Source organism: Astyanax mexicanus, chromosome 18, assembly GCF_023375975.1.
Source record: "Astyanax mexicanus isolate ESR-SI-001 chromosome 18, AstMex3_surface, whole genome shotgun sequence".
Classification (NCBI taxonomy): domain Eukaryota; kingdom Metazoa; phylum Chordata; class Actinopteri; order Characiformes; family Acestrorhamphidae; genus Astyanax; species Astyanax mexicanus.
In genome coordinates, this window is record NC_064425.1 from 20,974,387 (window position 1) to 21,551,102 (window position 576,716).

Sequence of the window (576,716 nt, forward strand, 5' to 3'; positions counted from 1 at the left end):
ACTTAAACAATTATACAATAAATACACTTAAAGCTTCACAGTAAATAATAGACTACTTTTAAGACAGAACATCTCTATTACCACAATATGGATTTTTAATATCACAATATTTCTGTGTCACCATATATTTTATGCAATATAATATTGCCCACCCCTACTAGCAACACCATAGCAACCAGCTAGCAACATCTTAGTCATCAACAGCTTTACCATTTTTTATTCTTATTTCACACAACATGATTTCACCAAATATTGATTTCTGAACTCTTTAAACCTTAGGACTATGAACTTGCATCGTTTTTGTTATTTCAGACATTTCTCATTTTCTGTAAATAAAAGCTCTAAATAACAATATTTTTATTTGGAAATTGGGAGAAATGTTGTCTGTAGTTTATAGAATAAAACATGAATGTTAATGTTACTCAAACATAACCCTATAAATAACAAAATCAGAGAAACTCTCTTAATGGTCTCTTAATTTCCTAATTTAATTGGCAAAAACTAAAACAAAATTGCAATGTTATGTTTCAATGTTATGTAAAGCTATTGTGTTTTTATGTACACAAGGCCCCTGGTCTATATTCAGTATATTCAGGTAGTCAGCTGACCTCGTTCTTTCAGCACATACTGTTGCTGAACCTAGACCTGACCAACTGCAGCATCCCCACATCATTTACTTACTTAAATCCAGAGGGCGACTTTTTTTTTTTTGGGCCAGGCAGTGTACTTTCTAGTAGCTTTTGAGGCATTGCTGAGAGGATCTGAAAAGGTGTTGAAAATCTAAGATGTTCAACCATCTAAACCGCTTTGATCTTTTTGATCAGCTGGGTTGTTTGTTAAGTCAGATATTTATTTAGTAAGTTGTATAGTTTAAGGGTTGAGAAATTTTATATTAGTTTTAAATTCAGTTTTCTCCTTAGAGAAAGACAAAAGGAGCTACCAGCTCTTTTCCCCCTGGCCAGTTGAAATTTGCTGAGATTTGTTAACGCCTTATCAGTGCACAGTTCTACTGGAGTCAGCACAATGCTTTGTGTGTTTATCACGCTATTATAGGTTCAGGGTGAATTTGATGAGAGCAGCATTAAACCGAGAGTCCCAGGGCTCCTGTTGGACACCAGTCGAAGACTTATTTCTCACTGTCGCCTCATAAAGCAGGGATGTGTTGCTGTAGTGACATCTTCATTTGGCCGCAACTACGTGTCCTTCATACTTCTGTGGATTTCTATTAGAAGTCTTTTGGAATGGATTAAACAGCCCATCTACTGCTCACCTACAGCTATCACCTTGTATGCAGAGCTTGTCTTTGAATAAATGATTGTTTATGGAGAAACGCAGGCTTTTAAACAGGCTGCAGTGTGAGCTGTAATGAGGAACAGGCAGTCAGTCGGTTAGTTATATCTGGAGCCACTGGGTGGAGCAGTAGCTCCATCCATCCATCCATCCATCCATCCATCTATCTATCCATCCATCCACCCATCCAAGCTCTGTGTGATACACCGTGCTGCATCAGCCACCAGACAAATCTATTTAATGACTTATTTATCAGCTGAGCATCTTTACGAATGTTTTATTAATGTAGGAACAGTGTCTCCACGGGCTTGGTCTCACCACTGGCAATGCCAATGTTATTCTTTCCACCGAGTAATTTGAGTGTATTTATCCCTGCTTTTTTCTGTGTCAGAAATACCGGTGTCACACCGCTTCAGGAATATTTGTTCATTAGAGATTCTGGTATTAAGCCATTTGAGCAATAATTGCCATTTTTCAGCCAAATAAAACAGGAGGCTGCGATGGAAAGTTACATTATCTTTTATTTCATGCATTGTCTGGTCGACCTTATTACATTTACATGAGATACGTACATCCTAACCTGTGTTTCAGGCCTGCGACACATCCAAAAAGTTTGGATGCTAAGGAACTAAATGTTTCAGGTGTTATTTTTTCTCATTCTTCCTCCAAACACAACTTCAGAGCAAGTGCAAGGTTTATCTTTGTGTCTTTTTTTTTTAAGTCTTCTGATAGGCTCTACTTCTGGGAAAAAAAATCAGGACTGCAGGCTGACCAGGCCAGTACCCATAATCTTGCCTTCTGTAGCCTGGCCTTTGTAATGTGTGCAGCATGTGGTTTTCTATTGTCTTGTTGATAAATGCATGGATGTCCCTTTAAAAGATGTCATATTTACACATTGCAGTACATGTGATGGTCCATCTCTGATTCCTCTGTGTCCAGAGTAGTTAAGGCTGCTTCTGGATTAGAGTTGGGCTCAAGAAAATAATCTGTGACATAGGCGTCTGTTTTTAATGCTATTTTTATTTTATATAAAACTATGGCATGATAATCACAATATAGAAAATGAACAAATTAAACTGTTTTTTTTTTGCACCAGTTAAAATGTTATAATCATGCAGCTCTGAGGCTCACACACACATGGTCTCCTCTACTTGTCCCCATTATGCACTTGACTTGCAGCACTGCCATTTTTCTTAAATAATAGGTCTATGCTTCTTCAGTGTTGCAAAGTTTATTAATATCATTCTGAACAGATTCAGCTTATTATAGCAGCCTGAAAATGATTTTAAAAAGCTCAGTTTTAAAATGGATTTTAATTCAGCAATGGTGGCGCTCGGAGCTGAAGCTAGCGTTATAGGATGTAGACAGTGGTTTTAAAAAAGCTTCTTGTGCATTTGAAGTTATTAATGCCCCGTTTTAAATGTCAGGGCTCTCTGGATTCTAGCAAGGAGATGTGGAGCTACTTTGAGCTGGATAAGGGTGGAAAAAGCGATTTATCAGGGCAAAATACGCCCTGTGTCACCCAGTCTGAAGGGTGTTTGGACAAACTGTTAAAATTTCTGGATCTCGGAAAGCTGTGGGAGAACGGAGGTGTGCTATTCATCAATGTTAAGCATTTTTTATCATGTTTTACTACAACAAAAGTCCATTTTACATGGAGTTCTACTTTACCGGTCTACTTACTAAAAAATGTTGGGTTTAAATCAGGCTTATAATGACAATTTTTGGGTCGGATCGGGCTTGGGCAGAACGTTCACAGGCTCAATTTGGGCCCAATCTAAGCTCTATTCTGGACATGGACAAACCCTCTATAGATTCTGAAACGTATAACATAGAAAGGCATATTATTCTGAAACTACTTCTGTGCAAACTAATTGGGGCTATTCTTTGATACCAAAGTATAGTATGTAATGACACTTTCGGCCCGATGGCAATCCGATGCCTTGTTAAGGGGCTAACACAGGGCTTGTAAGGGTTGTAACATAATGACTGCATTAAATACCACATATATCAGCTGTAGAGCTCACTCATGGGAGGCTAATTCCTGTGAATTAATTTATAAAATGTATAAAATATATGTTTTTTATTTTTTTTTCAGATGACCACAAGGGCTGCTTAAGACTGTGCTTACCATTCCTTTGGGTCTATATGTATTAGAGCTTTTGGAAGTCCTTATTTGCCTCTGTTGCTTGCCTCAGTCGATACATGATTAGCCAACACAAACAAGGATCTTGTTTTAAAAGGCCTGAGCTCAGCGGGGGCCAGCAGACCCCCTTCTCTTAGGACAGAAGGGCCCTCACCTTCTGTCTGTCCAACGATACAAGATGTATTGATCCTTTATTCATGGGGACTATCATCAATTCCTCTGCAGTACACCGTCTCAGGAGGGGCATCGATTTTGGCCAGCACGCCTCGTTTAGCTCTGATGAGGCCAATAAAGTGATGTAATTTCAGGAGATGAGTTCAGGGAGCCCAACCCAAAACCAGCCGACTCCAAACGGACTGCTGCGCGTATGAACCAGACTACTGTCAGGGGAAACCACACTGCGCTTTATACAAAGCTGTTTTAATGTATTCTAGAGCTGTTTCTCTATTTACTGAACAGAACTGTGGCTTTTATGGTGTGGCAATGATGACTATTATTCCTTGGGGCGAGAAAATGTACACCCCCGATAGGGACCACATGCTGCATAAGCAAACGCCATATAGGCCTATAGTAATGCATTTCGAGAGCTTATGTGAGGCTGTGTCTGTACACTGCATATTTTTTGCTTGAACACAGCACTGACACACCTGAGTCAATAAATCAGCTTCTGATCTGTCGAATCAGGTGCAGCCGTCCTGCTTTAGAACAGAAAATGAATGCGAGTGGACAGATGCAGAAGACAGTACTGTTTATCAGGAATGTAAAACACTGTACCTCCTCCACTGCACTGCATTATGTGCTCCACTGCTGTTTCTCAAGCAACATAATGGAATATTTTCTCATATTACTGTAAATACTAGGACCTCTTTATGTGACTCACCCAGTAATTGCAATAGAATTAGATACAAACACATAAGCAGAACTCACCTCAAGTAAGATAGCGATAAACGTGATTCCCCTGTAATTGCTACAGCTGGATGTGGCTAGAGCAGCCTGAACTCACTCTCCAGCAGGTCTAAAATCTACTTTATTCCAAATACCTTATAGAACTGCTGTGCTGGAGTACTTTTTTTTTTTTTTCATTTTTTGAGCATCTACCAGTTTGAAGTTATGTTCTATTCCTCTCTTTTTTGGAAAAAAAAAGATGAAAGACGTGACCAATCTCAAAACAGTACGGATTAGGGCTGCTCAATATATCATGCGCAGTATAGCATTTTAGACATTCCATCGGGACAGGCTCAGTATACTCAGGGTTCAAAACATGCACAGTCTTCTTTTGTTATTGCATTACCAAAGGTAAATTACACTGACATGCCAAAAGACTTGGAACAGGAACCAGTTAATGGGTCCCATTAGGGATACTGCACTGAATGAATGAGATTTCTGACAGATTTCTGAGTTGCTTGCCTGTTTGCATGGACAATTCTAGCCAGATGCTGCCAGTCACAATCACTACCACCCACTGCACTGTCCACTCTGGGTGGTAGTGCCTTTTATAAGGTGTGCCATGTATACATGTGACACTACGGATTAAGGAATGTAAAATGACTACACAACTTAAGAAATGGAATGTCACATACAAACCCTCTTCCATAAGCATTATTGTCAGTGTTTAACCTTACTAATAAAATAAGACTAATATTATGCTGTTCCATGACTTGGTATTTTAGGGTACTATATCTTGCCAGTATCAATAATTTTTCTCCAATATTTGATACAATGAGTATATTATTAAAGCGGACATATTAAACCTGTTTTTGCACTTAGGACTATACAAAACATGTTCATAAAGTTCTTTGCACAAAAAAGGGCTCTGTCACCTTTCTGCAAATAAGCTGTTGCTGGCCACGGCCAAACCATCAGATGTTTACGTCTAGCATTTAGCACGTTAGTGTTAGCTTGTGCTAAATGGCAAAACACGAGCAAGCTAGTTCATACTTAAATGCGATAGAAACATAAAACTCATTATTTGAAAGTACTTGCATTTCCCTGATCTGCTGACTTGCCACGGACAGTAGGTATAGATCCCTCCCTCAGAAGAAACATGGTGCTGGTAAAACCAGCAGACTGAAATGGGGGATCTTCAAGTGATCTAGTGAGTGGAGCTCTGTTGGGGGGTTGATGGGTAAGAGGTGTTTCGAGGGTGGTTCTATGCAGGTTTTCTTGTCGTGATGTCGCAATAAATGGACAATCCAAACAGCTTATAGAAGCAAACTCTTTTAACTGATAGTAAGTTTTGCATTATATGTTCCCGTTAATATGATGACGTGATGAATCATTGATTTCTAGAAAAATGTAAAAACTATAGCCTCTTTCCCCCAAACATACTTGAGGAGAAACAGAACAAAAGCTAATATTCTATTTGCTCAAATAAAACTAGTCAATGCTCACATTTATTGACAGGATATTTCAGTATTTATCACTCCAATGAATTTCTTCCAACCTGAATTGATTCCCATCTTCACAGATTTTTAAATTAGCTACATGTCAACAGTATTCATTTTCATACTAACAAATATTAGTATAAAAGCCACTTCAATAAATAAGATCAGGCTGCAGTTCTGAGTAAGTGTGAGAATCACAAGTGGTACGGAAAAGTGAAAGAGTGTTGTACAGGGACCAGTGTTTGTGCTAACTATTGATCTTATGAACCTGTCATTGCTTAAAGTTTCATGAGCTTAGCTAGACAAATCCTTCAGGAGAAGGCCGATATCTCTGCAGCAACACCTAAGCACCCACATATCAATTCCAGCCTTTGTTTGTGGAGGACTGATAAGAGAAAGCAGGACTTCAATGCACCCATTATCCTGATTTTGCCTTTGTGTGCCATGCTTTCCCTGCAAGCTAGTCATCTCTTTTAACGGTTTCCTCTTTTGTCTAAGCCTGGCAGAGGTCCTTTTTATGTTAATAGTACCATGGAAATGTTAACATTTAATAGCATGTTACATATGGAATATGGAGTTGCATGTTAATAGCGTTCTAAAGGAAGTACATTAATAGAAAGATGCTAATAATACTTTATTAATAGAAAGAGCTTAATAGCATGAAAATAATAGCATGACAGAAGCAACACATGATGTCAATAGCAGCATACTGATAGTAGCAGTTTAATATTTTGTGGTCAAGGTGGTTGAACATTTGATGAACCAGGTAAAAACATAGCCTGTACTGCTGGTTATCCAGCTCTTGACCAGCACAGTGTGAGTGATGGACAAAATCCAAAATTAGCCATTTTACTGTTTTTCACTTTTTTTAATCTGTCAGTTTCTCATTTTAATGTGTCAAAATTCAGGTGAATAGATGAATAATGACTTTTTCTTGAATTTTTCTTTACTTAAATTTTTATTTTCTGATTTTCAGCAATATTGTTAGTGCTGGTCAACCAGCATGGTCTTGCTGGTCATGTCATATGTCCTGCCTAATTTGTAGGACCATGGTACTATCTGTGTGTGTGAGGGTGTGTATTTGAGTGTATGCACTGTGAGGAAAATAAGTTATAGAAATGTGTTCAGAAAAAATAAGTTGGCAGAGGATTGAATGCTTATTTCACCTAATCGAATAGAAATTAATTTATAACTTATTGAATGTTTTTCTTGGGATATTCTCTCTCTACCATACCTATCATAAAAAATATAGTTATGTACAGTGAGGAAAATAATTATTTGGTCCCCTGTTGATTTTGTAAGCTCACCCCTTACAAATATATGAACAGGCTATATTTTTATGTTAGCTTTATTTTAACAGAAAGAGACAGATTATAAACAAAAATCCTAGAAAAAAAAACATTAAATAAATTAATTTGTATTTGATTAGGTGAAATAAGCATTTGATCCACAAACAAAACATGACTTAGTACTTGGTGGAGAAACTGATTTTTGTATGTGGTCACCAGGTTTGAGCACATCTAGGGGAATTTTGGCTCACCTCTTTCTACAGAAAGTCTCCCAAGACCCATCCATGACCCATCTTCATTGTTCTGAGGCCAGTGTTCTGGCTGCCCCTCAGTGTGTTGAAGCCTTCCTGTACCATATAGCAGAGAAACAGCCACAAAGCAGAATGTTTCCACCTTCCACCAACGTTTAACAGGGGGATGGTGTTCTTGGGGTCCTATCCAATTTCTCTGCCTCTAAACACGGTGAGTCGAGTTGATGCCAAAGATCTGTTTTGGTCTCATCATCTGACAACATCACATTCTCACAAGTCTTCTCTGAATCATTCAGGTGTTCATTGGCAAACCTCAGACGGGCTGTTCATGAGCTTTCTTCAGCAGGGGAGCTGCAGGATCTCAATCCATTACGGCGAAGTGTGTTACTAATGGTTTTCTTGGTGACTGTGCTCCCAGCTCCCTTGAAATCATTAACAAGCTCATGCCTTGCTCCTTAGAATCATTATTACCCCACAAGGTGAGATCTTGACTCATTGACTTGTCTTGTATTTCTTCCATTTTCAAATTATTCTGCCAGCAGTGGTCTCTTTCTCATCCAGCTTCTTGCTGATGGTCTTGTAGCCCATTCCAGCCTTGTGCAGGTCTACTGTCTTTTTGACAGCTCTTTGGTTTTGCCCATAGTGGTCAAAAGTCAAGTCAAGTCAAGTCAAGTAGTTTTATTGTCAATACTGCATATGTACAGGACATACAGAGAATTGAAATTACGTTACTCTCCTTCCCAATTTTACAGCAGGTACAGATAATAGATATAATAAAGGAGAATGGGAGACACTATGTGTATAATACAGCAGGGACACAAATAGACATACATGAGACAAAAACAAGGTGCAGTGGTGTGGGGGAAGAATAGATATATAAATATAAGTAAATAAGTAAAAAAAGATATATAATTATAATATAAAAGAGTGGGAGACACTATATGTTCAATACAGCAAGACACAATAAACATACGTAAGACAATAGTGCAATATTGATGGTGATTGAGATGGAATGACAGTAAAAATAGTAAATAACAGTAGTGCAAATACGGTATATAGCTTAAGGCTGGTAAAGTGAATGGGTGCGTAAGTCCTTAAAGTTCACAGTTTAATTAGTGGAATTAAAGTGCGTATTGACTGTGCAAGTATATCAGTAGTGCAGGTGTTTTGTAGTGCAAGTCCGTTTGGAAGGGACCAGTACTTTGTGCATTGTAGTGCAGAGTTTCAGTACTTTATTAGTGGGGGGGTCAGGATGCTGAGGGAGTGTGTGCTGGGGGCAGGATTGGGATGGGGGTAGATCAGGAAGAGAGTTCAGCATCCTCACAGCCTGATGGATGGGACTGTCTCGCAGTCTGCTGGTCCTCGCCCCGAGACTCCGCAGTCTCCTCCCTGATGGCAGCAGGCTGAAGAAGCTGTGTAGTGGGTGAGAGGGATCTCCTGCCAGACGGAGGGCTTTCCGTGTGAGGTGGGAGCTGTACAAGTCCTGAAGGGAGGGGAGAGAGGTGCCAACAATCTTCTCAGCTGCTCTCACGATGCGCTGGAGGGTCCTGCAGCAGGATGCTGTGCAGGCCCCGTACCACACGGTGAAACAGCTGGTCAGTATGCTCTCGATGGCCCCTCTGTAGAAGGTGGTCATGATGGGGGTGGGGGCTCCAGCTCTTCTCAGCTTGCGGAGAAAGTAGAGACGCTGGTTTGCCTTCCTGGCCAGTGACGCTGAGTTGGTGCTCCAGGAGAGGTCCTCTGTGACGTGCACACCCAGGAACTTGGTGCTGCTCACCCTCTCCACAGCAGTTCCGTTGATGAACAGAGGGGTGTGCAGTGTGTGAGTTCTCCTGAAGTCCACAACAATCTCCTTGGTCTTCTCTGTGTTCAGAGAGAGATTGTTGTGTTTGCACCAGGAGGCCAGGCGGCTCACCTCGCTCCTGTAGTGTGACTCATCGTTGTTGCTGATGAGACCCACCACCGTCATTCAAACCAAAAGGTTTGAATGAAAGAGATAGATTCTGTAACAGAGGTCTTTTTACAGATTAGGACTGGTTTCTTAAGGGGATAGGACTAATTTGTGTGCCACGTGGGCACATAACCAGTCTGTGTGGGTTTTAGAGTTCTTGCTGGTTGGCAGAGGATCGAATGCTTATTTTACCTAATCAAATACAAATTAATTTATAACTTATTGGATGTTTTTTATATTCTGTCTTTCTCTCTGTTGAAATAAATCTGCTATAACAATATAGTGTGATCATGTCTATGTAAAGGGGTAAACTTATAAACTTAGCAGAAGATCGAATAACTATTTACAACAGCGTAAGTGTGTGTGAGACTGCGTACAGGTAGAAAGAAGTAAAAAATGCAAAAAGTCTTGCAACTCACTGATTCTTAAAAATTTGCATAAAACAGGTTAAAATAAAAATAAAAGGTTTGTTTAAAACACAAATCCTAAGGAATATTATTATAGACAAAAGTCTTGGCTGTTCAGAAATGTATTGGTGCTACCTCCTCATTTTTATTTTGTCAACACTGTCAAACACAGCAAAAAAGCAATTATTTTTTGTTCAGTTGGACTAATATGTATGTTTTTTAAATCATTATCTGGCATTCTTAGTCCACATACATGCTCTTAAGTGTAGAATATTCAGTTTTGTTAATTTTTTATCCTGTTTGACGTGTACTCTTTTAAAATAACTAACATCATACGACTTTTGCTTTAATCCCAAATAGTAAAACAAATGTGTGTTACTTGACAAATATTTTGTATTAAAAGAGACAGTTTGTACATAACATATTGTACACATATTCATATAAACATATAAAACTCCCTCTGATGGTGATGACCGTAATCTTACAGTGGGACAGTTGCCTTATTACAACATTCATTCCACTCAAGTCATTAACTTCTTGTTTAACAATTTTATTTATCTATTTGGTCCAAAACATACCAGTCCTTATCACTGTTGTAAACATTTCTAACGAATATAAGGTACAATTAAACAATATCATTTTTACTACCCCATCACCATATCATCAAAGATCAAATCATCATAGTAAAAATTGTCATTACCAGTAGATACAATGTGCAATAAACAAAATCCTTACATATTTACCAATGACCCCGTTTATAGCCTTGATTCATTTTTTATCAATGAAAAGGTTATTAATTTTCAACAGAATTATTACTTTTCTTAGAAAAAAAATATGCCAAAAAAGTTGCAAACATCTGTGAACTATATCAAATAACATTAATAAATTTACTCATTTACTAATAAATAGCCTTAAATAAATATTTCACATTGAAAATACAAATGACCTTTTATTAAACCTTTTATTTATATATTAGTTTTATTTACATTTGCATTAAAAAAACATAATGTAAAAGGTGGTAAAAGGTTCTTTTTTTATATATCATGAATAGTACATCAGCCAATCATAGAGCAGTCAGCTAATTATCAGCTGTGAGAGTTCATCCTCATAGATTCCAGTATACTTTACTTTCCTTTAGATATTTCTTTTTAAAATGCAGTGAAGTCTTTTGAAGCTTTACACTGGAGAGTGAGAATATTTTCCTTTTTGCTCTAAAAATGAAGTTATTCTAATTATTTATTCAGTTTGTGCTGCACTGAGTGCTGAGTAGTACCCGCGAATCTGAGCTTCTCCACTGGGGGCGCAGTTAGCACTAAATCCTCTCCTCAACAAAAAACGCAGCTAACCTTTCACAAACTCTCACTTCATTAAAAACACAGGTAAGAATGGAGGTGTTTTTTTTTTAGAATATTATGTAAATTTAACAGTAACTTACTTACTCTATTTTTTAACTTAACTCTAGTCTAATTGCTTGCTTTTTCCCACAACAGTTTATGGTTAGCTACTGGTAGTTTGGTTTGTTTGTGGCTTAATTATGTAGCTAGATAGATAATAGCTAGCTATCTACGCTAAACGCTAAAAGTAACAGTAGTGCAGTAACACACTGGCCACAGGGTTTCTAACTGCTTAACTAAGTTACTGAAATGTGTAGCTACACTTATTGCACTGTATTCTAACGTACAGTTCCTTATAGTTTACTAAAACATTACCTGCTTTACTGTGATATTTACATTTTTACATATTACATTAAAATACTGGGAGTAGGGTTTCCAGCTATTTACCATAATTTCTACATTTCTAGACCGTATTCCTAACTATTTCTGTTTCTTACCAAATTTATGTCTAAAAATTAGTGTTGTTAATTGATTAAATAAAAATAATATTAATCACAATAGAGTTCTGTGATTATTCACGATTAATCACACTATTACTTCCTTAAGACTAAGCTTTAGATAATGAGTAGAATTTAAATGTGAATAAAAGAATCAGGGTTAGAAACACTTAATTTGTATTATTGGTGCCAATAACTAAAAAAAAAAATATTCTATTAAACACAACAATATTCTGTGACTAAATCATAAATAAAATCATGATTCCATTTTTTAAAATGCTGGTAAAATAAGGGTGTAGTTTAAGTTATACTTTTTTACATTTTTATAATATCTCAGGGTAGGTTTATTGTTTTTCAAACTAGAATATTGCAATGTGCTGAGTTTAAATTAAAGTTTTAATGGAGAAAATAAACAAAAGTGTAGCTCCATATTCCACCTGTAACAGGCATTTTTCTCTGTGATGGACACCATCCCTTTTATTTTCTATAAGTGAAATATGGCTGTAAAAATGAGGTCTGCAACACAACAGAAGGACGGAGTGTAATTATGAGTAGGGTTGTTACAAAGCACTGTCACACCTTGGCATAGTAACAGCTCTTTTTTCCCACCATCACCGTATTCCCATAAACTACAGTAGCCTTCTGCTTAAACCTTAATTAACATACATGAGATTGGTCCCTTGGCAGTGGGAAACGTGGCTGTGAAGGTGAGAATCAGACAGCACACCACTTCTAGATAAACAAAAGGCAAGGTTAGTCAGAAACAGCTGAGGGATTTATCATCCTGACAGAGCCAAAACACATCCTGATGCAGCGCAGGCGTGTGGATATATAGCCTGTGCGGCACAATAGGGCAACGTACTGCGCTTTACATGGCCGCACCGATCCGAGCGCTGTGTAATGACAAAAGGACAGCAAGTGGCATCCAAAAGCAGTCGGAGAAGTTCACATTGCGTGGAGGCTAATTCGTCTCTGATAGATGTTTAGCAGCTGCTCTCTCAGTGGACATCTCCACACAAATTCATGAGTAATTACCTCTGTTTATGGAGACAAGACCCACTACTCACTAATTAGCCTTACTATAAATTACAGTGCTTAGGCCCTCCACAAGGGCTTATTTTGAGAACTACCCTCTGTGTGCATATGTCTCTAAGAGAAATGTGTTAAACAGAGTCTGAACTGTGATGAGTCTGTAATGCAAGGATATTAACACCTTTAATCGAGCCAATTCTGCATTTTTTTTTTTTACTTCGAGTGGACAGTGGTCAATCAAGCATTTATACATTATGAATAGCCTATTGATTCACCATGCATGCTTCGGTAGACAGGGATTGGTCATCAATGAAACTGGTGTGCTTTGAAAAAAAAATGGTTTGTCATTTTAGCCTAAAATAAGTGAGGTAACATTTTTAACCAGTATTGTTTGTATAATATTTTTTCTCATATTCATTGTTTAACTTGTTTATTAAAGTATTTAGCATTCAAACACTTCACACAAATCAATTTCCACCCTGTTCCACTTCATGTAACGTAAAAGTGTACAATTCAGTGATGCCATTACTATGGTAATAAATTATATAGCATTGTATATTGTGTAAATGTTCAGTATTTCACGACCAGTGAACAACTGCATGAAATAGAGAGATCAATATATTTGTATATAAAATGTAAACAGGCTATGAACAACAACCAGTAAACAGTACATGAAAAATATGCCTAATTTAGTGATGTAATTCAGAATGTCAGAACATCTTTTTCATGGGAGTAGAATATCATGTTTGTGAAGCACTGCAACAAATGACGATAACGATTTAAAATTATTAAGTATCCAAGTACAAAGTAATTTTAAATTCACATTTTTAGTTCTGCATTTTAGTTTGGCCAGCTAAAAACAGCAATTTGTCACACCTTAGCCTGTGTCTGTCTTGTGTTTTTTCCTTTTTTGGTTCCATGTGCTCCTGTCCTCTGTTTTTCTGACTTGTGTTCCCAGCCATGTGCTCTTTTAAGCATATGGTCTTGTTTTGTTATTGTACTGTCTCTGCCCTAGCCCCGCCCTAGCCATTAGTGTTGTCAACTTATGTCTTGTTTGTAACCCAGCCCCCTCATTTCCTTGTGCAGGTGTTCCTCACACTCCTTGTGTATATAAGCCTCTTTGTTTCAGTGTTCCCTTGTGGAGTCAATTAGCTGGTTAAACTGGTTGATCATAATAGCTCTTGGTCAGCATAGGGTATGTTTGTGTTTGATTTTGACAGTTTATCTGGTCTACCAGCATAATCAGCCTGACCAGGCTAAGCAACCAGTATGACCAAGCTTCACCATGCTGGTTGGACAGCAAGAACAATCTGGTTGAGCAGCATGACCAATATTATCAAGCAGCTCAACCACAAAACAGATATAAACTTTAAGATTTTCAGTCTGTCTTCTTCCCTCTCAATCTGTGTGCTGTTTATTCTTATCAGATGATGTTCTCAGACTGGGAGGCTTTAAACAATGGAGTGCTGAGCCCTTGCTGAGGTTTGAACTTATGGTCCTACACTTGATGAGCAGGGAGTAAGACTGCTGTGCTACTCTGTGAAATATAGTATATGAAAATATACTGAGTAAAAATTATCTTTCTGTTCTATCTTGGAAACGGAAATGGACATGCATTTATGGCTAACAGGAAATTTAATCAGCTCATCTTGACAATCCTTGTACTGCTGTTTTTAAAGCTCTACATGATGGACGCTGTTGAAGCTTGAATTTATTTGTTAAACAAACTGGGTTGCACTAAACTGAAATGTGAGATGAACTAAAAATGTTTGTGATCATTTAAATAAAATAAGGTAACTCCAAAAAAAAAAAACTGTTGCTTTATCAATTTAAGTCTATTTTTATAGAGTTTACAGAGGATGAAAAGGCTAGAGCTATGCTAACATTATGAATGACTGCAAGCTTAAAAATTGCATTGCATTACATGCATGCAGCACTTTATATCATGCTCACATGACATAACGGGGCTGAAGGCAGAATGAGGTACAGCGAGGTATAGGTCTACAGTTAAAATGCATAGTATTACCACACATCACATCTTTAGTCCATATCATCCATCAGTATGAACCAGTATTAACCAGTAATAGGAACTATAGTTTGCGCAGGAGACACTTCCCACCTCTAATTGAAAATATAATATAGGGATGGATGATGTTGGTTTACATAAGGCTTGTATTATGTTTGTTTTGGTCTGACAGTCCTATCCAACGCTACCTTTTACTCCAGCTTTACAACAGGGGTCTTTCTGTTATTATTATCATAATTAAAACAATCTATTCACAGGCACAGGCAGGTTGGTAATATCCCTGGTGTGTGAGTGTCTTTGTTTGAAAAAGGCTTCATCGGACCTGTCAGTTGTTTTCATGTGGATTGGGGCGTAATTACTTGTTTCACTCGACACATTCTCTAGCTTGTATAATCATCAGCACACGCCGCAGTGTGTACACTCAAATAACAATCGGCCTCTCTCGAGACTGCGTCCGCACGCGCGCGTCCAGGTGCGTTTGTGACCCCACCTACCGATTTAAAGGATGTCTCTCCACATCTGAGCATCAACAACAGATAAAACAAACAAAGCACGCTCTCCAAACGGGGAGTCTAATCCGAGACATCTAGGCAGGGGAAACAGGAGTGGCAGTGATTCACTGTCAGTGATTCAGCATGTTTCACCTCAGTCCAACTGCTTTTTCTTCTAATTTAATTCTTCCTGCGACCCGGGTAGCTTTAACTGAATGTTTGGAGTAGAAATCTGATCTAAGTGACTTCACTCCAGAGCCAGTTCTGCTTCTGTGGGCTATCTGCAAGTGTTTTTGATTTTCTTCTGTAAAGGAATTTCTTATATAACCTACACTGAATCAGATCAGCGTTCCATTAGCTTCAACAGTGGTGGGTCTCTGGTTTCTCTTACTCTGTACATTCTGTGTGTTTTTATCCATTATAGAGATGTATGAATTTCCACAATACAGAAAATACGAGCCATTGAGCCATTTTACCCACTGTGTAATCTGTTGTTATTTTTCGAGGTCTACAATGTAGATGCAGAGTTACTGTAATTGTCATAAATTCCTTTACCTTAAAAATAGAGCATTACCAACTTTAAACTGTAGCTTTATAGTAAGTGAACAGGGTATTACACATCTGATTCTTGTTATAATATTGTACTATTTAAAGTGACAGTCCGTAATTATTTGGTGCATTGTGATGGAGATGACTTTCAAAGTGGGTTATAGGTTGCACTTTCTTTAATCTGATTGTGTGTTTTGGTTTAACATTGTGTGAATGTGTAGATAAAGTTTTCCATTGTTATATCTTCTATATTGGAGTAGCTTTTGTATCAACGTCATTAGCAGTGCCACAGGTGTTCAGGTACCCGGAAAAGGTCTTGGAAACTAGCAGACACCCTGTTTTTTAGAAGTAATATATTTGGCTTTCCAGGAATGGCAGCAGAGGCATATTAATGCCGTTTATTAAGTTTATTACATAATGGTTTGTCCCTGCTCTGCTCAGTAATATTACTGCTGTTGGACTGCAGCTTTAATAAATTAATTTAAAATTGTAAGAGAGCAAGTTGAATTACTTAAAAATATATAGTACTTTAAAAAAATAGGGGAAACCACTGACTGTTGAAACACAGACAACGGTCTCAAAGGCTACGTTTACATTACCAGACTGAAGTGACTCAAATCTTATTTTTTTGACCAATGTTGCTCAGATCAGATTTTTTTATGGCTGTGTGAACGTGCCAAATCTGATCGGAATTCATGCGTCTTTTTGTTTTTACGCATGCGCTACGCAAAAGCAAACCACCTGGCCTTTTTTCACCTCCTCGACCTGAGCATGTACTTCAGACCAGCTGTTTGATCGCCAGTCCAGCAAAAGATGCTCCACATATGCAGTGCTAACGCATCCCTTTTCCTTTTATAAAGCTACGAATCGTCTCTCAAATATCACGTTGTTTATACACGTGCGCATGTGAGGCATTTCAGGGACAGATTTGTTCACATTACACACATATACAGGTCATTTACATTAGTGAATGTGAACCGTCAAGAAAGCCAAATCTGACCTGAGCGAAAAATCTGATTTAATGTGGCTTGTAATGTGAACGTAGCCAAAGACACTCTAAAGTAAAGCCACCCCAGGTCTAGTGCCTCTGCTGGCTGGTTGCAGTATGAAGTGTAACTCTGCTCATTCCCTTATATTTTTTTGATGACAAGTACAACCCATTTTTACATTTCCTAATACATTCAGTGTCTAGTTTTAGTGATTGTTGGTCATTACACGACTGCTTAAAATATTGATGAAGTGCGTTAATATGTAATGAAAAATGGAGATTCAAAATCCTGCCTAAGATGAGCTGGTCACTCAGAATTGGATTTTTTAAGCAGGGTTGATTTTACCTTGTTTGTTTGCAAATAAATGCACTTCATCATTATTTTAGCAGTTGTGCAATGACCAGTGTATCAAAAATGGCACCTCCAAACATACATTCGGCTGCTAATGAAGAAATGTGTATACTGCCAAATTTTTGTTAATTAAAACTTGCCCTTTTAAAGAACCTAATTGCATTTTTTTATATTTTATTTCCATTATATCAGTGAAATAATAATATTTTAAAATCATTAAATCCTTTATTGCAGTTTTCTTGAACAATATATCATCCAAAGAAAAGTAGTTATTGTAACATGCCTGATACATCTGATACATAAACCCTTGTTTAATATTCAAGGTCTTTTCTGGTGTTTTCAGAATGGAACAGTCCTTCCCCGTCCTGCCCGCTAAACAGCAGCAGAATAAAAATAGAGAGTCAAGCTCTCTCATAAATTTTCATCCACATTAAAGAGGAACTTAATGAGAACTGATAGCAGGCTGCTACATCTGAAGGGGATATGAAAATGCTAACTGTATTAATAGTGTCATATTTTAATGGGACTGAAGCGCTGAACTTTAGAAATATCCAGCTTTTGTGCCCGAGCACTGCAGTAAGTAGGCCACATCGCTGACTCTCTCCTTAAATGTAAAACGTAGTGATGTATGCCACGTATAATCCCCCAGCTTTGATGTAATGCGCTCTTGATCTTAAATCGGGAAACCCACCAAGAAAACTATATCCCTGAAAGGAGATGTCGAAAATAATTAATGACAATATTAATTCATGCAGAAAATACTTTATGTTTTATATATTTTCAATTTGGCCTGCTGCCAAGCTCTCTGCGGCTGCCCGAGCTTATGAAAAATGCATGTGACTTGTTTTAACCCTGACAACCGAACATCTCTGCAGAGGACAAATTTGACCTTTATTGGTTGTTTAATGCCCCCCGGGGGCCTTCTACCCCACTATATCACACAAAGAGAAATGCTGGCTTTCCTGGGTCCACTACACCCAGAGTTTCAATTTAAAAAATGTCAATATTCAGTTTACAAAATTCATGTGCAACTGGTATCCATTCATGCTGATCCAAGTTCACACTTTTAGGCTTGTATTGCTCTTAGGAGAACTTTTAGGGAAGACGTTACTTAAACACTGGTAAATAACGTGTCATTGCAGATGTCATATGCTGTCATGATGTCTTGACAAATGATGTCCATTAATATAACAGTGCTATTTTATCATTACCAGTGATTGATATGACAGATGTTAGGTTTTTTATGTTGTGACAGTTTGTCACTGGCTAATTTATTTAATCCCCACCTGCAAATTTAGTTACTGCACAATTACTAGGAAGAACTCTATCTAAAGAACAACACATACTTATGAAAATACTATAATAATGTTATGTAACATGCACTGTTGTTTATGTCCAAAGGTGTGTGTGGACACTTCTTCTAATTGATACATTCAGATACTTTTATTTGCACATTTTTCTGCTACAGATATGCATAAGTGCACATGTACAAATGCACAGCTTGTCTAGACCCTATAGAGAGTTTTTTTTCCAATAGAATAGGACTCTCTGTAGTAGATAAACAAGCATGAACCTGTTGGTGCCATGCCTAATGTCAGTAGTGGACTATAATGTTATAAATCGCTCCGGTATTAAGCAGTGGAGAGGTGGAACTGTGTTGTCTGCAGGGTTCATACAGTCATGAAAAAACTGAAAAAGTCATGGAATTTGAAAATAGCTATATTCAGGGTTGAATAAGTTTTGGAAAAGAAAATACCCAGAAAGTTTTGGATAAGTCATGAAAATTTGGTCAATAAATCTTTGTTTTTCTGATTATCGATGGAGAAAATCTAAAACATATACACCAGCTTTAATTCAGTAGAATTAATTCAGTAATATAGCCCTAAACAATGGAGCTCTCGGGATCTTACACACATTTTATTATTAAAAATTGTGTCAACATTTTGACCAGATTCATGTTATACTTGAATCAGTTTTAATGATAGTTTTAGTATTTTTTTTTTGTTTTATTGTCCATGTCTGATTTATTGTCCATTTATTGTCTATTTATTGTCCATTTAAAAATTGTATGGCCATAAAAAATTGCCATTTGGGCATAGGAAAGTCCTGAAGAAATCATGGAAATGTATTAGTCAAAAGGTATAAAGTATGAACCCTGTATCTGGAATAAAGTCAAATCAAATTTTTATTTGTATAGCGCTTTTTACAACTGGTATTGGCACAAAGCAGCTTTACAGAAACATGATTACAGGACAAAGAATCAGGCAAAACATTAAACATAGAAAATACAGAATACAGAACCCCCAGTGAGCGCGGAGGCAAGGAAAAACTCGCTCAGAGCTGCAGGAGGAGGAAGAAACCTTGGGAGGACCAAGACTCACATTCAAGGGGGGACCATCCTACCACTGGTCAAACGGCTTTTAAATTAAAATTTAAAAAGTCTTTTATACATCCACATAGGTTTTATATATTCAGGAGTATAATAGCGCCACTAATGGCTTGGGTGTAATCTGTAGTGGAAAGTAAGATGGATGATAAGCAGCTGATCTGTGGTGGGTAATGGATGGAGAAGAGCTGACTTCAGAAACTCCATCAGTCTGGCCGGACAGGAGACGCGAGAGCCTGAGGGTCGGTATCGGGTCAGACAGATGGGCGGTCAGTAACTCGGAGGAAGGCAGAGAGATGGAATTAGTTTTGACTGGATTTATGTAAAACAGGGAATATAAAATATTATCAGAGTGTGACTGCTGACTTTAACACATTGTTCTGTGTTCTGTTAATCATGTGGTCTGATGCGAAGCAGAAGAATTGGGTACAGGTTGCCAGGTCTGTTTACAACCTTCAAGGTGGGATTGCAAGTTGATTAAAAACCCTCACTGGGGGGATTCTGGTCTAAAGAGTTTGAGAGTTGAGTTTATCGTAAAACTGGCTGGAGTACTTGCATACTGTTTTGTATTTTAATATATATGTTAAATCATATTTAATTCATAATCACAGTAAAAATTAATTGACATTTATTGACAAATATTTAAAAAATCACCTGCAGTTTTGCATTTGGTGAGTTTCAGTCAAATTAAATATTTTTTGTCTGAAATTTTAACTATAAAAAAATGTATATTATTAAAATCTTGTCTCGTAAACCCAATATTGTGTCTCATCTAGTTAGATGAGATGTCTTGTCATACCCCTAATGGTCACACATATACAAACACAAATTGAATTGATTAAACTGTGTATAGAACAGTGTAAATGAGTAGAGAACCTTTGAGAACAATATGATATGATATATGATTTGGTGGCCTTGGTGGCTGACAGTATCTCTCTGTTTCTTCTTCTGAGTAATTCAGTTACAAATATGTCTGCTTCCAAGTGACACGGGCACGTGGCTATTGTCCTGTTTTTGCTCCACTGTGTCTAGTCTTGGCACCAGATGTACCCTCGGGAACAATTTCTCTAATAAAACATTAGCCATGCTGTCAATATGAATGAACGCATGAAGGCGGTCTGGGTGGTGAATGCTGGCCTGCTCCACTCTTTCCCTGCTGATGGCTGTGTTGACATTTCTCGGGGCCTACAATTGTTTGCACCTGTCACAAGGAATGCGGCGGGGTGTCGCGGAGGCGCAGCTGCGACCCTCCCCGCGTCCAGCCGGCTAGATCTACACCTCCATCTCTTAGAAATTAGCATCCATCTTTTCCTTCCAAGAGCCTCGGCGTGTTAAAAAAGCCTTATCCACTTTCTAGCGGCGTTCGGCTGTTGATTTGCGCTGAATAGCCGACGGCAGAGTAAACAAGGAGGCTTAGTTCCGTGGAGCATGTGCCTCTGAAGCTTATCAACACAAGCCAATAATATTTACACCCACAGCCTGTCTCGGAATGGCGCAATGATTCGAACATCCAGGCTGGTTAAATAACAATTTCAACACTGATTCAGTGATTAGTGCTGGAGCTAGCAGCAGAATGCATCCCACGGAGTCTCAGCATTCAGACCCAGGCTGCTTCTGCGGTGTAGGCAGAGCATGAAGAATGCTGCTAGTCTAAAGGTTCAGGACGGCAGGTGGGACTGTTGCAACATGAGCTCTCCCTCTAATGGAGGCACTAAAACTCAACACCTTTACAGAATGGAAAAAATGTACTTTTTGAAAAAGGGCTCAAAATGACAAAATGTTTACATTCATATCCTGCTTATAATTTTTATTATTAGGTTAATTGTTTAAAGATGTGCAGTGATTATATGAGGTGTGTTTCATTCGAAGATGCTCATTATTGTGAGTCTATCTCATTATTTCAAGATGTTAAAGCAATAATTTGAGATATTGTCTTGTTTTGGAACACTGTCTCATTGTTTTTATAATATTTTTTATTCTTTTTAAGTTAATATCTCCTCATTTTGATTTGATCCCGTTATTCTGAAATGCCATTACATTATGTTAAAATGCTTGGTGATTATTTTGAGATACTGTTTTGAGATACCAAGTCATTATTGTGAGGTACTAACAATATTTTTGTCAAGTTGTTTGTCATGTGCAGCTTCCCCACTTGAAAGGGATTGACCCATCTACTCGGAGTTTACACTGGATTTCACTCAATGACCAGCCAAATCTCTTCTTTTCTCTTTTTATTTCAACACAGTCCTTATTTAATTTGCTTTTGTTTTCATATGATTTTGTAGTTTTGTATTTTAGCTCATTAATTCGGTGATTTGTTTTGAACAGTGACCGGATAGTCAAAATAGCTGGGCTAGCTTGGACGAGCTCCGATAGCCACAACAAGATGAATAGAGTTGATTTCAGTTGAATAGTTGAAAGAGTGGCGTACAGAATCGAATACAGCTGAACAGAGCCAAATATAGTTGGGCAGAATATAGGTCTAAGGTGTAAGGTGAAAAACCTTTAAAACAGAAAATACACAGAAGAAAGAAAAAATAATTATCTCAAGAAATAAAAGCTAGTATGTTTCACCACTAAAAGCATAATTAACACATCGACAAATAGTTCTAACATAAGCAGAATTTAGTAACATATCTAGCTTAAATAAACAACTAGCAGGCTAAACAATTAGCTAAACACAACAGCCTAGTATCATCTTTGTCACGGAGTTAGCAAAGTCCATATGGCTTAAGCAGAAGCCACTATTTTCACTCGAGTAGCAATTCCGAGGTGTTTTTAATGTTCTGGCTACTCTTACCGGCTGCCTCTCCGGGTCTAGTAGACGTTGTCAGTTCTGCACAGTCTCTGAGAATACCAACTTCGCTGGGTTCCAAACAGTAGCTTCTCCTCGTGATTCAAGTTAGCAGCTCTCTCTCTCTTACTCCTCTCTCGCTCTGCGCGTCGTCTTCTCCCGCGCGCGCGCCTTCTAGAAGTTCCGGTTCGGGTTTTCCAGATTAGTTCCGCTTGGTTGTTTTCTTGAGAATTTTCTTCATTAATTAACTCCAGTAGTTTATCTTCTTTGAGTTTTTTTTTTCTTTTCTTCTTCTTTAGTGATGCTTTACTCTTTCTGATGGACATTTAATGCATTTCCTCTTCTTTTTTAATTCTTGATTTCATTTTATTTATTCATCTCTTTGTGTTAATTAATTAGATTATTATAATTATTTTCCTTTTTAATTATTCTTTCTTGAAAACTTGGGTTTGACTTCACAATTTTTGAGATACCAATTCATTGTTTTCATGTGCTTTCTTAGTATTTTGACATACCACATAATTTTTCTAGTGCTTAGTAGTAAATTTGAATATACTTTATATAGTAAATTCCTAATTTACTCATTTAAAGTCCTTGTCTTGAGATACAAAGTCAATATTTTTAAGATACTATCTTATTATTCTCAAATGCTTAGTCATTATTTTGAGATTTATTTTGAGAAAGTAATTCATTTTTAAGATTAACTTTAAAATAATTTCTCAGTATTTTGAGATTATTCCAGTTATTCTGAAATACTTATTAACTATTTTGAGATGATACCTATTTTTATGATACATTTTTATCCTTATTACTAGTTACTAATTCATTGTTTCAAGCTATTAGCTCATTATTTTGAGATACTTTACTATTTAAAAATAATTATTTATTGTTTTAAGATGTTTTAGGCTTTCAAGGTGAAAATGCATTTTTTTAATTTATGTGGGGGCAGTGTTCTATCTTTGTCACACATATAACTTTTCAGCAAGTAGAGTGATGAAAAAATCTGTGGAGCTTTTAAGAAAAGAAGAGTCCGGGGAGTGATGGCAAATGTGGCCACGCATTTCACACAAAGAATTAATAAAAACACTTTTGTTAAAAAATTAAGATGCATTTAACAATCCCATCAGAGAGTCCTCAGCATTGTCTGAGCTGAACCACTGCTCTTCCACTTCAGTGAGAGTGCAGGGCCTTGATACAGGATGTCACTGTGAGAGTGGGCAGGAGGACCAGGTGTTTGATTATGAGCAATTTCTGTGTTTACAGACAGAGAAAACAGTTGCAGCCCCCCTAGGGAATGAACTGTATAAGACATTAGGCTCAGCAGGTAACTGTCCCTCGCTGATTTTAATAACACACACCTAGTTCTTCTCTACACGACTCTTAATGCTCAAATCACCAGTCAGCCTTGACTTCTGCCTTAATCCCACTGAATTTAAAAGCAGTGCTTTTGCAGGTTGTAGCTTTGCAGAATGTAGATCAAAAATGTCTGCCTTTACTTTTACCTGGGGGGTCTGGAGTAGGCTTCCCTCAAGATAAATATAAAAAATCCTGTCAAGCTTGATTGTTAAGAGTTGCATCAGATGTAGAATGAATCAGAATGTGGCTGATGGGTAAAAGTTGACACAGAGTATCTCTTCATAGTTTTTTTTTTTAAATACACAGACTGCAGAATGGTACCTGATCATAACTTATTGTAGAAATTCAGGCTCGTTGATCAAATATAATGATATCGTTGCTTCACTGAATAACATTTCACTGAATAACAGCTCTCAGCTTGTCCAGAAATGCATGTTTAAAGTGTGCCCTTTAGATGGGTCTCACAGCACAAATTACACTTCTAAACTAAAATGGGGACAGAAATCAAACACAACCAAACATCCAAAACAAACTGGCAATTCATTCCAATCCATAAGAGCAAAAACAGAGTTAACTCAAGGTTAAACAACAGAGACAGACAAACAACAAATATCAATCAGTGTGCAGTGCCAATTGTTGGCAATACTTTGCAAACACAAAGCTATTTAAACTTGCTGCATTCTATACAGTATTAGAGACGGTGAGTGGGAGAGCAGTTTCTGAACAGCTGTTCTCTTATTAAAGCTTCATTCCAAATCTTAGGTATAATAGGTTCAGGTAGTATGGATCCTCATTAAACTGCTATGTGAAGACATCTTGTCAGTAGCCTACTGATCAAACAAATGAAACAGTTAAACTAGGATTTGTAGTAATGTCACCAGGTAGCTACTGATCAGTATCCTGGAGATGATGAGCGGAAGAACAGTTCCTGATATCGCCCTGTGAGGGTTTCAAATTGAAGAGCTCCCAGAATAAAAAAAAAACATTGGTCATTGTCAGAATCCTTGTAAAAATAGAAAAAGTGAGTTTTAACAACTATTTTTTATGTCCCATAGCACTAGTTCTGGTACGATTTATAGAACAAAATATTAAAATGCAAGTTATAAAAATAGTTGTCATTTATGTTACATCAGGATTGGAATCACAGAATATTATGTCATGTGCCCACAATAAGAAAAAAAACAAACAAACAAAAATAAGATGCTCAGTGAATTTATTTTATTTAACTTGCAGAAATGATCTGGGCTCTTATGAGTTAGGTATTTTTTGAACACTTGGTGAATAATGCTCAAAGTATCAATGTAGCATGGTTTATGTAAAGTGTTTCCCAGTGCCAATCGTTCATAAATTTGTTATTCCACGGTTTATCGGTTAAATTCCACATATCCAAGTTGAGATCCAGTGTTAACTCATTATCACTGCTTCAAACACCACCTCGCACACCAGTTCTTTCCCTGTGTTTAAATGCTATACTCAGTTATGTCGTTTATATACAGCTAATTTATATGTGGCTGTTTTAGATTCTGCAGCTAGCTACCTTTCCTACGTGCCACAATTATCATTTCTCTACTTGGACGTTTTATTATTATCATTCCTTCTTAACTTCAGCTAATTGTAAACAGTCCATTACCCAGTGAACAATTAGTTGCCAAACCCACTTAATGTCAAAACTCACATTAAAGGAACTGGGCTGTAATTAATGGTTTGAGGGGAAGTGACTGGAAATTGAATAAGGTGGTGTAACTTTCCCCTCACGAAGCTTTGTTTATGAGGTTGGACTCACATTAAAATGAGCTTGCCCTCTGCATGCAGAAGAGAAACAGGTCAATTTAGAACACCTGCCTGCTATTAGCGGCATTAGTGCATCTGGGAGAAGCCTCGCCTTGACCTTTGGGAGCATCGTTTGATGACTGCAGATGTCATGCGCACATCCCTGCACACACACACAGTAAAGCGAGGCCAGCCGTTACAGATTCCTCCAGCGGGGAAGTTTTATCAGCGCTGCTGAACAGTGCCTGTAAGCATCCAGCGTCTCAGCAGTAAATGAAGGCCGGGTTTACTGACCCAGCAGGACCTCTGCCTTGAAGATAGCTTGGTATAAATATACTCACATGCATTAATATCAGCAAATTGGAGGGAATTGTTATTACGGGTGACTTGGACTGGCCTAAACACTACAGCGCTCTTGTAGGAGTCACCAGGTCACGGAGAAGAAAACTAAATACTTCTGTCAGCATCATTATGCAAGAACTGGTATTTCTTTGCTTCTGGGCTTCCCCTGCAGTTAGGAAATGAAGCTCATGCTGTGAGACACCACTAAAGGACACACTATACACATGCATTTCTGGACAAGCTGAGACATTTGCATGGCATTTTCAAGGCAACCATTTTTGGACATTTATAACATGCATAACATGGACCTTATTTTAGTGATCTATAAACCGCCAACCGTGCACCATGTGGCTTGATTTAAGGCATGTTGGTGTACACTTTCTGCAGCACAAAACTCAAAAAAGGCATGTACTAACGTTGTGTAATGTTAGTAAGCAGTAAACCAGTAAATCAGGTGTTGGAGAAGGTGCACTCCGATTGATTGTCTTTTTCAACTACACAGCTACCTACACTTGTCCAACACTTCTCAGCAGAGGAAAATGTTCTGCTCATTTATGCTGTGTAGGTGTAGGGGACATGCCTGTGACTATTCACTGCTAAGATAGTAATGAACGTCTGGCTGATGACATCTCTCTAGGTTGTATTCAGTCAGTGGTGCACCTTTTTTTGTCTGCGATATGCTAGAAATGTTCCTGAACACACCTCACTTACAGACTAGCCCATCAGCATATTCACATACAGCTCTGGAAAAAAAAATAGACCACTCAAAAATTATGAGTTTCTTTGATTTTACCAAATTGAAAACCTCTGGAATATAATCAAGAGGAAGATGGATGATCACAAGCCGTCAAACCAAGCTGAACGGTTATTCAAAAGCAGTGTGTAAGACTGGTGGAGGAGAACATGCCAAGATGCATTAAAACTATGATTAAAACCAGGAATATTCCAACAAATATTGATTTCTGAACTCTTAAAACATTTCTTTGCATTATTTGAAGTCTGAGAGCTCTGCATCTTTTTTTTTTATTTCAGCCATTTCTAATTTGTTTGCAAATAAATGCTCTAAATGACAATATTTTTATTTGGAATTTGGGAGAAATGTTGTCTGTAGTTTATAGAATAAAACATCAATGTTCATTTTACTCAAACATAAACCTATAAATAGCAAAATCAGAGAAACTGATTCAGAAACTGAAGTGGCCTCTTACGTTTTTTCAAAGATGTATAACCAACAAGCACTTTTGCTATATAAATGACTCAGGCAGAAGACATGAAAATACTGTTAGCGAGGTATAAGAAAGCTATGAGCAATGCAACGGAACTTGCGCAGGGTGTGAGATGTAAGTTTCTCTCTAGTGACGCTTAAGTATGTCAACCCCCAGCAATACTGATATGTCAGATTTGCTTGTATAACTACCTGTACCACTGTTGTTTTGAGAACATGAACAGATATTCTGTCCATCCTGACCATTTCTTTAATGCCTTAGATTTTGTCTTGCACAGGAAATTTGGCAGTGTTAAATTAACACAGAGAGTGTAAAGTTTAACACTAATAAGTGTTGATTTAACACTAACAGTGTTGATTTAACACTGCCAAATTTCCTGTGTGGTCTTGATAGGCATGCTGGACATGGAGCAACTAGAAGAAGGCTTGAGACTGGAAGGTTGCTGAGATTCCCTTGAGCGGTGCCTCCAACCCCCAATTTGATCCCTGAGTGCTGAGGTGGCTGCCCACTGCTCCAGGTGTGTGTTCTTACTTACTCCCTAACCACTTAAATGAGTGTGTACATTTACAGCCACAGATGAGTTTAGTGTGGAGGTTGAATTCCATTGGACAGTTTTGCAATGCTGGTAGTGGATGTTTAATCTTGATCTCTGTTAATCTTAGTCTTAGCATTGGTCTCGTCAGATTTAGTCTATATTGTATAATTATTATGTAAACTGTTGCATGAGAGTAAAATTACAGGAATTAACAAATAGGGCTGTTCATGCAGTTTAATGCAGTTCTCACAAGCGTTTTCGTGCCCACATGATTTATAATGAAATTGACCAGATTTAAATGATGTCATATAGTAAAAAATAGGAACATTGGAAACAGGAACGGATTTTCGGGTGACAGCTGTGATTTGCATATTTCCACATTGCTTTGATGCCTATATGCTAACTAACATTATCTGACTAAATCATCCCACTTTACTGTTCATTACATTATACATAAGTTATAATACTAAAAACTTTAATAGTGAAGTTAGTGCTGTGTTTAATGTGTTTATATGATGCATGTTAATATGTTGTCCCAATCCCAGTTAGAGCTAGATGATTCTGTAAAAAAAAAAAAATCTTGACATTCTTTAAATATATGAGCAAATCTCAATTAACAATTAGATTACAACTTCTGTTTTTTATTTGTAAACAGACAGCACCGTTTAATGTGATGCACAAGCTATCGTTTCTTTTACATTTAATTTCTAATTTTTTAAAATTAATTTATATAAATAAAATATATTTTTATCACAAATATTTTGTATTATGAATAATAAACCGCCCACTTTAACCTTACATGCAGCTTTGATATTAAACACAGTACAAACAAAATGTCCTCCGGCAGCTTCTGTATGTAATGATGTAAAATCTTGATTATCCCATTTTGAAAATTGCATTAAAACGGTAATTCAATTAATCAAATTAATTTGATTAACCTCCCAGCTCTAATTCCAGCACTGACAATAGGCTTCAAAGGGTAAAACTAATTTATAACAAAACTCAAACAAAACTGAAGCCAAATAATTTTAAGTTGTGATGTGAATGTGTGAAAATTGTAAAGCATCACTAAACATCATAAATACACCATGATCTGTAGGAAAAACTGTAGGAAAAATTATTTTTGTTTTGTAAATAGTTTGTTTGACCAGGGAACATTATTGCTGAACATAACAGGAGGGTTAATCATTTCTCTAACCTCTTCCTAATGTACTGTACGTGTGTGTATGAGGGGGATTCTCAACAAAATGTTTTTTCTATGATGTAGGATCAAAATCACAGTCAAATTAAATAAATGTAAACACAAAATATTCTTTATTTTTTCCTCTTTCCCTAAAGACTACACAGATTCACTGCTGTAGCTCTAAAAGGTATCTACATTTGCATTTTATTTACAGCCCATTTCTTGCCCTCTTATTTACAGGTTCAAAGAGAAGCGTTAGAAACACAGTGTTGAGAACGAACAAACAAAATCAAAAGAAATCAAAATGAGTCCAAAAGTTTAGAAAAAAATTACAGCCTCACAACGCAGTCATCAGTGCAGTCACCACAATGCATGTTTTATCCTCCAGCCATTTTTTTTTCTTTTTTTTTTATTTTTAAATACAGATTCAGCAATATTGTCCAATGTAGCATCACTGTATCCAACATCCAGTTGACATCCAAATCAACAAAAATATGCTTGACAGTATTTTACAGCTTGAGACACTTGATCACTGAACTATTCATCTCCTCAAACCTTCCCCAGTCTCAGACAGAGAGGCAACAGCTTCATTTAAGAGACGGACGCCCACCGCGGGGTGATGACGTGACGCCGCGTCCCACACATTAACACCATTTTACTCCACCTCGCACACTTAAAACCAGAGCCAGGCTCCGCTGGACGCTCTCTAAAGTTCAGCGGGTAGATGAGCTATAGGACACATAGTATAAGAAGCAGCAAGTTATATCCAGATGGCGGGTTGCCGGATTGGCATGCACGTAAACCCCTCAGCTTGTAGACGGCAACCTACACACCTGCAGACCCTTAATGCATCTCAGGCAGCTGTGGGACTCAGCGGGGTCTCGTCTTTCACATCCAGGGCACTTAAGATTCTGACCCTCAGGCGTCCCACTGGGCTTCAATTCTGTCCTTAGCCCAGTGTTCAAGGCTAGCACTCCACGCCTCGAGAATGGCTAAGGGCATGTTTTAGCAATGTGCTGCTTTTATTTCCCTTTTTTTTTTAAAAGCAATCACATCTCTTGCACATTGGGAATATATGAGGAGGAATATTGCTTTAAAAAAGCATGTTACTAAAATAAATACTGTTATCCTTAAAAGGAATGGTTTAGCATACTAAATTGTCTTTTCTTTAACAATCAAAAGCAAAACAAATTAATTTAACCAATTGACATTCCCAAACATATATATACTTTATTCCATGTGTCAGAACACTAGGCATCTTCAAATACAACAATTAGCAGTAAAAGGGACAACAGTTCACATTATTTTCTGTAATGTATTCACATTAGTTATACTGTACTTTCATATATGCAGCTATGAAATAAAATTTGGAGTGATTTTTGATCTAGTTTATTAAAATATTCGTTTTTAATACAGAAACCATCTTTCTGCTTTCTAGCTTTTCAAACAGTGCTTTTTTGTTGTTTACATAAGAACCTTTAAAGACCACGGGGAACTATTTTCTCAGACAAAGTCTATTTTTTCGTCACATTGTTTTGTTCAGACTTTGAGTGCACTTTCTCTGACTTCCCTTTTCTTTTTTATCCATTTGGTCGAATTCACATATTAAAAAAATACTAGGCAACCAGTCAATCAGTCTCGAAACGGCACGTGACACCATGACAGGAGTCGAGGACGATAAGGGGGGCAGTTAAGAGCCTGAACAGCAGACACTAATGTCCTTGTTCAAGTGTGGCGTGATCAGGCTTTCAAGTATAAAAAGAAGCAATAAAAAAAAAACAATGTCTCTCCTTGGCTGTGGTAAGGGAAGGGGGCAAGGTGGGGTGGGAGGCAGGATGAGGCGGTGATGCTGAATGCCAAGCTACTCCACCTGGCAGCAGGACCAGAAAACTGGCATAATGTATTGGCAGCCGTCTTCCTGGAGTTCCTTAGAGCAGATCTGTGGAAAGGGATGCAGAGCAAACTAATCAATGTCACCGTATTCCATTCCTCTAGCAGCCGCAACTCAAAGGGCAAGGCTATTGAGGATTTCCCCCACCCCCAAAAAACAAGAGCACTCGAATGTGGATGCAGTGCAACTGCTTCGCAACGCAACCATGTAGGTCTTTAAAAAAAGCAAAAGAGTCATGAGACGTTCTAAAGAAATAAAAAAATAACTAAAACAGAGTGGTCACGTAAGCGACTTGTCTTTGGCAAGAAGTCCCGGATGCTCAGTCCCAGCGGCTCCGTCATGTCACCTGCGGCCCATCTCACTCTGTCGCAGGAAATGGACGTTGCTGATGCTGTCGGCCAGTTCGGGGAACTGGTCCACAGAAACCATGTAGTAGCCCTCGTAGCCCTGCACACGGCCTGAGGCCAGCAGTTGTTGCCTCTCTCCGTCAGTCCATGTGCGTGTGCCGTCCTCGCCCTGCCGCAGCCTTAGCCGTTCTCGAGCCCAGGCCGCTTCAACCACCCTCTGTTTGGCCAGCTCCAGCACCCGCACCTTTTCCTCCTCCACGCTGCTGCCATACCGCACGTTCAGGCTCAGCGCGCCGTGCTGCAGCCGCACGTCCGTGATGCGTCGTGTTCGGCCACCCATCACAGCGTTTACCTGAGAAACCGACACGTTAACGCCCGTCTCCAGCGTCCGCCGGCCCACCGTCATGCCCAGCAGTACCAGATCACCCTCCACTGACCCCGACTTAACAAAGTAGTGGGTGTCGACGCCCGCAATGGTGAAGTGAAGGTCCTGCAGGTAAACAGATTGATCCAAAACAGCAGCCAGACGCCGACCGTCCTCGTTGGCCAGGCTGATGATGTCCGCGCTTACACGACCCTCTCGGATGGCCAGTTTCACACCCTTGCCGAACATGGAGTCTCCAGACGCGAAGGAAGTCCGACCGGGGGATTGCTGACAGCCAGCAGCACTCGCTCTGTAGATCTGGTCGAATCGTTCCAGACGGACGAAAGACTTGAGTTGTCTCTGGACTTCACACTGGACACCAAGGATAGACTGCAAACACACAAAGAAAGGAAGTTAATTAACATGTTACATTGGTTAGTGGACTCACTCATCTTGAGGTGCACAAGTAGATCAGTTTAACTTTAATATCTTTATTTTTGTGACACGTTAGTACTTTACATATTTGGCTCAAAGAAGCCTCATTGCTACTACTTCTGCCATGACCGTGTACTCTAGGGGTTTTTGGCTGGAATTTGAAACATTGTGCTATATGACTGAACCCATACTCGAAGCGTACGGTATGTGTGCAGAAATATCTGCATTTCGTTTTCACACCCTTCCTGCCAGGCCCTGCAGCAGAAGGCTTGATTGCACCTCCCGCCTCCACTACTGCTATTTCCTGAGAGTAAGTAACGGCTTCTTATGGTTGGTGCAGGATGGGTGATCTCAGCGGGAAGCCACCCTGCTCTCCCCCACGTTCTCTTTCCCTCTCCTGCTTTTTTCCCTTTTCCTTCCCTTCCAGTCCAGAAGAAGGCTGCCTTATTACCACTTCAAAACAGCTTTCATTTCCCCGACTCTCACTCTTTTTCATGTTAAGGTGTATACGAACGTGTGCGGATCAAGGGCTGCAAATATTATTGTATTTTTATTTTGTTTATTTATTTATTTACAGCTTTCTTTGGGGGCTTCATACACAGCTAGTTTAATTCCTCAGTTTGTTTTGTATGACAGGAGTCGAGTTTATTTGATCTCAGTGGTGACCACCAATGCTCAAATGTTTTTTTTTTTCTGACAGTTATCTACGTGCCGCTTTCTCAGCAGGCCTTAACCGGTTATAGAATGGACTAGATCACATTAAAGGCTTTTTTCCCCTCGCCAGCGATAGTAGTCAGCAGTGATTTCTCTCAAGAGAAATAATGAAATAGAAAAGGCAGGCGGTTGAAAATGCTCCACTCCTGAGGCTAACATAGATGTTGTGTGGAAAGTGCCTCCTCAGGGCTTGAACAGTGACCCTCTCTTCTAATATCACTTGACAACAGATCCTTGCCCCAGAGAACACAGATTTGAACAACATGGGGAAATGTATGATAGGTGAAGTGGGGGGACGGTTGCCAGACGCTGGCCACGAGCAGAACCCGCTGAGCGACCCCATACCAGAGAGCCACTGGCTAAGAAGAGTCAGATACTGAAAGCCCAGACTATGCCCCACTGTCCCTCTCTTTCTCTCGTTCTCTCTGTCTCTGTCTCTGCCACACTCTCTCCCTCTGCAGGGTCCGCACAGACCTCAGACTGGCCTTGTCAGTCCCAAGTAACACCTTAAGTCACAGAATATGTGTGTGTATCTGTGTGTGAAAGAAGGGACATGGAGCTGGTAATGTTCCTCCTGTGGTCTGTTCAGATGACATTCCAGCTAAAAAACAGGCATCATTTAAAGAGCATGAGGGTGGTCTGGCCGCACAAAGGGCAATCAATCCAGGGCAGGGATCAAAGTCAGAACCAAACAGTGGACACCACCAGCACCACCAGTCTACATGCCCGGCTCATTTTTCAACTCAGCAGCTCCTCAAGGTGCCTGGGCCTGTTGAGCCTAAAACGGCAGTGAGCGGGAGAGAGATTAAAAGCGAGTGCTTGCTTCCCTGCTGTTTCTGGACATTTTCTGGTGTGTGGCATCCATCACGTTCAGTTTACGTGGCAGCTGCAGCCAAGCTTCAAAGAGCTGTCAATTTAATTACGAGAGGTCGGCTATTTGGAGGAGGGACCGATATAGTCATAACACAAGCCTGAGCACTGGGTCTGCAGTGTGCTGAAGAGCTACAGCTGAGAACTGCTGGGTGCGAATGTAGGACTTTGCTGCCCTGTTGTACTGATATTTGTGTGTTGCTTTGGAATGTCTACACCTGTATACGTTGTAAGGTGTTATCTTGTGAGTAAGGTTGAAAATTGGCCAGCATGCGAATGGCAAGTTGATGTGAGTTATTGTGTTATCAAGTTCACAAGAGGCCTGATAGTGGGTGTCAGATGGATGGGACCTTTCATTTCCAAGAATTGTGTGGGCAGTTAACACTCTTCGATCCACGTTGTGACAGTGTCGGACTTTTAAAAACTTTTTTAAAACTGAATGTAATTGATAGAATTGGAATTACATCTTGGAGGGCATTACTACCCACAGTGGACAGTGCAGTGGGTGGTGATGATCATGACCAGCACTCTCTGGCTAGAATTGTCAATGTGCATGGGCAAGTAACTCTGGTAGAAATCACATCACATGCAACCTTTTGGTCACTACACATGGCAAAAGTGTAAACTGATGAACTTAAACAAAACTACACTGTGCCTGTACTATACTCCAATCAGCCCTAACGATAAAACCACTGATGTACAGTAAGGTAACATGGATTTTACAGTTATAATGGCATCTGTCGCTCAAACTGAAGCAAAACATAATGCTGCTTATGTTAGGCAGGTAGCTTTAATGTTAAGCTTAATCGCCATCGTATGTCTCATCCCTGTTATTCTGAGACTCCGGTTAAAGCCTATAAAAAGCATCTACCTGAAGCAAATGGAGGAGCTGTTGCCACACTGTGCAAAAGAAGTGTCCTCTTCCTCCTCCCTCTTTATCTCTGCAGATGCTTTGAATGAAACACAGGCATTATGGAGCAAACAACCCACTCCAGCCTCTTATAAGGGCAGTGCTACTGTTGCAGGGGCCATTAGTGGATTTTTAAATGCAGCTGCTTTAAAAGCCCATAAATGACCCCATAATTATATGGCCAAAAAGCAATTTGGCCAGCAATTAGAATCATTTACTTCCTCCCAATAAAAAAGGAAATAATGGTTGTCAGAGCGGTAGTGCTGATTTATGGATGACCAAGTAGCTATTCCTACGCTGAAAATTCAAAAGCTTGGGCTTTTCTTTCTGTTTCTAATATATTCTAATATCTCTTCACTTCCAGATCCTTGAAAATGAAAAGAAAGACAATTTTTTTTCAGTGGTTTTCATTTTTTTCCCTTTTGGTAGAGCATATGAAATGTTTGGAATGAGGAAATTCAAAAGAGGTGTCTCGGAATTGAATTTGGTGTGTTCCTCTTTTGATACAGGCCTTGAAAGAGGCACAGGAGAGGAGTTGTAAGACGCCCTCTGGAGTGGAAATCTGCTGGTTGCAGTTTGAAGGCTGTAGAGCTGCTCCCTGGGGGCTGAGATTGGGCCCGGTGGTAGACTGCAAGTGCACTGTAGCCAACTAAGTCCCATGTGACTTGGACTCAGCCCACGCTTCGTGCAGAGGAACAGAACCAACAGATCTGGCAGGTTAGTCATGCTTATCCCACCTTCCAGCCCCCTTGAAACTAAAAAAGTGAGGGTTTCTGACCACTTGTACATCTTGTTCTGGCTGCAGATACTTTTAGGATTAACCTAACGAACAGAACATCAGAATGATCTAGTGTGCCTGAACAGATCAAATTCTGTGACTATGTAATTATGTGACTGACTCTGTAAGAATTAATAGAGTTAATGCATTGTTTCCATGCTTCACTTTTTGAGGTTGAGTTGCTAAATTAACAGTTAAATTAAAAGTTCTTCTTAAATGTTCTTCTCTTAGGACACAAGTTGTTTTGCTACTAAATTAATGCCACAACTGCTTCAGAATAGTTTAAATGTAATGAAATGCAAAGGGTTTTTAATTTAAAACAATATAAAAGCAATGCATCGTCAAATGCAGTCGCTTCTATTCAGCTTCCTCTTTAGTGTGCCACAATGAACCCTATACAGCATTTTCACTTCATTAAATTACCTCAGCTAATATTATTATCCTAGCCCTGTACAGCTTGTGTCTTTCAGTGGGAAAACCTATCAGAGCTGTATTGGGAACTGATACTATGCATGTTAAGTAATTAAGTGAATTTTTATTGTACTTCATTTTTGCAATCAAAGCCTAAGGTGCTGGTGGTTTGAGTTGGTGTTAGTTCCATTGATTCTGAAAAAGCCAACATTACTCCTGCAGAGGAGACAGAATTTCAGCAATGGCTATTCAGACTTTAGAATAATATCTCTGGAGGAATATGAGAATCTGGGCTAACTGAAGCTTCAGAATCCCTTTTTTTATTTTGCTGCTCCTTCATTCTCCTTGACGGTGTGTGAGAACTAAGTGAACCTTGTCACCGTGACAGATTCAAACAGTTCCATCACGGCACATTTAAAATCTCATACCTCAGAAGCCTGAAACCATGCGCACCCCTCGCCTTCAAACGCCTGCCTATTACGCCACATCCATTTGCAATATAGGCTTTATTGCTTAAATATGGCCGCAAAACCTCAGACGCTCTGACTGAGTGAACGGAGAGGAGTGCAGCCTCCTGCCACTTTCCCATGTCAGATGTCACACGCCTGGCAGACACTGACATTAGGATGGCCCTTTGGTTATTATGAGCCAGATTGCCACGAGAACAGGGTGTCTCTGGGTGCTAAGAAACAACACAGCCATCAATGCGTGTCTAATCCGCGCCACTCTTCGGGGGTAACCTGACCCACGGAGACAACAAGCAGCTTCTCAATTATTCAGGTGACTTAAAGGAGACACAAAAGGTTGATAAGCCCCAGAGCTGTATTCTGTGGCCAGTGACTGAGAGAGAGAAGAGAGAGAGAGAGAGAGAGAGAGATGTTAGGAAAGTAGTGAAAGTAGTGGGGAGGAAAAGCATGGGGAGCGAGGGGAGTGAGGGAGAAGGTGTGTAAGGCTGAGCTAAAATCGATGGCCAGTGGTGGAGGAAATGTGGAGTGAATTTCCCTAATGGCAGGACTATTACAAGAGCTCTTTATTTTGACCCCATTCCCTCAGCTTGAGGAGCCGGAGCAGAGGGCGGGCTCGCTCGCCTGTGATTTGGGCTGATTGCTGTGGGCACCACAGGGAGACTGCAAAACTGAAGGGTCGGGTTACAGAGAATAAAGTTTGCAGCTGGATCTGAAGGACAGGTGTGTAGGTGTGGGAGTGAGCGATTGCATTCCTGAAAAGTAGGTTCTTCAGTGGTTTCTTGGCATTTACTTAAATGGTTATTTTTCTGGTTTATGGATTGGTAAAACCTTTTGGCGCTAGTTCTAGATAGAATCTTTTAAAATAGGTTGCACCAAAAGGACTCCACTGACGTTTTGAGAGAGTATTTTTCAGGACATTTAGTCACTTTAAGTCTTCACAATGTTGTGTAAACCAAGAATATGTAGTTGAAGACGTTACCACCGATAGTGATCAGTGCAGTAAGTGGTAATTACTATGACTGACAGTGTCTGGCTCAAAATCACATTCCACATTCAATGTAGGAGGCCCTTCACGCATATCCCATAGGTCAGTGCAGTGTTGTGTAGTTTGCATGACAAAAGCCATGTTACATGATACAAGTTCATGTGGTACGTCAGTGTAGTATGTCTTCTAGCATCAGGAGGTGGCTCACCTTGGTGCTGTCCCACTCTTGCGTCTTCACCTGGGTGTGAATGAGTTCGTAAGACGGCTCCATGGCATCGGTGACTGGTTTTCGATAGCCAGGGATGACGTTATACAGTTGAAAGCCGAACGTCACCAGCCAGCTATTCACATCTGCAATGACAAAACAGTGATGACACACCTACTCAGAGAGACGCAAGCCCCAGCACTGACTCATCAGTACACCTTCCACAGCTGCTCTCCACCTCTCTGACATTTCAGTGGTCTGACTAAACTGCAAAATATGATTCATTAGGAACGAGCACACAGGTCAAGTGATTTTCTCCATGAAATGAGCTCCCCCTGCACTCATTACAACAGAAATCCTGATTAGTTTGTGACGGCAAGCCAAATGTGATTAATACTCCAGAGAAAGAAAGACGATAATTCCCTCCACTTTATTCCGACGCACAGCGCTGATAAAACTTCCATCAAGCATTTCATGAAGTCAAGTAACATTTCAGGTTCGGTTCACAAGCCTGCACTTGATTGTAATACACATTTCATGCTTTCTCCTGAGCCAAACGTCTCAACCCCTTCTATAATCAGAAAATTGTGTATTTAGATTTGTTTACGAAGGTTGCAAATGCTTTCAAATTGTAAGATAGAAAGAGAATGAACCTTGACCAGAATCAAATCGACTTCTGAGTGATTTTTCTCCACTTCATCTAAAAGGCATTTGTCACGGACAGTAAAATCACTGCTACAACAATGAAATGCACTTCTCCTCCTTTACTTCTGTTTTTGTTTCACCACATAGGGCTTGCTTAAATAAGAAAGCACAATAAATAAAGAATAATAACGACACCCTGAGTAATTTAACAGGTGCAATATAAATGGCAACACAATCGCTCATGTTGAAGATTAGAAACTACTCTTGTATATCTAAATATCCCAGAGTTAGTTTAGCATTTCTCTAGAGCTAGCCTTAATGATATAAATGTTTAAACCTTCATGGGTAGCTGTTTAGCTGAGCGTTAAGTGTAGCTAGCAGGGAACTGTTAGCATACAAAGAGTCTGCAGTCAAGAGGTTTATCCAGCTGCTTTAATATTCTTCCATACATCTTCTTGCCTTGATGTCCAATTTAATCAAATACACTAAGTAAGCGAAACCCAAGGCAGTGCTCCAATCTAAACAATACAGCTAATGGACACTGCTCTTAATCACTCATTTCCCCTTGGCAGTAAGGCCACAAACTAAGGCATTGAATTCAGTCAGAAAAGCCTGTTTAAAGGCACTGGCACAGACTACAAACACGCCTATATTTTGTCCTTCTCCAATAAAACTGTTGTTTGGGTTCCAAGCGGAGAGAAGCTGATACAACCGCCCCTGGCTCTGATTTGTATGACCCCCATTGTGTTCTCCAGCTCCACTGGGGAGCATTCACTGCTATTACCTCCCCTATATACTGAGGCAACAAAGACTGATGCGATATTTTAGGGGGCAAACCTGAATGGGGAACAGACAGAGAGAGAGCTGTTGCTCTGCCATGGTTCCCGGGGAGCTTTTGAATGCAAAGTCGGAAAAATACCCCAGGCTGAGGCCTGGAGCAGTGCCTGAAAATGACCACTTCACTGCAGGGTGGACTCTCTTATAAAGCACTGAAGCTCAGAACATGGTGCTTCATTGTTTATGTTTCAAGTTGTTAGTCACGCTTATGTGCTAGCCATTAAATAGCTTCTATTCAACCATACAAAAGGCCCTGCTGGTGCAGGCCTAGAACGCCTTTAACAATGTATCAAACAACGCCAGTAGGAACACCAAAAGACTTCAGCATCAAAAACGAAGATGAAATTTAAATGATCATAAGTGATTACCTGTCATGTAGCACTTGGTCTCCTGCGTGTTGCTCAGAGGGTTATTGTTCTTGAACATGTAGAGGTTAAAGGGCACAATGTTGTTGTCGTTCAGCTGCTTCCAGATGTCATGGTCAGGCGTGGTCCAGCGGCCAGCCAAAACATCATAGTCCCTGCGACCCATGTGCACCAGTTTGGTAAGGGGTTCGTAGAGGCCACCCTGGTAGCCCACCACCAATTGAAAGCTGGGGTTTGAGTCGAGGTAAACCTCGCCAAATGCTGTGTGGAGGATTTGCTTAATCATAAGACCTGAACCACTGAAAACAGCCAGTGGTGTGCCAATGTTGTCGCAGGCCACGTAGTATTCATCACCGCTGCTTAGTTCCATGGCGAAGAGGTGGCCCTGAAGGTCGTAGTATAGTGAAGTAATCTCAGAGCTGGAGTGGTTGTACATGTGGGTGACTCTTGTAGGGCTGGATAGGTCTGCATAAAAGAACTGAAGATGGTGGCCCTGGCTGCTTCTGCTGGACACTCTGCGACTCAGACCATCGTAGCGGTACTTTATGCTCCATCCTCCAACTTTGCTGTAAGCTCTGATCAGCAGACCAGCAGAGTTGTACTCAAAGAAGTCATTGCCTCTCTGTCTGAGGAAGCCATCATCATCCAGCCTGTACTGGACGTCTCCGAGTCGAGTGATACGGTCCCGTATGTCGTAGCGCAGTGGAGTGAGGCGGGCACTGTTACCTGGACTCAGCAGGTGCAGGTTACCATTCAAATCATAGCTGTAGCGCCACAGGGGCTTGTCATTGATGGACACCACTTGGAGCTGCCCATCTGCATCGTACTCGTACGTGTACCTTGTGGTGTTGGCATAGGGCCCTACTTTTAGTTCTTTGGCTACCACTCGACCCATGTTGTCATACTGGACCATCATCCAGTACATTAGTGAGCGGAAGATCTCATACTGTACTTCTTTGACTCGCCCGTAGGCATCAAAGTGCTTGGTGTGGGTCATGACAGCTGTTGTGATGATCTGGTTGATGTCGTAGTAGATGACCCCAAACTTGCCAAACTGCTCCGTCTTACCGGAGACGTCATCATAGCGATAGAGGTCGATGGGCAATGGTGTCTCATTGATGACAGCCTGCATGCTGGTGACTCGAAAGCTGTTGTCGTAGTTGTAGTCAAATCTGGCGTTGACCATGCCTTCTTCACTAAAGCGGAAGATCTGCCGGTCGATGAGTGGGCCAATCTGCCGGTAGCGGATGGTGCAGGTGAAACCCTCGCTCTGTAGACTGACAGTTTTTAGCATGCCTGCTGCCTCATCATACGAGAAAGCAACCCGTGTGGTATCGTACAGAATCTCGAGCAGACGGGAGAGCTTTCCATACTTGTAGATGATCCTACGTCCAGTGCCCTGGTGCATAGTCTGCAGAAGGAGGCCATCTTCAGTATAATCCTGTAGCACAGTTGCGTTGCCCTCAGGAGGTCTATATGTGTTTCTATAGTAGCCAATTGAGCGAGTGGTCTCTAGGGTCTGCCTGGCCACATTGGGCATGGTGACTGACGAGAGACGGTCGTTCTTGTCAAACTCAAAGATGTACTGTCGCTGGCTGTAGAGCAACAGCACCATAGACTGCCAAGGGAAAAAAATGACAAAGTGACACTCAGTATGGTTGAGTCAATGAAGCATGGTAATTTGTAGCACATTTCTAAAAAAACTGCCTGAGAATGTTAAACCGTTAAATGTTAAATTCTCTGCCCAGCGGAAGTGAAGGTCAATGCAAGCCCAGGAGTCACATTACGCTACACGACTAACTGCACAACAAACTGTGGGGTGTCACAGATTCACTTCAGGGGGTCTAAAAATTGCAAATAGCTTGATGGCGTGCTGCAACGCTGGTTGAAAAATGTTGCAGGGCAAATTCTCATTAGCCGGTGATGAAACCATCAGACCCCATGCCCCCGCCCCAGTAATATTACAAATAATATTAGTTAACATTGAGGTCAAGGGTAGAATGTCCTGGAGTGCATAATTTAATAGGAAGCACTTTCTTCTCATTTGTACTACAAGCTTTCTACCCGAGCAGCAGGCGCCAGCTTTACCCCCCTGTAGAAAAGCAAATCACCTAAAACACATTCAAATGCGACTGAGTGATAACTTCAGAACTCTCTGAAGGCTACCAAAACGGTACTGTCAGCGTTTCTAAACCGTTCACAGGGTGAGTATTAGCCATTTTAATACCAAACGTAAAATCGCAGGTTTGCATTCCTGCCTCAAGATCTTTATTCTAATTAGTGAGAAAGTGACATTTTACTTCTTCTAACAGAGCGCTATTTTGGGCATAACTATGCTGTCAAACTGTCGGCAGTAACAATGCATAATGTGAGCAGAGTGAATCAGACAGCTTTAACCATGGCAGGCGAAGTTAAACTCGATAATACCACACAAAGCTTCAGAACACTGAGAGGTTAAAAAGGTCCCGGGCAATTTAACTCACATTTACCACACACTTTCCTTTCATGAGGCAGGATAATCATTATCTTTTATCTCTAATCTTTACTATAATGGGCCCAAGGCTCTTTACCTTCTCAAGGTAGGTGTAGCTCCAAGACTTGCCATCTGCAAATATCTGCGAAGTAATTCTCCCATTTTGGTCGTATTCCATTCGCACTGACATGGTTCCCCTTTGGATGCCGGCCACATGTCCACCCGGAGAGTAGGTGACATTTACCCCATTCAGTCGGCTACTCGGAGCCCACAGGGTGGGTCTACCCGCAAGGTCATAATGGATCCTCAGTGTAAACTTCCTGTGGTCATCGTATACTTTCTCTGTTCGGGTGATGCGGTCAAAATCCATGGACAGCAGGTTTCTGTTATGAACCTGTCAAAAAAAGAGGCAAAACAGAGAGGCAACAGGGGGTTAATTTCTATAACATGGCTAATAAAAGAGACAAAGAAGAAATCATCTAATTCAGGACCAGGAGCCACTTGATCATCAAGGAACTCTTTTAATAATTATTGTGTTTTTAATTTCAAAAGTGTGGTTGGTTCTATCTCTAGAAGAGCAGAAGCTATTGAAGTGATGCTATTTAGACTCATTTCCATATTCCTTTGCCTGAGCAGAGTAAATCAGCAAAGAGAGCGAGAGCCTGGTGGGGGTCCATCTGTCCGAGTGAGGAGAATGAAAGACATTTACTGATCATTAATGTCACTCAGCCTGCACTGAAGTGAAAAAAAATGTGAAAAGTAAAGAAAGGACTTTTTACTTTCATTTTACTTTGCTATTTCCTTCTGCCGAAACTTGAGGGAAAACAGCGGTGCTCCTGAGAGGTAGATATAGTCAAAGTCTCACTCCAGGACTCAAATGACACACCACACTGAGTTTCGGCTCACTTCTAATTCGAAAGGGCCTTCTAATCCCGGCACATGCTGAGATCAGAGAACAGAGGCACTCGTACGGAGGTGGTAATCCGCAGGGCACATCCGGGTCAATGCAGAAAGAATGAAAAAGGGGCAAAATGACTCACAGGCAGCCTTTGTCTGCTAGCGCCATCCATCCACTTCAATCGAGGTGTGCTCCAGCATCACATTACACTAGCAAGGAAAGTCAGCGGAGTAGCAGCTAAACAATGGGGGCTTAGAGAACTCATTCCAAACACATTTAACCTCCAATGTTGTGCAGGATGATTTTTGGGTTTATCATGCATAATCTCACATTATTACTTTCCTGCACAATTTAGCATTTGGCATAACGTTTTGGGACAGCTTGGGAATGCCCACACTTGTGTGAGTTGTTATCTTGTGAGTGAGGTTGAACACTGGTATGAGTAAGGCCTGTTGAGTGGGTTTCAAATGGATAGGATATTTGATTTCCAAATTTGTGCAGGTATTTAACATTCCTCAATTCACAGCATCACGTGTGTACTGGGATTATGTCACAGTGGATAGCACAGTCAGTGGATGGTAATGATCCACAAACATATCCCACAGGCAATCCATGGGACATGGCAAAAGTCATGGGACATGCTGATGTAAAACTTTTTAGTTTAATTAGACCTAAATAACACATATCTAACCTGAACACATGGGTGTAGTTCATTTTTAACCATTCTACTTTTAAGCACATAATTCCTGCATGCCAATTCAGATCTTAAGATGTAGGTCTAAATGACGGCATAAATGACCATCTGGTATTTTTCTCTAATATGCTGTGTAATGAAAGCATCATTTTCCTTGGCCCCTCTCCGCAAAGCCTTGTCTCTCTGATTAAAGGGGGCTGATCACTGCAGGTACACCAGCACTCAGCTTGGCATGGCTTAGCGCAGTCTTAAAGCGGCTTTGCAGGCTGTTGTTGGCCGCCGTCCAGTGACACTGGAGGATGCTGGGAGGAATGGCTCGAAAGTGCTCTCGCTGCTAGCAAGCACGCTGGGAACCCACGTCTGTGAAGGGACAATTATACCAGGGCCAATTAATGTCACTAATACCTAATTGAGAGGATTATTTTACATTAAAAGCAAGGAGTCAGTGAATAGGAGAATTCCCGGCAGGGGTGGCAGAATGAAGGAGAGATATGCCTCCTTTTTTTCTCCACATCTCTTCCTTCTACCCTTGATGTGAACAAGCCAATGCCCTGCAGTTCTTGTACTCTCTCTTTTTAGTAAGCTGCTTATCCTGCAACAAAGATGGAGACCCAAGCAAATGATCAAAGACTCAGATTAAAAAAACGAAAGAAAGAAAGAATAGGCCTTGGAAATTCTCGTATGCAATCTTTGCATCATGTGATCTGCCCAAAAACATGCCCGCCAGTAGTGCGGAATATCATATAGCAGCGAAAAAGAGAGCGGTTCAGTTGAGAAGGTTGATGTTGAGAAAGCTCTGCTTTCAGCAGCAGGCCTTCAGTTTTTTTTCAAGATCCTTCTAAATAGAAAGCTGGACTCATTTTGATGAAAAGAAAGAGGGAGGGAGGGAAAGAGAGAGATTGAGAAGGCTGGCTGCCCATGCCAGGCTTTGGTTGAGCAGAGGTCCAACAGGCTGGAAAAAAGCTCTTTTGGCAGAGAGATCCCAGGCCTCTAGAGAATGGAAGCCCACTCAAGGGGAATGCTTTAAATTGGACATTCCTTGAAACAGGCCTGGCTTACGCAAAGCAAAGGGGATATGAGGAGGATTTGGGTTGTGAAACACGGCTCTAAAATGAGCTAGAGATCAGGAACGGAACTGGTGAGGGGGTGGGACATGGTGAAAACATGACTCGTGTACTATGATCCCGACCCTATTCATACTGTTCAACAACCAGTCCCATAAATAAGAACATGTGTTAGCTGTCTTCATAACTATACTCTATAAGAAGTTCTACAAGGGTTCAGTAAAGGCAGTGGGTCTGCAGAAAGCATCACAACTAAAAGAAGCATTAAATGCTTAAATGGTTCTTTAAGTTATCATCATTTTATATAGAACAGTCTATATAGTATAAAATGCTGCCAAACTGAGCATGCAGTCATGTATGGCAGATATGTAAACGAGGTTGACGTTTGCTTGCAATTAGTGCCACTCATCCCAAGCTAAACGAATTCTACTGAATCTGCACAACTGTGTCTTTTGTATTATAGATTAAAAAATGTTGTTGTCCAGGTCCAATATTTGCTCGTCTCGCTGCCTTCCATGCCGAACGTGTCCCCGGCGTCTCTCCGATAAGAACTGTAATCTTATTTGCTCAGTGCGATTTTTCGCTTCCTCAAGCAAACACGCATGCTGCTGTGTTTACAGTGTCTGTTTGGAGGCAGTATAGGACACCGTTCTAGTAAACGCACACCAGAATATCCAAAGGACTGTCAATACAGGCTTTGTGTGCAGGGCTTTGAGGGCGGCTTTCTGGATGCGAGCGTTTTAGGAGCTTCACGCGGCGCTCAGCGGAGGGAGAATTTCCCCCATTACTCTCACAAAGCCCCGAGGCTGAGAGGTGGCCCGGTTGCCATGGAGCGCCGCACAACCACCGTGCCCTGGCAGCATAAGTCATGAGCTCTGCTAGGGGAGCCACGGCGAGTCGCCAGGGTGACGGGCACGTGGCACAGTAGCACAGGCACACATTTACACACGCATACAGATACACACAGTATCATAGCTGATGGACGCTTTCAGGTCCCTCTGGGAATTTCTACGTCTTGCGTTGTATCTTTTTATATTTTACTGAATTATTTCTTACACACAAAAAATAAAAAAGAGAAACCCATCAAAAATGTCTAAACTTTCAACTGATGCCCTGCTTGTTTTCATAAACAGAAGACATTTTTATGCTGCCTTGAAAAGTTATTGTTGTGTAAAAAATCTTGTTTTGCTGAAAGAAAAGCATCTTTTGTATTTTACTGTTTGACACTGAAATCAAAAATGTAAGAAGTGCAGAGTTCTGTACTGACAAAAATAAGTCTAAACAGAATTCCAATTAAAAGGAAGATTATTTATTACATGTCTAATATTTTTGGACATAAAACCCATCACAGAACAACACCATATTAACCAACCCCTTTACAACAGCAACACCTTAGCACCCACTTAGCAACACCTTGGCAACAACCTAGCAAGAATATAATGTATATAAAGCACATAGCAAAAGAACTGTCACTTCTAGTGTCTGAGAATATAGAAAATATATGTGTATGCGGAGGTTATATAGAATTGCACACTGCCTTTCCACTGACTGAGTGGACTGCTAGGGCAAGATAAAAGCCTAGACACACACTCGCTTGGCCCCGCCCCCACAAGCACGCACTCATACACTGTCACCCACCCAGTCACCCATGTAATGTGACACAATGTCATTTGACATGCCACTCAAGGTTACTTAATGATTCCGCTGAGATCTGTCTTATCAGTCCCACCATTAGACTGCTCTTGTTTCAAAACACACACACACACACACACACACACAACCAAGCCACGCTGGGGGGTCTGTTCTCTGCACTTTCTGTGCACATTCTAAACTGAACACAGGACTATTAAACCAGTCATCATCCACCATCCACCAAAATGGCTCCTTCTGAGCAGCTGTCTGGATCCTGCAGTGGCTCCACTGCACTTACTGGACAAGCTAAACCCTCCTGCACTTGCTGCAGCCTTTAACCTCCCCCAGATCAACCCCTACCCCCCTCTTCTCACACATTCACCAGAACGGGAATAAACAGACAGGAAGTGTGCAGACAGATGCACTGCATAGCAATTTCTGCAGAATAAATCCAGATTGTCACTGTGCCACAGTTCACATTACAAACGGTCAGGTTTCTGTGGAGGCAGAGATGGGTGGGGCTGATGCAGTTTTCCCATTACTGCTGGACGTCTCCATGTTATTACTGTAAAAGCTGAGTTGCATGGCAACTGGGTCATGCAGATGATTGGGTTCTGTCATTACCAGAGCTGCAGTGATTAGCTGACATAGTAAATAGCATCGCTTAACATGAATTTCAGTTGCCAACTTGATAGATGCTTGAAGAGACAAATCCCTGAGACAAATCCCTGAGATTTAGAGATCTTGTCAGCTCTCCTCAGTGTTTTTTTTTGTTTGAATAAACGAGCTGATATACCATGTTTGCAAAACCTACCAGACCAGTCTGTTTTTAGAATGAATATAATAGATGTTGCAAGGATGGTCGCAGAAGCACATTGACATTTATTAGGAATTTAGGTATTTTACTGCTTATAATTTTAATTGTTTATTTTTAATTTTGTCATATTTTATCACCAAGTTGGAAGGCTAATTACCTCACCCACTCCTTAGTCCTCAACCAATCATTAGCAATTCCTCCTCCTGACACATGTCAAGTCAGCCACTGCCTCTTTTCCAACTGCTGCTGTCAGACGCACGTGCTGACCAGCATCACATTGAGAGTGATGGTGTGGAAGCGCCATCTACACACCCCTTGTAGATGAGGCCAATTATTCTCTCTCGGGCTATAATGCAAAAACTATAATGCAATACTTGCAGTCAATAAACAATAGGGGTGTAAGTAAGCACTCTGCACTCATTCGATTCAATTCTAGATTCACTGATCAATTTTCTTAGAATATTTCCAACAAATAGTGAACATCAAAAAATTAGGAGAACTTAAACAATGAACAATGCACCTTGTATAAATGCTCCTTGTATTGTTTTAAGTGTAAACAGTGAACAGTAAACAGTAAAGCAGTCCAGAGTAAAATTAGGATTGTCTAAACAGACAGTAACAAAGGAGATATAATACACTTTTCTACTTTTTTTACGTATTTTTACTGAATTTTTTCATTTTTTGGCAACTTTTTAAACATCTTACTTTTTACTCCACTACATTACTGAAAATCTGTCATTCCTTTTGGCTTGTGAGAGCCAAAACTAGCACATCAACCATGGTGAGAACCCTTCACTCCCACATAGCAGAAAAAAGAGCTTGTGTAATTGAATTTAATCAAAAACAAATAACATATCCTTTGCCCTTTGCTCACGCCCACTGGTTCTTTGGCTTGCACTAGTGGGATTGCGACCTCTGGTGTTCAAACCATCTAACTGATAATCCATAACACTTCAAAACCGAACATGCACATAGTCAGATTTTTCCATTTTGATGCATTGTGCATCAATGCTTTGTCACATCTGCATTAAACTACTTTTAAACCCTTTTATGCAATTAAATATAGCAGCAGTACCCCAATCCAGGCTATGGAGACCCAGAGTGCGTCACATTTTACAGCATCAACTTATCCCCAAGATTCAACTAATCGACACATTAACTAGTGCGTACTGAGGGCATTGCTAGGTGGTTGCTAGGTAGGGTGAGTATTACTAAGTATTTTAATACTTACAATACTCCGTAAATGTCCTAAACCATAATAATCATCTGAGAAGTAATCACTAGTTGCAGCTCTATTTATTACCCCAGGGAAGTCTAGGGGTGCGCCAGTCAGAGCTAATGTGACAAAACTCACCCCCGCTGCCCCTGCCACTCAAGCTCAATAAGGTCAGCGGCTAAAGCACGGGGGGGACTGGCCCTCGCACTCCCGCTGCGAATTCTACACAATCAGTGCTACGCTACAGTGGGGAGACGGATGGAGATGTCAGAGTGGTACAGTGAGGAAAGCCTCTGGGTTTCATTCATCAGAGGAGTCAACACTGCCCCAGGCGTTGACCTAGCCCTCAGGGTCACAAAGCAGGATGATGGATTGACCGCTGAGCTGCAGCCACGTACTCGCACACACGCACGTATCACACGCGAGCTGACCTTGGCAGACAGCTCCGAGACTGCTGGGGCTGGGTCAGAGCACCACGGTGCAGCCATAAAACCGGTTATCACTCTAACAGACAGGTGCACTGCACAGGCCTCTTCAATAAATGTCCGCGAGCGAAGAGATGAGGCTAGAGAGATTATAATCAAGAGGCAATTACACCTAGAACAGGGACTTAGGTGCTTAGATGAGTCACTGAGCCTGCGAGAAAACCAAGCCAGAGCTGTGCGAAGTTAACCACAGCTACAACATGGACATGCAATTACCTCTCTCTGTGAGAGCTTGACTGGCAGCCTGGGTTTGTGGGGGGTGTGTTTGTGTTGCTGTATTCGCCAGGCCACACCGGGAACTTTTTATGTATTTGTTTGTGATGGTGGTGTGTGGGCATGCACCGTACCTCAGGGACTTACTCTTTGTGTGTGTGTGTACGTGTGTGTGCATGATTTTGTGGACATAAACAGTTCTGTATCTCTTTTCACTGTGTGGGAAGAGGAAAGTATATCTACTAAACTACCGTAGTTATTGTACATGCAGTTATAAAAGAAAGAACGCACATGCCCAGGTTTATTTATTTAAAATACAGCTCAGACAGGGCTTTTTTTTTACTATAATGAAGGTTCACATCCAGTCAAAAGTAGTCAACACACATACAACACACATTATATAAACATGTGTGCTGATATGCAGTAAATATGTTTAAATATGGGCATATGATGTATAATATAAAAATAAGGGCAAACAATGGCTATCTCTATGTTGTAGGCTTATTTATTTTCTTTTCTTCTTTTTCATTTCCTTTTTTGTTAATAAACTAAATCACAGACTTAATGTTGTCACTTTGACAAAGCAAATGCATGGATTTTGGGTGGAGCTTCTGAAGGACTACTGAGGAGAGTGATGTTCGTTTTTCACATACGCAAAATTATATATAAAACTTTTAACAAGCTCATTTTCAGTGTAGTTCAGTGTTTATTTGCTTAGTAAAACCTCAATACCTCAATTAGAATAAATACAACATTCATACAAAATGTGCAGGACTAAACTTTCACTTTCTATTCATATGTGAAACGTGACTAGTAATAGGGAGTTTGAATAATGATGGACTACAGAAGACACATCTGGTTTAATTATTATCTTTTTTTTTTTTAGTATTTCAACAGACCACTTCAGAATAACATCACCAGGTGACCAAACATTCTTTTATTTGTAATCATGTTCAAGCTGTTGCTTAGTGACTTTGTTTTCCATGGCTACTGTGTTGATGTAGATTTATTTCTGGTTGCTGTAGCTTTTAATCCTGCTGACGATGCTTATTATATCTAATGTTTACATTTTACATCAAACTCCTCCATCTCAAACAAGAAAAGTGAGAAACATATGGACGCACTTTTACATTCAACATGTTTTTCATTTTTAAGCTTATTATATATATTTACACCTCTTTCAGGAAGAATAATACTGAAAATAATAATTTTCTCTCTTATCATTATTCCCTGAACAGATCTGAATCAATTAAACTTTACACATACATATATTTTATACATGAGTTATATGTGTGTGTGTGTGTGTGTGTGCGTGTGTGTGCTTTTGTCTTACGACTCACCCTCAGTCTGCGTCCGTATACAGTCACTTGCCCCCTGGCTTGCTCTTTCCGCTGTCTCCACTCCACTAAATTGAGGCCATTGTCTATGGGCAGCGTGACGTTCCTCTTGCTGACCGTTGGGTTGACCGTACCCGAGAGCAGGTGGGGTTCTGTATGAAGAGACACTTCCATGCCATTCGCCAACACCAACCTCAGAGAGCCGTCCAGACCAATGTAGTAGCTGTTCTTCACTTGCTCTGTAAGAAGAAGTAAAAAAAAAAACTCAATATCACTGGAGAACTAAACACCAACTACCAACTGTCTTATATCAGCTAACTAACTGATACCTATATTGTACAGAATCACACTTATCAAGTCATAGGGCATAAGAGCATGTCAAAGGACATGAAATAGCAGTCTGTAAATTGATTATGAATTGTTACCTTAGGGAACAGCTTAGGTACATGCAAACCTATTTACAGCTCTAGTAAAAAATATATAAGAGACCACTTAAAAATGATGAGTTTCTTTGATTTTACCAAATTGAAAACCTCTGGAATATAATCAAGAGGAAGATGGATGGTCAAAAGCCATCAAACCAAACTGAACTGCTTGACTTTTTGAGTAAAGGCATGAAGTTATCCAAAAGCAGTGTGTAAGACTGGTGGAGGAGAACATGCCAAGATGCATGAAAACTGTGATTAAAAACCAGGAACTCTTAAAACTTTATGAATATGAACTCAACTGAAGGTTGTGGCGTGTTATCTTGTTAGTGAGGCCTGATAGTGGGTGCCAGATGTATGGGAGGTTCCATTTCTGAAGTCCTGTGTCAGTCCCATAACTACAGATCCCATATCCTACAGGTCAAGGCAGTGTTCCTTAGCTTCTCTTTCTTATTTTATATGACATGGGAAAATTAATCGGATACATTACTGCTACCTCATACTATTAATTCAAGTCCCATGACATATGGCATATCATGTAAAAGGAGCACAATATTGACTTCATTGTTGGATGCACTGCAGTATTTTTTGATGGGTTGTGTGAGGTGATTTAGAATGCAGTACATATTGCTAAGGGCTTATTATTTATTTGTTTAATCAAAACTGAAGTTTTATGAATTATATAATCCTGAGGATGCATTTGTTTGCTCAGAAGGGTCACAAACAAAACAACTCAAAATGCAGATATTCAGCCTTGTTACTTCACAAATCAGGTACACACTGAGCATTGAGAAATCGTGCAGAAGTAATCTGTTTTTAGAGTAGATCCTAAAGGATTAATGAGCTGTTTTGCTAAGCAGGCCTCATTACTAGGATGGTCTGAGAAACTGAGTAATTCAAGAAAAGCCCTGCAGACTCAGAAACTCTTCAGAGCTTTAGCAGTCCAAGGACAGAGCAAGAAAGAAGAAGAGGGAAAGAGAGCGAGACAAAGTAACAATAAGGGCTGAGCCTATATTTCTGTGGCCATGAGGAGACACGAATGAATCTGCAGATCAGTTCCCAGGTGGTCTAGTAGCAAATTTCAGAGAGGTAGAGAGAAAAAGAGAGAAAAGGAGTGGGAGGGAGAGTGAGTGAGAGATAGAGTAAGAGCGAGAGAGAGGTACAGTTATAGCAATAAGAAAACAAAGAAATGAACAATTTATTAAAAGAAAAAAAAACAAAGCAAAACAGGAAAAACAGAATGAAAAAAAATAGGAAGGTGAGGCCGAGTGGAAAGAGGCATTGCAGCAGTGCCACCACTGCAGCACACACGTAAGCGTCAGTCAGCACTTTAACAAGGCCCACCATGAATAAAACTCTCATTACTGGCTGCTGTGAATTAATGACTTGTCGAGAGCCGCGCTAATTACGCATCAGCGCTCAATCTAAAACACACAGAAATGTGTGGCCAGCTTTGCCTTCCCTTGTGAAAACACATGTGTTCACGAATGTTATGCAAACCAAGAACGACAGGCTCTTTCAACGGCTACACCATAGGAACGTTATGAAGAAGAGCATCGGAGAAAGGGATGAGGAAACACACTCTGCGAGTTGTCCACGCGCGTTAATGTTTTGGAACGGCAGTGCTGAAGGTCTGTTTCTGTGGTTATACTGCACATTACATAAGAGGATCCTTGAATTAACAAGGAACCTGTATGACCTGAGTCGGAGGCAGACTAAACCTGGAGGCAGGTTAGGCTGAAAAACCCAGTGCAGAACTGTGGTAAACATCTACAGTGCTCTCTGAAATGTGATAAATATTGTATACGATGTTAGTCTGTGTTCGACAGCTTCAATTTGTTTAGTACTGTTTATTCCAATACACAGGTTAATTTACTGTATGCAGGATTTGAACTTATGTGGCTGTGCAACCATGAAAGAACAGAAAGATATGTATACAATACTTTGGTATGAATTTAATACTTCTTAAATGTGTTGCTACTATTTTTTTTTCCCGAAGCATGTTTGTGCAAAGTTGGAGGATGCCAAACATACAGACAGACTTGGCTGAACAGTGAACCAACTGTTGATCAGAATTCCAAAAGTGTCCGATTGATGATGTTGCTGACACTTTTTTCACTAAATATCAGGATATTCCAGATTTAAATGCCCTGTGATGCTGTTTCTATTATTTTTAAGCAATAGAATCAAGCTCAGCAACTAATATATAAATTGTGTTAATATTATTACATATGAAACATAAAAAACTGAATGTGGGGAACAACTTCAATGAGCTGCAGCTCATTTTCACTAATGCTTTTGAGGCTCGACTTAAAATATACTGCTCAACAAATTAAGAAGCAGTACTAAAAAGTGAGTCAGAAGAACTTATAACTGAACTAAGTTGAGTTAACAAAAAAAACATATTTAAAAAAGGCCTTTTAAGCAATAGCTATTATGGTATATTGTAAGCAATAGTAGCATACCACCTTTCAATCACTACCACCCAGCTACCTCAGCGCCCCCTCCCCCCCGACCCACTGTCTCACCCACACAGTAGCTTCAGTTGCCAATAAATTTAAATAGGTCAGCGCCTTTGAGAAATGTATATCCAAGTTTTCAGCAGCCATTTACGAAGCAGACAAGTACGAATTAATTGGCGACAAAGCAGCTGGCTCTGCACCCCCTTTCACTCTGTCCCCCTCTCTTTCTCTTTCTCTCTCCCTCTCTCTCTCTTTCTGTCTGTACAGCAGATGTCAGGCACAAGGTCGTCATTCTAAACTGACCGTTAGCTCCATCCAGCACTAACAGTACCAAAACACATACACACACTTACACCCACACACAAAAACACAAACGCACAGACTCACACACAGCCTTTCAGGTGCAGCTATCCATCAGTGGGACCAATCGAAACTCGGGGGAGGGGAGGCCTTTCAAATCAAGCGCTCACAAGAGCACAGCAAAATCATTACAGCTTCTGAGTGAGTGGAGCGGGGCAGGGGGAGTTCAAAGCTGAATATTGGTAATCAATGGAGCAGTTGGTCAGCCGCAAAACAGGACATCAAAATGCCAAAGTATGCAAGAAAAATCACAAGCCTGGACTCGGGGCCCATGACCTCGGACACGCCCTTCTGTCCTGAGGCCAGACTGATTAAGATTGGATTTCCTACAGCAGACAGAAACAACAGCCTGGTCTCATACACAAAACTCGCCGACAGCCAATCAATGGCTACTTTTATCTTTCTGAGTGACATGTGTTCTCTGAATTAGCTCAGAACAGACACCAGCGGGCGTCTGCTAGTGTTTGTTTCACTGATCTGAGGCTTGTTAATAACCAGGGATGGAGCTATAAAAGAAAGCTACTATACGTTCTTTATTTCAAACGTTTGTTAACGTGACAAGATTTTATTTATTTTATTGTTAAGTTATTTGGATTGTTTCTTTTTCTTCATTTTAATTCATACTTGATGTTCACACAATTTACCGTAAAAAGCAGATGTTATTTTCAAGAGTTCAGTAAGTGAAGATAATGAGTTTCTTTGTGTAGCTGTGTTCAGGGTCATCACTCAGCTTTACATTGAGCTACAGTGAGGAGAAAAACAGTGCTCTGCTAGACTCTGCTATGACTCAAACTCAAACTTCTTCTAGCTGCTTATTAAAATCCACTGGTTTTAGCTATATATGCTCAAAATCATGAGAGAAGATCAAGAATTAGACAGGAATTGTGTATTATGTTTTCTGCCATGTATCATGGAAGCTAATGAATGATAAGGAATTAATCTGTGGTAAATAAATGCAGGCGGGGCCTCCATCACTGATTTCATCACAGTCTGACTGCATTCATTACCACCCACAGCACTGTCCACTGTGGGTGGTAATGCCTTCTACACTATAATGTATTCCTGTAACACACGTGAGACTGTGGATCAAAAACTGTTAATTATCAGTGTATTTTCCCCCTTTTTTTCTTGATGAACTTCTCACAGTGCAGAATAGAAGACCATAGAAGTTTAGCCACAAAGATCAAATAAATGCTTCAAAGACACATCCTAACAGTTCAATGTTTTAGAATTCAGGACGTGTTCAATCTAAATAGATACTATGAGACTAAATATGGCGAGTGGCACTTTTTCCAACTTAAAATGACATGCCTGGAAATTCATCGAGATCCAGAGGGGGCTAAAATAATCAGACCACTGCTGACTTCAGTGAAAAACAGTAGGTAATTCAGCCTGTATTTCTCAGAAGAGAAAGATGAACACACATCCTGTTCCTCCACACATTTAACTTGGTAAAGCTGGGATGAGCACAGAATTGAAGTATATTTTTTGCCTGGGGTTGAGAGTCAAAACTAGAATATCCAGTCAATAAAAAAGAAGCTCATGCTGTCAGAATAAATATCTCTGTTTAAGGCTCCTCTGTAATGCATTTCCATAACATAAGAAATTTCTTCAGAGTTTCCAAACGTCTAAAAAAACTAATAACACCACACATTATTATTAAGACTGTTACAGAATATTGCCCACATCAGACATCAGTGCATTCTGTACAGGGTATTATTATTATAATGCTGAGGCACGCACCTTGCATAAGCGTGTAGAAGGTTCCAGAGGCCGAGAGGTTGGTGGTGACGATGATGTCCTCCTTGTTGGAGCCTTCAGCCTGCACCCGAACTGCATTGTCAGCATCAGTGCGGTAGCTGCTTACCCTGCCTGTGGGGTAGGTCACGTTCGTCAACCGCCCGTAACTGTCATACCTGCGGAGAAACAGAAATAGGGTGATTAGCGGTCACAGTATTTCTGCAGGAGGGCTGAGGATAATAGAATGTAATGCATGAATTATAGAAACTCAGTGGAGCTGTACTTTCTACCCGTTCTCATTCAGAACAAACAGCTACTAGCTGGTTTAATGCAACAAGCATTTACACTTGGTGGTTGAATACGTCTGAGCTTGCACATTAGGTATCTCTACAAATCCATACTAGGCTAGACATCAGCTAGGCTGTATTTCACATGTGTTACAGATAAGTAACACACTATATCTGTATGTGAATCTGGTGTATGGGAGTATATGGAAATTTGCTCATTACATGCTATTTATTACTGGTGTTTTACTTGTACTAGGAGGAGTTTGGTTGTCAGTCATACCTTGGAGAGACGAATGCATTTACACTTCTATAACATGGCTTAAGTGGGTCTCAAATACTAAATCCCTTCCTAAAGTGGTTGGGCGATCTGATTTGTGGTAGATACAACCTAGGTGCATTTCAAACTATACCTGTAAAAATGGTTTACAAATGAATAAACCTGGAGATGATAATATATCATCAAATAGCTTTTGCCATCTCTACCCGATTTCAACCCTGCCAGGCCTCCAACATCTTGCAGTAGTGCTTCTCCTGCAAGATTTTTTTTTTTATCTGCAGCACAACTGAAGCCTGTAGAGCTCTCACCAACTGCCTTGACTCTCTCTAATAACGTTTCAAAACTCAAGTGATAGCTGCAGCTGGTCCACAGTGCCGGCCCCTCCCTTACAGCCTCAGCCTGGCAGATGTGAGAGACGTGAGCGTTCTAGCCGAAGCAGCGAGAAATGCGATCTGATTTAAGGTGTAAAGATCCCAGAGATATGTGAAGTTCTCGGGATAAAGCACACCGCACAGTGTGGTATTAAAGCGCAGAACGGGGCTGTCCTTCTCTATTTTCACAAGCGGAGGTAATCAGTGATAAAAGACTGGGCGCAGCATGACGTTTTCCTTATCCGATCTGCTCGAACAGAAGCGCTGAGGATGAGATGAAGAGGAAGACTCACAGATGTCTATTACTAGAGTATTTGGCATTCACTCAGCGTTAAAGCTGACTTGTTTCTATATTAAAAGTTATGTACTAAGCCTGAGAGAAGTGCTGATAACCTGCTGCTATTCCAACAAGACAATGCACATCTGTATACTATTTCCATTTCGTGAGCTTGTACTAATGACACAGACACTATGCCATTGCCAGACTTATTGAAAATGTGTTGGATGCTATTGGAGGCGCTATCAACACTTCACCCCAGAGACTGTAAAAAAAGATGGATGCCGTGTCTCAGTTCCCAATCATTCAATAAAAATTAAGCCAAAATCTTCCGCCATGTTGGCGATCCTGACACCCGATTCTGCGCAGTAGAGACCAGAGGAGGGAGAAAGACTGTGGAGAGACCGCCTACTCATTTAAATAACCCCACCCCTGAGGGCTGCGGAGGGCTACATCCGGAGCGGAGCTGGCGGTCTGTTATTGTTCCCGCCCCTAACAAGCTGTTTTACAATAACCACACCTTTTTTTCAATAGAGCTGAATAACGTTTTAAAAAATGAATTCTGTGTGGATATAAAAATTTAACAATATAAGCAGGTTACACTAGCTGCTGCATGTCAATAAATGAGGTAGAATTACAGTATATTAGAAAAAACATGATTGAAAGTTGTCTGTTTTGCCATTGAAACCTATGGGAATGGGTGGGGTTACACAGCTTTCTGAAACCGAACAGCAGGAGGCGCCCGACCTGTGGTGGCTTTATTTTTGAAAGACGATGCTCTGTCCAGCTATATACAGTCTATGCTTCACCCCTACACACATTACACACTAATTTTGAATGTTTAGCTCAATAAATATGACCAAGATTTGCCTATATTGGTTCATTGTTTCTGGGAACTTTTCTCTCCTTTTCGAATAGCACTGCAATCCTAACTGTTTCTTTAACTATGAGAGTATGGGTGTGGGGATATACCTCTACTGCAGCTGTGTATTCTGAGTTTTGAGATATTAACATTATGGAAATGTGTTAGGCCTACATTCTGCCCTAATTCCCCTCCCGAATGAGACAAATGAGTCAACTGCAGCACCATGCGCCACTAACAAACACAACAAAACAAATGAGCTGTAGCTTTAAGGCTAAAGCGTCTCGCCAGTTGAACATATTGCCCGGCAGAAGTCTGGGGACACTGTGGCTGTCTGTGAAATTTACATTTTGCAAAATAAAACAAATGAAAGAATGTTGATTTTTTTTTTCTCAAGGCCATTGGAAAATCTGGCAACATTCAATTTATGTTCATCGCAGTGTTTATTCTGTGCAATAAAGAACAGACTTTTGTCTAAAATAATGGTTTGACTCTACTGTAGAAAGCACATCTTCAAAATCTTTTGGCCCAAAGACAGTTTAACCAGCCCAATGCTTCGAGTGCTGATATCCCAACCAGGACATAAAATGTGTGTGATTTGGTATTATTACCAAGTTAGTGCTATCACAAAAAATGTTTTACTCAAAAAATAAGTCTAGGTTCTGTAAATTTCAAACTAACAAAGTAAACATGCTCATTTGTATTAATCCTTTAAAGCAAGAGTATTATAGCTGATACATATTTGAGATTTTTAAAGACCATGTGTCACAATTAAATAATGAATTATTATTAGGGGTGTACGATATGGACCTACCATAATATATCAATAATTTTTATTTAGTTCAAGAATATACCACTGCAACAAAATAAAATAAAAAAAATTAAAATCAGCTTCTCCATGTAATAGATAGATTAAGTTTAATTAATTAATTATTTTTTTATTTTGGCCTAGTAAGCAGCTCTAAAAAGTCACTACAAAGTTGCTACAAATTATTTTTTTTACACCATAAATAGTTATTTTTATATAGAAATGTAATTATGAGAAATCAGAGAAATCAGTGGAACCCTTGTAGTCTAGTAGTATTGGGCAATGTTGGCTTGATCTTGTCAACTAAAGATAAATGTATGTGAAAAATCCAGTTGAATCTACTTGAATCTATTTCCCATCTACAAGTTAGTGTACAGATTCCTCACACAGATCAGAGCAAGACAGTCAGACATCTCTCTAGTCTCTGTCTAAGTCTTTGTGTGAAGAAAAAGGCGTGATCGAAAATATCTTTGCAAAGCTGTAAACTGAACTGTGCTGTGTTCACTGACCCCCAGAGTCCCCTCACAGAGCCTGGTAAGCCAAAGTATGTGTGAGCGAGTAGAAATACTCTGATAACAACAACCTGCTCATCCTGAGATGCCTATTAGTGTCTTCAAAGCAGACTGAGGGGGGAATACAAAGGAAGTAGGCAAGAGAGAGAGAGAGAGAGAGACATCAAGCAAAAGACACATAGAGAGACACATAGCTGGATGGAGAGTGAGGGAACACCTGTGCTTCTTTTAAAAACCCATATTTCCACTTGAACCCACTGAACTCAGAACAGTCACACAAATGACCTCTGGCCTTTTTCACTCTCTCTCTCTCTCATTGCCTCGCTGTCTGACTGGTCTGTGTGTCTACTCTGTGATGTACTGTTGCACACATGCTGACATATAACATCTTCATCTTTATTTGATCTCTTCTTATTATTAATAGAACATAAACATAAACTCATCATAAAACAAATAGTGCATCCAGACAGAAAAAACTAACAGGAATGAAACATGGTGGGTGATTGTGCCATGAAGTGTCCTGAAGTGGCTCAGAAAGTCAGCAGGTCATCTTTATTGATGAGCCCTGCTTTTGTCTTGGTGGTACAGTTTCATATACGATGCCTGGTCATCTTTGTTCTTAATTTTAGGAACTTTGACAGCCCACCGTTAAATTAACGAAGTCTTACAACGAGATCACTTGATTTAAATCAATGTATGAATATACACATTGGTGCACTATTCCAACAAGACAATTCTCATCCACATACTGCTGCTGTCTCAAGAGCTTACCTTGAAAACAAAGACACTGTGACACTGCGTCATGGACAGCCATGACCAGACCCATCGAGAGAAACATGTGTAGGAACTATGCAAATATTCAAATGCATGGGATATTGCAGAAGACCATTAGGAACCTCTACAACTCCATGCTGAGACACATACACATACACATGCTGTACGTTACACACTATATCTGGATATGTGTGTCAATAAATATTTTCCTTTCTTCCAAATAGCATTGCAATCAGATTTTTTTTTTTGGGTGCAACTATTTCTTTGACGATGAGTGTATTAGCCACACATACTCGCCCCAAGAACTCAACAAAGACTCCGAAACTCCATTACAGCGAGAAAAAACACATCTGCAATCCCCCCAGTACAGCAAGATTCCAATAAAGCATAATGGCGGGGACAGCTCAGCAGATGTCTTTGTTGAGTCTGCCTCTGCTGCTTTGCATAGCGCCTCAACACAAATCCTAGCTGACGTAACTAGCGTTCGTCCTCGGGCTCGCGTGTCTCAAAGGGAACTTAATGAATTCAGGTGGCGGCTATGATAAACCACCAGAGCCTGTAGTAGCGCTGTACTGTACGCAGGGTGGAGTGTACAGATAAATAGTGTAGTCTATTCTCTTGCTGTATTATGGCTTTGACCCCTCGGGTGGCAATTTAACCTTCAAAGCTAATTATTAAAATAAAATAATAAATGAACAACAACAAACAAAAAAAAATCTAAAAAAAAAAAAAAAAAACACTTCAAGGTGCTTGGGGTGGGTTAGAGGAAGCCTGAGTTAAAGCTAATTTCTCAGAAAAGCTCAGGGAGTGAACCATTCTTAATGTTAATTATTGTTTTGTCCCCTCTAATAGCAATTATTGAGCTAATGCACTTCTTATGCCATTTGTTCATTTGGCGAAAGGGGATTGAACAATTGATATGACAGCATGAGTTTTTGATAAGACGTAGCGGGGGAAAAGGAAGGAAAAAAAAAAGAAGGTGTAATTGCTGTTAGACTATTTTCAATTTATCTGAACAAGGCGAACAACACATGTTCGGAGAAAAATACAGCTGGAGGCGTACTCACTTCCAGTTATCAAGGGTCATTTTCTGCTTCTTACCAAATATGTTTTTGCCACGTGCGTTAAAATGAACATGCCTGAGTACACCACTGAGAGAAATGAGGATAGACAATAGTCAAGGCGTTTTTTTTTTTTTCTTTCTTTCCAAAACCTCCTGCCAGGCTAGTAAAGAAAGGGAACAACACAAGTGACAGACATCTACGTTCAAGCAGACCTTGAAGCAAAGAACAAGATGTGCTCTCCCTCAGAAAGGCAGGAGCCGCTCTTAAGTCTGTGAGATTTAAAAGCTCTATAGAAATATACTGTATCCATACACAATATGAAGAGTCTCTACTGCAAAAATATAATTAGATGGAAAACCTATGAAATATAATGCATGGTATTGTGTCTTAGGGGGAATGAATTATAATATAATAATAATGATCATTCAGCTCCAATGCTTCAGAGAAATGTATTGAATTTAGCTTGGGAATGCAAGCCTCCCCAACACACACACCTGTATAAGCTGTGAGGAGCTATCTTGTGAGAGAGCTTGAACAGTGGCCAATGTGCGAATAGCAAGGGCACAGGAATATTCAGAGTTTATTAATGAAGTATGCTGAATAATAAGTTCGTGCTCGAAGGATGGGATATTCCAGTTCCAACTTTTTGCTGAAATTGAATTCTAGCACATTATTAAGTAAAGTTAGCATATAGACAGTCTCTCATGAAATGAAATTCCAGAATCAAGAGACAGGCCATGGTGGCACTCTGGCAAAGTTTCTTATTCTTGACTGCATGAATAAGAAAATAGTCCTGAACCAAAACCTGCAAGCACTTCAGCATATTTGCAATGAAGACAGAGACAAAATCGAACCCCTCGATTCAGCTTTCTCAATTAGCTAAATATGAATAGGAAACGACTTTCTCAGAAACAGCGTCGCAAAGTACTCCCCGTTCTCGCAGCACAAAAGGCAACTATGAGTAAGCACTTGACAATTCTCGTACGTTGGTGTGGATGGAGGACGAAAATACAACCAAGGACAGGAACACATCAAAATCCCTGAATACAAATGTTCTAGAACTATTTGTCCTTGTCTGAAGTAACCCACTACTTCCTCTGCACACAGCCAGAATTAATTGACTATACATGTTTAACCATGTCCCAATTTCAGCCCTAGACCTCCATGGTCTGTTATAGTAGCCATGGCAACTATACTTGATGAACTAGTGCCAGAAAAAGAAAGTATCTGAACTAGGCTGGTCTCAAAATTCTACTTATCAGGATTACTATCTATACTGAGTCTATCAATATTGTAGTATTGTGTATGAACTTGGTGATAGAATATGCATCACGATTCAGGGAGGTTACAATTCAAAATATTGCAAAATAAGCTTGGTATATTATATTGCGATTGTCTAGAGGATCTAATGACTGAGTATAACTTTGCTATCTAGTGTTCATGGGTTAAACACTGCACACATTAAATAATGATACAGCATTGTAAAACAAAAAAATGCAATACGATTCATATCAATATTTTTATGACTCACAGCATCCAGACCTTGTTTCCAGCCACAATGTATTAAAAGTGCAGCAGATTACTCACTCATAGAAAGTGGTCCATCCATCCTCATTGCTTTTGGTTGCCAGCAGTCCAGAACTTCCATGGTAGGTCATCATTGCCAGCTCTTGGCCTTGTGCAGCGACACTCTTGAGAGCGTTATTAGTTCCGATAGTGAACCAAAAGGTCTGTCCATCAGGACTCATGATCCAGAGGGGTAGTCCTGTAGTGTCCCTGCGAAGAGTCACTTTGTTCTTGTTCTTGTCTGTGATGGTGCTCAGGTCACCCTCTCCAGTATAGGTCAGGTTGTACAGGTAGTCCCCAGTGGTCAGGCTCTGGGTGTAGATGTGGCTTCCATTGGCATCAAACAGGTAGAGTTCATCATCGATGGGTGAAGACACCTCGTACATGTTGAGCGGGTTGAGGTAAGGCTTGTTTCGGCGTACGTAGCGGATCCTGATGTTGCCCAGATCAGCAATGAAGAGCTCCCCATTGGGCGAGACTGCCAGTGAAGAGGGTGAGTTGAGTTTGGCGTCTTTGGCGTAGCCATCATCGCCTGAGTAGCAGTCGCAGTTAGCATCGTTTTTGCAGTCGCAGCCGCTCGGAGCACCAGCGACCAGTGAGATTTCACCGTTGGTTGAAACCTGTCGCACACGATTGATCTTCTTGTCGTCGGATTCGGCGATGTAGAGGATGCCGTTGTGGGATGCAGCCAAGGCAGTGGCAGATTCCAGCGTGGCATGAATGGCAACTTTGCTGACCAGAAAATGATCCAAGCCAGGGACCTGGCAGTGCATTGGTCTGCCGGCCACAATCCGCACTTGATGGTTCTCTGATATCTGTAGCACCACATTGTTGTCCAGCACATATAGGGAATTGTCCATTGGGCTCACAGCTAGGTCAGTGGGCCATTCCAGCCGTACCTGTGAAGAAACAAAAAAACAACCACTATTATCACGTGTTTCTAAAGCAGTTTTTGTTCCTTATTCTTTCTCTTTTTCATTTGAGGGAACACAGAAAGCTCTTCAGGTACTGTTCAGGTAATGTTGATCTTGATATAAAAAGTGATACAGAGCATCTCTATAGGAGAACCAAATTACACAGCAATCGCTGAAAACTGTTTGCAGGTCGAACACACCTGAAAAAAAGTAATTGAATTAAGCCTGGACTATTTTTCTACCCAGCCTTTGTGGACTTTGTGGCACTGATTATCTGATAAGGCGAAGAGAAAATCGCTAGTTATGCGGGAGCTAAGAGTAAGGACATAAAAACCACCTGACGATTTTTCAGATCCACGGCGATAAGGAGCCACGGAGGATGAATAGGATCGGGAGAGTGGACCCAAATCAAATGATCAGATTAAGCCCAAGCAGCAGGGAAACATTGATCATGTGGACTCTGGACACCCAAACAGGACTGCAGTACATCCGTCAACTCACCCTGAGGATGTTTTTTTCTGCACTGGGTTATTCATTATCGCATAAAAAACGTCTTAAAGAGCAAGAACCAGTTCGCAGTCTTCAACAGGAAACAGGAAAGCACAGCTTACCTCCTGACCTCGAAACCAAGACTTTTTTTTTACTGTAAATAACTGTAAATAAATCGCCAAGCTTTAACAAATAAGAATTATTCATTAAAGCCCATTTGCACACCCCTCTGGCAGGGGTGCAGTGTGAGCACTCTCTGAGGTGATGGAATATAAAAGGTCTTATTTCAGTAGCAGTCCTGGCACTGTAACAAGGCTGCTTGATTAAAAGATGCTTTTAATGTACTGGAAGGAAAAAAGGAAGCAAAACAAGCTGCCATGCTGTGGAGCTATTAAAAGAAGACCTTAAAAGCAGCCAATTGATTTGATTGCATCAAATAGGACACATCCATATTTTTTGCAGACTTTCGCTGATGAAAAAGGCAGCATAGCGCCGTGCCACAGACTGCAAGAAGAGAAGTCAAGACGATCTTCAAAATGCTTCTCTCGCACTAAATTGATCGGATTGAACGGAGACCAATTTATGGATATGTTTACATGTACCAGCTTCCCTCAATAGCAATAGAGCTGCTCCTCTGTCTATCTGTGTGGATTAGGAGGGTGAAAGGAATGGATGCACTGTGTCATTTTTGGAATATCTGCTTTCAAATTGCTGCTAAAATCACATGTATTGAGTGCTGCTTGAACTGTATTAAAATAATGTAATCAAATTTTGGCAAAGCGATTTTAACGATGTTTTAGCGATGTTAGATCCAACAATACAGTCCAACACCAGTGCCTACGCAATATAAAAAAAGTCCCCCAAAAAACAAACCATCCTAAGGGTCAGAGGTTTGAACTCGTAGTCTGGCTGTTCACGAATGCTGATGTTCTGGTACGTCCTCTCAGTATGAGCCACATCCATATCTACAAACACAGCACAGCACAAATAACCCTCCCATGTGGCGTCACTTTACGCCACCCCAGAGTGTCTGTGTATCTGCTATCAAAGCGATGGGCTTTATGTAATCAGAGCAGTCACAGTGCTGCTGGCCATATTCACAGCTAGCATGGGGCATGGCTTCTCTCTCGGTGAACAAACGCATTTCCTCAGGAACGAGGAGGGAGCACCTTTCTATTTCTTAAAACCTATTTCTTGTCAACAAGCCTGGCTGAATATTTCATGAGAGCAAGTGTGTGAGCATTTGTGTGTGTGGTAGAAGGTGTATGCGTGGTGTGGGGGAGAAACTGGGAGAAAACTAAGGTTAGCGTAGAGCCAGCTAACGTTACTGGGAGTAAACTAAGGTTAGCGTAGAGCTAGCTAACGTTACTGGGAGAAAACTAAGGTTAGCGTAGAGCTAGCTAACTTTACTGGGAGAAAACTAAGGTTAGCGTAGAGCTAGCTAACGTTACTGGGAGAAAACTAAGGTTAGCGTAGAGCCAGCTAACGTTACTGGGAGAAAACTGAGGTTAGCGTAGAGCTAGCTAACGTTACTGGGAGAAAACTAAGGTTAGCGTAGAGCTAGCCAACTTTACTGGGAGAAAACTAAGGTTAGCGTAGAGCTAGCCAACGTTACTGGGAGAAAACTAAGGTTAGCGTAGAGCTAGCTAACTTTACTGGGAGAAAACTAAGGTTAGCGTAGAGCTAGCTAACGTTACTGGGAGAAAACTAAGGTTAGCGTAGAGCTAGCTAACTTTACTGGGAGAAAACTAAGGTTAGCGTAGAGCCAGCTAACGTTACTGGGAGAAAACTAAGGTTAGCATAGAGCTAGCTAACTTTACTGGGAGAAAACTAAGGTTAGCGTAGAGCCAGCTAACGTTACTGGGAGAAAACTAAGGTTAGCGTAGAGCTAGCTAACGTTACTGGGAGAAAACTAAAGTTAGCGTAGAGCTAGCTAACGTTACTGGGAGAAAACTAAGGTTAGCGTAGAGCTAGCTAACGTTACTGGGAGAAAACTAAGGTTAGCGTAGAGCTAGCTAACTTTACTGGGAGAAAACTAAGGTTAGCGTAGAGCTAGCTAACGTTACTGGGAGAAAACTAAGGTTAGCGGTGGCTAGCTAACGCTACTGGGAGAAAACTAAGGTTAGCATAGAGCTAGCTAACATCACCAGGGAGCTAGCTAATGTTTCTAGGGAGAGAACCAAGGTTAGCATAGAGCTAGCTAACATTAGCAGGGAACAAGCTAATGTTAACGCAGAAGTAGAAGAAACTAGGGTTAGCTGAGAGCTAGCTTTTATTAGCGGTGAGCTAACTAACATGCTAACATGTTCTGCATGACAATGTAACAAAAGTGATAAATTAAAATTGATAACAAATGGGAAACGTTAAAGTTTAAATTTTTCAATACAATAATTAGTTGTCCACTTAAGAAGTTATTGGTCCTTAAATTTTATTAATTGAGGTCTTAAATAGGTCTTAAAAAGCATTCAATTTGACTTTGAAAATGGAGCAAGAACCCTGTACAGGTTTCTAATAAAAGCAAATGTCTATCTATTGAGATTCTCTCTGGCAGCCTCTATATGTAATGGTGTTATCCGATTTTAAAAATCGCGTTAAAACTAATTTAATTAATCACATTAATTTGATAAATATCCCAGCCCTAATATATTTGTTTATTAATTAATTATTTTATTTAGAAAGGTTAGAAAAGCTATTATGTATTGTATGCATCCACACTCTAAAAAACAGAGGTACGATATGAGTACTTTTTTGTACTCAAAGGTACACTCTTCATAATTGTACCCTCAAAGGTACAATATTGGTCTTTACAGGGTCAGATTTGTTCCCTCTGAAGTACAAAGTAATTTCTAACAGCAATAAGTACAAATTTGTACCATTTAACCAGCCAAAGGGTACATTCAGTATTCTGTATCACTGTACTAATAAACTATATATATTTTAATTGCACATTTTTTATTTAAAAGCCAGACAATTTTGCATCATGAAGTTCTTGACACATATTTCGTTGATGATAATATTTATAATACTTATAATCTATACTGGCATTAAAAACATGGGTACAAAAAAGGACTTTCACTGAAAGGTACTTTTTTGTACCTCAATATAAGGTACAGCCCCAGCGACAAGCTTTGTACTCTTTTAAGTACAAATCTGTACTTACTTTTCTTAGTGTGCAGCTTCATAAATGATATTCATTAATTATGCCTCTAATGGACAAAAATGTTTTTAATGCTTCCTACTAAGTGGCAGAAACACCTTTTTATACACACTCGCACTGATTTACCCATAAACATTTATACTCACACATATACACAGATGCACATGTAGAATTAACATAATTACTAGATGGCCTCATACTTGCATGGACACACACTCACACACTCACACACACACATATTCAATAGCATATAAATCAATAAACACAGTGAACACAGGATAGCTATTCCTAAGCCGCCACCACTGTCCTCGCCCTTGCCCACCCCTCCCCCCTAAACACACGTACACACACATACACACAAACTGTGATGAGAAAACATGACTTTGACCTTGTCCGAAACCACAAATCTATATTTATGTGTGTAAGGCTGGCTTGCTTGCATCTTTAAACAGTCCGGCCCTTGCAGTAAACCCTCTCTGCGCGACTCATCCCAGCAATCTGACGCCCAACATAAAGCTAAAAAATAATCACTCCATACTGTTTAAAGACTTCTGCCGGGTGTCAGAGCAAACGCTGCTGTCAGTGTCCTCCACCCCCGTCTAAGCCTGCTCGATCTGTTTAGCCCTCTTCAAAAAAAATGCCTTTTAAGTAGCCTCTCCCGCCAAAGCTCGCCTTTTCTTCAAGACATCATTCTGCGCACAGCGGGGGGCAATGAGGAGAAGCTTCTCACGGAAAAACAGACTTAATCATGGTGGAGGCACTTCAGAGGTGATGAAAAGAAGATATATATGCAATCTGTCTGAGGCTCAAAACTTGTGTGTTGTGTTGTGTTGTGGCAGGGGACACCTGGAATGAGGAATACACTCATCGCCAAAGAAATAGATGCAAAAATAGTCGTGTTACAGTGATATCTGGAAGAACAATAAAGGTTATAGTAACAATAAATAAATGCAGCAAGAGTGGAGTGCAAATAGCCCATCCAATAGTATCCCACACATATTTTTAATCATGAATCAGGTCTGGCAACTGGTTGCAGGATCTTAGTGACATGCATTAACACTGGGCTGTCAAAATCTGCCTGTAATGAAGACCAAAGGTGATCTGGCATCGTACAGATTGCACCCCACATCATGACACCAGCCTTTCCAAACATGTGATGCGTAAAAACAAACCAAGACAAGAGCAGGACTCGTCAATGAAGATGACCTGCCGCCATCTTGAGCCACTCCATGACAGTCTGACACGACTACCCACCAATATTTAATTCTATTGGTCGATTCCTACTGGGTGACTCTTTTTTTTTGTACTAATGCATGTATAAACCAGCAGGTGGAGGGCGGAGATCACATGTGAGGAGCTGAGCTAATCCCGACAAACCCCCCCAAAAAAACACTCAAATGTGTCCCATTAATGAATTTCTCCAGCCTGCAGAAATCAGAACATAAAAAAGCACATTTTTTGATGAAACCAGGTAAGAGGAGGGAGATGAAAAGGAAAAGAGAGGCTTTAGAAGAGTCCGGAAAAGTGTGGCAGCAGGCTTAAGTGAGCGGGGGGGAGGGGGGGGGTTTGGTGTTTGAAGTAGTGGAGCGGTGTGCTGCCCATGAATTTTTAATGGATGCTTTTTACTGTCTGAGTGTCTTTGGCAGGGATGAGTGTGATTTGTCATCATTTCAGGGGCTGTATGCAGCCTTAGTGGAAGCGTATGGATGTGTGTGTGTGTGTGTGTGTGTGTGTGCGTGTGTGTGTGAGAGTGCGACAGTGTCTATGTGCACAATTGTGCAATAGGAGAGAGATGGAGTGTAAGAGAGAAAAAGAAAGAAAAAGAGAGACTGTGTATGTGTACCTATTTGTGTATATTTGTGTATTTGTCTTTGTGTGTATGTGTGTGTGCATGTGTGTGTGTTTGTGTGTCTCGGTGTCTCTGTGGGACAGTGGTAGGCAGCTGCAGGTCGTCTACCCTGTGCTCTGCATCCTTTCTGTAAAATCAAGCCACTGTAAGTCTGGCAGCTGAGGCGGCACAGAGGAAAAAAACTCTACACACACACACACACACACACACACACACACACACTCAGATGTCTGTTTCTATACCTAGTCAAGATTTGTCCTCATACAGATGTCCCATATGCATTAAATATGTAGACACTAGTGTGCAAAAATCCTACACATCTCAAATTTCCATCTAAAAGCTAAGGGAAGCAAAACACTCACATACACTATATATCCAGATGTTTGCAGACACCCCTTCTAATGCAAACTGCATTCAGCTACTTTACGTTGTGCACATTGCTGACTCAGATGTTCACAAATGCACACACACACTCACAGCTCGTCTAGAGCCTGTGGAGAAGTATTGCCAGTACATAGTGTATGTATGATGAGATTTTCTAAGCCTAACCATATTGTTAACATCAGTAATACTTTAAATCAGGGGTGTGCTGATCCAAAACTTCAGTATCAGTATGTGTCTGAAACTGGCCAAAATCAAAATGTAGTAAGTAATCTATTAAGACCCTTTAGTCTAAAAAAAATTATGTAAAATACTGGTTTAGAAAACAAACCTACATTTGTCTTTGTAAAATACAGCTTTTAGCCAACATACATGTTAGAAACATGTACCTGCTTGTATTTTTTTTATTTAAAGTGGGTTCTTACAAACGTTTATCATTGTGGTGAGGGCAGTGCATAAATCGAGTAGCCACTCCCATCTCAGCCATTTATGCTGAGATTTCTTATCCTGTGTGAACCAGTCATAAATTTATAGACATCCTGTAATAAAAATACATTACTTCACCTACCTATTTAAAAATAATCCCATCCGAATAGGGCATTACATTAAGGAATAGTATTGTATCTAATTAATACTGATAATGGTAGATACTTAAGATTACAGTACTGGTATCGGACGTGAAAAGTAGTGCTGTGCCACCCCTACTTTAAATGTAATAAAAAAAATGAAACACACACACAAGGCACAGCTGATACATAAAACAAATATCCAACGTAAATGACTGTAAGTAACTTGTGCAGGCAGACAAGAGAGAGTGAACTAAACAAAAGAATCCAGAAAGAGAAACACGAAGAACAAAATGACAAAACATTAATGCTTAATCAACTGAAGGTATGACTAGAAGCACATTCCCTGAATCCACGCATCACAGCAAGTGCCATCAGCGCAGCAGGGGCTCAGACATGATGGCTTCTTAAAAGTGGAATAAATTCATGGAACTCTGGAGTGGTCTGAGATACCATTAAAGACAGTTTTCTGTTTTTTTTTTATATATATATATATATATATATATATATATATATATTTATACTTTTCATCTTATGCCAGACCCGGTAGACCATCATCTCCCTAATGGAAGCCTCTGTGCCTGTAGTCAGTGCTGTGTCCTTGCCTGGGGTGACTGTTAGCATTTGGTCTGGGCGACGGTCCATTGGGTGGTCATGGGGCATATGTGTGGTCTGTGTGTGTGAGTGCGTGTGTGTATATACGCATGTCTCTGTGTGTGTGTGTGTGTCTGTGGTGGGGGTGAGGAAGGGGGTGTACGGTTTGGGCTCTCTCAGTCCTGCGGCTGTAGGCCAGCTGCAGCACGGCGGACCTCATTCCTCAGGCCATGACATGATGGCTGGTGCTCAGACAGCGGTGAGAGATTGAGGCTACTTTGGCCTTTCATGGGCGGAGATGATGGGTGAGAGAGGTAGAGAGAGGCAGAAGAACGCACCTGCGAGATGTCCATCACCGAGTCGCAGCTCAGGGGTCGTGCCGAGGTCAGGTCGTTGAAACCTAGCAGCGTGGAGATAATTCCGTTCTGGTCAATGCGGCGGATCATGGTGCCATCGACGAAGAAGATCATGCCGTACTTGTCCACTGTGATGCCTGCAGGAAAAATTGACAGAAAGGATAAAACTCATCAAACAGCATTGTTCTAACATCTGATGACAATGGAAACAATCATAAAAATACAAATTATACAGGAATGTTGCCAATAGAAGGTGGAATAATTGTGTTCATGAAGGGATGCACATGGTCAGCATGTGACAAAGCTTTCTAGCAATACAGTCTTCATTTCAAGAGATTTCGACGGCGCAACTGATGTATCCTTCCAAGCCTTTGGTTACTCATAGTTCTCTGTCCACATACAGTGATTTGTTCCCTCACAAAGTTCCAGAATTTGCAAGATATGGAACCTTTCCAATGATGCAGTCACCATGCAGTCTTGTTAGTCTGTTTCATTAGTGTGACCAATAGGTGTCAAAGGAGAAGTCTTTATAGTGCAGTATTATTGAGAACTTGGCTGCAGCCTGTAGCCTAGTAAACCCTACAAACTGTTGTGCTGAAAATCCCAATACTTGTAGAGATAATCATGCTCAAGTTATGCTCAAAATTATCACATTTTTCGGACTGCTGATGTGAACACGTGATTTTATACACTGCACAGCTGTTACATACAAGAATAAGCTGATAAACATGAGATATATGTCAGATGTTCCAATTGAAGTGACAAATGACAAATAGCAAAACGTGTAAAAAGGTGTTATGTGTAATTCGTTACCTTGTACTTAAATAAATGCTCATACTATGTACACATATACAGAACTCGTAAAAGACTCAGTTTAAGACATGAGCATCTTCTCGCTCTCTAAACGAAAAGTTTTGAGCAAGAGAAGATGGCTTTCCAATTAAAAGCTAATTATGCTGTTTGGATGCAGTTTTGAAATCGATTCGGTATGATCGATACCTAAATGAAGAGGCGGCACTGCAAAGAACAACACCTTCAGCTCCAGCTCGCAAATCCGATAAACGCTACATTGATTCAATGTACATATTAAGCGGAGAGCTTTAGCAACAGACACAGGTGGAGGAAATGAAGGCATATCGCACAGTGTTGACACGCTTAGTAGCAAGCCCCAAGACAAATAAAATATCCATGTGAATTCATTATTTATGTCCTTTGAACAATAGGAGCTAGAGAGCACGCGGAGAGAGGGAAGGGGAGCGAGCGAGAGAAGGAGCGAAAGAGGGAGCAATGAGGTGTGGTTGCGAGCTATAAGGAATCACGTGATCGGGTGACTAATGTGTCATATAACAGTCAGGAAAGGGCCCGGAACAGCTACGACACGCTGAGTCTGTAATCAATGGCTTTTGTTGCGAATGTTCTTTCCCTTTATGAGCACTGAACAACACACTGCTCAAGCACCATCCATCTGAAAGCTGCAGAGAGAAAATTCCATTATGCCTGTATTTCTGGCAATGGAGGGAAGCATTGATCTGGGCGGCGAAGCTGAGCTCTTTCACCAAGCCCACAGTGCTTTCCCCTCCATCCCAAAGCACTCCTCAAACTCCAGCGAAGAACTCGGAGCACTAAATAACTTCCATTCAGCTGAGGGCTACCCTCCACCTCCAGGCCTCGATGGATGAGAGCTGTATAATTTGGTTTCATGCTGGAACTTTTTTTTTTTTTTTTTTTTTTTTTACTATCAATTTCATGCTGAAAGCCAAAAAGATGATTTCGTGTAGTCTCCACGGCTGAGCTGCACCTAATCTGACGAGCAGCTCGCCCTCTTACAGAGCAGGGCTCGAATCAGTACACAAATCTGGGAGCATCTGAGGTAAACACAGTGTAATATAGCGTGACAAACAGTTTTGGGTTGCAAATAATATGTAATGGATCCCCAACAATAAGCCTGCGCTACCACGTAACTATCCTAAAATATTCATGAAATTATAAATATTTCTCATTTCGTCTGGAACAGCGAGGGCGAGCTGGGGAATACAAACTGCTCGAGAAAATAATTATATATTGTTTATTACTGAATACAAAAGACGTCTGTTGGGGATGGCAAGTTCATAAGTATTTGCATTCATTACAGGTTAAAGGCAGCAAAACAAATGCTTTAACACTCGAGTGAATTAGCATTAAAGTCTGGGTTGTTATATTCAGATAATAAAAAAATAATATGAGAAGTGTGGCACTTCATTACATGTACACCTACACGTTTACGCAGTTACCTAACCTGGATATAGTGTTGTAGCAATGCAGCAATTAAAATCACTGATGAGATTAGTAACGATAGTTGGTTTTAACGGGGTGTTTTTTTTTTTTATTTCTAGACCAGCTACTGATCTAGTGGAATTTTAAGCACAACCGTTTCTAGGGAAGATTTTGCAATTCTACTGGATGGAAACACCTTGATGAAGAAGGCCCACAGAGAAGCTCAACATGCACACCATTTCAAGGTTCCACCACTTCTATCAGCCAGGAACAGAAAGCTGAAGCTGCAATAAGAAAAAAATTAACAAAACTGGCTCTCTAAAAACTGGAAAAATGCAGTCTGGTCAGATATATTTCTTGATAAAACCCATTAACCCCTGCATGCCTGTTTAAACATCGTTGCTCTTCATTTGCATCCCTGTCACAATTTACCCATCTTCTAAAGGCTGCTTAAAAAGAAACCTTCAATTGCATTTCCAGTCAATGGACCTCAATTTAAAGCACTTGGAATGTGACATGCACTTATGCCAACATGGACAAGAATGTTATTTGTAGATTAAAAAGGGAGGTATTTTCAATTACTAATAAAAAAGCACTAATAAAAGTACTGAAAATGCTCAATTCACTTTTTATCATTGGATGAGTAGTAGAGCATCTTAAGTACTACATTAATATTTTCATGAAATTAAATTATTCCTTTAAATAATGGCTAAAAAATGAAGAATCTTGCTAACTGCTTCATTATTTGTGTGTATTATTTACGCCACATGAGACTTATTCTAATTTTGTATTTTGAATCTGATCTTAACAGTGTTCAGGAATCTTACCTCTGGGATTGGTGAGAGTCGCCTCCACAGCCTTTCCTCCATCCCCGCAGCGCGTCTCATCATACGGTAGGCACTGGTCTCCGGTCCCGGCCACTAGCTCCAGGTTCTTAGCCACATCCTTCACTGTGTTCAGAGACTTCACCTTAAAGACTTTCCTGCTGCTGGTGTCTGACAGATACAGAGCACCCGACACAGGACTGGTGGCCAAGTAGTACTTGTGGGCAGGGCTGTTACTACAAATATGAAGAAAAAAAATACAAACAAACAAACAGAACAGAAAACAAATATTAGAAAAATATGTCCTGATCTGTTCTACAATAAAGACATGTATAATATCAGATTTATATGATTAATTGCAACCTGATAAACCGGATTATTTTACCCAAAGACTTTTCTTTTCATTTTGTCTAAATATCCAGTGTGGAATTATTTCAAAGTGGAAAATGAAAATGAAAACAGCCAAATAGTCCCTTTTGGGTTTTTTCTGTAGAAAACATGGTTAAACCAGTCACACATAAAATTGAAGTTGTTGACTGTTAAACACTAAACAGTAACAGTGAGTTTAAAGCCAAAGAAATAAGTATTGTGCCAAGAATATTAGAGCAACATTAAATAGAAATGGACATTTAAAAAAGATAGACCAAGAAAAGTCTGTTTTATGCATTACTTAAAAAAAAATACTCCTAAAAATACAATCGATGTTGCAACATAAATGTGATACTAGTCCTCTGGTAGCGGTATAGAATATGGTAATCCATTGGGGTTCCATGGATTACATGGTTTTACATGCTGTTTCTATTAATATTGTTGTAATTTTATTTTAGCGTGAGATTATATGCGATTTAGAACTTAAGTTACAAGGCTATGAAAAAGGGTTGAGATTTTAATTCCATTAGGGCTGCTTTTGATGATATTCCACAATTATGTTCATTGGTCAGTTTCACACAAAACATAGACAGAAACACCAATGCAGATACAACTCCACGAAGTGAGAGGAAGAAAACGAGTTAATTAAAAGAAGAAAACATTGAGTATTAGCGAATTTAATGCACTGCTACCTTTATCAACCATCAATCATTAAAGGAGAGATATGTTTTTTATGTCTTTTAAAAGTCCAATGACCAATGAGAGCATTTAGCATTTACACTTAATATTCAACAAATAACACACACACACACACGCACACAAAAAAACAGATATCAGGGCTTAATTTTGGCAGGAAAATTACACGTAACAATGGAAACCAAACCCTGAGAGCTTACACCTTAGTGTACATGTGTGACATTCTTTGTGTGCCACAAATACACCCTGGCTTGAGGAAATGTGTCCATCTGAGGTAGCAGAAGGTCTATCTAATGTCATCTTAAAGAGTGATCTCTGCTGCAGGCAGAGTCGCAGCCCTCCTCAAGACTGGCTGGCAGATGGGTGCCTGCTCCCAGCATGTGTAAAAACCAATGATGTAGCTCATGAAACACACATCGTTCCCGTCGACGGCGACATCCGAGACCGTGCACATCTGCGTGATCCAGCATTCAACATGTGCGCCTCTGCCGAACCATCAAACGTTCGGCACGTAGGCCCTGCAGCGGGCGAAACCCCAGGCGTCTAATGTGCTGCCAGTACGCGTTCAGGTGGGTGTTCCGCTCGCGTCCCATGAGGATGGAGATATATGTAGTCTGAGGATGGTATCTCCAAACATTATGCATTCTGGAGCAGAAACGGCACGCCGCTTAGCAAATAGCCCATTATACAGCCGAGTCAGGCTGACACTGTCATCCCTCATATCCACACGGGGGGCACGGCAACATCAAGGCCTGACAAAATAGCTCCAATCAAAGCTGGAGTGAGAGAGCCAGCTACCTGCTGCAACACGCACTCCAATCTGGAGCCGGCTTGCTGTTCTCCCCCTCCGCAAGCTAATCAAATAAAGGAGGCGAGGCACCTGCACTGCAATTTAAAGTTTCGGGAAAGCACAAGTTGGATAATTGCGAGATGCCGCCGGGCACTTCAATAGATATGGACCTTGTTATGGTGAGCCCACACGCCTACCCGAAACCTAAGACCCCCATCTTTTACTACTACTACAAAAAAAGAAAAAATAACAGTTTGTTCAAAGATAAAAAAAAAGGATTTTTCTTGTTCTCCAATGTAGGCGGGCAGACATGAAAGTCTTTACTTTTGTTTTTCGTAAAAAACATCTAGCACCAGCATTGACCCAGCACAAGCCACAACAGCTAACTGCTCAGAACCGAGGCACAAATGAAAACGTCTAGCTCTGCCACAATGTTATAATCCCCTCCAGTTGAGCCTCCAAAAGAGCAAGCACATTTCAGAAACTGTGCTTTATATTTAAAGAGAAAAGAGAAACCTGTCTCCGTTCTCCTTTGGTGGGTCCTCTCCTAAGGGGGCTTATCTTCATGTGAGTGGAGCAAGAAAGGTCAGGCTAAGAGGTGCTAGCAGAGAACGAGGCAAAAAAGGTCACAAATCTGCATGAAGAATGAGGGAAAAAAAACCTGCTCTCCTTCAATGTCCTTGTGAAGAGAGCAGATAAGAGAGACTTATGTCAACACACTCAGATTTAAAAACATGTTAACAATTTGTAAAGGTGGTCCACTTTAGGTGTTTTACTGGTGATTAAGTCATACACCAATTAGAAAAATTGGTAATGTAGTTGTACATTGTTTGGGTCACAAGCGATAAGGAACCAAAAGTGTTTCTTCTATTACAGATCTATTCAAATCTGGACCCTGAATCCATATTCCAGATGGCATGGATCATTTGTAGGTGTACAATTACATGATCAATTAATTACAGTAACTTCCAGTGAGAACAAAATCTAGACACTGAAAGCCTGAATAAGTTCTACCAAAAAAACCCATGCCATTTAATTTCTCAACCAAACTGCTTTTAAAATCTGTGACTCAGCAGTAACTCAGTTTTTTTCGTATACATTGAAATGTGAGTGGTAATGCCTCCTGTGACGTATTCCCCGTACACACGTGATCCTCTGGATCGAGAAATGTTCAAGAAAAATGCTCAATTGCAAAAAAACGATTAATCTTACCAATCTGGCAACCATCAGATCTTTCTCAGGATCTGATAATTCATGTCACCTTGCCAGTAGCACGTTGGCCAATGTTCTCCATCTCACCTATAAAATAACATCTCACAACTTATACATTTGTGAGCATTCCCAAGCCATCTAAAGTGGACCTTGTACACAGCCGCCGCCTCACACCGTACAGCATAAGCTTCCTGAGCTGGGGTAAGAAAGAAAGATGACAGATGGAGGTTAAAAATGGCTGTGGCTCAGCAAGAAGTATAAAAAATTGAATTTTATTTAGTGTCGCTGTCTTTTTAAGACAGAGGCCAGCACCCTAAAGATGGCTGCAAGTCACAAGGCTTCAGTGCAGGGCTACCCCTGCCATACCCCATCACCGTTAACGGCCAGGCCGTCTCCAAACCCGTCTCTAACATGCCTCGCACCTTGCCCTGATAGGCCCTGAAATGCCCTGAAAGGCTCTGAAAGGCTCTGAAAGGGCGAGAACAGCCGTGCCGAAGTCCAGGCCCTCACGGGAGCGCAGGGGAAACTGGAGAGCGTTTTTTGCTACTGCCAGCTCCGATCCGTTATGCAGGATGACAACTGACCTTCTGCTGAATGCTTGGAAACAGGCTGCTGCGGCCGTCCTGGGGGCAGAACGTTGTATCGGCACGCCGCTGACCCGCTGACTGATGACCGGCATGCGGCGCGGAGGCGAAGTGGGTTTGTCTCCAAACGTTTCTGTCCTCGGCTTGAAAAAGGACTGCGGAGGAAGGTTGGCTACTTTCGTTCTTTACGTTCTTTTGTCTCTCCGCTCACAGCAGCCGGCAGGACATCACCGGTGCAGCGCCACGCGTGATGCCGTGCTGGTTTCCCATCATGCACTGTGGCGTGAGGAGTACATCCTGACCTTTGTGGACTCTGTCTATACTCCTTCACTATGGATGGTTGTGGGGAGATAATTGGATTTCGCAGTGGGCCGCCGTGACGACGGAGGGTGCGGCACGGGCAAGAGGGAGCGCTTTAGTGGGGGTCAGTGCACATGGCAATGAGATCACAGACACACACATACACACACACACACACACATACACACGCTCTTTACAGATACAATAATGTTACCACAAAACTGGCAGTAATATTGGAGAATTTATAATTTTATAGGCTTATAAATAATGATTTAGTTGCAGTGAGAGGAGGGACTTATGCATGCAGCCATGGTAACAGAGCTTTTGATAAACCAATAATAAAACATCAACAGAAAATTGTGGTGATTGTGGACTTGTGTATTTTGTGAGCAGTCAGTATGACGGGTAGGTTATAATGGAGAACAATTTTTTGCTTTATTAACCACAGTTTAATTTTGACATTTTAATAAATCAAAACTCCATCATCAGTAGACCTACTGTGTCCATTACTGTGCCTAGCAATGCTAACTAACAGTGTCCACATCAAAGCAGATGGAGCGTGTCGCGCCCCCCCTGTAGCCTGCCCAGAACTGAAGCTCTTCCTGTGACCCGCCAATACAAAGATCAATCAGTAGCGCTTCATGGTAGACAGGCTTTGTGTAAAAACTGCAAGCAGCTGGTATTGCCCAGCTTCCTGTGCCCAGTCACGTTCTGTCAGTCAAACCCCAGAGCCACTCTGCTCACTGTCATGCCAGACAGCCACCTGTGGAACACCACAACACAACACACACTGCTTTGCTAAAAGCTCATAGCCTGTAAGATTATTTACCCTTTACTTATATACTAAAAAAACAATGATGTAGACTATTTTTTAATATACTCATTTATTACTACACTGATCTATCATAAATATACTGTACCAAAGACCCTGACAGATACTTTAGCTGTCTGAACTGCTGAACTGCACACAATGCATCCAACAATAAAAGCAGCATGGCACTCAATTTATCATTCGAGTCCAGCTGATTAAAAGCTCTTTGCCAAAAGTAAGTTCCAATCCCACAGGTGGCACCATACTGATCAGAGAGCATCCTATGAGTTTAAAAAGAAAAAAAAAATAAGGGCTTAAAGTGCCCTTAAAGTGTCAATGTTTCCAAGAGCAATTTTCACACTTGGTCTTGCCATTTTTGTTGGTGGTCCATGTTAAACTGCACAGATATGTGCACTAGTCCAAAACACAGGACCTTCTTCCTGTATTTACTTTCTCCTGCCCCAGACAGCTCTGAACAATACGCAGAGTCTGAGAGAAGGTTCTCACATAGTTTGTTTTGTTGTTTTTTGTTAAGCTTGGATTTTTTCTCGTGCAAAATCAAACCAAACCAAAATCTAAACTCTCCAAGTTTACAAACATGTGGACAGATTCATACCAGAGCAAACAGACTATAAAATAAAAAAACAACAACCCATCAATACTTGTTGCTAGGTTAGAAAGAGTAAGTTTCTCTCAGACTTGCGATTTGCAGTTCTGAGATTTTCTGATGACGAACAGCAGTTTGTGGCATCAGGCGCTGTTAATGAACTGCACGTTCTGAAGCCGTTTAAAGCGGTTGAGTGTGTAATTTGTCTCTGACCGAAATGTCAAGCTACACTGTACGTGAGGCAGTCAGCTTTTTTTTTTACCCGCCCCACTCCAGAGGAGGAGAAGAAGGTGATTACGGTCTTTAGGGGGGAGCCGTGTCCCCCCGAGGGCTAGAAATATTTAAAGCGCTGAAACGGAGCCTATGCTAAGTCCATGGCTGCTGGTCCGTCTACCTGTCTGACATTTCAAATAATGTTCCCGGCTCTCGCGCTTTATTCCACATAGCGGCACGCTGCTTAACGCAAATGTTTGCTTTAAGGTGCGACCGTAACCCACAGAGGGTGGGGAAACACACGCATCAAACCGCCTTCTGTCCATCCCCGTCAGCATGCGATATCCGCCATTGTAAAGCTGCCCTTTCCGTCACTGCGGGAGAGACGTGCTGTTTGATGCACATTTGAGTGCTGGGCTTTGTCTGGATGATCGCACAACACGTGCTCCGACTCCACAGATCTCCGACTCCGTATTTTAGCGTGATACCATAAAGCCTGCTCGCATCAACACATATGACCGCACTGTGAGGATATGGAGGACGCTTCAAAGAAGAAATAAGCCTTTCGCAAATCTCTTACCTGTGTCTGAAATCTTTATTTCTGTAGCGTTTGATAGCGACAGCATTGGAAAGAAAAAGAAGAAGAAGAAGAAGAAGAAAAAGAACAGAAGAGAACAAAAGGGGTTAGCAGGGGTTAGTATTAATTAGAGGGTTGCCATTTGTTTAGCGTTCAGTTCATGCAGCAGTTCATGAGAGAAAAAATGATGATGAAAAGAATACAGCTCTTACAAGGAGTTAATTCCAGCAGATAAGATATTGTTTAGATACTATAGAATAAATAAGTTCAGAGACTGTGCGAAAGAGAGAGAGAGAGAGAGAGATAGAGTGATGGTGGTTTAATAATAATAAAAATATTATATAATACAGTGCAAAAAATATTTGTTGTTCAATAACAAAAAGCTGTTTTATTCTTTGTCATTACATTTCTCGTGTGTCTATGCCTCCATTTGGTTCAATAGGAGAAAACTCTTAAGGTGTGCAGATCTATGCTATTTAACTCTCCAGGCGCTGTTGATACCCTTTATCTGACATGAGCTTATCTTATAAAACTCACAAGCAAAAACAGCATGTGTGTGTGTTTGTGTGTGTAGGTGTGTGAGTGAGCGTGTATAAAGCAGGCAGGACTTACCTGAGCTCCAGAACGCTGGTGACATTCCCAGTGGTGAAGATTCGCCGGATGTAGTTGAAGTCCCCCACAAATAAGCTGCCGTCAGAGCCACAGGCCAGAGCTACTGGAGCTAAAAGCTTATTTCCATCAGCCAGGCCATTACAGCTCGGACAGGAGATACTGCGCCGCCGCCCGTTACCCATGATACTCCCGATGACTGGGGGCTGCTGGGAAATGAAGACGTTCTCGCCGTTGCCCTTGTGAAGGATGCCTGTGGGAAATGACAAGGTTTTAGCTTTACTATTTTCCTTTACCAGTAAAAAAGTAAAAAAAAAACACTAAAGAAAAACACAGCAGAAATAATAATGCTGTGAATTTAAACAGTCACGCTAATTCTCTGTTTTCTCCTTCAGTCGAGAGAGGCCGCATGGTTTCAGAGTGAGAGAATCGTGGGGGTTTAATGTTGATTCAGTTTAGTTCAGCTTTATTTAAAACGCCTTTACCCTGCCATGAAGCAACAGCATGCCTGCTGCTCTATGAAAAGGGATTTTATATTATTACCAAACAGAACGGAGGAGGAGGAGGAAGAGGAGTGAAGTGAACCAAACTCATTCAACCCATTTACTGCCCTGATCCTTTTCATTCCCAAAGCAGATCATCAGCTTCTACAGCAGTTCCAAAACTGTGTCTACTGTCCATAATCCCATGACTGCTAAACTGAAACCCAGTTCACCTTTTAAACTCAGCCCATCTCTTAACCCTACTTTTTTCTACTCTATTTCATCTGGTAGTAAAAAAAAAAAGGAGGAGTTTTGTCCTATAGTATATTGTGTTATTCTCAATTAAACAAATAATCAGTTTTTTACCTTAATCAGTAATTAGCATGATCAATAGGTTATCCAGTTTTACTTCATGATCTCTGATGAATTCTTTTGATTGATTGATATGTAACCATGCGTAAAACTGAGATAGGCCTTACGGTCTCATATTGGAGTTGAAAACTGTACATTTAATCAGTATTTTGAGGACTATAAGATATATAGCTCTGAAAAAAATAAGAGACCACTTCAGTTTCTGAATTACTTTCTCTGATTTCTCTGATCTTGGCATGTTCTCCTCCATCAGTCTTACACACTGCTTTTGTATAACTCTGTCACTACTGGTGCAAACATTCAAGCACATCAAGGTTTGATGGCTTGTGATCATCCATCTTCCTCTTGATTATATTCCAGAGGTTTTTAATTTGGTAAAGTCAAAGAAACTCATCATTTTTAAGTGGTCTCTTATTTTTTTCCAGAGCTGTATGTGAGCTTCACAAGGGCTGCCTATTGCATCTTACCAGACAGAAACTTCTGGTGCCTGTTTTAGGATTTGAACACGCTAATCGAACATGTTGAGACCAATCATCATCTTAGGCAAGGTCAACCTCGAGGATGTATATGTTTAAATATGTTTTGTATATGTATGAATCTATAGACTGTTAATTTACTGTAAATGTACTGGTTTAGCACTGGTTTGCTGGTGTGATTACAACCCCCAAGTATTGTAACCACTCCTATGTTTTTTTTTAATTAACTAATTTGATCAATGTGTGTGAATCAATTATAAACACTGCAGACATCCTGTGATGATCCATGTTGGGGTAGGTTATTGTTAAAGAAGTGAATTATTCTTTCTTTTCTTTTCATCGTCATATTATATATTATAACAGTCCTTGGGCAAGACTCCTCTAATGTGTTTTTTTCTGTCTGTGTTTCCTGATTCAAATATGAGTCACTCTGAATAAGAACCAAATATTGCCATAAATGCAGCACAGGAAACAAACACTTCAGAATGTTAAAAGAAATACATCAAAATCTACCTCAGACCATTTGTTTGGGGCTTTTTTTTGTTGTGTACTTCCCATATGCTCACTGCAGAACTTCAGCTGAAGCAAAGCTAAAATAATAAGTCAATTTCCAGTAAAACCCAAATGGTGCACCAAATTTCTCCACTGAGTACCTGTGGCTTTGTTTGTGCGAAACAGTGAACAATATCACAGCCAAACAGCTAGCTAACTCTCTCAGAGCACTGAGGGAGGAAGCGGAGCCAATTAAACAAGGGAGATTCAAAAAGAGCGTAAATGGGATATAGGTCTGCAGGGAGCGAGGGGTGAAAGACAGAGAAAGAAAGAGAAAGAGAGAGAGAGAGACACAATAAACGAGTGAAGACACTTGACGAGGAGACAAACAAAATCAACTTCAGTGGAAGTCCTCTGTCCGCGCGGCCTGTCCTCCTGACGACTGGACTGCTTTCAGTGACAGATCGAAGTGCCACCTGCGCTCCGCACACACTCCTGCCGTAAGCACGCCTCATTTCCTGCGATGAGCGTCTACGGGCGCTGGCGGGAGATCTCGCTTCTGACACAAAGTGGCGAGAGAGAAGGTTTTTCTGTGCGCGCCACTCGCTTCTTTCACAATCAACTCAGGCGGCAGGACCGAAATTGACTTCTCGCAAGAAAAGAAGAAAAAGAAAAAAGAAGCACAGTGGACATGACATCCCAGTCGTGAGAATGTCACACTAGCCTAGAGAGAGGTCCACTGTGCTGAAATGACCAGAGAACTGTAACGTTAAAAACTGCTATATGGTCTGGGTTGATTTTGGAATGACTGTGCACATCAGTGGAGACGCTCTGTGTGTGTGTGTGTGTGTGTGTGTGTGTGTGTGTGGGTGTGCGCTTGAGCTCACCGCTCTGAATATTGAGTGCGTGGTGCTGGTCTATGCTCCAGCCCCCCAGGTTGGAGGCAGTGGTCTCGTAGCCCTGGAGAATGGCAGTCCTCTTCTCCCACAGGATCAAATCAGGACACGACTCATATTCAAAGCCCACAGACACTGACCAATCAGAGCAAACATTACAGTTAGATTCCAGCTGTCATACACTATCACAAAATACACACACGAAACAGTATATATATATATATATAGCATCACTTTTGAAGTGGTTGCATAATTAAAAAAAACATGATTTGCACTTTTGTCTCCTCATATTAGATTTCTTGGTCCTCCCAAGGTTTCCTCCTCTTATCTTGCATTCACACTGGAAACGACAGAGTGACAGGTGACCATTCATCTCGCCACGACACGTGAGAGGTGATAAGCAACAAAAAAAATTCCTCAACTTTATGCAAATTAATTATGATACGGCGAAGCAACGTTCTAACCCAATTGGCTTCCAGCATTTCTTTAGACCAATCACAAACAAGGCGGTCAGAGGTCTTTCAAGTTTCTGCTTTCTGAACTTTTGGTTCCTTCCGCAGTCCGTTCCTACTATGGGCTGGACACACGCCGATCTGTGGGAACGGCTGCGTTTCCAGCACAGGGAAATCACAGTTTGGGAGTCATAGCTACAGAATAAACTGGCAGCGATTTCTCATATTTATACCATATTTTCCCTCCAAAATGTATATTTGTCAAGCGGGAATAAAAATTAATGGATAATGAATGTATATATTTATTTTTAACTGACCTATAATTTTAAGTGATATTAATTTAGTTAACAAATACATATTTAATACAATCACACATTTAATAAAAAAAAAAATTAGGGCCGTTGAAGCAATACAATTTTTTGTGCCTTTTTTCTTGTTGGAAGCTGGACCATTTATACACGCGCGCGATGAGCTTGTGTCACGGGGCGACACAAGCGACTCATCGCCTTCTAGTTTTAACGCAGGGTTAGTGCGAGGGAGTTTTTTTCTTGCCACTGTTGCCACTAACATCTTGCCACTGTGGTGCTTTCTCATAAGAATTTCGGGTTTGTGACAACAGCTGTTGTAAGAATTGAATAACATTTTTTTTTTAATTGAATTGTGTGAACCACATGTCTAATTCATTATGTTTATCTCAAAGCTTGATTTTTTCCTTTTCTCAAAAAGAATTGCTTATGTGGCATTAAAAGCATTCTAAAGTCCCATCATCTTAGATGATGCCAAAGCCAACTGTGGCCAGGAGTCTCAGAGAGCATAATTAGTGGGAAGCATCTCCCCACCAGAAGTATTCATCCTTCACCAGAAACTGCTCATCCATCCATGCAGATAATCCACTTACCGAAAGCCTCAGACAGGCCGTGCACCTTCTGGCTGTAGACGTCGGTCTTGTCCCAGACGAAGTCGTAGGAAAGGTTGGGAGCAGCTGAGAACCACTTTCTGAACAGACGTCCCTCCACCGCTACCATCAGGTGAACCTTCATCAGGTTGAAGGGGATGATTGCGTGGGTGAGGGTGACTCTCAGTAAGGACTTGTATCCAGCAGTACGGCTGCTCAGATACCCGAGGCGCACGTCCGTGCCTGGGATCCGCACTTCCTCTTGTAGGGCCTACAGGGACACAGGAGGAGGAGAGACAGAGCTTGAGACTCTTAGAAAAAAAAATCAATAAGGGAACCATATCTGACTTCCATTAAAATTCTTATCTTTGTTCACATAGTTGTGTTGTTGGCAAAATACACAGGAACGGCATGAGAATATTCAATATATTATCACAGGACACCATTAAGAACCTCTCTACAACTCTCTACAACAATGCTGAGATGTCTACCATGTTGCATTACATGTTGCATATGTGTAGCTCAATAAATATGACATTGCCTTTATCAGTCTAAATTTGTAATTACTTATTGTTTATGGTAACTAAAATCATTCAAAACTGACCAATTACGAAAGTTACAGAATGAATGTACACAAATGGACCATGATCTCGTCCTTTTTAAAGCACCAACAACAAAACAACTTTCAAGTACACAATGTTCCAGAAGTTCATTTGGCACAGCGCATGTTTTTTAAACAACCACATCAGTAAAGTGCAGATGTGCACGTCTGGAATGCAGATATGGAAATGTGCTAAGATTTGATAACACCACATCAATTAAAGCGCTCTCTCTCCGCCTCCCTGCCATAACAAAAGCAGTTCACTACGAAATGAAATCACTTTCAAACATCTGCAGAACAGACCCAGCCAGTGAAAGGGTAGCGCGAGGTCTGCTGCAGAGACGTGATTGGTTCAGAGGTTTTCTCTCCCTATAGTCGTTTAGACACACATTGCGGCGCTCTCATTAAGTCAACACATATATCCCTTTCTCGTTGCAGACGAGAACAGAGCAATTAACATCGCCACCGGCTCCCTCACAATCGCGCAGATACAGAGGATAACAAAGATGATGTATCATGCTGGAGAAACTGTGTCTGAAAATGCTCTGCTGAATCAAGTAACAGCTAAAAAAAAGAACATAGATTAAGTTTAAACTGTGAAGGGATTCATTCCTTTCTTTTGTTTTTATGACATTGTTTTGGAACTGAGCTTTACATCGACAATAAAAGTGAAGTTAAAAGTCACAGGACACCCTTTCAGATGACATATCTCAGTACCCCAGCAAGTAATAAGAGAGTAATGGGGGCATGTCTTTTAAGAGTATGTTGGTGTCCAGTACTTAATTTCTGAAATAAGAGTGTCCAGCAACTTTTGACTTATTGTATTATTTGTTTTTTAGCAAAGAATTTGAATTTATTGAACTGGCTAGATAAAAAAAAAAGGTGTGATTTACATGGATTCGTTAAAAACCACCACCAGAGGATGTGCACCTTTTTTTTAACATTTATACATTACTATGTATATGGGGCACTTAACTTATTTAAATACAGTATTGAAGGAACATTTTAGGCACCTGTAAAAAAAAAAAAAAGAGAAAAATGTATATAATCTGAGCAATACTTGTTTTTTTGGTCAGTAAAACACTCATTTTAGAATAAGTGGTGTTGTTACATTAAAGTTTTTAATAAAACATCCCCAAAGCTGTCCTAATGGGAGTCTAGCATTGGCATTTTTTTTTAGGATTTAGGGATTCTTGATACTTTTACGGTATTAATGTTTTCCTGCATATGTTTTAATGTGATGTTTATACAAGCAATACATTTAAATAACGTGCTTTAGTGCCTAACATTTCAGCATGTGAATGTATGTCCTGCAAAAACCTTGTATCTCCACGTTTTGTGGCTATTTTTGAGATTTTGCAAAGTTATGACAAGTTATGCAAATGTTACTGTTCTGAAAGGGATGACCTTAAATGCTTAGAATCTTTTGTACTTGAATATTAGATATGAATATTGTTGTTAGATAAAGAAAAAAAAAACAAGAAGACAAAATAGAATATTGAATATTGCAATAGAAGAAAAACGCTTACTTTATTTTTTAATCATTTTATTTAAGCTATTTTAAAGCATTTCTATTGGTGAATTCATCATGAATGAAAATTGGACACACTATAAAGATGCTGTCAGATTTACATTATATGAAAAAAGTGAAGTATATCAAAGATTGAGATACATGACAATATATGAGGCCATGTCCTTACATTATATTAAGAGAATCACACGTGTGTGTGTGTGTGTGTGTGTGTGTGTGGTACAGGAAGGTGAGAGCAGGGATTGGGCAGATATAGTTTGATATTAATAGTGCAGACTGCACTGCATGTAGAACTGAGCGATTAACCCTTATGCCCTCCTCAACTTTTTTTTTTCATTTGGTGATCATTTTGGCTATGTTGCAGCTAGTGGCATGAATTTTTGCAGAAAATCTGCTTTTTCATTACATTTTTGAAATCTATTGTCTTTTACTCTTACACGTCATTCATACTCTCTGGATGCATTTTGCACCCTCTGGACACCTTCGTGGCAAAAATGTACACGCACCAAAAAACTGCTCTTAAATCATTATACATCAATATTTTTTTTTGCTTTTTTTTTCATAAATCACTTAATCAATTTCAGACCTACTCAAAACTACCAAACATTAAATAATTTTCAGAATTTTAACCCTTTAAATGACAGTTTAATTATTTGAATTATTGCATTTTGTTTTGCAAAAAAACACGAAAAATGTATTATTTTCCATAAAACAAACAGTGGACAGATGGGGAATTGGTGGTAATTACAGTCTTGGATATGTCAAAGATTAGCAACAAAATTGTTTTGATTGCATTATTATTTTTTATGTAGTGCCAGATTTCAAATTTTGCACCCTCTGGACACCTTCGTGGCAAAAATGTACATGCACAAAATCAGCAATAAAATCCTCATATGTCAATATTTTTTTTTGCTTTTTTTTTCATACATCACTTAATCAACTTCAGCCCTGATCAAAATGATCAAATATTCAACAATTTACAGGATTTTAACCCTTTAAATGACGGTTTAATTACATCAATTATTAATTATTCATTAAAAAACCCACAAAAATTTAATTCTTTTCCATATAATAAATAGTAGATGGATGGGGCATTGGTGGAAATAAGAGTCTTGGATATGTCAAAGATTAGCAACAAAATTTATTTGATTGAATTATTACTTTTTAAGTAGTGCCAAATACTCCCTCTGGACACCTTCATGGCCAAAAATGCCCCATTGACTTCCATTGAAACCACATTTTTTTATCTCACTGCAATTACAGTATAAAACCATGCATTCTGAAATGTTAGTATTTCATTTTGAAGAAAAGTAGTGATATTTGACATTTTTACTGTATTCCATTAGATTCAACAATTTTCCCATTTTAGGCTGATGAATTAAATTCTTGTAATTTTGCCAGTTATATTATGGAGCCATGTGACTTACAGGGGACCCCCTAGAGTGTGTGTGTGTGTGGGGGGGCCTGTGAGAAAGAGAGAGATAATGAGAGTGTGTGTGTGAATCTGTAAGCACACACTGATATTTTTGGGGTGAAAAAAGGTCACCTTTGATGGATGTCTTTGAAGAGGTGATTGAGTAAAATCATGGCCTCTTGTCTTTGATGTAATCAAAAACAACAACAAAAAAACTATTAGTATGTTTATGCACCTGGCTGCTTTCACAGCCAAAGATAAACGTGCAGTTTGGCTGAGGGGTCATTTCATAGAGAGCAGAGAAGGAGAAAGACCTGCAGGAAAAATGAAGAGACATTTTAGTACAGAGGAAGCATTAGAAATGGTCATGCAGCCTTTATCTACAACCGAGCTGCAGGAATCCTCTGAAGAAGACACAAGCTTCGACGCGGAGTCTAACACGGAATGGTCACTGGAGTCCTCCATTTCTGAGAGTGCCTCTGACCCTTCCTCTGAAAGTGAAGAGGACATTGAGGATCCTGCCCATCTTAACAGTGAGTGGACAGCGAAAAATGGGCAAGTTTGGTCTCCATCTCATTCCAAGACACTGCGCTACATTCAGGCACCCAGTGGCATGATTGCAGGGCCCACAAGATATGCCATAACCAGAATCCATGATGTGGCATCTTCTTTTGACCTTTTCTTCACTCCTGACATGATCCAGCTGATTTTACAAATGACAAACCTGCATGGGAGGCGTTCGGTGTCAGGATGGAGTGATGTAGATGAAACAGAGATTAGAGCATACATGGGACTTCTCATTCTGGCAGGTGTGTACCGGTCCAAAGGAGAATCTACCCGCAGCCTGTGGGATGACCAGAATGGGAGACCAGTCTTCAGAGCCACCATGTCCCACAAACGATTTCAATTGATAAGTGCCAGCCTCCGATTCGATGATCGACTCACCCGTCCTTGCCGACACAAAGAGGACAAGCTTTCTGCTTTCCGTAATATGTGGGACAAATGGGTGCAGCGTCTCCCACTCCTTTTTAATCCAGGGGAGAACATCTGTGTCGATGAGCAGCTTGTACCTTTCAGAGGCCGCTGCAAATTCCGGCAGTATATGCCCAGCAAGCCAGCGAAGTATGGGCTGAAAATCTGGGTTACCACAGACGTCGCCACATCATATGCCTGGAGGTGCCAGGTGTATACTGGAAAACCCGCTGGTGGAGCTCCAGAAATGGGCCAGGGAAAGAGAGTCATCCTGGATATGACTGAGGGGCTCAAGGGTGTCACAGTTACTTGTGACAATTTTTTCACTTCCTACTCACTTGCCCAGGAGCTTCTGACGAAGAAGGTGGCTCTGGTAGGGACCATCAGAGCAAATAAGCCTGAGCTTCCCCCCAGATTGAAGCAGACAAAGGGGAGAGCTGTCTTCTCATCTCTTTTTGCATTCACAAACACCACCGCAGCAGTGAGCTACATCCCGAGGCGGGGAAGAAATGTCCTCCTTTTGAGCACGAAACACCGGGAGCCAGCTGTACATCAGGATGAGAAGCAGAAACCACAAATCATCATTGACTACAATCACTGCAAGGGTGGCGTGGACAACCTTGACAAGGTATGTGATTATATGCTTTTATTACTTTATGAACTGATTCCAGATTTTATTTATTCTCACTGATTTCATGTTTGTGTTTGAGATAAATATGTATTTATTATGATTGTTTATCATTCATTAGATATATTTATTGCATTTACATAAAGAATGAATTATATAAAATACTTGTGAATGATGAGGATAAGTATTTATTTATTTATATATATATTTTTTTTGTTCTTGGTTGTTCGTAGGTGGTCAGCACCTACAGCTGTAGGAGGCGGACCTCCCGGTGGCCTCTTGTCCTCTTCTTCAATTGCATCGATATCTCCGCCTTCAATGCTTTCGTGCTGTTCACTGCTGTGGTTCCCTCCTGGAACCAGCAAAGAACATACAGACGGAGGCTGTTCTTAGAGGAGCTGGGGAAATCCATGGTGTCCTCAGAAATTGTGCGGAGACGGCACCCTCCACGTACAGCAGCTGCTGCTGCCATGGTGGTGGATTTACAGGCCCCTGTTGCTGCTCATACAGAAACAACTGATACTGCCATTGGCACTACTGCCACCAGAAAGAGAGGTGTGTGCTGGTTGTGCACAGGCCTAAAGAAGAGGTCCTCTACCACCTGCATCAAGTGTAACAGGTGTATTTGTAGAGAGCACCAGGTCACATGCTGCAGGGCCTGCTGGTCTGCTTGAAAGGAAAGGAAAGGAAGCTAAACTTTTAGGAGCAAATTCAGAATTCTAATTCCATTGTACATTTGTGACAGCAATGCCAACAAAAGTGTTCTTTCTTTCTAAACTGATTGCACACACACACACACACACACACTCTAGGGGGTCCCCTGTTAGTCACATGGCTCCATAATATAACTGGCAAAATTACAAGAATTTAATTCATCAGCCTAAAATGGGAAAATTGTTGAATCTAATGGAATACAGTAAAAATGTCAAATATCACTACTTTTCTTCAAAATGAAATACTAACATTTCAGAATGCATGGTTTTATACTGTAATTGCAGTGAGATAAAAAAATGTGGTTTCAATGGAAGTCAATGGGGCATTTTTGGCCATGAAGGTGTCCAGAGGGAGTATTTGGCACTACATAAAAAGTAATAATTCAATCAAATAAATTTTGTTGCTAATCTTTGACATATCCAAGACTCTTATTTCCACCAATGCCCCATCCATCTACTATTTATTATATGGAAAAGAATTAAATTTTTGTGGGTTTTTTAATGAATAATTAATAATTAATGTAATTAAACCGTCATTTAAAGGGTTAAAATCCTGTAAATTATTGAATATTTGATCATTTTGATCAGGGCTGAAGTTGATTAAGTGATGTATGAAAAAAAAAGCAAAAAAAAATATTGACATATGAGGATTTTATTGCTGATTTTGTGCATGTACATTTTTGCCACGAAGGTGTCCAGAGGGTGCAAAATTTGAAATCTGGCACTACATAAAAAATAATAATGCAATCAAAACAATTTTGTTGCTAATCTTTGACATATCCAAGACTGTAATTACCACCAATTCCCCATCTGTCCACTGTTTGTTTTATGGAAAATAATAAATTTTTCGTGTTTTTTTGCAAAACAAAAAGCAATAATTCAAATAATTAAACTGTCATTTAAAGGGTTAAAATCCTGAAAATTATTTAATGTTTGGTAGTTTTGAGTAGGTCTGAAATTGATTAAGTGATTTATGAAAAAAAAGCAGAAAAAAGAATTAATGTATAATGATTTAAGAGCAGTTTTTTGGTGCGTGTACATTTTTGCCACGAAGGTGTCCAGAGGGTGCAAAATTTGAGGAGGGCATGAGGGTTAATCTTGTAAAGCAAAGTGGGAGACAAAATAATTAGAAAGGAACACACAGGCTCATGAAGAGTGTACACACAAACACACACACACACACATAAACACACACTGAGAAATGCAAGGACAGACACTCAAACATAGATTAATAACAAATAGTTATTCAAGTACAGAGCCGCAGATACATTGGTAAACATCTGGAGCAATCTTTATACACAAAACTGCAAACACACACACACACACTAGCTAGAACTGCCCGCACCACAGCCCTCTCCGCCCTTCAACTGAAAAATGTATGCTTATGTTGGAGAAGCAACGACCCCACAGCCCTTTCCTCACTACTGACTAAAAACTCAACAAGCGTCTGTATTTCTGTTAAGCAGAATTTTGCCCCGATGCTAAATTGGATCATGTATCACCAACCAATTACCCACCACTGATAAAAATGACAGTGTCGTCACTAGCAAGAGTCACACCCCCATCTAATCCTGATGTTCACCCTTTCCAATCTGGATACTGCATGTGTGAGTGTGTGAGAGAGAGAGAGAGAGAGAGAGGGATCTATCACCACCGTGGTCTAAATTGCAGGCACAGTCCGATGGAGGGACAAGACCCATTTCCAGTGAATCATTAGAGCAGTAGTTGGTCATTTAGAAGCTAAGGCCAACTGTTCATCCAGGGTCATCACAAGCCAATCAAACACACAGAAACACATTAACACTACTGTTAAAGTGTTTACAGCTGTAATGAATATGAACATGAATGAATATAAGCATCAGAATGACACTGCTCATCTTCTTACATCTTTCTACAATGAATCAGACAATAAACATCCGTAAAGTTTTACCAGCAGAAGTGTTCATTAATCTGCTCTAAAATAAGGCTCCTTTTTAAAGGGTTTATAAATGGTTATTAATATTTATTAGGTTATAAACCATTAATAAGCAGTTACAACACACAAATAGAAAGGGCAACAGTGGCCTGTGGTGTACCAAACAGTGAATCTTCATTCATCTATACTGTTAAACCTCAGATCTTACTAGATGTTTATCATACTTGGTCTTTTCCTTCAGTCAGCATTAACATTTCTGTTAATAATTTTATTTATTTAACTATTATATCATATAAAATGACTGAACTTTCTATTATTCTATTATTTTATTAGATATGTTAAAAAAAAGTTATTGTCACTTTTGTTTTTGTCTATTTAGGTGTTGTAAGTGCTTATTTATGTTTTTAATGTATTTACAAATAAATTTATAACTATTATTTAAACTCCTTTATAAACTATTTATAAACCCCCTTAAAGTGGTATCCTATGACAAACTGTAGATCATAATTCACCATATTTATAGGAGTGCATGTGTTGTATTTACACTATGTATATATGTAAAAAAAAAGTGTACTTTTGTTTTTCTTGTTATTAATTTATGGATGTATGCATGCTTATTTATGGGCTGAAAAGACATAAATATGACTATAACACACAAAAAAAAATAATTTAATTTAATACTTCCAGTAACATTGCTTCCAATTCCAACACACAAACACACACACACAAACCCAAAAAAACATTCTAACTGAAAAGCAAAACCATATTCACGCCACTCTGATGAGATTTGAGCTCCTTACTGCAAAAACAATTAGCAGGGATTTGCTTTATAAGAATTAAATGCTGAATTTGGGTCTGAAGTGAGTGTAATCCACCTTGAAAAGCAATCCGCACACCTACATTGCATTTGACTGAGCACCGTTTTTTTTTCAGCGTAGCAAAACTGAAGACTGAGAGCATGATTGCTTTTCTTCACACAAGCTTATGCAGTATTCACCACATTTCCATCAAGGGTCTGTGGAACTTTTTAAATGAATGAAATGTCATCACTAGCCAATCACAGAGCACTGCTAAACGTGTGGGGTACAAGGTTGTACACGACACGCTAACAGCTTCTTCCCCAGAGCTGTAGCACCCCTTAACCACAGTGGACACCTCTGAGTCTCCAACCCTCACACAGTACTGAACTGTACTGAGTGCATTTACTGACTGCTCACTTGCACTTTGCTTATTTGCACAGCTGCACAGATGTTTTCTGTAATTTAAACATCATCTGCCACTTTCTTTAAACAATATTTAACATAAACCTACCTTTAAGAATCCAATACAATAATACAATAATATTTATATGTTTACAGTTCTGATTTTTTCTGATTTTCTGTTCATTTATCTCTTAGCTTCTGTTGCTCTTTTGTGCTCTTTATTCCTTTAGTACTTTTAACTCTATTCTTATTATATTTATTATTTATTGTACCTTCTTTCAATATGTAATGTTTGTCAATAGTCGGTTTAACTGTTCTATGTCATACATGTGTTGCTCTCACCAAGCCAAATTCCTTGTATGTGTAACATACTTGGCAAAATAAAATGATTCTGATTTTTATTCTGATCTGACAATAGGGACAACTTTACTAAAAAGCAGTGATGTCATCCTGTATCTCTTACCTGGATCTCTGGGACGATGCCGCCCCTCTCGGGGCAGTTCCCGGCGAAGGCGGTCAGTGGGGCGGGCAGAACGAGTGGGCTGGGCCTGGTGAAGCTGCTGAGGTCACAGCTGGGGATGTCGTTGACCTCGTGCCGCATGACGATGGTGTCCATAACGAAGAAGCGCGACCACGGCAGCCACAGCGTGTGCTCCTGCGTGATGAAGGGAGCACGCTCAAAGCGCAGGGCAATGGCCACACCCCCGTTAGAGACCAGGTCAAAACTGCAAAAGAAAAAGATCTGTTCAGAGAAATGCTCTGAAATGCTTTGGTCTAACGTTAATTATCACCGACCAAAACACCCAAATGCCATCAGTAACCACCCAAATTATCCAAATTACCCAAATTAGGAGCATTCATCTAAATACCAGCAGAGCTGTTGTGCAGCAATAAAGAACAAACACAGAATTTCACATTACTGCTTTTCAGAAAGCTTCCAAAAGATTCAACAAGTTCAGAACATAAAAGTCCTTTACAACTTTTTTTTATTTAGTGTTGCACACTAATTAGTTAACCCTTCAAGGCCAACACACACGCAAAAAAAAAATCAAGAATGTTTGCGGTATAATCTTTCATTATTTTCACAAAGAAAATAATGAAATGTGTGATTTCTAAGCACGACTGCAGCATGAATTTTTAATCGATGTAACAAAAGCAAAAGATTTAGATTTTGGCATCCCACACTACCTTTTAGAACAAGTAAACACATCAATATGAATACACTTCATCCATTATTCACGTTCATTATTGAATAATGGATATCTGATTAAACAAAACAGCAAGGTCTCTTGCTGATCCAAACTGCATTTCATTCAGAAACTCAGTGTGCATCTTTCATATACAGTATACTCTTAAAATAAAGATGCTACAAAGAATTCTTTGGTTGATGATTCCATTAAGAATTATTTTTGTAAAGTGATATATTGCACAGCTCTGGGAAAAAAAAAGAGTTTCTTTGATTTTACCAAATTGAAAACCACTGGAATATAATCAAGAGATGATCAAAATGGATGATCACAACGAGCAAACCAAGCTGAACTGCTTGAATTTTGGCACCAGGAGTGCAGGCATAAAGTTATCCAAAAGCAGTGTGTAAGACTGGTGGAGGAGAACATGCCAAGATGCATGAAAAATGTGATTAAAAACCAGGGTTATTCCACCTAATAGTGATTTCTGAACTCTTAAAACTCTTTATGAATATGAACTTTTTTTCTTTGCATTTTTTTTTGGTCTGAAAGCTCTGCATCTTTTTTTTTGTTATTTCAGCAATTTCTCATTTTCTGGAAATAAATGCTCTAAATGACAATAATTTTATTTGGATTTGGAGAAATGTTGTCTGTAGTTTATAGAATAAAACAACAATGTTATTTTGCTCAAACACAGACCCATAAATAGCAAATCCAGAGCTGTACAGTATCACCAGTGGGATGATCACTTTGATAGGGTTAATTTGACTAATTTATTCTGTAAATTCTGTAGACTTACACTGTTACTTGTAATCTATTCATTACATAATGATAAGAGGTATGTTATTTATTTATTTTTATTTTTTTTACAAAAGTCTTAGTTTTTACTTTTGTTAAAAAGACTTGTTAAAGAGCTCTGTGACAACACACTCTATACAGACTGTTCATCAATTCTTTTCACACTGTAACCCTCAGTTTATCATCCTTTGTCGCTGCTCACAAGCACCAGTTTTTAATACTCCGTCATAAAGCCGGTATACATGGAGTAATTAAGCATATTTAAGATTCTGCCTTCACCTCATTAATTAAACAGAGTACACACCAAATGTTAGTCATTCCATCTCCGCCAATGGAATGACTCAACACGCTACTGCCCTGCAGAGCCTTGACTCGCCTTTATTTCTAATCAGCAGTGCTGCTGCTGCTGCTGCCATGCATTTTTAAAACTAAACATCATATACCGTATATACTCCAAGCCTTCCTCAGAAACCCTGCAGGATTGAATTGTGGTGGTAATTAATTATGAAATACTAAATGCTTCAGAAAAGAACTCGGCTTCAGCTAGTTAGGCAGGGTTTTTTTTTGTTTTATCTGCTGGCTGCACAATATGCTGCAAATACAATAGGCTTCTGGCTCTGTTTGATAGATTGAGCCTTTGAGCCTAAATTAATGAAATGATTTGAATGGATGGTGCTGAAAGCCGTCGTTCTCTCCGGGGGGGGGAAAGGGTTACCTCACTTCCAGCGCCAGAATCAGAGGTATAATGGTGACTTTGTGTTGCGCGTGCGGAGCCATAAAGCGTCTGCGTTTGTTTCTAAATCAGCTTTGCATTTTCGCCTTTGCGCTAAATTAGCACAAAGATGCTGAAAGCTGATTCTAAACTGAGGCTTTAATCCTGGGTGATCTGGAAACAGGTGTTCTGGAGCCGAGAAAACACTAAACCGCTAGCGTGGCCCTCAGGTACCTGGATTTGTGGAATGAGGATGTACTCTCTGTAGCCCCTGTGTTTATAAGCATGCGGTGCTGAGAGAATTAGACTGTCAATCAGCATACCGGTATTTAACAGCCTGGCTGAAGAACAGACCAGAAGATTAAAACATGACATGAGATTAAAAAAGTGTAGTCTATACACTCTAAAAAGTAATTCTGTGTTTTAGTCAGGAGAACTAATATTATCAAGTTGAGTGAATTTACCGGCTAGAACAACTCAACCTGAAAACTTAAAAATGTTTGTTGAGCCAATAAAAAAACGTGACTTGAACTTTCTACAGTGTTGGTTCATGCAGCTTTCCTATAGGCTCCTGGTTTCATATATTTGCATACTGGGTGTGGCCGCTCCCTTACTCACCATCTTTGTGTTGTCTGTTGCCCAAAGGTACCTTTTCCTTGGCGTGCAGTAATACAATATACGTGTTGATTGGCAGGCCTCAGTGTTTGTAGGCTGTAAGAGCGCATTAACTTTATTCTGTGTTCCTAGTGATCACAGTATGCTGACTTTGAGCTACTGAGTTCAGTATTTACTGAGTTTACTCTTATACTGCTCCAGTATTATACTGTCAGTATTGGCAGTAAAATAATAATTTACTAAATATGTTGAGAATACCTATGGTTAACTTAAAATGATAAATTATGTGAATATTACTAAAGTTTATTAACATGAAAGTATGTTAAAATACGACAATAACAAACAAATAAATAAATAAATAAAAAGCACTATATAAATACATTTTGATTGATGATTGATTGATAAAGTACAGCCTCCAAACCAAGGAGTTAGTTGTGAAATAGTTCACTTATCACATTTATGTTGCTATAAAGAGTGGGCCCTGAATTATATATATATATATATATATATATATATATATTAACACTACTATTTAGCACTCACACAATGCAAAATGTACCACCACCAAATTTTGCATGCAAACTTCAAATTGAGATGATATTGATTTTATTTTTTTGAGAATCGATACAGTATTGCAAAACACAGTATTGCAATACTTCAATACTTAACAAAACATTTCTTACACCCCTGGGTCAATATGAAATAAGTGTGTATTCATGGTGGGTGAATACATTGCATTACACTGGGACAATTTTTTTTTTTCAACAGGCAGCTTTTCTCCATGTCTATTCTGACTGCAGGTTTAGCCAGTATTGCTCTATCACACACATGAATCTGTGTTGGAGAGCATAACCTGTATGTAACAGCAGCACAGCGTGAGAAATGAATGCTCACGCTCGCCTGAAAACAAGCACACGCTAATGCAGTGACACATCCGGCACACCTGCAACTGCCTTCCTTAACAAGCCATTAGCAGTAGGTGATGTTCGGGCCCTGGGGAGAGTATTGGGACGGTGTGTCCGCCGCGCAGGCCGCAGGAGTTACACACTGAATCTGCAGCCGGCCCTCACGCTGCCTGGACATTAATTCAACTGCGTATCCCTGCAGACCCACTCTAATGCACAGTGCTCATTGGCCAAGTCTGTAAACAAAGGTCTGCTCTGCCCTTGCCGTAGTGCCCTTGCTAAAACGGGACCATGTGTTAGTGTGTGAGTAAGTGGGGGGGAGACACAACTAGGGCTGCACGATATATTGTCACTGCTGAACTGTGCTTTGGATACTGATAATGCAGAAAGATTCAATTAGTCAAGAAGAGTTTAGAAGAGTGCTAATTTATTTTCATGTGAAAAAAACACACAGATTACCAATAGTGCCTGTAGTAGTAGAAGTACTGACAGTACTATTCCAGGTAAGAATTGAAGGGGGTTGAAGAATTGAAGCCCCCCACACACTTTAAAAAAAGTGATTTTGTGTTTTAGCCAGAAGAACAAATATTATCTAATTAAGTGAGCTCACTGGCTAGTACCTAAAAACTTAGAAATGCTTTTTTTTGAGCCAATGACAAATGGGATTTTAACCAACTTTTAGTATACTATATGTGTTAATGCTCTTTCCACAGTGTTGCTTCATACAGCTTTCCCATAAGGCTCCTGGCAGCATATATTTGCATATTGGCTGTGGCCTCACCCTTACTTACCATCTTTGTGTTGTCTGTTGCCCAAAGCTACCTTATTCTAGATGTGAATTAGTGAGATGTATATTTGTTGTTTGCCAGGATGCAGTGTTGTAGGCTGTAAGAGCAAGTCATCTGTATTCTGTGTTCCTAGTGCTCGCAGTATGTTGGTTACACGGGGACTGCAGTGTTAAGCTGTCAGTATTAGCAGTTCAGTAAAATATGTTGAGAATACCAACATATATTTTTTTAACAAACTAAATTCTGTAAGCTGTGTTTTTCCTTAAAACAAAAGGCAGTTGATTGTTGTTGGAACAAACAAAAATTTAAAATTGTATATATTTACAACTTATATGAGTCAAGGCAAAACAATGACTTGACTGAGTCAAGTTTATTAAGAGCCAACAAATATTTTTTTTCAGTGCAGCATTGAGCTGTGAAGCACGGAACTGTGTCCTCTGAGATGATGCTACATCCAATACTCTATAATGATCATCTATCATTCTGTTCTGACTTCTGTTCTTGTTGCTGAATGTAATCAAACAAAAACAATAAACTTTTTTAACACCTACAATGCAATTCAGTCAAGTTTTCTTTGCTTTGAATCAATTAACTTATATATACATACAATATATACAATTTTAAGTTCATCTAACTTAACTGAATCAAAGCTTTGACTCAGTTAAGTTGTAAATACATGACATTTTAAGTTTATTCAACCTAACTGAGTTTTGTTCACATAACAATACTTTAATTATCTCACCTCTTTTTTTAAGTATTGAAAAACCTACATATATATATAAATATATATATACATACATACATACACAGCATATGTTTGTAGAACTATCAATACTGCCAGTACAACACCGCAGCAGCACGAGTATGAACTCTGTAGCTCCAAGCCAACACACCATGACAACTAAGAACACAGATCAACATTAACCTGCTTTTATAGTCTACAACACTGACGCCCACCAAACAACACACTCATACATGTCTAGGATAAGGTAGCTTGGGGCAACAGACAACACAAAGATGGTAAGTAAGGGAGAGGCCACACCCAATATGCAAATATGTGGTTCCAGGAGCCTTATGGGACAGCTGTATGAACCAACATTGTAGAAAGAGCATTGACATGTGTAGTAACTAAAAGTTGATTGAAATCACATTTTTTTTCTCCATTGGCTCCACAAACATTTTTAAGTTTTCAGGTTGAAGTTCTCTGAACTTATTGAGTTTTATTGGTCCGTAAATTAACTCAACTTAATGATATTAGTTCGTCTGACTAAAACTCAAAATGGAATTTATTCTTCATCTTAAACTACAAGTTGAGTTGAGGGGAAGTCTTTGGTGGTGTAGAGTTTATTTCAGAGCTTATTCCAGGGTCTTGAGAAGCGTGACTGAACTCTCTGTCCCCCACTGTCCCCCAATAGCTTACCATCAGTGTGCAGTCTTGCCCACCAGGGCTCCTTCCAAGGGGTATTTTATGATATTTTATATAATGGCTGCTTGTCTAGCCAGTATTGTGTTGGTTGTAAGAGCCAGTTGCCATTTTCTGCACTGTAAATTGTAAGAAAGTGCTGGTAATGTACTGAAAGCTGCAGTGTTTGAAAATATTAGGTTAATAAGACAATTTTTTTTTACATTGTTTTTAATACTGTGAAGGACTTCAGGCTAAAATGAGTTCCAGCTGAGAGCTGTATTTTACTCTAGATGAGATAAATGAAAAAATCTCCTACAACAGTTCAGATTTAACTCCTGAACAGAGTTAAAAGTCCAAAAATGAGTTGATATTAACTCTCAGGGAGTTTATTAAAAAAAAAAACAGATTTTGCTGTGCAGATTTTTGAACTCCAGAAATTCGCTGTGTAAAAAAATAATCTGTAAGCATGATGTATTTCTTTAATTATTAAAATATGTGATAACATACCTGCAACATATTTTATCCACACTGTGCCTTTGTGCTTTAGTGGAAATGTGTGCTCTTTCATGCTGCCCAAAGCTTTTACCGATCAACAGTAGGTGGGTGCTTTTAAACACACACGCACTCTCTCTCTCAAATCGCACATCACCTACAGGCTGAGGCCGATCGATGAGGCCCGTTATCAATCAGGACAAGCACCTCAGGCCCAGGTGACACACGCTGTACTCCTGTGCAGCAGCACTACGCCGCTCTCGGCTCCGGCTTTCACAGGGACGGCAGAGCTATCCCACAGGGCTGAGCTGGATCTGTGGATTAGGCCGGTACATAAGCGGCTGGACCAGCCACAGTGCCTACAGGCTGCTTATTGACGCAGCGGGGTGACTCATTACTTTCATGTCCCCAACAGCGAATTGGGGATATACACATGACTCACGCATTTCACAAATCAAAGGCCTTCTGAAGCCCTGCGGGACACGCCTGCAGCTCACCCTCACAAGTCTGCAGTTATTACTATCGTTTTGCAATAACCATTTCCATGTAATAACATAATTACATAAGTAATTATACAGTCGGTTATATAATGAACTTCATTTGTTTGGAAACATATCCCAGACCCCACAGTGGAACTCGCCTTTGAACCCTCAGTCTACAGTTATTACTGTCACTTAACTGCACAACCCATTTGCATTACACACAACAATCAATCATAACAACACTGAAAAATATATATTAACTGGGAACTAAGTTAAAGCTAGGTGATAACTTCTTTCAAGCATTGTGGGCTTAAACAATATATTTGATTTAATGTATATATATGTATTCCCAAAATATTTAGCACATTTTTAAAAAACTGCCAATATTGATAGCAACATAAGAGTGAACTTTATAGCTTCAAGCCAACATACAGCGAGCAAAAAGAACACAGAATAAAGGTTACTTGTTTTTACAGCCTTCAACACTGAGACCCAGCAACTAATCCAATCAACATTTAATTAACCTTTGCCCAGGATAAGGTAGCTTTGGGCAACAGACAACACAAAGATGGTAAGTAAGGGAGAGGCCACGCCCAATATGCAAATATATGGTGCCAGGAGCCTTATGGGAAAGTTGTATGAACCAACACTGTAGAAAGAGCATTGACACATATAGTAACTAAAAGTTGGTTCAAGTCACAATTTTTTTTTTTTTTTTTTACACTCAACTTGATAATATTAGTTTTTCTGACTAAAACATAAAATCACTTTTTAAAATGAATTGCACCACTTTCTTATGACTACAGACACCATCCATTTTATCAGGACTGTGTTGTGCAGTTGAATAATTACAGACTGTAAGCTGAAACATATGATTCCCTGCAGATTTTATTGTACTACTTTTACCCTGTTCTTTAATGGTCAGAACCGAATAGGGCCACTGGTCACATGGTGTTGGTGTGTGTTGTGCTGGAATAAATGGTGGATCAGACACAGCAGTGCTGCTGGAGTGTCACTGCTGGACTGAAAATAGTTCACCATGAATAGGTGGAAACATATGTAAATATATGTAATGTGTATACAGCTCTGGACAAAATAGGAGACCATTTAAAAATTATGAGTTTCCTTGATTTTACCAAATTGAAAATTCTGGAATATAATTAAGAGGAAGATGAATGATCACAATCCATCAAACCAAACTGAACTGCTTGATTTGTTGCACCAGGAGTGGCATAAAGTTATCCAAAATCAGTGTGTAAGACTGGTGGAGGAGAACATACCAAGATGCATGAAAACTGTGATTGTAAACATGTGTTATTCCACCAAATATTGATTTCTGAACTCTTAAAACTCTTTACGAATATGAACTTGTTTTCTCATCTCATCTCATCTCATTGTCAACCGCTTTATCCGTGAAGGGTCGCGGGGGGGGGGGGGGGGGGGGATGCTGGAGCCTATCCCAGCAGGCATCGGGCAGAAGGCAGGATACACCCTGGACAGGCCGCCAATCCATCGCAGGGCAGACAGACACAGATAGACACACAGACACATTCACTCACGCACTCACACACTCACACCTAAGGGGCAATTTCAATCAAGTCCCAATTAGCCTGAACGTGCCGTCTTTGGACTGTGGGAGGAAACCGGAGAACCCGGAGGAAACCCACGCAGACACGGGGAGAACGTGCAAACTCCACACAGAAAGACCCGGGTCGCCCCAGACGGGAATCGAACCCAGGCCGTCTTGCTGTGAGGCGGAAGTGCTACCCACTGCGCCACCGTGCCGCCCTATGAACTTGTTTTATTTACATTATTTGAGATCTGTAAGCTCTGCATCTGTTTTTGTTATTTCAGCCATTTCTCATTTTCTGCAAATAAATGCTCTAAATGACAATATTTTTATTTGTAATTTGGGAGAAATGTTGTCTGTAGTTTATAGAATAAAACAACAATGTTCATTTTACTCAAACATGTACCTATAAATAGCAAAATCAGAGAAACTGATTCAGAAACTGAAGTTGTCTCTTAGTTTTTTCTAGAACTGTATGTATATATATTCACATGATAATCATTATAGACTAATTGCTGTTTATTCATAGGCAATGGTCAGCGTGACTTTCAGCTAATGGTCAGGAGGCAGAGGAAGCTCTTCCAGAGTAGCGGGGGAGGAAGGGGGACGAGGGGAAAGCGGAGGTGCCAGGACAATAAAGAACACATCATAAAAACGAGTGGAGACAGCCTTGCCCCGTTTCTAAGTGGCTGAACAGGTGCGTTTGTGATTTCCCGCCGCGCTGAGCATGTTTCGCCAGGGTTCAGTACAGAGCCGAGCGAGAGAGAGCGTGTTTACACGAGAGAAAAAGAGAGAGAGAGAGAGTGACAGAGACAAAGAGAGAGAAGGAGTGAGCGAGTGAGAGAGAGAGAGAGATGGAGTGTTTACAGAGTGATGGAGAAGAAAAGGCAGACAGAGAGTGAGAGAGAGTGAGTGAGTGAGTTAGGGAGAGGCGAGAGGAGAGCAAGATGAGAAAGAAAAGCATTTAGAGGCACAAAGAGATGGAGATGAGGAGAAGCAACTGAAGAGAGAGAGAGAGAGAGAGAGAGAGAGAGAGAGAGAGAGAGAGACAGTAAATGTGTGGGATGGAGAAAGCAGCAGGGAGAAACACTCAGCTCAGGGCGATAAGGGGATAGAGAAAGAGAGAGAGATGGAGAGAGAGAGAGTGAAAGAGAGAGAGAGGCATTAGAGAGTGAGCAGAAGGACAACATCTACCCTCAGAGTGAAGAAAACAAAGAGATGAAGGAGATCAAAGAGGGAGAACATTGTGGAAGAAGATGCTCTAGAAAAAAGAGAGAAATACTTGGATTAAATCTAGCCTGAAGTCTTCACCCTATAAAGTTTTCATTTCTTTAATATAACAGTGTAATAATGTACTATTTATTAATATTTCTATACTATATCCATGCCATTGTATTGTTAGCTAGTTACTATTAGGTTGCCAGGTGGCCGCTACAGTGTCAAGTACCTGCTAAATGGGCGTGACAGTGTTGCAAGCTGACAGCATTTCACCAGGTATTTAACATGGTTAGTTGGCGTGGTACTGTTAAGTGGTTACTAGGGTTTTGCTAGGTGGTTGCTAGGCTGTTACTATGGTATCCCATATGGTTGCTTATTATGTATCCTTTAGATAATGTTGCACTCCATTCATCCTTTATAATAAGTGTCTCTAGTAACTGTATATTTATACATTAAAAATGTAATAACAATGTATCTATTAGTGCACATAAGTACACATTATAATAGATTAATTACAGCTGTACAGTTTAGATAATTATATATATATATATATATATATATATATATATATATATATATATATATATATATATACAGCTCTGGCTATTTATACAGTAGGTATTTGTTTGAGTAAAAGGAACATTGTTGTTTTATTCTATAAACTACGGACAACATTCCTCTCAAATTCCAAACAAAAATATTGTCATTTAGACCATTTGTTCATATTTTTAAAGTTCATATTCATAAGGTTTTAATAGTTCAGAAATCAATATTTGGTAGAATAACCCTGGTTTTGAATCACAGTTTTCATTCATCTTGGCATGTTCACCTCCACCAGTCTTACACACTACTTTTGAATAACTTTATGCCTGCACTCCTGGTGCAAAAATTCAAGCAGTTCAGCTTGGTTTGATGGCTTGTGATCATCCATCTTCCTCTTCATTATTTATATCCAGAGGTTTTCAATTTGGTAAAACCAAAGAAACTCATCATTTTTAAAAATATATATATTTTTCCAGAGCTGTATATACACACAACTTTTTCCAGTCAGAATTTACATTAACCCATGTGCAAGCACATAACCTTTACAACTGTAATAAATGTGTACCTACCAGTAGTTACACTGTTATTACATGTTTGGTAATGTGTAACTACACAGTTATTACAGACACTTAATCATAAAATAGGACGGAACCCTTATCAATCATTCAAGGCAATCTAGAGCTGGAATGTTGTTGTTGAAGTACAAGAAAATGTCTGTATGAGAATAATAAATAATAGGAATATTAAATAAAAGGAATACATTGTTTTGAAACAATACATTTCTGATACCCTAGCTGCTGTATAAGAAACAACAATAACATCAACAAAGGAAAATCTAAATAAATAAATGAAATAAATAAAAAAATAACAAAGTGTTTGTTTCTACAGATCTTTCTATCTGTGATTTTGAAGGTTTAAGAGAGGCCTTTTCACTGGGGGTCTTAGATAAACCTCAAAGCAGAATATATTTGCTAAAGGAGTAAAGCAAGCTCTTAATAATTTATACTGTACATTACTTTGATTACTTTTTTATTATAATTCTGTGTGTGTGTTTGTGTGTATATGTGTGTATTAGCCTACCTGCCATCCTGTCTGGTGATGGTGTATCCGTATGCCGGGTTGTTGATGAAGCTGATGTTCACTCCAACCAGCGGCGTTCCATCAGAGGTCACAACTTGTCCTCGAATGACACAGGCATGACTGAGGGGAGAGAGAGACAGAAAGAGAGAGAGAGAGAGAGAGAAAAAACAAAAGCCACTGAGTCAGCCTTCGATTCTGCCATGTAATACCACACACACACTCCACATGTGACCCCGTTTCCAATTGCTTAAATAATGAATTAAACCCGGCCGACAGCTGTGAGGAGGCCGCAGTGGGGTTCCCTGCCTTAAAAGAAAAAAGATAATGAGAAGAGGAGGAAAAAAAATGTGACTTCACAGAGAATTCTTTACTCTTTCATCCTAATTAAAACAGAGAACGGCTCGGAGCGCGGAGAATAACGGGGAGGTGCAGCGTCGCCGTTTTCTTCCACCTTGGGCTAGTTGGAAGTGATCTCACGCTTTAAAGATGCTATCGGTTACCTTTGGCACAGTTCACACTGGCAAATCAATATTGGTGAATCAATCAAACACCATTTCAGTCAGTCCTGGACTCACACCAAGAGGATTAACAGCAGGATACAAGATTTCAGAAGTTCAATGTTGCAGAATGAAGCAGAGCTTACAGGAGACTTCATCAGGTGTTTAGGAAGTGAACAGGAAGTAGATGAGGAGATCCTTTGAGCTGCATTGTTGTGTATCCCCCCTTAGCTTGTCCAGTATTTTTTTTTGTCCAAAGTTAGCACCCGGTTACTTCAAGAGTCCTGAGTATAAGGATTATGCGACACATTCAAGCCACACACATCAAACTCAAGCAAAACTAAAACAAAAAATCTTCTATTTCAGATTCCGCCTTCACACAGCTTTACACACTCCTGGCATTCTCTCAAGCAGCTTGGTGTGGAGCCATCTGGGACGCTTCTCCGGCAGGTTGGACAAAGTTCCGTATGTTCCTGCACTTGTTCACTACCGAGAACAACTTGAACTCAGGGCATTTAAAATCCATAGATTTTTATAACCGTTAAATTGGCCATAACTTGTCTAGTTTTAAACATCAAATCACAGATTGAAATGACTAGAATTGTTCAAATTGTTCTCCTAGATGCATTTGTACTTCCTTCAATTTACTGGAGACCTCAGGAGCTCCTCCTCGAATATGATAATCACCATAGAGCAAGTCCTACCTATGAACAAATAGACCCATTCTGTTTGCTGGTTATGCTGTGGATGGATGGATGGATGGATAAATGGATGGATAGAAAAAGGTTGCTATCCACTAACAAAACAAGTATTTCCATTTTTGTCTATTTTTTTGTACACTACATAACTGGAACAGACAAAACTGTCCCTTACACTGCGCCCCCTGCTGTTCGGTTGCAGAAAGCTGTGTAACCCCACCCATCCCCATAGGTTTCAATGGCAAAACAAACAACTTTTATTCCCGTTTTTTCACAATATACTGTAATTCTACCTCCATTATTTAAATGTAACAGTTAGTGTAACCTCTGCTTATATTGTCAAATTTTTATATCCCCACAGAATTCGTTATTTAAAACGTTATTCAGCTCTATTTAAAAAGGTGTGGTTATTGTAAAAGGGCTGGTAATGGGCGGGACCAATAACAGATCGTCAACAGAACCTGCATCTTGCAGCCCTCAGGGGCGGGGTTATTTAAATGAATAGTAGGCTGTCTCTCCCCAGTCTTTCTCCCTCCTCTGGTCTCTACTGCGCAGACTCGGGTTTCAGGATCGCCAACATGGCGGAAGATTTTGGCTTCATTTTCATTGAATAAATGGGAACGGCGACACGGTGTCCATCTTTTTTACAGTCTCTGTTCTAAACATAGTCAAGTGAAGTAGGCAGACAAATACTAATAGATTTTTATAGACTGTGCTACAAGTTATCTAAGAGTAATCTAAAAGGTAAAGAGTGTGGTAAGTGTAGATTAACCTGTGTAAAAAAAAGTGCTCTAGCTGAGGAATAATTAGACAGCGGGCTCCGTTCCTATGTGCTGGGTCTTAAACATTTGCCACATAGCGGAAACAATTAACACTGGTGTGTAAGAGGCTGCCCTCATCCTGTCCTTACTGCAGGCAAGATCATTCACCCAACAATATCCAGCTCCCATGGAGCCCTGCTTTATGCTAATTTAGGCTGCTGGTCTCCTTCAGCCGTCCTTGGCTTAGCTTCGCCTATCCGTAAACAAAGTTAGCAGAGCTGCTGCTCCAGTGCACTGCAACCTTCCAACCTGCCCGCCAAGAGCTGCTGGTGAAATAACGAGAGTGAAGGGAACGTGGCGTGACTCTGTGTGAGAGCCCGTGGCCGATCACTGATCACTGATCACTGACGCTAGCACTCTGTTTTAGCCTAACTGCTATTAAAGTCCAAACGCCCTATTTTCTACTCCATCTCTTTTTAGGACAAACTGTAAAATCAATTTCTTACTGAACTAATTAAGTTAACATAACTTAAATACTTAAATATTACAGAAACTTGGCATCACTTATGCTGATAAAGTCAAACTAACTCAAAAAGGATACGTTGTTTGTTTCAAGTGTTTGATTTGAGTTAGTGTAACTTAGTGTAAATAATTTAAGGCAATCGGTTTCCACAAATGAAATATGTTAATGCTGTTTGATAGGAAGTTCTTATGACTACAGACTGTTTATTTTACTTTAATAGTTAAAAATGAGTTAGCTCAACTTTGCTGGATTTGCTGGAGCTGTGTAAAAAAAACAGTGTAAGTACAGTACAATTTAAGTTGGTGTAATGCTTGTCTGTTAAGTCAGACATACGTAATTTTAATGAGTTGGCACAACTATTATATACATTTAAATGGGGATCTTTGAGTTGAACCAACTTATAGTAACTGAGTTTAGTTTAGTTGTTGCCATTTACAGCTTCTTTTCCATTGGCTTCTGGCACAATCTATTTGCATACTGGGTATGTCCTCTAGTTTCTGACTAACACTTACCATAAGTGTGTAGTGATTCCCCCCGGGCTACCTTAGGTAAACTTGTAGATCATATATTATGATTAGCTGCCTGGTCTCTGTGTTGTTTTTTGGCTGTAGGAACTCTGTGTTGACTGTGCTCTAAATACTATTCACTCTATGGCTAATTTATGTGAATGTTTGTTTAACTCCACACAGTATTGCAATTAATTTAAAAAAGTGAGTTTTGAAAACTGAATTCATTTAAGGCAACAAATGATCTCAAATGATCTGAGTAGAATTAAATACTTAAAATACTTAAATAAACTAACAATTACACTGTGAACAAGGTTAGCACAAGTCACTTGATTTACTCAATTCTATATAGCAATGATTATGTGCATTATTCACACTCATATTAGAAAATAATTGATGCTCGAGTTATTAAACAACATTAATTGGTTTAAGGCAATCGGTTTCCTCAAATCGATTGAGTTTACTTAACTCGTCAGGTTTTACAGTGCAAAGTGGAACCTGAGCAGAACTGACTCAGCCCTGCCTTAGCGAACAATGAAAATGCTTGATTTCTGACAGTAAAGAGAATAAAAAGTGACAGAAAAGTCGAGAATGAGAGAGAAAGAGAGAAAGAAAAGGGAAAAATGGTAAAAAAACAAAAAAAAAACAAAAAAACATCCCTAACCAGCAACCTAACAAGAATCCGCAGGGTCCAAAAGGAGACGTCACAACATCTCCACTGTGAATACATCTCCACAGGAACCCTCAGAGCTGATGCTGTGCATTTCAAGAGCGCTAATGAGGAAAATAATAACAAATAATATCAGCCCGCAGTTGAAGTGCACTGAAACAATGCGTGGGGAAAAAACAATGTGCTGACAATCCTGCATGTGATATCAAAGAGATTAAGCTGCAGAACAGTAAGAACTGCCTTCATCTTCTTCAACAACTTCACAACGTTCAGCCTAAAGAGGTAGTATTAGTTAGGGAGGCACTGAAATGAACATTTTAGGCTAAAAAGGTTTGAGTTTTCATAATAAATAAAGTGAATAGCCTAAATGTATGAACCAACATCATACATCTACCTCACCAGTGCTAGCTATTCTAATAATTGATTTACCTCTGTACTTGTATTCTAATCATAAATTTATCTCATTTATCTTAGCATTGCAATTTTACTGATGAATTTACCTCAGTAGTGCTACTCAAGTCACATGTGAGCAAAATTTACACAGAGAAAGGCTTAAAGCTAGTCATTTTTATAAACAAACAAATTACTATCCAAACCGTGTACAGCTTATATATTTTAGCTGTTTTCTAGAGTTTTAAATTTAATTAAATTAACAAGAACATGCTGTTCGCCACAATTTACAGTATATACAGCAGTACTCTGAAAAACCTTACATTAAAGGAAACACTGCAATGATTTGATTTTCAATATTTCATATTTCAGTCTTTTCTTTTCCAGTTTCTTCCAAAATATTTTGCTTGCCAAATGTTTGGTGCACTTCTGGTATTAGTGCTTCTTTTGTACGTTCGGTACATGTAATCTCCGCAATGCTAGTCAGAGACTGAGTAACTACGTCTATCATATCTGACCCACATTTGCTCAAAACCGAGCACAGCTGAGACGGTGATGCAAAAGACGCAACGCCATAAAACCATCAGCTGTTTTTACAGACAGCATTCTAGATAAACGCTCCCAAGGCCACTCGAGTTTCCGAGCTAAAGGAAAACAACTCTTTATCAAATCATACTTGAAGTGCAAATCTGCAGAGATTTTACAGCAGCAAAGCCTGCACTCATACAACAGCATCGTCATTACATCAGCCATTTACTTTCAAAGCACACGAAAAAGAACAAATAAAGCCCCGTCGTTCATTAGAAATGCATTACTGTGCACCGGAGCATTCCGTTTTCAGAGAGCACACGCCAGCCTTCTAAATCAGCTAAATGAAGAAGAATGAAATAAAGAGTCATCACTTCAACTTCCTCCTCCTCTGCTTCCAAATGATGCCGAATAGTGCCAGGAGCATAAAACTGCAGTAAACAGACAGATAATTTGGGGGAAAAATAAAACAGAGTGGGAATTGCTAGATTTCAGCAGATGTGAAGCCTTCACAGATGAACTGGCATCGGCCTCAAACAATTAGGCTCGGTTTTATTAACAGAGGTATTAAAAGATAAGAAGAACACATATGCCACACATTTTTTATCCAGCTCCATTTATGTTACTACCAGTATTTGGACAGTCCTATGCTATAAACTATATGACATAAAAAATATGAAAATATAAAGCTTTATTCCTGAACACAATTGTGGCTGACTGGGAGAAAATCAATGGTTTAAAAATATGCACTAACACAAATAAATTGGGATTAATAAAGTACTTCTTTCTATCTGAAAAAAGCTGTTTTAAATATATATAGACCTACACATAGAAGTACATATGTAATTATTATGTTATCTGAATTCAATAATCAAAAAAAATATTTTTCCTGTCCAGACTATCAATAATCAATCTGGATACAATTTATATATGCCACAAGTTATATTTTAGTTGGACTTTTTTTTATTTTTTTTTATTAGCATAATCACCATTGTCATTATTATTTTGGTTGTTTATTCAAATCAAAGAAATGATATAGCATGATCAATATTGTAAATGTATTAAATATCACATATCATTAAATAATATAATAATTAGAACAAAGCCAGTAAAAAATCAAATTACCGTATTTTTCGGACTATAAGGCGCACCGTATTATAAGACGCACTATCAAAGAACGCCTATTTTCTGCTATTTTTCCATACATAGGGCGCATCGCATTATAAGGCGCGTTAAGTGACACTAGAAAGGGTGCCTATATCAAAGTGAACAGGGGTGGCGCCATGTTTCCCTTCCCCCACCGGGGGTGGTCGCTTGCCGGTGGAGCGTCTCAGTATACAAATCTAACGTTAGCTCTTTCAAAGTCAAACGAGTGCTGGATATTAATCTACACAGATTCCTCTCCTGAAAACTGTTTATTTGGGTGAGTAACGTGCTCCAGTTTATTTACAGTAAGCTTAGATTTCCAGATGTCCACTAAGGCTTGCTGCACCAGCGTTAGCATAGCTATCCGCTAGCACGCTAGCTAGTCCCCTAAACTAGTAAAGTTAACCCAAACTTAAACGACAGCGTTACACTGAGTAATCCTGCGTGTTCTGGTAAGACAGTGAGATATTAGCTAGCGATTCGTCCCCCGTAGCTTGTTTTAACACGGTAAACAAGCAGATTACAGGCTGATAAAACTCACCTCTGAGAGAGTTAGCGCTTAGCATCTAGCTAATGCTAGCCAGGCAAAGCAGCACAGACTTACAGGCCGATAACTCACCTCTGAACGGTGAACGCTTAGCGATTAGCATCTAACTCTAATAATACTGCTCCAGCAGTATTAAAAGTGCTAAATTTAGAAAATACTGATCTCTGAACAGTGAAAAAGCTAGCTAGCTAAGCGGTTAGCATCTAGCTAATGCTATTGCTGCTCCAGCCTCGGAGTGGCGGCTCTGCACGGAGTGTGTGTTTACTGCTCCTTACACCTGACGGGTAAAATTTAGATAATACTGATCTCTGAACAGTGAATAAGCTAGCTAATGCTATTTGCTGCTCCAGCCTCGGAGCTGCACGGCTCTGGACTCTGTATAGCACTGAAACTCTGTATAACGCTGCACGGAGTGTGTGTTTACTGCTCCTTACAACCTGACGAGTAAAATTTAGATAATACTGATCTCTGAACAGTGAATAAGCTAGCTAGCTTAGCGGTTAGCATCTAGCTAATGCTATTGCCGCTCCAGCCTCGGAGCTGCACGGCTCTGGACTCTGTATAGCACTGAAACTCTCTATAACGCTGCACGGAGTGTGTGTTTACTGCTCCTTACAACCTGACGAGTAAAATCCATACAAAAGGCGCACCGTATTATAAGACGCACTGTCAATTTTTGTGAAAATTAAAAGTTTTTAAGTGCGCCTTATAGTCCGAAAAATACGGTATTAATGGGGAAAAGTAGATATTATAGGCTATCATATTATATAGCTAATCATATATCATATTATATAGCTATTTTTTTTTCAAAGCAAGTCCAAAAGCCTACTACAAAACAAAACAAAAAAAACTAACCTAATCAATCGGACTATTTTATTTACAATCTTTTGTAATATTACATTTTATCAACACTCTACACTCAACACTACGTAAAGCTGAGTCTGCATGCTATGCTGTGTTTATATGTGTGTGAGTACATTCAGCATAAAACAAACAGCCGCCTAAAATACCTACAGGAATAGAATAACGTGTTGCTCCCGGCCGAGCGCTCGGCTCTGGTGCAGGCTGGTGTATTGGGTGTCCTGTTAAAAGCGTGGTGGCTTCAACGTGCAGCACCTCAGCCGCTTTTTAGTGGTGGGACGTGTCAGGAAAGAGCACTCTGACATGAACAAATAGGTGGAGGATCAATAGAGAGGGCCCGATCGGGTGACTGCTTGGGGGCTGCGTCCCGCTGGCACGTCCCCGCACCCGAGTGCCCCGTCTGAGGCCGAGAGGCTCTGCCAAGCCCTCTCATATCTGTCAGTGGCTGGAGGAACGAATAGTGTTGATGAATAATATATAACATCTGATATTTTTAGGTGAGCTGTGAGCTCGGGCTCTTGCGGCTCGTCGCTGGTGTCTTGAGCTTTATTTATTTATGCCCTTTTTTTCCCTTCTTCTTTTTCTTTTTCTTCTTCGTGGAGAGGAAGATGGAGGATTGGTAGCACCCCCTTCTCAGAATAATGAAGTGAGGATTGTGAAACACTGAGGAGTTCCTATTGAATGTCACAAAAATGTCACCCCTGGAAAATGTCACCTCGCATTCAGAGTGCACTCCGTGAGTATCCGCTGACACGTCCACAAAAGGCACTATCAGACCCTGTCGTCGTCTTCTTCTTCCTCTGCTTCTTCTTCTTCTTTTGGGTTTTTTTTTATGCAGCGGCGGAAGGTTATATGCATCAGACATCTTGACATTAGCGGGCCGAGGATGCGGCGGCTTGTTAAAGTTCTTCACGCGGGCGGCGCTTGTGGGGGAAGCTGGTGGAGGCTTAGCGGTGAAAGGCCGCGAGAAGTTGGGAGCGAAAGGCGGGGAAGGAGACCAGTGGCTCAGGCTTTGAAGTGATCAAAGCGTCATTAGGGATGGCGTGGATCAGAAAAGAGGGAGATTGGACGAGCCGGAGGCGCCGAGGCACAAAGCAGAAGCCACTCGGCTTTAAGACTCTGCCCAGCGCAACAAACACGAGCTCCGAAGACGCTCCCGCAAATTATGGCACGGGGCGAGCGAGGGGGGATATGATCCTGCTATGATCCAAAGCCTTTCGAAACATCAAATTTCCACTTCAGGACCGAAGCGCAGAGCCTAAAAATACGATGCTCTGAATCCGAGGACTCTCCGGCACATTACGCCTCAGCCTTAAGGAGACAGGAATCAAAACGTCAGGCCATTAGAAGCATTCGCCTCGTAGCTGCGAGGACCAGACAGATGCTCTTTTGATGATTCCATTTTTTTTTCTCTGCGTTTCCGGCTTCTGCCGTTTGATAAAAGGGAAACAGGAGAGTTGTATTGTGCACGTGTCTGTGTGTGTATGGGCATGTGTGTGTGTGTCACCGAGGGTAGTCCATGAGATTTCACAAAGAAGCTGCAATTCTTTTCTTATTTGTGTTTCTGCCTATTGTGCTGGTCTTAAATGAGCTTAGGAAAAGAAAAAGCGCAAGAGAGAGAGAGAGACTCGCAAGCAAGCCAGATGCAAAAACACTGCTCTAAAAAAAGAGAAAGCTCTCTCTCTCTGGAGCCTAAAAGATGAAAAAGAAATGAGACAAAGGAACAGAGACTCGGTGGAGAAGTCACGAGGGACGCAGCGATAGCGATTGTCTATCTCCGCTATGAAGGAGCGTGGCTGGGACCCTGTGCCCCAGGTGCCGGTGGGAGTTGGACTCAAAGGCATTTCGACATGCCACTACTCACTGGATTCATAAATATGAGGAGCTTGTGTTCCTGCTCTGCTCCTGTGATCTGATCTGTATAATTCCTCAGCTGATCAACCAAACAGACTCAAAATAACTGAGCACAGAGCAAAAAAAAATAGATGTTGTCATGCCATGAAAGACAGGAGAGACACTATTTCCTGTTCAAGTAACTCATTTATCGCTATATATATATAGTATAGTGAGTTTCATTCACTATACACTCTGCATCCTACATATTTGAATGGTGGTACCATCAGCAAAAGCCATCACTCACCTGCCCTCAAAGGGGTTGACCCCGGGGATGACATGGGTGCTGTCCCGGCCCACCAGGAAGCGAACGCGCTGGTAGAAGGTCTGCAGGTTGCTCGGACTGGAGGAGATCTGCGTCTCCTGGATGATATCAAGAGGGTCAGGTGAGCCCACACACAGTGAGGTAGTGTGGCACGAGGCCTGCAGGCAGCAGTCCGGGTCCATACAGTCCAGCAGACCATCTGAACACATCAAAACAAGGTGTTAAAGCATATAACCTTCAAGACCGATGTTTATAAAACTATAGATCCTGTAGAGTTACCGAATAAATCAATAACTGGTACCCGATGATCTGATTTCCTTTGAATGAACACTGATCACAAAGCAGAATGAGCCAAACAGATTTTTGATCTTTGGAATCATTGTACTTCTCTTTATAAGTAAAGGTTATTTTACAGTTACAGTAGATACAGTAGATACCTGCAAGCAGAATCTCTTGCATCAATACTTGTGCGTATTGAATAGGCAGTCTGTCCGATTTTAGCTCAACACCAGTTCTTTTTCTTTGTCTATTGTTTACTGGTTGATGATTGCCTGCCTCAACTTCCTGTAACTGGCCCAAATGTCTATTTTTAAGGTATTTTCATACAGCAAACCATCCAAACCAGTTGAACCAGTCAGTTGATCCAAACTAAGTTAACCTCTTTTGAGTATACCAAATTTTGGTCCCATGGCCCAGATTGTGGTGTACAGCACCTTTCACCTTTCATGCTACTTGGTTTGGACCAACACCTCAAAAGATCCTAATCAAACATTTGATTTGATTTGATTTGATTTTAAGTGCCTTTATAAACGTATATCTTTAGCTTTTTAACATAGTAAAAAAGAATCAACTGGTTTTCCCAAAAGAGAGAAATTGTTGATTGTTTGGAAGAGCTCCAATGTCAAAGTAATTTCTCATATAAAAAAAAAAATTGTAGTTGTAGTTTTTTTCCCCCATAAAGCACTGCTCTAACACACCCCATCAGAGATGACTGGTCATCTTTGCCTGCCCTATAACTCTACAGCCTTAAATTTCTCTACACCTCCTTTTACGGCTTCCCAGCCACCATGTCTTTTCCACACCTCCTCTGGCAGCGTTCCTCCTCCTTCCTGTAATTCAGCTCAAATAATTCAAGACTCCCGGCCAGGAGAGGGGCACTTTAGAGCACTGAAGTGGGTCATCTCTCTATCTCTGCCTCTCTCTCAGTCTCTCTCCCCCTCTTCCCTCTCTCTCTCTCTCAATCTCTCTCTCAATCTCTCTCTCTCTTTCTCAGATCTCAGGAAACTCTCTGGGTAAATGCGCAGGAAGACAAAAATAACACGTCTCCTGGCTAGCGTCACACTAGCTGTCTCAATTAGACCCCACTCTGCTGTTACAAGACAGCCAGCTGACCTATCTAAGCTCCTCCCACAAATACATGTGCTTATAATAAAGGCTGTAAGGTTGGCCAATTTCTTACTACCACGTATTATAGACTGCTGATTACATATATACACTCAAAACATCTTAAAAAACTACAAACCCCCCCCCCAAAAACCCTGGATTGCTGCAAAACTAAGCATGCAATGCAAATGATTTGGGTAGTGCACCTCTTGGTGAGAGATCATGAACTGCTGGACATTTTGCCAAGCCACAGGATGGGATGCCAACTTTATCAACCTTTGAGCATAGAGCAGAATCTACAGGCCCAGTTGCATTATATATGGGCAAATAAGCTGCAGGATGCCATATGGAACCTATATACATACCTCTATGATTAACCATATTACATCTCATCTAATATTACTATTATTACTTAGATGTATTATCATTACATTTACATATACAAGTCTGGAAAAATAAATTAAGAGACCACTTCAGTTTCTGAATCAGTTTCTCTTTGATTTTGCTATTTATAGGTATATGTTTGAGTAAAATGAACATTGTTGTTTTATTCTATAAACATTTAGACATTTCTCCCAAATTCCAAATAAAAATATTGTCATTTAGAGCATTTATTTGCAGAAAATGAGGAATGGCTGGAATAACAAAAAAGATGCAGAACTTTCAGACCTCAAATAATGCAAAGAAAACAAGTTCATTTTCATAAAGTTCATAAAGTTTTTAATCACAGATTAAAAATGTGTCTTGGCATGTTCTCCTCCACCAGTCTTGCACACTGCTTTTGGATAACTTTGATGGCTTGTGATCATCCATTTTTTTCTTGATTATATTCCAGAGTTTATTTTTATTTGGTAAAATCAAAGAAACTCAACTTTTTAAAGTGATCCAGAGCTATATATAGTTCCATTTGATTCCAACAACTTTTTGTTCTTTATTTCTGAAAGTATCAAGGGCCATTTGGCCATCTTTTATAAAGTTCAGTAAATGAGCCGGAGTGCTATTTGCTCATGAGCTCAGGTTTCCTGCTGTTCCAGCACAGCTTGTCCTCCAAGAACACATGTCCAGGCATCAAGTCTAAACGGCTAAAGCCTTGCCAGGGAGACAAAGCGCCTTTAGAATAAACGGGAGTATGCAGCTGCATAAAATGCAGGAGTCAATGAGTGGCGAGGCAGTGTGTTTTCACGTCGCGGATGGAGAGGGCTCTCCAGAGGGAAGGTGTTCTCTGGAGCCTGTGAGTTCCAGGCTCTTGAGGGTCTTTGTGACAGGCACAGGCTGAGACTTATGTGGGGGCTTAGTGGGATACCGTCTCCCTGAAGCTGATGCATGCTGGGATTTGGAGGCATGGCTCTGTGGGGATTGTATACCTCCCATCTCAGCTTACAGGGCTCTGAGGCTCTAATTCTCACTTGGAGTGGCCTCACTCTCCCACAGCCAGGGCTGAGCATCTACAGGCAGGTCCGTACACATCCACTGCTATTTAAAGAGCTACCTGATTACTACACCATGCAGGTGCTGAGGGTCATGAGAGGGCAGGTGTAAGCGGAAACAACAAACATAGTGGCTCTATTTCAGGGACGATCAGAAATGGACAAGATGCATCATTTCTTCTTGATCTGATTCCTGGTTTCAAGTCTTTTTGTGCGCACCCTTCCATGACCAGGGTGCCCATTTCTACACAGGTTTGTGTGAGCCTGTTTTAGAATTTTGTGCTACTCAGGATTGTTATTAAGATTCACATATGGAGATAATTCTGGTCAGCATCTCTCCAATCATGTTTCTTTAATTATTAAGTATACCTTTGGATACTTGTGTGTGATTTAAACCTATGTGCTCTATGCTCTATGTCTCTCATCCTACAATATAAGAGTATGAGAGTGTTGAGTTCCACTTGGACAGGAAGCACAGGGTAAGAGTTGTAGTGTAATAAACAGACATCAACTGTCTTAATGGAATGTAATTTTTACCTGAAGGCACAGGCACTGTCGAAGAGACACATTTACATATAACCGAGGTGTGAGATTTTATTGTCCATACATGAAAAAAAAGATAAAATAGAACAAAAGAAGATAAAGATAATAGAACAAAACAAAAGACACGAGACAAAAGAAGAAGCGAAGATAATAGAACAAAAGAGAAGACAGAAAAGCACAGCAGATAAGTGAAGACAAGAGAAAAGAGAACAGAGAAGAACAGAGAAGTGGACAGAACAGCAGAGTAGTGAATAGCATAGAAACGAAGAGAAGAGCTAAAAAAGTGGAACAGAAGTGACGTTCAAGTAAATGAAGAGCAGAGAAGATAGATCAAAGTAGAGCTATGAGTAGAATAGAGAAGAGCAAAGCAGAGAAAAGCAGATCAATACAAATGAAGAGCAGAGAAGATAGATCAAAGTAGAGCTATGAGTAGAATAGAGAAGAGCAAAGCAGAGAAGAGCAGATCAATACAAATGAAGAGCAGAGAAGATAGATCAAAGTAGAGCTATGAGTAGAATAGAGAAGAGCAAAGCAGAGAAGAGCAGATCAATACAAATGAAGAGCAGAGAAGATAGATCAAAGTAGAGCTATGAGTAGAATAGAGAAGAGCAAAGCAGAGAAGAGCAGATCAATACAAATGAAGAGCAGATAGTAGAGAAGTGAAGAGAAGAGCAGCGATCAGCAAAAAAAAGAGTAGCAGAAGAGAGCAGTACGCAGTAAATAATGTGTGATGAGTGTAGAGCAGAGAATTGTTCTACAAATGAGATGAAATAAGCAAAGAACTGCAGAGAAGTGGAGAGAAAAGAAGTGAAGAGAAGAAGAGAGAAAATAGATTAGGAATTAGTAAGGCAGATAAATGAACAGAACAGAGAAGAAAAGGAAAGTGAAAAGAGATTCAAATTAAGCTTTTTTTTTGCCTAAGGGCCCATTAGTAAGTTCGTAAGGCTGTGTGTGTCAGAGTGTGTGTGTGTGTGTGTGTGTGCATGCATTTACCTCCGTCGTTGTCCTTGGCGTCACTGCATGCTGTCTCCATGGAGGTGTCACAGCCTGTTCCTCTCCAGCCCAGCTGGCACACGCAGTACCAGCCGTTATTACCCAGCGTGCACCTGCCATTGCCATTACACAGACCCGGGCAACCCTCTGTGCACACACAAGCACAACAGCCATGTCAGTCAGTGAAACAGACCCCCCCCAAAACACCCTGTCACCATTCCAAAAAACTAAATGAATGCATGTTAAAAGTTGAATAAAGCCAAATAAAGAGAGATGAGAAAGAGGCGGATATTTAAAACCATTAGTTTACGTAAAATTTGATCTTCTGTTAAACGTAGAAGAAACTGCTTTGAGGGTAACAGGTCGAAAAGTGCATCAGAAATAATGGTCTCTGACTCCGGGTGATTAATTTGATACACATTTTTTAAGCTCCTCCTATCCCTTTGAAGCAGGCGGCCATTGCAGAGCCTCTCTAAATCAATAGATTCTCATTAGTGCTGGAGAATGGATCCAGCACTTAGCTCCTAGGTGAACAGAGAGAAGCAGACAGACGGAGAGACGAAAAGAAAGAAAGAAAGACAGACAGACAGAGAGAGAGAGAGAGAGAGAGAGAGAGAGAAATAAAAGAGAAAAGGAGCACACAATGAGGAATAACCTGGGAAGCAGCAGTCGCTGAACTTCAATCTATAATTTAAGAACTGCCTGATTTGATACGAGGTTTATTCTTCCAAAGTCTGATGTGATGTTTCACCAACTGCTTACATCACTGTTAACATCTCAACTTCTTCGCAAGCAAGGAAATGACTTTAGACTGGAGTAAATCCATTTCAGCAACACAGTTCAACAACACTGGCACTTCATTCTGTTGTTTTGTTCATGTTCTATTTACAGCTTACATTCTAGAAATGCTGAAGCAAACAGAGACGAGAGGACAAACTCCTGCTGTCTACTGTCTTCATCCTATTGCCTCCCTGCCCACACAACAACCTGCTGCTCAAATCCTATCTGGAGAGAATTACAATAATTTACCTGGAGAGATGAAGCATTTTTGTGTTATAAGTGTATTAAGAATATATTTTTTAAGTATACTATTGACATGGAAAAGTACTTACTTTTTAAAACTTAAAATATGTACTTGAATACTTACTAAATGTACTATTTTGGATCAACTTATGGCAATTTAAGTATGTTTCAATTATAATTAATCTATGATTAAATACAACATCAAAGCATTACATTACATCAGCTTTTAAGTGCTTTTTTTGAGTGTTATAAGTTTGTGTTTTTTTTTATATTTAACATATTGTGTGCACCTTAATGCTACTTTAAGCAGTATTTAATACCACTATATATATTTTTTTCTATCAACACAAAGTATAATTTAAAATTTAAAAGTACATTACTTAAAAATACATTGTATGGGAATACAGAGAAAGTCCATAATATTTAATGTGCATTTTCATAAAGTATATTAAATTGAAAATATGCTTTTAGTATTTGTTACGTAGTTTGAACATACTTTTAATGCTCTTCTATGAGCGCCTCTATACCTGAGAAAAGCCACAAAACTCCTTTCCCACAAGATTTGATGGACCATTTGTTTATTAACAAAGTTATTCCTACATCTTATTTTACAGAAGGTAAAATCACTGAAACATAATTACATTACCCTTCATCACCTTGTCTAAATAGGGCTCAGAATCAGAATCAGAATAAAATTCCACTAACATTATTTAGTATAGTGTAGGTTTGTGTCTAGAGGTGGTAGGTAGAGGTAAAACCTCTCATTAATGTATAGATTTTATTTGAAAACACAGTTAAAGATTAGTATTCTCGAACAAAAAAAAAAACAAAAACATTTTAAACATGTCCTAAACATGTTCTACATGCTGGTAAAACTGACATTCTGCATTAAAGTTAGTCATTGAGCTGTACTGGTTGAATGTGGCCATGCAGGCTGAATTCATGCCTATACACTAAGCTGTCACTATGGTACCCTGTACACTGTAGAGTGTAAACTGGGCTAAACAGTGTGAGATCTCAGGAAAAAAAAAACATGAGTATATTTTGACTTAGTTCTCATACATCAGATGAAGCCTGCTGTTCAAACAGCCTCAGGCAGAATGGCTTCAGAGAAGAAGCAGCAGGCTAAGCTACTGTAAGAAGCATTAGACAGTTACAAATTTGCTCTTTATGGCAAGAAAACAAGTTTATTTTATTATTTACATGTTAAAATCCTTTAACTTTAAAAAAGAAAATAAGAAATGTGCCTTTAAATCCGGTGAATTTTATGTATGAAGTTTACTAGACAGGCTGTAAGGAGCAGTAAAGCCACTCCATTAAATTGTAGTGTTATTAAGGCGTTTCAGTTTAGTTCTCCAGAACCGGGGCTGGAGTAGCATTAGCATTAGCAGCTAACTGCAGTTGCTATTTCCAAATTCAGAGGGGAGTATTATCAGCCTGTAGCCTGCTGCTAACCCCGGCTAGCACTGCTGGAAAGCAATAGCATTACCCGCTAATCACGATCGCTATTTCCACGTTCAGAGGGGAGTATATCAGCCTGTAGCCTGCTCCTAACACCTGCTAGCACTGCTAGAGCGGTTAGCTGCTAATGCTAATGCTCCAGTCTTCAGTGTTGGAGAAATTCCAACTGTAAATAAACAGAAGAGCTTTACTGGCCCAAAGAAACAGTTTTCAGGAGAAAAAACTGTATAGATTTACACCCAGCTCTCGTTTGATTTAAAAGAAAGTCTTTTTTTTTTATTGCAGTTCTCTTTATTTAGCTTAGCTTTACTTAACTTAGTGAACTACCCACTACCCCCACTGTTTTGCAGTGCTAGTAAAAGCAATTTTTAGCTAATGGTCATCATCACTGGTCATTCCTAAGTAGCTGTTATAATTACGGGCATAAGAGAAGAGTAGATGCTACATAGGGAAAGGTGTGGAAAGGTGACTGTTATGGCATTTATTTAGGACCAAAATGATTATACATAATTTCAGGGTTATTAGGGAGTTCATATGTGGCTCCTAGCCTACTATTAATTTAATATTGGTAATACATTAGTTAATATTGTATCCCAGGTTGTTGCGATGGTGTGTCAGGTGGCTCCAAGTGGTTGCTTTGGTACCCAATATTGATGAGTGGGTTTTACAAGTTATTTGAATGGCTAATTTTAACAACCACAACTGACATTCTGGTCATTTAAGATGACGGGGATGTAGGAGCTAGCACGCTTGAAGCTTCATTTTTTATTTTAAAGGTTAAGCAAACTTGGTTTGGGTACAAACATGGTTTAATCATTTACTTTGGTATTTTCCCCATGCCATTCGTTGAATAAGTGGATTTTGTAACCCAGACCTATTGCTATGCATCACAAATCTCAAACTGTGCCATATTTAAGTTTTTTTGTTTTCTTTCTTAAGTATTTAATTTATCCACGCATAAAATAGAGACAATTCACAGAATAGATCAAACTAATTTTAACACTTAAAAGTATAGTTACAAGTAAGATTTTGATCAAAGAATGAGCATGTAATTGACTGAGCAGAAAATTGCAACCGATTCTAACCTTACAAAACCAACGCATTTGGACTGATACCTTCAGACTGAAGCCCTACCCTTATTCATCTATACATTCCTACACTCAAAACTCACACAAAAGAAAGAAAAAACTGATACTATCAAACTCAGGAACTTCACATTTCTAAAATAAAAAAAAAACTGTCAACAGCCCCAACCAAAGCCTGGTTTACTGGTGACAGTCACCAGTGCCACATAACAGGCAGCAAGAGAAAGAGAGGGGAAGGAATGAGCAGAGGAAGAAAGAGGAGGGAAAGAGAGCGCTGGATGGTGGGTGTTTTTTTGTATAGAGCAGTGAAGGTGGAGGTTGCCTGATAAGCAGGAGATTTCCGATGGCTCTGGCAGCCATGATGCAGGAGAAAATGGCTGCTTGTGGAAGAGCATGGAATGTGTTGATCTGAGCTTTGTGCCGCCGCTCTCGTGATAAGACAGCGGTGTGTGTGTGAGTGTGTGTGTGTGTATGAGAGCCTCTGTGCTCTGCGCACTATAATATGTAATATGTTTAGCACAATCGACGCAAGAAGCCGCAATTCGGGGCTTGAGAAACGCGATTAGGAGCTTTGCTTTCCATCTGGGCTTCGACGTGCACAGGGATGTCATGCCTGAAAGCAGCTCACCAGAAGACGCTGTTGGGTTTTATTTTTGGAGTGTTGCTGCCAGGGCTGCAAATCTCTGACCTTATATTGATTTCGCTGGTTGGAGGTTATTTGCGGTGCGTCGTGGAAGCTCAATTTCAACATGATTATTTTGGTATGAGACAGATACAGTGGGAGTGATTTATATACAGTAGAGTATTGTAAGTATTAGGACACTATATGGAAATGTTGTCTTTTTTTAACATATTGAATCCTATGAACTTTTGATCTTCATTTAAACATAAAAGTAGAAGCTCTAAAGGAGTGTGTTCACAAATCATTTTTTTGTTATGGAATTCCTATAAATTACTACTTTAAATGACTAAAGAACACAATTAGAGAACATTTAGGAGGAGCCTGTCTTATTTAAACCTCAGATCTTAACATTTTCATTCAATTTTACTCTTGATTGTTGACGTGAGTAATTTTCTTTTGACAGGATCCAAGAGATCTCTCTCAGGCCTTCAGAAAGAAGGGTGTAGTTGCCCTGAGATAAGTCTAAGATGGCACTATTTTAAAAGTCAAATTTAATGCTTTTTAAGACCTTTTTAAGACCTCAATAAATATAAATTAAGACTAAAAAATATAGTCATCATTTCTTTGGTAGAAAATAATTTGTTGTATTGGAAATCAAAAGTTAAAGTAGCTAACTCACCACTAACGTTAGCATGTTATCTAGCTCGCCACTAATGTTAGCTAGCTTGCTGCCTGGACAGGTTTTTAGAAGATCCTAAAACATTTAGACATCTATTATACTGTCTGCAAAATAATTGGTAAGTAAAAAAATATGCTAATGTGGCTACATCAGAGTTTTCTTTGGAGCTTAGATAAAGTTTGCCACAAATGTTAAATTTCATGCTACCATCTATCATCAGTTAGAGACTACATAAATTTCAACTTGTCCAAAGATCTGTCCAAAATCTGATTTGTGGCATGAAATCACATGAAATCCAGCTACAACATGAGATCCAAACTACATTTAGAGATGTTTAGAGATACAATTAACGTGAATGGAATTTTTGTACAGATTTGTCTCAGTCTGGACTCAAAATCTAGATTTCAGTTACTTTTAACATGGCAAATAAAGATCTCATCAAATCCAGAAGGATAGATGTCTAGGAATCTAACAGTGAAGCTATGCAAGACTTGCAGGTCCAATGTGACTTCAGGAGTGGAGAGTCATCTCATCAGATCTGAATTGAGAAACTAGTATATACAGACACAGACGAGCTATATTTAGTGGATTCTTATATTTAAAAAATAGCTTCAAATGTATATAATGGGCAGAAATATACCCCACCCAGCATTATTACTATATAACCCATCATAACAGATTAGAAGCGACTTCCAAAATCTCCACCTTCAGATTTATTTTTACACCTCCAGTTGCTGCAATACATCTTCTGAAGATTGTCCCTTGGAGAGTGCCACTGACTGCCTCTTCTCATCCCAGCAGACAAGCAGCTCTATGTAGCTTTAGCACAGAGGAGGCAGCTGATTAGTCGCTTCTGAATGCTTATTACAGGGATAAATAAATAAAGATGGGCTCTCTGCTGGCACCGGTTCAGTTTAATTGGCAGCTCTTTCAGAGAGAGGCCCCCGTGGAGCCACAGCCCGTCAGACTGAAGCGGCCCTCGAGTCGAGCGGGTCTGCGAAATGCCTCGCCTAAACCCCTGCCGCTAATGCAAGCTACACAGGTGGTCCGGAGAGAGAGAGAGAGAGAGAGAGAGAGAGAGGCAGAACAGAAAAAGAATAAGGAGAGGCAGAGCACGAACACTGCAGACCTAGTTCGAGACAAGAGTGAGAGGAAGAGCGAATGAAACGTGGGAGGGAGGCCTGCTGCCACTTCGCCTCCGTCTCCTGCTCAATGCTGAATACTTCCTTTACGGAGCTCAACAAAAAAAAATCTCATTTACACAAAGTTGCTTCATCCCAAATGTAGCTGATCAGCTGAGACACTTAGGACTAAAAGCACACTTTTTTTAGTTTATTTTTTAGCTGGAGTTATGAGCAGAATATGCAGCTAGCAGGCAATATAGATCGAGTATGACCTTGTGAGTTCTCGTAGAAATTTTGCAGCACAACTTATGTAAGGTAACTATTTTATGGTGTTCTAAAAAGGATTTTCATTTTATTTCATCGCAATAATGCATGCAGTGGCTCTGTTCTCAGCTGAGCAAGTTTTCGACAGAATTGGTTCTTTAAGAAAAAAAAAAAAAAAAAAACACTTTTTACATGCATTTCTGGACAAGCTGAGAGATACAGCACATAAGAGATACATTAATTGAACTTTATATTTCAAATTATTTAACAAAAATAAAGAATCAGGCTTTGTACCAACTTCTTGTGTTAGCATTATTAAACAAACAATCAGTCACAGTAGTTGCGTATGGGCTTTGCTTATTGCGCCATAAACATGGAAGCTGATTGAACACTACGCAACAACACCTGTGACTGGTTGTTTAAAAGAAGAAGTACATAAAGCATGTGGCATTGAAATTCATGAATGTGACTAAATTTGATTAATATTTAGTTCTGAAGGAAAAGTAAAGAGGCTTTTAGGCACCTGACGACAACATTTGGGTTTTACATATGATTTTTTTTTGTAGTGTTACTCTTTTAATTAGCAAAACTGTGGTAGAGTCCCATTTCTTCTATCTTGTACACTGTAAGCCTGGATAAGTTGAATTTACTTGTAATGTAAACTTAAGTTAGCATAACTTAGAACATCAAGTTATTACAACTAAAATATTTTTTACTGTAAGACTTACAGACTTTACTTAACTTTTTAAGGCAGCTGGTTTGCTCAATTTTTTTAAGTAAAGGGAAATGAAAACAAAACTTGAGTTAGCATAAATTAAAACATCCAGTTATTACAGCTAAAAAGGGAACTTTATTTATTTCTAAGGTAGCCCAGGGGGACTCACTACACACTGATGGTGAGTGTTAGTCAGAAACTGTTGGACACACCCAGTATGCAAATAGACTGTGACCAAAGCCAATAGAAAAGAAGCTGTTAATGGCAACAACTAAACTAAGTTATTATAAGTTGGTTCAACTCAGAAATCTCAGTTTGAATTTGTATATGTGCCCACAAAACTTCAACTAACCCAAAATAGTTGAGTAATGTTCAGAAATATCCCATTTTATGTAAAACAGACTTCAAAATCATTCAGTTCAAACTATGTATGAGTTTACAGTGTACCATCCCCTTCTATATATATATATATATATATATATATATATATATATATATATATATATATATATGCCCATATATCCATTAAAACACATTGGTTATAGACTTTTCTGAAGTGCTGCTGCAACACCTTTGTAACTGGCCAACCTCCATCAAAGACCACCACCTACTCCCTTGGTGTGAACGTGCTAAGCAGGAATGGCTTCACTGGGAATGTACAGAACAGACAGAGGTAGAGGAGTGAGCTACAGGAAGAAGCTGTGAGAGGAGGAAGGGAGGAGGAAAAGGAGCACCAATGGACTGAGACATGTAGATTTTTTTTTGAGGGACAGAGAGAGAAGTGAAGGTATGGGGACAAGATGAAGGAAGAAGGAAAAGGAGGCAAGGAAGGAAAGAAAGAAAGGAAAGTAAGGAAGGAAGGAATGCCATACCTTTCACTACCTTATCCAGATAGTGAGCTTGGGAGATAAAAGACAAGGACATGTAAGGGGAGGATTTGAACAGTGCAGCTTTCAGAGCGAGACGCAGACAGCCAGAGCTACGGCAGCCATGCCTTCAGCTTTTATCGAGAGAGAGAGAGAGAAGAAACCACAGCATGCAGTACCAACACATAGCACAGGCCACATAAACACACACACACTGCACAGGCTCGAACACAGCACACACAGAGAGGAAGAGAAGAGAGGGGTTAGAGATAAAGAAAGTATATAAGAGAGAGAGAGAGACTGAGAAAAAGTCCTGTAGAGCCAATTTTAGGCCAAAAACTACAGCCAGAATGACTGAAATGATGAAACATTTTGTGACTATTTTATCACTATTGAATATGAGGAGATTATGGGTTACGCTTATATACGGATTGTAGGCTGATGCTGATGAACAAGCAATAATAGGTTTTGTTGAGGTGTTTACAAAAGAGCATTTTAAATTAAAGTAGAATAGAACTCAATATACAGCTCTGGAAAAAAAAATAAGAGACCACTTTCCAGTTTCTAAATAAGTTTTTCTGATTTTGCTATTTATAGGTATATGTTTGAGTGAAATGAAAATTGTTGCTTTACTCTATAAACTACAGACAACATTTCTCCCAAAGTTCAAAAAAAAAAATTACATTTAGTACATTTATTTGCAGAAAATAAAAAATGGCTGAAATAACAAAAAAGATGCAGCAAGATGAGCTTTCAGATCTCAAATAATGCTGAACAAGTTCATACTCAGAAAGATTTATTCAGAAATCAATATTTGATGGAATAACCCTGGTTTTCATGCATCTTGGCAGGTTCTCCTCCACTAGTCTTACACACTGCTTTTGGATAACTTTAGGCCACTGCTGGTTTAAAAAAAATAAAAATTCAAGCAGTTCAGTTTGGTTTGATGGCTTGTGATCATCCATCTTCCTCTTGATTATATTCCAGAGGTTTTCAATTTGGTGAAATCAAAGACACTTCACCTTTTTAAGTGGGCCTCTTATTTTTGTCCAGAGCTGTACGTTACATTATTACATTATTATGTTTTCCAATATTTTAGGAAAATTACTTGAAGTCTTATTTCCCTTAATTTTCATACAATTTTAAATATAACTTGTCTTAAACCCGTACTCATTTGGCTTTGTACTTAATTTGATTAACGCAGCAATATGCAACAATTGTTATTTTTGTTATATTTTTTTTATCCTGGTCTCGCACTAATTGTCAAAGCCACTAATTGTAATTTGCACTTGAGCAATCACTAAAGGACATGCTTTACACATGCATTTCTGGACAAGCTGAGGGATAAAGAAACCTTATCTAAATATGAAATAAGCATGTGCCCTGACATGGTAGAATAAAATACTACGGAACTTTACATAATTATGACTCAAATATGGTTGCCCAGGATTGCGCAATTCTCACATTATCTTCATTGTCCTGCCCTCTTCAACAGAGTTACTTAAACAAGCCCACAGTAGCAACAATGAAGAGGCTATTCTCCCTATTACAAGTCAGTGGAGCATTCATTTATTGTTGTATTTTATGGTATAATTGCTACATAGTGTTGCTTTGAGTGCTAATATTCTTAATCTATTCTTTGTAAATCCAATCAAAACTAATTTACACTATTTACTGTTTTATTATAACATTTATTAGCAGTTTAGAGTTTTAGAGTTTTAGAGTTTGACGAGTGGTTTTGATTCTAACACCAGCTGTGAGGTGATTTTCCATTGCTACCGACTGATTGACAGCTAGCTGAGCAGTGCCTATAAAGGTTACGTAAGCCTCTAAATATCAGGGATTATTGTTCATGATATATATATGTCATATATCATTATTACAGTATATATATACACAGTATACAAACTAGCTATGAACACTGAGCTCCTTATGCAACAGTATGATTCTCTGTGATTGGGCGAGCCATATCACCACAGTGAGCATTAACGAAAAAAAAAAATATATATATATTAATACTGCATTCACATAATATTAAACATTGAAGGAACGTCTGAGCTTAAACAAAGGCCCGACGAAACCCTGCAGCTCTCGGCGTACACTGCCTGCGACTCTGAGATTCAGGCTTTGTGGAACTGCAGGATTCTCAGCTCTAAATATAGTCAAAAAAATATTCATCTGCTTATTTTTCCTCCGTTTCGTGCTGCGCAGGTTGGCGTGTGCTGTCTGCAGCCCGCTTCTTTTCTGGGGCCACTGGCTGATAAACAGACGGAAATCAAGCACTGGAAATGGCACTGACAGAAGCAAAGAACTGTGTCACCCATTTCTAGTGAGCAGAGGTGGCAGGGACGTTTCTCAGGAAAGAGAGAGAGAGAAAGAGAAAGAGGCGGAGAGAGAGTAAACAGAGGAGACAGGGAGATAGACACGAGGGTGCTGAGACAGACACACACACACATACACACACACACACACTGGAAAAGGCAGCGTCCTAGAAGAGGTCAGTCAACTGGCCCATTCAGGCTCTTTAAGGTCAGCTGAAAGAACGTGAATCGGCACAGCTGAACAGAGAACACACCCCCAGGCAGGAGCAAAAAAAGAAAAAAAAAGAAAAGAAAGAAAGAAAGAAAGAAAAGAAAATCATGAAATAAATGTGATGAGTGCACATTTATTTATGTCTCAAGGCAGCATCCAGTAACACATAGAGGGCAGCGCAGGATTAAGCCTTACCCTCAGGGGTATTTCTCTACCAAACAAACCACTGAATGCAACATTTCCCTTTCAACATTTTTTTAAAGATGAATCATCCACAGAAATGTTGAAAGCTGTTCAATACTAAAACTGGTGTCATATTTTTATTTTATTACAATTTTTTTTTATCATGCCAGCATGTTAAAACACATCAAAAAGATGTGATTAAGACAGGCCCTTCGATATACAGTATATAATTTAAGTTTTACATGTATGTAATTATTATAATTCGACCAGCTATACAGCTATACAGCTATTAGCTGCGCTGCTCTCGCCCTAGCTCCACTGCAAGCGTTATCTACCACAATTAACTGCATTTCATGATTAAGGGGCTATTAATTTTCATTATACATAATTGATGAGGTTAAAAGGTAAACTAATATAGATGTGCAGAAGAAGAAGAAGGTGACTTTCAAATGGATGCTGCAGCAAAATATCGCAAGAAATGCGACATGTTATGGTTATGGTTAAGTACAGATGTCTGGACTATACATTTTTATATACAACTCTGGAAAAACCTCGGGAATATAATCAAGAGGAAGATGGATGATCACAAGCCATCAAACCAAGCTGAACTGCTTGAATTTTTGCACCAGGAGTGGCATAAAGTTATCCAAAAGCAGTGTGTAAGACTGGTGGAGGAGAACATGCAAAGATGCATGAAAACTGTGATTAAAAACCAGGGTTATTCCACCAAATATTGATTTCTGAAAACACTTTATGAATATAAACTTGTTTCCTTTGCAGTATTTGAGGTCTGAAAGCTCTGCATCTTTTTTTGTTATTTCAGACATTTCTCATTTTCTGCAAATAAATGCTCTAAATGACAATATTTTTTATTTGGAATTAGGAAGAAATGCTGTCTGTAGTTTATAGAATAAAACATTAATGTTCATTTTACTCAAACATATACCTATAAATAGCAAAATGAGAGAAACTGATTCAGAAACTGAAGTGGTCTCTTAATTTTTTCCAGAGCTGTATATATATTTACTGAATCTTTATTTAGGTTAATGCCCTTGGGGGCATTTTAAATCATTATTAGACTCATCTTTAATCTCTTAAACTCCTCAGAACCACAGGGGCTTCCTGGTCCTTTTATCCCCCTATTGGTATACCTATGGAATTACTCATGGCATTCATTTGCATCTAGTTAGCAATTAGTTATCCTTAGTGTGTAGTAAAGTTTATGAAGCATATGTGGTTAAAATGCAAAATTGAGACACATTAGAAAGTGTAAACTTTACAGTAAAATAAATAGAAAAAATCAGATCATTTTGGAGCATGTCTATTGGTCTGGTTAGCATTTCATTTTATATTACATATTTTTAGATCTTGCTTTTTTTATTTAAGACATGGATTGCTATCTGAATTTTTTACTCTTTAATCAATTTTCTTACTAAATATACAAATAAATTTAATAAATAAATGATCAAAGAATGTAACTAAAAATAAAAGTGCACTTTCTAGATCAATGATTTTTATTTAAGCAACCTGAACTGCATTTCTTGTCCTTTTCTATTGAATCCAGCGCTTGTGTTAAACAGCTGCAGTGTAACAGAAGAGCTGACTGTGCTGTCACTGTCAGCATCCCTGCTCTGAGAGTCAGAGGGGCCACGGCTCCCAGACCCCACATTATCCTCACACGATTCTGCACACAAATTAGATTCACTCAGTTTGGTATTCAGTTCACACAGGGCAGAAAGTTTGATAGTGTTCTTAGGTCCCGTGGTGCCCTGATCACACTACACTACAAGAGCAGGTCAGCAGTCAGGAACAGATTCAGCTGATTCAGCCAATCAGCACTGAGTCTGACTAACAACGAATGGAGGTTAGTAAAAGCAGGATGCACAATGTCATGCTAACTGGTGATCTGACCTTTTAGTCACTGTTAGCAGCATTAGCATTGCTTGGTCGAACTGTTCCTTTAGCTTGGTCTGTCACTTTAAACAGACTGTTCCTTTAGCTAGGTCTGTTCCTTTAAACACTGTTCCTTTAGCTTGGTCTGTTCCTGTAAACAGACTGTTCCTTTAGCTTAGTCTGTTTCTCTAAAAAACTGTTCCTTTAACTTGGTCTGTCACTTTAAACAGACTGTTCCTTTAGCTAGGTCTGTTCCTTTAAACACTGTTCCTTTAGCTTAGTCTGTTTCTCTAAAAAACTGTTCCTTTAACTTGGTCTGTCACTTTAAACAGACTGTTCCTTTAGCTAGGTCTGTTCCTTTAAACACTGTTCCTTTAGCTTGGTCTGTTCCTGTAAACAGACTGTTCCTTTAGCTTAGTCTGTTTCTCTAAAAAACTGTTCCTTTAACTTGGTCTGTCACTTTAAACAGACTGTTCCTTTAGCTTGGTCTGTTCCTTTAAACACTGTTCCTTTAGCTTGGTCTGTTCCTGTAAACAGACTGTTCCTTTAGCTTAGTCTGTTTCTCTAAAAAACTGTTCCTTTAACTTGGTCTGTCACTTTAAACAGACTGTTCCTTTAGCTTGGTCTGTTCCTTTAAATGCTGTTCCTTTAAACAGACTGTTCCTTTAGCTTGGTCTGTTCCTTTAAACAAACTATTGTTTGGTTTGATCTGTTTCTGTTACTTTAGCTTGAACTGTTTTTTGCATGTACTGTTCCTTCAAACAGACTGTTTGTTTTGCTTTGACTGTTCCTTTTGCATTTACTGTTGGTTCAAACAGACTAACTCTGACTCTTCGTTTCACTTGGTCTGTTCTGTCAAACAAACTATTCTTTAGTTTGATCTGTTCCATCAAAAAGACAGTTGCTTTTTGTTTGGCCTGTTCGTTTTGCTCTGTCTGTTCTTTCAAGCAGGCTGTAACTTTAGCTTGGACTGTGTTTTTTTGCATTTAATGTTACTTCAAACAGAATTTATTTAGAGTTATTTAGAATAGACTTTTTCTTTCACTCTGTTTATTCCTTCAGAGAGACTATTCTTTTGTTTGATCTGTTCCTTCAAACACTGTTTGTTTGCTCTGCCTTTCCTTTCAGGCAGAATGTTATGTTAGCTTATGCTATTTTGCTTTAGCTCAGACTGTTCTTTTAAGCAGAATGGTCCAATCCTTTAAACAAACTGGTCAATTAGCTTGGACTGTTCCTTCAAACTATTTTTTTTGTTTGTTTTTTGCTTCATTTTTTTCTACAGTGTTAATTTAGCTTGTGCTGTTCCTTCAGACAGACTGTTTTCTTTTGCACTTCTTTTTCTGTTTAAACAAGATGGTTCCTTTAGCTTGGACTGGTATTTTATACAGGGCGAGGCTTTTTGACAGCTCAATGGCTTTCCATAAAGCTGGGATGGGGTGTGCATCAGCATGCGGAGGAACGGACAGCCAGTGAAATCTGCCATCACACATTTTATATAGCGGCTAGAAGTGATTGTGAGCAGTGCTCTGGTATTGAGTTAAGGAAAGCCAGGCGTAAAAGGCAGAGTTTCTCAGCTGAGTGATTTTTGGTTTTGGGTGTTTTGTCTGCGAGTTAACTTTAAGGCTGTCCGAAAAAGGAAAAGTAGAAAAGGTTTAAAAGTTTAAAATTTAAAAAGCTTAAAAGCAGTTCTTCTTTTGGCGGTCAAAATCCTCATTAAAAATATTTTTTTGCCAGTGCCTGCGCTTCTCAAGATGATGCAAATGTATGTTTGTACTTCACATCAACAAATCAGAAGGAAGGCGACGGCGAGGGGAGGATTGTAAAAAAAAAAAAAAAGAAAAAAAAAGGAAAAGAAAGCAGGATGAGGAAAAGGATGAGCGGAAATGAAAAGACACCTTAGCACATTCTCACATTAAAATGCATGAAGGCAAGCCTCAGATCCTTCAGCAAACCTCTTCATGCTATGCCGACTTGCACAAATTCAATTACGCATGCTTCTCCCTTTTTCGGCCGTACCACCACCACCCACCCCCCCAAAAAACCCACCCATTTAACCACCCAGCCCTCAGTCACTCGCACCCTCACTCACTTACACACACACACACACACTCAAACACACACACTCAAACACCCTACCGATGGTGCAGTGTTCTCCGTTCCAGCCCGGGCTGCATTCACACTTGCCGTCCTTGCAGGTGCCGTGTTCGCTGCAGCGCGAGTGACACGCCCTCTGGTCACACCCGGCGCCCGTCCAGCCCTCCTCACAGCGGCAGCCGCCCGCCACGCAGACGCCGTGACCGCCACAGTCCGCCGCACAAAGCTCTGTGGGAGAATCGCAGGAAGAGGGGGGGGGACGGGGGGGACAGAGGACCACAGGGGGTAAAGAGAAGACAAATCCACAGGTTATTGTCGGAGATGGACCACCACGCTTCGCTAACTCGTCCGACAGCCTCTGAAAAGGAATTCTCACCCCGCATAAGAAAGGGGAGTAGAATCCTCTTCGGACAATACAGATCTAATAAGCCCGTCACAAAGCGGAGAGAGGGGGGGCATGTACGGTGGCGGACTCTCCACAGTGCCCCTCGTTGTCTTTTGTAAACGCGCGCCCCTCTTTGTACCATAAGAAGGTGGCAAAAGTGAAAGAGCCTAATTTTGACTTTCTATAGAAACAGCAACACATGTCAACCCTCATTACACGATTAAACCATAGGCTCATTAAACACTTATTAATATTAACCCATACGAAACCAGAACCAGTGCTGATTATTAAATCAGCTGAATTAACTAAGCAACTATTTGATATTTTTTTCTTATTGCGATAAAAAGAGAGAGAGAAAGAGCATGACTGTTGTTTTTATATATTATTTTATAATTTAACAAAATATATACATATATTTTAAGGTTAAAATTCTAATGTAACTTTAATGGCAACTTCATAACATTTTTTTGTCTAAAAAGACATTGTGTCAAAACCAGTTAAAAAAAATACTACATAAAACATTTCATTTCATACCAGACCTGTAGAAAAAAAAAAACACTTTTGAAAGGAGATACTTTTATCTCCAGTAAGATCAGATGATCACAGATTGACAGGATGTTTAGTATAGGTCACTTAGGGGCTTCATATGTTAACATGATGGACAGAGAGCTGTAAGGAACATTCCACATATTTTAAAAGGTCTGTCACACATACTCTTTTAGGCTCTTTTGGGTTAATGATGGGATACATTAAGAAAAATTAAGGTATATGTAAACACTGATATATGGTACAGTTTATCTAAAATAAACCAAACAGTTAATTTATGGAAAAGAATAGTTTAAAAAGTTTAAATTGTCCATATAGTATTGCTTTATTATGTAATGCTTTTGCTATTCATAGGTTTATGTTTAAGTAAAATTAACATTGTTGTTAATTTTACAAACAACATTTCTCCCAAATTCCAAATAACAAAAAATGCAGAGCTTTCAGACCTTAAATAAAGCAAGGAAAACAAGTTCATATTTATTTCAGAAATCAATATTTGGTGGAACAACCCTGGTTTTTAATCACAGATTTCATGCATCTTGGCATGTTCTCCTCCACCAGTCTTACACACTGCTTTTGGATAACTTTCTGCCACTCCTGGTTCAAAAATTCAAGCAGTTCAGCTTGGTTTGATGGCTTGTGATCCTTCCTCTTGATTATATTCCAGAGGTTTTTAATTTGGTGAAATCAAAGAAACTCATCATTTTTAAGTGATCTCAGTTTTCTCCAGAGCTGTATATATACACACCATTTCAACTTCTAGTTTAGCCTATTACATCATTAATGTCCAAATGGTAACTCAATGTAAACTACTTTACTCCACTCTAGTCATTTTGGAACAGTGATGATTTGTCAGTGTAAAAACTTTCCTTACATTTTAGTGTTTTCCTGCTTTATTTCACCCACGTTTTTTAATCAAATGGTTTAAATATAATCTGCAAAGAGAAATGCTGTTAACACAAAATACTGACTCAATTTATGGTACCAAAACCTCAAACATCCTCTTCAGAATGAATAAATAAGAAAGCCCTTGCTGGTGAACACGCCATCTGAGTGTGTGGAGATTGAATGGCCCTTCCTGCCTCCTGGGGCCCAGGGGGACACCATGTTATCCAGGTAAGGTGAAGCAGAAAAGACAAGCCAATACTGAAGTGCAACACTTCACAGCACCGCCTCCGAGTTTGTAAACTTTCTCCAAACTCTGTTTGTCAACCACTTTGGTTGTAGCCTAGGGCTCATTCACCACCAACTAGGTTTCAGAAACAAAGGCTGGAAAATCGTTCAGGAGCAGCGCAGCGGCTGAAAACGAGGTCGCGCTGTGAATTAGATCATGTGGACCGTGTTCGCTTGTGTTGAGGACTTGTGAGTTCGCACAAAGAGCAGTGTATCTGCAGGTATGGGAAAATTGAGGTTTTGTAGACTTTTAAGCATAATTTGAGTTGTTGAATATTGACCAAAAAAATTATAATTAATTCTCTCTCTATCATTCTCAATTTAAAAGTTTAAAAACTTCTTAATGCTATTTTTACATGCAATACCAATATTATTAACAGTATTAAACATTTTTATAGTAAGTTTGGGATTCTTGTATTGTCAGACAAATCAATATTTCAAACTAAAAATAAAATAATAGTTAGCATAACGTTACTAAATATCTGAGTCTATATAGTCTATAGTTAAATCAGTAAGCTGAATGTGGCAATTTTGAGACCTTTATGGCTAAGAAATAAATAAAAAAAATATTACTAATTTTATCCCATTTTCTTCCCAATTTAGAGGGTCAAGTACCCAACCAACTCACCAGGACACCCGCTTTGACTAGTGATTCCCCCAGCATTAGGAGGGTAAAGACTAGCACATGTCTTTTCCAAAGTTACCAACTGTGCTCTCTCTGACTCCGGCTGCTGATGGTAGAGCTAATCATCATTTAAGACTTTTAACGATCCACAGATACCCTGGTAGAGGCTAGACATTACCACACATTTCTATCTAATTGGATAAATGCATTCACCTATTTGCCAAACAGGAATAAAGTGGATAAAGAGAGAGAGAGAGAGAGAGAGAGAGAGGAAGAGAGAAAGAGAATGAAGGTGAAGGCGGTTAAACAGTCAATTACGTTCTATACAGCTCCTCAATTTGGTCATTGTTATAAATTAAATGGAGTCAAGTTAGGCCTTTCAGGCACAACCCATAACATGTCATTAGAGGCTTTAAAACATTCAAAAGACAAAAAATACTTCCCTCTCACTAATTACAAAACTGGCCTTTTGTTAAATTATGTAAATGTCTTTTTATTTCACCTGCGACTTTTCAATTAAGGGCGTCATAACGGCATTTCATCTATAGCTGCTTTGAGTTGCCTAGGAGACACAACTGTTCCCTCACTAACACACACACACACACACACACACACACACACACACACACACACACACACACACGTGTGTGCATACTCTCAGGAGTAGTGTCTCAGTCTTACTTACTGTCTTCCTCTCTTTCTGCTCTCGTCCTGTCTTAGTCTCCTTCATTAATGTCTTTTTAAAGACATTGGATCTTTATTTAGACTATAGAGTATTGGTGAACGTAGAACACCTAAACACAGAGTATCTAAATATACAGCTCTGGACAAAATAAGAGACTACTTAAAAATGATGAGTTTCTTTGATTTTACTAAATTGAAAACCTCTGGAATATGATCAAGAGGAAGATGGATGATCACAACCATCAAACTAAACTGAACTGCTTGAATTTGTGCACCAGGAGTAAAGGCATAAAGTTGTCCAAAAGCAGTGTGTAAGACTGGTGGAGAAGAACATGATGCCAAGATGCATGAAAACTGTGATTACAAAACAGGGTTATTCTACCAAATATTGATTTCTGAACTCTTAAAACTTTATGAATATGAACTTATTTTTCTTTGCATTATTTGAGGTCTGAACGTTCTGCATCTTTTTTTTGTTATTTCAGCCATTTCTCATTTTCTGCAAATAAATGGGAGAAATGAGAATTTATTTATTTAAAATGTTATAGAATTAAACAGCAATGTTCATTTTACTCAAACATATAACTTTTTTTTCAGAGGTGTATGATGTCACTGAAGAAACTTCTTTCATATGTTATGCCACCCCACATTTCTTACAATTTAATAAAATTAAAAATGGTAAAATTAGAATTAGGTGCAGCACATGAGCTGCAAATAGCAGTTTACACAGTTGTATACACGGAAGCAGTCAGTTCTTTGTGGCTGGTGAGATACTCTTTTATCATAAAGTGAAATATATAAATGTTAACTATCACTCCTGAGAGACTAAAGCGTATATTTGCTGGAGAAGGCAGAGCACAAACTGCAGGACATGCTTTATCTCTATAATCCATAGAAAAATGCGGCAGTGACCCCTGCCTGACCACTGTAATAGAGGGGAAGGTTTAACTGATGCACATCATCATGATTGTTCACAGAAGCTTATTTCTGAATATGACACAAAGAGAGAAGTGCCCCATAGTTAAGCTGAGAGCTTTCTCATCGAAAAACCAGCAGTGTCGGCCAGCGGAACACGAGGAGAACAAAAAAAAAAAAAATCATAAAAAAGGATCAAAGCTTTTTTTCTGTTCTTTTTTTTTTGTGAACTTGGAGAGTCCTTCTCTCAGAACAGTAGACGCAATTAACTGCCACATCAGCAGGGCCCTCGGCCTGGTTCATGCAGGGAACGTGTGTCCCTTTCAAGAGGCTGTCTGCAGTGTCCCACAGCCTGTTTATCATCATGACAGTCCCTGCCATGAACAAAGTGAGAAAGAAACACACACACACACAGAGCATAGCCTAAACCTGCGAACAAGCAGCAGTGTGTGTGGGGGGCAGTTAGTAGGTGATGGGATGTAGAATATTAGCAAAAAGAGGGAAAAGTTGTACTTAGAGGTGGGATTAAATGTTTTTTTTGCACATTTCATCTGAACAATACAAAGAGAACATCATATTTCATCATAATTTTATCATAATTATATTGCTCTGAACTTTAACTGTGATATACCTCCTAATTAAGGATTTAACAATATGGGTTTTGTACCAAAATGCCAAGATGAGGATGCCAGGGTGCACATGTGTAAGCTACAAAATGTAAAAATGTAAAATTCGCATTTGCACAGTAATTTTAGGACTTGTTATTGCTACTTTTAAAGGACCATTAAGTATTATATTCTCTGAAGTAACTCATAACATAATCAGGATGTATCATCAGATATTAAGGAAATAAAGGAAAAAGTTTAAACACTGAAAGCTCTTGCCAGTCTCGAAAATCTGTGTGGGATTTAGCCTCCAAAACTCTGAATGCCCACCGACATCCTCTCAGTCTACCATTTCCTCACCTCAGGTTGCCAGGTATAGCAGCTTCATGCAAACAGCGAAGTGCTGCAGCCACAGAAATGGGCAAGCTGGTTATTTTTCTGCAGAACAGGTAATCACAGGTAATCACTGAGCTTCAGTAAGGTTGCTATCATGCTACCATAGCTGGGTAATTTATTACCAACACTAAGCGAACAGCTACAGAGCACGACTCGTCGTCACTTGCCCTTTGTGTGTCAATCTGGCAACCCACGTGAGTTTCACATCTAGGGAAAACTCTATCCAGTGTAGGTGTTTTGGAACGAGTCGGAGGTCAGAGTGAAGGGAGAACTCCTTTATGACAGCTGGAGAACCATTTAAGTTTCTATTTTATGAAGCCGACAGAGAATAATGCCAAGAGTAAACTAATTTGGCATCAAAGCAAAATTTTCTAACTTGAAAAATCTAAAGTATAAAACATATTCAGGCTTGTTAGTCACTTTCCAGCTTCACTATTAATCTACAATATAGAAAATAATACAAATTAAGAAAAAAATAAATCAAATTAGAAGGGGTGCATCTAAACCTTTGACTGGTACTGTATATATGAAAATAAAGTATATAGATAATTGTGTGTGTAACTATTGGCTAAACTGCCCCCACAATTGCCAGCGCTACTGTTCCATTCTGTCCATATCCATAAGGGAAAAACAGGCAAAAGACTGCATCCATACCTGTATCCATATTTAAATGCTGATCATAAATGAGGCTTTATTGAATGTAATTTGTTTTATAACTGCCCTCTGTCATTTTTTTGACCAAGATAAGTCTTTAATGGTTTTAGACTCGCATGTGAACGCATTAATTCACCCGATCGCCCAAAGAACATCTGTGATTAGTCAGGATCTTCACAGCAGGCCAGAAAGCAATCAGCAGCTCATTTGCATATCACACACTTCGGCGATATCAGTATTGCAAATGTCAACACTTGCATAATGACATACAATATTTTGCGCCGCTGTAGTCGGGGATTTGTTTATTGTCACAGTGAGCTCAGTTCGGAGTTCGGTGGCCTTCGGAAATGACAGTAGATCTGGTGTGAAAGGGACAAACCACCCCCAGAAGAAATCCTGATCCATCTGAGTGTCGTGTAAAAGTCATGGTTCAAGTACAGTCCAAGGAACCCAGTAAAACCCAGTAGAGTCAGAAGAGTAGAAAATAACATGAGATTTTTTTTAATTCTTACGCTTTCATGGTATATTACAGTATTTTTATTGTTTTCTTTTTTCTTTTATTTCTTTTTTTTTTTTGCATGACTGTATTGTTAGAAGTACATATCATTTAACCCTCCTATTATTTATGGGGTCAATTTGAACCCATTCAATGTTTAAAGTCTCTGAAAAAATGGTTGACATTAGTTTTGTGATTCCTATTTATTGTCTTTTCTTAATTTGATGAAGAAAATACATGACAAATAAAATGTTTCAAATGTTTCAATGTCAATATCTGTTTTATTGAGGCTGTTTTATAAGCATAAAACATAAAAAGTATCAATATTTGACACATTTTTGTGTGGTAATAATGTTGAGGTCAATATGACATTCAGTTTTGCTTATAACACTTATATAATACTAATATAACATTAGAATAATGCCAGAACTGCCGATATTTCATCAAATAAACATAATATAACTGGTAAATAAACTTTGCTAACATGTTTATTTAAATTTAATTGTAATCCTTTTATAGAGGATTAAATTGCTGGGATCATATTGATCCAGAGAATAAAGGGTGTTTGCAAATTTGAGCATAGTAGAAGGGTTAAAACACTAAGGCTTTAAATTAAGGCCTTCATTACTACTGGGTTTACATTATCCCACAAAATGACACAATATATGAAGAAATCTGACTTCATTAGCAGAAACACAGCTAAAAACAGAAGAATGTAAACAATAGACTTTAAAAAGAGATACAATAACTGTTCAAAACTATTTTTTTTAAATAGTTCCACAAACTATTAAAATGGACCTAAAGTACTCAATGTATCTCAAAAGAGATATTCTTCAAAAGCTCTATAGCACAAGTTAGACAGAAGTTTAATATCAATGTTATAATATGTTATTATGGAAGCCATAAGAGGCATTACAGTATTAAAATCAGCCACAATTCCCTTGTTTCTCCAGTTAACAAATACATACAATTTACTGTGCATTAATATTATCCTTCAAGCTACAGTATCAATATTTTTAAAGATATTTTTAAGGTATATAGTTACTGCTCTTGAGGAACAACAGCAGGAGCTCCTCAGATAAAGTGCTGTTTTCGTTTCTCTCCAGGCACGACAGAACAAGACAAGCATTTGACTCTACAGAGCTGAGCTTTAAGTGTATTAGCTTGTTATGCTAACTGGCTAGCGTTAGGTGGCAGTATGTAAAAAAATGCATATTGGTTTTAAAATCCCCTCCAGTATATTGGGTGAACCGGTATACCACCCAGCACTATGTGAAACTGTATGAAAATAAAAGACAAAAATGCAATAATTTTATAATTTTAATAGATAAATTGTCAAAAAAGAGAAAGTAAGTACGGAAAATTGAGAACATTGCACACATTTTGATGCCATGCGCTACTTCTGATTAGCGGCTAAACTCGGTGGCCTGTGGTAGCCTTTCTCCATGAGCAGACACTCCTTCATTTAAATGCTTGCGCGCTTCACGAGCTCAGAAAGCAAGCAAGGCTGGGAGGCAGAAAGTGCAAGCTCATCATAATTTACAGCACAGACTTGTCCGCTTGAGAAGCCAGGCTTTAAAATGCCTATTTCCCTGCAAATCCCGGGGATTACCTAATAGGTCAGCCTGTCTGCTTGGCATTAATGGGGAAATTCACAGTCACAGATAGCTGTGTTTCCAAACTTGGGAAGGGAGAAATCATTTTTACTGGATGATCTTTAAGGTTTGTTGGGAAAGCTGGAAGATACCATTTGCTAGAAGCTTTATTAATTCATATATGAGATTTAGAATACATTTGGAGTTTGTAATCAAATCATTTTATGGTAAAATTAAAGCTGTGATACATACTGTATGTCTGTGACTGTCACAGTTAAAATGAAGAGGAATCGGTGAGCGCATATACATGCAATTCATAATCTGATTACTGCAGAGGTTTTTCAATCAATGCATCTAAATGAACTTGATTAGACAATAAGAAATCTCAGTAACACTTTACTTGGATGGTCCATTTGATGGCCTTCTTGATGCTCAACTGAGATTCAACTGAATGTCTATTAAATGCAACTTAACCCTATGTTGAATGTTAATGATTCAAATTAGAATCTAACCCTACACCCAATCCTAATCGTAACCCTAAATCAACACTAAAATCTTACCCTACACTTGACCCTAACCTTAACCTTAACCTAAACTTTAAATCCAACTCTAAACGCAATGCTAAAATGTTAAGATTAGGGTTTGGGTTAGAGTTGGATGTTGGGTTACATTCAATAGAGAATCATTTACTTTCACCTTTCAGTTCAATTGCATTTTATAGACATGCAGTTGAATGTTAGTTGAATGTCAGTTGAGCATCATAAAATGGACCATCCAAGTAAAGTGTTACCGAAATCTCTGAGTGAGTAGTTCAAAAATTAACCACAGAATAAAATGTGCCGTAAACATTATATACATTAGCTGGAAGATTAATATTATTCAAATCTCAGTTTTCACTTATAGACAGACTGAGAAATCTGAGATAACCAAATAGTAAATATGATTACTAAAAAATGAGCTAAAATATAGCCACAATTTGCAATTGACGGTCCACAAGCACGGCCACATGGTTTAGAAAGCCTTTTGAAGGCCTGTCTGGCTCAAACTTGCCAATTGTCCTCACAATATCACTGTAAATGAGCAAGATCAATGTTTTTTTAAATACTACAAACCAAAGGCTTGCTCCTCATCACTGTTTATCTATGAAAAGAATAAAACAAACCACATAAAACCACCATTTAGCATGAATTTTATTCTTATTCTTATATTATTATGAAATATATTATTTCTGGGCATTGTAGAAGCTACTAAAGGCCTGTCTGGCTCAAAGTTGTCAGGTTTCTTCAAAATGCCCTTGTAAATATGTGTGCTCAACATTTTTAACATGCCACAAACCGTGACAGAGTTGTGGCCAAATAACTTGAAAATGCATTCCCGTACCTGTTTGATCAAGGTGCTGGGGCCACAAATAGTTAAAATGGCCCTAAATTACATAAAGTCAGGGTGCATACACTTTTTAACCAATAAATTTCCATGATTTTTTCATGACGCTCCCATGCCTTTAAGAAAAAGTTTCATGACCATACAATTTTTCAATGCAGACATCAACAATAAAACCAAAAAGCAACTAAAACTATAATCAAAATTGATTATAGTAGGCCTAAAATGAATCTGATAAAATGTTCACACACAATTTTTAATAATAAAATGTGTGTCAGATCCTGAGAGCTCCTTTGTGTAAGGCTAAATTACTGTATTAACTCTGAGCGGATGTATTTGTTAGCTCAAAAAAAAAAAAAAAATATATATATATATATATATATATATATATATAATATATTTCCATGACCTTTCCAAAACTTTCTGGCTATTTAATTTTTTCCAAAACGTATCAAGGCCTGGATATTGCCATTTTAAAATTCCATGACTTTTCCAGGTTTTTCATGACCATACGAACCCTCTATAGTGTATAAGTTTCATTATTCTTGGTGAATGTTTAGTCAATGAAAAGCTAGCTTGAACCTGATTGGCTAATAACGACCACAAAAATGTACAAATCAGCCCTAAGTGCTTGGACCTTTAAAAAACAGCTCTATTTATCAGATTTCTAAACTCTTAATTCTATTTTTTTCAGACTTTACTCTGATATAGGCAGCCATAGAACACTGTTCACATGTCAAATAGTCAAATAACTGCAGAAACCTGTGTATAATCCTATTATGAAGTGCATGTGATCGCACTGGCTATGGCCTGCATTCGGTCTGCACTTCAGTACACCTGGTACAGAGGTAGTGTCAGTAGTGTATTTACAGCAGTTACAGCCGAAATAGAAGCTCATAGCCTCAGGAGGAACATGCACACAACCTGACTCTCCATTCCAGCGTCTACAACAGGGAGGCAATATAAGCCAGTTATACAGTAGCAAACGCTGTGGTATCTTCCCCTGCTGGGGAGAGAGGTTTTATCAGCATGACTGGAACTGTTTAAATGTGGAAAAAAATGTGGGAAAAGTTCAATGGACAGTAGTGTCCACCAGTTACAGCATGACTGAGACAGCGGTGAAGCTTAAAATCCAATACTAGCAGTGACGGAGCAGAAACTATAACAAATAAAAGAATAAAATGCACAATTGGTTCATACACAATGGCTCCTTTTCCAAATCTGGATGTCTGGACAAAAGATCTGCAGGTTTTAACAAAAGCGAACAACACAGCCAATTGTTTCTGATATTTAAAAAGGCACTACTCTAAATCTGAATACTGCTTTTGAGATTTCTCCCACTGACGCAAACAGTGAACTGCAACACAAATTACCCCGCAAAAGCAGGAAGTGACTGCTGCCATGGCAACAGGTAATAGGGTGCGATTAGGCAAAGCACTGCGCCTTTGGTTTCATTAAGCATTAAGTTGTACCTTGATATAAGCTTCCACGCTGACCTACAGTAATCACACCACGCCTGACTAAAATGATTATTAAGGACATTAACAGAACATCAAGATACATTTAATTAACACACATCACAAAAAAAGAGCATCACTAATATTAAGACATTAATAGAGGAATCTACTTAGCAAATAATGGCCATTTTCTCTACATTTTCTCCTGTTTTTTTAGCTAAAAGACCCTTGTTTTATCTAGCAGAAATGAAGGACTATCCTAACCCCCCACAATCTGACCAGTTATCCCTCATTTTGAGATTGATGGTTTAGTTTGTCTACAAGCATGATAAACCTTCACCAAGTGACATAGAGTATAGATTATAGTTTGTCTTTTTAACTACCTCCACATTTAAAAGACCGGTTTTAACCATCTGAATCATGCAACAAGTAAAAGCCAGTCCTGAGCTAATTTTTAGATTTTTATTTTTTTTTATTTTTAGACTGCACTCTATGATTTAAGGTGAAGGGATCTGATGGATTTGCCAAAACATTAAATTATTTTTCAAAACCAAAATAGCTTTTCCCACTCAATAAACACAAAGATTTGTAGAGCAACTTTTTAATAACTTTTTTTCAAAACTTTATGGGTTTTTAAGGTGTTTTTTAAGGCGTTTTTATGACTGTACAAATTAATCCTGTAAATAACACAGTCAATTGTTTATGATATTTAAAAAGTGAAAACACTAAATCTAAAACCTTTTTTTAAAGTACTTTTATTACCCTATGTTATGTTACGAGTCAAATTAACCTGTTTTAAAGTTTGAAGAATTAGGAAAAATAGTTAAAAATATTTTTTCAGTATTAAACTTCTTCTGCTTGCCTTAATTAGTGTAATCAACATATCATATGAAAATGGTTCATCTGGCCCCCTGCAAAAACTAAAACTAAAACAAAAATGATTGTCTTTTATATGTTGTTTTTTCAAAAGTAATAATGTAGTGAAACATTAAAAACGTTTGAACTTGTTTTTTTTACCTGTTAGAGCACCATTACACAAATTATTGATAGAATAATTAGTAATGGAGTTAGTATTTAAATATTCACATTTTTTTGGTGTCAGGTATCTTTCGACCCGGGAACACCGTTGCTGTTCCTGACAAGTGAACATAACATGAGGCTTAAAAAATATAGTATGGTATGCTATAAAAAACCATACAGACTACAGTCTATAATTCAAGCACCTGAGCATATATAAAATGATATAAACTACAGTCTTGTAGGAATGTGTATCCCAATCTAAGGCAGAAATAGTGCAAGTATGATTTTTACTGAACTATTCCTTTAAAAACTGAACGTGCTCAGCAGCCAGCAGCTCAGCAGTTAACTAATCTAAGCAGGGTGACTCTACTGACCTGTGGAGCAGTCGTGACCAGTCCAGTTTGGGTCGCAGCTGCAGGTTCCTGTGTCGGCCAGGAAGGCACCGTGTCCTGAGCACTGGTCCATGCAGGAGGCTCGCGGGCTCTCACACCCCGGACCCCCCCAGCCTACGAAACAATGACACTCCCCGCGAACACAAACACCTCGTCCTGAGCAAGTGGGGTCCAGGCAGTCCACTGAGAAAAGAGAGAAAGAAAGAAACACTGTTAGAGCATGCTTACCAAGTTCAGGAGACAGCATTTATAGTTTCTTTGATTTTACCAAATTTACCTCTGGAATATGATTGAGAGGAAGATGGATGATCACAATCCATCAAACCAAGCTGAAGTGCTTGAATTGTTTTTTTTTTTTTGCACCAGGAGTGGCATAAAGTTACCTAAAAGCAGCGTGTAAGACTGGTGGAGGAGAACATGCCAAGCTACATGAAAACTGTGATTAAAACCGGGGTTATTCCAACAAATATTGATTGATATATATATATTTTTGAACTCTTAAAACGTTATGAATATGAACTTGTTGTAAATAAGTGCTCTAAATGACAATATTTTTATTTGGAATTTGGGAGAAATGTTTTGTAGTAATAAACAACAATGTTCATTTTACTCAAACATATAACTATAAATAGCAAAACTGTGGTCTCTTATTTTTTTTCCCAGTATATTGGTATATAAACAATACATATATATCATATAGCACTTGAACCAGACCAGATATGTCTACAGCATATCAATACATCAACAACATTATCAGCAGACACACACACACAGACACATACTATAGGTCCAAAAGTTTTTGGACGCCTCTTTTATAAGAGAATTCAGCTGAATGTAGTTACAGCAGCCGCTGACACAGGTGTCCAAATGCCTGCACAGCTTGTATAATCTCCACAGAAAAGTATTGCCAGTTGAATGGAGCCCGCTCTGGAGCTGCCACACATGAGCTTAAAGTCACCTTGCCCGATGCCAAGCATCAGCAAGAAGCCAATACACCCCCCAGCACTGGGCTGTGGAGCAGCAAGTGGATCTGCTGCATTCTCTGAAGCAATATGGAGCTTCGTCCAATAGCATCCTTTGGAGTTCCAGAACTGCTCACCCAATATCAACACCTAACCCCACTAATGCTTCTGTATTTTGGCTGAATGCAAGCAAATTCACAAATTCATAAATGTAAGTGACCTGTATCTGTGTGCAATGTAGACGAATATCTCCCTGAAACGCCTCACAGGCGCACATTGATTTGTGTATAAAGGTCTCCTTTTTCACCAACAACAAAAAAAAAACTTCATATTTAAGAGATGACTTGTAGCTTTAAAAAGGGAAATTGATGTGATAGCAACTCATATATGGAGCATATTTTGCTCGAGTGGAGAATAATGTGAACGTAGCCATAAAGTATGTGAAAAAAAAAAAGATATTTCATATCAGAGCATAATTAGCTAAATATCTAGAGCCTAAGGAATAAAAGGTAGATATCATTCGCAGCTAGCTTTTTACAGGCTTACACTCACTATACTTGTCATTTAGTAAACAGAAATTCCAAAGCATTCTCAGTCAAATGCATAGAGCATAAAGAAAAGACACAGTTAGCATTAGCTTATCACGTAGCTTTGCCATCAAGCTGCACTCCTGGCACTCAGAGGGAGCAAAATTGGCCCTGCTCCCTCCGGGTGGGTAGATGGCGCTTTCTCCCCACATCACTCCTAGAGTGATGATTGTAGCACAGGACGACTGTGAGCTGATGTATCAGAACCAAGTCGCTGCGCTTTCCTCCGAGCACGCTGTGATGCTGCTCGGCAATGCTGCATCAGCAGCAGCTCTAAAAGAAGTGGAGGCTGACTTCACATGTATCGGAGGAAGCATGTGTTAGTCTTCACCCTCCTGGTGTGTTGGGGCATTACTAGTGATAGGGGGAGTCCTAGTGAGTGGTCGTGTAAATTTGGGAGAAAATGGGAAAAATTATAAATAAAATTATAAAAAAAAAACAATGAGCATATTTAGGGACTCACACTCGCTAAACTTTGTATTTTGATCAATTTGAACTTATTTTAAAGCATAAAACGTGTTAATAAAATGTGTTAATAACACAAAAATGTGTTATTTACTGCTTATTGTTATTTGGCCAGAAATTTCGCCTTGGAGCATCCTTGTTTAAGACTGCACTGGCTTTGCTTTGAGAATTCTGTGCTTGATATAGTCATGCCAATAAAGCGAAGGTCTCCAAAAGGACCGGGCTTGGGACTCTCTTGTAAACAAGCGCTCTTCACATTTCCAGCCAATACTCCCTAAATCTGGACAAGAAAGGGATTTACAAACGGGCAAATTAAACAGCCAACCCCACAGCCGTGCAACATGCAGCCAGGTGGGGGAGAGCTCTTTCTCTCTCTATTTCTTTCTCTCTCTCTCTCTCTCTCTCTCTTTCTTTTTCTCTGTCTCTCCCTCACTCCTTCTCTCTCGCTGCTGGTAATGAGATTTCCTCCCAGCGCCAGGGAGGGACGCCGCAGCCAGCGCATGCTGGGCTAAATTGAAAAGCGGCGCTGGACGTGCTCCCCCGCTCGCTCACTGCCGAACCCAGAAACGCCGAGAGCTGGACGGAATGCAAACGAGGCCGCTGCCACACATTCGGGCCTGGCGGGTAAAAAAAAAAAAAAAGAAAAACGTGCTTCTTCTCTTCCACACACACACACACACACATACACACACACACTCCCTGCTTTTTATTCAACTGTATCCCCCCCTCCCTTTATAACTTAGCCTGACTTATGACTGCTGATCCTTCCAACACTCAACCTCTGGCAAGAAAAAAAATAAAAAAATAAAAAATAATAAAAGAAAAAAAGGTTGAGAAAGTCTGTTCAGTCCCATGCTAATGCTAATGATGCTTAATGGTTGTTTAATGAAAACAGAGACCTGGAGAAAGCTGGCAAATATGGCCTCGGTTAACGAGAGGACAAAGGCCACGGCGAAAAAATGAGATGATGATGATGATGATGATAATGATAATAATAATAGCAATAAAAACAACAACATCAACGTCAAGAGTCTCACAGATGGAGTACGTGCATCTGGGTGGAGGGTACGTGGAGACGCAGGGGGCACGGCTGGCCTCCCCTTACTGTGACATAAACGAGTATAAAGGCCCTGCCTATAGACAAACAGGAGCTGTGGCCTCTTACCAGATGGCTTGGGCACCAGGCTCGGAGATCATAGGCTAACTGACAAGAGCTGCTCTCCTGGCAATTAATCATCACCGCCTGAAGGTCGCTGGGAAGAAAGGTAGAAGCCTTAAAGGGCCAGCGGCCCCATTCTCTCCTCCGCCTGTCCGCGGCGCAAACCCAAAATAGAATATTGGCGGGGGGGATCAGAGGTGTCAGAACTCCCATTCATCAAAATCAGACGGTCTATTTTTCATCTCGAAATGAGCGCCTTCAAGAGCTGCCAAACACAATGGCGAGTTCAATCTTATCTCTTGGCACCTTGGCCTGGGGCCCTCTGCCGGGCCCTCTGGGATGCCATTAACAGATTAAAGCAGAGCTACCGGGTCCTGCAGCTTTTTTTTCAGAGTTTATTTTAACCCTGACTTAGCGCACCTTGCTCTATTAATGTTCACACGCTCTGACCTGTTTGATTATGCGGATCACAAGCGTTAGATTACGGCTGTCCAAAGTCTCCCATTTCCCACGACATTGAAAAGATCATATTGAGAGTCAAAATCATGCTAAATAGTATCAAGTACTTCAGTAATTTTAATTTTTATTACAATTCAGAGAGCATAGGCAATTGGGCTCTCTCAGGCTCCGGCTGCTGATTCCAAAGCAGCATGACCTACACTGTTAAAAAAATATATATATATATGGCAGCAGGGAGCGCCAGAAAATGTTTGTAGAAAAAAGAGAAAAATACTGTCACATTTAAAACAGGTATAAACCGTAAACAAAAAAAAAAGTCATTTTACAAGAACTTATATATAAAAATATATAAAATATACATAATTAAATGAAATCTTTCCCTTTCAACAGATTTTAATTCTTTAAAAAAAAGTATCAAATACTCCTTACAAAACAGAGTATTTATTAATTTTACAAGAAACTGTCCTGTAACTACATGAAATCTTTCACATTTAACATATTTTAATTATTAAAAAAGTCTCACACACTTCTAATATATTGGAGTAACAAGTCATTTTACAAGAGCTTGTCCTATAACATGAAATACATGAAATCTTTCAGAATCTGACCTTGCAAGCCACAGTTTCAGCCTCTGAGTCTGTTAAGCTTCAGTTACTCTAATCTCCCAAAAAAATTGTACAATAACGATACTATGAACTATAAAGATTTACTAACTATTTCAATATATTCAATATATTTGCATTATATCACACAGGAAGAATATGTATATCTGTAGAATATGATATAACTGATACTGATAAATTTGGTCTAAGCTGGAACAAAACTCTTTATATTGTAAACTGTAAAATCTTCAAAAGTATTTAAAAATCTAGCATTAAATTCATACTTTTTTTTTATTCGTGCAAAACTGCTCCCTGCGCTTCAGACAACAAAGGGGTTGTTCTGTGGGGCTTAATGAATCACTATGAGAGGTTCCAGAGCATTTATAATGCATAGAGTGGAGAGAGATCATCTCCAGAATACCAGGAAAAGACCAGGTGCTTTTGGGCTCGACTCCAGAAAACAGTGAAGTCTGAAAAATATTCAGGAACAGGATGCGGACCAGTGCTGAAAAATCCCCATAAGCCTGTGGGATGAAATGGTGTTTTCTCACTAATGCTGCTAAATTACGGCTCAGCTCACTGGTTTTGGCACTTTGTGAAGGCTGGATTGTTCTGTAGTGGAAAAAAATAAAAACAGAAATGTGAACTCTTTGCTTGACCACAGCTTAGCACTAGGAACTGCTGTGTGTGAAGTGTGTATGTATTTGATGGTTGTTTGTGGGGCTTCCTGCTTTAAATGTGGATGTAATTTTTGTCTGGGTTGCCAGTTATGATCATTACCACCCACTGGGCTGTCTACTGTGGGTGGTAATGCCTTCTATGACATATTTCTGATACATATGCGACACTGTGGATTGGCCCCCACAGTTTTGGGAATGGAATGGATGGATCCATCCATTGATCACACACTATCAGGCCTCACTCAAACTCAATAATTCACATAACCTTGAGCCTTGAGCACACTCACAAAATAATACATCACAACTTATCCACAAGTGTGGCCCCATTCCCATAACATCATATGAGGCATCTCTCAGTTTTTTTAAACAGTATACCCAAAGATAGGGGTGCAGGAAAAAATCGATTCGAGCTCGAATCGCATTTCTAACATTGAACGATTCTCATTTTCAAAAAATAGATTTTTTTGTGGGTGCAGCTACTGTCGCGCGGAGCTTTTTAACTGTACCGCAGAGCTCAGCTACTGTCGCGCGGAGCTTTTTAACTGTACCGCAGAGCTCAGCTACTGTCACGCGGAGCTTTTTAACTGTCCCGCAGAGCTCAGCTCCTGTCGTGCGGAGCTTTTTAACTGTCCCGCAGAGCTCAGTTACTGTTGTGCGCAGCTTTTTAACTGTACCGCAGAGCTCACATACTGTCGCGTGGAGCTCAGCTACTGTCGCGCAGAGCTTTTTAACTGTACTGCTGAGCTCGGCATCTGTCGCGCGGAGCTCATACTGTACAGCAGAGCTCAGCTACTGTCGCGCAGAGCTCATACTGTCTCGCTAAGCTCACCTACTGTACTGTGGTACTCTTTAACTGTACCGCGGAGTTCATCTACTGTCCTGCGGAGCTCAGCTACTGTCCTGCGGAACTCTTTAACTGTTAAAGAGCTCAGCAGGACAGTAGCTGAGCTCCCCAGGACAGTAGATGAACTCCGCGAGACAGTTACAATTAAAAAGCTCCGCACGACAGTAGCTGAGCTCTGCGCGAGTAGAGAGTAGGTGAGTGTTGCGAGATAGCAGCAACAGGACAGGAAAAATTTTTGCTCTCCCTATTAGGCTACAGAGGGGCGTGTAGTGTCGTGTTACGGTGTTTGTTGTTGCGCCGCTAAAGTATAGAGGATGAAGAAAAAGAAATCCAACCAATTTGAAATAATCTAAAAAAAAACGAATTGTGACCCCAAGAATCGATTCTGAATCAAATTGTGGGATTCTCAAAGATTCACAGCCCTACCAAAAGACATTGATAATCTCCACTAAAATCTCCTTTCTAACTGGCTACTACATTAATTACATAAAACCCACATTATCTTCATCAGAATTCTCAAAATATCCTTACCTTCTTCACAGTTTTCTCCCTTATAGCCCGGATTGCAGATGCAGGTCCCCACTATGCATGTCCCGTGCCCACTGCAGGTCACGTCGATGCACTGGTTGGTGGGAACATCACATTCTGACCCTTTCCAACCGCTGTGGCACATGCAGCGGCCTTTCAGATACTGCCCGTTCCCACTGCACAGCACCGGACAGGAAGCTGGAGGAGAATGTAGACAATGGTACAAAGACATAGAGACACACACACACAAACATATATTAAATATATAATACATTCGAATAATCTAAATAGCTTTAAAACAACAATACCTGTTCCAGAATTCTGGCAACTGTACAATAACCCGTGATTATTATGTTTAGGCTTTTTTTGTGCTTCATTTAACATTCCAAAGCTCAATCAGAGATCTGCAAAAGCCACTAATCCATTTTAAAAGCTATTTTAAATGAGATACAGCACAGCCCACTGATTAAAAAGGATTCTGTCCAAAACCAACTATTACACTCCACTGTAGGCGATCGGAATCCATTATTTACAAACAATGAAATCGTAAATGATTTTGGAGCTTCTGTTTCGGAGCACTGAAAAGATACGGGCAAAGGCTATTTCATGCCAATTCATTCAGTGCTCAGCAAATAGCAAATTCCTATTTGTGCCTTGGACTGTTATTTTAATGATTCATGTGGGTGGGTGTCTTGCAAATAACCAAAAAAAAAAAAAAAGAACAACAGATACACAGTGACATACCAGCTAATAGACAAAGAAACGAACAAAGACAGAGAAAGAGAAAGAGAGAGAGAGAAATAGAGCTCTTACCTCTGCCACAGTCTGGTCCTCTGAAGCCCAGGAAACAGTGGCAGGTTCCAGCTATGCAGTCTCCATTACCAAAGCAGTTACTGGGACAGTCATCAATCGAGTCTGAAATAAAATAAAATGCAACGGCGACTGTCAGAGATGCTCAAAACATCCATCAACACGTTTTTTTTCATCTATAGATTTCTTTTCACAGGAGTTTTTTATTTTTTCTGTTTCTACTGCAGTGTCAAGTCTTCCCACTTGAAGTGAAAACGTAGACTATATATCGCTGCTGCTGACACACAAAACCTTTCATGTCCAAAATGGAAACTTTACAGGAGATGAAAAGTAACTTCAGAACTTTCTATGGAATTTAATGGAAAAAGTTGGACAAGTTTTTTTATTCACACCACTTTGGAACATTTTATATTGGTCTGCTCATTGTGAAACATTGACAAAATACGAAGAACAACTGTCAAAAGTAAACCCCGCATAGGTGAACCCTACAGCCTAACCCCTCGTCTGGATGGTGATGCTGGACCGCACCATTCTGTCCACAAAACTAGAAAGCTACAATGCATTGTAATAGGGTGTAATAGTGCCGTCACAATACAAATAGACATTAATTTTGTTGGGTGCAAATGTACGAAGAATGCATTATATGCTTTAAGCTGTAGACCATTGTAGTCCACTGAATTTAAGGGGTGAGGTGATTTATTGTAGAGTAGTGAGACAGACAGGTGAGAAGAGTCGCAATGGGCTGGATTGATATGTTGCTACTGGCTGTTAAGCACCCTGATGGCTCTAGGGTAAAAGCTGTCTCAGTATCCGCTGGTTCCAACTGCTGAACCAATCAAATTGCTTTATATAAGCTGTGCCCTTATAACACTTGTTCAGAGTGTAGGTTAGTATAGGCCAGTGGGAAAAAAACAACAACTTTTTGTTCAAGTAAAACAACAGGTCATCAGTTTGTCTACCTCCAAACTCATTAGTAAAACAGTCAAGTGGTCAAGTGTTTTCTAAAGACTTCCCAAGTCTCCCAGAAGTCTCGGGAGTCTACGATCTATCAATAACGGCTCCCTGATGCCCGGAAGTCAGATAAAATTTCCCCAGGAATCTAAAACGAGTGGCCCAAGAGTGAACACAAATGCGCATGCAGGCAACACAGTCTTTTTTTCCCCAATTGCACGTGTGAAAAAAAAAAAAAAATATATATATATATATATATATGGTGGTTTCGGTCCAAATCCAGGTCAGATACCACCCTAAAATTAATTTTTGCAGCTTGGGATGTCTATCTTATCTATCTTAGCTAGAAAGCGCTTAAGCGATCCTAGCCTTCCTTAACACTCATTAGTAATACAGTCAAGTGTCTGGATCTGTGCAATCCCACCATAATTATACCTTCATATATTCATAAACAGCAAAGCTAACACTATTGATACACACAGCAACGTCTGTGACTTACCAGAGAAAGATTAACCAGGGAAACGTGTGGAAATGTCTGGAGTTAATGAAACCATATTGAAGCTCATAATCTATTAAATTACTCTACACTGCATCAAGCTTGCACATGTAATATCTCTGGGAAGTGGGAGGGTTGAGACAGGACATGGGAGCAGGAGATAGCAGCAGAGAAGTGAATTTCATTTTAATAAAATTTTTTCATAAAGGTTGTGGCTTTTCCACTCACATAAAGAGAAGCTTTCAGCAAACATAAAGACTAAAAAGCTGTCTGTGCCCTGATTCGTTCTCTCACTCCTTCACTGTAAAAAGGAGCTACATGAATAGCCATCAGTAAAACACACAGGTGAACTCTATAGCTTAATAACCTCTTGCAACACCTGCTTCCCTCCTCTTCTGCCTAATACACTGTAAAGAACACTTCTAGCACACTAGAAAGCATACATAAGGATGTAATGGCATTTTATAATGGCAGACTTTGTACTGAACCATTGAGGTTTGGAGATTACAGTTCAATAAATGATAAATGATAAATGAACATAATGCAATAATTTAAAACTGTAAGCCTTCTGCAAATAAAGTTAGATTTTGCATGGCATTGTGGGAATTGTAGTGGATTTTCAAGTGTTACAAAGATGGGCAGCTTAAAAAAAAAAAAAAAACACCCACAGGAGTATACCCTATTTTTCGCACTATTAGATGCACTTAAAATACTTTAATTTTCACAAAAAATTTGAGTGTGCCTTATAACCTGGTGCGCCTTATGTATAAATTTTACGAGTCAGGTTGTAAAAAGCAGTAAAGCCACTCCACTCCAGTGCAGCGTTATAGCAGAGTTTTAGTGTAGTTTCTCCAGCACCAAGGCTGGAGCAGTATTAGCATTAGCTGGTAATTAGCGTCCCATTAAAAAAAAAAAAAGTGCTGCCATTTATTATTTCTCAAACCATTCAAATAAAATTATTGTCATCTGTGTACTGGGATTCTGCCAGAAAAGGCATTACCATCCACAGTGGACAGTGCAGTAAGGGGGGGTCATAATTCTGACCAGCTGTGTTTGGCTAAAATTGTGTGAACCGGCAATTTTGACAGAAATTCACAGTTCCAGCAGATCAGTGTAGTAATAGTAGTTCTATAAGACATGGCAAAAGTCATGGGACACATGGGACACTAGTATCTATTCAGTAACTTGTGGAATGTCAGGGAATATTTGCTCTGTTTGCAACGAAACGACTGAATTTAAACTCAATCTTTCATCAACATTTTACCTCTTTTATCTGTATTAATATGAAATCATGATGGTTTAAAGAATAATGGTGCACGGATTTTTTTTTCTTAATGACCCAAAGAGATCCACAATGTAGTGTCAACCAAACTTTTGATACACTTCAGTGCATCACTGTACCCCTCAACATTATTAGATTCTAATTTTACTTAGTCATTTTAATTAGTAAACCATGTAATATGCAAGCTTAAATTAATTTAAAAAAAATATATATATATATATATATATATATATATATATATATATATATATATATATAAATATACATTTATATAGAGACAAATCTAGTCCCCAATTGACCAGAGCTGGCTCCAGTAGTCTGAGCATGAGCACAGCAATTTTATTTCCATTTCCGAAGCTGCATTTGAACCAGCAATGTAGCAGAAAAGCACCCACTTGTTGATGTCCACATGATGCACGCATTCATTTATACTCTTTTAAACCTGATCATTCACGCATCCAGCGCTCGCTCTACTTGCTCGTGCACCAGAAGGTTATGCCGGGCCTGCTGCTCTGCATTGCGTTATTGTCCAATCAGATGATGGACTTCACAGCTGTGCAGCGGAGAGTCATTTCTGCAGTCATTCATGCCGGTCAAAATTCAAAATTCAAAAAAAAAAAAAAAAAAAAAAAACCTGTCTGAGGAGGCAGTGAATTAAACATGAAATGGCGCTGAAAAATATTCCCCCTCTCCGGCTGCCTCGGGGCCGTGGCGCTCCTACAGGGCCAGGATCGGGTCCGACAAAGCCGCTTTTGTGTGGAAGAAAAAGGGCTGGAAATGTGAACCTCCTCACAGTCTTCTGTCCTTCCTCAGGAGAGCGAATTACCGCAAAGGATGCAATACAATGAAAGCGAGACAGGGCGAGAGAGAGAGAGAGAGAGAGAGACAGAGAGACAGAGAGAGAAAGGGGCAGAGAGAGTGAAGGAAGGAGGGTGGTGGCGGTAGATGGTGTGGGACAGCAGAGGGACAGAAGGGAACTCCAAAGTGAGCTAAAAGTGTGTGTTTTCTTCTGTTTCGAGCCACACGTTTAGCTTAGTAATGCAAGAAGAAGAGATTACAATCCCCCGCGGTGCGACCGAGGCCCATCAATATTTCGGTGGTGTGTTTGATAGCCTCCAACCACTGGCTCCAACTACAAGGCCCGACTCATTTCACAAAAGCAAGCCAGGACAGCTGGGAGTTTCAGTTTAAGTGTGTCTCATAACACCATCCATGTGCAATATGGACAGCATACCATATTGCGAGTCTGGTTCTACACACGGCATTCGCATTTTGCTGTCCTGAAACATATTAAAAATATGTCAAAAGTATTGGTGGGTCAATAAAAAAGGATGGCCTGCTTGATTTTGGCCAAAATAGTCATTTAAGGCTTGCGTCTGATTAAATGACTCATCTAAACACCTCCACCCACACACACTCTTACAGTGTGAACAGTGATTGCTTAGAGTACACCATTAAAAAGCTGCACTATGTTAGAGGGCCTATTCAAATACTGCAGTCCTGTTACAGCAAGATTTTTTATTATTATTACTATTAAGTGATTCATAGGAATGACTTAGTCAATGCATCCATTCACCCACATCCATTCATCCATTTTCCTTTCTGCCTTTTTTTCATGGTCAGGGTCACGGTGTGTCCGGAGCGCATCTGGAATCATTGGAAGCAAACCATGAATCTGAAGTACTAGTACACTAGTGTTGTCAATGTAAAAGAGAAATTTCAAAGCATTCTTGTCATGAATTGAAGAAAACTTCAGGTACAGTAGGTTCTCCACTTGCTGAATGATTATTGGCGTGGATGGTGGAAGGAAGGGTTGAAACATGAAGATACTGATCGATATTCCATCTATTCCTTCCCTAAACATCCCTGGCTTGATAATATGATGTTTTAGAGACGGGCAGCAGTTAGTAATCTATACTATACTATCCTGTATTATACTATACTATATTATACAGTTTGGGACGGTTTTGCTGTAAAAATAGCCTCAATAGTTATTTAATTATATTTAAAGTTACTGAGATCACATTTTTGCTTTTTCTAGTAATAGTTGATGTGAATCTATTAAATTAAACTGCTGGCTTGTGTTTTTATGGCATTGTTTTATGCATTACACGCTGCTGCCATATGATTGGGTGATTTTAATTGTACAGCTCTGGAATAAATAAAAAGACCACGTCAGTTTCTGAATCAGTTTCTCTGATTTTGCTATTTATAGGTATATGTTTGAGTACAATGAACATTATTGTTTTATTCTATAAACTACGGACAACACAGCAACATCTCCCAAATTCCAAATAAAAATATTGACATTTATTTGAATAAAATGAATGAGAAACAGCTGAAATAACAAACAAAGATGCAGAGCTTTCAAACCTCAAATAATGCAAAAAAAAAAAAAAAACAAGTTCATATTCATAAAGATTTAAGAGTTCAGAAATCAATATTTGGTGGAATAACCCTGTTCTTAATCAAAGTTTTCATGCATCCTAGCATGTTTTTCTCCACCACTCCACCAGTCCTACACACTGCTTTTGGATAACTTTATGCCTTTACTCCTGGTGCAGTAATTCAAGCAGTTCAGCTTGGTTTGATGGCTTGTGATCATCCTTTTTCCTCTTGATTATATTCCAGAGGTTTTTTAATTTGGTAAAGAAACTCATCATTTCATCATTTTAAGTGGTCTCTTATTTTTTTTCCAGAGCTGTATATGAGTACATATATGTATAGATATTACTAATAAACTTCTTACTAAGTGTATTTTAATGTAAAATCTTGTTAAAACATAACATTTGTACTATATTTGATATGAGTCAAGATTAATGCAAACAGATACTGCATAATAAGGTCCACTTTGATCTCAAGTCAAAGGCTTGACAAAGGAATGTGAAGCATATTGTCGCTGTCCTATGAAATACAGTTATCTCCATTTTTGATGATTTTTAGTTTACTACATAATTTGAACAGACAAACTGTCCCTTAGACTGTGCCATAATTTCTTGAAAACAGACCAATATAAACTCTTCAAAATGACCTGGAATAAACTCTTTTTACATTGACTTCCACTGAAAGTTTACAAGGTTTTTTCTCTCCCCTGTAAAGTTGCTGTTTTTTGAGATAAGTGTTTTTCATTGGACAGAGACGATATGGATATTCTTTGCTAGATCATGGTGGTGTTTATGTATAAAGAGAATGCGAACCATAGCATTGAGATATCAGGGTATTAACAGAGAACAGTAGATTAAAAGGCAGAAATAGCCACTTATTTGCTCTGCGAAAAAAAGGATTAGCATGATGCTTTCAGAGGCGTGAAGCTTCAGGCTTGTGCTGTTTGAAATGCACCCAAGAGCCACATTTATTCAGAGTCTGAGCACTCGTTCTGGAGCAGCGAGGACGTCCTAGACACCCCGCCGTCCCTCCCCGCAGCACGCACACACTCTCCCAACTGCACGCCCGTCCGTCTGTCATCGAGAGTGATGTACACTCCACATACCGAGCCCAGCCAACTCCAGCCCTGATCTTCTCCTCTCCAACCCGCATGTCTGATATAATCTCCCACGACTGATGGTGGGTGACGATGTGCAGGAACCATGTTCTTCCATGTTTTACCCAATGAAAAAAAAAGCCGTGTACACTCTATACGTCTGCCAGCCTCTACGGATCCCCGTGACGCGAAGAGGAATGAGCCGTCAAACAATAAGCGCCGGGTCACAAACCGGTGAAGAACACGTAACATGTCTGGCCTTAACACACATGTTTCTAGTCATGGGCTTGTTTTGTTACTGATCAGTCCAATAGGCCTGGACAGCCTGGGTCAGGGGACAGATTACAGCCCTGGCCTTTGCCTCACAGGTTTCACTCCCACACACACACACACTTACCCACACACACACAAGCACGCACGGACAATTCCAAGCAGGGGGTGTGTAACACCATACAGCAAGGACAAACGAGACTGTGCTCCACTTAACAGAGGAAGGATGGAGCAACCCAGCCTTTGAAGAAAAGTGAGGATTAGAGACAGGAATTGACCTTTCCATGTTCTACCCACAAAGCCCTTCTCTTTTTTCTTTTTTTTTTCAGCTTTAGGTAAACAAACATCCACTCTAACCTGCTGAGAAAAAAACAAAAAACAAAAAAACCCTGTTTACAAAAAGAGTCCAGTGTTGAGTTTTCAGTTTAGTACAGTATTTTGCGCTACGAGGATGCACTATGTTTTTAAATTTTTTTAACTAATCTAAACTACAGATGGTGCAATATCATGCTCAATTTCATCACAATAAAAAAAAATCTACCCTAACACTTTGATTTTTAATTGTTTTCAATAATGTAATTGGCTACACATCAGAATCGAAAGCGATTGTCAGCCAAAATATCTTAGTATGGTTACCATACGTGAGTCTAATATATCAAACTTTATCTACAAATAAATGTAGATTGTGTAAAACTAGTTGCAACCCAATATTTAGCTACATTAACTGGATACCCTTCTTGAGAGTCCTAACAACAAAGACCACTAACCACACAAAGCAGCAAAGGGCACAGACCACACTATGTATCTGTGACCAAAAGTACAGTACAACAGTAGCAACAGTTGGAATGCTATTGGAATCAAGTCAAAAGTGTAGGAATTGTGTTAGCCCACTGAGCTCCACAGTGCACCACAGTACAGTTCTGTACAGCAATTCACAGGCTCTCACATCTCTTTTGCTGAGTTCCAAAGTGTTGAACCCAAAATGTAAAGTACATTCTTCTTGAGAAACAGTGCAGCATTACAGAGTTTGTATAAAAAAAGGTTAATCCAGGTGGAATTCAACCCTTCTCTAGATCAAGCTTGGCAATCAAATGATCATGCTAAAAGCCTCCAAAACCACTGATCAGTCCATCTCCAGTCATTTAAATCAGTAGAACTTAAAATGTAAGCATCTGAACTATGTCCAACAATTTCTCATTAGTTTAGATGGGAAAGAAGGGCTTTGTGGCATAATGATCACATGTGCTACTAATGTTATCATGATAAATGATAATAAAATAGCCTTATCAAACTTTGGTAAAATGGGTCCCAACCAAAACCAAAAGGAAAAGAAAATGCATGGCATGGTGTTGCCCTTAGGCAACAAATCACTTTTTTGATTATTACATTGTGCCCTAAATGTTTTAAAACATGAAGAAGTCTACTTTAAAGCCTATTTTGTCTGTTTTTTTTTTTTATTCACCCCCTAAAACAGGTATTTTTATTTGTTGCCTCAGGGCAACATTACGCAGTTGAAGCAAAAAGCAATAGCTTTTTGTATTGATAAAGCAGGGACTTCCAAGCTCATAAAAAGTGGTCTGATTTTTAATTTTCAGCCCCACCCAATACAAATATCATGCTATAGAGGGTTAAAATAAAGCCTTTTGCAAACTTAAATGCGATTGGCTAGACTGGCTAGATTTCACTTAAAACACAACTTTCCTGCAGTGAGAGAAATCCAATATGCTTAAGTATTAAAAAAGTGTATGAAGGTAATATACAGTACGCTATTTACTGTCAAGCCAAGTGCAATATGGTTGAAAGGCAGCTTGTCTGATTGAATGAATGATGGATTTTCTCCATAGCTATTCAGACTGTTACTTTCTGAAGGCAGTCAGACAATCACTAATGTGTGTGAACTGTGTACGGGCTGCTTCTCAGTGAAGTGCAGATCCATAGGAAGAGTAGATTACTACATACGGCAATCTGTATAAAAAGGCAATAAGCTCTTTATCTGGTCTGTAGGTTGAATATAACCTTGACTGAGCTCAGTAGAGCTGTTGTATTTAGGTTACGAGTGTGGGCCTGTGGTGTACTTTAATAATATCGCTATACAGACGACGCCCTCCCTGATTTTGGAGTCACTATGGATGGGAGAGTCCGCTAAATGAATAAATGTAAAAGTGGATGTAAAACCTTTTAATCCAGGAGTGCTAGGAGATCAACGAAGGCCTGTATGCTATAAACTGGCACAGCTTGAATCCTTCTGAAGGACATGGTTCAGGTGACCCACTTTATCAACAACTTCTCTCTCTTCCTCTCTCTCTCTTTTCGTCTCCTTCCCCACTTTCACAACTTCTCTTCTATTCCCTTCTCTCTTTTTCTACTTTATCACACCCTTTCTAACCTCCTCTCGCTCACACACTCACTCTCTCTCTTCCCTCTCTCTCTTCTTCTTTTTCCTTCTTCTTCTCACAGAAGTAAGCATAATGAACTCTTCTTCTACTTTACATCCACAAACATCAGCCACACATACATACATACTTATCCTGCTATTTGCATCGACCCCTACACTGCAGGTGAGTGGTGAGACATCCAACACCACTCTTCCAGGTGTCCAAAATCCCCAGGAGCAACAATCACTGAGATAAAAGAGCCTTATCTGTTGTATCTTACCTCCATCTGAACATCAACCCACATACACACCGAGAGAGGGGGTCATTTCTGTTGCTGTCAAAAAAGAAGAAAAAAAACAAAGCCCAAAAAAAAGAAACCATGTTGTCTGGAGTAAAGTGTAAAGTGCATGTAAGTGAGCTGGATATGAGTCCATTTTTCCTGGAACTAGGTTATAGAAGAGTTCATCTATCTTGTTACTATTGATGCTGATCTGTCAATAATAAGCATTGCAGGCATGCTGTGTGATGACGCAATGGTCAGGATGAAAAAAAAAGAGAAATAATATCAATGTCTGGCCTATATATATATATATATATATTTATATCTATTTGACTCCCCTCCCCTCCACCCAACTGCACCTACACTCTCTCTGAACTGTCCATCTTATCAGCTGCATTGATCATACAGGAGATGTAGAATAGTTCTATAATTAAATAGCTGCATACTGTAGTCCATCTGTGTATCTGCATACTGCAAGGATGCACCCACTTTTTCAATGCTCAAGACCCCACAGGACCACCAAAAAGCAGGTTTTATTTTGCTCAGCTCTGCAGTGATATGGTGACATGGTGGTGGTGCGTTAGTGTGTTCTCCTGGAGTTTTTAACCTATTAACATGCCTTGACCCGTATGCGGGCTACAGGTGTAGATGATACAAAATGATGATACCCTCTCTATTCTCTGCAGTAAAATAAGAAATCTTCTACAGGTCACTACAGGAGAAGCTGCCTCTCTACTTCACTTAATAATTTCAGATTAGTAACAGCAACCAACTCAAATAAAAGTCTGCATGTTTGAAAATAGATAGATGTAAAAACTAGACAAACATAACAAAACTAAAGGTTTGGAGGCCATAAACTTGTTGATTTGTATTTATATTCAGGATTTGTATTGATTTTGAAATGATGTTCAGGAAAGAGACAGTTTTATTATTTTATTCATTATATTTTTTACAGTTGCAGATTTACTTGACTATTTCCGACAGGAGTCAGAAGCTCATCTCATGCTTCCCAGTTTATGTTGGTTATCCTCTAGTCCTACGAGTGATCAACGAAAGCTACCAACATGATACTGTTAAAGGACTACCCGTAGTCCAGCAGTGACACTGAGGTGTTTAAAAACTCCAGCAGCACTGCTGTGTCTGATCCACTTGTACCAGCGCAACACAACACAACACAACGTTTGTAACTAACACACCACCAATATGTCAGTGTCACTGCAGTGCTGAGAATGAGCCACCACCCAAATAAAAACTGCTGAAAGGAACAAAACAGATTCGAGGACTACAGTCTGTTAATATAGAACTAAAATGTGTCCTATATGATCAGCGGAAATTATAAGATGGTACAAAGTATACAAACAAGAAGGTGGTCATAATGAAATGCTTGTTCTGAGTATTTTCTTCCATTACACCTCTGGAGTATGAGGTCTTATATTCTCCCCGTGGCAAAAGAGGCAGAGTGTGCCCACGTCTGTCTGTCTGCCCGCCTGTCTCCTGATGGGTCACGGCTGCTGCACCAGTCGCACCGAGGATACGCTGCCATCGATCCGTGGGTTGCGGCGCCCCTCCCCCCAGCCCGTCCTCCTCTGCCTGTCTGTCACAGATGGACCATGGCCCAGGAGCTTTTAATTAAAGAGCATGTGAGAACAGCTCCCAGCTGCCACCTCCGTGAAAGCAGACACCTCGAGCCGATTCATGTGACCCCCCCCACCTCCCCTCCCAAACCGAACTGCACCTCGCCATCCTCTTCCTCCCCTCCCCTTCCCTCCCTCCCTCAACACCCACCCGCCCGACGCACTCACGCTAATCAAAGGCGCTTTTAGCAAACATAAGAGAGAGGACAAAATGAACAAACAGTCTCTGTCGGGAGGGTGGGGAGGAGGCCAGATGTCGGCAGCTGGGCTGTGGAATCATCACAGCGTGTGCCAGTGCTGAAAAGAGCAGAGCATTAAAAAAAAAAAGAGAGAGAGAGCTTTTTCTTTCATCAGTGAGAAGTAAATGCAAACTGGTAGTAATAATGACCAATAATGGCCCAGGCAGGGGGGCGGGAGCGGGGGGCAATCAGAAACCTTTGAATCCGGCCAGCCGGTGTTGTATGCAAATGGCCTGGCCCAAAAACGGAAAAACAGGGCTCATTCGAGGCCCTCGAACAGTGAAGGGAGCATTAGAAGCCATCAGCGGAGGGAACAGTACGATGCCTCCATCTTTCTTATTCAAATCCGGCTTGATTGCTGTGTAGTGATCAAGGCTTTTCGAGCAACAGGTCACGAGAGGCACGGATTGATGAGCAGCTCCTTCAGATTTTTGCTAATTTTTAGGAAACAATGTCCTCGCTATCAACGCATGAGATGATTTCCTGGATATGACAAGTGCATGGGATTATGATTCCCTACTACATCGAATGTAAGAGCCTTGAATGATAAAATTAGAATATGGTCTCACTGTATCTCATGCTGAGAAAAGCTGTTATATGCCAAGTACAATTGTGGACATCCCTTTCTGAGCGATGTATTCAGATACTTCTAAGTTGCACCCATTGCTGACATGGATTTGCCAATGTGTAGATTTGATAATGCTGGTTAAGACTTGATGTGTAGCGTGTGCATGGTGTGTAAGCTCACTGGTAGTGTGCCATACGAACTACCTTACTGTATACAGTTCCAGTAGACAAATGCTAGGAATAGTACAGGACTTTCTAGAGCAGATACTGTAAATATGAACCCACTGGCACCATGCATAATGCAAAGTGTGGAACAGCTGTTTGTTTTTAGAAATTATTGTGCTCCATCCAATAATGTTTGGAAGAATTGGTTTGGTGATCGACATCCAACATCCTGACCTCATTAACACGCTTGTCTCTAAATGCAATCAAATCCTCAAAGCAAGGCTTCAAAACCCAGAAAAAACCTTCCCAAAACATTAAAGTTAAAATAAACTCTTCAATACTTCAATACAAAAGAAACAATGAATGAGCAGGTACCCCAGTACTTTTGGCCATATAGTATAGCAGGTTAACCTCAAGCAATACATAATGCATAACTGCATTAAAATAAAATGAGTATTTTAAGATGTAGTCAAGTTTGAGCCTCATTCTGAACTAACTGATTAAGAAGGGCATCATAGAATGGCTCCGGGTGAGTAAACATCTTTGGCTGGTCAAAATATATGCAAGGCATGAAATCAAAAACAACAAAGTCTTAGGTTGCTCATTAAAAGTTACTCCCACTCAGTAGAAATGTACCACTTTTATAATATGCATGTAGAAGTACTGTGCATGATTATGATTCTAGATCGTTAATTGCACAGTGTCATGATTAAACACTGAATACTGTCATTTCTCTGATGCTATCATTAACTCTGCAGAGACACTAGCCACTCATTAAAGTAATGATCAGTTGGTGTATCATACTGTGAGTAACAGCACAGTCTTCCTCATAGCAGAGTGGGGTTCAATTCCCCGGCTGGGCAAATGGTTTGGGAATGCCCACACCTGTAAAGGTTGTGAGGTGGCATCTTGTAAGAGAGGCTGGATGACGAAGATGACACAAAAAGCATCATCCCTTAAAAAACATTCATACATGTTTGCCCTTGATTCTCATTGCAGTGCATTGATCCCAAATACATGAATCTGATTCAATACAGCTAGGACAATATGGGAGGGAAACAATACCAGTATTAAAAAATGCTGCATCAAATGTTATTTAGCCCCAACCGGGGGATTCCACTCTTCTATGATTAGTAGTGGGCTCTGGATAGATGCATGGATGAATAAATGAAGGTATGGATGAAGGGTTGGATGCATGTATGTGTGCCTTGCTGGATGGATGGACGGATAAATAGATGGACGGAACGATGGATGGAAGGATGGATGGATGGATGGATGGGAGCCCTGTGCAGGGGGCATTCCTGCATTACTCTAAGTAATTCCAGCCAGGCTCCAAGATGTGGATAGGAAAATGAATGTATGGATGAATGGTTAAATGGATGGATGCATGGAGAGACATAAGCCCTGTCCAGGAGGTATTCCTGCCATGTGCCCAATGATTCCAATAAGCTCTCAACCAACGATGACCCTAACCAGTAAGAAGCAGATAAGAAGATGAATGCATGGATGGATATGAGCCCTGTTCAGGTGGTATTCCTGCATTAGATTAAGTGGTTCCAGGCAGGCTCCAAGCTCAATACAACCCTCACCAGGAAGACATGGATAAGAAGAATGTATAGATGGATTGATGGATAAATAGATGAATGGCTGGATAGAGGGATGGATATGAGCCCTGTTCAGGGGATGTTTCCGCATTGTGCCCAATGATTCCAAGTATGTTCTAAACCCACATTGCCCTTAAGCAGTAAGAAGCAGATTAAAAGGAGAATGGATGGATGGGTGGACATGGGCCCAGATCAGGAAGTATTACTGCATTATCCTAAGTAGTTCCAGGCAGGCTCCAAGCCCACTATAACTCTCACCAGGAAGACATTGATGAGAGGATGAATGTATAGATCGAAGGATGGATAAATAGATGGATGGATGGGTGGATGAAGAGATATAAGCCCTCTTCAGGAGGTATTCCTGCCATGTGCCCAATGATTCCAATAAGCGCTCAACCCATTATGACCCTAATCAGTAAGAAGCAGATAAGAAGATGAATGGATGGATGGATAAATAGATGAATGGATAGAAGGATGGATTTATGGATGGATGGATGGAGAGATAGACGACTGTTCAGGAGGCATTTCTGCCATGTGCCCAATGATTCCAATAAGTTCCCAACCAACAATGATCCTAACCGGTAAGAAGCAGATAAGAAGATGAATGGATGAATGGATGGATGGATAAATGGATGGATGGATGGATAGAGAGACATAAGCCCTGTCCAGGAGGTATTCCTGCCATGTGCCCAATGATTCCAAGTGAGCTCTCAACCCACTACGACCCTTACCAGTAAGAAGCAGATAAGAAGATGAATGGATGGATGGATGGATGGGAGCCCTGTGCAGGGAGCATTCCCGTAATACACTAAGTAATTCCAGGCAGGCTTCAAGCCCACTACATCCCGCACCAGGATATGGATAAGAAGATGAATAAATAAATGGAAGGATGAATGGATAGATACATGCCCACATGGCGCCACACTTTAAACCCTTGAACTTCTTCGTTTTTCAGCAGTTAAACTAAACTAAGTTACTCCGCATAGATCAAAAGTCAAATCAAGTCACCCTTAGGGTACTCACCAATAGCAGTGGTCAGGAAGGCTACCTGCTCCGTCTCCTTGCCATCATTGTACACAGCCAGGTGCCAGATGCCCGAGTCCATGTACTGAATAAAGCCTGTGTCATGGCTGCTGAGGGGCATGAGGCTTCGTGGCTGGGTCAGAGCCGGTGGTCCTTCCAGGCTTTGAACCCCCTGTGCCAGGAGCCGGCGGCCATCCAGCAGCTCCACAAAGTCAAACTAGAGAGAGACAGAGCAGAGACAAGGAAGAGAGTGCAGACGGGCATTAGGATGACATGTGAGCCAAATGAGCTGCAGCCCCCCACACTTTTCCAAATATACACACACACACACTCTCACATACACAGAAACACACATAGTGAAGCCATGAGAGGCCTGCCAGGGAAAAGATGCTGCTGCAGTGACAGTTCCCGCTGAGAGATGAGCGGCGGCGAGTGGTCAGGAGAGGGTTGGCTGCCTGCTCCTCACTCTGGAGGTGTTAATATGTTCAAAATGACAGGCTGTTGGGCTGATAACGTTTTTATCAATTTTGGAGGATAAGTCTTCCTTAAAAAAACATATTGTCTGGACTGTCTATCTGTGAAGTTTCCGAGGCTTGATGCTTGTTAAGGTGAAGTGGATTAACTTAGCTGTTTTTTTGGTCACCAAAGGTTGTAAAATGTTTCAAATCATGAAAAAAGCAGAAAATTATTAAACATTTTTTATTTGGCTGGGTGCCAGATGGATGGGACGTTGGGGTACACTCAACACTCTTGATTCACACTGTCACTTGTATACTGCAAATACACCAAAGAAGGCATTAATTACCACCCACAATGGAAAGTGTAGGGGCTATCATCAAATAATTAATGATTGTGAACAGCAGTGTCTGGCTAGAAGTGTCCATGCGTACAGACAGCAACTCTGACAAATTTCACAGGATATGGGAGCAGTAGATACACAATACTTCCTCAGTTAACACCAAAACACTCTATACAGTTCCTCCCCTGGGCCTGTGAGGTTGCTAACTGATCCCTAGAGGACCACATGTGGCAACATGTGATCCAACTATACTTTAAGCTGATGAAGCAATAGACCCCAGTTGTCAACAAAGTCATTTTTTAGCCAGGCGATGGACCCATACAGGACTGGATCATTGAGCTGCTGAACTTCGCTAGGTTGGAGGGATCCTGGTACTAATGTACTAATAAACTAGTCCCTGTACAATGTACATTTCTATATATAAACATATATATAGATCTAGGCCTTGAAGTAATTTCCAGTAATATAATAACACAGCTCCCATGATCCGAATCAATAAAGCCAGGTTGAGAAGCTCAGCGTTCAATACAGAAATTAGGTGTCTGTTTATATCAGGCTCTTTACACTGAGTCTTTGTGTGTGGATAATGGTCTACACCACAAAATAAAATGAAATCCAGTCAACACCAGCAGCACGCGCTACAGGTATAACCTTTCAGCAGCTTATTTGCCAACTAAATAATCTGGACAGTAAACAACCATTGATTTCCATGCTCATAAAAACAGACAAGCTTCACAATCATTTTAGTAATCAATAGATTTAGCCTACACCAACTCAGCGCATGAAATACTTCTGCAGCCCTATTCCATAGCAGAGCAGAGTACTTTAATTTACAGGATTATTTGATGAGATCGGCAGTTTTAATCCAGTACGAATCTGCAAGGTTTAAAACATGCAATCAGTCCAAAGCAAACTGCAGCCTTTATTCTCCATAATAGGCATCCTTGCTGGAATTTAATTCACAGTAATTAGAGATAGCACAATATCACTTTATCTTTTTCCAGTGCAACGTTGAAATCTCTTATGGGGCGGTTACTGGCCGATTCAGATCCGATATCTTTTCTATTAAGTCTTAAGATGTGCTAGTTTTAATTGAAGCACTTTTACCAGTAAATTTAATTAAGATGATCATCTGTAGTACTCAAACATTGCACTTCAGTCTTTTTCAAACCTGGATCTGGAGACACATTTTAGGACATCCAGTCCTGCACATTTTAGTGGTTTCTCTGCTTTAACACGACCCCTGCAACTCTGAAGGGCTTGATAATTAGAAGTGAATGTGCTGAATCAAGTGTGGAAGACTGTCTGCAAAATCCTGCAACAGTGCTTCCAGGACAAGGTTTGATAAAAAAACACTGCTCCACTGCCCCTCAGTTCTTGTGTATCAAAGAACTGGTGAGGATTAGAGAGAAGAAGCCGTGTGCAGGTTGACCTGAGCGACTCACCTGTGTGTGTGAGGGAGGAAGTCCTCTTCTTCCGTAAATCCCCACCAAGGCATCTTTACTAAGGGACACATTGAACTTGAGGTACATGGGGTGGTCGATGAAGACCTGCGACCTCCAGAAGATTCCGGGCGGTATCTGCTGAGAGACCTTGCGACCCACATCTATCTCGCCCATGTCGATGAAGCTGTCGTCTGGGAAAAAGCTGTCCAGTTTACCTGCATTCCAAAGCCAGAAAGATCCATCATCAGCACTACTACTTCTACAAGTATATAGACCTTATATATACCGTCTATATACCTTATATATACAAGTATATAGACGCCAGTGTATTTTTTTTACTGGGTGTTCAGAGTATCCTGACCAATTACTGATATTCCTTTTTGAACATTTTGTGGCTAATTTATTCATAAAATATTTCAATTCTGGTCAAGATTGTGCAGGTTAGTCTTCAAATGTGTCATATGTTAACTGTTTAACTGTTGTTAACCAAAGCTTGGCAATTTGGAGAAAAAAAGAATTTGCCAACCATAGAAAACTACAACAGACCTAGGTTTCTAATAAACATCTTTTTTTATAGAAGAAATCTTAAATGGTCCACTGAGCATGACAATGAAAATCCTCTGTCTCATTATAATGGTTAAGGTGATCTTAGCATCTCAAGATTCTTTTGGAAACTGAATCCTGGCCTATCAAACCAAAATGACCTTTTCTATGATGGTTAAGGTGATCTTAGCATCTCAAGATTCTTTTGGAAATTGGACCCCGGCCTATTAAACCAAAATGACATTCCACATGTAGGAAAAAAAACAATCTAAACTACATCAGATTTCTTTATTTAAAAAAAAAGAAAAAAAATGTATCGGCCGTGATGTTTTATGAATGGGAATAATTTAAAATGCTCGGCATGAAGTCTTTGTTTATAGATAAAGCCCTTTAAGAAAAAGTGCCAATCAACCTGGGGCCACTGGGCAAAGCCAAAGTCCTTCTTGGCAAGTCTATTCACTTGGCAGTGCCTTTTAGGCAGTTATTTCACTTACTGTAAATCCTCACAAATTTTGTGCAGCTTTTGGCTCATTAATGCCAGAAAAAACAATGATTTTTCCTCTTTTTGTGAAAGAGAAGGACTTTACCCACAAACAGATGCAACGTTGAGCATTGCAAGAGACTGGAACCGGGTGTTGTATGACTGAAATGGAAATAACTGTCCAGCAGCTCTGCAAAAATAATGAACAATAGTGATGTCTTGGCAGTAAGAGCCCGCTCAGCTAGGTCAACACACAGCAACAGCATCAGAAACAGTGATACTTAGTCCTATAGGTGTCCTCGCTGCAGTCAAGGAGAACGATGTGGAGCGACCGTCTCCCGCTGGACTTCCAATCAATCATCACTCAACACGCAGGACACAACACACAACTCCACACTACCTACCGCTAAGCTCCACTCCGCTACTAAAGCGCCACGCAGGCCAGTCCCACTCTCACACTGAACAGCCTATGTGGCATGCTGTGTGGGTGGAATGCTTGAGCTCGCCATAGCACCCCCTTCTTCATCGGACCCCACGGAAATGGCAACATCTGCTTGCCCGTGTAAGCGGGCCAATTTCGGCGGTGATGGCGACGAAAACAGACATCCCTGCAAACAGAGCCCGGAGGACTTTTAGGCAGCGAGCACCACGGGCGGCTCAGCGCGCCGCGGCAGATGGCGGTCCCTCAAAAAAGTCCATCATTTGCAATGTGTTAGATCTGGAGAGACAAGGCACGCTCTCCTGCCTTCCAATTTACCGCTTAGGATAATGCGTCAACACATCAGCCCCAATTACACGTCGAGCGATATTTCGCTCAGTGTCTCGACACTTATTTTAAGACACGTCGGTCTTTCGAACTACAGTAGTGACAAAAACGTCAAGTTTACGGTTGCCTTCATCGCGGCGCCCGTGCGATATTTCTGTACCATGACGTTTCTCAGTCTTTCTGAGAAGCAAGGCGTTACTCGAAGAATAGTGGATTTAGATGCAGTAAATAAAAAAAGAAAAAAATTGCTGACGTTGAGGCTGAATGGGTTGAGCGTTCCTTCTGAAAATAAGCAAGTATGCATTGCACAAGGGTGACACTGGACCTATTGGCTGTGTTTCTAGTGACAACTATGCTCTGTAAGGCAGAATTAAACCCCCAACTCTATTGATTTCCCTTCAGCAACAGCTGTCACTCAGACAGGGACAGGCTAGTGGTGGCTGGGTCTGTGTTGCTCTCTCTCTTCCTGCTGTCTCTCTGCTAAATGAAAAAGGATGACTCTGTGACTCATCTATATGGTAATAGCTGTGATCTCCCACCTTTTCTTCAAAGGCCCTATGGTGAATCAAACAGCTAAATCTGAACTCCGTTTTGTTTCGAGAGCTGAGGAGAGCAAACTTTCCCCACTGCGCAGCTCTTCGGCACTACCACGGGGGGGATAACGCACTCTGCCAAGACAACTCCAGTTTTCAACTAGTTTGGGAGATGAAAGAAAGGCATGCCTTCTTTGGACAGAGCACAAGTTCTAATCCTCCCCGAGCCCCTGGAAACCCACTCCCTAAAGCCGTGCCATCCCTTCCTCCAGGAACAAATAATGCCCTCCCATTTCCCCAGCAACTTTCATTGGATTACAATGCAGATCTCCCAGCAAGCTGCCAAGACTGGTCACAGCATGGAGCTGGATGACAAATAATCCTGGATCTGGTTAAGTCTTTGAAAAATCAAAACTAAGACGTTGTAACGTTGGCCAGTGATGAGCCGTGTCAGTGGGAATCCGGAAAGAACTTCGTCTTGGAATGTGTGACCGGATTTGGGCCCACTGAAGGACAGTTCAAACGGCTGAGAAGAAAGTTTCTGTCGGGAGGTTAAGTACGGTTTGGTCTTTCTTCAAAACTTTCCAGTCTTTGGAAAGCCACTGGATGCAAACATTCCCAGATGGTAATTTTACTTATTGGCAGCATTGTTAAGTCTTCATGACACTTGCGTAGCTCTTCCATAACAACTGGCTTACTCCAGCAAACATCCACATGCCAGTGTTGATTACTGCACATCAGGAATACACATTATGATGCCAATTAAAATAAGCCTTTGTCTATATCGTTTATATCCTCTGATTGAGTCTTGGTTCCTTCCAAGGTTTCTTCCTCTTAAAGGTAGTTTTTCCTTGCCACCAAAGCTGCTTTGTGACAACTTTTGTTGTAAAAAGCGCTATATAAATAAAATTGAATTGAATTGAATTACATACAAACCTGAATCAGAAAAAAAACGTTGGGATGGTATGAAAGCTCCGTATTTAAAAAAATAAAAATGTTTCCTATATTAAGTTTGACTTTATTTTCACTGCAAACGCAATTATCTCAAGATATTTCATGTTTCATATCAACACACGGGCAATTTGGGGCCACCCTAATGCAGTCTATCAGATGGCACCACATTAAGAACCATCATTCTACAATAGCTAATAGAATCACATGGGTTATTATGGATTACTTTTGTTAAGCACTACAATATATATTTAAAACTTAACTGTACAAAACAGTAAGCCCTTATGTTAACTATGTCCTAATGTTGCGTCAACCTCTCTTTATTTAAAAGAAATGGACACAGTTTGTAGGTTCATATATATTTTGTCATATACTAAGACTTATGTAGCTCTTTAAGTAAAATATTATAAAAGATGCTTAGATCAATCACTAGGTATCATTATTGAGGGTTAAGCAATAAATAACACCACATAGAGATTTTTTTTATCTAGGAATGAAAACTACAAGTATTAGATGCATCTCACAATTCATTCAAAATTGCAGCTGTAAAATATTACCTTGCTAATGGATACTGCCTGGATCAAAAATCTCATTTCCAAAGAGCTTCCCTTAATTGCCCTTTAAATTGTTTCTGTCCTCTACGCTTTACTCAGAGTTCATCAAAACAGAATAATATTCTGTCCTTACCTTTACTTTCTATTATTTTCATCTTTCTACTTCCACTGTTTATATGCTTTCTAAACTGCTCTAAATTCTAATAGACGCTCTTCCAGATCACTAAATGCAAATTTAATTAATGACATCATTAAGCAATTAACTTGCTTCTACATGTTTAGTCCAATATGACCATGAGCATCAGGAGGAAGAAACATTAGGTGCGTTTTGTGCAGAAATCTATTGGCTTTAATCTGAAAAGCAGTTACGCAGCTCAGCACCTAGGATTGGTTTGGTATTTAATAATTCCTCACATGTTTATCTGATCGAAATTAGACTTTGTTTGTTTATTTTAAAAATCAAGTTTTTAAAGTAGATAATTCAAAGTAATTAATGTTTTTTTTTTCTTTTGCAGCATCTCAAGTATGATGCTTAGCCCCAGTGATTCAAACGGAATATAAAAACGAATCAGATACAAGCCAAGCTAAATAATAACTGTGGCAGGATTATACAGTGTAAGCCACAACATCGACTGGATCATTGAAAGATAACACCACAATCAACACAAACACTTACAAAAAAGTTAATATACAATTAATGTAGTTATTTATCGAAATCTCATAGGATTCTGCCAAGACTAGCATTTTCTAAAACATTATCAAGATCAATATACAGCTCTGGAAAAAAATTAGAGACCACTTAAAAATGATCTATCATGTTACTAAATTGAAAATACAATCAAGAGGAAGATGGATAATTATAAGCCATCAAACCAAGCTGAACCGCTTGATTTTTGCACCAGGAGTGACATAAAGTTATCCAAAAGCAGTGTAAAAGACTAGTGGAGGAGAACAAGCCAAGATGCATGAAAACTGTGATTAAAAACCAGGGTTACTCCACCAAATATTGATTTCTGAACTCTTAAAACTTTATGAATATGAACTTGTTTTTTTCTTTGCATTGTTTGAGGTCTGAAAGTTCTGCATCTTCTTTGCTATTTTAGCTATTTCTCATTTTCTGCAAATAAATGCTCTAAATGACCATTTATTTTATTTGGAGTTTGGGAGAATTTATAGAATAAAACCACAATGTTATATTTTACTCAAACATAAACCTATAAATAGCCAAATCAGAGAAACTCAGATTCAGAAACTGAAGTGGTTTCTTAATTCTTAATTCTTCAATTTTTTCCACTTCTAGTAGCTACATAAAATTTGCCCATACCGTCATCTTTGCCCCTCCGGTCAGGTAGCTCCAGCCCAGTGTTGCCCAGCGGGGGCAGGCCCAGGTCTGTGGGTAAGGACAGGCCACTGGTGTTGTCCTCGGCCAGCTGGTACATCTGCCTCTGTATGGGCTGCAAGTGCCAGTTCAGCCCAAACAAGTGCATGGCTGCAAGACAAGAGTGCGTATCTGGAGTTAGCATCAAATGTATGCAGCGAAGCATTGTTCATCCACACAATACTGAAGCTAACAATGAGTGCATTCGAGTGCTACCACTGAGCATAACATCATAATGAGCGTAATTAGTTCCCATTCTTAGCAGCATTAGTGTGCTTTCTGTATTTAAAAAGAAGTGTGAAATGCTGTGAAATGACCATCATAATGTGCAATATTAGACTAGAAACCAGCAAAACTGCAGATGTGCCAAAGATTCTTAAAATTATTCCAGGAAAAATAGTGAATTAAAAAAAAAATGACAGCTGATGTTTGATATGGTCTAAAATCATTCTAAACCCAAAGGAGCCCAGACACATTTCTCAATGTTTCCTAAATTCAAAATTGAGCAGTGGGTTTGTTTCTTATTGTGGGAACATGACTGTAATTATTTTAGGTTAAAATATTGATGTAACATATGTAAATGAAAGAACAATTTCATAACTTGTACTTTAACAGTTTGTTCTGGCAATCTAGTATCAGAACTACTATCAGAACTATTTCTATGGAATGTAAAACATTTAATTAAAGACTTTAAATTAAATTAAACGGTTGGAAAAGATCAGTAAAAGCAAAAAGTACACTTGCAAAAGGAGCTATATTTCAAAGACTATGATTTAAGGTCAAATGAACGAACACAGATTCACACACTGTCGTGTGATGCTCTCAGGGTGCTCAGTATATATATATTGTACAAAAAACATATATATATATATATATATATATATATATATATATATATACATACATATATATTTACACAGCTTTTTAAAGAAACTGCGACACACGTCATCATAGGCTCTTTATGTTTAAAAAGAAAATAAAATAAAAATCCCCTTAGAATTGAACAATTCCATCCATTTATCCATTCATCTATACACCGATCAGCCAAAACATTAGCACCACCTGCCAAATATTGAGCAACTTGGGTCCCTCTTGTGCCACTATACCAGATCTGATTTTAAAAGATTTTAAGCAGCGCTATATATCATATTATTACAAAGCAACATATGTCAGTTATTAATGTTAAAAAAAATATACATATTAGAGTGAATTTACTATTTAAGACGTATTAAAGTAGCCTAAAATCACCTGAAAATAACCTCTGGCATGTGTGAGCATCTTCCATAGTTCTTTTCTAATTTTTAGGTGAATAACGGAACATCAAACTATACAATTAGTCTAGTTAAATAAGAGATGTACAGTATTTACAGAATCCCTTAGTGACTAGTGTTCATTAGAGGGAGCTTTAAAGTGTATGACAGTTATTCTTTCATTCATTCATTCATTCATCCATTCAGACAAAATTCTATTTAATTGTACAGTTTAAAAAACTTCGATGATGAATGTGATTATATGTGATTAATTTAGAGTAATTAATCACAGAGCATGTAATTAATTTGATTATTATTATTTTTTAATCACCTGCCAGCAGTATTAAAAATCTAAAAATCCAAAATATAACAAAAAAAGCCTCATAAAAATTGGAATTGCTAAAAAAAAAAAAATAATAATAATAATCATATGGCCCTATCAATGCTTGTGATTAATGTGGAAATTTTAACACATTCATTTAATTTTAACGTAAATTAATAATTTTCTTCCTATGATTCATTCTTTACAGTTATATATTAGCTGTTTTATTAAGTGATGTAAACACACAGTCACTACTGTTTAGTTCAAAATGTATGTTTAATATGGATTAAATCTCATAAGTAACCCAGTAAAAAAGATTACTCTATCCAGTTTACAATGCACACTGTACATTACGTTTTTTTTTTTTATTGTGATTAATCACAGAATATTGCTTAAAAAACGTACTAGTGAAATAGTTAAAAAAGTTTGCATGCTGACAGAGCACTGGCAAGAAGCCAAAAGAGCTGTAAACCCCCTGCAACCCCCTGCAACCCCCCCCCCCCCCCAGCCCTCTGGGGCAAAAGAAGTGTTGTAACCACCAGCAGACAGAAGAGCCAAAGCCCCTGGGGGAGCTCCATTCTTCTCATTCCAATTACCTTACTAATAACCCTCCTCCGCACCCTCCCCGACGCGGCGGAGACAAGGAAACGATCAAGTCAGCAGGAAGAGTACACAGGCGGGGATGAATGTGTTCGCGCAACCAGAAGCCACGCCGATATTTCACAAGGTCAACAAAAGGAGCAACCTTTGGGATGAGCAGCAATGGAGCTGGAGACTGAGGAGGAGGGGCCCACCATGATGGATCACCAGAGAGAGAATAGACACAACCAGCTTAGCCGGGCAGAAGCCTATCCCGGATACCCTTTGGTCAGCAAAGTTACAGAAAAAAAAAAAAAAAAAAAAAAAAACACAAGCCAGGAAAAAGCATGAGGCCCTTCCTTACTTGGTTCTGCTTGTGCTTCAAAGCTCATGTTGGTTGGTATAAACCACCAGGCACTACCACGAATGTTAACGTGTGAAATTTGAAGAAGATTTAAACGAACAGTTAAGGGCAAGTGGGTATAGTATGTCTCTAAAACTGAGCCGACACATGTCCTTGTGCTCTCTTTTACACCCCTCACATTCCATAATTCTCATTTTCATTCATCAACACGCATTTGGCTTCCATTCACCCAAGCACCTTCCCCCAGCACGGCCTCCCGACAACCTGTAGTGACAATTCCCAGGCAAAATTAGTTTTCCGCTCCACTCGATATCAGAGCAAAGAGAGAACGTATTTGTTTTGCAGCACAGCAAATATCTTGTCTTGACAAAGGTGAAAGAGAGTATAAACGAATGATTTATTCTGGTGTCACAGCATTCGGAGAAAAGAAACGCTAGAGCTGCTGTAATTCTCAAACGCTCAAATCAATCTTGATTTGCGCGAGTGACAGGCCACTCAAACGATTATGTTCTGCTGTTTTTAAGATGAAAGAGCACAAGGAAACGAAAACGGCAAGAGAAAGAGTACAGGCCTCCGAATAAAGGATTCATGGAAGCTATTTTGTTTGGAGCCTTCAGTCTTAGGAATGCTTATTATGTGCACACTGTCCCAGTTTAATTAACATTGCACTATATAAAATGTAAATATTTAATGCATAAAATATTTTTAATCATCTGAATCTGACAAACATTAAGATGAGCTATTCTAAAAAAACAAACAAAAAAAAAACAGCCCTTTCACTAGATTCCCATGAAATTTCTAATATTTTTTCTTTTTTTCCTATTATTTGTTTTCTTCTATTTTTAGAATATTTATTTTTTCTATTTTTGTATTTCTAGATAGATTAATACAATATACCTCAAATATAATCAGATACATTTTAAGATCAGCAAAAAACATAAAAAGAAGACAAATGTGACAATAAATTAAGATAAAAATTCAAAACTGCTTATACTGCTTTGCTAATTACTTTTTTTTAATTTGAAACAAAATATTTGATTAAATTGGAAAGAGCTGCTCAGTCTGCTCCAGCCTCTTCCTGCTCTGTGTTCAGGCGGGTCCTAAGCCTATCTAGAACCTTTGGGCACAACCCTGGAACAGGGTGGCAGTCCATCGCTTAAACAGGCTTCTTCATAAAGACGTAAGCACATTAATAGTTGCTGTAAATACAATAAAGTAGAACCCAGCCGGAGCAGCACACACAGGGAATCTTCAGTACATGCATTAATGTGCAGAAGACAGGCAAGGCCTGGTAGTAACACTGTGTCATTAATAATGAACCCAAATGAAAGACGCTTCACTGAGCTGAGACTGATTGGTTGGCAGCACTGTTTGCTGAAGGGGAACCGTCCCGCAGTTCCCGTTCACTCCTGAAGAAAAACAAAGAGATTAGCGTAATTCGCCTCGTTGCGCCCTTTGCTATGATATCCACTGGCCCTTCTTTAGATGCTTTAAAATCAATGATCCCTAAGACCGTGTGCAGGAAGATGTGCTTGCCTTGGCGTCAGCGTTAGCCTCAAATTGGCAGTTTAAACGGGCCTAACGCTGAGCTGACAGACTGCAGATCAAACTAGTGGTGATAAATGGAAAAGCACAGCTCCGCTCCCCAGTGCACACTCGTCCATTAATTACAGTCATATTAGATAGCTACACCCCGCTTTAATTCTCCACCATTCACAAGCTGCTCGAAAATCTGGCCCCCAAAAAAATGATGAGGCCTTTGATAGAGGCTGCCACGGCGGCTGGGAGTGCTCGGCTCTGGCTTACTGAATCAATAGCTATTTGAGAAATTGCACAGTGCATTTTGCTGATTGCATTCCAGCAGATTTCGGCATTCCCGCCGACGAGCGCGGATTTCTGTATTGTGTTCTTTTTCCCTTTTTTTTATTTTCCCTTTTTTTGTGCGAAAGTAAATACGGGGAGGAGAGGAAAAAGTCAAGACTGTCTTGTGAGACAATATAAATGCAAACGATCGGGTCGCTTCACACAACTGGAGCTGACTATGGCAGAGAACTCGGAGACAGATGGCAGGATTTGTCAAGCTTGGGTAGTGCATGCCTCCTTCGTTCCCTCTCTTTCCATCTCGCTCTCTCGTTCTCTTGCCTTCTCATTCTCATTCTCAGTCTCATTGATTTGTTGCTCTCTGTCAACAGGCAAAAAAGTTTGGGCGCGGAGTCGGCGCGCGAGCCCGGCCCGGGCAGGACAGTCACATCAAACGGCGTCGGGGGGCCGCGTGTCATTCCAGGCATCAGAGTAATCACTCCTCTATAGGATCCCTCGCTCAGCCCCCCATCTCTCCTCACACTCTCCTCGCACTCTCCCCGTTAATGGAAAATGACTCACCAGCCCTCAACCCTCAACCCACCCCTGCTCACCATAAGCCAGCCACGTTATCATAGCCTTCGGGGGCCGGCCCCTGGTATCTGCGCCATGCAGAATGCTCGAGGAGAGCCCAGAAATGAAAGGAAAAAAGGCTTCTAAAACGTGTTCTGAACTCTATCACGCTCCTTGGCTCCTTGACTCTTGGCGTTCCCTCCGCTGGCACACCGGCAATCTGAACGAGGCTTGGAAGGAAGGCAAGGTGTGAGAAGACTAAGCTAGCTAAGCTAGGTGGCTTTTTAATGAGGCTCCACCTGGCATGAAAAAAGCCCGGTGTTGCGGAGACACGCGGTGACCTGCTGGAGCTACGCGCCGGCCATCTTCAAACCGCAGTTTGGACCCAGGCATTCTGCTTTCTGCTCCCTGTCTTGGCAAAGCACGCAGCAGAGCGGCACGCGCCAATTAGCGAGCGGAACACTGGAGCAAACTGCTCCTGTAGTCCAGAGAGGGAGCGAAAGGGCCATTACCACACTGCTCATGCCAGCAATCCTGTACTCACGCCCTGTGTTCTCTCCCAACAGGGAAGCCCGGCAGCAAAGTAGCAAAACACAGCTCCCTCTGAAATACACGGTCCAAATCAAATAGAGAGAAGACAGCTAATTTTATACATTTTACTTATTATTATTATTATTATTTTTAGCACCAACTAGTGGACAAATCAAATGACCAGTCAAGATCCTTGACAAAAAGTAAGACTTAAAAACGATGAGTTTCCTTGATTTTACAAAACTGAAAACCTCTGGAATACAATCAAGAGGAAAATGGATGATCACAAGCCATCAAACCAAACTGAACTTCTTGAATTCTTGCATAAAGCTATCCAAAAGCAGTTTGTAAGACTGGTGGAGAAAAACATGCCAAGATGCATGAAAAACCAGTGTTATTCCACCAAATATTGATTTCTGAACTCTTAAAACTCTTTATGAATATGAACTTGTTTTCTTTGCATTATTTAAGGTCTGAAAGCTCTGCATCTACATCTGCATCATGTTATTTCAGCTATTTCTCATTTTCTGCAAATAAATGCTCTAAATGACAATATTTTTATTTGAAATTTGGGAGAAATGTTGTCTGTAGTTTATAGAATAAAACAACAATGTTCATTTTACTCAAACATATACCTATACATAGCAAAATCAGAGAAACTGATTCAGAAACTGAAGTGGTCTCTTATTTTTTTCCAGAGCTGTATTTGGACTGTTGAACAGTCAATTTCCATCAAAGGTTGTTTGTTCAAGGATGACAGGATCTACAGTGCCCCCCCGAAAAAGTATTTGGACATAACCAATAACATGTTTAACAAAATGATCCTTTTTTTCAGTGAGAAACACTTTTTTTTAGCAAAACCTCAAACTAACAGCAGACTCTGATTGTGTTCTGTAAATCACAATAGAGTAAATGTCAAAGTCTGGGGCTGTGATCACTGATGGGATCATGAACTCTAATGTGTACAAAGACTTTCTAGACATAAACTTTTCAAAGCAAGGTTTTCAAAGAAACGGCTCGATCGATAACAATCTGGAACACACCAGTCGATACTAAACTAATAATTTTTATTCTTTTTTTTTTATGGCACAAATGCTCCAAAATTGTTGTTTGTGCCATTGTAAGTGTATCTTAAATATATATTTGATCTTAAGACACAATGAAAAAATATAAAAATGGAGTCAATTACTACTTATTCTACACAATCTAGAATCTAGATCTAGAATAATAAGTTCTGGATACTAAAAATTAAAGTACCGGTACTGTTCGTTACTGTCTATGCCATTCTGGACTGGCTACTGACTACTGATTTGTATCTACTGACAACAATACTATATTTTTACAGCCAATATAGACTTACTCATGACATTGAGGGTTATTTATATGGAGGACACTCTTTATACTATCTGTATGGAAACAGATCTCTATTAAAAAGAAAATGCAGTCTAAGGCAAGGGCAATTACATAAATGGGAAACTGTATATAACGTTATTTTATATATATATTTTTTTAACCGTCACACTTTATTGTCCTTAATATACAATAGACATATCACATTATCAAATATCATATTAGATTTTAATTTTCTTTCTTTTTTTCCCAAAAGTTGATCCAGCTGTTTTAGCCAGAACTGAACTGTTACCAATACTAAGTAATAATAAGTAAGGATTGGCACAACCTTATTTAGTAAGTTAGGGGATAGGGGATTTTGTTTTTATTTAAAAAAAAAATACTGTATTTAATGAGTAGTGAATAAATTTAATGTCTAGTAAAACACCTAACTTTTAGGCCAGTTATTTTTGGCCAACAGTTTCAGTACAAAAATGACCCTAGCCTTCGCTAGTAGCATTGAAAGAATGATCAAAAACAAGAACCACTGGCCTGTAGCTAAACGTTCTTAAGGCATTACACCACATTCATCAAGTTGCTTGTTTTTTAACCCAGGGATATAAACTACAGTACATACAGGTGAATTCCTTTTTTTCCAGATGGATTAAATTAATTAAATGGTCATCTATAAGGTTGGACCTCTGAATATGAAAGAAATGAAGAGAGATAAGAGACGCTCTCAGGGCAGGAACGGACAGCCGTCGGCCATCCATCAGACAGCGGACAGCATGGACGTTAGCAAGCATATGGCTAATTAATTCCTTTTAGACAGTTGAATGGATGATGTGCTGAATGCAGGCATTTCTCTGTCCTCTCATTAGCTGTCTAATTACTCTGACACCTCTCTCGCAGGGGGGAGAGGCCAGCGAGCGAGGCCGGTGCCATGCTTCTGTGGAGCCTTTTCATAACGGACCAGGACTGCCACCCGCAACAATGGTGGCTGATATGAAAGAGAAAAGATGCGAGGCGATGTGCAAGAGAGCGGAAAGCAGTTGTTTGAAGCACTAGCTGATTGAAAACTAGGAGAAGATTGCGTGGTCAAGGGAAAGGATGGCTGCACTACTCCAAAGAAGAGATAGCTGGTGGTGAGGTAGTGCTTAGTGGGTAATTAAATCCATTGAGTGGCTTTTGAAAAGATTTTCCCCTCTCATTAATTCATTGATTGCTAATGATAATGAGATTTGTTGGGTGCTCTGCGACACACACAACTGCGTTAACGCCCACACAATACGGAATACACTTCTTCTTGGTCGCAGACTCTATGGGGAGGTTGGAGAATGAATGGCTCACCAATTTTTCAAACCTCATGACGTAATTTTTTTTCCTAGTTTTCTAGCTGTCTTCTGCTGAATCCCTGATGATCATCAATTCTTAGCGTGTGGATTAAACCAAGTAAAAAGCATATCCTCAGCAACTACACCAGCTACTATATCACAAGCAATCTTTCACTTCTTTCCTCTTCCAGCTCAAGCCGAAAGGAGTCAAGAAAGAATGATTTCTTCACACTGTCTTCCTTTTCTCTTCTTGGGCGAGGATGTGGCTGACCACTGAAGTGCAATCTCACGCTTTTCTCTGATTAAATGTCCATGTTTCTCAAAGGCTATCACTGTCTAATCCAATCCTGTGCAAACAATCCAACCTCCAGTTGTGAAACAGTTTTTAAGCCTAGTTAAGAACGTGAAAACGCTTATAAACCTGAAATTCCAAAGTTTCATCCACAACAATGACCTAAGCCAGTATTCCAGAAGCATCAGATTAGAATTAAAATCATAAACAGCTATATAATGGTGCACTGACCTGTGGGATATGCATGTATGGTCTCCTGCACTGAATGTGGATGTGATTTCTTGCTAGTAGCACTAGGGCTGCGCGATATATCGTTTAAGCATCATCATTGCGATGTGCAAATGCGCAATAGTCAAATCGCAGGATGTGCAATGTCACTTATTGCACTTGTTGCAATATTCTGATTCTTGACACAAAAAGTAGATACACAGCGCTGTCTCTGTGTCTATGTAAGTGACAGGCTGCTGCTGCCTGAGAAGTGCGAGGGGGAGGGGGAGCACGAAGGGGGTGGGGGGGATTGCAGGAGTAAACACGAGGTAACCATCCACATGGTTGGGCACGTGCACCTCAGTCTGGCACAATGTTTTGATTCTTGACACAAGAAGTAGATACACAGCGCTGTCTCTGTGTCTGTGTAATTGGCAGGCTGCTGCTGCCTGAGAAGTGCGAGGGGGAAGGGGAGCACGAAGGGGGGTGGAGGTCGGGGTGCAGGAGTAATGATGACCTGAGGTAACCATCCACATGGTTGGGCACGTGCACCTCAGTCTAGCACAGTTTTGCCCAGATATTTCCAGTTACAGCTGAATTCACGCTTTCAAGCAATTTAAATGCCTGATTTAGGGGGCGATTACTGTTGTTTTGCTGTGGTTTTGAATGCTCGGTGCTCAAGGCTTGTTTTGAATGTCTGCACAACTTCAGAAATGGAATGCCCCATCCAATAACAGACCTCAAACTCTCAAACTCCAATAATTCATGTCTCATTTCCATGAGTACCCCAGCCAGTGTTCAACCTCACTCAATGTTGACAGACAAGAAGCCACTGTTTCTTCACTCCCTTCCTTCTTCTCTAACAGCCAGACCAGGGAATTGAACCTGTGACCTTCAGGTTTCAAGCCAGCTTCTTTAAACTACAGGGCATGGCAACCCATTAGTTATAGATGTAGATCTACAGCATCTACCCAAAGTAAATAGCTTGGGGCTCAGACCCAAATATTCATGAAGTTTGAATTTAGATATACCACTGTATGTGAACTGAACTAATGACCTTTCCATGCCTTCACCACAAACACAAACTTTAGCAGACACTGTTTTAAGAACCAACACCAAGTACCCAATTCAGCCTCTATTTGAAATGTTCTTTTACTCCCTCCGACCCTCACTACCTGCCAGTCCGAGGGATTGAACCTGCAACCTCCATGTCTCAAGCCAGCTTCTCTAAATTTCAGATGATGCCAGTTTCTTGCTCTAGATATAGATCTATAGATTCTCAACTAGATTCTTGACTTGGAAAACACTATAGTGAACAATCCACTGAATATTAGTAAATACATGCCCAAGGCAGTGCCAGCTGTAAAAATCTGTATTCAAGTTTGAATATAAACTGAACGAATGACCTTTGCATGCCTTGCCCAAAAATACAAGCTTTTGGAGCATTGCTTTAAGGAGCATTACCAAACACGCCATTCAAAGTAACTGCATTGCACGAAAACAACTAAATTTAGACCGCCTTTTAGGGTCCACATCAGCTCTGGTGAGCTTCCAGACTTGTTTGGATCAGATGCAAAATCACAGCATTTTGAACCACAAATACAATGTCCAATAGAAACCCTATACTGTAAAAAAACACAACTTAGAGTTGCTTTTAGCTACAGTGCACCAGAGAGCTGGAATTCACTACAGGAAACACTCAGCTCAAGATCAGCTCACTGGGATCACTGAATCATTTTAAACTTTTAGTTCCTAATCACCATCAGAAAGCCTTTGATTGTTAAAATGTTTTTTTTATTAGTTTATCTTTTTCTTATTTTAATTTTTAATTAATTTAATTTATTTTTATTTATTTATTTTTACTTTTATTTGTTTTATTCTAATGTTTTATATTTTCATTCTTGTTCTTAGTTATATTATTCATTTTATCATTTCGTATTATTCTTAACATTTTACTTTACTTTTACTGTTTTTTAACTTATTTTATATTTTATAATTCTTTTACCTTTTATGTGTCAATTAGTTTTTTTATATGGTATTTTAGAATTTTCTGTTTTACATATATTTTTATTTATATATATTAAAGGTTGATTTAAAATTAGTACTTCTTTTATATATATTTTTTTGTATTTTTTACTATTTTATTTCTTATTATTTTTAATTTATTATTTAATATTTTAAATTCCTTTGATGTTGTAAATGCTCTGTAACATTGTAAATAAAGGTCATCCCTAATGTTTTTCCCGAGTGAAAATAAAGGTTGATTTATTGATTGATTGATTAACTGATTCTTCTTAATTGTCATTTTTAAATTTAAACACAAATTAAAGTAGTTGAACTCTAGTTGAGGCCAAACCTACAAAACTACAATGAACTACTGCACATGCTCAGTCTGAGTCTTTAGTTAAACGGGGTCTACTAAGCAATTCTGCAGGGGCTTTCACCTGATGTTGATCATGCATTGATTTGCATATTGGGCGTGTCTTTCTATCTCTCACTCACTTTCAATGTGTAGTCATTCTCCACAGACTGCTTCTGCTGCTTCTCTTGGAATTTATATTCTGCATGTGTGTGTTATATTATAGTGAACTGCCTGGTCTCAGTGTTGAAGGCTATACGAGCAAGTTACTGTCTTTTGTGTTGCTGAGTTTTATATATATATATATATATATATATATATATATATATATATATATATAGTTTTTTTTAGCTGATCCTAAAGGATAATCAGCAAAACTTACAATATACGTTTGTATAAATATCAGTGAGATTTAAAATGTAAAGTTTCAACACGTTTCTACTTGGCACAACTATGGTTTTCTTCAAAATTTAAAGGATTGAGTTGGCCTCAAAACTCAGTAAGTTGCCTTAAAATTGTAAGTTTTCTCAACTTTTTGATTTTAAAGTGTAAACAAGGTCATGTATACGAATTTAAACATCAATATATCATTAGTATGAATGGGATTTCACAGCCAGATCTCTACCTTAAGACATTCCTGGTCAATACTGTAGGAGGAAGCTCCAGAGAAGGTTCTGGAGGAGCTGCAGGCTGAAAAGAACAGGCGATAAGCTGGAACTTCATCGGCAGCAACAGCGAGAAAGTGAATGTGGCTGTGTGGGAGTTGTGACTGATAGAGGGTTGTGGTCGGGCAGTGAGATGAGGGCCCAGCGTGAGCAGAAATGAACACAGAGGGAAGCTGATGACCTTCAGATGCGGAGGACATAACGACCTTCTTAATGAGAATGCCACCGCAGAGAAAATGGTGTGGCGTACGCCTCGCAACTTCCTTAACCCACCTTCCCTTCTTCCCCCCCAGCCCCCAGCCCCCTCCAACACTTAAATGAAGCGTTTCATGTGAACCACAACACGAGAAAAGCACACACTTACACACACACACAAGCGTACGCACACAACACACACATGCACATGTACACACTTGTGAGTCAAAACATCTGTCAGGAGGTTTAATTGGGTTCATTAGACAACACAGCTAGAGTTTCCAATTACAGGCCTCCATAATTAATTGCACTTGAAATTAACTATATTTTCTCATCAGCTTTTAATTAAACGTGGCCCCTTGTTCTTGATTGGAATTTCTTGATTCTCAGGGCGAGCTAAGGTTTCCTGCATGTTTACTCGAGGGTGCGTGGGGAGATGGTCTTGATTTTTTGGGTTGAGTAATTACACGCGGTAATTAAGCCCCATCAGCCTGGTGGGCTTCGGCGAGCTCCTAGTGAGGTCAGAGCCGGAGTCAGCCACAGACACTCAACTTTAAGCACAGCTACCGTGAGCTTAAGTAACCGGCGGCAACACTCTCGTCTCGTCTCTTCCAATCTGGAATCTGTTCTCTTTAATAGCGGGGTTAGAAAATATAACGGCAGATTTTAATTTGGATTTTAAGCTTCGAACCACAGTGGCAATTCACCGAAAATGAAGAAATGATTTATTAAATCGAAAATCACAGATGAAACGAGAAAATAAAGCAAAAAAAGTAGAATAACACTTTGGCATCATTAAGCCAGAGGGGGCCCCAGCACAAATTATGCTTTTTTTTATTTTTTTTTAACATATTTTTATCATCATTCTGCTGCGATGCTTATATATTATTCTCAGTGACGGAACAGCCAAAGCCATTTATCTCTCCGCTGATGGAAAACTGCTGCGGAAGATACGAGGCCGTCTCCTCATCGCTGCTCCTTCACACTTGTTTTTTCCCCTGTTTTTTTTTTTTTTTCAGCTTCACAAAATCTTGTTTCATTTCGGATCCCCTTTCAAACACGACACTGTGATCATTTATATGCTAAACAGGTACACATGTTGATGCAAACCATATGATGAACTTCTTTATCGAAGAGAGAGAGAGAGAAAGAGAGAGAGAGAAAGAGAGAGAGAGAGGACAGATTCTGGTTGGTAAGAATCTGGGCTCTCTCAGTGGGTTGGAAACCAAAACACACTCTCACACACACACACACACACACACACACACACACACTCACTCATTCATTCATTCACTCGGCTTTTCATCTGACACTCCCTCTTCCCTCACAAGAAAGAGAGTGAGTGTAAGTGTGTAAGAGCGTAACATGCACCCCTGCATAGCAGCTTTACAATCTCTCTCTCTCTCTCTCTCTCACACACATTTACACACACTGATAAGAGATCACAAACACTACCTGTCCAAACAGGATACATGAGGCGTATATCTGCAAGCTTATCAGCTCTTTGGGAGGCCACATTCAATTAAAGACAAGATACTTTAAAGGAAGGAACTTTACTGTGAGACAGCCAGCATTAACCCTTACAAGCCTGCAGTTTGTATGGTTTCAGATTTAGTATTCATGTTTGGCATCATGACATCTGGATTTTATTATGATTAAAATGATGTATTAGAAAGTGTTAATATTTATAATGCATTAAATGTACAATTAAATAAATGCAAATATATTTATACACAAAGTTTATGAAAACAGGCATATTTTGAGACACACGTATTATATTTATATTTATATTTTGACATAGTAAGTTAATTTCTGGAGTCAACAAGATAACTGTTATTTTGATATCATATGTCTACTTGTCGATACCAAGTCAAAAAATAAAGATTATTAAAGTTATTTGACACAGAATATCAATATGTTTGAGATACTAAGTTAAAAATTGGTGCTTGGTAAATAATATGAGATAAGTCACCAGCTTATGAAGGAACTCATAAGGAATCATTAGGAATATAATAAGTTACAGGTGTTAAACAAACCAAAATACTCTCCTCAAAATACTCTGGGCTTAACTTGTGGTTTTTCTGAGGCTGATAACTCTGATGAACCTATCCTGTGCAACAGAGCTAACTCTTGCTTTTCCTTTCCTGGGGCGATCCTGATGAGAGCTAAAGAAAACAAGTTCATATTCATAAAGTTTTAAGAGTTCAGAAATCAATATTTGGTGGAATAACCCTGGTTTTTAATCACAGTTTTCATGCATCTTGGCATGTTCTCCTCCACCAGTCTTACACACTGCTTTTGGATAACGTTATGACACTTCTGGTGCACTAAATTCACGCAGTTCAGTTTGGTTTGACGGCTTGTGATCATCCATCATTCATCCTACTCTTGGTTGTATTTTAGAGGTTTTCAATTTGGTAAAATTGAGGAAACTCATCATTTATAAGTGCTCTCTTAAAAATAAAAGTCACAAACGTCAAGATTTTAGGGAACTAAATCCAAAGTTTGAGAAAATAGAGCGGGGTGAAATTAATTCAGATAATTGGATATTTTTTTTCTCCACATGGCAGGAATGTAAATAAGGCTTGTCTGTGCAGTGCGAACCTCATTAGCAGTGTCACAGTTATAACAAAATATATTGGGTAAAATTCAATATGCCTGTTACCACCTGCTATACTGTAACTGTGATTTGTAAGGGTTAATACACCGGCACTTCTCCCTCTAAACTCCTGGAATAACTGCCCTTGCGGTGTTAATATGATGGGGTGAGGACTCACCGATAAAGTAGGCCAGCAGGAACACCAGGGTGACGGAGATAAGGATGGCACTGAGGGCGGCGCATTTCCAGTTGCAGTGCTTGTAGGGCTTCTTCAGGCTGAAGGCGGGCCGGGAGAAGGTGGTGCGGGGCAGCGGCCGCGGCGGGGGCGAGTACACCGTGCTGGAGGTCAGGGGGTAGCCGGGCGACGTGGTGCAGTACAGCGGCGAGGTCCCGCCGGGCTTGAAGAGAAAGTGTCTGGGAAAGCGCAGTGAGACAGTATTGCACGCAGAACAGAAACAGAAAGAGGCAGAAAGTGCTCTGTGTTGAGATTAAATGTTTTCCCCTCTGCATTATACGCTGCTTGTAGAACCAGAAGGGCTCTAGCCCCCTGTACCCGGTCAGCAAAGCTGTCGCTGAGCATTTTCCAGCAGCCATAGCCGGCCACGGCCACCTCTGAGCCCCTGGTGATGGGGTTCAGGGAGGGGGGACGAGGTAAAAACATTCCTGTCACCAGGGTTTGTTCTATTGAAATTGTGAATCGATACAGAATTTAATTTACAGCACGAATGACCACAGCGGATCCTTGTTAATATGGGCCCGCGCCGTGACTTCTAATTCACCTCGAGAGGGTGTGTGTGTATGTGTGTGTCGGGAGTGCCAAGAGGCTGCTGGAGATATATATATACACACACACACACTAGGATGAGGTTGGAAAGGCCAGCTAATTTGCCCTTGAAGAACATAAAGACATGCTCTTTTTTAAGGATGTAGAAGCTGCAGAAGGGTAACGTCCCTCCAGGTCCTGTAGAGACTGCTTTGCTGACCATATCAGAACACACACTCTAGGACGTGATATATGTGATATATGTGGTATATATGGTATATATGTGGATGTGTATGCAAGTGTAGCCTACCTGATGTTACCATACAGAGTAAAGACCAGCCTAATGTGCTAAAAAATCAATTGTAATTTTACTTGCTAACATTGATTGTGGTTAGTTCTGATGAAGATGCAGGGCTGTGCAAAATGGGATTCAACTGACCCATCCGTGTTCTGCCCACAAAAACAGGTCGTTCCATAACGACTTTTTTTCAAGGCTAGAGAGTTTTTAGGGAAAGTTGGCAATAGAAGTTTTGTCAGTGTAATATTTTTGATGTTTTAAAAATTAAGGCCTATCACACTGAGTAGTGACCATTAATGAATTTGTTAAAACACATAAAGATAATGGGTACCACTTTAAAATAAGACTACCTTTATAAAGGGTTTATAAATGGTTTACAATTAGTTTATTAAGGGTTACTCATAAGGTTGTAAATGCCTTAAAAATAATAAATAATCAGTTATAACACAGACGTAGAAAGGGCAACAATGACCTGTTGTTTGCCAAATAGTGAACCGCCAACAGCCATCTATATTGTTGCCCTTTCTACGTCTGTGTTATAACTGATTATTAATGATTTTTAAGGCATTTACAACCTAATTAGTAACCATTAATAAACTAATTGTAAACCATTTATAAACCCTTTATAAAGGAAGTCTTATTTTAAAATGGTACCCAATAATGTGATTCAAAGTCAACATTTTAAGAAAATACACCATTATTTTGACATAGTAGGTCAATATTTAAAGATAGTAAAGTAAAGAAAGTAATTGTTTAAAATGAGCCAAAATAAAAAAAAAGGAAATCTATGTAAAAATGTCTATGTAGAAATTCAAGAATATAGATTAAACATATATAATAATAAATATAATTATGCTGTATTTTACATAAAAGCAGACAGGGAGCAGAGAAAAGGAAAAAGTGGACATTTTCGAGAGATATGAGATTTTTTTTTACAATATTATGACAGACAGTTATAGAGTTTTATAAGAGTTTTTTTATATATATTGTTGAGGTATCAAGTACAGTTAATTAGGACCTAAAAAAATACAATTTTACCAATACTTTAATTACATAAAATGAATGGTAACATTATTAACACTGTAAATACAGTTATTTTGACAAATTTAAACTTATATAAAAAGGACAGAATGGGATTAAAAAGGATTTCTGTGAAGCCTGTCCAACTTGGGTACAGTTTCTACATTGAAAACTACTTGTGGGCAGAGAACCGATAGGTCAATTCAACAGAGACATGCAGCACAACGTACTTACACTGAAACTGAAGATACAAACTTCAGTTTCACATTAACACTAATGGAATGGAGGAAACAAAAAAACACACAACACAACACAACAACACATCAGTGCACAAGGGCGACACTACCGCAGCATGGCAAAGCAGATCCTACTAGTCATGGCGGCCGCGATCAAGAGCATGCAACATACCCGTCAGTGTAAGCATCGTCGCGGCGGGCTGCGGCCAGTATGTCCATCTCTATAAGGTTGTCCTGTAAAGTCTCTAGGAATGTCTGCTTTGCTATGTTTCTACACACAGGTGGAGAGATGGATAGATGGAGCGAGAGTGAGAGACAAGAAGGCATGCAAGAAGGAAACACAGACGTGATCACCCGACGACTGTACAGGCGGACGAAACTGTGCGGACAGACTAACAGACATAGAAAAAAAAATTAAATAAAAAAATAAACAAAATCAGGGTCCTTATGGAACTAGACTACTGGCTGGAGCTGTTCAGCCTTCCCCTGAAAAAACGATCCCCCCCCCCCCCCAAAAAAAAACACCACAAGTGGCCACCCACTGGGCTTCTCCCACCCCGACCTGCGGCCCGAGCATGTACCTTGTATTGTATGACCCTTGACCTTCTCTGCACGAGTCCTGCTCCTCTCTAATAAACATTAGAGTATTCTGGCTCCTTGTGGTCGTGGTTAGAAGAGAACAAGGCGTCACGTTACTAACAAGCCGTCCAACCCTTACACACTGCTAGCTGTAGTATGGTTAACACAGTACATTTTTCATAAAAAAAAAAAGAAATAAAGAAATAAACAAGCAAATGAATAAATAAATAAATAAATAAATCACACATTATGCTGACAAAATCCCCAATAGGCCAAACGTTGTCCTATTTTGAGATTGTGTTTTTGAAATAATAAATAGTCTCATAAAGCGGAGAGTTATTAACATTCAGGAGGAAAAACTCCCTCTGTAGACAACCCGTGTGTGTATATATGTGTGTGTGTATATATGTGTGTGTGCTCTCTCACTGAGGCACATGCATTCTATCTACCGGAGCTCTATCTCGCCCCATGAGACTGCTGCTGTTCCATAAGGGAAAGGCTGAGATAATGCAATGGAGAAATGAACCGTCGGCATGCAAAAGGACAGGCTCCGCACCTTCCATTCGACAAGAGAAAAGACTTGTTTTCCTCCCTTTCGCCCTATGTTCCAGGCTATTAGCTCGCCGCTCATTGTCTCTCCCCTGGCCTGCGTTCATTCGGTCATTTGTTCGGGCGGTAGGAGACGAATTAAACTTTTAATGAAGAGGAGGCAGGCCAGGAAGAGCTTCGGCCCAAACCCGGGGGAAGGAGGGAAATAAGGGAATGGAGGAAAAAGAAAACAACAGGCAAAAGCTAGGAGGGAGGAGGGAGGGAGGGTTTTAAGCCGCAGCATCCTGAAAAGTGTGAAAAGTGCGTCCCCTTCCAGCCCATTCAACTAAAGCCAGCAGAGGGGGACCATTATAAGGCCATTAACTAAAGCCCCAAGAACCGAGCACGTTTCCAAGCCCTTGTGGACTTTTCCTAATGGTTCCAATTTCTGTCAGAGGACTTCAGATAATTGATAGCTCTTTCTCGGATAGAAGCGAGGAAAGGGAGGGGTTGATATCGGCCGATGTATTCGCTTTTCCGACACTTCCTCTTCTTCCTCCGCATGCTGGCTGTCGCGACCATCTGTTCGCCTCTCCGCTGGGAATACCTGGACCAGATTAAACTTTGGGAAAATCCGTAGCGCCTAATCAGTCATTATGTCGCTAAGTGTCCCTCCACAAACTGAAATTAACAGTCATTTTCCTGTTGAGTGGACCGGTCCTCCACACGGCAGCGATCACGGTAAGAACGGAGAAGAGTGAAATAATGCTAAACAATATTAAAAAAGGAAAATTAGCTCAGTGTGCATGTGCTCAGGCTTACATCAGCCATAATTGTGAAAAAATTAGACTAAAACTGTATAGGTTTCACTTGTGCCAAGAAAAAGCTCTGACCCATAGAGGCATGGTCTCCACAAGGCCATACCTGAAGGTGTGGTTTGGAGAGGTGAGGTGGGTCCTCCCATGATAGCATCAATGGGCCATGATACACTGCAATTTTTTCTTCTTCTAATTTTTAATGGTTGATGATACCTTGTATGTTATGACTCTTGCTGTTCTTTACAAGAGTCCTGCTTCTCACTCATAAATGATACTACTAAGTATTACTACATTACTAATAAGGTGTCCAACCCTTACACTCTGCTACCTACAGTATGCAGAAATAGGGCTCTGAGTGGTCCAGCGGCCAGTCTGATCAGGAGATTGCTGGTTCGAATCCTGTTCATGTAGCTTGACTTCGGCTGCCGGAGCCCTGAGAGAGCACAATTAGCCTTGCTCTCTCCGGGTGGGTAGATGACGCTCTCTCCCCACATCACTCCAAAGGGTGATGTCGATCAGCACAAGGCGCCTGTGAGCTGATGTACCAGAATCGAGTCACTGCACTTTTCTCCGAGCGCACTGTGATGCTTCTCGGTAATGCTGCATCAGCAGCAGTTTGAAAAAAGAGGAGGTGGCTGACTTCACATGTATGGGAGGAAGCATGTGTTACTCTTCACCCTCCTGGTGTTGGGGCATCACTAGTGATAGGGGGAGTCCTAATGAGTGGGTTGGGTAGTTGGCCTTGTAAATTGTGGAGAAAAGGGAAAAAAAAAAAAAACAGAAATAAAAAAGCAAATATATAAGTAATCCCCAATAGGCCAAACATTGTTCTCAAAAAATCACACATTCAGAAGTCTTGTGGAGACCATAGGCTACAGCGTAGATTTGACGCAGAAGTGAAAAATTGGCCTTAAGAGCTTTTTTTTGGCACAATTGGAACCTACAAAGTTTTAGAAAGGTGGTTTTAATGTTATGGCTGATGTAAGCCTGAGCACATGCACACATTAAAAGTTCTTCTAATGTTTAATAGTTGATGATAGTCTGCCACATCTTCCTGTATCTATCTGTATCTATCAGATCTTAAAATCTGAATCAACAACTACAAAAAAAAATGCTTTCACAATACTAATCAAAAGTTCGGCTGAACCAGACCAATACTACCTCTTTTTAGGTTGGAACATACAAGGGGTTGGACAATGAAACTGAAACACCTCTCGTCTTTGTGATGTATCAAGAGCCACAGTATCCAGGGTAATGTCAACATACCACCAAGAAGGACGAATACAATCCAACAGGATTAACTGTGGACGCAAGAGGAAGCTATCTGAAAGGGATGTTTGGGTGCTAACCAGGATTGTATCCAGAAAGAATAAAACCACGGCTGCCCAAATCACAGCAGAATTCAATGTGCTCCTCAACTCTCCTGTTTCCACCAGAACTGTCTGTTGGGACAATAAATTATTGTGGTGTAAAACCAGGTGTTTCAGTTTCATTGTCCAACCCCTGTATTTTGATCCCTTGGTCCGGACTATAGTTTGGAGTAAAAAAAATAAATACAAAAGTTCTTATTCACTTAGACATGGTTTACAATTAAATAACACTAAAAGAAACCAGCTAATTACATTCAGATAAGGTGGCATGTGGCCTCCAGTAGCAGATTCACAGACACTTTTTTTTTAGCTGCAGTCTTCCTCCAAGCAGGTCTCATTTTTCAAGGTTCCTTTTTAATGTAGAGCTAAAATGAATAGTGTATAGGGCTTGTGGGAAGCGATGGGTTCACTAGTGCGAGAGAGAGAGAGAGAGAGAGAGAGAGAGAGAGAGAGAGGGTAATCTGAACATCAGTATGTATCAGTTCTCTTCAAGCCCGGCCTGACAGCCCTGATCTCCCTTCCACCATGCATGAGGAGCGGCCAGAACAACGCAAACAGACATCTGCTCGCACGCCGCTTGACTGATCTCCTTCATATAAGAGCCTCCCTAAGAGGCGAGCTGGAGCTCGAGCACAAGCTTGAGCTGATGGGAGGTAAATAAGGACCTGGGGCTAGAACAGAGGAGAGATAAAGGTATCCCGCAGCTGCCTGAGTGCAATCACCTATATTTTACCATTATGCGTGTGTATATAGAGAGAGCAGTTTGGTACGAACGTCACTACCGTAACTTGTTTTGAGGCGAGGGAGGAAAAAACAAGGCTTTTCTCTTGTTTCACAGAAATGGTTTGAAAGCATGGTGGTCCTTAGACAGCCCTCTGAGCAGATGCTCACTGAAAGGCATTCTGCGGGATCAACAGTCAGCGCAGTGGCACTAGGGGTGTAAGCACTCTTCATTACAGTAAGAATACAGTAAGTATGGATGCACAAGGAAACAGAGGAAGCTTTTCTTAAAAGCATCTCTTATATCATCTTACTTTTATTAATAATTGTTAGAGATGCTTTATGTATAAACTCAATATGAATAAATATATACAGTATCATGCTCATAAAAAACTACATATTATAACCTGAACATATTGTTGCTGTCATGCAAAAAAAAACATATATCTTTGAAAATGTATTAACATAAGACTTATTAACATAGACATAGAGGGTTAAAGTAAATTAGCTCGCTTCCATAAATAATATTTTCCTCACAAAATAAATATTTCATGACATAGAGGGTTAATGTAAATTTGCTTGATTTCAAAAATAATATTTTTCCTCACAAAATATATAATTCATGCCATAGAGGGATAAAGTAAATTTGCTCGCTTCCATAAATAGTATTTTTCCTTACAAAATACATATTTCATGCCATACAGGGTAATAATACATTTGCTCGTTTCCAAAAATAATACTTTCCCTCACAAAATATATATATCATGCCATATAGGGTTAAAGTAATTTCCTCGCTTCCAAAATAATATTTTTCCTCACAAAATATATATTTATTTCATAGAAGGTTGAAGTAAATTTGCTGCCTTTCAAGAATAATATATTTCCTCACAAAATATAGATTGCATGCCATATAGGGTTAAAGTAATTTTCTCGCTTCCAAAATAATATTTTTCCTAACAAAATATATATTTATTTGATAGAAGGTTAAAGTAAATTAGTTTGCTTCCAAAAATAATATTTTCCTCACAGAATACATATTTTATGCCATAGATGGTTAAAGTAAATTTGCTCGCTTCCAAAAAAAATTTTTTTTACTCAAAAAATGTATATGTTATGCCATAGAAAGTTATAGTAATTTTCTCACTTCCAAAATAATATTTTTCCTCACAAAATACATATTTCATGCCATACAGGGTTATAATACATTTGCTCGTTTCCAAAAATAACATTTTTCCTCACAAAATATCTATTTTATTCCATAGAGGGTTAAAGTAATTTTCTCGCTTCCAAAATAATATTTTTCCTCACAAAATCTATATTTATTTCATAGAAGGTTAAAGTAAATTTGCTGCCTTCCAAGAATAATATTTTTCCTCGCAAAATAGAGATTGCATGCCATATAGGGTTAAAGTAAGTTTGCTCACTTCCAAAAATAATATTTCTCCTCAAAAAATATTTATTTCATGCTACAGAGGGTTAATGTAAATTTGCTCACTTAGAAAAATTTTTTTGCGTTCATTAACATAATCATTCATTGAAATGCTGAACTGTTGCATAAATTGTGATGCAGATTTGACGTCAAATTGCTCAGCAATTAAAGCAATTCTACTGTAGATATATAAATATTGCGTGACAGCAACAATTAAAAAATCAGAATAAAACAGAAAATGTTAGAAAATTAATGTATGTTGTTGCCTTGTGTTTCCATACATCAACTTATTGATACACCCCTATGTTGCACTGTGTCGATTCTTACACATTCTTAAACATAATGCAACACTTCAGGATAGATAGACCACTAAGTACAACACTGAACATAGAGCTCAGAATATATATCTATCTATTTTATTCCTATATGCACTGCCATTCAAAAGTGTGGAATCACACCTTCCAAAAACACTGTACTGACTTGCTACATATGGCTGTGGAGTCTCCATCTCCATTTAATGAAGATGTAACTTTTTTTTTTTTGCCATGCAAGTAGTTGCTTGCCTGTTTGCATGGACAGTTCTAGCCAGACACCGCTGGCCACGATCATTACCACCCACTGCACTGTCCACTGTGGGTGGTATTGCCTTATGTGATGTATTCCCAGTACATGGAAATGGAAAATTGAGTGATCCATTCATCTGGCGAGTGATCTAAGACCATTTATTGATTTTAAATGATTCCACACCTTTAGATGGCAGTGCATTATTTTGTAGTATTATAAAACTTGATAAAGGATCATGATGAGATGCTGAATTAAGGTTTGCTGTACAATTCAAGGCATGGCACTGGTTGCTTCATGCATTTTTTAATGGCAGGGCTATTCTATTGTATATTATATCATTAGTTATCCTAAATCAATGAAAAAACTTATCTATACCTGGTCTCCAGAGGGATATTGCTGTTGAGGAGCCAGTTGTCTTGAGCGCTAGCCGAGTCCTGGGCACTGGAGGGCCCCTCAGGAGCCGCCGTGCTGTCAGTGGGTGCAGGACTGGCGTTGCTGCGCGGGGTATAGTTACTCCGACTTAGAGAGCCCATGGAGGCCGCATGGTGTTGACTGGGGGAGTGCGAATGGGACAGCGGGAGAGGAGGGGTCCGCAGCCGCGAATGGTTCTGGAAGGAACCGTCTGAAAAAGAGCAAAACAGAGAACGAGAAGGAAATTAATATACTTTTTTTTTGTACAAAATTAATTAAGAAAAAAAAAAAAATCAAAGAACTTTAAGAAATTCAGTTTGAATGTGCCTTCCGCCAAAAAGTAGTTCCACAACAACTGTAACAGAACCGAAACTTTACAAAACGGTGTATGGTTCATACAGACTAACACCACGAAAGTTAGCTTAAAAGCAAAATTGGGAATAAGCGAAGATGGTAACGTTAGGAGCGTGAAATAACGCTAATACTCTCCTCTCCTGCTCTGTGGAGTCGTCTTCAGGTGAAAGCTAGCCGGCTGGACTGTGGTTAGGTTAGCGTAGCTTGCTTTAGCTCAGCATTAACTTAGCTTAGCCTAGCCTGGCTGGTTAGTGTTCTGGCTGTCAGACGGCATTAACCGAGCAATTTTTTTTCCCTTTTTTCCGCAAAAGACAAGCCAGCGCTGCGGGCGAGCGTGCCGCGGCTGAGCGCTAGCCTGTGCTAAGCTAACGCTGCTGCGGGTGTCCTGTGTGTATGCGCCGTTACTCGGCAACGTGTCGTCGGAGTGATACAAGTTTTGTTGTGAGAAATCCGTGATGTTATCACATATATCAGCACGGCTAGAACACTTCTCAACCAATCAGATTGTGAGGTCGCAACTAACTGTTGTATAAACCATAGTATCATAATTTCCAAACAACACAAACAATATACTGTAAATGCATACTTTATTACACTGAAATATCTTTGTCAGATGCTCTTACACAGGCTCTAAGTGTGAAACACACACAAGCAAGCTCACAAATAAATGCTAACGTTCGTACTTTTGTGTTTCTGAACTCTTTTACACCACAGCGCAGAGGTTTCTGCAAAAGCAGCACAAGAAAAATGACCTGGCTCCTATTTGCACAATAGAAAGCTCCTATTCTTTGTCATGAGCTCCATGCTTGCTGTTGCAGCACATACACACACACACTTATAGACTTAGACACACACACACAAACACTCACACACACACAAACACGCACACACAGATCATTTCTGGCAGCAGGAACCTGGCGTCCAGCTTTAGCTACCCGTGCTGCTGACAATCTATCATTATCAAGTAGGCTGAATTACCAGTGTCAACCTGTTTGAGATTCGTTTCCATTATGAAGTGCTGCTCAGGACGGACTCAGCCAGCGGGGGCTTCCCGCTGCTAGCAACATTCACATTCGCCTTCGCCTCCTGCTGTCACTTCATGTCACGGGATCTGAGGGCTATCAGACATTAGATAGCGTAGATCAGACTGTAGCCGGCAGTTTTCTGCTGCATCTGATACTGCGGGCCCGAGCAGAGATAAAAATAAAAAAAAACAGGGTGTCCTTGTGCAAATCTCTGCATAGCACATATTAAACAATGAACTTCTGGTTTTTAATACTGAATCTTTTGAAGATTAATTGTAATAATGACGTAATTGAAGAGTTCCAGACCCTGATTACAGTCTTTTAATAAGAAAAAGTTGCAAAAAGATTTAATTCTAAGCTAATTTGGCTGGTTATCTTAAAGAACACAGTAAATTTTTACCTCAATTTTCTCTCAATTAAGCTAGTCTAATTCTCCCACCTATCTAGCTTCTGGTCTGTAGGCTGTATATCCCCCATCCCTAGTGAGGCCACAGCACAAGGTGAAGTCAGCCACCTCTTCTTTTTGAACTGCTTCTGATGCAGCATTGCTGAGTAGCATCACAGTGCGCTTGGAGGAAAAAGCGCAGCGACTCGGTTCCGATACATCAGCTCACAGATGCAGCCTTGTGCTGAGTGACATCACCCTTTGAAATGATGAGGAGAGAGAGCACCATCTAGCATCTGGCAAGCTGCATGACCAGGATTCGAACCAGCGATCTCCCAATCATAGTGGCAATGCCTTAGCACCTGTCCATACATCTTCATAGTGACCACAAGGTAACAGTGAACAACAGTGCTAAAGGGATTTTGTTCAAGGTCACTCAGCCAATCAGAGCTTGCTTGGACCATAAGTGAGCAGGTACTAAAATGGTACCGAGTTGTTTTCTATCTGCAGATAAGTCTTTTTATCCACAAAATCCAAGAGTCATGTCCAGATCCGCAAGAAGTATATTGAGCCTTTCCTGGAGATCTACTTTTCTGAGGATTTGATAAAGCCAATTAACGTTTTTAATGAAGTCTGAATTAAAATAGCCAAAGTCTGAGTAAGGAAACAACCTAAGAAGTGCGCAACCACTGTCCTAAAGAAGAAATAGAGGCTTCCCGTCAAACTGATCTTTTTCACTTTGTTTTTTTCAGGATTTCCCCTCTGCATGAGTAAGCCCTGAGTTTGACTCCCAGTAGTGCTATTACAAAGGAAACTATCTATGACCGAAAAGTGGAAAGTGTTGCCAAAGGCAGACTGATGCTTTGTGCAGCCGTAGCCAAGTTGATCCAATTGATTTCTGAACAACTCGCTGGGCATTTCTCTGCTAAATGGTGCGTCGCAGAAGTGTGAAAGTCTTAAGGATATAACTAGTACTCTTCATTGTGCTTCAGCCGCTTCTCTGGCTTAGGGCTGATCCTTTTTCTAAAGGTTAAAACCCACCGCAAACACCACACAAACGTTACAATCAGCACCGGCGCTGGATGAACTAACAAACAGCGCTCAGTTCTTCCAGTTTGAACAACACAAAGCAATAAACACTGTAGGTGTCAAATGCAATTTCACAAATAGCGTATGTGTTCTACTGGTGCTACACTGGGCAGAGAAAGAGAGAGAGAAAGAGAGAGAGAGAATATTAATTCCCCCCCCCCTTCAGACAGAAGCAAGTTCACCCTTTATGGCGCATTCTGAGCGCATTTTTTGTCAAGAGTCATTATGGGATGTGCCACCGATAGGAACCCAGTTACTTTTTTATTCCCTTTCATTTCGGGCGCAGGGCCAGGATTGTTTGTCAGGGAGCGGTGACAGATGGATCCATACACAGTCACGTTCCCACAATCCTACGCTGCCGATTACTCAGAGCCCGATACCTCTCTGAGCCGAGCCGCCGCCGACCCTGATGAGACCGGGATCAAAACAGAATGAAATCTATGGGCTGCACCAGAAGGCTGGACCGCTTCCTTTGCGCTTAAGGTGTGAGCGACTCAGCCACAAGTGGAAATGAGAATCTCCACTGATATGCTGATAGTCTGAGAACTTGGCATTCTGTCATTTTCTTGGTGATTAAATCAACACCTTGCCTTTTCTACTGTAGGGAAAGAGATTTGATTTCTTTGGAAATATATGAATTTGTCACTTCAAAATCTGCAGACATTTTCTCACCACATATTTTGGCCTCTAAAGGAGGTTTTCTCCAAATACTTTACGCTAAAGTAAGACAAGAACAAAATAAATTTATATAATAGGGAAACATTGTTTCAAACTGGTGTTGGGATTATCAGCCTAAATACACAATCAGCAATTAGCTAATAATTCAGCATATCTGGTCAGATCATATAATTCCCAATTGTGCATTGCTGCAGCTCTTCCTCACTCCATATGAACCTTCTCACTCGGAGAAATCCTTGCTCCGAGTGATAAAGGTTTTTTTATATTTTATCCGTCTCAAACTTACAACAAAACTTTGCATTGTGAGAAAAGCAGAGTACAGACATTTAGCACCACTAACCAGAATCCCCTCTTTAAAGTACATCAGTTAATCAAGCTGAAATAGAATAGTCAGCAATCAGGATCTGTCCCAATAGCACCAATTCTGCCAAACAGAATAGAGGCATTGTAACAAATACAGCTTGTTTAATTTAAATATATACTACAACAAGGAAACAGTCAAGTCAACAGCCAAGTAAAACTTTTCCTGTACATAAAACTACATATTGTAAGCAGGACCAAAAATAAAGAACTTAAAACTCGTATGGAATACGGGACCTTCAATCCATCCGCAGAAGTGAAACGTTCCACCCTGTATTACCAGCCCTGCTTTCAGACCACATCTGCCCTTCTGCCTAAAACCCGGCAGACAGCAGATGAGAATAGCTGATGCAGCGTCCAAGGATAGGGGCTTTATTTTTATTGAAAAGCACAAAAAGGTAAGGCACACTGGAGTCCTTGAGACAATGAGCATCGCAACAACAGAAGCAATGATTCAGCAGGAATGAATAACCCTCGGACCAAAAGCACCTAGAAACGCGGAGCAGGCCCCAATCAATCTACTCCGCACCGCGTCCGGGAGGCTGCAGAGAGGAGGGAGCACTTTGCTAGCAAAGACAAGAAGAGAGCAAAATAGGCTCCATATTTCCTTCAGTTGCTCCTGTTTGCTAAAAACCCATTCCCTTTAGGAGCAGAGGTGGGAAAAAAAATCTCGGGAGATGTAATGCAATTTCCATCTAATTATCCAAGCTGACATGTTGTAAGATATCAAATTGTTTCATAATTATGGGATAGAAAATGTGTCAAAAGACAGGGACAGGTGGCCCATAGGAAAAAAAAGAGTACAGCATTTTCATAAAGTTTAATAACTTAAATAGAAAATAGCTGTGAAAGATTAATGAGAAAACATAGGGTAAGCTGAAGTTTCTTCACCTCCCTGGATACGTTCCTCTTCTATCTTCTATCTATCACTCCTATCGCTGCAGAAAAAAAAATTCAGAGAGACTACTCTCCCTGCTCAATATTTGCAGGCGTCAAAGACCCATTAAAGTTGTCTGAAGTCGATCTCCAAGGAAAATCGGGTTGCTTCAACAGGCAGTGTTAGTTAACCATTGGCTGATAGCTACCCATCAAAACCGGTGCAGAATTGATTTGTGGATATGAATAATTGATGAGCGTCGAGGTCAAGCCTTCAAACACGTATCTTCTTTGATTATCCAACTTGATAAGGCTTTGATGGAAGAAAAGAGCAGCATCAAATTTTCAATTTGTGCACCGTCATGCTAGCATTTCTCAGACATATTCAATATTTCTTTGCCATTGTTAAAGGTAACATAAGAGTAACAAAAAAAAACATATATATATATATATATATATATATATATATATATATATATATATATATATATATATATATATATATATGAACTTTACTCTCGCTACAATGTCCTGGGTATCGACTCGAAGCTGAAAGATAACAACCTACACCGGTGATGGTCACACCTGACAAGAAAAAGTGACATGACATGCCCTGGCCACTAGATCAAACTGCTGAGCTGGGAGAGATTGATACAGAATTAATCAAAAGACCATCACCAGCCAGACAGATCATTAAAAGCCAGTCTCTGCTGCAGCCCCCGCAGCTAAGAACAGGAGCAAGAACAACCAACCCCATGGACGGTTGTGTTTTTTGTCAACCCCAGTGGAGGTGGGCCCGCATTCATCTTGCATTCATGTAAGAATGTGTGTGCATATGCTACATAATTATCAGAAATAATACAATGTTGCATAACGTCAGAGATACGCTGAACATATACTGCTTTTAAAAAGATCTTTCTTAATAAAGTCCTAAATTTTTGTTGAATAAATATTATTTTACAGACATTAATACTTAATTATTAAGGTGTAACTGACTCAAGTAAATAGGACATGCAGTTGTAAATGAAATGTATGAACATGACAAACACTACACAGTTCAGTCCATAATAAATACAAAAAAAAACGTAAAATGAACCAAAATGTGCACAGCCTGAAAGCCAGACAAAGCATAAAAACAGACAAAAATAACAGAATGTTAGCCAACTAGCATTAGCTAACAACACATTCAACTAAAAAGACTAGAAAAAAGCTACTTCATAAAAAAAAAACTAATTTCATATTAGATTACCTAGTTATTTCTAAGCAGTAATTTAAAAAAAATCATTAGCTTAGCAAAAAAGTTAGCTAGCTAGCTATTCTACCCTGTTAAAAAAAGTCTGGTCAAGAGCTGGTTCAGTATAGGGTATTTCTGTTTTGATTACCTTCTTTTCTTAACCATCAAAAGAAAGAACCATTTTCCTGGAATTTAGCACTAAAAAGTCTTGATCAAAAGCCAGATAACTAATTTATTAGTATTAAAATGCTAATGCTATAAGCATTTCTGCGTTTTTACAGAACACATACCACTAAGTAGGTTAGTTTGCTAGTGCTAGGTTTTTTCACCTTCACTTTTCAACCCCAATTCCCAGAATGTACTGTCACAGCCAGCCAGTCAGAACCAGATTGGCAGATCAGCCTCACCTGTGTTTTGATTACTTTCAGCTGTTCTCCCATGTATATACACTGGTCTGTTTGTTCTGCCTTTTGCAAGGGATTTTCCCTATAGTTTTTTAGCTGCATACTGAGCGTTATTTCTTTGATTGACTATTTCTGTGTATGATCTATTTTTGGCTTTTGTTTCTGATGTTGTCAGAATTATTAGTGTGATTAGAAATTATATATCTGTGGCATTTTTCCAGGTAGGGATTAAGAGCAAAATATCTCTATTTAAAATGATAAACTTAATTCCTTAATTCCTAGAAAACAAACCCTGTCTGTAATGAACTGGCTGAAGGTCTGGCCTTGTTTGATGCTGGACACTACATTTCCAGAAATGCAACCTTAAGCCCCAAAATATATATATAAATATATAAAAAATGCTAGCCCTGAGCCTGATCTACAGCCTGGGGAATTCTGCCTTCAGCACCGGTGTTCCCATCTCTGCTCACTAGTAAAGGTATTGTTCCTCACCATTAGGAGAAAGAGAGAAGTAGGGACATGGGGGAATACACGCTGTCTTCACAAGGCTCATTTGAAGGCTAACATGCCCAGGCAACAGAGCACAGTATCCGTGGCACTCTCACCAATTTGCAACATCAACACATACCAACAACAAAGGAGCTCGCAGGCGTATTAGAGGAAGTAGTGAGAGACAGGTATCTATCTGGACCTGCTATGCGGGCCTTTGAGGATACATTAAGAGTTTACAACAAAGGAACCTGTGACAAAAAACAGAGAATCGCTGAGGAATTTGCCATATGCTGTGCTGCCATAAGCACATGCTTTTTCTTAAATCATTAATTCTACTACATTTATCAAACACAAAAATTATAAAGTAGATTTATACTCATCATAAAAAATAGTTACACACACAAGTAATCATTTGATAGAAATTAAACCTTTACTTAGACCTGGTTCAATTTCTCACAATGCCAGATCACATTTGGTGGTTTTTATTACAAGCACTTTAACAGCCCATTGTTATATTAAAGGTCTCATTCAATTGTTTTTTTTTATTCATTTTAAACAGTCTAGTTGTGGTCTTTAGTATGAATGAACGCCAGTGTGGAAAAAGTGCTCAGGTGTTTCTATTTAGCCCTGCTTTAGATCACTGAATTAGTTGTCTCTGAAGAAAGACAGGTTTTGGGCTCTTGCTCATGAATATTCATACATGCAAATATATCGCCTCTGATTGGCTAACAGCACTGCGGCAGAGAACGCCTACCTGCCTTTCACCCCCCAACCACAGTCAAATTTCACGAAGCAGTTTTACCACATCAAAGCCTTAGAGTCTGCTCTATATCATAAAATCCGGCTCAAACGGGGCCCGCTTTGACCGGTGTTCTGTCGAGTTGAGCTGCCTTGTCAAACCGTGCCTCCCTAGTATATATTTGGGGTCTCTGTAAAACGTGGAATCCACTGGAGATCTGATTTAAACCTACAGTTACTTATACAAGATAGTTAACGCTAACTAGCTCTGTAAACAGAGCTGTAAACAAAGCTGGCTAGCTATCTCCTTTTGCTATAGCCCAGGTTCAGCACTGTCTGTGGGCGGTCCTGAGCCGAGGTGGACGAGGCCATGAACTCACTGGTTGACGTAGACTTCTGAACCTTTCCTGATCAACTCATATTTCTGAGGATTTTCTTTTACTAGCTACTACAGACAAGGGAATGTGAGAAACAGTTTCATGTGCAGCATGCATATACAACTCTAGAGAGTTTAGAGACCTATAGTATTTCACAAAGAACAATAAAAAGTGGATTTTAGCAGAAGAAGACCTTTAAGACCTTCACATGTCCACATACTGTGGTTGTTTTAGGAGCTTGCCGCAAAGACATTGGGTACTTTTCCATGGTCAGCCACACTGTCAGAGTGCTATTTGTTTTGCTATGGAGTATTTCAGGATGCCTTTCCTTCATCTTTTGGGTGCAACAATGTTTTTTTTTCGATGATGAGAGCAATTCAATACTTTCAGGCCTTAAAAAATGATTATCCCATCTCTATTAATATGCACATCATAGTTCACGCCTCCCCAAAGGTCCTGAAGATATATTTGAAGCTGGAACGCACAGATGGCTTTGATTAGCTCTTTTGTTATCGCCATGGTAACCTCGGAAAGGATCGTCTAAATAAAGCGGCGATGCATCGGCACTCCGCGTACATTCACCAAAGGTGACAATGTATTAGAGCAACAGCTGCCGGAATGTGATTCGAATTACGGACTGCTGCTCCGCTGCTGCTGCTTATGTTGCTTAGCTGCTCTGTGCTGTGGAACAGCCGCGCTCCCACCAGGGAAATCTCAGGTAAAGGCCTCTGCCGATGGAACGACAACCGACAACGGAAAGAAAAAAATAATAATAATACATTTCTCAAATCCACACGGACCTCAGATCCCACCACAGCGATGCCACGCGCTGCTCATTAACGCACTGTGGCTCCTCCCTTATTTACTCTCCTGTGGACACCCATACCAGAGCTACGCCTTTAAACACCTTTGCTTTTAAAAAACAATAAATTTTATTGCACTTACAACAGGAAGACTATTTAGTACGTGTCAAGTAATGTCAAAAAGCAATTGCAGCCACAAGGAATCAACCGACACGAATGAAACTTGGTGGGTATTTGTGGCAGACTGTCATGGAGGGGCACACTTTGTGTTGTTGTGAAAAAAAAAAACATTGAATTCGACCAATGGTCTACTGCAGGGGTGTCCAAACAACATTCGCGCCCTTTTTGGAGTGGCCCGCAAGGTATTTTAGAAATAAAATGAAAGTTGGACCGCTATTAAGCAGGTCTTTATAATGTGACTTTTAAAGTTTGAGCGCTAGGAGTCGCTATAACAAAAGCCCAATCTAAAACGCTCCTCGTCTCCTTTTATTTCCTGTATTATGCCTACACTCAAAGTTGCCAGGTTCGCGAGTTTTCCGCCAAATTGGGCTAGTTTGAAAATCCAGTTCAGGGATGGCGGGGTGAGATTTTTTTGGGCTACTTTTAAAAATTACTGCGGCCCTGAAAAAAAAATATTTTTTTTTTACCAAAAATAATTACAATGTAACCAGAAATCACCAGAAGATTAAAAAAAAATGTTAAAAGAGTAGAGAGTCTTTTTTTTTTTTTTTTCTAATTATGTTACTATTAAATGTTCTTGACTGGTATATAAAACTGTTATAAAAGAACTAATAAAACACCAATGTTACAATATTATTAATGACTTAAATAGATAAACAGCAATATTGAAAACACTCATAATTGTTTTGCCATTTGCTTCAAACATGTGACAGACATATATTTTGGGCTAGTTTAAGCTTCTGTAGGGTGGGTTTTAGACTGACTTTGGGCTAGATACTTTAGTTGGATCTGGCAACCCTGCCAACATTAATGTTCCTGAGCTTTTAGGAAAACATTATGAAATGAAACATCAATTTGAAAAACCTCAGTTTAGGCTACACAACACTGTCAAAGATAGATAAAGAAAGTAACTCAAGTAAAATTATGTGTAAATGATCAAAAATGTAATCAATTTTGTTTTATTATAAGTAGTATATTTCATTATTTGTTTTATTACAGAGTCTGTGGACTGTAACTGCACATATATTTCCCCTCCTGGCACCCAACAAGAAAAGTTTGGACACCCCTGGTCTAACATTACGCAAAAAACGTCACAATAATGAGATGCTGCCACCAGTAGCCCTACCTAAAGAGCTAAAAGTTTCATACTCCACCCTGTTCCAATAGGACAACACTGATCCTCATACTGCAGCTGTCATTGGAAAGGCAACAATGGAACAAAAAAAAAAAATCTTACTTTTTTTTTTTCAAATCCACACAGACCTCAGATCCCAGCACAGCGATGCCATGCGCTGCTCATTACCGCGCCATTTCTCCTCCCATATTTAATCTCCTGTGGAAACCCATTCCAGAGCGGCCTCTTTAAACCCCATTTGCTCTCTTCACGCTGGCAGGTGGGCGGGGGGTCTGTGATTAAGCAAGTTCCAACCAAGCTCCTGTCCTCATCTGAATGCAGACGCGCAGGACGACCCGGCGGCTTCGCTTCCAACCGCCTATTCCTACCCAGTCAGCTGCAAAGGCATGCGCTGGAGCCTTTTACAGGGGAGAACTATACTCAATTAGCAGCCCACTGTGGCCAAACCCCATGCTACTCAGCGGTAAAAGATGCTAAGGCGAGAGTCGCGGGGGTGCTCTGTGCTGGAGAACAGCAGCCCAGCGGGGTGTCTCCGGACCCCAATAGCCGTCTCTCCAGGAAGAGGCCCGTGAGAGAAAGCTCGGGGGCCATGGTGCAACACATGCTCAATAAAAGAAGCTCAAGCTTCAGTGAGCGTGCCTCATTGCCCTAATGGAGGTTAGCGGGCATTCAGAGAAAAGTTTTTATTCTTTTTTTTTCTCTCTCTCTCTTTCTTTCTTTCTTTCTTTCTTTCTCTCTGATTTCTAATGCTGGGCCTAGACTCCAACTGCTAAAGGCATGCATGCGCTCAGGACATCTCTAAGAGAGAGAGAGAGAGAGGCTTGCTGTGGAGGACGAGTGCAATGCGAAAAATGCTAAACGAAGCTGAGAGCTCTTTGTTGTAAAAAAATGCAACAAATGCAGATTTTTTTTTCTTTTTTTTTTCTTTTGTTTTCCCTCCAGTCACTGCAGCTTCACTTACTGACAGCAAGTTAAATCACCTCAGTCGGCCAGATGAACACAAGAAGGTGCCACTGAATTGCTTCCACAATCAGCTGGAACTACTTACTGCAGTCAGTGTTGGGTAGAATACTTCTTATACTGAAAAAAACTATAAAAAAACTTAATATACTTTGTACTTAAATGTAATATTTAATTCTAAACTGATTAACTTTTTTCAGACTTTTATTTGGTTTTATATTTTCTTTAATTATCAGTTTTAGTGCTAATTCCCATGAAAGCACAGTGATTGCAAGATCACCTTTATTTTTAATACCATAATGTCTCACAAGCAACTGTCAATCAAAAGTCATATCATCGTTGTCCTATGAAAAACACTTATCTCCATTTTTGTCGATTTTTAGTTTACTACATAATTTGAACAGACTAACTGTCCCTTACACTGTGCCAAAATTTCTTGATAAACGGACCAATAGAAACTCTTCAAAATGACCCGAAATAAACTCTTTTTACATTGACTTCCATTGAAAGTTTACAAGGTTTTTTCTCCTTCCTGTAAAGTTGCTGTTTTGGAGATTTGAAAGTGTTTTTCACTGGACAGCGACGATATGCAGTTTAGACATGAGCACAATCTCTATTTTAATATTTAACAGACTGATCTATCATTAGTAATCTAGTAATGTTTTTTTTTCATGTAATCCATAAAAAAGAGTAATTTGTAAAAAATAAATAAATAAATACATTCTAATCTGATAATGCTTATTCTAAATGTAATTTTACTAATATAATCAGATCACCTAATCCAGATTACACAGATTTTTATCTGTTTCCGTTTATCACTTTGGAAACAACGTGACTCTGAATACTTTGACGGCAAAGTGCTGCAAAACTCTGTCCTTCTTCAATCTCCAGACTTGGGATTATCTTCCCTCTTGTCCTCATGTGTAATTTTCCCTCGGTTGCCTGAGAGGCATACCAAATTCCTCTGAAAACACGCTCAGCATTCAGAAGTGCCGGCCGAAACCCTGAGCTAAGCCTTTTTAGCCTACATCTCAGTGCCGGATCACATTTCCATAACTACATAATAGCGCAGATTTCTAACGACACACACAAAATCATATCAATACCAGTAACGCAGATACGGCTCTCTCAATCCCTCTCATCATTTTTCCATTTTTTTATTTTTTATTTTTTGTACAGGAAGTGAGAATGTAAGCTTTGCACAAGTTTCCATCCAGCCTCTCTCTCTTTTTCTGTCGCACTTTTTTTTGTCACTTCAAAACTGTTGAAAGTAGAAGATTAAGCTATGTGGAGAACTCTGTCACAACATAGTCAGATGTGCTCTAATATCTAATGCACCCGTTTCATTTCCTGACATGGTGAGAACGGGAAGAGAGAACGGGGGGACAGTGGGCTGAAAAGACTTGACAGATAATTTCAGGCTACGCGGAGGAGTTTTGGAGGGATTTCAAAAACGATCAAATAATCGTATCTCCTTCGCATCTCCACACCTTTCAGCAGATCCATTTACTGGTAAATAATCACGTCTGGCCAGTGCAAAACAAGGGGAAAGAAATATGGCCAGAAAAACAGCCAGAAATGGTAGATCTTCCCAGTTAATTGGGCTAATTAACTCGCAGCATGCTATTCACAGTAATGATTAATGCCAGATATGCTAATTCAGCATGAACAAAAAAACACCAACCTATTCATTAAAATGAAGGACAGGTCTAAGGGAAAGGAAGGACTTGGCAAGTCTCTCCTTATTGCCGTACACTAAAAAAGCCATGCAGAAATCCACCAAAAAACACAAAAACAATGCAAAGTAATATTGTTGAAGAAGTTGTTTTTTTTCCCCCACAACTCTGAGCTAACAGCTGCAGGTAATACGGCTGAAATTGACTTCCCCGGCTCATTAGGTGGCGCAAGTGAATAAATAGAAGCATCTCCTCTTTCTTATTGTAATTGGGTTCTTGTTCTGTCAAAGGCTTGGTAAATAAAGTGGCCAAACAATGGAAAATGACAAAGTAGGGAGCTTTCCGAATGAGCCATTTGCATAATTTACCACTTATTTACACCTCGCCATTACAAAGCAAGGTGAGAGGTTCTTAAAGCAGAATAGAGCAGTCATGCAGGGGCTGCCTGGTGCTTAGATGAAAAAAAGGCTCTATGAGGAGCTCCTGAACGATAGAAACATCCATCCGATGCAAAAAAAAAAAAGCAAAAGCGAAAGGGTCGTGGCGGTCGTGCTGCAGCGCTAACAGTCGATCGTCTACGTACAACGTCTCGCAGGAACCCCTGAGTTATTTTACACGTACCTCCTTCAGCTCATAAAGCTGCTACTGCATGCCACTATGTTATGCTCTTTTGTCTCAGTCAAAGAGAGCCTTATGGTGCCTCACATAGCTCGGAGGCAAAGAGGCCGATTCCTTTGGTGTGTGAGCTACCCCTCACCGGCAGCCTCAGGGTAGCCTATATAACCAATGCAAATGGCAGGCAGCCTTTTGTCAAAGAGGTAAATCCCAGCTCCAGCACTACTGCGAGCACTGTTAGCTGCTGCTAGCTGACCGGTACAACACTTTCTTCAGGTTGTGGGAAAGACTAGACCGAGATGGTGTGGCGACAACAGATGGCCAGAGCACTGTAAGAGCTCGATGCGTGCACCAGCCTTGGGTTAACTTGTAAAGGCTGATCTATTATTTAGAGCTATTTTTTTGTTTTGCTGTGTCAAGGGGCCTTAGGGAGAACCCTAGTTCTGCCAGTGATGACAGCCATTCCCGTTCCCAAGTGGACTTCTCTGAACATGCACTCTCTTTCTCTCTCTCCACATTCCAGCTCTATACTATCAAAGCATAAAACTGCTGCTCCAGTCCAGCCATGGTTCAGTATCTTCAATCACTTTCCTTTTTCTACAGTGGGTAGACTTACAATTCATCATTTCATCATTTGATGAGCTAAAGTTGCAGCTTCAATAAAACAAACTCAAAAAAAGACAAAGAACATATTTAGCAAAGGCCTAATGTTTATTAAAAATGGATGGATGGATGGATTCATGCAACAAAGCGTTTCAACGACCGAAACTATGAAACTGTGATTTACATCCGAATCATCGACCATTCCTATTGAATATGTGAGACTTTTCAACATGAATAAAAGGCTTCCTATGCTGTGTTATTGCCACCACAACACCAATAAACACCCTATTCCCAATCCAGGAGCGTGCTTTTGATAAACAGCTCATTAGTGCATTAGTGACATGTCACATTGATTCATTGCGGCTACACCCAGTGAGCACTGTGGCACAACAGTTAGAGTGGGACACTTGGGAACTCTGCTAGTGCTTAGAGTACTTCATCACCAACAATACTAGCGTTACTAAAATTTCATAAAAATCTACTTCCGAAGTCCAACAATGCAGTTCTTAAAGAGTTACTTGGCAAAATATTTATTCAAAAACTTGAAACAAGAAACCATAGAATTTTATCATTATTATTACTATATTTTGCCAGCTAATTATTTCAGTCTATATAAAAAAACCCTTCTATATAGCATCAAAATGGGTTACACCATTGATTGGCCAATTGTGGCAGTCCAATATTGGAAAATGAATATTCATTAAAAAAAAATAAAAAATTAGATAATTTTATAATGAAATAGTGGAGAATTTAGCAAATGAAAAAAATCATATATTTTTAACAGATTTCACAAAAAAGTCAAGAGTCAAAAAATCAGTAATTTAACATGCCATGCTGTTATTAATACATCCAAGAGTTAAATAAACAATATTGAGTTGGTATGTCAGGAAAAAAACAGAACACTGCGAATTGTCCTTTTACATATAAGAAGCAAAAACAATCTTATTTACTTTAGTTTAATTTTTAATTTAATTTGAAAAAAAAAAAACAGTGAGACTTCACGTCAGCGTAAATTTGACACATTAACATTTTTGAAATATTAATGTTGATTGTTGTGTATTGTCCCTGTTACTTAATGAATTAACTAAGCAAGTAAGTAAGAATATATAAATAAATCAAAGTCAAAATCCTTCCACCCATTAAACCATGAATGAATCAATAAATGAATCAATAAATAAATAAATAAATAAATAAAAACAATCTTGTTTACTTTTAGTTTGCAAAAAATAAAATAAAATTAAAATAAAAAATAAAATAAAATAGTGGGACTTCTCCTTTCAGCCTGAATTTGACACAGTTACGTTTTTGAAATATTGATGTTGATTTTTGTGTATTGTCCCTGTTATGTAGTTAATTAAGTAAGTAAGTAAAACCTAATGAATAAATTAAATTTTAAATCATTACACCCATGAATTGATGAATAAATAAATTAATAAATATATTAAAAAAATGCCTCAGTTTTACAATATATGTTTTGCTATTCTAGTTAAAGGGCAGGTAAACTATCCCAACAGTAAAGAGCTACTAAAGATGTCTAAACCTGGACACACCACAGAAGATCCAGTGTGAATCTGAAGCGTGAAGTCAGATTGCCAGACTCGGACCGTGAAGCAGTTGTGGACTCCTTCAGCACTCATGACATGGGGTGAAATCTGCATGACAGGGGCAATGAAGGGAGACCTGCCAAGACCTACACTAACCAGAACAGGACCAACAATGGGAGAGAGAGGAGCGTGCAGTTTTTGGCGTGACGGGCACAATGGGAGGAATAAGCTGTTTGCTGAATCAAATTTTGGAAGACACCTCCAGTTAATCAAGTTCTCAAAGAAGAGATCTAACATGACAAAATACGCTGAATTACTGTAACTGCTGAAGCAGTGGGAGCAGCATGTCCTCTGCTACATCTTATGATAATGGCTGTCCATTGTAATGGAAATTCATAGCACAGCTTGCATGTGGTTGAGGATGATAAAAGGGTACCAGTCTCAACAATATGCAGAACCACTGAATGCACACACTGGAGGAGCATCTACTAAAACAAAATACAGCAATTTCTGAAGGTATTTAAAGCAATGTACGCTTGTGTGAGGTTGCGTCACGCTGTTGCGTCATTTTGAAATCTATATAGAACTACTTCCAAAAAAAAAAAGAACTAGAACTTCACAGAACTTCAACTTTACATTTTTTTTATCTTACTCTTTTCTTACTATGAAGCATCTTTGGTATAGTGTTGCCAGATAACTAAAAATAGTACTTTAAAATTTAAAACGTAAGGATATCTATTCTAATTCAGTGTGTTTTCTGTCTTTTAATGATGTTTTACATTGTAAACTTCATTGAAGACTATATTAAAGCTATACAGGAACACATGCAGAATTATTCAATAAACAAAAAAAATGTTTTAATCAAACCAGATTATGCTTTATATTTTAAATTCTTCAACTTTTCTTAGTGACTTCATGAGAAAGAGTCACCCAGAATCGTTTTCTCAGTGTCAAGAAGGTGAGAAGTTCCCGGAGGTGCTAAACAATAGCTGCTGCTTTTCCTTCAGGCTTTGAAGCTCCAGCTCCTCCCAAATCACCTCAAATCACCCTCTCAGTAGATCAGGTTTAGTAGATCAGGGGACAGATAATTCCATAAGTGTGCCTGAATTGTTTTCATGTCTTTAATATTAATCTACAATGTAGGAAACCCATTAATTAAATAAATAAATAAATGAAGAAAAACATTGAATAAAAAGGTACGTCCAAACTTTTGACTGGTACTGGATATTGTTGATACTATAGGATTTATCATTTATCATGATACAATTAAATATCATATTGACCACTACTACTTTTGCATGAAGATAAAAATGATAAGATGTATTTTTGTTGTAGAAAATGTAAAAACATTTTTACACATTTTAAAGTAAAAAATTTACTATTTAAAGATTTTTTCTTAAAAAGAAAGTGATCAAAAAGATTTTTTCACTTTTTTGAAATTACTGGTTTAAATGTTTTTAAAGATGGATCAATACAAATAAACAATAGGATTAAAAAATAGAAAAAATCAGGATTAAATGCATTTTTGTACTTTAAAGCATTTAAAGCAACGTACTTGTATTATATTGATATGCAGCTCTGGAAACAAATAAGCGACTACTTAAAAATAATGATTTCTTTCATTTTACCAAATTGAAAACCTCTGGAATATAACCTCTGGGAAATGGATGATCACAAGCCATCAAACCAAGCTGAACTGCTTGAATTTTAAGATTAAAGTTATCCAAAAGCAGTGTGTAAGACTGGTGGAGGAGAACATGCTAAGATGCATAAAAACAGTGATTAAAAAACAGGGTTATTCCACCAAATATTGATTTCTAAACTCTTGACACCTAATTATGAATATGAACTTGTTTTCTTTGCATTATTTGAGGTCTGAAAGCTCTGCATCTTTTTTTTGTTATTTTAGCCATTTTTTAATTTTCTGCAAATAAATGCTCTAAATTACAATATAATGTTTATTTTAGTCATACCTATAACACATACCTATAAATAGCAAAATCAGAGAAACTGATTCAGAAAATGAAGTGATCTCTTATTTTTTTCCAGAGCTGTATTTTAAATGTTAAGATATAAAACCACAACCAGCAGAGAACTTAAGAACAACTTTACATGCAAAACAATACCAAAAACATTTCAGTTTTTTTATATGTTCTTGCTATGAAGTATATTTGGCATTTCTTTCTTTTGTATGAAGTTAAGTCATGCTGGATGTTAATATATATAGAGCTACTAGCTGCACACTCAGACAGAACTTGATAAAACTTTAACTTTACATCCAGAGCAATGCCAAAAACATGCCTTTCTTCTATAAGCTCGCTATGAAGCGTCTATGGCATGTCTTTTTGGTGCGCATCTCCTCCGGTTAAGGTCTGTCAGCTCTCTGAATATGGACCACAGTCCCCTCTAGGCTTCAGTTAAAAAAAAACCCAGGCAACTTTTCACTTCCATCTCAAGCTACTCCTTTAAAAATAAGAGAAAGAGCGAGCGTTTGGCCCGTGGCGAGCTCCACAAGCTACAAAGCATGACCAGCAGGGGCTGCCAGGGCCTCTCTAGCGAGCAGCAATAGTTTTTGAAGCACTCACCGTCAGCAGTTGCAGTGGCAGGAGCATAGACGTTCCCTGAGCCAGTTTTAACTAAGAATGAACTGGGGCCAAACTCATCTTCTGACTCAGACTCCTGGCCAGGCTGAGCCCCACTGTTACCTAGCAACCTTCCCTGGCTCTCATTGGCTGCATGGGAAGGGGGAGGGTATGGGGACTCGACAGGGGAGGAGGAGGCAGATGAGCAATGTAGAGGAGGACCTGTGGACCACAAACAGAGACAACACATCGAGAGAACATAAACCAACTGCACCACACACCACACCCCAAAAAAACTGAAAAAACTGAAAAAACAAGAGACAACAGCATGCCAAAGCTGCGAACAGCCAAAGTAAACACAACAGAAACGCCACGAATAAAAGCTATCTGTCTCCTGGGGGGCAGGGTTTCAACAACTGTGGGGATTCACAGCTGGAGACGCAGCAAGTCGTTTCAAAAAGAAACAGCAATCAAGGAGGATCTCTCCCTCCAGGAGACAGATAGACTTTGTTGGCTGTGCAAACATTTAGAAATGGGTACTGGAAATAATTAGCAGAAGTAATTAGCAGAATAAAAAAAAAACCCACAAACTCTTACCTGAGAAAACTAAACAAACAGAGGCAGAACATTTCTAATGTTTTTCTTTATTATTTTTTTAATTTATTGGAAAAACATGAGAAATTTTCTGAAAGAAAACAAGATCTAATAAAAACAGCAAGAAAATCGATGTAATTGATCTAATGTGTTTTTGTACTAAAACTAATATAAGTTAAAAGTTGTGTTTTATTAATAAGAGTTCAAATTTAAGAATAAGAACATTTTAGAAGTTTTTTTTTCAAACTTTTTGATTGTTTTGTTAAACTTCATTAAAACAGATAAAATGAGTTAAAAGTAAAAACTGTAAAAATGGATCAAATATATTTGTGTTTTTTCTGAAGTTACGGTTTTAGTTAGTTTTTAAAAAGAGCAAAATGTAACTTTTACAAATAAAAAAAAACTTTTTCAAAATTATATATATTTTTTTACACATTTTATAGATGGAGCAAAGTAGATACATGTAAAAAAAAATTATCAAATGTATTTTTGTAATTTTGATTTTTTTTTTTAGTTAAAATTCTTAAAAATAGAACAAAGGAGCTACATGTAAACAAATGTTCAAATGTATTTTAGTAATTTAAAAGTTTTTTTTTTAAATTGAACAATAGAGCTAAATGGTAAAAAAAAATAGCAAATGTAATTTTGTACTTTGAGTTTTTTACTATATATTATACACATGGGTCAACAATTGTAATTGTGTGCTATAAAATACAGAAATATTTACTTCTGAGTACCAAGGAGCTAAATGTAAAAGAATATCAAATATATTTTTGCATTATTTTTAGTATTAGTATATTAGTTTAGTTTAGTAGTTTAGTAATTTGAAAGTAAAATTTTGTTACACTTCTTAAAAATGGAAAAAAATAACTAAATGATCAAATGTATTTTTGTAATTATTGAGTCTTCTGCAATTTTTAAAGATGGGTCAAAAATGTTATTTGTGTGCTATAAAATGTAAAAAAACAAACTCTGATTATTACACCATTTTTACAAATTAATCAAGTTTTTTGGTCACTTTTGAAATGATTGTTTTATTACATGTTTTATAAATCAACCAATGAAGCTAATTGTAAAGATATATGCTGGAATAACGTCTTCAAAAGAAAAAAAAAACATAAATAATAATTGAGCAAATGTATACTCATACTTTAACACATTCATTGTAATTTTTGTTTTCAAATATCTGTTTACACATTTGAACAATGGGTCAATGGAGCTACATGTGAGTATTTCTTCTTCAATATTTAATATGTAAGATCTGTATTGGCCTTAAAAACTAGATCAAATGTGAAAAGTTGCAGCCAGGCTCAAACATTTAATCTCCACTAGATGTAGAGCTTCCTAACAGCACGGCAGACTCTGTAAGCAAAAGACCAATTAGTCTGCCTGCTTAGTCTTACATGTAGCTCCATTACATTCAAGATGTAGCATGTTCTCCAAAAGATTAACCGCATCACACTCTCATGCAACAGCAACACAACGGAAAGACAGAAAGGAAAGTATTTCACAGTAGAATGAGCTCTGAAACAATAGCAAGAGCACCACACTACTAAAAAAACACATTCAGAAGAATGGGGGGGTGGAGGGGCTTCCTAATTCCTAATCTCTCCTCCTTGCCTTGGGCTTCTGTGAGGGTCAGAACGAGGTTCCTCCGCTACCTTTCAGTTCCCACATTTAAAGCTTAAAACACTGTCTTCACACTTCATCTCATCAGAAGTGCACTTGTTCTAATATAGATAATGTGATTAAAGGCACAATATGTAGTTTTTATTGTTGAATTTTTGATTAATAAACATTTTCACAATTGAAATAACTAGAATTTTCATAGTAAATGTAAATAATGTTTTTTCATATTCAGCTGTAGGGTCTGTAGAACCTCAGTAAAAGTCCTTAAAGTAAACAGACCTGCAAGAAAAAAACACATATAGTGCCTTTAACAGTCAACGCCATTCTGCTACACGCTGAAAAACACCAATGCTTAAATAACATCCCAGCAACAAGCTCAGCCGTCAGTCTAAAGCCCAATTCCCTCATCCATCACATCCAGCCATGTTAACGTTTTCACTCAAAAGCAGAGATCATCAGAAACTGAAAAAAACAGGAACTTTGCAATTTGCAGACCAAAAGAGTGTAATTATCTCAGCAGCGTGCTGATGTACAGCTCACTGACTCGAAGATGATTAAGAAACAATTAGTGAAATTAACGTCAGGCACGAAGAAAGCATCCGACTAGCCAATCTAGCTGTCACTGCTCGAGCCCTACATTTAAATTCCCAAAGCCTGGGAGTTATCCTTAAGTGCAACGATCACGTAAAAACCAAGCTCACCCAAATGCACACAGATAATAATATAAAGATATTGACTAATCAAAACATACACAACTAAATTCCTGCCAGAAAAGGAAAAGCAAGTAGGCTAAGTCTTTTTTCGGAAAGGATTTTCTCCTTACTAAAAAAAATAAAATCAAGCTGAACTAAAATGATCAAGGAACTGATTAAAGATAATTTCTGAGTTAATAGTCAATAGAAAATCGACTTATAGTTTAACTTCGTTTAGTTAAGCATTTCAGTTTGCTCCAATATACACTACCAGTCAAAAGTTTTAGAACATCCACATTTATTTTTACTTTTATTTTTGACCTTTAAACCCTCCTATTATTTTCCTTATGGTGATCCCGGGTCAACATGCACATAGTGCATATTTAACTCTCCAAAATAAATCCTAACAAGCAGTGTGAATATTTCAATACTAACTCCATTACTAATTATTCTATCAATATTTAGTGCAATAGTGTTTCTTACCTCTAACAGATAGTGGTCCAATTAGGTCCAATTCACTCGTTTTTCATAAAAATCTACATGTTCAAACTTCTTAAAATGTTTTACTACTTAATTTACTACTTTTGAAAGACCCACATATAAAACACAATAGTTTTACATACCACTGAAACATAACATTGCAATTATTATTATTTTTTTTTTGCAAATATGTGAGATCAAATAATTTCAATATTATATGTTGATTGCACCAATTAAAGCAAGCAGAAGAAGTTTCATACTGAAAAAAAAAAAACATTTAACTATTTTTCCTAGATCTTCAAACTTCAAAACAGGTCAATTTGACCCAGAACATAACAGGAGTGTTAAACGTTTCAGGTCTAGTCAACAACCGAAAATAGTAAAAAATCTGCCGGCGCTCAGAGGGAGCAAAATTGGCCCTGCTCCCTCCGGGTGGGTAGATGGCGCTCTCTCCCCACATCAATCCTAGGGTGATGTCCGCAGCACAGGCACCTGTGAGCTGATGTATCGGAACCGAGTCTCTGTGCTTTCCTCCAAGCGTGCTGTGATGCTGCTCGGCAATGCTGCATCATATCAGCAGCAGCTCGAAAAAAAGAGGTGGCTGACTTCACATGTATCGGAGGAAGCATGTGTTAGTCTTCACCCTCCTGGTGTGTTGGGGCATTACTAGTGATAGGGGGAGTCCTAATGCGTGGGTTGGGTAATTGGCCGTGTAAATTGGGGAGAAAATGGGAAAAATTTGAAATAAAAAAAATGCTAAAAACAGTAAAAAAAGAAGTACCCTGATTTGATAATAAGGGGTGGGTGATATGGCACCATATTTCAGGGTATTATATTTGATATACAAAATTGTTTGCTATTTTATTGCGTACGATTCAATATGATATGGCACGCCCCTAGCAGAGAGTACTGTTTCCTATAGACTCTTGGAAACTGGAGGAAACTGGTACAGGAAGAGTCAGGTCTGGCTGACCCACATGGCAATACCTCTTATCTCTTTTCTCTGAGTTTCATTTGGTGAAGAAAATAATTAAAAGTCTGAGAGTTGAAATATAGTAATAAAGTTATTTTTAAGACTATAAAAAATATATATAAAAGCAGCTTGTCTAAATTATGCAGCACTACTAATGGACAACGAAAAAATAAGTGTGTTCTAAATCTTTTGGTATATTGAGCTTTGAGCTGAACAACGATTCAGCTTTTTTTTTTATTCGCACCATTTTTACAGTTCATTATTCATTATTCACAGTCATTATTCTACCTTGCTCCATCTCACTTTCGCCTGTGCCAAACCGCTTTTAACTTCCTGTGAATGCGTTTTTTTTTTTTAGCGCAGAACTGCAGATTAAAGTCCTCCAAGAAAGTACTGAAAGTCATATGCGGAGCGGTCCGCATTTACATACCTGCACACATCTATGCAAAGAGAGAGCGTTTGTCTTGTGGTCAAAGGCTGGGCTGAGGCTGACTGTGTTTAATTACGTTAACCCAGAGTAATTCATTCTCATTGCATCCACTTACTGAAGCACCGGGAGCCAGAGACCTGCAGGAGAGTGTGTGTGCGTGTGTGTGTGTGTGTGTGTGTGTGTCTGTGCAGGTGAGCTGAATACATTCCCTCGGGGAAATCTATTTTTTTAACACGGGTCAAAGATCTTTCACTGGCTTATCACTGTATGAACTACAGTTCTATCCAGCACTTCTATTCCTGTATTAATTCATTATTTCACTCTTTCTCTAATATGAAAACTGGAGATGCTCAGCCTGATTTATGCACCTTGTGGGTCTGTGTCTGTATCTCAATCAATATAATGAAAAATAAACTGTACTTGACCTCTGCTTCCTTCTGATTGATTGGTTTAATTATGCACTAACCAGTTAGGCCGCCCTGTGCGAACAAGGACACTTATACTGTATCTTATCTTATATATTCTATCCTGGGATTGTGGTAGCATAACAAATATATATTGTTATACATTAAGTGATGAGACCTAGGGTGGAGGCTCTATAGCAGGTAGTGTATTACTGCATAGATTTAGGGGTCATTAAAAAGATGAGTTTCTTTGATTTTACCTAATTGAAAACCTCTGGAATATAACCAAGAGGAAGATGGATGATCACAAGCCATCAAACCAAGCTGAACTGCTTGAATTTTTGCACCAGGAGTGACATAAAGTTATCCAAAAGCAGTATTTAAGACTGGTGGAGGAGAACATGCCAAGATGCATAAAAACTGTGATTGAAACCCAGGGTTATTCCACCAAATATTGATTACTGAACTCTTAAAACTTTATGAAAATGAACTTGTTTTCTTTGCATTTTGTAAGGTCTGAAAGCTTTGTATCTTTTTTATATGTTATTTTAGCCATTTCTCATTTTCTGCACATAAGTACTCAAAATGACAATATTTTTTTATTTAGAATTTGGGAAATACTTTCGTAGTTTTAAGAATAAAACAACAATGTCCATTTTACTCAAACATTTACCTATAAATAGCCAAATCAAAGAAACTGATTCAGAAACTGAAGTGATCTAATTTTTTTTTCCAGAGCTGTATCTACTAGAGATAGATTATATCTGTCCAGTATTGTTTCTTTTACTTTAATCCTGGATATATGGAGATATTTGGAGTGTGATATTAGTATCATGACATTCTGGATCATTGACTTCTGTTACAAATCTGATCAAGTTCTTGTATTTTTTTAACATTTCAGTTAGGGGTATGCAATATGTGTGTAATAAAATGACATTTTGATTTTGTTGCAGTAGTGTATTCTTGAAATATATATTTTTTTAATTCAATGTTTTGTCATATTGTATAAGAGTATTATGTTATAGTGAAAATACCTTGAATTATCTTGATATTATTTTAAGGCCATATCGTATTATGCTTTGTGTACTCTATTAATTCTTAGTATATCTAAGTGAATTAACAAGAATTGCTTATATGGCGGCTTATATGGCAACCCAAGGCTGCTTGACATGCTAACAACCAAGCAATGTATATGATAGAGAATACATCACCAGTATTTATTACATCATAACTGCACGGGCTGCTAATGTGTACACATACACATTTATTAGATACTCTTAACAAAAATTGGAAAGAAATATACTTATACTATCTTTCAATTTATTAAATAATGCCACTCCAGAAATAAATAGGAATAACTTATTTAAATGATGTTGTACCTGAACATTTTAACTGTGTATAAAAACTATTCTGTAACTCCACACAATCCCTGCATTAATACAACATTACATAACTGCATGTGGCTTCAAAGCCATTGACCTTACTGGGATGCTGAGTGTATCACTGATGCTTTAATAAAAAAAAAATTCCACTGTTCCACTGCATATGCTCTGCTCTAACATTGCCAATCCTCAAGGACTGGCTATGTGACAAAGATCTTGGGACATGGACTTTGCCAAAGGCTCCTTGAGGAATTAAAAAGATTTAAATAAAAAGTTTAGTGGATTTGCAGATTGAATTTATTTAAACAATCTGGGCAAACTCCATTTGTGTGTGTCTGTGCATCAGACAAGGTCACTGCTTGAACAGAACAACAATTCCAAAAATTCCACAAGCAACAGCCTGTGATTGGTTGTGGCCACTGACTGTACACACATCCCAAACCAGAGCAAGAAACAAGCTTGTTAATTTACTGAATCACAAAGGTGATGGAGAAGCTCAGGTGAAGCCATAAACTATATAGGTTGTGGTCATGTCTATGGCTGTAACGATTAGTCGATATAATCGACAATGTTGATTATTTGAATTTGTCGACTACAAATTTTATTGTCGACTAATCGTTAATTTGTAACAGTATTGCATTATACAAAGTGCTGGGGACAAAAGCACAATGGGAGATAAAAAGGTAAAAGTCTCACTCACACATCTTACACTCAACTTATTGTGTGTCTCCAAAAGTGTCCAAACACAACAGATTAAATGTTAACTCACTAAATATCAGTACTCATCTAGACATTTAAATGCCTTTTAAATCTCATGTCCAGCTGTTTCTATCCTTTTTAGAGATGAAGGACATGGCAGAAATAATCACTGACTAATCGATTAATCAGGAAAAAATAATCATCAGACTAGTTGACTACCAAAATAATCATTACTTGCAGCCCTAGTCGAAACTAAGGTGGTTAGGATTGAAGGTTTAAGTTGGTCTTTTTCTCGTCCTAAAGTTCAGATAAAATGAACCGTGTTTAATTTTATCTTAAGTCTTGAGACTTGGCTCACGCAAATAGTGACGTGAACAATGTCAACAGCCAATAGGAGAGCTATTTGGATATGGATGAGACTCCAATGAAAGAATCTAGTTGCAGTCTTGCAAATAGTGACCTTGTTTTTGCAAAATCTTAGCCTTTGACTAAAAAATCTGTGAGTAAAAAGTCTGTGACTCATCTTTAGGTGTGAGAGGGTGTTAAAAAATCTATATTAAAAGTCTTTTCAGTGTAGAGTTTAGATTCTCTGCTTATATTAGAGTAGAGGAAAGTCATTGCAAATTATGTTATTGTTCTTGGCCTATATCTGTTTAATGATTATATTTGTGTATTTTTGGACGTAGACTATAAGCTCAGTATAAAAAAGTTAGTTTGTTTAGAGAGTATTTTATATTCTTAAACCATGTTAAATTATATTAGATGAAAGGTAAGTCATCCAGACATCATTCTTGTAGCCTAATTTACAGATTTTTTCCTAAATAATAGGTCTTTGCTATGCTTCTTTAGTGTTGCAATGTCAATTAACATCATTCTGAACAGATTCCGCTCATTCAAACAGCTCAACAATTTTATAAAAGCTTAGTTTTAACGTTTAACTACTAAAAGTTTAAGTATAAGTTTAAATTGAGCTCGGGCTCGTAATGAAAGTTTACGGGGCTCAGGTAGAAAGTGCACAGACCCGGGCTGGGTCAGGCTGGATTTTTTGGGCCCGATCTAAGCTCTATTTCAGAGCCTTTTTAAAGTCATCTAGAATATGTTAGCATTAGTTGATTTAGCTGATTGTTCTCTTTAATCATCGTAATATATTTGCAAGGGATTTCCATGCATTTTCAACAAGACACTGCAAACCCACATGCTGCACACAGTACAAAAGCATGGCTGTGAAAGAAGAGAGTACTGGTACTGGATTGGTTTGCCTGCGATCCTTAAAAAAGTCCTCAATAGAGAATGTGTGAAGAGTTTTGAAATTTTGAAAAAAAAAAAAAATGTAAAAACAACAACCCTATGCTGTTGTATATGTTTTAAGGCATCTTTTCAGAAGGACTGGGACAAAATAACAGCTGAACACTTCATCGCTTGGTATCCATTGTTGGAAAGAATAGTGACTAGTAAAAGCCTTTGATTGTTTGTTACCACTGACATCTGCCCCTTTGAGTGGTCAGAAAACTCTACACTTTCCAAACTCGAGCAAAAAAACAAGCTTGCTAATTTACTGAGTCACAAAGGTGATGGAGGAGCTGAAGTGTAGTCCTCCGGAACGCAATATTTCAGGGGAGCGATAAACCACCACCCTGGACAACAAACAAATAAATAAGTAAATCTGGAAGATTGCTGTATTTCTGTCAGACGGAGTTGGCAGCCCTGCTTTGCCAGCTTAGTTGATGTCCTCTATAATCAAAGCCGGACTGCAGCAATCGCTCTGGCCGTCCTCACTTTGTCATGAGCTTCTGCGGTGGTGCACAGCCTGGACACACACTTTTCTTCACTTATTCTTCAGACAGCATCTCGCCCAGGTCCTGGCCTTTAAGCCCGAGCATGACTGCAAAGCTCTGAGGACCCCAACCGCCCACGACAGAGCAGGACTGTCTCTATACTCAGAAATCACCTAATGAAGTGACACGCCGAACAAACAGGAGCCGCCGATTTGCAGGTCGGCCGAGGTGCCGCGGTCGCCACGGCAACCCCACTGTATCCCACCTACTCCCGAGAGGCCCGGCCAAACACACCGAGTCAAACGCGAGGGCAAGCGCTACAAACAACAGGGGGCAAGCGTTCTCTCTCTTTTCCTCTCTGACCCGGCGCTCATTCTATAAAGTCAGACGCGTGGGCCTTCTTCAAACACGCCGACTCCTCCATCTCCAGCACAGCAGCAGTAGCAGCAGCAGCAGCATCACACAAACTGCAGCAGCAGCTCCTGACATGACAAATAGCGGCTCAGTCAATGATGCTTTCAGGCAGTAATGCACACCCATGTGTTTCCCAGTCTTATGCTGGAGGACTCTGTAAATGATGTCATCCAAATCAATACGTCTGCATCACACAGAGTGCTTCATATCATTACCCTGAGTTAAAACATAAAAAAAAAAGGTGAAAGGGTGAAGGTGTAGCGCTGTAAAGATAATGGGCTATTGTTTTTTGTATTGTTTTTAGACAAACAGACAATTTCTCAATGAGAAAAAAATATAAAAAAGTTAAATTAAATTCAACTGAATTAAATTGACATTTTATGATAACAGTAGGAGTGGGCGATATGGCTCTAAAATAATATCACAATATTTCATGTTTGATGGTTTTTTTTTTCGTGATAACGATACTCGATATGGTGATATGATGAAATACTGAATAAAATAAAAAAAATCAAGAATATACAATTTTTTATTGAATACGATATGATATGGCACACCCTTAACACAGATTTTAAAAAAAAGAATTAAAAAAAAGAAATTAATCAGTACCATTAATTTGTAACAGAAGTCAATGATCCAGAATGTCATGGTACTATTAATGCGCTCTACATATCTCCATATATCCAGTACTAAATAAAAAAAAAATTATACTGGACAGATATAATCTGTCTCTAGTAGCTTTATAATGGGAAATGAGAACAGTGTGAATTTTTATTTTTCTAAAAACAGCAAAAAAAAAAAAAGTAGAACCCTGATGTGATAATTAGGGGTGGGTGATATGGCACCATATTTCAGGGTATAATATCGTACACGATTTTGAATATTTTTGCCGATATTATTAAGTACGATATGATATGGCACACCCCTAGATAACAGTTCAAAATCCACTCAAGGACAAGAAGACATATACACTAGGGCTGCAAATAATGATTATTTTGGTAGTCGACTAACCTAATGATTATTTTTTTATCGATTAGTCGATTAGTCAACGATTATTTCTAAAAAAAACGTAGAAATAGATGAACATGGGCTTTAAAAGCAATTTAAATGTCTAGATGTTGTTTAAACGTGGAAAGTACTGATGATTTTGTGAGTAAAAATGTAATCTGCTGAGTATGGTCACTAACCTTTTATATATCTGTTACAAATTAACGATTAATCGACAGATAAATTTGTAGTCAACAAATTTAAATAATGAACTTTGTCGATTATATCAACTAATCGTTGCAGCCCAAATATACACTGCTTCGTCACATTAACACACAGTGATGTATCCCATTTGTATCCCAATCCCTGCTGATTTACAAGGACTTTTATTAGCATAATAGAGCATGGAGAAAGGCTGCAGAGATTGTTGGGTTTTAATGAACAAAGCATGAGTCCAGATGGACTTAGTCACCACCACACATGATTTAACATTTTTAAACACTAAACCAAAAAAAAAAAAAAAAATATATATATATATATATATATATATATATATATATATATATATATATATATATATATATATATATATATATAATACTAAACCCCCATGAGGAGGGCATCTGAGATGTTTAAATAAACACAACAACCTTTAATCCCAACTTAATCAATTTAATTAATGCTATTTGCATGTTTGTTCATACTGATGTTTAACAGAGCAAATAATCATTTACTGCTTTGAGAAGAAGCTTTTAATTAGTGCCTACAAACTTTGCACAGTTCTGTATCACTTTAATGACACACTAGCACAATGAAGCACCACAGCATTTCCCATTCATTTTCAATACAAAGCATTTGATTCCATCAGACCTGACGGCATGATTCATAACAGGTCCAGTTTGTGGAACTTTATGATTTAATGCTATACGTCTACCCAATTTGCCCATCTGTAATCAGTCTATCCGTTCTATATGCAAATGATGATGTTTGATGTTGGAACTCAAATCACTAATCAACAAGAAATGCACTTGTTAATTTAAAAAAAGCTTTTAATGAGCAGACTTAGCGGGCGTGATTTGAACTGGATGACTTAAAGAACACCTTTGTTGGAGTGCGTTCACATCCGTTGCTTCGCCAAAGCAGTGTACCAAATAAAGCGTTAACTGTACGGTATCATAAATAGACTGGTTAAGTCCTAAGGCCCTATCTTACATCCTGTGCAAGGTGCGTTGTGACGCTCATTGCTATCTTGGACCATGCAAACAGCCCTTTTCATGTCTTGAGTCTGCGTTGTTTAAATAGCAATGGTGCTTGTGAATATAGCTACACCAATGCGATAGGTGGGGTGGTCTCAAAATTAGGTGTGTACATTTTTGGTGTATTGCTAACTTGGCAAGGGAAAACACAGGTGCACCACTGACTGAATACAACCTAGACAGACGTCAACAGTCAGACAGATGTTCATTGCTATCTTGGGAGTAAATTGGCACATGCCAAAAGTGCACAAATCCATACTGCGTGGCAGCTATGCAAACATCAACAATAAAAACAGAATGAACAAGTGTGAATGGACAAGCATGTCAGTTTTCTCTGTGGAGAAACATTGGACACGCGCAAGTATTTGCACCCTTGAAATAGCGATGCGCCAAGTCAGAGCGCACCTGGGATCTTAAAGGCAAAAAATGGCAATGGATTTATTTCCCATTAAGGCCAAACACACTCATGAATAATTAAGGGTGTGACGCACCCAAACACAATTACCTCCCAAAGCACGGCTCGATTGACTAGTGTGAACGCTCCCAACTGGGCAAAATCTACTTTGACTTGAACATAGTATGCTTACAGTGTGAGCGCAATCCATGCCCGAGCACGAAACAGGATCATGTCAGAGATGCGACGTTCCTGTAAACAAACGTGCAGGTGTTGTGCCGAATTCAGCATTGCCGCCAGGAAAAGCACCCCCCCTCGAAAGCGCCTTATTCATGTAACCATGACTGAGACAAGAGTGAAATTTGACGTGTATTTATAAGTAAGTTCAAGCGCAATATCTTTACTTTCATCAAGAAGACATGCTTCCGAGAGAGGGTGCTTTTCGTGGCGGGGGTTCTGAATTTGGCACAACACCAGCAAGCCCACTGAGCAGTGAGTAATGAATAAAGTGTGCTTGGGCACGGATTGTTTAAACGCAGTGTGAGTGCAGGCCAGCAGAGGAGTGGGTAGGGGACAGAAACATGCTCAATTTAGCATGATTCAACCAAATCGTGCCTAGTGTGTGAATACACCCTAAGAGAACCGCTCAAGGCATACTTTTCCCAATGTTACGATAGCAAAGACATGCATGTAGATTGGCTCTTTCTTGGCTAAATTAAAGCACACAAATGCCTAATGTATTAAAGTGAATCTCTCTCAGGGGGCCGAATAAAAAATGTAAGGACGTAAAAGGTTAGATATGAGTTATACAGCTGATACTGTTGCGCCCGTATGGAGCGTCCTTGGAGATTAAGTGGAAGAAGGCCTAATCGAGTTAAAAGGGTCACTGAATATTGTGTATTTAGGTGTTAAATGTCACCTGGCAAGCATCTGTATGTTTGCTGGCCAACATGCAGTCTGGCTACTCCACTTACTGTGTGAAGAATGCTCTGCCTTCAGCGGCTGGTTCAGAAGAACGCATGTTGCATATGCATGAAAGCAGAGTTCAGTGCTTAAGAGCTAAAAGCCTGCTCTGCACCTAGAGGGCTATCGGAACTGCACTGGCAAGGAGAAAAAATACAGAAAGCGCACCTTCCTTCTACCACACAGCTGGCTAGCATGGATTTTGCTCCAAGTACTGAAATTAGCATCATTACAATGTGCATATTGTTATTGTGAGCAATTAAAATGCAGTTTAGTTTTTTTTTTTTCTGTTGCAATTTTTTCACTTTTTTCCATAGCAGCCGAAGCTAGCTGACACCACCAGCTCTCCACCACTCACCACTCTCACATCACACCACATCTCTGCTGAGTTCTGCATATGAAATATAATATAAAACCACCACCCCGACCGGCCCCGGCACTCAATCTTATCGCCCGTGTAAACAAAAGGCGAGGTATTTATCTTAGATTACGCAGCGAGCTGAGGAAATATGGCCGCGCACATCTTTACAAACGCGAGCACTTGGGCGAGATACCTCAGACGCGTGACTTCCTGTTGAAGAGGAGCATTATCTGTTTGTTCAAGGATGAAGCCCAAGGTGCGATCTAAAAAAAGGCGTGCTCGCTGCAGCAGACAGCGGCAGGGGAAAGCGGGGAAGGAACAACAAATATCTCGCCGCCGCACCTCAGAGGTGGCAAGGACATTAGATGTACAACTGCAGAAGCCAGTACAGATAAATAACAGCCATGTAGGATCAAGCGCGCCGTGAGTTAGCACTTCACATCGCACCCTCCCATTGGCCTTGGAACATCAAAATAAGTTGCGCAACCAAGACCTGGAACAGATCACATCCACAGAGTCTGACCTAGAGCGACAAACACAGCCCCCTGTTCCTGTTGCGAGCCCAAGATGCAGAGTTCAGCCTGTAGTTAACCTTACACTGCAGTGGCTTCTACACAACACCTGCCCTTTACTGCCCAGCTGTGATGCTGTGTCTCCAGAGCAAGATAAACAGCCCAGATTAACAGACAAGGCTTTAAAATGGTGTATATTTTAATTTGGAGTGTTCTTGATAGTGAAATTATAAATTTATAACACACAAAATTTTTTTAGGTCTGGCTTTTTGGCTTCATTGACTAAACTCAATGTCCCTGAAGTTATCAATCACTCCCTGTGTTAGAAATTAGACGTGTACAAAGTATGTAGCATGCTTTATCCATTTTGGAAAAGCACTTCCATTGTTAACAAGATATTGCTTGTTTCTTGTTGTGACATTTTAGTATATGCAGGGCACTTTTTTGACAAACAGAAACAATATAGGGTAAAGTAAAGGACCCTGTCGAGATTTGAGATGAAACAATGGGGTACTGAAAAGATGGAGGTGGAGAAGTGGGCACTAAGGACACTTAGGAGATGAAGTGTAGTAAAGGGGTAATGGAATGTTAAGGAGATGTGGTGGATTAGTGGGAAGTTTAATTAGTGGGGAGGAGTAATGAGGGGCTGAGAGGATGAATGGAGTAATAGAGAGTTAAAGAGATAGGATGGAGTAATGTGGCAATGGGGTGAAGTATTAGGAAGTAAAGGATTTTAGATGAGAAGATAGACGTGGAGTAATGGGAAGTTAAGGAGAGGGATACATTTATGGGGTGTTGAGGGCATGGGTGGAGTAAAACAGAACTAAGAGAAGGGTGAAGTGATGGGAAGTTGGGGAAAGCTGTGGAAAATGGGATTATGAGGAGATGGGGTGGAGTAATGGGATTATGAGGAGATGGGGTGGAGTAATGAGGAGCTGAGAGGATGAATGGAGTAAAAGAGAGTTAAAAAGATAGAATGGAGTAATATGGCAATGGGGTGAAGTATTAGGAAGTTAAGGATTTTAGATGAGAAGATAGACGTGGAGTAATGGGAAGTTAAGGAGAGGGATACATTAATGGGGTGTTGAGGACATGGGTGGAGTAATTTGGAATTTAAGAGAAGGGTGTAGTGATGGGAAGTTGAAGAAAGCTGTGGAAAAATGGGATTATGAGGAGATGGGGTGGAGTAATGGGATTATGAGGAGATGGGGTGGAGTAATGACGAGCTGAGAGGATGAGTGGAGTAATGGAAAGTTGAAGAGATAGAATGGTGTAATGTGGCATTGGGTGTGGTGTATTAGGATGTTAAGAATATTAGATGAGAAAATAGAGATGGAGTAATGGGAAGTTAAGGAGAGGGATGAATTAATAGGGTGTTGAGGACATGGGTGGAGTAACACTGAATTTAAGAGAAGGATGTAGTAATGGGAAGTTGAGGAGATAGGTGGAGTAAAAGTGGTTTGGAAGGTGTGTGGAGTAATGGGATTATGAGGAGATGGGGTGGAGTAATGGGAAATTGAGAAGATAAATGAATTAATGGGGTGTTGAGGACATGCGTGGAGTAATAAGGAATTTAAGAGAAAGATGTAGTGATGGGAAGTTGAGGAAATTAGTGGAAAAATAGGATTATAAGGAGATGGGGTGGAGTAATGGGAAGTTGAAGAGATGGATGGAGTAATTGGATTATGGGGAGATGGGGTGGAGTAATGGGAAGTTAAAGAGATGGGTGGAGTAATGGGTGGATTTGGAAGATGTGTGGAGTAACAGGTTTATGAGAAGAGGGGGTGGAGTAATGGAATTATGAGAAGAGGGGGTGGAGTAATGGGAAGTTTAGGATATGTGCTGGAATAATGGGATTATGGGGAGATGGGGTGGCGTAATTGGATTATGAGGAGAGGGGGTGGAGTAATGGGAAGTTGAGAAAATGGGTTTAGTAATGGGGGGTTTAGGATAAGTGCTGAAATAATGTGATTATGAGGAGATGTGGTGGAGTTAATCTGATATTATGAAAAAAAATAAGGATGGAGTAACAGAGGTTTGAAGAGTGTTTTATAAGGGTATCCAATACACATTTCCTGATTTCTAATTAAATCCTCTTTGTTAAAAAGATATTTTTATTATGTTCTTCATACAGTGTTTCACAGTGTCTGATTTAGAAGGAAAAGATGAGGAAATCGACTCACCTTTAAAAACATTTGCTGCAGGACAGATCTCTCAAACCTGAGAATAATATTCTTTGCAGTTTCGCACGATGAAAGAGCCAGTGTTAATTAACTAAGTGCTTAACCTGACCCTCTTCTGCCCGGAGAGGTCTGCGATGAACTCCGGCGTCCACATTAGCGCATATCTAATTACTGATGTCTATGACTAATCACGGTTTTTGGACAGTTCTAATAGCGGTTTGAATGCTGGAGCTGGGAGTGAATACTTGCACAGTCAGAGATTCAAGGTTGTTGCTAATAGTCGGATCTGTACAATTAAACTGTTAAAAGGGTGACTCTGCAGAAATGAAAGCTTCGGAGATCTACCTGGAGACTCTTAATGCTTTTCACTTAATATTTTGATGACCAATCACCAGGCTTCTGGCTAATCTGCTGCTTTTAATTGCAGACGTCTTTTTTTCTCTCCTTCCAGTTTAGTCCTGCCTGGTTATCAGAAGGTTGGCTCCAGTCTGACATCTATGTAATACAAAAACAACACAAAAAAACAGACTTTATCTTCCAATTATTACTAATTATCAAGTTATCGTCTTCCAGCACTGCAGGTCAGACCAGTGCACCAAGGCTACAGAAGGTCCCTCCATCAAACACCACACTCTGCACAAATCAGACACGAGTCAGAGGGTGTTTAGTAGTCACGCCAGCATCTCACGCCGTGAAAGCTACTGCAGAAACCCCGGCTTTCAAACCGGCTATTCCCCACTAGACTTGCTCGGCGGCAGCAGTGCTGTGTGAGATTAAATGTGGCGCACCCCTCTCCATCACCGCCTTTGGCTTGGATTTACCATCACAGGGTCGCGCCATGAAAGTGCTAAAATGTCCTCGGTGACAGCAGCATCCGTCTCTCCGAGCAGCCCCTGATAGCTCAGCAGCAGCAGCAACGCTGTGCTCAGCTCATACAGGAGAATATACAGTAAAATATATACCCTCCGTTTACAGGATGGAGGTTTGCTCCATCAAATGATTCCAATTATCGTTTAATTTACATCTTTTCTTTACATTGCTCTGTAAATTTACACTTCCATAGTTTAGACTGATTGTTTATAGAAACTAAGCAGAAATACTTTTAAATTGCTTGTATTAATACTTATAAAGCCTTGGAAAAAAAATTAAGATACTTCTGAATCAGTTTCTCTGATTTTGCTATTTATAGGTATATGTTTGAGTTAAATGAACATTGTTGTTTTATTATATAAACTATTGATTTTAACATTTCTCCCAAATACTGTCATTTAGAGCATTTCTGTGTATAAAATGAGAAATGGCTGTAATAACAAAAAAGATGCAGAGATTTTTAGACCTCAAATAATGCAAAAAAAAAAAAAAAACAAGAGTTTTCATGCATCTTGGCATGTTTTCATACAGTTTTCATGCATCTTTGCATGTTCTCCTCCACCAGTCTTACACACTGCTTTTGGATAACCTCTCTGCACTCCTGGTGCAAAAACTCAAGCAGTTCAGCTTGGTTTGATGGTTTTGATCATCTATCTTCTTCTTGATTATATTCCAGAGGTTTGGTAAAATTTGGTAAAATTAAAGAAACTCATCATTTTTAAGTGGCCTCCTATTTTTTTCCAGAGCTGTATATTGAATATATATGTCTTTAGTATAGTATGAAACAGAAATGTTTTAATTATTAAATTCACTGAATGCTATCAAATAAAAGCCACAGTCCAATTTTGAATATGTTGCTTCTATGATGTCATTGAGGTCAGGAGATCGCCGGTTCAAATCCTGTTTATGTAGCTTGCCATCGGCTCTCGGAGCCCCGAGAGAGCACAATTGGCCTTGCTCCCTCTAGGTAGGCAGATGGTGCTCTCTACCCACATCACTGCAAAGGGTGATGTCTGCAGCACAAGGCATCTGTGAGCTGATGTATCGAAACCGAGTTGCTGCACTTTTCTCTACTACATTATGAGGGACTTTTTACAGTATTATGTGCTATAGTTTAGTGATTTGCCCAGAGACATAAAGTGCTAATCTCTGGCATCCCATTAAGAACAGCTTTGAAATTTTAATCAATACATTTTTTTTTTTTTTTGTCACAGCCCAACTGAGTCTTAGTACTTCCACACGGACATTAGCTGCACTTAGGTCTTCTTGCTCACTTGAGGTGAAGTTTTAAACGTAATTCACTCCACGTTTACAACATAACTCTAAACAATGCAGCACATTAGTCTACACATTAGCCTCCACCGTTTTCTTCTCTGAGCATCTCCGTGCACACCCAGGCAGCCTCGATAAACCACACACATATTGGAAGGAAGTTTGGAAATGGCTTTTCAAATGGAACATCATTGGAAAAATCATAAATTTTCCCTGACAAAGCCATCTAACAGCACGCAATCAATATTGTAATATTTGAGTGGCAGTATAATGTATGAGAACGTGGAGAACGAAGGGTGAGTACTCAAATGTTTTCTTTTATAGACATCAATATGGAGAAAATGGAAATTATATGCCAGTGTAATAAAACAGCGTTTAACAACCGCAAAAAAAGCTTCATATGAAAACCACCGACTACATTTCAGTCTGCACTGCTGATCAACTCTGGGCCTGGAAGGCTGGATGGCAAGTCAACTATTGAAAATGAGCGAAAAATAGATTAAAAATACTACATTTAATACATTTTAATTTAGGCAGTCTAGAAAAACACAGATATTAAAGGCACTGTATTAAAGGGCCATATCTTATAATTTATTCTATTTTATTATTTTCCCTGAGGTCCACTTATAACATTTGCATGAACCAAAATCATGATGATGTGCCTGTACTTTCCAATCTCTTCTTATTGCTTAAAAATTACACAGGCTATTATGATTACTATGCCTTTAAGGCTGGTATACGTAAAAAAAAAGAAAAAAAAAAAAGAAACAGTCTGAGCTGAAAAAAAAAATCATTCAAATTCAATGCGAACAATTGGCCTCAGCTGCTTTAGGTTAAATATGTTGAAAGTGGGTCATTTTTGTATTGTGACTTTAACTTAAAGACTAAATTGCACGTGTGGAAACATGAATAATGTTTTTGTACAGCATAAAACTCTAAGCTTTACTATTCGGTTTTCATTTCAAAGCCAGAAACTATGAATTTTGAATGATTCAGTTTGAATGGTTTAGTTAACAAACCTTGTGGAGTCCCTCAGGGCTCTATTTTAGGTTCTATGAAAGTGATATAAATTATGACAAATTTGCAGTTTTAAGAATATACATCTGTTAATATTACTAATAAATAAACTGGATTAAAAGTTATCATATAGAGCTCTGGGACAAAATAGGAGACCACTTTATTTCCTGATTCCGTTTCTCTGATTTTGCTTTTTATAGGTTTATGTTTGAGTAAAATGAACATGTTTGTTTTATTCTATAAACTACGGACAACATTTCTCCCAAATTCCAAATAAATATATTGTCATTTATAGCATTTATTTGCAGACAATGAGAAATGGCTGAGAAAAACAGAGCTTTCAGAAATCAAATTTTAGTTTATATTTTATAGTTTATACGTTTTAGGAGTTCAGAAATCAACAATAAGGGTAATAACCCTGTATTTAATCACAGTTTTCATGCATCTTGGCATGTTCTCCTCCACCAGTCTTACACACTGCTTTTGGATAATTTTATGCCACTTCTAGTGCAATAATTCAAGTAGTTCAGCTTGGTTTGGTCATGCATCTTCCTGATTCCTGATTATATTCTAGACGTTTTCAATTGGGTAAAATCAAAGAAGCTGTGTATTTAGATTGCACAGCCCACTGAAAGTGCATTCAGGTCTAAAAAGAAGCAGCTTGAGCACAGAGTAAAGAACATTTTCTGTGGGCAGCAGCAACAGAAGCCATGCAGAAGCCGGAAAAATCATCCAGCAGAAGACCGGCCGTATACAATAAAAATCGTAAATATGGACGGTCGGCACTGAGTAGACTTCAGCAATATAACTTGAGTGTGGTGAGATACTGACTCATAAACAAACTGCTATGGTCAGAAGCTGCCAGCCAGCAGCGGACAGCACTCAGACAGTAAAGTCCAGCTTTATGTGCTTCCTCTGGCCCTAAGCTCAGCAGACTGCTGCTGCTCTGCAGAAATCATCTCTTTAACCAAATGGACAAAAAAACCTCAGCGGACTAAACGCAGACGCAGCAGGCTCTCCTCCGCTGAAAAACAGGTGCTTTCCCTCTCTCCGTCTTCCTCAGGCATCTGGTCTTTCCTCACATTCTCTCCCTCATCCCTCCTTCCTTCAGTTAGAGTTTTCCTCTTTTTCCAGGGACTTTTAGCAGGACTCCTCTATGTGGCCCCGCGCTGTGCTGAAAGGCGCCATATGCTCGGCTGTGTGGTGGCGGCCCAAGGCTTTAGCGAGCAGATTGAAGCCCGGAAACTGAAATCAAAAGAGCTCCCAATTGTTTTTCTTTTTTCTGCCTTCTTTTAAGCCATCCAGGACACGTATTGTGACAAGCATTGTGTACGTTTCGCACAGATGCTTCTGAGAGAAGAGCCTCGATCAATATGGCCACAACTAAACGTCTGAGAGGTAACATGCTAACTCAGCTACCGACAAGACTGAGAGACACAGAAAACATGGAGGCAAGCCAACAGTGAGATAGAGGTAGATCAACCATGATAGCAAATGTACCAAAGTAGAGATGATATTATATGATCCATACTTTGCAAAAGAACACAAGATACTGCAGCTATATGTGAACTTAGTTAGCATACTTCGTGGAGTCCCACAGGGTTCTATTTGAGGTCCTGTGAAAGTGACTAATGAAAGTAAATTGTGCAAAGGTGTGAAAAGTATTCACATTCATTACTCTGTAAGTAGAAATATAGATACTAGGGTTTAAATTACATCTGTACATGTTGAAGTATCAACTCAAGCTTTTTTTACTCAAGTAAAAGTGTAAAAAGTACTGTTTTCAGAACTACTTAAAGTATAAAAGTAAAAGTAAAATTAATGTAAAAAAAATGCTATAAACAACCAAAGCTTAGGCCATGCCACAGGAGCCTATAGTGTACTACACTACCCCCCTCCCCAAAATACATTTATCTAAAAGTCATAATGACTATAATGCGATATTAAAATGGATTAACATAGGTTAACATAGATTAATGTAGATCTGGATAGTGCAATTAATTTTGTGAACAATGAAAAGCCAGAATGAAAACAAGCTGGAATGATATAAGAGTTAACAAGGCTATTTTTTAAAATTGTAAGATGTAGAAAATACAGATAAGTGTGTGGAAATGTGGAAAGTACAATTTTAATACAATTTTAATTACTCCAGTAAAGACTAGTATAGACTAAAATTTGTACTAAAAGAAGGTAATCAAATATTTGTACTTCTTGTAAAAGTAAAACAGTTTTGGAAGTGATCAACAGAAGAAATCTAGAATCTGGGGTCTACATACATTAGATTTTAATATTCTGAGTATGTTTTTCTGGATAAGAGCTTCTGCTAAATGACAAAAAATGCAACTAAATGTACAGTAAATGTAATGTTACTGTTCTGTTCTTAAAATTCTTAAAAAACATGTGAGTAAGAAACCTAAAGACTCCGAAAGCATGTCAGTGATTAATTGGTGTCAATCTTCCAGGCAAAATATGGTGCAATACAGTTCAATTAAATAAGGAACCGCTAGACTAAAGATGCCTAAACAGAAAACCACAGATTATCTGTCCTTTCTTCTATGTGGAACATCTTCAGTACGTGCAGAAGACAAGTTTCTAACATTGTTTTGACAGGTATCATCTCTCCTTGAACTCTGGATCAGTTCAGTAATTATAGAACAGAACGTTTCAGTTTTTAAAACAAGGCTGAAGCACGTTTAGCTTCTTTAGAAAATAATGTATCAACCGTCTCACACTTTTTCTCTCGCACTCTTTCGCTTGCACTCTCTTACGCTCACACTCGCACTCCTGCTTATTATCTCTCTCTCGCTCTCTCTCTCTCTCTGCTATGAGTTGTCAGTGATTTCACTCTGCTTGCTGCTTGCCACTGTGGGAAAACCATGGTAACCCTGCGTTTGTTTGATCTAGAATATTATAAGACCGATTCAAAAAAGAAACATCAGACCTATGAGCTCAGATATTTCTGAGTGCAGCGAGAGTTGGTTTGGTTATTATCGCAGTTATATTTACCAAATGCACATATAGGTGTGGAGACTCCTGCATTGAATATGCATGAGATTTCTGCATGTGCAGAGTCCTTTGTTAGTTTGTTTGCATGGTCAATTCATGACAGATGCCATTGGTTACCATCAATTCACCACCCAGCGAATCTCAGCGTGGTAATTTGGTAATGCCTTCCATGATACATTCATTCATGGTGAGCATGGTGTTGTGGATCGAAGAAGGTTAAAAGCCCGTAAAACTGAAACGGAAAATAGAATGTCTGTCTAATCAATCTGACCTGTTCAGAGTCACTCACAAGATACCACCTCACAACTTTAGCATACTGCTAAATTATAATATTTGGCATATCAGTGTAGGCCTATTATGTAACATTAGTCGTATCCGGACGGGATTAGTTTCTCAGGGGGATGTCTGTGAAACATATTTCACACTTCTACTCAGAGATAAAACTCTTTCAAAAAATAAAAACAAGTAAAAAAAGGAAACAAACATCTAGAATTACAGCATTATTTCGTACACTAAGCCCTCATGATAAGAGCTTCTGCTCAGCTGTGATAGTTGTGATATCTACACTGTTAAACCCTCCTCTCTCTCTCTCTTCTCTATTGAGCTCTAAGACCAAAAACGTGGGTCTGATCTTTCCTCATGCCCGCTGTCACTGTTTACACTCAGCTGGTGTGGCAGGACAGGGGCTGACGCTGCCAAAACCCCCACGAGGTCATCCATTCAAGCATTCCCCGGAGTTCCCTTTGTTCCAGGAAGAGAAGGGTAGCCTTGCATCTCTTCTCCTCTCTCTCTCTTTCTCTCTCTTTTTCTCTCAGTGGTCTTAATATCACACCAGAGGGCTAAAGAGGCATCTGAATTTGTGAAATTTTCACTCTATACAGGTCTGATTTCTGCAGTGTAAATACAAAATCTAACCTTTAAATCAGGTCTAAGACTGAGATTTTTTGATTTGTGGTTGTACAGATGATTTAAATCTGATGTGTGGGCACAGGCAAAATGATTGTAGTAAAACCAGAGCAGAATTCAAACTCTGACTGCGCTCACCATAAACACAATGCTGTCAATATCTGACCTTGGCAGTGTTCCAGCAATGACTCACAGTTTCAGCAGTGACATTTCAGGTCACAGGTCTTTACTAACATCTAAATTATATGGAAACATGTATTGAGAAACCTGTTTTTTTGTTGTTTTTATGAAATCAAGAGTACTAAACAACAAAAGAGTTTATCCTGCTTCCGTTGGAGTTCACTCAGCTCTAAATGCCTTTTTTAGCCATGACTAAGAACTGCAGCTTCTCCTCCACTTGTTCTAAATAGTAGTTCTAATACAACATCCATCAACCACCAAATCAAATGTAAAGAAACATAGTAACGGCCCAGTGCAGCTCTAGTTGCTTAGTAAACTTTAGTGTCTCTTAGGTTTGTGTTGCTTTAAATAAATAAAGTTCTTTATGTCGGTCCAACACGGGCCAGCTGGGACAGACCGGGGCTACATGCCAACCTACTTTGAGTCCAGCTGGAAACTTTTTGGGTTTCAAAATTAGGTGTGTTTCATGCCTTTAAAAGGGTGTAATTCCTTTGTTATTATAGTATGTTATCTTTATATTAGTGCCATTTAATGATCTTAAAAAGCCAACAATATCGTTAATCGCAATAATTTCTAAGACAACATATCGTTCTCAATTTTTTTTTTTTTTATATCGTGACAGGCTTATGTGCACACTGTGTGAAGACCATTTTACCTAGCTAGCTGTAGAGCCTCTGTAAACCTTTGTAATCATGATCATATCTTGGGTCCAATTTTTTTTTTCCTTTTTATAACTTTCAGGCTTTTATGACCAATTACCACCCATCCTGTGCAACACCAAGTGGTCACCAACTACGAATATGTTTTTTTTTTAAATGCAGACTTAGCCTTAGCTCTATCTCATGTTTTCATGATTCATGTGCGAGCTCTCTTCCTCCCACCCTTTGCACTGAGAGAGTGTGTCTCCTCTCGCCCAGCGAGTGGCCTAAAAACAAGCCACTAATCGCCTTCACGCCTACTCTGCACAACTCTCCAGACTGGCTCCCGCATCAAAGGGAGCGGGGCAGTGTTAATCAGTTAAAAACACATGTTCCTCCTGCTTCTGCTGTCAGCTGCCACCCGAGCAGAGAAGCTAACCCCAGAGTTCACAACAATGCTAATAGCGGATAATTATCAACTTTTCTCCCCTGACGCGCTTTCCGCCGCGCCTCAGCCGCACATGGGTTTTGCTCTTAAATCAACACAAAAGCATGAATAAATAAAGACTTTGCGTTTTTTTTTTTTCTCTCTCTCTCTCTCTTTCTCTCTCTCTTTTTTCTGTGGGACAAGTTAAGAGCAGAGAAAACAAGGCGAGCAGAAAGTTTACTTTTCGCATACGAGAGCAAACGGAGCCTGGGATTGTAAGTGCCTCATTAAGGGCTACATTCGACTGGCCCGGGGCGGTGCTGAGTGAGGATGGTACCGTCCCTGTACCCATGTTGCTGTCTCTGAGTGGCACACGCCTTGCTTTATAAAATGCTAAAGTAGCCTATACCCCGCAGACAGATGCGTACTCTACTCTGATCAAAGGCATAAAAGTGACACTAGAACTTGCCACTTATGATATAAGAAGAAGAGGAGATTAAAAAAAAAAATAGTTGAAAACTTTTCTCCACAGACGGATTCATAGCCCAGTTAGAAAGCTAGCAAGCTGAATTACATTGTATCTGACCAGGGTACCGCTTTAAAATAAGACTACCTTTATAAAGGTTTTATAAATGGTTTACAATTAGTTTATTAATGGTTACTAATTAGGTAGTAAATGCCTTAAAAATCATTAATAATCAGTTATAACACATACGTAGAAAGGGCAACCATATAGATGGCTGTGGGTTTACTATTTGACAAACAACAGGTCATTGTTGCCTTTTTTTGCCCTGATTATTAATGATAATAAATTTAAGGCATTTACAACCTAATTAGTAACCATTAATAAACTAATTGTAAACCATTTATAAACCCTTTATAAATGTAGTCTTATTTAAAAGTGGTACCCAGATCAGAGATACACAGTATAGTAATAAAGTACAATTACTTTACTACTGTATTTAGGTACTAAAATGCTGTATCTCTAGTATTTTTTCTCCTACTTCCACTTTTACTTCACTATGTATTGTAGATGAGTTTAATACTTTTAATCTAAAACAGTTTTTATGTGCTATATCGGTACTCGTTACAATGATTAAAAAAAAATGTTAGGAATCATTCCAATCACCACTTTAAAGAACAGTTCAACTTCTACTCAAGCTTCTACTTGTATATTTATTTTAAGTCTGTCTCTCTAGTACTTTTAACATTTCTGTATCCCAAGACTTTTGCCAATATCGCATACTCTATTAGAACAACAGACATAGAACAAGAAACAAAAAATGAGCTAAATATTACATTTACAGCATTAAACGGATGTACATTTGAAATATTTTTCATTGGATAAATTACAGCTAAGCTTTATGGTTAAGCTATGCTAGCTAGCAAGCAAGCATTTGTTAAATGAGGTAATAATTAACATTTTAAGCTTTCTGAGTAACAATTATCCACCTTGTTCAAGAACAAGTGGCCACCATCTATATATTAAACACACACACACTCCTTATCTAATAAAATGTAATAAAAGTAGCCCATATCCAATCAAAAGCATAAAAGTGACTCTATAACTTGCCACTTACTTATTGTATGAAAAAAAGGAATGACCAAGAACACTTAAAATGATTTTGATTGGCTAAGTAATGGCTAAGCTTTTCGGTTAGGCTATTAACCACATTTGTTCAATTAATTTATTGTCTGACCACCAATATTGTAAATATGAAACCCACACACACACTAGCCTTGCCTATTAAAATGTTAAAAGTAGCCTATACCTTCGAATCCTGTTCATGTAGCTTGCCATTGGCTACCGGAGCCCCGAGAGAGCACAATTGGCCTTGCTCTCTCTTGATGGGTAGATGGCGCTCTCTCTCTCCCCACATCACTCCAAAGGGTGATGTCAATCAGCACAAAGCGTCTGTGAGCTGGTGTATCGGAACCGAGTCGATGTGCTTTTCTCCGAGCGCACTGTGTTGTGATGCTACTCAGCAATGCTGCATCAGCAGCAGTTCAAAAAGAGGCAGTGGCTGACTTCACATGTATCGGAGGAGGCATGTTCTTGTCTTCTATCACTAGTGATGGGTGGAGTCCTAATGAGTGGGTTGGGTAATTGACCGAGTAAATTTGGGGAGAAAAAATAAAAATAAAAACAGGAATAATAAAATCCTGGATATAAAAGTGACTCTATAACTTATGTTCGTTATGCTCGTTTATCACTTACGAAGAAGCAAAACAAAACTTAGAAACTTTTCTCTCCGCAGAGGGATTCACAAAGCGAAGCAATGTTTAATCACATTGTGTATTCTAAGGAAGGGCATCACGTAGGCTACGAGCTGAATTAAATGCACCGCACATGCATTGAGGGCACGCTTTGCTTTCAAAGCACTCGCATTTGTGTCTAAACATCTGATAACAAGAGCGATCTGTGCCTGCTCTAGCTGTTGCCATGGTTTAAGATCATCCAGGGAGAGGCTATTGATCCATTCTCCCTATATTTGTGCTGAGTCCATCACAAAAGAATTGAAATTTCCTTCAAACGGCTTCACATGCGAACGAATTAAGATAATAGTGTTGCAGTCTATACAAATGACACGCTGCCAACATTACTCAATGGGGAAAGTAGGGTCTGTTTAATGGAGTAAAGAAATGATGCTACTGATCGATCGATTTGCTATTAATGAAAGAAAGTAATGAGGCATTTTCTGTACCTAACAGACGTCGGTCATCAACGTCATCAAGTCATCAACCAAATGCAAGCAGATGATAAAGAGCAGGCAGTGAGCTCTGGAGCCGGCTGCTTACTCACTGTGTGGGTCCCTGCTCAAGGTCTTGGAATAGTCAACCGATTCTTCCAGTACAAACAGTGTGACACATCCCTTATCATTTGAGTGGCAGAGCTTCTTTGATTGACGCAAAGCTCCGGCGCAGATATCAGAATCCATCCGGCTTTGGGAACTGACATGTTTTGTCGAGTTGCCGTTCGGGTCACGGTAAAAAAAAAAATAGGAGAAAGGACTCCCAAGTCTCATGAATCTTCAGTGGTTTATTTAAAATAAGGCGTGGCTATGAGATAAGGCCACACAAGATTACATATTAAGGCCAGAGATAGTATCTTGGGTCTTAATATATACATATTGCCTTTTGGCTTTATCTCATTGCACTTACTGAGGCCACACAACACAACATATTGAGACCAGAAGATTATTAAGATAATATATTAATCCCACACGGCTGTTGGAACCTTATTTAGTGGCCACAGAATATTATCTCCTGGCCTTACCTTATTGAAAAAAGAACCCCCAGGTCCCCTAAGGGGCCCTGTAACAAAAGACTGCATGACGTTCATGAGGAAAACAGGGTTTCTTAAGAGTCTTTAAGGTGGCAAAGTGTTTATTGTTAATAAAGCAAAGGCTTTAAAAGAGATGTTATATTAAGGCAACAAGACTATATATTGTGGCCACACAATAATATACTGAAGCCACAAGATGATATACAGTATGCTGACCACCAGATAATAAATTGAGGCGACAAGACGAGAATACATTTTGACCATAAGATCATATATTGAGGCTACAAGATAATATACCGAGGCAAGAAGGTAAAATATTGTATAACTAATGAAAGATATATTTTTTTATTTTTGGTAAAGAGATAATAAAATTGAGGCTACAAGATACTATATTGAGGCCACAAGATAATGTACTAAAGCCACAAGATAATATATGCTGAGCATGAGATAATATCCTGAAGATAAAATAAAACCTAATAAAATATTATAAATAATAACTATCTTTGGTCATAAGATAATAAATTGAGGCCACAAAAAATATTCTGAAGCAACAAGATAATATATGTTTACCATAAGATACTACTAAGGCCACAAGAAAAAATATTTTGGCTACACAATAAATATAGTATTATTTTTTTGGTCAATAAATAATAAATTGAGGCTACAAGATAGTATATTAAGGCCACAAGATAATTTACTGAAGCCACAAGAAAATATATATGCTGACCATAAGATAATATACTGAAGCTAAAATAAAAAAACATAATAAAAGCCACAAGATAATATACAAAGGCCACAAGATAAAACATTTTTGCAACAAAATAACTATAGCAGTATTTTTTGGACATTGAGGCTATGAGATAGTATATTGAGGCCACAAGATAATTTACTGAAGCCACGAGATAATAATAATATACTGAAGCTAAAAAACAAAGAAAAACATAAAAAAAGTCACAAGATAACATACCAAGGCCAAACGATAAAATATTTTTGCCACAAAATAACTATAGTACTATTTTTTGTACATAAGATAATCAATTAAGGCTACAAGATAGTATATTGAGGCCACAAAAAACCTTCTGAAGCCACAAGATAATATTTTTGGCCATGAGATAATGAGGCTACAAAACAATATACGGTACTGAAGCCACAAGATAATTCAGTGAGTCCACGAGGTAATATATTAAAGCCATGTGGCCTCAGTATATATTATTTCATGACTATGCCTTATTAAAAATAACCCCCAAGCTCACCTTAGAAGCTCCGTAACAAACAGATAATGACGATCAGAGGAAAAACAGAGTTTGCAATCTCCTCCTTTGGCTCTTGTGTATGAAAGACCTGTGCCTTGATTTATACACTGTTCCTCTCAGGTCCACTGCTGGGCCTGCTAATGAGTGCTATTGCGCTAGCTCATTACAGATAGTTCTGCCACTTCCTTTATTTCTTATCAGACTTTTGTTGATGAGGCTGGGGCCTAGCCATCTTTTCTAGTCAGCACAAAAGCTGCCGTGTCTGTGAGCAAAAATGGCAGAGCAGAGGCAGCGTTGGCTTGCTGTGAGGCTTTATTTTCTCGTGCTCTTTCTCTCTCTCTCTTTCCCTCTCTCTCTCTCTGTTTCTCTTTTTCGCTGTGTAAGCGGCCCTGTCCGAGGCCAGGGTGTAGGACACAGCTCGTGTGTGACCTGTAAAAAGCGAGCAATCCGTACAGCTGAGATAAGACTGCTGCCATCGTATGGGACAGCACTACTTTGTGAGGACCTCTGGAGGAGAATGGAGAAAAAGAAGAAGAAAATGAAACAGAGGGGGGGGGGGAATGGAAGAGCCTACACCGATGCACCAGCCATTTTCTCTGACATGCAGCAAACTAAGGTCTCACTTGCTCAGATGACAAAGGGAAAAACATTTCCAGGCGTGAGAGTGCTCTTCAGAGGTATGAGGTTGAGAGGTTGAGCTCTGGAGGTGCATTTAAATCCTCTTTTCCTTTCATAAATGTAGGACATAATTCCAGAAAACAAGATACGCTGTAACAAAGCATTTACAGGGGTTGGACAATGAAACTGAAACACCTGTCATTTTAGTGTGGGGGGTTTCATGGCAGACAACATACCATGGGTGACCCACCAGAGTTCAAAAGAGGACAAATTGTTGGTGCACGTCTTGCTGGCGCATCTGTGACCAAGACAGCAAGTCTTTGTGATTTATCAAGAGCCACAGTATCCAGGCTAATGTCAGCATACCACCAAGAAGGATGAACCACATCCAACAGGATTAACTGTGGATGCAAGAGGAAGCTGTTTGAAAGTGATGTTTGGGTTCTAACCTGGATTGTATCCAAAAAACATAAAACCACGGCTGCCCAAATCACGGCAGAATTCAATGTGTACCTCAACTCTCCTGTTTCCTGAGACATACCACCTAACTGTAATAAACAGTATGTCAAAGCTATAAAGCCGATACTAATCCGCTAACACTTTCTTCCCCATGTCATGGTCAGTAATGGCTGCTTGGCTGCTAGATGAAGACAGCTCTTGTTCAGCCAACTATTCATTGCCACCGTCTCGCCTGCTCTACAAAAATAGCGAATTAACGAAAACCATTAGAATTCTGTCGAAGAGACTGGTTTAAAAGAGATTGGGCAATTTTGTTGACAATGCTATCAGCATGCAGTGATTATTTCAGAGCTGAGGTAGCATGATAATCATGTTCCCATTCAAACAGTTACTCAGGTAAAGTAATGCATTTCTTATCTTCGCTGCTGCTGCTAAGAGGCTTGGAGCTACCAATAATCATGCGGGGAAATGGAAAAGTGTGAAAGACAGAGAGAAAATAATAATAAATACAATAATTTCTCTATTGATTTTTGATTGTATCTTTCTGTCTGTTTTATTCATTTTCTTGCGTTTGTTTTAAACACGCCCCGGGCTCATTTGGGTGTGCTGCAGGTGGACATGTGCTGTTGTATTGTTACTGGTACCCAGCTGGGCTTCTGAATAAATCTCACATGGGTCCCCTCAAGGCCCTATGGTCAGTGTACAACCTAGATAAGGCCCATGTTTAACCCCTACTGATCCCATTACTGGCACTGGTGGATATCCATATATTAAGCCAACATGTGCACAGGCAAAACTTGATGTGATTTCCAGTTGAGCCACCCAAATGATCAAAGCAAGTTATCAAGGAAATGGTTCTTCTGGTTTTCAAAAGGAGCCATATTTGAAAAATAGATTTTTCACTTGAGTCTTTTTCGCACATGTAAAGGTTTTTCACATGCACAAGTCTTTTTTTTCTTTAAGTCTTTATAAAACCATTTGTAGCAACGTTATTGCTATAGTGTTTTTAGTATAAATAAGTTTAACTTCACATTTGAAAGAATAAGACCTGTAAAGATATTTTAACATGTTGTACAGGAAAACACAGGGTAATACAGACATGGGTAGTGGATTTTACATACCCTCAATTCCAATGCTTTGTCAGTGATCTGCAGAACTACATTAAACACTGCCAAGAAGAGAGGACAGGTGCAAATCCTGTAAATGAATTATTACGAAAACTAACATTTTAAAGCAAACTTGACTCCAAAGGCTGTCATTTATTTGTCAGAGATTTGTTAGTAACTAAAGGTTGGGGAGAATACTTCACTTGGATCATTTGAAGGGACAGAAAAATGCATCCTACCTCAACTGCAGCCTAGGCTTTGGAATGCAGTAAATCTAAATGACCATTCACTCTCCAGTCCATATGAAGCCCATATATGGAAATGCGAAGCTGCAAGAACGACTTGTATTGGATGGAACACCTCATTTACACATACCCAAACTCATTTACATATACACACACCTACAGGGTGCAAATTATGCAATGGTAATTAAAGGGGGGTCAGGTTTTTCTTCAGGGTGTAAAGTGAAACCACACCCTGCAGCATTTAAGATGGAATGGTAAATTAGAGGCATTTAAGGTGGAATGGTAAATTAGAACAATCTAACATCTTCATGTGAGTGATTTACAGCAGGCAATGAAGCGTATTTAAGAAAGCTTTCTATATAGCAGCTACTTATACCCAGTGCTGTGGCTACTATATTGTGCTACTCTAATGAAGACACAATCGACGTGACTATAGAGTTAGTAAATTTATTGTAACATTGAACAAGGTAAAAATTATACATAAATGTTTTTTTGTCACTATAAAATCCAGAGGAATGTGTACCGTATTTTTCGCACTATAAGGTGCACTTAAAATCCTTTAATTTTTTGTCAGGTTTGCAGCAGCAGGGAGGACGTGAGGCGGACATAAACACAGGTAATATTTATTTACAAGTAAACAAACAAACAAAAACTAAACTCAAAACGAGATACACGAAAAGACAGGACTACTGGAACAAACAAGAATAAACTACAAAACAGAAAACAAAGAAACAGCAACCTGATGGAGTGAAACACACACAAGGCCAGACAACCACATGCTCAAACGCAGGGGCTTAAATACACACAATGGAAATGGGAAACACCTGGGATCACTGATGAGGGGGCGGAGCTACAAATTGAAACAGGTGGGAGCACTAAAGACATGGACGGAGACAAAGGGAGAGCCATGGGCTCTGAGCACATGGCTTTGAATACAAACAGGGAAGGAGGGGAAGAACATGGAGGCTGACAAAAATCGCCTTTTAAACCAGTGCGTGTGAATTTTGAATTTTGAATTAATTTTACCAGTCAGGTTGTAAGGAGCAGTGAAGCCACTCCACAAAATTGCAGTGTTATTTAGGAGTTTAGCACAAGGGCTGGAGTAGCATTAGCATTAGTCACTAACCGTTTTTTTTTTCCTTGTTCAAAGGGAAGTATTATCGGTCTGTAGCCTGCTGCTAACCCCGGCTAGCACTGCTGGAGTAGCATTAGCATTACCTGCTAATCACTCTCGTTATTTCCCTGTTCAGAGGGGAGTATTATCAGCCTGTAGCCTGCTGCTAACCCCAGCTAGCACTGCTGGAGTAGAATTAGCATTACATGCTAATCACTCTCGCTATTTCCCTGTTCAGAGGGGAGTATTATCAGCCTGTAGCCTGCTGCTAACCCCAGCTAGCACTGCTGGAGCGGTTAGAAGCTAATGCTAATGCTGCAGTATTAGTGCTGGAGAAATTCAGTAAGTTAATCTAAACTTATTGTAAATAAATGGAAGTGCTTTACTCAACCAAATAAACTGTTTTCAGGAGAGAAAGCTGTGTAGATTTAAATCCAGCGCTTGTTTGACCTTAAAAGCAAGTCTTTTTTATTGCAGTTTTGTTTACTTTGCTTAGCTTAATTTAACTTAGTTAGCTACGCAAGCAGCGAGACCTGCTGAATTTAGTAGTTCCTTATAGTGTCTCTTAAAATGTGCCTTATAATCCAATGCATTTTATGTATGAAAATAGACCAGAACATAGACATTCATTCTTTGAAAGTGCGCCTTATGTTAGAGTGCGCCTTACAGTAAGAAAAATGCGGTATATTATATCCATAGGCACTTTAATAGCTTCACTTTACCAACAGAACTGCTTTACAACTTCTCCACAAGCTGCACAAGCAAATAAAGAGCCTTTTATTAGAGTCTTTTATATGTTTAATTCATGCAGAGAGTGACTGTGCTAAATGACTTGTCTTCAGCTTCTCTAAAGGCAAGTAATCCTTGTTTCAAGGCTGCATTTACAAACTCCATCTATCAAAACTTCACTAATCTGAACGGGCTTGGAAAGTGCTGCGGGGCTGGAAACGTGAAAGCAAACAGGTGCAGGAGACAGCCAGTCTTGATGTCACAGGGTAATTACCTTTCATTGGAATAGAAGTAGAACACTAGGAAACACATTTATGCAGTCCTCCTCAGTGTTTTCAATTATTCTGTAATGAAAGTGTAACCATTATCTGTGGCTAAAGGCACGTAGTTGCTTTAGGCCAAGACAATTTAATAACAGAAGAAGTGCAGGGGAATTCGGAACGGGCCGCGCTGAAAAAGCAGTCTCCCTTCGCTCTAATGCTTAATTCATCTTGAGTTGCACGTATTGCACCATTTCAGATAATTCATTCCGCAGCCTGACTCATATTTCAAATCAACACAGAAAAGAGGAGAAGCCTGTATTTTTCATGCAGAAAGCCACATGCAGAAGTCTGGATGACACAGATTCTGATGTCTGATGTCTGATGTCAGATAACATTTAATTATAGTCATTTTTGAGATGCGTAATACATAATGTATGTCTGTCATTTTGATACGCAGAAACATATTAAGCAGTAGACGGATAAAGATTTGAGCTCCTGTTAATATTAACCACATGATGACTGAGAGGAGTTTGATCCTACACTATTATAAATACTATATACATGGTAGATGTCACAAAAGGTTCTTTGAGTGACGCCATTGAAAATCTATGTTTGAGTCCTTGAAAAACTATGTTTGTAAAAGGGATGAGAGTTTGTAAAGAACTGAAAACCTTTTTTTTTTTTAAATTGGGAAAGAACTATTACATCAAACCAAGCCTAAAAGCTACATGTGGGTGAAATGGACCAGTTAAAAAAATAATAATAATAACAAAAAATACAGAAAAAATAACATTTTTGCTGGATATTACACAAGTAATGTTAAAGTGTGATGCTAGAATAATTTATGCTACAAAATGCAAAATCATCCAATTTAGATAAAAAAAGAATTGTCACAAATCAGAGATTAAATTAAAATTACCAACATCTCGTAAACATGTCAAGAAAAATGAGAACAATATAATCAAGAAGAAGCTGAATGATGGATGATCACAAGCCATCAAATCATGCTTGAATCTTTGCACCAGGAGTAAAGGCATAAAGTTATCCAAAAGCAGTGTGTAAGACTGGTGGAGGAGAACACGCCAAGATGCATAAAAACTGTGATTAAAAACCAGGGTTATTCCACCAAATATTGATTTATGAACTCTTAAAACTTTATGAATATGAACCTGTTTTCTTTGCATTATTTGCGTCTGCATCTTGCTTGTTGTTTCGGCCATTTCTTCCCATTATTTTCTGCAAATAAATGCTGTAAATGACAATATTTTTATTTGGAATTTGGAAGAAATGTTGTCTGTAGTTTATAGAATAAAACGACAATGTTCATTTTACTCAAACACATACCTATACATAGCAAAACTGATTCAGAAACTTAAGAGGAAAACAGTATTTTCCTATATAAAATAAAGAATACTGTAAAAATTACATAAACTGGTTACAGTGTACTTAATACATACACTTTTTTAAATATAGTTTCTGATCAAAACACACCCATCTGTTCCTATCAAGCGTGTTTAATGAGAGACATCAACAAATGAGCACGTCTGCACATACAGTACAGTACTGTACAGTACAGTATAGACAGGCATGCAGAAATATGCGCTGATCGATAAAGGTGAGAATGCTTAGCAACAGAGCTGCATCAGACTAATAATAGAGAGAGATATTTTTGGGTTCATCTTCAGTAAAGCGTTATTCTGTGTGACTAACAGTGATGACAGCGGCGTGGACTCAGCTCTTCAGAGAGTCCCTGGGTCCTGACAGGCAGGCGGGGAGTCGGAGGGGAGCGGTTATGGAGCGCGGCTGATAGCAGACCTGCATTGTCCACCAGGGCCTCTAAACTCTGGAAATTAGCTTTCAAATGAGCCAGCGCTAACTCCGCTAATCCTCCATCTGAGGACAGGCCTCGGCCAAAAGAGGAGTAAACAAATAAATAAAAAGATGTTTGGAGAAAAAACTGAAATAAAAAAAAAATAGGAACTCAAGACTCGAGAGCGTGATTAATCGGAACTAAAGTCAGCAGTTCTCCAGCGGCCACTTTGAAGTGATGCTCAGGCTCAAATGCGAGCGTGACTGGTTTTTCTGCAGTCCTCGACAGCAGGCGCGAGAATCGGCTCGGATGCTGAACTCTGAGGTTTCCGAGTCGCGCGCTTGATGTTTTTTAGATGCTCAAAGCTTTTTGACCTGGACGATCTACCAACGCAGCTAGCAAGCAACTCAAGCTGGAAATAAACGAACGTCATGCGTTTCTCAAACCACATAAGAAAACACTGAAAGGTCTACAGCATTAGGGTTCCCGAATTGAATTCATTAAAGACGTAAACTCTTTATCTTTAGAAGTGAACCGCCGCATAAAATAAAGCCATTTTTATAATAAGTACAAAGCGCAGCGTTTCTGACTAAGTGCTTTTGATGTGTTTGCTAAAATGTGGTATCACTTAGAAACACCAAAACACCACATGCGCCTCCAGGGAAAGCGACGGAGATAACCTTCTGCTAAAAGCGAAACCCAATTACAACTTCATTTCCAAATATAAAACAAGCTATGTTTAGAAAGGAAACATCAAAGGCCTCGTGTTACCCACAATCCAGCCTAATCCGCTAATCAAAAGTCTGGAGATGGCTTCGTTTAGGCTGCGATCGCATTACGCGTCTTGGAGCACTGTGTGTTTTGCTGTGTTTGGATGGAGGTATGACTCTGTCATGGTATGGAATTGGGATATATGCACACAGCTTAAGGCTAATGCTAATGTATGTAATGTATGTAAAAGGGAGACGTGGATGAAGCAACATGTTGGGTTTTGCTGTTAAGCGAGAAACTCAAGCAGCTCAATGTTGCAATGGTTAAAAAAGTGAAAAAGTTGGTAGAACTTTTATGTAGGTTAAGACTTCTGTAAACTCAAACATTTGGAGAAAATATGATTTTTTTACTGGGGTAATTATTTTATTTTTTATGTTCATATTATAAATAGTTTAGATATTAAATATATCATTTATTGGACCCACAAAATGATCATTTCAAAATATATAATATAACTATATAATAGATACCATCGTTATCGCAACAGCCTATGATTTCTAAACAGCACTTTTTTTTAAGATCATTTTATATTTAATGTTATAACTGTCATCATGCAACATGTTATTACCAACTCTATAACTTGTGATGGTAATATTATCACACGGTAATAACTTTTCTACCATTTAATAACAAATATAGTAAATAAAATCTTATAAAATATATATATGAATTTCTATTTTATACCACTAAATAAATAAATATACTAAACATTTTTCTTTTGTTTTTTAGCACATAAACATGATCTTGACATAACTGAAACAGATTTTTTTTAATGATTGATTTTGTTTTAAAAAGATGGTAAAACAAAAAGTCTCAGGAAAAAAGAAGAATCAGACATTTATGTATTTAGGACTTTTAAAGGCTTTCTGTTTAAACATGGTATTTTGATATTTTTGTAATAAAACCTTATACAAAATTACATGAATTTCTATTTTATGCCGCTTGTTTAGTATAATAAATATACTAAATATTTTTATTCTGTACAGTATAAGCTAGTCTTTTTTTTTTCTTTTTAAGCACACAAACATGATCTTGACAGAAACAGAATTAATGATCTTTTTAAATTATTAATTTTGTTTTTAAAAAATGGTAAAAAAAAAGTCCCCAGAAAAAAAGAAGAATCAGACATTTATTTATTTATTTATTTATTTATGTATTTAGGACTTTTAAAAGTTTTCTGTTTAAACATGGTATTTTTATATTTTTGTAATAAAACCTTATGAAATGGATTTTTATTGCATGCCACTTGGCAAATAAATATACTATATATTTGTATTCTGTACAGTATAAGCTAGCCTTTTTTTTCCTTTTTAAGCACATGAACATGATCTTGACATAACAGAAACAGAACTAATTTTTTATTATTATTCATTTTGCTTAAAAAAAAGGAAGAATCAGCCATTTATTTACTTATTTATTTATTTAAACATGGTATTTTGAACATTTTAAGGGTGATATTTATGTATTGTTAGTTATGCACTTTTTTTTGCTTGGCCTTTATAGCAGCTCTGATTATTCAATTATCTGTCAAAATAATTGACTGATCGCTCCAGAGCAAATACAATCAATATCGCTCTGTTTCCAATCAGAGCCCTAGAGGGACATTTCTTCTGGATAAAGCTGTGTGTTGTCTGTCTGGGTGGCCGAGCGTCTCGTCTCTCCACATCTCTTCCTCAAGGTCAGACCCTGTAACTCCATCCCGCTGCTGTTAGTGCTCTGCCACCCGGCTGTACAACACGCCCTAATGAATCTGCTCCTCTAACAGGATGAGTCTCATCTAATTGGGAATCTGATTTAACTTCACTCCGCCGGCTCCTAATAGTGGCAGGGCTCAGGGGAAGCAGTTCAAAGGACGAGAAGAGAGCGAGGGCGGGAACGCAGCGCGCTAAATATGGAGCTAGCATCAAACACCTTGTTCCACGTAGCAAACGCTTCAGGTGGGCGTGGCTCAAACCGTGAATAATAGATGAAATTTCATAAATCTGGTCCTAGATGAGAATAATAAAGTCAGGAAGTCTGGTATTCTCTTTATACAGAAAGAAAAAGAGATGTTTTGTGGGATATTTAGGCTATAGACAGCAGGCCTGTCATAATTATTACGTTATCCATTTATTGTACAATATATGGATATGACCTCAATCATTTTAGCTGAGGATATAAGGAATATAAGGAATATATCCATATATATATTCATTTTGACAGAAACTGAACAGAAGAAACATTTGGTCTAATACTAAATACCAAACACACTTATTTAGCTTTGCCATTAAGTGGTGAGCACTAGATACTATGTGGTAGGAATGTGTTGTGGAATGTGTTGTGTTGAGCACCAAATTCTATGCAGTGGGAATTAGATACTATATGGTGAGCACCAAATACTATGTGATGAGCTCCAGATCCTACTGTATGTGATGAACACCATTTACTATGTGTTGAACACCAGATACTATGCGGTGAGAATCAGATACAATGTGGTGAGAACACTATGTGGTGAGCACCAGATACTATGTAGTGTGCACCAGATCCCACAGTATGTGATGAACATCAGATACTATGTGGTGAGCGCCAGATACTAAGAGCACCAAATACTATGTGGTGAGAATCAGATACTATGTGGTGAGCACCAGATACTATGTAGTGAGCACCAGGTCCTACTGTATGTGATAAACACCAGATATTATGTGGCCCAGTGAACAGTGCTTTTTTCTCTTAGTATTAAGTGCTTACCACACAGAATCTGGTGCTCACCATATGTTCCAATTACACCATTTTCCATTTACCTAAAACAATACACCATGTCCATTCAGGAGCTAGATTTAAACATATTTACTGAATGCTGAACATTGTGAAAACCCCAAAAAAACATAGCAAAAAAGGCACATTATTGTTCGGTGTGAATTATTCAAATTTTTCACTTATTCAACCAAATATTTAAGGTGTTTTTTTTTGTACATTTCTGACGAATAAATTTGGGTGGCAAATATTGTGAATATGGAGAATCCCTTGAAAAAAATCAGTGGTATAAAATGTTCTTAAAATGACAATAATAATATTGCTTATTGTAATTTTTTTCTGGGACAATAAATTAGGGTTGTACGATATTGGAAAAAAATTCCATTGCAAATGTTCTTTTTTTGATGCTATATATCACGAGTCAGCGCTGAGCACTTAATACCCAAGGAAAACAACTAAGCAGCAGTAATTTCCCTTTAAATCCCTTTCATCAGGCATTTAAATGGCTTTTGTAAAAAGGTAAATAAGAGCGTTTTTTTGGAGATTAAAAGCGTGAATTCAGCTGTAACTGGAAATATCTGCACTGCAAAACTGTGCTGGACTGAGGTGCACAGCTTTCGACACATGTGGATGGAGGCCATGCGGTTACCTCGTGTTTACTCCTGCCCCCCTACCCACGTGCTTCTTGCGCTCCCCCTTCCCCTTCACGCTTCTTGCGCAGGCAGCAGCAGCCTGTCACTCACACAGACACAGAGACAGCGCTGTGTATCTACTTCTTGTGTCAGGAATCAAAACATTGCAACATGACGTGTTTAATTGAATTGCCTTAAGTGACATTGCAGGTCCTGCGATGACGATGTTTAAACGATATATCGTGCAGCCCTACAATATATCATCCTAAAAATCTGCTAATCCTGACAGGCCCAGCTGACAGTGGATGGCATTTTCTAACACCATCAAGGCAAAGTAATGGGCAATCTGCGGCAGGCCTGCTAACAGTGGGACACTCAGGCCATTAGCAAAGAGTATTCCGAAATAGATTTTCCCAAATGAGCGCTAGCAGTCATTAACGGCCAGAATGCTGCTAATAATCAAATATGGGACATCTGAAAGATCACACAGAATTCCTACTTAGCTGCTAGCGCTAAAGAGGGAAGGCACCGCAGACTAAGTGGGAAGTCACTGCGAGCACAAGTGCGTTTTTCAGAGCATCCCCCCGATCGCAGCTAAACACGCCTCTCTTCCCCGGAGTCTTTCTTCTTAACCTAAATCTTTCAGTGCCTCAAAGTTTCCGGCAAGCTCTGAACCCCAGCTGTGACACCTGACATGGCCTCTGCAGAGCCTCGGCGCACGGGCGCGTTCACTCAGATTAACCTGCTTCAGTTTCCCTGCTCAAACAAACCCACAAAAAAAAAGAAAAGAAAAGAAACGAAAAAAAAAACAAAAAAACAGGGAAAGTGTTTTCGTAACGCACAGAGTGTAGGAACATCAAAAACATCTCGCTGATCTGTGATGCCTCCTCGCCCTTCATGTTCCTACCGCTCCTCTAAAGCACCGGAGAGGCTGTCACCGAGCGTCTCCGCCGGCTCCACACTGTCAATTTACACAGACAACCGTGAACGGCGTGTGCCAATAGACAAAGGAGGAGATGCTAATCAACAGCTCTTGCGTTTGATAACTCTACATCAGTGCTTGCACCCCTCCAGCAGCATTAAAGCATGATCACATCAGCGCATTATCAGCAATACGCCTGCGAGGGGAAACACGCTAATGGATGGAGCAGGACCAAATCGCACCGCAATAATGCAGTCAAGCCTTAAAGGGAAAGCACAGCGTTCATTTTCACATCACACAGAGTTAGTCTCGCGTCCCCTTCCGTCATTCTCCCAGAGGATTCTTTAAAACAATAGAAAGATGTTCTATAGTTAGACATGATTATTATTTGGTTATAATGGGAACTGTGAAGGACAGGTGCAGCGGGGTGTAGAGAAGGTCGTAAAGGAAAATGCTAACAGGACATTTAAAATAAAAGTTTTAAACAAGGAATCAGGAATTCCAAAGGTGACCTAGAGAAGGAATACAGCAATATAGGAATTGTGGGCTCATATCAGATACATTTCCTGTACATGTATCTACTGAAACCAGTCTATAAACTACATTGTTGAAACTACCTGGATTTGCATTAAAGATACAACAACAGGATATATTTCTGCTGGGTTATAAAAGCACAAATGAAAGGAATATCATTATCAATATCAGAAAAAAAGATTCTTAAGATTTTCACATGTATTTTGTCATCCTTTAAAAAAAGGATTTTTGAAATAGTTTAATATACATTTGCATTCTATGAATCATGTAAATTCAACCACTTGTATGACATTTTCAAAATGTACTAAAAAACCTATTTCTATTGGTCAGTTCACTAAGAAGTTTTGACAAAGTGAAAGGGACAGTTGGTCTGTTCAAATTACGCTGTAAGTCTGCCTGCTCTGGGCTCTGAACCACACAACAAAGACTCTCAAAATTCCCAGCATGCACTCACACCGGACTTCCCTGACTTCCCTGCTAATCATGTGACGCTACAGCGTTCCCACTCTCCCAGTTACTGATTGATTGCACCTGGCCTGTCTTGTACATATACCCCTCTGTTTGCTCTATTCCTTGCTGAGTATTGAATCGAGTTAGCTCTTCTACAACGCATTTCCTTTGTTGATTATCCTTTGTTACCAATTTGCTTGTGTTTTCCTACTTCCAATTTTGTCTTTGCCTTGCCCCTTTATTGCTGGATTTTCTGTGTATGACCCTGTTTTGCTTGACTACACTCTGGTATGTTGTTTGTATTTGCTGCCTTACTGTTACTGACCCTGCCTGTCCCTTACTACCCCTTTAAGCCTAGTTCATATCCTGAAACAAACACCTCCACAGTAATGTAATAACGCATAAAGCTGACCCAGGCTGCAGCAACCGTGATTGGTCCACGCAGCTGCCATTGCTGCTGTCTTGATGGTACAACAAAAGAGCATTGCAGACGCATTAACTTGTACACTCTTCAATGACTCAACGTAAAAGTGCAAATCGGATTTATAACTTTAAAGGGTTAAAGAAACTGTTGTCTACTGACGTGACCAGGTTCCAGTGCATGGTGCACCCCTAATCCCAAGCTGTTTCATAACCTCATATATATATTTAAAATGCCAGAATTTGCAACAGAAATTCGGATGATCGAATAACCATTAAAACACAGCCACGACCTTAATGCCTGGACAATCTCAACATTCTGGAACTATTTTGTTCTGGTGAAAGCCTTTTAATTTGTGCTCGATTCATCCCCGATGGCCAAACGTTTGTATATCACTTCTGATGTTACTCTGTGATATGGCCCATACCAAAAATACCCTGCCAATCGATGCAACCTCAGATTTCCCAGCTGACCAAGTTCAAATGAAACGCTGCATAGACAAAGATTACGAAAGTGTTTACAGTTGGAAGATGGTTAAATTCAAACAGGCCTCGCTCAGATTCTGTATCCAGCAGAAAAAGCAGGAGAGAGAAATATTTAAAAAACAAAATCTCATGTTTCAGTAAAGATTCCGGCTCTTTCATTACATGTAAATGAATTGGATTCTGCTTGTAGAGCAGATATCTGCGGATGAGAATATGGAGTCTAGAAGGAGGCGGTGGAGTAGGAGTTTGGAACAGGTCAGTGGGAGGAGCTGTAGGCTCGGCTGCTTTAGGTTATGGTCGGTTATGTATTGCCCAGAGCGGCCCTCGGTTCTGGAGTACGGCTGGCTGTATAGAATTTGCTGGTGTAGGATCAGAGTAACTCAGCAATGGGCCGTGGCTGTAACTGCCTTAGGGATACTACTCAGACATAAGGGCCAGAAGATAGAGGTGACACAGGCACACACACAAACCCACACACACACACACACATACACACACACACATGTACACAAAGACTTGCTTTTATTACACAATGCTGGAAAATGGGGTTGCATGTCCCAGTTTAACCATAATTCCATGTTTACAGAGACAAAAGTCATTCTGAGTTACTTTGCAGCATTGTAGAGCTTTAAAAGCTGGAGTAGAGAAACGAGAGGAGGCAATATCTGCTTTTCTAAGACTAGGCTGTTCCATATTTCAGGGTCATGGGCACCCAAGGCTCATTGATGTGATCTGTAAAGGGCCCATCTCACAACTTACGAGATCTAAAGGATCTGCAGCTAAAAAAAATATCAGTGCCAGAAACCACCAATAGAGAACAGCTTCAGATGCCTTGTCTTGGTATTAATGCTGTAGTTGAATCTGGCACTGGTTCATCGAATAGCTGGGAAATCTCATGATGCATGGACCAATAGAAATCCTCCAAAACGGTCTGAATAAAATAAGTTTTATAGAGTTTAAGAGTTCCATTGTCTTTTTGGGGATGTGAGTTTTTTGTGTCCTGGTGACGATATAAAAAAAAACCTAATCAATCCAGTACAAGTTAGTTACATAATTTTTACTTAAATTGACTAAGTACAAATAATTCAATCAAATATATTAGAAGCTACTTTATAGGTGTGTGGAAAATTACATTAAAAATTAGATTTTAACTTAAATTAAAAAAAATAATCCTTTTAAAAAAATAACCATATATCAGAAATTTCTTAATTTTTGGGGGAAAAATCATTTATTTTTGTTAATATTGTAGATTTAGTTTTAGTTTTTTATGTAAAACGTTGTCCAAATAAGGAAAAAAATAAAATAAATAATTTGGAGTAATTAATTGGAATAAATGGTTAATATACTGTATGGTTATCCCTTAAAAGGGCTCATTTTTAAATAGAAGTATTTAGTAAATACTTTAAAAACTAGTTTATCAATTCAGCCTGTACTCCATGTGGTGGCAAACTATTTAACAATTTAAATTAAACTCAAATAAACACATTGAATGAAGACCATTTTAATTACTTCTTACCACATGAAACACAGTTCAGTATTAGAGGCATTAAATACTTTCAACATCTGGATCCTGTTCTGTACTTTAAAAGCACTCTAGTGTCTCACACACACACACACACACACACGCACATAGACATACACACATACTGTGCTGTAGACTCATGTCCATGACAACTAATGGACTGAGTGGCTCATTTAATCAAGGGCTTGTTTTATAGATAAAGAACATCATGCCTCCCATGTAGTAAAGAAACTAGATGTTAATTGCTAAATGGCAAAGCATGACCTAAAATAGAAAAAAGATGTGTAATTATGTCAAATATATACAGTAAATCTTGGGTATAACTTTTAAAATGAAAAGAAAACATCTTTAAGAGATCATCTCTCTTACAGAATCAAGTGGCGTCGTATCTAGATGTAACTGGATGCAGAATAAAAAAGAGGGAATTCTGCAGTACTGAATATTTAAGTCAGAACTATCTCTTTCTCATTTGCATGTTTTATACCTGAGGTGGAATAAGCTCCGCGCGGGGAGAGGGAGAGAGAATGAGCCCGGCGGTTTGAATAACAAAGTAAATGACTTGTTGATGTAAAGAGATTACTGGGCGAGCTGAGCAGCTCGATGGATTTTTATGAACTTGCCATATAGAAAATGTATGTTATTAGCTGCCACCTGATTATATGGGGAGTGCACTTTCTGCTTGAACGCCTGGAATATAGAGCTGTCGGAGGGGTGTGATCTTCTATAGACAAACAGCTGTGAGCTTCACTTAATAATATAAAATAAATGTGCTAAAAATGTGCAATAGCTAAAAAAAGAGCCATTTTTGGTTCATAAAGAAACATTTTTTATTCCTTTTTTATCCATTTTCTTCGCAATTTAGCTGAGCCAATTAACCCACCCACATAGTAAGTTAAGACTCCCCCTATCATTGCAGTGCTCCCAACACCAGGAAGGTCAGGACAAGCGCATGCCTCCTTTGATACTTTTTTTAAATGCTTCAAAATGCACTCAAGAGGAAAGCCCCAGATCCCCATATCTGATACACTAACCAACAGATGCCTGTGCCGGCCAGAATTACAAAAATGAGGGAGGATAGAGGCTAGATCTACCTATCCAGAAAGAGCAATTCCAATTGTGCTCTCTCAGCTGCTGAGGGTGAAAGAGAATTATTAACCTTTTTGAACTTGTAATCCTCTAAAACAGTGTCTCAGTCTGCTGAGTGTTGTGAAAAAGTTTAAGAAAGTCAAATTAGGGCTTTTTAGATCTTTAAAAACTTCTAAGCTCTTCTCCCCAGCGTTACTTTTGTGTTTGATTCTTTGTTACCAACCTGTTCTGTATTTTTGACCGTCCTTTTGCCTATGCTTGCATTATTCGATTGTTTATTAGTTGCTCACCTTATTTTGTATTTTGACTACTCCTTTTGCCTTGCCCCTCTACTTATTTTGGTTTATTATTGTATGAGCATTTTGCTTTCTCACTCTGGTATGTTGTTTACCCTTGCTGCCATTCTGTTTTTGACCTTGTCTGTCCCTGACTACTCCTATAGGTTTTGCTATTTTATAAATAAATTGTGTGGTCTCAAACCCTGCTCCTGGAGATCCACCTTCCTGCTCTAACTGCCTCAACCAGATTCAATTACATAGAAGGTCTTCAAAAGACCTTGATTGGCTGAAACTGATGTATATGAGTGATGGATCTGGTGGGAGTTGAAACCTGCAGTAAGGCAGTCCTCCAGAATGAAGGTTAAAGACCACCGCACTTAAGCATTATCCATATACTACATATACAATATCTTACCATAAAAAGACTCTCATATTCTACTGTATAATCAGTGTATGTCAAGTTGTGCTCTTTAACCCAGCACAAAAGAGAACCAGTGAATACGGTTCTAATATGAATATCATGCCCCCTGTCTCACACACACACAAGCACACACACACACACACACACACACACACACACACACACATAAATCTGCTCCCAGGCTTTCCGAGAGACTGTGCACAATTAGCATTTTGCTGCCAGCCTCTTGACGTGTGGCTTCTAAAGGCTCTTTCAAACTCTATCAGACAGAAAACGCATGAGTTACATTTTAAATGAGAGGATGATTAAGGATTAGCCATGCTGCAGACTTCCGGCCTATTAAAAAGCAAGGTCAGAAACTCGATCCCCTCTGTAAAAACATGTGTTTTGTGTGCTGCAAATAATAAACTCACATTAAGGTACATATATTTTTATTATTGTAAGACAAATATATATATATATATATATATATATATATATTTATTTTATTATTATTATTTTTTTTAACATAATGTGAATCGGGCAGTTGTTCTTTCCAGTGTGTCCAAATCTCTTGATGAACTGACTAATCAAAATGCTGCAAAATCACTTAGAAAAACAATATTTCCAGACTGACTTCCATTTGAAGTTATGCAAATCAATTATATTTACAATGAATTCACATTCCGCACACACAGCTTAAAATCTGCTTAAAATCTGCTTTAAATGCTTAAAAATTAATCAAATAAATAAATGAAATAAATGCAGGGAAAATATTTAATCAAATTGACCCAATAAAATGAAGTAAGGATCTAATACTGTATATGACCTTGCTTTTTTTAACAGCCCAGACGCCTGCAGATTCAAGGTTTTCGCATGCTAGTGATGGAAACTATGTAATTCCATATTTAACTTCACATATTAATCAAAGCAGCTAGAAAGCAATTAGAATTACTTTAAATTAATGTTTTGCACAAACAGCTTCAAACATGCACTTCGCATTCTGTCATCTTTCCATCAATCACTGTCAAATTAATATTTTTTTTCACATAATGCTTTATTACTGCTGTGATTTCTGTGATTTTTATTGGATTTTTTAAAATATGTAGTTCACTATATTTAAGATTTAATCAGAAACATGCACGCAATGTTTTTCATGTCCATACAAAAACATTGAAAACCTTCCAGACATGCAGGATCACATGCTGCTTCGCTGTTCTGGCTCACCCAGCTTCACCCAGATTGCCCACACCTGTGTTCCCCTAGTATAAATACCCCTTGTTTCCTGCTCTCACTAGCTTCTCTACCCAGTGTTACTTTTGTGTTAACTTCCTAGTTTCTGACCTGTTCTGTATTTTTGACCACTCTTTTGCCTAGCCCTGTATTATTTGATTATTTGGTTTACTTATTGCTCACCCTTTATTAACAAACAAAACACACTTTAGTTTTTAAACATTATTATTAACCCTATTACCAGCATTATCACCAAATCTAACTCTAAGTAACTCTAAGTAACTCTAAGTAATTTTACCTGGAAGCAGGAATTTTCCAATTTACCAGGAGCATTATGGTAGCCATTTTTTACTTTGTGTCAAAATATCATGATGATTGGACCAATAGAAACGCTCCAAAAGGATTTAAAATACAGTCTTTTTATGCTTGCTTCTTTCTTTCTAAGAGTTAAGAAGATTAATAAGATTAATAACATTTATATTCAATTTACAGAGTTTTTTTTCCAATGAAAGAAATAACAAAACAGTATAAAAAAGGATTTTTTTTTCAACAAACAGAACAAAAAACAACTTTAAACCAAACTTTATGATCATGAACACAAAGAAGACATAAAAAGTCAGACTAGTAAAATATTAATGTATATATTTTTGTAAATAATTTCCATTGAATTACTGTATTCAATGCTTTACTGACTTTTACTGAAAGTTATGTTGTTTTTCTCTCTCTCCTGTAAAGCTCCATACTTGCGTGAGAGCGTTGAAACACTAGGACTGTTCAGGATATCAGTTTCCTCTGTGTTCTGGCTGCTACTTCTCACTCAACTGAGGTCAAAATACTGTATGATCTGATATTCATAAAAGCCTGATTTAGATTTTTCTTTTTTCCGTTTCTGTAAAAAGAAAACAGATGTTGGAGCACCGCACTGGGTCTTCATTCTGCACCAAGTCAAATTAAATAAACAGCACTGCGCTGGCCAGGGGAAATAAAAACCAGACTGAAGATAAAAGCGCAAAAAAGCCCCCATTTTATGAAAAAAAAAACACCTTATATAAATATTGATACAGGTGTGCGACTATATCCAGGCATAGAGGACAGTATTACAATACGCCGCCTCATTGATATTCAGAGCACAGCTCTAATCATAATAAGCTCTTCATAAGATCGAGGAATCAGAACGCGCCGCTGAAGGAAATGGAGGGAAAAATGCATGTTTATAAAGCATTTCACAGCAGGAGCACTGATCTTGGATTACATATCTGCTGCTCAAATTACTTCGCATGTTCATTAGGAGATAGAAAAGCAACAGCTGATCCAAGATCAGAACAAAATAAAATGTTTTTTAGGAGCCATTAGACGATGGACAGAGGAAGGAACTGACAGATTCAAAAATACATGCAAATATACATACATAGAGACCACTTCAGTTTCTGAATCAGTTTCTCTGATTTTGCTACTTATAACTATATGTTTGAGTAAAAAGAAGATTGTTGTTTTATTCAATAAACTACAGACAACATTTCTCCCAAATTCCAAGTAAAAACACTGTCATTTAGAGCATTTATTTGCAGAAAATGAAAAATGGCTAAAATAACAAAAAAGATGCAGAACTCAAATAATGCAAAGAAAACAAGTTCATATTTATAAAGTTTTAAGAGTTCAGAAATTAATATTTGGTGGAATAAACCTATTTTATTAATGCACAGTTTTTTATGCATCTTGGCATGTTCTCCTCCACCAGTCTTACACACGGCTTTTGGATAACTTTATGCCTTTACTCCTGGTGCAAATATTCAAGCAGTTCAGCATGGTTTGATGGCTTGTGATCATCCAGCTTCCAAATCTCTCCTTCTTTCTTTCATATTGGGGTAAAGTGTCAACCTATTTAAAAAAAATGACACATTTTTGATCAATCACAAATTCTAAATAAATCAATATTTAAATTGCTTGACAGGCCTCGTATTAACCCATCAAATATGGTTGGTGTGGAGCAGTGGATAACACCACTACCTGACAGTGAGCTGCTGCATCATGTGAGAGACTGCGGTTCAATTCCTGATGTAGATGACTATGCTGCACTAAATTAATAGGAGTTTATGGGCAAGCCTCCTAACACTACATTGGTCTACCTCTGTAATAAATGTCAAACCAAAAAAAAAAAAAAGAAGAAGACGAAGAAGAATCAGGATATATAAACAAGAATTCAAATATGCAGCTTTGCCATCTTTGGCGCTCTCTGGCGCTCTCTCCCCACATCACTCCTATGGTGATGTCTGCAGCACAGGGCGTCTGTGAGCTCATGTATCTGAACCGAGCCGCTGTGCTTTCCTCCAAGCGCGCTGTGATGCTGCTCAGCAATGCTGCATCAGCAGCAGCTTGACAAGAAGCAGTGGCTAGCTTCACATGTATCGGAGGAAGCATGCACTAGTCTTCACCCTCCTGGTGTGTTGGGGCATTACTAGTGATGGTGAAGTTGTAGTAAGTGGGTTGGGCAATTGGCCGTGTAAATTGGGGAGAAAATGGGAAAAAATAGAAATAAAATTATATATATATATAAAAAAAAAGAATCAATATTTTAGAGGTTCAAAACCTTTGCAGAACTTTCAAAAATCTTCAGTTAAAATGATTTTTTGAGAATTGTGTGTGTTTGTCTGTATAAATCCACCTTGTAAATAATATTATTGCAGATCAATATCAACATTCTTAAGGAGGTGGCAAGTAAAAACCAACAAAAAGTGACTGCTAGTGAACTGAGTCTCACCAAACTGAGTATGCAGCCCACACCTACAGTACCTAACACCACTGACACAGCATTACATATCTTAATCATGCGCCTGGCAATGAGGAGAAACCCCTGTGGAAGTTCAGCTCTTGTTGTGAGAGCGACCGACTGTCGCATGCAACTTCCTCCTCCAGATTGCAGGCAGGCAGGCAGGCAGGCGTCTTCCCGCGCTTCCATGCCCTCTACCTCCAGCTTAATCAGCCTCCGCTCTTGACATGTTTCATGCTGACAAGTTCTCAGAGCATGGTGACCTTCCATGCAAGCAAAGAGACTCATTGGGCCCTTGAGGGCAATTTAGAACCACCGGCCTCAGGAAGATGGATCCGTCATGGCTGCCCAGTCTATTTGGGGCACTGATGTCATCAGGAGGCACCTGGCACCTGCTAGCTTTAGCGCATCCCGGAGCACGTACCGAGGAAATCATTACTGCCAATCGCAGAGACAGGCCAATATTTACTCACAAACGCTGCCAGAACAGAGAGAAAAGGCACAGTGAGTTAAACGGACAGCTAGATTCCTATTCACACTGATTTGGCTCAGAGTAGAAAGGAGGGTTTTAGTGGTAAAACCACTTTCTTCAGGCATTTTCTTCTTTTGACTAGACCTTATTGGAGGTACAGAATTAGGAGGAAAAGCTGCGATGCACAATGATGCGCCGCCTCATTCCAAATGTCTGCAGGGCTGGGGCTGAAATATCTAAAAACAATTACTAGAACAGGGGGGATGACTCATGCCGCTGTCCAATTTGTTTCACAGTTGCCACAGTGTGTGAGGGAGGGGCTGGACTGGGTAAACCCACCGCCACGTGACTCAAGGTCACTGCCAGCGCACGCCACACACAGAAGATACGATGCAAAACTATTCAAAGAGAAATCACACACAAATCTTAAAGCCAATCACAAAAAATGTCCAAAAAAATAATAATTCAAATGTTCCAAAAAAAAAAACGAGTTCCCCTTAACTCAACTTGTAGTTTAAGTTGGAGAATAAACTCACACAACTGAAAACTTTCACACATTTTTTGTTTAACTTTTGATTTTTTTTTTTTTTTATGTGATTTTCATTGTGTTGCTGCTGTCTGAGCTGAATGGGACTTTGGGGAGCTTCAGGGCTCATTCATGTCATTAATGTTATGGTTGATTTCCTCCTCCTATCTATGTTGGGAGGTGATTCGGGGGTGATTTTTATCCAACGTTAGTAATAGAGAGTATGGGTGTGCCATATCGTATCGTACGCGATAATATCGACAACATTTTTGAAAATCTTGAACGATGTAATACCCTAAAAATATCGTTCCATATTATTCACTCCTATTATTTTTACTGTTTTTAGCAAAAGAAAAAATCACACTGTTCTTATTTTCCATTATATTTCTACTAGAGACAGATTATATTATCTGTCCAGTATCATTTATTTTATTTTAATCCTGGATATATGGAGATATCTGGAGTGCATTATAAGTATCATGACCTTCTTTTAATATCTCAGGTAGTGTTTTGACATAAATCGTATGCAATAATAAAACAAAATTTTAATTTTGTTGCATTAGTGTATTCTTAAAAAAACAAACAAACATTAATTTATATCGTCAAGAGTATCGTTATCACGAAAATACCATTAAATATCGTGATATTAATTTAGGGCCATATCGCCCACCCCTAATAGAGAGTAACAGGTTTTATCGGTGTAATTTATCTGATGTTAGTATTTGTGTAATTAAATCAGGCGCTCACGTGTCCCAGAAATGGGTGGACCAAAGACCAAATAAGCTTTGATCAGAACCACTAATTTTTTCCACATCTTCCACAAAACCTTCCAAATGTTTTGTTTATACCTATTATAAGACTTTTTTTTCAATCAAAATTCAAAGCAGCAAAGACAAAACCCCTCCCAAACTACCACAAAAACCCTGCATTTACGAATGCCTGTCACTAACAACAGCCAGGCTGAATTATCACACTGCCTTCTTTATTTCCATAAAGCAGCGCCGAATCGCTGCAGGTGCAAAGCAGCACCAATTGTAAAAAAGGAAAATTAGAACACAACAAAATCCGCTTCCAAAAAAAAATAAACTGACCTCATTACAACCGGACACCAACGCCTCAGCCTGGGGGTGCAGGAAATCACTGCACCCCGTGCAGCAGACGGGTAGAGAGAGCAGAGCAGACCGGACACTCACCGTTCTCCGTGTTCTCGTGCTCGGTGTCCGTCAGGGTCAGGTTGGAGTTGGCTCTGCTGGATAAGCAGGAGCTGCGGCCGGACTTGGTGTTGCCGCGGCCCCAGAGCCGCACCGCGTGTTCCGGAGACACTATTCCGTCCGTCTCCGTGTCGGCGTCCGAGCCCACGCTGACCGAGTAGTCACGGTGGGGCATCCCCATGTCCGGCCGGTACGCCGCTACATGAGGAGGCACAGGCTCTCCAAAGGCCAGATCACGCAGAGAGAAATCAGTTCCTGCAGGAAAGAAACACAATATCATCCCTCTTTCACTATGCTAGCATTCAACTAATCTAGTTGCAAGAGCATGTATTAAAAAAAAATAGGCTTCAAAAAAATAAAACATTTTAGCTTTGCTGTGACCTTTAAAATCCTTTGGCAGCTTTGGTCGTTAGTATTCTATCACATTTATTCTTATATTGCTATAGATTTATCCAATTTTCTCACCAATTTACAAGGCCATTAGAATATTCCTGATTACTATAGTGATGCCCCAACACTAAGACTAGCACATGTCTCCTCTGATACATGTGAAGTTTTTCACAGCCTCTTTTCAAACTGCTGAGTAGCATCACAGCACGCTCGGAGGAAAGCGCAGCGACTCGGTTCTGATACATCAGCTCACAGACGCTTAGTGCCGAGTGATATCACCCTTTAGAGTGATGATGGGAAAGAGCCCCATCTACCCACCCAGAGAGAGCAAGGCCAATTGTGCTCTCTCTCAGGGCTCCGGCAGCTAATTGCAAGCTAAATGAACGGGATTCGAACCAGCGATCTCCCAAACATAGTGGCAGCATCTTAGTCAACTGGACCACTCCAAACCCCATTAACCATTAATTACTGTAATTCAGTTACATTTCCAATATCGTACACTACAATAAACTGCTGTGAAATATGTAATGTTTTTAAAGAATCAACACAGTGTTACGAAATATAATAGTGCAATTTTGTACACAAGGTCCAAAAATGTCAGTATGTGACACTCTATTACACATTAATTAGAACACTCAAACCCCTAAAAAACAGAAAACTGAAAGTTAATTACAGTCGTTTTGACGTGTCCTAAAATTTTAACTTTTATAAGGATGAAAAGTGCCTGAACTTGCATTCAAAGAATGGACTTATATATATATACTTATTATATATGGACTTATATGGAATATATTCAGAGACAAAGAGACGTATACTGTAATTAGCATCCACTTTCCAGCAGACTGTCAACAGCTTTTCAGTTGACTTTGCACAAAGTGAACTCAATATCCGCTCATGAACATGTTCAGTACAAGCTCTACCGTGCAATTAGAGGCCTAAATAACCATAAAAATCAAATTTTTCAACCTCTTAAATTCCTCAAAACCACTGGTGGGCCCAGGCTTTTTGTATCCTACATCCTTTATTACAAAAAAAAAAAAAAACAGCAACCTGGCTGACATCAAACATGCACAAGACCAGACAACCTAACATTAAAAACACAGGGGTTTAAATAAACATAGAGGTAACAGGAAACACCTGGAGACAGGTAATGAGGAGGCGGAGCTACAAATGAACACAGGAATAAAACCCATAAAAATATGGGCGGAGACAAGGAGAGATGCGAAGAGCCATGTGCTATGAGCACATGTCTAGGACAACAAACAAAGGAGGGGAAAAAAAACATGGAGGCTGACAAAGGGACAGGACAAGGACATGACAAAAGCATATATATCTACAATATTAAATAAAAAACACATGCATTACGACTGCCAATCAAGTTAGGCTATTTCAATGTAAGAAAAAAAAAAGGTTGAGGTTCAGAATTAAGATGATCTAAAATAATTACATTTGTTTGTATTTAGTGTGTTGTCCATGGCCTTATCATTCTAAATATGTCGTCCATTCTGTTGCAGCTCGAAGCACTTTTTTTTAATTGAGGAGGTGCTTGTTAAACAGAATACAAAAAATACACGATCTAGAAGTGATCACTGTCTCACTATGAAGCATGAATAAGAGATTAGACTACTGTATTTTAACCTTGAGCTTTTATTAAACAAAGTCTATTTCTATTATTAATCAACATTCAGCTCATTTATGCTCAATGCGAAGTATAGATATAGATATAGATATAGATATGGGTGGATTCTTAATCTGTCTTTAATCTGCACTCATTTCATCTGTTTTTGTACACAATCTCTGGACTGAATGAAGCAGCAGAACTGGGAACTGTGAAGGCAGTGTCACCAGTATTACAACTACTGCCATATAAACACAAAGAAAAAAAAATAGTAGATTAATCATCTTTTGACTCTGAAAGTCCCTCCAGTGGATTTACTGCTTTATGTCAACGATAAGAACACATAGAAGTATGTGGGCACTGACAGATATAACAATATTTGAAACACACATATATAAATGAGCCTTAATTATAATGATAATTATAGATGTTGTAAACACACATTTTATTAAACTTACTGCAGAACTTACCAATTTAAACCATGAATTATCAAAAAATAACATTTAAACTGAAAAGATGAGTTTGAGAAGAAAATAAACGTAAAAAAAAGGAGGAGATGCACATTAGTCTCAGCCTCTTATTATTCAGGGCTCTTTTTTCTAAAACTTGATTTAAATAGTTTGGATCCATGGAACTTTTAAGGAACATGACACTTGTTGCTGTCCCAACATTTCTGGCATGTCAATGTATTATTATTATGCTATGATTAACAAATGGTAGCATTTTACGTTAAAGCTCTGCTATCATGGAAACCAAAACTTTATTCATCTTTATGACTTCAAACCCATTAAAATAAAGTTTATAAAATAATAATGACTAGTAGGTAGTGAAAGTCTCAAAATGTATAATATATGAAAAATAAGCTGCAACAACAGCCTGTTTTAGACATTTTTCATTTTTAGTCTGTTTCTAGTTTCAGGCTCTGGTGGTTTTTTTAAATTACGCAAAATACTGGGCCATTCAGAACAGGGCCAATCAAAACAGAGCTCATTCACGCTATATTATGCCTTAAAGGCATAGTAACAAAAATAGCCTATTTTATTCTAAATTATAAAAAAAAAAAAAAACAGGAAAATGATCGTGTCACAAGACAAGAATCTCAACACTTTGATTGATCTGAACTTTTGTAGGCTAAACTTTTTTGTAAAAATTGATGAACGTATGAAGAATATTTCAAATAAGTGTAATCAATCAGGTATGTTTTTCTTTTTGAGATTTCTCCTCTCAAAGGCTTTAGAAGCCAATATAAGATGATTTAGTGCAGGGGTGTCCAAACTTTTTTGGTTGGGGGCCAGAAGGAGAAATATATTTGAAGTCACGGGCCACAGACTCAGTAATAAAACAAATAATGAAATACACCTCTTTAAATAATACATTTTTCCTGATTATTTCATTTACACATCATTTTACTTGACTTACTATCTTTATCTTTGACAGTGTTGTGTAAACTAAGATTTTTCAAATTGATGTTTAATTTCATGATGTCTTTTAATATTAAACTCCTTAATTACGGCAACTTTTAGACTCTTTGGCCCGTTTTTCTGCGCTAGAAATGCGCACCCTCTCCGCTTTTAGACTCTTTGGCCCGTTTTTCTGCGCTAGAAATGCGCACTCTCTCCGCTTTTAGACTCTTTTACCCCGTTTTTCTGCGCTAGAAATGCGCACTCTCTCCGCTTTTAGACTCTTTTACCCCGTTTTTCTGCGCTAGAAATGCGCACTCTCTCCGCTTTTAGACTCTTTTACCCCGTTTTTCTGCGCTAGAAATGCGCACTCTTTCCACTTTTAGACTCTTTGGCCCGTTTCTGACACCTAGCGTTCAAACTTTGAATCTCACATTCTAAAAACCTGCTTAATAACAAGCCAACTTTCATTATATTTTTAAAATACCTCGCGGGTCGGGAGCCGCAAATGGCCCACGGGCCGTAGTTTGGACACCCCTGATTTAGAAGGCAGGTTGCACTCTGCTAAAAAAGTTTCTGTAACCTACTATTCTTTGTTAGTTACTTTAGCCTTTAAGGACCAGGCAAATCTAAAGAAGCAAGCGCCCCACACTAAAAAATGTCTTGACTGATTGAGAGTCAAGAGTTATATATATAGAGAGTCAAGAGTTTATATATAGTAGGCATACTTACATACTATTCAGCCTACCATAGTTTAGCCCCACCCATTCATAATGCACTTTTCAGGAGTGTTCCAGCTCTGGGTTGTTTTAAATGAGACACAGTAAAAGGCAGAAAAAGACCCTCAAAAAATCACTTTTTTTGTCTTTAAGTCGCAGTAACAGTCCTTAATCCTAAATGATAAAAATAGGGTGGAAAATGGTCTTTAAAAGGTAATTTATGACTGTCTCTGGAACATAAAGCCTAACAGCACTGTAAATGAACCTTGAGAAAAATTCTTAAACACAAGAAAAAATCTGATTATGGGCCATTTAAAACCCAGGATCAGCAAGCAGTCCAGATTAAAGTCTGAACGCTTTCAAATATAAATAAACATATACTGGATAGGATCAGACAGACAACAATAACAGTTAGTGCCTCTGAAAGCTACAATGCATTTAGTATTCACAGAGGGGAAGTGGGTATTTTTTCAGGTCATCATCAGCTGGACACATTAGAAGGTCATAAAAGACATCCGCGAATTGGCATTCACCTCAGCCCCTCTCATTAAACTCCTGCTGGGCTAATGGCAGGGCTACAACGCTGCATTCAACGCTCCTTTTATCTCCCAACTTTTAGGCGCTGCCTTTTTTTTTTACGAGTGGAAGGGAATATATTAAAGGCAGATCAAATCTTCACCGTGGTCTTTCTTAATTGCCTGAATGGAATCACTCTGTGAAGCGTGGCTCAGGGACGCGGCGCCTATCTCGTGCCTGCAAGACGAGCCCCCCTGCTGCTACTTATTATAGTGCTTTTCATGTCAATAACTAAATGTAAGAGATATGTACTTTAGCGTGCGGTGGGTGAATGAGGAGCGTGATCCTGAAACCAAGGTGACTGTGCTATTCATAACTTCATCAAAAGAACACATGTGAACGATATCAAGCTCTGTACTGCTACTGGTCACAGAGATCTAATGAGCAGACCTACATCTGCAAGAGTGAACCAGCTATAGCCTTCAGAACGGGAGAAATTTAATATTAGATTAATATTAGATTTAATATTAAGAGACCACTTAATGATGATGTTTTTCCTTGATTTTATCAAATTGAAAACCTCTAGAACATAATCAAAAGGAAGATGGATGATCAGAAGCCATCAATCCAAGCTGAAGTGCTTGAATTTGTGCACCAGGAGTAAAGGCATAAAGTTATCCAAAAGCAGTGTGTAAGACTGGTGGAGGGGAACATGTCAAGATGCATGAAAACTGTAATTAAAAACCAGGGTTATTCCACCGAATATTGATTTCTGAACTCTTAAATCTCTTTATGAATATGAACTTGTTTTCTTTGCATTATTTGAGGTCTGAAATCTCTGACATTTCTCAATTTTTGCTAATAAATGCTCTAAATTAGAATATTTTTATTTGGAATTTGGGAGAAATGTTGTCTGTAGTTTATAGAATAAAACAATAGTGTTCATTTTACTCAAACTTTTACCTTTAAATAGCAAAATCAGAGAAACTGATTCAGAAACTGAAGTAATCTCTCTTATTTTTTTCCAGAGCTGTATAACCATGATTTTTTATACACTCAGCTGAATTGAATAGTAGGAGAAAGGTAGGAGAAAAATCAAATATTACAGTTTTCCCCAAACCCTTATTATAGTGAATCAGCTATAACATCTTTGTTGCCCACAATCTGCTTCTTACATTAAGCACTGGAAACACAAGGCTGTAGATTATGAATAACTAAAGAGTATGCTACACATGAGCATCATGAAAAATGCATGCAGTTGCCTCAAACTGTGTTAAACTGTCAAGTGATCTCAAATAGACGTTATTTCTATTACCCAATGCTTTCGGACCCTGCAGAATATTTGTCTTCCGTGTTCTTTTAAAAAGACAAATGAAGTTCTAAAGTTTGATCATGGAAATTTAAATATCATTACGCATTCTGGCTAAAATATTGAATTCAAATTACACTCATATATTATTCAAACAGTACTACATTCAGCCCTTGTCAGAGATATAATATAATAACTGTTTTAATGAACCTGTTCCTGAAAAGCATCAGTGTTCAGTGTTGTTTCAGCCCTGCAGGATTTACACAGTGATTGTTCTGAGCTAGCTAACATTTATGGAGTACATCGGGTTGTCTCTTTAATGTGGTAAAATAAATCAAAAACACTTTTATTGAGATTCTCTGTTGTCCCACCCTGGCTAAAACTTGGTAGGATAAACTTATCTGTAAAAATGTTACGATAGATAAACGAATGAATATTATTTTAATAAAAGAGATTTTAAAAAATTAGTTTTCATAGTGTAGTCAATCAGGTTTGGTTTCTTTTTGAGATTTCTCCTCTCGAAGGCAATTAGAAGCCAGTGTGTGATGATTTTCCAGGCAGGTTGGACTTTGTTAAAGTGGTTTCTGTAACCTATGATTCTTTGTTAGTTACTTTAGCCTCTAAAAACCAGGAAAATCTAAAGAAGCAAGCTTCCCACACTAGAAACGTCTTAGCTGATTGGGCGATTGGGAAAATGTGAATGAGAATTTTTGACACGTTGGCTGTGACCGAAATGGCTCCCTATTTACTATTTAGAGCACTATTAAGTATGTCAGCCATTTTTCTCTGAGTGTCTGAATCGTAAGGAGAAATTCAAATGTGATTTTGAGGACACTAAAAACTCCCATAATGCATCATGATATATAGTAAACATCGCTGCTTACTAAGCGAGCTAAATGTGTCCCAAAATGCATTGCTGGTCTCGCAACAGACAGTTAAACAAACGGTTGCCAGATTGTTACAGTGGAATTCAGATAAAACCAATTTGGCGAATTTGAAAACTTGTTTAAAATTTGCAAAAATACTGAGAAAACCACCCAAACAGCTGATGTTCATCATATCAACAACATTAAAGGCTCATTCCAACATGATCTTAAATAAAATACCTTAAATGTGTTAAATATCACCAATTATCTTGACAATTACAAAAAAAATTGTATAATGTGGACAATACATATACACAGCTTATATAATAACTAACATAAATACAGCTTGTTCAAAATTTCATCAGCAGGACTAAAAGCTCTGTCTCTACGAGGTTAGATATCTAACTACAACACTGATGAGTTCAATTTCCAAACTTTTAACACTTGGTAGTTTTGTCCTCCCGTCAACGCAGAGCGTTTCCTCCTCTCAATTTCGAGCCAGTGTACGCTGTTAATTTCAGATGTTTCTCCATGTAGTTCATTAATGTGAGGATTATCTTTTAAACAGCGTAAAAGTAACATGATCAGTTCAGAGCTTCACTAACTTTAATTCAGAGCCCAGTTCAGTGTGTTTATAGAGTTTTAAACACGGCTCAACCCCTCTCTCACCTGTGTGTGTTTATGCGCCGGTGCTGGCGCATGATAATGATGAGGTAGTGTCCGAATTGTCTCCTGTTTCACCACTACTTAGTGAACTACACAGTGTTCCCTATATAGCGCTACACTAATGAGGGAGTAGGGAGCCATTTCAGTCACAGCCATTGTTATTTAAGGACTGCTGTATTCTTTATTCTTTTTTTTCCCCTAGTTATTATTCCTAAAGCAGAGCCTATGAACAAATAATACATTATATATATATATATATATATATATATATATATATAAAATTGTGGAGTCCCACAAGGTTCTATGTTAGAGCTAATGTACTTTTGAGAAAAACTGTAACAAAAAGCATGCCTCAATATAATTTTAAGAGGTTAATGGGTATATATTTCAGCACAGATTATCGATTTCTTACCTTGCCTGCCGAACTCGTCCACTTCATGATGCACCACTTCTTTTACACGGCCACCGTAGGTCATGCGGGGGTCCTGGTCGAAGGCCTTGAGGGTCTCGCTGGAGCTGTAGGATTTGGGGTTGAGTTTGCCGTCCTCACTGTCGGCGGATGAGCTGGTGTAGCGGCGCTCTGTGTCCCGCCGCGCCGTCAGAGAGCGATACGGTCTGCGTTCCTTCACTTCCATCTTCAGCACGTCTCAGTTCTCCACATCAATGAGGAAGGATCCAGTTCAGTCCCTCTGATTCTACAATAGAAAAAAAAACATGGAGTCATGGTTAGGTTTTAGGGTTTTCTTTCTTTCTTTCTTTCTTTCTGTCTTTTTTTATGTTTGAGACGCTTTGCTGCTTCTGATCAAATCAGGAGACACTGAGGAAAATTCAATGGCAATTACAACTTTTCAATTTTGCGCACTGTCACATTGTAAATGTACTTTAGTTATCTTTCTTTTGACAAGATTAAATAAAAAAGAGCTTTCAATTCTTTGCCAAAAGAGTCATTTTAGTGTCTCAGGTAAAGATAACGCTCAATAAGTCAATAATAGAACGGATTACAATACGCAGCCATCTTATTCCCATAGATGAACTCTGCTTAATTCTTAACATGCTACAGGTTTCTCTGTTACAATGAACAGGCTGCAACTGAATTAAGAAATGTTAAGAAATGCTATATTACAGTGTAAACAACTAGTTGGTTCCACTTTAAAATAAGGCTCCTTTATAAAGGGTTTATAAATAGTTTACAAGGGTACAAGTTTATTAATGGTTATTAATTAGTTTATAAACCATTAATAAGCGGTTACAACACATGAATAGGATAAGCAACAGTGGCCTGTTGTGTACTAAATAGTAATTTTCACATTAATTTATACTGTTAAACTTCTTCTAGATCTTATCTTACTTTCTCTTTTCCATTAGTCAGCATTAACTTTCCTGTTAATAACTTTATTTATTTAACAATAATAACAGACTTTCTATATTATTTCATTATTATTATATTTAAAATATATATATATATTATTTTCACTGTTGTTCCTTTTTATTAATGTGTTTATTGACGTGCTTATTAATGTTTTTAAAGTAAAATATTTCAATAGGCCTGTCAAGATAATTACATTATCGATTTATCGTACAATAAATGAATATGATCTCAATAATATTTGATAATCGTGATATCGTATATTGTGTTTATTTGTATGTTTGTTCACATATATAACAGTGAACTATATTTTATTTTAGCCTTCAAAAACTCTGTATATTTAGTCAATAACTGTGACTCCATACACACAGTGTGAACGGCAGTGAAGAAATAATCAGATCATTCCCAAACTATGATTAATTCAAATGTTGTTGTCTTTAAAAGTGTATGATTGTTTTTTAAAAGCTATCCTGTTCTCATTACATCAGTGGAATTTAATGTCTTGAAGCCTTAAAATGAAAAAAAAAAATATTGTGTATCACAATAATTCCTTATCGCAAAAAAATCTTATTGTGACAGGCCTAATGTCAACTCAATTTAGAACCATCCTTTATAAACTATTTATAAACCCTTTATTAGGGAGCCTTATTTTTAAGTGGCACCAAATAGTTTATCTACACAGTACCACTTTAAAATAAGACTACCGTTATAAAGGGTTTATAAATGGTTATATCTGTGTGAACAATGTTACTGCTCGTAAAATTCTGAAATTATTGTTTTTATGTCTTTATTTTTCCATGGCATCATCTTTCGTATTGGAAACAACAGGTCATTGTTGCCCTTTCTACGTCTGTGTTATAACTGATTATTAATGATTTTTAGGGCATTTACAACCTAATTAGTAACCGTTAATTAACTAATTGTAAACCATTTATAAACCCTTTATAAAGGTAGTCTTATTTTAAAGTGGTACCAAATAGTTTATATATACTATATGTATTGGGAAGTCCCACAAGGTTGTATGTAGGAATCTATTAAAGTGATTTAGATTTAAATTGTAATTGTAACGAATGTAGTTTTGAGGAAAATAAAAAAACAGTCACAAAAGTATGCCTTGTATTTAATGGGTTTAAGGGGTTAATGAATGTACATTTCAGCAATTCCAATACGAAAGATGATGCCATGGAAAAATAAAGACATAAAAACAATAATTTCAGAATTTTATGAGCAGGAACATCACAGATACACACAGATATAAGCAAACCAGCAAAACCATTCAAACAAAGAACAGCACAAAGCACACTACTGAAGATAATCCTCTGATAATGCATTATCTTTCCTGTCCCAGTCCTAACTTCCATTATGCGACACTGCAGCACTTCTGTGCCTTTGATAAAAATGCAGACGCACCCAGTGCAGCCAGCCAGCGGGATTCGTTTTGGTAAAATACGGCGCAACCATTCTTGGGGCTGTATACTTTACGATCGCCATTTTCCCCTTTTTTCAAATAAGCCTCAGAGAGAGGTGCGGCACTTCCAGCAGCTTTTAAGTGGCAGGTGTTGTTTGTAAAATGTGAATCACGGCTGGGAGCGGAGATACAGCCCCTCTCCCTCTGTCAGAAACGCCGAAGCAGCAGTAGGAGTTCAATTGTTAAAGATACAACTCTAAAATCCATCAGCTGGTTCTCTTTTATGAAAGGATTCCTAGATGGATGTACACTGATAATTGATTCTTTGTTGTGAATCAACTTATAAACTGATTTAAAGTGATTCTCTTTAGTAAAACAATTCAGAGACTGACAGAATTAAATGATTCTGTAATGAACTGTAAAATTGTCCATAGACTGACTGACTGTCTGAATGAACTGATTCTGTATTGTAACCCAATTCACAGATGAAATTAACTGATACTGAATTCTGAATCAATAAATTGTATAGTTAAATCCATTCACTTTCTATCGGAAATCAATACGCTGAACAAATTAATTAACTCTGATTCTTATCAATTATTCAGTCCCTCTACTTCTGGCAGAATCAGAAACAATCAATTTCAGAAGTGGGTAAATCATCACAAAAAACATATAAGCATAAAATCCATGAACTGCCTCTCTATTGTAAATGAAGAATAGATTTACTGAACAAATATAATACAATAACTTCCCTTTACTGTGAATAAATACATAAGCTGGTTGAATAAATTCCCTATTGTGAATCAAAAATGTGCGCTGCCATTATGATCGAGAGATTGCTGGTTCGAATCCCTGTCATGCAGCTTGCCATCAGCTGCTGGAGCCCTGAGAGAGCACAATTGGCTTTGCTCCTTCTGAGGGGTAGATTGTGCTCTTTCCCCTTTTCCACGCCAAGGGTGACGTCAATTAGTAAAAGGCTTCTGTGAGCTGATGTATCAGAACCAAGTCGCTGCGCTGTCCTCCAAGCGCGCTGACTTCACGACAATGCTGCATCTGCAGCAGTGCAAAAAGAGATGGCGGCTGACCTCACTAGTGTGTTGTGGCATCACTGACAAGAAGCTAAATGGGTGGGCTAGACTAGTCTAGCTAAATTTGGGAGAAAATAAATAGAAATAAATCTCTAGTGAATCAAAAATGTAATTAATTGTCATTCACAGCAGTTCTCAAACCAGACCTCTGGGACGGGCAGATGGTCCATATATTTGCTCCATCCATATGTGTAGTGATCTGAGGTATGGACCATCTGGGGGTCTCTGAGGACCAGTTTGAGATCAACTGCTCTATTGTGAAAATCTTGAGCTGTCACTCAAAAACACTCATGTTTTTAAAATGGGAATTAAACTCCAAAGCAAAAGGAAATGTAACATTTTAATGGGAGTAAATAAGTAGAAGTGATTTTGGAGCCATTTGAGCAATTTTTCTATTAGTCCATTCATCATAAAACCTTGACCAATTTTTGTTTTTTATATTTTGATAAAAATAAGAAAACATTAAAACTGTGACACGAATGAATCACAGTGTAAAATGTTAAGTGCTTTCTTTATTTTTCCAGTGTGTACTTCCAAGAATTTACATTTTTCCTTTTTGACAAGTAGTTTTGCAAATTTTGACAACTGCAGCCTAATAGAAATTATTTTTATTTTTTTCTATTACATATATTTCGTTTACATATATTATATATCGGCATCCATTCTTCCATTACTGAGGGATCAGCTACGCTATATGCCATCTCCTTGTTATGGCTTTTTTTAACTGCATTCAAAAGTATATTCCAGATATATCTATTGATCATATAGCTTGAAGTCTAATCTCTCCTAAAAATAAAATATCATATATGTGGTTAATTTCTAATATTCTAATATTTTTTGTAATGTATCGCGCAACTCATTTCCAGTTCTCTCCAGGTCTTTGTAAAGGTGTAATAAAATAACGAGTTATACATTTCCATCTGATTTCCCTCCAATTATGTTTATGTCCATTAGATTTTAATTTGTTGTTCACACATATTTAATGCCATCTCTCATTAAAACAGGATTGTATAGAGCTTTCTCTATGAATTCGGAAAGTGACAAAAATAACTGGACGATTATGTCGATCAATGAAACTAATTACACAAAACAAACTACACCGTGTGAAAAAAAACAGGCCTTTGTTACTAAAGACTGATGAACTGCCACACAACAGTCTGCATGCTAATGGAAGTGAGTAATGTTACTTTCACAGCAGCCATAGTGAAAAGCAAATTGCAATTCCTAGATTGAACAGCTTCAGCAGTGAGATGGAGCCTCGGCGAGTATACGGGTCTGAACAGAGCTTTAACTGAACTGCAGCTTCCTCCATTCACTCTTAGCAGATTATCCCGTAGTGTTGTGTGTGGTGAACAGGCTTAGGGCATGTCGATGTGGATTTATAAAGTTGATTAGAGGCTGGGTCATTGTTTTCTCGGAGGCTCACTTAAAGGTAGAGCGATTTCCCCGCTTGATTCATTTCATTTGCTTCAGTCGAGCTCTTCACAATCTCTGGGCTTCAAATCAAGTGTGTCATGCAGCACGGAGCGAATTATCTGAAATGGATTGAGCTGAGAGCCATGCTTAGTGTTGTGTGTGCTGAAAGCAGGCTGTGCGCTGCTTTACAGGCTACAGTATATCTGGGCAGTTCACAGTTAGTGTGTGATAATGTATTTTGAAAGCAATTTTGTATTATATTTTATATTTTTGTATTGATGTTATATTATCTATTTGCTTTATAATTTTAATTTTGTATAATTATTAATGTTTGCAGTTTATATACAGTATATTAGTGCTGGCGATATTCACGATATTCTGTTTTGCAAAACTCAGTATTTTTAATTGATTAATTATTAGATTACATGTAAAAGATTGATGTCAAACAGTGGTTTATTCGAAATAGTGTTAAAAAAATCTGACCAACATGAGTGGGTTAAAATTGTTCAGGAGATTTATGCCATGGAGAAAATGACTTTTTCATTGAGATATGCAGCTAAAAGATTTAACTAATACTAATACTAATACTGCAATTTGTATTTAAGACTTCCACATCTTTCGTATCTTCCCATGATTTGCCATTCTTTCTTTTTCTTCTTCTTCATATATACATAAAGCTCTGTAAAAAATTAAGAGACCACTTAAAAATGATACATTTTCTTTTTTTTTTTTTTGATTTGACCAAATTGAAAACCTCTGGAATATAATCAAGAGGAAGATGGATGATCACAAGCCATCAAACCAAGCTGAACTGCTTGAATTTCTGCACCAGGCGTGGAATAAAGCTATCCAAAAGCAGTGTGTAAGACTGGTGGAGGAGAGCAGGCCAAGATACATGAAAACTGTGATTAAAAATCAGGGTAATTCCACCAAATATTGATTTAGTATTCTGCATTTTAGTATTTTTATGTTTTTTTATTTATGTTGTTGCATTATTATTACTTTATACAAAATGTTAAGTTACTGTTTATTAAAAATTGATTGGCATTGTATGTGTCTACGGAATCTGAGTCTACTGAAACTGCTATATTTATATTAAAACAAAAACCCTTTACATTTTATTGCACCATTATATTGTTGAAATGAATGAAAATATTTTTAAAAGTTAATAAAGATCGCCCAAAATATTATAAAACAAAAACCCCAAAATATTGTGGTATCACAATCATTTAGGGCCAAATTGTCCATCCCTAGTTCACAGAACTAGTCAACAGGTCTAAGACTGGACTACTGCAACCATACAGATTCCAAATAGAAAGAAAAAAAAAACTTGATGGTGCTTGAAGTTTAAACAAGCTGGGTAAATGATGAATCTCTCCTTTTTCAACTGATAGAAAAGCTCTACTGTAAGGATTAATGCCCCATCTGCCCAAATAAACCCACACAGGAACCAGTCCAGCTCCCAATCTGCTCCTTCCTTTTCTGTGAGGCTCTTTAGGGCTAGAACACTGTAAGTGTTTTGAGTTAGGGCAGTTGTCCACAGTAAACTAGATCAAACCCCCCTTCAATGGCCTCTTTATTGCCAGCCCCATTTTGGCACTGGGGTCACCTTTTGTATGGACTGACAGCTGAAAAGATGGCTGTGATTAATGACTTGGAGACCTCTGTGCGGGGACCTCCGTCATCCACAAAAACAGCCTTTCTCTTAAAGCCCCGCAAGAGCCCTTCAGCTGCCGGCCCTGCATTGCAGAGCGTTTACCTTCTGGGTTACGAATTTTTGAGCTTTTACCCAGGGTCCTCAAGCCTATGCTAATGCTGCGGGAGGCTTTATGTCCATTTTTAAGGGGGTTTTGTTCTCGCGCATTGTCTTAAATCCCAGAGAGTCGGGTTCAGCGGAACGACCGCGACGCTCTCGCGCGTATGCCTTCCTCCTCGTTATTGAGCGGCTGGTATGTGCGAGGTTGTACCTTTGAGGCCATGGGAAAGAGATCCGTTCTTTCAGCAAACCAACAGGCATCACGCACGACCGCGACAGCTCCCGCGAAAGCATATATTAGCAAAAAGAGCGCGCCGTGACTGACTGCTAAGAAGTTAAGCTCGCGTTATCATGGAAAAGTAAGGAAACATCCGCGCCCTGTGTTTACCTTTGATAGTACGTTTGGTTGTATGAATAATCTGTCTAGTCTGTTTTTATCTAATCCCTGGAGCTCAGCGGTGGCTGCAAACAAGATGCCAACAAGACGCCGAGAACAACTGGATCTGTGCCCTGTTGTGCAGGAGGTGTATAAAAAGAAGAAGAAAAGTCTGACTGACTAGAGACTGACGCGTGAAGAGAAAGTTAACACAGGTGCAGAACATTCTAGACAAATGTACGTCTACTGCTCTACTGTATGTCACACACTGCGAGAGCTTGCTGAACATGTCAAAATACAATACGCTTCACTCGCATCACTGTTATGATATATACAGCTCTGAAAAAACTAAGAGACCACATAAAGATGATGATTTCCTTTGATTTTACCAAATCAAAAAACTCTGGAATATAATCAACAGAAACATGGATGATCACACGCTGAACTGCATGAATTTTTGAACCAGGAGTGCAGGCATAAAGTTATCCAAAAGCAATGTGTAAGACTGGTGGAGGAGAACTTTTAAAACTTGATGAATATGAACTTGTTTTCTTTGTATTATTTAAGGTCTGAAAGCTCTACTTCTTTTTGTTATTTTCTCCAAATAAATGCTCAAAATAATAATATTGTATGTGGAATTTGAAATAAATGTTGTACGTCATTTATATAATCAAACATCAATGTTCATTTTACTCAAACATATACCTATAAACAGCAAAATAAAATAAACTGATTCAGAAACTGAAGTGGTTTCTTAATTTTTAAGTTTTTTTCAGAGCTGTACATAAAAATGGCACCATATTTATCTTTTTTATGTTAGGGTAAATATATTTTGGCTTTTAAAACACGAGAAAATGGGAACAGATGGGCATTTTCTGCAGTTAGGATGTTGTGAATTGGGGGGCTTTAAGTTGGCCAAAGTTTAGGACCATGGCAAAGTTAAGAACAGTGCAAATGAATGTTAATACAATAAAAAATCCTGGACATTTCTACACAAATTAGATTGTAATCTAATGGTAAACCTAAACAGGTGATAGATAAACACTACTTTTTAGGAACTCAATTTGAGGTTATATAGTAGGGAATAGTTATAAAACACATAAAAAACACAACCTCATACATAGATGTTCATTCCATCCCTATAAGATTATATATTATTATATAAGATGCTAATAGGGTTCATTATGTCAAAAGGAAAATAAATCAGAATGCATGTGAGCACCTACTGAGTTGGATGTTGTGTAGAAACTCAAGCAGTGGGTTTGAGAAAGTGTTCTAATCAGCCATCAGGGTTGCCAGGTTTATATTTTTCCTGCCGAATTAATCAAAAATGAAAAAATGCATTTGTTCCACTTGTAGTGGCCGTCTTTAATGCAATACTGGACATTTTTTCTGTAAGATTTTCTAATTTTCTAATCCATATTATGAAAAAACAACTCTAGGTAAAGAAAAAATACTTTAAGAAATGAAGTTTGGTCAATTTGAACTTTTTAAGAACTTAGAAAGTATCCTCAAGTGCAGTCTCAAAGACCATCAAAAACGTCATGATGAAACTGGTCACAGGAAAAGAAGACTGAGAGATACCTCTTGTGCACAGGATAAGTTCATCAGAGTTACCAGCCTCAGAAACTGCAAGTTATCAGCTTAACCCCAGATAAGAGCATCTAAATGCTTCACAGAGTATTTTGGTTTGTTTAACACTTTTAAACTTACTATATGATCAAAAAATATACAAAATATACAAAATTAAAACACTGAATGAACAGGTGTGTCCAAACTTTTAACTGGTATTGTATATACTGTAGTTTGTTGTAGGACAGAACAGAAATATACTTGGTTTTCTATAAGAAATGCCAAATAGTATTTCAATTATAGTCAATTCCTTACACTGTATTAGCACAATATATCCACCTCAGACATTTTTACCAATCCAACTTCTTTACTCTGTTTAACTTCCTGCAGTCTCTGTAGGAACATTTGCCAGCGCCTTATTTGCTCCCCTGATACAAGAGAAAATGATAATTGGCATTAGCATTAGCTTCAAACTGCCTGGCAATGTTCTACTGCACAAAAACATCCCACATTGATATAAAAGCAAAGGAATTAGGATTTAAGCATAGCTGGTGCACACCACCCGCAGCGCACTCACGGGAAGGCAGCTAATAGCATATCTATAAAATGATCCAGCACTCAGGTCTCACTTTCCTTACAAACTCAGAGCCATCGATTGCTGAAGTTCTCATTCAATAAACAATCGCACTGAAGCTCGACTTGCTACTTTAGATCCAAAGATAAAAATAAAGAAGAAAAATCCTTTTAAAATCTTGCCCTGTGTTTACCCTTTTCCGGGTGCGTGATGAGGTGAATATGCTAGCCTAGCCTAACGCGGACCCCCGAACCATTCCTCTGCGCGCAGGTGCTGGATTTCATATGCAGAAAAACAAGTCGTGCCTCGGCAGCTGCTGGAGGTGGGAAGAGGGCCTTGGAGAAATGGTTGTGAACAGAGCACTGTATCACTTTCTGCACCCCAAACCAAACAATATGAATGCCATTAACCTCTGCAGCCATTTATTAAAAAGCAGCAGAAGCAGGAGAAGCAGGAGAAGCAGGAGGGAGGGCAGGAGCTGCGCTGCAAAACACCCTGGGAGGCCTGCAGGACCTGCCGCGCTGCCATTAGTCCCTCACACACCAGCCTGAGTGATGAGGCAGCCCTGAAAGATTTATGAGACATAATGTTGCCAGGTAAGTAGAGACAGCAGTCATTTCACACTTAACAGCCTGTCTTCTGATTAAGGGTGGCTGATATGGCCCTAAAATAATATCACAATATTTTTACAACAATACTACTGCAACAAAATGAATGTTACATTTTAATTAAAATAAGTATAGCAGTTCCAATCATTGAGCAGAAACAAAAAAATAAACTTTTAAAATTAAACTATTGGAGAAAAGTGTGTAAACAAACTTTAAAAGTTGACTTGGAAAAGTGCGCTAATAAATCCCATTTTATCTACTGCCTCTCCCCCACTGTCTGCTTGTACGTTGTTGATAGATGGTTGCTGTGGTGTTGCTGGGTGGTTGCTATGGTGTTGCTAGGTGGTTGCTGTGGTGTTGTTAGGTGGTTACTGTGGTGTTACTAGGTGGTTGCTGTGGTGTTTGGTAGACCGTTGTTGTGGTGTTGCTAGGTGTTTGCTATGGCGTTGCTACGTGGTTGCTGTGGTGTTGCTGGGTGGTTGCTGTGGTGTTGCTAGGTGGTTGCTATGGTGTTGCTAGGTGGTTGCTGTGATGTTGGTAGGTGGTTGCTGTGGTGTTGCTAGGTGGTTGCTGTGGTGTTTGGTAGACGGTTGCTGTGATGTTGGTAGGTGGTTGCTGTGGTGTTGTTAGGTGGTTGCTGTGGTGCTGCTAGGTTGTTGATGTGGTGTTGGTAGACGGTTGCTGTGGCATTGGTAGGTGGTTGCTGTGGTGTTGCTAGGTGCTTGCTGTAGTGTTGGTAGACGGTTGCTATGGTGTTGCTAGGTGGTTGCTATAATGTTGCTAGGTGGTTGCTCTCAAGGGGAAATCCCCCTATCCCCTCAAAAGTGGCCCTAAAATACTAAAAACTTACAAAAAACTAACCACATATTGCTCTAAAAAGCACAAACAATGTAATTCAGTATAGTTAGGTGTTTGCTATGGTGTTGCTAGGTGGTAGCTGGGGTGTTGGTAGAAGGTTGCTGTTTTGTTGCTAGGTGGTTGCTGTGGTGTTGGTAGATGGTTGTTGTGGCATTGCTAACTGGTTTCTATGGTGTTGCTAGGTGGTTGCTGTGGGGAGGGGGCTTTTTTACTCTCCAGGGGAATTTCCCTCCACCCTCAAAAGTGGCCCTAATAACTACTAAAAAATATGTTATACAAAAACCTTACCATGTATTTCTTTAAAAAGCACAAGCAATGTAATTAGTTATAGTTAGGTGGTTGCTGTGGTGTTTATAAGTGGTTGCTGTGGTGCTGCTAGGTGGTTGATGTAGTGTTGGTAGATGGTTGCTGTGGCATTGCTAGGTGGTTGCTGTGGTGTTTGCTGTAGTATTGGTAGACAGTTGCTATGGTGTTTGCTAGTTGTTTTTTGGGGTGTTGCTAGGTGGTTGCTATAGTGTTGGTAGAAAACTGCTGTGGTAATGCCAGGTGGTTGCTAAAGAGCTGCATTAAAAAAAAAAAAAACTTGAATAGAACAATAAAAAGAAGAAGATTACGAACAACAGTAAGTAACTTAATTATGGATTTTAATCATTAAAAAAATTATAAAGATATTACTGTGTGCAATAGATTATGGCAAACCCATAGTTCCGAGCTGTCTTAATAAAAATGGCACACATGGTATGAGGAAAAAAGGCATCAACTTTAATTGAAGGTTTTATATAGAGCTGACCCTTCTTACTAACTGCAATACAGACTGAACAGACTTCAAACTTCATCATAATGACAATAACAAACACATAAAATACATAAAATAAGACCCAAATTACCATAAACCAACACTTTTGCCAGGAACGCTGGAAAGGTCTGGTGCCTGTGCATATTATTTATGACTTTGGCTGTGACTGAAATTGATCCCCACTGCCTCATTTGTATTGCACTACACAGGGCTGAGCTATTTTCTGTACTAAACAGCAGTTAAAACTCATTAATCAATACATTCTGACACTTCCTCATTGTCAGTCTGCATCAGTTCCCATCAGCAGCACAAACACATCAGCATTAGCTCTAAAAACAAGAGAGCTGGGATTACTTCTTCATTCATTTCATATTCATATTTATATTTTTATATTCACAATGTTCTGAATATATAAAGTCCAGATGACCAGGAAAAAGGAAAAAAACTTATGTTTCTAAATGCTAAAATTTTCTAAATTGCTTTTGTACACTGTTAACATAATATTACTTTGAAAATTCAGTTAAACCTAAAATAACTTAAAATGAATTAACTCAACTTCCTTAAGTCTAAGGTTCTCTCAAATCTGCCTTTGTTTGAAAGGGAATTTGCAATCTCCTTAAAACTCAGCGACAATTAGACAGTTGGCAATTAGACAGTTGTGCCACTCTACCATCAACACCACAGTCCTCCATGACCAGTCTGACAATATGAATGGTTTTATTCTTAATAAACTAGGGGCTCCTATCTTACACCCGCTCAAAGCGCATTGATATGCTCATTGATTTCACCCGCCAACAGTAGTTTATATTGCAAAAGTGCTTAATAAAAACTGTATCTACGCCAATGGGTGCAGTGGTCTGGAAATGAGGTGTGTTTAGGTAAATTTCAGGTGTATTGCTATCTTGGCAACAGAAAACACAAGCACACCGCTGACTGAAAAAAGCCTTGTGTCATGCTTGCTGCACACTCTGTAGTCCAAAAAAAGAACTCTTCTGTTCTTGTCAATGGACAAAATCCAGCCCGGAACTACAACCCCCAGCATGCATGCTTTATCTTCCTGTCTGTATTTTCCATGCATGACCATTGTTTGCTTTTTTCACTACGTATCTGTCTAGCCCTTCTGCTTTGCTTGTATTTGTGATTTTTTGGTTTGTTGAATGCTGCTTCTGGCTCATGGTTCGTTTCGTTTTGTCACTCGGCTCTGATGTTTTTGCTCATTTTCTCTCTGGTTTTGACCCATGCTTGTTATTTGACTATGCTCTTTTTTACGTGCTCTGTAATAAAGCCTCTTTTTTACAGCGTTACACCAAGACAGACATTAAAAGTCAGCGTTTCGAGTCGCGCAAGGCATATTACTTTTCTCGTCGTTACGATAGCAAAGACACACTGACAGGGCCTAAATCAAGCTGCACAGTGTGCAGTTGATGGCTCATCTATGGACTTAAAAATCTAAAAAATAAAGATTTTAGGACATTTCAGTTCATTTACTAAATTGTTAATTAGGTTTTTGTGAAGGATGAACTTATGCACTGTTGTCCAAACTGAGGTACTGAGATATTTACATATATATATATATATATATAGGGTATGTTTTTTTTTATATACATGACCAGCTTTTCACCCACCCTGACCATCAGAGACCAGCTTGAACCATATTTAATCATATATTTACATTTATCATATTTATCTGTTTTTTTCTTTTCATTTCTATAGCATTTCTATTTGTTTTGCACAGTTCCAACAGGGTGGCTCAGAGACTTGTTAAAGGGTCAGCTTTAAAAACTCTCAAAGCTGTCAAAAATGTAATTAGGAGGTTTTGGTGGTGCAGAGATAACAGGCAAATGGCTGAAATCTATTCATTCAGTGAGCTGTCTGGGGTAAGTGGAGCTATTTGGCCTCCCGAAGCTGACCCACGGCTCCAGCATGATTATCTAGCATTAGGCTTGTTTGTGGTTTGGTGTACAGAATTAATATCATGCCAATGCTTCCGCGCAGGAAAACAAGCGTCGTCTGTGATGATTCAGATCGCACGGCACTTCTGGAGAGGATTACAGTGATGAATAGAGTTAGAGGAGCCGCAGAACACACAAAACAATGAGTGCGCTGTGATTTTGTGGTGCTGTAACCTACAGTAAAGGAGATGTTCTTTCTGGTACAGAGGGTTTTACCAGCACTGTTCACTGCACTGCACGGCCATGATGAGCGGGGTGTTAGAGAGTCCACCTCGGGCAAGAGTAATAAAATGGATGTGGGGCTGAAAACCTAAGAAGCTTATATGAAATCGACTGCCTTCAGGAGGTCAGTAAACATATGGCGCCGGTCGCACCCTGTGTCAGAATTAATTCCCTTGCTTAGACATGTTAATCTCAAATTTTCACAGCATTATGAACCAGTCAGGAAGTCGTAAGTGTAGAACATATCGATTATTATTATATACAACCTATTTTAAATCTCACAGACATGTATTTTATTCACAATAGAACATAGAACACATATTAGATGGGGCAGAACTACAAAAGGCTGAAAAAGTAAGTTGTACTAATAAAAAAACCTGCAACTAGTTTTTAAAAAAAGAGCATTTTAGAGAAACGTTGGGAGAGATTAACCAATTTCAAATTGAAAAGACATTGGGTAACTCATTATCTTCAGCACATAAAAGTATCAATCGATTTAGAGAATTTGGAAAAATCCTTGTGCAGCATTGGATGCTGGTGATCTTCGGGCCCTCAGGTGGCGCTGCATTACATACAGACATGATTCTTCACTGGAAATTAGCGGTATGCCATATCGTGTTGTACGTGATAATATTGCCAACTTTTTTGAATATCGTAAATGATATTATACCCTGAAATATCGTGCACTCCTAATTATCACATCAGGGTTCTACTTTTTTACTGTTTTTAGCAAAAGGAAAATTCACACTGTTCTCATTTTCCATTACATCTACTAGAGACAGATTATATCATCCAGTATCATTTATTTTACTTTAGTTCTGGATATTTGGAGATATATGGAGTTTAGTAGTAGTATCACGAAATTCTAGATCATTGACTTCTGTTACAAATCTAATGAAAATTCTTGTATTTTTTAATATCTCAGTTAGGGGTGTGCCATATCATATTGTATGCAATACTAAAATGTAATTTTCATTTAGTTGCAGTAGGGTATTTTTAAAATGTTTATGTTTTAATTGAATGTTTTGTCATATCGCCAAGAGAATCGTTATCGCAAAAATACCGTAAAATATTGTGATATTATTTTAGGGCCATATCGCCCACCTCTACAGCTTGAATTCAAGAATACTTCAGTAAATCACTGTTTACTATGCTGTAATTCACAAATGCAAATTAAAACCAATGTACCATGCAATAGAGAACCTTATGTCAGCACAACTAGGGTTGCACGATATTTAATTATTAGACCATTAGCCCATCACTCCCTTCCCTTAATAGAAATGTATGATAGTTGAAGTTTAGGAGAGACTAAAGAAATGTTTTGGCAACAAATGGAATTCTCTCAATGTTCCACCTAACCCAGATGTAGTGGAAATGCCAGGACTTTTTCAAGACGTTCTTAGTTCAGTGCCGGAGCTAAAAGGGCTAAAGTTGCTAACACTGTAAGTCAACAGCCACCCAAATCCTTTCAGTAAATACAAGCCCACACACCTCTCTCAATCCGCATCCAGGTCTTTACTAGGGTCACACAGACTTGTTGACATGCTTTAGGGCATTGCTACGCCTTACTGGAAGATAAAATCTGTTGAAAACTGACACCAGATTAAAGTGCAACCTTAATGAAGACCTGGATGAGGTTTAAGAGGGCTGAGAGATCAGTGTGCAGGTATTTGTTAGCAGGCATAGGTTAGGCTTGTAGCTTTAGTGCTAAAGTAATATTTTGGCTGCTTGAAAAATAATGAGACACAACGTTACCAGGTGAATAGAGACAGCACTGATTTGACACTTAATAGCTTGAGTTTTAGGGGTTGGTGATATGGCCCAACAATTATATTACAATATTTGAGGGTATTTTTGCGATAAAAGTAGAATACTGTTGATATTCTTAATTTTAAGAAAACACTACTGCAACACAATAAAATGTACTATTTTATTTAGTATAAGAGTCTCAAGCCTTTAGTATAAACTAAATTAATCTGCACATTTTAGCCTATTATGTAAACAATGGCAACTTAACAACATATTGATTTGCTAATAATGAGGATAAATAATAATAATTAAATAGACTATTTCTGTTTGGAAAATATATGATCCCAAAAATAAAAAAGATAATCCATATTGTTATCAGTTTAAGACCATATTATACCACAAATACAATACATAAATAATCACAAAAAAACCAAAGTACATCATTTTGTAGAAGTAGTAATTGGAATGTTATAACTAATTCACTTTTAAATTAATAATATTTAAACATTGGAAGAAGAAAAAAAAAAAAGAAAAACCCTCAAATGTAAAGGATGTAAAAATTTTAAGGATAAATATATTTTGGCTGATGGACTACATATAAGAATACATAGATATGTAAATACAGTGAGATTTTTGAGTACCAGAAAGGAGAACATTTGTCCTAAAATTTGAAAACGACTTGAATATAACGTATATTTTGGAGCACTGTGGAACATTTCTGTTGGCCCACTTCTTTGTAATGTCTTTATACAATGTAAAAAGCAGGCCTGTCATGAGATCTACTTATTTATTTATTGATATAATAGTGATAAATGTATTTATTGTTAATTTTATACAATGTTTAGCCAATGACTTAATGATAACATATTGTATTACATTTTTAAAGAGCCACTAAACCCTAAACCATATTTTTTTTAAGTTGCAGCTGAAAAGTGTACCTTTGAAGTGATAAAACATACCAGTTTTGTTTTCTAAACGTTTTCTAACCTTTAAAAAAGTTTTTTTTTTTTGTGGTAATGATGTGTCCGTATACATTGGTTCGCAGAAACATCACAATCAGACAATCAATAATACCACCCCCCTGCTGACATCTAACCATCTTTGTCCCAACCACACTGCTGTTTCTCTCCTGCCCTGCCTCTAAACCCATACATCTCTCAGTTCCCCTTCCAAACTATCCCTCCAATTTTTAGCCCTTTTCAAATTTGAGCTAAGGGTGGAGTCAGCTAAAATCCAGGGATTTAGTGCCCCTTTAATGCAACTCTGCATGCTTTATAATAAAAAAAATAGCTTTACAAAATTGACCAATCATTACATTAGGACCACCTACTTTATCAGCTCACTGGCCATATAGGACACTCTGTAGTTCTATAATTACAGACGAAATACTGTAATAATCTTTTTCTCGGCATACTTTACTATACTCTACAATACACTCTACTTTACTATACTTACTATACTATACTTTTACCGTGTTCTGCAACAGCCAGGACTACACAGAGAGCAAGCAGGTATTTTTATTTGGGTGGTGGGTCATTCACAGGCCTGCAGTGACACTGACATGGTAGTGGTATGTTGGTGTGTGCTGTTGTGGTATGAAGAGTGGATCAGACACAGCAGTGCTGCTGGAGTTTTTAAACACTAACTGTCCACTTACTGTACACTCATTGAACTTTAGAGTCTCCTACCTAGCCAGAGACTGAAGAGCTGAAGAGAAGCTAAAGGCATATCTGTCTTAGAGGGCGTGTCCACAAAAATATTAGGACATACAGTGTAACAGCAACTCTTCCTCAGTTACAGTAAGTTCTTGAAATGAATGGCGGCAACAATATCCTACAGCTTCCACGATATTCCCCAAATGTGTTTAATACTCCAGCAGCATGCTCTACAACACACCTACACATCGCCGCTCACTCACAGACAATAGCTGAAGCCTGAAGCTGGATTGTGTTTTAGAGAGGCCTGAAAGCACCACTTACTTTCTTTTGCAGCGGCTCTTTCACATGCCTGCTCAGCTCAGCTCTGCTCTGCTCAGAAGAACAGGAGAAAGGTGTGTTTTCAATAGAGGAGAACGGGGAGGGGGAGCTGAAGAGGGTAGAAAGGGGCACACCAGCGCTTGTGTGGGGGGTTTGTGTAAACGTGTGTGTGTGCGAGTGTGTGGGAGTGGAGCTGTGCTACTCAGAGTGCTCCCTGCTTCCAGGATCAAACAGGGAGCTCTGCCAGTGCATGAAAACAGAATGGGTAAAAAGCCTTAACTTAAACAAAAAAGTAGCCTGGGACCAGGACTACTGCTGCAGCTGCTGCTGTTCTCTACTACCTACTAGCTACTAATCATAGCTCTCTGATCTCACAACTCTGCGAGAGATACAGAGAAAGAGAGAGAGAGAGAGAGAGAGAGAGAAAGAGAGCTGAAAGGCCATTCCAGGATTTTTGTATTTGTGAACATTGCCCACATTTAGTTTCACACTGCAGTTTAGGGAGCGGAATAAAAATCTTAGCTACTTCCTTTCACCAACATGTCTCTTAGAGGTGAGTAATTTGAGTAACTCGATTTAAAAAAATGATCAATAAATTTTCTGTGGCTCGAGAAATCGTTTAGTAAATTTTAAAACGCAGAGCGCGGAATTTATAACGGACTTTTATTGTGAAACTGCGCACTTAGCATTATGTCACCCGTACACAGGAAGCAGGAAGAGGAGGCGGAGGTTTTTGAAGCAGTGGAGCGGAGACCAGGTAAATTTAACTTATAATAAATCAATGAGATTAATATTTATATACCGTAATAACATAACGACAGCGCTGTGGAGTGCTGATTATTATTAATACTGTCTAATGTGTGTGTGGTTAGTTTATTACAAAGGAGACAAGTTCTAGACTTAATACAGGCTTTATGTAATCAGTAATCATCAAACACAGCGCTGTGGAGTTTATAAATAAATACATGTTAAAGTTAGCTGGCCATGAACTTAATGTATTGTCATGTAGCTAAGATGCACAACATAAAGCCAATGTTTATGCTTTTATTATTGATTAATGCCCTATATTTAATACATACAAAAAATCCTAAATTGAAATAATTTAACTTAATTTATTAAATTATTAATTATTAAATTATTACTTTTTAAATGATTAATTATTCTGTATGCTGTGAATTTAAAAATTAATCCAATTGGTCATTCATTATTAAGTAAAATTTCTTATTTTATGTAATCTCTTATTTTATGTTTTATCAGATTACTCGATTAATCGAATCGATTTTTCAGTAGAGTACTCGATTACTAAAATAATCGATAGCTGTAGCCCTAATCGCTCTATACTTGGCAGTTGTAGTTGTAATGTTGAAATGCATGGGTTCAGTGAGGTGCTGTGCTGAATTAGGCATCTCTGTCACAATTCGACTCCCTATGCACCCTTTGCAGACACATGCTGCTTCATGTAGCAGAGGGAATTAAACAGATGTTTTTTTATAAATGAGGATTAATCTACAGTTACAGTAGATACAGCCAGGAGTCACCTATGTAATCTGATACTGCAGCATGATGTGCCTGAGAGTCACAACAAGAGATTTAAGCACCACATTAGGTCATTTTTCTTCTTCTATTGTTTAATTGCTAATGATTGCCTTTACCCTTATACTCCAGACATTGGTCTCAAAGTCTGAATTATCTACAAAAGTGCTTTTACACTGCAAAAAAAAAAAGGATTATATTTCAGTAGATCCTGTTTTGGCTGGACCACATTCTGGAAAGATAGTAAGTAAGAAGAAAAGAAAACAGAGAAAGAAAGACAGAAAATACTACACGCCAAGGGAAGTCCAGCTCCACACTAGTTCTTTTTCTTCTTCTATTGTTTATCAAGTGATGGTAGGTCTGGACTGTTCATCTGTTATTTTGGTTCAGTCCAAACTGAACTGTCTGAAAGCAGGGAAGACATTCTAGGATTCTAGGATCAGAGTTTTATGGGTGCTGAGCACCCAACTAACCCAAAATTTAAAAACCTCAGACAATAGCAGCATAAAGAACTTAGTTTAATTATGTATGTGTGTGCTCCAGCTCAGAATGGAGCTTCCAATTCATCCACGTAAATAACAAAGTGTGTGTGGGTACGGCTGTGTAAGTGTGTGTGTTTGTATGTGTAGTGGGGGCGTTGTTTGTACGGCTGGCTGAGGTACATTTCCTCACTTTCTCGCGCTGATGTACGTCCCTGACCTTGGCCAGGCGTTCTGAAACGTTAGTGTGATCGGGCAAGACGTGTGCTTATCCATTAAGAAGGCGGCGGCGGAAACAGGAGGCGTAAATCCCCTTCACCAGAGAGCTACGCTATGCTGCGCTACCACAGGTGGGAGGAGATGTCAGCGTGGTGCTAGAGGAGGGGGATAGAGTGTGTGTGTGTGTGTCTGTAATGTGTGTGTGTGTAGCGGTTGGGGAGGGATGGGGGGATGTGTGTTAGCGCGCGGGATGCTCAAATATCACGGATCGTGGCTGGAACGAGAGGAAATAAATAATCTTGACTGCAGCTGCCCCTCTTAATCCTTGGAGAGCAAATGAGGCGAGGAGTGAACGAGGGGAGAAATAAATAAACGATAGAGAGAGAGAGAGAGAGAGGGAAGGGTGAGAGAGAGGGAAGGGAGATGACAGATGAAAGAAGTGAGAAAGGAGGGAGGAGAACGGGTGCGAAAGAAGGACAGAGAGCGAGGCAAGAGAACAAGTGTAAGAAAGATAGAAACAGAACATAAAGAGGGTAGAGAGTGAGAGAAAAAGAAACAAACAAATGATAATACAGAGAAGTAGATAATATATGGAAGACAGAGAAAGGAAAGAGAGAAAGAAAAGTTTGAGAAAGTGTAAATAAGCAGAGACAGAGGAAAAAAGGGACAAAGAAAAGAAAGGAAAAGAAAAATCATAGGAGGAAGAAAATTAAAGAAAATAGAAAAAAGAAAGAAAAGAAAAGAAAGAAAAAAAATTGAAAGAAGAAAGATAAAAATAGAAAGAAAGAAAGAAAGAAAGAAAGAAAGGAGAGAGACAGTGTGAAGAGAAAATATTACAGAAATAACAAAAGAAACAATAAAAGAAAGAAAGAAGAGAAAAGAAGAATAAAAAAGATTAAAAAAGAAGAGATGACAGTGCAGACAAGGAGAAATAAAAGGAACATGGAAAAGAATATAGAACAGAAAAAAGCATATACTAAGAAAGATAAAAAAACAAAAGAAAGAAAGGGAAAATATTTTGCAAGAAAAAAAGATGAAAAAAAGAATGAAAGGAAAAAAAAAGAGAGGATGACAGTTTAGACAGAGATAAATAAAGTGAATTATGAGAAGAAAAATGAGAAGAAAAATAATATGGAACAGAAAGAAAAACATATTAAGAAAGAAAGAAAGAAAGAAAGAAAGAAAGAAAGAAAGAAAGAAAGAAAGAAAAACTGGTATCTGTGGGTCAGGTGTGTGTTTGTTTGGTGGCTCTCTGTGGGTCAGGTGGGTGTTTGTTTGGTGGCTCTCTGTGGGTCAGGTGGGTGTTTGTTGGCTCTCTGTGGGTCAGGTGTGTGTTTGTTTGGTGGCTCTCTGTGGGTCAGGTGTGTGTTTGTTTGGTGGCTCTCTGTGGGTCAGGTGGGTGTTTGTTGGCTCTCTGTGGGTCAGGTGTTTGTTTGGTGGCTCTCTGTGGGTCAGGTGTTTGTTTGGTGGCTCTCTGTGGGTCATGTGGGTGTTTGGTGGCTCTCTGTGGGTCAGGTGGGTGTTTGTTTGGTAGCTGGTGGGTCTCTGTGGGTCAGGTGGGTGTTTGGTGACTCTCTGTGGGTCAGGTGGGTGTTTGTTTGGTAGCTGGTGGCTCTCTGTGGGTCAGGTGGGTGTTTGGTGGCTCTCTGTGGGTCAGGTGGGTGTTTGGTGGCTCTCTGTGGGTCAGGTGGGTGTTTGTTTGGTGGCTCTCTGTGGGTCATGTGGGTTTTTGGTGGCTCTCTGTGGGTCATGTGGGTGTTTGGTGGCTCTCTGTGGGTCAGGTGGGTGTTTTTTTGTTGGCTCTCTGTGGGTCAGGTGGGTGTTTGTTGGCTCTCTGTGGGTCAGGTGGGTGTTTGGCTGGTATCTGTGGGTCAGGTGGGAGTTTGTTGGCTCTCTGTGGGTCAGGTGGGTGTTTGTTTGGTGTCTCTCTGTGGGTCAGGTGGGTGTTTGGTGTCTCTCTATGGGTCAGGTGGGTGTTTGTTTGGTGGCTCTCTTTGGGTCAGGTGGGTGTTTGTTTGGTGTCTCTATGTGGGTCAGGTGTGTGTTTGTTTGTTGGCTCTCTGTGGGTCAGGTAGGTGTTTGTTTGGTGTCTCTCTGTGGGTCAGGTGTTTGTTTGGTGTCTCTCTGTGGGTCAGGTAGGTGTTTGTTTGGTGTCTCTCTGTGGGTCAGGTAGGTGTTTGTTTGGTGTCTCTCTGTGGGTCAGGTGGGTGTTTGTTGGCTCTCTGTGGGTCAGGTGGGTGTTTGTTTGGTGTCTCTCTATGGGTCAGGTAGGTGTTTGTTTGGTGTCTCTCTGTGGGTCAGGTAGGTGTTTGTTTGGTGTCTCTCTGTGGGTCAGGTGGGTGTTTGGCTGGTATCTGTGGGTCAGGTGGGAGTTTGTTGGCTCTCTGTGGGTCAGGTGGGTGTTTGGTGTCTCTCTGTGGGTCAGGTGGGTGTTTGTTTGGTGGCTCTCTGTGGGTCAGGTAGGTGTTTGTTTGGTGTCTCTCTGTGGGTCAGGTGGGTGTTTGTTGGCTCTCTGTGGGTCAGGTGGGTGTTTGTTTGGTGTCTCTCTATGGGTCAGGTAGGTGTTTGTTTGGTGTCTCTCTGTGGGTCAGGTAGGTGTTTGTTTGGTGTCTCTCTGTGGGTCAGGTAGGTGTTTGTTTGGTGTCTCTCTGTGGGTCAGGTGGGTGTTTGGCTGGTATCTGTGGGTCAGGTGGGAGTTTGTTGGCTCTCTGTGGGTCAGGTGGGTGTTTGGTGTCTCTCTGTGGGTCAGGTGGGTGTTTGTTTGGTGGCTCTCTGTGGGTCAGGTAGGTGTTTGTTTGGTGTCTCTCTGTGGGTCAGGTAGGTGTTTGTTTGTTGGCTCTCTGTGGGTCAGGTGGGTGTTTGGTGTCTCTCTGTGGGTCAGGTAGGTGTTTGGTGTCTCTCTGTGGGTCAGTGGTGAACAGTTACAGCTCGTTATGGTGATTCTGGTGAACACTGGTCTCTAACCCGGGGTGAAGCTCATGCTCCTGAAAGCAGCTGAGTAATAATCACCTGTCTGTAATCCCCCCACAGCTCAGGAGAACAGCAGCCCCCAAAACATCACATCAACACATGTGCTCCACCTCCCTCCACCATCAGAGTACTGAAGCATACAGTCAGTCGCACGGCGGCCATGCTTCAACCTCCTCCATCTCCCCTCTCTTCCTCTCGCTCCAGGCACAGACAGTCCCTCTCTCTCTCTCTCTCTCTCACACACACACACAGAGAACGCGACGAGCGCCGTGAGTCTCACATACATCTTGCGCGACAGCCAGGAACGTTTTGCACCGGCGGGAAAGAAGAAGCATGCATGCGCCTCTTTCTGCGTTACACGCGGGCGCTGGTTTAAAAATACACCCCCCTGTCTCTCCACGAGGCGGGGATGGTGCTAGCAGTGATGGTGCCACCGAAAAAGCACCTTGTCCCCGGGCTCTGTGAGCGCACGTGCGAGTGTGTGTGTGTTTTTCTATGTGTGTAAGTGTGTTGGAGTGTGTGTGCGCGTATGTATCGAGGCCGAGGCGCGGCATATTCCCATGCTGCACGCTGCTATTTTTCCGCAGTATGGCATCATGTGTTTTTCATGCAGCCGTCGCGCGGCCTCCAACACGTGAGATGGAAGCGAGAGCGATGTAAAGGGAGAGCAGTCAGGGCTAAAACGCATGAGCTAACAGCGGCTTTAGGCTAATATGACAGTGCTGGCAGCTCACTTGCGTGGCTTATGTGTTGAACATATGGTCATGACGATTAGTCTACAATGTCGACTAATGACTAATCGTGTAGGTACTGTTGTAGCGATTAGTCAACAAAGTCGATTAACGACTAATTGCACTGGCCTCGAAGATCGACTAACAACTTATTACATGGATAACGTCACAACAATTAGTCATCAAAGTCAATTAATCACTAGTCGCATGGATTATGTTGCAATAGTTTGTTAACAAATTTGGATATGACTTATCACGTGGATAAAGTTTGCTAGCAAAACTGATTACCGACTAATCACATGGACTGTTTCAATTTTGCGGATGTTTTGTCACAGAACCACCTGAGAAGAAGTCTTCATAGAACATTCCTACCAGGGACCTGTCCTTTTTTCGACTGAAGAAGCTACTATGTAAGATGTGATAGGCTACATTTTATCTTAGGCTCCTCTACTATGCAAGATGTGATAGGATACATTTTATCTTGGGCTCCCTCTACAGGTGTGGAGTGTAATTCACAATTTTACAATTATATCACATTTTTGCTCAAAACTAGAAAGAAGCATATGAAATGATGAAGTAGAGAAGTATTACAAACTTTGACACAAATATGGAGCAAATGTTTATGGAAGAACATTGACTTTCATCAGAAGTATGCTTTGCAACCATAAAACTGAAAAAGTGTTATTGAAAACTTGTTAGTTTTTCACTTTTTGACAAAATGTGAATCTGGCATTTATTTACAATGTGTCCAGTTGTGTTGTTTAAAATATACAGCTCTGGAAAAAAATAAGAGACCACTTAAAAATTATGAGTTTTTTTTATTTAACCAAATTGAAAACCTCTGGAATATAATCAAGAGGAAAATAGATGGTCAAAAGCCATCAAACCAAACTGAACTTTATGCACCAGGAGTGGCATAAAGTTATCCAAAAGCAGTGTGTAAGACTGGTGGAAGAGAACATGCGAAGATGCATGAAAACTGTGATTAAAAAACAGGATTATTCCACCAAATATTGATATCTGAACTCTTAAAACTCTTTATGAATATAAACTTGTTTTCTTTGCATTATTTGAGGTCTGAAAGTTCTGCATCTTTTTTGTTATTCCAGCCAGTTCTCATTTTCTGCAAATAAATGCTCTAAATGACAATATTTTTAATTGGAATTTGGGAGAAATGTTTTTTGTAGTTTATAGAATAAAACAACAATGTTCATTTTACATAAACCTATAAATAGCAAAATCAGAGAATATGAAACTGAAGTGGTCTCTCAAGTTTTTCCAGAGCTGTAATCTTAAAAAAAAAAGAAGATTTTTTCCGCGACAGCAATAAGATATGTACAGTATTACAGAAAATTATTATGGTCAGCATAATCAGACATACCATAAGTTCAGTGTGGGACCATCCCAAGAGCTCATTAAAAGGGCACTGGCTACCAAACACCCGGCACAAATGAATATTATATTATATGGGATATATCCCCTCTAGAATGAGGCCTTCTGGAATATCTCTCCTGAAATGTGGGCCTTGTATAAACACTGTAATTATCATTTATAACACACTTACACCATGTCAACTCCTTCAAGATAATCCTCTGTGTAAATCATTAGTTAAAAGGCAAAGTGTAATAAAGTGCTAAAAATAGCTCTTCAGTGGAACATGACTTAGCAAACCCGTGACATCCATCCCAGTTTAATCCCTCACTGCTTTTCTGGACTGCTGTAATCTGCACAGATCTAAATGAGTTAAACTAAAGTTAAACTAAAGCACATTCCACAGTAATCTTTCTTCATTTTTCTGAAGTTGAGAGGAAGTGAGGAGGATCGGGAGAGAAGGAGAAATGGGTGAATGCTCAGTTTCTGTTCAAGATACTCATTGTCCAGAAAAAAAAGTTGAAACTTTGTGAGTAGTTGTGCCAAACTGTCATGGAGTGTCTACGAATGAAACACATATATATGTGTGGAGGCACTGTGGTCAGCTCCAGGATCATCAAGTGGATCTGCCACACGTCCAGAAGGCCTGGATTCATGGCACTGGGTGCAATTTTGTACTTTATTCCTTTAAACACTGACTTCTATTACTTGTGGTGGGTTAAACTACTGCAGAAAGCTTGATAAAGTGGGTTTAAACAGGATTAACTCTTCATTAACATTACTAACTCTAGATAGAGTAGCTGGCTAAGTGTTAGGGAAATACTTTATTCTGTAAACTATAGTAAAATTGTTATAGTAACTATGTAATAAACAGCTCTGGAAAAAATAAGAAACCATGATTAGTTTCTTAGATTTGTTCTTTGAATATCCATCATATCAAGCTGAACAGTTCAAATCGTTGCACCAAGAGTGGCATAAAATTATCCAAAATGTACTGATGCAAAAATGATCCTGCGCCCTAAATGTTTAACAGTGAATGTGCAGTAAAATATGCATTGAATGAGGAGCCTCACCACTAGAAAGTGCAATCGGAGGGCATGGCAAAAAATAATTGTGACTTTTCAACTAATCAAATAAATTATTGGCAGATTGGTCGACTACTAAAATAGTCATTAGTTGCAGCCCTAATGCTGCTTGCTTTAAAATACACAGATACAGATATATCATGGCCAATGGCAATGTCAGACCTATTCCAGATTAAAAAGATGTGGGATGCTACTGGAACACTCAACCCCTACCATCATAAAATCCATAAGAATATGTTCAAGCCACATGAAATACTAGAAACCTTTTAAGATATCTGCCATGTTGTGGTACATATGCTTTAGATGTGTGTTACACACGACTTCTGCATGTACACCATAATAAATACACAATATATAATGCCAAAAGTATTCGCTCACCCATCCAAAGCATTGAACTCAGGTTGCAATCCTATATATAACCAAGCGCCTAGGCATACAGACTGCTTCTAGAAACTAGTGACAATTTGTGAAAGAATGGGTCGCTCTTTGGAACTTAGTGAATTCCAGCATGGTACTGTGACAGGAAGCCAACTCTGCACCAGATCCAGTTGTGAAAGATGCTGAGGCACATAGTGCACATAATTTCTGCAGAGTCGATTATTAAGGACCTCCAAACTTTGTGGCCTTCAGATAAGCTCAAGAACTGAAGAGCGCAGAGAGCTTCATGTAATGGGTTTCCATGTCCGAGCAGCTGCATCCAAACATTTGGCAATAAAGTGTATGACCACAAGTTACCCATATCAGTCAAATATGGTGATAACCTTCCTTCTGAATAGCACTGCAATCTGACGCTTCCTTCTGGGTGCAAATATTTTTGCAACCATTTCTTTGACAATGATTGTATTTCAAAATATTCTGTGTTCAAGCAGCTTCAATGAGAATCTTCACCCAGACGACTTTCAATGACATATTTATGCTCTTCCCGAGTCAAACTCAACAACAGTGCTAGAAATGAGCTTGAAACCCTTCTCCATAATGACAGCCTGACCCCCACCAAAATAGAAAATAATAATAGTTGGATTCTAGCGCTTTAATTAGCTTGCGCCCGATGATCCCGACTGTCTGATTCAGTAAAGAAAGTTGACTGGAACGAGTCGCTGTTAAAAAAAAAGAAGGCTGCTAGTTTGTTTGGTCTCTCTTTTTTCGGGATAATCTTCGCTGAGTAATTCTTTGTAGCTGCTGCTGTTGGATCTGAGAGCTGTCAAACGTCCATCAAGTGCAAATGGCATGCGAGCAGGGCAAGGTTTTAAGCACGTTTAAAAAAAAAAAAATCACAGTTGTGTGTGTGTGTGTGTGTGTGTGTGTGCAGAAGAACATGCTTTGATCAGAATAGTGAAACATCTGAAAGTGAGCACGTTCTGTCCTTATGACAATACAAACACATGAAAACAAGACCAAATCCCAGGCTGGGGACCTCAGCGACAGAACCCAGCTCAAATCTGTGTCACGTGGTCATCAGTAACCTCGGCGAGCTTCTAACGGATTTGAGGGGCGGATCAAACTCAATCAAATCTCTAAAGCGGGATCTACTCTGCCACTGGACAAAATTTTGAGAGCAAGCCAGAGAAATAAAGAGCTCTGAGAGACTCACACTGAGAGGCTCCTGAATGGTTCTTGGCTTACAGGTAAAGTAAATGAGCTTTCTAGGAAAATAAGTGTAATTAGTGTAATTAGTAATTACTAACATTACTGACATCATGGGCTGGCAGTTTTTAAATTTATCATGTGGTGTTACCTCAGAGGAAGGATGGATTGAGAATGCGCACACTTGTATACATTGTAAGGTGCCATATTGTGAGTGAGGTTGAACAACTCTCTGGTCAATGTGCTCATGGCAAGGCCTTATCGTGCTCAATGTGCTCATAAAAATGTTACTTATCGGATTAAGTTTTGAGAATTGAGGCCAGCTATTCCAACATCAACACACATATCCATCCTCATCAGTGCAGTGTTATTTAGTTCCTGTGAGACCAGGAAAGAATCATGGCACATAATACTAGTTCCTCTATCATGACTTTTGGCATGTCAGTGTATATAAATAAGTTACTGTCATATATGAATTTGCCGTAATTTCTTATTTATACACCATATTGGCAAAGGTCTACATTTACCTGCCTTGAGTTTGGTAATGTGAGGCTTTGATTGATCTGCTCAGCCATGGAAACCCATGCCATGAAACTCTCTATAGAACTCTCATTGTTCTTAAGCTAATCTTAAGGCCACATGAAGTTTGAAGGTCTGGAAATTTAATCTCTTAGTTGGCGATCTCTGTACCACTATGCTCCTCAATATCTGTCATTTTATTATTTATTATTTACAGAGTAAGTTGCCTTCATTCCCAGCTGCTTCCACTTATTCTGTTGTAGTACCACTCTAAACTCCCTGGCTATGGTAAGCAACCATACTGAAGCTCAGTGATTACCTGTTCAGCAGATAAAATAGCCGAGCCAGCTTGCCCGTTTTCATGACTGCAGTAATCTGTTTGCTTGCTTTTGTCTACACATGACTACTGCAACTAATGCAACTAATGATTATTTTGGTAGTCGACTAATCTGATGATTATTTTTCTGATTAGTCGATTAGTCAACGATTATTTCCGCCATGACCTCTAAAAACGATAAAAACAGCTGAACTAAATGTTGTTTAAACGTGGAAGGTAATGATATTTAGTAAGTAAATATGTAATCTTTTGGATAAAAAAACAAGCAAGTTGAGTGTAAACTGTGCGAGTGAGCCATTTACCCATCTACCATTGCGCTTTTGCCCCCAGAACATATTGTGTAATGCAGTACTGTTACAAATTAACGATTAGTCGACAATGAAATTTGTAGTCAACAAATTTCAATAATCGTCATCAATTATCGATGATATCGACTAATCGTTGCAGCCCTATACCTGACAACCCTGAGTGTGGAGATGGAAATGGTTGAAAGGTGCTGGGCAAAATCGAAGGCCACATTTCACACAGATTACCTTGAAGTATTGCACAGGTCAAATAATGATAAAAAAAAAACTGGCCAGAGATCTGCTGACAAGAGCTGTCAGTGCTTAAACTCAACATGTTGTTTCCTTAATATCTCATAATACATACAGTTCATAATCACGTTATAAGATACTACAGAAAATATAATGGGCATTAATGGTCCTTTACAGAATCAATCTATCAAAAGGCTCCAAAAAAAAGAACTAAAAGTGAAAACCAAAACTAAAACTTCTACTGCCATAACTTTTCTTTGGAGGTGCCTTTAATTTTAAGAGAGAACACGCTGGCCAAAGTGGCTCACCTGCAAGCCACAGCGCTGCTCTCTTGAGCACTGCTCTCCTGGTGTGAAAATCCAGACCACCCTCGGAGAAAGTGCTCGCCCCCGTAGAGCTAACAGGGAAGCAATTACAGTCCCGCCAAGACTGAAGGCTAAAAAAACTCCAGATTTACTTGGACTAGTTGGCAGTTGGTAGAGTGGAAAGTGTGTCGATCTGGGCGGGATCTTTCATGTTCCGACAGCTTTCAGGTGACAGCGGGGGTGCTTATTGCCTCCAATGAAGCACGTTCTGCGCAGTCCCGGACAACGGCGCACCATGTTCTCTCTTTTATCACGCCCATAAAATGGAGGCCGAAAGCTCTGCTCCAGATTTCCCTCCAGCTACACGCGCTCTGAAAGCGGACAGGCAAAAGGATGCCTTACCCTGACAGTCTGATAAACTACCCAGCATTGCGTTTCCACAAGGATAGAAAGGCAGGTCGAAAATTGAGTCTACACCTGTTCTGCTATTTTCTCCTGAAGTGCTACTCGCACTCGCGGTGTAAAAAAAAAAACTTAGTAAAGTCGCTAAGTACTGTATTACCGACGGGCTGTGAAGAAAAATAACATCACCTTGCCTTGCTGTTATGACATGTGTTCACTGGATATGATGCTGTATAAAGAATAGTGAATGCATAGTGAATAGGGAATAGTGAATATTAGTGGGGGGGATTTCACATTGAGAATAATGGGCCTTGTGGTACATATAAAAAAAGTTAGTATATGAGAGAGATAGACAGAAAGATAGAGAGGGAGGGAAGGAGGGAGGAAAAGGAGAGAGGAATGCAGCGAGTACAGAGGTACAGTGGCATGAAAAAGTATTTGCCCCCTACATATTTATTTTGCTTTTGCTTTTTCGTCATGCTGATATTTTTCTGATTATCAAAATAACTTTAATATCAGACAAAAATAATCTGAGTAAATATAGAAAACACTTTTAAAATGATAAAAAGTGCTTTTTACATAATAATGATTTGTTTATCAAAAGAATAAAGATAATCCAAACCAATCTAGCCCTCTGTGAAAAAGTGTTTTCTAAGTATAAACTTAATAACTTGGTTGGGCCACTCTTAGAGAACTCTGCTGTTTTTTACATGTTGTTCTGGGTTCTTTTGTGACCTTCTGGATGAGTTGTCCATGCCCTTTTGGAATAATTTCGGTCAGCCGGCCACTTCTGGGAAGGTTCACCATTGGTCCTTGTTTTCTCCTACTGTTAATAATAATAGTTCTCACTGTTGTCCGCTGGAGTCTGAAAGCCTTAGGAATGACTGTTTTTTTTTATCTATTTTCGAATTTCATTAGATCACGACATAATGTGTTGCTTTTAGAGATCTTTTATCTGCTTCATGTTGTGAGACAGGCTCTATTTAAGTGATTTCTTGATTCTACAGATCTGGTAGTAATCAGGCCTGGTTGTGGTTATTACTGAAATTGGACTGAGCTTTCCAAAAAGTGTGATTAATCACAGTTAATTTATGGGGGGCAAACACTTTTTCACAAAGGGGTAGATTGGTTTGAATATTTTTTTCCCCCCTTTAATAAATGAAATCATCATTTAAAAAGTGCTTTTTATATGTACTTAGGTTATATTTGTCTAATCTTAAAGTTGTTTGATAATCTAACAACTTTGTAATAAATAAAAAAACTAAAAATTGAAAGTTAGTTATGAGATTTAATCTGTATTTCAACAAAAGTTCTAAAAAGTACTGACCTGCTGTTGATTATTTTTTTACACATATTTTTTTTTAACCTGCAACATACATGAGCCAAGCCCTGCACCAATGATGGAGTGATCCATCAGTGCAGCAAGCGGTAAATAAGTAATGAAGTGATCAAACAGCATGCCTGGGAATGTCACTAATGCAGTTGTCCACCACTGAATCAAACTGCGTTACACTAATTACGCAAATTAATGGAGACAAACTCAACTCCGTCACACTGTGGCTGTGCTTGCTTAAAATGCTGCATACATCTATGTAAGGTTACAGGTAAGAAGGTCTCAATGAGATTGCCAAGTTGCCAATGACTGTAAACTAAAGCCTAATAGCCAACAAAGCATAACCAACAGTTGGGTTATCATCTGTTTTCAGCTTCGGTGGCAGTGCGCTTTAATACACTCTGCTGTCAACAGCGCAATCCATGCAGTGTGAATTTACTGCGCAATGTAAAATGCTCCTTTGATAGGGACTCTAAATCTCCAGCATTACAGTCCCAATTCATGAATATTTGCTTAGCCTGCTAGATAGAAAGCCTACAGCGTCCGGAGTGTCGCATTTAGAGCTTCAGCAAAAAAATAAAAATAAAAAGAGAGGGAAAAAGAAAAGAGGAGCATATAGCTGTGGAAAAGCTTAGATTAAAATCCACAAACCTTCACTTAGTCATTCCACCTTTGTCGTTTTATATGTAATCATTCCATCACGCAGGGTGAGGCCCACCAGACAAAAGCACCAACTCTTTTTCACAGGCTGTGTGATACTGCTGTAAACATGATTAGCTTAACGATTAACTTACTGAACTAGCTGTGTTACGTACAGCTAGTACGTAACTTTATGAATTAGTCTTGTATAGAACTAGTCTTGTGACTAGCTTTGAAACATACAGAACTAGCATTCTACAGAACTAGCCTTGTAAAATACAAAACAAGCCTTGAACATAAATAACTAACTTTGAACTAGCCTTGTAGCTTACAGAACTGAAACAAAGAACTATCCTAACAACTCACAGAACAAGCCTTGTAATATACAGAACTAGCCTCGTACAGAACTAGCCTCGTACAGAACTAGCCTCATACAGAACTAGCCTTGTAACATATAACTAGCATTGTACAGAACTAGCCGTGTGCAGAACTAGCCTTGTACAGAACTAGCCTTGTACAGAACTAGCCTTGTAAAATACAGAACTATACAAATAGCTCTGAAACATACAAAACTATCCTAGTAACTCAAAACTAGCCTTGTAACATATGGAACTAGCCTTGTAATATACATAACTAGCCTTGTAACATACAGAACTAGCCTTGTGACCGACAATTAGCCTTGTAACATACAGAACTAGCCTTGTGACCAACAATTAGCCTTGTAACATACAGAACTAGCATTGTACAGAACTAGCCGTGTGCAGAACTAGCCTTGTACAGAACTAGCCTTGTACAGAACTAGCCTTGTAAAATACAGAACTATACAAATAGCTCTGAAACATACAAAACTATCCTAGTAACTCAAAACTAGCCTTGTAACATACGGAACTAGCCTTGTAATATACATAACTAGCCTTGTAACATACAGAACTAGCCTTGTGACCGACAATTAGCCTTGTAACATACAGAACTAGCCTTGTGACCAATAATTAGCCTTGTAACTTACAGAACTAGCCTTGTGACCAACAATTAGCCTTGTAACATACAGATCTAGCCTTGTGACCGACAAATAGCCTTGTAACATACAGATTTAGCCTTGTGACCGACAATTAGGTTTGTTCCATACAGAACTAGCCGTGTGACTTACATATCTAGTCTTGAAACATTTATAACTATCCCAGTAAATTGCAGATTTAGCCTTACGTAACATACAGAATTTGCCTAGTTCTGGTATAAGGCTAGTATGTAAGTTACAAAGCTTATAGCAGAACATGAGGAACATGTTCCAACTAGGATTAAAAAGAGGACATACAGCATTCATCCTCTTTACTGCTGAAATGATACATACACTGCGTCGCTGACTTAAAATTTGGAAATTACTTTAGTGTTTACCTTCATGATTAATCGGTTAGAAGTAAAAAAAAAAAGGCTCTCATGTATCACTTTTATTTTATTGGTATGTGTTGTTTTGGAGAGGACGGTCCACTGTTTACTGTGTCGAGTTGCCGCAGAGCAGCACCAGCAGTAATTCCGGCAGCGTGTGGAGCGACTGCGGACACACAGACAGGCATGATAAATCGATGGCAGAATTTCATATTTCGGGAAATTGAACAATTACCGAGTGCGAAAGTGAGAAGCTGTCAACAGAAGCCATGCAAATATCACGCGCATCAGCACGATCCCAAAACAGATGGCACATCGGGGTGAGTGGCAGGTCAGCATATTTGCAGTGGAGTAAACTACCACGGGCTGGTTCCTGGAAAAAACGCTACACGCGTCCTCTTATTGTTATTCAGTCCGTGCGGCAGTCAGGCTCCACGGCGCTTTCGCAAACAACGGAGCGATGGCTTCATTGTGCGCCTCCTCCGTGTCTAAGCGATATGGACGCATGACAACGATACATCCTTTCAACTGGTCAGGTCAGTGCACTGAATCTTTTATATGTTAATCTGATTCCCGCAGTAAATTAGGATTGATCACCACAGCTCTGGGCCATAGCCATCGCGCGGGATCTAATCAGACAGGCGGAGGGGGCGGGGGGAGGGGTGGGGTTGGGTTGGGTTGGGTGGTTGATGCGTAGTGTGTAGAGAAAGAGAGAGAGAGAGAGCTGGCTAGGGCAACAGCCGTCCATAAATAAAAACCATATGAGAAGCAGCGAGCGGCCATAACAGTCCGAGGGAAATCCGATTAGCCTCCACTCGATCCGCAGGTGTGCTTTTAGCCCCCCACCTAAGCAGCCTGCTCACGTGCTACGCTAAGACTTGCCTGGACTATTGTCTGCCTCCAGCAGGGCCACTTGCTCTGTGCTTGCGTCAGGCGGATGTTAGCGAGAGGGTGATGTTGTGGCGGTGATGAAGAAAGAAAGAAAGAAAGAAGGGAATGGAAGAGAGGGTCCTCTGAGAAAGAACTCGCACTGGAAAGCTTCTCCCTGCAGCGCACCCTGTCATAAATTACGCCGAATTAATGTGTCACACTCTCAGATTGCAGCACTCTCTCGCTTGCTCACTCTCCCTCTCTCTCTCTCTCTCTCTCTCTTTCTCTACTGTCTCACTCTCTCTCTCTAATTTCCCTCTCCTTCACATCCTGCCTAATGGATCTATTAACCAAATGGAGACAGGGGTAAATGGTTACACAAGCGGGATTCGGAGTTTGGAGCTCGTTGTAGAAAAGCTGGATGGGGATGGCTTGCGATGGCTGCTGATGTGCTGAGTCAGCCATTTTGTTGTTATGCCGGGTTACGTTGTGTATGCACATGTGTGTGTGAGTGTGTGTGTGTCTCTATATGTGTGTGTGGTAGGTCTTTTTGTGTGTGTGTGTGGCTGAAACTTAATGGAGCGGCAAAGTGATTGAAAATGAAATGATTGGAGAACTCCTAAAGGGATGAGAGTGGAGGGAGCCGCGATGGGAGCGCGTTTAATGGCAAAACACACTCATCTGTCTGCAATGGCGTATAATTAAAGTCCAATTCTAATTAAGCAGCCCGTGTTCGGGACAAGATACGCCGTCCAGGTGACTCTTCGGCTGCCTCTTCTCTTCGACTCACGGAGCGCACAACACCCGGGGAGGAAGGCTCCCCGAAACTCCTCCAGGAGGCATCACTTTTAAAGCCCATCAGCTCCAGATGACAGTGGGCAGTGAACTCACGGCTAGTGGGAATTCACTGCCACCGACGCTTTAAGAAGCTCGCCTCTGCGGCACTGAAAAAAAACCCTTCTCACTTTCCGATGGTTGTCACTGATAGCAGAAAAGATGCTAAGAGGCAGGTTCAAATGGCACTCCCACTGCAGCCTCTATCTCCCTGGCATCTCGGGCACCCACCCTGCGTCGTCTGATAAGCTGACAGCATGGCACAAAGTGCCATGAACAGCTTATTGCCTTCATTGCCCTGCTGTGCCCATAAAAACCACAGATAAGGAGGCTCAAGCAGGGTCTCCAAAATGTAGCTTCTCCAGTATTTGGGAAGGACTGTCCATAACACTTTAATAGGTGGCATTTACAGACCTAGGAGGAAGGACATTGATTAAGAATAACTCGCCCAAGATTAACAATAAAACCAAGAGTGGAAAATATGGGACCACCCATTATTTTATTATGTCAATTCATTTCCGTGCAAGAAAAGACCTGAAAACAAAGACTAGGCATGGAAAAGACTAGGCAGTATTTCCAGTACAGATTACAGAGAATGATTAGTTAGCACCATCATAATATTATTAAAAGATTAAAAACTTAATTGTATTCCTATCTGAATACATTTAAGCAGCGGTGGGCAAAGTACACAACATTCTACATTTGAGTGTAGAGACACCATATACAGCTTTGGAAAAATAAAAGACTGCTTAAAGTTGGTGAGATTCTTTGATTTTACCAAATTGAAAACCTCTGGAATATAATCAAAAGAATTATCCAAAAGCAGTGTGTAAGACTGGTGAAGGAGAACATGCCTAGATGCATGAAAACTGTAATTTTTTTTTTATGTTTTCTTTGCATTACTTCAGGTATGAAAGCTCTGCATCTTTTTTGTTATTTCAGCCATTTCTCATTTTCTGCAAATAAATGCTCTAAATGACAATATTTTTATTTGGAATTTGGGAGAAATGCTGCCCATAGTTTATAGAATAAAACAACAATGGTCATTTTACTCAAAACACATACCTATTAATATATAAAAATCTGAGAAACTGATTCAGAAACTGAAGTGGTCTCTTTATTTTTTTCCAGAGCTGTATATACAGTGAAAAACATGCAACTTTATAGGAAAGAGATAAAAACTTCTTAACCCTCAATGGAAGTCAATGTAAAAAGAGTTTATTTCACATCATTTTAGTAAATTCATTTCTATTGGTCCATTCAACAAGAAATTGTAACCCAATGTACAGTTTGTGTTCAAATTATGAATTAAACTAACAATGAACACAAATAGAGATACAACTTTTTTACTGAACAGAAACAACAGTCACTACATAAACTAGAATTGTGTCCCATGACTTTTGCCATGTCCTACTGAAGCTAAAGAATGCTGTAATGACCTGCAGGAAAAGTGTGTGAAGTTTCCTACATTGAATGTGGATGTCATGTTTTCTGCCGGAGTCAATTGTCTCTTCACATGGACGATTCTAGCCAGATGCTGCCGGTCACAATCATTACCACCCACTGCACTCTGTCTACTATAGGTGATCATGCCACCTATTATGAAAAATCCACAACAGACACATGGTACTGTGGATTAAAGAAAGTTAAATGTATTGCACATTTTTAGAAATTCAGGAAATGTCCATCCATCTGGCATCCAGTACTAGACCTCACTCAACCAGTATTCAACGTCACAACTTACTCTATACAGGTGTGGGCGCTCCCAAGCCATCCAGCCCCTGAGGTAGTAACACTAACAGATCAATTTAACTACTGCTATCCCATGACCTTTGTAAACATCGTATTTAAACGCTTAGATTTAAACACTTGTGTTACTAAAAAAAGAAAAAGCATACATTAAAAAGCAGTAATCGCTGCAAATGTTCCCTTCTTTTTTATAAAGGTTTGAATGTAGGCGTAGAGACTAGGGTGTAAAAGCTTGAAGACATCGCTGAAACACTTTCAACAACTGCTTTCTTTTTCGCAGCGCTGAAGTGCGCAACTGTTGGCATTCGGTCATGCACCTACGGTGCGACATCAATACCAATTTATTCTTTAGACGTTTTTTTTCCCCTCTCTTTGGCTTTCAAGGAAAGGATCAAACCCACCCTGATGACACCTGAGAGACTGTGCAAATCACTCTCACACTAAAAGGCACTCCAGGGGATGAGTCACAGCTAAAAATACCCCAAAACAAAGCACCTGTCTATCAGTCAGCAGAGCAGTGTGTCAGAGAACTGGGAAAAAAAAAACAAAAAAAAAAAACTCACAGAAAACCAAGTTACCTATCGCTCCGGATAGCTGGTGCCAAAACGGTGTTTATATCTTTCATATTTCACTTCCTACACTCGTATTCAGAAATCTGGAGAAGCACATGCTTGGGAAATTAAATTAACTGAGGAGAATTAATTAATTCCAGCAGCCAAGCTCCAACTCAATCCACAGATGAATGTGCTAGTTGCGAGTTTAGAGGTTCATTTATATACACTATATCTTTTTTTTTTTTTTTCCGGCATATGCTGGATTATTAAGCAAGGGGGCCCCCACGCTTGCTCCTACGGGTCCATTCTCTATGCACATCTGTGGAAGCTTGCTTATTACTGCTGGTGCAGGAGAAGCCAGTTATGAGCTTGAATCCCACAGCTGTACTTTGCATTAATTAGCTCGTTCGCTATAACCCTTGAAGGCTCTCCGGCCCCGCCATGCTCTTCAGACACATTTACTGTTTAAAAAATTGCTTCATATGGCGGCGCGAGTCCGTTAAGATTCCAGACCTCGTAAAAATGGCATAATTCCGCTGCAACAAGCAATTACACGGAAGCTGAAGTTAAACTTCGCCAAAAGAGCCAAAAGAGGCACGGACCTGAGGGGATTGGGGGCGGGGTGACGTCTTTTTTTTAACATAGTTTAAAATGAGTAACCTAATTCTAAACTAAATAAACAAAATAAATAAAATAACGCTTAACCCTTAGAACCCTAGGCTGTTTAGGTGTGTTTTTTTTTCCGTTTTATTATTTTATATTATAACACAGTAATTATATCAGACAGTCACATGCCCTGAGCTCTTTTACTCCAGAAGCCATGCGGCTGCTCAAAAATATAATCATTTAAAATGTAAAAGGAAGCAGAATTGTTATATTTTCCTGAAACTGACCATCTTTTGGTCAGAATTTTACCAAGCGCCTGTTTTTTTTTTTTTTTTTTTTTTTTTTTTTACTTATTTTTAAATGTATAGACTTTAAATATATTCACACCTAAGATATATATTTTTAAAAATGGTTAGACTAGAGTGTATACGAGTTGAAAGCATAAGAATATTGATGATAGTTCATTACATGGCTTATTAATTATTACTTTGACCAAATACATGAACAGCATAAGGCGGACTTATTTTTCTTGATAATCACACCTCTAGGATACATGTAGATTACTAAAAACCTGATGCTCAGAGCAGCCTATGCCTTTCAGTACAAAACAAAACTAAAATGTAAACGTTTTCGTCTGAATAAATAAAAATGTTTAGTGCAAAATAACTACTTAGTAAAAATGTGCAAGTAAATTGAAAACTATATAAAGTAGTGCGCACACCATACCTAGCTTTAGTTTGAGTGCAGGTAGTTTCACACGTTTTCTGTGGACACTTTTGAGTCATTTACTGATATTATTTGGTTTAAAACATCATATAAACATGTATGAAGCTCTAAAAGTAAATAATATTGGTTGGGGAAGGAGATCTCACTTTTTTAGGTGTTTTTCTCAATGGGTTTCTTATAGATGCTTTACTGCTCTGGGATGTCATCTCTATCCGCCCTTTCTAGGCATATATGGATTATGTTGATGTGTGAAGGGATTCCTGAGTAATAAAGCTGAGAACACAAGGTGCGATTTTGGACGTAAAATCCATCCATACGGTTCTAAGGGTTAAGGCAAATGCGCCTCAGATCCCGATGCCAGCGTCATCCGCAAGAGTACCCAACTTGAGGCACAAAGCCTAAAGACTAAGACTGGCCAAGGTAAAAACCCTCTTACTGTGGAACAAAGAGATGAGGGAGTGGTGGTGAGGAACAAAAAAGCTTTTCAAGAGTCCTCATTGTCTCAGCCCAAGTGGGGTCAGGAGAGGGCCATGTTGAGCACGAAGGCCAAGCCTGCACCCTTAAAGTGCTTTCACCCAGCCCAGCAAGCGGACAACTCGGGAAGGACAAAGCCTAGATTCATCCTCTGCAGACTTCACGCACTCCTTTCGCACACCTGCTTCACACATGCTTTTAAAATATCAAATAGCAGTCCCTGAACGTTAAAACACAACAACGATCCACTATCTGAGAGTCTAAACCCAAGCCGAGGGACCCAATCGGAGACTTCAAAGCCGGGGCGAGGACCCCGAGCTGGAGGAAACGGTGGGAACACAAAAAAAGAAGGTGTAGAGGAAAACGTCTAGCCTGAACAAACAGTTCTTAATTGAGGTAAGTGTGATTGGAAGGCTGCGTAGGGGGCTAGTGGGCCGTTCCAGATGGCAGGCTGTTATTTTACCGTGCCCTGTTAATGCAGCAGGATGCGACGGAGGTAACCCGAGCGCTCCCCGGAGGCTCCCGACTGTTCCTCCGCCACGGTTGTGGACTCAGGGCCACCGCTCTGCACTGCCACACTGCACCTTGCTCACTCGCTCGTTCCCGCAGAGCGCCGCCGCCACTCGCCGACAGCCTGGTGTTGGCTAACGGCACTGCTGAATGTTAACAGGCACGCTGCAGCAGGTTAACATTCACGCTGTGTTTTTTTGACTGAAGCAAAAGGGAACAAAAGGGGGGCCAAGCACCAGGAGTGTGCACGCGTAATCGAACACTCCATCAACTGTACCGGTTACCAGCATGCGGATCCTGAACTGGAAGAAAAGGCGGGGAATAAAAGCAAAGTCGTGACCGGCGGTACTCTGACACCGAGAGCAACACTGACGTGACGTGTGCGCCGTTACGCAACACCAAACCTGCCTACAGCAGTTCAACCAGCTCAATGGTGAATCACTTAAGAGCAAAGCATCCTGTGCAATCGCTCCGTCCAGAAGCAGCACAGCACAGGCTTATAGCAAGCTACAGGAATGGCATCTGCTGCCACAGCTTCAAAATAAGAAATGTTTAAAGATGCAGAGAATGCAAGTATAGAATTGGGTAAATTGTTTCATATTTAATGAGCTAATTCTGATCAAAATAATTTCGCTTAATTTTAAGAATTCTCTTAGTTTTACTTTTCCAATAAGGTGTTTTGAGATACTGTAAAATTATATGGATGAGAAACACAATATACAGTATGAGCCAAAGTAGACACACATTCTCATTTTTTTAAGATTATTATTTTTTCCTACCTTGTAAATGAATACTAAAGTCATCCAATGAATCATGTAATAAATTAAAAAGTGTTAAACAAACCAAAAGCATTTCAGAGGCTGATTAACATATCCAGTGCAACAGAGGTAACTCTTACTCTTCCTTTCCTGGGCTGGTCCTGATGAGGGCCAGTTTCATCATAATGTTTTTGATAGTCTTTTTGACTGCACTTGAGGATACTTACAAAGTTCTTGAAAATAATTGATTTATTTTAAGTTCTTTAAAATTATGGTATGTTCAAACTTTTAACTACTACTCTGCTTAGTCATATATGTACATATTTCATAAAGGATTGGAAATTTTACAAAAGTTTTACAGTTCATTTTTTTTTAAATATATAAATCTGATGTAATTCTAGATGTAAAATCTAAATCCTTCTATAGATCTGATTCTTATATGTTAGAAGTTATTGATCAGTTAGGCCCTTTTAATAATTAAGAATAAGTAAGACATTTTGCATTTTTGCAAAAGAAAGTGATAAAATATGTTAAATAACTTTTTAAATCTTCTTCATATATCGAATATATCTTATTTTCTGGTTTAACTGTAAATATATATATATATATATATATATATATATATATATATATATATATATATTAACCCCTTAACGCCTGTTGTTGCAAATATGCGACTAACCGTTTGATTCAATCAACCTGCCAAGATAGCGCCTGCATTCCCCCAATGCCTGTTAGTGCATATTCGCCACGGACCTAGGAACCTTTGACAATTTACAATTCAAATGAATCTAGAATTCAAATTAATGAAATGTTTCCTGTAATATTTGTGTATATTGTGTTGGTGACAGTAATTGGTGTTATTTATTATTGAATGCCTGCTGTTGGGTGCATAAATAAAACATTGATTTTTCACTGTTATATTACTCTGTTATTGTTATCTTAGTATGGACCATTATGTCTGCTGTAGCAAATTTGCAACATACCAAATTTACCCCAAATAGACCATATTGCCTGTTGTTGCAAATTTGCAACATACCAAAATTTCTATTTATTTTTGTGCAAAAGTGAAATTAATAATCTCAACAATATTTACTATCTACTTAAAGGTAAAACACACATGAAACATTTTTTCATATACAGCTACATTAATTCAGGCGTTAAGGGGTTAAAGTATAATATTATAAATTCTATAATATTTAATAGCTTTTTAGACTTGTTTTAGGTTGTTTACATGGTTACGTAAACAGAAACACATTTAAATATTAAATATATATTGAACATCATGGTTTCATTTACCAAAAAAAAAAAACACAAGGTGAGGTCAGCACTATTCATTCTGCACTGTGACTAACACAGCCTGCACCAGCTACTCTTACATATATATACCACAAAGAGGAAATAATGTATTCAAAAGAGCTAAAAGCTAGAAAGCAGCCATGCACGCAATCCCCACTTTCCCTGCACGAAACAATAGCAAACATTTGCATCAACCGCACCAGCTAATGAACAAACCACATGACAATAAGTTCCGGACACTTGAGACAAGCGGTTAAGATCGAATGAGTCTGGCTTGTAATGCACCGTCCTGGGGAAAAATTAAGACACAAGAAGCTCTGGCCGGCTGTGGGCCTTTCAAACCAACAATCTCCCATCGGTTCCACTGCCTGCCCTGTCTGTGAGAACAAGAGAAGACATGGACATCAATAATTCAGTACTCAGCAAAGCCATGGATAAATAAAGCAACAATAAGCAGTTACATACTTCCTATGCTAATCTGCACTCTGAATGAATGTGAGGCGATGCATTATTCAGCACGCCCAGGCATTTATACTTAATACCCCAGCGATCCAAACTGTTGCTGTGGATTTTTAATAAAGTGTGTGTTTCATGCAGCAGACTATAGAAGACTATAGAAGACTGCGGTGCTGAACTTCAGAGAAATATATATATATATATGATATATATTTAATATAAAACGTGAAAAGCCATCAGTAGAAACATCAGTAGAAAGCACGAGCCATCATTATCTCTAGACGGAAAAGAAGAGCACTAGCCCTAAGCCAACTTCTTAAGTGTGATCTGAAGTGTAATAAAACTTGTAGAGGAGCTGTAATATGGAAATGTTCCAAACACAGCTTCATTAGCGAATCAACACTACACAGTAAAAATGCAGTTTATGCTAACGTCACTATTCTCCAACTCACTGACTCCTCCATTATTCCAATCTGCTTCTATCACGCTATTACTACGATTTCACTGCAACTGCTGTCTCACGTACTGGAACCACTCCACAAGACTGCACCATCAAAATTTTACTAATGGTGAAGCTTAATGCACCATAGTCTCAAACAAAGGCACAATGTTCTCCAATTATGTAGCCCAGTGAAGCACAGTCACCTTCTGAAATCTGACCAATCTCTAAATCTGATTCCTCACTGTCCTTCACAGCCCTGGTGTACTTCAAATACATCTTCATTCTTCCTGTATGTCCACAAAAAAAGAACAAAAAGAAGTAGTGAGTAGTGATTCTGAGAATGTAAGACGGCAAACTTAATGTAACTTCTCGACTCCCCTATAAACACTTTAAGATAAAAAAAAAAAAAAATCCATGCATCTGTTTTTTTTGTGAATCAGCTGAAAGAGAAATTTGATGTGAGAATGAAATACTTTTATAAGCCATTTGGATGGCTCCCTTACTGTGACGTCACAATAAGAAAATCTGCATAGAACCACCCTGGCACCACCCCTCACTCGTTAACCCCCACAAGAACCACTGGCCATTTCATTCATTTTGGTTGAGAACTTCAGACCGTACACAGATGGATTAGCCAACAGACTTCGTCTGAAGGAGGCATCTGTACCTACTGTCTGTGGCAAATCACCAGATGTAAGTAGATGTAAGTACTCAGCAAAAGTAAATGTGCAAGCTGTTGCTGGCCATCTATCTATCTATCTATCTGTCTGTCTGTCTATCTATCTATTTATCAGTCTGTCTGTCTGTCTATCTAAACATATGCTGTGTGGCCAGCAACAGCTTGTGCGTTTACTGTGTTAAAACAAGCTACACGGGACGAACCGCAAGCTAATATCTCCCTTCCTTACCGGAACATTTAGGGTTCCACAGAGTAACGCTGTCGGGCATCTAGCGCTTGTTGTTAGCTGCTAATGCTTAATGTTAATAAACAGAAATGCTTTACTCACCCAAATAAAAAGTTTTGATGAGAGAAATCTGTGTGTATTAACATCCAGCTCTCTGTTTTTTTGTAAAGAATTACAGTCATGGCGACACCCCTGTTCCTAACTAGTGATGCATATTGCGCCTTATAATCCAGTGCACCTTATGTATGAAAATAGACCAGAAAATATACATAAATTTTGTTTATAGTAAAAAAATATATAGTATCCTATATTATAAAACTGTTTTTATTGAAAATCTTCATTCAAGACGCTGTGTAGTCCAAAACTAGGTTTGATCTCTATATAGGAATGTAAGGAATATATATTTTGTTATTAGTATTATTAGAGTGTTTAAGGCATCCCTCAGGGTGGTAATGAAATTTAAGATGTAGCCAAAGGCACGCCAAATGTCCAAAACAGTTTCAAAACATGCAACGACTTCGTCTTCAAGAAACTGGAAATGGAAAGTGACCTTTCACATCCAAACTGCCAGAAGAAATCCAAACAGCTGTCCTATTTCCCCTTGTCTCTTTATGACCTTCTGTCTGCGGATCTTCAAAAGAGTTTTCTGAGATTACTGTGAATTCTGAGCAGTTACCATACCAATCACAAAACACCGGATAACTGCACATGTACAAGGGCAAAGCCAACACTGGATTATTATAGCAGGGAAAAAAGAGAGAACAATTTCTGAGCAAAGACTAAGGAGAGTGCTCATTTTTCCATCTTGGTCTTTGGGCAGTACATCCGGTATTTTCCACAAAGTACTGGAAAGAGACATTGTGATCTTATATAATTACAGCTCTACAGGTATCATTATTTACTGTGACAGCTAAAACACAACCCTCAGATCAATAGACATACCCCTGAAAATATACTACTGCCTAGTCCTGAAATTTTAGAGTTTGTATACAGTACCAGTCAAAATGTTTGGACACATCTTCAAACATTACCCAGTATTTTTTCTTACTTTATTTTCTACATTGTAGATTAATAGATTAAAGACATGAAAGCAATTAAGAAATAATTATGGAATTATGTGGTAAATAAAACAAGTATTTTCCCTCCAAAATCCCTTGATCTAAACCTGATGAACTGAGATGATGATTTGAGGTGATTTGGGATGAGCTGGAGCTTCACAGCGTAAAGGGAAAGCGGCAACTATTGTTTCGCACCTCCAGGAACTCCTTCAAGACGCTGAGAAAATTATTCCAGGTGACCCTGCCTCATGAAGACACTGAGATTAAAATACCAAGAGTGTGCAGATCTGTCCTCAAAGATACATGTGGCTATTTAGAAAAATATTAAGTATAAAACATATTCTGATTTGTTTAATCGTTTTGTTCACAAAATAATTTAGCATGGGTTCTTGTATAGCTTTAATGTCTTTAATATTAATTTTACAATGTAAAAAAAAATCACAAAAAGAAAGAAACACATTAATTGAGAAGAGGTGTGTCCAAACTGTTGACTGGTACTGTGTATAAAACTTTAACAACACAGTGGGTGGTAATGATTGTGACTGGCTTCATCTGTACATGCTAGAGATTAAATAAATTACATTCACATTCAATACAAGAGGCCCTTTATGCATACCCCATAGGTCAATAAATGATTATTTAGCTTCCAGGAGGTGTGACAAAAGTCATGGGACACAATACTAGTTCTTGTCTTATAATATGGACATGAATTGTGGCATGTTAGTTTATATAAGCAAACACATAAATAACACAGCACTGCATTTTATATCATCACCACCTAGAACTCTCAGAATATAAAAAATAGAATTCCTCGCCATATGTGCTTATTACTTATTACGTATTCTCTGTTCTTTCTTAGGAAAAAATACTCCTTTTATGCCAGAATACACACAATCTCCCATGATTATTGAAGAAAATCTCTGTCTAATAGTGTCCAATATCTCCCATCTCAACTGAAGGCTCTGAGGAAAACGATACTCTGCAAATGGAGCAAATCCAAGCTCATGCTCTCGATCTAGGTTTGTAAACCAGGGCAAGGCACCAGACCGTCTGTCAGTTACAGCCATTCTGAAGTTTTACTGTACTTGACATCAACATGTGTGATGTCATTACTCTCATTCATACTTTGAACAGGTTTGTAAAAGACAGCAGAGAAAAAGAATAAATGCTGAGTCTATGGGTCAACCCAAGCATACATACTGTACCTACATATCATTTATACCCATCTCTACAGACTCTACACTGATTAAAGAGATACGAGCTTTGAGAAATTTGATATACAACATTTCCACTTAAAATAAAGTAGTAGTGCAGTCAGTTGGTCAATGCGGTACATGATGATTGGTGTCTGACATTTGCATTATTACTGTATAATAAAGCTAATGCCAACTAGGCAAAACCAAACTTGATTGCCATAATGATTTTAAATGAAATTTTATCAATTAACCTTAATCTCCTGCTGATGACTCTACTGTATCTTCAAGATACAGTAGATGCCGTAATGCTCTCATTTAGTATCAGTTCCTGTGTGTGCACAGACAGCCGTTACTAGCACTGTACGAGTGAACAGATGTATTTGTTTACATACTCATTCTCAGAGGAAAACTGCATCTGCACTACATTCAAAGAGAAATTTCCACTGCGTGAATTAAAATAGCATCTCAGCCCTTCACCAAACTGAGCTCCATTACTCTTCAATGACTTTTAAGTGCCTGTGTGTGTGTGTGTGTATATATACATATATATAGGTTTGTGTGTGTGTGTATTTGTGTGCACCTATTTTCACAGAATTACATTAGCAGCTCCGTCTGAATCTATTTTATTCAGCAACGTTTCAAAATATAATTCTATAAACAGACTGAAATAGACTCTGAGTGACTGTGCTGCTGGCTAACGACTCCTGTCAATATTAGATCTCTCCTCGGTTGTCCAAATGATAATGTGTTAAAATTTTTCGCAAAGAATGCCAAAAGTCAGCATTTTTCATCCCCAAATGCTGAATAAGCACAAGCTCCGCCATCCTACTTTCATCTCTGCATATGAAGCCCTGTTATGCAGACAAGCGCACAGGCTAGAGGCCATACATGTCCAATTACACATTTTCATTTTAATGAGTGGAAGTATAATATCAATATTGATGCAGGTGTCTGATGATTTCACCACCCAGAACAAGAAAGTAAATAAGCGGAACTGCTTCGCCATATAAAACTAATTCCTATTTATCAGCTTGATGCATGTCTTTTTTTAACATTGTTGAGTATGAAATTAGGATTTAACCCAAATTTGTGTGTTAAGCACTTGAAATATATCATCACTGGCACACAAAACCCTAATATTATAACTGATGTTTTTTTTTTTTTTTTACATTAGTTAAATCCAGGTGTTTTATATATATATATATATATATATATATATATATATATATATATATATATATATATTGTGTCAAACTATCATGAAAAATGTAGGTTGATTTATACAGCTGCATCAAATCAATGCAGTGCATACAATGCAGTCTGTGCAAAGGCAAATTCATCATTGTGATGACTTATAATTATAGAAAACACTAGTTGGCGATGTTGGCGAGTTTCTATGTCACTGTGTTCGCTTTCTTTGCATGCTACAAACTGTGGTGGCAGAAGCTTACTTACCCAAATACCGTATTTTTCACACTATAAGGAGCATTTAAAATCATTTAATATTCTCAAAAATCGCTAGTGCACCTTATCATCTGGTGCGCCTTATGTATAAGTTTTACCAGTCAGGTTGTAAGGAGCAGTAAAGCCTCTCCGCTAAAATACAGCATTACACAGGAGTTTCAGTTTAGTTCTCCAGCACCATGACTATAGCAGTATTACCATTAGCTGCTAACAAGCCGCTAAGCACTAGCTCTTTTGCTCTTCAGAGGTGAGTATATTAGACTGTAGCAGTGCTAAAACAAGCTACGTGGGACGGACCGCTAGCTTATATCATCCTGGCTTACTGGAACACTCAGGGTTCCTCAGTGTAGCGCTGTTGGGCAACATTTAGCAGTTAGCGGCTAATGCTAATGCTGCTGCACTCAGCCTAAGTAGAAATCTGGAAATCTAAGATTACTATAAATAAATGGAAGCACTTTACCTACCCAAATAAACAGTGTTCAGGAGAGACATTTGTGTACATTAACATCCAGAGATTGTTTGACTTTAAAAGAAAATGTTTTTTTTTAAGAATTACATTTTTGTTTGCTTAGCTTAGCTTTACTTAACTTAGTTAACCGACCCCTACTACCACCCAGCGATGAGACCTGCTGAATTAGAAGGAAAACATGGTGACACCCCTGTTCCTTACTAGTGTCACATAATGTGTCTTATATATTCCAGTGCACCTTATGTATAAAATAAAGCAGAAAATAGACGTTTATTGATAGTGCGCCTTATAATCCAGTGTGCCTGGATTAAAAAAATACCGTAATTGAAACAGACTCACTACTAAACATTCCACAGTCAACTGTCAGTGATATTATAAGAAATTGGAAATGACTTGGAATTATAACAACTTGCTCTGTCAATGTGAAATAAAAGAGTGGGGTCAGAGCAAATGCTGAGGTACATAGTGTGCAGTGGTCACCAACTTTCTGCAGAGTCGATCACTACAGACTCTCTCCAAACTTCACGTAGCTTCAGATTAGCTCAAGAACACCTTACATCTCCAAATATAAGGCAGATGAGCGGACACGAGATATTAAAGGAGACGGTTTAACTAATTTGAGTTTATCCAACCAAACTTAAAAATGGTGTTGAAGGTTCTACGTTACCAGGTTGCATAGTTACAATTTCACATTATCTTACAAATAATCAAGCTTGTTTTGTTACTGAGCCTTTAATGTGATATCCACGTGAATGGGTGGGGTTAAACTGTTGGGTCTATTGGTGCGTTACAAAACCAGCAAATTCAAAACAACCGAATTTGGAGTTCATTTTCCGTATACTGAACTCATTTACTGTGCGTATTTTGTTCATTCCAAATAAAAAGTTCTTTTTTTCAGTGATCTGACATGAGCTCATTAACTGGGTCGCTGATCGTACACTGCAATCAGTGTGCACAAAATTGCAGTGACCAAAATAGGCAAATATGCTTGTCAGCGTACCCATTTTAAATCATTTTTCACATCCGTACAGACCTGGCGAGTTCCAAGCAAGATGTTTACAGGCTGTTAAGACATCAACATACTGCTCTCTCCAGTAATTACTGTATACATGAACCGCCGCATCCATCCTGGCTCCCTGGGCTTCTGATTACAATCTCGAGTGAACAGAAGATGGAGCCTTGCTGAGACACAAATCAAAGAGTGCACATCCACACTGACTGGAATGTGCGCGGAACCTTTTTTCAAAGGAATGAAGAAACATATTGGCATATTCTGACCGCACAGCTCATGTCTTAATACAGGCCTGTGGTTGGCGGTTCGTGAAGGGTTATGAAAGCCTAAAATGCGAGACTTAAACGAAAACAGCAGGTCTGTAATGTCTGGGCATGTTTATGCTGTTTACTCAGTCATATTTAGAGGTAAGTAGAGATATAGAGAAGTAGAGAAGTAGTTCTTGGCATGAACTGTATTTAAAGTACAATAGAACTGTGTGTTTTTCATTATACATAATATTTTGTTCCTCTGAAACCAGTATTTTTTCTCCTAATCGTCTCCCCGTGACACCTATAAAGAACTCCTCTCTAGTCTGGAGCCCTTGGGGGACTGGCTGTCTTGCTGATATATAGTGAAATACCACGGTGAATACATCACGTTGCTTCAGATTTTGATTCAGCGACTCAAGCCATGCAGAAAATAGTACTCTCTCTATATACAGAGCATTTGTTTCTATTAGCTCCTGCGTTTTTCTCATGCATTTTAAAGGGTCAGAATGGATGATCCTCTCAGATAACAATGGCGCCTTGGCGTTTGTTTTTATGTTGCACCAAGGACACTCCAGAAGAGGATACGATGTTGGCGGAGGCCTTCAAAGCCGAGTTCCGTGTGATTTCCAGCCCTGCCCTTTAGGGTCAAAAGACACAAAGTGCTTCTGTGCTGTCTCACATCTTCCATCTTCCACCGCCAGAGCAACATACGGTTTCAATGAGCTTCACCCACAGCGCCAACAAGGCCTCGGCAGACTGCAGTCCACTACACTTCAACAACACGTGCAGCATGTAACATGCACCAGTGCCTTTTACAATCTGAATCTGTCCACAGCCTGAACGATAGCCAGAGATTCCTCTCCAGCAGGTGGGTGCTGAAAGTCTACTTCTGTTGCACCATATGGAGGCGATGGGAAAGATGGGTAGAGCACAGGAAATAAATAGATATAAATTGAATGGGGATCTATTGGAACACTATAACGTTATCTCTATAGTTTACTGTACTTGCTATTGGTGTATGATAAAGTATAGCGTTAGTTGTTTTTTACTGGAATACTGGACTTTGTTATAGTCGTTATAGTAGCATTCCTTTAATGCTACTTGATTTATTAAACGAATTTCATTTTAATTAATATCATACTATTATGATTGTGCAAACCAATGGATTTTGTTATCTTATTTATAATTTTATTTCTTCTTTGATAAGGTATCGCAATCATTCCAATTTCAAAATGTTCAATGTTGATCTTACATACTGTTTCTTTATAACAATACATTTGCACAGAAAGAGTAACTTTAGGGTGCAAAGTTTGTTAACCAACTGGGAGCAACCATCGATCAACACCACAATGACCATCTATCAACACCACAATGACCACCTAGCAGCTAACAACACTACAATGACCACCCAGCAACTAGCAACACCACAGTGACCACCCAGCAACAACACAATGACCACCTAGCAGCTAGCAACACTACAATGACCACCTAGCAACTAGCAACACCACAGTGACCACCCAGTAACACCACAATGAACACCTAGCAACTAGCAACACCACAGTGACCACCCGGCAACACCACAGTGACCACCCAGCAACACCACAATGACCACCTAACAACACCACAATGACCACCTAGCAACACCACAATGACCACCTAGCAACTAGCAACACCACAGTGACCACCGAGCAACTAGCAACACCACAGTGACCACCCAGCAACACCACAATGACCACCTAGCAACACCACAATGACCACCTAGCAACACCACAATGACCACCTAGCAACTAGCAACACCACAGTGACCACCTAGCAACACCACAATGACCACCTAGCAACTAGCAACACCACAGTGACCACCTAGCAACACAACATTGACCACCTAGCAATACCAAAGCAACCACCTATGAAACTTAGCAACAGGACTAGACAACAAATGAATATCAGTATAAATCGCAAAACAAAATGTATATATTTACAAATTTTAAGCACATTTCCAATATTTCAGTATGTATTACAGTATATATAAGTTTGTATATATAAGCATCTATTGACGTCATTCTTGACAGTATTTAAGAAAAACACAATTTTTTTTGTAGCCACCTGTTGAACAAGTAGCAACAGTGTAGCAACTGAAAGAAAATTCACACTATTATTTCACAGAATTCTTATAATTAATAAAAAAAATCATGTGTAGCAGTACATTTAGCACATAGCAATCACAATGTACAGTATCAGTATAACTGCAATACCAGTACTCTGTTAGTAGTCATCCACGATTAGTACCTGCTAATCATTATTGATGGTTCTACTATAAATATGTTGTAAATAAGTGTAAACAATAAGTGTAAACAATAAAAAAAACAAATCCAATTTGTTTGCACTCTGAACACAGCCTAGCAGAACATACATTCTGACCCCATTTCCCCCAAAAACAGTGAAAAGCAGTCAGCGCTAGCTTCATCCTAAACTAGGCTTGATTTAGTGTAGAAGAGGCGTGTGATCTTAAACCGCTCTTGCAACCTTGTGCAATCCAAATCCATGTTAGCATGATGAATGTAACATAAGGCATCAAACACAATTACTTGTTTTAGGATTCGTCTGAAAGAACAGATTTGTGTGTTTACTCCAATCAAAACTGTGCCTCGGGGGATGGAAAAACCAGGATCATTAACCGATATGTCAGAGCGATGTGTTTAGCCTGCTGGCATCAAGCTACATCTAGAGCAGCCTTTCAGTGGAAACTATACATGAAGTGTGGTCCATTTTCCCCGTCTTCTCTTTAAGGAAAAATGTATTCCACATGGTCTCTGTGTTGTTTTTCTTATTGTAAAATGGGTTAAGGATTTTGCCCACATCTGATGACAGTTCTTTTTGGAAATTTGGCAAGAGCTACAAGGCAATATGCAAATCCAGTCCAAAAATAATAATTAGCCTAGTTTCAGCACAAGAATAAATGTTACTCAGTTATTCATTTTGGTTAGACTATTAATTGGGAATCAAATCATAGGAAAAAATGAAAAGACAATCGCACGCTTTCCCAAAACAAAACCCGGGCAGAGATCCCATGCAACGGTAGAATCATTACTCCAACTGTGGATGAGATAAATAAACTGAAGAAGATCTCAACTTCGATGCATCACAGGATACAGAAAACAGGCTTTTTACTGCATTAGTGTTTTTTTAATATACACTGACCTATCAATAGTCATGAAATAGCACGTGCAGGGAATTCAACATTCCACAATTTACAGTATCTGTAGTCTGTAGTCTTTACCAAAGACATGTCATAGAAGTGTAATATTACCACCCCCAGTGGACAGCAGTGGTAATGATCATTACTGACAGCAAAAACATTATATTCGGGTCAACTTTGTTGATTGGTCTGCCATGTTACCATGTTATACAATCATGACTGACAAAATTAGTTCTTGGATTAGCAAGTGAGTTGCGTTAGCTGTTATAGCAAGTCTGAGTGGTTAAAACATAGACTTTCATAATACCGTATTTTTCGCACTATAAGGCACACTTAAAATACTTTAATTTTCCCAAAAATCGTCAGTGCTTCTTACAATCCAGCACACCTTATGTATAAAATTACCGGTCAGTTTGTATAGAGCAGTAAAGCCACTCCGCTAAAGTGTAGCGTTATAAAGGAGTTTCATTGTAGATTTCCATCAGTATTAGCATGAGCCGCTAAAGGCCCTATACACTCGGACGCTCAGAGGCGAGTATTATTGGCCTGTTGTCTGCTTTTAACCCTGTCTAGCACTGCTGGAGCAGCATTAGCGTTACCCGCTAACCATGCTATCCATTTGCCATTCCATGAGGTGAGTATTATCAGCCTGTAGCTTGTGCACTTACCATGTAAAATAAAAGGTATGTACAGCTAGCTAATATCAACCTGGTTTACCAGAACACTCAGCTTTAGTGGAAATCTGGAAATCTGAGCTTACTGTAAATAAACGGAAGTGCTTTACTCACCCAACTGAACAGTTTTTAGGCGAGAAATCTGTGTAGATTAACATCCAGTGCTGGTTTAACTTGTCTGACTCGTCTGAAAATGTTTTTTTTTTTTTAAGAACTACAGTTTTGTTTACTTATCTTAGCTTAGCTGAATTTAGAAGGCAAACTAACAAGTGCCTTAAAATGCGCCTTATAATCTGGAGTGCCTCGTGTATGAAAATAGATCAGAAAATATACGTTCATTGATAGTGCGCCTCATCATGCGAAAAATCTGGTACAAAAAAGCCATTTGAGCCAATCAGTTTAATGGGCTACACTGACTGCTTAGATTTGAAAAGGTTCAAAAATTAAGCAAGGAAACTGCAATTTTACGTTATACAGCATGAGCCCTTTATTGGTCTCAGGTCAAGATGATTAAAACTAAAGCAAGACGTGAAAAACAACTATTTTATTGACTGTCATTTTAATTACCAGATTTATAGTAATCTACAGTGCCAAATCCTAATTGCTCAGTGAACTTCGTCTTATCCATTGTTCTGGATTACTGTCTTAGAGCAGGAGTCTGAATCATGGCACGGTTGGTGGGTAAAGAGGCCAGAGACGGAGACGTGGATTAGAAGCGACGTGCTCTCTTTCATCAGGACTGCAGGAAGATGATCCATTTCAGCATGGAGATTTTTCAGCCTGAGCTCCAGAAGAGGAGGAGCGCTCTGGGGACTCATTCCATTCCCACCTTCGGGAAGGGGGGGATACACATCTGCAGCGGTGGAGCTCTGCACGCTATTCTATTTACACTGCTTAGAGCTAAGATATCACCGTCCGCATCACATCACATCAAATCAGACCTCTGTGTGTCATACTGGACCAGTTGAATGGGTTAATGGGTATTAGATGCTGTGATGCTCTCTCAGATGCTGTTATTTTTTTATCACCTCCGCCTGACCTTTTCCCATCTGATTTATGAACTTATAAAGAGGCGTGACCTTTTCTTATCTGTCATACACATACCTATCCGGCTCGGCAATTAAAGTCATTAGCGTAATTAATAGAAGCATAACTAGTCTGGTAGAAATGATGGAAACGCTGATAAAAACTGACAGTCTGAAGTCGGAGTCGTGTCAAAGGGACAACAGGTTGTTGCAAGCATGTCAGTGTGTACGCGTACACTCGCCTCAGATTAGTGAGGTGTGTACAAGGTGGGAAATGACATCACCCCCCCCCCCCCCCGAGGTTTTTAACATTTCTATACACCAAATCCGTCTCAAATGCAACCCCTCTCTCTACAGACACACACAGATCTCTCTTTCTCTCTCTCTGTAAAACTTCTAAAGCATCTAAATTACTATCTGAATATAAGTATCTGAATTGTCTACCCAATTAAAAATTCATCATTTTTACATATAACAGAAGTAACAGGACGCCTGCTTATTGTTAATTGTTTCTTCTCCAATCAAGACATTATATTGCTTTTTTTGGAGTAACTGTACTGTCCAGAGAGAAATATTTTGACTAGATTTTAGAGAATTGCTGTGAGGATTTAATTGTATTTAATAAAAAGAGCATTAGTGAGGTCAGGATCATCCCCAACTCCCCAAATCATCTAAAGAGAACACAGTTCCACTGCTCCACAGCTCAATGTAGAGGGGCTTCATACTTCTCTTATAGTAGCTGAATGTTTGTGGACAAGGGTGACTTCTCAGACTCTTTATAATAAAAAGGATGTTTTACATGATTAAACGCATTTAAAGCTCTGTCAAGTAAACAGCCCTACAGTGCCCTATAGGTATTTTTGTTCCTTAATGGCATTTTTTTCCCCTTACTCTTACATGTATACCATCCACTGACCAGAAATCAAAATCAGTTCAGAGAACCCATTAGCATCTTTATTTTAAAAAGGGTAAATTATGATACATTAAAAATATGACTTGGTAATGGAAAGGAAGCAGTAAGTTAGTAAAGGGTTAATACTAGGAAATGGCTTCAGTAAAAGGAGAATTCCCTCTACTCAGTCTCTCTCTCTCTCATGCTCTAAAGTGAGTGCTGCTATTACTTATTCAACAACAGCCATGTTCCTCCATGTATTACACAACAACTGCAAAACACTTGATCCCTTAATTTTGTGTCTATTGGCAGAAATAAACAAAATATAGATTTCTATAAACTGTGCACTCATAAAAATGGTTTTGAATGGATCTTGGCTTGGATATGGAGTTTATGGTAAACACATCAACCGTAGGAGTGTAGCACTCCAGAAAAACATTATTTAATTCTGCATTCTACATGTATTCATTGATACAGCAAAAAACAATATGTATTTTTACAAACCAAACAACTAGTAATACATATATAGATATTATTTATATATATAGATAGATAGATAGATAGATAGATAGATAGATAGATAGATAGATAGATAGATAGATAGATAGATAGATAGATAGATAGATAGATATTCCTTTTGTGAGTATTCTCTTGGGAGGGATAAAGAGGCTAAAAAGGCTTAGAGGTAATGCTAGGCTGACTAATAACAGCACTTCTCAAGATACTGTATGTCAAGTGAAAGTTGCTAAAATAAGAATAAAAGCTAACTGTATCATACAAACATCCTCAGTGTTAAAAGCTATGCTATGCTAAGTTTGATCAGGGTTTGCTTTGCGGCTAAAAAGGCTAAAAGCTAACACTTGGCTGAATGAAAAGCATCACTGAAGATACTGTATGTCACATAAACGATGCTAAATAAAGGCTAAAAGCTAACTCTACCCTACAATAATCTTTAGATAGCTAACATAGCTGTGAAATTATTAAAAACACTTTTCTAACAGTGTTAAAAGCTAAGCTATGCTGAGCTAACCTAGAGTATGCTTTACACATAAAAAGGCTAAAAGGTAATATTAGGTAGACTGATAAAAGCATAGCTGCAGATAATGTATGTCACATAAAAGTTGCTGAATAAAGGCTAAAAGCTAACTCTACACTACAATAATCTTCAGATAGCTAACATAGCTGTGAAATGAATAAAAACTATTTCTTGTAACATTGTTAAAAGCTATGCTATGCTAAGTTTCGCTAGGGTATGCTTTGCAGCTAAAAAGGCTAAAAGCTAACACTTGGCTGACTGAAAAGCATCACTGAAGATACTGTATGTCAAAGTCAAATAAACGTTGCTAAATAAAGGCTAAAAGCTAACTCTACCCTACAATAATCTTTAGATAGCTAACATAGCTGTGAAATTATTAAAAACACTTTTCTAACAGTGTTAAAAGCTATGCTATGCTGAGCTAACCTAGAGTATGCTTTACACATAAAAAGGCTAAAAGCTAACATTAGGCTGACTGATAAAAGCATAGCTGCAGATAATGTATGTCACATAAAAGTTGCTAAATAAAGGCTAAAAGCTAACTGTACCCTACAATAATCTTCAGATAGCTAACATAATGGGAAAATAATTGGGAAACACTTTTGTAATGGTGTTTAAAGCTATGCTATGCTAAGTTTGGCCAGGTTATGCTTCGCAGCTGAAAAAGGCTAAAAGCTAACACTTGGCTGACTAATAAATGCATAGCTGCAGATACTGTATGTCACAGGAAAGTTGCCAAAATGAGGCTAAAAGCTAACTTTACCCTACAATCATCTTCAAATAGCTCACATACCTGAAAAATAATTGTGAAAGGCTTTTGTAACAGTGTTAAAACCTATGCTAGGCTAGGGTATGCTTTGCGAGTGGAACGTAACCAGTGATAAATAAGTGATAAAAAATCGTTTTCACAAGCCCACCACAAAAGAAAAAGAATGTGTTTAATGTTGAGGCAAATTAACATGCTTGCAAATTAGCTTTTAAAACTGCATTTTTACCGCACCCTAATCAAAGACAAACTGCTAATAAAACTACAAATAAATAATTATATGGCATATTAAAGAAAATTATGTTCTAGTACAATTCATAACACTATATAATAACAAATACTCCTACAATCTCTCATTTTCTAATTTAGTCTTTCCTGACCACAGCAAAAATACCCAGGCAACACCCAGGCACTGTCCTCCGGTCAGTTCTAAGTTCTATTACTATGATATATCTCACTGCCCTGATGCCCACATTTAAAGATGCTTAATATTTACTTTACAACATGAATTACTGTGTAAGGGTGTGTGCTTCAGGGCTGCAGATAATGTGTCTCCAGCATCTGAGTACTGTGTTCAGGCAAAGCTTGCAGTTTGGAGTTTGCAATACTTACAGGCTCAGTCTGGTCACTCAATTCCACGACACTGTGCAAACCAAGCTAACAACTATCAGTGTCTTCAATACGATCAATCAAGTCAATTTGCAGACTGTATAACAAAGTAGAGGCAGAGAGATTGAGCAAGCAAGCGGATGAGTGATATCGGGGCCTGTTTTTGCTTTTATGTATAACCACAAACATGTTTTATTTATCAGGCGGCTAGATCTCAAGGCCTGGATATTTTGCTCGGCGAGCGGTGGCCAGATTCAGCTTGTTAGGCTTTTAAAGTATATCAGGTTATTCCCCGTTGTGTAAGCCGTCTAGAAAATCACTTTGCCGAAGGGAAGCAGCTGGAAAGCTGTACATTGTGCCAGCCAGACATGTTCACTAGTCACTATAGTCATCAGCATTATACCATCTCATTCTCAATCCCCTGCCTTCACAATATACTGTAACGCACCATGAAACAGTCCTAATCCTGATAAGGATTTATTATGTAAGTGTGCACAATTTACATATCTGCGCCTTTTTTTTTTCCTTGGTTCTCATCCTGGTTTATATTTTTAGCTCCTTGAAATAAAGGAATGAATTTGAATGAATATTAATAACCCCATTACTAACCTCATTTTGTGTCTGGCGTTTTTATTACTCAATTTTAGAAAGTTTCACGGGAATGGATTTTGACACAAATGTACTGACACTGGTCTGCGCGGTCATTTTTCTATTCTTAACTTTGCCCAGGTTTGGGTGTCAGAACAAAAAATGAGCTTGGAAATGATAAATGGGTCAGAGGGATGCAATACATTTACCATCACTCTCCCTCATAATCATCATATTATGCGGCTTAAAACTAAAATCTAAAAGCATGCATTAGCTCCTCTGAAGCCCAGCTTCAACTCATTAGGATCACAGTCATCTGGTTTCATTTCCTTCGCTGCAAAAGCTGTGAAACGTTTGAGAGATGAGCCAAGACACTCGCTGATTTACAACAATAGTAACAATAGTTGGCAATACTTAGCAAGGATAGACAACAAACAAAGACTAGGCTGCATAATAGTTGCGTACTGCAAACTAATAACTTAAAAACAACTGATTGTAAGTATGTATATTGGATATTTAAGTATACTCAACTTTAATTTATACTGCACACTGCATGCTTTAAAACAAGTTTACTAGTATGACCTATTAGTTTGCGATTGAGACACACCCAAAGCTTGTTGTCCATACAAATAAACAAATTACAATAAGCTGAACATAATTAGAATTCAGGTGATGTGGAGCAAATTAACCATTCATGACTTGATGACAACAGATATGTATGTGATCATGACATGAGAGCCCATGGAATCATGGGAAGTTGAGTTCTTATTGGTTGAGAGACTTAAAGAATGGTATGTCAAATAAATATGTTTTTTGTGTAAGTATGGTTTATTATACACAATTTTTACACACTAAACCATGTATTTTATTATAGCAGGATGCAGCAATAAATAACTACTGTTAAATACTTAACCAAACGTTAAATTTTATTCTCAGATTTAATGAACTTTAATGGATCTTATTATCAACCTCCTCACCTACTTCTACATTCCGTGCAGAACATGGTAAATAAAGGAGGTGTGAACAGCGCTTTCCACGTCTAGTCTTGTAAGGTTAATTAGAAATACCATTAAATCACCTACGCTTCTCAATGCAAACAGAACTAATTAATTGAATTCAGTTTGTTCAAAATTATGCATGTCATTTTATTCACGTCAGGTTTAGAATGAATCAACAATCCTAAATGCTGATCACCTTCCCGAGCTTTCCCATTTGTTCTCTTTAAACAAAATTCAATAATATTGACAGAAATTAAAGCTATGCATAAGTAAGCATGGGAATTAACCTTGCTTAACCTTCACAAAATCTGCATCCTAGAGCGCGGGCAGAGTCCGGGAGATTGAATTACATTACAATAATGAAAACTGAAGGTAGGTTCCTGTTCTTTTAGCTGGGTATTTTTTTTATGTTTTTTTTTTGCTGTTTTTCAAAGTCATTCCGAGTTGATTCGGGAACAGTGGATGGGCATGATTGAGTCACATTGCTTTTTTTGGCTGACTAATGCTAACGCTTGCTTGTGGTTCTTGCTAAAACAGCAGCTAAAGCCAAAGCAGATTTATATTACATCTGTCCTTCATTCTTCATCCAAGGTAAGACAAAATGAGTGCAATAACAGTTGGTCGCTACATGATGACATGATTGTCAACATTCTCGGTTTATGCTGAACAAAGGATAAAACACTATTGTGCAACCTCAGAGATTATCATCAGGTTTCTATTTAACCACAAGGGCAGTTTCATGCTTTCCAACTCCAATTTCCAACTCATATTTTCACAATATCTGAGAGGCGGTGGCATTCGAGAAGCATGTGAGCTCACTGATAAGAGCAATATCGGTTTATCGCATCATTTTACTCTCATAAAAGAGCAACAAGATTATGATTAAAAACTCAAGACTGTGATTATAATGACAAATAGTTCATATAGAATACAGTACATATAAAACACTGATTTGAGTGATTTGCCAGAAAGTGCTTCATTTGCCATAATACAAAAATGAAGAAAAAATATATTAACCTATTCCTCAAACATTAAAAAGAGCATGAACCGGGGCTCTGAGTGGTCAAAGCGGGCTAAGCGCTGCCACTATGATCAGAAGATCGCTGGTTCGAATCCTATTCATGTAGCTTGCCATCAGCTACCAGAGCCCTGAGAGAGCACAATTGTCCTTGCTCTCTCTGAGTGGGTAGATGGCGCTCTCTCTCCCCACATCACTCCAAAGGGGTGATGTCGATCAGCACAAGCCGTCTGTGAGCTGTTGTATTGGAACTGAGGCGCTGCGCTTTCCTGCCGAGCACTCGGCAATGCTGCATCGCATGTGTCGGAGGAGGCATGTGCTAGTCTTCACCACCTGGTGTTGGATTATCACTAGTGATGATGGGAGAACTAATTAGTGGGTTGGTTATTGGCTGTGTAAATTGGGGGAAAATGGAAAAAAAATGGAAATAAAATTATAAAAAAATAGAGCATGTTCTGTATACTGTATATACTGTGATTGAGATTACGATGACATGCAGGAAGATACAGTAGGTCTTCCACATAAACGAAAGTATTAACTGCTGTCTGCTAACTGGGAATTAGCTACCTGGAGGGAAAAAGCACAATTTAATTTACTATACGAGCAACGCGGCCCTTCTTTGAACTCAATTGTTGCAAATCTGGGGCTTATAGAAGACTGAGAATCACTTCAAACTAAAACATTTGTCAACTAATTAACCTTTATCTCCAATCTTGAGCAAACTGCTTAACATCAAAGCGGTGCGATTTTACACCTTACCGCACCGGAGTCATCCTCCTTCTCCTGCCTGCAAAGAGTCATTAAATCAAAGAGGAGCTACAACAAAGAGCAGCCATACTGAAGAAGAGCCAGGAATGGCAAATCACATCCGCTTTGATTCTGACTGAAACGCACAGACACACAGAGCATTTCCTCTGGGTCTATAATATCTAGCTCTATATTGCTATATAATGTGTTCAGCTTTTATTGCTCAGAAACACAGAGCATTAGGAAGCAATACAATCCATAAATGAACTATTATGGTGACTGGTAGTAGGGTGCTATATCACATTCAATAACATCGCCAACATTTTTTAATTGTTATCGTAAAATAACAATATAGTAATATAATACAGGAAATTGACAAATCCTGCACCTAACAGCTGGGGTTATGCATAGGGCTCAGCCAGGATCTACTACTCACTCAACTAACAACAATAGCAAAACCACCACAATCTGATACTGGCTCGACAAGAATCCAGAAGCACAGCCTAACACTATGTTCATGGTCCATTGCCTCAACTGCCAAGTAACAGACCTACCAAAAAATAACTTATGAACACATAGAATCCCTCCTTAATCTAAGCTCACTTCCTTTAACTATGGCAACAACACACTTACCTAAGCACAATCACACACAATAAATCACATTATAAGTTGCTTGAGCAGAACACAGCAACCACTACCATCTGATACTGGCTCGACAAGAATCCAGAAGCATAGCGAACTATGTTCATGGTCCGTGCCTCAACTGCCAAGTACTCAGACGTCTACAAAAACTCATGAGACAAATTATTACAAGAGCAGGACCACACCAATCCCCTTCATCCAAACTCTAACACAAACTTCAGTGCATATATATATATATATATATATATATATATATATATATATATATATATATATTTGATCACAATCAAACCAAGCTCAACTGGTTGAATCTTTGCACCAGGAATGGCATAAATTTATCCAAAAGCAGTGTGTAAGACTGGTGGAGGAAACCATGCCAAGATGAAAACAGTTTAAAAACCACGGTTATTCCACCAAATATTGATTTCTGAATTCCTAAGGCTTTATGAATATGAACAGAAAGCTCTGTATCTTTTTTGTTAATTCTATTTCTCATTTTCTGCAAATAAATGCTATAAATGACAATATTTCTATTGGGAATTTGGGAGAAATTTTGTTGAGAAATGAACATTGTTGTTTTATTCTATAAACTACAGATCACAGCTTTTCAAGACAGGGTATCGCACTTCCCAACTGAATTTTGCTTTTTTTATGATGAATGAAAAAATCCATCACAACTAAATGACCTCAGCTTGCTACAAAACTGGTTTAGTTTGAAAGAAATAATGATAAAACACTGAATATAAGGTGTTGCAAAACTTGTACAGTACTTACTGGTACTGTACAAAAATTATCTGAGCTTATATTTATCCAATAACTAAAGTAATACAAACGCAATGAATCTACAAGAAAAATCCAAACAGCACTTTAGGTCAAAAGTCAGCAGCTGCTAATTTAAACCATACGTTTAGTCTCATACATTTAGTGGTTTAATTCTGGCTGTGACTTTCATCATGTGTCATTAGCTGCAGCAGCAGAACTGAGGCAAAAACCATTGCTTCCAAAATTCACACTTATATAAATTAAACCACAAAATCTGGAACAGAAAGCATATAAATTAAAACAATTGAGCACCCTGGCTGAATGTGGCCATTAAACGTCCGAGTACTTACTCCCAGAGCCCAGAATACTCACACACACACACACCCCACATTTGCCCGGTCAGTTCGAAGGCACTTAGGGAGAGTCCACAGTATTTTGCAAATGAAAATGGAACACCCAACCAGTAGAGCACTCTTCTTTTAAAGGTCACTCCTCCACTCAGGGATCAGCCTCTCTGCACTGGGAAAAAGTGAGAAGATAAACTCTTCTGACAGCGCCAATGCATTATGTATGGCTGAGCTTTTAATAGTCTGGTCTGCGCCAGAGAAACATAATTATATTGTTCAATACATCTGTGCATGAGAATTATGAATACCACTTCTAACAGAGCAGGACTTAAGATGCTTAGCTAAACTTCCCATTGCTGCTCATTAGCTAAATCGTTTCAGGCTAATCAACAGCACTTTAAATACGAAGGGAGATCTGAGCACGCTCACGCTGGCTCAGTGCTTGTTTAATAAGTCTGTGGATAAACTTCTCATATGACTGCGTTTGATAGATTATCCGGTATATGGTGCTTTATTTCACCATGATAAAAGCACTCTCATCACATCACTGCCACTATCATTTCCCCTACAGTATTTATGTCAGTAAATTAAACATACTAATGTACTGAAGACAACAAGTTCATCAAATGTACAGTACATCTAGAAAGGGCATGGCCGGGACTGTAGTGATCAGGTGCATTTACCTTAAAAATGGGCCAATTTCACAACCCCAGAACTGTTACATTACATCTGGATTCCTTATACAGCTTTGCAAAAAAATGAGAGATCACTTAAAAAATTATGAGTTTCTTTTATTTTACCAATTTAAAAACTACTGGAATATAATCAAGCTGAACTGCTTGAATTTTTGCACCAGGAGTGGCATAAAGTTATCCAAAAGCAGCGTGAAAGACTGGTGGAGGAGAACATGCCAAGATGCATGAAAACTGTGATTAAAAACCAGGGTTATTCCACCAAATATTGATTTCTGAACTCTTAAAACTTTATGAATATTAACTTGTTTTTATTTGCATTATTTGAGGTCTTTTTTTGTTATTTCAGCCATTTCTCATTTTCTGCAAATAAATGCTCTAAATGACAATGTTTTTCTTTGGAATTTGGAAGAAATGTTGTTCGTAGTTTATAGAATAAAACAACGATGTTCATTTTACTCAAACTTATACCTATAAAGAGCAAAATCAGAGAATCTGATTCAGAAACTGAAGTGGTCTCTTAATTTTTTTCCAGAGCTGTATTTAGGTTGCTTTTTCATTTTACCTTGGTTTTCATGATTTCCTAGTTCCAAGTAGGATATTGTAACTGTAATGTTGCTAAAGGTCAGATTTCTTACTAGGAAAGCAATAAAAATCCTCACCAACCCTAAATTGAAAACCCAAGATCATCAGTAGTAAAAGCACTGTACATTTTATTATCACTTCCTTTGCAAAAGAGTTAACTCTTGGTCTTTCTTTACAGGGAGAATCCTGATAAGAGCCAGTTTCAGTTTCATACTTAGTTGAGTAGTTCTTACCATAATATGGATTAAAACATTACTCAAATTGGTCTATTCACTGTAGAACAAATCTCTACCTCTTCATAACTTTAAAACTGATGCTGTTAAACACTTTACGATAAGCTCATTGAAAGGTGTGTCCAAACTTTTGACTGGTACTGTAGAGTCACGTGACTCTGCCCTGTCCGGCCTGCAGCATGCAGGAGAGCTCAATTACTGAGCCAGCACTGCAACTCCAGCAGCCTGTACTAAAGAAAAATGCAGTTTCCATTAAAATAATCATTCCTGAATCGCAATCTCGGTGAATTGGTTAATTAATCATGATACTGATTTGAGGGCATGTTGCCCGGCAGTGAAAGCTACACAGAAGGAATGCAAAAGCAAGATTTAAAAAGACAAAAAGCCAATACTAGCTGACCAAGTGAGGCGAGGTTCATGCCCATGCTAGCTGGGTGGTACCCTTCCAGACCCTACTGCAATCTCTTCAGCTAGATAACTGCACACTGTACCAAGTGCAAGCTAATGAATTACCATTCTCATTACAGTGCAAAAATGATGCTAGGCTAGGCTTGTTTTTGTGAACCGTCAATGTGACATTAACAAGCCAATCAGAGCAAAGCTCATCATTGTTTTTTTAAGCTTAATATGGAAAATGGGAAATTGTGGGTTTTATTTTGAGGCAAAAGAACAGGGTGGTAAACAGGCTTGTAAAACAGCATCTGGGCATTTTGCATCATGCTAAAAAAAAATTTCAAATAGTGTATGCATGTGGAAAAAACTCTAAAAAATATTGACCACAATGTTTTTTATTCATATCACGAACCTTTAAATATTATGCATGATCTGTTCAGGTTAGTTAGTCCATTTTAATGAATTGGCCTTTGTTTATATCTCTTTTTAATGAATGAAATTTCAAAGCAATCAATAGATTACCCAACTCCTAACACTAACAAGGCTATTGACAGCCTTGAAAAAAGCTCTGTGCTGCACCCATGAGCCTTTATTAAGACATTTTTTCAGCTGCTGGGAAAGAGCTATACGTCTCCAGCACTTCATTTTTCTTTTCTCTTCTTTTCTTTTCTTTTTTTTTTTTTTTAGGTCAGCAGCTTGGGGTGCCAGCGCAGATTGAGAGTGATGAAATCGGACCGGAAATGAAAGGTGTCACTAAATGTCATCTCAACCACCCCCACTCACCCCCTCGCCGCTTGACACGCTGAACTACAGTCAGTGACACGGGCCAAAAGCGCCGAGCTACCTTCCAGGCAGGCTGGTGGGCCTTATTAATATTTATAGAAGAACAGCTTAAGGGCAGTCCCCTTGAGAGCTATCACTCCACTTTGCTGCCTAATGCTCACAAAATATATTGACAAGTCTCTCGCAGCACTCGGCCCTGCAACCCCCGTAAGCCTTTGAAGCCAAGCAAGCGCTGGGCCCGGTTTGAAAAGGTGCCAGATTCACTGCAGAAACAAAGAGCCGTGTGTCTACTCTGCTGCCGGGCCAATTTACCAATTCCCCTTACTTTACCCACTAATGAGGCCTCGGCTTTGAACGCGCCAAAACCAGGTTTGTTTGAATGCAAAAAAAAAAAAAAAAGTTTTTTTCCCCTGTTTCCCCAGGAAACACACCGCAGTCCTACTTTTCAACTCGCTATGGGCTCGGTTCAACTTCCAGCCAAAATCGGAATGACATTTGTTTTGTAGTTTTTGAACCTGAGTAAACAATCAATAGTGGATTTGTAAATGTCAAAACTGCGAGACTGCTACACTTCCGTCTCAGCGTGAAATCAGCATAAAGACTCAAACGTCCAATACCCAGTTACGATCAATTTCCTTTTGAAGCAAAAACTACACACACATATATATAATTCTTTAAATAGAAATTAAATAAATAAATGAAAATCTAGTTTTTCAACTGTAATGAAAAAAAAAACACTATAATAAACAGTCCATCATGGATATTTTCAGTACAGTTACAATATACATAATAACTAATAATAATTTGTTTCCGTTGTGAACATTAGGGCTGAGCAAAACATATAAAACAAATCTTATATTACGCTATTTCAGTATTTAAAGACTTTTTTTTAGTACATAATATTTATTGTATGTGTATTTATGCACCAAGTTTGAAGCAAGTTTGAAAAACTGCTATTCAACTATATAAAAATATTATTTTTAATTCAATGTCTCTGTAATAAAATATACATTGTGAATTATCACAGGTGGGCAATTGTCTGTATGGGGTAAAAAAACGTGATTAAACATAATATTGAATATATTAACTGAGGTGAAATATAAATGTTTCTGGAGAAAAATGTTATCAGGCCAATTTAACATTGAAACACTTATACTGGTGTTCCCTAAAGTTAAACATAAACCATATGTGTGTCACAATAAGATCATTTGCTTTTCACAATACAGTAACATTTTGTGGTACCACTTTAAAATAAGGCTCCTTTATAAAGGGTTTATTAATGTTGCTAATTAGGTCACAAATACTTATTAAACCACTAATAAGCACTTACAACACATAAATAGAAATGATAACAGTGGCCTGGTGGTTGCCAAAAAGTGATTCCACCTTAATTTATACCAGATAATTTAATCAGATCAGTCAGTTCCATCAGACAACAGTCATTAACATATCTGTTAATAATATATCTGTTATTAACTTTACTTAACCAAATAAATTATTTATTTAATAATCACAATGTGGGGCATATTAACATAAAATAACACTTTAAATAACTAAACTGACTTGCTATATTATTTTATAAGATATGCTGATGCTGACTGATAGAAAAAAAAAACAAAGTAGGATAAGTTTTATGTATTGTAACTATTTATTAATGGTTTATAAAGTATTTACAACCTATTTATTAACCATTAATAAACTCCCTACTAGACTATTTCTTAACTTTTATAAAGAAGCTTTATTTTAAAGTGATACCCATTTTGTCATATTGCTCATCTCTAGTGCACAAGTTATTTTGTAGCTGTTTAAAAACTACTTTTTTCTGCCCAATTTAATTAACAAAGCTTAATTATGTGACACATATTACACATATCATTGTGAGAATGTATTCAGACATTCTAATTTCATTTTACCAAAAATGTAAAATCTACCCATAACACTTATTTTACTTTTTTTAATTTAACCATAGCCTTTGCTGAAACCCATACGACACAGTATAACACTAATAGTGAGCCATCCCTTTTCTACCTGCAGGCTATTCCCTATAAAATTAATCAATTGCATCTAATTAAAATGCTTACTTCATTGCACATAAGCTCTTCCAGATCCCAAATCCGCGATGGCCAGCACTCAGCTGAACAGACATGCATAAAGGCCTCTTTGTAAAGCCTTTAATGAGAGTTAGACAATAAGTACTAGCTGAGCAAACAAACAAGCGGAGGTCCAGTCGAGACGAGGGGCTGTTAACTCCTTAGAAGGAGAGAGTGGGAAGGCCAGCGCTCTGCAATTAGGGACACTTCAGAGGTGTAGAATATCACTCCTCACACCGCTGTCCTTGCTCAAAGTGCAGATGTGAATAAACAAAGAAGAAGAAACCATTTGTGAGGCAGTTCTACATTTTGGTAGTGAGTAAACTGAGACACTGAGGCACTGAGATTGCAGCTAGCAGGCATGACGTGTTTTTTTTTCTTTTACATTAAGGAAATATAAAGTAAACCTTGTGGGGTTTTAATAGTATGCAGTGTGTGTGTGTATATCTTTATTAGGGCTGTCAATGTTAAAGAGTTAGGCTAACGCACAAGATTAATTTAGAATCAGTATCGTGTTTTTATTTTTTTATACAATTAATTATTAGGGCTGCAACTAATGATTATGTTGGTAGTTGACTGATGATCTGATGATCATTTTTTCAATTAGTCAATTAGTCAAACGATTATTTCTGCCACGTCCTTTATCTCTAAAAACAACAGAAAAACAGATAAACATGAGATTTAAAAGACATTTAAATGCCCACATGTTGTTTAAATGTGGAGAGTACTGATATTTAGTGAATAAACATGTAATCTGTTGTGTTTTGGCACTTTTGGAGACACAGACCAAGTTTTTTCTGTCTCTAGAACTTTGTGTAAGGCGGTACTGTTACAAATTAACGATTAGTCGACAATGCAATTTGTAGTCGACAAATTTAAATAATCGACTTTGTTGATTATATCGACTATTCGTTGCAGCCCTATTAATTATAAAGTCACCAAGTTTGACCCCAACTTGCACCGTAATCTTTTTTGGAGCGGTTCACTTGTGGTGAGAATGTAACTTGGTTCCTAAACAGCTAAACTGCTGATAAGGCGCAGTTTAATCTCATGAAATAGCCTGAAAATATACTGCTATGAACAAATGCTGTCTCTGCTGCTCCATGCTGTTTACATACTAAGAGCATGGTATGTGCAGCCTTCACTATCCCATAAAAAATAGTGTGTTTGAAAGCGCTGCAGCAAATTTTCAGTATTCTGAAAAGCTAAAGCAGCTTTATATACTTTATATGCATAGATATATGCGCTGGAACACAGTATATTCTCGCTATATTTACTTTCTTGCTCCTGTGCCAGACAGCTCTGGCCAATCAGAGGAGACGATGTGCTTGCATGGTTTATTGGTGTGCGTTTTGGTGTGTTTAGGTTCGTGCCTGTGTGAAAACAAACCAACCAGAGGGAAATAACGCTTGAATAAACAAACTCATCAACTGAACCATAGAACCATAGAAACATAGAACTACAGGTGTGAAAACACTCTTTTATACTCAGCATATTAGGTTCTAATTCAGAAATCCTTACAACCAAGCTAAGATGTTTACAATATACTAATAATACTAATAATACTAATACTAGTACTAATATAAATTTAATTGCATTTTACATTTCTTACATTCCTACTTTTATTTAGATATCCACTATAAAACAGTTAAGCACAAAATATTGTTATAATAAACTGGATTTAATTGATTGACACCACTTTTATTTATTTTATGCATTAATTTATGGATATCACTTCAGCATCCATAATCCCTAAGAGAGAATGCCAAACATGATGACAAGATGCATGGCTAAATGAGTGTTAAAATAAAGCCTCACTCTGGAGTGTTTTGGGTAATTTGAGCAGCTGCCATCATAAAACGTTATTAGCCATTATTTTAATGCTCTTTTACTGGGGCTGTAATTCATAGGACAAAAAACGATTCAAATAACTTTAGATAATGCGGGGAAATAGGTCATGCAGAATGGAACTCAGATGAATACACATACCCTATTGCATATCAAGCAGATAAAATGGTAATCTGTCCCACCAGCCGCATATCAGAAAGGAAGAGCGGCTCTGTGATGAGTTTAACGCGAATGCTCAGGTGGTGATTGAATTTATCGCAGTGTAAGATATAAAACTCCTTTCTCTAAGACCTAACGCATTACAGCCTAGTGCTTTACAAGTCCGATATTTTTCCCTTTTTCACATTCACACCTGCGCTCCTGAAAGTCTCGAGCCTACTACACAACAGCCCGCTGAATATTTCAGCATTAATATCAACAGCCTTGATTAAAAAATGAATGCTTACTTCATTAATGCGCACTACTTTCCTTCGGGTCGTGCCAGAACCAGCCAACTGAACAAAAGAAACCTGTGCCAGAAAGACTGAAACGCTGGGAATGCTCAAAGGAAGGCTAACTTTTATACAACTTTAATCTCTCCTCGTCTGCTGTCTCAATACTAATTAATTTTCAAAGTGTCCTAGAACGGAAAAGTGTATTCACTTTGCCTTAACTGACATAATGAGAGGGTTCAGTACACGAACAGGTTCATATTCATTCTTTGATCCTTCTTCAGAAGCAAAACCATTTAAAGCATATTAGAATTATATAACAATTATGGCTTATTTTATTCACACCCTCAAGATTTATATACACAGCCTATACTCTACCAAAGGCTACATTTGGGGGATAAATGACGTCTACTTAATTAAAAAAAAATATATATGGAAGTGACATAGCATTAGCTTCTAGCCTACAAAGCTAGGCCTTACAGAGCAAGAAGCACTTCTGTTATACACCACTTCCCTGCATAAGCCTCTGGAGTGGATATATTCTTGCTTTACAATCAGCATTTTTAAATCAGCAAAATACAAATATAATGTGTATTTTAACAGACATTTTTAACATCGAATTTTACATTGGGTGCACCATTTTGCTCTTGCGTGGATTCTGCACAGTATCAAAATGCATGTAAAATTAGTTATTTTTAAACATTACTTAACTATTATAAATTAGGTGAACTTTTGTGGGTACATATACTGATACATTTAAGATGAATAAGCGTATCAGCTTTTCACTGCCACAATCTAATTGCATACTGGGTGTTTACCCTAGTTTTTGACACTCACCATCAGTAGATCATATATTATGATTAACTGCCTGGCCTCTATGTTGTAGGCTGTAAGAACAAGCATCATTTTCTGAGCTGTTAACTCTGTGTTGGCTTTTGATCAAAATCAATAAAATTAACAATTTAGAAATAATAATAAACTGTTATTATTATTATTAACTGTAAATAATATTTGCAGTCTAATTAACTCAGTGTTTTTCAACATTACTTAAACATCTTAAAGGGGCACTAAACCCACTAAAGGGGCACTAAACTCCACCCTCAGCTCAAATTTGAAAAAGGCAAAAAATGAGAGGGGTAGTTAGGGAGGGGCACTTGGTGAAAATGAAACTAAATGAGCATGTATTTTTTTATCATTTTTTTTTTATTAATTCAGCCACTCTCTTCATTATCTATGCAATTTAAGTAACATAAATGTCAAGTCAATAAACTGTCTTGCAAAAAGCTATTTCTTTTGCCGTTTTTGGTTGAATCATTTTTGATTGCTGAATATTTGGCGCCTGGCTTATTGCTTGACTCCTTTCACTGTGTACTTTTTTTTACTGCGTCTAATAATACCTGAACTATATTTGCTGCTATTTACTTAATCCAAATGGATATAAACCCTTACGCTATTTTCCACAGTCTTAGTGCAAATTCAATTTTCTGAAACGACCACCCATAATTATTTGCAATGTCTGCATATCCTTTCTGCCTGGCTGCGTGCTCTTTATTTGATGGTGCCCTCGCACAGAGGCTAAATTCCAGAGTAAGCACTTTAATTGTGCGCCCTTAATTGCTGTTGTATTAGAAGGCTTAGCCTGACTTTCAATTCAGGACTCGGTTCCCCTCCAAGAGCTCCTTGCCTTTGATACACGTGTGTGAGTAGACGGTTCGTGGAGGTAGAGATCAGTGCGAGATGTACAGTGGGAAAAGACCGGGTGACGTCACCATTCAAAGGCTTTCTCTCTCTTTCTCTTTCTCTCTCGGTTTCTCTTTTCTTCTCAGCCTTCTTTTAAAAGCTTTGGCTCTCTTCCCCCTCAGGTCGTGTGGTGAACAAGATGTGTGGAAAGTGCTGCAAACAAAGCAATCGATCAGACAACCAGTATGTACAGAAATAAAACAGAAGAACACGTTTTAAACCGGGACAGGCCTTCCTGGCTCTGACCAAACGCAGACGGAGGAGCTGTTTCATCACTTTGAACCCAATGAAAGCCTCTCGTTTTCTGACTACAGATAAATAATCAGACTGTGGAAGGTTTCACAACATAATAAAAATGTGTAGCAGATAGAATAAAGCGCATACTCAATGAATATCTATATAACCAGAGTTCGGGCACTACTACACACTACTACCCTGCTACTTTTAATCTTCACACCAACTGTTCACTGTAATATATATTAAGACATATATATGTTCAAAATGAAGAAGATATTAAAACACTGGAAGAACAGAAAGGTTAAAAGCTAATGCTAGGCATTTCTTAATCACCAAATCCAACAAAGCAAGCACCACTACATTAATCTGGTCCACAGACCTTTTTTTGTGGCATGCCATAAAAAAAAGCTTAAATCTAACACTAGGCAGACTGGAACGTGCACCACTGCAATGAAGCACTGCACTGATGCTATGCCGTATTTAGCAAAGGAAGCAATGCAGCACACCCAACAGCTAACAGAGAATGTTATAAGAATGTTTAGCAATGTTTTAAAAAAGGTTCCTGGAAGGTTAGCCTATAATATTACAGAAGTTCCAGGAACTTCTGAAAACCTGTAAAACAATAATGGTTACATTCAGAACGTTAGTAGAATGTTTCTCACATAATGTTCCCAGTTAGATTAATACTATACTAAGTTATGGAAACTCAAAACTTAAAAAATAAAGCACTGACCCAATCTATGTTGTTGCAACATTACCATTTAACATTTAAAAATCCTATAAAAATGTTAACTGTAATATTCAGAAATCGTCCTACTAACCAAAAATGGTTAGATGGGTGCATGCCTTTGTAGTGGATGAAAGGCTAAAAGCTAACACTAGGTAGTTTAGAGAAAACAACACTGCAGTTGTCAGTTGCTTGGACGCCTCTGGAGTGGCTAAAAAAGGCGAAAACGAAAAGTAGATTGGTCAGAGCAAGCATCTCTACAGTTATTTAGTACACTGATGCTTTTGGAGCAAAAACTAGACCAAACCCAGACAGAACAAGTGTTTTATTACTTTTAACCCAATAACAATTCTGTTTTGTGTAATGGGAAGGAGTGCTACAGACTAGGAGCTCTCCAGCCCAGAGTGTTGTTTAACCCAATTGCAGAACAGTTGATCTCAAAGCAGGTGAGACAGAGAGACAGAAGAGGAATGTGAACAAAAGCTTGCAAGTGAAGCATTTTATTTTCTATTTTTTTCATTATCATTCATTATAATTTAAACAACATCACGGCCCAGGTGTTTTATGCTTGTAGGCCACCTATTGCCAAGACCTGCTATAACACATGTCCATTTCCTTTCTCTGCAGCTTTGCTTCAAAAGTTCAGTGCATTTTCAATGAATAACTATTAAAAACTTCTAGGGAATTCTAGGACCATATTACCATTAAATTACTACACCTACCATCAGTTCACTGTAACACTACATTATGAAATCTATGGTCATATGCCAGCCATATGATTACGCAATTACGCCTGCGAAAACATTTCCTTCTTTACCGGCGCAACTGCCTGGGTGACATTCAAACACAGCCCTCACTTACAGTGTCCTTTCAACTGCAAATCACTAGGGTCTAATTACCTGCAAATTATCTGCCATTTCACCATCTTGCATAAGATTACGTGCCACATGATGAAATGTCACTAGGGAAGCCTATCAGAGGGGAGCGAGCCATACACGCAGAAAATGTGGGCGCCACTTTGTTAGTCTGATGCTGGTAACGGAGCTGACGGCTGTCAGAAAAACTGCCCTGCTAATGTAACCTTCAAACACCATAAGGACATCTTATTATTTACGTGTCACTCTGTTCCCCGTTTGCCTATGCAAGGCTCTAATTTCTTCAATTTGCCTTTCTATCTCTCTCTTTCTCTCTCTCTCTTCCTCTTTGTGTCTCTCTCCCTCTATTTCCATCACTGTCTCTGTTTACCCTTCTTTCTTTCTCTCTTTCTCTCTCTCTGTCGCGTTCATTCTTTCCCTTTCTCTCACTTGTCCCTCTCTCTGTCAATTGCTCCCTCTCATGTGTCTCTGTCTCTTCCTTCCTCTCTCCCTCTCCCTCTCTCGCGCACTCTCTCTCTCTCTCCTCCTTTGTCTCCAGAGTCCTCTTTCTCTCTGTCACAGGACAGAGAGAGTTTCATCAGCGGGTGGCTCAGGCTTACTCTCTCTCTTTCTCATTCCCCTTCTCCCTCATTCTCTCTCTCTCTCTCACTCTCTCACTCTCCCCTGTTTTCTGAGCCTGGGGTTGCAACATGGCCACTGGAGCTCAGGGCTGGCCAATAAGATGATTCTCTCCAAATAACAACCACAGAAGAATATTCACCTCTTCATTCCATGATGCAACCTGGACGGTTCAGTCCTGAGGGCCGTCGAAAAAAAAAAAAGTTTTCCGCTTCATAATGTCTGCACACATCCGTACGGGTGGAATATTGCTTTTCAAACCAGTCCCAGAAAAAGCAATATTAAATCATAAATATTTTTTTAGATCTGCATCTCACTTTGGTGAACAATACTGTTCAATCTGTTCAAACCTCAGCAGGCATAATGTCCGTAAGCTTTGGGATTCAGGGCCCTCTCTGGTGAAAATGGGTAATTGCACCGAACAGGCAGAAAAATCATTTTAAACTAGGCGGGTGTGCTGCGGTTTCCTTTCAGAGCGGATAAATCCGAGTTTCCCCTTCTGAAGTCTCCATTGCTCCACCAGTCGCTCGCGTTCAGTAAAACTTAGCCGGATCCTCTTTTAGAGGCTAGACATGTGATGCGGCCAGAAGAACTCCCACAAAAAGTGACCCGACACCCCAGTTTTTAGAACAACTATATATTCAGCTTAGCAGGGATGGTGGTTCCTGTACACTGGCACTATTAAACACAGTATTTTGTCCCTTCTCCACTCAGAAATGCTTCTGCTTTCAGTTTAGAAACAAAATAATACAGACTACCACTTTAAATTAAGCTTTAAAAAAGATTGCCTCAAATTTCCTCTCGTTATTTTCTTTATCAGCAGTTCCAAACAATCACATAGTGTGGCACAACAGTCTAACTGCCTGCAACTGTATTTAAAAAATGCAATTTATGAGGACGAAGGTAATTTAATAAACAAAAAAAATCTGACCTTTGTAATCAGACCTTCCTTGATTTATTTATTTATTTATGTTTACAGTGATCTCTTCTTAGTACATTGTTTCCTCTTCAGCTCTTCAATCCGTCCTTTGCTCTGTGATTATTACGTGCTTACAGAGTCATCGGGTTGCCTTTTACAGTTGCTGCCGCTCCCATTAAACATTCAATGCGTTGCTATAAATGTACTCTTATGGTTCTTAAGGGCTCGGCTATGCTATGTGCGAGAGGGAGAGAGAGAGAGAGGGAGAGAGAGCCTTGGGCCGGTACGCTTATGGCAGTTTTATAACTGCCAGTGCATTTCCTCCATTAGGCCAGGCTGCACAGATTAATAATTGTCATGCTCATGCAGTAATGCAGCGCAATAAACATTACCCTGGTAGATCTATGACGGACATAAGTGAGGCAGACAGCCTGTCTGCATAGGTGCAAAGTGTTATTCTGCACTCATAAACTGGAGTGGACGTATATGAGGCGTGTTAAAGTTTTTCTGACAGTAAATTAAGCTCCGGCGACAAAAGCCGAAATCTGAGCCGCCCCGCTCCGGAGATCGTGATTAGCTTCTAGTGGCTTATGTGAATCATCACTGAAATTGCTACATGTGTAGCGTGAAATGGAGCACACAATGGACATTCTGTTGCTGACCGCTCAGGAGAGGTAACCTGAGCCCCGACGCTGCCTTGAAAGTGGCTCAAGTATGCATTGTCGACCCCCAACCCTTCTCCCTACCTCCCTCTCTCCCTCCCACCTTTTTCTGTAACCTCCGTCCCCTTAACCCCCTCCCATTCCCATTCTGAAACAGACTTCAGTGACCAACCCAGCCCTGCCTCATATTGCCTTGCCAATGAGAGGGATCAAGTAAAAAGGACCCATTCATAGCCATAGCCCACAGCAGTCTGCCCTGCAGGACGATTTCAGAAAAAAAGAAAAGTAAGGAAAATGAAAATCAATATGATACAAAGATGCTCATTAAACTGAAGACCAGAGCAAGCATCGCAAAGCCAAATGTGCACTAATTCCCCCACCTAAAGGTGTGGAAGAAACCTCACAAGAGTGCGAAGGGCAATAAATCCCACGGGATCGTCCAGGGCAGATGCGGCTGGTTCGCGTGAGGTCCCGCCACAAAAGAGCCCAAAAGCCTGAAAGCCAAGTGCTGCTACCTCTTATTAAAGTGCAACAACATGTCGAGCATTCATCATCTTTCCTTTGTGCCCAACAGAAATCTGTCTGAATCAAACGCCATTTAAATCTTTTCCCCCCGCAGCTCGGCAGATAATGAGGAATAAGGTCGTTTGCAGGCCATGCGGAGCATTAGCATGCTTAAACAAAGCAGACAATGCATGGCAAGGATAAAGTGAGTACCGGGACTGACCCCTCGGTGACACGCAGCGTTATCACGGCTAACAGCAAATAGCAATTAATTGATAAATTATTCCGTTCAAAGGCTCGGGCCGCTTTCAGCTGTCAGGCGAAGTGAGCAATAAGTCTTCTTCTTCCAGGCTTTTCTGCGTTCTTACACATCACCAGCTCTCCCTGATTGATTAAACTAAACTAAACAAACTACTCCAGCTTCAATTTCACACCTACCATCATCTGCATTCATCAAGAACCTTCTGTTCAGATGATGATGGTGATCAGCAAGAACAACAACAACAACAAGAACAAGAGCAGCAAATGTGAAATGCAGAGAGAGCCCAAGAAGTGGATCGCCTACATTCTGCTACAAACTCTGGTACAAATGCTCTTTTCCTGTACTTTTCTTTTTTAACATTTAAAAATCCTATAAAAATGTTAACTGTAATATTCAGAAATCATCCTACTAACCAAAAATGGTTAGATGGGTGCATGCCTTTGGAGAGGATGAAAGGCTAAAAGCTAACACTAGGCAGTTCAGCAAAAGCAACACAGCAGTTTTCAGTTGCTTGGACGCCTCTGGAGTGGCTAAAACAAAAGGCAAAAACGAAAAGTAGATTGATCAGAGCAAGCACCTCTACAGTTATTTAGTACACTGATGCGTTTGGAGCATAAAATAGACCAAACCCAGACAGAACAACTGTTTCATTACATTTAATCCAATAAAAAATATATGTTTTGGAAAATGAAGTGTGATGGGATGGAGTGCAACAGCCCAGAGTGCTGTTGAACCCAATTGCAGAACAGTTGATCTTAAAGCAGGTGAGACAGAGAGACAGGGGAGGAATGTGTTTAGATGATGATGATGATCAGCTAAAACAACAACAAGAACAAGAGCAGCAAATGTGAAATGCAGAGCGAGCCCAAGAAGTGGAACTGCAAAAAAAGGACGAGCTCTTTTCCTGTACTTTTCTTTTATCTTTCTTTTATCAATCTTGCGACCGACCATGCGACTCTCACGAATGGCTTTGTCCATCGCGTGCAGAGTATACAGTGCATGCAGCCTAAGCTCAACAAGCTCGATGAGGCCCGGGTATACCTGGTCGGAACTGCATGGGAATAGGTGGGCCGCCTATGAAGCGGAGCCTCTCGAAAGTCATTTGAATGTAAATGTGGCAGCTGTTGCTCCTGATCCCCACTTTCAGCATGCACAATGTCTAAGTCCGTTGGAGTGAAGGACAAGCTTTTCTTTTCCACCAACTAGGTAAAGCGCTCTCACAGAAAGCCTGAATCGCATTTCATCCAACGTCCAGGTTACACTTTGCATTTGGAAGAAGAAAACGCTGCAAAGCTCTGACAGCTGCACGGCTCCACCAAGAATGTGTCATCCTGAATGAGAAGAGATTTCACGAGATTTACTAACTAAAGTTGCACTCATGAGAGAGAGAAAGAGAAAGAGAGAGGTGTGTGGAGAAAAAAAAATATCCTTCATTCAGCAAATCACTACACTTCAGTGCTCCGTTGACCAGTCACTGTTCAGTGATTCTGGAAATGAAGATAGCTACGTCTCACCCCCTCCCTCCCAGCTCTCGAGTACAATAAAATGTTATCTCGACAGGCCGCCATTAGTTCTGCGCGTGATAAATCACCGCGTGACAGACTGCAACTTCGACTAAACATAATGCTCCAGGCAGGCAAACGCAGCCCCCTTCTCCCCGCATGCTCTCCACTACATGTAGAGAAGGTGAAAGGGTGGGCCGGCCTTTTAAAGCTTGTTTAATACATTAATGGCAAATGGTGACAATGATGTATGTCACGCTTGATGACACTTGGTATATGATGCCTCTGAGTGTGTAGAAAAATGAGCTAATAGCTCTGAAATGAGGAACCAATGAAGCTTTATCTAGAGTGTCAGCCCGCAGCTAGACTCAGGTCAGTTTAGGGCTTAGTACTGAACAGTCAGGGATGTTAGGGATGAGTCTGAACACTGTGGTCAGGATTTTTGCCAATTTGTTTGGCTGACATTACACCACTAAATCTTGAGGATTTCTATTCAAGCATTACATAAAAAAGTTTTCATGATTGAAAGGAAAGAAAATGACTAAAAAGCATAATTGTAATTGTAGTAGAAAATATAAATAAAAAATGTTTAAATAAATCTGCTAATGTCAAAATATAATAAAATAAATCTCTTTCATGAACTTCATTTTAAAATCAATATTTTCCTGAATACAAATCAAACAGTTCATGTCCTCAAAACCTTTAGTATCGTTATGTTTGTCTAGTTTTTACATCTATATTTAAACATGCAGAATTTGGGTTGATTTTTGTTACCTATCTGGAATTATTAAGTGTCCTGTAGGAGATTACAAAGCCCTAAAATTTTTAGAATGTAAATAAGTTATTTTACTGAAGAAAAAATGAGTTTTGTATCACCTACACCTGTAGACCGTATACAAGACAAAGCATTTTAAGGGGTTTAACTACAAAGTTTGCTGTAGGTGATCAGGATCAATTGCTATAGTACAAATGTACATTATGGGCTGAAAAAAAAGGAAACATTTGAATAAAAGCAGGATGCCGAATACAGAATGCAATTTTGCCACATTTTTTTACTATTTTTTTTAAATATATAATTATTTAGTCAAAATTATTAGGTCTTATCACTTCATCAATTCATTTGGTCTGGTTACTTAATTTCATGTTAAAGTTTTAAAATGAGCCCTAAAAAAGGTCTGCGTCTCCTTACTACACTTGACATTGACTGGTTTGTAGAAGGACAAGTGTCTAACAACATTGGCGTGTTGTCAATTTGGCATGTTGCCTTTACAGATGTTGTGCCGAATCCTGCCTACCTGGCAAAAAAGGGACCCTCCTTAAGTGTGTGTGCATCACACAGCAGAATGAGTGAACAGATAATTATTATAAAAAAAAAAAAAAAAAAAATCTGTATATAAATAAAGGGTTAATCTACAGTTACAGTAGATATAGCTGTTTTGCCCATGCTGCTGCTGCATGATGCATGTGCATGCAAAAGGGAGCAGATATTGACACAACATTATTTCCTTTTTCTTTTCTATTGTTTAACAAGATTGTTTAACTAATTGTTTGTCCAAATGTCTGAACCATCCAACTAATTGTGTTTTTAACACTGCAAAACAAACCAAACCTGGTTGATTTAACATCTTTTGACTGAACCAAAATTTGGTGCTTTTGTCTGGACCACTGTTTGCAGCACCTTTTACACCTAATACTTTAGTTTGGACCAAATTGAAAAGTCCAAACGTCCAGGCCAAACAATGTACAGTCGGTGCAAAGGCCCTCTTAAACTCTAAATATGTGAACTGCATGGACTGGAGAGGGAACATCAACATGCTACAGCTTTTAAACTCTTTTAAGCTTTTTAATTTTAGTATGATTTTTGATACATTAGCAACTAACTAAATCCCAAAGATTTACGTTTCTCTTTTGTTCAAGCGTTGTTTTAAGCCCTGAAGTATTCCCCAGCCATTTTTATTAAGAAAAAATGGTTTACCTATCAGGTCAAGGTTGACATCTTAAAAGACCATAAGAAGACATCTTACAGAATATCTAAGTGACATCCGTCTGCTTCACCATCCTCTCTTTTCTTCCTTTTTCTGTTCTAACATTACTGCACGCTATCGGAAAGAGAAGTAGCCCAACCTGCATAGTTTTCCTTGACCTCTAAAGAGAAGCAGCTTTTTTTCTAGACCATCCCTAACCTTCAGTTACACACCTGCTGCTGTTAAAGCTTATATTGATGCTGTCACACACTAACCTTCGAGTTTTTTTTTTTTTATTATTTGTTGTTTTTCACGTTTTCTTTCCATTGGATCAAATATGCTGACAGAAAGGCTTGAAAATGACTTGGATGTTTTTACATTGACCTCCATTAGAAGAAGGAATAAAAGATGATAAAGCAATTATATCGCATCAGCCAATAATTTTTTTTTTTTTTTTTACAATAATCAGCATCGCCGGTATTTCAAATCGATATTTGCTCAGGTATTTATCAGTACAATCGGTCGACACTTTAAAATGACTTGATTTAAGCTCATTTTTATTTGTTTGTATTACTTTCAATAGATATATTGTTTTATTTAAAAAGTTAATTTAAAAAAGAGAGTTTAAAGCTGTGATCCATCTTTGTAACTTAGGTTAAAAAATCTGAAAAAAAAAATGTGACAAAAAAAAGACAAGAGTTTTGCATGACACTAATGATATATTCAGCCAAAAAAAAAACGTTTAATGTAACAAAAATAAACCTGACTGCCTAAACATCCATATGCCATTTGTTTGGCTCTCTCCATTCTTAATAATTGGAATTATATGGGGAGAAGGTGCAATATTTCAAACCTTGGTAATCACATGTGTTGGGGTGGTATTTATAGCACTATAAACAGAGATACAATAAAAGCTTAATTACTTTAGCAGAAAATACGGGTCACACCAATTCCCCATTGATCTGACATGGGGTGGTGAGCACTCAGTAGGTCATAGCTGTAATGCACTTCATTGATTTGGCTTTGCATGTATACCACAGGCCACCTCCCCACAAACCGATAAAATCACTTGCCTTCGCTCCACTATCCAGCAACTTTCCCCGGCTGAACCACAGGCTAGACTGAGCAGTGCTGAAGGTCAAAGGGATTTGTGCTCACCAAAATGAGGACGCTGATTACAGAGTTCTGATTACATTCTACTAAAAAGAGAAAAAACTGCTGAAAGATCTGTGTTACTTTCCTGAAAACTCATCCCGCACCATAGGGTGCTCCGAAGCAACATGTGTCTCCATTAGGATACTTCCATGAATGGTGCTTCTCCAATTTCCATATGATACCCTGGGGATTTCCATCAGTGGGTGGTATATCATCCAAAAAGGTCTGTACTTGTTTTGAGGTGTGGCTCAAGATCTTAGTGATGACAAATGGGCTCAAGAAAATATACAGTGAATGCATCAATGGTCCATCAAGTTGTACAAGTCTTAGATTTTTATCTACATATAAAAATGAAGGTCCTACCAGTGGGTCTCTGAGCAATGTCATTGAACCACTTTTGCAACATTTTGAGTGTGAGAAACCTTTAAAATGGTCCTTTATGGAGCCAAAATTCAAAAATGATTCTTCTATGGGGTCACTCAAAGAACTCAAAGAATTGTAGCACCTTTTTTTTTAAACAAGTGCATGCCAAATGGTGCTCAACAGAAACATATGCCTACAGATGTTCTCCCAGTTCTACATAATTCCAAAATAGACAGTTCCAGACAATACCCAGTTCAATTTTTAAAAGTATAAGATCCTTGAAGAACCTTAGGGGTTGAAACTGGGGGTGAAGGAAGCCTGTTTCTTTCAAAAACATTTTTTTAAATGTTCCTCAAAGCACCGAAAGGGGTTCCTACTACTACAGTTTCCAACTAAAACCCCCCTAAATGTACCTCTAAGAACCGTATACCCTCTATATTGAAAGCCAACATGAAGCTAACATCCATTGTCAAAGATCCACTCTCTGAAGGCTGTGTCCTTCACGTTCTATAGAACATAGTACTCAAAAAAGGAGGGAACTGGCGATCTCACTGCTACATCTGGCCACGTTTTTTTAGAGAAGTGGTCAAGCTGAAAACCCCCTCCCTCCCTTCCAACCTGCTGGATTCTAAACACAGTGATCAAATGGTTGTGGCACTGCAGGGATAAAAGCCCTAGCAGGGGTGCAATTCTCAACCTCTTTAATAAGAGGCAGAAGCAACAAAAGGACAATGAGCCACACACACTTCCCCACAGCCTGTCTGTCTGCTTTGCAGTGAAGTCTCCTCCTTCTCTAAGTAGCTGTGAAGTCTCCTCCGCAGTTATTACATGAGAGACTGCGCATCTCCGCTGGAAGACACACAAGAGAGCGGAGGCAATTCATTGGTTCGCTTCCATCATTGTTCCATCTTATTGCGGAGCCTCAGACGGCTTCAAACAAGATGCCAGTTTATGAAATGTCAAGTCAATCCTGAGAACTGTATTCAGATTGGGTGAAAGAAGGCAATGTGGTCAGCGTGGTCACATGATTCGGATATGGACAAGCCACTCATTGTGCAAACATTTTTTAAATTTATTTATTCATTGGTCTGAAGAAGCTTTCATACACTCAAATTTAAACATGGGTGTAGCGCTGGGTGGTTGTATATTTGAAACTCTAAGTGGTACAGTCAGTTTGTTATTATATTGGCACATATACAAATTAGGGATGTACCAATGTGGGAATTCTGGGACATCGATGCCAATATCCAATAAAACAGAGGTACATATCTACCAATGCCAATGCCCATATACATTTTTATAATTTACATAGAGGCTAGACACTCTGGTATAACTTTAGAACTTTAAAACTAAAGAAAATAAATAATAAATCAAGCTTATATCAATGATTTTTAAAGCAGAACAGCTATTGTTGCCATTGCTTGACATTTTCCTGCATACAGTAAATACAGTATGTCACCAAGTACCAATGCCAATGATTCCACTTAAAGCGATTATCAGCCAACAACAATATAATTACAAAAATAATTGTGCACCCCTACTACAAATACAAAGTCTCTTATGTAGATACTAGAATTTTACCAGCATACAATAAAGACGTCAGCAAGTATCGATTTAAAATATTGACCATATCGGCCGATGCCAATGATCCTTAAAAACAAAAAAAAAGAAGCAATTATCGGCTAGATATCAATATAATTCCGATATCATTGTGCACCTCTACTGCAAATACAAATTCTGTTGTTATGTAAGTACTTAAACTTTTCTGGTATACAATAAATACATTATCAAGTATTGGTTTAAAATAGAGTTGATTCAAAAGAAATAATCATTGGCTGTTACCGATATAATCCTGATATCATTGTGCATCTCTCCTAATAATACAAATTCTGTTATGTAAGAACAAAAAACAACATTTAAATTGAGAATTGCTCATATATTTCAATATGGGTGTAAGACAATATTGATATATTGATGTATTGCAGTAAATAAATATTAAAATTTTGCATTGATTCTCACAAATACAATATAAATGTATGGATTGGTGTCAGATAGCGTTTTATTTGGATGCAACTGTACTTACTTGATACAAAGACTGACTTTTTTTAAACTCTTTTTTTAGATTTCTATATGTATTTTCCAAGTATTTTCATGTATTATTTAAAAAAAACTGCAATATATCATCTTCAGCTTCAAGTATAGCAATTTATCTCGCAATGCATTAAATTGTAACCCTTGCATTGTAATACATATTGCAGTGCAAAGTTCTACATGCAGACCTAAAAAAAAGGCTGATTTTTATCATTTTGGCAAATCTACAAAAAACTTTCTTATTTTAGTTGTTATGTGAGAACTAATCACTATATATTTTTTTTTACAATATCACCCAGCCCTACTTTCACACACACACACACATGGATGTGTGGTTGTTATGCTGTTAAACAAACAGGCCTGTGCCTCGGCAGTCTTCATTATCATAGCTAAATTACTTGCGAAGAAGAGAGAACACAAATAAGCCTTAAAAAGAATTAGAAAAAACTACAGGGAAAAACAGGGGCAGAGTTTTTTTTTTTTCTCTTTTATCCCTCGAGAGACAACAAAGAGCGAGCTGTGTCCGCTTCCCTCCTTTCCTTTTCATGCAAAGCGCCTGGGTCCTGCTCGTCCCTGGGCGCTCATCAACTTGGACCATGACAAGCGGGAGAATACAAGGCTGTGCTCGAAAAGGTCAACCTCTATGGGGACCCACCAACTTCAGACTCATTTATTGCCACTAACCAAGCGCTTCACGCCACGGCAGAGAGCGTGTGATTTAAATCCAGCGATTCAGGTCTGCAGGGTTGCTGGCCTCACTACGACTGGTGGGAGCTTCTCGTTAGTGTGCTGGACACAGGAGGAGCGAGGCCACGGCGTGCCGTGCTCAATAGCCGGGGCACAGGAAGGTGTTTAGCATTCTCCTCCAGGATCCATTTAAAGAAAGTTTGCACATTGTGTGGCCTAAAAAAACAGCATATGGCTACTTGACTAAGGGCTGAAGTGCCTAAATGAATTCAGCTTTAGAAAGTCTCAGCTAAACCACGTCTGAAAATGGAAAACAAGAGTAGAACAGCTACTGCAGACAAGCTCAGAAGCCTGCAGAATTAACATTATAAATCACTGCATACTCTCTCGCACGACTACTTCACTTTTATTATTAAATCAGGCTAATAGCATAACAATAAATAAGTGCAGCAGGACTTAAAATGTATTAGACCTCTAACTGCAAACGCACCCTTAAATACTGCCTTTTTAAGTAAAGACAATGATTATAGGAACAACCCCAACCAACATTATCACCTGAAGGCATGAATCTTTTATTTGTGATCTTTGCAAATGGTTCCTATTTAACGGAAAATAACATGCTGTATACGCTAAAAGACTAAATAACTTATAAAGCACCAAAAGGGTTCTGCTATATACCCCCTATACATTTTATAGGGTTATTTTAACAGTTATCCAGTGAAGCCTATACAGAACCAACACAACTAAATAGCTATCTGGACACTGAATATTTTTTTGCCTGATTAAATGCTTCTACTTGAAGTTGTTTCACATTATTGTATGTATAATACAGTACTATGTATAAAATAATATAGTAAATGATGCTATGGTAAAATATTGTATAGTATAATATAGGGAATAGTTAAAGCATAGTATAGTACAGAAAAGAATAGTCAACTAAAGAATAGCATAGTGCAGTATAACAGTTATACAATATATAGTAGAGTGTAATAAAGTAGCCTACACGATAGTATAGCACAGCATAGCATATTATAGTGTTGTATAACATAGTATAGGTAAATGTAATAGATTATATTAATTGACTGCATGGTATACTATAGTATACTATTTAAAATTAAGTACAATATAGCATAGTAATTGATAGTGCGGTACAGTACAATATTTTTATTTACTGAAGGTATACAGTACATATCACACCAGTACAGTTTAAAACAAATAGTTAGTAACAATTAGTGTAGTATAGGGAACCACAGTATGTTATAAAATAGCATATTAAAAGTATAACATAGTATTGCAAATTATAGTTTAGGCTCATTATAAAATTGTACATTAAAGTGCACTATAGCATATAATACAGTACAGCATATAATATAGTAAAGTAATTGATAGTGCCATAGAGTAGAATATAGTATTGTATTGTACTATGGTACATAGCAGTTCAGTATAGTTTATTACAGTTTAGTAACAACTGAACTACAGCATATTAATGTATAATATAGTATTGTAATTATAGAATAGTAAATGATACTATCTTATTAAATAGCATCTAAATAGTATAGTAACTAATAGCAAGGTATAGTACAATATAGTATTGTATTGTACTATAGAACATAAGCAGTCTAGTACAGTTTAATACAGTTATTTGGGAACAATTAATGTAATTATAGTACAGTATATTCATGTATAATATAGTATTGTAAATTATAGTATAGGCCTATTGTACAGCTATACATTAAAGTATACTATAGAATAATAAATGATGCTATCTTATAAAAGTATAATACGTAGAAGTATTATAGAACAGCAAAAATAGTGTAGTATAGTGAATCCTTTATATGTGTATATGTATAGGTATTTTGTAATAGTGTAATAATTACAGTTATACAAATACAGTTATATAGTCTGACTATAGTATCCCGCAGTGTAGTAGTATTTGTAGTAGTTGTAGTAGTATAGTAGTGGTGTATAGTGTATAGTGCATAGTATGAGCTGTATCAGTATTTATCAGCTGAATTAGCAGTGAATCTGTTTTTTTTTATGGATGATGACATTGAATCCTGCCTGTCCTGAATCCTCCACTATCTCTCTCTCCCTCTCTCTGATTTTTTGCATTAGGAGTGGCATAAAGTTCTACAAAAGCAGTGTGTAAGACTGGTGGAGGAGAACATGCCAAGATGCACGAGAACTGTGATTAAAAACCAGGGTTATTCCACCAAATATTGAATTCTGAACTCTTAAACTTAAAACTTATATATATATGTGTGTGTGTGTGTGTGGGGGGGGGGGGGGGGTGAATGTGTGTTAGAGTAGAGCTAATTCCCCACAGAGAGAACAGCAGCAGCAGCAGTACTAAAATTACAAAGCGAGCTAAAATAACCCCGCGGTGGAGGAGCTGTAAGTAAGGCGGGCGGACGGTGGAGGAGAGGCGCGTGTGCTGGAACTGCTGGAGCTGCTGCTGCTGGAGCTCCTGAGCTTTAGAGAGGAGCCTATATAGGAGCTTTAGTGCTGAGTGAGGTCGTGTTTAAGCTGGACCTGCTTTAATAAACTGTGGTGTGTAGGCGTGAGAGGAGCAGCGCGAGCGCTGAAACACACTGTAACACACTGAAAAACGCATAAAATCCATAAAAGACACATGAAAAACACACCAAACACACACGCGGCTGCACCGGCTGAGATACAGCGACCTCCCCTACCCATACCAAGGCTACTGAACCCAGCTATCTCCTGCAGGAGGAGCCGGGAAGCTCGGGAGCCAGCAGACAAGTTCACTAAGGATGCTGAGCCGGGCTAACGTTATAGAGTCCCGTCAGAAAAACAGCACACCGGAGATAACAACTGCACCCTTAGCCTAGCCTGCAGGCTCGCGGGCAAGCCAAAAACAGCATAACCCACCACCCACTGCACACCTACACACATACATACACACACTCACACACACACATATATGTACATATAGAGAGATAGACAGCTAGATAAGATAAGACAGAAACAAGACAGACAGGGTCTTTCTTAACCTACCACCATTCTGCGGGAAGCCTCCGAGCCTGCGCGGCGTGTCCGGCTGGGTTTACGCACAGGAACGACACACAGAGACGCACGAGCAGGAGATGCAGCGGCGGTGCTGTTTAAAGGTCCCTCCCTCCGAGGAGTCAAAAACACAACAATCAGCTGAAAACGTCCACAGCGCCCTTAGAGCCACAGGAAAAGCGAAAAAACAACAACGAGCCAAAACGATGCGAGGAGCTGCTGCTGCCGCTGTTGTGGTTCTCGCGCACAACGCAGAGAAAAGGAAAAGCCTCCTCAGAAAAGCCCGAGAAGCTCCAGCACTTACGGCACTATCCGTCCACACATGACTGAGCGCCGTGAATGAGAGAGAGAGAGAGAGAGAGAGGAGGAGGAGGTTCAGCGTGAACGCTAGAAAATGACAAGCGGGCCCCCTCAGCCCAGCACCGGCGCGTACCATGTGGGCCAGAGAGGAGGGGGGCGCTAATGCTCGAAGCTCTATCACTCACAGACAGAGAGAGAGAGATAGAGAGAGAAAAAGGTAGAAATAATGTAGGGCTCTTTATGTTTATATACAGCTCAGGAAAAAGATAAGAGGCCACTTGAAAATGATGAGTTTTTCTGATTCTTTCCCCAAATTGAAAACCTCTAAAACATAAGCAAAAGGAAGATAGATGATCAAAAGCCATCAAACCAAGCTGAACTGCTTGAATTTTGGCACCAGGAGTAAAGGCATAAAGTTATCCAAAAGCAGTGTGCAAGACTGGTGGAGGAGAACATGTCAAGATGCATGAAAATAAATGTGTTTAAAACCCAGGGTTATGTCGCCAATTATTGATTTCTGAACTCCTAAAACTCTTTATGAATATGAACTTTTATGTCAGCCATTTCTCATTTTCTGTAAATAAATTGATTATTTGGAATGTGAGAGAAACTTTCTCCGTACTTTAAAGAATAAAACCACAATGTTCGTTTTACTCAAACATAAACCTATAAAAAGAAAAATCAGAAAAACTGATTCAGAAACTGAAAAGGTCTCTTAACAATAGACACTATTGACAGCAATGCACACACTTAAAAATAAACGTGTTTCAAAATAGGTCATATAAGACAGCACTTTTTTTCATTTATAAGGGCGGAATTTAGGTATTTCCACAGCTTACGTACAGATGCACGCATTTTTTTTTTGGCACTATAAGGTGCACTTAAAATCTTTTAATTTTCCCAAAAATTGTAATTTCGCCTCCTGTATTAATTTTACCAGTGAAGTTCCCAAGCTAGTGGGACGAAGCACCCTGGCTTACAGGAAAACTCAGGGTTTCTCAGTGTAGCGCTATCAGGCAGCATTTACTAGCACTAAGCACTGCTAACAACGCTGTTAAAAATATTGGAAATCTAAGCTTACTGTAAATAAATGCAACGCTTTAATCCGGAGAGAAATCAGTGTAGAATAACAAAATGGCAACACCCTTATTGCATACTATTGTCACTTAAAATGCACCTTAATCTGATGTTCCATAAAATAGACCAGAAATAGTACATAACAACATAAAGTACATAACAACCCCAATTCCAAAAAAAAGTTGGGCCACTGTCTGTGTAAAATGTTAATAAATGTGTGTTTTGACTATTGTAATAACAAATAACAGAAAAGTATGCATTGCACAGCTTAAAATGCACAAAAGCCATGTACTAATTTTTCTAATTGGGCAGATTTTTATTTTAAGGGTGCAGTGTATCTGTGATTGTAAAGGTGTGAAGGTGCATAAGCCTGTCCTCTATGAGAACAGCAATATTATTTTATTTTGTTTTCTGTTTATTGTTGATTTAAAAGTTGGTTTGTGCTCTGCTGCGTGTCCGTGTATGCGTATGTAAAGAGTGTACACCTATGTGTCTAACGAGTGCACCTATGTTGCCAAGATAGCAATAAACATCTGATATTTAGGTTGTTTTCAGTTAGTCCAAAAACACACCTTGTCTATTCGGGAATGAATTACTCAGGCATGCCCCAACACACCAGCACAATCTATATACACTTGGAAATAGTGAAATCTACAGTTTCTAGATTTTAGATCTCTGAGAAACGCATTGTAAAAAACATCCAAAAACAGGTGCCCCTTTCAAAGGTACATTTGTAATCAAAACATGGTTAAATTTAAATAGATATTAAAATTTTGTCGATATTTACTTAACAAATGAAGGCATATTTCAGTAGTCTTTAGGATCTCTTGAAAATAATATTTGACATGTGTGACTGTCTCTTATGAATAATTAAGAGAGTAATAATTAAAAGAATTAAGGAAATTTAAACTACCAAAATATGGATGGCTGTTTTGCTGTTCATCTAAGAGAAAGAACCTACTAGTCCTAGAAGGAAAACCTTGTTAGTGGGTGGGAATTGGCAAGGAATAAACTAAGTAGAATACAGGGCAAAAGTTCTAGGACTGGGACACAATTAGTATAGATGGTTTACATTAAGTAGGTTTCTTCACATCCGCACTTCTCAGTCACAACAATGGTTCTTTATCCACTTAATCTCCATTGTTCTAAACTTGAAGTCTTCTCTACTATAACTATACTATACCAATGGCTCATCCAATTTGCATTGTTTGCTATGTGGTTACGGAATACTAATCACTAGAACATAATTAAAGTCATAGGGGCAGTTTTCCAGACAGGGATTAAGCCTGGACGTGGACTATATTTTCTAGTTGTGTAGTCCAAGAATGAGTTTACTCCCTCCCTGGGAAACTACCCCATTGACTTTAAGATTGACTTTAAGTTTTTTTATGTACATTTTTACTAAGCGGGCAAATAGTCCAGAGGGCACTGTAGTAACAAATGAATGGCCTGACGAAACAGACTGCTGTGAACAGACTGCTGATATCCTTTCCCTTCAAACGCAACCTTCTGTTGATTTGGTTAGTGATACTGATTTGTTATTTATTCTGACAGAATTGGGTTTGCATTCTGGAAGGATATAAGATATAAGTGAGACCTTTCAAGAGTAAATAAACAGCCTACTCGATCAACAGTATTACGAGGCAACATTTTATTAGAATAGAGGCTTGGCAAATAACAGATTGACAAAAAAAAATAATACAAAGGCTTTTATCTATCATTTGGTTGGAAACAATGACTAAAAACATACACAGTGCATAGACAGTATCATTTAAAAAGACATTTCACAACTATACAGTGAAAGACATCTCTATTGATTTTCTTAGTGTCCATTTGACAGTTGTGACAAAACAGATGATCACACAAATCCGCCAATTACAAATGAGAGGCAGATGACACACACAAATACACCAGTGTGAACCCGTGCTGTGTGAACATTTAAAGTGTTTCAGTGAGAAAATACACAATCTGTATTTAATACAGGATTTAAATTCAATCTCTTAAAATAATCTATAAAACTAGTTTTTAAATTTAAAAATGTGCACTCACAATTTTTTGGAAACGTGCAAAATCTAAAAAAAAATAGTGAAGTAATTTTAAATTAAAGAAAATTCGTGTTACAACAACATAATTCTTGCAAAAATAAGTAAGAAAAAAAGAAAAGAAACCAACTACATAAAAAACAACAGTGAAAGGCAAACAAACAAATAAAAAACAAAGGACTAGTTTATAAAAGTCTACTTGAGCTCAGGATTTAGGAATTACACACAAGTGCATTTTGTGAGGAAATCTCAGGTCGCTTTTTTTCAGCAAGCCCAGCTGGAACCTCTGACACCAGAGCTTTGTAGAGCGTCCAAAAACAGAACTTCGGCGTTGTCCCACCTGACATTTCTTTTGTTGGGGGCACAGCGTTTAAGTGAGTCCTGCCTCCAAAATCCAGGCCCTTTTCTCCTCTCCCTCGCTTCCACGCAAAAGCCAAGAAAGAATGGTCAAGGGTCCCTATCCCACCAAGTATGTTTGGTTACCCTGAGAACAAGGCAGAGGCCAGGAGGTGGTATGTGTGTGGTTCAATTCACTGCATTATCCTCAGCCAGCTAATCTGGGCCAGGCTTAGGCTTCTCACTGCTCACTGGCTGTGAATAGATGAGTGAAAAGTTAAATATTCTTTCAAATGGAAAACTGCCGGCCGAGCCTGGATTGTGATCGTGTCACCGTGGGATTTGGAGACCTCTCAGTTGACATAGGCAACACCAAGACGAGCCCAAGCTCATTATCAGGACTTCCATATGTGGGTCTACACACCCTAGCGCTCTGCCGAGCTCGGGAAGCTTGACTATCTGTGATTAATAAAAGCAGGCAGTGTGAAAGTGAATGGGAGAGAAATGCACTCCAAATTTATTTTGGCCTACCCCAATGTAATGCAAGATTCACACAGCTAGTGCCTGTAATGAAAGTACAGCCTTATATTAGCTTTGTGTAACACAGCATTATACAATATTCAGCTACCTGTATGAACCAAGAAATAAGAAACAGAGCCTGCTGTATTGTTTAGTTCTTAATTTATGATTCTGAAATCTAAAGTGAAAAATACATTTTTAGCACATTTAAGCACATTTATGTTTTAATAGCTCTGAGAATAAAAACAGAGATTTTAAGGCGGCTATTTAAAAAGGTTTAACATGATGGGCATAAAGCCACAAATCAGTGTTAAAAAAAAATACAGGAAAATAAAAAGACAGGATGCCCCTCATACAAATCCCACAGGTCAGTGCAGCAGTTTTTGGCTTCTGTGGGATATGGCAAATGGGTCATGAGACATAATTCAAGATCCTGTGCCATGTCAGTATACTGTTTTACTGTAGAGTACAAGACTGAAACCTGAAACAAAACTAAAACTCTTTTTTTAACGTTAACCTTAAAATATACTCAAAAATTAGTTTCGGAATTTCAAATATTAAAAAAATAATAAAAACTAATATCCAGCATTACCCGTTATTTCTGGTTAAACTTTCTAATTCTTGCAAATTTGAGTCATTCAGAAGCCTCCATGAAAGTATATGCTCATGTGATGATCAGTTAGATTTGACCTACTCATCAGAGTCTTTTGTTCAAATGTATGAAGGTCATTCCAGCTTGAGTCATTACAGACAAGGCTGACACACTGAAAGTATGAAACACTGTAATTCTGAAATACACAACATTCACTATTGGGGCATAGTGTTTATTCCTATTCCTTCAGTTTCTGAATCATTTTCTCTGATTTTGCTATTTATAGGTATATGTTTGAGTAAAATGAATATTGTTCTAGAAACTACGGACAACATTTCTCCCAAATTCCAAATAAAAATATTGTCTTTTAGAGCATTTATTTGCAGAAAATGCAGAGCTTTCAAACCTCAAATAAGGCAAAGTGAACAAGTTCATATTCATTACGCTTTAAGAGTTCAGAAATCAATATTTGGTGGAATAGTCCTGTTTTTTTAAATACAGTTTTCATGCATCTTGGCATGTTCTCCTCCACCAGTCTTACACATTGCTTTTGGATAACTTTATGCCACTCCTGGTGCAGAAATTCAAGCAGTTCAGCTTGGTTTGATGGCTTGTGATCATCCACCTTCCTCTTGATTATATTCCAGAGTTTTTCATTTGGTAAAATTTTGTCCAGTGCTGTATATGACTTGCTTAAGGTACTGCTTCATTACACCACATGGTGGCGCTAATCAAATAAATGAGGTAAACCTGCAGTGAAGAATATTGTTTGTATGGTGAGATGCCTTGTGATTTCTATCCATAGTCATCAATGGTAGCAACTTAAAATAGCTAAATGCATTAATTAGTTGTGCATTAGCTTAGATTTCCAACATGTTGTCTAAGGGTGAATATTCAGTGAAGTTTTTCCCTGGCACTAAGCATTAGCATTAGCTGCTAACCCCAGCACTAGCAGAACATAAATGCTGCCCGATAGCACAAGATTGAGGAACCCAGGGACCTATCAGACAGCAGTTCATTCCACGTAAATGGCAAAAGAGCTAGCACTGCGATTAGCAGATAATGCTAATGCTTCTGGACCCAGCCTTAGTGCTGGAGAAACTTCACTGAAAACTCGCCTTTAGACAACATATTGGAAGTCTAAGCTTACTGTAAATAAACAGAAGGGCTTTACTCACCAAAATAGGCGGTTTTCAGGGGGAAAATGGGTGTAGATTAACATTCAGTGCTCGTTTGACTTTGAAAGAAAATACAGTTTTGTTTACTTAGGCACTAAGTACATTATAATGCTGTATTTCAGCAGAGTGGCTTTACTGCTCCTTTATACCTGACTAGTAAAATTCATACATAAGCTTTTTGGGAAATTTAAGGATTTTAAGTGAATAATAGGTCAGTTTACATTTGAAATGTTGAAATATGGATTAAATTTTATAACTAACTCTCACTCATACACACACATACAGCTGCTGGTATGTTTTCTATCTGGATTAAAGTTGTTGAAGCTGGAACATAATGACATACCTCTCAAGTTTTAGATTTAAAAATAAGGGATATTTTCCTCTGTCCGCTTAAAGCCGTCCCACCAGCCCAACGAAGGTTCAGTATCTCTTACATTTTAAAACAGGACCACTTACCACTTACACACTACAATTAGATTATCAGAATCTGAACATGTTGTGGACATTCCTACATATGTCATTCTTTTAATACAGCCAAATTAAAAACCCTTTTCTATATCTTTTTTTTTATTTAAGATTTCATGTCTTTTTTGTAATAAATGCACTCTTTTATATGATATATTTTTTATTTATTTAATGGATTTAAAATTGAACAAAGAGTGCACAAATTCTGCAAAATGACTGTTGGTGACCTAAAAATGGTATCATGAGCTTTTACTAAAAGGACATGGACCAGATATATTCCATCAGTAAAAAGTAGTCCTATGGGGCCTACACAATAATTTTTAATTAATACTTCTTCCTTTTGATCACTCCAACCCCTGATCAGTTCAGTTAATATCGGTCCTCTCCACATTTCTAGTTAAACTGAGTCACAAGCTGTAATTTTTTTTTTTTTAAATGTTTAATCTGTGTGTTTTATTTCTGAGTATTTTTAAGCAGCTATCAGAAAAATCTCATCACAGTTTACATGATTAAACTACCGTTACCTTTCTTTTAGAAAAATCGCTGCATGTATGTTTTAACATCAGCAGCTCCAACTAGCTGCCTGAACTCACAGCGAGGAGGGCGGGGCTTCCCCACACTGACCCTACTTGCAAGCTGATTGGCTGTTTCTCCTGAAAGGCGGGACTTTCTCCTTGAACCGGCTCCACGATTGGTTAAGAGACACAGAGTGGTCAGTGCCCTGTATCCTCAATAATATATATTTTTTTATTTTAATAAAATACGGGAAATTTACGGGAAAATTCTAATACGGGAGGACGGCGGGAAAGAGGAGTAAAATACGGTAGTTTCCCGGCCAAAACGGGAGACTTGACAGGTATGCATAATGATATGATTAATACAATTGATACTATTTTTAAGTCATTGACATCTAATAGAAATGTAATGTAATTTATCCATAATCGTACATTGATTATTTTAGTTACATTTAAATTTCCACTATTAAAACCTCATAAGAAGTCTTGAGAAGAACAAATGTGATTAATCACAATAAATCACTAAAAATAATGTATTGATAAATCCAATTGACACCAGTACTAAAATGACAAATAGTGTATTTTTCTGCTGACTGCTAACATTCACAGGGAATTGTAAACTTTTATCCAGATCCTTTCTGACACACTCTTTCTTTAGCCTGAGGGAAATATCGAGCAGGTTCTAACGTTCGTGCGACAAAACAGGCCTAAGTGCAAAAGAGACAGCACATAACACGAATGCTGCACTGGACTCCACATGAACCTGTCAGTAAGCCTTACCCTCACTCGGATCAGTGCGGGTCTGAACGCAGCAGCAGCAATATCAGAGCCTTGGCCTCCCTCCAAGCATGAAGTCCTGGAGGACACAAAGGCAGCGGTGTTGCCAGGTCAGTGCAAAGCCCCAGCCTGGAGGCGCTGGACACCCTACTGAGGGCAGCATGCTGTGCTGCTCTACTGCTACTCCACTGCCTCCGCCTGCATGTGTGAGCATGTGCGAGAGAGCGGGAAGAGTCGCAGGAAAACGGAGGGAAAGCACTTTAACTGTATCACACAACTTAAGCGCATGAAAATAGAGTCCCTATGGAAACCAACTCCTCAGTTACACAACCAGATTAAAAAAGTACAGCAGAAATGAGTCACTGACAAACACTTTCTCCAAAAAACACGAGAGAACATCCAAAAAGAAGGCTTTGGGTTGAGTCACCGTCTCTGAGACCACTGAGATAATGATGAAAGAGTATTAAACTGATCTGACTTACAGGGGTGCTCCTCTAAATGAACAAACTCGAGTGATTATTCATAGCAAGTGAATAAAAATAAGTAAATTAAAAGAAATCTACTGAACCAAAAATGAAACTCAATTCTTAATTTCTCTTTCTCAATTTCCTAAAAAGACAAGCAATAATAATAATAATATTAGAATAGAATTTTCCCGATGTGAGATCAATAAAGTTAAGTCTTTATATAGCATGTTCCCAGAATGCAGCTTGAAGTGTTCTACAAGAAGAAGTACTAAATACAATAGCCAAAAGTAGGAATTACCGATTTAATAAAATCAAATTAATATATAATTATATAAAATGATGTTATTGATAGCGGCAGTGAAAATAATATTACTAAAATATAAAAATAAAAACTGAACATATTAAACAAAATTCATTAAACAAACAAATATAAGACAGAAATATGAATATTTAAGTTTCAATTATTAAAGAGGGCTTATTATATCTCTTTTGCACACATTAGCATAGGCTCATCTATAGGCTCTACAAAACATGTTCATGACATTCTTTGCACAAAATCTCTCTCACATAAAGAGATCTCACCAGCTTTATTCTTCTTTATGCAGATAATCCATTGCTGGCCATGCCATTTTTACGATAAGCACTTTCCACATGTAGTGTTAGCTTGTGCTAAATGGAAAAACATGAACAAGCAAGTTCCTTCTTAGCTGTGATAGAAGCATAAAACTCATTATTTGAAAGTACTTACATCTTTCTCATCTGCTGACTTGCCACAGACAGCAGGTACAGATCCCTCCCTCAGACAAAGTCTGCTGGCTAATCTGGCTCTGTATTGTCCGAGGCTCTAAGCCAGCAGACCAAAATGACAGCAGATCTCCAACTGATCTAGTGGGTGGGGCTCTGGTGTTGGTTGACGGGTGAGGGGTGGTGCCAGTGTGGTTCTATGCACATATTCTTCTTCTTATTTTTATTATTTCAAATGGCCCCTAGTAGCATATGATTCTTGACACCACTCTTTTAACTGATTTGCAGAAAAACTGAAAGATGGATGTTTTTTTATTTGTTTTTATTTTTTTGGAGCTTGAAGTGTTTATAGGGGCAGTTGAGACCCAAGTTTTGCATAATATAAATAATAATAATAATATTAATAAATATAATTTGTATTTAGACATTTGTACCTGCTGAAGCGAATAGTAAGCGCACTGACTGATGAAGAACACACAGTGAAATCACCCTCATGAAAATTTCCAGTATTGAGTCAAATTTTAGTTTAGTTTAGTATCAGTTATGGTATGTATATTTTTCCTGCATTAATTATTTCAAAGTACTTTGGCACAGTATTATTATGTCACCTCAGACCCGGCACATCCACTATATGTTGAAAAGAGTCCAGACGTTCCATTAGAATTAGTGAGTTCAGCTACTTTAAAGCGCTCATTGCTGACAGAGGTGTTCAGTTGCACATGATCTCCATTGAAACGCACTGTCAGTAGAACGGGACGCATCGTCACACCGCCGGCTGGAGCAACCGCACCTGAGTCGAAGGTCACCATGCTCAGAGTCTAGGATCAACAAGAGGTGTAAAAGCCCCCAGCACTGAGCTAATGTCTTAATGAACAGACCAATAGAAACTCTTCAAAATGACCTGAAATTTACCTTTTTGTACATTGACTTCTATTGAAAGTTTACTGATTGCTGATTCATATTATCTGTATCTTGACTTTATCATTTTATATAGCTTATTTAATCTGCTAATATATTATATAAAATAAAACAATGGGATAAAAATGGACTTAACAAGTCCTATTTCTTGTACTGTATGTGTAAGTGAATGTATCTTACACAATATAATTCTGATTTTGATTCTAAAGACTGCACAATATTCCCATTTTCAGTCATATTTTGAGGTAAATGATATCTTGTCCTCTGACCGTTAGAATAAGAATCCCGAAGAATAGGGCCTGATGTATCTTATTTTAGACCAGGTGTGTGTGTGTTAAGAGACCTACATTACATGCACCATAAAACCCTTAATTACTGTTGGCTTGGTTGTGTTCTGTCGCTCTCTCTCTCTCTCTGCATTCATTAATGAGATAATCAAACCTAATCATTGTAAAACTCATGGGGAGAGAGGAGACATTTTTTTCCAGTTTTACTAGGAAATTTCACAGATACAGGAATAATTTTTCAACCACTATGAATAAAAGTAAAGGATTCAGTATGGCTTGTTCTGTGTTTTTTTTACAAAATAGTGCAACCTTTTTTTAGAATAACTTCTGTTGCAATTTAAAGATTAAATAGAATAGAAAACACATGAAGGTAACTTACCCTGAACTTTTAACCCTGTGGAGTCTGAGGCCTTTGAGACATTTCTGAGGTAGTCTGACATGCCTTGACATTTTTTGAAAATTACACCTACCTAAAATTGTTCCCAAAGTGCTACACATGCTTTCATTCAGCACAAACTACTTCAAAAAAGTTAAAAATGTTTCATTAATCTATTTTTTATGAAGTAGAAATACATTCCAAACGCTGAATTACATTTTCATGGGTTTAAAAAACACATTGTAAACTTTACAAAAACTCTGAGCATTGTAAACATGGATGTTGCCTACATATTAGTAACTTGACTCACAGACTAAGATATGTTCTTTTTACGTGTTTCTCTCTCTGGATGATCACAATCCACCATCCAACCAAGCTGAGCTGCTTGAATTTTTGCACCAGGAGTGGCATAAAGTGATCCAAAAGCAGTGTGTAAGACTGGTGGAGGAGAATACGTCAAGATGCAAGAAAACTGTGATTAAAAACCAGATATTGATTGATTTCTATTCATTTATTGCTGCTAAACTGGGGAGAAACATTGGAAACATCTGATATCAACTAAAAAAAATACTCAAAAAATGTTTATTCAGTGGTAAAACATGTTCCCCTTCTCCTTAACAGTTGTCACTTTTTTGGAGATTGCATATTTCATGCAACATGAGGAAAGCAGTCTTATCAAAAATCTCTGAAGTGATCTGATTTTGGTGTGCACCAGCCATAACGTTTGCCTTTTTATCTAAATCAGGCGCAATCATGTTTTCTTTTTGATCTAAATCAGGCAGGATGTTCTTATTTTATCTTCTGCCTGCGCTGGATCTGTTGTTGCTAGGCAAAGCTTTGAGTGAAAGAAGAAAATGCCACCTTTGGTTGCTTTTCTCCAAGCGTGTTATTATCAATTGGGCTCTGGGTGGTTAAACACTCTGCTTTCCTCATTAGCATACTCACTAAGAAAATCATCCACTGACTGCACTGCAGACGCTGCAGACAGTGATAGTTAAGACCTATGGCTGAAACAAAAAAATGCATTAAGTACATTTAATGAAGAGTACAGTAATGAAATATCTTTCAGAAGACTGAGGGCGCACTGAGAAAGCACTCTCCACACAAGCCAAGAAGCCAAACGTCACCATCAGCATTTCACCACTTTCTCAACAATATGGATGTGTGAGTCATAAATCTGGAGTCATCTACACACACTCACACACACACACCCGCACTCCCACACCCATTCATTAGACATCCCCAACCACATGTGGTCATTAGTCAGAGAGCATAATTTTCTCATTTGTTTACTTAGAGGGCTGGTGTTTCAGATGCACAGTGATTTGTTTCTTTGATTGCTCACTCAAGCTTGTCATTTGCTACTAGCCGCGCCGTGGCCACCTTTCACTGCCAATTGTAGGCTTGTCTCCTCACAGGAATAGCAATTTTCTCTGGGACAGTAATAGGATCAGGGGCCTCTGCACCACTTCCACATGATTGATGAGAGATTAAAAGGATTGTTGAGACTGAATGCACTTTTAGTGCTCTACCAGTCTTCCATCCAGGCACTTTGCTAGTGTTGTGGTTTCTTTCCCTCTGGATTAGAAAGGCTCTGATGCAACGCTGGACGAAACCATAAAGGGGAATTCCACCAATTTCTCAAATCATAGTTTGCATAGTTTAATCAATAACATGTAAATAAAAATAATGCTATTTGGTTTGTGAAGGATCTTATTTAATGACGTAGAATCAAAGTATTAAAGGAGTTCTGTTTTAGAAGTTCTAAGCTCTGGTTAACTGCTTTTTCTTCACTCTTCGCCCCAAGTCGTCCCAAAACACCTGGGTTACGTTTTAATATCAGGTGTTTGTGAAGCCTACACACTTGTTTTTTTTTCTACTGCGTAATTATGTACATGTTCCTCCATAGATTTTAAATCTTTAACATAATTTTTAATGAAAAACAAAAAAATCCACTTTCTCCACAATTTAAACAGCCAATTACCCAACCCACACATTAGGACTCCCACTATCACTAGTGATGCCCCAACACCAGGAGGATGAAGACTAGCACATGCCTCCTCCAATACACGTGAAGTCAGCCACCACCTCTTTTCGAACTGGAGGAAAGCACAGTCACTCAGATCCGATACATCAGCTCACAGACGCCTTGTGCTGATCGACATCACCCTTTGGAATGATGTGAGGAGAAGTGAAGGGCCATCCACCCACAGGCCAATTGTGCTCTCTCAGGGCTCCGGTAGCTGATGGCAAGCTACATGAACAGGATTCGAACCAGCAATCTTTTGATCATTGTGGCAGCGCTTAGCCCGCTGGAGCACTCGGAGCCCATGTGTCCAAACTTTTGACATACATTAATGTATGTAAAATGCACCCTTCTAGAGAAAAGTAATGTCAGGTAAGAGCCCTTTTAACAACATAAAAAAACTAAACAAGAAAAAATATATATATCAGCCATTTTCAAGTAATATTATTTGAAGTACCTTCATGAATGAAGAAAAAAATATGTATAAGTTTGCTTTATAATGTAAAAATAAAAGTTATCTAAATAAAAAATGAAAAAGAAAATGTTTGATATAATTTCAATAGAGATCAATAGTATACGTATGTATTATATTAAAGGCTGAGCTAGAGTAGAGTAAATTTATACTGTCTCATAATGTTTTTTAAAAGCAATTCTATTGATTCATTCATCATGAAATTATGAGACAACATTTAAATGTTACTTTTTAAAAGTCAAAAAGTGAAATGTGGAATACAGGAATGACATTTAATATAAAGTGAGTATTGCTAGTTATGAAGTCGTGTGATCTATAAAACCCCTCTCTCTCATGTCTAAAACCTTTCTCTCTCATACTTTATTTCTTTTAATAAACTATTATAACATATTTAGAAAAACATAGATATACACGAGATTTGGAACTGTGTTTCCTGCACTGTAAAAAGTAACATCACTAATTTCGAAATTAACATTAGATCATTTAAACTTTAATTTAGCAAATTGTAATTTAGAGTTACTGTGCTATTTAAAGTTTTTAAAACTCAACTAAGTTGAGTAAATAAAACTGTGTTTTAAGTACATCTGAACAGTACAAATTAAGTAAACATAACTTGAAAGTAACAAAAAATGTATTTACTTCACTTTTTCAGGGCAAATATATTAATTTCTCAGTTGAAGATTGCAGATTGTGATAGTGCAACCAAACAAAGTAAATTATCATCATGCACATTTTTGCTTCTTCTGTGGCATGGCTCCAAACACCCCCTTTTTGGTACGTTAATTTTTAAGTGTATAAAAAAAAAGAATTGACTCCAGTAGTCCAGCCACTATGATCAGAAAATCAATGATTAGAGTCCCGGTCATGCAGCTTGCATCAGCTGCCAGAGCCCTGAGAGAGCACAGCTGGCCTTGTTCTCTCTGGGTGGGTAGATGGTGCCTTCTCCTCACATTACTCCTAGGGGGATGTCGATCAGCACAAGGTGTCTGTGAGCATTAGATAAATTGGGGAAAAAAACGGGAGAAAAGTTTAAATAAAACAAGAACAGTCATGCAACTTCTTTTTTTCAAAGTGTTTTTCACTAAATCTTCCACTAGAACAGTTTGAAAAACACCAGAGAAACGGCTGCCGGAAGCAACACTGCAAACTTGCAGCATTTTGCCCTTCAAAGATTTCCATGTGCTTGACCTGAGCCGCTGCTCACTGTTGGGAGGCGCCAGAGATAACAACCTCTTGTCTGTCATGATCAAGTGACAAGCCTCAACACCCCATCCTCTTAACACGAGATGACTGCTGGTGTCGCCAGCCCACGGCCAAGGCATCGCTTCAGAACTGCATTAAGTCAGCTCTCAAACCGGCTTAGCGTCGCTGACATTTATTTTTATGTGGGCACCCCGGGCAAGAGCCTAAGCTAACCTCAAACGTGTGACCACATGCACACACTAGTAAATAGCATAGGCGTAGGAACCGGGGGGGATGGGTGGGACATGTCCCACCCAATATTAGAAACAGGTGGATTTGTCCCCCCCAAAAATGATATCAGTTCGCTCAGGTCAGCTGTACTATTAATGAGGAGACAGACCGGACCAATCACGGAGCCGGTTCAGGTATTAAGTCACGCCTCTCAGTAGAAACAGCCAATCAGCTTGCTGGTTTTGCGGCGCGCGGAGCAGAGGCAGTTTGCTGTTGGGGAAGCCCCGCCCCCTCGCTGTGAGATTTAGCAGCGGGATCAGGGTGCAGCAGCTTCATCTGATTTTAAAACAGATCTGGATATACGGAGATTTTTCTAAAAGAAAGGTAACGGTAGGCTAACCACTTCAACTGTGATGATATGTTTCTGATAGCTGGTTAAAAATACACGTCTCTGAAGCAGCACACAGTTTAAACCCACTGTGATTAATAAACTGCAGCTGTGTTAGTGTGTAAGCTTATTTTTGGAATTAGCTAGATTGGGAGTCAGGGTTAAAGGAAAAAAATAAAATATATATGTAATGTTTCCCTGTACCTGATCAGCTAATCACTTTAATTTTCAAACTGTTTATTCATTTAGGATTACAGGACTTACTGTGAGCTATAATGAACGAAAATTTATTTAACTAACTAGTTATCTAGAAGCTGGATGTAGATGATCGCCAGAATTTCGTACAGTACTTTAAGTTGGTAGTTTAAAGCAGTTACTTAACCCTGATCACTGCCCTAAACTAGTGTTTTCCACCTGATCAGCTAATAAACAGTCATTTACTGAGTTTACCTGTTAAAATCCTTTAGCCCCCTATGGAGCCTAAATTAATCATGTATATCCACCAGAGGAAGCTCTAGAATATGCAGAACAGTTTTAATATGCAGTAGAATATATAAGAACTGGGTTGAGAAACACTGCTGTAACGTGACTTCTGTTCATTTGTATTTCAAAGTAAGACCACATATCCTGACGTTTATAAAAGTCTCTATGAAACGTAAAGTTACATTCTTTTACATAAAAGGACACCATCTTAAGAAGAGCTCTCAGTAGAAAAAAATAAAAGTGCAGGAGAAAATGTAAATATACAACAGAATTGACATGCCAATACATAATAATAATAATAATAATAATAATAATAATAATAATAATAATCTGTTATATTATTTTAAATATTAGGTGATAACTCAGACATTGCTTGCATAATTGTTCTAACAACAGTAGCTGTAATGTGGAGTAACATGTTTAGGTTGTAAAATCACCATATAATAATAATTTACTTTTAATTAAAAGTAATTTCCACAAATGTTGTTCTAGGAAACTATTGGGTGGGCTTGGGTTCATATTGGCAAATGTGTCCCCCCCAATATCAAGCCCGCTCCTACGCCCTTGGTAAATAGAATCATACCAGTGTTGCCAGCATGAGCGTCTGATTCACAGAGAGAACACCAGTAAATCCAGCTGTCTACGGGGGTCTGGACTCCGACAAGCTGAGCCAGGATCAACTGATGGATTTAAGATATTTTAGCTTCATTTACTGCAAAACTCTTTGATATATTTAAGATATTTTAGCTTAATTTAATGATTAAAATGATTAGTATTAGTAATAGTAGTAGTATTTAAAACTGAATATTTTTCTAATGCCTGAAAAGCTCATAAGCTGATTTTTTTTTTTGCCTGACCTTAGTATTGCCCATTCTGTGTACCTAATAAGGAGAGTGTAATAACTTTAATGAGCTGGTATATCAACTTTAACCACTGTTTAAAAACAGTGGTTTAAATCAATGTATGCTTAATTTATATTTAAATGTTTCCAGGGATTCCAAAACTTACCATTCATAGTATTATGTAGTATAATATACATGTTCAATGGTTTGTAAAGAGCTTAAATTGCATTATAAGGCTGTTACATTATCATCTTATACGTGGAATAACATTGTCTTTTTTAATTTATGATAACTGAGAAAATAACAAAATCTTAAATCTTAACAAAAATAGTTACCATGACAAACCTGGTTGAGAACCAAACTGACCTGTTTCATGTTTTAAAAATAAAAATAAAGGAAAAATATTTTGGATATTTATTGGAGCACAATCCTTTATCTGCTGGTCCTAATACGTGCAATGAATATGTGAATAAAATTACTTGAAGTGCTGGACAAATTATGGCTTGTCTCATTTCTTAACTCTAAGAAACACGTGAAAATGGTACAAATATAGCAAGATATGACAATAGAGTGAGTGAAGAATTAGTTAATCATAGGTAAACCAATCCACCTTTAATTAGTGTTTTTTTTATTAACATTGATTAAATGAACAGTAATAATATCTGGACATTTTATGCAGTTTATTTTAAAGAGACACACTTTTTTTTGAACTGCTTGTGGATGGGTCAACATGCACTGAATTAAATTTACTCAAGAACATAAGAATGTTAAACTCAAGGCACTCAAACCTAATGACGGGCCCGTGACTTGGCTTAGTCTCTTTTTTCGAGTAGCCACAGTGATTTTCTTCTTTGTGAATCACCTGCAGTAAATGCCAGGAACATCAATGCTATTGCCAACCAACTCATTATTTTGGAAAAGGGAAAAGGTGCCAAAAAGGTCAGTATTACCCAGGAAAGTACCAGGAAAGTAGAAATCAGCCCAACATGGGGCTCAGTATCATAATTTTTTTAACTAGAAAGTCCATAAAGGGATCTATCTACTGTAATAATGTCCATTACGGCACCCTTTTCTATTCAAATAGCATAAGGACATACAGTATGTGCAACATGTGACACATTAAGACACATTAACACATTTTCTAGATCTAAGGGGAACCTCATAATTATTTTTTTATAATAATAAATGTTAAATAATAAAAAGAATATATATAGTTTTTTTTTCCAAAGAGGGCACCACAGCAGGCAATTCATCACATTTTTCCACACAAGAAGCCAAGAAGGCAGAAAAAGGACATTTTTTTCACTCTTAAGGACACTTTAGAGATATGTTTTCAACTATAGGGGTATTATAGTGGGCAGTTGCCCCCTCTACCCCGCCACTTGAGTCCACCATTAGCAGGGACCATCTACACCGGCTGTAAAGGTAAAGCTGGAAACTACAATGCTATGGTGCACTGAATTATAAGGCGCATTAAGTGACACTATTAAGGTACAGGGGTGTCACCATGTTTTTCTTCCAACTCAGCAGGTCTCAATGCTGGGCAACCTCTAACGCTAATCTAAGTTAAGTAAGCAAAAAAAAAAAAAACATTTTCTTTTAAAGTCAAATGAGCGCTGGATGCTGACTGTGAAATCTACACAGATTTCTCTCCTGAAAACTGTTTATAAGTAAACTGGATAAGTAAAGTGCTTCTGTTTAATTACAGTAAGCTTAGATTTCCAGATTTCCACTAAAACTGGGTGGGTGCAGCAGCATTAGCATTAGCAGCTAACCACTAGCGGTTAAAGGCTAATGCCGCCCGACAGCGCTACACTGAGCAACCCTGAACATTCTAGTAAGCTAGAGTGATATTAGCTAGCGGTTTGTCATATGTATTTTGTTTTAACATAGTAAACAGTGGTAAATTCTGTACAGGCACTTTCACCACACAACATCAAGCTAATAATATCCTGCACCCAGTAGCATTATTATTATGGAATGTACACCCCAGTGCACAGTTCCTACAGGACAATGTTCATCCACAAACTGCTGCAGGATGTGGCCCCATATTGGTCACGTCAAGACATCAGTAGCCAAAAGTGCACTTATTTTGATTCTAGAAGGAACATTAGCGATACATTTTCAACCATGGGGGCACCAAAGGGAGCGTCTCTAAACCAAATTCAGTTAAAACTGCAAAATTACAGTACAGCTACAGGGAATTTTGCTAGTTTTCTTTTATTCAAGCTCACAAGAGTGGCTACGCAAGAGCACATTTGGGCAAAGCATGGGAAGAACAATTGTTTCAACTCATGTTCAATTATTTATGGGTGTAGCTGTCAGCTCAGCTTCCAACCCAGCTTATGCAAAAAGAATGGCAGAGTGAAGGTAAAATCCTGAGAGGCAACTTTTTCCTCATAAATATCTCTCCAGCTCTGAGCTCTGATACACTGGTATGCGCACACAAAGACAATGAGCCCCTTCACAGTGATTAAGGCTTCCCCAGCTGGAGTGAAGTGGATCTCTCACCTCACAGTGCTAAAGAGGACTTGATCAGCTCTGCGCCTGACGAGTCTCCAAATTAGTCTTTAATCAAGAGCCTGTTCACTATCTGCCTCCAGGCACAGCTGATCACCAGAAGCTAGCACGCGCGCCGAGCCGGGTTCTATGAAAGCGCAGCGTAAGTTCTACTATAGACTCCAATGCTACGTCACCTAATTACCTATCCAATCAGATTTTCTCTTCTGCTTTAAATAACGATCACTCATTCAGTACCTTGCTGCATTTCAGACGCTGTTGGTCGCTCTTCCTGACGTTGTCCGCAGTTCTCTCGCTTATGTCCCGTTCTCGCTTCTAGTGTGTCCGACCGGCGTCTCGTGTTGGCCTCCTGTTGCTAACCTCCTACTGCTGGCCGCTTTGTCGTCGGACGCCTCCCGCTCCTACTGACGGCTGCTGCTCCCCACGTCCGGTCGGCTGTGCGCGGAAGACGCAATCTGCTTGCCACGCGCCGCGCCGTTGGCTGGCGGCCCGCTACTCTACCCCCTCCTGCTCTGTCCCGCCGCCGCCCCAGCCCACTGTCGGAGATAAGCCCCGGCTGTCCCGGTCCTTCAGGCGGTCGCTGTCTCGGCGTGGAGTTCGGACTCTGGTTTGGTTGCTGTCGAAGAGCGCTGTGGATCTGCTTCCGGGTTGCCTCTCCCTGTAACGCAGTGTTCTGTCGTATTGTGCGACCCGTCGTGATGTGCTTCTCGACGCCAGTGCCCATGCGCGGGGCCTTTGTTTGTTTTCTTATTTCGTGGTTTTCTGTTAAGTTGTGGTCTCCCCTCCTTACTCTTAACTGTCCTCCGATATTTTGTTTCGGCTTTATTGTATTCCTGCTGAAGCATGTTTTGAATATGGGGCTTTTTCTAGCGTTTTTACTTTATTTGTGTACTAGAATAGCGCGGTTCGATAGGGTGGCAAGTTGTAACTGAGCACCGGTTCACCCGGCCCCTCTGCCTTCGCTCCGCCTCCCCTGGCCTCTGCTGCTGCTGCGGCTGGCGCGGACCTGCCCGTATCTTTCTCCTCTGGCGCGCTCTCCCTGGACCTTTGACTTTTGCTGAGCTGACTGGCGCGCTCCTGCCTGGATCTTCTAATGTTGCTGTGCTGCCTAGCGCGCTCCTGGTTCGTTCGCCGCTACTGCGCTGCTGGTGCGCTTCTGTCGGATCTGCTGCTGCTGCTACTGCGCTGCTGGTGCGCTTCTATCGGATCTGCTGCTGCTGCTGCTACTGCCCTGCCTGGAGCTTCTGCCGGATCTGCTGCTGCTGCTGCTACTGCCCTACCTGGAGCTTCTGCCGGATCTGCTGCTGCTGCTGCTACTGCCCTACCTGGCGCTTCTGCCAGCTCTGCTGCTGCTGCTACTGCCCTACCTGGCGCTTCTGCTGGATCTGCTGCTGCGCTGCCGCGTGTGTTTCTGCCTGGGTCCTCTGCTGCTTGGCCTCTTCCTCCTCCTGTTTAGCTACTGCCGTGCCTGGCCCGGCTTTTGGTAGGCCGTTTGTTTCTGCTGATGCTGCTATGGTTTTCCCCGCGCTTGCGTGCTGTCATCCTACAAGGTAAGGTTCTTCTTTTGCCTTCCTTCCGAAGCCCGTTTGCCCCGGCGCGTGGATGGTCCTCTTCGCGGTCTTTTGGCCTTATGGCTGGACGCTCTTCTACCTCTTTTCTTTTTCTTTTTTCTGTTCTGTCTTCTGTTCGCTGTTCTGTTGATTTTCCGGACTTTTGACTACGTTCTAACATTCTGCCCCTCACTGCTTCCTTCTTCCGTCGTCTCTTCCCCGACCTCGCCTCCCTTACTGTCACGTGCAGTTACTCATGATTGGGTTTTCACGTATTCGCTTCTTCGTCATATTTTGTATCATGTGCATGTTTGTGTTTCTCGGTGCTTTCAGTCTCTTGCGTTCCATGTCATTGCTCCTTGCACTTTGCTCCGTAAATTATTGATGGCAGTTGGCAACATCTACTGCTCTGCCTAGTTTACGGTATTCATAATGGTAATACTATTGATAGTACTAATAGTGGTAATGGTAGTACTATTAGTACTAATAATAGTGATTTTGATAATAATGATGCCGATGTTACTCTTTATTTTGTAGCACCTTCATACGTTTCAATGCAGCTCATCGTGTGCTGTACATGGAATGAGCACGAAAAATAAATATGTAATGGTTCATAATAATGCTAGTGGTGCTAGTACTAATTTGACATAATGCTAGAATACGAACTGATGTACAATGAATTGTCCAACTGTAGTATATTATTTATTGGTATATTTATTTATATAAACCATACATAATGATAATAATAATAATGGTACTGCTGATACTCTTACGAATTATTGTACCTGTAAAATGGATTAGTTGTTAAAGCTTAGTTTAAAGGAATATGTCTTCCTCTGCGTTTTAAAACTGTTTGCTGCTGACCTGCTTCCCGGCTTATCTTCTTCTTACCTTTTCTTTTCTATTTAATCTTCTTATCTTTTCTGTTCTTCTGTGTTTTGATCCGTATATAGTGTGTTTCTTTATTCTTACTGTTCTTTATTTCTTATGAATCGTGCTGTTGCTGCTGGATGTCTACATTTCCTTAGGGCTATTTCATATCTATGCATCTGTATCTTTATCTGTCTCTGGGTTCGCGATTTCGCTTGGGTGCTTTTCGTGTGTTCTCTGTTTGCTGTGTCGTTCGTGGCTTTTCTAGTCTCGCTTTCTTGGTTGTGGTCCGGTATTTCTCATTGTTCTCCTCGGCGCCGTTTCTTCGGCTGCGCTCGGTGCGAGCGCCGCTCTGTTTGTCGGTTTTGGGTATTTATTTCCAAGGGCGATAGTTTGCCGACTGTTGGCTATTAATTTTGACCCTCGCCCCTGGATCTGCCTCTCAGTTCTGTACGAAATGATCGGTGGTGATCGCGTGCGTTTCATTACTTTTTATTTTCTCTGAAATTATTAATAAAATACGTTGTGACCGCGAAGCTGTGATCACGATCCTCATTTAAGTTGTTCTTTCTGCACTCCGATTATGTCATTGCTCAATTTAATTACCTGGGACTCAGTAATTATAAATTAATTTCATAATTGGTAAACTTTCTCTCTACAAAATTATTGATGCCAATTAATAAGGAACGTCGTAATAGTCAGATTATCCGAGTTCGTTTTCTAATCCAGCTATATGCTTACTCCTCAAAGGCATTGCAAAAATCCTCTTCCTCAATTTAATATAGCTTGCCATTTACAGAAATAAATCTAATTTACAAGTCTTATATATTCTCCCTATGTTTCCACTGCATACGGCAGCTTTTATGGATTTAAGCGCACAGGCATTTCACGAGCGCGCGCCGACAATATTTATTTGATCAGTTCAATGCCTCACGCTGTCTGATTTAAGCTCTACTCCTTCCTTCATTTCTGTTTGCGCGAAACATTCTGTTGCAGATAACAGGGCCCTGTTTTACAATTAAAATACTAAAAGTGCACTTCTATTTCTGTCTTCACTTCTGGGGCAGCTATCTGCTTTCACGCTCTTCTAAACTTTATGCGCTTCTGTTTGGTTTCACCTAAATAGCTACCCTATGGCGAAACAGTGGTCAGATTTCACCTGTCAAATGTCAATTAGGAAACGCTGACCATCTCCATCCTGCTACGCTGGTCGCTCTCTTTAGGAACGACGCAGCCACATCCTCAGCGAAGCTGACGTCACCATTTGCTACTTGAAGAAGACGGGTAATTTCAGCACACCTGTCACACACTTAGACCAGAACTGGACCTACTGCTGAACGCTCAGCAAGCTCATTCAACACTGTCTAAGTAAGTATTATTTATAAGCAAACACTGGAGGCGGTGGAAGTACTACATACTTTAGAGTATGTTAATTTGTGCATCAATCCGGCGATTTAAATGATCTATTATACATCAACATTTGCTTTTGTTTCAATGCTTCACTAACAGTATTAACCAGTATTAAAACGATCTGTGATGCTATCCCAACACTGCTGATTATCACATGTCTATACCTATAGCTTAATGCATTATGGTCCGTGGTCATTTACATCAACACATGCCAGGAGACAATCTCCTCTTTATCTTGGGCTCACAGCCCAGACGACATGACATGAGGATTATTGCATGTTACTAACAGCATGTTTTTTCAGGGGTCGAACCCCGCGCTCAGCGTTTTACAGGGCGCGCAGCCCGTTACTAACAGCAACGCATGCTTTGGGGGCGGTCCCCGCGCATGAGGGCTCAACGCCCAACCTAGATGCATGTTTTGGCCCTTGGCCCTCACTAACAGCAATGCATGCTTTCGGGCTCGACGCCCAAGTGTATGAATGTAGAGCCCGTGGCTCGACTGCTCGAGGGCGCACCCCTCGCATAACCTCTTCTCTTTCTTTCTAACCTCATTTTCCTTCTCTCCTCCTTCGCTCCTCTATCCCGTTGTTTCCCTCTGACCTCCTTTAGGCCCTATTGTATAATGTTTTCCTTCTACTATTTCTGTATTTATCTTATAACATATTTGTGCTGTATCTTAGTCGCTTCAGACAAAAAGTCGGCTAAACGTAATTTAATGCAAGGTAATATTATGATCGATGAATACAGAATGAACAAATGAACGAAATAAATAAAAGAATGAGGTAGGCACGCAGCCTACATATTTGTGGCATTCCCCGCGTATGATCGGATGAATACAATGAATGAACGAAAGACTGAAAGAAGGCATGCTACCGTATGTCTTTTGGGGACGTCCTCTACGCATAAAAGAATAACGAAAGATGAAATGAATGAATTATAAGGGCTCACGCCCTCGGGGGCGCACCCCGCTCGAGCTAGTATCTAGAGTATGGAAGAGGGCTCGCGCCCTTGCGCTTCGGGGGCGCTCCCCGCTCAAGGCTCGCAGCAAGCGCATGTATGAACGAGGGCATCGGCCCATACTAACAGCATGGAAAGTTGGCGCGATCAAGCGCATCACTGGGCACTACACTCATGTTAACTCTGCTTGTTATTGCACAGAACACCCACATTTAGATGCATCCAGCATGTGCTCACATTACGCAATTCACAAGTTAAATGATAAATAAACTCACTCATGCATGGGGATATTCATGGTATAAATAAAACACACCACTGTCCACAATCTCGGTGCAACATAAAATCGTAACATTGTATTATGCTATTATTAATTAAACATTTTTTTTTCTATTACAGGAAGTAGAAACCAGGTAAAGATCTGCGGTGGGTATATTTATAATTTATACTTTTGGGGTTGGCTCCGCCCTGTCTTCAGTGTACGACAGGATCTGCAGAGCCCAGATGTATCAAGCCCTGGGCCGATGACGGGCCTACGCCAAAGACTCTAATACATGAAATTGTTTCTATACGACTTTCACGAACATATACGTGTACTTGTTTCGCCTACAAATATTTTGTTCAAACATTAAATAATTCAACTAACTAAATTTGCTTCCGGAGTCGTAATAGTAGAAATGAAAGCGCAGCGTAAGTTCTACTATAGACTCCAATGCTACGTCACCTAATTACCTATCCAATCAGATTTTCTCTTCTGCTTTAAATAACGATCACTCATTCAGTACCTTGCTGCATTTCAGACGCTGTTGGTCGCTCTTCCCCTCCTCCCTCCCCGCCGCCTCCAGGTTGGTCCCGTTTGGTTGCCCGGGGGTTGGCTCCGCCCTGTCTTCAGTGTACGACAGGATCTGCAGAGCCCAGATGTATCAAGCCCTGGGCCGATGACGGGCCTACGCCAAAGACTCTAATACATGAAATTGTTTCTATACGACTTTCACGAACATATACGTGTACTTGTTTCGCCTACAAATATTTTGTTCAAACATTAAATAATTCAACTAACTAAATTTGCTTCCGGAGTCGTAATAGTAGAACTACCCAAAACCCTGACGGTAACCATTAAATGAGAAGTTTGGAGTGGATTGGAGTGCTAATCCAGCCAAGAGCTCTAGCTGGTGCTCTAGCTCAGAGGCAGCGCCATTACAGGAACACTACTACACCGTGAAATGTTTAGCATTGATAGCGCTGATACAAGATCAAAGTAATGGTCTGCTCAAGAGAGTCATGCAAATGAGGATCTTACTGACTAGCCCTCATTAGTTGTCCTTCACTGTTAGCCATGTGCCGAATCACACTGACATTTTTACTGGCCCTCCGATGACCATTAGTGGGCCAGAAGTGAGGATAGCTGTCTTGTAAATGAGTGTGCTTCAAGCATGAGTTGAGCTGCTGCTCATCAATAATTCTGCTTTACAGGTGCTGGCCTGAGAGCAGTCTCAGGAGACCACAGGTGACGATCCCTGGAACCCGGTTAGCTCTGCATGAAGAAACGAGTCGAGGTGTTTCACCACAATGAGATATCACAAATAGAGCCTGTGTCAGGAATCAGCACTTTAGCCTGAATCAAATTCAATTACAAGCTTGAATAAACAGATATATGATCTGTATCACTGACTGGAAAGCCTTGACTTACTTGGTTAACTTTATATAATATATACCTGCTATACGTGCTTAATATATAGCAAAAATATATAGAATACATAGAAATTTTTTTAATTTTCCCCCAAATCGTCAGTGCAACTTATAAAAAGAGCAGTAAAGCCACTCCGCTGAAGTACAGCATTATACAGGAGTTTTAGCTTAGTTCTCCAGCAGTATTAGCATTAGCCGCTAAGTGTGCTAAGCACTAGCTCTTTCGCTCACAGGTTTGTATTATCAGCCTGTAGCCTGCTGCTTACCCCGACTAGCATTGCTGGAGCTGCTTTAGCATAAGCCGCTAAGTGCGCTAAGCACTAGCGCTTTCGCTCAGTTCAGAGGTGAGTATTATCAGCCTGTAGCCTGCTGCTAACCCCAGCTAGCACTTCTGGAGCTGCTTTAGCATTAGCCGCTAAGTGTGCTAAGCACTAGCTCTTTCGCTCAGTTCAGAGGTGAGTATTATCAACCTGTAGCCTGCTGCTAACCCTGACTAGCACTGCTGGAGCAGCTTTAGCATTAGCCGGTAAGTGAGCTAAGCCCTATCTATTTTACCTTTCAGAGGTGAGTATATCGGACTGTAGTCTGCCTGTTTATCATGTTAAAACTAGTTAGGTGCAAGTAAACGCTAGCTAATATCACTCTGGCTTACCGGAACACTCAGCAGGCTAGTGGTTAGCCACTAATGCTAATGTTCCAGCTTTAGTTGAAATTTGGAAATCTAATCATACTGTAAATCAACATAAATGCTTTACTCACCCAAATTAACAGTTTTTAAGAGAGAAATATGTGCAGATTTTTGTAAGATTATTTTGTTTGGTTTTGTTTACTTAACTTAGCTTTATTTAGCTTAGCCATCCAGTGGCAAGACCTGCTGAATTTCTTAAAAAGTTACATCATATTTTTGATAACATTTCAAGGCCCCTTTTTTACACGTTTGCATTGACCAACATGACCTTTTCAAATCAAACCTTTATTATTGTCAGCATTAACCAGAGCCTGTTTACATAATATTTATTGACATAGCATTTATTAAATGTAATCTTTTTTAATAGATCATATTTCCTAGATCAGGAACTTAAATACACAAGGAACTGGGTACATTTTAGGTTGAAACACTGTGATATTGTGAATATGTTTTCCATGTCTAAATAAAAAAAGATGATAATAATGCCAGAGGACGCTTCTTCTTTTGGAAGATGACTGACATGTCTTTCATGTTGCGGATTTATTTTTTTTAAGTGTTTGAAAATTGCGACAGGGAAATGGCACTGATTTCATAGAATGACTCACATACTGTGCACAGACATACTCTGCTGGTTGGAGCACAGCATCCACTGTTGCTCTTGCTAACCGTGATGGGTCCACAGCTTCCCCAGAATCACTGGGCGCGTGGCAGGTATATCCTTTGGAATGGGTGCTGGTCCATGGCAGGACACCACACACACAGACATCACTCCCACCTAGGGGTAATTTAACACAGCCAGTTCACTCACTGTGCATTTAAATGAGCTGGGAGGAAACCAGAAGGCCCAGAAGCAATATGGACACAGAGGGAACACATTAAATTCCTGGGACCAGACCAAGGATCAAGCCCTCAAACTCAGGTCCTTAAAAAATATAGCACTGAAATACTAAAGAGAAAGTAGTATTTTTTTTAAATCATGTTAAATTTTCATGATGAACAGACAAATAGATATGTTTATATTAACTTCCACTGGAAGTAAGTTTTTTTTCTGTAAACTTTTTTTTTTTCATAAACTTAAATACGTTTTAATAGATTGTAAAGATTGATATATTCAAAAATATTGTAAACATCATGGTTTGGCTTCTGGAGAGATCACAAGGAGTGCACTTGTTCAAAGTATGGCACAGAAATTTTGCATTAAAGGAGCAGCACAATGACTTTATTTCATCATCCCAAACAACATACAAAAAGTATGTGAACCCTTTGGAATTTCATGCTTTTTTGCATAGATTTGTCATAAAATCTTCATCCAAGTCAAAGGTTTTGGCAAATACAATGTTTCTAAAATAATAAAACAAAAAGTTATGATCGTATACAGACCACTTATAGATTATGTTTTTTGATAGATTGTTTTTTTTTGAAAACCTCTGAAATATAATCAAGAGGAAGATAGATGATCACAAACCATCAAACCAAGCTGAACGGCTTGATTTGTTGCATCAGGAGTGGCATAAAGTTATCCAAAAGTAGTGTGTAAGACTGGTGGAAGAGAACATGCCAAGAAGCATAAAAACTGTGTTTAAAAAAACAGGGTTATTTCACCAAATATTTATTTCTGAACTCAAAACTTTATGAATATGAACTTGTTTTCTTTGCATTATTTGAGGTCTGAAAGCTCTGCGTCTTTTTTGTTATTTCAGTCATTTCAAATTTTCTGCAAATAAATGCTCTAAATAACAATATTTTTATTTAGAATTTGGGAGAAATGTTGTCTGTAGTTTATAGAATAGAACAACCATGTTCATTTTACTCATACATATACCTATAAATATCAAAATCAGAGAAACTGATTCTGAAGTGGTCTCTTAATTTTTTCCAGAGCTGTATGTCTTTATTGAGAACAACCATAAAAACATAGATTTTCCAATGTGTTAAAATCCTTGTGTTAATGACCTCAAAAAAGCTAATAAGGGTCAAGTGTTGCATCACTGGAGTCCTGCCTGCTTGTTTGAAGGTGTGGACTAATAAACGAAATAAATTGTTTTTTTCCAGAATTAGAAGTTTTGTTTACTTAACTTAGCTTAGCCTTACAGGTCCTAGCCACCTAGCAGCAAGACCTGCTGAAGGAAAACATGGCGACACCCCTGTTCCTTACAAGTGTCTCATAATGCGCCTTATAATCCAGTGCGCCTTATGTATGAATATAGACCAGAAAATGGACTTTATGTTATTGATAATGCATCTTTTAATCCGGTGAAAAATGCAAATATTTTTTCAAACAACGTGAATATTAGCATACCACAGTAAGTGTGTACCAAATTAGCAAAATTAGAATCTAATCTTTTCCTTGAATCATTGCTGATCATTGGAGATATTTGTCCTCGACTAAATCCTCATTTAAAAAAGAAAAAAAAGAAAAGATTGATTCGAGACTCAGAGAGCTCTATTTATGACCAGCAGAGGTTAGCGTCATGCTGACCAGCCTAGTGAGTTAGCATGAGTGAAAAACTCTTGACGCAGACACTCCATCTCCTTCCAAATCAAAAGAACGTGTTTGATGAGGCGCTGCGGTACAGCTTTTAAAGCCCGGTATGAATCTGCATCACTGAGTGGATCTGAAGAGCTCTCCAGGGTGAGGAGCTACTCTCCGCCACACTAGCAAGACACATCTCATGTGGTGCAGAGTGGAGCTCGTGCTATTGCTGAAATGTCACTGGCTCTGAATAACATCACCGAGAAGCTCATTGGGATGACATTGACTGTCAGACTCCTATAGGAACTTCTACATTTGACGTGTGCCGCTTCCTTTTACCTTCTCTTTTAACTCGCTGTGCGTATGTGCAGTCTGTGTGTGTGTGTGTGAGTGAGTGTACATGTACCAGCTTGTGTGTGTGTGTGAGTGTGTGCTTAAAATGAGAAAGACTGAGTGTGCCTGAAAGGGAAATGGACAAGAAAGGGTCATTGCTAATCAACATTCCTGTCATTAATTTTCCAATTTCATGTTAATTGCAGTAAGAGGACCCGGCATTACTTGAAGATTTCTCTACCCCCCTTTGTCACTTCCTAAATAGCATCTAATTATTGCCGGTAGTTACTGCAAGCTTTGATCTTAATGGTTTCATGAGGGAAGAATATCGGGAATTCTACTAAAGCAGTAATTCAAGGCTGAACAACAAAGATGTGCTTAAATTAAATTCATAAAGAGACTAAAATAAGGACAGTAATTGAATAAGTACAACTGTTTTATTATGTATATACATGTATACCATAATGCCATAATAATGGGATAGTAGTGTGTATCATGATGAAATGTTGCCTTAGGACATGGCTTGGTCAGGTGTCAGGTAAGGTGCAGGAAGCAGACGTGGACAGCAGATGCAAATGCGGGTATTTATTAAATTAAATATATATACATTAAACAGGAAACAAAACTGAATTAAAATTAATTAAAATTAAAACAAAAAGAAACACAGAGTACACGGAGGTAGCACTAACAAGGAAACACGAGACCTGACTGACATTGGACAAACAACATACAAGAACCATGAAAGGAAACAGGAAAATGACTATTGTAAGTCGCTTTGGACAAAAGCGTCTGCCAAATGTAATGTAATGTAGTGTAATGTAATTAAACAGAGAGTTATCAGGAAACAGGGAACACCTGGGTAAAGGTAACGAGGAGGCGGAGCTACAGATGGGTATTGAATATTCCATTTATTGGAGTGGGCCATATAAAATTATTTGATATATAGTTTCACATGTGTACAAGGAATACATAACAATGGTAATGTTTGTGACCTATATATATATATAGGTTCCCCAAATGTCCTTCTGAAATCTTACAGTCAGAAAGAACCTCCATACTTAGACTAACCATTAAAGCACGTTTCATCATTTCAGATTCTTCTGTTGGTGACACCACTGACCTTTCATTATATTTTGAATTCATGCATACACTCTGCTTCAGGCTATTTAATTAAAATTCAATATGGTTCAGTAAAGAACATTTCCTCAAGCCAAGGACTGAAACTTTAAATGTATATATATATATATATATATATATATATATACAGTGTATTATATCTTGCAATATGATTCAGTGCTGTATCCACTTTATTAAAGCAGAATAGTATTATTATACTATAGATACTATATGTCATATTATATATATATTATATATTAGTCAACACCTGAATGTCAAATTAACAGTACATTACTGTTGAAGATATTTCAACAATTTTATAATATTTTTTTGCCTGTTGTTACACTGAAATTGTTGGGAGTGCGCAGGGAGACACTGGAGGTGGACACTAATGTGAGTTATTTATTAAACAGTATAAGAAAACAAAACAGAACATTAAAACAAGAATACACTGAAACCAAAAACAAAGTACTAGCAATCATGAATGACGTAAAGACCTACAAGAACCGACAACTAAACATTAAAACAAAGGTGCTATAATATATACACAAAAAAGGAACAGGAAACACCTGGGGACAGGTAACGAGGGGCAGAGTTGCAAACAACACAGCTAGAAGCACTGAAGACAAGAGCAGAGACAAAGAGAACAACACAGAGAGCCATGTGCTCCCCAGCAAGGAAAATTTAAGAACACAGCGATAAAACAGGAGGTACTGAAAATTAATTAAAAGCAACAAATATAAAATATAAAAAAATGAAAGTTAAATGTAGGAAGCCCCGAGAAAGCACAATTGGCCTTGGTCTCTCTGAGCGGGTAGATGGCGCTCTCTCCCCACATCACTCCAATTGTGATGTCCGCAGCACAATGCGTCTGTGAGCTGATGTATAGGAACCGAGTTGCTGCACTTTCCTCCGAACGTGTTTTAATGTTATTTAACAATGTTATATCAGCAGCAGTTCGAAAAAAGAGGCGATGGCTGACTTCACCTGTATCGGAGGAGGCATGTGCTAGTCTTCACCCTCCTGGTGTTGGGGCATCACTAGTGATAGGGGGAGTCCTAATGAGTGGGTTGGCTAATTGGTCTTGTATATTGGGGAGAAAATGGGATAAGAAAGAAAATTAAAATGTAAACGTAAAAAACACAACAGACATTTCAGAAAATGCACTATTTTAAATGAAGTGCTCAATAACTAATCTCCTAGTGATATTAATCCTTTTAATATTTGACACTATGAAATATTCAACATATCAAACATTCTAGTTTATAAATGGAAAAAAAGCACCTTAGAATTAAAAACAGCTTAACATTGAAAGAGAAAGAGTGCTCAGTGGGAAGCTTGTTTGACCACCTAAGAATCATCTTAGTGCTAAGAACCTGTTGGGAAACCCACCCCTGTTTATTTTTGATTAAAAGCTCAGTTTTTGCAATCCACTTTCCACTTGAGTTGCATTATTTATCATAGTGCAAAGACCTGATTGGCAGAGTAGCAACACATGCATTATTCACAATGCATGTGATTGGTCTGTGAGAGGGTGATATATATATATATATATATATATATATATATATATATATATATATATACCAGCAGACTTAACCATTTCATCTTCCTTTTTCTTTTTGGCAGATTCTAACCACTGCATATCAGGAACATCTTATAAGACCTGACTCATGTCATCTAGTAATAATTTTTTTTTTTTGCATAATGACTTTTAATTTGCTACCTAATACATCCCTACGGTTGACAGGTTCCTCTGAAACTTTTTAAACTATTGTTAAATAAAGTTAATATTATGAAGGTAACTATGGTTCTCCAGCTCCAGATGACCCTCATGGGCATAGCAATCTACAGTGAATGCTCCTTGTTAACCTGCACAGGAGCTGAGATCTTGTATCAGTGATGTCAAACAGGAGCATGATGTGAAATGCAGCGATGTGTGACGCAAATAGCTTTTCTGCACGGATCTTCCTACAGATTTAGCGTGAAAGACAACTATTCCTGTAATCTGGGACGTACAGAAGCACAGTTACATTTGTAGTCAGTGTTGTTCTTATTCATGCCGCCTGTCATGAGCAAAGCATGACAATTACCAGCAAGCGACAAGGTATGAGATTCACCGAGCTGAGGTACCAACATGTAGCACCTCAGAGCTCGATGTGTGAGGACAGGCTGCACGGATTCTGTGGAACTGAGACAGTAAGAAACACCTTTCAGCACTACCATAGATAGAAATATTCTATGTAAAAATGAAAAGTTAATTATTGGGTTTCCATCAAAATGTTTCACAAATGTTTTATGCAGAAATTAATGGAAATATACTGTATTTTATACAGTAACGAAATTTTTACCAAAAAATATTTAGATGATGTATGCTCTTGTGATTACACCCGGCATCAAAACACGCAGAACAGAGATAGTACACTGTAAAAATGTTGTACATATTTTACAGAAAGTTAACGGTAAAAGAGTTGGAAATTAAGGATTGTAAAATTAAAGTAATTCACTTTTAAAAAAACGAACGCGTTCATTGAACACACTCATTTTTTCATGAATGTTGAACTGAACGCAACACATTTTTAATAAAGAACTTGAACGTGAATTAGTTCACAGTATGTGTCTTGAACGGCAGACATCACTGTAAATGAACATTGGCTAGTCAATAACATACTGGCAACGACGCGGAGAGCGCGAGGGCGAGAGAGAAAGAGACAGAGAGAGATACAGAGAGAGAGAGAGAGATACAGAGAGAGATAGAGATACAGAGAGAGAGAGACAGAGGGAGAGAGATACAGAGAGAGAGAGAGAGAGAGAGATACAGAGAGAAAGACAGAGAGAGAGATACAGAGAGAGAGAGACAGAGGGAGAGAGATACAGAGAGAGAGAGAGAGATACAGAGAGAAAGACAGAGAGAGAGAGATACAGAGAGAGAGAGACAGAGAGAGAGAGAGAGAGAGAGAGAGACCAATGACAGGAGTGAGAGAAAGCGCTGCAATTAAAAAAAAATGGCTAGTGGAAGTGATGGCACGGAGACAGACACAGATTCTCCTTATGAACATTTTCATCACTTGGTAAGAAACCCACAGTTGCAGTGTCATGAGCAAATGTCTACAATGAGCAGTTTCAAAGAACGTATAGTGATTTCTAGCTTGTAGCGTAAAAAAAAGTATTTATTTGAATATCTCACGAAAAAAGTCAAATGAACTGAACTTTGAACTAGTTCAGAATTAAAATTGTGAAATTTGACTGTGAACTTTGAGCATGTATGAACTGAACTTGAACTAGTTCAGAAAAGCTGTGAACTGGCACAACATTGAGAAAGATTACAGAATAACTACTCTATAAAATGAACAGTATTTAACTGTAAATAAATTACAGAATATAACATTTTTTGTAGAGTATGTTTTGACAATAATAAATAATAATACTGTAATTATTTGACACAAAATGTTTGGGGTCTTTAGTTGACAATAAAGTACTCTTAAATTATAGCTATCCATACACTGTAAATGAACAGTAAAATGCTGGCATCAAGTAACTGCATTGCAGTTCTCACGGTGCGCGTCCACTGGCACTTTTCTTCAACGCATGTCATTGGTGTGCCGGATCTCTTGGCTTGCCACGTGTGGGCGTGTCCGTGACGTTTTTGAATTCAAATGAAGCAACAGATGTAGTCAATCATAAGTTTAAGATTTTACATTTTTAGTAAACCTCACTTTAATGTATAGTTGTATAAATCCACTTTCTTGCCGGTGGGCGGGGCTGCGCTGAACGCAACGCAACCCAGCATGCACCGTGGCATGCAGCGGCTCTCTCCATTGAAATGAATGTGATGCGTCATGGCTTAAATGCCAGCGCACCGTCAGCCAGCATAAAGTCATGTGTTGCAGTAAAGAAAAGGGTGACTTGCTCTTATGACCTACAACGCTGTGGCCAGGAAGTCATCCATTATATATAATATACAGTAACTGAATATCCAAGAGAAAGTAATAAGAGTCCACACTGATGGTGAGTTAGGGGTGGGGGGACAAATCCACTATGCAAATAAAAGAAATAAAAGATATAGGAAAGATTGTAATTGTAATTGTTTGTATAATATAGTAAGAAATGTTTATGAATGAATATTTAGTAGATCTTATTTATTCAGTTTAGGTAATATATACTTCAGATATGGAGTAAACTCTACCCAAACAATTTAGCTGAAAAATCCTGTTCAGATGAGAAAATCTCATTTACAATGACCTGGCCAAGATAGCAGCAGCACAGACTTATCACATCAAAATACAACATGTTATTACATGTTAATACATCATATTACTGAATGCACCATAGGCACTTATGGCTTGATACATCATTGTTTATTAAAATATTTCATTTATTTATTTTTATTATTAATATTCCAACATTTCTACCTCAACGTAGTAATGGTGCTTTTTTAATGTGGGCCTTTTTCCACTTAGTTTTTTTAATGCACATTTTTGAATATTGTAAAAACTTGGCAAATGGAAAACCAATTAGTTAATAATGTGCCTGTTTAAACTGATTCCACTCTTAAGCTTCGGAGGGAATCAGAGAGTGCGAGGCAGAATTTTAATGATCATGTGTATAAACCAAACAGCCAAGGAAATTTTAGTACTATGGTCAAACCCAACTAAAGGTTTATTAGTTAATTTTGGGTGCAAGTTGGGGAAGTTACCTACAGTGTCACCCCATAAAGACTACAGAAACTCTAGTTTTTGTTTTTGTACCTGAGGAAAACAGTAGAAGTGGCCCAAACTATGCTTTGGATCATTGTCCTGCTGCAGAACCCAAGTCTTTTTGAGCTTAAGGTCAAACTGATGGACAGTGGTGTATAAACCAAACAGGTTTAGTAGTACTTTGGTCAAACACAACTAAACATTGTGGTCTTTGTTTTGTTCAGGCTTAGGAATTCTAATACATGTACTTCTGCTAGAACTAGGGTTAAATTATAGATGTTACCAGAGTCAGAAAACTGGGGTTAGGTTAGGTTAGGTTAGGTTAACGAGCCATAGCTCCACTGGACATGGCCAGATGTCACAGATATCCATTTTCAATGTGTTGTATATACTGTAGCTTCAGAGGTAGAGCACTGGAGAGTGAAAGCATCGAGAAAGCATGCTAAAACCTATCATATAAAAACAACAAAGGGAACTGTCTCTGACTCTACGCTTTGTAAGTGTATCTTACAGCAGGTTCCTCACAGACAAAGAACAATAGGTCAAGGAGGAGAGGATTCATTCTGCTGAAGTAGTAACAAATCTGCTATGGCTTATAACAAATCTGCTATGGCTTGACTTCAAATTTGCTGGTTCATTAGGTGTGGCTAGTTTTAATAAACATCAGATATTAGGGATAATAATTAGTGTCCAGATGAATTTGAGAATGAGAAAAAAACAGCTCTGGAAAAAATGAAGAAACCACTTCTATTTAAGAATCGTTTTCTCTGATTTTGCTATTTATAGGTTTATGTTTGTTGTTTCCTTCTATAAACTACAGACAACATTTCTCCCAAATTCCAAATAAAATATTGTCATTAAGAGCATTTATTTGCAGGAAATGAGAAATGACTGAAATAACAAAAAAGATGCAGAGCTCTGAAATCAATATTTAGTGAAATAACCCTGTTTTTTAATCACAGTGTTTTATGCATCTTGGCATGTTCTCCTCCACCAGTCTTACACACTGCTTTTTGATAACTTTTTTCCACTCCTGGTGCAAAAATTCAAGCAGTTCAGCTTGGTTTGATGGCTTGTGATCATCCATCTTCCTCTTGATTATATTCCAGAGGTTTTCAATTTGGTAAAATCAAGGAAACTCATAATTTTTAGGTGGTCTCTTATTATTTTCGAGAGCTGTATAATGTATATACGTTTCTGTCAATTCATAATACTGTGCGGCTTTTGTCTGTGAAAAGGTATTATACAGAAACATAGGGAGTGTCAACAGTGTTATTCATCAAATAAAACTATTTTAAAGCATCAATATAAATAATTCTAATGCCAAAATATTTACATGTCCCATGACTTTCGCCATGTCCTACAAAAGCTAAAGAATGCTGCACAGATTGGCGGGATGCCCGTAGGGGCTACTACAAATGAAAATGTAGTAAGTACTTTGTTTGCTGCTATGTTTTGTGTTATTACACAAATATGCATCTCATCTAAAAGTAAAACTTGCATGATCTTGTTGAATTGTTATATCCTTTAAAATAAATATTTTTTTTAATAAAGCATTTTAATGATTATTTCACACAAGTTATCTTTTCAGAAAAAAATATCTTTCCGTCAATAAAAAATTAGAAGTAGTCAGAGTGTATTCCACAGTGGACGCAGCTGATTTCTGTAACAAGAGCGCTAAAGCCTGCCAGCGGTACATGTAAACTTGTCAAAATCCTCAAAGATGATGCCAAACGAGACTCTCCCTCGAGGGCCAGAGGAGTCACTGATGTGCTGGGGAGCTTAAGATTTTGACAAGGGCAACACGTAGGGCAAGAACACCCATAAATATTAAACCCAAACCCTGGCCACACAAAAATGATTGCATAAAGCCTGCGTTACAACAGATAATCCATTTATGCTCCTGTGAGATTTCAGTGGGATTAATGAATCAGGTTATTACAAAAGCATATTAAAATAATTAGAGCACACTCAACACCAAGAACAATACTTGATACCTAGAAGGAATCAACAGGCTGGAATAAAAAGAGTGGTGGTTAGTTGTGGATAGTCAGATTTTTATGGAGTGATACAGAATGGATAAGGGTCATCTTCAGTGACTAGTGACACTTTGTCTTGGTGAAACTGATCAACTGTTTGCTCCACATCTGTGTGTGGAGACACTGTGATCGGCACCAAAATCAATGGCCTGGCGTCATTGTGGTGGGGTGCAATTTTGTACGATGATCACCTTTGGTCTTCATTACAGGCACTTTAAAGGTCTCATTCCATTGTTTTTTCATTCAATTTAAAATGTCTAGTTGTGGTCTCTAGTATGAATGAATGCCATGTGAGCCATTTTTTGTAAAAAAAAAAAAAAAAAAGTGCTCAGGTGTTTCTATATAACCCTGCTTTAGATCACTGAATTAGTGGTCTCTGAAGAAAGACAGGAATTTGACCCTTGCTCATGAATATTCATACATGCAAATACAGTATACGCTTCTGATTGGCTAACAGCACTGCAGCAGAGAAGCACCTAGCTGCCTTCCCCCCACAGTCAATTATACAGCTCTAAAACTCAAAGGACAAAATGTTTTCAGAGATACAGCCTTAGTTATAAAGATATAGCACTGAGTGCTAGATAACGTTAACCCTTAAACTTCAACTAACATTAGACTTTTAGTGAAAAAAACTTTATCAATGTCGTGGGGCCATGAGCTTACGAGTTGAAGTAGATGTAGAGTATTTTCTTTTACGAGCTACTGCAGACAGTGGGGGTTGAAGAACAGTTTTACATGCAGCATGCAGATAAAACCCATATTTAAAAATACCAATTGTATTTTCAAAGAACAAGAAAAATTGGATTTTAGCAGAGGGACACCTTTAACAATCCAATATTGCATTAACTAGGTCCAGTGGACACTCCAGTGGACAATTCCCACAAGAGAATGCTCATCCACATAATGTTGTTGCCCCAGGAGCTTTCCTTAACAAGTTTACACGTACTGCTGGCAGGCTTTAGCCAGCTGCATTGCCAGACCTATACCTGATTAAAGATGAAGTGTGGGATGCTGGGATGTTATTGGAGGTGCTATCAGCACTCTTTGCTTACAGTAAAATCTGCAAGAACTGCTTGAGAATGTTTAAAGTGCATGGAATGGTTTATTGCAGCACACATTAGGAACCTCTACAATTTCATGTTGAGATGTCTGACATGTTGTATTACACCTACATTAATAGATGTGTAAATGCGACCAAGATTTGCCTAAAATCAGTCTAAATCATTTGTCAATTGTTCCTAGTAACTTTTATCTTCCTTTTAATTACATTGCCTAGCCAAAAAAAAAATATGTGTTGATGCAGTTGGTCTGCAGGTTTAGGTTCAGCAACAGTATGTGCTGAAAGAATGAGGTCAGCTGACTACCTAAATATACTGAATATAGACCAGGTTATTCCATTAATTGTTTTTTTTTTCTTCCCTGATGACACGGCCATATTCCAAGATGACAATGTCAGGATTCATGGGGCTGGAATTGTGAAAGGGTGATTCAGGGAGCATGAGATCATCATTTTCACACATGGATTGTTAGTTCACCACAGAGTCCAGACCTTAACTCCATTGAGAATCTTTGGGATGTTCTGGAGAAGACTTTGTGCAGTGGTCAGACTCTACCATCATCAATGCTGCAGCAAGAACTTGGTTAATAATGAATGTAACACTGGATTGAAATAAATCTTGTAACATTGCAGAAGTTTATTGAAACAATTCAACAGCAAAGGCTAAAGGCGGTCCAACAAAATGTTAGTGTATGACCTTTTTTTGGTGGCCAGGCAGCTTCCTTCTGGGGGCAACTAGTGTATTTCCTTGATGATAATTGCAAATCTAACACTTTAATACAGATGAAAATACTGTACCTCCAGCTTCAGATGGATAGTCAATTAATTAATGTTGCAACTGGTCGATTACAAGTCTTTCCAATTAGAACACATGCTGTTAATCACATGTATTTTTATAACAAGCCTAATGGGTGTGCGATTCAATAGAGGCACTAGTCACGTTTCAACTGTTCTACGCCGTGCTTGCATCCCAGTCTCTATGACAACCTGAGTGGAGTGACCCAGCAGATCATGTGATCTCTAAGAGGGCTACACCTTGCTTTTCCAGGCTGGGTTTTCTCTCATTCCCTTCCCCACTCCCCTTCTGTTACCAGCTCTCCTCCTCTTGCTCTTTGATAAATGACTCTGCATTGATGAGCAGCCCATTAAGGTCAGTATGGTGGGCACTCCTGGCAATGTGAATCCATCTCACCAAGGACCCCTACCTGCTTTAGTTACTGCTCAGTATAGGGGTCAGATGTAGTTTGGGCTTCTTCCCCCTCTATATCCTGCTTGGTTACCCAGCCCTGTTTCATTCTCTCGCTTCTTCCATCTGTCTTATATCGAGTGTACGCCTGACTGGCTTGTTCAGGATAAACACAAATCATCGAACTAAAACAAATCGATTCCTGACTCTTTTTTTTTAAGGATTAAAACAATCAAAGGCAAGGTAAAGAAAACAACATTTGAGGCGTTCAATTAATAGATTGGGAAATGTCTTTTCTATTCTCCATCCATCTGCTAAGTTGTTTATTGTTCTTGTGTTGATATTTACTGTATGTGCTTCTTGTATAATAGTAGTAGAAGACTGTGTCTTGGTGATGACATAATTTATTCATCACATTATACCACTTTCCACAAGGTTCTTCATATACGGTTAGCTCGTGTTCTAGTCATAGCTTAAAATATAGGCTTTCTTACCCATTACTGGCAACCATTTTTTAGTAATATAATTCTCTCTTTTGTTGTTTCCCTTTAATTTCTGAAACAAAAAGTGTGTCCTGTGATATATACTGTGTGTCCTGTCTATATACTTTCTACACCTGCAATGTGGAAAGCATTCTAACTGGCAGTATCACCAATTGTACTGCTCTGGAGCGGAAATCCCTTCAGAGGGTAGTGCGTACAGCGCAGCACATCACAGGGGTTCAGCTCCCAAACCTTTTGGATTTATACACCAACCGCTGCCTGAGGAAATGCAGAAGGATCATGAAGACCCCGTCCCATCCAAACCACTCCCTGTTCTCACAGCTGCAGAGTGGAAGGAGGCTCAGAAGCTTGAAGACCAGAACCAGCCGGTTCCGAGACAGCTTCTTCCCCAAGCGACCAAGCTGTGGAACAGCCAGTAGAGCAGTGTTCTGCCCAACCCACCCCACTGACACCCATACAAACTCTGCACCCTGCACTTTACTTTACACTGCATCTATCAGACTTTCCCATATTATACAGCATTCTGCCCCCTGCACTACCCACTCAACTAATTCTTTACCTGCACTTACCTGTGGCTCCAGGTTTCTATAATACCAGTTTTATACCTTCAGCACATCCTTTTGAACCATTTACCTTGAAGCTTTAGCAACTAATCTGACATTTACAAGTAATATCCGATAGCTGTGTAAATATATTTGTATACAGTTACTGTACATTGTGTGTATTTTTTTTTCTTTTTTCGTTTTACTGTAGACATGTAGAAACATATAAAATTATTCTAGTTAACATTTACATGAATTATATTACTGTATTTGATTTTATGTAGATATCATAGATCATACTGTTTTCGCTTAACTTTCTAAGATTTTAGCTGTCAGTAACTTTGTTGTAATTTTGCTATAAAAGAAGCCTTGATGCCTCTTCGAGACAGAAGATCAGAAAAATAAAGAATAAATGAGGCAGTTTCTTTTATCTAGACCCAAAACCTCTCAGCGTTTTCACAGAAACTGAAATTGTCATTCCATTAAATGTCTTGTACCAAGGTCAAACTTTATGCACCCAAACTTTTTTTTATGACTGCAGTGCTCAAAAGTGCAGTTATACTTAAATCCTTTCACTTCAGGATCAGGCCTGGACAGAATGTCCATGAGCAAACTGAACAGCATGCATAAAAATATTATAGCGCACACTGATAGGATTTGGACTTGTTTTCATATATTTTTTAGGAGAAAGGCAGGACAACCAGAAAAACCCATTGGTCAGCTACAAAATGAAAATGACTTTTTTCTCACAAAGTCTCACAAAGAACACTTTTGTTGTAGTACGAAGAACCATTTTTTGTGCTTACCATGTTTATCATAGCTGCTGTAACAAAATATCATATCTCCAAAGTGGCTTTTTACATGATCATAAGCATAAAAATCCCTTTTTAATCAGTTTCAGAAACTTACGCTCCTCCGTCCATTGAGGATGCCCCACAGGTGATCAATTGGGTTTATAGGTTTTGGAGGTATACATGGCTGGTCCATTATCTTTATCTTCTGCTTACTCAGCAAAGAAGTTGTCATCTTAGAGGTGTGTTTGGGGTCATTATCATGTGATACTGTGATCATGGGATACTGTGATACTGTGGACTGAGGAATGTTACTTGCTCGCACAACTTTAGAAATGGACTGTGCCATCAATCTGGCACCCACAATCAGGCCTTGCTCAAACTCTGGTAATTCAGCCTCACTCACAAGATAACAACTCACAACTTACACAGGCAACCAAGTCAAGCAATACACAGCCCTAACTAAACGATGAACCGGTACTATAGATGCTTGTTACATTGTGTAAATATTCTTAATGATCAAATGAATAGAAATGCTCTAAAATGCTCTAGAATTTATATTTAAAATAATGATTTTTTCTTGTTGTATTCACTTTTCTCCACAATTTGGAAGCATTGTGCTGTGTTAACCAACGTCACACTAGTTACAACATGAGGGGAGAGGGCGCCATCTACCCACCCCTTAGAGAACAAAGCCAATTGTGCTCTCTCTCTCTGACTCCGGCTGCTGATGGCCTTCGATAAACTCGTTTTATACTTTCGTATTTCCTTTCATTCAAAGTTCAGAATATTTTTTTGTCTCCTCCTGTAAAATCCCCAGTTATTCATTGACCAGAGACCATACAGTATATACTGTGTGTGTATGTTTTTAAAAAAAGGCTGAATAAAAAAATCATCCTAGAGAAATACCACTATATGAAAAGCGAGGACAGTGGGCTAGCTGATTCTCACTGCGTCTAATTCACCCTGTTATGCCAAAAACAAATGTGTTCTGCTTGGCTGTTTCTACTTATTTGGGGCTGATTGGATTTGCTAGAGGAGCAAGTGCTAATTGCATCAGTAAACAGATAGATTAAGGTGGGAGGTGGAAGATTGAGCATGACCACACACACACCACACACACACACTCTCTCTCTCTCTCTCTCTATCAGCTCTATTCTCTTTAGCTGATTATTACAGCCCTCTCACTGGACTGCTGCTGTAGGCGCTGCTCACTGTGTGTGTGTGCATGGTGGAACAGATCCTGCAGCACATGTGTAGTAAAGGGTAGTGACCCGGGCGCTGCTTCGCGCTCATCCACACTGACATCGCAGGGTCCAGCCGTGCTAAAATGTCACTCTGCAGTCAGCCTACGCGTGCCCAGACGCTGCCCGGCTTGTGCCGCCGCAGTGAGGCTATAGGCTGGCGTGAGGGCTTTGATAATGCTGCCCTTTCCCTGCCCCCCAAGGAGCACATCCACAATGCAGTGTGGAGCACCGGCAAATGTCAATGGTCAATCACAACCAATAATCCACTCTGAATGGTGAGCATAACAAATCCCACGGCTCAGGAGATGCTCATTAAAAAAAAAAACTTCCGTAGACTGTATTAATACAAACATGCTCATATACTGTATGCTTGTACATATCATCGTGTTTACAGTTCTGATTTTCTTTATTTATTTTTTGACATAATGTGGATCTGGAAGTTGTTTCTGTACATTGCAATAGGAAACGGACCAATAAAAATATATGCAAAAAAAAGAATTTGAATGTTTTTTTACATTAATTTCCGTTGGATATTGAATTTAAGGTGTTTTTTTTTTTTTCAATTCATGTACAGATCAAGTCCTATAAAGCTAATTTTAGAGCATACACAGTCGTGCCATAGTACTTTGGGCATTAGTGTGTACTGTAAATTGATGTTAATTGATGAATGAAGTGTGCTTGAGTATGCCCTCAAAACCCCAAAGCTCTAAGGTGCACTGAAAAAAAATTGGAGTATGATTTACTTAAAAAAAGTTAGGAAACCTTTTACACGTAAAAACAGCAAGTAAATTTAAGAGCATATATTCAAGTAATATTCACTCATAATTCTAAGTGTATTTAACTACAAATTTTTCAGTAAATGTTACTTTGCAACAATTCAATTTTCAATTAGATTTTACTCAGTGTATCTTAGGAGATTTTACTACAACAATGCAGCACCACATTCTCCCATAGCTTTTATGGTTTACTAAATAGTACTAAATAGTTAAAATAACTTGAAAAACGATCTGTTTAGTCAAATAAACTAACAATTCATCTTTATTTTAACACACACTTTCAAGTTAATACAACAAAACTTCATTTTAAGTTAACCATAAGTATTCTCAACATATTTAGTATATTATTATTTAACTGCCAATACCGACAGTTTAATACTGGAGCAGAATAAGAGTAAACTCTGTAAAGACTGAACTCTGTAGCTCAAAGTCAGCATACTGTAATCACTAGAAACACAGAATAAAGTTAACATACTCTTACAGCTCTACAACACTGAGACCTGCCAACCAACACATATATTATAATACTGAATGCCCAGGATAAGGTAGCTTTGGGCAACAGACAACACAAAGATGGTAAGTAAGGGAGAGGCCACACCCAGTATGCAAATATATGGTTTTCAGTTTTGCTTCTCACAAAAAGAAAGAATTACAAAAACGTTGTAATTTGGCATTTAGACTGAAATTTACAAATGTATTTGATGACAAACAATTACAATGAAACACCCAGTAGTGCATATAATTATATATGAAATTCTTAAGTAACTAGACTGTACTAGATTATTCTTGTAGATGGTACTTAAATACATTTAATTAAATTTACAAAGTCAAAAAAACTTTTTTTTACAGTGTGTTATCCTGTGAGTAAGGCAGAACTCATTCATGGCAATGCAATGTACAGCTCTGGAAAAAAATCACTTCAGTTTCTGAATCCAATTCTCTGATTTTGTTATTTATAGGTATATGTTTAAGTAAAACGAAGGTTGATGTTTATTCTATAAACTACAAACAAACTTTTTCCCAAATTAAATTAAATTTCTGCCAAATAAAATTATTGTTATTTAAAGCATTTATTTGCAGAAAATGAGAAATGGCTGAAATAAAAAAAGAGTTTTCAGACCTCAAATAATGCAAAGAAAATAAGTTCATATTTATAAAGTTTTAGGAATTCAGAAATCAATATTTGGTGAAATAACCCTGTTTTTTAATCACAGTTGTCATGCATCTTGGCATGTTCTCCTCCACCAGTCTTACACACTGCTTTTGGATAACTTTATGCCACTCCTGGTACAAAAATTCAAGCAGTTCAGTTTGGTTTGATGGCTTCTGATCATCTATCTTCCTCTTAATTATATTCCAGAGGTTTATTCCAGAGATTTTTTTCCAGAGCTGTATATTACTAGAGGTTCAGATGGCTCAATAAAATATTTGTTTTTCTCCCAATAACAATAAATAATATTGGATATTATTTAAATATTATTTAAAATTATAATTGGATTCCGGAGTAAATATTTCATGGTTCAGAGCACAGCCGCAGCTTTTTTATTTGAATTATTAAATGTTCTGACTGAGTACAGCTCAACATCTTTACAAGACTTAAATGTTGAGCCATCTTCTCACAATGGAAATATGGAACAAAACATGTTTTATATATCTGAGGATTCAATAGACCTGAAATTAAAGTGGAGCTAAATTTACTTAGACCCTAAATAACTGATGTTTATCTGATAGAGGAAGTTGTGGTGTTCTACCAGGTCTTACATGGTTGTGGGAATTACATGTTCTCTTTTTCTTTTCCATTTTATTCTTTTTTCTCCAGTCCATTCAGTGATATTTAATAATGAATAATTTGAAATACGTAAGTCTCTGTATAGTACTATGAAACCTAAAAGAACTATTTAAATTAAAAAAGATTCTGTTATTATTACCAAGTAGTCAAAGACCTACATTCAATACTTTTTAGAAACCAGTGTGCTGAATATACTGTATTTGTTCAGTTTTTATGTTGTAATGTTTTATGATGTAATGTATATATGTGCATGTAACAGGAATACCCTGGTAAAAAAATATATACTTAATTGCACTTGAAACATATTGAGTAATGTCTAAATATGCTGTAAATATACTAACAGTTTTTATTCAAAAATAACAGTTTTTACTTAAATGTTCTTACTTAAAATTTATCAAAAGTACATTAATATTATGCGTTCATCAAATGTTTGAAAGTAAACTTTGATCATACTTTTTAAAAAATACAATGTATTTAAAAAATAGTCTACTATAAAGTACACTTTTAGTTTCATATAATTCAGTATATTTCCAAAATGCTTATTTCCAAATTTACTTTAGTACATTTTTAGCAACGTGTGTTAAAACCGCAGTGTAACTTTTTCAAAAGTAATTAAATTACTACATTTATAAAATGTAAGATACATTTGTAACATGCTAATAATTGTGGTACTGTCACGTCTGGTGCTGTTAGCTCCTCTGTCCCTTCCACACTCAGCTCTAACGGAGGTTCTCAGGTCAACAACTACACTACCCAGAATGCACCACCCGCTGACATCACGCACTCACCTGGTCACGTGACACCTCACCTGCTTCCTCCAGGAAGTCCTGAATACTGATTACAGCACTCCACACAAACACCCACGCCGCGTATTGTAGGTTCTCCTCGTTACAAAGCGTTCTATATCTCTTGTCTCAGTTTATCTTGTGTATGACCTTGCCTTTGTTTTCTGGACGCTGATTATTGCCTTTGCCTCTGATATTGGATTGCTTGTGTATTACCTGGACTGTGTTTTCACTACTGCCTCTTGGATGACCTCTGACATTGGATCTCTCGTGTATGAACTCTGGACTGTCTCTCGTTTATGGTATGGTTTTGTCTACATTGCTCTGGTTTCTGGTGATTACCCATTTTCTGTATCAACCACGTCTTACATCTGTTTATTTTTATAATAAACATATTGTTTTATCAGTATCTGCACGTGTCTGCAATTCTGTGCTCACCATGACAGGTACAGTATATTAAAATATATTTTTATAACCAGTGAAGTATAGTAGAAGTGTGCTACTTACAAAAGACAGAAACAAGAAGCATATTTGTACTCTAATTGAATATATTTAACATCAATCTTTTGTATATTTCTAATATACCTGGTGTATAATAGTGATACAGTTGTAATACTCATTAAATGTGTTATTTTATTATTTTTTTTTTTTATTGTAGGCATATTTCAAATATGGGGTTACATATATAAAGTAGTATGTTTAAATGTTTCTTAAGTATATTTAAAATAGTTCCATTTTAGTACAGTTAAGTACAGTAAGCACAATTTAAGTAAGACTTTTGTACTATTTTTATACAATTAAAGTATAATAAGTACAAAAAAGTTGTTCCATTTTATATTTAATAATGCTTAGTATACTTTAATCTACTTTTTTCACTAGAGTCCACTGTTTTATGCTCATTTTAGACATTTTTTTTGTGTGCTTTAGATATTCATATTTTATTGTAATCCATGTTGACATTTTTACATCTTGAACTACTTGGGAGTTTTATTCCAAACTTCAATTTCCACAACCATGAAAAACTGTTTAATTTTTTTTTTTTAAATGTATTTTAGAAATCATGAAAAGCATGCAATTTTTTTGAGAAGCACTCACAACCACACAATCAAACAACTCGAAGAAGCAAGTGCAGAAACTCATTTGCTGGAGTCGGATGCAGCCAGCAGGAGGGGCTTTTTTACGAGCGGAAAATGCAACACGTTTCTTGGGAAATGTATTTAATTATGCAGAGAAAATAGATTCAGACTCTTTAACTTAAAAAAATAACACTAACCTCGCAGCTTTCTCACACTGAAAGGAATGAATGGGTTCTTGATTATTGCACGTTTTGAATATTTTGAACCACAGCACAAGAGCAGAATAAGTTTCAGTGGTAGCACTGGTGTTAAAAAATTTGTGGGGGCTACAAACAATTAATAAAAATAATACTAATATTTTTTTAATTTGTTATAATGAATAGAGTTAAATTGAAATATACAGCTCTGGAAAAAAATAAGAGACCCCTTTAAAATTACTTTGATTTTACCAAATTGAAAACCTCTTGAATATAATCAAAAGGAAGGCAGATGATCACAAGCCATCAAACCAAACTGAACTGCATGATTTTATTTTCCAAAAGCAGTGTGTAAGACTGGTGGAGGAGAACATGCCAAGATGCCTGAAAACTGTTATTTAAAAAAAGGGATATTCCACCAAATATTGATTTCTGAACTTTTAAAACTTTATGAATATGAACTTGTTTTCTTTGCATTATTTGGGTTCTGAAAGCTCTGCAGCTATTTTGTTATTTCTGTGATTTTTCGTTTTCTGCAAATAAATGCTCTAAATGACAATATTTTTAATTGAAATTTGGGGGAAATATTGTCCGCAGTTTATTGAATAAAACAACAATGTTCGTTTAGCTCAAACATAAACCTATAAATATCAAAATCAGAGAAACTGATTCAGAAACTGAAGTGGTTTCTGAATTTTTCCAGAGCTTTATATACCCCTTACATTTTGTTAATACTTTATTATAGATTTTTTAATGAAAAAACAATGAAGGTAGTCAGTGTACAGTGTAAAACAGTGTAACAGTTTAGCTGTGCCCACAAAGTAATTCAACACACAGCCATTAATGTCTAAAACTTTATTTTTAGAAGGTGTTAGACTATTCAAGCATGTCCTAATTACAATTTAGATACTTGATCATATTTTAATCAAAAGTGTACTTTGTGAAGTCCAAATAAACACATAATAATCCCCCCAAAAAGATCCTTTTTATTTTTTTTAGTATTTTTAGTAGTTATTAACCTTAGAACACCAGCATGTACTGTAGCTGCTGGATCAATGCAGGTTAGCTGCAAAGCTAGCTATAAATACTGTGCAGACATGTGGCTAACAGACACAGCATATGGCATTGGCAATGAAGAGGAGTGGAGTGAAGTTTACTCTGGTCTTCAGTTATGAAGCTCATCACCGGTATGGGCTGGTTATCAATTTTAAATTTTCAATACTGGTACCAATACAATACTTTTATTTTGATAATTCGATACCCTTTTCTAAATTTGACCAAAAAAAAAAAAAAAAACGATAATTATTCTCACCCAACGTATTTATTTAACAGCCGACATGAGTAATCTCATTCTCATACTGTCACCATGAGAGACTCCATCTTTCTGGATCTTGTTGGAACAAACAGTGAGTGTGTTTGTGATGCTTTAATAAGAACAAAAATCATTGCTTGTGCTTAAACTACAAATATTTTTCCTATGCATATTGCTTTATGAATTTCAGTTTTAAGAATTATTTTAAAAATGTATCAGAATTATATTGACAAAATTTATTATAAATGTATTATAATCATGATTCTTTTGTTAAGTTCCCTGTATTTTTTTTTAAGAAGGACCGTAATAATAGTTTCATAAATTATTAAAATATGCGCATTTCATTCAAAGTATCAAAAACAGGCACCAATTTTTTCTTAAACTTTATTTTACAATATATTAACTAATTTCTGACATTTTGAAAGCTTTATACTCTAAAACACTTGAAGGAGGCAGCTCCCCAGTGCCCCCATTGACCAGCTGCCACTGATACTGTATGTTTGAGTATGCAGCTCAGTGACTGCTTTGGTACCATTCCGGTCTGAAGCTGCTGATTTTAACCCTGGCTTTAGTCTATCTGGTCATTAGAGAGGCCTCTCTGTGTATTCTGACAATAGCCTCGCTTTGCTCCTCTCTTTACTTCATTAATGCACATGGACTCCAGGCAGACACCCTCCACAATGCTAATGAGCATATTAGCTTGCTTCAGGGCCAACTTCTGTCTTTGCATCACGATAGTATTGTGAAAGATGCAGAACTCCACAGCTGCAAGGGGACAGACGGGAGCAGGAGGTGTTTCATTTGTGGTAAAGAGGTTAGATCGGTCAGCGGTGCGGTGTGAACCTCTGCTTGCACTTTGCTTTTCACAGCTTATATAATGAAATAATCAAACATGCCATTACTCTGTAAACAAAACAATAAAATAAATAAATAAATGTATGATTCCTTTTTTTTTATAGAAGTTTGGGGACACCTGTAGCTTTCCAAAAATATTTAATGGATATTATTTTGCAGAAGTCAACACCTGTGTAAGTTGTGAGGTGTTATCTAGTGAGTGATGTTAATCTTATGTATGAATTTTACCAGTCAGGTTGTAGGGAGCAGTAAAGCCACTCTGCTGAAGTACAGAGTTGAACAGGAGTTACGGGCTGTGACCGAAATGGCCCCCTATTTACTAGGTAGGGCACTATTGAGTATGTCAGCCATTTTTCTTTGAGTGTCCAAATCTTAAGGGGGAATTGGAACATGATTTTGAGGGCACTAAAAACTCCCACAATGCATCATGATTTATAGTAAACTTCGCTGCTTACTAAGCGAGCTGAATGTGTCCCAAAATGCATTGCAGGTCTCGCTACTAAGCAACAGACAGCCGAAGAAACAGAGCGGACAGCGAACCACCAGGGTTGCCAGATTGTTAAAGTGGGATTCAGATAAAAACAATTCACTGGGTAAAACGTGTTTTAAATCTGCCAAAATACTGAGAAAACCACCCAAACAGCTGATGTTCATCAAATCAACAATATTACAGGGTTTATTCCAACATTATCTTAACTAAAATAACTTAAATATCTTAAATATTACTAATTACAAAAAACGATATTTAACTGAGTTTATCTGCATGTTTGTATTCTGTGTTTTGTGCCTTGTATCTTTGGACACACGAACCAAAAAAGTAAATACAGTACATAAAAATAACCTTGCAAGCAATGAAAGAAAGAAATACTCACATATAATAACAAACATAAACACAGCTTCAAATGTGCAGGAAGCTCGGTCTCTGCCAGGTTAGATATCTAACTATAACACTGCTGAGTTAAATTTCCAATCTCTTAAGTTTCCTCCAGACAATTTCAGACACAACTCGACATTTGGCACAAAACCACCCAATCTGGCAACACTGTGAGCAGGTGTACGCTGTTAATTTCAGGTTTTCTTCATGAAGTTCAATAATGTGAGGATTATCTTTTAAACAGCGTAAATATAACAAGCAGATAAATGACTTCATGATCAGCTCAGAGCTTCATTATCTTTAATTCAGAGCTCAGTTCAGTGTGTTTATGGAATTTTAAACATGGCTCAACACCACTCTCACCTTAGTGTGTTTATGTGACCGGTGCAGGCGCATGATAATGATGAGGTAGTGTCCGAATTCACTCCTGTTTCACCAGTACTTGATGAACTAAATAGTGTCTCCCTACATAGCGCCACACTAATGAGGGGGTAGGGAGCCATTTCGGTCACAGCCTCAGTTTAGTTCTCCAGAACTGGGGCTGGAGTAGCATTAGCATTAGCTGGTATTATTATTAGCCTGTAACCTGCTGCTATCCACAGCTAGCACTGCTAGAGCAGCATTAGCATTACCCGCTAACCACTTTAGTTCTTTTTTCATTCAGAGGGAAGTATATCAGACTGTAGCCTGCACATGTACAGTGTTAAAACAACCTATGCTGTACAAACTGCTAGCTAATATTGCCCTGTCTTACCGGAACACTCAGGATTCTTCTGCGTAGCTCTGTCAGGCAGTTAGCCTAGTTAGCTAGCGCTTAGCTGCTAATGCTACTGCTCCAGCATTACTGCTGCATAAATTTGGGAATCTAAGCTTACTGGAAATAAAGGTAAAAAAAAATGTGCCCTATAATCCAGTGTTCATTATGAAAATAGTATGGCTGGAATTGTTCAGGCAAACAGACAGCACACAGTGACTCATCAGCACACAGTGACTCATTACATCAGAAATGTAATATAATGCCATTGTGTAACAATTTTATGCTAAATTGATCGTTAAATGCACACTGAAATTGTACTTTTATCTGACAAGATACAAATATAAAACATGGCCTCACAGTAGAATAGCGTTAATGTAACATATTGATGCTCCTCTTTCCGAGATAGGACGTTTTATTATGATGGCAACATGCCAATATTTGTGACAGTAATATGTTTGGAAATTTGCCAGCGTCCCTTATTGTAATGTCAGCTCACATCTGTGCTGAAAAAAAAATGGATCATGAATAAAATGCATCAGGTGCTCACACACAAACAACATATGTTACATCAACACAACTGCTATCTTTAAATTCATTCTGGCAAGAACTGCACTAAAAGAGCTGCCTCCCAACATAAACCACAAGACCAGTACAGGAATATCTCTGTGAGTGGGCAGCAGTATAACAGTGGAGCATTCTGAAATATAGAAGGCCAGGCCACTCAAGGTCTTATATTTTAAGAGCAGGACCTTAACCTGAATATGAGGGTCAAGTTAGACACAAAACTGAGTATTGCACAATATTATATTTACGCAAAGTTTCCAAAAAGCACAGCGTAAAACAATGCAATAATAAAAATGAACATACAGAAGAAAGTACTGTGATTTTGACTTGGCTTCATTAGGGCTGAACGAAATGGCCAAAATTTATATCATGATATTGAAAAGAGCAGTATAATTGTCACTACACTGTGAAAATGAAAAAAAGTTGAGAAAGTTAAAAAAATCAAGGCAACACACTGCACTAGATTTTCGAGTATTGAGGCCAACTCAAACTTAAGTTTTGAAGAAAACCACCACCAATTTTGCCAACTACAAATCTTTAGTTCAGATAATTTATCTTTCATACGTATCAAACTTTCACATTTTAAGACTCAACAACTTAAAAATTCACTTTGTGTAACAAAAAACCTAATGTTAGTTGAGGCAACTAGTTTATATCGTTTTTTTTTTTTTTACAGTGTGCCTGTGGATCTTCTGCCCTGTACTCAGTCAGTGACAGATGTTGTAACTAATGTATCATTTTGAACTATAGGTCAATTCTCTATTGGAGAATACTACACTGTAAACCCAGAAGTTGTTTGAACTCAAATAAATTAAGTCTGTTTTACATAAAATTGGAGATTTCTAAACAATACTCAACTATTTTGAGTTAAATGAACATTTGTGGGCACATATATATTCAAACTGAGATCTTTGAGTTGAACCAACTTTTAATAACTGAGTTTAGTCTGTTGCCATTGGCAGCCTCTTTTCCATTGGTTTCTGTCACAATCGATTTGCATACTGGGTGTGTGTCCCAGTTTGTAGCACTCACCATCAGTGTGTAGTGATTCCTCCCAGGCTAGGTTAGGTAAACTTGTATATCTCCTATTATAATTAAATGCTTGGTCTTTGTGTTGTTGGCTGTAGAACAAGCATCATTTACATGTAACTCTGTGTACTTACTGTGCTCTCAGTACTTTTAATTCTTTACTGTTTTCTTTCATCTACTTTTCATCTACTAATTTAAAAAATAGTTGAATGAAACCAGAAAGAAGACTAAAAACAAGTTCAGGAAAATATTCATTTTAAATATATATATGTATATGTATTTGTTAAGTTCACTATACTTAAAAATTATATTACATGAACTTAAAATTTATTAGGTAATCGGTTACAACAAAAGTTTTGAATTTAGTCAACTTATCAGGTTTTGTACACTTAAAAAAACAACTTGCATTTACAGGCTATTTAAAGTAGAAACAACTCAAGTAAACTGTGTAGATTCAACTATGATTTGAGTACACTTAAATAGCAAGCATAAAGTGAACTTAACTTGAAAATAACAGTTATAATTGCTTAACTTTTTCAAGGCAACCGGTTTCCTCATTTTTTTTTAAGTAAGATCAACTTATCACATTTTACATTGTAGAGGCCTTAATCTAAAATACAAAAAATAAGAGTATTTACAAATTTTAGCATATTGTGATCAACGGCTTACTTAAAAATGGAAAAAAAAATGTCCTCAACTATTTTTAGTAAATATTATTTTATTAATAAGATCTGGCCTGAGGACTCGTGGATATGTGTATAGTATGATTAATGAAGGTTAGCTGTAATGCTAGCTAACAGCCGGACTCAACAAGGTTTAACCCTAACTAACAGTTATTAATAGACTAATATATTAAGGATAATTAGTTTAAAAAGCACCATTGTCCTTCTGAGACCCGAACTTTAGCTTGGTGTGCATTTTTAATTTATTTTTTTCATTTTGAAATTAGTATAATAAAAAACTTATTCTTTTTACAGGAAGTCCTCATATAAAAACAGTTTTAACATTTTTAAACATTTAACATTTAATATTTTAACATTTAAAAATAGTCCTTGCCATTTCCGATAAAAAGAATTAGACAAATTCAAATTAAAACATTTTTTTTTGTTTTCTACAGTAAGTAAATAAACTAGTTTCCAACCAAAAATTCCATGTGAATTATTACCTGGCCCATGTTTCTTACTGGACTGGTTGTAGAAAATTGGCATAGCATAAACTAATTAATAAATGTTTTTTTATTTTATTTTTTGGCAATTTTAATGTTTATTTGCACAGATACAAGTTAATCAAATTGATTTGATCAAACAGGATTGGTATTTTACTTCAGATGTCAATTATCATCTCTCATGTTCACAGTGTAAACTGTTCAGTTTTTGTAGTCATTGTGACCCAGTGCTCATCATGATTAACATATTATACTATAGAAAAATATAGAAAAAAAGGCATAGAAAAATTATGACTCAACAGAAAGAAACCAGCCAAATCTCATAGATCCCTAAACGTGGGAGGTGGTTACAACTCTGGGATTCAAACACACGTCCCTGCTGAACAGCACAGTCCAGTTCTGCAGGCTTTAGGAGATGTTTTCATGAAGCTAGTGTTGAGTTAAACTCATGTACTATCCTTCTAATAATAATTAAGGTTTGGTAGGAGTATGCATAGATATTTAAGAGCCAAAATGCAAATGCTCATAATGCTGTCCAGCAGGCCAGACATTAAAGCTATTTTAAAACTAGTTGCAAAGCACAAAATCATGCCATGACTAAATAACACTGTACTTCATATGCTGGTACTCTGAGAGCTTCTTTGAGAGCCTCCTTAAGAGCATAGATTGAAAATAAGGCTAAGAGAAGAGCAGCTCTCCGAATCTGATTAGTATTAGTAAGATCAGGTATTGATGTTGTATGATTAGTTCTGGATCATCAGCAACACTCCAAACTCATCTTACATGAAGATTCATCACTCCAGAGAACACAATTACTCAGCTCAACAGCCCAGACCTCCTGAGAACAGCCTCTAGAAATGACCAAATGACTATTAATCTTAACAATAGGGCTGTACCTAATTCTTAATTCTTAATGTGCTTTTAGGAACCTTCAAAAGAAGGTTTTTAGAAGAAATTGTTCATTGAAGCACTTTAAAGGTGTCAAATTAAATTGAATCAAGATACTTATACTTGTGTGCAAACATGCTACACTATTAAGAAAAACATTAACAGAACTACCAGTATTAAGTGAAGTAATGACCACATAAGTTGCATAATACTCAACAAGAACAATTTTAAAGTGGAAGGACAGTGGGAAACATCATCTGTGTCAAGCCTGGTGCTGAAAAGACGCCTACACTCAGCTCTACCTGCGAAATTGAGTCACAGGACTACACTACCCAGAACGCACAATTCAGTGACTCTCACAATCATGTGACGCCTTCAGGAAGTAATTCGCCTGAGTAATAACACCTGGTGAGCCAGGTATATAAGACTATTCAGAATTCAGCTTCAGTGCTAAGTATTGTTTTGGTTTGTGCAGCATTGCAATGCGGTTCTCTTTGCGCTTGTTTATCTTCCGTGTATTACTGTTTTTTTCCGTGTACCCCAACTCTGATTTTTGCCTGTGCTGTTTTGCCTCTCTGCCTGTGTACTGAACTCTGGACTGTGTCTTGTGACCCAGGTATGTGTTCTCCTGTTGGCTCCTATCTACCGGTATTTATCTTGTTTATTCTGACTACTCTTTTTGTCGCTTCTTTAGTTAATAAAGTCTTGATTTTACATTTGCACTTGTCTAAATTCTGCCCAAACATGACACTTTGAGAAAGGAATGTGGTCAGAAAAAAATCTTGATTGATTGTGATCGGCAATCACTTAAATGTTTGGTGAAATCAAATAATAGAAAACCAACACTAAAACTCAGGGAATTCGGGAGCTGATGTTTCATAGTGAAAGTAAGAGCATGTCCACACACATAATTGGAAGAGAACTCAAGGGATTGGGAATAAACAGCTGTGTAGCCTTAAGAAATCACTTAGTTTCAGTTTGCTAGAGAGGTCTGATGAGTCCAGATTTACCCAGTTCCAGAGTGATGGGCGCTTCAGGGTAAAGAGATGGTAAGAGAGGTGGCTGAAATGATGCACCAATCATGCCTAGTGCCTACCAAACAACTGTATACTGTGGTATAATATAAAACTTCTTCTTGCATCTTGAGTTCTGGACTTGGGTAGAATCTCTCCTGATTTTCCAATAGACAATTTTCTCTATGGAACTTGAAAGAGATGGTCTTCGCTCTACAATGGAAGACAGCGAACAACTCTATAATTTAGACATCCAGGGTAAGTTTGTTCCATCTCCTCAGTGCCAGGACAGATAAAAGTTACTATTCTTTCTTCAAACATCTTGTAGGAGGGTGGGTTAAGCCAGCCGTACTCTGAGAGCTCTTGGCACAGATCTGTATTTGACCATTTCCAACTGGTACGAAGGGGCTGATCCAATTTCGGCTCTGTTGGATGGTGTCAGGGATTTGAATTTGATGTGAGATGCTTCAGGAAGCCAGTAAAAAAGAATGCAGCAGAGGAGTTACAGTACATTACTGAAGTGAAAGAGGAGGGGTACTGTAAAAGTAAAGTAGATTTAAAATTACTGCACAGTTTGACAGAATTAAATAATTCTAAAAAGGCCACTGACTGGACAAAAAAGACAAGACCCAAGACAAGCCAGTTTTACAGAGAAAGTGTTTTTCTTATGACAGCCTGGTTATATAAATGCCTTTATACAGTACGTTATTGCATAACTTACTGTAAATGCACTGCAATTGCATTATTGTAACAGTGCAAGTATTATAATTTGAGGATCATCTTTATGGGAGGCAAAAGCTACGAAAAAAAAAAAAAAACGACCTTGAGCAGCCTAAATGCTTGCAACCTTCCTTGAGTCTGATAACCTTATGTAATTTGTTATCTAGCAGGAAGAATCAATATGAGCTGCTGCTAGCCTTCATAAGTCTGTAAATTCCCCCTATTTTCTGCGGCCGTGCCAGGCATGTTAATTTAGAGCGGCAACTCATTTACACACACAAATTGGACTGTGCCACCTTCCATCTCTTCTTTTTTTTTTCTTTTCTCCTGCCATTATTAACATAACAGCCAAAGAAAGGACCACAGACCAATTTACATTAAATCCTGACTTGCCACCCAGCGTTATTACATCAAACCATTACTGCAGACCACCAAAATATGTGTACGCCAACATGAATTAGCATGTAACTGATGTGAAGGCGTTTGTAAATGGCTAATTAACAGTGGCAGGACTGGAGTTGGTGAGGAGAAATATAGGAAAAAAACAAGATTACTTCAGATCAGAATAACATAAGAACTTGCTACAGGTGCACTATACTGTATATTATTACATCCAGATTTTTCTAGAAGTGGGCCATTATGATTCCTAACTTACCTAAGGTGATGTAAATATACTGTATCTACAGTTTGAATACATTGCCTTGTAGGTCTGGTGGTACAAGGGTACACTTACTCTGAGCATGCCTAATATTTTGCAGGTCCTAATCTTGCCACCAGTGTGAAAAAACTCCTAAAGCTATGTTGAACGTTTAATGTTGGACAAAATACATGTATGTAATAAAGAGGTTATGTAGAAACTGTCTTTTCTATATAAAGTTTTTGGTGTAGGCTCCATCATCGGCCCAGGTCTTGATACATCTGGACTCTGGACTCTCTGGCAGATCCTTTCGTACATGGAAGACAGGGCGGAGCCAAGCCCCTGGGCATCTGAACAGGACCAATCTGGAGGGGGTGGGGAAGGAGGAGGTGGGGAGAACGATCCGCCAGCATCTGAAAAGCAGCAAAGGTACTGAACAAGAGTTCGTTATTTAAAGGCAGAAGGATGCAGCTGATTGGGTAGGTATTTAGATGACGTAGAAATGGAGTCTTTAGCAGAAATACGCTACGCTTTCAGGAAAATTACCAATTTGGTTGTATATATTATAGAGACCTATAAATCATGAAAATCAAAGGGATATCATATTACTCCAATTAATTTCCAAATTTCTCTTTCTCATCTATTTAAAGTATATGTTTTAATTAATATTAGTGTAGAAATTTGGATTAATGGAAAGTTAAACCAAAGGAAATGTCTCTTTAGTTTTGCATAAATCAGATTTTGAAGTTCAATAAAAACAGCAAATCAAACTGTTTTTAAATAACAACATAACACTCTTAAATAAGCCTTTCTATACCACCAAAGGCATGACATTAAGTTATATTACTGTAGCAATTTGGAGTAATGGAAAGTTAAACCTAAGCAAAATGTCTATTCAGTTTTGCATAAACCAGATTTTTGAATCAAATAAAACCAGCAAATCAAACAGTTATCAAATAACACAATTACTGTAAATTCTTGAAAACGTCTTTCTATACTGTCTATGACATAAGTGTAAAGTTATATCACTGTAGCAATTTGGAATAATGAAAAGTTAAACCGAAGGAAAATGTCTATTCAGTTTTTTGCATAAACCAGATTTTGGAGTCCAATAAAACCAGCAAATCAAACTTTTATCAAATAACAACATAACATTCTTAAAGAAGCCTTTCTATACTACCAAAGGCATGAGTAGAAAGTTATATTACTGTAGCAATTTGGATTAATGGGAAGTTAAACCTAAGGAAAATGTCTATTCAGTTTAGCATAAACCAAATAAAAGTCCAATAAAACCAGTAAATCCAACTGTTCTCAAATAACACCATTAAACTCTTGAAGAAGCCTTTCTGGACTATCAATGATATGGGTATAAAGTTATATTACTGTAGCATTCTGGAGTAATGGAAATTCAAATTTAGAAAAAAAGCCCATTTGGTTTTGCATAAACCATTGTGGAGGTCACCACAATGCATTTGTACTCAGGGCACCCAAATAACTAGCACTGCCCCTGTTTTTGCCACCAAAACAGCTCAGACTTGTAAAGACAAAGACTCCACAAGACCCCTGAGAGTATTTCGTGAAATCTAATACCAAACATTAGCAGTAGTTCCTTTAGAATATGTACATTTTGGATTGAGCTTAAAGGAATGCATCAATGAACCTTGGGCATCAAAAATCAACTGAAGATAATGAATCATTTACTTAATTCACAGTTAATGGGCCAAGATACTGTAGCCTCACTGGGGGCAGAGTAACAAGGCCAACCTAAGCAACTTTATTTAAACAAAGAGTCAGTGGTTATCTCTTAAAACTGTGGCGCACACATAGAGACCCTTATACCCTTATTCACCCTCCACAGGACATCTTCAGAGGTCTTGTGGAGTCCATGCTTCAAATGGTCAGATATGTCATAGCAACACAAGGGGGGTTACTTAATATAAGGCAGGCGCTGTTATGTTACGGCAATGTTATGTCTGATCAGTATATCTCACAGCATATTGTTTTAGGTGTTGAAATATGCAATACACTGTGATAAATGTATTTAATGAGATGTCCAGAAGTGATTTAAGTGGAAAGGAGAAGGACAGGGGAAAGGGGAAGGGCAGGGGAAACACTGAGAATCACACACTTGTTAAGTCTCATTAAGCACACAGACATGCCTACACACAAACACACCTGTGCCTAAACACACCTGTAAAAAGCAGCCAGTGGTGTTGTGCCAATTAGCCAGTAAATTGCACTTCACACTTTCAGCAGTGAATAAGCCAGGCAGGGCATTAAACATGGAGAGGGCATCATACAACTGCTCTCAGATATGTCACTATCAGTTAGCGTCATTGTTACTCTGCAGCATAGAGGAGTTTAGGGCTGTCTGCTGTGTGCCGAGCAAGCAAATGGACTCAAAACTACAGTGTGAAGAGCAAGAAGCAGTGAGGTTAAGGGTGTGTTCTGTATTTGCATGGGTTCAAGCCCTGCTATATTGTGATGGTTGTGTGGTTTAATGTAAAAGAATTAAAACGGAATATTCATTATTGTTACATGTAAAAGCTTAAATATGTTAAAGGTCTCCTTCCACTAAAAGTTGAAACTGATCCTCAACCCCCACTGTCTGCAGTAGCTAGTAAAAGAAAATATTCAGAAGAACGAGTCGATCAGGAAAAGTATCGTGTTTAAGTCAACCCGTGAATTAGTATTCATGGCCTCGCCCACCTTGGCTTGCACCAGCCAACAGGAAGTGCTGAAGTCGGACAGCGTCTTGTCAGACAGGAGCTAACAGAGCTAGGAATGACATGGCAAGTTTGTTCCTGCAGTGTTACATGCTTTACCCAGTAACTCAGAGCTAAGGAAACAAATGGTTAGAAGTTGTCTATGGAACACCACCAGCGAAGTACGATTAAGATAGGTAGGTGTATGTTTCGAACAGTTCCGGGGTGGATTTTCACTTTCTGCATCTGGACTACCCACCTAGGTTTACATAGGATCTCCGGTGGATTTTGTGTTCTACAGAGACTAGATCAGTGGCTGAACTGCACTTCACCCGACTAAAGCAGCGCTATAACGGATCACTGGAGCACTTTTTTTTCACAAATTCGATCATTTTAGAGACCACAACTAGACATTTTTAAATTAATTAAAAAATGATAGAATGAGACTGTGAAAACTGTAATTAAAAACCAGGGTTATTCATGCAAATATTGATTTCTGAACTCTTCTTTGCATTATTTGAGGTCTGAAAACTCTTCTCTTTTTTATGTTATTTCAGCCATTTCTCATTTTCTGCAAATAAATGCTGTAAATGACAATATTTCTATTTGGAATTTGGGAGAAATGTTCATAGTTTATAGAATAAAACAACAATGTACATTGTATTCAAACATATACCAATAAACAGCTAAATCTGAGAAACTGATTCAGAAACTGAAATGGTCTCTTTTTATATTTTCCAGAGCTGTATATATGTATATGTATACAGTTCGATGTTTGTCTGTTTATGTCTGTCTCTTTAACTTGAAGGAGGACTAACAGCTCAAGATCATTACTTATAGGAAGCACACTGCCCTGATATATCATGCACATTTCTTTTCCCCCAAACTCCCTGACCCCCCTCCTTCTCCTCAGTCAGGGGATCACATTATAGGTTGTAAGTTGGGCATTAGACATACAGCAGGCGTTCACAAGTCCCGAAATTGTTTTTTGCTGACACACGCTTCCTGAAGGCAGACAGAGGGGAAAAACAGTCATTTTTAATTCATGGCCATTGGATTTTGTCATTCAGGAGAAAACACTTCTGCGTACTGGTTCCTGATCAGTCCCACCGAGGAGAGACGCACGAGTCTGACGGAATCTGACAGTACAAACCTAAAGTGATTGAAGCATCAACATTATTACATTATTCAGAGCTGATTACTGACACAGGGGCATAACTACAGCGCCACTAATAAATATACAGCATTGATTGAACCGTGGTCTTCAGCATCTTCAGTTCATGCTGCTCCATCCTTCACTGCTGCAGTCGTTACCCGAAGTAAGTTCTAGAGTGGAGGGCCATAGTTCTCCTCAATTCTCCAGCAGGCAGGAAAGAGCTATGATGCAACTCGAACCCCTACATTTCAGAGTCTGCTGTCAGTGAGATCAGGAAAAATCCTCCAACTAAAGAGCAACCTGAGAGTGGCATCTGCAGCAAATCTGCCCAGCTGTGTGGGCCGACGTACTCCAAAAGATAGAGTGTGTGCTCACCAGGGCCTGTGTGTGTGTGCACTGAACAAGAAGAACAACAGGAGGCGTGAGTGTGTGAGAGAGAGGGAGAGAAAAAATGTGAGAGAAAGAAAAAAGTAGAATAGAAAGCAAAGGATGGAGTGACAGAGTGGAAGATGGAAGAGAGTCAAGAAGACGAGAAAAAGAGAAAGATCAAGAGTAAGGTGAGATGAATTTTAAGATGAAAAAATAAATTGTGAAACAGAGAAAGAGACAGAAATATAGTTAAAGCAAGATACAATAAATAAAAGAAATATATGGATTTGCAAGCAAAAAAGAGAAATAGAGACAAGTAAAGAGACAAGTGAATGAGAGAATGAAAGTGGAGAGTGAAAAAGCAAGTGGATAAAGAAAGACCAATATAGGGAAATAGGAGAGGGAGAAGAGGATGGACTGACAAATTAGAAAACAGTGGGATACAGATAAAGAAGAGAGAGGGAGAGAAATATAGTTAGATAAACCATAAATATACAGAAAAAGATGAGAAAAAAGAAAACCAATAGGAGGCATTAAAAGAGAGATGTAAAGAAAGAAAGAGTTTGAAAAAAAGAAGATGGGATATACAGGATAGATAAAAAAAGAGATAAATTGAAACATGGAAAACTAGTAAAAGAGAGAAAGAGAAAGAAATAAGCTAGATACAGCAATATAAATCCAGGGAGCGTGGGTGGAATTGAAAACCGAAGGAGTGTGCCACCATGCCGGCACGGTCACTGAGGAAACCAGTCCAACCAACTACGACCCCTGTTCCTGTTCCCACCATGAAGGAAACTGGTATCTGTCCAGGCCTGTCTGACCCACAGTGCTGAGGAGAGTGCAGGTCACAACCATCCATCCATGGTGTTGATGATATAACACTGCCTGCAGGCATAAAACAGAGACACTGGTAAGGATGTCCATCAGTCCCTGTCCTCCTTCCTGAACAGAGAGATACCAAGATTCCACTCCAGAAGAATCCACCAGTACTGCCTGCCACCATCAGAGACACATAACAAGTTGAAAGAAAGAAAGAAAAAAAGAACAATAAGTACGATCAAGAAGGAAACAAAGACAGATCATTATATTTGGATAAAGTGAAGAGAGATACAGGGGTTGGACAATGAAACTGAAACACCTGGTTTTAGACCACAATAATTTACTGTCCCGACGGAGAGTTGAGGTGCACACTGAATTCTGTTGTGATTTGGGCAGCCATGGTTTTATGTTTTTTGGATACAATCCGGGTTAGCACCCGAACATCCCTTTCAGACAGCTTCCTCTTGCGTCCACAGTTAATCCTGTTGGATATGGTTGGTCCTTCTTGGTGGTATGCTGGCATTACCCTGGATACCGTGGCTCTTGATACATCACAAAGACTTGCTGTCTTGGAAACAGATGCGCCAGCAAGACGTGCACCAACAATTTGTCCTTATTTGAACTTTTGAACTCTGGCATGTCACCCATAATGTTGTGTGCATTACAATATTTTGAGCAAAACTGTGCTCTTACCCTGCTAATTGAACCTTCACACTCTGCTCTTACTGGTGCAATGTGCAATTACATTACATTAAATTACATTACATTACATTTGGCAGACACTTTTGTCCAAAGCGACTTACAATAGTCAAGTACAATGTAAAATAAGTTTAAAGGTAAAACATCTTTGGATAGGGATAAAAGGAGGTCAAAGGGAAATAATAGGATAGAGGAGTGAAGGATGGGAAGAAGGAAATGAGGTTAGAAGTAGTTAGTGTGTTAGAGGTGTTAAGAGAGTAAGTGCTCTTTGAAGAGCTCTGTCTTCAGGAGTTTCTTAAAGATAGCGAGAGATTCTCCTGATCTGGTAGTGGAAGGTAGTTTGTTCCACCATTGGGGAACTCTGTATGAGAACAGTCTGGATTGCTTTGTGTGAGTTTTTGGCAAAGCGAGGCGACGTTCATTGGAGGAGCGCAGCGGCCGGGAGGTAGCGTAAGCCTTCAGGAGCGAGTGCAGGTAGGAAGGAGCCTGTTCTGTCATCACCTTGTAGGCGATTGTAAGAGCTTTGAATTTGATGCTAGCATCAACTGGTAGCCAATGGAGCTCAATGAGCAGCGGGGTGACATGTGCCCGTTTTGGCTGGTTGAAGACCAGACGTGCTGCTGCGTTCTGGATCATCTGGAGTGGTTTTACTACACAGGCCGGGAGGCCAGTTAGCAGGGCATTGCAGTAGTCGAGGCGTGAGATGACGACCGCTTGCACCAGGAGTTGGGTGGCCTGTTGCGTCAAGAACGGTCTAATTTTTCGGATGTTATAGAGCGCAAAGCGGCAGGACCGAGCAACTGAGGCCACATGGTGCGTAAGATTGGCCACCTGGCTGCTCCAATTTAGCCATGAAACCTCCCACACTACAATGGCAGGTCTTTCAGTTTCATTGTCCAACCCCTGCAGAAAGAGAAATAAAAGAGAGGGATGTGACATAAAGGAGAATGAGGTTAGAGAGAGCCAAGAAGAAGAGAGATGAAGGAGAAGAGATAGAGAGCAGAGAAGAAAAAAATAATGTAGGAAAAGTCAGCAAAGAATAAACTGGTGGAATAACTGGTGGTAAATAAAGTGGAGTGAAAGAGCTTTAGGAATATGAGAGAATAGATAGATAGAAAGAAAGAAATACAGAAAGAAAGGAATCAAATCAATATAATTAGAATTGGTTAAGAGGAGAAAGACAAGAAGAGAAATAAAGGAGAGGGATGGTGACAAAAAGTAGAGTGGAGTGATAGATCCAAGAAGAGAGGAAGAAACAAATACAATGAGAGAGGGAGGGGAAAAGAGAAAGAAAGATGAAGGAAGGGATGAGTGAGATAGAAGAAGAGAAAGAGAGCAAGAGAGATTTAGGATAGAGAGAGAGAGAGAGAGAGAGAGAGAGAGAGAGAGAGGGTTGTGTAGGAATAAAAGTCTAACAAATACCTGCATATCGTGTTTCAGTAATGTTGATCCCGCTTCCTCAAACGCTTCAAAATATTTACTTTCATCATTTCATAGTTTTTGCGAATATTACTCACTCACCAACTACATACACACACACACACACACACACACACACACACACACACAGCGTTCTGAGGCTAAAAGGACAGAGTGATTGAGCATTGAGATAGGGGGACAGGAGTCAGTGCTTAAATGATTGATTCTTAGATTGATGTCTCCGTTCCTTCCAATGACCTTCAAGGTCACGGCGTGCTATTGGTCTGCCAGTGAGCGGAGAGAGGGATGAGGAAAAAGAGGAGTGAACAGCCAGCCGTCCAAAACCCTGACGAGGATGCTGACTGAAGCAACAGCCCCTTTTAGCTGCCACAGCACTTGCTCTTCCCCCTGTAGATCACACACATTGCATCATAATGCATCATCCGAGCAGACGAGCTGAAAATATTACAGCTCTTTCCACATATAAACAAGCTGAAAATACACCACTAATGCAATACGTCTGCTGGGCTTTCAACAGAGCACACATTCACACTCCAGACGCAAATCAGATAAGACCCCCGCCACTGTCCTTCAGTGCTGCTAGCCAGAGGCACTGATCCAAAAGCTTTATTAACTGATGGATATTTAATTGACTTAAGAACACAGAGTTGGAGTTGAGAAACTGAGCTGAACTGACTGATTAAAAACAGGATTGATTAGCATTTACATCACAATGAATCTGCTGTAGTTATTTTGCAACCTACATGATAATGATGACTACTTTAAAAGAACCCTCTGGAAATAATTTCTGATATGTCCAAATGTAATGACACACGTGTAAAAATGCACAGATACAGCTTGTCTTATATAGATTGGAATCTCTGGAAAAGATAAAATGAATCAATTGGCACCATGCATGTAATGCCAGGCATGAGGTAAAGCCCTTCATCACTGAGATCTGCAGCAGTAGAACTAACTGAGTTCTCTGGAATGATGGTGTTTTGTCCAGTACTCATAAATTCTCTAAAATCTAGTAAAGTCCTGGACAGTAAAACAGCTATTCCAACAATGCAGTGCTTCTCAAAACCCATCAGCTTCAGCAAAAGTTCTACCATAACATCAATTTCCACCTTCTACCTGTCTTCTTTAGACCTTCCTTTCCACAATATAATGTGCTTTATCAAAAATCCTTACAGCTCTGGAAAAAAAATAAGAGAACATTTAAAAATGATGAGTTTCGTTTGATTTTACCAATTTGAAAACCTCTGGAATATAATCATGAGGAAGATGGATGATCACAAGCCATCAAACCAAGCTGAACTTTGCACCAGAAGTGGCATAAAGTTATCCAAAAGCAGTGTGTAAGACTGGTGGAGGAGAGCATGCCATGATTCATAAAAACTGTGAATAAAAACCAGGGTTATTGCACCAAATATTGATTTCTAAACTTTATTAATATGAACTTTTTTTTTTGCATTATTTGTTGTCTGAAAGCTCTGCATCTTTTTTATTTCAGCCATTTCTCATTTTCTGCAAATAAATGCTCTAAATGACAATATTTTTATTGAGAATTTTGGAGAAATGTCCGTAGTATATAGAATAAAACAAAATTTTTCATTTTACTTAACATATACCTATAAATAGCAAAATCAGAGAAACTGATTCAAAAACTCTCTTAATTTTCTCTTTTTTTTTTCCAGAGCTGTATATACATCTCAGCTGTCCACAATACAATTATGCTGGAATTTATTTGGAAGATGGTTGAGGTTCTTTAGACACCATGTAAACAATCTTTTGTTGCAATCTTCCACCAATGTTACCCGTCCATCTATGTCCAAGCGGAACAGCTACAGTGCCCTGGGCTGTACTCTTAATGATTCTGTATACAGGGGACACAGGTACTTTAAGATCTCTGGTGATTTTTTTTAACATCTTTGGACAATGTTTTGCTTGAACCCTCTACAGCACAGTGTTACCTTCAGACCAAAGGTTTTCGTAAAAACACATAACACAGTAAAGTGGTAATAATCATTTTTTTCCAGTTTATTTCTGGATTTCAAGGTGGAATTATATCTCTACATATAGCTCTGGAAATAAAAAAAAACACTTCAGTTTCTGAATCGGTTTCTCTGATTTTGCTATTAATAGGTATATATTTGAGTACAATGAACATTGTTGTTTTATTCTATAAACTACGAACAAGATTTCTCCCAAATTCCAAATACAAATATTGCAATTTAGAGCATTTATTTGCAGAAAATGAGAAATGGCTGAAATGACAAAAAAGCTGCAGAGCTTTCAGACCTCAAATAATGCAAAGAAAACAAGTTCATATTCATAAAGTTTTAAGAGTTCAGAAATCAATATTTGGTGGAATAACCCTGGGTTTTAATCAAAGTTTTCATGCATCTTGGCATGTTCACCTCCACCAGTCTTACACACTGCTTTTGGATAATCACTCCTGGTACAAAACGTCAAGCAGCTTGGTTTGATGGCTTATGATCATCCATCTTCCTCTTGATTATATTCCAGAGCTTTTCAATTTGGTGGGCTCTTATTTTTTCCAGAGATGTATAATGTTATTTATATTCTTGTGTGTGTATAACTGTAAACGGTGTTAAAGCATTTGATAGTCATGTAGCATTCTAAAGGCTGTCTAGGGTTGAATGAAAGTTTTATAGTTTTGATGCCAAACCTAAAATATAAACCTTTGTAGTGTTTCCAAACAATTCTCTGTTTGATAAAAGACTTTTTTTGGGTTTCTGCCCTTCCATTATGTTTCATCGAGGGGTTATTCTACTGTGTATGTGTGTGTTTGTTTCACAAAGGCGAGTTCAAATTGTCTGATAATGGGATGAAGTTCGTAATATCACTTGCCATTGCTCTGGAAAAGAGAAATCAAAGGCAGGGGGTCAGCTGGCAGTGGAATGGCTTAGCACTGAAGAAATATAGCAGCTATTCCCAAGCCACTGAAATGGGCTCAGATCACATTTTAGAACCACAGAGCCATAAAATAACACTGGCTTCCATGCACAAAACTGCATATAAATATTCAGTAGTCAAAATGTGAATTTTGTAACAGTCAGTGCACCAAAATGTTGCCATATACCAAAAACTGCACTACAGGATTGTACTTCATATTTCAGAAAGCAAAGATTTTCAGAGTGACTGCAGCTTACCAATCCAAACAAGTAATTGGATTTCTTCTCACAAGCGCATTTATTCTTTCATGACAAATATTCCCAGATTTAACAGGTTTTATAGATAATTGGGAAAACCCACTGAATCTAATCAGAGACTATAGCATTAACATTAGACAAATTATGTAAATTACACTCATAATTGGTTCTAGTGTTAATCACATTTGTAGCTCTTTGTTTGTTTAAGTTGCTACATAATAAAAATAAATAAAAATAAATACAGTGTGATGCTGAAGCTACAAGAAACTAGTCCTTTTGAAAACAGTAAAGTAGCCTAAATAAATTAATAATATTTTTATAGAATTGTTACACTAGTATTAACTTTAACCACTGCTAAAATGTGCTCTACCAGAATAGATGATTTTTTACACTGTATGTATGTATTGCCAGATAACATGGAAAACAAACATGGCACTGGATAGGCTACTATTCAATACATATTTTAATTCAAATTAAATGTATTTTAAACATAATGTTTACAGGATATTAAGTAAGTATTAAGTAAATTAAATCTTATTATCAACATTGCAGCAAAGCTGCTTTGAGACAACATCAGTTTTTATTTATATAAATACATTTTGATTGATTGATTTAAATATTCATATTGACAAAAAATTGCTAAAACAGTTTTATGACCTGCCAGTTTTAAAATCATTGAAAAGTGTTGCCCTCTAAAGCCCTATCTGGAAGGGAATAGTTTCTCAGGGGGTCTTGGGGTAATTTTCTCTTTTATGGGGGGTCCTCTGTGATTTTTTTCCTGTCAGGAACGACCATGTGTTTGTTTTTCTCAGACGTCCTCTGAGAAAATTACAGGATGAATTACCTGCTTTTTTTTGCTGAACTCAGTGGTCATAAGGTAATTTTAGTCTCGTCCAGACGCACATCTCTTTCATTGAGTTATGTCACCTCATGTTTAATAAAAAAGCTATTTGTCCACTGCCACGCACCGTAATCACACTTTGGGCGTGCGTTTCCACGGAGATCCGCATAAATACAACAGTAAGTGGAACTGGAGGAGCTACTGAACGCAATGTCATGTGATCGAGAAAGCCAAAAAACTTACTGGTCCTCCTGTTTTTTTTATTGCAGTCAGAGAGCAAGAGTTTTAACACTGAGTAGAAATATGTGTGAAATATTTTTCACATGGCCCCTTGAGAAACTAATCCCATCCAGATAGAGCTTGAGGCTACATTCACACAGCAGGTAGTAATTTAGTGGCCTAAATCTTATTTTCTCACCAAATCTCACAATTTTTGTCTTTTTTCTTTGAACAGTTAAAGTGTTGTGCATGTATAAAAGAGCAATGCTTTATGTGAGGTTTTGATTTCATTTTCTATTGAAACAAAATCAATGAGCTATTAAAAGTTTTAAAAGTGTCTAAAAGCTCAGATAGCATAAAGATTCAGCCCGAGCTGAGTTGCTGTTCAGTAGCCAAGTTGAGACTTGGCATTGCCCATGTGAAATTAGGCAAAATGTAGTGTATGGTATGCAACCTGTTACGACCCGGTCTAGGGTCAGGCCGTAACAGAAAATGAGAGTGGGCTCTCTCCCCAGACCCTCTGTCAGACCAAACACCAGACACCCCTACTTTATCCAAAGAATAATGTATATTGAAGCAAAAACTAAAGCAACACAGAAAACAAAATGGAGGTGCCGGGTTGGTCTGAGCAGGAAGTTGTTCCAGGTCAGGAAAGGGGAGGAGCCCTGAACGTCTCTCTCAGGTCAGGATTTCTCTTGTCCTTTTATAGAGTGTGCCCCTGGTGGCCAATCATGGTCCTGCAACTAAAAACTAAACACCCAAACAGCACATAGGACACACAGGGAAAAAACAATACAACTAGGGGTCGTAACAAACCAAAGAGTCGGCACAAGTGGCTCTGGTAATTTTGAATGTTATACTACTCACTTAAGGTGTTGGCACAAGCGTCTTGGGCTGATTTCAATATTATACTCAGCAGCCAGGATACTGGCATAAGCAGCTTGGGTCAATTGTCTTATTATACTCGGCAACCGGGGTGTTGGCACATGCAGAAGTCAGCCTGGAGGTGAGCCGAGCATTTTAGCCAGAATTAAGCCTAGATTCAAACTTGAACCTAGTTGTACAAATAAGGCTAATTTAGTATGTAGTATGGCCTGAATGATTTAACTATCTGGGCTGGGCTTATCACTGACTTATGCTCTCTTCTCAGTTACGGCCCAAACTACAAATGCTGTACAGAAATTTGACGTACTCTTTTTTTTTAACTTGCTTTTCCAAGCTTTAAGTGATATTTGAACAGCCAATTATTGCCCCATGTTTATATAAGACGTGTGAATAACCTTTAAAAGCTCTGGATGTAAACGTTTTTTGCCGATTTAAAGGTTCCTCACACAAAATGTGCCATTCTACATCTGGACCTTTTTCGACCCATGATGATACACTTGCCATTCCATAACTGAACAGTTAAGTGCTTTAAATTTGGCCCATAATTGTCTGGGCTGCTACAATATCTCATTAGCTTAAATCAAAGCTTTTCGAGCATCGCAGCAGCAGTTACTACAAAAGAATGCTTTTTTGGCCAGAACAGTGAATAGGTCAATTCCCAGCCATTAGTAGCCGATTTGGCCGTCAAATTGACATAATCGGTAGGAGGAAAAGTGCACACAAGTGTTTACAATCATCGTGTTGTCAAGGTCAGGTCTGCTAGCGTTCTCACATTGTTCTAGCAGAAGGCACTTCATTTTCACTCTCACTTCTGTGCCTGAGGTGAAGAACTGCAGAATATTCAGTCATTTCTACAAAAAAAACAACTAGAAAGCTTTATTTAAGATAATTAATTTTTCATACACATAAAAACTTTACTATTAAGTCTCACCAACTTGAAAATTAACTCTGTGTTGTTAGTTGGCCTCATTTAGGTTCTATGAAATGTTTTTTATAAGTTCTGCTGACTTTTCTTTAAAATCTAAACTAAAACAATAAACTTGTTTCAAGCACATGTTTTACATTAATCAAACTCACATAAGGAACACAAAACTATATTTTTTGTTAATTTAAGTTGGCAACTGAGAATTTATGATACATTTTAAATATCTAACTTTGTTAAAATATTTTATCTAAAAAATATACTATTTTAAATGTGTATTATGTGTCCCTCTGGACCAGAACCTAGTCTTTATGTGCCACCCCTCAAAGCTCCATGACTCCACTGCGTCTCCATCTGGTTAGTCAACATTGGAAACACTTTTCCAAAATTAGGAGAATTGTAACAAGCAAATAGGATTTAGATGGATGCAGAATTTCCGACGATACTGCACAGAACAGTTCATGTCTATTAAATTCTATAAATGTACTAATAACACTTTCTAATGCATTCATAAGGCGTTGTAAATATGTATATATGTATGTATATATGTATGTATATATATATTTAAGAAATTAAGATAAAAAGAAGATAAGAGTTTAATAAAAACAGTAAAAATGAAGCTAAAACTAACTTTACATAGTTAATAAAAATATTATTAATAAAAATGATAATCGTAGACACAAATTAAAATCTGTTAAAGAAATAATGAAAGAAATAAAAAAGAAATAAAAACTAAGCGAAGAAATAAGCTTTAATCAAAAAGACTGTAGTGCACACAAAAAAAAAACTGTGTGACCAACATCAGGTGAAAACCCCTGCAGAATTGTTCAGCAGACCCTGTTCATCTAAAATAAAAGTAAGAATAAGCATGTGCAAAGTATTTAGCCCAGCGTCAGTTTTACTGTGAAAAAAGTGCTTTAAAGTGAAGAGAAAAAAATAAATTAATCTATATTTGTAGACATGAGTAAATCTTTTTTTTCTTTTCTTTTCATTTCTATCCCATTTTCTCCTTAATTTACACAGCCAATTACCCAACCCACTCATTAGGACTCCCCCTATCACTAGTGATGCCCCAACACCAGAAGGGGGAAGACTAGCACATGCCTTCTCCTATACATGTGAAGTCAGCCACCAGGTGGCCTCTTTTTTCAAACTGATTAGCATCACAGCGTGCTCGGAGGAAAGTGCAGCGACTCGGTTCTGATACATCAGCTCACAGACGCATTGTGCTGATCAACATCTCTGTAAGAGTGATGTGGGGAGAGAGCGCCATCTACCCCCCCAGAGAGAGCAAGGCCAATAGACGGTAAGCTACATGAACGTGATTTAAACCGGCGATTTCCTGATCATAGTGGCACTACTTGAGTAAATCTTGAACATTTTTTATTGCTACGCTGTGTTTGTATATACATTTAAACAACTATGCTGCAGACAAAAGAGACACGTTATACTTTCATCCATTACTTTATATACTTTTTATATAAGCATTCATCAGAATATGGACTCCAGCGATTGTTTTGAACCAAGTTAATTGACACACTTGATCCCAGCAAGCAGGATCCTCTAACAGTGAGTGACCCTGTGAAAAAATCTGTGTCGATCGCCTGCTGGGGAAGGAAGACATGATCGCTTTTTTTCCTCATGATTAATTCAGCTGTCCTAGAGCAGTCACTAGAGCAGTGTGGAGCAGAACTATGCCAAAGGCAAAGCTTAAAGCTGAAGTGGGTCAATTGTAGAGGAACTTGTTAAACCTAACGCAGCAGATTAGATTGCCATTATTAACACACTGCTCCGTGAGAGCTGGGAGAAAAAAAAGGAGACAAGAAAAATAGAAATAAAAAAAAAGCCTCCTTAGGCTCATTTAACATGACTCCTGCAAACTCAGGAGCCCCAGAGGGTGAGAGCCAACACCGAGGGTCAGTTGGAGCAGACTAGCCTGCTGGCTATCATCTGTTTTAGGGGGATGGAGAGATGGATGTTGGGCGGGTGGGGGTTGGGGGGGGAGGAGTGCAGCTGAAAAAACAGGACTCTAGAGACGGCTTGTCCGGGACTGCCCAACACAACAGCTGGGATAATAGGAGGCTGTCTGTGCTCGAGAGAGAGAGAGCGGGGCAATGCGCACATCTGTGGAAGGAAAATAGCACATATCCCGACTCGCGGAAAACAAGACAGCGCTGCCCCCAGAGTTCAATTTGAGGTGTAATTGGGAGGGAAGCAAACAGAACGGCTTTTTTTTTCATGGTTCCCTTTTTTTTATTTGGCATTTGGCGGGGGGAAACGGAGTCAAAGACAATGTGTAAATGAGGTTCAGTGAGCTGAGCAGTTCTAATGAGAGATCCTAATGATTTGAATCTAAATGAAATGCGCTCAAAAGCATAGCATAGTGAAGGGTTCATTTCTCCCATGCTAACAGCCTTCTATTGGGGTCTAATCATTATTAGCAACATTAGCATTAGGAATACCACCTTTCTCTTCCAATACAGAGGTATCTGCAGACACAGAGTACCTTTACCGATACCTATACTGTAAATTATTATAGTATAGTAGTTAATATATAAATTAAGTACTTAATAAGTGTCTAAAGCATCTAATTATATGTAGGTTTTATTTCAGAAAAGGCAGTATTCTGAAATTTGAATCTAAAACTAATTGATCACTAATAATTACGTATTATAGAAAACATACTTATTTGGAATGTAAAAAGTGCCTTTTTCCAGTGTCTCCTCTTCAACCCTCCCCCCCTATAAAATAATACAAAAAAAAAAATCTGTGCAGACGCTACAGAAAAATCTAAAATACTGAATAAATGCATCTGTTTGATAATTTTATACATACAGTGTTTTAAAAAGGACCATTCACCATATCTGTTTGAAGGCTTAGTACCGCAACCTTATAGAAGCAAAAGAATTAAGATTTTACACTAAAGCCCACCGAAATTGAAAAATTGAAAGCTGATGAGAGCATTATGCCCTACAGCAGGGATATTACTGTATTTTTGGCACTATAAGGTGTACCAGATTATATGGTGCACTATCAATAAACGTCTATTTCCTGGTCTATTTTTATACTTAAGGCGCACTGGATTATAGGCACATTTTTTTATGAGAATCTCGTGAGGAACAGGGGTGTCGCCATGTTTTCCTTCTAATTCAGCAGGTCTGTAAACATGTAAAGCTTAGCTAAGTTATGTAAACAAAACTCTAATATTAAAAAAAAAAAACATTTTAGACAAGTCAGACAAGTCAAACGAGCGCTGGATGTTAATCTACGCAGATTTCTCTCCTGAAAACTGTTTATTTGGGTGAGTAAAGCGCTTCCGTTTATTTACAGTAATGATCTGCAGATCAGTAACTCTTCAGTAATTAGTAATTAGTTACCATGTTTCTCACTTTATAATACTGTGGTATGATCTACAGTAACTCCTAAAGAAGAACACAGTAACTGCTCAGTCATTAGTAACGGGTTACCATGTGCTGCTGTTAACTCCCGAAAAAAGAAGACAGGGACCCCTTATTAATTATCTATGAAGAACACAGGGATACCTAGTTCGTTATCTAACACAAATATTTATTCATTTAAACATGATTTCCCCCAGAATAAGGATGTAGGACACAACCTACAGTAAAGCTGTATGTGAGCCATCACTTCTACTGAGCACATCTCCAGGAGGACTGAAGAAGAGCACAGGTTTAGAATAAACACCTGTAACACACTGACAGAATATTACAAAAATGGGGGTTAAGCAGACTACTGCACATTTCAGTGTGTCTAACATTTGGAAGATATTGAGCATACTAAGGTAAGTAAGGTTAATATATGATAAGTGGTGTCACTGACTTTAATATCACCACTGATAGAATAACCTGCAGCAGCAGATAAACACACTGATAGAGGCTAGCGGTCCGGCGCTGTGGAATTACCGTAATTACCCTAATAATGGGCACTAAAAGTCTGTGAGACTGCAAGGCTAAAGATGAACGTTTATAAGGTTGGTGCTGAAAATTAAAGCAGTGACCATTAAAACAAAATTGAGTACAGTCAGTCTTAGAGTCTTCTGGAGAACATAAATAATGTCTACTATGTAATAATATTATGTTAATTTTTTATTATTTTTTTTCTTTTAAAAATGGGGTTTAAGCTGATTACGACACACTGTAGTATTTTACTATATGTTGCTAATATTTGGTAATGATGGTAATTAAGGTTACTACTACTACAAATGGTGTCACTCAAATATGCCTTTAATATCACCACTGATAGAATAATTGTTTGTGTAGACTGATTTAGATCTATAGTTCCCCAGGTGGCATGTAAGGGTTTTCAGTAGTTAATGTTGATTTGAGCAGTAATTAATAAGTAGTTATTATAAAGAAGACATAATTAGTAAGTAGTTCTCTGGGAGATATGTAAGTCTCAGTAATTATTGTGAAGTTAATAGTGAACTACTATAATCATTAGTTCAGTACTCTCTACTGAGTAATTATTCAGTACTCCCTGGTAGTTAATAGAAAATATTTAGGTGTTAATGCAGCACTATTAATTAGTTACTGCTTAGTTACCTATTAACTATGGAACAGTATTATAAAGTGTTACAGATTTATTTGATGTTATGCCCAAAAAAACACGCATGTTTTCTTAAGAAAATGTTTTCATGCCTTTTGTGCTTTTAGAGCCAAACATAGCTTTTGTGCTGTGTAGTGCGTGGTTACTACACTGAAAAAAAAATAGTGTGCTTGATCTACTAAAAAAAAAATCATGTCAACTTTTTGCATCAGATAATTAGGTAGATCAATTAGTCAAGGTAGTCATTGTATTTACTACTTAATTTTCTCAAGTAGTACTAACATACTTTTTCAGGTAGTGTCAACTTAAAAGAGTCCATTCACTACATGTGAAATTTAAGTATTGTCAACTTAATTTTCTCTTGTACACTGCTGACTTAAAAAGCTGAGTTAACTCAACTTAAGTGTTTAATTTGTCATTTAAAAAAAATGATCTGTTTATTCAAATAAACTAACAACTCATCTTTATTTTAATACAAACTTTCAAGTTAATAAAACTTCAGTATAACTTATCACTTTAAGTTAACAATGGGTATTCTCAACATAATGAGTATATTATTGTTTAACTGCCAATACTGAAAGTATAATAATTGAGCAATACAGTAGTAAACTCAGTAAAGAGTGAACTCTGTAGCTCAGTGTCAGCATACTGTGATCAGTAGAAACACAGAATAAAGGTAATGTGCTCTTACAGCTCTACAAGAGAGACCTGCCAATCAACATGTATACTATAATTACTGCACGCCCAGGATAAGGTAGCTTTGGGCAACAGACAACACAAAGATGGTAAGTAAGGCAGCGGCCACACCCAATATGCAAATATATGGTACCAGGAGCCTATAGGAAAGCTGCATGAACCAACACTGTAGAAAGAGCATTGACACAGGTAGTGACTAAAACTCTAGTAAATATAACAAGACTTTAGTTTGTTGTGCAGGTGTACCTAAAAAGATTTGTTGGGAATAAATAAATAAATTGTATTAAGGAAAAAATACACAATGTCTTGTATTTTGAACAAATGGGGGGTAATTAAAAACTAGATATATTCATGTAAAGGTAGAAACATATTTTTTGTTGTTAATATCACAGATTTAATTACGTTACATTTACTTACGCTCGGATTTATTTTTTTCAGTGTGGGACAATGGCCACTCAGGGGCCACTGTGGATAAAAAGAAGGCTTCAAATGGTTTTCCTAAGAGTTCTGAAGAACCTTGTCACACATTAAGCAATACATTGAGAAATGTAGCAGCTACCCGACAGCCAATCAAAAAATAGCACCCGCTGTACCCAAAGAAGATGCAAACTGACATTTACTACTGGAAAATAACACTAACCAAAACAGATAGTGTTAAAATACTGTTTATGGTTTAATAATAATAAAAAAATTGAGAAGAATCTACACAGACAAGCCATTTTTTTCTCGTGTTTCATCATTTTTACCCTGTTTACAGGTTTTTAATCTCTTTACACAAACTCTGAGCTCAGGCAGTGCGACATAGAGTACACACACCCAGCTGAGTACCTCACACACGGAAAAGCTTTCTGGATGGTTTGAGTAAAAATGCAAATATGTCACACCAAACATTTTGACACCCAATGTGTCAATGAGCACAGATCATTACTATGTATTTGGTAATTAACACAGCAATTGTGAAAGGCATCCAGAGTGCGTAAAGTACAGACTAGCGATGGGCCCAGGCTTGCCAACTCAGTTGGTACACTGAAAAAAATAGTGTGCTTGATCTACTTAAAAAATTCATGTTAACTTTTTGCATCAGATAATTAGGTAGATCAAGTAAGAGTAGTCATTTATTTACTACTTAATTTTCTCCAGTAGGGCTAACATACTTTTTCAGGTAGTGTCAACTTAAAAGAGTCTATTGACACTACATGGAAAATTTAAGTATTGTCAACTTAATTTTCTCTTGTACACTGCTGACTTTCACTGTTCAATTTGTCCTTTAAAAAATGATCTGTTTAGTCACATAAACTAACAATTCATCTTTATTTTAACACACTTTCAGGTTACTAAAACTTTAGAAATATTCACATAAATTATAATTTTAAGTTAACCATGTTTAATACGTAATTATTTAACTGCCAATACTGACAGTATAATAATGGAGCAACACAGGAGTAAACTCAGCAAAGAGTGAACTCTGTAGCTCAATGTCAGCATACTGTGATCACTAGAAACACAGAATAAAGTTAATGTGCTCTTACAGCTCTAGAACACTGAGACCTGCTAATCACCATATATATTATAATTACTGCACGCCCAGGATAAGGTAGCTTTGGGCAACAGACAACACAAAGATGGTAAGTAAGGGAGAGGCCACACCCAATATGCAAATATGTGGTACCAGGAGCCTATAGGAAAGCTGCATGAACCCACACTGTAGAAAGAGCATTGACACAGGTAGTGACTAAAACCCTAGTAAATATAACAAGACTTTAGTTTGTTGTGCAGGTGTACCTAAAAAGATTTGTTGGGATTACATAAATAAATTATATTAAGGAAAAAAATACACAATGTCTTGTATTTTGAACAAATGTGGAGTAATTAAAAACTAGATATATTTATGTAAAAGAAGAAACATATATTTTTGTTGTTAATATCACAGATTTAATTATGTTACATTTACTAACGCTCAGATTTATTTTTTCAGTGTAGAATCACTCATCATCTCCCAGAACAAGTGTCTCAGACTGCCTTCATTGAGTTAACAGTGCAGTCTAATGGAAAAGAGGCAAAGTGGATTTTGTCACTAGATACACAGTCCAGTCCAGTAAATGTAATTTAAAATGTAATTTTTAATACCAGTTTCTGTCCAGCTAAAGTACCAGAGATCCGCTCTGTTTATTGCTTATACAAATTAGAGCTACTACTGTTCAGTTTTCTAAACTCTTGGTTCTTAAAACCAATTTTTTTTGTACTTTCTTTTAGTCATTTTATTTCATCTTACAATTAAATAAGGTCAGTTCACATTAAGTAGACAAATAAACATTTACTGGATTTTTTTTTATCATCAGTGTACATTCAGAAGATTCTATTATATCCCTTCAGATTTAAATTATCTGCAGTGATGAAAAAAATGCAGTTTTTTTGTCTTTAATGCACAGTAAAATCACTCATATTCTACTATAAAATCTATATAGCAAATACATTTAATTAACTAAAATATGTTCCATAGTTTTTGTTTTATTTCAATTGCACTATTGCGCCTATGTACAATATTTTATATTTAAAATTAACCTTGTTATTTCATAAACCATCCCTAAACAGTAGAAAACGTGATAAAAAGTGTTTACATCAGAGTAAAATACTAAAAATGAGCTGTTACTTCTAGTACTACTGTTTTTCCAGTGCAGTGGGTGGGGCAAAGTCACTGTTTTATTGGTTTATAAACATTCTTATTCATTGGCTGGTTCATGGTCTATTCTGACAGATAATATCTAGCTCTCAAATAGTGTTTATGTGGTTATGCACAAAAAAAAAAGTTAAAAATAAAGAAAACACATGACATCCATTGAATGGGTGCAGGGTCTGAAAGGGTTAAACTATTCTAAAGTCATCATCGATAAAAAGTCGGACTGCAGCGCTATTCAGAAGAAAAACAAACACTACCAGGAACAATAAATGATTAAAGGTTTTGACTGACATAGGCAGTATTTATTGAGCTACACATACAGGAGTAGTTTGTAATGCACGCCTGTAACGCATGTATAATGTAACTTGCCAGATATTGAGCTGTAGCAGCTCCTTATGATGTCCTGTGATAATCCATCCTATGAAGCTCAAATATTTCTGCAGAATTTGCGTTTCAGGCGATACATTTGGCTAACGCACAGCATCTGTCTGTTAAAGGCAAGCTCTTGAAACAGCAGCAATTTGTGGACAATTATTGTCTTCTTGGAAAAGTGCATAATAACATGCATTCAGAAAAGGTAGAACAACTGGTAGCAGGAGCTTAAGTGCCAATAATGAAGACCAAAGGTGATGGTTGCATGAAGTTGCACCCCAAAAACTTTGATCTCGGGTTATCTTTATTGAAAAGTTCTATTTTTGTCTTGGTCCAAAAGACCTGGACCTTTTTTTTACTTCTGGATCCTAAAAATGTATTTTCATACAGATGGTACTTTAAGCAATGATATTCAAGTGCAAACAAAAGACTGTGGACCTTAAAGGAGACAAATTAGAACTCTTTTTACACAAGTTATATATTGTCTATAGGTCAATAAGCTATAAACATGTTCATAAAGTTTATTGCACAAAATCATGCTCACATAAAGAGATTTCACTAGCTGTATTCCTGCCAGTTTCAGTTTTTTACTGAATGAGATGCTTAAGGGATCTGTCACTTTTATGCAAATAAGCTGCTGCTGGCCAAGCCTTACATTAGTATTTGATAGGCTAATATATAAAATAGGAGCAAAGACGGTGCAACAAAACAACTATGCTAACTCACTAAAGACCTCATGACAAAGATGTGATGAAAAATAGGACTGACATTGTAACATAAGTAAAGATTTGTAAAAAAAAAAAAAAAGAAAAATACATAAAAAAATCATCAGTGGAAAAAGCAATTTTCTGCTAATTTCCCACTCTTTCCCATTAGGTTTCCCATGTATTTTTGGGTCAGTGTTTGTATATACTGTGTACCTTCAAATATATAAAATAGGAGCAAAGGCAGTGCAACAAAACAACTAAACTAACTCACTAAAGAGCTCATGACAAAGATGTGTTGGAAAATAGGACTGATATTGTAACATAAGTAAAGATTTGTAAAAAAAAAAACGTAAAAAAATCATCAGTGAAAAAAGCAATTTTCTGCTTATTTCCCACTCTTTCCAATTAGATTTCCCATGTATTTTTGACATTAGACACTTTAGAGAAGCACAAGTTTCCCAGTATTCTGTAATGACTACAGAGCCAATACATTATTGGTTGGGAGACGGGGGCGTTTTAAAGCACGGTCCCGGCACATTTTGCTTCTTCATGGTGACTGCTCAGAATTTTTCAAAAACACAAAAAAATGCAAAGCAACAACCCTAAAACATCTATTTCACCACAAACTAACACCCCAATACCTCAGAAAAAATCCTCCATGCACAATTCCTTAATTATGAACCAAATTTAAAAAATCAAGGGCACCCCAATGCATTATGGGAAAGCACCTATGTCACAGTGTCACATGACACTGTGGGGGTCAGTGTTTGTATATACTGTGTACCTTTTAATATTTAAAATAGGAGCAAAGACAGTGCAGCAAAACAACTAAACTAACTCACTAAAGAGCTCATGACAAAGATGTGTTGGAAATTAGGACTGATAATGTAACATAAGTAAAGATTTGTAAAAAAAAAACAAATAAAAAAAATACATAAAAAAATCATCAGTGAAAAATGCAATTTTCTGCTTATTTCCCACTCTTTCCCATTAGATTTCCCATGTATTTTTGACATTAGACACTTTACACAAGCACAAGTTTCCCAGTATTCTGTAATGACTACAGAGCCAATACATTATTGCTTGGGAGACGGGGGCCTTTTAAAGTATGGTCCCGGCATGTTTTGCTTCTTCATGGTGACTGCTCAGAATTTTTCAAAAACACAAAAAAATGCAAAGCAACAACCCTAAAACATCTATTTCACCACAAACTAACACCCCAATACCTCAGAAAAAATCCTCCATGCACAATTCCTTAATTATGAACCAAATTTAAAAAATCAAGGGCACCCCAATGCATTATGGGAAAGCATCTATGTCACAGTGTCACATGACACTGTGTGGGTCAGTGTTTGTATATACTGTGTACCTTTTAATATTTAAAATAGGAGCAAAGACAGTGCAGCAAAACAACTAAACTAACTCACTAAAGAGCTCATGACAAAGATGTGTTGGAAATTAGGACTGATATTGTAACATAAGTAAAGATTTGTAAAAAAAAAAAAAAAAAAAATACATAAAAAAATCATCAGTGAAAAAAGCAATTTTCTGCTTATTTCCCACTCTTTCCCATTAGATTTCCCATGTATTTTTGACATTAAACACTTTGGACAAGCACAAGTTTACCAGTATTCTGTAATGACTACAGAGCCAGTACGTTACTTCCTGGGAGACGGGGGCCTTTTAAAGCACGGTCCCGGCACGTTTTGCTTCTTCATGGTAACTGCTCAGAATTTTTCAAAAACGCAAAGCAACAACCCTAAAACATCTATTTCACCACAAACTAACACCCCAATACCTCAGAAAAAATCCTCCATGCACAATTCCTTAATTATGAACCAAATTTAAAAAATCAAGGGCACCCCAATGCATTATGGGAAAGCACCTGTGGGTCAGTGTTTGTATATACTGTGTACCTTTTAATATTTAAAATAGGAGCAAAGACAGTGCAGCAAAACAACTAAACTAACTCACTAAAGAGCTCATGACAAAGATGTGTTGGAAATTAGGACTGATATTGTAACATAAGTAAAGATTTGTAAAAAAAAAAATAAAAGAAATACATAAAAAAATCATCAGTGAAAAATGCAATTTTCTGCTTATTTCCCACTCTTTCCCATTAGGTTTCCCATGTATTTTTGACATTAGACACTTTAGACAAGCACAAGTTTCCCAGTATTCTGTAATGACTACACAGCCAATACATTACTGCCTGGGAGACGGGGGCGTTTTAAAGTATGGTCCCGGCACGTTTTGCTTCTTCATGGTGACTGCTCAGAATTTTTCAAAAACACAAAAAAATGCAAAGCAACAACCCTAAAACATCTATTTCACCACAAACTAACACCCCAATACCTCAGAAAAAATCCTCCATGCACAATTCCTTAATTATGAACCAAATTTAAAAAATCAAGGGCACCCCAATGCATTATGGGAAAGCACCTATGTCACAGTGTCACATGACACTGTGTGGGTCAGTGTTTGTATATACTGTGTACCTTTTAATATTTAAAATAGGAGCAAAGACAGTGCAGCAAACAACTAAACTAACTCACTAAAGAGCTCATGACAAAGATGTGTTGGAAATTAGGACTGATATTGTAACATAAGTAAAGATTTGTAAAAAAAAAAAAAAATACATAAAAAAATCATCAGTGAAAAAAGCAATTTTCTGCTTATTTCCCACTCTTTCCCATTAGGTTTCCCATGTATTTTTGACATTAGACACTTTAGAGAAGCACAAGTTTCCCAGTATTCTGTAATGACTACAGAGCCAATACATTATTGCCTGGGAGACGGGGGCCTTTTAAAGCACGGTCCCGGCACGTTTTGCTTCTTCATGGTGACTGCTCAGAATTTTTCAAAAACACAAAAAAACGCAAAGCAACAACCCTAAAACATCTATTTCACCACAAACTAACACCCCAATACCTCAGAAAAAATCCTTCATACACAATTCCTCAAATATTAATAAATTTAAAAATTCAACTGCACCCCAATGCATCATGGGAAAGCCTATGTCACAGTGTCACATGACACTGTGTGGGTCAGTGTGTGTTCCTATTTTATATATTAAAAAGTACACAGTAAATACACAGCCAATGCCAAAAAGGAGCTAAAATAACTCACTAAAGAGCTCATGACAAACATGTAATTGAAAGTAGGATGATATTGTAAAATAAGTAAACTTTTGTAAAAGAGATTAAAAAGTGAAAAAAAATAAATAAATAAATAAATAAATAAATTCGACTTATTTCCCTGAAGACCCAGTTTTTCCCATTAGATTTCCCTTGTGTTTTTGATTTCACATACTTTAGACAAGCAGTAGTTTCCCAGTGTTTAGTAATGACTACAGAGCCAATACATTAGAGCCTGGGAGACGGGGGCCTTTTAAAGCACGGTCCCAGTACGCTTTACTTCTTCATGGTGACTGCTCAGAATGACCCAAAAACGCAAAACAACAACCCTAAAACATCTATTTCACCACAAACTAACACCACAATACCTTAGAAAAAATCCTTCATACACAATTCCTCAAATATTAATAAATTTAAAAATTCAACTGCACCCCAATGCATCATGGGAAAGCCTATGTCACAGTGTCACATGACACTGTGTGGGTCAGTGTGTGTTCCTATTTTATATATTAAAAAGTACACAGTAAATACACAGCCAATGCCAAAAAGGAGCTAAAATAACTCACTAAAGAGCTCATGACAAACATGTAATTGAAAGTAGGATGATATTGTAAAATAAGTAAACTTTTGTAAAAGAGATTAAAAAGTGAAAAAAATAAAAAAAATAAATAAATAAATTCGACTTATTTCCCTGAAGACCCAGTTTTTCCCATTAGATTTCCCTTGTGTTTTTGATTTCACATACTTTAGACAAGTAGCAGTTTCCCAGTGTTTAGTAATGACTACAGAGCCAATACATTAGAGCCTGGGAGACAGGGGCCTTTTAAAGCACGGTCCCAGTACGCTTTACTTCTTCATGGTGACTGCTCAGAATGACCCAAAAACGCAAAACAACAACCCTAAAACATCTATTTCACCACAAACTAACACCACAATACCTTAGAAAAAATCCTTCATACACAATTCCTCAAATATTAATAAATGTAAAAATTCAACTGCACCCCAATGCATCATGGGAAAGCCTATGTCACAGTGTCACATGACACTGTGTGGGTCAGTGTGTGTTCCTATTTTATATATTAAAAAGTACACAGTAAATACACAGCCAATGCCAAAAAGGAGCTAAAATAACTCACTAAAGAGCTCATGACAAACATGTAATTGAAAGTAGGATGATATTGTAAAATAAGTAAACTTTTGTAAAAGAGATTAAAAAGTGAAAAAAATAAATAAATAAATAAATAAATTCGACTTATTTCCCTGAAGACCCAGTTTTTCCCATGAGATTTCCCTTGTGTTTTTGATTTCACATACTTTAGACAAGTAGCAGTTTCCCAGTGTTTAGTAATGACTACAGAGCCAATACATTAGAGCCTGGGAGACGGGGGCCTTTTAAAGCACGGTCCCAGTACGCTTTACTTCTTCATGGTGACTGCTCACAATGACCCAAAAACGCCCAAAAACGCAAAACAACAACCCTAAAACATCTATTTCACCACAAACTAACACCACAATACCTTAGAAAAAATCCTTCATACACAATTCCTCAAATATTAATACATTTAAAAATTCAACTGCACCCCAATGCATCATGGGAAAGCCTATGTCACAGTGTCACATGACACTGTGTGGGTCAGTGTGTGTTCCTATTTTATATATTAAAAAGTACACAGTAAATACACAGCCAATGCCAAAAAGGAGCTAAAATAACTCACTAAAGAGCTCATGACAAACATGTAATTGAAAGTAGGATGATATTGTAAAATAAGTAAACTTTTGTAAAAGAGATTAAAAAGTGAAAAAAAAAAATAAATAAATAAATAAATTCGACTTATTTCCCTGAAGACCCAGTTTTTCCCATTAGATTTCCCTTATGTTTTTGATTTCACATACTTTAGACAAGTAGCAGTTTCCCAGTGTTTAGTAATGACCACAGAGCCAATACATTAGAGCCTGGGAGACGGGGGCCTTTTAAAGCACGGTCCCAGTACGCTTTACTTCTTCATGGTGACTGCTCAGAATGACTGAAAAACGCCCAAAAACGCAAAACAACAACCCTAAAACATCTATTTCACCACAAACTAACACCACAATACCTTAGAAAAAATCCTTCATACACAATTCCTCAAATATTAATACATTTAAAAATTCAACTGCACCCCAATGCATCATGGGAAAGCCTATGTCACAGTGTCACATGACACTGTGTGGGTCAGTGTGTGTTCCTATTTTATATATTAAAAAGTACACAGTAAATACACAGCCAATGCCAAAAAGGAGCTAAAATAACTCACTAAAGAGCTCATGACAAACATGTAATTGAAAGTAGGATGATATTGTAAAATAAGTAAACTTTTGTAAAAGAGATTAAAAAGTGAAAAAAATAAATAAATAAATAAATAAATAAATTCGACTTATTTCCCTGAAGACCCAGTTTTTCCCATTAGATTTCCCTTGTGTTTTTGATTTCACATACTTTAGACAAGTAGCAGTTTCCCAGTGTTTAGTAATGACTACAGAGCCAATACATTAGAGCCTGGGAGACGGGGGCCTTTTAAAGCACGGTCCCAGTACGCTTTACTTCTTCATGGTGACTGCTCAGAATGACCCAAAAACGCCCAAAAACGCAAAACAACAACCCTAAAACATCTATTTCACCACAAACTAACACCACAATACCTTAGAAAAAATCCTTCATACACAATTCCTCAAATATTAATAAATTTAAAAATTCAACTGCACCCCAATGCATCATGGGAAAGCCTATGTCACAGTGTCACATGACACTGTGTGGGTCAGTGTGTGTTCCTATTTTATATATTAAAAAGTACACAGTAAATACACAGCCAATGCCAAAAAGGAGCTAAAATAACTCACTAAAGAGCTCATGACAAACATGTAATTGAAAGTAGGATGATATTGTAAAATAAGTAAACTTTTGTAAAAGAGATTAAAAAGTGAAAAAAATAAATAAATAAATAAATAAATAAATTCGACTTATTTCCCTGAAGACCCAGTTTTTCCCATTAGATTTCCCTTGTGTTTTTGATTTCACATACTTCAGACAAGTAGCAGTTTCCCAGTGTTTAGTAATGACTACAGAGCCAATACATTAGAGCCTGGGAGACGGGGGCCTTTTAAAGCACGGTCCCAGTACGCTTTACTTCTTCATGGTGACTGCTCAGAATGACCCAAAAACGCCCAAAAACGCAAAACAACAACCCTAAAACATCTATTTCACCACAAACTAACACCACAATACCTTAGAAAAAATCCTTCATACACAATTCCTCAAATATTAATACATTTAAAAATTCAACTGCACCCCAATGCATCATGGGAAAGCCTATGTCACAGTGTCACATGACACTGTGTGGGTCAGTGTGTGTTCCTATTTTATATATTAAAAAGTACAGAGTAAATACACAGCCAATGCCAAAAAGGAGCTAAAATAACTCACTAAAGAGCTCATGACAAACATGTAATTGAAAGTAGGATGATATTGTAAAATAAGTAAACTTTTGTGAAAGAGATTAAAAAGTGAAAAAAAAAAATAAATGAATAAATAAATAAATAAATTCGACTTATTTCCCTGAAGACCCAGTTTTTCCCATTAGATTTCCCTTGTGTTTTTGATTTCACATACTTTAGACAAGTAGCAGTTTCCCAGTGTTTAGTAATGACTACAGAGCCAATACATTAGAGCCTGGGAGACGGGGGCCTTTTAAAGCACGGTCCCAGTACGCTTTACTTCTTCTTGGTGACTGCTCAGAATGACCCAAAAACGCCCAAAAACGCAAAACAACAACCCTAAAACATCTATTTCACCACAAACTAACACCACAATACCTTAGAAAAAATCCTTCATACACAATTCCTCAAATATTAATACATTTAAAAATTCAACTGCACCCCAATGCATCATGGGAAAGCCTATGTCACAGTGTCACATGACACTGTGTGGGTCAGTGTGTGTTCCTATTTTATATATTAAAAAGTACACAGTAAATACACAGCCAATGCCAAAAAGGAGCTAAAATAACTCACTAAAGAGCTCATGACAAACATGTAATTGAAAGTAGGATGATATTGTAAAATAAGTAAACTTTTGTAAAAGAGATTAAAAAGTGAAAAAAATAAATAAATAAATAAATAAATAAATTCGACTTATTTCCCTGAAGACCCAGTTTTTCCCATTAGATTTCCCTTGTGTTTTTGATTTCACATACTTTAGACAAGTAGCAGTTTCCCAGTGTTTAGTAATGACTACAGAGCCAATACATTAGAGCCTGGGAGACGGGGGCCTTTTAAAGCACGGTCCCAGTACGCTTTACTTCTTCATGGTGACTGCTCAGAATGACCCAAAAACGCCCAAAAACGCAAAACAACAACCCTAAAACATCTATTTCACCACAAACTAACACCACAATACCTTAGAAAAAATCCTTCATACACAATTCCTCAAATATTAATAAATTTAAAAATTCAACTGCACCCCAATGCATCATGGGAAAGCCTATGTCACAGTGTCACATGACACTGTGTGGGTCAGTGTGTGTTCCTATTTTATATATTAAAAAGTACACAGTAAATACACAGCCAATGCCAAAAAGGAGCTAAAATAACTCACTAAAGAGCTCATGACAAACATGTAATTGAAAGTAGGATGATATTGTAAAATAAGTAAACTTTTGTAAAAGAGATTAAAAAGTGAAAAAAATAAAATAAATAAATAAATAAATAAATTCGACTTATTTCCCTGAAGACCCAGTTTTTCCCATTAGATTTCCCTTGTGTTTTTGATTTCACATACTTTAGACAAGTAGCAGTTTCCCAGTGTTTAGTAATGACTACAGAGCCAATACATTAGAGCCTGGGAGACGGGGGCCTTTTAAAGCACGGTCCCAGTACGCTCTACTTCTTCATGGTGACTGCTCAGAATGACCCAAAAACGCCCAAAAACGCAAAACAACAACCCTAAAACATCTATTTCACCACAAACTAACACCACAATACCTTAGAAAAAATCCTTCATACACAAATCCTCAAATATTAATACATTTAAAAATTCAACTGCACCCCAATGCATCATGGGAAAGCCTATGTCACAGTGTCACATGACACTGTGTGGGTCAGTGTGTGTTCCTATTTTATATATTAAAAAGTACAGAGTAAATACACAGCCAATGCCAAAAAGGAGCTAAAATAACTCACTAAAGAGCTCATGACAAACATGTAATTGAAAGTAGGATGATATTGTAAAATAAGTAAACTTTTGTAAAAGAGATTAAAAAGTGAAAAAAAAAAAAAAATGAATAAATAAATAAATAAATTCGACTTATTTCCCTGAAGACCCAGTTTTTCCCATTAGATTTCCCTTGTGTTTTTGATTTCACATACTTTAGACAAGTAGCAGTTTCCCAGTGTTTAGTAATGACTACAGAGCCAATAAATTAGAGCCTGGGAGACGGGGGCCTTTTAAAGCACGGTCCCAGTACGCTTTACTTCTTCTTGGTGACTGCTCAGAATGACCCAAAAACGCCCAAAAACGCAAAACAACAACCCTAAAACATCTATTTCACCACAAACTAACACCACAATACCTTAGAAAAAATCCTTCATACACAATTCCTCAAATATTAATAAATTTAAAAATTCAACTGCACCCCAATGCATCATGGGAAAGCCTATGTCACAGTGTCACATAACACTGTGTGGGTCAGTGTGTGTTCCTATTTTATATATTAAAAAGTACACAGTAAATACACAGCCAATGCCAAAAAGGAGCTAAAATAACTCACTAAAGAGCTCATGACAAACATGTAATTGAAAGTAGGATGATATTTTAAAATAAGTAAACTTTTGTAAAAGAGATTAAAAAGTGAAAAAATAAATAAATAAATAAATAAATAAATTCGACTTATTTCCCTGAAGACCCAGTTTTTCCCATTAGATTTCCCTTGTGTTTTTGATTTCACATACTTTAGACAAGCAGAAGTTTCCCAGTGTTTAGTAATGACTACAGAGCCAATACATTAGAGCCTGGGAGACGGGGGCCTTTTAAAGCACGGTCCCAGTACGCTTTACTTCTTCATGGTGACTGCTCAGAATGACCCAAAAATGCCCAAAAACGCAAAACAACAACCCTAAAACATCTATTTCACCACAAACTAACACCACAATACCTTAGAAAAAATCCTTCATACACAATTCCTCAAATATTAATACATTTAAAAATTCAACTGCACCCCAATGCATCATGGGAAAGCCTATGTCACAGTGTCACATGACACTGTGTGGGTCAGTGTGTGTTCCTATTTTATATATTAAAAAGTACAGAGTAAATACACAGCCAATGCCAAAAAGGAGCTAAAATAACTCACTAAAGAGCTCATGACAAACATGTAATTGAAAGTAGGATGATATTGTAAAATAAGTAAACTTTTGTAAAAGAGATTAAAAAGTGAAAAAAAAAAATAAATGAATAAATAAATAAATAAATTCGACTTATTTCCCTGAAGACCCAGTTTTTCCCATTAGATTTCCCTTGTGTTTTTGATTTCACATACTTTAGACAAGTAGCAGTTTCCCAGTGTTTAGTAATGACTACAGAGCCAATACATTAGAGCCTGGGAGACGGGGGCCTTTTAAAGCACGGTCCCAGTACGCTTTACTTCTTCTTGGTGACTGCTCAGAATGACCCAAAAACGCCCAAAAACGCAAAACAACAACCCTAAAACATCTATTTCACCACAAACTAACACCACAATACCTTAGAAAAAATCCTTCATACACAATTCCTCAAATATTAATAAATTTAAAAATTCAACTGCACCCCAATGCATCATGGGAAAGCCTATGTCACAGTGTCACATAACACTGTGTGGGTCAGTGTGTGTTCCTATTTTATATATTAAAAAGTACACAGTAAATACACAGCCAATGCCAAAAAGGAGCTAAAATAACTCACTAAAGAGCTCATGACAAACATGTAATTGAAAGTAGGATGATATTTTAAAATAAGTAAACTTTTGTAAAAGAGATTAAAAAGTGAAAAAAAAAAAAATAAATAAATAAATAAATTCGACTTATTTCCCTGAAGACCCAGTTTTTCCCATTAGATTTCCCTTGTGTTTTTGATTTCACATACTTTAGACAAGTAGCAGTTTCCCAGTGTTTAGTAATGACTACAGAGCCAATACATTAGAGCCTGGGAGACGGGGGCCTTTTAAAGCACGGTCCCAGTACGCTTTACTTCTTCATGGTGACTGCTCAGAATGACCCAAAAACGCCCAAAAACGCAAAACAACAACCCTAAAACATCTATTTCACCACAAACTAACACCACAATACCTTAGAAAAAATCCTTCATACACAATTCCTCAAATATTAATAAATTTAAAAATTCAACTGCACCCCAATGCATCATGGGAAAGCCTATGTCACAGTGTCACATGACACTGTGTGGGTCAGTGTGTGTTCCTATTTTATATATTAAAAAGTACACAGTAAATACACAGCCAATGCCAAAAAGGAGCTAAAATAACTCACTAAAGAGCTCATGACAAACATGTAATTGAAAGTAGGATGATATTGTAAAACAAGTAAACTTTTGTAAAAGAGATTAAAAAGTGAAAAAAATAAATAAATAAATAAATAAATTCAACTTATTTCCCTGAAGACCCAGTTTTTCCCATTAGATTTCCCTTGTGTTTTTGATTTCACATACTTTAGACAAGCAGAAGTTTCCCAGTGTTTAGTAATGACTACAGAGCCAATACATTAGAGCCTGGGAGACGGGGGCCTTTTAAAGCACGGTCCCAGTACGCTTTACTTCTTCATGGTGACTGCTCAGAATGACCCAAAAACGCCCAAAAACGCAAAACAACAACCCTAAAACATCTATTTCACCACAAACTAACACCACAATACCTTAGAAAAAAATCCTTCATACACAATTCCTCAAATATTAATAAATTTAAAAATTCAACTGCACCCCAATGCATCATGGGAAAGCCTATGTCACAGTGTCACATGACACTGTGTGGGTCAGTGTGTGTTCCTATTTTATATATTAAAAAGTACACAGTAAATACACAGCCAATGCCAAAAAGGAGCTAAAATAACTCACTAAAGAGCTCATGACAAACATGTAATTGAAAGTAGGATGATATTGTAAAACAAGTAAACTTTTGTAAAAGAGATTAAAAAGTGAAAAAAATAAATAAATAAATAAATAAATAAAATCGACTTATTTCCCTGAAGACCCAGTTTTTCCCATTAGATTTCCCTTGTGTTTTTGATTTCACATACTTTAGACAAGTAGCAGTTTCCCAGTGTTTAGTAATGACTACAGAGCCAATACATTAGAGCCTGGGAGACGGGGGCCTTTTAAAGCACGGTCCCAGTACGCTTTACTTCTTCATGGTGACTGCTCAGAATGACCCAAAAACGCCCAAAAACGCAAAACAACAACCCTAAAACATCTATTTCACCACAAACTAACACCACAATACCTTAGAAAAAATCCTTCATACACAATTCCTCAAATATTAATACATTTAAAAATTCAACTGCACCCCAATGCATCATGGGAAAGCCTATGTCACAGTGTCACATGACACTGTGTGGGTCAGTGTGTGTTCCTATTTTATATATTAAAAAGTACACAGTAAACACACAGCCAATGCCAAAAAGGAGCTAAAATAACTCACTAAAGAGCTCATGACAAACATGTAATTGAAAGTAGGATGATATTGTAAAATAAGTAAACTTTTGTAAAAGAGATTAAAAAGTGAAAAAAAATAAATAAATAAATAAATAAATTCAACTTATTTCCCTGAAGACCCAGTTTTTCCCATTAGATTTCCCTTGTGTTTTTGATTTCACATACTTTAGACAAGCAGAAGTTTCCCAGTGTTTAGTAATGACTACAGAGCCAATACATTAGAGCCTGGGAGACGGGGGCCTTTTAAAGCACGGTCCCAGTACGCTTTACTTCTTCATGGTGACTGCTCAGAATGACCCAAAAACGCCCAAAAACGCAAAACAACAACCCTAAAACATCTATTTCACCACAAACTAACACCACAATACCTTAGAAAAAATCCTTCATACACAATTCCTCAAATATTAATACATTTAAAAATTCAACTGCACCCCAATGCATCATGGGAAAGCCTATGTCACAGTGTCACATGACACTGTGTGGGTCAGTGTGTGTTCCTATTTTATATATTAAAAAGTACACAGTAAATACACAGCCAATGCCAAAAAGGAGCTAAAATAACTCACTAAAGAGCTCATGACAAACATGTAATTGAAAGTAGGATGATATTGTAAAATAAGTAAACTTTTGTAAAAGAGATTAAAAAGTGAAAAAAAAAAAAAAATGAATAAATAAATAAATAAATTCGACTTATTTCCCTGAAGACCCAGTTTTTCCCATTAGATTTCCGTTGTGTTTTTGATTTCACATACTTTAGACAAGTAGCAGTTTCCCAGTGTTTAGTAATGACTACAGAGCCAATACATTAAAGCCTGGGAGACGGGGGCCTTTTAAAGCACGGTCCCAGTACGCTTTACTTCTTCATGGTGACTGCTCAGAATGACCCAAAAACGCCCAAAAACGCAAAACAACAACCCTAAAACATCTATTTCACCACAAACTAACACCACAATACCTTAGAAAAAATCCTTCATACACAATTCCTCAAATATTAATAAATTTAAAAATTCAACTGCACCCCAATGCATCATGGGAAAGCCTATGTCACAGTGTCACATGACACTGTGTGGGTCAGTGTGTGTTCCTATTTTATATATTAAAAAGTACACAGTAAATACACAGCCAATGCCAAAAAGGAGCTAAAATAACTCACTAAAGAGCTCATGACAAACATGTAATTGAAAGTAGGATGATATTGTAAAATAAGTAAACTTTTGTAAAAGAGATTAAAAAGTGAAAAAAAATAAATAAATAAATAAATGAATAAATTCGACTTATTTCCCTGAAGACCCAGTTTTTCCCATTAGATTTCCCTTGTGTTTTTGATTTCACATACTTTAGACAAGTAGCAGTTTCCCAGTGTTTAGTAATGACTACAGAGCCAATACATTAGAGCCTGGGAGACGGGGGCCTTTTAAAGCACGGTCCCAGTACGCTTTACTTCTTCATGGTGACTGCTCAGAATGACCCAAAAACGCCCAAAAACGCAAAACAACAACCCTAAAACATCTATTTCACCACAAACTAACACCACAATACCTTAGAAAAAATCCTTCATACACAATTCCTCAAATATTAATACATTTAAAAATTCAACTGCACCCCAATGCATCATGGGAAAGCCTATGTCACAGTGTCACATGACACTGTGTGGGTCAGTGTGTGTTCCTATTTTATATATTAAAAAGTACACAGTAAATACACAGCCAATGCCAAAAAGGAGCTAAAATAACTCACTAAAGAGCTCATGACAAACATGTAATTGAAAGTAGGATGATATTGTAAAATAAGTAAACTTTTGTAAAAGAGATTAAAAAGTGAAAAAAATAAATAAATAAATAAATTCGACTTATTTCCCTGAAGACCCAGTTTTTCCCATTAGATTTCCCTTGTGTTTTTGATTTCACATACTTTAGACAAGTAGCAGTTTCCCAGTGTTTAGTAATGACTACAGAGCCAATACATTAGAGCCTGGGAGACGGGGGCCTTTTAAAGCACGGTCCCAGTACGCTTTACTTCTTCATGGTGACTGCTCAGAATGACCCAAAAACGCCCAAAAACGCAAAACAACAACCCTAAAACATCTATTTCACCACAAACTAACACCACAATACCTTAGAAAAAATCCTTCATACACAATTCCTCAAATATTAATAAATTTAAAAATTCAACTGCACCCCAATGCATCATGGGAAAGCCTATGTCACAGTGTCACATGACACTGTGTGGGTCAGTGTGTGTTCCTATTTTATATATTAAAAAGTACACAGTAAATACACAGCCAATGCCAAAAAGGAGCTAAAATAACTCACTAAAGAGCTCATGACAAACATGTAATTGAAAGTAGGATGATATTGTAAAATAAGTAAACTTTTGTAAAAGAGATTAAAAAGTGAAAAAAATAAATAAATAAATAAATAAATAAATTCGACTTATTTCCCTGAAGACCCAGTTTTTCCCATTAGATTTCCCTTGTGTTTTTGATTTCACATACTTTAGACAAGTAGCAGTTTCCCAGTGTTTAGTAATGACTACAGAGCCAATACATTAGAGCCTGGGAGACGGGGGCCTTTTAAAGCACGGTCCCAGTACGCTTTACTTCTTCATGGTGACTGCTCAGAATGACTGAAAAACGCCCAAAAACGCAAAACAACAACCCTAAAACATCTATTTCACCACAAACTAACACCACAATACCTTAGAAAAAATCCTTCATACACAATTCCTCAAATATTAATAAATTTAAAAATTCAACTGCACCCCAATGCATCATGGGAAAGCCTATGTCACAGTGTCACATGACACTGTGTGGGTCAGTGTGTGTTCCTATTTTATATATTAAAAAGTACACAGTAAATACACAGCCAATGCCAAAAAGGAGCTAAAATAACTCACTAAAGAGCTCATGACAAACATGTAATTGAAAGTAGGATGATATTGTAAAATAAGTAAACTTTTGTAAAAGAGATTAAAAAGTGAAAATAAATAAATAAATAAATGAATAAATTCAACTTATTTCCCTGAAGACCCAGTTTTTCCCATTAGATTTCCCTTGTGTTTTTGATTTCACATACTTTAGACAAGTAGCAGTTTCCCAGTGTTTAGTAATGACTACAGAGCCAATACATTAGAGCCTGGGAGACGGGGGCCTTTTAAAGCACGGTCCCAGTACGCTTTACTTCTTCATGGTGACTGCTCAGAATGACCCAAAAACGCCCAAAAACGCAAAACAACAACCCTAAAACATCTATTTCACCACAAACTAACACCACAATACCTTAGAAAAAATCCTTCATACACAATTCCTCAAATATTAATAAATTTAAAAATTCAACTGCACCCCAATGCATCATGGGAAAGCCTATGTCACAGTGTCACATGACACTGTGTGGGTCAGTGTGTGTTCCTATTTTATATATTAAAAAGTACACAGTAAATACACAGCCAATGCCAAAAAGGAGCTAAAATAACTCACTAAAGAGGTCATGACAAACATGTAATTGAAAGTAGGATGATATTGTAAAATAAGTAAACTTTTGTAAAAGAGATTAAAAAGTGAAAAAAATAATAATAAATAAATAAATAAATTCGACTTATTTCCCTGAAGACCCAGTTTTTCCCATTAGATTTCCCTTGTGTTTTTGATTTCACATACTTTAGACAAGTAGCAGTTTCCCAGTGTTTAGTAATGACTACAGAGCCAATACATTAGAGCCTGGGAGACGGGGGCCTTTTAAAGCACGGTCCCAGTACGCTATACTTCTTCATGGTGACTGCTCAGAATGACCCAAAAACGCCCAAAAACGCAAAACAACAACCCTAAAACATCTATTTCACCACAAACTAACACCACAATACCTTAGAAAAAATCCTTCATACACAATTCCTCAAATATTAATAAATTAAAAAATTCAACTGCACCCCAATGCATCATGGGAAAGCCTATGTCACAGTGTCACATGACACTGTGTGGGTCAGTGTGTGTTCCTATTTTATATATTAAAAAGTACACAGTAAATACACAGCCAATGCCAAAAAGGAGCTAAAATAACTCACTAAAGAGGTCATGACAAACATGTAATTGAAAGTAGGATGATATTGTAAAATAAGTAAACTTTTGTAAAAGAGATTAAAAAGTGAAAAAAATAATAATAAATAAATAAATAAATTCGACTTATTTCCCTGAAGACCCAGTTTTTCCCATTAGATTTCCCTTGTGTTTTTGATTTCACATACTTTAGACAAGTAGCAGTTTCCCAGTGTTTAGTAATGACTACAGAGCCAATACATTAGAGCCTGGGAGACGGGGGCCTTTTAAAGCACGGTCCCAGTACGCTTTACTTCTTCATGGTGACTGCTCAGAATGACCCAAAAACGCCCAAAAACGCAAAACAACAACCCTAAAACATCTATTTCACCACAAACTAACACCACAATACCTTAGAAAAAATCCTTCATACACAATTCCTCAAATATTAATAAATTTAAAAATTCAACTGCACCCCAATGCATCATGGGAAAGCCTATGTCACAGTGTCACATGACACTGTGTGGGTCAGTGTGTGTTCCTATTTTATATATTAAAAAGTACACAGTAAATACACAGCCAATGCCAAAAAGGAGCTAAAATAACTCACTAAAGAGGTCATGACAAACATGTAATTGAAAGTAGGATGATATTGTAAAATAAGTAAACTTTTGTAAAAGAGATTAAAAAGTGAAAAAAATAATAATAAATAAATAAATAAATTCGACTTATTTCCCTGAAGACCCAGTTTTTCCCATTAGATTTCCCTTGTGTTTTTGATTTCACATACTTTAGACAAGTAGCAGTTTCCCAGTGTTTAGTAATGACTACAGAGCCAATACATTAGAGCCTGGGAGACGGGGGCCTTTTAAAGCACGGTCCCAGTACGCTTTACTTCTTCATGGTGACTGCTCAGAATGACCCAAAAACGCCCAAAAACGCAAAACAACAACCCTAAAACATCTATTTCACCACAAACTAACACCACAATACCTTAGAAAAAATCCTTCATACACAATTCCTCAAATATTAATAAATTTAAAAATTCAACTGCACCCCAATGCATCATGGGAAAGCCTATGTCACAGTGTCACATGACACTGTGTGGGTCAGTGTGTGTTCCTATTTTATATATTAAAAAGTACACAGTAAATACACAGCCAATGCCAAAAAGGAGCTAAAATAACTCACTAAAGAGCTCATGACAAACATGTAATTGAAAGTAGGATGATATTGTAAAATAAGTAAACTTTTGTAAAAGAGATTAAAAAGTGAAAAAAAATAAATAAATAAATAAATGAATAAATTCAACTTACTTCCCTGAAGACCCAGTTTTTCCCATTAGATTTCCCTTGTGTTTTTGATTTCACATACTTTAGACAAGTAGCAGTTTCCCAGTGTTTAGTAATGACTACAGAGCCAATACATTAGAGCCTGGGAGACAGGGGCCTTTTAAAGCACGGTCCCAGTACGCTTTACTTCTTCATGGTGACTGCTCAGAATGACCCAAAAACGCAAAACAACAACCCTAAAACATCTATTTCACCACAAACTAACACCACAATACCTTAGAAAAAATCCTTCATACACAATTCCTCAAATATTAATAAATGTAAAAATTCAACTGCACCCCAATGCATCATGGGAAAGCCTATGTCACAGTGTCACATGACACTGTGTGGGTCAGTGTGTGTTCCTATTTTATATATTAAAAAGTACACAGTAAATACACAGCCAATGCCAAAAAGGAGCTAAAATAACTCACTAAAGAGCTCATGACAAACATGTAATTGAAAGTAGGATGATATTGTAAAATAAGTAAACTTTTGTAAAAGAGATTAAAACGTGAAAATAAATAAATAAATAAATAAATGAATAAATTCAACTTATTTCCCTGAAGACCCAGTTTTTCCCATTAGATTTCCCTTGTGTTTTTGATTTCACATACTTTAGACAAGTAGCAGTTTCCCAGTGTTTAGTAATGACTACAGAGCCAATACATTAGAGCCAGGGAGACGGGGGCCTTTTAAAGCACGGTCCCAGTACGCTTTACTTCTTCATGGTGACTGCTCAGAATGACCCAAAAACGCCCAAAAACGCAAAACAACAACCCTAAAACATCTATTTCACCACAAACTAACACCACAATACCTTAGAAAAAATCCTTCATACACAATTCCTCAAATATTAATATATTTAAAAATTCAACTGCACCCCAATGCATCATGGGAAAGCCTATGTCACAGTGTCACATGACACTGTGTGGGTCAGTGTGTGTTCCTATTTTATATATTAAAAAGTACACAGTAAATACACAGCCAATGCCAAAAAGGAGCTAAAATAACTCACTAAAGAGCTCATGACAAACATGTAATTGAAAGTAGGATGATATTGTAAAATAAGTAAACTTTTATGAAAGAGATTAAAAAGTGAAAAAAAATAAATAAATAAATAAGTAAATTCAACTTATTTCCCTGAAGACCCAGTTTTTCCTATTAGATTTCCCTTGTGTTTTTGATTTCATATACTTTAGACAAGTAGCAGTTTCCCAGTGTTTAGTATTGACTACAGAGCCAATACATTAGAGCCTGGGAGACGGGGGCCTTTTAAAGCACGGTCCCAGTACGCTTTACTTCTTCATGGTGACTGCTCAGAATGACCCAAAAACGCAAAACAACAACCCTAAAACATCTATTTCACCACAAACTAACACCACAATACCTTAGAAAAAATCCTTCATACACAATTCCTCAAATATTAATAAATTTAAAAATTCAACTGCACCCCAATGCATCATGGGAAAGCCTATGTCACAGTGTCACATGACACTGTGTGGGTCAGTGTGTGTTCCTATTTTATATATTAAAAAGTACACAGTAAATACACAGCCAATGCCAAAAAGGAGCTAAAATAACTCACTAAAGAGGTCATGACAAACATGTAATTGAAAGTAGGATGATATTGTAAAATAAGTAAACTTTTGTAAAAGAGATTAAAAAGTGAAAAAAATAAATAAATAAATAAATTCGACTTATTTCCCTGAAGACCCAGTTTTTCCCATTAGATTTCCCTTGTGTTTTTGATTTCACATACTTTAGACAAGTAGCAGTTTCCCAGTGTTTAGTAATGACTACAGAGCCAATACATTAGAGCCTGGGAGACGGGGGCCTTTTAAAGCACGGTCCCAGTACGCTTTACTTCTTCATGGTGACTGCTCAGAATGACCCAAAAACGCCCAAAAACGCAAAACAACAACCCTAAAACATCTATTTCACCACAAACTAACACAACAATACCTTAGAAAAAATCCTTCATACACAATTCCTCAAATATTAATAAATTTAAAAATTCAACTGCACCCCAATGCATCATGGGAAAGCCTATGTCACAGTGTCACATGACACTGTGTGGGTCAGTGTGTGTTCCTATTTTATATATTAAAAAGTACACAGTAAACACACAGCCAATGCCAAAAAGGAGCTAAAATAACTCACTAAAGAGCTCATGACAAACATGTAATTGAAAGTAGGATGATATTGTAAAATAAGTAAACTTTTGTAAAAGAGATTAAAAAGTGAAAAAAATAAATAAATAAATAAATTCAACTTACTTCCCTGAAGACCCAGTTTTTCCCATTAGATTTCCCTAGTGTTTTTGATTTCACATACTTTAGACAAGTAGCAGTTTCCCAGTGTTTAGTAATGACTACAGAGCCAATACATTAGAGCCTGGGAGACGGGGGCCTTTTAAAGCACGGTCCCAGTACGCTTTACTTCTTCATGGTGACTGCTCACAATGACCCAAAAACGCCCAAAAACGCAAAACAACAACCCTAAAACATCTATTTCACCACAAACTAACACCACAATACCTTAGAAAAAATCCTTCATACACAATTCCTCAAATATTAATACATTTAAAAATTCAACTGCACCCCAATGCATCATGGGAAAGCCTATGTCACAGTGTCACATGACACTGTGTGGGTCAGTGTGTGTTCCTATTTTATATATTAAAAAGTACAGAGTAAATACACAGCCAATGCCAAAAAGGAGCTAAAATAACTCAGTAAAGAGCTCATGACAAACATGTAATTGAAAGTAGGATGATATTGTAAAATAAGTAAAGTTTTGTAAAAGAGATTAAAAAGTGAAAAAAATAAATAAATAAATAAATAAATTCGACTTATTTCCCTGAAGACCCAGTTTTTCCCATTAGATTTCCCTTGTGTTTTTGATTTCACATACTTTAGACAAGTAGCAGTTTCCCAGTGTTTAGTAATGACTACAGAGCCAACACATTAGAGCCTGGGAGACGGGGGCCTTTTAAAGCACGGTCCCAGTACGCTTTACTTCTTCATGGTGACTGCTCAGAATGACCCAAAAACGCAAAACAACAACCCTAAAACATCTATTTCACCACAAACTAACACCACAATACCTTAGAAAAAATCCTTCATACACAATTCCTCAAATATTAATAAATTTAAAAATTCAACTGCACCCCAATGCATCATGGGAAAGCCTATGTCACAGTGTCACATGACACTGTGTGGGTCAGTGTGTGTTCCTATTTTATATATTAAAAAGTACACAGTAAATACACAGCCAATGCCAAAAAGGAGCTAAAATAACTCACTAAAGAGCTCATGACAAACATGTAATTGAAAGTAGGATGATATTGTAAAATAAGTAAACTTTTGTAAAAGAGATTAAAAAGTGAAAAAAATAAATAAATAAATAAATTCGACTTATTTCCCTGAAGACCCAGTTTTTCCCATTAGATTTCCCTTGTGTTTTTGATTTCACATACTTTAGACAAGTAGCAGTTTCCCAGTGTTTAGTAATGACTACAGAGCCAATACATTAGAGCCTGGGAGACGGGGGCCTTTTAAAGCACGGTCCCAGTACGCTTTACTTCTTCATGGTGACTGCTCAGAATGACCCAAAAACGCCCAAAAACGCAAAACAACAACCCTAAAACATCTATTTCACCACAAACTAACACCACAATACCTTAGAAAAAATCCTTCATACACAATTCCTCAAATATTAATAAATTTAAAAATTCAACTGCACCCCAATGCATCATGGGAAAGCCTATGTCACAGTGTCACATGACACTGTGTGGGTCAGTGTGTGTTCCTATTTTATATATTAAAAAGTACACAGTAAATACACAGCCAATGCCAAAAAGGAGCTAAAATAACTCACTAAAGAGCTCATGACAAACATGTAATTGAAAGTAGGATGATATTGTAAAATAAGTAAACTTTTGTAAAAGAGATTAAAAAGTGAAAAAAAAATGAATAAATAAATAAATTCGACTTATTTCCCTGAAGACCCAGTTTTTCCCATTAGATTTCCCTTGTGTTTTTGATTTCACATACTTTAGACAAGCAGTAGTTTCCCAGTGTTTAGTAATGACTACAGAGCCAATACATTAGAGCCTGGGAGACGGGGGCCTTTTAAAGCACGGTCCCAGTACGCTTTACTTCTTCATGGTGACTGCTCAGAATGACTGAAAAACGCCCAAAAACGCAAAACAACAACCCTAAAACATCTATTTCACCACAAACTAACACCACAATACCTTAGAAAAAATCCTTCATACACAATTCCTCAAATATTAATAAATTTAAAAATTCAACTGCACCCCAATGCATCATGGGAAAGCCTATGTCACAGTGTCACATGACACTGTGTGGGTCAGTGTGTGTTCCTATTTTATATATTAAAAAGTACACAGTAAATACACAGCCAATGCCAAAAAGGAGCTAAAATAACTCACTAAAGAGCTCATGACAAACATGTAATTGAAAGTAGGATGATATTGTAAAATAAGTAAACTTTTGTAAAAGAGATTAAAAAGTGAAAAAAATAAATAAATAAATAAATAAATAAATTCGACTTATTTCCCTGAAGACCCAGTTTTTCCCATTAGATTTCCCTTGTGTTTTTGATTTCACATACTTTAGACAAGTAGCAGTTTCCCAGTGTTTAGTAATGACTACAGAGCCAATACATTAGAGCCTGGGAGACGGGGGCCTTTTAAAGCACGGTCCCAGTACGCTTTACTTCTTCATGGTGACTGCTCAGAATGACTGAAAAACGCCCAAAAACGCAAAACAACAACCCTAAAACATCTATTTCACCACAAACTAACACCACAATACCTTAGAAAAAATCCTTCATACACAATTCCTCAAATATTAATACATTTAAAAATTCAACTGCACCCCAATGCATCATGGGAAAGCCTATGTCACAGTGTCACATGACACTGTGTGGGTCAGTGTGTGTTCCTATTTTATATATTAAAAAGTACACAGTAAATACACAGCCAATGCCAAAAAGGAGCTAAAATAACTCACTAAAGAGCTCATGACAAACATGTAATTGAAAGTAGGATGATATTGTAAAATAAGTAAACTTTTGTAAAAGAGATTAAAAAGTGAAAATAAATAAATAAATAAATAAATAAATGAATAAATTCAACTTATTTCCCTGAAGACCCAGTTTTTCCCATTAGATTTCCCTTGTGTTTTTGATTTCACATACTTTAGACAAGTAGCAGTTTCCCAGTGTTTAGTAATGACTACAGAGCCAATACATTAGAGCCTGGGAGACGGGGGCCTTTTAAAGCACGGTCCCAGTACGCTTTACTTCTTCATGGTGACTGCTCAGAATGACCCAAAAACGCCCAAAAACGCAAAACAACAACCCTAAAACATCTATTTCACCACAAACTAACACCACAATACCTTAGAAAAAATCCTTCATACACAATTCCTCAAATATTAATAAATTTAAAAATTCAACTGCACCCCAATGCATCATGGGAAAGCCTATGTCACAGTGTCACATGACACTGTGTGGGTCAGTGTGTGTTCCTATTTTATATATTAAAAAGTACACAGTAAATACACAGCCAATGCCAAAAAGGAGCTAAAATAACTCACTAAAGAGGTCATGACAAACATGTAATTGAAAGTAGGATGATATTGTAAAATAAGTAAACTTTTGTAAAAGAGATTAAAAAGTGAAAAAAATAATAATAAATAAATAAATAAATTCGACTTATTTCCCTGAAGACCCAGTTTTTCCCATTAGATTTCCCTTGTGTTTTTGATTTCACATACTTTAGACAAGTAGCAGTTTCCCAGTGTTTAGTAATGACTACAGAGCCAATACATTAGAGCCTGGGAGACGGGGGCCTTTTAAAGCACGGTCCCAGTACGCTTTACTTCTTCATGGTGACTGCTCAGAATGACCCAAAAACGCCCAAAAACGCAAAACAACAACCCTAAAACATCTATTTCACCACAAACTAACACCACAATACCTTAGAAAAAATCCTTCATACACAATTCCTCAAATATTAATAAATTTAAAAATTCAACTGCACCCCAATGCATCATGGGAAAGCCTATGTCACAGTGTCACATGACACTGTGTGGGTCAGTGTGTGTTCCTATTTTATATATTAAAAAGTACACAGTAAATACACAGCCAATGCCAAAAAGGAGCTAAAATAACTCACTAAAGAGCTCATGACAAACATGTAATTGAAAGTAGGATGATATTGTAAAATAAGTAAACTTTTGTAAAAGAGATTAAAACGTGAAAATAAATAAATAAATAAATAAATGAATAAATTCGACTTATTTCCCTGAAGACCCAGTTTTTCCCATTAGATTTCCCTTGTGTTTTTGATTTCACATACTTTAGACAAGTAGCAGTTTCCCAGTGTTTAGTAATGACTACAGAGCCAATACATTAGAGCCAGGGAGACGGGGGCCTTTTAAAGCACGGTCCCAGTACGCTTTACTTCTTCATGGTGACTGCTCAGAATGACCCAAAAACGCCCAAAAACGCAAAACAACAACCCTAAAACATCTATTTCACCACAAACTAACACCACAATACCTTAGAAAAAATCCTTCATACACAATTCCTCAAATATTAATATATTTAAAAATTCAACTGCACCCCAATGCATCATGGGAAAGCCTATGTCACAGTGTCACATGACACTGTGTGGGTCAGTGTGTGTTCCTATTTTATATATTAAAAAGTACACAGTAAATACACAGCCAATGCCAAAACGGAGCTAAAATAACTCACTAAAGAGCTCATGACAAACATGTAATTGAAAGTAGGATGATATTGTAAAATAAGTAAACTTTTATGAAAGAGATTAAAAAGTGAAAAAAAATAAATAAGTAAATAAGTAAATTCAACTTATTTCCCTGAAGACCCAGTTTTTCCTATTAGATTTCCCTTGTGTTTTTGATTTCATATACTTTAGACAAGTAGCAGTTTCCCAGTGTTTAGTATTGACTACAGAGCCAATACATTAGAGCCTGGGAGACGGGGGCCTTTTAAAGCACGGTCCCAGTACGCTTTACTTCTTCATGGTGACTGCTCAGAATGACCCAAAAACGCAAAACAACAACCCTAAAACATCTATTTCACCACAAACTAACACCACAATACCTTAGAAAAAATCCTTCATACACAATTCCTCAAATATTAATAAATTTAAAAATTCAACTGCACCCCAATGCATCATGGGAAAGCCTATGTCACAGTGTCACATGACACTGTGTGGGTCAGTGTGTGTTCCTATTTTATATATTAAAAAGTACACAGTAAATACACAGCCAATGCCAAAAAGGAGCTAAAATAACTCACTAAAGAGCTCATGACAAACATGTAATTGAAAGTAGGATGATATTGTAAAATAAGTAAACTTTTGTAAAAGAGATTAAAAAGTGAAAAAAATAAATAAATAAATAAATTCGACTTATTTCCCTGAAGACCCAGTTTTTCCCATTAGATTTCCCTTGTGTTTTTGATTTCACATACTTTAGACAAGTAGCAGTTTCCCAGTGTTTAGTAATGACTACAGAGCCAATACATTAGAGCCTGGGAGACGGGGGCCTTTTAAAGCACGGTCCCAGTACGCTTTACTTCTTCATGGTGACTGCTCAGAATGACTGAAAAACGCCCAAAAACGCAAAACAACAACCCTAAAACATCTATTTCACCACAAACTAACACCACAATACCTTAGAAAAAATCCTTCATACACAATTCCTCAAATATTAATAAATTTAAAAATTCAACTGCACCCCAATGCATCATGGGAAAGCCTATGTCACAGTGTCACATGACACTGTGTGGGTCAGTGTGTGTTCCTATTTTATATATTAAAAAGTACACAGTAAATACACAGCCAATGCCAAAAAGGAGCTAAAATAACTCACTAAAGAGCTCATGACAAACATGTAATTGAAAGTAGGATGATATTGTAAAATAAGTAAACTTTTGTAAAAGAGATTAAAAAGCGAAAAAAAATAAATAAATAAATAAATTCAACTTATTTCCCTGAAGACCCAGTTTTTCCCGTTAGATTTCCCTTGTGTTTTTGATTTCACATACTTTAGACAAGTAGCAGTTTCCCAGTGTTTAGTAATGACTACAGAGCCAATACATTAGAGCCTGGGAGACGGGGGCCTTTTAAAGCACGGTCCCAGTACGCTTTACTTCTTCATGGTGACTGCTCAGAATGACCCAAAAACGCCCAAAAACGCAAAACAACAACCCTAAAACATCTATTTCACCACAAACTAACACCACAATACCTTAAAAAAAAACTTCATACACAATTCCTCAAATATTAATAAATTTAAAAATTCAACTGCACCCCAATGCATCATGGGAAAGCCTATGTCACAGTGTCACATGACACTGTGTGGGTCAGTGTGTGTTCCTATTTTATATATTAAAAAGTACACAGTAAACACACAGCCAATGCCAAAAAGGAGCTAAAATAACTCACTAAAGAGCTCATGACAAACATGTAATTGAAAGTAGGATGATATTGTAAAATAAGTAAACTTTTGTAAAAGAGATTAAAAAGTGAAAAAAAATAAATAAATAAATAAATGAATAAATTCAACTTATTTCCCTGAAGACCCAGTTTTTCCCATTAGATTTCCCTTGTGTTTTTGATTTCACATACTTTAGACAAGCAGTAGTTTCCCAGTGTTTAGTAATGACTACAGAGCCAATACATTAGAGCCTGGGAGACGGGGGCCTTTTAAAGCACGGTCCCAGTACGCTTTACTTCTTCATGGTGACTGCTCAGAATGACCCAAAAACGCCCAAAAACGCAAAACAACAACCCTAAAACATCTATTTCACCACAAACTAACACCACAATACCTTAGAAAAAATCCTTCATACACAATTCCTCAAATATTAATACATTTAAAAATTCAACTGCACCCCAATGCATCATGGAAAAGCCTATGTCACAGTGTCACATGACACTGTGTGGGTCAGTGTGTGTTCCTATTTTATATATTAAAAAGTACACAGTAAATACACAGCCAATGCCAAAAAGGAGCTAAAATAACTCACTAAAGAGCTCATGACAAACATGTAATTGAAAGTAGGATGATATTGTAAAACAAGTAAACTTTTGTAAAAGAGATTAAAAAGTGAAAAAAATAAATAAATAAATAAATAAATAAATTCGACTTATTTCCCTGAAGACCCAGTTTTTCCCATTAGATTTCCCTTGTGTTTTTGATTTCACATACTTTAGACAAGCAGTAGTTTCCCAGTGTTTAGTAATGACTACAGAGCCAATACATTAGAGCCTGGGGGACGGGGGCCTTTTAAAGCACGGTCCCAGTACGCTTTACTTCTTCATGGTGACTGCTCAGAATGACCCAAAAACGCCCAAAAACGCAAAACAACAACCCTAAAACATCTATTTCACCACAAACTAACACCACAATACCTTAGAAAAAATCCTTCATACACAATTCCTCAAATATTAATACATTTAAAAATTCAACTGCACCCCAATGCATCATGGGAAAGCCTATGTCACAGTGTCACATGACACTGTGTGGGTCAGTGTGTGTTCCTATTTTATATATTAAAAAGTACACAGTAAACACACAGCCAATGCCAAAAAGGAGCTAAAATAACTCACTAAAGAGCTCATGACAAACATGTAATTGAAAGTAGGATGATATTGTAAAATAAGTAAACTTTTGTAAAAGAGATTAAAAAGTGAAAAAAAAAAAAATAATAAATAAATGAATAAATTCGACTTATTTCCCTGAAGACCCAGTTTTTCCCATTAGATTTCCCTTGTGTTTTTGATTTCACATACTTTAGACAAGCAGAAGTTTCCCAGTGTTTAGTAATGACTACAGAGCCAATACATTAAAGCCTGGGAGACGGGGGCCTTTTAAAGCACGGTCCCAGTACGCTTTACTTCTTCATGGTGACTGCTCAGAATGACCCAAAAACGCCCAAAAACGCAAAACAACAACCCTAAAACATCTATTTCACCACAAACTAACACCACAATACCTTAGAAAAAATCCTTCATACACAATTCCTCAAATATTAATAAATTTAAAAATTCAACTGCACCCCAATGCATCATGGGAAAGCCTATGTCACAGTGTCACATGACACTGTGTGGGTCAGTGTGTGTTCCTATTTTATATATTAAAAAGTACACAGTAAATACACAGCCAATGCCAAAAAGGAGCTAAAATAACTCACTAAAGAGCTCATGACAAACATGTAATTGAAAGTAGGATGATATTGTAAAATAAGTAAACTTTTGTAAAAGAGATTAAAAAGCGAAAAAAAAAAAAAATAAATAAATAAATTCAACTTATTTCCCTGAAGACCCAGTTTTTCCCGTTAGATTTCCCTTGTGTTTTTGATTTCACATACTTTAGACAAGTAGCAGTTTCCCAGTGTTTAGTAATGACTACAGAGCCAATACATTAGAGCCTGGGAGACGGGGGCCTTTTAAAGCACGGTCCCAGTACGCTTTACTTCTTCATGGTGACTGCTCAGAATGACCCAAAAACGCCCAAAAACGCAAAACAACAACCCTAAAACATCTATTTCACCACAAACTAACACCACAATACCTTAGAAAAAATCCTTCATACACAATTCCTCAAATATTAATACATTTAAAAATTCAACTGCACCCCAATGCATCATGGGAAAGCCTATGTCACAGTGTCACATGACACTGTGTGGGTCAGTGTGTGTTCCTATTTTATATATTAAAAAGTACACAGTAAATACACAGCCAATGCCAAAAAGGAGCTAAAATAACTCACTAAAGAGCTCATGACAAACATGTAATTGAAAGTAGGATGATATTGTAAAACAAGTAAACTTTTGTAAAAGAGATTAAAAAGTGAAAAAAATAAATAAATAAATAAATTCGACTTATTTCCCTGAAGACCCAGTTTTTCCCATTAGATTTCCCTTGTGTTTTTGATTTCACATACTTTAGACAAGCAGTAGTTTCCCAGTGTTTAGTAATGACTACAGAGCCAATACATTAGAGCCTGGGAGACGGGGGCCTTTTAAAGCACGGTCCCAGTACGCTTTACTTCTTCATGGTGACTGCTCATAATGACCCAAAAACGCAAAACAACAACCCTAAAACATCTATTTCACCACAAACTAACACCACAATACCTTAGAAAAAATCCTTCATACACAATTCCTCAAATATTAATAAATTTAAAAATTCAACTGCACCCCAATGCATCATGGGAAAGCCTATGTCACAGTGTCACATGACACTGTGTGGGTCAGTGTGTGTTCCTATTTTATATATTAAAAAGTACACAGTAAATACACAGCCAATGCCAAAAAGGAGCTAAAATAACTCACTAAAGAGCTCATGACAAACATGTAATTGAAAGTAGGATGATATTGTAAAATAAGTAAACTTTTGTAAAAGAGATTAAAAAGTGAAAAAAAAAAAAAAATAAATAAATAAATAAATTCGACTTATTTCCCTGAAGACCCAGTTTTTCCTATTAGATTTCCCTTGTGTTTTTGATTTCACATACTTTAGACAAGCAGTAGTTTCCCAGTGTTTAGTAATGACTACAGAGCCAATACATTAGAGCCTGGGAGACGGGGGCCTTTTAAAGCACGGTCCCAGTACGCTTTACTTCTTCATGGTGACTGCTCAGAATGACCCAAAAACGCCCAAAAACGCAAAACAACAACCCTAAAACATCTATTTCACCACAAACTAACACCACAATACCTTAGAAAAAATCCTTCATACACAATTCCTCAAATATTAATACATTTAAAAATTCAACTGCACCCCAATGCATCATGGGAAAGCCTATGTCACAGTGTCACATGACACTGTGTGGGTCAGTGTGTGTTCCTATTTTATATATTAAAAAGTACACAGTAAACACACAGCCAATGCCAAAAAGGAGCTAAAATAACTCACTAAAGAGCTCATGACAAACATGTAATTGAAAGTAGGATGATATTGTAAAATAAGTAAACTTTTGTAAAAGAGATTAAAAAGTGAAAAAAAAAAATAAATAAATAAATGAATAAATTCGACTTATTTCCCTGAAGACCCAGTTTTTCCCATTAGATTTCCCTTGTGTTTTTGATTTCACATACTTTAGACAAGCAGAAGTTTCCCAGTGTTTAGTAATGACTACAGAGCCAATACATTAAAGCCTGGGAGACGGGGGCCTTTTAAAGCACGGTCCCAGTACGCTTTACTTCTTCATGGTGACTGCTCAGAATGACCCAAAAACGCCCAAAAACGCAAAACAACAACCCTAAAACATCTATTTCACCACAAACTAACACCACAATACCTTAGAAAAAATCCTTCATACACAATTCCTCAAATATTAATAAATTTAAAAATTCAACTGCACCCCAATGCATCATGGGAAAGCCTATGTCACAGTGTCACATGACACTGTGTGGGTCAGTGTGTGTTCCTATTTTATATATTAAAAAGTACACAGTAAATACACAGCCAATGCCAAAAAGGAGCTAAAATAACTCACTAAAGAGCTCATGACAAACATGTAATTGAAAGTAGGATGATATTGTAAAATAAGTAAACTTTTGTAAAAGAGATTAAAAAGTGAAAAAAAAATAATAATAAATAAATGAATAAATTCGACTTATTTCCCTGAAGACCCAGTTTTTCCCATTAGATTTCCCTTGTGTTTTTGATTTCACATACTTTAGACAAGCAGAAGTTTCCCAGTGTTTAGTAATGACTACAGAGCCAATACATTAAAGCCTGGGAGACGGGGGCCTTTTAAAGCACGGTCCCAGTACGCTTTACTTCTTCATGGTGACTGCTCAGAATGACCCAAAAACGCCCAAAAACGCAAAACAACAACCCTAAAACATCTATTTCACCACAAACTAACACCACAATACCTTAGAAAAAATCCTTCATACACAATTCCTCAAATATTAATAAATTTAAAAATTCAACTGCACCCCAATGCATCATGGGAAAGCCTATGTCACAGTGTCACATGACACTGTGTGGGTCAGTGTGTGTTCCTATTTTATATATTAAAAAGTACACAGTAAATACACAGCCAATGCCAAAAAGGAGCTAAAATAACTCACTAAAGAGCTCATGACAAACATGTAATTGAAAGTAGGATGATATTGTAAAATAAGTAAACTTTTGTAAAAGAGATTAAAAAGTGAAAAAAAATAAATAAATAAATAAATAAATTCGACTTATTTCCCTGAAGACCCAGTTTTTCCCATTAGATTTCCCTTGTGTTTTTGATTTCACATACTTTAGACAAGTAGCAGTTTCCCAGTGTTTAGTAATGACTACAGAGCCAATACATCAGAGCCTGGGAGACGGGGGCCTTTTAAAGCACGGTCCCAGTACGCTTTACTTCTTCATGGTGACTGCTCAGAATGACCCAAAAACGCCCAAAAACGCAAAACAACAACCCTAAAACATCTATTTCACCACAAACTAACACCACAATACCTTAGAAAAAATCCTTCATACACAATTCCTCAAATATTAATACATTTAAAAATTCAACTGCACCCCAATGCATCATGGGAAAGCCTATGTCACAGTGTCACATGACACTGTGTGGGTCAGTGTGTGTTCCTATTTTATATATTAAAAAGTACAGAGTAAATACACAGCCAATGCCAAAAAGGAGCTAAAATAACTCACTAAAGAGCTCATGACAAACATGTAATTGAAAGTAGGATGATATTGTAAAATAAGTAAACTTTTGTAAAAGAGATTAAAAAGTGAAAAAAAAAATAAATGAATAAATAAATAAATTCGACTTATTTCCCTGAAGACCCAGTTTTTCCCATTAAATTTCCCTTGTGTTTTTGATTTCACATACTTTAGACAAGCAGAAGTTTCCCAGTGTTTAGTAATGACTACAGAGCCAATACATTAGAGCCTGGGAGACGGGGGCCTTTTAAAGCACGGTCCCAGTACGCTTTACTTCTTCATGGTGACTGCTCAGAATGACTGAAAAACGCCCAAAAACGCAAAACAACAACCCTAAAACATCTATTTCACCACAAACTAACACCACAATACCTTAGAAAAAAATCCTTCATACACAATTCCTCAAATATTAATAAATTTAAAAATTCAACTGCACCCCAATGCATCATGGGAAAGCCTATGTCACAGTGTCACATGACACTGTGTGGGTCAGTGTGTGTTCCTATTTTATATATTAAAAAGTACACAGTAAACACACAGCCAATGCCAAAAAGGAGCTAAAATAACTCACTAAAGAGCTCATGACAAACATGTAATTGAAAGTAGGATGATATTGTAAAATAAGTAAACTTTTGTAAAAGAGATTAAAAAGTGAAAAAAAAAAAATGAATAAATAAATGAATAAATTCGACTTATTTCCCTGAAGACCCAGTTTTTCCCATTAGATTTCCTTTGTGTTTTTGATTTCACATACTTTAGACAAGCAGAAGTTTCCCAGTGTTTAGTAATGACTACAGAGCCAATACATTAGAGCCTGGGAGACGGGGGCCTTTTAAAGCACGGTCCCAGTACGCTTTACTTCTTCATGGTGACTGCTCAGAATGACCCAAAAACGCCCAAAAACGCAAAACAACAACCCTAAAACATCTATTTCACCACAAACTAACACCACAATACCTTAGAAAAAATCCTTCATACACAATTCCTCAAATATTAATACATTTAAAAATTCAACTGCACCCCAATGCATCATGGGAAAGCCTATGTCACAGTGTCACATGACACTGTGTGGGTCAGTGTGTGTTCCTATTTTATATATTAAAAAGTACACAGTAAATACACAGCCAATGCCAAAAAGGAGCTAAAATAACTCACTAAAGAGCTCATGACAAACATGTAATTGAAAGTAGGATGATATTGTAAAACAAGTAAACTTTTGTAAAAGAGATTAAAAAGTGAAAAAAATAAATAAATAAATAAATAAATAAATAAATTCGACTTATTTCCCTGAAGACCCAGTTTTTCCCATTAGATTTCCCTTGTGTTTTTGATTTCACATACTTTAGACAAGTAGCAGTTTCCCAGTGTTTAGTAATGACTACAGAGCCAATACATCAGAGCCTGGGAGACGGGGGCCTTTTAAAGCACGGTCCCAGTACGCTTTACTTCTTCATGGTGACTGCTCAGAATGACCCAAAAACGCCCAAAAACGCAAAACAACAACCCTAAAACATCTATTTCACCACAAACTAACACCACAATACCTTAGAAAAAATCCTTCATACACAATTCCTCAAATATTAATAAATTTAAAAATTCAACTGCACCCCAATGCATCATGGGAAAGCCTATGTCACAGTGTCACATAACACTGTGTGGGTCAGTGTGTGTTCCTATTTTATATATTAAAAAGTACACAGTAAACACACAGCCAATGCCAAAAAGGAGCTAAAATAACTCACTAAAGAGCTCATGACAAACATGTAATTGAAAGTAGGATGATATTGTAAAATAAGTAAACTTTTGTAAAAGAGATTAAAAAGTGAAAAAAATAAATAAATAAATAAATTCAACTTATTTCCCTGAAGACCCAGTTTTTCCCATTAGATTTCCCTTGTGTTTTTGATTTCACATACTTTAGACAAGTAGCAGTTTCCCAGTGTTTAGTAATGACTACAGAGCCAATACATTAGAGCCTGGGAGACGGGGGCCTTTTAAAGCACGGTCCCAGTACGCTTTACTTCTTCATGGTGACTGCTCAGAATGACCCAAAAACGCCCAAAAACGCAAAACAACAACCCTAAAACATCTATTTCACCACAAACTAACACAACAATACCTTAGAAAAAATCCTTCATACACAATTCCTCAAATATTAATAAATTTAAAAATTCAACTGCACCCCAATGCATCATGGGAAAGCCTATGTCACAGTGTCACATGACACTGTGTGGGTCAGTGTGTGTTCCTATTTTATATATTAAAAAGTACACAGTAAACACACAGCCAATGCCAAAAAGGAGCTAAAATAACTCACTAAAGAGCTCATGACAAACATGTAATTGAAAGTAGGATGATATTGTAAAATAAGTAAACTTTTGTAAAAGAGATTAAAAAGTGAAAAAAATAAATAAATAAATAAATTCAACTTACTTCCCTGAAGACCCAGTTTTTCCCATTAGATTTCCCTAGTGTTTTTGATTTCACATACTTTAGACAAGTAGCAGTTTCCCAGTGTTTAGTAATGACTACAGAGCCAATACATTAGAGCCTGGGAGACGGGGGCCTTTTAAAGCACGGTCCCAGTACGCTTTACTTCTTCATGGTGACTGCTCACAATGACCCAAAAACGCCCAAAAACGCAAAACAACAACCCTAAAACATCTATTTCACCACAAACTAACACCACAATACCTTAGAAAAAATCCTTCATACACAATTCCTCAAATATTAATACATTTAAAAATTCAACTGCACCCCAATGCATCATGGGAAAGCCTATGTCACAGTGTCACATGACACTGTGTGGGTCAGTGTGTGTTCCTATTTTATATATTAAAAAGTACAGAGTAAATACACAGCCAATGCCAAAAAGGAGCTAAAATAACTCAGTAAAGAGCTCATGACAAACATGTAATTGAAAGTAGGATGATATTGTAAAATAAGTAAAGTTTTGTAAAAGAGATTAAAAAGTGAAAAAAATAAATAAATAAATAAATAAATTCGACTTATTTCCCTGAAGACCCAGTTTTTCCCATTAGATTTCCCTTGTGTTTTTGATTTCACATACTTTAGACAAGTAGCAGTTTCCCAGTGTTTAGTAATGACTACAGAGCCAACACATTAGAGCCTGGGAGACGGGGGCCTTTTAAAGCACGGTCCCAGTACGCTTTACTTCTTCATGGTGACTGCTCAGAATGACCCAAAAACGCAAAACAACAACCCTAAAACATCTATTTCACCACAAACTAACACCACAATACCTTAGAAAAAATCCTTCATACACAATTCCTCAAATATTAATAAATTTAAAAATTCAACTGCACCCCAATGCATCATGGGAAAGCCTATGTCACAGTGTCACATGACACTGTGTGGGTCAGTGTGTGTTCCTATTTTATATATTAAAAAGTACACAGTAAATACACAGCCAATGCCAAAAAGGAGCTAAAATAACTCACTAAAGAGCTCATGACAAACATGTAATTGAAAGTAGGATGATATTGTAAAATAAGTAAACTTTTGTAAAAGAGATTAAAAAGTGAAAAAAATAAATAAATAAATAAATTCGACTTATTTCCCTGAAGACCCAGTTTTTCCCATTAGATTTCCCTTGTGTTTTTGATTTCACATACTTTAGACAAGTAGCAGTTTCCCAGTGTTTAGTAATGACTACAGAGCCAATACATTAGAGCCTGGGAGACGGGGGCCTTTTAAAGCACGGTCCCAGTACGCTTTACTTCTTCATGGTGACTGCTCAGAATGACCCAAAAACGCCCAAAAACGCAAAACAACAACCCTAAAACATCTATTTCACCACAAACTAACACCACAATACCTTAGAAAAAATCCTTCATACACAATTCCTCAAATATTAATAAATTTAAAAATTCAACTGCACCCCAATGCATCATGGGAAAGCCTATGTCACAGTGTCACATGACACTGTGTGGGTCAGTGTGTGTTCCTATTTTATATATTAAAAAGTACACAGTAAATACACAGCCAATGCCAAAAAGGAGCTAAAATAACTCACTAAAGAGCTCATGACAAACATGTAATTGAAAGTAGGATGATATTGTAAAATAAGTAAACTTTTGTAAAAGAGATTAAAAAGTGAAAAAAATAAATAAATAAATAAATAAATAAATTCGACTTATTTCCCTGAAGACCCAGTTTTTCCCATTAGATTTCCCTTGTGTTTTTGATTTCACATACTTTAGACAAGTAGCAGTTTCCCAGTGTTTAGTAATGACTACAGAGCCAATACATTAGAGCCTGGGAGACGGGGGCCTTTTAAAGCACGGTCCCAGTACGCTTTACTTCTTCATGGTGACTGCTCAGAATGACTGAAAAACGCCCAAAAACGCAAAACAACAACCCTAAAACATCTATTTCACCACAAACTAACACCACAATACCTTAGAAAAAATCCTTCATACACAATTCCTCAAATATTAATACATTTAAAAATTCAACTGCACCCCAATGCATCATGGGAAAGCCTATGTCACAGTGTCACATGACACTGTGTGGGTCAGTGTGTGTTCCTATTTTATATATTAAAAAGTACACAGTAAATACACAGCCAATGCCAAAAAGGAGCTAAAATAACTCACTAAAGAGCTCATGACAAACATGTAATTGAAAGTAGGATGATATTGTAAAATAAGTAAACTTTTGTAAAAGAGATTAAAAAGTGAAAATAAATAAATAAATAAATAAATAAATGAATAAATTCAACTTATTTCCCTGAAGACCCAGTTTTTCCCATTAGATTTCCCTTGTGTTTTTGATTTCACATACTTTAGACAAGTAGCAGTTTCCCAGTGTTTAGTAATGACTACAGAGCCAATACATTAGAGCCTGGGAGACGGGGGCCTTTTAAAGCACGGTCCCAGTACGCTTTACTTCTTCATGGTGACTGCTCAGAATGACCCAAAAACGCCCAAAAACGCAAAACAACAACCCTAAAACATCTATTTCACCACAAACTAACACCACAATACCTTAGAAAAAATCCTTCATACACAATTCCTCAAATATTAATAAATTTAAAAATTCAACTGCACCCCAATGCATCATGGGAAAGCCTATGTCACAGTGTCACATAACACTGTGTGGGTCAGTGTGTGTTCCTATTTTATATATTAAAAAGTACACAGTAAATACACAGCCAATGCCAAAAAGGAGCTAAAATAACTCACTAAAGAGGTCATGACAAACATGTAATTGAAAGTAGGATGATATTGTAAAATAAGTAAACTTTTGTAAAAGAGATTAAAAAGTGAAAAAAATAATAATAAATAAATAAATAAATTCGACTTATTTCCCTGAAGACCCAGTTTTTCCCATTAGATTTCCCTTGTGTTTTTGATTTCACATACTTTAGACAAGTAGCAGTTTCCCAGTGTTTAGTAATGACTACAGAGCCAATACATTAGAGCCTGGGAGACGGGGGCCTTTTAAAGCACGGTCCCAGTACGCTTTACTTCTTCATGGTGACTGCTCAGAATGACCCAAAAACGCCCAAAAACGCAAAACAACAACCCTAAAACATCTATTTCACCACAAACTAACACCACAATACCTTAGAAAAAATCCTTCATACACAATTCCTCAAATATTAATAAATTTAAAAATTCAACTGCACCCCAATGCATCATGGGAAAGCCTATGTCACAGTGTCACATGACACTGTGTGGGTCAGTGTGTGTTCCTATTTTATATATTAAAAAGTACACAGTAAATACACAGCCAATGCCAAAAAGGAGCTAAAATAACTCACTAAAGAGCTCATGACAAACATGTAATTGAAAGTAGGATGATATTGTAAAATAAGTAAACTTTTGTAAAAGAGATTAAAACGTGAAAATAAATAAATAAATAAATAAATGAATAAATTCGACTTATTTCCCTGAAGACCCAGTTTTTCCCATTAGATTTCCCTTGTGTTTTTGATTTCACATACTTTAGACAAGTAGCAGTTTCCCAGTGTTTAGTAATGACTACAGAGCCAATACATTAGAGCCAGGGAGACGGGGGCCTTTTAAAGCACGGTCCCAGTACGCTTTACTTCTTCATGGTGACTGCTCAGAATGACCCAAAAACGCCCAAAAACGCAAAACAACAACCCTAAAACATCTATTTCACCACAAACTAACACCACAATACCTTAGAAAAAATCCTTCATACACAATTCCTCAAATATTAATATATTTAAAAATTCAACTGCACCCCAATGCATCATGGGAAAGCCTATGTCACAGTGTCACATGACACTGTGTGGGTCAGTGTGTGTTCCTATTTTATATATTAAAAAGTACACAGTAAATACACAGCCAATGCCAAAACGGAGCTAAAATAACTCACTAAAGAGCTCATGACAAACATGTAATTGAAAGTAGGATGATATTGTAAAATAAGTAAACTTTTATGAAAGAGATTAAAAAGTGAAAAAAAATAAATAAGTAAATAAGTAAATTCAACTTATTTCCCTGAAGACCCAGTTTTTCCTATTAGATTTCCCTTGTGTTTTTGATTTCATATACTTTAGACAAGTAGCAGTTTCCCAGTGTTTAGTATTGACTACAGAGCCAATACATTAGAGCCTGGGAGACGGGGGCCTTTTAAAGCACGGTCCCAGTACGCTTTACTTCTTCATGGTGACTGCTCAGAATGACCCAAAAACGCAAAACAACAACCCTAAAACATCTATTTCACCACAAACTAACACCACAATACCTTAGAAAAAATCCTTCATACACAATTCCTCAAATATTAATAAATTTAAAAATTCAACTGCACCCCAATGCATCATGGGAAAGCCTATGTCACAGTGTCACATGACACTGTGTGGGTCAGTGTGTGTTCCTATTTTATATATTAAAAAGTACACAGTAAATACACAGCCAATGCCAAAAAGGAGCTAAAATAACTCACTAAAGAGCTCATGACAAACATGTAATTGAAAGTAGGATGATATTGTAAAATAAGTAAACTTTTGTAAAAGAGATTAAAAAGTGAAAAAAATAAATAAATAAATAAATTCAACTTATTTCCCTGAAGACCCAGTTTTTCCCATTAGATTTCCCTTGTGTTTTTGATTTCACATACTTTAGACAAGTAGCAGTTTCCCAGTGTTTAGTAATGACTACAGAGCCAATACATTAGAGCCTGGGAGACGGGGGCCTTTTAAAGCACGGTCCCAGTACGCTTTACTTCTTCATGGTGACTGCTCAGAATGACCCAAAAACGCCCAAAAACGCAAAACAACAACCCTAAAACATCTATTTCACCACAAACTAACACCACAATACCTTAGAAAAAATCCTTCATACACAATTCCTCAAATATTAATAAATTTAAAAATTCAACTGCACCCCAATGCATCATGGGAAAGCCTATGTCACAGTGTCACATGACACTGTGTGGGTCAGTGTGTGTTCCTATTTTATATATTAAAAAGTACACAGTAAACACACAGCCAATGCCAAAAAGGAGCTAAAATAACTCACTAAAGAGCTCATGACAAACATGTAATTGAAAGTAGGATGATATTGTAAAATAAGTAAACTTTTGTAAAAGAGATTAAAAAGTGAAAAAAAAAATAAATAAATAAATTCAACTTACTTCCCTGAAGACCCAGTTTTTCCCATTAGATTTCCCTAGTGTTTTTGATTTCACATACTTTAGACAAGTAGCAGTTTCCCAGTGTTTAGTAATGACTACAGAGCCAATACATTAGAGCCTGGGAGACGGGGGCCTTTTAAAGCACGGTCCCAGTACGCTTTACTTCTTCATGGTGACTGCTCAGAATGACCCAAAAACGCCCAAAAACGCAAAACAACAACCCTAAAACATCTATTTCACCACAAACTAACACCACAATACCTTAGAAAAAATCCTTCATACACAATTCCTCAAATATTAATACATTTAAAAATTCAACTGCACCCCAATGCATCATGGGAAAGCCTATGTCACAGTGTCACATGACACTGTGTGGGTCAGTGTGTGTTCCTATTTTATATATTAAAAAGTACAGAGTAAATACACAGCCAATGCCAAAAAGGAGCTAAAATAACTCAGTAAAGAGCTCATGACAAACATGTAATTGAAAGTAGGATGATATTGTAAAATAAGTAAAGTTTTGTAAAAGAGATTAAAAAGTGAAAAAAAAAAAAAAATAAATAAATAAATTCGACTTATTTCCCTGAAGACCCAGTTTTTCCCATTAGATTTCCCTTGTGTTTTTGATTTCACATACTTTAGACAAGTAGCAGTTTCCCAGTGTTTAGTAATGACTACAGAGCCAATACATTAGAGCCTGGGAGACGGGGGCCTTTTAAAGCACGGTCCCAGTACGCTTTACTTCTTCATGGTGACTGCTCAGAATGACCCAAAAACGCCCAAAAACGCAAAACAACAACCCTAAAACATCTATTTCACCACAAACTAACACCACAATACCTTAGAAAAAATCCTTCATACACAATTCCTCAAATATTAATAAATTTAAAAATTCAACTGCACCCCAATGCATCATGGGAAAGCCTATGTCACAGTGTCACATGACACTGTGTGGGTCAGTGTGTGTTCCTATTTTATATATTAAAAAGTACACAGTAAACACACAGCCAATGCCAAAAAGGAGCTAAAATAACTCACTAAAGAGCTCATGACAAACATGTAATTGAAAGTAGGATGATATTGTAAAATAAGTAAACTTTTGTAAAAGAGATTAAAAAGTGAAAAAAAATAAATAAATGAATAAATTCGACTTATTTCCCAGAAGACCCAGTTTTTCCCATTAGATTTCCCTTGTGTGTTTGATTTCACATACTTTAGACAAGCAGAAGTTTCCCAGTGTTTAGTAATGACTACAGAGCCAATACATTAGAGCCTGGGAGACGGGGGCCTTTTAAAGCACGGTCCCAGTACGCTTTACTTCTTCATGGTGACTGCTCAGAATGACCCAAAAACGCAAAACAACAACCCTAAAACATCTATTTCACCACAAACTAACACCACAATACCTTAGAAAAAATCCTTCATACACAATTCCTCAAATATTAATACATTTAAAAATTCAACTGCACCCCAATGCATCATGGGAAAGCCTATGTCACAGTGTCACATGACACTGTGTGGGTCAGTGTGTGTTCCTATTTTATATATTAAAAAGTACACAGTAAATACACAGCCAATGCCAAAAAGGAGCTAAAATAACTCACTAAAGAGCTCATGACAAACATGTAATTGAAAGTAGGATGATATTGTAAAATAAGTAAACTTTTGTAAAAGAGATTAAAAAGTGAAAAAAATAAATAAATAAATAAATTCGACTTATTTCCCTGAAGACCCAGTTTTTCCCATTAGATTTCCCTTGTGTTTTTGATTTCACATACTTTAGACAAGTAGCAGTTTCCCAGTGTTTAGTAATGACTACAGAGCCAATACATTAGAGCCTGGGAGACGGGGGCCTTTTAAAGCACGGTCCCAGTACGCTTTACTTCTTCATGGTGACTGCTCAGAATGACTGAAAAACGCCCAAAAACGCAAAACAACAACCCTAAAACATCTATTTCACCACAAACTAACACCACAATACCTTAGAAAAAATCCTTCATACACAATTCCTCAAATATTAATAAATTTAAAAATTCAACTGCACCCCAATGCATCATGGGAAAGCCTATGTCACAGTGTCACATGACACTGTGTGGGTCAGTGTGTGTTCCTATTTTATATATTAAAAAGTACACAGTAAATACACAGCCAATGCCAAAAAGGAGCTAAAATAACTCACTAAAGAGCTCATGACAAACATGTAATTGAAAGTAGGATGATATTGTAAAATAAGTAAACTTTTGTAAAAGAGATTAAAAAGCGAAAAAAAATAAATAAATAAATAAATTCAACTTATTTCCCTGAAGACCCAGTTTTTCCCGTTAGATTTCCCTTGTGTTTTTGATTTCACATACTTTAGACAAGTAGCAGTTTCCCAGTGTTTAGTAATGACTACAGAGCCAATACATTAGAGCCTGGGAGACGGGGGCCTTTTAAAGCACGGTCCCAGTACGCTTTACTTCTTCATGGTGACTGCTCAGAATGACCCAAAAACGCCCAAAAACGCAAAACAACAACCCTAAAACATCTATTTCACCACAAACTAACACCACAATACCTTAAAAAAAAACTTCATACACAATTCCTCAAATATTAATAAATTTAAAAATTCAACTGCACCCCAATGCATCATGGGAAAGCCTATGTCACAGTGTCACATGACACTGTGTGGGTCAGTGTGTGTTCCTATTTTATATATTAAAAAGTACACAGTAAATACACAGCCAATGCCAAAAAGGAGCTAAAATAACTCACTAAAGAGCTCATGACAAACATGTAATTGAAAGTAGGATGATATTGTAAAATAAGTAAACTTTTGTAAAAGAGATTAAAAAGTGAAAAAAAATAAATAAATAAATAAATGAATAAATTCAACTTATTTCCCTGAAGACCCAGTTTTTCCCATTAGATTTCCCTTGTGTTTTTGATTTCACATACTTTAGACAAGCAGTAGTTTCCCAGTGTTTAGTAATGACTACAGAGCCAATACATTAGAGCCTGGGAGACGGGGGCCTTTTAAAGCACGGTCCCAGTACGCTTTACTTCTTCATGGTGACTGCTCAGAATGACCCAAAAACGCCCAAAAACGCAAAACAACAACCCTAAAACATCTATTTCACCACAAACTAACACCACAATACCTTAGAAAAAATCCTTCATACACAATTCCTCAAATATTAATACATTTAAAAATTCAACTGCACCCCAATGCATCATGGAAAAGCCTATGTCACAGTGTCACATGACACTGTGTGGGTCAGTGTGTGTTCCTATTTTATATATTAAAAAGTACACAGTAAATACACAGCCAATGCCAAAAAGGAGCTAAAATAACTCACTAAAGAGCTCATGACAAACATGTAATTGAAAGTAGGATGATATTGTAAAACAAGTAAACTTTTGTAAAAGAGATTAAAAAGTGAAAAAAATAAATAAATAAATAAATAAATAAATTCGACTTATTTCCCTGAAGACCCAGTTTTTCCCATTAGATTTCCCTTGTGTTTTTGATTTCACATACTTTAGACAAGCAGTAGTTTCCCAGTGTTTAGTAATGACTACAGAGCCAATACATTAGAGCCTGGGGGACGGGGGCCTTTTAAAGCACGGTCCCAGTACGCTTTACTTCTTCATGGTGACTGCTCAGAATGACCCAAAAACGCCCAAAAACGCAAAACAACAACCCTAAAACATCTATTTCACCACAAACTAACACCACAATACCTTAGAAAAAATCCTTCATACACAATTCCTCAAATATTAATACATTTAAAAATTCAACTGCACCCCAATGCATCATGGGAAAGCCTATGTCACAGTGTCACATGACACTGTGTGGGTCAGTGTGTGTTCCTATTTTATATATTAAAAAGTACACAGTAAACACACAGCCAATGCCAAAAAGGAGCTAAAATAACTCACTAAAGAGCTCATGACAAACATGTAATTGAAAGTAGGATGATATTGTAAAATAAGTAAACTTTTGTAAAAGAGATTAAAAAGTGAAAAAAAAAAAAATAATAAATAAATGAATAAATTCGACTTATTTCCCTGAAGACCCAGTTTTTCCCATTAGATTTCCCTTGTGTTTTTGATTTCACATACTTTAGACAAGCAGAAGTTTCCCAGTGTTTAGTAATGACTACAGAGCCAATACATTAAAGCCTGGGAGACGGGGGCCTTTTAAAGCACGGTCCCAGTACGCTTTACTTCTTCATGGTGACTGCTCAGAATGACCCAAAAACGCCCAAAAACGCAAAACAACAACCCTAAAACATCTATTTCACCACAAACTAACACCACAATACCTTAGAAAAAATCCTTCATACACAATTCCTCAAATATTAATAAATTTAAAAATTCAACTGCACCCCAATGCATCATGGGAAAGCCTATGTCACAGTGTCACATGACACTGTGTGGGTCAGTGTGTGTTCCTATTTTATATATTAAAAAGTACACAGTAAATACACAGCCAATGCCAAAAAGGAGCTAAAATAACTCACTAAAGAGCTCATGACAAACATGTAATTGAAAGTAGGATGATATTGTAAAATAAGTAAACTTTTGTAAAAGAGATTAAAAAGCGAAAAAAAAAAAAAATAAATAAATAAATTCAACTTATTTCCCTGAAGACCCAGTTTTTCCCGTTAGATTTCCCTTGTGTTTTTGATTTCACATACTTTAGACAAGTAGCAGTTTCCCAGTGTTTAGTAATGACTACAGAGCCAATACATTAGAGCCTGGGAGACGGGGGCCTTTTAAAGCACGGTCCCAGTACGCTTTACTTCTTCATGGTGACTGCTCAGAATGACCCAAAAACGCCCAAAAACGCAAAACAACAACCCTAAAACATCTATTTCACCACAAACTAACACCACAATACCTTAGAAAAAATCCTTCATACACAATTCCTCAAATATTAATACATTTAAAAATTCAACTGCACCCCAATGCATCATGGGAAAGCCTATGTCACAGTGTCACATGACACTGTGTGGGTCAGTGTGTGTTCCTATTTTATATATTAAAAAGTACACAGTAAATACACAGCCAATGCCAAAAAGGAGCTAAAATAACTCACTAAAGAGCTCATGACAAACATGTAATTGAAAGTAGGATGATATTGTAAAACAAGTAAACTTTTGTAAAAGAGATTAAAAAGTGAAAAAAATAAATAAATAAATAAATTCGACTTATTTCCCTGAAGACCCAGTTTTTCCCATTAGATTTCCCTTGTGTTTTTGATTTCACATACTTTAGACAAGCAGTAGTTTCCCAGTGTTTAGTAATGACTACAGAGCCAATACATTAGAGCCTGGGAGACGGGGGCCTTTTAAAGCACGGTCCCAGTACGCTTTACTTCTTCATGGTGACTGCTCATAATGACCCAAAAACGCAAAACAACAACCCTAAAACATCTATTTCACCACAAACTAACACCACAATACCTTAGAAAAAATCCTTCATACACAATTCCTCAAATATTAATAAATTTAAAAATTCAACTGCACCCCAATGCATCATGGGAAAGCCTATGTCACAGTGTCACATGACACTGTGTGGGTCAGTGTGTGTTCCTATTTTATATATTAAAAAGTACACAGTAAATACACAGCCAATGCCAAAAAGGAGCTAAAATAACTCACTAAAGAGCTCATGACAAACATGTAATTGAAAGTAGGATGATATTGTAAAATAAGTAAACTTTTGTAAAAGAGATTAAAAAGTGAAAAAAAAAAAAAAATAAATAAATAAATAAATTCGACTTATTTCCCTGAAGACCCAGTTTTTCCTATTAGATTTCCCTTGTGTTTTTGATTTCACATACTTTAGACAAGCAGTAGTTTCCCAGTGTTTAGTAATGACTACAGAGCCAATACATTAGAGCCTGGGAGACGGGGGCCTTTTAAAGCACGGTCCCAGTACGCTTTACTTCTTCATGGTGACTGCTCAGAATGACCCAAAAACGCCCAAAAACGCAAAACAACAACCCTAAAACATCTATTTCACCACAAACTAACACCACAATACCTTAGAAAAAATCCTTCATACACAATTCCTCAAATATTAATAAATTTAAAAATTCAACTGCACCCCAATGCATCATGGGAAAGCCTATGTCACAGTGTCACATGACACTGTGTGGGTCAGTGTGTGTTCCTATTTTATATATTAAAAAGTACACAGTAAATACACAGCCAATGCCAAAAAGGAGCTAAAATAACTCACTAAAGAGGTCATGACAAACATGTAATTGAAAGTAGGATGATATTGTAAAATAAGTAAACTTTTGTAAAAGAGATTAAAAAGTGAAAAAAATAATAATAAATAAATAAATAAATTCGACTTATTTCCCTGAAGACCCAGTTTTTCCCATTAGATTTCCCTTGTGTTTTTGATTTCACATACTTTAGACAAGTAGCAGTTTCCCAGTGTTTAGTAATGACTACAGAGCCAATACATTAGAGCCTGGGAGACGGGGGCCTTTTAAAGCACGGTCCCAGTACGCTTTACTTCTTCATGGTGACTGCTCAGAATGACCCAAAAACGCCCAAAAACGCAAAACAACAACCCTAAAACATCTATTTCACCACAAACTAACACCACAATACCTTAGAAAAAATCCTTCATACACAATTCCTCAAATATTAATAAATTTAAAAATTCAACTGCACCCCAATGCATCATGGGAAAGCCTATGTCACAGTGTCACATGACACTGTGTGGGTCAGTGTGTGTTCCTATTTTATATATTAAAAAGTACACAGTAAATACACAGCCAATGCCAAAAAGGAGCTAAAATAACTCACTAAAGAGCTCATGACAAACATGTAATTGAAAGTAGGATGATATTGTAAAATAAGTAAACTTTTGTAAAAGAGATTAAAACGTGAAAATAAATAAATAAATAAATAAATGAATAAATTCGACTTATTTCCCTGAAGACCCAGTTTTTCCCATTAGATTTCCCTTGTGTTTTTGATTTCACATACTTTAGACAAGTAGCAGTTTCCCAGTGTTTAGTAATGACTACAGAGCCAATACATTAGAGCCAGGGAGACGGGGGCCTTTTAAAGCACGGTCCCAGTACGCTTTACTTCTTCATGGTGACTGCTCAGAATGACCCAAAAACGCCCAAAAACGCAAAACAACAACCCTAAAACATCTATTTCACCACAAACTAACACCACAATACCTTAGAAAAAATCCTTCATACACAATTCCTCAAATATTAATATATTTAAAAATTCAACTGCACCCCAATGCATCATGGGAAAGCCTATGTCACAGTGTCACATGACACTGTGTGGGTCAGTGTGTGTTCCTATTTTATATATTAAAAAGTACACAGTAAATACACAGCCAATGCCAAAACGGAGCTAAAATAACTCACTAAAGAGCTCATGACAAACATGTAATTGAAAGTAGGATGATATTGTAAAATAAGTAAACTTTTATGAAAGAGATTAAAAAGTGAAAAAAAATAAATAAGTAAATAAGTAAATTCAACTTATTTCCCTGAAGACCCAGTTTTTCCTATTAGATTTCCCTTGTGTTTTTGATTTCATATACTTTAGACAAGTAGCAGTTTCCCAGTGTTTAGTATTGACTACAGAGCCAATACATTAGAGCCTGGGAGACGGGGGCCTTTTAAAGCACGGTCCCAGTACGCTTTACTTCTTCATGGTGACTGCTCAGAATGACCCAAAAACGCAAAACAACAACCCTAAAACATCTATTTCACCACAAACTAACACCACAATACCTTAGAAAAAATCCTTCATACACAATTCCTCAAATATTAATAAATTTAAAAATTCAACTGCACCCCAATGCATCATGGGAAAGCCTATGTCACAGTGTCACATGACACTGTGTGGGTCAGTGTGTGTTCCTATTTTATATATTAAAAAGTACACAGTAAATACACAGCCAATGCCAAAAAGGAGCTAAAATAACTCACTAAAGAGCTCATGACAAACATGTAATTGAAAGTAGGATGATATTGTAAAATAAGTAAACTTTTGTAAAAGAGATTAAAAAGTGAAAAAAATAAATAAATAAATAAATTCAACTTATTTCCCTGAAGACCCAGTTTTTCCCATTAGATTTCCCTTGTGTTTTTGATTTCACATACTTTAGACAAGTAGCAGTTTCCCAGTGTTTAGTAATGACTACAGAGCCAATACATTAGAGCCTGGGAGACGGGGGCCTTTTAAAGCACGGTCCCAGTACGCTTTACTTCTTCATGGTGACTGCTCAGAATGACCCAAAAACGCCCAAAAACGCAAAACAACAACCCTAAAACATCTATTTCACCACAAACTAACACCACAATACCTTAGAAAAAATCCTTCATACACAATTCCTCAAATATTAATAAATTTAAAAATTCAACTGCACCCCAATGCATCATGGGAAAGCCTATGTCACAGTGTCACATGACACTGTGTGGGTCAGTGTGTGTTCCTATTTTATATATTAAAAAGTACACAGTAAATACACAGCCAATGCCAAAAAGGAGCTAAAATAACTCACTAAAGAGCTCATGACAAACATGTAATTGAAAGTAGGATGATATTGTAAAATAAGTAAACTTTTGTAAAAGAGATTAAAAAGTGAAAAAAAAAATAAATAAATAAATTCAACTTACTTCCCTGAAGACCCAGTTTTTCCCATTAGATTTCCCTAGTGTTTTTGATTTCACATACTTTAGACAAGTAGCAGTTTCCCAGTGTTTAGTAATGACTACAGAGCCAATACATTAGAGCCTGGGAGACGGGGGCCTTTTAAAGCACGGTCCCAGTACGCTTTACTTCTTCATGGTGACTGCTCAGAATGACCCAAAAACGCCCAAAAACGCAAAACAACAACCCTAAAACATCTATTTCACCACAAACTAACACCACAATACCTTAGAAAAAATCCTTCATACACAATTCCTCAAATATTAATACATTTAAAAATTCAACTGCACCCCAATGCATCATGGGAAAGCCTATGTCACAGTGTCACATGACACTGTGTGGGTCAGTGTGTGTTCCTATTTTATATATTAAAAAGTACAGAGTAAATACACAGCCAATGCCAAAAAGGAGCTAAAATAACTCAGTAAAGAGCTCATGACAAACATGTAATTGAAAGTAGGATGATATTGTAAAATAAGTAAAGTTTTGTAAAAGAGATTAAAAAGTGAAAAAAAAAAAAAAATAAATAAATAAATTCGACTTATTTCCCTGAAGACCCAGTTTTTCCCATGAGATTTCCCTTGTGTTTTTGATTTCACATACTTTAGACAAGTAGCAGTTTCCCAGTGTTTAGTAATGACTACAGAGCCAATACATTAGAGCCTGGGAGACGGGGGCCTTTTAAAGCACGGTCCCAGTACGCTTTACTTCTTCATGGTGACTGCTCAGAATGACCCAAAAACGCCCAAAAACGCAAAACAACAACCCTAAAACATCTATTTCACCACAAACTAACACCACAATACCTTAGAAAAAATCCTTCATACACAATTCCTCAAATATTAATAAATTTAAAAATTCAACTGCACCCCAATGCATCATGGGAAAGCCTATGTCACAGTGTCACATGACACTGTGTGGGTCAGTGTGTGTTCCTATTTTATATATTAAAAAGTACACAGTAAACACACAGCCAATGCCAAAAAGGAGCTAAAATAACTCACTAAAGAGCTCATGACAAACATGTAATTGAAAGTAGGATGATATTGTAAAATAAGTAAACTTTTGTAAAAGAGATTAAAAAGTGAAAAAAAATAAATAAATGAATAAATTCGACTTATTTCCCAGAAGACCCAGTTTTTCCCATTAGATTTCCCTTGTGTGTTTGATTTCACATACTTTAGACAAGCAGAAGTTTCCCAGTGTTTAGTAATGACTACAGAGCCAATACATTAGAGCCTGGGAGACGGGGGCCTTTTAAAGCACGGTCCCAGTACGCTTTACTTCTTCATGGTGACTGCTCAGAATGACCCAAAAACGCAAAACAACAACCCTAAAACATCTATTTCACCACAAACTAACACCACAATACCTTAGAAAAAATCCTTCATACACAATTCCTCAAATATTAATACATTTAAAAATTCAACTGCACCCCAATGCATCATGGGAAAGCCTATGTCACAGTGTCACATGACACTGTGTGGGTCAGTGTGTGTTCCTATTTTATATATTAAAAAGTACACAGTAAATACACAGCCAATGCCAAAAAGGAGCTAAAATAACTCACTAAAGAGCTCATGACAAACATGTAATTGAAAGTAGGATGATATTGTAAAATAAGTAAACTTTTGTAAAAGAGATTAAAAAGTGAAAAAAATAAATAAATAAATAAATTCGACTTATTTCCCTGAAGACCCAGTTTTTCCCATTAGATTTCCCTTGTGTTTTTGATTTCACATACTTTAGACAAGTAGCAGTTTCCCAGTGTTTAGTAATGACTACAGAGCCAATACATTAGAGCCTGGGAGACGGGGGCCTTTTAAAGCACGGTCCCAGTACGCTTTACTTCTTCATGGTGACTGCTCAGAATGACTGAAAAACGCCCAAAAACGCAAAACAACAACCCTAAAACATCTATTTCACCACAAACTAACACCACAATACCTTAGAAAAAATCCTTCATACACAATTCCTCAAATATTAATAAATTTAAAAATTCAACTGCACCCCAATGCATCATGGGAAAGCCTATGTCACAGTGTCACATGACACTGTGTGGGTCAGTGTGTGTTCCTATTTTATATATTAAAAAGTACACAGTAAATACACAGCCAATGCCAAAAAGGAGCTAAAATAACTCACTAAAGAGCTCATGACAAACATGTAATTGAAAGTAGGATGATATTGTAAAATAAGTAAACTTTTGTAAAAGAGATTAAAAAGCGAAAAAAAATAAATAAATAAATAAATTCAACTTATTTCCCTGAAGACCCAGTTTTTCCCGTTAGATTTCCCTTGTGTTTTTGATTTCACATACTTTAGACAAGTAGCAGTTTCCCAGTGTTTAGTAATGACTACAGAGCCAATACATTAGAGCCTGGGAGACGGGGGCCTTTTAAAGCACGGTCCCAGTACGCTTTACTTCTTCATGGTGACTGCTCAGAATGACCCAAAAACGCCCAAAAACGCAAAACAACAACCCTAAAACATCTATTTCACCACAAACTAACACCACAATACCTTAAAAAAAAACTTCATACACAATTCCTCAAATATTAATAAATTTAAAAATTCAACTGCACCCCAATGCATCATGGGAAAGCCTATGTCACAGTGTCACATGACACTGTGTGGGTCAGTGTGTGTTCCTATTTTATATATTAAAAAGTACACAGTAAACACACAGCCAATGCCAAAAAGGAGCTAAAATAACTCACTAAAGAGCTCATGACAAACATGTAATTGAAAGTAGGATGATATTGTAAAATAAGTAAACTTTTGTAAAAGAGATTAAAAAGTGAAAAAAAATAAATAAATAAATAAATGAATAAATTCAACTTATTTCCCTGAAGACCCAGTTTTTCCCATTAGATTTCCCTTGTGTTTTTGATTTCACATACTTTAGACAAGCAGTAGTTTCCCAGTGTTTAGTAATGACTACAGAGCCAATACATTAGAGCCTGGGAGACGGGGGCCTTTTAAAGCACGGTCCCAGTACGCTTTACTTCTTCATGGTGACTGCTCAGAATGACCCAAAAACGCCCAAAAACGCAAAACAACAACCCTAAAACATCTATTTCACCACAAACTAACACCACAATACCTTAGAAAAAATCCTTCATACACAATTCCTCAAATATTAATACATTTAAAAATTCAACTGCACCCCAATGCATCATGGAAAAGCCTATGTCACAGTGTCACATGACACTGTGTGGGTCAGTGTGTGTTCCTATTTTATATATTAAAAAGTACACAGTAAATACACAGCCAATGCCAAAAAGGAGCTAAAATAACTCACTAAAGAGCTCATGACAAACATGTAATTGAAAGTAGGATGATATTGTAAAACAAGTAAACTTTTGTAAAAGAGATTAAAAAGTGAAAAAAATAAATAAATAAATAAATAAATAAATTCGACTTATTTCCCTGAAGACCCAGTTTTTCCCATTAGATTTCCCTTGTGTTTTTGATTTCACATACTTTAGACAAGCAGTAGTTTCCCAGTGTTTAGTAATGACTACAGAGCCAATACATTAGAGCCTGGGGGACGGGGGCCTTTTAAAGCACGGTCCCAGTACGCTTTACTTCTTCATGGTGACTGCTCAGAATGACCCAAAAACGCCCAAAAACGCAAAACAACAACCCTAAAACATCTATTTCACCACAAACTAACACCACAATACCTTAGAAAAAATCCTTCATACACAATTCCTCAAATATTAATACATTTAAAAATTCAACTGCACCCCAATGCATCATGGGAAAGCCTATGTCACAGTGTCACATGACACTGTGTGGGTCAGTGTGTGTTCCTATTTTATATATTAAAAAGTACACAGTAAACACACAGCCAATGCCAAAAAGGAGCTAAAATAACTCACTAAAGAGCTCATGACAAACATGTAATTGAAAGTAGGATGATATTGTAAAATAAGTAAACTTTTGTAAAAGAGATTAAAAAGTGAAAAAAAAAAAAATAATAAATAAATGAATAAATTCGACTTATTTCCCTGAAGACCCAGTTTTTCCCATTAGATTTCCCTTGTGTTTTTGATTTCACATACTTTAGACAAGCAGAAGTTTCCCAGTGTTTAGTAATGACTACAGAGCCAATACATTAAAGCCTGGGAGACGGGGGCCTTTTAAAGCACGGTCCCAGTACGCTTTACTTCTTCATGGTGACTGCTCAGAATGACCCAAAAACGCCCAAAAACGCAAAACAACAACCCTAAAACATCTATTTCACCACAAACTAACACCACAATACCTTAGAAAAAATCCTTCATACACAATTCCTCAAATATTAATAAATTTAAAAATTCAACTGCACCCCAATGCATCATGGGAAAGCCTATGTCACAGTGTCACATGACACTGTGTGGGTCAGTGTGTGTTCCTATTTTATATATTAAAAAGTACACAGTAAATACACAGCCAATGCCAAAAAGGAGCTAAAATAACTCACTAAAGAGCTCATGACAAACATGTAATTGAAAGTAGGATGATATTGTAAAATAAGTAAACTTTTGTAAAAGAGATTAAAAAGCGAAAAAAAAAATAAATAAATAAATAAATTCAACTTATTTCCCTGAAGACCCAGTTTTTCCCGTTAGATTTCCCTTGTGTTTTTGATTTCACATACTTTAGACAAGTAGCAGTTTCCCAGTGTTTAGTAATGACTACAGAGCCAATACATTAGAGCCTGGGAGACGGGGGCCTTTTAAAGCACGGTCCCAGTACGCTTTACTTCTTCATGGTGACTGCTCAGAATGACCCAAAAACGCCCAAAAACGCAAAACAACAACCCTAAAACATCTATTTCACCACAAACTAACACCACAATACCTTAGAAAAAATCCTTCATACACAATTCCTCAAATATTAATACATTTAAAAATTCAACTGCACCCCAATGCATCATGGGAAAGCCTATGTCACAGTGTCACATGACACTGTGTGGGTCAGTGTGTGTTCCTATTTTATATATTAAAAAGTACACAGTAAATACACAGCCAATGCCAAAAAGGAGCTAAAATAACTCACTAAAGAGCTCATGACAAACATGTAATTGAAAGTAGGATGATATTGTAAAACAAGTAAACTTTTGTAAAAGAGATTAAAAAGTGAAAAAAATAAATAAATAAATAAATTCGACTTATTTCCCTGAAGACCCAGTTTTTCCCATTAGATTTCCCTTGTGTTTTTGATTTCACATACTTTAGACAAGCAGTAGTTTCCCAGTGTTTAGTAATGACTACAGAGCCAATACATTAGAGCCTGGGAGACGGGGGCCTTTTAAAGCACGGTCCCAGTACGCTTTACTTCTTCATGGTGACTGCTCATAATGACCCAAAAACGCAAAACAACAACCCTAAAACATCTATTTCACCACAAACTAACACCACAATACCTTAGAAAAAATCCTTCATACACAATTCCTCAAATATTAATAAATTTAAAAATTCAACTGCACCCCAATGCATCATGGGAAAGCCTATGTCACAGTGTCACATGACACTGTGTGGGTCAGTGTGTGTTCCTATTTTATATATTAAAAAGTACACAGTAAATACACAGCCAATGCCAAAAAGGAGCTAAAATAACTCACTAAAGAGCTCATGACAAACATGTAATTGAAAGTAGGATGATATTGTAAAATAAGTAAACTTTTGTAAAAGAGATTAAAAAGTGAAAAAAAAAAAAAAAAAAATAAATAAATAAATTCGACTTATTTCCCTGAAGACCCAGTTTTTCCTATTAGATTTCCCTTGTGTTTTTGATTTCACATACTTTAGACAAGCAGTAGTTTCCCAGTGTTTAGTAATGACTACAGAGCCAATACATTAGAGCCTGGGAGACGGGGGCCTTTTAAAGCACGGTCCCAGTACGCTTTACTTCTTCATGGTGACTGCTCAGAATGACCCAAAAACGCCCAAAAACGCAAAACAACAACCCTAAAACATCTATTTCACCACAAACTAACACCACAATACCTTAGAAAAAATCCTTCATACACAATTCCTCAAATATTAATACATTTAAAAATTCAACTGCACCCCAATGCATCATGGGAAAGCCTATGTCACAGTGTCACATGACACTGTGTGGGTCAGTGTGTGTTCCTATTTTATATATTAAAAAGTACACAGTAAACACACAGCCAATGCCAAAAAGGAGCTAAAATAACTCACTAAAGAGCTCATGACAAACATGTAATTGAAAGTAGGATGATATTGTAAAATAAGTAAACTTTTGTAAAAGAGATTAAAAAGTGAAAAAAAAAAATAAATAAATAAATGAATAAATTCGACTTATTTCCCTGAAGACCCAGTTTTTCCCATTAGATTTCCCTTGTGTTTTTGATTTCACATACTTTAGACAAGCAGAAGTTTCCCAGTGTTTAGTAATGACTACAGAGCCAATACATTAAAGCCTGGGAGACGGGGGCCTTTTAAAGCACGGTCCCAGTACGCTTTACTTCTTCATGGTGACTGCTCAGAATGACCCAAAAACGCCCAAAAACGCAAAACAACAACCCTAAAACATCTATTTCACCACAAACTAACACCACAATACCTTAGAAAAAATCCTTCATACACAATTCCTCAAATATTAATAAATTTAAAAATTCAACTGCACCCCAATGCATCATGGGAAAGCCTATGTCACAGTGTCACATGACACTGTGTGGGTCAGTGTGTGTTCCTATTTTATATATTAAAAAGTACACAGTAAATACACAGCCAATGCCAAAAAGGAGCTAAAATAACTCACTAAAGAGCTCATGACAAACATGTAATTGAAAGTAGGATGATATTGTAAAATAAGTAAACTTTTGTAAAAGAGATTAAAAAGTGAAAAAAAAATAATAATAAATAAATGAATAAATTCGACTTATTTCCCTGAAGACCCAGTTTTTCCCATTAGATTTCCCTTGTGTTTTTGATTTCACATACTTTAGACAAGCAGAAGTTTCCCAGTGTTTAGTAATGACTACAGAGCCAATACATTAAAGCCTGGGAGACGGGGGCCTTTTAAAGCACGGTCCCAGTACGCTTTACTTCTTCATGGTGACTGCTCAGAATGACCCAAAAACGCCCAAAAACGCAAAACAACAACCCTAAAACATCTATTTCACCACAAACTAACACCACAATACCTTAGAAAAAATCCTTCATACACAATTCCTCAAATATTAATAAATTTAAAAATTCAACTGCACCCCAATGCATCATGGGAAAGCCTATGTCACAGTGTCACATGACACTGTGTGGGTCAGTGTGTGTTCCTATTTTATATATTAAAAAGTACACAGTAAATACACAGCCAATGCCAAAAAGGAGCTAAAATAACTCACTAAAGAGCTCATGACAAACATGTAATTGAAAGTAGGATGATATTGTAAAATAAGTAAACTTTTGTAAAAGAGATTAAAAAGTGAAAAAAAATAAATAAATAAATAAATAAATTCGACTTATTTCCCTGAAGACCCAGTTTTTCCCATTAGATTTCCCTTGTGTTTTTGATTTCACATACTTTAGACAAGTAGCAGTTTCCCAGTGTTTAGTAATGACTACAGAGCCAATACATCAGAGCCTGGGAGACGGGGGCCTTTTAAAGCACGGTCCCAGTACGCTTTACTTCTTCATGGTGACTGCTCAGAATGACCCAAAAACGCCCAAAAACGCAAAACAACAACCCTAAAACATCTATTTCACCACAAACTAACACCACAATACCTTAGAAAAAATCCTTCATACACAATTCCTCAAATATTAATACATTTAAAAATTCAACTGCACCCCAATGCATCATGGGAAAGCCTATGTCACAGTGTCACATGACACTGTGTGGGTCAGTGTGTGTTCCTATTTTATATATTAAAAAGTACAGAGTAAATACACAGCCAATGCCAAAAAGGAGCTAAAATAACTCACTAAAGAGCTCATGACAAACATGTAATTGAAAGTAGGATGATATTGTAAAATAAGTAAACTTTTGTAAAAGAGATTAAAAAGTGAAAAAAAAAATAAATGAATAAATAAATAAATTCGACTTATTTCCCTGAAGACCCAGTTTTTCCCATTAAATTTCCCTTGTGTTTTTGATTTCACATACTTTAGACAAGCAGAAGTTTCCCAGTGTTTAGTAATGACTACAGAGCCAATACATTAGAGCCTGGGAGACGGGGGCCTTTTAAAGCACGGTCCCAGTACGCTTTACTTCTTCATGGTGACTGCTCAGAATGACTGAAAAACGCCCAAAAACGCAAAACAACAACCCTAAAACATCTATTTCACCACAAACTAACACCACAATACCTTAGAAAAAAATCCTTCATACACAATTCCTCAAATATTAATAAATTTAAAAATTCAACTGCACCCCAATGCATCATGGGAAAGCCTATGTCACAGTGTCACATGACACTGTGTGGGTCAGTGTGTGTTCCTATTTTATATATTAAAAAGTACACAGTAAACACACAGCCAATGCCAAAAAGGAGCTAAAATAACTCACTAAAGAGCTCATGACAAACATGTAATTGAAAGTAGGATGATATTGTAAAATAAGTAAACTTTTGTAAAAGAGATTAAAAAGTGAAAAAAAAAAAATGAATAAATAAATGAATAAATTCGACTTATTTCCCTGAAGACCCAGTTTTTCCCATTAGATTTCCTTTGTGTTTTTGATTTCACATACTTTAGACAAGCAGAAGTTTCCCAGTGTTTAGTAATGACTACAGAGCCAATACATTAGAGCCTGGGAGACGGGGGCCTTTTAAAGCACGGTCCCAGTACGCTTTACTTCTTCATGGTGACTGCTCAGAATGACCCAAAAACGCCCAAAAACGCAAAACAACAACCCTAAAACATCTATTTCACCACAAACTAACACCACAATACCTTAGAAAAAATCCTTCATACACAATTCCTCAAATATTAATACATTTAAAAATTCAACTGCACCCCAATGCATCATGGGAAAGCCTATGTCACAGTGTCACATGACACTGTGTGGGTCAGTGTGTGTTCCTATTTTATATATTAAAAAGTACACAGTAAATACACAGCCAATGCCAAAAAGGAGCTAAAATAACTCACTAAAGAGCTCATGACAAACATGTAATTGAAAGTAGGATGATATTGTAAAACAAGTAAACTTTTGTAAAAGAGATTAAAAAGTGAAAAAAATAAATAAATAAATAAATAAATAAATAAATTCGACTTATTTCCCTGAAGACCCAGTTTTTCCCATTAGATTTCCCTTGTGTTTTTGATTTCACATACTTTAGACAAGTAGCAGTTTCCCAGTGTTTAGTAATGACTACAGAGCCAATACATCAGAGCCTGGGAGACGGGGGCCTTTTAAAGCACGGTCCCAGTACGCTTTACTTCTTCATGGTGACTGCTCAGAATGACCCAAAAACGCCCAAAAACGCAAAACAACAACCCTAAAACATCTATTTCACCACAAACTAACACCACAATACCTTAGAAAAAATCCTTCATACACAATTCCTCAAATATTAATAAATTTAAAAATTCAACTGCACCCCAATGCATCATGGGAAAGCCTATGTCACAGTGTCACATAACACTGTGTGGGTCAGTGTGTGTTCCTATTTTATATATTAAAAAGTACACAGTAAATACACAGCCAATGCCAAAAAGGAGCTAAAATAACTCACTAAAGAGCTCATGACAAACATGTAATTGAAAGTAGGATGATATTTTAAAATAAGTAAACTTTTGTAAAAGAGATTAAAAAGTGAAAAAAATAATAATAAATAAATAAATAAATTCGACTTATTTCCCTGAAGACCCAGTTTTTCCCATTAGATTTCCCTTGTGTTTTTGATTTCACATACTTTAGACAAGCAGAAGTTTCCCAGTGTTTAGTAATGACTACAGAGCCAATACATTAGAGCCTGGGAGACGGGGGCCTTTTAAAGCACGGTCCCAGTACGCTTTACTTCTTCATGGTGACTGCTCAGAATGACCCAAAAACGCCCCAAAACGCAAAACAACAACCCTAAAACATCTATTTCACCACAAACTAACACCACAATACCTTAGAAAAAATCCTTCATACACAATTCCTCAAATATTAATACATTTAAAAATTCAACTGCACCCCAATGCATCATGGGAAAGCCTATGTCACAGTGTCACATGACACTGTGTGGGTCAGTGTGTGTTCCTATTTTATATATTAAAAAGTACACAGTAAACACACAGCCAATGCCAAAAAGGAGCTAAAATAACTCACTAAAGAGCTCATGACAAACATGTAATTGAAAGTAGGATGATATTGTAAAATAAGTAAACTTTTGTAAAAGAGATTAAAAAGTGAAAATAAATAAATAAATAAATAAATAAATTCAACTTATTTCCCTGAAGACCCAGTTTTTCCCATTAGATTTCCCTTGTGTTTTTGATTTCACATACTTTAGACAAGCAGAAGTTTCCCAGTGTTTAGTAATGACTACAGAGCCAATACATTAGAGCCTGGGAGACGGGGGCCTTTTAAAGCACGGTCCCAGTACGCTTTACTTCTTCATGGTGACTGCTCAGAATGACCCAAAAACGCCCAAAAACGCAAAACAACAACCCTAAAACATCTATTTCACCACAAACTAACACCACAATACCTTAGAAAAAATCCTTCATACACAATTCCTCAAATATTAATACATTTAAAAATTCAACTGCACCCCAATGCATCATGGGAAAGCCTATGTCACAGTGTCACATGACACTGTGTGGGTCAGTGTGTGTTCCTATTTTATATATTAAAAAGTACACAGTAAATACACAGCCAATGCCAAAAAGGAGCTAAAATAACTCACTAAAGAGCTCATGACAAACATGTAATTGAAAGTAGGATGATATTGTAAAATAAGTAAACTTTTGTAAAAGAGATTAAAAAGTGAAAAAAAAAAAATGAATAAATAAATAAATAAATTCGACTTATTTCCCTGAAGACCCAGTTTTTCCCATTAGATTTCCCTTGTGTTTTTGATTTCACATACTTTAGACAAGTAGCAGTTTCCCAGTGTTTAGTAATGACTACAGAGCCAACACATTAGAGCCTGGGAGACGGGGGCCTTTTAAAGCACGGTCCCAGTACGCTTTACTTCTTCATGGTGACTGCTCAGAATGACCCAAAAACGCCCAAAAACGCAAAACAACAACCCTAAAACATCTATTTCACCACAAACTAACACCACAATACCTTAGAAAAAATCCTTCATACACAATTCCTCAAATATTAATAAATTTAAAAATTCAACTGCACCCCAATGCATCATGGGAAAGCCTATGTCACAGTGTCACATGACACTGTGTGGGTCAGTGTGTGTTCCTATTTTATATATTAAAAAGTACACAGTAAATACACAGCCAATGCCAAAAAGGAGCTAAAATAACTCACTAAAGAGCTCATGACAAACATGTAATTGAAAGTAGGATGATATTGTAAAATAAGTAAACTTTTGTAAAAGAGATTAAAAAGTGAAAAAAAAAAATAAATAAATAAATAAATTCAACTTATTTCCCTGAAGACCCAGTTTTTCCCATTAGATTTCCCTTGTGTTTTTGATTTCACATACTTTAGACAAGCAGAAGTTTCCCAGTGTTTAGTAATGACTACAGAGCCAATACATTAGAGCCTGGGAGACGGGGGCCTTTTAAAGCACGGTCCCAGTACGCTTTACTTCTTCATGGTGACTGCTCAGAATGACCCAAAAACGCCCAAAAACGCAAAACAACAACCCTAAAACATCTATTTCACCACAAACTAACACCACAATACCTTAGAAAAAATCCTTCATACACAATTCCTCAAATATTAATACATTTAAAAATTCAACTGCACCCCAATGCATCATGGGAAAGCCTATGTCACAGTGTCACATGACACTGTGTGGGTCAGTGTGTGTTCCTATTTTATATATTAAAAAGTACACAGTAAATACACAGCCAATGCCAAAAAGGAGCTAAAATAACTCACTAAAGAGCTCATGACAAACATGTAATTGAAAGTAGGATGATATTGTAAAATAAGTAAACTTTTGTAAAAGAGATTAAAAAGTGAAAAAAAAAAAAAAAGAATAAATAAATAAATAAATTCGACTTATTTCCCTGAAGACCCAGTTTTTCCCATTAGATTTCCCTTGTGTTTTTGATTTCACATACTTTAGACAAGTAGCAGTTTCCCAGTGTTTAGTAATGACTACAGAGCCAATACATTAGAGCCTGGGAGACGGGGGCCTTTTAAAGCACGGTCCCAGTACGCTTTACTTCTTCATGGTGACTGCTCAGAATGACCCAAAAACGCCCAAAAACGCAAAACAACAACCCTAAAACATCTATTTCACCACAAACTAACACCACAATACCTTAGAAAAAATCCTTCATACACAATTCCTCAAATATTAATAAATTTAAAAATTCAACTGCACCCCAATGCATCATGGGAAAGCCTATGTCACAGTGTCACATGACACTGTGTGGGTCAGTGTGTGTTCCTATTTTATATATTAAAAAGTACACAGTAAATACACAGCCAATGCCAAAAAGGAGCTAAAATAACTCACTAAAGAGCTCATGACAAACATGTAATTGAAAGTAGGATGATATTGTAAAATAAGTAAACTTTTGTAAAAGAGATTAAAAAGTGAAAAAAATAAATAAATAAATAAATAAATTCGACTTATTTCCCTGAAGACCCAGTTTTTCCCATTAGATTTCCCTTGTGTTTTTGATTTCACATACTTTAGACAAGTAGCAGTTTCCCAGTGTTTAGTAATGACTACAGAGCCAATACATTAGAGCCTGGGAGACGGGGGCCTTTTAAAGCACGGTCCCAGTACGCTTTACTTCTTCATGGTGACTGCTCAGAATGACTGAAAAACGCCCAAAAACGCAAAACAACAACCCTAAAACATCTATTTCACCACTAACTAACACCACAATACCTTAGAAAAAATCCTTCATACACAATTCCTCAAATATTAATAAATTTAAAAATTCAACTGCACCCCAATGCATCATGGGAAAGCCTATGTCACAGTGTCACATGACACTGTGTGGGTCAGTGTGTGTTCCTATTTTATATATTAAAAAGTACACAGTAAATACACAGCCAATGCCAAAAAGGAGCTAAAATAACTCACTAAAGAGCTCATGACAAACATGTAATTGAAAGTAGGATGATATTGTAAAATAAGTAAACTTTTGTAAAAGAGATTAAAAAGTGAAAAAAATAAATAAATAAATAAATTAGACTTATTTCCCTGAAGACCCAGTTTTTCCCAGTAGATTTCCCTTGTGTTTTTGATTTCACATACTTTAGACAAGTAGCAGTTTCCCAGTGTTTAGTAATGACTACAGAGCCAATACATTAGAGCCTGGGAGACGGGGGCCTTTTAAAGCACGGTCCCAGTACGCTTTACTTCTTCATGGTGACTGCTCAGAATGACCCAAAAACGCCCAAAAACGCAAAACAACAACCCTAAAACATCTATTTCACCACAAACTAACACCACAATACCTTAGAAAAAATCCTTCATACACAATTCCTCAAATATTAATAAATTTAAAAATTCAACTGCACCCCAATGCATCATGGGAAAGCCTATGTCACAGTGTCACATGACACTGTGTGGGTTAGTGTGTGTTCCTATTTTATATATTAAAAAGTACACAGTAAATACACAGCCAATGCCAAAAAGGAGCTAAAATAACTCACTAAAGAGCTCATGACAAACATGTAATTGAAAGTAGGATGATATTGTAAAATAAGTAAACTTTTGTAAAAGAGATTAAAAAGTGAAAAAAATAAATAAATAAATAAATAAATAAATAAATTCGACTTATTTCCCTGAAGACCCAGTTTTTCCCATTAGATTTCCCTTGTGTTTTTGATTTCACATACTTTAGACAAGTAGCAGTTTCCCAGTGTTTAGTAATGACTACAGAGCCAATACATTAGAGCCTGGGAGACGGGGGCCTTTTAAAGCACGGTCCCAGTACGCTTTACTTCTTCATGGTGACTGCTCAGAATGACCCAAAAACGCCCAAAAACGCAAAACAACAACCCTAAAACATCTATTTCACCACAAACTAACACCACAATACCTTAGAAAAAATCCTTCATACACAATTCCTCAAATATTAATAAATTTAAAAATTCAACTGCACCCCAATGCATCATGGGAAAGCCTATGTCACAGTGTCACATGACACTGTGTGGGTCAGTGTGTGTTCCTATTTTATATATTAAAAAGTACACAGTAAATACACAGCCAATGCCAAAAAGGAGCTAAAATAACTCACTAAAGAGCTCATGACAAACATGTAATTGAAAGTAGGATGATATTGTAAAATAAGTAAACTTTTGTAAAAGAGATTAAAAAGTGAAAAAAATAAATAAATAAATAAATAAATAAATTCGACTTATTTCCCTGAAGACCCAGTTTTTCCCATTAGATTTCCCTTGTGTTTTTGATTTCACATACTTTAGACAAGTAGCAGTTTCCCAGTGTTTAGTAATGACTACAGAGCCAATACATTAGAGCCTGGGAGACGGGGGCCTTTTAAAGCACGGTCCCAGTACGCTTTACTTCTTCATGGTGACTGCTCAGAATGACCCAAAAACGCCCAAAAACGCAAAACAACAACCCTAAAACATCTATTTCACCACAAACTAACACCACAATACCTTAGAAAAAATCCTTCATACACAATTCCTCAAATATTAATAAATTTAAAAATTCAACTGCACCCCAATGCATCATGGGAAAGCCTATGTCACAGTGTCACATGACACTGTGTGGGTCAGTGTGTGTTCCTATTTTATATATTAAAAAGTACACAGTAAATACACAGCCAATGCCAAAAAGGAGCTAAAATAACTCACTAAAGAGCTCATGACAAACATGTAATTGAAAGTAGGATGATATTGTAAAATAAGTAAACTTTTGTAAAAGAGATTAAAAAGTGAAAAAAATAATAATAAATAAATAAATAAATTCGATTTATTTCCCTGAAGACCCAGTTTTTCCCATTAGATTTCCCTTGTGTTTTTGATTTCACATACTTTAGACAAGTAGCAGTTTCCCAGTGTTTAGTAATGACTACAGAGCCAATACATTAGAGCCTGGGAGACGGGGGCCTTTTAAAGCACGGTCCCAGTACGCTTTACTTCTTCATGGTGACTGCTCAGAATGACTGAAAAACGCCCAAAAACGCAAAACAACAACCCTAAAACATCTATTTCACCACAAACTAACACCACAATACCTTAGAAAAAATCCTTCATACACAATTCCTCAAATATTAATAAATTTAAAAATTCAACTGCACCCCAATGCATCATGGGAAAGCCTATGTCACAGTGTCACATGACACTGTGTGGGTCAGTGTGTGTTCCTATTTTATATATTAAAAAGTACACAGTAAATACACAGCCAATGCCAAAAAGGAGCTAAAATAACTCACTAAAGAGCTCATGACAAACATGTAATTGAAAGTAGGATGATATTGTAAAATAAGTAAACTTTTGTAAAAGAGATTAAAAAGTGAAAAAAATAATAATAAATAAATAAATAAATTCGACTTATTTCCCTGAAGACCCAGTTTTTCCCATTAGATTTCCCTTGTGTTTTTGATTTCACATACTTTAGACAAGTAGCAGTTTCCCAGTGTTTAGTAATGACTACAGAGCCAATAAATTAGAGCCTGGGAGACGGGGGCCTTTTAAAGCACGGTCCCAGTACGCTATACTTCTTCATGGTGACTGCTCAGAATGACCCAAAAACGCCCAAAAACGCAAAACAACAACCCTAAAACATCTATTTCACCACAAACTAACACCACAATACCTTAGAAAAAATCCTTCATACACAATTCCTCAAATATTAATAAATTTAAAAATTCAACTGCACCCCAATGCATCATGGGAAAGCCTATGTCACAGTGTCACATGACACTGTGTGGGTCAGTGTGTGTTCCTATTTTATATATTAAAAAGTACACAGTAAATACACAGCCAATGCCAAAAAGGAGCTAAAATAACTCACTAAAGAGGTCATGACAAACATGTAATTGAAAGTAGGATGATATTGTAAAATAAGTAAACTTTTGTAAAAGAGATTAAAAAGTGAAAAAAATAATAATAAATAAATAAATAAATTCGACTTATTTCCCTGAAGACCCAGTTTTTCCCATTAGATTTCCCTTGTGTTTTTGATTTCACATACTTTAGACAAGTAGCAGTTTCCCAGTGCTTAGTAATGACTACAGAGCCAATACATTAGAGCCTGGGAGACGGGGGCCTTTTAAAGCACGGTCCCAGTACGCTTTACTTCTTCATGGTGACTGCTCAGAATGACCCAAAAACGCCCAAAAACGCAAAACAACAACCCTAAAACATCTATTTCACCACAAACTAACACCACAATACCTTAGAAAAAATCCTTCATACACAATTCCTCAAATATTAATAAATTTAAAAATTCAACTGCACCCCAATGCATCATGGGAAAGCCTATGTCACAGTGTCACATGACACTGTGTGGGTCAGTGTGTGTTCCTATTTTATATATTAAAAAGTACACAGTAAATACACAGCCAATGCCAAAAAGGAGCTAAAATAACTCACTAAAGAGGTCATGACAAACATGTAATTGAAAGTAGGATGATATTGTAAAATAAGTAAACTTTTGTAAAAGAGATTAAAAAGTGAAAAAAATAATAATAAATAAATAAATAAATTCGACTTATTTCCCTGAAGACCCAGTTTTTCCCATTAGATTTCCCTTGCGTTTTTGATTTCACATACTTTAGACAAGTAGCAGTTTCCCAGTGTTTAGTAATGACTACAGAGCCAATACATTAGAGCCTGGGAGACGGGGGCCTTTTAAAGCACGGTCCCAGTACGCTTTACTTCTTCATGGTGACTGCTCAGAATGACCCAAAAACGCCCAAAAACGCAAAACAACAACCCTAAAACATCTATTTCACCACAAACTAACACCACAATACCTTAGAAAAAATCCTTCATACACAATTCCTCAAATATTAATAAATTTAAAAATTCAACTGCACCCCAATGCATCATGGGAAAGCCTATGTCACAGTGTCACATGACACTGTGTGGGTCAGTGTGTGTTCCTATTTTATATATTAAAAAGTACACAGTAAATACACAGCCAATGCCAAAAAGGAGCTAAAATAACTCACTAAAGAGCTCATGACAAACATGTAATTGAAAGTAGGATGATATTGTAAAATAAGTAAACTTTTGTAAAAGAGATTAAAAAGTGAAAAAAAATAAATAAATAAATAAATGAATAAATTCAACTTACTTCCCTGAAGACCCAGTTTTTCCCATTAGATTTCCCTTGTGTTTTTGATTTCACATACTTTAGACAAGTAGCAGTTTCCCAGTGTTTAGTAATGACTACAGAGCCAATACATTAGAGCCTGGGAGACGGGGGCCTTTTAAAGCACGGTCCCAGTACGCTTTACTTCTTCATGGTGACTGCTCAGAATGACCCAAAAACGCCCAAAAACGCAAAACAACAACCCTAAAACATCTATTTCACCACAAACTAACACCACAATACCTTAGAAAAAATCCTTCATACACAATTCCTCAAATATTAATAAATTTAAAAATTCAACTGCACCCCAATGCATCATGGGAAAGCCTATGTCACAGTGTCACATGACACTGTGTGGGTCAGTGTGTGTTCCTATTTTATATATTAAAAAGTACACAGTAAATACACAGCCAATGCCAAAAAGGAGCTAAAATAACTCACTAAAGAGGTCATGACAAACATGTAATTGAAAGTAGGATGATATTGTAAAATAAGTAAACTTTTGTAAAAGAGATTAAAAAGTGAAAAAAATAATAATAAATAAATAAATAAATTCGACTTATTTCCCTGAAGACCCAGTTTTTCCCATTAGATTTCCCTTGCGTTTTTGATTTCACATACTTTAGACAAGTAGCAGTTTCCCAGTGTTTAGTAATGACTACAGAGCCAATACATTAGAGCCTGGGAGACGGGGGCCTTTTAAAGCACGGTCCCAGTACGCTTTACTTCTTCATGGTGACTGCTCAGAATGACTGAAAAACGCCCAAAAACGCAAAACAACAACCCTAAAACATCTATTTCACCACAAACTAACACCACAATACCTTAGAAAAAATCCTTCATACACAATTCCTCAAATATTAATAAATTTAAAAATTCAACTGCACCCCAATGCATCATGGGAAAGCCTATGTCACAGTGTCACATGACACTGTGTGGGTCAGTGTGTGTTCCTATTTTATATATTAAAAAGTACACAGTAAATACACAGCCAATGCCAAAAAGGAGCTAAAATAACTCACTAAAGAGCTCATGACAAACATGTAATTGAAAGTAGGATGATATTGTAAAATAAGTAAACTTTTGTAAAAGAGATTAAAAAGTGAAAAAAAATAAATAAATAAATAAATGAATAAATTCAACTTACTTCCCTGAAGACCCAGTTTTTCCCATTAGATTTCCCTTGTGTTTTTGATTTCACATACTTTAGACAAGTAGCAGTTTCCCAGTGTTTAGTAATGACTACAGAGCCAATACATTAGAGCCTGGGAGACGGGGGCCTTTTAAAGCACGGTCCCAGTACGCTTTACTTCTTCATGGTGACTGCTCAGAATGACCCAAAAACGCCCAAAAACGCAAAACAACAACCCTAAAACATCTATTTCACCACAAACTAACACCACAATACCTTAGAAAAAATCCTTCATACACAATTCCTCAAATATTAATAAATTTAAAAATTCAACTGCACCCCAATGCATCATGGGAAAGCCTATGTCACAGTGTCACATGACACTGTGTGGGTCAGTGTGTGTTCCTATTTTATATATTAAAAAGTACACAGTAAATACACAGCCAATGCCAAAAAGGAGCTAAAATAACTCACTAAAGAGGTCATGACAAACATGTAATTGAAAGTAGGATGATATTGTAAAATAAGTAAACTTTTGTAAAAGAGATTAAAAAGTGAAAAAAAAATAATAAATAAATAAATAAATAAATTCGACTTATTTCCCTGAAGACCCAGTTTTTCCCATTAGATTTCCCTTGTGTTTTTGATTTCACATACTTTAGACAAGTAGCAGTTTCCCAGTGTTTAGTAATGACTACAGAGCCAATACATTAGAGCCTGGGAGACGGGGGCCTTTTAAAGCACGGTCCCAGTACGCTTTACTTCTTCATGGTGACTGCTCAGAATGACCCAAAAACGCCCAAAAACGCAAAACAACAACCCTAAAACATCTATTTCACCACAAACTAACACCACAATACCTTAGAAAAAATCCTTCATACACAATTCCTCAAATATTAATAAATTTAAAAATTCAACTGCACCCCAATGCATCATGGGAAAGCCTATGTCACAGTGTCACATGACACTGTGTGGGTCAGTGTGTGTTCCTATTTTATATATTAAAAAGTACACAGTAAACACACAGCCAATGCCAAAAAGGAGCTAAAATAACTCACTAAAGAGCTCATGACAAACATGTAATTGAAAGTAGGATGATATTGTAAAATAAGTAAACTTTTGTAAAAGAGATTAAAAAGTGAAAAAAAATAAATAAATAAATAAATGAATAAATTCGACTTACTTCCCTGAAGACCCAGTTTTTCCCATTAGATTTCCCTTGTGTTTTTGATTTCACATACTTTAGACAAGTAGCAGTTTCCCAGTGTTTAGTAATGACTACAGAGCCAATACATTAGAGCCTGGGAGACGGGGGCCTTTTAAAGCACGGTCCCAGTACGCTTTACTTCTTCATGGTGACTGCTCAGAATGACCCAAAAACGCCCAAAAACGCAAAACAACAACCCTAAAACATCTATTTCACCACAAACTAACACCACAATACCTTAGAAAAAATCCTTCATACACAATTCCTCAAATATTAATAAATTTAAAAATTCAACTGCACCCCAATGCATCATGGGAAAGCCTATGTCACAGTGTCACATGACACTGTGTGGGTCAGTGTGTGTTCCTATTTTATATATTAAAAAGTACACAGTAAATACACAGCCAATGCCAAAAAGGAGCTAAAATAACTCACTAAAGAGCTCATGACAAACATGTAATTGAAAGTAGGATGATATTGTAAAATAAGTAAACTTTTGTAAAAGAGATTAAAAAGTGAAAAAAATAATAATAAATAAATAAATAAATAAATTCGACTTATTTCCCTGAAGACCCAGTTTTTCCCATTAGATTTCCCTTGTGTTTTTGATTTCACATACTTTAGACAAGTAGCAGTTTCCCAGTGTTTAGTAATGACTACAGAGCCAATACATTAGAGCCTGGGAGACGGGGGCCTTTTAAAGCACGGTCCCAGTACGCTTTACTTCTTCATGGTGACTGCTCAGAATGACTGAAAAACGCCCAAAAACGCAAAACAACAACCCTAAAACATCTATTTCACCACAAACTAACACCACAATACCTTAGAAAAAATCCTTCATACACAATTCCTCAAATATTAATAAATTTAAAAATTCAACTGCACCCCAATGCATCATGGGAAAGCCTATGTCACAGTGTCACATGACACTGTGTGGGTCAGTGTGTGTTCCTATTTTATATATTAAAAAGTACACAGTAAATACACAGCCAATGCCAAAAAGGAGCTAAAATAACTCACTAAAGAGCTCATGACAAACATGTAATTGAAAGTAGGATGATATTGTAAAATAAGTAAACTTTTGTAAAAGAGATTAAAAAGTGAAAAAAATAATAATAAATAAATAAATAAATTCGACTTATTTCCCTGAAGACCCAGTTTTTCCCATTAGATTTCCCTTGTGTTTTTGATTTCACATACTTTAGACAAGTAGCAGTTTCCCAGTGTTTAGTAATGACTACAGGGCCAATACATTAGAGCCTGGGAGACGGGGGCCTTTTAAAGCACGGTCCCAGTACGCTTTACTTCTTCATGGTGACTGCTCACAATGACCCAAAAACGCCCAAAAACGCAAAACAACAACCCTAAAACATCTATTTCACCACAAACTAACACCACAATACCTTAGAAAAAATCCTTCATACACAATTCCTCAAATATTAATAAATTTAAAAATTCAACTGCACCCCAATGCATCATGGGAAAGCCTATGTCACAGTGTCACATGACACTGTGTGGGTCAGTGTGTGTTCCTATTTTATATATTAAAAAGTACACAGTAAACACACAGCCAATGCCAAAAAGGAGCTAAAATAACTCACTAAAGAGCTCATGACAAACATGTAATTGAAAGTAGGATGATATTGTAAAATAAGTAAACTTTTGTAAAAGAGATTAAAAAGTGAAAAAAAATAAATAAATAAATAAATTCGACTTACTTCCCTGAAGACCCAGTTTTTCCCATTAGATTTCCCTTGTGTTTTTGATTTCACATACTTTAGACAAGTAGCAGTTTCCCAGTGTTTAGTAATGACTACAGAGCCAATACATTAGAGCCTGGGAGACGGGGGCCTTTTAAAGCACGGTCCCAGTACGCTTTACTTCTTCATGGTGACTGCTCAGAATGACCCAAAAACGCCCAAAAACGCAAAACAACAACCCTAAAACATCTATTTCACCACAAACTAACACCACAATACCTTAGAAAAAATCCTTCATACACAATTCCTCAAATATTAATAAATTTAAAAATTCAACTGCACCCCAATGCATCATGGGAAAGCCTATGTCACAGTGTCACATGACACTGTGTGGGTCAGTGTGTGTTCCTATTTTATATATTAAAAAGTACACAGTAAATACACAGCCAATGCCAAAAAGGAGCTAAAATAACTCACTAAAGAGCTCATGACAAACATGTAATTGAAAGTAGGATGATATTGTAAAATAAGTAAACTTTTGTAAAAGAGATTAAAAAGTGAAAAAAATAATAATAAATAAATAAATAAATTCGACTTATTTCCCTGAAGACCCAGTTTTTCCCATTAGATTTCCCTTGTGTTTTTGATTTCACATACTTTAGACAAGTAGCAGTTTCCCAGTGTTTAGTAATGACTACAGAGCCAATACATTAGAGCCTGGGAGACGGGGGCCTTTTAAAGCACGGTCCCAGTACGCTTTACTTCTTCATGGTGACTGCTCACAATGACCCAAAAACGCCCAAAAACGCAAAACAACAACCCTAAAACATCTATTTCACCACAAACTAACACCACAATACCTTAGAAAAAATCCTTCATACACAATTCCTCAAATATTAATAAATTTAAAAATTCAACTGCACCCCAATGCATCATGGGAAAGCCTATGTCACAGTGTCACATGACACTGTGTGGGTCAGTGTGTGTTCCTATTTTATATATTAAAAAGTACACAGTAAACACACAGCCAATGCCAAAAAGGAGCTAAAATAACTCACTAAAGAGCTCATGACAAACATGTAATTGAAAGTAGGATGATATTGTAAAATAAGTAAACTTTTGTAAAAGAGATTAAAAAGTGAAAAAAATAAATAAATAAATAAATTCGACTTACTTCCCTGAAGACCCAGTTTTTCCCATTAGATTTCCCTTGTGTTTTTGATTTCACATACTTTAGACAAGTAGCAGTTTCCCAGTGTTTAGTAATGACTACAGAGCCAATACATTAGGGCCTGGGAGACGGGGGCCTTTTAAAGCACGGTCCCAGTACGCTTTACTTCTTCATGGTGACTGCTCAGAATGACCCAAAAACGCCCAAAAACGCAAAACAACAACCCTAAAACATCTATTTCACCACAAACTAACACCACAATACCTTAGAAAAAATCCTTCATACACAATTCCTCAAATATTAATAAATTTAAAAATTCAACTGCACCCCAATGCATCATGGGAAAGCCTATGTCACAGTGTCACATGACACTGTGTGGGTCAGTGTGTGTTCCTATTTTATATATTAAAAAGTACACAGTAAATACACAGCCAATGCCAAAAAGGAGCTAAAATAACTCACTAAAGAGCTCATGACAAACATGTAATTGAAAGTAGGATGATATTGTAAAATAAGTAAACTTTTGTAAAAGAGATTAAAAAGTGAAAAAAATAATAATAAATAAATAAATAAATTCGACTTATTTCCCTGAAGACCCAGTTTTTCCCATTAGATTTCCCTTGTGTTTTTGATTTCACATACTTTAGACAAGTAGCAGTTTCCCAGTGTTTAGTAATGACTACAGAGCCAATACATTAGAGCCTGGGAGACGGGGGCCTTTTAAAGCACGGTCCCAGTACGCTTTACTTCTTCATGGTGACTGCTCAGAATGACTGAAAAACGCCCAAAAACGCAAAACAACAACCCTAAAACATCTATTTCACCACAAACTAACACCACAATACCTTAGAAAAAATCCTTCATACACAATTCCTCAAATATTAATAAATTTAAAAATTCAACTGCACCCCAATGCATCATGGGAAAGCCTATGTCACAGTGTCACATGACACTGTGTGGGTCAGTGTGTGTTCCTATTTTATATATTAAAAAGTACACAGTAAACACACAGCCAATGCCAAAAAGGAGCTAAAATAACTCACTAAAGAGCTCATGACAAACATGTAATTGAAAGTAGGATGATATTGTAAAATAAGTAAACTTTTGTAAAAGAGATTAAAAAGTGAAAAAAAATAAAAAATAAATAAATGAATAAATTCGACTTACTTCTCTGAAGACCCAGTTTTTCCCATTAGATTTCCCTTGTGTTTTTGATTTCACATACTTTAGACAAGTAGCAGTTTCCCAGTGTTTAGTAATGACTACAGAGCCAATACATTAGAGCCTGGGAGACGGGGGCCTTTTAAAGCACGGTCCCAGTACGCTTTACTTCTTCATGGTGACTGCTCAGAATGACTGAAAAACGCCCAAAAACGCAAAACAACAACCCTAAAACATCTATTTCACCACAAACTAACACCACAATACCTTAGAAAAAATCCTTCATACACAATTCCTCAAATATTAATAAATTTAAAAATTCAACTGCACCCCAATGCATCATGGGAAAGCCTATGTCACAGTGTCACATGACACTGTGTGGGTCAGTGTGTGTTCCTATTTTATATATTAAAAAGTACACAGTAAATACACAGCCAATGCCAAAAAGGAGCTAAAATAACTCACTAAAGAGCTCATGACAAACATGTAATTGAAAGTAGGATGATATTGTAAAATAAGTAAACTTTTGTAAAAGAGATTAAAAAGTGAAAAAAAAATAAATAAATGAATAAATTCGACTTATTTCCCTGAAGACCCAGTTTTTCCCATTAGATTTCCCTTGTGTTTTTGATTTCACATACTTTAGACAAGTAGCAGTTTCCCAGTGTTTAGTAATGACTACAGAGCCAATACATTAGAGCCTGGGAGACGGGGGCCTTTTAAAGCACGGTCCCAGTACGCTTTACTTCTTCATGGTGACTGCTCAGAATGACCCAAAAACGCCCAAAAACGCAAAACAACAACCCTAAAACATCTATTTCACCACAAATTAACACCACAATACCTTAGAAAAAATCCTTCATACACAATTCCTCAAATATTAATAAATTTAAAAATTCAACTGCACCCCAATGCATCATGGGAAAGCCTATGTCACAGTGTCACATGACACTGTGTGGGTCAGTGTGTGTTCCTATTTTATATATTAAAAAGTACACAGTAAATACACAGCCAATGCCAAAAAGGAGCTAAAATAACTCACTAAAGAGCTCATGACAAACATGTAATTGAAAGTAGGATGATATTGTAAAATAAGTAAACTTTTGTAAAAGAGATTAAAAAGTGAAAAAAATAATAATAAATAAATAAATAAATTCGACTTATTTCCCTGAAGACCCAGTTTTTCCCATTAGATTTCCCTTGTGTTTTTGATTTCACATACTTTAGACAAGTAGCAGTTTCCCAGTGTTTAGTAATGACTACAGAGCCAATACATTAGAGCCTGGGAGACGGGGGCCTTTTAAAGCACGGTCCCAGTACGCTTTACTTCTTCATGGTGACTGCTCAGAATGACCCAAAAACGCCCAAAAACGCAAAACAACAACCCTAAAACATCTATTTCACCACAAACTAACACCACAATACCTTAGAAAAAATCCTTCATACACAATTCCTCAAATATTAATAAATTTAAAAATTCAACTGCACCCCAATGCATCATGGGAAAGCCTATGTCACAGTGTCACATGACACTGTGTGGGTCAGTGTGTGTTCCTATTTTATATATTAAAAAGTACACAGTAAACACACAGCCAATGCCAAAAAGGAGCTAAAATAACTCACTAAAGAGCTCATGACAAACATGTAATTGAAAGTAGGATGATATTGTAAAATAAGTAAACTTTTGTAAAAGAGATTAAAAAGTGAAAAAAAAATAAATAAATAAATAAATGAATAAATTCGACTTATTTCCCTGAAGACCCAGTTTTTCCCATTAGATTTCCCTTGTGTTTTTGATTTCACATACTTTAGACAAGTAGCAGTTTCCCAGTGTTTAGTAATGACTACAGAGCCAATACATTAGAGCCTGGGAGACGGGGGCCTTTTAAAGCACGGTCCCAGTACGCTTTACTTCTTCATGGTGACTGCTCAGAATGACCCAAAAACGCCCAAAAACGCAAAACAACAACCCTAAAACATCTATTTCACCACAAACTAACACCACAATACCTTAGAAAAAATCCTTCATACACAATTCCTCAAATATTAATAAATTTAAAAATTCAACTGCACCCCAATGCATCATGGGAAAGCCTATGTCACAGTGTCACATGACACTGTGTGGGTCAGTGTGTGTTCCTATTTTATATATTAAAAAGTACACAGTAAATACACAGCCAATGCCAAAAAGGAGCTAAAATAACTCACTAAAGAGCTCATGACAAACATGTAATTGAAAGTAGGATGATATTGTAAAATAAGTAAACTTTTGTGAAAGAGATTAAAAAGTGAAAAAAATAAATAAATAAATAAATAAATTCGACTTATTTCCCTGAAGACCCAGTTTTTCCCATTAGATTTCCCTTGTGTTTTTGATTTCACATACTTTAGACAAGTAGCAGTTTCCCAGTGTTTAGTAATGACTACAGAGCCAATACATTAGAGCCTGGGAGACGGGGGCCTTTTAAAGCACGGTCCCAGTACGCTTTACTTCTTCTTGGTGACTGCTCAGAATGACCCAAAAACGCCCAAAAACGCAAAACAACAACCCTAAAACATCTATTTCACCACAAACTAACACCACAATACCTTAGAAAAAATCCTTCATACACAATTCCTCAAATATTAATAAATTTAAAAATTCAACTGCACCCCAATGCATCATGGGAAAGCCTATGTCACAGTGTCACATGACACTGTGTGGGTCAGTGTGTGTTCCTATTTTATATATTAAAAAGTACACAGTAAATACACAGCCAATGCCAAAAAGGAGCTAAAATAACTCACTAAAGAGGTCATGACAAACATGTAATTGAAAGTAGGATGATATTGTAAAATAAGTAAACTTTTGTAAAAGAGATTAAAAAGTGAAACAAAATAAATAAATAAATAAATTCGACTTATTTCCCTGAAGACCCAGTTTTTCCCATTAGATTTCCCTTGTGTTTTTGATTTCACATACTTTAGACAAGTAGCAGTTTCCCAGTGTTTAGTAATGACTACAGAGCCAATACATTAGAGCCTGGGAGACGGGGGCCTTTTAAAGCACGGTCCCAGTACGCTTTACTTCTTCTTGGTGACTGCTCAGAATGACCCAAAAACGCCCAAAAACGCAAAACAACAACCCTAAAACATCTATTTCACCACAAACTAACACCACAATACCTTAGAAAAAATCCTTCATACACAATTCCTCAAATATTAATAAATTTAAAAATTCAACTGCACCCCAATGCATCATGGGAAAGCCTATGTCACAGTGTCACATGACACTGTGTGGGTCAGTGTGTGTTCCTATTTTATATATTAAAAAGTACACAGTAAATACACAGCCAATGCCAAAAAGGAGCTAAAATAACTCACTAAAGAGCTCATGACAAACATGTAATTGAAAGTAGGATGATATTGTAAAATAAGTAAACTTTTGTGAAAGAGATTAAAAAGTGAAAAATAAATAAATAAATAAATAAATTCAACTTATTTCCCTGAAGACCCAGTTTTTCCCATTAGATTTCCCTTGTGTTTTTGATTTCACATACTTTAGACAAGTAGCAGTTTCCCAGTGTTTAGTAATGACTACAGAGCCAATACATTAGAGCCTGGGAGACGGGGGCCTTTTAAAGCACGGTCCCAGTACGCTTTACTTCTTCTTGGTGACTGCTCAGAATGACCCAAAAACGCCCAAAAACGCAAAACAACAACCCTAAAACATCTATTTCACCACAAACTAACACCACAATACCTTAGAAAAAATCCTTCATACACAATTCCTCAAATATTAATAAATTTAAAAATTCAACTGCACCCCAATGCATCATGGGAAAGCCTATGTCACAGTGTCACATGACACTGTGTGGGTCAGTGTGTGTTCCTATTTTATATATTAAAAAGTACACAGTAAATACACAGCCAATGCCAAAAAGGAGCTAAAATAACTCACTAAAGAGGTCATGACAAACATGTAATTGAAAGTAGGATGATATTGTAAAATAAGTAAACTTTTGTAAAAGAGATTAAAAAGTGAAAAAAAAAAATAAATAAATAAATTCGACTTATTTCCCTGAAGACCCAGTTTTTCCCATTAGATTTCCCTTGTGTTTTTGATTTCACATACTTTAGACAAGTAGCAGTTTCCCAGTGTTTAGTAATGACTACAGAGCCAATACATTAGGGCCTGGGAGACGGGGGCCTTTTAAAGCACGGTCCCAGTACGCTTTACTTCTTCATGGTGACTGCTCAGAATGACTGAAAAACGCCCAAAAACGCAAAACAACAACCCTAAAACATCTATTTCACCACAAACTAACACCACAATACCTTAGAAAAAATCCTTCGTACACAATTCCTCAAATATTAATAAATTTAAAAATTCAACTGCACCCCAATGCATCATGGGAAAGCCTATGTCACAGTGTCACATGACACTGTGTGGGTCAGTGTGTGTTCCTATTTTATATATTAAAAAGTACACAGTAAATACACAGCCAATGCCAAAAAGGAGCTAAAATAACTCACTAAAGAGCTCATGACAAACATGTAATTGAAAGTAGGATGATATTGTAAAATAAGTAAACTTTTGTAAAAGAGATTAAAAAGTGAAAAAAAATAAATAAATAAATAAATGAATAAATTCGACTTACTTCCCTGAAGACCCAGTTTTTCCCATTAGATTTCCCTTGTGTTTTTGATTTCACATACTTTAGATAAGTAGCAGTTTCCCAGTGTTTAGTAATGACTACAGAGCCAATACATTAGAGCCTGGGAGACGGGGGCCTTTTAAAGCACGGTCCCAGTACGCTTTACTTCTTCATGGTGACTGCTCAGAATGACCCAAAAACGCCCAAAAACGCAAAACAACAACCCTAAAACATCTATTTCACCACAAACTAACACCACAATACCTTAGAAAAAATCCTTCATACACAATTCCTCAAATATTAATAAATTTAAAAATTCAACTGCACCCCAATGCATCATGGGAAAGCCTATGTCACAGTGTCACATGACACTGTGTGGGTCAGTGTGTGTTCCTATTTTATATATTAAAAAGTACACAGTAAATACACAGCCAATGCCAAAAAGGAGCTAAAATAACTCACTAAAGAGCTCATGACAAACATGTAATTGAAAGTAGGATGATATTGTAAAATAAGTAAACTTTTGTAAAAGAGATTAAAAAGTGAAAAAAATAATAATAAATAAATAAATTCGACTTATTTCCCTGAAGACCCAGTTTTTCCCATTAGATTTCCCTTGTGTTTTTGATTTCACATACTTTAGACAAGTAGCAGTTTCCCAGTGTTTAGTAATGACTACAGAGCCAATACATTAGAGCCTGGGAGACGGGGGCCTTTTAAAGCACGGTCCCAGTACGCTTTACTTCTTCATGGTGACTGCTCAGAATGACCCAAAAACGCCCAAAAACGCAAAACAACAACCCTAAAACATCTATTTCACCACAAACTAACACCACAATACCTTAGAAAAAATCCTTCATACACAATTCCTCAAATATTAATAAATTTAAAAATTCAACTGCACCCCAATGCATCATGGGAAAGCCTATGTCACAGTGTCACATGACACTGTGTGGGTCAGTGTGTGTTCCTATTTTATATATTAAAAAGTACACAGTAAACACACAGCCAATGCCAAAAAGGAGCTAAAATAACTCACTAAAGAGCTCATGACAAACATGTAATTGAAAGTAGGATGATATTGTAAAATAAGTAAACTTTTGTAAAAGAGAGTAAAAAGTGAAAAAAAATAAATAAATAAATAAATGAATAAATTCGACTTACTTCCCTGAAGACCCAGTTTTTCCCATTAGATTTCCCTTGTGTTTTTGATTTCACATACTTTAGACAAGTAGCAGTTCCCAGTGTTTAGTAATGACTACAGAGCCAATACATTAGAGCCTGGGAGACGGGGGCCTTTTAAAGCACGGTCCCAGTACGCTTTACTTCTTCATGGTGACTGCTCAGAATGACCCAAAAACGCCCAAAAACGCAAAACAACAACCCTAAAACATCTATTTCACCACAAACTAACACCACAATACCTTAGAAAAAATCCTTCATACACAATTCCTCAAATATTAATAAATTTAAAAATTCAACTGCACCCCAATGCATCATGGGAAAGCCTATGTCACAGTGTCACATGACACTGTGTGGGTCAGTGTGTGTTCCTATTTTATATATTAAAAAGTACACAGTAAATACACAGCCAATGCCAAAAAGGAGCTAAAATAACTCACTAAAGAGCTCATGACAAACATGTAATTGAAAGTAGGATGATATTGTAAAATAAGTAAACTTTTGTAAAAGAGATTAAAAAGTGAAAATAAATAAATAAATAAATAAATAAATGAATAAATTCAACTTATTTCCCTGAAGACCCAGTTTTTCCCATTAGATTTCCCTTGTGTTTTTGATTTCACATACTTTAGACAAGTAGCAGTTTCCCAGTGTTTAGTAATGACTACAGAGCCAATACATTAGAGCCTGGGAGACGGGGGCCTTTTAAAGCACGGTCCCAGTACGCTTTACTTCTTCATGGTGACTGCTCAGAATGACTGAAAAACGCCCAAAAACGCAAAACAACAACCCTAAAACATCTATTTCACCACAAACTAACACCACAATACCTTAGAAAAAATCCTTCATACACAATTCCTCAAATATTAATAAATTTAAAAATTCAACTGCACCCCAATGCATCATGGGAAAGCCTATGTCACAGTGTCACATGACACTGTGTGGGTCAGTGTGTGTTCCTATTTTATATATTAAAAAGTACACAGTAAATACACAGCCAATGCCAAAAAGGAGCTAAAATAACTCACTAAAGAGCTCATGACAAACATGTAATTGAAAGTAGGATGATATTGTAAAATAAGTAAACTTTTGTAAAAGAGATTAAAAAGTGAAAAAAAATAAATAAATGAATAAATTCGACTTACTTCCCTGAAGACCCAGTTTTTCCCATTAGATTTCCCTTGTGTTTTTGATTTCACATACTTTAGACAAGTAGCAGTTTCCCAGTGTTTAGTAATGACTACAGAGCCAATACATTAGAGCCTGGGAGACGGGGGCCTTTTAAAGCACGGTCCCAGTACGCTTTACTTCTTCATGGTGACTGCTCAGAATGACCCAAAAACGCCCAAAAACGCAAAACAACAACCCTAAAACATCTATTTCACCACAAACTAACACCACAATACCTTAGAAAAAATCCTTCATACACAATTCCTCAAATATTAATAAATTTAAAAATTCAACTGCACCCCAATGCATCATGGGAAAGCCTATGTCACAGTGTCACATGACACTGTGTGGGTCAGTGTGTGTTCCTATTTTATATATTAAAAAGTACACAGTAAATACACAGCCAATGCCAAAAAGGAGCTAAAATAACTCACTAAAGAGCTCATGACAAACATGTAATTGAAAGTAGGATGATATTGTAAAATAAGTAAACTTTTGTAAAAGAGATTAAAAAGTGAAAAAAATAATAATAAATAAATAAATAAATTCGACTTATTTCCCTGAAGACCCAGTTTTTCCCATTAGATTTCCCTTGTGTTTTTGATTTCACATACTTTAGACAAGTAGCAGTTTCCCAGTGTTTAGTAATGACTACAGAGCCAATACATTAGAGCCTGGGAGACGGGGGCCTTTTAAAGCACGGTCCCAGTACGCTTTACTTCTTCATGGTGACTGCTCAGAATGACTGAAAAATGCCCAAAAACGCAAAACAACAACCCTAAAACATCTATTTCACCACAAACTAACACCACAATACCTTAGAAAAAATCCTTCATACACAATTCCTCAAATATTAATAAATTTAAAAATTCAACTGCACCCCAATGCATCATGGGAAAGCCTATGTCACAGTGTCACATGACACTGTGTGGGTCAGTGTGTGTTCCTATTTTATATATTAAAAAGTACAGAGTAAATACACAGCCAATGCCAAAAAGGAGCTAAAATAACTCACTAAAGAGCTCATGACAAACATGTAATTGAAAGTAGGATGATATTGTAAAATAAGTAAACTTTTGTGAAAGAGATTAAAAAGTGAAAAAAAAAAAAAAAAATAAATAAATTCGACTTATTTCCCTGAAGACCCAGTTTTTCCCATTAGATTTCCCTTGTGTTTTTGATTTCACATACTTTAGACAAGTAGCAGTTTCCCAGTGTTTAGTAATGACTACAGAGCCAATACATTAGAGCCTGGGAGACGGGGGCCTTTTAAAGCACGGTCCCAGTACGCTTTACTTCTTCTTGGTGACTGCTCAGAATGACCCAAAAACGCCCAAAAACGCAAAACAACAACCCTAAAACATCTATTTCACCACAAACTAACACCACAATACCTTAGAAAAAATCCTTCATACACAATTCCTCAAATATTAATAAATTTAAAAATTCAACTGCACCCCAATGCATCATGGGAAAGCCTATGTCACAGTGTCACATGACACTGTGTGGGTCAGTGTGTGTTCCTATTTTATATATTAAAAAGTACACAGTAAATACACAGCCAATGCCAAAAAGGAGCTAAAATAACTCACTAAAGAGCTCATGACAAACATGTAATTGAAAGTAGGATGATATTGTAAAATAAGTAAACTTTTGTAAAAGAGATTAAAAAGTGAAAAAAAATAAATAAATAAATAAATTCGACTTATTTCCCTGAAGACCCAGTTTTTCCCATTAGATTTCCGTTGTGTTTTTGATTTCACATACTTTAGACAAGTAGCAGTTTCCCAGTGTTTAGTAATGACTACAGAGCCAATACATTAGAGCCTGGGAGACGGGGGCCTTTTAAAGCACGGTCCCAGTACGCTTTACTTCTTCATGGTGACTGCTCAGAATGACCCAAAAACGCCCAAAAACGCAAAACAACAACCCTAAAACATCTATTTCACCACAAACTAACACCACAATACCTTAGAAAAAATCCTTCATACACAATTCCTCAAATATTAATAAATTTAAAAATTCAACTGCACCCCAATGCATCATGGGAAAGCCTATGTCACAGTGTCACATGACACTGTGTGGGTCAGTGTGTGTTCCTATTTTATATATTAAAAAGTACACAGTAAATACACAGCCAATGCCAAAAAGGAGCTAAAATAACTCACTAAAGAGCTCATGACAAACATGTAATTGAAAGTAGGATGATATTGTAAAATAAGTAAACTTTTGTAAAAGAGATTAAAAAGTGAAAAAAAATAAATAAATAAATAAATGAATAAATTCGACTTACTTCCCTGAAGACCCAGTTTTTCCCATTAGATTTCCCTTGTGTTTTTGATTTCACATACTTTAGATAAGTAGCAGTTTCCCAGTGTTTAGTAATGACTACAGAGCCAATACATTAGAGCCTGGGAGACGGGGGCCTTTTAAAGCACGGTCCCAGTACGCTTTACTTCTTCATGGTGACTGCTCAGAATGACCCAAAAACGCCCAAAAACGCAAAACAACAACCCTAAAACATCTATTTCACCACAAACTAACACCACAATACCTTAGAAAAAATCCTTCATACACAATTCCTCAAATATTAATAAATTTAAAAATTCAACTGCACCCCAATGCATCATGGGAAAGCCTATGTCACAGTGTCACATGACACTGTGTGGGTCAGTGTGTGTTCCTATTTTATATATTAAAAAGTACACAGTAAACACACAGCCAATGCCAAAAAGGAGCTAAAATAACTCACTAAAGAGCTCATGACAAACATGTAATTGAAAGTAGGATGATATTGTAAAATAAGTAAACTTTTGTGAAAGAGATTAAAAAGTGAAAAAAAATAATAATAAATAAATAAATTCGACTTATTTCCCTGAAGACCCAGTTTTTCCCATTAGATTTCCCTTGTGTTTTTGATTTCACATACTTTAGACAAGTAGCAGTTTCCCAGTGTTTAGTAATGACTACAGAGCCAATACATTAGAGCCTGGGAGACGGGGGCCTTTTAAAGCACGGTCCCAGTACGCTTTACTTCTTCATGGTGACTGCTCAGAATGACCCAAAAACGCCCAAAAACGCAAAACAACAACCCTAAAACATCTATTTCACCACAAACTAACACCACAATACCTTAGAAAAAATCCTTCATACACAATTCCTCAAATATTAATAAATTTAAAAATTCAACTGCACCCCAATGCATCATGGGAAAGCCTATGTCACAGTGTCACATGACACTGTGTGGGTCAGTGTGTGTTCCTATTTTATATATTAAAAAGTACACAGTAAATACACAGCCAATGCCAAAAAGGAGCTAAAATAACTCACTAAAGAGCTCATGACAAACATGTAATTGAAAGTAGGATGATATTGTAAAATAAGTAAACTTTTGTAAAAGAGATTAAAAAGTGAAAAAAAATAAATAAATAAATAAATGAATAAATTCGACTTACTTCCCTGAAGACCCAGTTTTTCCCATTAGATTTCCCTTGTGTTTTTGATTTCACATACTTTAGACAAGTAGCAGTTTCCCAGTGTTTAGTAATGACTACAGAGCCAATACATTAGAGCCTGGGAGACGGGGGCCTTTTAAAGCACGGTCCCAGTACGCTTTACTTCTTCATGGTGACTGCTCAGAATTACCCAAAAACGCCCAAAAACGCAAAACAACAACCCTAAAACATCTATTTCACCACAAACTAACACCACAATACCTTAGAAAAAATCCTTCATACACAATTCCTCAAATATTAATAAATTTAAAAATTCAACTGCACCCCAATGCATCATGGGAAAGCCTATGTCACAGTGTCACATGACACTGTGTGGGTCAGTGTGTGTTCCTATTTTATATATTAAAAAGTACACAGTAAATACACAGCCAATGCCAAAAAGGAGCTAAAATAACTCACTAAAGAGCTCATGACAAACATGTAATTGAAAGTAGGATGATATTGTAAAATAAGTAAACTTTTGTGAAAGAGATTAAAAAGTGAAAAAAAATAATAATAAATAAATAAATAAATAAATTCGACTTATTTCCCTGAAGACCCAGTTTTTCCCATTAGATTTCCCTTGTGTTTTTGATTTCACATACTTTAGACAAGTAGCAGTTTCCCAGTGTTTAGTAATGACTACAGAGCCAATACATTAGAGCCTGGGAGACGGGGGCCTTTTAAAGCACGGTCCCAGTACGCTTTACTTCTTCATGGTGACTGCTCAGAATGACCCAAAAACGCCCAAAAACGCAAAACAACAACCCTAAAACATCTATTTCACCACAAACTAACACCACAATACCTTAGAAAAAATCCTTCATACACAATTCCTCAAATATTAATAAATTTAAAAATTCAACTGCACCCCAATGCATCATGGGAAAGCCTATGTCACAGTGTCACATGACACTGTGTGGGTCAGTGTGTGTTCCTATTTTATATATTAAAAAGTACACAGTAAATACACAGCCAATGCCAAAAAGGAGCTAAAATAACTCACTAAAGAGCTCATGACAAACATGTAATTGAAAGTAGGATGATATTGTAAAATAAGTAAACTTTTGTAAAAGAGATTAAAAAGTGAAAAAAAATAAATAAATGAATAAATTCGACTTACTTCCCTGAAGACCCAGTTTTTCCCATTAGATTTCCCTTGTGTTTTTGATTTCACATACTTTAGATAAGTAGCAATTTCCCAGTGTTTAGTAATGACTACAGAGCCAATACATTAGAGCCTGGGAGACGGGGGCCTTTTAAAGCACGGTCCCAGTACGCTTTACTTCTTCATGGTGACTGCTCAGAATGACCCAAAAACGCCCAAAAACGCAAAACAACAACCCTAAAACATCTATTTCACCACAAACTAACACCACAATACCTTAGAAAAAATCCTTCATACACAATTCCTCAAATATTAATAAATTTAAAAATTCAACTGCACCCCAATGCATCATGGGAAAGCCTATGTCACAGTGTCACATGACACTGTGTGGGTCAGTGTGTGTTCCTATTTTATATATTAAAAAGTACACAGTAAATACACAGCCAATGCCAAAAAGGAGCTAAAATAACTCACTAAAGAGCTCATGACAAACATGTAATTGAAAGTAGGATGATATTGTAAAATAAGTAAACTTTTGTGAAAGAGATTAAAAAGTGAAAAAAAATAATAATAAATAAATAAATAAATAAATTCGACTTATTTCCCTGAAGACCCAGTTTTTCCCATTAGATTTCCCTTGTGTTTTTGATTTCACATACTTTAGACAAGTAGCAGTTTCCCAGTGTTTAGTAATGACTACAGAGCCAATACATTAGAGCCTGGGAGACGGGGGCCTTTTAAAGCACGGTCCCAGTACGCTTTACTTCTTCATGGTGACTGCTCAGAATGACCCAAAAACGCCCAAAAACGCAAAACAACAACCCTAAAACATCTATTTCACCACAAACTAACACCACAATACCTTAGAAAAAATCCTTCATACACAATTCCTCAAATATTAATAAATTTAAAAATTCAACTGCACCCCAATGCATCATGGGAAAGCCTATGTCACAGTGTCACATGACACTGTGTGGGTCAGTGTGTGTTCCTATTTTATATATTAAAAAGTACACAGTAAATACACAGCCAATGCCAAAAAGGAGCTAAAATAACTCACTAAAGAGCTCATGACAAACATGTAATTGAAAGTAGGATGATATTGTAAAATAAGTAAACTTTTGTAAAAGAGATTAAAAAGTGAAAAAAAAATAAATGAATAAATAAATAAATAAATTCGACTTATTTCCCTGAAGACCCAGTTTTTCCCATTAGATTTCCCTTGTGTTTTTGATTTCACATACTTTAGACAAGTAGCAGTTTCCCAGTGTTTAGTAATGACTACAGAGCCAATACATTAGAGCCTGGGAGACGGGGGCCTTTTAAAGCACGGTGCCAGTACGCTTTACTTCTTCATGGTGACTGCTCAGAATGACCCAAAAACGCCCAAAAACGCAAAACAACAACCCTAAAACATCTATTTCACCACAAACTAACACCACAATACCTTAGAAAAAATCCTTCATACACAATTCCTCAAATATTAATAAATTTAAAAATTCAACTGCACCCCAATGCATCATGGGAAAGCCTATGTCACAGTGTCACATGACACTGTGTGGGTCAGTGTGTGTTCCTATTTTATATATTAAAAAGTACACAGTAAATACACAGCCAATGCCAAAAAGGAGCTAAAATAACTCACTAAAGAGGTCATGACAAACATGTAATTGAAAGTAGGATGATATTGTAAAATAAGTAAACTTTTGTAAAAGAGATTAAAAAGTGAAAAAAATAATAATAAATAAATAAATAAATTCGACTTATTTCCCTGAAGACCCAGTTTTTCCCATTAGATTTCCCTTGTGTTTTTGATTTCACATACTTTAGACAAGTAGCAGTTTCCCAGTGTTTAGTAATGACTACAGAGCCAATACATTAGAGCCTGGGAGACGGGGGCCTTTTAAAGCACGGTCCCAGTACGCTTTACTTCTTCATGGTGACTGCTCAGAATGACCCAAAAACGCCCAAAAACGCAAAACAACAACCCTAAAACATCTATTTCACCACAAACTAACACCACAATACCTTAGAAAAAATCCTTCATACACAATTCCTCAAATATTAATAAATTTAAAAATTCAACTGCACCCCAATGCATCATGGGAAAGCCTATGTCACAGTGTCACATGACACTGTGTGGGTCAGTGTGTGTTCCTATTTTATATATTAAAAAGTACACAGTAAATACACAGCCAATGCCAAAAAGGAGCTAAAATAACTCACTAAAGAGGTCATGACAAACATGTAATTGAAAGTAGGATGATATTGTAAAATAAGTAAACTTTTGTAAAAGAGATTAAAAAGTGAAAAAAATAATAATAAATAAATAAATAAATTCGACTTATTTCCCTGAAGACCCAGTTTTTCCCATTAGATTTCCCTTGTGTTTTTGATTTCACATACTTTAGACAAGTAGCAGTTTCCCAGTGTTTAGTAATGACTACAGAGCCAATACATTAGAGCCTGGGAGACGGGGGCCTTTTAAAGCACGGTCCCAGTACGCTTTACTTCTTCATGGTGACTGCTCAGAATGACCCAAAAACGCCCAAAAACGCAAAACAACAACCCTAAAACATCTATTTCACCACAAACTAACACCACAATACCTTAGAAAAAATCCTTCATACACAATTCCTCAAATATTAATAAATTTAAAAATTCAACTGCACCCCAATGCATCATGGGAAAGCCTATGTCACAGTGTCACATGACACTGTGTGGGTCAGTGTGTGTTCCTATTTTATATATTAAAAAGTACATAGTAAATACACAGCCAATGCCAAAAAGGAGCTAAAATAACTCACTAAAGAGCTCATGACAAACATGTAATTGAAAGTAGGATGATATTGTAAAATAAGTAAACTTTTGTAAAAGAGATTAAAAAGTGAAAAAAAAAATAAATGAATAAATAAATAAATAAATTCGACTTATTTCCCTGAAGACCCAGTTTTTCCCATTAGATTTCCCTTGTGTTTTTGATTTCACATACTTTAGACAAGTAGTAGTTTCCCAGTGTTTAGTAATGACTACAGAGCCAATACATTAGAGCCTGGGAGACGGGGGCCTTTTAAAGCACGGTGCCAGTACGCTTTACTACTTCATGGTGACTGCTCAGAATGACCCAAAAACGCCCAAAAACGCAAAACAACAACCCTAAAACATCTATTTCACCACAAACTAACACCACAATACCTTAGAAAAAATCCTTCATACACAATTCCTCAAATATTAATAAATTTAAAAATTCAACTGCACCCCAATGCATCATGGGAAAGCCTATGTCACAGTGTCACATGACACTGTGTGGGTCAGTGTGTGTTCCTATTTTATATATTAAAAAGTACACAGTAAATACACAGCCAATGCCAAAAAGGAGCTAAAATAACTCACTAAAGAGGTCATGACAAACATGTAATTGAAAGTAGGATGATATTGTAAAATAAGTAAACTTTTGTAAAAGAGATTAAAAAGTGAAAAAAAAATAATAAATAAATAAATAAATTCGACTTATTTCCCTGAAGACCCAGTTTTTCCCATTAGATTTCCCTTGTGTTTTTGATTTCACATACTTTAGACAAGTAGCAGTTTCCCAGTGTTTAGTAATGACTACAGAGCCAATACATTAGAGCCTGGGAGACGGGGGCCTTTTAAAGCACGGTCCCAGTACGCTTTACTTCTTCATGGTGACTGCTCAGAATGACCCAAAAACGCCCAAAAACGCAAAACAACAACCGTAAAACATCTATTTCACCACAAACTAACACCACAATACCTTAGAAAAAATCCTTCATACACAATTCCTCAAATATTAATAAATTTAAAAATTCAACTGCACCCCAATGCATCATGGGAAAGCCTATGTCACAGTGTCACATGACACTGTGTGGGTCAGTGTGTGTTCCTATTTTATATATTAAAAAGTACACAGTAAATACACAGCCAATGCCAAAAAGGAGCTAAAATAACTCACTAAAGAGGTCATGACAAACATGTAATTGAAAGTAGGATGATATTGTAAAATAAGTAAACTTTTGTAAAAGAGATTAAAAAGTGAAAAAAATAATAAATAAATAAATAAATAAATTCGACTTATTTCCCTGAAGACCCAGTTTTTCCCATTAGATTTCCCTTGTGTTTTTGATTTCACATACTTTAGACAAGTAGCAGTTTCCCAGTGTTTAGTAATGACTACAGAGCCAATACATTAGAGCCTGGGAGACGGGGGCCTTTTAAAGCACGGTCCCAGTACGCTTTACTTCTTCATGGTGACTGCTCAGAATGACTGAAAAACGCCCAAAAACGCAAAACAACAACCCTAAAACATCTATTTCACCACAAACTAACACCACAATACCTTAGAAAAAATCCTTCATACACAATTCCTCAAATATTAATAAATTTAAAAATTCAACTGCACCCCAATGCATCATGGGAAAGCCTATGTCACAGTGTCACATGACACTGTGTGGGTCAGTGTGTGTTCCTATTTTATATATTAAAAAGTACAGAGTAAATACACAGCCAATGCCAAAAAGGAGCTAAAATAACTCACTAAAGAGCTCATGACAAACATGTAATTGAAAGTAGGATGATATTGTAAAATAAGTAAACTTTTGTGAAAGAGATTAAAAAGTGAAAAAAAAAAAATAAATAAATAAATAAATTCGACTTACTTCCCTGAAGACCCAGTTTTTCCCATTAGATTTCCCTTGTGTTTTTGATTTCACATACTTTAGACAAGTAGCAGTTTCCCAGTGTTTAGTAATGACTACAGAGCCAATACATTAGAGCCTGGGAGACGGGGGCCTTTTAAAGCACGGTCCCAGTACGCTTTACTTCTTCTTGGTGACTGCTCAGAATGACCCAAAAACGCCCAAAAACGCAAAACAACAACCCTAAAACATCTATTTCACCACAAACTAACACCACAATACCTTAGAAAAAATCCTTCATACACAATTCCTCAAATATTAATAAATTTAAAAATTCAACTGCACCCCAATGCATCATGGGAAAGCCTATGTCACAGTGTCACATGACACTGTGTGGGTCAGTGTGTGTTCCTATTTTATATATTAAAAAGTACACAGTAAATACACAGCCAATGCCAAAAAGGAGCTAAAATAACTCACTAAAGAGCTCATGACAAACATGTAATTGAAAGTAGGATGATATTGTAAAATAAGTAAACTTTTGTGAAAGAGATTAAAAAGTGAAAAAAAATAAATAAATAAATAAATAAATTCGACTTATTTCCCTGAAGACCCAGTTTTTCCCATTAGATTTCCCTTGTGTTTTTGATTTCACATACTTTAGACAAGTAGCAGTTTCCCAGTGTTTAGTAATGACTACAGAGCCAATACATTAGAGCCTGGGAGACGGGGGCCTTTTAAAGCACGGTCCCAGTACGCTTTACTTCTTCATGGTGACTGCTCAGAATGACCCAAAAACGCAAAACAACAACCCTAAAACATCTATTTCACCACAAACTAACACCACAATACCTTAGAAAAAATCCTTCATACACAATTCCTCAAATATTAATAAATTTAAAAATTCAACTGCACCCCAATGCATCATGGGAAAGCCTATGTCACAGTGTCACATGACACTGTGTGGGTCAGTGTGTGTTCCTATTTTATATATTAAAAAGTACACAGTAAACACACAGCCAATGCCAAAAAGGAGCTAAAATAACTCACTAAAGAGCTCATGACAAACATGTAATTGAAAGTAGGATGATATTGTAAAATAAGTAAACTTTTGTAAAAGAGATTAAAAAGTGAAAAAAATAAATAAATGAATAAATTCGACTTACTTCCCTGAAGACCCAGTTTTTCCCATTAGATTTCCCTTGTGTTTTTGATTTCACATACTTTAGACAAGTAGCAGTTTCCCAGTGTTTAGTAATGACTACAGAGCCAATACATTAGAGCCTGGGAGACGGGGGCCTTTTAAAGCACGGTCCCAGTACGCTTTACTTCTTCATGGTGACTGCTCAGAATGACCCAAAAACGCCCAAAAACGCAAAACAACAACCCTAAAACATCTATTTCACCACAAACTAACACCACAATACCTTAGAAAAAATCCTTCATACACAATTCCTCAAATATTAATAAATTTAAAAATTCAACTGCACCCCAATGCATCATGGGAAAGCCTATGTCACAGTGTCACATGACACTGTGTGGGTCAGTGTGTGTTCCTATTTTATATATTAAAAAGTACACAGTAAATACACAGCCAATGCCAAAAAGGAGCTAAAATAACTCACTAAAGAGCTCATGACAAACATGTAATTGAAAGTAGGATGATATTGTAAAATAAGTAAACTTTTGTGAAAGAGATTAAAAAGTGAAAAAAATAAATAAATAAATAAATAAATTCGACTTATTTCCCTGAAGACCCAGTTTTTCCCATTAGATTTCCCTTGTGTTTTTGATTTCACATACTTTAGACAAGTAGCAGTTTCCCAGTGTTTAGTAATGACTACAGAGCCAATACATTAGAGCCTGGGAGACGGGGGCCTTTTAAAGCACGGTCCCAGTACGCTTTACTTCTTCATGGTGACTGCTCAGAATGACCCAAAAACGCCCAAAAACGCAAAACAACAACCCTAAAACATCTATTTCACCACAAACTAACACCACAATACCTTAGAAAAAATCCTTCATACACAATTCCTCAAATATTAATAAATTTAAAAATTCAACTGCACCCCAATGCATCATGGGAAAGCCTATGTCACAGTGTCACATGACACTGTGTGGGTCAGTGTGTGTTCCTATTTTATATATTAAAAAGTACACAGTAAATACACAGCCAATGCCAAAAAGGAGCTAAAATAACTCACTAAAGAGCTCATGACAAACATGTAATTGAAAGTAGGATGATATTGTAAAATAAGTAAACTTTTGTAAAAGAGATTAAAAAGTGAAAAAAATAAATAAATAAAAAAAATAAATAAATAAATTCGACTTATTTCCCTGAAGACCCAGTTTTTCCCATTAGATTTCCCTTGTGTTTTTGATTTCACATACTTTAGACAAGTAGCAGTTTCCCAGTGTTTAGTAATGACTACAGAGCCAATACATTAGAGCCTGGGAGACGGGGGCCTTTTAAAGCACGGTCCCAGTACGCTTTACTTCTTCATGGTGACTGCTCACAATGACCCAAAAACGCCCAAAAACGCAAAACAACAACCCTAAAACATCTATTTCACCACAAACTAACACCACAATACCTTAGAAAAAATCCTTCATACACAATTCCTCAAATATTAATAAATTTAAAAATTCAACTGCACCCCAATGCATCATGGGAAAGCCTATGTCACAGTGTCACATGACACTGTGTGGGTCAGTGTGTGTTCCTATTTTATATATTAAAAAGTACACAGTAAACACACAGCCAATGCCAAAAAGGAGCTAAAATAACTCACTAAAGAGCTCATGACAAACATGTAATTGAAAGTAGGATGATATTGTAAAATAAGTAAACTTTTGTAAAAGAGATTAAAAAGTGAAAAAAAATAAATAAATGAATAAATTCGACTTACTTCCCTGAAGACCCAGTTTTTCCCATTAGATTTCCCTTGTGTTTTTGATTTCACATACTTTAGACAAGTAGCAGTTTCCCAGTGTTTAGTAATGACTACAGAGCCAATACATTAGAGCCTGGGAGACGGGGGCCTTTTAAAGCACGGTCCCAGTACGCTTTACTTCTTCATGGTGACTGCTCAGAATGACCCAAAAACGCCCAAAAACGCAAAACAACAACCCTAAAACATCTATTTCACCACAAACTAACACCACAATACCTTAGAAAAAATCCTTCATACACAATTCCTCAAATATTAATAAATTTAAAAATTCAACTGCACCCCAATGCATCATGGGAAAGCCTATGTCACAGTGTCACATGACACTGTGTGGGTCAGTGTGTGTTCCTATTTTATATATTAAAAAGTACACAGTAAATACACAGCCAATGCCAAAAAGGAGCTAAAATAACTCACTAAAGAGGTCATGACAAACATGTAATTGAAAGTAGGATGATATTGTAAAATAAGTAAACTTTTGTAAAAGAGATTAAAAAGTGAAAAAAAAAAAATAAATAAATAAATTCAACTTATTTCCCTGAAGACCCAGTTTTTCCCATTAGATTTCCCTTGTGTTTTTGATTTCACATACTTTAGACAAGTAGCAGTTTCCCAGTGTTTAGTAATGACTACAGAGCCAATACATTAGAGCCTGGGAGACGGGGGCCTTTTAAAGCACGGTCCCAGTACGCTTTACTTCTTCATGGTGACTGCTCAGAATGACCCAAAAACGCCCAAAAACGCAAAACAACAACCCTAAAACATCTATTTCACCACAAACTAACACCACAATACCTTAGAAAAAATCCTTCATACACAATTCCTCAAATATTAATAAATTTAAAAATTCAACTGCACCCCAATGCATCATGGGAAAGCCTATGTCACAGTGTCACATGACACTGTGTGGGTCAGTGTGTGTTCCTATTTTATATATTAAAAAGTACACAGTAAATACACAGCCAATGCCAAAAAGGAGCTAAAATAACTCACTAAAGAGCTCATGACAAACATGTAATTGAAAGTAGGATGATATTGTAAAATAAGTAAACTTTTGTGAAAGAGATTAAAAAGTGAAAAAAAAATAAAAATAAATAAATAAATTCGACTTATTTCCCTGAAGACCCAGTTTTTCCCATTAGATTTCCCTTGTGTTTTTGATTTCACATACTTTAGACAAGTAGCAGTTTCCCAGTGTTTAGTAATGACTACAGAGCCAATACATTAGAGCCTGGGAGACGGGGGCCTTTTAAAGCACGGTCCCAGTACGCTTTACTTCTTCTTGGTGACTGCTCAGAATGACCCAAAAACGCCCAAAAACGCAAAACAACAACCCTAAAACATCTATTTCACCACAAACTAACACCACAATACCTTAGAAAAAATCCTTCATACACAATTCCTCAAATATTAATAAATTTAAAAATTCAACTGCACCCCAATGCATCATGGGAAAGCCTATGTCACAGTGTCACATGACACTGTGTGGGTCAGTGTGTGTTCCTATTTTATATATTAAAAAGTACACAGTAAATACACAGCCAATGCCAAAAAGGAGCTAAAATAACTCACTAAAGAGCTCATGACAAACATGTAATTGAATGTAGGATGATATTGTAAAATAAGTAAACTTTTGTAAAAGAGATTAAAAAGTGAAAAAAATAAAAAATAAAAAATAAATAAATAAATAAATTCGACTTATTTCCCTGAAGACCCAGTTTTTCCCATTAGATTTCCCTTGTGTTTTTGATTTCACATACTTTAGACAAGTAGCAGTTTCCCAGTGTTTAGTAATGACTACAGAGCCAATACATTAGAGCCTGGGAGACGGGGGCCTTTTAAAGCACGGTCCCAGTACGCTTTACTTCTTCATGGTGACTGCTCAGAATGACTGAAAAACGCCCAAAAACGCAAAACAACAACCCTAAAACATCTATTTCACCACAAACTAACACCACAATACCTTAGAAAAAATCCTTCATACACAATTCCTCAAATATTAATAAATTTAAAAATTCAACTGCACCCCAATGCATCATGGGAAAGCCTATGTCACAGTGTCACATGACACTGTGTGGGTCAGTGTGTGTTCCTATTTTATATATTAAAAAGTACACAGTAAATACACAGCCAATGCCAAAAAGGAGCTAAAATAACTCACTAAAGAGCTCATGACAAACATGTAATTGAAAGTAGGATGATATTGTAAAATAAGTAAACTTTTGTGAAAGAGATTAAAAAGTGAAAAAAATAAATAAATAAATAAATAAATAAATTCGACTTATTTCCCTGAAGACCCAGTTTTTCCCATTAGATTTCCCTTGTGTTTTTGATTTCACATACTTTAGACAAGTAGCAGTTTCCCAGTGTTTAGTAATGACTACAGAGCCAATACATTAGAGCCTGGGAGACGGGGGCCTTTTAAAGCACGGTCCCAGTACGCTTTACTTCTTCTTGGTGACTGCTCAGAATGACCCAAAAACGCCCAAAAACGCAAAACAACAACCCTAAAACATCTATTTCACCACAAACTAACACCACAATACCTTAGAAAAAATCCTTCATACACAATTCCTCAAATATTAATAAATTTAAAAATTCAACTGCACCCCAATGCATCATGGGAAAGCCTATGTCACAGTGTCACATGACACTGTGTGGGTCAGTGTGTGTTCCTATTTTATATATTAAAAAGTACACAGTAAATACACAGCCAATGCCAAAAAGGAGCTAAAATAACTCACTAAAGAGCTCATGACAAACATGTAATTGAAAGTAGGATGATATTGTAAAATAAGTAAACTTTTGTAAAAGAGATTAAAAAGTGAAAAAAATAAATAAATAAAAAAAATAAATAAATAAATTCGACTTATTTCCCTGAAGACCCAGTTTTTCCCATTAGATTTCCCTTGTGTTTTTGATTTCACATACTTTAGACAAGTAGCAGTTTCCCAGTGTTTAGTAATGACTACAGAGCCAATACATTAGAGCCTGGGAGACGGGGGCCTTTTAAAGCACGGTCCCAGTACGCTTTACTTCTTCATGGTGACTGCTCACAATGACCCAAAAACGCCCAAAAACGCAAAACAACAACCCTAAAACATCTATTTCACCACAAACTAACACCACAATACCTTAGAAAAAATCCTTCATACACAATTCCTCAAATATTAATAAATTTAAAAATTCAACTGCACCCCAATGCATCATGGGAAAGCCTATGTCACAGTGTCACATGACACTGTGTGGGTCAGTGTGTGTTCCTATTTTATATATTAAAAAGTACACAGTAAATACACAGCCAATGCCAAAAAGGAGCTAAAATAACTCACTAAAGAGCTCATGACAAACATGTAATTGAAAGTAGGATGATATTGTAAAATAAGTAAACTTTTGTGAAAGAGATTAAAAAGTGAAAAAAAAAAAAAAATAAATAAATAAATTCGACTTATTTCCCTGAAGACCCAGTTTTTCCCATTAGATTTCCCTTGTGTTTTTGATTTCACATACTTTAGACAAGTAGCAGTTTCCCAGTGTTTAGTAATGACTACAGAGCCAATACATTAGAGCCTGGGAGACGGGGGCCTTTTAAAGCACGGTCCCAGTACGCTTTACTTCTTCTTGGTGACTGCTCAGAATGACCCAAAAACGCCCAAAAACGCAAAACAACAACCCTAAAACATCTATTTCACCACAAACTAACACCACAATACCTTAGAAAAAATCCTTCATACACAATTCCTCAAATATTAATAAATTTAAAAATTCAACTGCACCCCAATGCATCATGGGAAAGCCTATGTCACAGTGTCACATGACACTGTGTGGGTCAGTGTGTGTTCCTATTTTATATATTAAAAAGTACACAGTAAATACACAGCCAATGCCAAAAAGGAGCTAAAATAACTCACTAAAGAGCTCATGACAAACATGTAATTGAAAGTAGGATGATATTGTAAAATAAGTAAACTTTTGTAAAAGAGATTAAAAAGTGAAAAAAATAAAAAATAAATAAATAAATAAATTCGACTTATTTCCCTGAAGACCCAGTTTTTCCCATTAGATTTCCCTTGTGTTTTTGATTTCACATACTTTAGACAAGTAGCAGTTTCCCAGTGTTTAGTAATGACTACAGAGCCAATACATTAGAGCCTGGGAGACGGGGGCCTTTTAAAGCACGGTCCCAGTACGCTTTACTTCTTCTTGGTGACTGCTCAGAATGACCCAAAAACGCCCAAAAACGCAAAACAACAACCCTAAAACATCTATTTCACCACAAACTAACACCACAATACCTTAGAAAAAATCCTTCATACACAATTCCTCAAATATTAATAAATTTAAAAATTCAACTGCACCCCAATGCATCATGGGAAAGCCTATGTCACAGTGTCACATGACACTGTGTGGGTCAGTGTGTGTTCCTATTTTATATATTAAAAAGTACACAGTAAATACACAGCCAATGCCAAAAAGGAGCTAAAATAACTCACTAAAGAGGTCATGACAAACATGTAATTGAAAGTAGGATGATATTGTAAAATAAGTAAACTTTTGTAAAAGAGATTAAAAAGTGAAAAAAATAATAATAAATAAATAAATTCGACTTATTTCCCTGAAGACCCAGTTTTTCCCATTAGATTTCCCTTGTGTTTTTGATTTCACATACTTTAGACAAGTAGCAGTTTCCCAGTGTTTAGTAATGACTACAGAGCCAATACATTAGAGCCTGGGAGACGGGGGCCTTTTAAAGCACGGTCCCAGTACGCTTTACTTCTTCATGGTGACTGCTCAGAATGACTGAAAAACGCCCAAAAACGCAAAACAACAACCCTAAAACATCTATTTCACCACAAACTAACACCACAATACCTTAGAAAAAATCCTTCATACACAATTCCTCAAATATTAATAAATTTAAAAATTCAACTGCACCCCAATGCATCATGGGAAAGCCTATGTCACAGTGTCACATGACACTGTGTGGGTCAGTGTGTGTTCCTATTTTATATATTAAAAAGTACACAGTAAATACACAGCCAATGCCAAAAAGGAGCTAAAATAACTCACTAAAGAGCTCATGACAAACATGTAATTGAAAGTAGGATGATATTGTAAAATAAGTAAACTTTTGTGAAAGAGATTAAAAAGTGAAAAAATAAATAAATAAATAAATTCGACTTATTTCCCTGAAGACCCAGTTTTTCCCATTAGATTTCCCTTGTGTTTTTGATTTCACATACTTTAGACAAGTAGCAGTTTCCCAGTGTTTAGTAATGACTACAGAGCCAATACATTAGGGCCTGGGAGACGGGGGCCTTTTAAAGCACGGTCCCAGTACGCTTTACTTCTTCATGGTGACTGCTCAGAATGACTGAAAAACGCCCAAAAACGCAAAACAACAACCCTAAAACATCTATTTCACCACAAACTAACACCACAATACCTTAGAAAAAATCCTTCGTACACAATTCCTCAAATATTAATAAATTTAAAAATTCAACTGCACCCCAATGCATCATGGGAAAGCCTATGTCACAGTGTCACATGACACTGTGTGGGTCAGTGTGTGTTCCTATTTTATATATTAAAAAGTACACAGTAAATACACAGCCAATGCCAAAAAGGAGCTAAAATAACTCACTAAAGAGCTCATGACAAACATGTAATTGAAAGTAGGATGATATTGTAAAATAAGTAAACTTTTGTAAAAGAGATTAAAAAGTGAAAATAAATAAATAAATTCAACTTATTTCCCTGAAGACCCAGTTTTTCCCATAAGATTTCCCTTGTGTTTTTGATTTCACATACTTTAGACAAGTAGCAGTTTCCCAGTGTTTAGTAATGACTACAGAGCCAATACATTAGAGCCTGGGAGACGGGGGCCTTTTAAAGCACGGTCCCAGTACGCTTTACTTCTTCATGGTGACTGCTCAGAATGACCCAAAAACGCCCAAAAACGCAAAACAACAACCCTAAAACATCTATTTCACCACAAACTAACACCACAATACCTTAGAAAAAATCCTTCATACACAATTCCTCAAATATTAATAAATTTAAAAATTCAACTGCACCCCAATGCATCATGGGAAAGCCTATGTCACAGTGTCACATGACACTGTGTGGGTCAGTGTGTGTTCCTATTTTATATATTAAAAAGTACACAGTAAATACACAGCCAATGCCAAAAAGGAGCTAAAATAACTCACTAAAGAGCTCATGACAAACATGTAATTGAAAGTAGGATGATATTGTAAAATAAGTAAACTTTTGTAAAAGAGATTAAAAAGTGAAAAAAATAATAATAAATAAATAAATTCGACTTATTTCCCTGAAGACCCAGTTTTTCCCATTAGATTTCCCTTGTGTTTTTGATTTCACATACTTTAGACAAGTAGCAGTTTCCCAGTGTTTAGTAATGACTACAGAGCCAATACATTAGAGCCTGGGAGACGGGGGCCTTTTAAAGCACGGTCCCAGTACGCTTTACTTCTTCATGGTGACTGCTCAGAATGACCCAAAAACGCCCAAAAACGCAAAACAACAACCCTAAAACATCTATTTCACCACAAACTAACACCACAATACCTTAGAAAAAATCCTTCATACACAATTCCTCAAATATTAATAAATTTAAAAATTCAACTGCACCCCAATGCATCATGGGAAAGCCTATGTCACAGTGTCACATGACACTGTGTGGGTCAGTGTGTGTTCCTATTTTATATATTAAAAAGTACACAGTAAATACACAGCCAATGCCAAAAAGGAGCTAAAATAACTCACTAAAGAGCTCATGACAAACATGTAATTGAAAGTAGGATGATATTGTAAAATAAGTAAACTTTTGTAAAAGAGATTAAAAAGTGAAAAAAATAATAATAAATAAATAAATTCGACTTATTTCCCTGAAGACCCAGTTTTTCCCATTAGATTTCCCTTGTGTTTTTGATTTCACATACTTTAGACAAGTAGCAGTTTCCCAGTGTTTAGTAATGACTACAGAGCCAATACATTAGAGCCTGGGAGACGGGGGCCTTTTAAAGCACGGTCCCAGTACGCTTTACTTCTTCATGGTGACTGCTCAGAATGACCCAAAAACGCCCAAAAACGCAAAACAACAACCCTAAAACATCTATTTCACCACAAACTAACACCACAATACCTTAGAAAAAATCCTTCATACACAATTCCTCAAATATTAATAAATTTAAAAATTCAACTGCACCCCAATGCATCATGGGAAAGCCTATGTCACAGTGTCACATGACACTGTGTGGGTCAGTGTGTGTTCCTATTTTATATATTAAAAAGTACACAGTAAACACACAGCCAATGCCAAAAAGGAGCTAAAATAACTCACTAAAGAGCTCATGACAAACATGTAATTGAAAGTAGGATGATATTGTAAAATAAGTAAACTTTTGTAAAAGAGAGTAAAAAGTGAAAAAAAATAAATAAATAAATAAATGAATAAATTCGACTTACTTCCCTGAAGACCCAGTTTTTCCCATTAGATTTCCCTTGTGTTTTTGATTTCACATACTTTAGACAAGTAGCAGTTTCCCAGTGTTTAGTAATGACCACAGAGCCAATACATTAGAGCCTGGGAGACGGGGGCCTTTTAAAGCACGGTCCCAGTACGCTTTACTTCTTCATGGTGACTGCTCAGAATGACTGAAAAACGCCCAAAAACGCAAAACAACAACCCTAAAACATCTATTTCACCACAAACTAACACCACAATACCTTAGAAAAAATCCTTCATACACAATTCCTCAAATATTAATACATTTAAAAATTCAACTGCACCCCAATGCATCATGGGAAAGCCTATGTCACAGTGTCACATGACACTGTGTGGGTCAGTGTGTGTTCCTATTTTATATATTAAAAAGTACACAGTAAATACACAGCCAATGCCAAAAAGGAGCTAAAATAACTCACTAAAGAGCTCATGACAAACATGTAATTGAAAGTAGGATGATATTGTAAAATAAGTAAACTTTTGTAAAAGAGATTAAAAAGTGAAAATAAATAAATAAATAAATAAATAAATGAATAAATTCAACTTATTTCCCTGAAGACCCAGTTTTTCCCATTAGATTTCCCTTGTGTTTTTGATTTCACATACTTTAGACAAGTAGCAGTTTCCCAGTGTTTAGTAATGACTACAGAGCCAATACATTAGAGCCTGGGAGACGGGGGCCTTTTAAAGCACGGTCCCAGTACGCTTTACTTCTTCATGGTGACTGCTCAGAATGACCCAAAAACGCCCAAAAACGCAAAACAACAACCCTAAAACATCTATTTCACCACAAACTAACACCACAATACCTTAGAAAAAATCCTTCATACACAATTCCTCAAATATTAATAAATTTAAAAATTCAACTGCACCCCAATGCATCATGGGAAAGCCTATGTCACAGTGTCACATGACACTGTGTGGGTCAGTGTGTGTTCCTATTTTATATATTAAAAAGTACACAGTAAACACACAGCCAATGCCAAAAAGGAGCTAAAATAACTCACTAAAGAGCTCATGACAAACATGTAATTGAAAGTAGGATGATATTGTAAAATAAGTAAACTTTTGTAAAAGAGATTAAAAAGTGAAAAAAAAAAAATAAATAAATAAATGAATAAATTCGACTTACTTCCCTGAAGACCCAGTTTTTCCCATTAGATTTCCCTTGTGTTTTTGATTTCACATACTTTAGACAAGTAGCAGTTTCCCAGTGTTTAGTAATGACTACAGAGCCAATACATTAGAGCCTGGGAGACGGGGGCCTTTTAAAGCACGGTCCCAGTACGCTTTACTTCTTCATGGTGACTGCTCAGAATGACTGAAAAACGCCCAAAAACGCAAAACAACAACCCTAAAACATCTATTTCACCACAAACTAACACCACAATACCTTAGAAAAAATCCTTCATACACAATTCCTCAAATATTAATAAATTTAAAAATTCAACTGCACCCCAATGCATCATGGGAAAGCCTATGTCACAGTGTCACATGACACTGTGTGGGTCAGTGTGTGTTCCTATTTTATATATTAAAAAGTACACAGTAAATACACAGCCAATGCCAAAAAGGAGCTAAAATAACTCACTAAAGAGCTCATGACAAACATGTAATTGAAAGTAGGATGATATTGTAAAATAAGTAAACTTTTGTAAAAGAGATTAAAAAGTGAAAAAAAATAAATAAATGAATAAATTCGACTTACTTCCCTGAAGACCCAGTTTTTCCCATTAGATTTCCCTTGTGTTTTTGATTTCACATACTTTAGACAAGTAGCAGTTTCCCAGTGTTTAGTAATGACTACAGAGCCAATACATTAGAGCCTGGGAGACGGGGGCCTTTTAAAGCACGGTCCCAGTACGCTTTACTTCTTCATGGTGACTGCTCAGAATGACCCAAAAACGCCCAAAAACGCAAAACAACAACCCTAAAACATCTATTTCACCACAAACTAACACCACAATACCTTAGAAAAAATCCTTCATACACAATTCCTCAAATATTAATAAATTTAAAAATTCAACTGCACCCCAATGCATCATGGGAAAGCCTATGTCACAGTGTCACATGACACTGTGTGGGTCAGTGTGTGTTCCTATTTTATATATTAAAAAGTACACAGTAAATACACAGCCAATGCCAAAAAGGAGCTAAAATAACTCACTAAAGAGGTCATGACAAACATGTAATTGAAAGTAGGATGATATTGTAAAATAAGTAAACTTTTGTAAAAGAGATTAAAAAGTGAAAAAAATAATAATAAATAAATAAATAAATTCGACTTATTTCCCTGAAGACCCAGTTTTTCCCATTAGATTTCCCTTGTGTTTTTGATTTCACATACTTTAGACAAGTAGCAGTTTCCCAGTGTTTAGTAATGACTACAGAGCCAATACATTAGAGCCTGGGAGACGGGGGCCTTTTAAAGCACGGTCCCAGTACGCTTTACTTCTTCATGGTGACTGCTCAGAATGACTGAAAAACGCCCAAAAACGCAAAACAACAACCCTAAAACATCTATTTCACCACAAACTAACACCACAATACCTTAGAAAAAATCCTTCATACACAATTCCTCAAATATTAATAAATTTAAAAATTCAACTGCACCCCAATGCATCATGGGAAAGCCTATGTCACAGTGTCACATGACACTGTGTGGGTCAGTGTGTGTTCCTATTTTATATATTAAAAAGTACAGAGTAAATACACAGCCAATGCCAAAAAGGAGCTAAAATAACTCACTAAAGAGCTCATGACAAACATGTAATTGAAAGTAGGATGATATTGTAAAATAAGTAAACTTTTGTGAAAGAGATTAAAAAGTGAAAAAATAAATAAATAAATAAATAAATTCGACTTATTTCCCTGAAGACCCAGTTTTTCCCATTAGATTTCCCTTGTGTTTTTGATTTCACATACTTTAGACAAGTAGCAGTTTCCCAGTGTTTAGTAATGACTACAGAGCCAATACATTAGAGCCTGGGAGACGGGGGCCTTTTAAAGCACGGTCCCAGTACGCTTTACTTCTTCTTGGTGACTGCTCAGAATGACCCAAAAACGCCCAAAAACGCAAAACAACAACCCTAAAACATCTATTTCACCACAAACTAACACCACAATACCTTAGAAAAAATCCTTCATACACAATTCCTCAAATATTAATAAATTTAAAAATTCAACTGCACCCCAATGCATCATGGGAAAGCCTATGTCACAGTGTCACATGACACTGTGTGGGTCAGTGTGTGTTCCTATTTTATATATTAAAAAGTACACAGTAAATACACAGCCAATGCCAAAAAGGAGCTAAAATAACTCACTAAAGAGGTCATGACAAACATGTAATTGAAAGTAGGATGATATTGTAAAATAAGTAAACTTTTGTAAAAGAGATTAAAAAGTGAAAAAAAAAATAAAAATAAATAAATAATTAAATAAATTCGACTTATTTCCCTGAAGACCCAGTTTTTCCCATTAGATTTCCCTTGTGTTTTTGATTTCACATACTTTAGACAAGTAGCAGTTTCCCAGTGTTTAGTAATGACTACAGAGCCAATACATTAGAGCCTGGGAGACGGGGGCCTTTTAAAGCACGGTCCCAGTACGCTTTACTTCTTCTTGGTGACTGCTCAGAATGACCCAAAAACGCCCAAAAACGCAAAACAACAACCCTAAAACATCTATTTCACCACAAACTAACACCACAATACCTTAGAAAAAATCCTTCATACACAATTCCTCAAATATTAATAAATTTAAAAATTCAACTGCACCCCAATGCATCATGGGAAAGCCTATGTCACAGTGTCACATGACACTGTGTGGGTCAGTGTGTGTTCCTATTTTATATATTAAAAAGTACAGAGTAAATACACAGCCAATGCCAAAAAGGAGCTAAAATAACTCACTAAAGAGCTCATGACAAACATGTAATTGAAAGTAGGATGATATTGTAAAATAAGTAAACTTTTGTGAAAGAGATTAAAAAGTGAAAAATAAATAAATAAATAAATAAATTCAACTTATTTCCCTGAAGACCCAGTTTTTCCCATTAGATTTCCCTTGTGTTTTTGATTTCACATACTTTAGACAAGTAGCAGTTTCCCAGTGTTTAGTAATGACTACAGAGCCAATACATTAGAGCCTGGGAGACGGGGGCCTTTTAAAGCACGGTCCCAGTACGCTTTACTTCTTCATGGTGACTGCTCAGAATGACCCAAAAACGCCCAAAAACGCAAAACAACAACCCTAAAACATCTATTTCACCACAAACTAACACCACAATACCTTAGAAAAAATCCTTCATACACAATTCCTCAAATATTAATAAATTTAAAAATTCAACTGCACCCCAATGCATCATGGGAAAGCCTATGTCACAGTGTCACATGACACTGTGTGGGTCAGTGTGTGTTCCTATTTTATATATTAAAAAGTACACAGTAAATACACAGCCAATGCCAAAAAGGAGCTAAAATAACTCACTAAAGAGCTCAAGACAAACATGTAATTGAAAGTAGGATGATATTGTAAAATAAGTAAACTTTTGTAAAAGAGATTAAAAAGTGAAAAAAAAAATAAAAATAAATAAATAATTAAATAAATTCGACTTATTTCCCTGAAGACCCAGTTTTTCCCATTAGATTTCCCTTGTGTTTTTGATTTCACATACTTTAGACAAGTAGCAGTTTCCCAGTGTTTAGTAATGACTACAGAGCCAATACATTAGAGCCTGGGAGACGGGGGCCTTTTAAAGCACGGTCCCAGTACGCTTTACTTCTTCTTGGTGACTGCTCAGAATGACCCAAAAACGCCCAAAAACGCAAAACAACAACCCTAAAACATCTATTTCACCACAAACTAACACCACAATACCTTAGAAAAAATCCTTCATACACAATTCCTCAAATATTAATAAATTTAAAAATTCAACTGCACCCCAATGCATCATGGGAAAGCCTATGTCACAGTGTCACATGACACTGTGTGGGTCAGTGTGTGTTCCTATTTTATATATTAAAAAGTACAGAGTAAATACACAGCCAATGCCAAAAAGGAGCTAAAATAACTCACTAAAGAGCTCATGACAAACATGTAATTGAAAGTAGGATGATATTGTAAAATAAGTAAACTTTTGTGAAAGAGATTAAAAAGTGAAAAATAAATAAATAAATAAATAAATTCAACTTATTTCCCTGAAGACCCAGTTTTTCCCATTAGATTTCCCTTGTGTTTTTGATTTCACATACTTTAGACAAGTAGCAGTTTCCCAGTGTTTAGTAATGACTACAGAGCCAATACATTAGAGCCTGGGAGACGGGGGCCTTTTAAAGCACGGTCCCAGTACGCTTTACTTCTTCATGGTGACTGCTCAGAATGACCCAAAAACGCCCAAAAACGCAAAACAACAACCCTAAAACATCTATTTCACCACAAACTAACACCACAATACCTTAGAAAAAATCCTTCATACACAATTCCTCAAATATTAATAAATTTAAAAATTCAACTGCACCCCAATGCATCATGGGAAAGCCTATGTCACAGTGTCACATGACACTGTGTGGGTCAGTGTGTGTTCCTATTTTATATATTAAAAAGTACACAGTAAATACACAGCCAATGCCAAAAAGGAGCTAAAATAACTCACTAAAGAGCTCATGACAAACATGTAATTGAAAGTAGGATGATATTGTAAAATAAGTAAACTTTTGTAAAAGAGATTAAAAAGTGAAAAAAAAAATAAAAATAAAAAAATAATTAAATAAATTCGACTTATTTCCCTGAAGACCCAGTTTTTCCCATTAGATTTCCCTTGTGTTTTAGATTTCACATACTTTAGACAAGTAGCAGTTTCCCAGTGTTTAGTAATGACTACAGAGCCAATACATTAGAGCCTGGGAGACGGGGGCCTTTTAAAGCACGGTCCCAGTACGCTTTACTTCTTCTTGGTGACTGCTCAGAATGACCCAAAAACGCCCAAAAACGCAAAACAACAACCCTAAAACATCTATTTCACCACAAACTAACACCACAATACCTTAGAAAAAATCCTTCATACACAATTCCTCAAATATTAATAAATTTAAAAATTCAACTGCACCCCAATGCATCATGGGAAAGCCTATGTCACAGTGTCACATGACACTGTGTGGGTCAGTGTGTGTTCCTATTTTATATATTAAAAAGTACAGAGTAAATACACAGCCAATGCCAAAAAGGAGCTAAAATAACTCACTAAAGAGCTCATGACAAACATGTAATTGAAAGTAGGATGATATTGTAAAATAAGTAAACTTTTGTGAAAGAGATTAAAAAGTGAAAAATAAATAAATAAATAAATAAATTCAACTTATTTCCCTGAAGACCCAGTTTTTCCCATTAGATTTCCCTTGTGTTTTTGATTTCACATACTTTAGACAAGTAGCAGTTTCCCAGTGTTTAGTAATGACTACAGAGCCAATACATTAGAGCCTGGGAGACGGGGGCCTTTTAAAGCACGGTCCCAGTACGCTTTACTTCTTCTTGGTGACTGCTCAGAATGACCCAAAAACGCCCAAAAACGCAAAACAACAACCCTAAAACATCTATTTCACCACAAACTAACACCACAATACCTTAGAAAAAATCCTTCATACACAATTCCTCAAATATTAATAAATTTAAAAATTCAACTGCACCCCAATGCATCATGGGAAAGCCTATGTCACAGTGTCACATGACACTGTGTGGGTCAGTGTGTGTTCCTATTTTATATATTAAAAAGTACACAGTAAATACACAGCCAATGCCAAAAAGGAGCTAAAATAACTCACTAAAGAGGTCATGACAAACATGTAATTGAAAGTAGGATGATATTGTAAAATAAGTAAACTTTTGTAAAAGAGATTAAAAAGTGAAAAAAAAAAAATAAAAAAAAAAAAATAAATTCGACTTATTTCCCTGAAGACCCAGTTTTTCCCATTAGATTTCCCTTGTGTTTTTGATTTCACATACTTTAGACAAGTAGCAGTTTCCCAGTGTTTAGTAATGACTACAGAGCCAATACATTAGAGCCTGGGAGACGGGGGCCTTTTAAAGCACGGTCCCAGTACGCTTTACTTCTTCATGGTGACTGCTCAGAATGACTGAAAAACGCCCAAAAACGCAAAACAACAACCCTAAAACATCTATTTCACCACAAACTAACACCACAATACCTTAGAAAAAATCCTTCATACACAATTCCTCAAATATTAATAAATTTAAAAATTCAACTGCACCCCAATGCATCATGGGAAAGCCTATGTCACAGTGTCACATGACACTGTGTGGGTCAGTGTGTGTTCCTATTTTATATATTAAAAAGTACACAGTAAATACACAGCCAATGCCAAAAAGGAGCTAAAATAACTCACTAAAGAGGTCATGACAAACATGTAATTGAAAGTAGGATGATATTGTAAAATAAGTAAACTTTTGTAAAAGAGATTAAAAAGTGAAAAAAAAAAAATAAAAAAAAAAAAATAAATTCGACTTATTTCCCTGAAGACCCAGTTTTTCCCATTAGATTTCCCTTGTGTTTTTGATTTCACATACTTTAGACAAGTAGCAGTTTCCCAGTGTTTAGTAATGACTACAGAGCCAATACATTAGAGCCTGGGAGACGGGGGCCTTTTAAAGCACGGTCCCAGTACGCTTTACTTCTTCATGGTGACTGCTCAGAATGACCCAAAAACGCCCAAAAACGCAAAACAACAACCCTAAAACATCTATTTCACCACAAACTAACACCACAATACCTTAGAAAAAATCCTTCATACACAATTCCTCAAATATTAATAAATTTAAAAATTCAACTGCACCCCAATGCATCATGGGAAAGCCTATGTCACAGTGTCACATGACACTGTGTGGGTCAGTGTGTGTTCCTATTTTATATATTAAAAAGTACACAGTAAATACACAGCCAATGCCAAAAAGGAGCTAAAATAACTCACTAAAGAGGTCATGACAAACATGTAATTGAAAGTAGGATGATATTGTAAAATAAGTAAACTTTTGTAAAAGAGATTAAAAAGTGAAAAAAATAATAATAAATAAATAAACAAATTCGACTTATTTCCCTGAAGACCCAGTTTTTCCCATTAGATTTCCCTTGTGTTTTTGATTTCACATACTTTAGACAAGTAGCAGTTTCCCAGTGTTTAGTAATGACTACAGAGCCAATACATTAGAGCCTGGGAGACGGGGGCCTTTTAAAGCACGGTCCCAGTACGCTTTACTTCTTCATGGTGACTGCTCAGAATGACCCAAAAACGCCCAAAAACGCAAAACAACAACCCTAAAACATCTATTTCACCACAAACTAACACCACAATACCTTAGAAAAAATCCTTCATACACAATTCCTCAAATATTAATAAATTTAAAAATTCAACTGCACCCCAATGCATCATGGGAAAGCCTATGTCACAGTGTCACATGACACTGTGTGGGTCAGTGTGTGTTCCTATTTTATATATTAAAAAGTACACAGTAAATACACAGCCAATGCCAAAAAGGAGCTAAAATAACTCACTAAAGAGGTCATGACAAACATGTAATTGAAAGTAGGATGATATTGTAAAATAAGTAAACTTTTGTAAAAGAGATTAAAAAGTGAAAAAAATAATAATAAATAAATAAATAAATTCGACTTACTTCCCTGAAGACCCAGTTTTTCCCATTAGATTTCCCTTGCGTTTTTGATTTCACATACTTTAGACAAGTAGCAGTTTCCCAGTGTTTAGTAATGACTACAGAGCCAATACATTAGAGCCTGGGAGACGGGGGCCTTTTAAAGCACGGTCCCAGTACGCTTTACTTCTTCATGGTGACTGCTCAGAATGACCCAAAAACGCCCAAAAACGCAAAACAACAACCCTAAAACATCTATTTCACCACAAACTAACACCACAATACCTTAGAAAAAATCCTTCATACACAATTCCTCAAATATTAATAAATTTAAAAATTCAACTGCACCCCAATGCATCATGGGAAAGCCTATGTCACAGTGTCACATGACACTGTGTGGGTCAGTGTGTGTTCCTATTTTATATATTAAAAAGTACACAGTAAATACACAGCCAATGCCAAAAAGGAGCTAAAATAACTCACTAAAGAGCTCATGACAAACATGTAATTGAAAGTAGGATGATATTGTAAAATAAGTAAACTTTTGTAAAAGAGATTAAAAAGTGAAAAAAAAAAAATAAATAAATAAATGAATAAATTCAACTTACTTCCCTGAAGACCCAGTTTTTCCCATTAGATTTCCCTTGTGTTTTTGATTTCACATACTTTAGACAAGTAGCAGTTTCCCAGTGTTTAGTAATGACTACAGAGCCAATACATTAGAGCCTGGGAGACGGGGGCCTTTTAAAGCACGGTCCCAGTACGCTTTACTTCTTCATGGTGACTGCTCAGAATGACCCAAAAACGCCCAAAAACGCAAAACAACAACCCTAAAACATCTATTTCACCACAAACTAACACCACAATACCTTAGAAAAAATCCTTCATACACAATTCCTCAAATATTAATAAATTTAAAAATTCAACTGCACCCCAATGCATCATGGGAAAGCCTATGTCACAGTGTCACATGACACTGTGTGGGTCAGTGTGTGTTCCTATTTTATATATTAAAAAGTACACAGTAAATACACAGCCAATGCCAAAAAGGAGCTAAAATAACTCACTAAAGAGGTCATGACAAACATGTAATTGAAAGTAGGATGATATTGTAAAATAAGTAAACTTTTGTAAAAGAGATTAAAAAGTGAAAAAAAAATAATAAATAAATAAATAAATAAATTCGACTTATTTCCCTGAAGACCCAGTTTTTCCCATTAGATTTCCCTTGTGTTTTTGATTTCACATACTTTAGACAAGTAGCAGTTTCCCAGTGTTTAGTAATGACTACAGAGCCAATACATTAGAGCCTGGGAGACGGGGGCCTTTTAAAGCACGGTCCCAGTACGCTTTACTTCTTCATGGTGACTGCTCAGAATGACCCCAAAACGCCCAAAAACGCAAAACAACAACCCTAAAACATCTATTTCACCACAAACTAACACCACAATACCTTAGAAAAAATCCTTCATACACAATTCCTCAAATATTAATAAATTTAAAAATTCAACTGCACCCCAATGCATCATGGGAAAGCCTATGTCACAGTGTCACATGACACTGTGTGGGTCAGTGTGTGTTCCTATTTTATATATTAAAAAGTACACAGTAAATACACAGCCAATGCCAAAAAGGAGCTAAAATAACTCACTAAAGAGCTCATGACAAACATGTAATTGAAAGTAGGATGATATTGTAAAATAAGTAAACTTTTGTAAAAGAGATTAAAAAGTGAAAAAAAATAAATAAATGAATAAATTCGACTTACTTCCCTGAAGACCCAGTTTTTCCCATTAGATTTCCCTTGTGTTTTTGATTTCACATACTTTAGATAAGTAGCAATTTCCCAGTGTTTAGTAATGACTACAGAGCCAATACATTAGAGCCTGGGAGACGGGGGCCTTTTAAAGCACGGTCCCAGTACGCTTTACTTCTTCATGGTGACTGCTCAGAATGACCCAAAAACGCCCAAAAACGCAAAACAACAACCCTAAAACATCTATTTCACCACAAACTAACACCACAATACCTTAGAAAAAATCCTTCATACACAATTCCTCAAATATTAATAAATTTAAAAATTCAACTGCACCCCAATGCATCATGGGAAAGCCTATGTCACAGTGTCACATGACACTGTGTGGGTCAGTGTGTGTTCCTATTTTATATATTAAAAAGTACACAGTAAATACACAGCCAATGCCAAAAAGGAGCTAAAATAACTCACTAAAGAGCTCATGACAAACATGTAATTGAAAGTAGGATGATATTGTAAAATAAGTAAACTTTTGTGAAAGAGATTAAAAAGTGAAAAAAAATAATAATAAATAAATAAATTCGACTTATTTCCCTGAAGACCCAGTTTTTCCCATTAGATTTCCCTTGTGTTTTTGATTTCACATACTTTAGACAAGTAGCAGTTTCCCAGTGTTTAGTAATGACTACAGAGCCAATACATTAGAGCCTGGGAGACGGGGGCCTTTTAAAGCACGGTCCCAGTACGCTTTACTTCTTCATGGTGACTGCTCAGAATGACCCAAAAACGCCCAAAAACGCAAAACAACAACCCTAAAACATCTATTTCACCACAAACTAACACCACAATACCTTAGAAAAAATCCTTCATACACAATTCCTCAAATATTAATAAATTTAAAAATTCAACTGCACCCCAATGCATCATGGGAAAGCCTATGTCACAGTGTCACATGACACTGTGTGGGTCAGTGTGTGTTCCTATTTTATATATTAAAAAGTACACAGTAAATACACAGCCAATGCCAAAAAGGAGCTAAAATAACTCACTAAAGAGCTCATGACAAACATGTAATTGAAAGTAGGATGATATTGTAAAATAAGTAAACTTTTGTAAAAGAGATTAAAAAGTGAAAAAAATAATAATAAATAAATAAATAAATTCGACTTATTTCCCTGAAGACCCAGTTTTTCCCATTAGATTTCCCTTGTGTTTTTGATTTCACATACTTTAGACAAGTAGCAGTTTCCCAGTGTTTAGTAATGACTACAGAGCCAATACATTAGAGCCTGGGAGACGGGGGCCTTTTAAAGCACGGTCCCAGTACGCTTTACTTCTTCATGGTGACTGCTCAGAATGACCCAAAAACGCCCAAAAACGCAAAACAACAACCCTAAAACATCTATTTCACCACAAACTAACACCACAATACCTTAGAAAAAATCCTTCATACACAATTCCTCAAATATTAATAAATTTAAAAATTCAACTGCACCCCAATGCATCATGGGAAAGCCTATGTCACAGTGTCACATGACACTGTGTGGGTCAGTGTGTGTTCCTATTTTATATATTAAAAAGTACACAGTAAATACACAGCCAATGCCAAAAAGGAGCTAAAATAACTCACTAAAGAGGTCATGACAAACATGTAATTGAAAGTAGGATGATATTGTAAAATAAGTAAACTTTTGTAAAAGAGATTAAAAAGTGAAAAAAATAATAATAAATAAATAAATAAATTCGACTTATTTCCCTGAAGACCCAGTTTTTCCCATTAGATTTCCCTTGTGTTTTTGATTTCACATACTTTAGACAAGTAGCAGTTTCCCAGTGTTTAGTAATGACTACAGAGCCAATACATTAGAGCCTGGGAGACGGGGGCCTTTTAAAGCACGGTCCCAGTACGCTTTACTTCTTCATGGTGACTGCTCAGAATGACCCAAAAACGCCCAAAAACGCAAAACAACAACCCTAAAACATCTATTTCACCACAAACTAACACCACAATACCTTAGAAAAAATCCTTCATACACAATTCCTCAAATATTAATAAATTTAAAAATTCAACTGCACCCCAATGCATCATGGGAAAGCCTATGTCACAGTGTCACATGACACTGTGTGGGTCAGTGTGTGTTCCTATTTTATATATTAAAAAGTACACAGTAAATACACAGCCAATGCCAAAAAGGAGCTAAAATAACTCACTAAAGAGGTCATGACAAACATGTAATTGAAAGTAGGATGATATTGTAAAATAAGTAAACTTTTGTAAAAGAGATTAAAAATTGAAAAAAATAATAATAAATAAATAAATAAATTCGACTTATTTCCCTGAAGACCCAGTTTTTCCCATTAGATTTCCCTTGTGTTTTTGATTTCACATACTTTAGACAAGTAGCAGTTTCCCAGTGTTTAGTAATGACTACAGAGCCAATACATTAGAGCCTGGGAGACGGGGGCCTTTTAAAGCACGGTCCCAGTACGCTTTACTTCTTCATGGTGACTGCTCAGAATGACCCAAAAACGCCCAAAAACGCAAAACAACAACCCTAAAACATCTATTTCACCACAAACTAACACCACAATACCTTAGAAAAAATCCTTCATACACAATTCCTCAAATATTAATAAATTTAAAAATTCAACTGCACCCCAATGCATCATGGGAAAGCCTATGTCACAGTGTCACATGACACTGTGTGGGTCAGTGTGTGTTCCTATTTTATATATTAAAAAGTACACAGTAAATACACAGCCAATGCCAAAAAGGAGCTAAAATAACTCACTAAAGAGCTCATGACAAACATGTAATTGAAAGTAGGATGATATTGTAAAATAAGTAAACTTTTGTAAAAGAGATTAAAAAGTGAAAAAAATAATAATAAATAAATAAATAAATTCGACTTATTTCCCTGAAGACCCAGTTTTTCCCATTAGATTTCCCTTGTGTTTTTGATTTCACATACTTTAGACAAGTAGCAGTTTCCCAGTGTTTAGTAATGACTACAGAGCCAATACATTAGAGCCTGGGAGACGGGGGCCTTTTAAAGCACGGTCCCAGTACGCTTTACTTCTTCATGGTGACTGCTCAGAATGACTGAAAAACGCCCAAAAACGCAAAACAACAACCCTAAAACATCTATTTCACCACAAACTAACACCACAATACCTTAGAAAAAATCCTTCATACACAATTCCTCAAATATTAATAAATTTAAAAATTCAACTGCACCCCAATGCATCATGGGAAAGCCTATGTCACAGTGTCACATGACACTGTGTGGGTCAGTGTGTGTTCCTATTTTATATATTAAAAAGTACACAGTAAATACACAGCCAATGCCAAAAAGGAGCTAAAATAACTCACTAAAGAGCTCATGACAAACATGTAATTGAAAGTAGGATGATATTGTAAAATAAGTAAACTTTTGTGAAAGAGATTAAAAAGTGAAAAAAATAAATAAATAAATAAATAAATTCGACTTATTTCCCTGAAGACCCAGTTTTTCCCATTAGATTTCCCTTGTGTTTTTGATTTCACATACTTTAGACAAGTAGCAGTTTCCCAGTGTTTAGTAATGACTACAGAGCCAATACATTAGAGCCTGGGAGACGGGGGCCTTTTAAAGCACGGTCCCAGTACGCTTTACTTCTTCTTGGTGACTGCTCAGAATGACCCAAAAACGCCCAAAAACGCAAAACAACAACCCTAAAACATCTATTTCACCACAAACTAACACCACAATACCTTAGAAAAAATCCTTCATACACAATTCCTCAAATATTAATAAATTTAAAAATTCAACTGCACCCCAATGCATCATGGGAAAGCCTATGTCACAGTGTCACATGACACTGTGTGGGTCAGTGTGTGTTCCTATTTTATATATTAAAAAGTACACAGTAAATACACAGCCAATGCCAAAAAGGAGCTAAAATAACTCACTAAAGAGCTCATGACAAACATGTAATTGAAAGTAGGATGATATTGTAAAATAAGTAAACTTTTGTAAAAGAGATTAAAAAGTGAAAAAAATAAATAAATAAAAAAAATAAATAAATAAATTCGACTTATTTCCCTGAAGACCCAGTTTTTCCCATTAGATTTCCCTTGTGTTTTTGATTTCACATACTTTAGACAAGTAGCAGTTTCCCAGTGTTTAGTAATGACTACAGAGCCAATACATTAGAGCCTGGGAGACGGGGGCCTTTTAAAGCACGGTCCCAGTACGCTTTACTTCTTCATGGTGACTGCTCAGAATGACCCAAAAACGCCCAAAAACGCAAAACAACAACCCTAAAACATCTATTTCACCACAAACTAACACCACAATACCTTAGAAAAAATCCTTCATACACAATTCCTCAAATATTAATAAATTTAAAAATTCAACTGCACCCCAATGCATCATGGGAAAGCCTATGTCACAGTGTCACATGACACTGTGTGGGTCAGTGTGTGTTCCTATTTTATATATTAAAAAGTACACAGTAAATACACAGCCAATGCCAAAAAGGAGCTAAAATAACTCACTAAAGAGCTCATGACAAACATGTAATTGAAAGTAGGATGATATTGTAAAATAAGTAAACTTTTGTAAAAGAGATTAAAAAGTGAAAAAAATAATAATAAATAAATAAATAAATTCGACTTATTTCCCTGAAGACCCAGTTTTTCCCATTAGATTTCCCTTGTGTTTTTGATTTCACATACTTTAGACAAGTAGCAGTTTCCCAGTGTTTAGTAATGACTACAGAGCCAATACATTAGAGCCTGGGAGACGGGGGCCTTTTAAAGCACGGTCCCAGTACGCTTTACTTCTTCATGGTGACTGCTCAGAATGACTGAAAAACGCCCAAAAACGCAAAACAACAACCCTAAAACATCTATTTCACCACAAACTAACACCACAATACCTTAGAAAAAATCCTTCATACACAATTCCTCAAATATTAATAAATTTAAAAATTCAACTGCACCCCAATGCATCATGGGAAAGCCTATGTCACAGTGTCACATGACACTGTGTGGGTCAGTGTGTGTTCCTATTTTATATATTAAAAAGTACACAGTAAATACACAGCCAATGCCAAAAAGGAGCTAAAATAACTCACTAAAGAGCTCATGACAAACATGTAATTGAAAGTAGGATGATATTGTAAAATAAGTAAACTTTTGTGAAAGAGATTAAAAAGTGAAAAAAATAAATAAATAAATAAATAAATTCGACTTATTTCCCTGAAGACCCAGTTTTTCCCATTAGATTTCCCTTGTGTTTTTGATTTCACATACTTTAGACAAGTAGCAGTTTCCCAGTGTTTAGTAATGACTACAGAGCCAATACATTAGAGCCTGGGAGACGGGGGCCTTTTAAAGCACGGTCCCAGTACGCTTTACTTCTTCTTGGTGACTGCTCAGAATGACCCAAAAACGCCCAAAAACGCAAAACAACAACCCTAAAACATCTATTTCACCACAAACTAACACCACAATACCTTAGAAAAAATCCTTCATACACAATTCCTCAAATATTAATAAATTTAAAAATTCAACTGCACCCCAATGCATCATGGGAAAGCCTATGTCACAGTGTCACATGACACTGTGTGGGTCAGTGTGTGTTCCTATTTTATATATTAAAAAGTACACAGTAAATACACAGCCAATGCCAAAAAGGAGCTAAAATAACTCACTAAAGAGCTCATGACAAACATGTAATTGAAAGTAGGATGATATTGTAAAATAAGTAAACTTTTGTAAAAGAGATTAAAAAGTGAAAAAAATAAATAAATAAAAAAAATAAATAAATAAATTCGACTTATTTCCCTGAAGACCCAGTTTTTCCCATTAGATTTCCCTTGTGTTTTTGATTTCACATACTTTAGACAAGTAGCAGTTTCCCAGTGTTTAGTAATGACTACAGAGCCAATACATTAGAGCCTGGGAGACGGGGGCCTTTTAAAGCACGGTCCCAGTACGCTTTACTTCTTCATGGTGACTGCTCACAATGACCCAAAAACGCCCAAAAACGCAAAACAACAACCCTAAAACATCTATTTCACCACAAACTAACACCACAATACCTTAGAAAAAATCCTTCATACACAATTCCTCAAATATTAATAAATTTAAAAATTCAACTGCACCCCAATGCATCATGGGAAAGCCTATGTCACAGTGTCACATGACACTGTGTGGGTCAGTGTGTGTTCCTATTTTATATATTAAAAAGTACACAGTAAACACACAGCCAATGCCAAAAAGGAGCTAAAATAACTCACTAAAGAGCTCATGACAAACATGTAATTGAAAGTAGGATGATATTGTAAAATAAGTAAACTTTTGTAAAAGAGATTAAAAAGTGAAAAAAAATAAATAAATGAATAAATTCGACTTACTTCCCTGAAGACCCAGTTTTTCCCATTAGATTTCCCTTGTGTTTTTGATTTCACATACTTTAGACAAGTAGCAGTTTCCCAGTGTTTAGTAATGACTACAGAGCCAATACATTAGAGCCTGGGAGACGGGGGCCTTTTAAAGCACGGTCCCAGTACGCTTTACTTCTTCATGGTGACTGCTCAGAATGACCCAAAAACGCCCAAAAACGCAAAACAACAACCCTAAAACATCTATTTCACCACAAACTAACACCACAATACCTTAGAAAAAATCCTTCATACACAATTCCTCAAATATTAATAAATTTAAAAATTCAACTGCACCCCAATGCATCATGGGAAAGCCTATGTCACAGTGTCACATGACACTGTGTGGGTCAGTGTGTGTTCCTATTTTATATATTAAAAAGTACACAGTAAATACACAGCCAATGCCAAAAAGGAGCTAAAATAACTCACTAAAGAGGTCATGACAAACATGTAATTGAAAGTAGGATGATATTGTAAAATAAGTAAACTTTTGTAAAAGAGATTAAAAAGTGAAAAAAAATAAATAAATAAATAAATTCAACTTATTTCCCTGAAGACCCAGTTTTTCCCATTAGATTTCCCTTGTGTTTTTGATTTCACATACTTTAGACAAGTAGCAGTTTCCCAGTGTTTAGTAATGACTACAGAGCCAATACATTAGAGCCTGGGAGACGGGGGCCTTTTAAAGCACGGTCCCAGTACGCTTTACTTCTTCATGGTGACTGCTCAGAATGACCCAAAAACGCCCAAAAACGCAAAACAACAACCCTAAAACATCTATTTCACCACAAACTAACACCACAATACCTTAGAAAAAATCCTTCATACACAATTCCTCAAATATTAATAAATTTAAAAATTCAACTGCACCCCAATGCATCATGGGAAAGCCTATGTCACAGTGTCACATGACACTGTGTGGGTCAGTGTGTGTTCCTATTTTATATATTAAAAAGTACACAGTAAATACACAGCCAATGCCAAAAAGGAGCTAAAATAACTCACTAAAGAGCTCATGACAAACATGTAATTGAAAGTAGGATGATATTGTAAAATAAGTAAACTTTTGTAAAAGAGATTAAAAAGTGAAAAAAATAATAATAAATAAATAAATTCGACTTATTTCCCTGAAGACCCAGTTTTTCCCATTAGATTTCCCTTGTGTTTTTGATTTCACATACTTTAGACAAGTAGCAGTTTCCCAGTGTTTAGTAATGACTACAGAGCCAATACATTAGAGCCTGGGAGACGGGGGCCTTTTAAAGCACGGTCCCAGTACGCTTTACTTCTTCATGGTGACTGCTCAGAATGACCCAAAAACGCCCAAAAACGCAAAACAACAACCCTAAAACATCTATTTCACCACAAACTAACACCACAATACCTTAGAAAAAATCCTTCATACACAATTCCTCAAATATTAATAAATTTAAAAATTCAACTGCACCCCAATGCATCATGGGAAAGCCTATGTCACAGTGTCACATGACACTGTGTGGGTCAGTGTGTGTTCCTATTTTATATATTAAAAAGTACAGAGTAAATACACAGCCAATGCCAAAAAGGAGCTAAAATAACTCACTAAAGAGCTCATGACAAACATGTAATTGAAAGTAGGATGATATTGTAAAATAAGTAAACTTTTGTAAAAGAGAGTAAAAAGTGAAAATAAATAAATAAATAAATAAATGAATAAATTCGACTTACTTCCCTGAAGACCCAGTTTTTCCCATTAGATTTCCCTTGTGTTTTTGATTTCACATACTTTAGACAAGTAGCAGTTCCCAGTGTTTAGTAATGACTACAGAGCCAATACATTAGAGCCTGGGAGACGGGGGCCTTTTAAAGCACGGTCCCAGTACGCTTTACTTCTTCATGGTGACTGCTCAGAATGACCCAAAAACGCCCAAAAACGCAAAACAACAACCCTAAAACATCTATTTCACCACAAACTAACACCACAATACCTTAGAAAAAATCCTTCATACACAATTCCTCAAATATTAATAAATTTAAAAATTCAACTGCACCCCAATGCATCATGGGAAAGCCTATGTCACAGTGTCACATGACACTGTGTGGGTCAGTGTGTGTTCCTATTTTATATATTAAAAAGTACACAGTAAATACACAGCCAATGCCAAAAAGGAGCTAAAATAACTCACTAAAGAGCTCATGACAAACATGTAATTGAAAGTAGGATGATATTGTAAAATAAGTAAACTTTTGTAAAAGAGATTAAAAAGTGAAAAAAAAAAATAAATAAATAAATGAATAAATTCGACTTACTTCCCTGAAGACCCAGTTTTTCCCATTAGATTTCCCTTGTGTTTTTGATTTCACATACTTTAGACAAGTAGCAGTTTCCCAGTGTTTAGTAATGACTACAGAGCCAATACATTAGAGCCTGGGAGACGGGGGCCTTTTAAAGCACGGTCCCAGTACGCTTTACTTCTTCATGGTGACTGCTCAGAATGACCCAAAAACGCCCAAAAACGCAAAACAACAACCCTAAAACATCTATTTCACCACAAACTAACACCACAATACCTTAGAAAAAATCCTTCATACACAATTCCTCAAATATTAATAAATTTAAAAATTCAACTGCACCCCAATGCATCATGGGAAAGCCTATGTCACAGTGTCACATGACACTGTGTGGGTCAGTGTGTGTTCCTATTTTATATATTAAAAAGTACACAGTAAATACACAGCCAATGCCAAAAAGGAGCTAAAATAACTCACTAAAGAGCTCATGACAAACATGTAATTGAAAGTAGGATGATATTGTAAAATAAGTAAACTTTTGTAAAAGAGATTAAAAAGTGAAAAAAATAATAATAAATAAATAAATAAATTCAACTTATTTCCCTGAAGACCCAGTTTTTCCCATTAGATTTCCCTTGTGTTTTTGATTTCACATACTTTAGACAAGTAGCAGTTTCCCAGTGTTTAGTAATGACTACAGAGCCAATACATTAGAGCCTGGGAGACGGGGGCCTTTTAAAGCACGGTCCCAGTACGCTTTACTTCTTCATGGTGACTGCTCAGAATGACCCAAAAACGCCCAAAAACGCAAAACAACAACCCTAAAACATCTATTTCACCACAAACTAACACCACAATACCTTAGAAAAAATCCTTCATACACAATTCCTCAAATATTAATAAATTTAAAAATTCAACTGCACCCCAATGCATCATGGGAAAGCCTATGTCACAGTGTCACATGACACTGTGTGGGTCAGTGTGTGTTCCTATTTTATATATTAAAAAGTACACAGTAAACACACAGCCAATGCCAAAAAGGAGCTAAAATAACTCACTAAAGAGCTCATGACAAACATGTAATTGAAAGTAGGATGATATTGTAAAATAAGTAAACTTTTGTAAAAGAGATTAAAAAGTGAAAAAAAATAAATAAATAAATAAATGAATAAATTCGACTTACTTCCCTGAAGACCCAGTTTTTCCCATTAGATTTCCCTTGTGTTTTTGATTTCACATACTTTAGACAAGTAGCAGTTTCCCAGTGTTTAGTAATGACTACAGAGCCAATACATTAGAGCCTGGGAGACGGGGGCCTTTTAAAGCACGGTCCCAGTACGCTTTACTTCTTCATGGTGACTGCTCAGAATGACTGAAAAACGCCCAAAAACGCAAAACAACAACCCTAAAACATCTATTTCATCACAAACTAACACCACAATACCTTAGAAAAAATCCTTCATACACAATTCCTCAAATATTAATAAATTTAAAAATTCAACTGCACCCCAATGCATCATGGGAAAGCCTATGTCACAGTGTCACATGACACTGTGTGGGTCAGTGTGTGTTCCTATTTTATATATTAAAAAGTACACAGTAAATACACAGCCAATGCCAAAAAGGAGCTAAAATAACTCACTAAAGAGCTCATGACAAACATGTAATTGAAAGTAGGATGATATTGTAAAATAAGTAAACTTTTGTAAAAGAGATTAAAAAGTGAAAAAAAATAAATAAATGAATAAATTCGACTTACTTCCCTGAAGACCCAGTTTTTCCCATTAGATTTCCCTTGTGTTTTTGATTTCACATACTTTAGACAAGTAGCAGTTTCCCAGTGTTTAGTAATGACTACAGAGCCAATACATTAGAGCCTGGGAGACGGGGGCCTTTTAAAGCACGGTCCCAGTACGCTTTACTTCTTCATGGTGACTGCTCAGAATGACCCAAAAACGCCCAAAAACGCAAAACAACAACCCTAAAACATCTATTTCACCACAAACTAACACCACAATACCTTAGAAAAAATCCTTCATACACAATTCCTCAAATATTAATAAATTTAAAAATTCAACTGCACCCCAATGCATCATGGGAAAGCCTATGTCACAGTGTCACATGACACTGTGTGGGTCAGTGTGTGTTCCTATTTTATATATTAAAAAGTACACAGTAAATACACAGCCAATGCCAAAAAGGAGCTAAAATAACTCACTAAAGAGGTCATGACAAACATGTAATTGAAAGTAGGATGATATTGTAAAATAAGTAAACTTTTGTAAAAGAGATTAAAAAGTGAAAAAAAAATAATAAATAAATAAATAAATAAATTCGACTTATTTCCCTGAAGACCCAGTTTTTCCCATTAGATTTCCCTTGTGTTTTTGATTTCACATACTTTAGACAAGTAGCAGTTTCCCAGTGTTTAGTAATGACTACAGAGCCAATACATTAGAGCCTGGGAGACGGGGGCCTTTTAAAGCACGGTCCCAGTACGCTTTACTTCTTCATGGTGACTGCTCAGAATGACCCCAAAACGCCCAAAAACGCAAAACAACAACCCTAAAACATCTATTTCACCACAAACTAACACCACAATACCTTAGAAAAAATCCTTCATACACAATTCCTCAAATATTAATAAATTTAAAAATTCAACTGCACCCCAATGCATCATGGGAAAGCCTATGTCACAGTGTCACATGACACTGTGTGGGTCAGTGTGTGTTCCTATTTTATATATTAAAAAGTACACAGTAAATACACAGCCAATGCCAAAAAGGAGCTAAAATAACTCACTAAAGAGCTCATGACAAACATGTAATTGAAAGTAGGATGATATTGTAAAATAAGTAAACTTTTGTAAAAGAGATTAAAAAGTGAAAAAAATAATAATAAATAAATAAATAAATTCGACTTATTTCCCTGAAGACCCAGTTTTTCCCATTAGATTTCCCTTGTGTTTTTGATTTCACATACTTTAGACAAGTAGCAGTTTCCCAGTGTTTAGTAATGACTACAGAGCCAATACATTAGAGCCTGGGAGACGGGGGCCTTTTAAAGCACGGTCCCAGTACGCTTTACTTCTTCATGGTGACTGCTCAGAATGACCCAAAAACGCCCAAAAACGCAAAACAACAACCCTAAAACATCTATTTCACCACAAACTAACACCACAATACCTTAGAAAAAATCCTTCATACACAATTCCTCAAATATTAATAAATTTAAAAATTCAACTGCACCCCAATGCATCATGGGAAAGCCTATGTCACAGTGTCACATGACACTGTGTGGGTCAGTGTGTGTTCCTATTTTATATATTAAAAAGTACACAGTAAATACACAGCCAATGCCAAAAAGGAGCTAAAATAACTCACTAAAGAGGTCATGACAAACATGTAATTGAAAGTAGGATGATATTGTAAAATAAGTAAACTTTTGTAAAAGAGATTAAAAAGTGAAAAAAATAATAATAAATAAATAAATAAATTCGACTTATTTCCCTGAAGACCCAGTTTTTCCCATTAGATTTCCCTTGTGTTTTTGATTTCACATACTTTAGACAAGTAGCAGTTTCCCAGTGTTTAGTAATGACTACAGAGCCAATACATTAGAGCCTGGGAGACGGGGGCCTTTTAAAGCACGGTCCCAGTACGCTTTACTTCTTCATGGTGACTGCTCAGAATGACCCAAAAACGCCCAAAAACGCAAAACAACAACCCTAAAACATCTATTTCACCACAAACTAACACCACAATACCTTAGAAAAAATCCTTCATACACAATTCCTCAAATATTAATAAATTTAAAAATTCAACTGCACCCCAATGCATCATGGGAAAGCCTATGTCACAGTGTCACATGACACTGTGTGGGTCAGTGTGTGTTCCTATTTTATATATTAAAAAGTACACAGTAAATACACAGCCAATGCCAAAAAGGAGCTAAAATAACTCACTAAAGAGGTCATGACAAACATGTAATTGAAAGTAGGATGATATTGTAAAATAAGTAAACTTTTGTAAAAGAGATTAAAAAGTGAAAAAAATAATAATAAATAAATAAATAAATTCGACTTATTTCCCTGAAGACCCAGTTTTTCCCATTAGATTTCCCTTGTGTTTTTGATTTCACATACTTTAGACAAGTAGCAGTTTCCCAGTGTTTAGTAATGACTACAGAGCCAATACATTAGAGCCTGGGAGACGGGGGCCTTTTAAAGCACGGTCCCAGTACGCTTTACTTCTTCATGGTGACTGCTCAGAATGACCCAAAAACGCCCAAAAACGCAAAACAACAACCCTAAAACATCTATTTCACCACAAACTAACACCACAATACCTTAGAAAAAATCCTTCATACACAATTCCTCAAATATTAATAAATTTAAAAATTCAACTGCACCCCAATGCATCATGGGAAAGCCTATGTCACAGTGTCACATGACACTGTGTGGGTCAGTGTGTGTTCCTATTTTATATATTAAAAAGTACACAGTAAATACACAGCCAATGCCAAAAAGGAGCTAAAATAACTCACTAAAGAGCTCATGACAAACATGTAATTGAAAGTAGGATGATATTGTAAAATAAGTAAACTTTTGTAAAAGAGATTAAAAAGTGAAAAAAATAATAATAAATAAATAAATAAATTCGACTTATTTCCCTGAAGACCCAGTTTTTCCCATTAGATTTCCCTTGTGTTTTTGATTTCACATACTTTAGACAAGTAGCAGTTTCCCAGTGTTTAGTAATGACTACAGAGCCAATACATTAGAGCCTGGGAGACGGGGGCCTTTTAAAGCACGGTCCCAGTACGCTTTACTTCTTCATGGTGACTGCTCAGAATGACTGAAAAACGCCCAAAAACGCAAAACAACAACCCTAAAACATCTATTTCACCACAAACTAACACCACAATACCTTAGAAAAAATCCTTCATACACAATTCCTCAAATATTAATAAATTTAAAAATTCAACTGCACCCCAATGCATCATGGGAAAGCCTATGTCACAGTGTCACATGACACTGTGTGGGTCAGTGTGTGTTCCTATTTTATATATTAAAAAGTACACAGTAAATACACAGCCAATGCCAAAAAGGAGCTAAAATAACTCACTAAAGAGCTCATGACAAACATGTAATTGAAAGTAGGATGATATTGTAAAATAAGTAAACTTTTGTGAAAGAGATTAAAAAGTGAAAAAAATAAATAAATAAATAAATAAATTCGACTTATTTCCCTGAAGACCCAGTTTTTCCCATTAGATTTCCCTTGTGTTTTTGATTTCACATACTTTAGACAAGTAGCAGTTTCCCAGTGTTTAGTAATGACTACAGAGCCAATACATTAGAGCCTGGGAGACGGGGGCCTTTTAAAGCACGGTCCCAGTACGCTTTACTTCTTCTTGGTGACTGCTCAGAATGACCCAAAAACGCCCAAAAACGCAAAACAACAACCCTAAAACATCTATTTCACCACAAACTAACACCACAATACCTTAGAAAAAATCCTTCATACACAATTCCTCAAATATTAATAAATTTAAAAATTCAACTGCACCCCAATGCATCATGGGAAAGCCTATGTCACAGTGTCACATGACACTGTGTGGGTCAGTGTGTGTTCCTATTTTATATATTAAAAAGTACACAGTAAATACACAGCCAATGCCAAAAAGGAGCTAAAATAACTCACTAAAGAGCTCATGACAAACATGTAATTGAAAGTAGGATGATATTGTAAAATAAGTAAACTTTTGTAAAAGAGATTAAAAAGTGAAAAAAATAAATAAATAAAAAAAATAAATAAATAAATTCGACTTATTTCCCTGAAGACCCAGTTTTTCCCATTAGATTTCCCTTGTGTTTTTGATTTCACATACTTTAGACAAGTAGCAGTTTCCCAGTGTTTAGTAATGACTACAGAGCCAATACATTAGAGCCTGGGAGACGGGGGCCTTTTAAAGCACGGTCCCAGTACGCTTTACTTCTTCATGGTGACTGCTCACAATGACCCAAAAACGCCCAAAAACGCAAAACAACAACCCTAAAACATCTATTTCACCACAAACTAACACCACAATACCTTAGAAAAAATCCTTCATACACAATTCCTCAAATATTAATAAATTTAAAAATTCAACTGCACCCCAATGCATCATGGGAAAGCCTATGTCACAGTGTCACATGACACTGTGTGGGTCAGTGTGTGTTCCTATTTTATATATTAAAAAGTACACAGTAAACACACAGCCAATGCCAAAAAGGAGCTAAAATAACTCACTAAAGAGCTCATGACAAACATGTAATTGAAAGTAGGATGATATTGTAAAATAAGTAAACTTTTGTAAAAGAGATTAAAAAGTGAAAAAAAATAAATAAATGAATAAATTCGACTTACTTCCCTGAAGACCCAGTTTTTCCCATTAGATTTCCCTTGTGTTTTTGATTTCACATACTTTAGACAAGTAGCAGTTTCCCAGTGTTTAGTAATGACTACAGAGCCAATACATTAGAGCCTGGGAGACGGGGGCCTTTTAAAGCACGGTCCCAGTACGCTTTACTTCTTCATGGTGACTGCTCAGAATGACCCAAAAACGCCCAAAAACGCAAAACAACAACCCTAAAACATCTATTTCACCACAAACTAACACCACAATACCTTAGAAAAAATCCTTCATACACAATTCCTCAAATATTAATAAATTTAAAAATTCAACTGCACCCCAATGCATCATGGGAAAGCCTATGTCACAGTGTCACATGACACTGTGTGGGTCAGTGTGTGTTCCTATTTTATATATTAAAAAGTACACAGTAAATACACAGCCAATGCCAAAAAGGAGCTAAAATAACTCACTAAAGAGCTCATGACAAACATGTAATTGAAAGTAGGATGATATTGTAAAATAAGTAAACTTTTGTAAAAGAGATTAAAAAGTGAAAAAAATAATAATAAATAAATAAATTCGACTTATTTCCCTGAAGACCCAGTTTTTCCCATTAGATTTCCCTTGTGTTTTTGATTTCACATACTTTAGACAAGTAGCAGTTTCCCAGTGTTTAGTAATGACTACAGAGCCAATACATTAGAGCCTGGGAGACGGGGGCCTTTTAAAGCACGGTCCCAGTACGCTTTACTTCTTCATGGTGACTGCTCAGAATGACCCAAAAACGCCCAAAAACGCAAAACAACAACCCTAAAACATCTATTTCACCACAAACTAACACCACAATACCTTAGAAAAAATCCTTCATACACAATTCCTCAAATATTAATAAATTTAAAAATTCAACTGCACCCCAATGCATCATGGGAAAGCCTATGTCACAGTGTCACATGACACTGTGTGGGTCAGTGTGTGTTCCTATTTTATATATTAAAAAGTACAGAGTAAATACACAGCCAATGCCAAAAAGGAGCTAAAATAACTCACTAAAGAGCTCATGACAAACATGTAATTGAAAGTAGGATGATATTGTAAAATAAGTAAACTTTTGTAAAAGAGAGTAAAAAGTGAAAATAAATAAATAAATAAATAAATGAATAAATTCGACTTACTTCCCTGAAGACCCAGTTTTTCCCATTAGATTTCCCTTGTGTTTTTGATTTCACATACTTTAGACAAGTAGCAGTTCCCAGTGTTTAGTAATGACTACAGAGCCAATACATTAGAGCCTGGGAGACGGGGGCCTTTTAAAGCACGGTCCCAGTACGCTTTACTTCTTCATGGTGACTGCTCAGAATGACCCAAAAACGCCCAAAAACGCAAAACAACAACCCTAAAACATCTATTTCACCACAAACTAACACCACAATACCTTAGAAAAAATCCTTCATACACAATTCCTCAAATATTAATAAATTTAAAAATTCAACTGCACCCCAATGCATCATGGGAAAGCCTATGTCACAGTGTCACATGACACTGTGTGGGTCAGTGTGTGTTCCTATTTTATATATTAAAAAGTACACAGTAAATACACAGCCAATGCCAAAAAGGAGCTAAAATAACTCACTAAAGAGCTCATGACAAACATGTAATTGAAAGTAGGATGATATTGTAAAATAAGTAAACTTTTGTAAAAGAGATTAAAAAGTGAAAAAAAAAAATAAATAAATAAATGAATAAATTCGACTTACTTCCCTGAAGACCCAGTTTTTCCCATTAGATTTCCCTTGTGTTTTTGATTTCACATACTTTAGACAAGTAGCAGTTTCCCAGTGTTTAGTAATGACTACAGAGCCAATACATTAGAGCCTGGGAGACGGGGGCCTTTTAAAGCACGGTCCCAGTACGCTTTACTTCTTCATGGTGACTGCTCAGAATGACCCAAAAACGCCCAAAAACGCAAAACAACAACCCTAAAACATCTATTTCACCACAAACTAACACCACAATACCTTAGAAAAAATCCTTCATACACAATTCCTCAAATATTAATAAATTTAAAAATTCAACTGCACCCCAATGCATCATGGGAAAGCCTATGTCACAGTGTCACATGACACTGTGTGGGTCAGTGTGTGTTCCTATTTTATATATTAAAAAGTACACAGTAAATACACAGCCAATGCCAAAAAGGAGCTAAAATAACTCACTAAAGAGCTCATGACAAACATGTAATTGAAAGTAGGATGATATTGTAAAATAAGTAAACTTTTGTAAAAGAGATTAAAAAGTGAAAAAAATAATAATAAATAAATAAATAAATTCAACTTATTTCCCTGAAGACCCAGTTTTTCCCATTAGATTTCCCTTGTGTTTTTGATTTCACATACTTTAGACAAGTAGCAGTTTCCCAGTGTTTAGTAATGACTACAGAGCCAATACATTAGAGCCTGGGAGACGGGGGCCTTTTAAAGCACGGTCCCAGTACGCTTTACTTCTTCATGGTGACTGCTCAGAATGACCCAAAAACGCCCAAAAACGCAAAACAACAACCCTAAAACATCTATTTCACCACAAACTAACACCACAATACCTTAGAAAAAATCCTTCATACACAATTCCTCAAATATTAATAAATTTAAAAATTCAACTGCACCCCAATGCATCATGGGAAAGCCTATGTCACAGTGTCACATGACACTGTGTGGGTCAGTGTGTGTTCCTATTTTATATATTAAAAAGTACACAGTAAACACACAGCCAATGCCAAAAAGGAGCTAAAATAACTCACTAAAGAGCTCATGACAAACATGTAATTGAAAGTAGGATGATATTGTAAAATAAGTAAACTTTTGTAAAAGAGATTAAAAAGTGAAAAAAAATAAATAAATAAATAAATGAATAAATTCGACTTACTTCCCTGAAGACCCAGTTTTTCCCATTAGATTTCCCTTGTGTTTTTGATTTCACATACTTTAGACAAGTAGCAGTTTCCCAGTGTTTAGTAATGACTACAGAGCCAATACATTAGAGCCTGGGAGACGGGGGCCTTTTAAAGCACGGTCCCAGTACGCTTTACTTCTTCATGGTGACTGCTCAGAATGACTGAAAAACGCCCAAAAACGCAAAACAACAACCCTAAAACATCTATTTCATCACAAACTAACACCACAATACCTTAGAAAAAATCCTTCATACACAATTCCTCAAATATTAATAAATTTAAAAATTCAACTGCACCCCAATGCATCATGGGAAAGCCTATGTCACAGTGTCACATGACACTGTGTGGGTCAGTGTGTGTTCCTATTTTATATATTAAAAAGTACACAGTAAATACACAGCCAATGCCAAAAAGGAGCTAAAATAACTCACTAAAGAGCTCATGACAAACATGTAATTGAAAGTAGGATGATATTGTAAAATAAGTAAACTTTTGTAAAAGAGATTAAAAAGTGAAAAAAAATAAATAAATGAATAAATTCGACTTACTTCCCTGAAGACCCAGTTTTTCCCATTAGATTTCCCTTGTGTTTTTGATTTCACATACTTTAGACAAGTAGCAGTTTCCCAGTGTTTAGTAATGACTACAGAGCCAATACATTAGAGCCTGGGAGACGGGGGCCTTTTAAAGCACGGTCCCAGTACGCTTTACTTCTTCATGGTGACTGCTCAGAATGACCCAAAAACGCCCAAAAACGCAAAACAACAACCCTAAAACATCTATTTCACCACAAACTAACACCACAATACCTTAGAAAAAATCCTTCATACACAATTCCTCAAATATTAATAAATTTAAAAATTCAACTGCACCCCAATGCATCATGGGAAAGCCTATGTCACAGTGTCACATGACACTGTGTGGGTCAGTGTGTGTTCCTATTTTATATATTAAAAAGTACACAGTAAATACACAGCCAATGCCAAAAAGGAGCTAAAATAACTCACTAAAGAGGTCATGACAAACATGTAATTGAAAGTAGGATGATATTGTAAAATAAGTAAACTTTTGTAAAAGAGATTAAAAAGTGAAAAAAATAATAATAAATACATAAATAAATTCGACTTATTTCCCTGAAGACCCAGTTTTTCCCATTAGATTTCCCTTGTGTTTTTGATTTCACATACTTTAGACAAGTAGCAGTTTCCCAGTGTTTAGTAATGACTACAGAGCCAATACATTAGAGCCTGGGAGACGGGGGCCTTTTAAAGCACGGTCCCAGTACGCTTTACTTCTTCATGGTGACTGCTCAGAATGACTGAAAAACGCCCAAAAACGCAAAACAACAACCCTAAAACATCTATTTCACCACAAACTAACACCACAATACCTTAGAAAAAATCCTTCATACACAATTCCTCAAATATTAATAAATTTAAAAATTCAACTGCACCCCAATGCATCATGGGAAAGCCTATGTCACAGTGTCACATGACACTGTGTGGGTCAGTGTGTGTTCCTATTTTATATATTAAAAAGTACAGAGTAAATACACAGCCAATGCCAAAAAGGAGCTAAAATAACTCACTAAAGAGCTCATGACAAACATGTAATTGAAAGTAGGATGATATTGTAAAATAAGTAAACTTTTGTGAAAGAGATTAAAAAGTGAAAAAAAAAAAAAATAAATAAATAAATTTGACTTATTTCCCTGAAGACCCAGTTTTTCCCATTAGATTTCCCTTGTGTTTTTGATTTCACATACTTTAGACAAGTAGCAGTTTCCCAGTGTTTAGTAATGACTACAGAGCCAATACATTAGAGCCTGGGAGACGGGGGCCTTTTAAAGCACGGTCCCAGTACGCTTTACTTCTTCTTGGTGACTGCTCAGAATGACCCAAAAACGCCCAAAAACGCAAAACAACAACCCTAAAACATCTATTTCACCACAAACTAACACCACAATACCTTAGAAAAAATCCTTCATACACAATTCCTCAAATATTAATAAATTTAAAAATTCAACTGCACCCCAATGCATCATGGGAAAGCCTATGTCACAGTGTCACATGACACTGTGTGGGTCAGTGTGTGTTCCTATTTTATATATTAAAAAGTACACAGTAAATACACAGCCAATGCCAAAAAGGAGCTAAAATAACTCACTAAAGAGGTCATGACAAACATGTAATTGAAAGTAGGATGATATTGTAAAATAAGTAAACTTTTGTAAAAGAGATTAAAAAGTGAAAAAAAAATAAATAAATAAATAAATAAATAAATACGACTTATTTCCCTGAAGACCCAGTTTTTCCCATTAGATTTCCCTTGTGTTTTTGATTTCACATACTTTAGACAAGTAGCAGTTTCCCAGTGTTTAGTAATGACTACAGAGCCAATACATTAGAGCCTGGGAGACGGGGGCCTTTTAAAGCACGGTCCCAGTACGCTTTACTTCTTCATGGTGACTGCTCAGAATGACCCAAAAACGCCCAAAAACGCAAAACAACAACCCTAAAACATCTATTTCACCACAAACTAACACCACAATACCTTAGAAAAAATCCTTCATACACAATTCCTCAAATATTAATAAATTTAAAAATTCAACTGCACCCCAATGCATCATGGGAAAGCCTATGTCACAGTGTCACATGACACTGTGTGGGTCAGTGTGTGTTCCTATTTTATATATTAAAAAGTACACAGTAAATACACAGCCAATGCCAAAAAGGAGCTAAAATAACTCACTAAAGAGCTCATGACAAACATGTAATTGAAAGTAGGATGATATTGTAAAATAAGTAAACTTTTGTAAAAGAGATTAAAAAGTGAAAAAAATAATAATAAATAAATAAATAAATTCGATTTATTTCCCTGAAGACCCAGTTTTTCCCATTAGATTTCCCTTGTGTTTTTGATTTCACATACTTTAGACAAGTAGCAGTTTCCCAGTGTTTAGTAATGACTACAGAGCCAATACATTAGAGCCTGGGAGACGGGGGCCTTTTAAAGCACGGTCCCAGTACGCTTTACTTCTTCATGGTGACTGCTCAGAATGACTGAAAAACGCCCAAAAACGCAAAACAACAACCCTAAAACATCTATTTCACCACAAACTAACACCACAATACCTTAGAAAAAATCCTTCATACACAATTCCTCAAATATTAATAAATTTAAAAATTCAACTGCACCCCAATGCATCATGGGAAAGCCTATGTCACAGTGTCACATGACACTGTGTGGGTCAGTGTGTGTTCCTATTTTATATATTAAAAAGTACACAGTAAATACACAGCCAATGCCAAAAAGGAGCTAAAATAACTCACTAAAGAGCTCATGACAAACATGTAATTGAAAGTAGGATGATATTGTAAAATAAGTAAACTTTTGTAAAAGAGATTAAAAAGTGAAAATAAATAAATAAATAAATAAATAAATGAATAAATTCAACTTATTTCCCTGAAGACCCAGTTTTTCCCATTAGATTTCCCTTGTGTTTTTGATTTCACATACTTTAGACAAGTAGCAGTTTCCCAGTGTTTAGTAATGACTACAGAGCCAATACATTAGAGCCTGGGAGACGGGGGCCTTTTAAAGCACGGTCCCAGTACGCTATACTTCTTCATGGTGACTGCTCAGAATGACCCAAAAACGCCCAAAAACGCAAAACAACAACCCTAAAACATCTATTTCACCACAAACTAACACCACAATACCTTAGAAAAAATCCTTCATACACAATTCCTCAAATATTAATAAATTTAAAAATTCAACTGCACCCCAATGCATCATGGGAAAGCCTATGTCACAGTGTCACATGACACTGTGTGGGTCAGTGTGTGTTCCTATTTTATATATTAAAAAGTACACAGTAAATACACAGCCAATGCCAAAAAGGAGCTAAAATAACTCACTAAAGAGGTCATGACAAACATGTAATTGAAAGTAGGATGATATTGTAAAATAAGTAAACTTTTGTAAAAGAGATTAAAAAGTGAAAAAAAATAAATAAATAAATAAATGAATAAATTCAACTTACTTCCCTGAAGACCCAGTTTTTCCCATTAGATTTCCCTTGTGTTTTTGATTTCACATACTTTAGACAAGTAGCAGTTTCCCAGTGTTTAGTAATGACTACAGAGCCAATACATTAGAGCCTGGGAGACGGGGGCCTTTTAAAGCACGGTCCCAGTACGCTTTACTTCTTCATGGTGACTGCTCAGAATGACCCAAAAACGCCCAAAAACGCAAAACAACAACCCTAAAACATCTATTTCACCACAAACTAACACCACAATACCTTAGAAAAAATCCTTCATACACAATTCCTCAAATATTAATAAATTTAAAAATTCAACTGCACCCCAATGCATCATGGGAAAGCCTATGTCACAGTGTCACATGACACTGTGTGGGTCAGTGTGTGTTCCTATTTTATATATTAAAAAGTACACAGTAAATACACAGCCAATGCCAAAAAGGAGCTGAAATAACTCACTAAAGAGGTCATGACAAACATGTAATTGAAAGTAGGATGATATTGTAAAATAAGTAAACTTTTGTAAAAGAGATTAAAAAGTGAAAAAAATAATAATAAATAAATAAATAAATTCGACTTATTTCCCTGAAGACCCAGTTTTTCCCATTAGATTTCCCTTGCGTTTTTGATTTCACATACTTTAGACAAGTAGCAGTTTCCCAGTGTTTAGTAATGACTACAGAGCCAATACATTAGAGCCTGGGAGACGGGGGCCTTTTAAAGCACGGTCCCAGTACGCTTTACTTCTTCATGGTGACTGCTCAGAATGACCCAAAAACGCCCAAAAACGCAAAACAACAACCCTAAAACATCTATTTCACCACAAACTAACACCACAATACCTTAGAAAAAATCCTTCATACACAATTCCTCAAATATTAATAAATTTAAAAATTCAACTGCACCCCAATGCATCATGGGAAAGCCTATGTCACAGTGTCACATGACACTGTGTGGGTCAGTGTGTGTTCCTATTTTATATATTAAAAAGTACACAGTAAATACACAGCCAATGCCAAAAAGGAGCTAAAATAACTCACTAAAGAGCTCATGACAAACATGTAATTGAAAGTAGGATGATATTGTAAAATAAGTAAACTTTTGTAAAAGAGATTAAAAAGTGAAAAAAAATAAATAAATAAATAAATGAATAAATTCAACTTACTTCCCTGAAGACCCAGTTTTTCCCATTAGATTTCCCTTGTGTTTTTGATTTCACATACTTTAGACAAGTAGCAGTTTCCCAGTGTTTAGTAATGACTACAGAGCCAATACATTAGAGCCTGGGAGACGGGGGCCTTTTAAAGCACGGTCCCAGTACGCTTTACTTCTTCATGGTGACTGCTCAGAATGACCCAAAAACGCCCAAAAACGCAAAACAACAACCCTAAAACATCTATTTCACCACAAACTAACACCACAATACCTTAGAAAAAATCCTTCATACACAATTCCTCAAATATTAATAAATTTAAAAATTCAACTGCACCCCAATGCATCATGGGAAAGCCTATGTCACAGTGTCACATGACACTGTGTGGGTCAGTGTGTGTTCCTATTTTATATATTAAAAAGTACACAGTAAATACACAGCCAATGCCAAAAAGGAGCTAAAATAACTCACTAAAGAGGTCATGACAAACATGTAATTGAAAGTAGGATGATATTGTAAAATAAGTAAACTTTTGTAAAAGAGATTAAAAAGTGAAAAAAATAATAATAAATAAATAAATAAATTCGACTTATTTCCCTGAAGACCCAGTTTTTCCCATTAGATTTCCCTTGCGTTTTTGATTTCACATACTTTAGACAAGTAGCAGTTTCCCAGTGTTTAGTAATGACTACAGAGCCAATACATTAGAGCCTGGGAGACGGGGGCCTTTTAAAGCATGGTCCCAGTACGCTTTACTTCTTCATGGTGACTGCTCAGAATGACCCAAAAACGCCCAAAAACGCAAAACAACAACCCTAAAACATCTATTTCACCACAAACTAACACCACAATACCTTAGAAAAAATCCTTCATACACAATTCCTCAAATATTAATAAATTTAAAAATTCAACTGCACCCCAATGCATCATGGGAAAGCCTATGTCACAGTGTCACATGACACTGTGTGGGTCAGTGTGTGTTCCTATTTTATATATTAAAAAGTACACAGTAAATACACAGCCAATGCCAAAAAGGAGCTAAAATAACTCACTAAAGAGCTCATGACAAACATGTAATTGAAAGTAGGATGATATTGTAAAATAAGTAAACTTTTGTAAAAGAGATTAAAAAGTGAAAAAAAATAAATAAATAAATAAATGAATAAATTCAACTTACTTCCCTGAAGACCCAGTTTTTCCCATTAGATTTCCCTTGTGTTTTTGATTTCACATACTTTAGACAAGTAGCAGTTTCCCAGTGTTTAGTAATGACTACAGAGCCAATACATTAGAGCCTGGGAGACGGGGGCCTTTTAAAGCACGGTCCCAGTACGCTTTACTTCTTCATGGTGACTGCTCAGAATGACCCAAAAACGCCCAAAAACGCAAAACAACAACCCTAAAACATCTATTTCACCACAAACTAACACCACAATACCTTAGAAAAAATCCTTCATACACAATTCCTCAAATATTAATAAATTTAAAAATTCAACTGCACCCCAATGCATCATGGGAAAGCCTATGTCACAGTGTCACATGACACTGTGTGGGTCAGTGTGTGTTCCTATTTTATATATTAAAAAGTACACAGTAAATACACAGCCAATGCCAAAAAGGAGCTAAAATAACTCACTAAAGAGGTCATGACAAACATGTAATTGAAAGTAGGATGATATTGTAAAATAAGTAAACTTTTGTAAAAGAGATTAAAAAGTGAAAAAAAAATAATAAATAAATAAATAAATAAATTCGACTTATTTCCCTGAAGACCCAGTTTTTCCCATTAGATTTCCCTTGTGTTTTTGATTTCACATACTTTAGACAAGTAGCAGTTTCCCAGTGTTTAGTAATGACTACAGAGCCAATACATTAGAGCCTGGGAGACGGGGGCCTTTTAAAGCACGGTCCCAGTACGCTTTACTTCTTCATGGTGACTGCTCAGAATGACCCAAAAACGCCCAAAAACGCAAAACAACAACCCTAAAACATCTATTTCACCACAAACTAACACCACAATACCTTAGAAAAAATCCTTCATACACAATTCCTCAAATATTAATAAATTTAAAAATTCAACTGCACCCCAATGCATCATGGGAAAGCCTATGTCACAGTGTCACATGACACTGTGTGGGTCAGTGTGTGTTCCTATTTTATATATTAAAAAGTACACAGTAAACACACAGCCAATGCCAAAAAGGAGCTAAAATAACTCACTAAAGAGCTCATGACAAACATGTAATTGAAAGTAGGATGATATTGTAAAATAAGTAAACTTTTGTAAAAGAGATTAAAAAGTGAAAAAAAAAAAAAAAAAAATGAATAAATTCGACTTATTTCCCTGAAGACCCAGTTTTTCCCATTAGATTTCCCTTGTGTTTTTGATTTCACATACTTTAGACAAGTAGCAGTTTCCCAGTGTTTAGTAATGACTACAGAGCCAATACGTTAGAGCCTGGGAGACGGGGGCCTTTTAAAGCACGGTCCCAGTACGCTTTACTTCTTCATGGTGACTGCTCAGAATGACCCAAAAACGCCCAAAAACGCAAAACAACAACCCTAAAACATCTATTTCACCACAAACTAACACCACAATACCTTAGAAAAAATCCTTCATACACAATTCCTCAAATATTAATAAATTTAAAAATTCAACTGCACCCCAATGCATCATGGGAAAGCCTATGTCACAGTGTCACATGACACTGTGTGGGTCAGTGTGTGTTCCTATTTTATATATTAAAAAGTACACAGTAAATACACAGCCAATGCCAAAAAGGAGCTAAAATAACTCACTAAAGAGCTCATGACAAACATGTAATTGAAAGTAGGATGATATTGTAAAATAAGTAAACTTTTGTAAAAGAGATTAAAAAGTGAAAAAACTAATAATAAATAAATAAATAAATTCGACTTATTTCCCTGAAGACCCAGTTTTTCCCATTAGATTTCCCTTGTGTTTTTGATTTCACATACTTTAGACAAGTAGCAGTTTCCCAGTGTTTAGTAATGACTACAGAGCCAATACATTAGAGCCTGGGAGACGGGGGCCTTTTAAAGCACGGTCCCAGTACGCTTTACTTCTTCATGGTGACTGCTCAGAATGACCCAAAAACGCCCAAAAACGCAAAACAACAACCCTAAAACATCTATTTCACCACAAACTAACACCACAATACCTTAGAAAAAATCCTTCATACACAATTCCTCAAATATTAATAAATTTAAAAATTCAACTGCACCCCAATGCATCATGGGAAAGCCTATGTCACAGTGTCACATGACACTGTGTGGGTCAGTGTGTGTTCCTATTTTATATATTAAAAAGTACACAGTAAACACACAGCCAATGCCAAAAAGGAGCTAAAATAACTCACTAAAGAGCTCATGACAAACATGTAATTGAAAGTAGGATGATATTGTAAAATAAGTAAACTTTTGTAAAAGAGATTAAAAAGTGAAAAAAAATAAATAAATAAATAAATTCGACTTACTTCCCTGAAGACCCAGTTTTTCCCATTAGATTTCCCTTGTGTTTTTGATTTCACATACTTTAGACAAGTAGCAGTTTCCCAGTGTTTAGTAATGACTACAGAGCCAATACATTAGAGCCTGGGAGACGGGGGCCTTTTAAAGCACGGTCCCAGTACGCTTTACTTCTTCATGGTGACTGCTCAGAATGACCCAAAAACGCCCAAAAACGCAAAACAACAACCCTAAAACATCTATTTCACCACAAACTAACACCACAATACCTTAGAAAAAATCCTTCATACACAATTCCTCAAATATTAATAAATTTAAAAATTCAACTGCACCCCAATGCATCATGGGAAAGCCTATGTCACAGTGTCACATGACACTGTGTGGGTCAGTGTGTGTTCCTATTTTATATATTAAAAAGTACACAGTAAATACACAGCCAATGCCAAAAAGGAGCTAAAATAACTCACTAAAGAGCTCATGACAAACATGTAATTGAAAGTAGGATGATATTGTAAAATAAGTAAACTTTTGTAAAAGAGATTAAAAAGTGAAAAAAAAAAAATAAATAAATAAATTCGACTTACTTCCCTGAAGACCCAGTTTTTCCCATTAGATTTCCCTTGTGTTTTTGATTTCACATACTTTAGACAAGTAGCAGTTTCCCAGTGTTTAGTAACGACTACAGAGCCAATACATTAGAGCCTGGGAGACGGGGGCCTTTTAAAGCACGGTCCCAGTACGCTTTACTTCTTCATGGTGACTGCTCAGAATGACCCAAAAACGCCCAAAAACGCAAAACAACAACCCTAAAACATCTATTTCACCACAAACTAACACCACAATACCTTAGAAAAAATCCTTCATACACAATTCCTCAAATATTAATAAATTTAAAAATTCAACTGCACCCCAATGCATCATGGGAAAGCCTATGTCACAGTGTCACATGACACTGTGTGGGTCAGTGTGTGTTCCTATTTTATATATTAAAAAGTACACAGTAAATACACAGCCAATGCCAAAAAGGAGCTAAAATAACTCACTAAAGAGCTCATGACAAACATGTAATTGAAAGTAGGATGATATTGTAAAATAAGTAAACTTTTGTAAAAGAGATTAAAAAGTGAAAATAAATAAATAAATAAATAAATGAATAAATTCAACTTATTTCCCTGAAGACCCAGTTTTTCCCATTAGATTTCCCTTGTGTTTTTGATTTCACATACTTTAGACAAGTAGCAGTTTCCCAGTGTTTAGTAATGACTACAGAGCCAATACATTAGAGCCTGGGAGACGGGGGCCTTTTAAAGCACGGTCCCAGTATGCTTTACTTCTTCATGGTGACTGCTCAGAATGACTGAAAAACGCCCAAAAACGCAAAACAACAACCCTAAAACATCTATTTCACCACAAACTAACACCACAATACCTTAGAAAAAATCCTTCATACACAATTCCTCAAATATTAATAAATTTAAAAATTCAACTGCACCCCAATGCATCATGGGAAAGCCTATGTCACAGTGTCACATGACACTGTGTGGGTCAGTGTGTGTTCCTATTTTATATATTAAAAAGTACACAGTAAATACACAGCCAATGCCAAAAAGGAGCTAAAATAACTCACTAAAGAGCTCATGACAAACATGTAATTGAAAGTAGGATGATATTGTAAAATAAGTAAACTTTTGTAAAAGAGATTAAAAAGTGAAAAAAATAATAATAAATAAATAAATAAATTCGACTTATTTCCCTGAAGACCCAGTTTTTCCCATTAGATTTCCCTTGTGTTTTTGATTTCACATACTTTAGACAAGTAGCAGTTTCCCAGTGTTTAGTAATGACTACAGAGCCAATACATTAGAGCCTGGGAGACGGGGGCCTTTTAAAGCACGGTCCCAGTACGCTTTACTTCTTCATGGTGACTGCTCAGAATGACCCAAAAACGCCCAAAAACGCAAAACAACAACCCTAAAACATCTATTTCACCACAAACTAACACCACAATACCTTAGAAAAAATCCTTCATACACAATTCCTCAAATATTAATAAATTTAAAAATTCAACTGCACCCCAATGCATCATGGGAAAGCCTATGTCACAGTGTCACATGACACTGTGTGGGTCAGTGTGTGTTCCTATTTTATATATTAAAAAGTACACAGTAAACACACAGCCAATGCCAAAAAGGAGCTAAAATAACTCACTAAAGAGCTCATGACAAACATGTAATTGAAAGTAGGATGATATTGTAAAATAAGTAAACTTTTGTAAAAGAGATTAAAAAGTGAAAAAAAATAAATAAATAAATAAATGAATGAATAAATTCGACTTACTTCCCTGAAGACCCAGTTCTTCCCATTAGATTTCCCTTGTGTTTTTGATTTCACATACTTTAGACAAGTAGCAGTTTCCCAGTGTTTAGTAATGACTACAGAGCCA

The 576,716-nt window shown here is 37.8% G+C and overlaps 1 protein-coding gene and 1 long non-coding RNA gene across 12 annotated transcripts; one reads left to right on the forward strand and one right to left on the reverse strand.

The window, feature by feature from the left end:
- Positions 1-28,687: 28,687 nt before the first annotated feature.
- On the reverse strand, positions 28,688-361,135 carry tenm4 (teneurin transmembrane protein 4). Of its 11 annotated transcripts, XM_049467305.1 has the most exons (33): positions 360,767-361,135; positions 274,724-275,006; positions 266,810-267,082; positions 215,061-215,279; positions 196,912-197,158; positions 191,110-191,184; positions 190,701-190,799; positions 188,390-188,625; positions 173,759-173,923; positions 168,607-168,821; positions 166,363-166,579; positions 151,999-152,100; positions 151,189-151,383; positions 144,882-145,082; positions 132,619-132,804; positions 125,881-125,907; positions 118,036-118,182; positions 113,672-113,888; positions 104,405-104,524; positions 93,073-93,334; positions 83,637-83,904; positions 82,278-82,421; positions 79,572-79,821; positions 78,963-78,983; positions 72,804-73,036; positions 69,706-69,860; positions 61,439-62,316; positions 54,623-54,795; positions 49,636-49,871; positions 41,374-41,670; positions 38,807-40,421; positions 36,960-37,102; positions 28,688-31,571 (listed from the first exon to the last, which is right to left on the reverse strand). In XM_049467305.1, exons 2-33 carry the CDS (start codon positions 274,944-274,946, stop codon positions 30,813-30,815), a joined length of 8,598 nt encoding a protein of 2,865 aa, XP_049323262.1. In that variant the 5' UTR covers positions 274,947-275,006; positions 360,767-361,135; the 3' UTR covers positions 28,688-30,812. The 11 variants fall into 11 exon arrangements, with proteins under 11 accessions (XP_049323262.1, XP_049323270.1, XP_049323266.1 ...); XM_049467313.1 differs by lacking the exon at positions 215,061-215,279; XM_049467309.1 differs by lacking the exon at positions 191,110-191,184.
- On the forward strand, positions 296,175-296,757 carry LOC125782645 (uncharacterized). Its single transcript, XR_007425366.1, has 3 exons — positions 296,175-296,202; positions 296,365-296,462; positions 296,527-296,757. It is a non-coding gene; the product is annotated as an uncharacterized LOC125782645 (long non-coding RNA).
- Positions 361,136-576,716: the final 215,581 nt, after the last annotated feature.

What these genes read in the sequence shown, in the direction of transcription:
- tenm4 (XM_049467305.1), bottom strand. Translation starts at nt 274,946, where the DNA reads ATGGAAGTGAAGGAACGCAGACCGTATCGCTCTCTGACGGCGCGGCGG. An exon ending in TGGTCACGACTGCTCCACAG is followed by an intron (nt 132,805 to 144,881) that starts GTCAGTAGAGTC and finishes ATTCTCCCACAG; the next exon opens with AGCTTTGTGCGGCGGACTGT. An exon ending in CGCCAAGGACAACGACGGAG is followed by an intron (nt 113,889 to 118,035) that starts GTAAATGCATGC and finishes TGATGTGTTCAG; the next exon opens with ATGGTCTGCTGGACTGTATG.